Raw genomic sequence first — 576,716 nt, forward strand, 5'->3', positions numbered from 1 at the left:
AACGCGTAGTGCAGTCATGTATGAGGCCATTGAGAGCGGTTCATATTGACGTTCTACAGGCATACATTATTTCAAAGTCTTTGTCCCCTCTTTTAATATAAATATAGATCCAAATAATTAACAGTGTCATCCATTAAAGATATATATTGTGCAATCTCCATCTTCCTTTTACGTTTCGGTTAAACATGTATCCCCCATATTGGCCTATCATACATCGCTGTACAGCAAATGAGGTGGAAGAAGTCAGATGACTTTGAACTGCCATCCTTTCACTGAGCTCCCTTTCCAATAGAGCCGGTTGTTCCAACGCAATGGCTTCTTGTGCAAAGCCGGAAGGATCAGGGGAGGAAATACATATGTTGGTTAGGGCCATATGGGTTTGTGACAAAGCATCAAACTATCAAAGCATCAAAGGGAAACTATGGACAGAACAAAATGAGTCAGATGCAGGCCCAACCTACCTTTGGCACCCTGACTAATTTCTTCCTTCTGATGAAGAATGCATTTAAATTAGAACAGTTCCTTGACGAGATTGAACCCCCAACAGCTAGGACGCTGTGTCTCCAATATCGGTACAGCACATAACCACTTGCCGCTTTTATTGCTAAATGGGCTTCCACTCCTGAGCCACTCAGGCGGGCTTGCCCCTCTTGTGGGAACATTGAGGAAATGCAAGAGCGTGCTTTGCTCTTCTGTCCAGCCTACTTGAAGGGAAGCAGAACATGGTCAGTTCCTGTTTGTCGGGACATAGGTGTTAGGAAACATGCACAGACCCTACGCATTCTGAAGTCTGATGTGAGGCTAAGTGTGGTCTTTGCTGTATCACTCTATCTGGTATTTGGAGGATTAGGCAAAAGTCGAGCCTACAACCAATCCCCCCAGTCACTCCTGAGGCACTGGGCTCCCCTTGATCCGCAGCCTCTTGAAGCCCTTAGCACCTTATGTGTAAGAGGAGGTTATAGTGTACTGATCTTAGGGATGTGATTTCCACTGTAAGTACAAGTTTGAAATGAATTTCAACAACGGTTTTAATGTGCTATGTATTTAACTGAATGTACTTTTGATTTTATACATTTTATCTGAATATCTGTTTTTGTATTCTTTTATGGTAGATTGCCGAAATAAAGATTTTTGTTGATGATGATATCGGTTTGCAACAAAGCATCTGTTTTTTTAATTTCCTCCAAACCTCACCTTTTATTGGTTTCTCTAGAACTGAGAGAGGCTTACAAAAGGGTCAACTTTTCTTCATAAATAGATTAGTCTGTGATATAAATATACAACGTAAAATCTTGTACACTAAACTTGTAGTGGAGACGGGGTTCTATGTGCACACATTGCTATGTTAGCATAAGCACTTTAGATGTAAAACGCCATCTTGCCACTTTGCTTCTTTTGCACATGACACTCCAGGAAGCTGTTATTACTAGAAAAACTGCTTGCTTGCTTTTTCTTCACATGAGAACGGTCTGTTGTTCACATCCCTAGACGTGAACCGCGACCTTAGTCTGAACACTGTGTGCAGAAGCCGTCAAGGTCAAATAACAATGTATGCTTTTGAATTCAAAGGTTGTTTGGCCCACGCTCTAGCCATAACACGCACACAGCTGCAAATATCTGAAACTCGGGTGCCTTTAATATTGCATTTGCAGGCATGATTCAGACACTTGGAGAAAACCTTTTCCAGACATAGAGCAGAGCTGATCCTGTGATGTGATTCACCTACGCTGATATTTACGGTATGGGGTTCCCCATTCAAGCCTAGAGACCTTCTATTAGTTTCATAATACTAGCTTACTAGAGAAGGGAGGGTGGTTGTTTTCCACTTTCATTTGTAATATGATTTCTTCCTTCATTTTCTATGGTATTGTAACAATGCTGATGGTTTTGTTTTTAATCATTTGTCTGCTTATGTTAGCCAAAGTACTGCACCTTAGAGCATGTAGTTAAAAATAAACATTTTAAACTTTACAGTGTCTCTGATTACTCTTGTTGTGGACTGATATGAGAATAATAACGAAAAGGTGTTTCTGATTCCAACCATTCCTGAGAGTACTCTAAGTCGCTTGTTCTGGGTTGTCTAATCATTGGTAGCTTCGAGATGATACGGAGAACGAATGAGACACTGATGCTAGTAGGGTAGGGGTTCTGGGTACTGAGGTGAGTTTTTGGTACACCACAATTCACTGAGGTCCTGGTTTCCTGTGCATAGTTCTGTGCATGAGCAGAATCCCTGCAACAAACTTTGGGGGGGGGAGGATGTATCCTTACGGCTAGAGTCTCGGCAGGGACGCTCAACATCCTGTGATTCTGGGCAAATCACTTAATCTCATGTGCCTAAAATGAATGTGTCCATCTGTAAAGAAACTGGTGCTCATGTAAAGTGCTCTGATACGTGATATCTTCGGGTCGAGTTTGCGCTACATAAAACTCTAAAAAAAAAACTTGTTCAGATCCACTAAATAGTACAATACAACTATAATAGTAATAGCAAATATATAAAGCACAAAAAGTGATCAAAAGATATACAAAGATTAACAAATATTTTTAAAATGGCCAATGTCTTTGGACAGTAATCGGGTCCTTTGGCAGTTGGCCAATACGCTCTTCAACAATGCTACGGCTAAGCATAGGGCAGAGTCCTCTGTAGAGAGAGGGAGCATGAGCCGTTGAAGGAGCCAGCCGATCACTGAAGAGGTCTCAGCTAAGCACACCGTAGTCTGATGGAAGTCTCCGCAATTCCTCGCTCCTCTCAGGACACTCCAACAAAATTGTAATTGCTAAAGTGTACTGTGCGAATACAGATTCACTGCTTCTTCAGTGATGTTTAGGTGAATTTTACCCGAAGTTCAAGCACATAACTTTTCTACAGACAACTTTGAAAGTTTGAGAACTGTGCTTCTTCAGTTGAGTTCTAGCTGCATCTTTGCTTTAGTATTAATAGTAAAGAATTAATATCTACATCACCTCATTTTAATACTGATTGGTTGATTCCACCGTTTTAGGCTGGCTGGATTACTTGATAGTTAGGCATTTTCGTCATATTTTGTTATTCCCTTATTATGTTATTTGTCTCTTGACTGATGTTGATTTGTTTTTACTAGCAACACCTGTCGCCTGTTACCAGTGAGATAGCAGTGAGTTTGACTTGGCTATCACAATTGCTAGGCAACAGAACTTTGTATGCAAATGACTAAATGAGCACCGAAGGAATTGAATTACCACAAATGCCCCTGTGACACAATGGGCACTTGCTTTTTTCCTTGGGAAAACTCCATATGAAGAAGAGAGATGTTTGTGCAATGTCAAGCGGCTGTTCCCTCATATGAACTGGGGAAGTGAAGGAAAACCTTAGGGGCATATTATCAAGACAGGCATTAAAATTATCGCCGCTTTACCGGCAGAAAACTGCAGCTAAAACGGCGCTAATGTGCTTGATAATATGCTCTATGGAATTCCAATTGAAGCCCATGTTAGATGTGAAGGCCATCTAACATGGGCTTCAATAGTAATTCCATAGAGCATATTATCAAGCCCATTATCGTCGTTTTAGCGGCAGTTTTCTGCCGCTAAAGCAGCGATAATTTTATCACCTGTCTTGATAATATGCCCCATGGGGGCATATTATCAAGGACGGCGTTCACATTATCGCCGGTTTAGCGGCAGAAAACTGCTGCTAAACCGGCGATAATGGGCTTGATAATATGCTCTTGAGAATTCCAATAGAAGCCCATGTTCACACCAGAACATGGGCTTCTATGGGAATTCCATAGAGCACATTATCAAGCCCATTATCGCCGGTTTAGCGGCAGTTTTCTGCCGCTAAACCGGCGATAATTTTTAACGCCGTCCTTGATATTATGCCCCATAGCTAGTAATCTATTAGAAGGCAGCGGAATGTTCTACAGACCCTCCAGGAATCCGTCTGCAAGTGTGTGCAGTCACACACAATACCTATTCTTTCCCCTTCTTAGAAACAGGCTGGTTCCATGGCAGGCAAAGACAGTGTTATATATATTATGCAATTGCTGGTGCACTTTTTACTGCCACGATATCCCGAGTACAGGCACTATTTTGCTCTTACACTTTGAAACAACACTTTTTTGTAATTCAGTGAACGTTTGCAGGGTGTGACTGGGGCACCTGAAGAGGCTGTGCCTGGTACAGAGTAGACAGAGACTGTTCACCAGTTTAATGTAATATGACCCCAAGGGGTAGATTTGCTAACTTTTAGAGCAATGCTGCACACCAAGCAAAGTTGCTGTGGGGTGTTACGCAAGAGGAAGAAAGTAGAACAGAACCATATATACTAAATATGTTGTCTGGTTGTTGGTCTCTTACCCTGTGCTGGCGCACAAACAGGCTGCCTCGCACTAAGCATACCCCTCTGCATCATGGTCCAAAGGTGAATGCGGGATATCTAGCATAGTGTTTTTTTACCGGAAATATAACCTTCTAGTACAAACTCCTATGTCTAGGCATTTATTAAAAGATTTTGCGCATAGATGCCCATTTTTATTCAGGTTTTGCATCGCCAGTGCTCCAAGTGAGGGAAGGCAAGGGTCTCACAAAACCTTAAGGAGGTTTATCAAGTGACTGAAGGCCACCTTGAGTGGACCTGAGTGGCTTGATAAATCTAGAGTAACACAAGTCAGCTCAAATCGCTGCCTTGCGCTACTCTGCGTCAGCAAGGTATGACATGGCTAACCATCCCTGGGCGTAGTTCGCGTAGTAGCGCTATGCGTAGCTACGCGAAGTACACTTCACACTACGTGAGATACGCATAGCACTACTTGTGGAGAAGTGTGGCTCAATGGTTAGAGCGGCAGACCCTGATGCAGAGGTCTTGCCCGGGACCAGCGTTCAATTCCCGCCTCTGCGGGTCTTGGGCTCAATTTCCTCGGACCTGTTAATTCTCGCCTCAGTGCCTATTCTAATCATGGGTCCCACTCTGCAACTCTGGGCAATAGCTTGCTTAATCTACACAACGGCCCCAACAGCGCTGGGATGCCTGGCTTCACCTTGGGGGTGGCCAGGAGTGGACATTTCACAGGGAAAAGACAGTGGTATGAGTACAGCGCCAGGACACCCTAGGGTAACAGTGCGCTATACAAGTACAGCACATTTACATTACATTTACGTGAACTGCGTAGTGCGCTGTTCGCGATGATTGCACAGTGCCGGATGCTTGTCTGCACTGTGCAATCATTGAAAACGGCATCTTGCACAGTGCGAGCTGTCGTTTTCTGCCGCTCGAGTAGATTTTTACTCAAGTGGCAGCTTTCTCAACGCGAACTGGTAGTTTCTCATTGCGAGCGGTCGCGAGCATACGCGACCACTCGCAATGAGAAACCTGACCTCCCTGCGTTGGGAATCTTGCCGGGAGGTTTATTTTCCATGCTCGCGATCGGCAACTTGATGTTGCTGATCGTGAACGAGGAAAAAGTCTCGCCGGGATGTCATTTTGCTCGCTCGCGGTGTCCAACTTGACGATGAAGACCGCGAGCGAGCAAAAAATGCCAACTACGCTACGTTATGCGATTTTGCACTGTGCTACGTGCAATTAGCGTAGCGCGAAGTAGCACAAACTACGCAAACTTCGCGAGTGTAGCGTAGTTGTCCGCCCAGGGTTAGAAATGGGTCGGTGTTCCCATGTATCCACCAATGCATTCTGGCACATTTCCAGATTACCAACACTGGTAGACCTTGGAATGCATCAGAATTGTACGCCTCCCCAACAGAGGCGCAACGAGGAGAAATATCTGTATTTCTACTCATTGTTTCCTCTTTATGCAGTATACTTAGAAATAGGAAAATGCCTCTAAGGACTTTTTTGTGCAGGGAGGTGCCCCTTCCTGCACAAAAACAATCCTGCCTACAATGCAAGCACCCTTGCACCATGGTGCTAGGGTGCATGCTTTGGAGCTAGGTAGCAGTTTGTGTGCCAGCACAGGCAAAAAGCAGGAATTTGATGCATAAAAGTAAATATTGTGCATTCCTGCCCTCTCCCTTTCATGCCATGGCTTGTTGTGTTGCATTGCATGAAATATTGCTAAATACGGGCCGCAATGTTTTCTGTACTATGCACTATACAGCAATGCGTGAACTGTTTGTAGAAATACATTTATTACTACAACTTCACGAGTTGCGTCATGTAGGTGTTGTTTCTTTGACGTTAAGACCAGTCTGACAATTTTAGTGTATAGGGTTTTGTATAAATCAAGATTTGTGCTTGCGCCAGAATCCCCAATTACCAACATTATATCTCCTACTTGATGCAAAGTTACACAAAGATGCTATTTACACAAAAAAACCTATTTTCAGTGCAAAAAAGTTTTGCTCTTTTCAAAAGTAAATACTCTATCAAGACATTGCACCACTTTGGGGCGCTGAATTCTTGGTAAATCTGTCCTCAGATGTTATAGGTAGATGTGCATCATTCACACATTCACACCAATTCCTCTCACAAAAGAGTCAGCCAAATTCGGGTTCCATAATGTGAAGTATTTCCCATCAGAGCAAACAAATAATATGCATTTGCAAACTACATTTAAATGCGCTTCAACCCTTCAATCATTAGTTTAGTCAGAAATACAACAAATGATCAGCCTCATCAGAGGGTCTGTGCCTAGGGAGCTCTGTAGACAAATACACACAGAAAAAACAATTACAAGCCTACATTATAACTTTAAAATTACAGTAAAATTCTAGTTGGATAATAGTTTTTAGCCTAAGACATGGTCTATTTAGCAATCAAATAATGCTACCACATTACTTGTAAAATTAAAGTGCTGCTGTTATGCAATTTTTAATAATTGATTATGACGTTTCCATTTGTTATTGTTTAAGCTAGAACCACCTCCTGAACCAATGCGAAAACTGCAACCCCATTCCTTAAGTTATCTATTTGCAAATCTAATACAATATTTTATTTTCAAGATGATTCTGGTTTTGTTTTTACAGAAGATACTTTCATTGACAGACGGCTTCTTTATTCAAAATATCCGAAATCGATTTGAATTCTTCTCAGGAAATGCTTGTATCGATATTCTAATACATTCTAATACACTGTCACTGGTGCCTGGTGCTCGAATTCTTTTTCCCAGGGTATTTCAGAAAGTAGCAAGGATTTACTTTGTGAATCGTGGTCTTAGCTCACAAATGCAAGCAAGTGGACATTTGTACATCACGAGCACCACCTAATGGACATTGTGATACAACCAGCACAAGAAAAATGTTCTGTTTTCCAGAATACAGAAATCGTCATGGCCATTTATAATTTATTGTGACTAATTTTTAGACAATGGTGGTTTCAGATATGACTTAACACACTGATTTATCAGTGTTTCGATTTAAAAGTAAAAGCATACCATTGGATACTTGAAACTTCTTTATGTACAAGGACTGATTTCATAGATAAGTAACATTTTCAGATAATTTGCCTTGGAAGTGTATTTTTATGGCAAAGCAATGTTTATTTATTGAAATAGAGATGATGTCATCAATTTCTAGTTCTCATTTAGAGCATATTGATAAACAGTGCCTAATGCGGTAATAACCAGGCACACATAGTTGTCAGAAACAGCACATCCTCTGCACCAGGAGCCAAAGGACAGACTGCACATGATCATAAAGTTACCACAGGAGCTAGTTAAAGTGACCTGGACACAAGTACTGCACCTCGACCCATTGCCAAAATGTGTCAGCATGCACACACCAACAAGGAGCCATGCACAGGCCTCCCCAACCCATTGGTACTATGTTTGTGCGCATAACAGAAAGGCCACAAGGCAGCTGCAGCTTGAGAAAGAAGATTTAGAGAACGCACAAAAAGAAATTCAGTCACGGTGAAATGCAAATACTCACAAAAGCGATCATTAAGGAGGAAGGCCTAAGCTTTAGTCACCTAGTGAGCAGTGCAGTGCCTCAAGCAAAGTAAATGCAGTGGCACCTGTGGTGCATGGCATTCTAGATTAGGGAAAAGATGGAATTAACTGAAGAGGAGGGTGAAGAGACTCGTAATACAATATCTCGGGCACAGTCCTGCCAGAAGTGGAGTCCCAGCACTGAAGATCTATCTGTTGGGGGTACACGTGAAGCCCTCCATATATGAAATTGTCCTGCTGTGGGACTGCAGTGCTTTGAGACTGCAGGAGTAGGCATATCTGACACTGATGTGACTTGGCGTAACGATAATTGAGGGGCCCCCCTGCAAGGTACGTGGAGGGGCCCCCTCCGAACTCTATCAGGTGCTTCCCGGCCGAAGTGCAGTGCTGAGGGGAGCTCCAGGAGCTTGGGGGATCCCCTGCACTGCGGGGGATGTGGGGGCCTGTGTTACGCCCCCTGATGTGTGAAACACAAAACTCCTACCTCAAGTAGGCAATTACTAACCAATGATATTGTACATGGGCATGCCCATACACACATGCCCATCTCCTCTTTACAGCAGACACAGGTGGAACCCACCCCAGATGTTGATAATGAGAGCAATACACATGAGGAGCCAGTGTAGCAGGGGGCCACAGTCGCAGCCGCTGCATTCTATGAGTGCCTACAGTTAATTATACTCACAGCTTTTCAGCAGTGTTTTATTGTTTTTATTCATTGTTGAATATCTGTAGTTTATTCACGCTGTAGGTGCTACATTTCTCTGCCAATGATAGATAAGGGTATGGTTTGTAACCTTCGGGAGTCCACTTGAGAAATGTGGGTGTACTGTACCCTAGGTATGCCGATGACACAACTTTACTTAAAAGTCTCCACACTGTAGGATATGGATAGCTCTACCTGCTAACCAGGCATGAATGACATTACATTACCTAAAACCTAACTTTTTAAAACAGAGGGGCATATTCACAAGAAATTATCGCAGCCAAAGTTGGTATAAATCCATCGCCCCATTCACAAGCTGGTGTTAACACCACACAGCACCAGTTTACCCGTGATAGCAGCTGCAAGAAACATCGCCACAGAGGACCCGCACAACTATCGCTAATGAGATGCAGAGTGGGAGTTCCTGTGCCAAAAGCCGCGACAACATCACACCTCAACATTCTCAACGACCAGACAGAACTGCGATAAAAACTCAAAACAGGCAATTAGGCGCGTTAGTACCAGGAAATCTACACCTGCTCTGACTTGGTGTAAAGTCAGACGGCAGCCTGCACCACAAAAGGGAGACCAGCCCAGGGCCACACCCGAAGGGCAACAGAAGCCATGAAGCCACCCATCATGCGGCCTGGACACCCAAGAGGGCCACAACACCCACCGACACCACCCCCAGGACCACCCCTCCCCGGCACCCCCTGACCAAAGACATGCCACATCAGCTACACCTAAACATGCACAAAATAATCCGCCTGACGTCGCACAATCACAACTGGTGACATGCATGTGTCGACACAGATAAGAGCAGCACACATTCACTTTCGAAGCAACAAATGAAACTTTATTAAAATGAACACTGAAATGAATTGAAGACACATGGCCGCTCCCCTCAGGACAATCCGTATGTCCCAGCCTGCAAGACAAAAATCATGATGAAAAGGTGTGCCCTGCGCACATCAAAGGACAGAGAGAGAGCGAAGGGGAGAGAGAGGAAGAGAGGGGGAGAGAGAGAGAAGAGAAGGGGAGGGAGAGAAGAAGACAGGGGGAGAAAGAGAGAGAGAAGAGAGGGAGCGAGAGAGAAGAAGAGACGGGGAGAGACAGAAGAAGAGAGGGGGAGAGAGAGAGAAGAAGAGTGGGAGAGAGAGAGAGAGAGAGAAGAGAGGGGGAGAGAGAGAAGAAGAGAGGGGGAGAGAGAGAAGAAGAGAAGAATAGAGGGGGAGAGAGAGAAGAAGAGAGGGGGAGAGAGAGAGAGAAGAGAGGGGGAGAGAGAGAGACAGTGCCGCCCCTGCCCACCCAGGCCACACTGCTCACCTGCTGCCACCGGTGTATCTCCAACCACATGCAGGTATGTATTGCAGTTCACCTGGTCACACATCTGAGTCAGAGCCGCCAGCTGAAACAGAGTCCAGATACATGACTGGCACAGCACACACACCTGCACAAGACAACAGCGCCTGCCTGCCCATGCACACCCAGGCAGAGGCACCCCTCCCGCCGACCATTGGAGCATGCCCGCCCATGCACACCCAGGCCTCACTGCTCACCTTCCACCACAGGCGCGTAGACGGGAGGTCCCACCACATGCCGCTGCAAGCCACAAGCCCAGGGCCTGCGGACATGGCACCCTCCACACCATACAGCCACGCTCCGCAGGCCAACAGGTCTCACGTTTCGTGCTGGGTCTTGATTACTCCATGGCAGAGGACATACCAGTGCACCCGGCACCATCGCAGGCTGCACACCCGCTCAGCCCAATGGGTGCCACTAACTCTGGGATCCTGGAAGCGACACCACATGGCGGTAGGGCCGTGTTGCCGGCTGGCTGTGACCTACACTGTGGTCGAGCAGGGCACACTAATCCTCAGCTGTCCGGACCGCTGGGACGGGGCATCATCGCAGGCTGCACACCCACTCAGCAGCTTAAGGTGCCACTGACTCAGTGCACCCAAAGTCACTGTCCCGTGGCGGGGTGCCTGTGCCGGCCGCAAAGCTCCGAGTGCCACTAACCCGGTGCAACCCCAGTCAGCGCCACGTGGTGGTAGACCCGTGTTGTGCGCCAGGCCTCAGGTGCCACCAACCCTGTGCAACCCCAGTCAGCGCCACATGGTGGTAGGCCCGTGTCATGCGCCAGGCCTCTGATGCCACTAATCCAGTGCACAACAACTCATGGTCCCTTTATGAATGAGAAGCGTGGAGCGTCCGTCATCCAGTCACCACAGGAAGAGGGGAATATGACGTCTTCGGCCCCTTATGTTGGCGGAGTCACATGGCCAGTGACGCCTGTGCCGGATGGGTATGGTGTGTGTGCAAACCTGCCCTTAGGGAGTGGCTGTGATATCCTGATGACTAGACCAGTGACCTGCACACCACCAGCGAGTACGTCTGCGATGGGTATCAATGATGGCCCCCCCTTGGTGCATCATCAGAGTGGTCTGGCCTGCCGTACGCTGGACCCGCGCAGGGCTTGCCACAATGACTCGTGGGCTCGGGCTGTGGTCCAGTCCATGTCCGAACAAGGAAGTGACTGATGCGTGTGTCCCTGTTGTAGTGTTCACAGGACCAGGTGCACAAAATGCAATGTCGCACCCCCTGAATCGCATCCCACAGGACGAACATCATTGATGCAAGGGAAGGCCCTGTCCCCACATTCATCCACACATCCATTCCTGAATGATGTAAGACACAACACAGCAGTGCGTCACTGGATGTTTATTTGCACATCCCGTGCAGTTATGCAGCTGGAGCGGTACAGGGCAATACCGAGCACACTACACAATATGGGCCCGTGGAGGGCCAGCCAGAGTCCATCAGGGGATGACATGTACTGTGGAAGAGGAAGGGTACAGTCCACAGTCTGTCCGCCGTGTCATTGGTCGTCGAACAGGATGTGGCATTCCATGTCGCTGTCCAAGGTGAGTCCATCGGAATGTATCGGGGGTCAGTGGAAAGTCATGAGGCCATCTGCGGCACCATGCAGAAACAGGCCTGGTGGCAGAAATGACTGATAGTGCCTCATGATCACAAACCCAGCCACACCCTCGTCCCCGGATGTGTTCCCTGCCCCCCTGTGGGTGTTGCAGTCCTGACTGCGGCATTGTGTGCCAATGACACATCAGGGGCCTTAGTGGATACGTCTGCCGCACTATGAGGCACTGACACACCAGGGGGCGGGGATGTGGATGGTGCGGGGGCAGCAGCATTCATCAGCTCCACGCCTTGTGGCGGCAATGCCATGATGGGGGTCTGCAGGGCATGATAGATCCCAGCTACATTCCAATGATGTGCAGCTGTGGCTGCCATCCTTTCCACCTCCATACGCACCATGTCCTCCATGAGCCTCCACATGTGTGCCAGCTCATGGCTGGTATCGCTGGGGCCACTCTGAGCGGACACCTGTTCTACTCTCCACGTCATGACTCCAGCGATGTCAGTCAGGGCTCGTTGGAGACCATGGGGCGGACATAGACACCCAAGGATGGCGTCCAGTTTGGCAACCATGAGTTCAAACCCCACCTGCACCTGCTCAGCTGTCTCCCTCTGGCCCTCCAGCACATGGCGTTGGAAGGCCATTTGTTGTTCCTGGGGGACTTGGGAGGGTGCCGGGCTGTGGGTGCCTCCTGCTGGGTGGTTTGGGTCGTGGGTGGGGTCTCCTCGATGTAGCTGGGCTGCCCTGATCCTGGAGGTGAGTCGCGGATGAGGTCAATGATGTCTAGGAGAGCTTGTGCGTCGATGCTGGTGTTTTCCTCCTCGTCATCAGTGAAGAGTGGCTGGGAATGCTCTGCAGGAGGTGTTGATGATGCCCCTGCGATGTGAAGGGGAGATGGTGTATTACAATGTGTCCACATGTATGTAGCCACATGGTACAGGTTGACATTCTGAGAGCATGGCATTGTACATTGTGACAGTCTGTGGGTCTGGGCGAGGTGCCAGGGTCATTGTGGGTGTGTACTGTGCCCTGCTTGATTGTGCATGTGTTTCACTGTGGCCATCTCCATCCGTCCCCCCAGTACCTGGTGGTCACTCACCCTGTTGCGGTTGTGTTGTGTCCTGTCGAGCAGTTTCCGGTCCCCCGACTCCGGCCACCGTATCCACACTGATGACTGTCAACACAAGCTCCTCCATGTCATCCAGCATGAGCTGTGGCACTGGGCCCCCACCTCCAGTCTGCGTTGCTGCCTTCTGGTTGGTGTAGAGTTTCTCCTTGGTCTTCCGCTTGATATCATTCCATCGCCTCTTGACCTCGTCCATTGTCCGCTTGTGCTCTCCGATGGCATTCACCTTGTCGACGATGTCCCGCCATATTCCAATTTTGGTGCCCAATGACATGTTGGAGGTGACGAAGAGTTGTTGATGGTGTTCCATCACCTCCATGACTATGATCCTGTTCGCCTGTGGACTGAACTTTGTCTTCCTCTTCTTCTTGTCCTTGCCCTTCCCTGTCCCCAATGTCCCGGGCTGGTCGTCTGGGGTAGTTGTGGGCTTGCGCTCGTCTTCTGCGCCTGCTCCGGCTGCCTCCATGGTGCTTGGGTGTAGGTCAGTTTGGGTGTGGAAGTTTTTTCTACTTTCATGGTGATTTTTTCGGTCTGCCAGGTGTGTGTTGAAGGCCTGGCGCTGCTTACCGCTGATTTCCTCATTGCTCTTTGGCCCATCGCATTTTTTTTGGTGTTGTGGTTTGTGATTTTATCTCCGTCGTGGTGGTTGTATCTCAGATATTGTCCGCGGTGTCGGCGGATTATCACATGGTACCGCCTTGTTGTGAACTCCACGTTGACACGAGGTTATTTTCCCATGATGGGCTACGATATTCGAAGTTGCGTTACGCTACTCTTGCGGTAGTTATCACATGTTCTTGTGAATATACCAGAGATTTTCTATTCCTCTCTCCTTTTTACATATTCTTATGCAACCATGGCTGGATGAAACCAAAATTCTAAACAGCAAACCTAACATTATTGAAGTCGCTCACTGTCACTCCCTCCAATACCCCAACTTCCAAAAACATATTAACAATATTTCCAAAATGCACAACACAAGCTTACAGCCATCAATTAACCTTTAATAAAAAAAGCATGGGGCAGATTTACAAGAAAGTGACGCCTCTGTAGAGAGGCGTCACTTTCCCTGTACCACCCTTGGAAACACTTGCACCTCCATGGATTAGCCGTATTTATACGGCGCACCATGGCGCAAGGACTGACGGATGCATCAGAAATTCTGAGGCATTTGTTGGGGCAAAAATCCCGCATTGTTAGAGTAGTTTCGCAAGCACAAGGCAACTCTGGCAAGGCATTTTGAGGCCTATTCCCACTTCAAGCAGGCGTGATGTTTTGACGCAGTGGTGTCCTAGAAGTGACGCAGTAAAATCTTGTAGAGTTCCCTGTGTCACTTTTTCGAGGCTTTCCTGCGTGAGAATGCCCACCCTGCATACATTATTCCTGACGCAGGTATAATGTGATGCAGGGCTTTACAATGTGACGCATCTCCCTAGATGCATTACGTTGTAAATTGGCCGAATTTTTTACACCGCCGCTGAGTCACAAAAGTGACGTAACAACTGCACAAAGGTGTTGCAAGGGGCTTGTAAATCTGCCCCCTAGAGCTCAAAGTTGGTGTTTAACTGTTGCTTCTCTCATAGTTGTCTAATGGAAATGCCATGTTTACGGAGATTGCCAACAAGCAAGTGGCTGCCTTTGAAAACTAATAGGTACTGCAACACGGTTCCCCTTACAAAACACAATATTTACAACATTATTCCTGTCTCAAATCGTTAAAACTACTACTTCTCATTGAGGGAGATTCATATATCAAATGGCCTGTTTAGTCTGGAAAAGCCTTCACTTACTGCAGAATTGGTAACCACACCATTAACAAATAACACAAACTCAACCATTCTTTTTCTGACTGCAATCCCAGGATATAGAATTTGAGCTCCTCCCTCTATTACCAGCAAATACGATCTCTCATTGTTTAAAATAGTACTGAAAATACTTATTAATTGTAATTGGCAGCAGGGTGGAGGCCTCAAGGACTGCACATGTTGAATATTTGTGAAAGCTCTGAGAGGAAAGCATGGAACTGCTGTACGACAGTTGCCTAGTGGCCCATGCTGTTTATCAGAGAGTCCAGAGGAATTTGATGGTCCTCTGTATCAGAGGCTTCAGCTAAAACCAGTAAAATGCGGAGGCAGTGGTCCTACCAAGACCTGTTAAGGCTGCAATGTGTTAAGGCAGTTCAGTTCTACGGAAACCCCGCCCTTCTGATAGAGTCAGGCCCATAGGGAAAGAAGGAACAAAAACAAGGAAGTCACTCTTCTTCTTGTACAAGGGTGATTTGGGGGGCTGCCAACCACCAGGAGGTCTGCCTTCTGGGTACTTCGGGAAAGTGGAGCAGTCGGTGACTGCTCGGGGTTTAGGCATTTTTTGGGCTACTTACGTAGCACAGGTGTATATATATGTGGCAATTTTGTGGTATGAGCCACCATTTTGTCTTGGTGACACAGTGGCTAGTACCGGGTATATAGCATTTTTGGAACCTTAAGTATATGGGTAATAGTTGCACTCTTATCGGTGTTGAATAATTTAGCCCTCCCACCCCTTTCCAGTCTCCTTACTGGTGGTTTATGGCGGTATCCAGCGTGTCCAGTGAAGGCAAGTTGGCGTCTGAAAGGGTCACACAGAAGCGCAGGACCCCTGGAACTGCAGTGATACAGGTATGGTTGCTAGGCCACTCCCGCACTCTGAGAGCAGCCCCCATAGGGCCTGCAGTGAGGTCATGGGGATGTGCTGCATTGCTGGCAGTCTGGGGCTCCAGTAATCGGGCCGAGCCAGCTGAGCGCCATCATTTAACAACAGCCTGGTTAAGCGGGAGGCCTCTCATCAAGCAGTAGAGGCCTCACTTCTCCAGATTATGGGCAGGGCACAGGGACTTCAAGAAGCAAGCACAAGGCCTCTTAATAGTTGGTAGAGGCCTCGCAATTCCAAAAAGGTGGGCGGGGCCCTGCTTAGGCAAACGCAGCCCCGGGAAAAGTAATGGGAAGGAGTTTTTCTTTGGAGGTCATAGATGCTTAGAGCAAATAGGGACTGTTAGGGGCCTAGCAGAGGCTTTAGGGGGGGAATACAAGGGGCTTGGTGTAGCTGGTCACGCAGAAGGTAGGGGTAGTATGAAAGCTAAGCGTAGAGCAGTTTAGTTGGAGACACTCAGTTTAGGCGTTGTACCAGCACACCTGGCCTGTTTTGCTTTCCACAGGTTGGCAGGGCAACTGGAGGTGCATACTCGTGAGAGCTTAGTGTGGCTTGGTGGCGGCGGCGGGGGGAAAGGAGGTGTGGCCCATGCGACCAACTGGATATCTACGATGGAGAACAAGATCTTCACCTCAAGAAGGTCTGGTGTTTCTTTGGTGGTGCAACATGCTGGAGGGCTTAGTACATCCCCCATCCCACATTGTTAGATAGGTTGGGAGGGCATGTTATTGTCTACAGCTTAAGTTGGGTACAAAATTTGGTTGTGAAACATGACGTACGCATTCAGGAGCGTGAGTATGGAAAGGGGAATTGAGAGTGAGGATGAAGTATGGTTGGAGGATCCAATTGTTGGCAACAAAGATCATGGCATGACGGCGGGCACTGGCTTTAGCGCCATGTAATCTGTTTCAGGCGGGGCAGACACTGTTACAATGGTCTCTGTCCAAGGAGGTGAAAGAGCCTCCTGGGAGCTGGGAGGCCCACCTAAGCGGTACAAGTGGGAAGGCCCACCTACACTAGTGGAGGCAAAGGAGCCTCTTGTGAGTGGGGAGGCCCGCCTAAGCAATACAGGTGGGGAGGAGGTGAAGGTTGAGTTGTCACTCTAGGGTTTGCCATTACCACACCATCTTATCAGAGTGGCTGCAGGTGTCAAAGCTGAACAGAGGAGGTCACAAGTCTCTCTACAACTCTTTTTGGGGTTTCCCCTAGCAGCATTGACAGACGTTGATTTGGACACCCAGATCCCCAGCAGCAGTGGGTTTTGGTTTTGGTCTCTCTTGGCATGGGCAGTGGTGTGCCAAGGAGTGGCCACCGAAGTGGATGGGGAGTCCCCACCGCATAGCCTTCCTGGAATTTATTCCTATGACAGTGGCAGGGGCATGATTGGAGAAGCAGTTATCACACAGGAGAGTTCTCTGAATTGACACCAGATCGGTGGTATGGGTCGGCAATAAGTAGTCAGAGAGGGACATAGGTGTTGTAGTTTCTGAGGGTTTTCTGCTAGAAATACTGGCAACTTGAGATCACATTGGGAGCCAAGTTGGTGCCAAGGGTAGACACTGACATTGCCGATGCTCTGTCTAGTGCACAGTGGTAGAGGTTACATGTGCTGGTCAAGAATTTGGTCAGTGTCAGGACGAGAATGACTCAGGGTGCCCCATTTAAAACAAAATGACGCAGTGCTGCGCAGCAGCATAATTTTAAAAGGACAAGGATTAGTCACGTTTACAACAATATAACGTGACCATATCCTGCAACTTGGCAGATATTGCCTTTGTGGGCAAGCTTTAGTGGGGTTATGACCTTCTGCAGGCGAGTTTGGGAAGAGAAATTTAAAGGGTGGGTCCAGACAAGTTGTCTGGTGTGGGTCCGGGAGGAGGCAGTCTGGCATTTTAAGGAAGGTGTTTTTAGGTTTCCATCAGGATGTGCAGTGGTAGTGGTGAGTCGGAGTTGTTCTCAGCCCTTATGGCCGGGGCTTTTTCTTGGTGCTTTGCGGGTCTTGAGCTTTTTGAGGGGTTGAGGGGGTAGGGACATGCTCTGAAAGGAGGTTGGGCATTAGGACACTCAACCTGCTGGGTGACAGCCCTGACAAGGGCCTGTGGGCTGGTCTTTACAAATCTAAGACAGTTCAAAAGAGTGAAGCCAGGAGCTTATGACTCCGGGTAGGTACCATAGGTAGGCTTTGTTCAGTTTGCTGGGGTGGCAGCCATTCGGACTTGGTCAATGCTTGCGCAGGGCCTTGTTAGAAGGAGGGGAGGGTTTTTTGCTGAATATGTCTACAGGAGGTCAACATTGTTTATGTTTTACAGGTTCTGTTCCCAGAACTCGCTGCAGGTTTGAAGATATTGATGGTGGGTGTGCTCCAACGCAAGATTGGGACTCAAAGAATATATATATAGATATCCTCCCTACGCCGCAGACCCGTTATCACACTAGCACATTCATAAATGCATTAATTGGTGGGGCCCATAATACCAACTCTCATACGTCACCATTCACGAGTCTGCACACATGAGGGGTGAATGATTCAAGCACTGGACATGTGGAGGAATACCTTATAACCTAAAGGGAAGAAAAGTTATTTTACAGAATATACATTAACATTCGCCACCTATAGATTCCTAATCCTAAACATCAAGGCACTCTGCCCACTTGGTCGATCGGACCAATTCATTGGATTGGTTGATGGTGATTTAGAACCAGCTAAAACACATTTAAGACTCAGAATCCTTTATTCTCTTTAAGGAAGAACCACAAACTCGTAATTTCTGTTAATCAATATTTGTTTATCTAAAATTTCATTGTAATTAATATTAGCATTTGTCTCTTCAAAAGTTTAGAATTTCTAGATCAATTTATTTAAATCACAAAACACCATATTTACCGATTCTGGCTATCTGGGTTTTCTCTAATTCATTGGCTCTGCATAACCGAATTTTGTCATTAAATTGTCCAAAAAGCAGGCCAGATCTCAGAGTCGGAAAGTCCTTTGCTCAGCACGTTACAGTCCCAAAGATCGTCAAAGGACCAGACGACGTGCCAGCATCTGTCATCGCCTGTGGGGTCAAAGAGGGTGTGCAGTCATAGTAACCGCCGAATGTGGATAGAATAGCATAGACCCTCCCTATTCTACTACTCTTTTAGAATACATTTCGGGATAACATGAAACTTTTTTGGGCGGAGAAAGATTTCGATTGGTTGGGGGCAAACGTCGGATTTTTGGACAGTCCAGGTTTACATGGATTTTTCTGATACGTTTCCGGTGATGATCCAATACGGATTGTTGGAAAGTTTTGACTTCTAGTTGTAAGAGTCCATTGTTCATTTATACCAGTTTCTAGTTTGCGTGGTCTTTTGGCAGTCCACCAATAACCTATCCTTGACAGGAACAGAGTGTACAGAGGTTGTTAGGAAGTTCATGGAGCCATCCGAGTCTGCGCAGTAGACTTTGCGCTTCACGAGATGGTGGCCACTTCTGAACTCGGTTTCTGCCGCCATGTTGTGATAGGTCCAAATGTTAACTTAGCGAAACAAACACAAAAGAGTAATTAATGCAAAGAAATGATACTTCTAATGTTATACCCTTACTAATCCCTTTATGTATTAATATTTTCCTAGCATATAGCGACATTTAAAGCAATATATTCACCTTTACGGTCTTCCACGAAGATGCAAACGTCACAAAGCAACATAAATCATGCGATATCTAATTACCACATATACTACAATTAACATGCGTACGTTTTTTAGTTAGTAGAGTTATTTTGCCATGCAAATATTAAGTTCCCACGTGTAATTTGTGTATGCAAATTGGTTAGTTTTAATATATCACAGCACACAATTAGTAAATTATAATAAGTAGGTTATTCAATTAATACTTTGATGCAAAATAGAGGCGGTATACACAATTTTGCACTACCTGCTCCATCAATCCCTCCTTTGGTGATTTTTAACATCACCACACTACCTTTAAATTTGGAAAAATATTTAGTAAAAGAAATGAATTAAATTCTCTTAATCTTTTTGTTAGATCACATTACTGTTTCACCTGTCTCTTCTTCTATACATATTGTCTTTCCACTCTTCTAATTCTACTTCTTCCAATTCCCTTTCCTTTCTTTCTTTCTTTCTCTTTGTTTCTTATAGTTTCTCTTTTATGTGTTTTCGTAATTTTCTTTTCTTACTACATAAACATCCTAGTCTTAGAATTAATACTAAAATAATTGCACATGTTACTGGAAATAATATCTTACCAGTAAAGGTACTACCTAGCTTAAGTAAAAAGTTCTTAATAGTAGAAAACTTTTTCCCAATCTTTTCCCAAATACCTTCAGCCTCCAGTACAACAATTTCCTCATGCAAATCAGTTATATTTTTAATGTATGTCTTCAAATCTTGACTTTCGTCAGGAATGTAAGTACAACAATGTTGAACTTTCAGCATTTCACAGACTCCACCCGCTTTTGCCAAAATTATATCAAGGGCAAGTCGATTTTGCATCACCATGGCACACATGGCAACCATTTCTGTATTTACCAATAAAAATCCTCCAGCGGTGTTTATTGACAAGCGATCCACTACTGTTATAGTTTTCTAATTTTGTGTGCATTCAGAGAAATGCGCATTGCTGGTATAAACGCTCCAAAAATGTCTCCTACAATTTCTGACCAAGATTCTCTTTTCCTACATTTTAGTTGACTACCTAACTCATGTGGACCATCTTTTCCTCTTCCCACATGAAATATCTTTGGGAAAACCAGGCCTAGATAACATGTGCCATACCAATGATCTGGCAATCGATAATATGCTTTGTTCCCGCACATAAAATATAGTCCAGGGAAAACTGGATCATTTCCTCCTTTAAATCCCTATCCACCCATGATTCTATAAGTATCATGGCAATCACTTGTGCCTACAAAATAATTATCATATGCAGTTTGATTCCTTCTAATACACAACTTCCCTTTCTGAGGCCAATCCAAAGCCATTGTTGGACTAGCTTCTCCTTTCAAATGTTTTTCTCTTTTAACATCCCAGACTGTCTTTTCTTCTTTTCCCTCAGGTACTTTCCTTTGCATTTTTAATCTCCTTTCTTCAACCATATCCAAGAAAATCTTCTCCGTCTTTAAACTGCAAGTTAGATTTTCTCTAAATATTAACTCTAATGTTAATTCTTTAGTTTCTAAGAAAAATTCACCTAACACTTTTGCAGGTTTTACTTTATTCAATTTGCTAACTACAGGTACTTGTGAAAATACATTATCTACATCTGAAAAATAGTATTCTAATTTCCCTATTTTGTAAAACAAACTTGATAGTACACTACATGTTATTCCATATGTTACTGGGAGATGATGCTAAGTCACTCCCTCAGATACAGACGCCGGCAACTGCATGCAGACGTAGCAATCCCTCACGTCCATCGTCTTTACATATTCCTATAGTAATTTGGAAAATACATTGTTAGAAAAATCAGTTATAGATCTATCTTTATGTAAATAATTTCTATCTATTTTAGTCGGATATACCTTCTGAATCTTTTCTACATTAGTTTTATTCTCACTATGTTCTTCTATTGTTTATAGTGTAACTTCAAATGAAACCATTACAGCTAACGCACTCCACAGAAGCATTAGTAATCCTGAACAACAACAACACATTTTAAACCATCCTCTAAGGAACACACATTTAGATTTTCTATTTTCTGTGTTTGCTATTTCGAAAAATGATCAGTGTCTTTTTACTTAGCCTCTTCTACTTCTCAACTAGTTTTGTCTAACCCAAGGCTCTAAGCACCTACTTGGTTCTATTCTGTTTTATGTCTTTTCCGGTAATTTATTGTTTCTCCAATTTGAACACTTTTATCTTTTCAGTTTGGCATTTGATCATCTTTCACTTTTCTTTCGTTGTCTTGTTGCAGAATTTCCTGAACATCCGTCTCTTCTCCAATGTCGGACAAGATAATTCTCAGGATTTCCGATTCTTCGTCTTCCTCAACCACTCCTGGTACAGTCACCTCTAGATCCCCTTGGCTGTCTGCCTCTTCTTTTATTTCAGGCAGTGCCATATATGACCATTCCGGTGACTTATACTTCTGGTTAGGTTTTCTCGTTCTCTTATTTTCTTCTGCTGTCGTTCGTTCCACGTCTTTCAATTTCTTTTGGCTAGACACTTCATTCACCTCTTCAGCCCTAGATGAATTTACTCGTGTCAATCTGTATCTTAATCTTTTTATCTTGTTGGGCCAGATTTCATCCCTTGCTGGCCTTTTCAACTTACTTCCTTTTTCATTTTTCTCAGATCTCCATGCTCTCTTTCTCAGGACTTGACCTTCTGGTACCTGTTCATCACTGTCCTCTGATTCAGTTCCAACTTGACTTTCACTTTCAGTAGTTCTTCTTTCCACCACTTCTGTTTTATTACCTACTTCTGTCCCTCCTCGTGGTTCTTCCACACAATCTTCCTGCTGACTAACTGTCGCTTCCTCTAACTGGATGTGTGAATTCCCTACAACTCCTCGAGGGTCTTCCGCAAAAATCTTTCCCTCACTCTCTGTATCTGGTACCTTACCATCTAATTTTATTACTTCAGGTGGAATTTTTCTTGAACTTTCATTCGGGACTGTCTTATCAAAAATTTCTTTTACAGTTTCTTCACTGTTTTTACTCTCTCTTTTTTTGTGCTTGGACATGTTCAGTGTCTGATTCTGAGCTGGTGTCAGAAATCTGCAACTTTCTTCTTAAAGGAAGGTTCTCTGGTGCAATAGCTGGGCTTTGTTCTGGTCCCCCCTTTCAGGAGTTTGTCTCATTCTTATTTCATCAGTATCTGATTCAGAGCTTGTATCTGATTCTTCAAAGTATTCTCCCTCCTTGTTATTCACAGGGTTTGGAATTCCCAATGTGTGACTAGCATGAATCCAGTTCTTCACTCCTGCACATTTTACTGCTGTTGTCGTAGTCAAGATCACCCGACATGGTTTTCCCCAACGTGGGACCAAACAGTTTCGTCTTCTGTGCACTTTTATTCTCACCCAGTCCCCTGGGCTCAAATCATGATCTGGCTTCTTTTCAAGAGTGGTGGCATCCGATCCAACCTGACGGAATACAGAATGAACGGAATCCGCCAACCCCTTGCAATAATCCAACACCAAGTTATCAGATATAGACAGTAGCTTGTTGACTGGTATGAAAACATGTCGCATTGCTCTTCCCATGACAATTTCATGGGGACTCAGACCTGTATTCCTATCTGGAATTAATCTAATAGTCATGAGTACCAGAGGCAAGACATCAGGCCATTTCAAACCTGTGGCTAAACACATTTTTCCCAGCCTGTTTTTAACAGTGCCATTTACTTTTCCACCACACCAGAAGCCTCTGGGCGATAGGCACAATGTAGTTTCTGTTGTACATTTAATGCTTCACAAATTAACCTCATGATTTCATTATGAAAATGTTTTCCTCTATCTGACTCAATTGTGACTGGAAAACCAAACCTAGGAATGAACTCTCTCAATAATAGCTTGGCTACTGTAATTCCATCACTTCTTCTCGTTGGGTATGCTTCCACCCACCGTGAGAACAGACAAACCATCACTAAAACATACCTCAACCTGTTACAGGGGGGCATTTCAATGAAGTCAATCTGCATTCTGGTGAAAGGTCCTCCTTCTCGACCTATCGTTCCCAGACTTACCACTGTTTTTCTTCCAGGATTGAACTGCTGACATTTAAGACATCTCTGACAAAGACTTTCAGCTACAAGTCTAAATTTTGCGTTGTACCATGTCTGTTTAAAAAGTCTGATCATTGCATCTCTTCCTACATGTGCTTGTCCATGATACATTCGTGCCATGGCAGACACCATGATATCAGGCATAACTGGTCTTTCATCGCGATAAACCCACACATGATCTGTTTCCCGTGGTGCACATCCTGCTTTTACCCACTGTCTCATTTCCTCATCTCCTGCTTCTTCCTGCAGCTGCCTTACTTCCTTCCATGTATTCACAGTGTTAATAAACAACAAGGGGCATGAATTCATTTCTCTTTCTCTTCCCCTATGAATAGAATTCTGATTTTGTGCGCAATATTGAGCCATATCATTGGCAAACTGATTACCAGCCGATACGTAATCGCTGGACTTTGTGTGGGCTGCACACTTCACAACAGCTAACTGCTTAGGCAGCTGTATCTCCTCAAGCAATTTTCCAACCACTTCAGCATTCCTTATAGGAGTTCCACTCGATGTCAAAAATCCTCTTTGGGACCAAATTTGGCCAAAATCATGCACTACACCAAAGCCATATTGACTATCGGTTATCACAGACACTCTCACATTCTTTCCCAACTTACATGCTCTTGTTAAGGCAAATAGTTCAGCAACTTGGGCTGATTTTACTCCTTTCAGACACAATGCTTCCAGTACACCTGCTACCGTACATACTGCATATGCTGCACTCAGAATTCCCTCATCTGTTCTCAAGCATGATCCATCCACAAACATCACATAATCACTTTCTGTCAAGGGTACATCTTTTATATCAGGACGTAGTTTAGTACAAAAATCAAGAACTTCCAAACAGTCATGATCCACATCATCTCTGACTTCCACATTCTCAGCATCAGGTAATAACGTTGAAGGATTCACATTCAGACATCTCACTAGGCTCACATTTGTTGCACCTAGGATAACTTTCTCATATTTAGTCAGACGACTGTGCGTCATGAACTGGGTACGGCTCCTTGTTAAAAGGATCGCCACATCATGTGGTACAAACACTCTCACAGGATATCCCATCACAATTCCTTCACTTTGATCCAAACTCTTGCAAGTGGCTGCTACAGCTTTCAAACAGCCAGGTAATGTTACAGCTACAGGGTCTAATATAGCTGAGAAATACGCAATTGGTCTTAGCAATTTACCATGTTTCTGTATTAACATAGAAAGTGCACATCCATTTCTTTCGCTGCAATAGAGTTCAAACTCTTTCTCATAGTCAGGCATGCCAAGTGCTGGTGCTTCACACATACTGTCTCTCAATTGTTTAAAAGCCGCCAATTCTTCTTTATCTAATTCATCATTTTTACATCACTTCTTGTCAATCGTACCAAAGGTTTTGCAATCTGCGAAAAGTTACTTATCCACTGACGACAATATCCAACCATTCCAAGAAACATTCTCACTTCTCTTTGCGTCATTGGAGCTCTCATTCCTTTTATTATCTGGATTCTATCTGCAGTCACTTTCCTCAGTCCTTTTTCAATTTTGTGGCCTAAATATTGTACTTCCTTCTGACAGAATTGCAATTTTGATGGGGATACTTTAAGTCCTCCATCTGCCAAATGATTCAGCAATGCTATGGTATCCACTACACAAGCTTCTCGAGTTCTTGATGCCACAAGCAGATCATCTATGTACTGTACCAGAACTGAATTTTCAGGCATTTTTAAATCTTCTAGAGACTTTTTCAATATCTGATTAAATATTGAGGGACTCTCTGTGTACCCCTGTGGGATTCGGCGCCATGCCAAGATACGTTCGCCAAACCGTAACGCTAACATTTGTTGACCGTCAGGATGCAATGGGATGGAAAAGAAAGCATGACACCGGTCAATTACTGTGTACCACTCTGCATCATGAGGAATCTGATTCAAAATTACAGATGGATTTGGTACGATGGGACAGCATGATACAACTATTTTGTTTACTTTTCTCAGGTCTTGTGCTATTCTAAAAGTTCCATTAGGCTTTTTCAGACCCATAATTGGTGAATTACATGGACTACTCATTATTTCTCTCAGTATACCTTGCTTAATCATTTTCTCTATTATAGGTGTGATTCCAGTAATTATCTCAGGTGTCAATACTGTGGAATATTTGGAGAACTTACTCCTTCTTTTACAGCAATTTTTATGGGATCTACATTTTTCATCAATCCCACATCTTCTCCTGTGAAGTCCCATACTTTTGTTCTAACTGTCTTCTTCAGTTCTTGAGGCAATTCTTCAGGATCAAATACAGCAAATGCCTCAGTAACTTCAGATTCCATATTAGCTATTGTCATCTTATACAACACATCCTCATCAGGTGTTTCAAAGGCTATTCCATCAGGGGTACAGAATATTGTGCAATTCATCTTACACAGCAAATCCCTCCCTAACAAATTAACAGGGCTTGAATCATACACAACAAAGCGGTGCATTTCAGAAAATTTCCCTATGTTAACTTTAACTGGTTCAGTGAGATACATTTTTATCTGCCTGTTGGATACTCCAACTACTTGGATTGTTTCATCCGAAAGAGGAAGATTTTTAACATCCGCTGACCTAACAGTTGAACGAGTAGCACCAGTGTCTACCAGGAAAGTAATGTTTTCATCATTTACTTTTCCATCTACAAAAGGTCCTGTCTGGTCTACTTCTAGAGTTGCGCCAAGTATGCACTCCTCTTCCTCCCTTCGGCACCGTCAATAGCTTTCTTCTGACTCACTCTCATTGCGTTGTAGCCAATACTGTGAAACAGCACTAGCACGCGGCGGCTTAGTTACCTGTTCTTCGTTGTAGAATCCTGTCTCATTACTATATTTCTGAGGATTTACGCTCTGTGGAAAAGGCGGTTTTGGCGCCTTATTCTGTTGGGCAACAACCTGCTGCTGTCGCTGTGGTTGACAACACACCTCATTCTGCACCAGTGAATTCAATGATGCATTATCACCATTAGCTCTCGGGGGAAACTTACACTTGGTTTTCCAATGCCCTATTCTTCCGCAATTATGACATGGCCATTTCTTTTTGGCTTCTTCTATATTAAATTGTCCTTTTCCTTTTCCAACATTAAATTTAGGTTTCATACCTGTACCATTTGCCAGTTCAATCAATTGAGCTTCCTGTCTTTCTGCCACCTTTACTTGAGGCCACATGGCTTTTTCTTTTAATTTACGCCGTTTTGCTTCAATTTCATCACTAAAATATTTTGCATGTCTCAGTACTTCATCTATTTTTTATTCTGCCAGTCCACTGTATGTTGTTTAATCATTTCACTTACTTCTGGTCGCAGCCCATATACAAATTGATATACAAAATGACTCAAATTTTTTTCACTCAAATTTTCATCACCACTAAACTGCTTAAAGGCAAGTATCAACCTTTCCTATAAGGCATGTACTGATTCCTTCGCTTCCTGATGAGTTCTATCAATTTTTGCCCAATCAGTTTCTTTAGGAGGTACTTTGTTTTTCAGAAAGATAATTACTTGTTCGTATTTTCTCATCACTTCTGGATCAAGGGCTCCTGTTTTTGGATCTCTAGGGTATTCTTGTGTAGGCCAACTTATAATAATCTTACATTCTGCCCATAAATCTGCTGGTACAATTACATTGAATAGACTATTCAAATCAATCCATAATACTTTTGATAATTTCAGGAACCTGTCTACTTGCCGATACCGCTCGACTGGCTTCTCGCGAAGTCGAGGGAAATCATTGGTAAATGAAAAAATATCTTGTCTGGTCCATGGGACGTGTACATAGCCTCCGCCGGGAATCTCCCTCATGGGACACTCAGTTACCACCTTTTCTTTTTCCCTTACAGGGAAGGCTGCAAACGTTTTGTTTGTTGCGTCATCTCGTTTCCGGAACCACCTACTTTTCCATTTATCTACATCTCCCCATTTTCTTAGCAAAATGATTAAGTCTTTAATCTGAGTTGTTCGTCCTGTAGTATTCAGATTCTCAATATCTTTTTCGGAAAAATCTACTCGGTATGGTTTGTGTAAAGACTTTACCTTTTCAAAGTCGATACCCATTTCATTTGCTACTTCCTCTAATCTCTCATGTAAATTTCTTGCTCTCCATGTTATACTTTTACATAGAAACAATAACTCCTCATCCTGATATGCCTTAAATTTTTCCGTGGGAATAGTCCCTACTATTAATTTTTCTAAGACGATTTTAACTTGGCCACATCTAAAGGTTGCGGTTCTGCATCTTTCCGTTGTAAGCTCCTCAACCATTCACTTAGTTCTCCTGAAGTCGGACCTACTGGATTTTGCTCATTTCTGGTTTGTTCTGAATCTTTTGGTGACCCTGGTACTGATTCTGTCGTCATTATTATTCTATCCACTAAACTCTGATTTACTTTAAAATGTTTACTTGTACTTTGCTCTGAAATACCTACCGTTTGTCTCCATGAATTCTCGTTTGAACCCTTTCTTTTCATTTCAGTTTTATGACTATTGTAAGGAATCGTCAGACAATGCTCACTATCCTTTTGTTTATCAAAGATAGGCATTACAGATCCTATAGTTACAGGAACAGTTACAGCTTCCAAGTTTTTAGCTAATTCCCTAATCTTTTCAGTTAACTCTAAGGTTGTCTTTGCTAATTCAGCTGAATTTTCATTAGCCATTTTACTAGGTTGTGTTTTTTCTGTTTCTCTAAAGGGATTATTTCTTCCTACCTCATGTGGTATTGATTCAAACTTTATATTTCGTGGTGTTTCTTTTACTGGGGCACTTGGTGTCAACAATGTGGAATCTGATTGATACGGGGGTGGATTTTTATAAAACATGTCATCAAGAACATCATCCTCCGACTCATGCAAACCATACCCTCCGGTTTCGGTATTATTTCTTTTTTTTATACATTTTCTACTGCTAATCTCTTCAATATTTTCTTACAGGGAACAGCCCATCAGTCATATTTGCGCTTCGCCATCTCCTCATTCTGTCATCATGATTCTCCTGTCCATACGACCTACCAAACATATACTTGTACCTTCCGTCACTTCGCTGCCGCTCTCTGTCATGCATCTCGTCTTCCCATTCTGTCAATGCTTCAAACTGAGTAGGTCTAAGTCTCGGTTCTAGATTCATCATTCTTTCTCTCAAATTTCTCAAAACCACTAAATTAAATGAACCATGTTTGGTAAATGCCAAAACTCCATCATCTTTGGTATATTTTGCCCAATTGTCCAACCAAATACATGTATGATAACCATATTTCGCAACCATGAAGGATGCGGGCATTTTCGGTGGAGGAAGCAATTGTCCCTCTCTAGTCACAATCGGTTTGCCCTTTTTAAATAAACTCTTGATTTTTCCAAACCAGGACATTTTCTCCTTTTCTGGTGGATCATAATTACATCATTTTGTCTATTCCGTGTGTCGCTAGATTTCTCCTACGACTATTCTGTTGTCTTATCCAATCGTAGCGTGACTCACACTAACGCACCAATCCTGAGCGTCTGTGTCACCTTTGCAAATCTCCAATCCCAGCGCAAGTCACACTAATGCACCAATCCGGAGCGTCTACGTCACCCTGTAATTCTCCATTCCTAGCGCGGCGTACACTAACGCACTAATCAGGAGCGTCTATGTTTCTTACTGACTGGCCAATCCCAGCGCGGTCTTTCTGACGTCAGCTTTTCTCGCTGCTCTTGCTCCTGCTGACCCCTCCTTTACAAAATTTATCGGTAAACTTTTACATTCACTTTTCACTAAAATTCAATTAGTAACGACATAAAACGCCACCATTATCTCTTTTGCTAACAAAAGGATAGTCCTGACCTTTTTCACAAGAATTCCGTCTTTCCCGAGAGCAGCGCTTACCTCTGCCCTACTACGGAATTGTTACTTCCGTCGATAAAGTAGCACTTCCCTCTACCTTACCCTTCTAGCAAGCATAATCTAACTGTTTCTCTAGAAATAAAACACCTGTTGGAGACCCAATGCTCCTGAGAATTAAAACCAGAGTTTCACAATTAACCCAAATGCTATTTCATTTACACACAGTCATACGGAAAATGTAGTTCATTTACACAGATTCCTGTCTTTCCCGAGAGCAGCGCTTACCTCTGCCCTACTACAGAATTATTTCATTTGTTAATAAAGTAGCACATCCCTCTACTTTACCCTTCTTTCAAGCTTAGAGAACGCCTATTACCTTTCCAGTGATAAGCGTAATTAGAGTGCCTTTTGGACTCCTTGTACTTAAGACAAAAATTTCACAGATGACCTTCGCTACCATACAGTTCTCTCATACAGAAAATGGCCCTAATGGCAAAACACGACGATGTTAAATTGTCCAAAAAGCAAGCCAGATCTCAGAGTCGGAAAGTCCTTTGCTCAGCACGTTACAGTCCCAAAGATCGTCAAAGGACCAGAAGTCATGCCAGCATCCGTCATCGCCTGTGGGGTCAAAGAGGGTGTGCAGTTATAGAAACCGCCGAATGTGAATAGAATAGCATAGCCCCTCCCTATTCTACTACTCTTTTATAATACATTTCTGGATAACATGAAACACTTTTGGGCGGCGAAACATTTCGATTGGTTGGGGGCAAACGTCCGATTTTTGGACAGTCCAGGTTCACATGGATTTTGCTGATACGTTTCCGGTGATGATCCAATAATGTTTGTTGCAAAGTTTCGACTTCTAGTTGTAAGAGTCCATTGTTCATTTATACCAGTTTCTAGTTTCCGGGATCATTTGGCAGTCCACCAATAACCTATCCTTGACAGGAACAGAGTGTACAGAGGTTGTTAGGAAGTTCATGGAGCCATCCGAGTCTGCGCAGTAGACTTCGCGCTTCACGAGACGGTGGCCACTTCTGAACTCGGTTTCTGCCGCCATGTTGTGATAGGCCCAAATGTCAACTTAAGCGAAACAAACACAAAAGAGTAATTAATGCAAAGAAATGATACTTCTAATGTTATACCCTTACTAATCCCTTTATGTATTAATATTTTCCTAGCATATAGCGACATTTAAAGCAATATATTCACCTTTACGGTCTTCCACGAAGATGCAAACGTCACAAAGCAGCATAAATCATGCGATATCTAATTACCACATAGACTACAATTAATATGTGTACGTATTTTAGTTATTAGAGTTATTTTGCCATGCAAATAGCAAGTTCCCACGTGTAATTTGTGTATGCAAATTGGTTAGTTTTAATATATCACAGCACACAATTAGTAAATTATAATAAGTGGGTTATTCAATTAATACTTTCATGCAAAATAGAGGAGGTATACAAAATTTTGCACTACCTGCTCCATCAGGTGCTAGTTGCTAATGCAGGAGGAAAAACACGAAAGGCACGCAGTCACAATGCGGTGCTGGGGTTTAAATGTTGCTATGTATTTGATAAGCTGGTGTGGGAAAGAGGGATGAGATGGAGAGAGCCCCTCCCTGACTGGGATTAGCCTACTAATAGGGTGTAGGGTCATGATGTGTACTTATACATTTAGGTGGGAAAGAGGCAGTGCTTCAGAAGGGCCTGACAGTGTTTAACTTCATGAAGGAGGACCTGAGGGAGTTTCATGGGTGTGGGCTGGTTGCCACATGCTATCAACGGAGATTGGGCCTAGAATGGTTTGGCATGGGCCCGTCAAGCCAGAAGCCATAGACAGGGCTAGGATGAAGCAAATCAAGGAAATTAGCTGTTTTTGTACGGACATTGACCTGACAGAGTTGAGCATTCAAATGTGCATTATGACAATGTTGAATTTTGAGGAGATGGGGTATGGTTCTCCTTCATGGGTATGGAACCGTACTTGTTGCAGTTAAAGCTGGTGTTGGTGTAGGGGTTTAACGCCAGTTAGTGTAAAACTCTTTCCCTCGGGGTAGGGGTGTGGGGGGGCCGAAAAAGGGTGCAGTAGTGCCCCCCTTTATCTCTGTGGTGGTTGCCCGAGAAGTTGCCCTGGTTTACCAAAACCTTATTGTTGCTGTCAGCAGCAATTCAGACTGAAAGGTAATGGGTAGGCAAGTACACGCCTGAATGAACCAGGAAGTTTAAGGTTCTGTAGGAAGTTTAATTAGTTAAGAGGTTAAGAGATGTAGTAAAGATGGAAGGGAGTTTAAAGGTCTCAGTTGCAGTTGACCAGCTCTGGAGCAAGCACGATATTGCTGAATTAAGTTGTTGTGGGGGGAAGGATGTTTTAGAGGTGAGGGTAGGTTAACATAGGTGATTAACTTTGCATAGTGAGGTTGTAGTTTTTTAAGGCAAAGGCCAAGGTTGTTTTTATGATGTGCACCTGCTTCAGTAAAGCGTCCTTTTTTCACACAAACCTGGTGACAGTGGTCTGCGCTGCTCCCCTCTTCTCCAAGAGGGATTTGGCGGACAGCTCACCACTGATAGGTCTGCCCCTGGGTATTTTACGGAAGTGGAGGAGTCGGACAACTGCTCATTGTTTGGGCACTTTTGGGCTACTTATGTATATATGCTGCTATTTTGCGGTACCAGCCACCATTTTGTTTTCGTGACATGGTGGCTGGTATGCGGTAGATAGTATTTTTGTCCCACCCTCCCTTCTCTAGACTTAGGCTTTTTGGGTGGGGGGTCCCCCTTTTTTGGTAGTGCATCATTCACATTGGCACGTTTTGTTGCATACACGTGTGCAGAGCGGGTTATGGTGCTAAGGTAGTCACTTTGAAGCAGGTGCTTAGGTGGTTGGCAGAGAATTTGCCATGACTTATCGAAGGTTATCATTTATGTAAGCAGCAATTCAGGCTGAAAAGGAACAAGGAAGCAAGTTCACGTCTGGACGAGCCAGGAAGTCCAAGGTTCTGTTGGACGTTTATTTGGTTAAGAGGCTAATAGATGTAGTAAAGAGGGAAGGGAGTTTAAAGGTCTCAGTTGTAGTTGACTAGCTCTGGAGCAAATATGATATTGCTGAATTAGGTTGTTGAGGGGGGAGGTATATTTTAGGGGTGGGGTAGCTTAACATAGGTGATTAACTCTGCATAGAATGAAGTTTTGTAAGGCAAGGGCCAAGGTTGTTTTTGTGATGTGTACCCGTTTCGATAAAGCAGTCTTTTTCACACAAACCAAGTGTCAGTGGTCTGCACTGCTCCCCTCTTCCCCAATGTAATTTGAATCTTTTCTTGACTCGTTCCACCTCTGAAGTATATTAGATGTTAGCGGAACCTACGAGGTATTAATCAGGTTGAGAACAATGAACAATTATCAGTATCAAGATCATATGCTGGTTAAATGGTGTAGGTGACATCACTTAACAACGTTTGCTTAAAGGAATACCCAGGAGTACTGGGAGACTTAAAGGAATATGAACACTACTAGAAACCACCTGTAGAATATAAGACTGACACAGAACAAACAAGGCAACCAAGCTTCTAACTACTACAATCATAAGTAGGTGAGGAGCTAGAGCAACAAGGAACTAAATACCAGGTGTATAAGATACTGGTTGCAAAAAGTGGTCACTATTTTTGACCAGTCTTTTTGCAACCAGTATCTAATTTTGTGAGCAGACCTATGTGCTAATAGGTCAGTTCACAAAAGTCTAAGTCAGAGTGGGTCACAGTCCAACCTACCTAATAATAACTAATTAGGCAGGTCACAAATTGCAACTTAAGTTGATTGGTCACAGTCACAAGGATGATGGCCTGTAAGGATAAGTAGGCCACAATTTCCCTGATTGCTTGCCTGATTTCTTTAAAGACAACGTGGATGCTTTTAAAAAAAAAAAGAGTTTTAATTTTTCAGAAGTTTTGTTGAGCGTTGGCAGTGGTCCCTGGACCATTGCCTGCTCCCCTTGAAAAAATGCACCTCAGATTCACATGCTGTCCTAAACATTTCTATTACTGTTATCTTAGACCACATTAAAAACTGAAATAATTTTGTATTTGTACACAAATTTTCATTTAAGTTTTTTAAAAAAGTCACAATCACATCTTAGTAAGCAAATCGACCATCAACTACATAATCCAGGCATATTTTCACAATACCACAACACAAAGAACACTGACTGCCCCCCTGACTTATACGTACCAACCTAATCAAAATGACAGAGTTTGGGGCCAAATAAAATGCAATCATAAACAAAATTCACTGTTCCTAGATTTCTTAAATTTCATTAGTGTTACAATAGATGAAACCATTTGTTACAGCGTGGCAGTAGCAGTACTGCTCCATTGAAACATACTATTGTCTATCAAAATGTAGGTCAGCAACTGTCCTTGGTTACCAGGACAGAACATCTTGTTTACTGAAAAATGCATTCAGTTTTTAAGATATTTTCTCAAAATGTATGGTTGCAGTCTTAAGTAGTGTTATCATTTTTAATGGCTTTTAAATGCCTTTCTCTATTTTTGCTGTATATTGTGATCATAGATAAATTTGAACTAAAATACAGTAACATAGAGTATATGCTAGAACATTAATTATTATTATTATAAAGTCTTAAATAGCACATAGGTACCCAAAAAGTGTTTCCCAGAGCTAGACAAAGGTAGGTAACTAGCCAAAGAAAGAAGAAAAAAGTCAGAGCAGCCACAATTTGAGATTTTTGCAAAAGATGTTCAGAGATTGGCCACATCTCAGTAAATCAAGCAGTGTATTTCAGATTGTAGGGCCCAGGTAGGAAAAAGAACAACCATCCATGCAAGCTTGTTTAACTCTGTGGACCTTGCAGAGTTAGCGGTTGCTCGGCCAAAGTGAGCAATTGGGGCATTAAGGCTCCACTAGCTGTTGCAGATAAAGTGGATCAACATTAGACCTAGCTTTATGCATATAGCACAGGGCTTTAAATTGCATACGTTTGTCCACCAGAAGCCAGTGGAGATAGGTAAGGAGGCTAAACAATGAGGCGCACCTGGGAAGATGAAATAGAAGCCTGGCGGTGGAATTCTGAATCACTTGTCTGTGTTTGACCGAGTCATTTCCAGTCATTTCCAGCCCCCTGGTAGAGAATGCCCCTGTAGTTAAGCTTTGATAAAATAAAGGCCTGAATAATAAGCCTTTGAGCCGAAAAGGGGAGCATCTAAATGATTGTCTTTAGCCATTTTAAAACTGCGAAACAAGTGGAGGCTACCTTGGAGATTTGGAATTTTATGGAAAGTTCCTCATCCATCCTGAAACTGAGGTTCCTATTCTTAGAGATCACATTGAGAAGGCTCTTAGGGTGTCCGGACAGTGTTGGGGACCTCACAAGAGGGGATTCTTACCTATCACCAATCACCATACCCTTGGTCTTGTCCCTGTTTAGCTTTAAGGAGTTGCTGTTCATCCAGGTGGAAACCTTGAGGAGACAGTTGGTCAGGTTGTAGCCCTTCACAGATGATAAAGAAAAGATGTTCTGGGTGTCATCAGCATTTGAAAACAAAGTGAGGCCACAGCCTTCAACAATATCAGCGAGGGGGCGAACATTGATGTTAAATAACATCGGGCTCAGAGCTGAACACTTCAGAAGAAAGAGAGTGAGACCTTGACACAGAATTAGATGAAAAGACCTGAAAGGTCCATTACTGCAGGAATGAGATCATCCAAGACAGAGCTGCTGCTTGGAGACCCATGTTCTCAAATCTTACTAGATGTGTTTTGTGAAGTAAGCTACTAAAAACCACGCTCATGTTGTGCAGGATGGATGCCACCGTACCATCATTATCCAAAAGCCTTCTAAGACACTCAGGGGCATATTATCAAGCACGGCGTTAAAATTATTGTCGCTTTAGCGGCAGGAAACTGCCACTAAAGTGGCGATAATGGGCTTGATAATATGCCACAGAGAATTCGAATAGAAGCCCATGTTGACACCAGAAAATGGGCTTCTATGGGAATTCTCAAGGGCATAATTTTAATTTTAACGCCGTTTCTTGATAATATGCCCTTCCAGTAAAGTGAATTCTGTGCTATAACCAGCTCTAAAACCATACTGCAAGTGATGGAGAAGATCATGAGATTCCACAAAGATTTGCTGGGTTTCATGTTCCTCCAAGATTTTACAGAACAGCCGGAGCAGCGAGATTGGCCTATAATTAGAGGAGTTGATGGAATACAGACTAGGGGGTATATTCACAAGAACGTGTGATAACAACCGCAAGAGTAGCTTAATCATCTCTCAACATCGCAGCCTATCACGGGAAGATTCCTGATGCAGTTGCAGTGGGGTGTGTTAGACCTGCAACACCTTCCTCATCAACGTCCCAGGTCTCCCACACTGCTTGAGGTGACATTGCTGCACAACGTCTCAACAACACAAAACTCAATCAGTAACGGACGATGGCTTCCAGGTCAGTGGCACCTGGAGTGCCAAGCAGGGTATCAGTCTGATGACGGCATCCAGGTGTGAGCAACTCCGTAAGTCTGTCAGGACCACCGTTTCGACTCTGACAGATGGCGGTTGGGGGTGGTGGCGTGTGCCTCCTGCAGTGATGCGACATCCGGGCTGGTCAGGACTCTATTTGATGTGTGAGTCCTGGTGGACTGCAGTTGAGGCCGGAGGCAGCAGACAGCGCAGGGCCATAGACACATAGCGTTGATGACCCTAAGGTCATCTTCTCAGAGGCCATCCAATATCTCAGAAGAAGGGGTCCCAGACATGATCAGCACAGAGTTAGTGGCCCCGGATGCACTGCGGCCGGCACAGGCACCCAGCCACGCGACTGTGACTTGCGGTGCAGTCAGATGGACCATGCGACCTGAGCGGGTCCTCATCAATGTCCGAGGTGTATGTTGTGGAGGGTTGCGGGGGACAGTGGAAGGTGTCCTCCAGGGCACGATGCAGAGGGTGGAAGCTGTCCGGAAGCAGCAAATGGAGGGGTGGAATGTCACGGCCTCGTTTACGTCACAAAGTCAGTATCACCGCAATGATGGCGACGACAACCCCAAGTCCATGGACTCAGTCGCCACCAAAGTCCAACCAGAAAGTGTCCATGGGTCTCGGGGAATAGACATAGTGGCACCCGGACTGAAAGGGGATGCAGTGTGCGATGTGGCCGGTACAATGACATCAAGTCAGCCATAAATAAACCAAGGCTGAATTTGAAAGTGTGTTTGACCTATTCGACCGCAGTGTAGGCCGGGGGCAGCGGTCAGCAAGGTCCCACAGCCACGTGTCATTGGGATGCTATTCACATGGTTGCTGCCACCTGACCAAAGGGAGTACAGTGAAGTAGAATCTTCCTTTTTGTGCGTACACGGACAATATATGATCAAGACTCAGTTCCAAATGTGTGACCTACTTGTGCGTAGTGTGGGCCGAAGGCAGAAGTCAGCAGGGGACCACACCCACCTGTCGTTGGCTCGCGATGCACAGAGTTAGTGACACCAGGGCAGTTGTCGATAGTGTTCGATCAACTCCGTAACAATGATCCTATTGCCTCCAGACTGCAACGCATCATCCTCTTACGCCTCTCCTTGTGTGCGATGATATGTATTCTGCCTTTGAATTATTGATGTTCAGTTCCAATTCTGTGACCTACTCGTGTGCAGCGTAGTCTGAGGGCATTAGTCCGCGAGACGTGTGGATGTAATGCTATGCACAGACTTGGTGGCACCACATCGAAGGGAGTATTGTGACATGAACTCTGCCTTAAATAATGTTCACTGCCATGGTGTAATCAAGACTCAGTTCCAAATGTGTGACCTACTTGACCATGGTGTAGGCCGGAGGCGGCAGTAGAGTACGTGAACGAGAAAGGACTAAAGCAGGCCTGTGTCGTGGAGGTTGTGATGGTCTGAGGAGGCTGCCAAGGTCACGGGCCTCGGGCTTGGAGCTTGTGCAGGCACATGGTGGGCCCTCCTTGACACATGCCGGTGTCGGAAGGTGATCAGTGTGGCCTGGCTGTGCAGGGGTGGGCCTGACAGGTTCGGGGTCCAGCTGGCCGGGGTACAGCAGGAGCACAGGATCACAGGCACCTCCGCTCATGGGGATGGCGTCAACCTCGTGGCGTGGTGAGAGGCGCCGCCCTGGCAGAGATATTGGGCTTTCCGGAAGAGGACCACGCCCAGGGCTATGTGCTATTTACTCACACCCCTACGCTGGCCTGGCGTACGCCGGGCCACCTCACTCCACTCGCGCTGCTGGGGGGACGTGACTGGCAACATTTCCGCCAACTCCCCTCTGGTTGGGGTGACATGGTTGCGTTCACTGTCCACTACACTCCATACGCCAGAGGTGTATGTCGCCATGGATATAGGTGTGTTCTGCATACTGCGGTATGTCCAGCACATCTCTGCCACTCTTGGCATTGTGTACTTTCCCAATCATGGTTCTCCTGCATCCTTCACACATGCCTGGCTGCCACCTCTCCCCACATTCGGCTAGTGTGTGGCTGAGGTGCCATGCCGTTGATGGCTCATGTTCACGGCTTGCCCAGGTTACCATTGTGAGTTGCTCTGTCATGTTGTTTTGCATGTTCGTTTTGATTTTGTGACGTGTGCACTGCCAGAGTTGTGAGTTGAATGGTTGTGGAGTTGAGGTGAGTGGGGTGTTCATTTGGAACTTGCCAAGGGGCTGTGCATTTCCCTTGGTGCCATCCTGGGAACGCTGGTTGCTGATGGACTGTTGGAGGATGAAGGAATCATGCACACGGGCTGGGTATTTGGAGGCGACATTGGTGGAGGTTCCTCGGTGTTCGATGGTGCCTGCACATTGATGTTAGACATGTGCTTTCTGTTGCAGTGATTGTGTGCTTTGTCACCAGGAGGCACAGGTAGGACATGTGTGCTCTGGATTGCCCCCAACACGTGTACGCATCCAGCTCTGGCGTATGGTCCTTGCTTGGTCTCCAACGGATCCTGTGCATTGTGTTGGACCTATAGGGACTGGGTTATCAGGCTGATGGTGATGTCCAGGACAGGTGTGAGGGGCTTGGATGTGGCTGGCTGTGAGATTCCTTTGACTCTAGCGGGTGTTTGTTGGGGGGAACCAGGGGCCAACAGGTGCAGCACAGCCAGCCAGCAGCTTTGTGTGGGATGGGATGTTGGTTGTCCGCTGTGTTGGTGCCGTCGGCCTGTTGGGCGATGATGGTCAGGATGCGTTGGATGGTTGTCCTTTTGAGCCTGTAGTGGGCAATGACATTGTCAGGTGTTGGGTCTGTGAGGCTGGTGCGTTTCCTGGGGGTCCGCTGTCTTTGTCTGCGCAGCCTCTGTCGTGGTCCGGGTGGGGTTCCGGGTGGGGGTCGGGGTCCTAGGGTGGTGGCGGTGGGTGTTGTGGCCCTGTTGGGTGTCCGGGCTGCATGACCATTGACTCCATGGCATCTGTTACTCTTTCAATGTGGCTGTGGGCTGGGCTCGCTTTTGTGGTGCAGGTTGTTGTCATACTTTGCACCAGGTCAGAGCAGGTGTTTGTTTCAGGGTGCTAACACACCTTATCGCCAGTTTTGTATTCTTGTCGCCGATCTGGCTGGTTGTTGAGAAAGTTGAGGTGTGGGGTTTGTCTGGCTTTTGGCACGGGAACACCTACTCTGCATCCCATTAGCGATAGTTGCCGGGGTCATCTGTGGTGATGTTTTTTGCTGCTGCTATCGCGGGTATACTGGTGCTGTGGGCTGTTAACACCAGCTTGTGATTGGGGCGATAAGTTTATCGCACCTTTGGCTGCGATAAAGTGCTGTTAACTCGGCGATAGATCCTTGTGAATATGGCCCTAGGTTTTTTCAATAGTGGCAGGACCAGAGCATGCTTCGATCCCAAGGGAATTCATCCCTCTTGCAAGGAGGAATTGAGGAGAGCAGTCAAAATGTGTAAAAATTATGGGACAAGTTTACTCACCTTAGCTGGAAGGTCAGGGTCTCGAGGAGAGCCTAATTTTATGGATTACAATAGTGTCCAAATGGGCAAACAAATCTAGGTATTGTTTATAGAAGGAGGTGGTGGTATTAGCAGTGTCAGACTTAGAGTACATAATCAATAAGTGTTTTTCTATCCATCTAAGGCTTAACAGTCAGAGCCTTAGAGAGTAAATAATGAATCTCCGTCACCTTTTCTACAAAAAAGTGTGCCAGTTCATCACATTGAGACTGTGAAGAGAAGGTGGGGGAGATAAGTTACTAGGGTCAGATGGCTGTTTAACTATTCTGAAGAGAGTTTTGGACCAATTCTGAGCACCAGTGAGTTTATCTGAATAGAACACAGTATGAGTGGCCCTACATAGTGTGTGGTATTCGTTCAGTGCTGCTTTATATTTAGGTTTCTTTTACTTGCCATACTCTTTCCTCCAGCACTTTTTCAGATGCTTGCACCACTTTTTTCCCCTCGGAGAGTCTCATTAAACAAGGGGGTAGGAGGGTGCAGTCTTGCCAAGGTGATAGCTTTAGCTGACAGAATTAGATCAAAAGAGGCCTGGAACCTTAGGTCAATCAAGATCAACAGATTGCCCTAGACTGGGTAAAGTGTCTTGGAGCTGTGAAGTAAAGTTGGAGAAGTTAAGATAAGACCCATTTCTGGACAGAGTGGAAGGCCCTGAGGCAACAGAAGAGGGCAAATAAGAGAAAAGAACTGTGTGATGATCAGACCATAGTAACAGGATAGGACAATTTGTTGTAAGACCCTTTTTGTAATAAAGTCCCCGATTTTCTATTTTCGTATTTTACCAAATTTCCAGCACACATTAAATTTTCAAACATGGCATTGTCTACCATGTAAAAACATCCAGAGGAAAAGGATATTATTCTGTTTTATGTTCATAAAAGAAATATGTGTGACCCTCATCCTCCTGGATCTCTCGGCAGCATTTGACACATTCTCCAACCCCATCTTCATGCTATGATGAAACCACATTGGAATCCGAGGACATGTATGCCGCTGGATCTATTTCTTCCAGACTGGAAGGAGCCAGTTATTTAGCATGACACTCAACACCTTGAACATCTGAGACCTTATCTGCAGAGTTCCGCAGGGATCATCCCTGAACCCAACCCTCTTTAACGCATGCATGATCCCTCTGGACAGCATTATCAGCTCTCACTATGTGAAAGTCCTCTCCTACATCAATGACACGCTACTCATTATCTCAATCATAGACAAGACGCCCCGTGCCCAGATCAAGTTCAATGCCTGAACGACTAAAATCACCCACTGGTTGAAGACCAACTGTCTAAAGCTGAACGCTGACAGGACCAAAATCATGATCTTTGGCAAGAGCACATCACCATTGGACTTTACCTGGGGACCAACAGAGCTAGGACCACACCCACCCCCCCCCCACCCATGCCAAGAACCTCTGAATGATCATTGTATGAAAAGAAAACGATACATGCTTAGGTCAATGCCATCACCTCTACATGCTTCTATCAGGGCCGGACTGGCCGTAATGGGCACCGGGCATTTCCCCGGTGGGCCACTAGTGTGGGGGCTGGTTTTGGCCCTCTGGGGGGGCATTTTTGTTACAGGGGGCCTGCAATATCAGCCCCCGGTAACACAATCGGCAAACCAGCTCGAGCAAACATCTCAGCCGCACCCCTCTCCACCCCAGGGGGCCTGGCCGAGCAGTTTGCCAGGGCCCTGGCTTCTACACACCCAAGATGATGAAGGAGATTTTCAAAAGGCTCCCAATAAGCACCTGGAAAACCATAACTAATACTCTTCATTCGCAAGCTGGACAATGGGAACATCCTCTTTGCCGGGATCAGGGGTGTGGAATTTAATAAAATATCTACTTGGCCATGGGGCAGGCTGCTTCATAAACCTACTTGTCCTGTAATAAAATCCACTTGTCGCTTTGGTGCCATGTAGTATGACAACAAATTATGCAGCAATCTCAATATATGGGAGCTCAGATAATAGCTCATACCTTAGTAGGGTCTGAATGCTAGCAATTCCCTCATTTTACCTCCTTTTCGGAGTTCTACATACTGGGAATGGAGGTAGCAGTAAGCAATAGCTCCCCACGGTTGGCATGGACTTTTGAGTATGTGCAAACCTACTAACTTGCATGTTTTATGGGTTTTCTTCAGCTCGTCTCTAAAAAATTTTTTACTGTTGCATTTTTTAATGAACATTTTATATTGAAAGCAAAGAATCCTCAATCTTGCTTTCAGGCTTTTGCATTTATTTGCATGTAATCAGAGAGTGTTTTCGGAGCATTATACATTGCCTCATATTGTTAAACTTTGCAAACATGTGTACACATTTTTATTCTGGAACCCCTGTCAGTAGCGCAGTCTGAACCTACATTTCCTTAGATTGATAGGGGTTGGGCATACTTGTCACAAGGACAAAAAAAATGAAGATTTGTTGTCCTTGACATCAAACAATATGTCACTGGCGACGGGCTATAGGAATGCCACAGCCCTGCAGGATCAACAAAAAACTCCCCAGAAGCTTGCAGATAATTCAGAACTCTGCAGCCAGAATCGCTCTACTGGCTCCCAATTTGCAAACAAGCAAAATTCAAGCTCCTCACACACACTTTAACGGCACTACATAACGCTGGCCCCAGCGTAGCTCAACAATCATATCTGCTTTTACAAATCTTCAAGACACCTCAGCTGATCTAGAGTCCTTCTTGCACAAATCCCACGCAGACGGCAAACCAGATCTGGGGTTGAGCCTTCTCTTACATCCCTACTAAAGCATGATATGACCTACAGCTACACATATGAGCGTTCTCCTCACTTCATGAATTCTGCAAGAAGCTCACCTGGCTTTTTGAGTAGTCCCTCTGGGCTCTAGGTGTGCCTAGACTCATACCTGCTTAGAGCTAGGATACCCTCCCGGGTGATAATGCACTCTACAAATCTACATAACATGACAGGGTTATAGCTGTGGGACCTAAGGAGTGCCATCCAGACTTTGAGTTCAACTACAATAGGATCAATTACATAATATCATTGAAAACAATATTGATTCACAAATAAATCAGAAACAATATATTTCCATGCTATACTTATTGGCCAAAGTATCGCTGATAAAATGTCAATTTCTACTAATATCAAAACCACAAATATCATGAACAAAAATATTGTTGCATATAAAAGAATATATAAAAATTCAAAAACACATTAATATCACACAAAATAAAGACAAATATTTCAAAATAATATAATAACTCTATTTTACTGTAAACAACAAATAATACACTCCACAGAAACCAATAATTCACATAACTACATTATTTATATTTTATAACAATAAAATAAGCTTTAAACACAGAAAATATAATAAATTAAAAAATAATCAAATCAACAAATAAAAATACTTTTAAAATTAATGTAATATAAAAATAAATATTACAATAAAAATCAATAACAACAGAAATGTTTATTTCACATTAAAGCAGAAACACTAACCAATAATAATAACTGTAAAGCAAACTAAACAATAAAAATATGATATTAAGTAAAAATACAGTATAAAAAAGCAGACCATTTCAATCCTTATCACGCCAAAAACACTAAAGCTGTAAGACAACGATAATCTGCCAGATTTCCAACAGAAAACCAAAAAAAGAAACACTACTTTCACTAGTAGGTAAAACATTTATTTTAACATAAAAGAAAGTTACCTATTTAAAAAATGTAAACATGCAAATAACTAACTAAGGGGCAGATGTACAACGGCCAAAATAGCACCTCGCAAATTGTGAGTCTACTGCGACTCGTAATATGTGAGGCGCTATTTAGGGTGTACAACGGTGTGTAACACACTGTTAGCGATTCCCGATGGGATCGCAAATAGAAAGGCTCATGAATATTAATGAGCCTCTCGCAATTTGTGACCCCATTGGGAATGGCAGGCCATCCCAGGTATGGTGGCCTGCTGTGCTCAGCAGACCACCATGTCTGGGACTGCTTTTAAATAAAGCAGGTTTTTGTTTTTCAAATGCAGCCCGTTTTCCTTAAAGGAAAACGGGATGTATTTAAAAAAAGAAAATGAAACGTTTTCATTTCATTTTTCAAGGACAGGCAGTGGTCCCTGGGACCACTGTCTGCCCTAATAAAATATTTTCCACTGCGTTTGCAAAGGGGAAGGGGTCTCCTGGGGACCCATTCCCTTTTGTGACCCCATTACCACCCTCTTGAAGAGGGTTGTAATTTGCGAGTGTTGTGCACCTGCAATTGCGGACACAAAACATCTGTACATAGGGTTACGCACGCTATTAGGAAGGGAACGACCCTTTCAAATAGCAAGTCGCAAAACCCTGTTTTGCAAGTCACAAAAAATTGGGACTCGCAAAATAGGGTTTGTACATACCCCATGCCGTTTTTGCATGCGCAGTCGGGTTTACAAACCTGTTTTCGCATGCAAAAATGGTCGTACATTGGTCCCTTAAGTCTCTCTTTTTATTTATCTGACAAACGTTAGGTACTACAGAAACAGTACATCACCATTTCCAGCCTTCATACCCACCGATAAAATTCCGAAACCAAAAACTTGGAAAAGGGCACATTAAAAGTAAGCAAAATCAAACATTCTAAACATCAACTAAATCTTACGCATAAAAAAACTAAAAGCCATCAACCGCTACAAACTACCCACAATTAAATATTTACAATGTAACTAAGAAAACATGTTTTTCCCAACAGAAAATAAAACCACCTGATCCACATTAGAACACCTTCAACGAAAATCTATAAAAAAAAATTTAAATTATAAACAACACATGTGTAAGTGTAAAATGCTAAACAATTGTTGTAATATTTTATATACATTTGCAAACCAAAATTTAAATTATTACAATTTATTTAACTGTATTAAGCTATTTTTAGACAGGAAGGAACACAATTACTCTTGCACATGGGCTACACTGTCAAGAAAGCACAAGCACCCAGAATAATAATTGGACATGTGCAGCAATCTGGTCCAAGTGTAGATTATGCAACAATCGACATCCCCCCCCTCACCGGGCCCCACCGCCCCACATTTCTTTCCTGCACAGGCTGCTGCTGAACAGTGGTACACACCACCTTAACTTAAGGACTTTTAAATAAATATTAAACATTTTAATTTTATACATCAGTCAAAAAAGTATGAAACCAACTTGGAAAAGAAGACGGATAAATAAAAATAATATGTTTAATAATTAATCAAAGCTGTTGCTGCTAGGCCTCCTCTCCCTCGAATACTAAGTCCTTTTTTGATTATTTGAGATGCTTTACACTTAGGCCGCCTTAACTTTTCTCCGCATAAGGTATCCATGCCAAAAATATCTTCATTGAAAGATCTGTGTCCAAGTCATCATCTTCCCAACTTTCAGGAACATGCAGAGTAAAATCGAAAAAACATTTTTTTTATGACAGTTTTGGCTTTTTTCAAAGAAGTACCCCTTTATTCCAAATTTTTGTACTCTCAGCCTACTTCCAGTTTGTTGTGTAAACAGGTGTGAAACCTGTGGGTGATCCCATAAAACTATAAATATATACATTTTGGATTCAGCATGGGGTCATTTGTGTATATCTCTTAAGTTTAAGTGTGGCTCAAATAAACTAACTGTTAAAATAAAAAATGGAAAATGAGTAGGAAGAAACAGCTATTTGTAACAATGTTTTCATCTGTAAATGGGCCATTTACGACAGCAATATTCCATTACGTCTGCTAGACTCTTCTGGGCATGGGGATATACAAGGTTTGTAGGTTCTCCAAGAACCCTTAGTGTCCAGAGCTGCCAACTGAGCTGCACTGTACAATGTATTTTCATTGTGTACAGACTAAACAGCAATTTATATAATAAAATATAAAGAGTGAAACTAGAGTATGAAGAAAACATATGTATTTCTGAAATGCACACCAGGGTGTTCATTAGTATGGCGGGCCCGGGAAACGGGACCGCCCGCAATGCATGCGGCGGTCCCGCATCTACAATTAGGATGCGCCTGCCACACTGGCAGGCGCATTCCGCATTCATGATATTGTGGCGGGCGGTGCTTTCAGCACCGCCCACCGCAATGCCACAAAAGCAAGTTGTGCCTTTCAATGCACAACGTGACAGGCACCACGCGGTGCCTGCCAGGTTGTACATTGAAATGCAGGGGGGTACCATAGGTACCCCATGTGCATCCCCTACCCCCCAAAATTCCTGGGGGCCCGCTACAGGCTCCCAATGTGGAAGACCGCCTGCCTTTCCGTGGCGGCGTTGCCGCCATGGAAAGGCAACCCCCCGCTGGCATCATAATTTGGATGGCGGTGTCTACCAGATACCGCCACCATATTAACTGCTTTTCTGCCCGGTAGGCAATCGGGCAGATTGCCTACCAGGCGGAAAACCAGTGGACGGTCTTTCCGTCCGCCGGGGTCCCCCTGCCATAGTAATATGGCGGGGGAAATTGGCATGCGGGCAGAAGGGAATGTCGGGTGGATCGCCACCGCCATGCGGGTGATGGCGATTCCCCGGACATACTAATGGGTCTCTAGATCTCTAAACTTGTGGTAGCCAGAGCAGCATATGATTCAGAGGGCATTTTCTAAATGTCTTACACGGTGGCTTACATTTGGAAGGCACAAATGCAGAGAAATCCAATAGGCAAAAACAAATATTCCACTATTCTGTGATTCCCCATGTCTCCAGATAAAAATGGTACCCTGATTTTGTGGTTAGGACTAGTTACAAGAAAGGACCCAAAACACAACATGGACACATCACGTTTTCTCACTGAAATCTGACCTTTTTTTGCACTGTGGGTATCTGTGGCTTTTGGGCTCTCAGCCGGCACTTCGGGAAACCTAGCAAACCTGAACATTTTTTTAAACTACCCACTAGGGTGTGGTGACTTGCCTAGCTCTCCCTAGATTTTCCTACCCTGAAGCCCTTGCAAACCTCTGACTATGTCTAAAAACACATTTATTTTCCTCACATTTCTGTGATGGAAAGTTCTATAACCTTTGGGGATTCACAAATTGCTGACCACCCAGCATTCCCCCTAGGCTCCCTATAAAAATGACACCTCACTTGCGTGGGTAGGCTTAGTGCCCACGACAGGAAAGGACCCAAAAAGGACCATGAACAAATCACATATTTCCACTGAAAACTGACCCTTTTTCCAATGTGGGTAACTGTGGATTTGGGGCCCAAGCTAAGCCAACACCTAGGAAAAACTAGAAAACCTGAACATTTTTGAAAACTAAACACCCAGAGGGATTCAAGGTGGGCTAACTTTAACTTGTGTGGCTCTCACCAGGTTTTCCTACTGAGAAGTTCTCACAAACCTCAAGCTTTGACTAAATAAACACATTTTCCACACATTACTGTGATGGAAAGTTCTGGAATCTGCATTGAACAACAACATTCCTACCACCCAGCATTACCAAATGTTTCCCTATAAAAAAGGTAGCTCACTTGTGTGGGTGAGCATAGTGCCTGCTCTCGAAAGGGCCCAAAACACAATATGGAAAAATCTATATTTCCTATAAAAATGACCTTATCTGGCAATGGGGTAGCTGTGGTAATTGGTCCAGGACTCAGCAGCCACCCAGGATAACCTACCAAACCAAGACATCTCTGAAAACTAGACACAGAGGGGAGTACATGGTAATGAGCATTGTATGGATCCAAGGAGGTTTGTATAATTGTGCATTCCCCTTGCAATTCTGTGACATAAACTTACGGAAGCCACAGGAGCCCACACATCTCCTACCAACCAGTGCTACTCCACTTGTCCAGGTAAAAAGGTTACCCATCCATTGTCCAGATAAAAAGGTTAAACAATGTCAAATCAAGAGAGGTCTGGTAATTAAAGCACTTGCACAATATGCAGCAAACATGTTTTTTTAAGAGAAACTCATGAAAGGTTCCAACTTGAATTTCCTGGGAGAGGTAAATATAAAGTAGCAAGCCACTATGATTGTTTCTGATGGGCTCATTGGTTCAGTGAAGTCCATGTATGGGCAGTACATGCTTCTGAGAGCCGTAACTTAAACATAGATGTAGCGGAGTAATGTGTGGATCACGTATTTATTAAGTTTAAATGGATCGTGAATCACACATAGCCATGGCAGTGTCACTTGTATTGGGCTGGTTTATGGCCTATTGAGGCTGTTCCATGGGATGTTGTTGTTAAGGTCCGTCTTACGGCTGGATAAGCGATGAATCCATCTTTGTTCTTTCTCTAATTGTTGATGTTGTATGTTAGGTAAGTTCGGGTCTAGTGACTCAATAATGACCCAGGGCATGTCATTTGTCATGTGACTGGCTTCAATGAAGTGGTTGGTCAGTTTCGTAGTGTTTTTTTTGCATCTTATGGTGCTGCGGTGTTCGCAGATTCTGGTCTTCACTTTTCTGTTAATCGTCCCGATGCAGGTCAGATTGCAGGAGCACATGATGCGATATATTACATGTGTAGTGTTGCAGTTGATGTGTTGTCGTAATTGGCAGGTCTTACCTGGTTCTAGATTGAGATTCTTTGTCGTTTCAGTGACGTGACATATACTGCAATTGCCGCATGGGAAGTGACCAATGACTTTCGGGAATCCCCATGCATTGAAAACTGTGATACCAGGCTTTTGCTGTTGTACAGGTCGTGTCGATACCAGGGCATCTTTTATGGATTTCGCTTTTTTGTGAGATACTAAAGGAGGGTCCCAGTTTAGGTTCCCTGTCTTTAGGATTTTCCAATGTTTTTTTATGATCTGAGAGACCTTGTTGGAAACTGTGTTAAAAGTAATGACACATGTCAATAGAGTCGGAGTCGCTTCACGTGGCTGTATTTCAATGAGCCCTTCGCGGTTTTGGTTCTGCGCTCTTTTCTTCGCTTTCTCTGTCATATGTTTCGGGAACGTACGCTTCAGAAGTTTGTTGCTCCAGTCCTTGGCTTGGTCTTTGTAGTCTACTATATTACTACAATTTCTCCGTAGCCGGAGGTATTGGCCGTAAGGGAGATTTTCTCGCAGAGGCCTGGGGTGGAAACTGGAGAAGTGTACAAGTGAGTTGCGGGCCGTAGGTTTGAAGTGTGTTCTGCTCTTCAAATAACCATCATAGGCTTCGATATCCAGATCTAGAAAGGTGGTCTTGAGGTGATCAAAACTGTGTGTGAATTTGAGATTTGGGTCGCATGTATTTAACCATTGGTAGAATGTTGTGAGTGACTCTGTATCGCCTTCCCAGATGAGCAGAATATCTTCTATGTATCGCTTATAGAATTTTATTTCAGGGATCTGTGACACATTGATTGTTTGTGATGGGCTCATTGGTTCGGTGGAGTCCATGTATGGGCAGTACATGCTTCTGAGAGCCGTAACTTAAACATAGATGTAGCAAAGTAATGTGCAGATCACGTATTTAGGAAGTTTAAGGGTATCGTGAATCAGACATAGCCATATCCCTAAATAGTGTAACTATGACCGCTTAACATCATGCATGTCTCTATCCTCCCTCATATAATTTTTATTATTTTTAATTATTAGTGCACTAAGTCTCTATACCACATGCAATTGTCAAGACCTGCTTGTCAGAACCTACTTGCATAGTGCACCGCGGACCACTAGGCATAATCCCTTAGTGGCCCTCACTCACAACACGGTGCCACATTATACATAGCCAATGGGCTTCAAAGGGCTTCAACATTACCATCAATAGGCCATTAGGCCTAGCCACCTATTAAGTTGTAACCATTTGACTGCAAGCAACCAAACCTTAACTGCTGGTCTATGCACAAGCACTTTTGCACTAATAATTACCTATTTTAGGTACAGCACAAAACGAATCAGGGCATGTTGAAGCAAGCATTCCAACACGACAATCACTGTGGTAGTCATCAAGACAATGACTACAGCATCCCTAAAATTGCCTTTTAAGATTGCATTTTATGTTGCTACAAACTATATGTCTTGTCTTGTCCTTTTTCTCCCCCAACAGGTTATTTCACAGGTGTCAGTGAGTATGCTGAAATTTGTACCACACACCTTAGCACGTTTGTAGGTACCTCACAGGTTTCACGTGGCATCTTCCACCTTTGCCACTCACTTTTTCACTCACCTGGTCCTGAAGAAAGCCCATCCACTTTTTAAACGGGCTGAAACATGTAGACCGCAACACATAGTCAACTAACATAAATAATCTCCTGATAGTTGCACCACATAGATTTCTTTTAATCATATCCTGAGCCGTCAATATTAAAGTCTAAAGGCAAGGATTCTCAGAGGTATTTTTAACTTTATCAATTCATGTCACATCACACATCTGCACGACAACATCCACTCCTCTGTAGTCAGGCGTCGTAGCACAACCGGGGGGCACTCAGCCGCCCGGTTGCGACCCCAATGATGAAGCATGACACCAACTAGGTTGGTGTGTGAGGGGTATTTTAAGAACACCTAATGGGTTCATGTTCTTACCACACATAGTGATTGCAATATGTACATTTATTGGGTCCGTTAGTTAATGTATACCTCCCACCGGGGCTGCAAACTGATATTTTACAACAATTGGGTTGAGTGCTTAAAAACCTGTCTCAGGCAAAGACCAGTCTAGGAGGGAATTTTAACATGACACTAGACCCACACTTGGACAGAACTGGTTGCAAACAAGTGTACAACCCTTTGGCAGAGAAACTAGAGTGCATAATACAAGCAATGGGACTCGGGGATTCCAGGAGAATTTTGCACTTGACAGGCAAATCCTACTCCGACTATTCAGGAGCACAAAACACCCTCAGCTGAATAGACTACTTCTTCACACAAGTAGCAACACTTTGTATATTCATAGAGGCGAAAAATAAAGTAAGGGGAATATCAGATCACTCTCCTCTGAGTATTGCAATAGAGATGACAAAACCACATGGTAGGGAAGAGTGGAGAAGGGCAACATGACAACTAATGAACATAGAGGAAGTTGAGCACCTACCAACGGTTCAGGATCATTACTTTGAAGACAATGCCGCCATGGTGTAAGATTCAACATTATTATGGGAGGCCAGCATGGCCATGCTATGGGGATGAAAATATCAGGTGAAGTGAGGTACAAGAGAATGAGAGCCTGAGGATCCCTGGAAGTGGAATGGGAGCTTATTGATCAAGAGGAAGGGTATCCCCAAATGCCATGTAGAACTTTATTCAAGATTTCTCATGTAGGCTTTTAGAGAAGGACGGGGTCCTAGCACTTACACAGTTACAATCTGAGAAAACTCCAAGCCTAAACTGGCTTCCTGCAGGGTTTTTCAGAAAATTGCAAGCAGGATCACTCCACCAAATAAGGTGCACCCAGACCAGAATGGGTTCATACCCCAAAGTTAGACCAAGCTAAACCTTTGTCTCCTTTATAACAATTTCACAGCTGTGGAGGGGCTGAAAGTGCCACTAGCGTTGGTATCAATAGACATAAATAAGGCATTCAACTCAGTGGAATGGCCCTTCCTGTTCACAATCATGGAAAAAATGTGTCTAGGACCAACATTTTTTCAACAGCCTAAGGTCCTTTATACCAACCCTAGGGCTCAACTCAAAGTAAATGGAGTACTCTCCAGGGTATTCCCTATAAAGGGAGGCACACGCCAAGGATGTCATCTATCACCAATGCAATTTACTCTGGCGATGGAGGCCCTGGCTGAAATATATAGGTTGATGCCCAGGTTTGGGACTGGCAATGTGAAGAACCCTAGAAAGAGTGAATATCTCTGTGTGTAGATGATATCCTCTTGAATCTGACAGAACCAGAGGCTTCCCTGGTAAGAGTTATAGAGATATTTGCAATATATGGTAAATACTCAGGATTGGAAATAAATTGAGAGAAATCCCTGATATTCCCAACCATTAATTTCATAATAGAGGGAGACCTGGCCTTGCCCATAAAGGGTGCTATCCAGCACTTCAAATATCTGGGACTGTCGATATCCAAAGATGAGAAAATTGATTGCAAAGACAATCTGGCCCCACTGCTCCAGGTGGCACTGCCACTTTGTATTCTTATCAGGGCAGAGACATTTACATTTATTGCACTATCCTAAATTAATTACATACTGCAAAACAGTCCAAACGCTCTTTCAGATGCGTACATACATTATTATGATCCCTGCTCTAGTTGAATGGTCTGCCACGGATCGCTTTATCTACCCTAAAAAGTCCTGTATACAAGGGAGCATAGCACTATCCAACATTCTTTAATACTATAAGGCAACCCAGATCAGCAGAGTAAACGACTGGGCATATGCACTCTAGATGACCTAGCATTTAGGATGGATTGGGTGAAACTAGAAAAGTAGGGCTACCTTCAAGCACTATATGGAGTGATGGTGGAGACCAGCATCCTGCCAAGAAGCTCACTGGTCCTATCCATATAGCATAAATTAAGTAGAGAAATTAGATGGGAGAAGAAACTAACACCAAAAAACCCCGGTGACAGGGCTGCTAGGTTTAAAAAAATGGGATGATATTGTCCTCACCACACTAGATTATGTATAGGATGCAAACGATGTAGCGCCCTTTGAGCACCTTCGGGTCGAATTTGACATGGTAACGAAGCTAATCTTTAGATACTAGTTATTACACCATAATCACGCCATGTGTTACAAGTGAGGAACTCCACAGGGGAGGAAACCAAAGAGGATTTACTCCTAGAAAGAAAATTGCTGGAAGGACGCATGAATACAAAGGCAATCTCTCTCACGTATGGCACAGAGAGCACATTGACAGAGAGACATTGGTGAGATGGAGGCTGATGATTGGAGGGACAATTCCCAAGAACAGTGGCCATAAAGTCGAGCTTCTGCCTAAAACAACTGAAAATCCTGCATAAAATAAAATGCATAAAATATACCATACCTGAGTCCTTCTGCAAAGAATAGGTAGAGCCAAAGATGATGTATGCCTACGAAATTGTGGTCAGAAGGGTACCTTCCTTCACACATTATGGGAATGCCCTAAACTTCAAAACATTTGTAGGGAGTGGTTAAAAAACTAAAAGATGCCACTGGAGCACATATTTATGCATCAGCATGTCTTGTACTATTGAGAATATAGAGGGAATCTGACACAACATCAAATAAGAGATTGCTGATTAATTTGATTAATTTGGAATTTATACTGGCAAAAAGAGAAATTGCCCTGAAGTGGGGTAGCACGATCAGTCCAAGCCTGCAAGATTGGATGATGGGAAATGATGTGTGTGGGGCAAGGGTGAAACTGATATACAAGGGAATGGGATGCCCCAAAATATTTGAAAAGTTATGGGAAGGATGGCTCATAGAGAGCTAGGGATACAGATATCCCGAGAGAGAGCAATGAGATGGAGGAGAGTGGAAAAATCAAACTGTGCAGATGGATGCCAAAGGAAAAAAAGGTCGCCCAATTACCTTGGATCGTGCCACGCAGCGGAAAAAGTCACCTTTACGAAGTGTGTGCACAACATGTAATCTCAGGATGGTTGGGAGGGAAATGTGTGAGTATCGCAGTAAATGTTTTGTCTCACAATCTTATGTTAACTTAAAATTCAATTAAAATGTTTCTCAAAAATATATTTTTGATTTTTTTTGCTAGATGATATTTCAAAAACAATAAAATCTACATTAAAAAAAAGAAAAAATCAATATAAAAACACAAATAAAGTAATTAAAAACATTTTTTCAAAATATTTGATGACATTTTTTCTCATGAAATAGAAACTATTGCATTTCAAATTAAATTTAAAAAATCATATTATAACTAGTACACTGAATTTTACATAAAAACATCCTTCAATAATTCAGAAAACAATATTTTTACAACAATATTAAAAACAACACTTTAAACAATATTCTTACTTTCAATAGTTCTGTCCACAATGTTTTTGACATCCCGATATTCTTTACATGATATTTTTGTTTCGCAATATTTTTTTATTCAATATGTTGCCTAAACACCACCACAATATGGGACGCCCAAATCAAAAATGAAGATAACCTTTCTTAATTAATTACTGAGTAATGTAAGATAAAGGGAATTTTCGTTGTATATTCCCTACTGATTAATTGGAAAAAAATGTAGAAGTACTGTTATCACAAACAAACTGTCTTAGTTAGCTGGTTTTTGCAGAGTGGTACACTGAAGTAACATAACCAGGTGTTTACATTCCATGTCACGTACACTAACAAGTACAGGTTGTGGGCACTCCCCTTAGTGAAAAACTGAAACCGTCCTCCCTGTTTTTTACCAAAAAGCATTGACTTATTCATAGCTCTGAGGCAATTCATCTAGATAGTGCACTGACAGGGTGAATCTGAGGACAGCAGCTATATGGGCACGTCTGCAAGAGTGGGCAGCATGCCATGCTTTACTGCTGTTGAGCATAGCTTTTCTTATCTTGGATTTCTCAAGGTTTCTTGGCCACAGGGAATGATATGAACTCCCATAGTGATACCGGCTACTGTTTCAAACCATCTGTAGAGCCTCCACTTCCATGTACATTGAGAGTAAATGATGTCAAGGTGCATAGAAGTGAAGCTCAGAATAGGAAACCTATGCTTACCTAACCAAATGTACCTTCACAATATTTTGGTCTTCGATATTTAGGCCTCGGTATTCAAGTCCCACGATATTTTGTCCTCGATATTTTAGTGGAATACTGTCTAGTCACTGATCTGCTTCCTCATCAAGTCGCTAAGGTGTAAATATCCAGCTTTTTATCTTCAAACAGGCCCTGTATTTCAGCAGTATGCTTTAAAGTAGGCCTGGGCGGTAAATTCCGTTCCGTTCGCGGAATTTGCGGAATTTGGGTAATTTCGCGTTCCGCGGAGAACGCGAAATTGCCCAAAAATCTGCGTTCCGCGACTTCGCGAAATTTTTTGCTTGTTCGCGTTCTCAATATGCGTGTTCGCGAGATATTTCACCCCGAGCACGCAAACAGCGATCGCGAACAGGAAAAAAGTATCGCGAACAAGCAATTCCGCGTGTCCGCGGAATTTCTGCGTGTTCGCGGAGATTTTTTACCGTTTCGCGGAGATTTGCGTAACGCGATTACGCAAATTCCGCCCACCCCTACTTTAAAGTACCTAGAAATGATCATTGAAAATTTAAATAGCTCATTTCAATTTTCTGCCGAGGTTGATATAGATTTTTCTGTTTCATGGTACACATAGGGTTTGACATACATTCCGTGCCACTGATTGGTGCTAGTAAGCTATCTATAGGCATCCTTCTTTGAAAGTGATGGCTGGACGCAATAGTTTGGGGGAAAGGCTTTGAATGAAGCTCAAGCCAGCGGTGCCAAGCCAATCTCACCAGAGGCATCCCCTGCGTGCCAACACAGGAGAACCCTCAATGGTTGGTTGCACCTTCCACTTTCTGATGGGGTGTGGGTTCTAGATCTGTTATCAAGTTTCAGTGATGCCATTATGCCAATCCCCGTCTGGCGAACGTTGCAGGGAGTGTATTATTGGTGCTCTCATACCCCTGTCTGTAGTGCGTACAACTCCAAACATGGGGTCAGATTTACAAGCCCCTTGCGCCTCATTTACGCCGCCGTTGCGTCACTTTTGTGACGTAGCGGCGATGCAAATCCTGCGCCATGGTGCGGGGTACTTACAACGTGACGCATCTGGGAGATGCGTCACGTTGTAAAGCCCTGCGCCAGAAGTAGGCGTTCCTGCGCAGGGGGGGGGGCGTTCCATCGCAGAAACGCCTCCTAAAAGTGACTTAGTGAAATCTACAAGATTTCACTCAGTCGCTTTAAGGCCCATGCTGCGTCAAAACTCTGCGCCTGCCTGAAGCAGGCGTAAGGATTGACGCAGCATTCACAAGATAGGGCCCCCCAGAGCATTGCTGGAGCAGCGTCGCGCTTGCGACGCAACTCCAGCAATGCGCCACTTTTACGGCACAGATGCGTCACGCATCTGTGCCGATTTTGCCCCATGGTGCGCCGCATTGTAAATGCGGCGCATCCATGGTGGCGGAGCTGTGGCGCACAATAACTGGCGCATCCCTGCTGATATGCAGGGATGCGCCAGTTATTGAAAATATGCCCCCATGGAATCTTGAGCAGAGCACCGGAAGCCGCAGGCTCAATGCGCCCCATCAGCCTTCACAGGCAAAACCTGAACCGTGGGAGCTCCCCTTGGAGAAGCCTCCCAATCCTAATCATAGGAAAGGGCCCAGACATGTCCAGGGGTTGGGTATGGAAAAACCCCATGGCATAGATAATCAAAAATACTTACCCAGATTCACAAGACGTCGGTCGGAGAATCATAACCAAAGCGTGTGCAACTTAGAAAACTAAAAACAAATGAACTGTCCATTAAAATTATTTTTAAACAGGCCGCTGTACTGTCGGAGACGAGCAAAAAGTAATTTATTTCTGTTGCTGCAGATTTTAAAGTCCTTACATTCCACCCTTCACCAGAACAACCTTCATCCGGGAAAACATGAGGAACTGTCTCTGAAACGGAGCAACCCCGTCCTTGCCTCTTTCTCCTAAAGGAGGAGATAGATGGTGCCTTAGAGCTGCCACTGTTTATGTGCTATAAATAAATAATGAATTAGTTGCAAAAATACAATCAGTGGCGTTTTCCATCTGTTAAACTGCATGATGAGACTTATTGTAATTACTAATGCTTTGGCTAATTAACAAATATATTGCACCAGCTCGTATTTAATTGTCACATTGTGTTCGAAAGAATTACATTTCCTTTCCTCCTCTTGAAGATGCTAAAAGAGATAATATAATCACATTGTTTCAAAGTTTTAATTGGAAATTCAGGAACAATGCCATGGGAAATTTGACACTTGCGTTTAACCTTGACAATATGTGAAATGGCGTCATTGAAAGGGACAGGAAGAGTGCAGGCTGGAGCGGCACCTCGCTGCTGCCGTGTTCGTTGTGCCTCGTGTCCCCGGGTGTCTTCATGCACATTTGCAATTGGACTTCACACTTTTTGGGTACACGTGTGAAGACAATTTACAAGTCGCCTGGTGGCCCATTAAAGCCACATCTCAGGCCCCAAATGCATTATTTACAGACGCAGGTCTGCATTACAGGGCATGATTGAAAGCAGATTGCAAACGACTGAAGCATTAAAATCTACATTTATGAGGTTTTGGCGCTGCCCTGAGTCTAAAGAAAAGGGCAGGAATGCACCACATCTATAAGATACGGCCCATTCCTGACCTTTTCCCCTGCACTGTTGCACAATGGCATCCTGCACCTTCCTGCACAAAATCAATCCATTTATGCTATTTCCTCCGTCTATGTGTGCTGCAGAATGTAGCACACATAGAAAAAGGAAAAAACAAGGAGAAATTAAAACATTTATCCTCATTGAGCCTCCCTAACGCCACAAGGGGGTGGCATTGGATTCTGATGCATTCCCAAGTTTACGATTTCTCATAAATCTAGGAATGCTTTAGATTCTATGGATGTTGCGTGGGAACACCCACAGCAACACCCATGGGACGCCCCTTTCACGCAGTGTTCTGCGTGAAAGGGGCACATATATACAATGTCATGAAAAGCCACGTAAAGGGGCTTTGTGTGGACTTGTAAATATGCTGTGGCACATTGCGCCACCGGAACGTAAAGAAAGGGACGTTCCGGCGGTGCAAAGTGCCTCAGGGGCCTCATGAATGAGGCACTTAAATACTTAGATAGGTTATGTCTGCTTCTAGAGTTAAGTAACATAGACAGTCGCTTTTCCTATGAGCAGAATGGAACCAGACTGGTTATTCCCAGGGAGACTGCAACAGTGATTCAATGTTAGCTGTGGCTGGGTGCCTGCCTGTCACTATGACAAAGCTCTACTCAGTACTTAATCTGTGCAGGGCACCACCTGCACTGTTTTATTAGACCAGGATAATTTATACTTGTCTCATGGGAGGCAGTCCCTATTGCATAAGTTTAAAGTGATTGGTCCATTTACATCGCTTTGAACACTGCCCTCTTTTAACGCACTTTACAAATAATTTGTAGAGCAGAATCTGATTGGTTTGTGCTCTCATATATTAGTTGATCGGTCCATATCTGACATTGTTACGGTTCCAATCAATATCAAATTGTGATACACCACAATCGGCTAATTGAAGAAACACAATTAATTCATTAAAACCTAGGCTGAGTAACTCCTATGCCCTACGTAAGATGCAGCTAAGGTGATTGAGAACTTAAATGTATATAATAATTTTACATTTCCTCCCTAAATATGCTGCTTTAGGTACACTCCGGGTATGATACAGTGGCCAAAATCCATCAGTAAACTTGAAGATGGGTCAGGAAATTTGGATGGATAATTTGCATTCTTGGCCTTAGAGGTGACCGCGCTGTATTGTAGCATTATGCAGTAATAATAGAGGGGGCATGTCTTCCATATACTAGCTTCATATTCTACTGCTGCACAGGCATGTCTCTTTTGTCAGTGGGTGTTAGAAAGTGGGTTGTTGGCTGACTGGGGTATGAGCCCAAGTCCCGCTGCAACCACAATCCTAGTCAGGGTAAGGAGCCACAACATGATAGAAAAATAAACCTTAATTTAATAAATAAAACAAGACTAAACCAACAATAATCCAATAAGCTAAACTTGATATATAAATGTTTAAACAATGAACTGTAAAATAGCGCCAAGAAGCAATAACACTTACCTGGAACAAAGTCAAAAGTTTAGGCGAATATGATGGAGCACAGGCCAGATGCAGGGACTCAGTGAGGCACAATGAACAGAAAAAAATTGATCCTGGCTGCGTCAACATCATAGATGCAGGTTGCAGCCAAACTGATGCATCAGTGTCAATCCACGCAGTGATTGAGATAACCGGTCTTTATCCACGCAGCAGCAATGATGTATAATCTCTGATGAGCCCAGAGCTGTGATAAGGAGATACGTCATTGTGGATGATACAGAGACCTTGTGCAGTGGTGGTTCTGAAGGCAATGCATCGGGGCGGAGTCTTCACAGGTCCAGAAGTGTACTGAAGTGGTGGTGTCAGAGGCCCAGTATTTATACCCATTTGTGCCTTTGAAGGGGGGTGACTTCAAAGACAGGTCTTTGAAGTGCACTGGGGTCTTCCCTTCCTTCCCTGGCTCTACAATTACTACAGGGGGTATGCAGCCCTTTGTGTGGGTACAAGACTATTCAGGTGTAAGTGAGGCTAGGTTAAGCTCCTTCCTCCCTATCCTGTCAGGGTGGCCCATCAAGCCACACCCAAGCTCCCATTCTGTGTGACTGTCTATGGGGAATACACAAAGCTCAGCTGTCACTCTCCCCAGAAGTGTATCAGAGGTAGGCAGCAGACTTCAAATGGCTAAAGTAAGAAAATACTCAAAAGGAGACACTGTTCCAAAAAAAAGGAGAAGAAAACGAGAGAAGCTCAGAAAAGGGGAACCTAAAGTCCTAGGCTATTATTGGACCCAAAGACTCGAGGGGGAAGCACAACTTAATTTCTCCTATTGCCCTCACACACCCCGAGGGATGTCATGCTTCACCATTGGGCGTTTTGCTCCTCGTCGGGCCGGCGCTGCAATGCCCTACGGGTCCCCCGGAGGGTCACTTTATCGGAGATCTTTTCAGAGAAAACGCCGTTTGGTGCATGCGGGTGTGTGGTTTGGGTCCTTATAAAAGGCAAGTGGTGATGTGAGTGTGTCAGTGACGTGATAAATTAAAAATGTCTAAGGGTTGCTAATGAAATAGGATTTAATATAGGTGGCACCCTTGACACGCTAAAAAACCCGTAGGTTAGGTGTTACCTTAATGGTAATAATGTTCCATCAGGAGACTAAAATGTGGTCGACATGTTTCGCGCCCCACTGGTCCAAAACAGATCCGTGGCGCTTCCTCAGGACCAAATAAAGGTTGTGAACTGTGAAATAAAGGTTGTGAACAGATAGGAGGACAGCTGGGGTAGGTGTATAAGAGGCCACGCCGGAGCTAAACTCACATGAAGGTGTGTACGCTCGTCCCCTAATCTATGGAGCATCATTCTCCCCATTTTTAGGCCTTTATCCAGGAGCGACCTTTACTCTTACACAGAGAGCAGGGCCACCTTTACCTGCACGCCCGGATATAGACTGTGGGTAGTACCCCCCAGTTCACATTCACAGTTCACAACCTTTATTTGGTCCTGAGGAAGCGCCACGGATCCGTTTTGGACCAGTGGGGCGCGAAACATGTCGACCACATTTTAGTCACCTGATGGAACATTATTACCATTAGGGTAACACCTAACCTACGGGTTTTTTAGCGTGTCAAGGGTGCCACCTATATTAAATCCTATTTCATTAGCAACCCTTAGACATTTTTAATTTATCACGTCACTGACACACTCACATCACCACTTGCCTTTTATAAGGACCCAAAGCACACACCCGCATGCACCAAACGGCGTTTTCTCTGAAAAGATCTCCGATAAAGTGACCCTCCTGGGGACCCGTAGGGCATTGCAGCGCCGGCCCGACGAGGAGCAAAACGCCCAATGATGAAGCATGACATCCCTCGGGGTGTGTGAGGGCAGTAAGAGAAATTAAGTTGTGCTTCCCCCTCGAGTCTTTGGGTCCAATAATAGCCTAGGACTTTAGGTTCCCCTTTTCTGAGCTTCTCTCGTTTTCTTCTCCTTTTTTTTGGAACAGTGTCTCCTTTTGAGTATTACAGATGACACACGGAGCACAGACACTGGACCACAACAAGCTCCTGGTCCCCCCTCTCTTCTTGTACAGATAAAGTAAGAAAATACCAACTTTTAAAAGTGCCATTTTCAGACTTCACCATAAATTGTGATTTTATATTGTGATTCTATAGACACCCAACTTGAAAAGGCTATCTCTTCACAATTGTCTATTACACTTAAATCATGTAATAAGTTAATCCCATTGTTAGCCCATGGGAAAGTTAGGTCTTGCAGTAGTGAAAAAAAAAAAATAGCTAGATTTTTACTACCAGGACACGTAAAACTTAAAAGTACATGTCTTGCCTTTTAAATACATTGCACCAGTCCAAGTCCTACCTTAGGAGTGACTTATACTTATTCGCATAGAGAGGGAATGTTTGGGCCTGGCAACAGGTTTCTCCTGGTAGGTCGAATGGCAGCGTAAACTGCACATACAGGCTCTGCAATGGCAAGCCTGAGCCATGGTTAGAGGGCTACTTATGTGGGTGGCACAATATGTGCTGCAGGCCCAGTAATAGCATTTAATTTACAGGTCCTGGGCACATGCTTGCACTTTACTAGGGACTTATAAGTAAATTAAATATGCCAATTCTGGATGAGCCATTATTACCATGTTTAGGGGAGATAGCACAAGCATTTAAGCACTGGTTAGCAGTGGTAAAGTGCACAGAGTCCTAAAGCAGGCACAAATAAGGTCAGACGAGGGGAGGAGGTAGGCAAAAAGGTGGGGAGAATGTCACTCTAATGCTGTCAGGTCTTACGGTGGGGAACTGGCATTCACAGTTTTGTGTTCTGTTTGTCTTGGCTTCAGCAAATCCGTAAAGAACCTATGTAATGTCATCATTCTAGAGCAGCCCCTTTCCTCTGTGCTCTCAAGTCACCATATAAGCTCCTGAGTAAAGGAGGGTGTTGGTGCTTTATTAAAGTCTAATGTTTAAAGTGTAATGTTTACTTTGTTTAAATACTGATGAATGTGGCCTTCCTATTTCTGTCTCTAAAACTATATTAGTTGGAAGAAAGGGATAAACAGGTCAGTTGCTTGGAGTACATAAGGTTAAATTATAAGATGTTCTGATCACGAAACAGAAAAATATATGTTTTATTATTAAAGCTGTACGAATATAAACCAAATGTAAAGTGCATATCAAGAAGCTGCTCTGATATTCATATTACAGGCATGACATCAACACATATTTATTTTTATATTTTATCTATCGTCCTCTTTTTCTTTCTCCAAGGAGAGATATATGTGTATAAATTCCCATTCATCAAACTAACATTGCAATTGAGTAAAATGATCGCACCTGCTTGTAAGCATATACTGGTTTAATTAAGAGAATGCATTTTAGAACACCATTGCCATCTTGTGGTAAAAGGATATTTTATGTAGCAATGTTCAAATATCTGGTATTTTTTGTTCTGAAAAAGATTATGTGGATGAACGATTTCCACTACACATGTTTAAAAGCGTTCACAAATTATAGCATCGCTCTAATGTCCTGGACAAATGAGTGACCTCCATGTTGCATTAGAAATAAACGTGTACAGTTCTAATTAGCAATACTAATTTAGAATTAAATACATTTTTATTAGCAGAAAACTTGGTAAAACATGACATTGCATCGTTGCCTACAACCCAACGGGTCGGCTACATTGAGGTCATAAGATCGGAAGAAAACCCGTGAGGTACAACAAATCTGTATAGGTTAAGTACAAAGGAAGCCGCCTCCAACCCAACCTAGGCCGGCCGCGTCAAAAACAGGGAAAGAGACCATAAGACGGTCAAGGTCATACTGAAACCAAAATGAAAAAGGACCTGCTGAATTTGACGTATATTTGTGCCTATACAAAGGACCTGGGGCCGTTACAACAAGACTAGGGCCACTGAGTCTGCCATTTCCAGAACAAAAAAACTAGAACACAACAAAAGAAAACACGTAAAGGCCCATCCTAATAGGACCACAACAACCCCCTCCCCCCCAAACCCTCTCCAGATGATTCGTAAAATACAGGCATGGGCTGGATGCGGCCCGGCATGGAGGCCACAAGCAAAACATGTCACGGAGGGAGCCCAACAGGGGATAGCAAACCCAACCAACTCCCTATTGGTCTGGTATCAATTTCAGAATATGTAAGTAAGCAGGGCATGCCAGATCACAGAACTCCATAGAAAGAATGGAAATAAAGGGGGCACATATCTTTGCATAGTCAGATTTCATCCCCATGGTGGCCATGGACAACCTTTCCATTCCCAAGAGAGACCGCAGCTGATGGAGCCATTGGGTTTGCTCCGGAACCCTATCTATTTTCCAGTCCGTTAAGATCACTCAATGGGTGGCATTTAAGGCCAGGGCGATCTGCCTGCCCTTAAGAGAACACAGAGGAAAGGTCAAAGCGTTGGGCAAACCTAATATAGTAGCAGGTAGCCTGGGAATAGTTGTATGGTAAGGCCCTGTCTGTCTCATCGAGGATTCTTTCCTAATATCTCGTAAGTTTTGGACAGTTCCACAGCAGATGAAGGATGGTACCAGGGCTCCCACACCGCCGCCAGCAGAGACCATCACACTGTTGGTTCCATTTGGCTAAACGAGCCAGACTGTAATACCAGTAAGATATGATTTTATATGATGTTTCTGTGTGGCCCATGGAATGTGCAATGTGGTAAGTCTTCTAAAAAACATCCACCCACTCCTTGTGCGATAGTGTGTGCACGATTTCTGCCTCCCATCGTTTCTGCCCCACAGTCCAATCCCTACAAACACCCTGAGAGAGGAGCGCATATATTTCTGAGATGAGTTTGTGGTCATCCTTTTTCAGTAAGAGCCATTTTTTGAACATGAGCATGGGCCTGCTCACCAGTGGGCGTATTTGAGAGCCCGACACCCAGTGCAGTATTTGTATGTGAAGGAAGTGGTCCAAGGGGGAGAGGTTATAGTCAACTGCGAGTTGATCAAAGGGAATATGGCCCTTAAGGTCAAACAGGTGGCCCAGAAGCTTCCAGTCACCCGCCACCCAGCGCGAGCCCGCCCCCTCTACCATACCCGTAGGAAAGTCAGGGTTCGAGAAAATGGGGGACATAGGTGAGGGAAACGTTGTGAGGTTCGCTATCCCAGACTAGCATGGTAGGGCGTGTGACTGGTGACGAGTACAGTCCCCATGAACGTGAGGCCCTAGGCAGCCACACCTCCCTCCAGACATGGCCCCCGGTAACAGTCTGGTCCATACATACCCAATGTTTCTCCTTCATCGGTCGGTTCCATTCTGCCAGGTTGAGTAGCAGGGAGGCTTGGAAGTTTCGGGTAATGTTTGGTAACACGAGGCCACCCTCCCGTTTGGGGCGCTGCAATAGGGTCTTCTGTAGCCTTGGAGAGACTGGGCCCCAGATGAAGCACTCTATCTCTTTTTGAATGCTAGGGAGCATGCCCGGAGGAGGCCGCAAGGGAAGGGTTTTAAAAATGTAGAGTGCGTGTGGTAGGACATTCATCTTGACAGCGGCTAACCTGCCGAGCCACGACAGGGGCAGGCGCTGCCAGTAGGATATATCCTTGCAGATGCGGGAAAGTAAGGAAAGTACGGCGGAGTAATTTGCCTCCGATGTTTTACTGAGGCTTTTGTGAAGGGCCAGCCCTAGTCGAAGTCAAACTGTGCACGTAAGGTATCCATTGTTGATTGAGCCGATGTCAGGTTTAGTATTTGCGATTTTTGCAGATTCATTTTAAATCCAGAGACCTGTCCGAAGGCCCTCAGATCTGCGACAACAGCCGGCAGAGAGGTCAAGGGATGAGCCAGAGAGAAAATGACGTCATCGGCAAAGAGGCTGAGCAAGTGGCGATCAGCTCCGAATGGAATGCCCTGTGCATTGGGATAATCCCAGAGTCTTTGGGCTAAAGCCTCCTTATAAAGAGAGAAAAGCAAAGGGGAGAGGGGACAACCCTGCCAAGTCCCTCTCCCTACTGCAATACCATCCGACTGTACCCCAGTCACCTTGACCGCAGCGCTTGGTGTGTTATATATACTTCTATCCACCTGCGGAACCGGAGGCCCAGGCCAAAACGTTCCAGGTTTGCAAACATGTACGGCCAGTGTAGCTGGTTGAATGCCTTTTCGGCATTGACCGCCAAAAGCAGCGCTTTATCAATGAGATGGAGGATCCGCTTTCTAATATCCCCGCATTGTCGGCTCGGAATGAAACCTGCCTGATCTGGACCCACCAAGATGGGCATCAGGGGTTTCAATCTGTGAGCCAGAATACTGGAAAAAAGCTTGGCATCAATGTTTAATAAAGAGATCGGATGGTACGAGCTACAGGACAGAGGGTCCTTCCGGTAATCGAGCTTGAAGCATTGTGGCTGTGAGGGTGCCAGTATCCGCGAACGAATTAAACAGCCGGGTGATCAGGGGGGCAAACTCAGAGCAAAAGGTCTTATAAAAAGCACCCTGAATCCATCTGGGCCCAGCGCCTTCAGGATGCCCTGTTGACATACTCATGGGGGTCTGATAAGGGAAGGGCCTCAGCAGTGTAGAGGTCCGAGTAAAAGGCCCAGAAGGCGTCAGCAATGCCCGAGTCGTCGGTGATCTGAGCAATGCGCACCGATTTTACCACCGGCGCATGTTGCTTACTGCGTAGCCAATGTGCAAGCATACGATCCCCCTTGTTTGTACCCACAAAGTACTTGTGCTTCAGGCAAAGCATCACGTGCCCAGCCCTATCTCATTCAAAGCAGTATCAGACTACAGGAGATAACCCTTAAACCACATGGAGATTAGGGCAATAATGTATAACAAACAACAGTGTCTCAAGCAAGGGTATTATTTGGCGAACATGTATAATAGGCACAATTAATTAAGAATGGAATATATCAAGAGGGAAGAGAGCCAGGGAGACATTTTTTGCAGAAGATCAATGTATTTCAAAAGTGGATCATGTTAGTCATATTGAACTTCATATGTACAATCACATGAGGAGGAAGCACTGTGTTACATTAAATGACATGTAACCAAACATATACTGTGTGCAAGTGCTCGTGAAGTTTTGGTGATTACTCAAGTGACACGTGAGTGGGTATATACAGCAATTGTGGTGGGGGCAACAAAAGGTAAGTGAACATAAAAGTCTTTATACAATTAGAGATACCCAAACAATTAATGGTACATGGATACAGAGAAGTAAGTTAGGGTATCCGGTATATAAAGGAGCCAGGAGCTCCGCTGTGGAAGTCGACGGCATTTCTGGCCTGTAGACAAGTTAGGCCATCATCAGGACTCAGTTACATAATTCGATAGCAGTGCTGGGGATAAAGGAATACACAAATTCCGTGTGTACAAGGGTATTGTTGAGTGGAACAAGAGAAGAAAGGTAGGGTAGAGGGTGGCATAAAATCAATCGAGCCAAGAGTTTAGAAGAAACTATAGAAAAAAAGGGGGGGGCATGCAGCTGCCAACTACCCCGTGACTAGGTACAAAGGAGAAGAGTAGGTGAACTAAGGGCGCGAAAGCTTGAATGTACGTGGACTCACTCAAGGATCAAATCCGGGCTTAATCCTAGGGGACACAGGATGTCCAAAGCTTGGATGAAAGAAAAGAGGGTGGAGCGGGATGCTAATCAATTTCAGGATCCCCAAATGCTGTCTGTGAAAGAAAGGAAAGCCTGCTGTAGCGTCCCGTGTGAGCAAAACACTGAGACAGCATTGCAGGAGAGGGAGTGTGTTTGGAGACCGTGGCGGATCGTGGGGGCCATGACAATGCTCGTAGTACAGGGACATAGTGTGGGGTGTATGCTGGATGGTCCTGTATGTGAGGAGACGGTGTATGCTGGTTATACCGGCGCAGCAAACCTCACTCAAAGATGTACCAGGGGCCGGGGGGATGCAAATCAGTAATTAAATCAAGGGAAGGGATCGGGGTATTCCTGACGGGAAACGCAGATACCGGTAGGATCAAAGTGCCAGTAGGAAACGGCCTCGCTCGGAGGTAGAGACGGGCAACAATGGGAACAGATCGTTGCTGGTGTACTTACTCAAGTATGATGATTTCTTCATCTAGGGAGGACCGGCATAAGTCAGGCAGTGTGTATGGGGAGCTGAGCTGGGGGAGGAAAAGGACATGCTAGCGGTCACGTGGTCAGGGCCAAGCATTAAACAACTTGAACGCGCGTTGCCTAGGGAAGAGGAAAGGGAAGGCAGACTATGTGGGGACGAGTGCACAAGGATGAGTCAGTGAAAAAGTGATACAAGAATAAAATGTTGTCTAATACTTGGAAGGCACATCATAGGAATACACACATGACAAATGTACAGCAACCTCAAGGGACCAGCAAGGCAAAAATTGGCAATGCAGATAGTGTGTTAGTTACAATCTAAGAACCAGTAAAGTATAGTGTGGTGTATATTAACTAGTTTATAATTTGTATACACCGTAAGGCTGGTGAATAGGATGTTCACAATGTTTAATGCATCACTATATACACATAATGGTTGACCAAGCTGGCAGGATGACAAAATTGTCTACATGTGTCGATGGGTTTAACACATTAAAATGATTATAAAGCAGACTAAACCACTGAAGTTGCAAAATACAGGGTAGTCGAAACGGTGGATGAACATGCACAATCTGTCACCGAAAGTTTAAGATCTTTGTGTAAGAGTTGTGTTCCATTCAGCGAGAGTGTTCAGCCCTTGTTCAATAGTATTACAGTGGGCGATCCAGCAACACTCACATCTATTCAGGAGTCTCTGGATGTCACCGCCTCTGATGGGTATAGATGGCTGATCGATCAACATCCATGTGAAGTCAGTTTCCGCATGATTCTTTTCCTTAAAGTGTGCGACCAGGGGTGTGGTCAATATCAATACATCGCACCTGATACCACTCCGGCGTTGCAGCATGCAGTCTTAAACCATCTGGGTGGTCTGGCCGATGTACAAAAGGTTGCAGGGACAACGGATTGAGTAAATAACATTTGTGGATCTGCAATTGGTGAGGGATTTGAGGTCATGTTTAATACCGTTGTGTTCAAAACCCTTAGTGTTCAATGTAGTGGAACATGCGGAGCATCTCTGGCATTTATAATGTCCCAAAAGTGGTGGGAGATCCCACAGACCACGAACAGTTCCTTTACTGGTGTTGTTTTGAGGCCAGGTGATGGCATGCACCAGATGATCGGAGAGGTTTTTTCCTCTGCGGTATGAGAACAAGGGAGGGTCATTGAATATGTTGAGGGGTGCCAGAGTATTCCAATTAGTCCTGATTATTTTGGAAAGTTTATTACTAGCAGGGGAAAATGTAGAAACAAAAGGGATACGTGCATTGGTCCTCTTCTGCTTAGGTGCGAGTAGGGTCTCCTGTTGATTGTACCATGCGCGTTTTCTTGCTCTGGTGAGCAATTTCTTTGGGTAGCCTGTGATATACGTTTTTCTGTCAGGACTGCTGCTTCCCTGAAGAAGTCTTTTCGCCACTTACAATTGCGGCGGATCCGTAGGAATTGCAAAAATGGTAGACCATCACGTAGGCTGTGTGGATGGTAACTAGAATAGAGCAATAAAGTGTTGCGCTTGGTGAGTTTTCTGAATAACGCTGTCCCAATTATATTGTTTTCTACTGGTAGTGATAAATCCAGAAAGGGTAAGTTATTTTCCTGGGGGTCGATGGTGAATCTTAGGTGTTTTTGGCAAGTGTGTAACCAGTCCACAAATGTGTTGAGGGTCGTGTTGTTTCCTGACCAGATCAGCAAAATGTCGTCTATGTAACGACGCCAGAAGGGAATGTTGTTTCTAAATGGATTAAGGTCAGTGAGTATGATGGTGTTCTCCAAGTGATGGACATACAGGATGGCGATGTTTGGGGCGAAACAAGCGCCCAAGGAAACCCCCTTGATCTGGAGATAGTAAGTGTCTTTATACAGAAAGCAATTATTTTCCAAGGCGATTTCAAGGAGCGACATCACAAACTCGGTTGGGATTTTGGTGGGTTGAGGTCTTGTTTCCAGAATCCCTCTTATTACTGCCAGTTACCTTTTTTTGCGCCCACCACAATCGCTGTATATAACCACTCACGTGTCACTTGCGTCGTCACCAAAACTTCACGAGTACATGCACACAGTATATTTTCGGTAACATGTCATTTAATGTAACACAGTGCTTCCTCCTCATGAGATTGTACATATGAAGTTCAATATGACTAACATGATTGTGAGAAGTTGGCCTGGCATATGCTGGTCACTAGTTATAGTGGCCACCTTGCACCAGTCCAATTCGACTCTTATGGTAGATAGGTTTAAGACAACCTTTTAAAGAAAGCTATCCTAGTGGTAGCTGTGGAGAGCAGTCTTCAGGCTAAGTCTCAGAGGAATGTAAAGCAGATTGTTTTACCTTATAATCTCTTGAATTACCAAATGAAAGGACACCACACAGGTATATATATCAAATATATATGCATTTATTACTAGACACACTCTACTAATTTCTTTATGAGATTAGAAGCCAGGAACACATTCAAATATCAACGTTTCACAATAAGTTAAGCACAAATATGGCTGGGGCCCTAGGGGTGTACCAGACCATATACTAAAAAAATGGGTTAAGAATGTCGACTTGCATAATGACAAGGCCTAGGGCCTGTAGAATCACTGGGGCTTCACTGCCGCAGTGAAAGCAGATAAGTACAGACTCACGGGTGACGCATGCAGTGTGTGAACACAGCTGCGGGTTCCCTATTGATTACAATTGAGCAAGTCGCGGTTTGATTTTTAAAGTTTTAGGGTACTTCGAGGAAGTCTAAAACCAAGCCACTTACAAGGTAAGTAATTCGAGGGCCAACACACACTAAGGCACCGGAGTGCACGAGTTACCTCACCCAGGAAAGCCAGGTGCATAGGTGTCTTTTGGTATCGGGTCACGTCGATGTTTTCTATGGAGACCAAAGATGACTTGCTGCTTGCGTCGACTGAAGAAGTGTCCGGGGGAATCCAAGGGTGGATTCGAGATGCAGATGACCTGAAAATTGAAGGGACAGTGTTCAAAGTCACTTGCCAGTGACCGGTGGCCAGGAAGATGGCTGACCACAGATGTCGGGTGATTTCAGGTCGTCAATGGTGTTTTGACTCTTCACCCACAAGGTCCAGGAGAGATTGACGATGACCAGCAGCTGGATTCGGAGTGTCCCACAAAGTCTGCAGCTGACTGCAGTGTCGGCAACCGGATTGGAGCCAACAAGCCTTGCCAACAGCAAGTCTCATGTAGAGTGAAGAAAGTCGATGGTGCAGACCAGCAAGGTCTGAGGGACTCACCCAGCGAGGGTGAGTGAGGGCAGACCTGGAGAAATAAGAAGAGCCCTTTGAGTTGATAAGAAAGTCTTCGGGGGACCCACAAGCCAATGCTGCTTCCCTGAAGAAATCTTTTCACCACTTACAATTGCAGCGGATCCGTAGGAATTGCAAAAATGGTAGACCATCACGTAGGCTGTGTGGATGGTAACTAGAATAGAGCAATAAAGTGTTGCGCTTGGTGAGTTTTCTAAATAACGCTGTCCCAATTATATTGGTTTCTACTGGTAGTGATAAATCCAGAAAGGGTAAGTTATTTTCCTGGGGGTCGATTGTGAATCTTAGGTGTTTTTGGCAAATATGTAACCAGTCCACAAATTTGTGGATGGTCGTGTTGTTTCCTGACCAGATCAGCAAAATGCCGTCTATGTAACGACGCCAGAAGGAAATGTTGTTTCTAAATGGATTAAGGTCAGTGAGTATGATGGTGTTCTCCAAGTGATGGACATACAGGATGGCGATGTTTGGGGCGAAACAAGCGCCCAAGGAAACCCCCTTGATCTGGAGATAGTAAGTGTCTTTATACAGAAAGCAATTATTTTCCAAGGCGATTTCAAGGAGCGACATCACAAACTCGGTTGGGATTTTGGTGGGTTGAGGTCTTGTTTCCAGAATCCCTCTTATTACTGCCAGTTACCTTTTGTTGCACCCACCACAATCGCTGTATATAACCACTCACGTGTCACTTGCGTCGTCACCAAAACTTCACGAGCACATGCACACAGTATATTTTCGGTTACATGTCATTTAATGTAACACAGTGCTTCCTCCTCATGAGATTGTACATATGAAGTTCAATATGACTTACATGATTGTGAGAAGTTGGCCTGGCATATGCTGGTCACTAGTTATAGTGGCCACCTTGCACCAGTCCAATTCGACTCTTATGGTAGATAGGTTTAAGACGATGGTGCAGACCAGCAAGGTCTGAGGGACTCACCCAGCGAGGGTGAGTGAGGGGAGACCTGGAGGAATAAGAAGAGCCCTTTGAGTTGATATGAAAGTCTTCGGGGGACCCACAAGCCAATGCTGCTTCCCTGAAGAAATCTTTTCGGCACTTACAATTGCGGCGGATCCGTAGGAATTGCAAAAATGGTATGCCTCTTGAGGAAATGCTTCACAGGAGACCACGGTCACTCGGGATGGGGTAGGCCTCTGATTTTTGCTGTAAAACCTGCTGGAGGCTTGGGCCACAAGTGGTCCAAAGCACAAGTTCATAGACTGTCGTGAAGCGGTTGCACTCGACAATAGTGCACGGTACCCGGGTATTGCTGTTCCTCATCACTCGTGGGCTCCAATCGCCTCAGCTCTGCTGGAAACTCACAATGGCTGTCGAGAAGTCAGGAAATCCACTTCCGGGCTGCAGGGACTTCGAACTCCGGCAGGAGCGGGAAAGTTTGCGACCGTTGATTAAGGTTTTTGGTGCCTGCCAAGCAGGGGAGTCACTCCTTGACTCCAAGGGAGTTTCTTCTGTCTGCCAAAGGTAGTGGAACGTCGAAGGGCCAGGATTCTTCTTTGTAGAGTGTCGTCCAAGGTTATCTGCTTTGCAATGGCAAAGTTTGCTATCTTATACTGAAGATAGGGGAGGGACTAGCTCTATGACCACTCCTCTGGGAGGGTCAGGGTAGAGGGTGGTTACACTCACTTCCCTTTGTCCAGTTTCATGCCAGAGCAGGGACAGGTAGCCCCTGAACCGGTTTGGCTGGCATATGCACTGAGGAGCCTACTGCTGCCCCAGTGCAGGACTTCAAAGCACTCTAGAAGTGCACCCACCCAGCTCCAATACACTAAATCCTGTCTGGAAGGTGGTGACACCTCCCTGTGACAGGATGCCTATTGTTGGGCTTCCTCCACTGGGAGTTTCAGTCGGCAGCAGGAGGGCAGCCCAGTGTCTGTGCTGGTGGCATCCATTTTGTGATGCCAGGGCTCTCTCAGATTTCTGTCGTTTTACTACAGTGGGTACATGTCGTCCCCTCTAGAAGGGTGGGATCATGCTCCCACATTATGGACTGATGTGGGGGTATGATTCCAAGTTGTTTGACACCAAAAACGACATGTTTTGATGCAGTCATTCCAAAGTTAGCATTATAATGCACTTAAGAGTATATGGTTTAACCGCATCCACAGACAGCCATAGAGAATAGACTCTGCTAGCTGCAGAGGGGCCCTGCTCATGCAGAGGCACCCCTCACATTTTAAACCGAGCACCCTGCCCTCAGGATTTATAGGGACTGCCATAGGTGTGGCTGATAGGTTTATATGTGTGTGGATGGTGAGATGTAGAAACCTATATCTCAGTGAGGAGTGCTAACACTACCTCACCCAGGCTGCAGTAGCAGGCCTGTGGTGTCAGATTGAGAATGCTTCCCAGGGGTGGCATAATACTTGCTGCAGCCCCTGGTAGGCCTGTAAAGTGCCTATGCCCTAGGTACCTAAGATACCATATACTAGGGGCTCACAAGGTACCACAGTATCCAATCACTAGTGCATCGATTATGCACACCAGAGAGACTGGGGCCCTGATTAGCAGGGACACAGCCAGACTATAGCCAGAAACCAGTGTATATATCAGAAAAAAAGTAGGGGCAACATAAGTGCAGATCCTACTCTCCTACACAACCCCCCCCCCAAACGCAGGGACATTAAACTAACCTTGACCAGTTGAGTCTTCATGTTCTAAGTGGAAATACCTTGAGAGTCCATCTGCATTGGCATGTTGGGTCCCAGGTCTATGTTCCACTGTATAGTCCATCCCCTGTAGGGAAATGGACCACCTGAGCAGTTTAGGATTTTCACCTTTCATCTGTTTGAGCCATAGGAGGGGCTTGTGGTCAGTCTGAACTATGACGTGAGTGCCAAACAAGTATGGCCTCAGCTTCTTCAGGGCCCCCACCACAGCAAAGGCCTCCCTCTCTATAGCTGACCAACGTTTCTCTCTAGGGGTCAGCCTTCTGCTTATGAAAGCTACTGGCTTGTCTTGACCTTCATCATTAAGTTGAGACAGTACAGCTCCCACACCCAGCTCTGAAGCATCTGTTTGAACAATGAACTTATTTTTCTAATCTGGACTCTGCAAGATGGGGGCAGTGCACATTGCCTGCTTGAGGTCATCAAATGCCTTTTGACAGCTAGCTGTCCACTGAACCTTTTTTGGCATTTTCTTAGAGGTCAGATCATTTAAGGGGGTCGCTATAGATACATATCCCTTAACAAACCTCCTATAGTACCCAGTCAGGCCTAAAAAGGCTCTAACCTGTGTCTGGGTTGTTGGAGCTACCCATTCCATTATGGTCTGGATTTTGCTCTGCAATGGTTGAACCTGGCCTCCACCTACAAGGTGGCCCAGGTACACAACCTGACTCTGCCCTATCTGGCAATTAGTGGCCTTGATAGTGAGGCCTGCTTTTTGAAGGGCCTCCAAAACATTTCTGAGGTGGACCAGGTGATCCTGCCAGGTGGAACTAAAGACAGCAATATCATCAAGATAAGCTGAGCAATAGGTTTCCATACCAGTCAGAACTTTATTCACCAACCTCTGAAAAGTGGCAGGGGCATTTTTCAAACCAAAGGGCATTACCACAAAGTGATAGTGCCCACCAGGGGTTGAAAATGCTGTTTTGGCCTTGGCATCATCAGCTAATTTGATTTGCCAGTAGCCAGCTGTTAGGTCAAATGTACTAAGATACTTGGCTGAGGCCAAAGTGTCTATAAGTGCATCTGCCCTTGGAATTGGATAGGCATCAGTCCTGGTGACTGCATTGAGGCCTCTGTAGTCAACACAAAACCTCATTTCTTTCTTACCACCCTGGGTATGAGGTTTAGGTACAAGGACTACTGGACTAGCCCAAGGGCTATCTGAAGGCTCAATAACACCTAGTTCCAACATTTTCTGGACTTCAGTCCTGATACAGTCCCTGACATGGTCAGGTTGCCTGTAGATTTTACTCTTGACAGGCAGACTGTCTCCAGTGTCCACCTCATGGGTGCACCAGGAAGTCTGACTTGGGGTCAGGCTAAACATATGTCTGAACTGTTGCAGAACTTGTATGCATTCAGTTTGCTGATGCTCAGTGAGGCTGCTTGCCAAAGCAACACCATCAATTGACCCATCATCAGGGTTCTGTGACAGCAGGTCAGGGTCACTCTCCTCCTCCTGGTCCTCATCAGTTGCCATGAGCAAGCCCATGTCAGCACTGTCCACATATGGCTTTAATCTGTTGACATGGAGCACCCTAAGGGGGCTCCTGGGAGTTCCAAGATCCACCAAGTAGCTGACTTCTCCCTTTTTCTCAACAATTGTATGGGGGCCTCTCCATTTGTCCTGGAGAGCTGCTGGGGCCACAGGCTCCAACACCCACACTTTCTGTCCTGGCTGATAGACAGTCAGGACAGCCTTTTGGTCATGCCAAGCTTTTTGTAATTCTTGGCTAGCCTCAAGGTTTTTAGTTGCCTTCTTCATGTACTCTGCCATCCGGGAGCGGAGACCAAGTACATAGTCCATCACATCCTGTTTGGGACGTTTGAGAGGTAACTCCCATCCCTCCTTCACCAAACATAATTGGCCTCTGACAGGGTGCCCAAACAGAAGTTCAAAACAGCTGTAGCCAACCCCCTTCTGTGGGACCTCCCTGTATGGAAACAGAAGGCAGGGAAGTAAAAGGTCCCATTTTCGCCTAAGCTTTTCTGGGAGGCCTTTAAGGTTTTTTTTGTTTTGTAGGGTTTTGTTGAACCTTTCAACTAACCCATTGCATTGTGGGTGATAGGGAGTAGTGAATTTGTAGTTGACACCACACTCCTTCCACATTGCTTTTAGATACCCTGACATGAAGTTTGTAACTCTGTCAGATATAACCTCTTTAGGGAAACTGGAGAAGACTCCAATGAGGGCTCTTGCCACTACAGGGGCTGTAGTGGTCCTGAGGGGAATTGCTTCTGGGTACCTGGTGGCATGATCCACTACCACCAGGATAAACCTGTGCCCAGATGCTGTTGGAGGGTCAAGGGGACCAACAATGTCAATCCCTACCCGTTCAAAGGGAACCCCCACCACAGGTAGTGGTATCAGGGGGGCCTTTGTTGTGCCACCTGACTTGCCACTGGCCTGGCAAAGGACACAGGAGCGACTAAACTCCTTAGTGTCCTCTGACAGGTGTGGCTAATGAAAATGAGGGACAAGCCTGTTGCAGGTCTTGTTTTGGCCCAAGTGTCCTCTCAATGGGATGTCAAGTGCTAGGGTCAAGAGGAACCCCCTACATTTCTGAGGTGTTGCCAACCTCCTGGTGGCTCCAGGGGTAGGATCTCTAGCCTCAGAATATAGGAGCCCCTCATCCCAATAAACCTTATGGGACCCACTAGCACTCCCAGCAGCCTCAGCAGCAGCTTGCAGTCTGAGGGTTTCAAGTGAGGGGCAGCACTGTTGCTCCTTACTCAGATCTTCCCTGGAAGGTCCCCCTGCCCCCAAGAACTCAACCTGACCAGGCTCAAGTTCCTCTGGGGCAGTTCCTTCTTCAGGCTCTGCTTCTCCTCCCTCAGGAGGGGAATATGAGATCTGAGACAGAGGGGAAGGCACAGCCTTAACCCTACTGCTCCTCCTCTTGGGTAGCATCTGGTCCATAGTTTCAGGATCCAGAGCTGGTTCAGCTTTATGCATTTTGGCCTGTGACTTGGTCACAGCAGATACCTCTGAAGGTATGCCCAACATCTCAGCATGAGTCCATAATTCCACTTCAGACCAGGGTGAAGTCTCCAAATCATTGCCCAACAAACATTCGACAGGGAAGTCTGCACTGACTACTACCTTTTTGAGGCCAGTTACCCCTCCCCAGGAGAAATTCACAACTGCCAGACTATGGTTGGTCCTGGCAATGCATGCATTGGTAACCTGGTACATTTCACCCAGGATGATCAGTGCAGGGTCCACTAGATCCTCTGCCACCATGGTGACACTAGCACCTATGTCCCTGAATGCCAAATCCCGTTTGCCATTTATTATAGGCTGCTGTTTATATTTGCCCAGATTACTGGGGCTCACTAGGAAGGACATATCAAGGTCTCCCTCACAAACGAGCAATGCCTGTGTTGGTACTCTGACTAGGCCAGAGTCCACATCAGAACCCAGGGTCAACCCTACTACACCCTTATTCTGATTACCACCTCCACCAATAACTGCACTAGGGGAAACAGGTGCCTTAGGGGCTGGAGTGGTGGTGGTTTGGTCTTTGGACTTGGTACAATCAGATGTCCAGTGCCCTTTCTGCTTACAGAATTTGCACCAGGGGTCCTTTTGGCCGTTTCCCTTTGTAGCCTTTGTAGACTGTGAATCCCCACTAGATGCAGATTTTTGGGGCCCTTGTGAAGACTTCTGGTCTTTTGCCTTATCCCCACCTTTATCTGAGCCTTTAGGATCTTGCTTCTTGGTGTCACCCCCTTGGTTCTGGGGTATCTGCCTCACCCTGGTTCTGACCCATTTGTCTGCCTTCTTTCCCAATTCTTGGGGAGAGGTCAGATCAGAGTCCACCAGGTACTGATGCAACAACTGGTTTTGGCAATTATTAAGGATCTGTTCTCTCATGATACGATTATACAATCCCTTAAAATCATGAAACTCTACTACAAACCAGCCAACCTTCTAGAGCCTTGGTTTCACAATCAACAAAGTTAGTCCAATCCTGAGTCTGTGCTTTCTGGGTATCTCTGAACTTCAACCTGTACTGTTCAGTGGTTAAGTCAGACCCATCTATTAATGCACTCTTCAGGGCTTCATAGTCATCAGCATCCTCTTCTCTAACAGTGAGGAGCTTATCTCTACCTTTATCTGAAAAGGAGAGCCACGAGATTGCTGCCCACTGTTTCTGGGGGACCTGTTGAACTTTACAGGCCCTCTCCATAGCAGTTATCCATTTGTGGATATCATCCCCACTCTGGTAGGGAGGAACAACCTTGGACAGGTTCCTATGGTCTGGAATGTAATCTCTGCCTCTAGGGACACTGTTGCTGCCACCAGGGGTATCTAACCCCTCTTTTCTAGAAGCTCTCTGGAGCTCAAAGGCTTCTCTATCTAAGGCCAATTGCTTGGTTCTGAGGGCAAGCCTAGCTTCCTCATACTGGAGCATCTTGTACCTTCTTTCAGAGGAGGTCTCTGTGTGAGTATGAGTTCCTCTGATGGACAGATTCTCTGTTAGAGTGATATGAATGGTCGGATTCCCTTGAAGGGGATCTAGGCCTCTCTTCCACTCTATCAGCGCTCTTAGGGAGGATTCATCTGTCCTGTTCAGACCTTTCTGGGTCTGGCTCTTCAATCACATACTCCAGGTCATCTTGATTTTCATCATCAGACCCAAAGGCTATGGCTGACCCACCCCCTGAACCAGATCTAACAGCTTCTAGAGCCAGTCTAAGATCATCTGCTACTAGTAGATTTATCAGGTGTTGTGTGGAGGGACTCTGTCCTTGCTTCAGGTGTCTTTCAACACACATGGCCTTCAAGTCATAGTAGGTCATGTCCTTGTACTGAGGCTGGGTGGACCAACTGGCTCCATCCCTTGAGGACATTCTAGTGTTATGCAGTGTTGTACTACCTACACTAGTTTGTGGCCTACTGAACCTAACTTGAGCTGTAGCAAGGGTGTGCTTATCCCTTCACAAACAGCTCTAAGTTCAGTAGAACTTATTGATACTAAGCTTGACCTTATATGTACCTTGAGTACCTTAAGTGGTTTTCAGTTAGTAATTCAAATTGAGATTTTCTGGTAAAATAATGGCAAGCTGGAATCCCACACGCTGCCCACCAATGTGAGAAGTTGGCCTGGCATATGGTGGTCACTAGTTATAGTGGCCACCTTGCACCAGTCCAATTCGACTCTTATGGTAGATAGGTTTAAGACAACCTTTTAAAGAAAGCTATCCTAGTGGTAGTTGTGGAGAGCAACCTTCAGGCTAAGTCTCAGAGGAATGTAAAGCAGCTTCTTTTACCTTATAATCTCTTGAATTACCAAATGAAAGGACACCACACAGGTATATATATCAAATATATATGTATTTATTTCAAGACACACTCTACTAATCTCTTTATGAGATTAGAAACCAGGTACACATTCAAATGTCAATGTTTCACAATAAATTAAGCACAAATATGGCTGGAGCCATAGGGGCATACCAGTACAAAAAACAGAAGCACATTCCCCCCACTAATATAATCTAAATAGGCAATAAGTCCATAAATATAAATGTGTCCACAGACCAAAAGAGATAGTTAGATTATTTTTCTTTCATTTTCATTTATTTATCTAAAATGACACTATACATAATAGAAGAATCACTATTAGTTAATTACATATAAAACTAAACATTGTAGATTTAATCATGACATAATAAGTGATTTGGAGAACACAATCATATGCCCAACACAAAATACTATAAAATACAATACATATATCGAATTCATACATGTAAAGACCACAATGAACAACAAAACACAATACAATATAGCATACATAAAATACACTAGGTCAAACAAAAAAGCGCCGACGCGTGTTTCGGAGATCCCAAAATATTTTGCAATGAGCTCCTTCCTCAGGGCGCAATTGACATATGCATCTTAATCACGATGTCCAAATAGTTAGTTAGAAACTAAATGCTAATTTTACATGTCGGGCTTCAGGCACATAAGCACATGGTCGGTCTGTGGAGCACAAAAACCAAAATTTTAGAATAATAAGGTAATCCACAACACACAAAAACACTTCTGTTACAAGGATACAATCCCCACAGAAAAATTAACAATAAGAAAGAACCATCACCAAAAAATCGTGTGCAATATAGAATTTATAGTGACATGATAGGAGCAATAAAGCATTCTTTGTTGAAAGAACAAAAAATGTAGAGAAAGAAAAATTAGCGACCAAACAGTCATGCTTGAAAAAGTTTCATACTTAGGAAGAAAGAAATATCTCAGCAAGGCTAGTAATTCATTGGTGTCAGCATAGCTTGGACACCTAATACATCATTAAGAAGCTGGAAACTCAAGCCGGTGGACGCTTAATCAACTAAAAAAGGAAAAATAAATCAGGAGTCAAGAAAAGTAATATATCCACAAGTTAAAAACAGAGCAATAAAGTACATGCCACACAAAGTTGCGCAGATATACAGCCGGGTCTATGGTGGGTGCCTATAAACTCGCAAGTCGATCAGTGTACAGAAATAGAAGACTAATAAACCACAGGGTCAGAAAGACCAAGGGTAGCTGGATAACGGGTATGTATACAACATTAAACAGTTATGTCTAAGGAAAGGGAAATCATCGTTCCGTCCTATATAAACAGAATTGACTCGTCTCAGACGTGTTCTGAATACTAGAGGACATAGTGGAAACTCACCAATAAAAAGCTCCAAAAGATTGAAAAAGGGCTAGTGGATGATATCAGTAGATCAAATAACGATCAAAGTCAAAGGGGCGCAGGGTCCATCGGGCATCATAATCGGCTCTAAAAGCAAACCCCCAAAACAAAGATAAGAAACCACACTGTAGGTAATTGGAATTAGCGAACCTAAGAAAATAAGAGAGACGCCATCAGCAAGTATACTAAGATCTTACCGGTTGTGTCCCCAAGTCGGGATCGTAACACGAGAATCCCCAAGCCGGTATCCCTGAAAGGATACAGAATCCCCAGTTCACCAATTAAAACTCCATGGGCAAAAATGGACTATTCGGAGATGTGAGAGGATCAAGTACAAATTCCGAAGGCGCAAGGTCCCACAGTATCCAATCACAAGTGCATCTAATATGCACACCAAGTCGTTTAGAGAGAACAGAGAGACTGGGGCCCTGATTAGCAGGGACCCAGCCAAACTATAGCCAGAAATCAGTGTATATATCAGAAAAAAGTGGGGGCAACATAAGTGCAGATCCTACTCTCCTACAATGATCAACATTTGAAACACATTGATCTTCTGCAAAATGTCTCCCTAGCTCTCTTCCCTCTTGATTTATTCCATGGTAAATTAATTGTGCCTATAATACTATCTCAATCAAGGTGCCTCAAATGGAGCCGCTCCTTTACCAGTTGACGCCAGACACGGGGGGCACCCGTACGCTTGTGAATTTCCTCGAGTTCCTTAACTTTGGACTCTAGCTCCTCTCGCTTGACCCTTCGGGTCTTGTTGTCACAAGCAGCCTTAGCGATGAAAGCCCCACGGGAGACCAGTTTAAGAGCCTCCCAGACTGAAGCCAGTGCTGTGGTACCATCATCATTTAGTGCAATATAGTTCGTCAGTGTACGCCTTAAGTCATCCACCACCGATTGGGACTGTAAGTAGAAAATGTATTATGCTACACAATCACGCATTCTCTTTTTCTAAGTTGGGACAATATTATAAAATATGGTTGTTTATAAGATTATCAGTTCAATAAGGGAGTACAATGCAAAATATAGTATCTTCCTTTTTAAGGAAAAGGCTGTGTACTGACTGACTTCTGTATTTCTGTGAGATGCACATATGCACTGTTGGGACAGAAAAGTCTCTTGCATGGTGATGGATGTGTACCCCTTCCCTGAGTGCCCCCTACCGCAATGATATCTGGATCTCTGGTGCTGATTTTTGTTGTGATGGGCGAACACGGATCATGCATGTGCGCCGTGACATAGGCCTTTCTCACGGATTGTGGTCTGTTCAGACTGGGAGGGCCGCCCAAAGCACTAACCTCATAGTGATGAAAGGCTACTGACTTTGCCAGGAGTTGTTGTACGGGAAATACTTTCTCAATAAGACTGTGTGTTTGGGCAGCATAAGCATCAAAGTTATGTGAGACGGAGTCTGCATATACCATCAGACTAAGTTGACCTAATTTCTGGCTGGCTCAAGTGCACCATCTGGGCACCTAAACTGCCAGGGACCCATATGGTTCTGCAACCTCAGAACACGACAACTCTAATTCTCCCAATGAAATCATGGAAACATACCCTCTAGTTTGTAACTCAGTCATGCCCAAAGAGGTACAGAAGAAATGCACAATTGTCAGTCAGTCAGTCAGTCAAAGGCAATGTTTATTTAGACCGTAGGTCTTCAAACAGCATAAACAACATAAAACATCTTTTATAAATAGCCTAAAATCATCACAATTCCATCAATAATTTCAAAGAGTAGGTACCCTATATACAATAAAAATAAAAATATCACAAATGCCCATACAGCGGATATCATAGTAGCATTATTTCATAATGTAAACATTATCAGTCCATCCCTACTAAAAATAGAATACAAATTAAAAGATGGTTTAAAATGTGTATTAGTAAATAAGTTCAAAGGATAAATTTCATCCTTTAACTTCACTATAAGCCCAGTTCAATTAACACCTTTGTTCTCAAGTTCATTTTCCATAAAAAAGCTTGTCACAGCCTTCATATATCTTCCAATTGCAATGGCAATATCAAGTTTAGGCATATTGGTAAAAAGATCTATAGCGTGGGCCGTGATTCAATGCAATACTTTAAGAACATAGGCCACAAGAATAATTTCCGCAGGGCTAAAACAGTCATACAATCAACTAATATATGCGGAATATCACATTTTGTTCCTAGCATACATTTACAATTGCCATCTGGCTGCATTGTTACTGCTCTTATTTTGTCATTTATTATCCAAGTGTTAATGGCAATTCTTAACCTTAAAATTTCGCACCTGAGCCAATAATTAGGTAAGGTATCAAGGTACAGGTACCAGGCTTCATTCTGCCAGGTCATCCTCATAAATTGTACCGATTTTTTCTTGCTCCGGTACTCCACATCTATCCTCCTAGCCACTTCCTGCCCTTGGGATTTAAGTTTACACTTGGTAGTTTCTACCTGGAGTGAGTGTGGACTAATTCTCACATTCAGGTTCTCGCACACCATGTGCAATTTCTTTCTTGTCTCCCTGGCCCATTTTAAGCTGCTAAGTTGGATTTCATTTCTGCACCATTGGTACAGCTCCTGGATCCTAGCGTTTTCAGAACCTTATCAGTGCCATTTGAGCCTGTATGCTCCATGATATTATTCGTAGCTCAGCCCTAATGGCCTGAATCACTGCTGAGCCTGATAATGACAATAGGGGTTTTGGGCACTTCCCTTCCTTTAGATCCCAACCATATTTACCACTTAGGTAAAGGTCTTCCGCTCATACAGTACTTGGGAGGGTATCATCGCGCTGTAGGCCTTTAACAATGGTCTGTGGGACATCTCCCCATAACCCTGGTTACCTTTTTTCAGCCCACATACCGATGTGGAGGCCTTAGCTTTCTGTGCTTTTAAGTGCGTGTGCCACTTTAGGGTACTATCAAACCAGACCCCTAGGTATTTGTAATCCGTCACAATTTCAAATTTTAATGTGCCCAAAAACCATCTGCTCCTGGGGTCTCTTTTCCTAAAGCATAAGATGTTGGTTTTATCCAGATTTACTATTAAGGTGGCGATTCCGATCCAGTCGTACGGAGCGTTTTTTCCGTCCTACTCGTACCCGGGAAAAACACCTTACAAACTCGCAAGTACGATTCGCACAGAAATACCATTTCCGTACGAGTCGTAAAAAACACCGACCGGCAAAAAAATACAAACAAATCTGATTCTGGATGGCGCATACGCGACGTCCGGACGGAGTCAGGCAGCGTTCTACGGACCAGCAAGTACAATTCGTGCCGACGTCACTCCGCACGCAGCATTTTTTACGGGAGGCAAAAACTGCCGGGAAATTGAGGACGACGCAAAGAAGGAGCACCGGTACGCGACGGACAGCGATGGACCCCAACCTACGCGTCATCCCGGCCCTCATAGCTTACCACCTCGTGTTCAGAAACCGACGCAGACGCCGCAGAAGGTCAGAACAACCCCCAGGGGCAAAGGGGGGGGGGGTGTGCAAGGGGCAGGAAACATAACCCACACCCCACAAATTACTAATACATCCTGCACATTAATTACCTCCATGGTCTGGTCACTTCGGGGGGCGTGTCCACCAATCCCATGTCCCGCCACAATGGAAGTGGACGTGGACGCGTACCCGTCACCACCACAATGGTGGTACGGGATGTACCCACGCCCCCAGAGCGTGGGTACGGGCTGTACCACGCATACCCCTACGTCACCGCCACAATGGTGGTACAGCCCGTACCCACGCCCACAGAGCATGGGTACGGGCCGTACCACGCGTACCCCTACGTCACCGCCACAATGGTGGTACGGCCTGTACCCACGCTCTGGGGAGCGTGGGTACGGGCCGTACCACCATTGCAGTGGTGATGTAGGGGTATGGTCCGTACACGTGTACCCCTACATCACCACTACAATGGTGCTACGGGCCGTACCACGCGTACCCCTACGCCACTGCCACAATGGTGGTACGGCCCGTACCCATGCCCCCAGAGCATGGGTACGGGCCGTACCACCATTGCAGTGGTGATGTAGGGGTACGCGTGTATGGACCGACTGATGCCCCCAGAGCGTGGGTACGGGCCTTACCATGCGTACCCCTACGTCACCGCCACAATGGTGGTACGGCCCGTACCCACGCCCCAGAGCATGGGTACGGGCCGTACCACCATTGCAGTGGTGATGTAGAGGTATGCGTGTACGGACCGTACCCACGCTCCCAGAGCGTGGGTATGGGCCGTACACGCGTACCCCTACATCACCACTACAATGGTGGTACGGCCCGTACCCACGCCCCCAGAGCATGGTCACGGGCCATACCACCATTGCAGTGGTGATGAAGGGGTACGCGTGTACGGCCCATACCCACGCTCTGGGAGCGTGGGTACGGTCCGTACACGCATACCTCTACATCACCACTGCAATGGTGGTACGGCCCGTACCCACGCTCTGGGGGCGTGGGTACGGTCCGTACACGCGTAAACCTACATCACCACTGCAATGGTGGTACGGCCCATACCCACACTCTGGGGGTGTGGGTACGGTCCGTACACGCGTACCCCTACAGCCCCAATACATGATGGATACAAGGCGTACACACGCCACGGATGTAGGTGTACGGTTTGGTGCAGCACATCAGCTGTAAATTGGGGGTGGTGTATGGCCAGGACAGCAGTGTACCACAGCAAGGGCGCAGGTGGGTGGGTGGGTGCAGAGGACCCCCAGCAGTGCCCAGACATATGAGGGGTGGGTGCCTATCACTCCCAGCAGTGCCCAGACATATGAGGGGTGGGTGCCTATCACTCCCAGCAGTGCCCAGACATATGAGGGGTGGGTGCCTATCACTCCCAGCAGTGCCCAGACATATGAGGGGTGGGTGCAGAGGACCCCCAGCAGTGCCCAGACACATGAGAGGTGTGTGCCTATCACTCCCAGCAGTGTCCAGACATATGAGGGGTGGGTGCAGAGGACTCCCAGCAGTGCCCAGACATATGAGGGGTGGGTGCATATCACTCCCAGCAGTGCCCAGACATATGAGGGGTGGTTGCCTATCACTCCCAGCAGTGCCCAGACATATGAGGGGTGGGTGCAGAGGACCCCCAGCAGTGCCCAGACATATGAGGGGCGTGTGCCTATCATCATCATCATCATCATATCTTTATTTCGGTCACTTTGGACCATAAAAGAATGCAGCAATATACAATTATAAGTTATACAATAAAAAGATTACATTTAGGTGAATAAAAGACCATAAAACGGTGTGTTAAAATTCATTCAAGATGTTCATATATTCGTATTAGACTTAATATAACGATTACGGGTAAACCACATTGCTGTTAGAAATTTAGCGACTGCAAATACAGTTGGGGCAGATAGATCTGTCTTTAGAATTCTGTATGCTGGATGGTAATTCCTAAAACCTAGGTTTTTGAGGAGTGGGATAAGCCAATAATTCTGAGGTATGTTATAAGCTGGGCAGAAAAATATAATGTGCAGGTCATTCTCTCGCAAATGTGCACATGCTGGACAATGAGATGTAGAGTGAATTATAGTCCAGTGTTCAGTGTGTGCTCTCAGGGGAAGAGAACCGTATCGCCACTGCATGTATAGCTTCCTTGTTATTAGAGGGCCTACATCATCAAGGACGGGCTCTAAACAATAAGAATCTTTGATAGCAAGGAAGTCGTTAGATAAGGATCCCTCCCGAATAGTCTCAATTGTAACCCGTAGCTTATGCTCGAAATAAGCCTTTGCTAAAGATTTGCGGGAGATCCTGCAACATACACTTTCCGGATTAAGCCACAAATCCGGTCTTCCTAGAGTTTCAAAAGTGTGCTTAACTAGATAACTGGATTAGAAGCTAATCTCTCCCACTGCACTCTTCGTCTGTTGTTCGTAAAACCTAATCCCCCCTCAGGTGTCGGCCTCTGTTCCCTCCTAGCCTCATGACCAGGGAGGTTATATTCCATTTCCAGAGCGTCGTGGTCACTATCCACCCTTGGGAATACCCGAAAGTCTCTGATAAGTGACCACGAGGCCAAAGGAACGAGATTATAATCCAGTTTTGATTCCCTACCCCCTCTGTTGTATGTATATTTTGGTGGAATGTCGGATTTTATCCGGCCGTTACAGGCCCGGACACCGTATTTTAGGGTTAAAGATGTAATTTGGACAGCCAAAGGTGTCCATGCTCTAGGGCCCGGTGCCTCCAATGGGGGTATGGACCAAAGCACGTCCTCCTCTTGGGCTAAACCGTCCAATGATCCGAGAAGCGGCTCGTAGTTACAATTTAAGTCGCCTCCGATTAAGAAAGGGGTACCATCCGGAATTTCGCTTAGGACATCCGCGAGCTCCTCGATGGTGCGGGATTCTTGTGTAATATTTACTGGTCTAGAATAAACGTTTACCAGCAAAAGCCTGTTAGAATTTGGCCATTCCAGCAGTACAACAAGAATATCCTCCTTGCTGAGTGGGAGTAGGGCAGCCCTGCATCCCAAATCAGTAGCCACCCAGGTTGCAAGTCCTCCCGAGGGACGTCCCTTGCCCCCCCATTTCGCATTTATAGAGAATGTAGCGTAACCAGTGTGTATTACCTCTTCACGCGCCCAGGTTTCCTGGAACAGGCATATGTCTTTGCCCTCAATATATGAATTCCATTCTGGGCAATGCAATTTGTTAGGTAGGCCCGCCACATTCCAGGAAAGTAACTTCAGTGGGGGGGTGGTGGCACTTTTGGTTAATGCATTTGAGAGCGGACCCCTACTCGGTTTCGGCCCCAATGGTGTGTTGATATGTGTATTACTATCTTGGGGCACCTCCGCCTCCCTTACAATGGTTTGGGGGGGAGCAAGCCTGATGGCTATCTCGCCGGTGGTATAATTCTCCTCGGGGTTAACTTTCTCCCCGGGAATAGGTGAGCAAGTTTTAGTGACCTTAGGGCCATAGTGTCCGCTATCCTCCCCACTCCCCCATCTTACTCAGTCAGTCTACCATGTCTAGATTGCTGTATCTATTCTGGGTAGGGAAGTAGTCATAGTGCTGTGTTCTAGTTGGGTAGGGGATCCTACTTTCTCTATTGCCCCATCTACCCCTTCTTCTCTGTACTAATTCCCAACCTTCCTCACCCTGGTCTTGTCTTAACGGTGGGTAAAAGAATGATAGTGGTAGCACTTGGATAGAAGTCCCCTTATCACAGTATGGCCAATTACATATATAAGAAACAGTCAAGGGGTCCCTGAAGTTGACCAGAACACAGTCTCAGGCGATGGATTTCCTAGTACCACCAAGCCACGGAACTCTCCTTACCATAAGGACCTCACTCCTTATTCCTTCAAGGAGGGGTCTGTTTATGGAGAGCCAATTGATAACCTTGTTTTTAAGAGCTTCCACAGGTTCCCGCGAGGATTGTTTTAATTCGGGAATACCTGCCAAAATGATTGTGTATGGGCTTGCCTCCGGTGGTAAATTAACTGTCCTATGTTTATTGTCATTGCCATTACTCTGAACCCCATTTCCAGACACAGTCAACTTCTCCTGAGGACTTGTATTTACTGTATAATCTGGGGCTGGTGGATTGAGCTGTGGTAGAGGAGGTTGAATTTGTGTGGGGTTAGTCACAAGGCCCATTTCTTTAGCTGGAGGGGCTGTTTTAGCCATCTCGCCACTATAGCTCAACCCTGTTCCTGGTAATTGGCTATCTTTAGTGCGGGCAACTGCTAGATATGCCATTTCCTTTTCGATATTCAGTAGGCAAGTTTCCATCTTTGTTAGTCGCACTTCCAGAGGTTTAAGCATTATCCTCATCAAAGTGCGAATATCAGAGAGGGTGATGTCCTCCTCCCCAGAATTTATATTAGAACTGGGGGATATCTGCCTTGGTGTACGGGAGGGTAGTGGTCTTTTTTTTAATGGCGAAGTTTGCCTTTTATTAGATGTGCCGTTTTTCTTTCCCTCGTTTAGGGTGGAATTCTTAACAATTTTCGGCTTTCTCCCTCGAGGACTCTGTGCCCTCCTCTTACTTTTTGGAATAGCTCCCTCCCTCTCTCCCTGCCTTAGCAGTGTAGACTGGTGAGCCCCAGTAATAATTCCCTCCGTAGCGGACAGGGTAGTGTTGGATACAGTTAGGGGTGGGGGGGGCTTTGGTAGAGGTAAAGATATTATACTAAGATCTACCGGGGACGAAATCTCACAATCAATATCAAGAGCAATAGAAGTGCTCAAACCAGCTATGTCGAGCATATCATCTGTTCCCCTAACCCCAACGGCTGGTGATGTACGTTCCAGTCTTTGTTCAGGGGTAACTGATTGCATGAGCGAGGGGGCCCAGAGACGATCTTCTTACCCACTCAATTTCTTGGGAAATACGTCGTTCTAATATGGTAATTTCATCGATAAGTAATGAACCGGCCTTTGCAAAATAAGTGTCCAAAGTACCTTGTGGCTTCCCAGCGGACAGCAAGGTCTTGCTTCTTGTCTCTCTTGAAGTCATTCTCCAGGTGTAGTAGCGGGGTGTATGCGAGGGGGCAGTGGAGATCGTGGAACAGGAGTGATGGCCCGGGCCCGATCTCGTCCGTCCTCGAACGGCCTCAAACGGCCCACTCTTTGCCCAGTCTTCGCCCCACGCTTCGTCCCGCGCGCGTCCCGCTGTCGCGGTGACACCTGGGATTGAAGTAGGAGGCTGAATCAGGCAGAGGTAGGCGGGAAGAGGCCCCAGCTGCACCTGTGGTGATGGCGCTGTGCAGGCTGGTCCTCGCAGTCCCACCCACGGTGTTCAGCAACAGGCAACAGGCAAAGCTTCCAAGGGTCCGGTGTTCTCCCTTCAGTCCGTGCTCGAAAGATGCGAATCCCTGGAACGTCCAGAAACAATCAGGTCTGCGAGCGGCTCCCGCGAAGCGGGGGCCGCGAGAAGTTATAGCAGTGCAGGCGAAGGAGAATGGGCGGAGGTAGGCGGGAAGAGGCCCCAGCTGCACCTGTGGTGATGGCGCTGTGCAGGCTGGTCCTCGCAGTCCCACCCACGGTGTTCAGCAACAGGCAACAGGCGAAGCTTCCAAGGGTCCGGTGTTCTCCCATCAGTCCGTGCTTGAAAGATGCGAATCCCTGCAACGTCCAGAAACAATCAGGTCTGCGAGCGGCTCCCGCGAAGCGGGGGCCGCGAGAAGTTATAGCAGTGCAGGCGAAGGAGAATGGGCGGAGGTAGGCGGGAAGAGGCCCCAGCTGCACCTGTGGTGATGGCGCTGTGCAGGCTGGTCCTCGCAGTCCCACCCACGGTGTTCAGCAACAGGCAACAGGCGAAGCTTCCAAGGGTCCGGTGTTCTCCCGTCAGTCCGTGCTCGAAAGATGCGAATCCCTGCAACGTCCAGAAACAATCAGGTCTGCGAGCGGCACCAGTAGTGCCCAGGCATATGAGGGGTGGGTGCAGAGGACTCCCAGCAGTGGTCAGAGACATGGGGGGTGTACATCATTATCAGATGACCACAGCTCCATGAGTGAATGTACGTATCCCTAACTTAGGACAATGAGGATAGTGCCATAACAACACACCACTGACAGCATTGTCCCACTCCCAGGAGGAAGGAGGTCTTACCCCCACTGCATGACACACCACATGTGGGTGTGAGGACAAATAACACATGCATACCCACCCCTGGCAGATGCAGCACAATACACACACTGAGATCATGCCACAAGACTGTATAGTCATGTCACTGCCTAACAAACTAAGAGAGCCAAAGAGAACACACACTGTCACGCACATCCCAGGACTGATAGGAATGTTCAGGTGCTGGGGTAGCCACCAAGATGTTGTCTGTCATGGAAGGAATAGGGTGGAGTTCCCACAGATACAATGCCCACAATTGTGAGTCAGGTGTTCAAATACCCAGCAGAACAAGTACCATATGTGTACTAGGCTGGGATTACACACATGCATTGTGCGGAAAAGGGACCATTTATCCATGAAGGCATGGCAAAATACTCTATACACAAGTACAGTGAGTACCAAGGATGGCACAGACGATGCAGCCGAACACATTGCTGAGCAGGCATGCCCAGAGTTGAAGGGATCCATCACCAACAAAGGGCATGTAGACACAGGGCAACACAACAATTGTGCAACTCTATGCAGGGGAGATGTCAGGTGCCACAGAGGAAGGAACACCCCTTGGGACAATGTCTCCAAACACAAAGAGCATACACGACAAAGAATCTTTGCAGAGATTGCGTGATGGCACGCAGATACCAGGTTCCACCCCATGAGCAGCAGACCACAACATTTCCCTGAAACATAGCATATGCCCACAACCCCAACTCCTGTAGCATCAGCATCAACATCAATACCTGAAATGCAAGACTTTTCCAAAGAAAAAGAAAATGCTTTATTCAGCATGAAAATAATAATGAGTAAACAAGACTATTCACAAAGGCAATTGGCCAGTCCATATCAGCCGTCCTTGGGGGGGGGCACATGGCCATGCGTCTCCCCTAGCTTGCCTGAACATCACAAGAGTGTTTCGTCGACTGGGGGGGAGCATCATGTGGGGAAGGACCAGGCACCGCAGGGACAGGAGGGGGAAGGGTAGGTGTTGTGGGTGCAGGGACGGACGACTCCACCACAGGGGGTGGGTCAGCGCCAAAGGTGGAGGCGAGCTCAGTGCTGCACACTTCTGCCAGTTCTTCAAGCGTCTCCCCTGCACCCGGAGAAACAACAGGCCCCAAGGAGGGGGGGGGTCGGAGGGAAGGGTTGCAGCGCTACTTGGGGAGGTGGTGGATGGGCTGGGGGACTTAACTCCCCTACCCATGGAGTGCCGTGACCGTTTGCGTCCAGGTGAACTAGTGGGGCTGAGGCCCAGCCCAGCAAAGTACGCCTCCTTCTCCGAATCTGGGGCAGGGGAGCCAAGGGGAGTGACATCGGAGGGACTGTGGAGTGAGTCATGTGGATGAGGACTGTGGCTGCGTGCCTGCCTGTGTGCTCCAGACCCAGTGGGTGTGCCTGCTACCCCCTGAGTATGCGTGTCAGGAGGTGTGCGCTTGCCCTTACGTGGTGGTGTGCTGCTTGTGTCTGGTGGGGTGCGTGTGTGTGGATGTCTGGGTGTGCTTGGGACAGGCATGGGTGTTGGACTTGTGGATGGGCCAGGGGTAGGGGGGGAGGCAGCGCTGCAGGTGACTCGCTACTGCCGTCAGTGATGAGTCCAGGGACCTCAGCAACATCCGTTGGTCAGACATCGCTGATGACATGCCCTCCATGTACGACACCATCTGGGTCAGCAGTCTGGTGTGGCCATGGAGGACAGTCAGGATCGATGTCTGCCCAACTTGCAACTGCCGCTGAATGTCCACAGACTCGGCAGTGAGGGCAGCAGGGGGGACAGGGGCAGGGGGTGCAGTGCCTGGCACGAAGGAGACACGGTGTGGCCTAGCACAGACAGAAGGGACCCGAGCAAGTGGGAGGGCGGTGATGGGAATGGAGGGGGCGGCGAGAGATGTACTGCTGCTTTCAGCTCTGGTAGCAGCCTCCGCCCCCTCTGGGAGCTCAGCCTCGGACCCGTCTGCCTCGTAGTCTGTGTTGGTACTGGGCAGGTCCTCCGCCTCACTTCCCTCGCTCTCCATGCCACTAGATTCCACCGACTCCACAGCAGTGGTGGCACCACTGCTCGATCCCTCCTCCACGTCCGTGCCGGTGTCTCCCTCGGTGTCCTCCGATGATGCTGTGGGCAAGGTGAAGAGACAGGAAAAAATCAGTCATCTGTATATATCTGACACATGAGTCCAAACAAAATAGGCAACACTGCATATCACGAAAGGCATCATGAGTAACATCTAGGGTACTCCCCACATATGTAAGCCCTGCACTCCCCAGTTGGTTGACGCACCATGCCACTTGCAAACAATGAACATTAGGACACAACAGCAAATAACTTGAATTCACAAGATCATGAGAAGCTAGTGTCTGGGATCAGTTGAGCACAGCAAGACTATGAAGGCATGCCACCTCTTTTTCACTGGGAAACAAACAGTATTGTCGCACCCAAGGCCAAATACCACATGACAATGCAGAAGGTGTCCCCACACTCAGAGACCTGTGAGTACTTTTGACACCCCAAAGAAATACATTGTGACTCCTGGAGAATCACAACCCTTTACAAAATGGACATGTCTAGCATGTGTGAATGTGGCACTCTGTGAACACAACGCACACGTGTCTGTATAGCAGAAGTCACACAAGGAGGTGCACACCAAACTACATGTACACAGTCATTGTCTGAGCTGCCAGACTCATTCAAATCAGCCACTGTTAGGCAGAAATGGCGTAGCAGTAAGTACATATACATGGCACCAGGGTGGCTGAATGACTTGACACTCGTAATTTGGTATCAGCAACAACCAAGGACTAACCCAAATGCTAGCACACTGTGGGAACATGTATATGTATGAACTCCAAACAAGTGTTGTCCAAACTGTGCATTACTTTAAAATGTGCCAGCGTGTCCCTGGAAAGTGTAAAGGTGGTGTCTTGTGCACTTCCCTGGGAGACATCTGTCAAGCAGGCACATCATTGTCCTTCACAACCAAACAACAAGGTCAAGCATATGAAACATTGAGACATGTTGACAGGTGTAGTGAGTGCCAATGGAGATTTTACCAGAGTAACAACTTGAATAATGTCATTTGTCACATGGCTATCCGTCACCTGATCACACAGTTGGCTACACATATGACCTACTGACTGTCATCTGGAGTGGCACACATGTCCACACCCAGGACAATGTATAAGCTAATGGGCCTGCAATTGTTTAGCAAAAAAGCCAAGCTGTACTGTGGGTTCCCCCTCATGGCAAGCCAGAATGCACCCACAGATGTCAGCACACAAAGTCACAACTGTGTAGCATCTGAACCACACACAGGTGCCAAAAATGTCCAAGCAGGATACATGATTGCCAAGAACTGACACAGGCAATGAAGCACCAACAGCAAGCACTGGCAAACATCAAGGGGGCCCTGCACGATGACTTTCTGTACTGCGAATCATCACACACAAGTCAGAACTGGCAATGAAACATCAGGGTTGAACATGTACGCCCCTCCCGCACACACCCACCCATACCTGAGTCAATGTGACTGATACCAATCAAGAAGTGAGAGCTCTTATTCAGGGTTACAATAACAGTGCTTGAAAACTAGTTTCATTAACACAACATCACATTGTAGGGCTGGCAAAACATATTGGTCACAAACAAACATCAACAGATTGTTGTGAATAGCCACACAGGCACTGCCCAGTGTGAGTATGCACAAGCAAACTGCTGTATCCCTGTCCAGTGGGCAAATGTATCACACATGTGAAAACTACTACCTAGGCCAGGGAACAATGCCACAGAGTCAGAGCCATTATGAACCCACAGTAAATGTGCACAGTGTTGGATGACACACATGAGTAGGAGGGCAGGCTGTGACAGGGGACTGTAGTGTGCATACTGCTCCATGGTCCTGGAATGAGCTGACTGTTACAGGAGCAACCGTACCGGTACTATGCATATATCCCACTCATGCACATCATGTCTGAGGCCACAACATTGGTAATGCATGCAGCAAGTCTGTTCATTTGAAACCTCACACTCCTATGTTGGGACTCAGCATCAGTGGCAACAAATATGTACCCCCTAATGACTGTACAGGACAGGGCACAGGCAGACCACCCCCACACATGATGCTGAAAGCAGTGTGCACCTTGATAAACTGGCAGCCTAGATGACCATGTGCAATAGTGATCACACACAGACCAGATAACACATGTCAAGGAGGGGAAGGGAGGAAGAACAGCACAGGTTGACTGTGGGGGAACAGGATATGCACTGCACATATATATACCCTGGCAGTGTCTCCAGGCGACTGAGCAGCAACAAAAGCTGGCGACACACAACAAACACACATGTACCTACCCCCTTCCTGCTGCTGTAACTCCTGTATCCGCCTATCCAGGTCAGGGAAGGCCACCACCAGGACACGCCGCATCTGGTGGGTCAGGCGCCGGCGCCCGCCATGCTTGCGAGGAGCCTCCTCCTTCAGCATGACCCGGGCGATCCTCCGGGTCCAGCACCGGATGTCCTGCCATCTCTTCCTCACTTGTGGCAGGCGCCGAATGCGACCCTCCGCCGATTGCACGGCCTTGACGGCGTCCTTCCAGATCTTCCCCTTGTGGTAGGGGGATACCTGTGTGGATAACAAAGTGGGACAACATCACTACACCTGCACCATGTCACAGAGACACACAGTTGAACATCTTAGATTTGTAGAACAGGGCATAGTATGCTGGCAAGTAATAGCACCTTAGTCATAGGGACTTTTTCCACTGGGGATGCAGCAATGCACTACATGGCATAGTAAGTACACAGGTGGCATGAGGGGTGCGAACCAATCCCTGATCATGGCACACACTGTGCATCCCAAGCAACACAAGGCTGATGGACAGCAACGCAAAGCAGTCACATGCGCCAGGCCACTGACGAAACATCAGCAGAGTACACAGACACACACAGGCACACATCAATCACCTGCCATTGGCAACAGCGGATGCAAACCTCACTCTGCACATGTGCCACTTGCCGGGGGGGTCACAGGTGTGGGGCTAGCTCAGCAAGTCAGACACACAGCACGGCTTACTTCACACATCAGATGGATTGAGCAGTTGCCTCCTCCATGCAGCTGTGGTGCAACACGCCACATAGACACTCATCCACATGACAAGAAACATTCACACACATCAATGTCCAGGGGGCGTACACATCATTTGGACACCCTCACCACTCTCACCACAGCTCCACTCAACTCTCACACACATCTGTGGGTGCAGTCACCTGTCACACCGGGGTGACCACTGAATCACAGCAGGACAATAGAACAAGAATGCCCAAGAGGATTTGACTGGCGGAATGTGCCATGCACTATGCAGTGAATGTCACAGTAAGCACAATGCAAGTGAGGAGTGCACACATGAACTACACCAAGCCCTGCATGAGAGACATAAGCCATCTTCCCCCCCCTGGGACCCACTCCACCCAACATTGCATGTCTGTCACACCTGGCCACAATGCCAGAAGTGACAGACACAATAAAGGTGCACAGGCAAAGGTACTGGAGTCAGCACTCACCTGCTCCCCTGGTCGACCATACAGCATGGGGTACTGTGGGAGGATCACATCCAGCAGGGCCTCGTTCTCCTCCTGGGTGAAAGAATGGGCCCTCTCCACAGTCCTTGGCATGGTGCCAGAGGGAGACAATACAGCAGCAGTGGTATTGACTGACATGTTGTGCAGGCAAGTGCCCTCTCATGGGTTCTGCCTGCCTTATATCTGCCTTGCTGGCCTATTTCATATACAGGAGTACAGAGTGATTGGTCAGACTCATTTGCATCCTACGTTTCCTCCAATCCCGTTAAACATACACCAGTGACAGCCTTTGCATCTTTCGATTTTGCAGCATCATGTCAAGTCAACAACCACTTTGCAACATTGTTAAATGTGGCCAACTGATTTTTCCAGATCACATGGTGTCAAATTTTGAACTTGAAACTCGGTATCCATGACAACCAGCATGCATTTAGGCCCTAATACTTGTCCCTCATGTGTCCCCATTGTAAATCTTAAATCCCCACACAGGTACGGCCTTTTCACACGTACCCCTAGGGCACCATCACTACAGTGATACGGGCCATACTCACGCGTGTACGGCTCGTATCACTAGGGCCTACGGTACCCCCAACGATAGTGATAGGCACGTACTCACGCGTGTACGGGCCGTACACGCGTGAGTACGTGCCGTATCACTATGCCCTACGGTACCCCCAATGATAGTGATAGGCACGTACTCAAGCGTGTACGGCCCGTACACGCGTGAGTACAGGCCCTACACACACCCTCAGAGCATGTGTACTGCGTTTCACTGCTTACACTGGTGATAGGAGGCGCACACGAAAGGAATGGAGGTGTCAGACTCGCACAAGGCTGTACATCAAGTCATTGTCAGTCCAGTCCTTCATGTGCAGGGCCTAGGTGTGTCAGGCAGTGATGTGGCACATGTCTCCTCATGTTGTGGCACAATAGATGTGTGATGAGCTGTTTACACATGTCATGTGTGATGGGGCACTATGTGGCACACTTCCCTTTCACACTTTGCACATGTGTGCATGTGTGACACACGTGTCAAGCACTGCATCACTGGTATGGCACAGTCAGCAACACCCGCAACTGTCCCCTGATGGCAGGTACACGGATAATTACACCTCACATGTGACTCCCAGTGTGCCACGATGTGACTATGTCATGTTTGTGTCATGTGTTCCCATGAGCTTTCCGTTGGTGTTCCGTCAACTGCATCTGCTGTTGCAGCATCCAACATGTGTATGTGTGCATTTGTGCATGACACACATATACGCACACCATGCCACATGTGGACTCACACGTTACATGTGTCATGATGGTTCGAAGATGACTTCCTGACATGAGGCAATATCTGCGTTGTCTCAATGTCTGTGACATCAGTTTTTGACATGGTCCCCTTAATGGAAATGTGTGTCATTTGTCCATTTCCAGATAACATGTGACCTGTGCGTCTAGACTCCCGCCAGCTGTCTGTATGAGATGACATCCTTCTAATGCTGATATGTGGATGTCTGTCACTCATCTAATGTGTCTGGCTTGTCACTTACACTGGCCAACAGCTATTTCATGGCATGTCACGTCAACATTGCCATGCAACTATTGTGGCTGGCTCTTCGTAGGAGTATCACCTTGCTGGCCCACGTGTCCTGGATGTATTGCACAGCACAGACTCTGTATTAAGCAGATGTGTATTAGCTGGTGAACATGTGCTCACCTCAGTGACATTGATGTGGTAATGTACTCACTCTTTGTTATTCCTTCCAAATCTCTGCAGGGCACCGCCTCTCCCCAGACGAATGCCAGACCTGGATGCCATGCGTGAAGATGACTGCATACGCAGATACCGATTCTCGCAAGAGTTGATAGAGGACTTGACCCGCCGGCTTGCACCACACCTCCAACCACAACACAGGTATCCTACAGCTCTGACCCCCAAGGTGAAGGTGATGGCAGCCCAACATTTTTTTGCCACCGGCACGTTTCAATTGACCATAGCTGATGTCGGTGGCATGTCCCAGACTATGTTCAGCCATGTCCTGCATGATGTTATAGAAGCCATGTTGTTGCACCTGGATGAATTCATCCATTTTCCCACTCGTGAGCAGTTGACAGGTGTCACAGGTGAGTTCTATGCCCTGGAGGGATGCCTCATGTAATTGGGGCCATTGATGGGACACATGTGGCTTTGGTACCACCACAGGCACAGGAGGTAGCCTTCCATAACCGTAAACATTACCACTCCATTAATGCCCTTGTGGTGTGTCTTGCTAACATGCTGATTTCCCATGTCTGTGCACGTTTTCCAGGGTCCGCACACGATGCATACATCATGAGGCATAGCAGGGTGCCAGAAATGATGCTGCAGCTGCACGCGGAACGAGCATGTCTTGTTGGTGGGTATACTCTGTTAGTCCTGTGTTCAGCGCTATCTTTGTATCTTACGGCATCTCCTGACCCACTTCTTCACATGATGTTTCCATGTAGGGGACTCTGGCTATCCCAAAATGCCATGGCTGATGACGCCTCTCCGCAACCCCAGAACAGCCGCAGAACACCGGTACAACGACACCCATGGGCAGACGAGGCGCGTGATGGAGAGGACGTTTGGACTCCTGAAGAGCAGATTCCGGTGCCTCCACAAGACCGGCGGCGCCCTCCCATATGCCCCGGTGAAGGTCTGCAAAATCTTCATTGTGTGCTGCATGCTGCACAACATGGCAGTGGAGAAGGCCGTGCCACTCATCCTTGATCCGGATAAGCAGGATCATCCACCCGTGGAGGATGAAGGCTCGGGCACGGGGCAAATGAGGATGAGGATGAGGATGAGGACATCCGGAGTCAGCTTATCTGCAACTTCTTCTCATGATGGTGAGTCCCTGTGTCTGAGTGTGCACGCTTTGAGCCTTGTGTGGCATGTGTTGTAATGTGTGTGTCGAGCTGACTGTGTGCTAAGTGACTTGGAGGTGTGTTCTGATGTGTCATTCAAGTGATGATGTCATTCCACACATATTAGCTGGGATACTAAATTTGTTAAGGGCATGGTGACAACATCATTCCTGTAGAGTACATGTACATGTCTGCGGATTACTAGCTCTTCGCTGAATTGTTGTGTGTCTGTCCTCCCCAGGTTCTTGCGGCTGTCGTCTGCTCATGTCATCATTGCCCTCCTGCTATTCCTCAAGAGTATTGCAACGTGTGCTGGATCAGAGTTACATGCACAGACATGGTGAAAAGTCATTTGGGGTAAGGAGTGCAGCAAGGCATTTTGTGGGTGGTACGTGTTTGTGATATGTGGGGACTGCTCCTGTGCATGTTGTGTTACCATGCATACATGTCGACTCACCATGGGCCACATGACGTGTTGCATGGCTCCCATGAATATATGGTCACCCTTCCTGACAGTCTGTAATCATCATCTGTAATGGTGTGTGGATTCTGATGAAGGCATCAATGTGTGTATAACGGCTCCAAGGAACATACGGGATGCTAATGGTGGACATAGTGTGGGACATCCCCATATGAGGCTCAATGGGGAATTGTAGACTCTCCGTGTGCAGCAAGGGGTGTTAGGCTCAACCCCTTCACTTGTGTGCCAGCTCAGTAGGATTTACACATCTGTGTGTTGAAGGGGATGTCCAGTGTAGGTCACACATGGTCAGTAAAATGATCTGTAAGTCTGTTCCAATTGATGCATTTCCCTCAGTGTGCGGCTGAGTAATAAAGGTGTTCGTCACACTCCAAGGTGCCACATCTCTGTCAATGCAGGTCTCTTGCCACTTTGCATGCGGCATATCTGGCATAGTTGTGGAAGATTATGCATAGGAGTCCATGTGTAGTTTAGCAACATGCATGCAGTTGCTCATGGGTTAGGCTCCCTATTGGGCATGAAGTACATGGTCGTGTATGTTTTTTGGCATGTTGGTCCGCACAATGGGCCACCAACAGATGCTGAGGGTGTGTCTCCTGTGCGCAGGTCGGCCTTCAGTTTCCTGATCCGGTGTCATGCTTCTTTGGTGATTGTGCATGCATTGTCTCTGGGTGTGCCATGTGACACTGGACACTCCTTACTTTACACACGCGCCTGTTGCAGTTGTCCTTCTGACCTCCTAGTCTATGTGTGCAAAATCTGTCATTTTGCAAGGAGATGCCGCCTGCTGCTGCGGCCCCTGCAGCAAGGGCCAACAGAGTATCCAGAGTTGGCAACACACACGCCTCCAGGATGCTCCTCACTTCCTCCCTCCACCCATTCATTTTGCTGTCCTCAGCTTGTCTATGCCACTGTTGCCGCCACGCGGTGCCAAAGGCTGGACCATCAGCACATGCAAGGTGCACATTGCACCACCATCCTGTCCTTGCATTACCCACATCACACTACAGTCTGATCTATCAGCCACACTCCGAGCTATGTCCATCCGCACATCTAACGCCTGCTGTCAGACATACCCTGGGCACACACACGACACCTTTGCATGCTGAGTGTGCAACTCCAACTGCCTACACTGCGCTGCCCCGCCTTCCAGGCCCTGTCACACCAACCAGGTCACGTCCCTAATACTCCCCAACGGCTCTGTAGCCCAGCAAGGGCATGTGAGTGGGACTCAAGGCTTCAGCATGTAGTATGGTGTCATCGTCTGGGACATGGCACAGGTATCATCTCTCAGCATGTCAATCTACAGAGTGTCCAGGACCCCCCTCTCCACCATCACATGCGCACAGCACCTCATAATCAGCTCGTATGCCATTGACAGCCAGGTGCTCCTCACCCTCAACAAAGACACAGACATTGTCAGTTCCATCATTCAAGTATGCATGAGATCTATTGATGAATGGCTGCACACGAGCCACCTGAGGCTGGACTTGTACAGGACTGAGGTGAACATCTGAGGATTGTCCCCTTCCAGCTGGGTCAAGTGCCTGTGTCCCACCCGCAAGAGCCCTGCACAAGCACCCAGTACCACACACACAAGATGGTGTGCATCATGTTTGGCTCGCTCACATATGGCATGCTATTCCACAGCATCTGTACCTCATGCTACAACGCCCTCTGCATTATGCACATGATCAACAGATAGATCCACTCCAAGAAAAGACAGACCATTCCCCAGGTCCATGACAACATCTGTGTCAAATACTGCCCTGCCCTCTACGGAGCAAGTACATCCAAACTCCCAGGAAACTGGTCCACTTCCAGGGGGCATCTGCACACCTCAGATTCAACCTCCTGCGCCCCAGCCACCTCACCGTCCACCATGGATAGCTGCAAAGGATCACTGTCTGCTGCAGGGTGACCTCCACACTCCCCACCCACACTCAGGAGGCAGTCCACAACCCCGACCCCAAACAACCTTGTACGTCTGTCATCCTAGATCCCGTTGGGCCATCTCCGTGCATCCAACTTTGCCCTGGCCACCGTTCTTCACATCCACCGTACTCCAGCATACAGGACATTGTTCTCCCACCTGGCCACATATACCTGGGACTCCCTCCCCGGGAACCTCCACATGAGCCATGACCTCTACGCCTTGATGATGATCTCCCAAATAGGTCTGTCCGCACAGTTTAGCAAGCCCCCCCTCAGCAGCCAGAGGCCATCACAGGTGAGTGTTGTGCTCCATGCCTACATTGAATGATACCTTGTGACCCATGTGTGTCCTGTACCAGACTCTGATCCCAGGGCATGGATGGCTGGAGTTGGTTCAACACTCAGGCATAGTTTGACATTTCCACAACCATATGTCATTGAATGATGCATAATGACAGGAACGTCTCATGTCCAAAGTGAAATATTTATTTACGGTGGGGTAAGTGGTTTGGTAGATGCAATTGGGTGCTGTACCGGGGGAATAGAATCCAAAGTTCACAGGGGGAGATGGTATCCTTGGCATTAGAAGTCATCAGAGTCCAGACGACAGTGTTGGTCTATTGATCAGACTGTGACCAGCAAGTCCATGTGGCAGAGAATGTAATTGGATGAGGTGCTGCTGTTGCGCCAGAGGGCCAGGTGCTAGGCCAGGTGACCTGGGAGATGGAGATGGTCCGCTGACTCTCACGGTCTTTTCCATGGACGACCCACCTTCCTCCGGGGACCCTCAGATGCAGGCCTTGACGATGCTGGGGACGCTCCGTCAGATGAATCCTCCTCCTCCTCCCTCCCTGTGTCTGGTGCTGGTCTACGCCTGGTGGCACAGGGAGGGTTTGCCAGGCTTTGGGTGATCTGACGGAGTGATTGGCTGACGTCCCTGTGCACCGCCAGGAGCTCAGCCAGTCTTGCCTCCATCTGTCCTTGGTGTTGTTGATGACTGGCATGATGCTCGACCTGCAGGTTCTTAATGTCATTGAGGGTCCCCTGCATCTCGGAGAGTCTTGACACGACCTGGTTGATGCCTCTGGTGTCACGCCGGTATGAGTCCAGGATGTTGCGTATGTGTGACATACCGGGGTCCTGAGCTGGCTGGTCAGGTTCGCGCCTCGGCCTGCCTCCACTCCCACCACCCCTGCCCACTTGAGCCTGGCTTGCCCTTGTGGGCACATCGGGTCTACGGGACCCCTGAGGGATGGCATTTTCAGGGTTGCCTGCCTCCTCCTCGGTGCCCGGAGAACCTTGTCCCTCCTGGTCAGACTGGCTCTGTTGTTCAGTGTGATCAGGGCTCCTGGGTGTGTCCTGGGATGTGGCAGAAATGGGGGTGGTGGTTGGCACAGATGTACCTGACGCAGGTGCTGCAGGGGCTTGGGCACCAGAGGGTCCAGGTTGGTCGGGGTCATCCACGGAGTGGTGAGAGTCGTCGCTGCCGGTGGGATCATCTTCACGCGGTGCCTGGGACTGTGATTCTTCCCCCCCAGTGTTGGGGGGAGATCGACGACATTGCCCTGTGTGTGAGAGAGAGACAATGTTAATGGTGTTTCATGCGACATCTATGTTTCATACATATTCAAGTTGACACATTTCCTCCAGGTAGATGGATGTGCCTAGCATTCCACTCAATGTCCACTTGGGGATGGGTATGTTGCGGGGGACAGATTGGGATGTTCTCCTGAGTGTTTGACCTGTAGATTGTTTGCTCTGATGCTTATTTGGCTCTGGATCAGTCTTGTTGTGTCAAATGTCCATTGTGGGAGTGTGTAAATCCGTTGCCTGCCCCGGGTATGTGTGCTTGTGTTAGGGGGGGGGGTTGTGACCGGGCGTGCTGTTGTGTGTAGTGTGAGTTGTCATTGGGTCTCCCAGGTGATGTGTGTGTCCCCTCATGGTGCATGCTGGCATGACAGTGAGTGTGAGTTCCTGTGCTAGATACCTGTGCTTGTGGAGTTGGTGTTTGAGTGTACAGTGGTCCCAGAAGGGCCTTGTGCTGCATACAGCAAGGCCAAGTGTCATCTACCTTGTCAGTACTCTGCCAGTCCCTGTGCATTGTGCATGGTTATGTACCTATGCCATATGGGCTGAGGGCATTGTTGTCTGCGTCTCATTTTCACTATGTGTTGTGTGGGGCCCACACTCCCAGCCTCCCGGACATCCAGTCTTGTGTTTGTGGTTGTTGTAGGCTTGAAGAACCAGAACCTTTTGGGCCTGGCGGCGCAAGGTACGCCTTAATCTCCTGGGTTCTCCTGCTCAGCTACACAGAGACACGGGACACTCTGTCGGCGTAAAAGATCAGATTTATTAGCTGCAGCAAGTACAGTTGTCCCAGAAGTACACAAGGTAGGTTCTTAGGAGACTGCCACTTCACTCTGTGGCGCACAAACTTTTATACCATATAGGTAACATATACATTAACCAAGTATACACCCAGCACATACAAGAAAGAGCCAATAAGGAAAGTTGGAAAACAGGACAGAACCAATAGGAGAGATTTGAAAACAAAAGTGTCAGATGACTCGAAGAAACCTCTCCTCCAACTGTGTTTGTCACCCTTCCCTCAAACTAATTCATTAACGGATTTGTAACAAACTTGCAGGTGGCGAGATACGTTTGTGTGTGTTGGAGGACAGTTGTGAAACGAGAGAATGCTAGCAGAGGACAGTGAACGCCAGACGATAAGATAAAGTCAGAGAAGAATGATGTGAACCAACAGATAGTTGAGACGGGGATTAGAAAAACCAGACAGGGATTAGTGTACTCGGCCAGTCCTAACACCAGCTTTGCAAATAGAGGCAGAAGGGCCATTTCGACATAAAGCTGCAGAAAAAGCAGAAAAGACTTTGTTCGCCGTGCTGCCTGAGTGATGGCAACACAAAATGGCGGCGGAGCACAAAATGGCGGGTCGATTCGATCGCGATCAGAAATCGAAGTTCCTCAGGCTTGGACATGGCCTTGCCTTGATTTGTGAAGGGTGCATGGTGACGTTAGTGGCATCAGCGTGGTTTTTGAGTGTGGTTGTTTGCGGTGAGTGCTTGGGGGAAGTTGGGTGCATTTGGTGTGTATGTGGTGTGGACCCCATTGCCCCCATGTTACGTAAGTTGTTTGTGTACTCACCAGGCTCTGCGACTCCTTCGACTCCATGTACTCCCACCGGCGGTAGCAGGGCCATCACCTTCTCCTCCCAGGGATGGTACGTGTCTGCGGGGCGGCCCACCTCCAGTGATGTTAGTCTGGGCATATTCTTCATTCATTTTCCTCTTGACCGCCCTGCGCAGATTGTACCACCTTGCTTGGCATTCATGCCTGGTCCTTCGGATGGGCGCAACAGCATTCACCTTGTCGACAATCCTCTGCCACATGGCAGATTTTTCAGCTATGCTGGTCTGTCTGACCAATGTTCCAAACAGCTGTGGCTCGACTCTGATGACTTCATTGACAAGGAGGTCCAGCTCCGCCGTTGTGAACTTTGGATTCTTGTCTGTGGGCATGGTGTGGGGTGTGGGTGTGGGTGTGGATGGTTGTGGGTGTGTGTGTGTGAATGTGACGGTGTGTGTGTGAATGTGAAGAGGGGAATGTTTGTGGAGGAGGTTGTGTGAAGGTGTGTGAGTGAAGGTGTAGTGGAGGTATGAGTGATGTGGAGTATTTTCTATGTGGAGTTGTTTCTCAGTGGGGTCTGGCAGCAGTGGGTCTGTTGCAAAGGCTCATGGGTTGTGTGTGGGCCCTTTTTATTGGTCCATTTTTGGGTGTGGCTGTGTTTGAATTTTGGTGGGTGTGTTATAAGTGGTGGTTGTGATTTGGGGCCTCTGTTTGCCTGTTTGGATGTGCCAGGTCAGTCATTGAGATGTATTTTGTCATGTAGACGTGTTTTGTGGTGTTGTGCGAGTCGAATTGACCCTCCTTGTGCTGTTTTACAGTGTTCTGGTTCTGTAAGAGTCATTATCGCGTAGGTACGATCCGTACATATGCGATGCTTGGTGAGGGTGCTGGGGTACGGTGTTGGAGTGCGGCGCGTACATGCGGTGGGAGTTCGGTGCATACACGTGTGGCCCTGGGGTACGGCGCGTACATGCGGAGGTACGGCACGTACATGGGGGAGGGGGGCGTGTACATGGGGGGAGGGCACATACATGCGGTGGGGGTATGGTGCGTACAGGTGCGGCCCTGGGGTACGGCGCATACATGCGGAGGTGCGGCGCGTACATGGTGGGGTAAGGCGCGTACAAGCGGTGGGGGTACGGTGCGTACACGTGCGGCCCGGGGGTACGGCGCGTACATGCGGAGGTATGGCACGTACCTGGGGGGAAGGCGCGTACATGCGGTGGGGGTACGGTGCGTACACGTGCGGCCCTGGGGTTCGGCGCATACATGCGGAGGTACGGCGCGTACATGCGGGGTGATGCGCCTACAAGGGGGGGTACGGTGGGTACATGGGGGGTACGGCACGTACAGGTGCGGGGCTGGGGTACAGTGCGGACAGGGGGGTAAGGCGCGTACATGGGGGGTACGGCACGTACATGGGGGGTACGGCGCGTACAGTGGCGGGGCTGGGGTACAGTTCGGATAGGGTGGTATACGGTGCTGACATTTTGGGGGTGGGGGGGCTGTACAGCTCGTACACGGACATGAGTTTACCCGTGTACATGTGTGCTCCTGCGTTGGCTCCGTACGGGCCTTTTTACGTGCAATTGTGTGTTCGGACGGACGGTCGGGATCGTACTTGCGCGCTCGGACTTGTGTTTTCCGATTTGCACGTAAAAATGTCCGGCTCACTCTCGTACACTTCTCCCGACGATATGCGGACGTGAACACTTTCCGACGCACTATCGTAGACTTTTCCCGACGCTATTCGTAGTTATTTTTCACGGACGAATCATACTTGGCCGTTTGTACGGGGCTTCTACGACTCATACGTAAACAAATATGGATACGGGTCGTACGCAAATTATTTTTAACGGATCGGAATCGGCACCTAAATGCTTTGACACACAATACTCATTAAATGCATTTAGCTTTCTTTGAAACCCTATCTCAGTCTGATAAAAAATCACGAGGTCATCTGCATACAATAAGCATGATAGATGACTGCCATTCATTTTCGGGCTGGCACTTCTATCAACCTCTAGGGGTGAGGGCAAGTCTGCTAGGAAAATGGCAAATAGTAAGGGAGCCAGCACACAACCCTATCTAAGACCATTTTCAATAGCTATTTTCGAAGTCAAGGACCCCACTGTATCCTTGATGATCTGCGCCCAGTTCCCTCTATGTAGCTCTTCAATTATGACCAGCAGACCTTTCGGGATATTATATTTTTCCTGAGTCTCCCATAGGCATTCACGATCCACTAGGTCAAAAGCTGCCTGGAAATCCACAAAGCAGCAATATAACTTCCCTCTTTGTTCAATTGACTTCCGTGCCACTGCCCATAGTGTGAAGCAATGGTCGATAGTGGAGTGACCCTCCTTGAAGCTACCCTGACCTACTGGCACGATGACCCATGCTCCACCCAGTCCTCAAATCTACTTAGTATTATTTTAGCAAAGACTTTCTCCCCTATGTCCAGCATATTGATCAATCTGTAGTTTTTTGGGTTTTTTATGTCTCTCTTCTTATGCACTGGTCTGATTACCACACCCTTCCAGTTCTTTGGAATTCTTCCTGAGTCCAAAATGGCTACGAACAAATGTGACAGAAATTCAGCCCACCAATGTAACGGGGACTTTATTACAATGGCGGGAAGGTTGTCAGGTCCTGCTGCCCTGGTTAGCTGTAGCTTCTTTATAGTGTTCTTCACATTCTCTACTGTGAAGTCTATTTTTAAGTCTTCCACTGTCCCACCCCAGTGCTGTGTTGCTTTTATTTCTGGTGTGCTACGTGTCCCATACAGTTCCTTTAAATATTTATCCCATGCAGATTCTTCTACCATACAGTTCATGGCCCAACTGGTTGTCCTGATGCTGCCTGTATCAGCTTCCAGAACTTCCGTATATTTTTAGTTCCGATGGTTTTCAACAGATTTTCCCAGAATTTCGCTTTGTAAATCCTTTTCAGGCTTTTCTCTAACGTGTTATATTCCCTTCTCAGTTTCCTAAGTTTTATAAACCTAGCCAATTCATATTTGACTCTGAGAGATTGTGCTTTCTCCTTAACTTCCTTTTCTTCTTTAGGCATTCTTCAGTGTACCACTTGGCCTGCCTAAACGGAGTTATTGAGTTATTTGCTGGTTCTTTGCCCTTGTATACTAATTTTTTAATTTGACTCGAAGGCACTGCACTACCTGTTCAATTTTTTCTTCAAACCATTCCAGATTCTGCCATCTGGCGCTTCCCAAATCTAACTCCTGTTTAAGTTTTGCCAATTTTGTAATATATTCATCTGTTAATCTCATTGTAACCCGCCGAGGATACTCTACTTCTTGTGGGATACACAAGTGGCATTTCAAATATTTTTTGAGGCAACTGGAATCTTGTGTAAAATATATGCACTGCGATGATTAATGGAATGAAACAAGTCAATGTCACCAGCACAACAAGAATGGCAAACATGATGAATAATTCAGCTATTGTGCAATTGCATTAGATTATACGAGTACCTATAAATACTCCTACCTAACTTTGCCTAGCTGAATACGTATAGATGTGCTACTCTGCCAAATCCAGCAGAGTGATCTAACTTCCCATTTACCTGTGTGTGTGTGCTTTCCGACAGCCAGGTCTGGTGTTCAGCTAGCTGCCGTCCTTCTCAGTATAGGGATGGAATCCAGCTGGGCCAGAATTCAGGCACAGCGACCCCAACAATCCTGTTGAAATGCTCCTCCCATGCATTAGGTGCCTGAGCTGCAGACCGGCCACATCTTGTTTATTAATTTCACTCAAACAGGGCTGGCACCTAACAGGCAAAAATCCTTAGCATACTTTGAGTAGAGTACCGGGGTTCTTGTACACAGTGTTCTAGGAGACAATAGTGTGCCTATGAAGAAATGTACATGTAAGCAATTATTTTCTGATTACGCTGATGTGCAAGCAAAATGTGTTACAAAGGTCATTGTTTTAAAAGATGTCAACTTTAAACGTGAATATGTAAAATGGAAGTGTTTGTGCCTAGGTCCTATGCAACTACACGACAGTCACTCCTTACTAAGTCTAAATATAAACATACATCCTTAAACACAATATATCCAATAAAATGTAAGGGGTAAAAAATAAGTTACACTTTAATAATAAAAAGCCTAAAGAAAGCCAAATTGCTAAAAAGCCAATACAAATATGAAATTCATTTCTGCATTTAAAAAAATAGCATTTTAAAAAGATGCCAATTTACAAAGTGCTCATACTTTATGATTGTTCAAAAGTTCTGAGAGCCAGTAGGAACACTATTGTTCCCAACATCCGCAGACAATGTTTCCATTGGCACCCCAGAGACAAGTTCCAAAGAACAAACATGGCCATGTCCAACCCACACAATAGCCGCTGAAGGTGTGGCAGCCAGTATTCCTGATGACGAGGAGCCAGGTTCCGTATCCATGGAGGGCTCATAATATGCATTCTGTAACAAGTTAATTTCCCAGGACATCCGTGGAGGTGGATTCTTAACAGACCCATCCGTAGATTGGACCAGTTGTTTAACGACGCATAAATCCATTGCACACTCGAAGGTGCACAATATGCAGAGGAACACTGGCAATGTATTCATTTAGGCAATGTATTCATTTAGGTCGAAAGGACAGAGACCAATTCTCATTCAGTTACTGAAGCAGGAGTGCGCCAAAATACTGTATCATTCTATCCAGACACAGCAGCACATGTGGAAGTGCCATTCTCATTTGGCTGCGAGCTGGAAAATCCATTGCAGAGCAATAGAAATAGAACCAAAATGCGCACCTCTGAACACGCTGGACACAATGGGGTGTATAAAGGATGGAATTACTCCGAAGATAGTCTGGAACGTACTAACAGACCCAAGTGCATTAAAAAATGGACTACTCCCGCAATATTAGAAGCACTAAATATGTGGTGCTAAAGTTCTCCAAAATTTTGTGGGAGGTTGGTGTAGCGATTGTATTTCAGCAGAAGACCTTGCAACTTGGAGATCAAACATCTCTCTTGCAGATGTTAATAAAACTTCATTCTAAACAATAAGGCTTTCAGTCGGCTTAAGCTCTCAAAGTTCACAGCAGAAATAGCAATTCGAGACCAAATTGTCACCTCCTTATCTGTGCAGGCTGGTGCAAATATGCATACACTGCAACAATGTGATTGTTGGAGACAGTATCACACACCCTAGATCAGGGGAAGTTATAAAGTTACGACACTCCACCATGTGCAATACATAAAATGATATATATAGCATAAAGTGTCCGTGTGGTTTGCTGTATATCCGAAAACAGAGCGTAAAGTAAAAACATGCATCACAGAACACAAAAGCATGATACACAACCAGAATGCCAACTCAAATTTAGTGGTTCATTGGCTGGATTTGAAACACACGATCTCACAGCTAAGATTCTAGAGCATAGAAGAAGTTGACACACACACATGATGTAACAACTCCCACTGCTATCTCAGACGTAGATCTACTGGATAAAATGATTGGATACCATGGAGCCCAATGACAAGCTAGACATGAGTTGTCTTCTATAATGTAACCAATTCACTTCACCGCTTTTCTCTTTGTGTTTTGTTATACTATTCTTTTTCTACTCTTCATGTATTTAAACACCTTTTTTGGTGGATTATCTTATCTTCACAGCTTCAGCATTTGTGTATGGCTCGCTTCAAAGTAGGAGGTACAACAGGTTCATTATAGTGAGGTAGATGGTAGAGCTTTCAGTTTTCAGGTCGTAAAATTAAAGGACATTAGAGATCCAGTTTAGTTCAGTAATTTACCATAGCATCGTGCAATATATCTATGGAGGAAATGCATGCAGAGTTCTGATCAATAAAGTTTTTACAAGCTGCTGGGATTTATTTGAAGCAACATGGTATCTTTTTTACCTCTATAACTGATAGGACACAGGTGTTAAAGAATATAGATAATGATAGTGTGTGAGCTACGGACCTAGCAAGTCTCGTTTTTGCCATAATCAATAAAGTTTCATGTGTCACAAAAAGAAATTTGAGACGCAATGCCATCTCTATTAACCATATACATGCAGGTTCATGAGTGTTTAAGTAGATAGAAGTTTACGTAATGGGCTATATTAATCCATTTGGATAGGTATGGCTTGCACGAAGTGGTGAGCACGATGCATTCGGAATATGTGATCTTACAGGGTTGCAGTTTTTTAAAACATTTTTACATGTCCTTGATAGCTGCTGTTCGGGCATAATAGGAACTGATTTTGCTTTTACATCATCATCATATGTATTTTTTCACACTCCAAGATGGCGACAAACTAGATCATTTTGGTTCTATGTCGATGTTCATGGTTCTTTCAATAAAATGAGTGTGCATGAGTATGTGGTCAGAATCCGTCACACTGAGACGCCAGAAGTTATGTAATTGATCCAGCGAAAGGCCAGGATAAACTTTTCATACAGCAACGTATCATTCACAATGGGCCCATATACAGATTCAGATTTCCTGACTGTTTCGCTGGGGGTCAAGTTTTATTTTCTTTAATCTGAATTAGTGAATGCCTAAGTAATCTTCACAGATCGACACTCATCAATGGACCAGTAGTCGAGTAGTTGATGGTGATATTAACAAACTCATTAATTTATCTTATAACTTTTCAATAACATGATCACAGACTCGAAGTAGGATTCAATAGATTTTATCTAATAATTCAATCAAAATTAAAGCTCATTTGTACAGATTTACAGTGAAAACTCCATCAACTTTCATGGGAGAGAAAATTAATTTAACAAATAACGTTCAAATACACAAATACATTCAACAATCCCAAAGCAATAGGAGAGATAGATGAAGAGACAAAAGGCACAATAACTCATACTTTGCAAAGAATCTGCTAAATTTTAAGATAAAAGATAATTACCTAGGTGAAAACGGGAAACCCAACCCCTGGCCAAAAGCATTGGTGGAGGTTGCCTCATTTAAGAGTCAGGAGACAAAGACTACAGGACAGGTGCAGGATAGGATTATACTTACTACACTTCTCTAAGACCCGAAGCACCGGAGGGCATCCCTCTCTTACACTCTCTCCCTCCTCGATATTCTTCCACAAATCTTCAATCTATTTAGGCTGTCTTAAGGATTGAATCTTCTCAGTCTGTTCTTCCCAGTAGCAGTTCTCGCCCACTCCTCACTCAGCATCAACGTTTCTTCATAGCAGCAGCAGCTCTCTATCTCAATCTTAAGTCACTCAAGTTATACCCTTTAATTTTGCATGTCCCACCCTCAAAGGTTGCAAATATTTGTGAATCATGAACTGTGATTGGGTGGGGCAGAGGAGTTGTCATCACCTCATGCGGTCATCCCAGAATTCTTAACCTATTCTTTGTTTTGTAAACCCTTCCCACTTAATTTATTCCATTTTCAGGACACTTCCTTTTACACACATTTCACAAAATAGATAGATACAATTTTTATAAAATTTCTTCAGTTGGGGAAACGTTTCCCAAGCACACATCCTTGGTTCTTGGCAACCTGTCAATGTTCCGGTCAACAGGTTATTTCCCAGATCTTAGTGCACAGACTCAATTTGCGTTACGTTTCACCTGCCATCTTTCTTTCGGCTTAGCACATCAGGCCCAAAACGTTCACTATTGATGAAAAACCATAAACAAATGTTGATTTCTCAAATATGTTATTATCACTGTTTACTTCCCCCTTCTACTCTTTCCCATGTTATTTTCTTCTTTGCTAAGCAAAGTGTTAGTAGCGAAAAAATTCTTTTAAAATCCAGGCGAGCTTATGCCAGGTATGCGGTACTTCAAGACCTACAGTTAGCAACTTCTTGAGCATGCGTGAGACTTTTCTTATCACATGGGTTACCACGTGGTCATTTACCTGGGACAAGTTCACACATGCGCAAGGCCATTTTCGGTTTCAAGCTGGATTTCAGTTACGTAGCACATTATTCTTTGTTATTTGAGCAAGCAGAAAGCCTTTTTCCCCGTGTATGAATGTCGTGTGTATGTTAATTTTCTTTCAAGTCTCTATTCCTACATGTTAGTACTTGTTAACGAGAGGTCGATTCGAGCAAGTTTCTTTTGTTTGAATCCTTGCTCCATCAATCCCCCCTCTAATGGAATTTTTGAGCCAACATAAAATACCCATGATTACCAATTGCCAATCAGATCTTACTGTCTAGATTTCTTTTTACACTTTCTTTATTTCTTTCTTGTCTTTAATTTCTTCTAACTCAATCTCTTCCCATTATCTCTTTCTTCCCATTCTTTTGTTCTTCATTTCAATCATTGACCTAGGGGCATATGTATGAAACCAAATTTTAGTCGCAAACGCTGCGAATCGCAAAAAACAGCGTTTGCGATTAAAATTTTGCTATTTCATATGTATGACACACATTCCCAGTGCAAACTAAGAAATTGCTAAATTTGCGATTTCTTAGGGTGCGAAACTCCAAAATTGCGATTAACCTTGCAAATTCCTAAATTGCGATATTCTCAATTCGCGAAATTCGCAAAAAGGATATTGCAAACTAAGAAATCGCAAGCACATGTATAAAAAAATCGCTCATTGCGCAATAACTAAATTCGCAAAATAAGAAATCGCAATTAACACCAAGTGCATGCAGCTGGTAAACAGGTGCAAGGTACTTAAACCACCCCACAATGCAACAGAACCTTCCACAATGGCCGCACTTTTTGTGATAGCCAGGAGGCTGCGTATTCGGGCTCTTGCACAGAGGAGAATGAGACAGGAACGTATATTCAGGCTGCGCATCACTCTGTTCCAGCACACTGAAGAGGACATCCATGACAAGTACAGGCTGCACCCACAGACCATATTGGACCTGATTGAGGAGCTGAAACCCTATTTGGAACACCCTACACGCAGGACACAAACAGTTCCCACACATGTGCGGGTCCTGTGCTCCCTGCACCTCCTGGCATCAGGGAGTTTTCAAGGGGTCATAGCGGAGGTTGGCGGGGTGTTACAGAGTGCCCTTTCGCGCTTTTTCCATGCCTTTCTAGATGCAATGCTACAGAGGCTATCACATCACATATACTTCCCCACCACCCAACAGGCATTACAGCAAACAAAACTTGACTTCTACCAGATTGCACGTTTCCCCCACGTCATTGGCTGCATCGATGGGACCCATGTGGCCATCACACCCCCATCAGCAACTGAATATGTCGTAAATGCTACCATTTCCTGAATATACAGATTGTGTGCAACGCAAAGTATATCATCAATGACATTGTACCCAAATACCCTGGTAGTACACATGACTCTTTCATCTTTAGACACAGTGGAATACACAGACGTCTGAGTGCTGGAGAGTTTGGGGAGGGATACCTGCTAGGTAAATACATGGCACACATCCATACATCCACTACATCACTGGAGGGTGGGGACATTGACTTACCTATTGTGTCTATCCCTGCAGGTGACAGTGCCTATGCAGTGCGGGACTTCATCCTGACCCCGTATCTGGATCCAGCCAATGCAAGTGAGAGGAGATACAACAGGGCACACAGATCTACAGGCTGCGTCATTGAGCGTACGTTTGGAATCCTAAAGAGCCGGTTCCGGTGCCTGCATAAAAGTGGAGGTGCACTGCAATACAGCCCTGAGGCCTGCTGTAAAATCGTGGCAAGCTGTGCAATGCTCCATAACATGGCTATGAGGAAAGGCACCACAATTGATGTGACCGATACAGACACATCGGATGACGATTGCCCTGCTCCCCCTGGCAGACCAGCATCAGGAGTCGGGGCAGCTGCTGGACGCCAGAGACGGACTGAGATCACACAAAACTTCTTCTAGGTGAGTAATGATGACATGAGACAAAAAATGATTCTAATGTGTGCTGTGTTTATTCACACTTCTCAATCATTCATTGTTGCTGTACCCAGCACATGTTATGCATACAGTGCAGGCACGGCACAAGTAAGTGTGTAATATGCATTGTTGGGTTACATCACCCATTGATGCTAAATTGTCACTGAACAGTTCACCTCCTTCGGTGACGCATTGGTGCTGTTTGGGTTCCAGGCTGAGTGCCCTCCATGGTGTTCCTAGGTCCTGCACCCTGTCTGGAACTGCGCCTTCTTGCTCCAGGCAATGTAGGTGTGATGCTACTCCTACTTGAGGTTTCCTCACTCTCGCCAGAGACCATGAGAGCAGTGCCACCTGAGTTGGCCGTCTGCATTTGCTCCACTGCACTGGTGACCTGTTCTAGCCCTCTTGCTATGTCCTGACAGCAGTGCGACATTTCCAACTGCATGGTAATGCTGCGACGTGTCAGATTACTGGTGGTGGTGCAGAGGCGGTTCACGACCTTAGTATAATTGTGCAGTCGTGCATTGGCACGTCGGGCAGCCCTGTCACTGGCGTCTTGGTTGTGCCTCAGGGTGTCACAGAGGTCACGTATGGCACCTCCCATGGCCATGATGCCCTCCCCCATGTTGCGCTGATTTTTGTTCAGACTGCATAGCTGCCTATTGATTGAGCGCAATTATTTACATTGCAGGCGCTGTACCTGCAGCATGCTGTGTTCCAGCCCTGAAAATATTGTGTTGTCCGCATCAGTGGCAGCGCTGCTCCTGGGCCTTGACCTGCGTCTTTCCTGTGGTGGAATGCTCAGCCTTGTGTTTCCTGACTCGGCATGTGTGACACACCCTGACTCTCCTCTCTTCTGTCACTGTTCTCCCCTGTGGCCTGTTTGTTATCCTCAAATGGAGGCAGTGGGGGCACATGTGTGCGCTTCCTGTGCATGATTGTTGTGTGCTCCGTATCATCACAGGAGTCCCCATCGTCATGCTGCTCCTCAGGATGTTCATGCTCATCTCCCTCTGCACTGTCATCACGTGCCCTGGATTGTGCTGTGGATGCAAAGGGGACTACATGAGTTTGTGTCTTTGTCTGCAATTTGCACTCAATAAAGTTTCTACAGTTTGTCTCGGCTAACTTCTAACACTGTATTATTCACTTATCCCCGACCCTCATGTTGCATTAGATTTCCTATGTCTCATGGACACACTGTCATACATATTACTACAAGTTCCATGATGCATTGCTGGGTGTGCTGTAAGACTTGGACTGGAATGACATTTGTTGTGTATATTTAGCGCATTTGGGGAAGTGTGCATGGGATGGAGATCAGTGCAGATTTATTTGGCATGCATCTTACCTTGGCTGCTGGATGCAGGGTCGGAGCTGTCAATGTTAGCCACACCACCGACGCTCTCAGGCAGGAGGGTGGACTCCACAAGCTCCTCGTGGGGTGTTGGTTGTGCTGCTGCGGATGGTCCTCCCCCGGTCTTGTTTGCATCCTTTAGTCTGGCTGCCACCCTCTCCTTCGACCTTTGCCGCATATCGTACCATCGCTTGCGCAATTCCTCGACAGTGCGATTTGTTACACCCACAGCATTCACTTTCTGTTGTATCTCCAGCCAGATCTTTTGTTTTCTTGCTTCTGGGACTCGCAGTGCCTTTTTCCCAAAGAGGAGCTCATGGCTGCAAACCATCTCCTCTATGAGGACCTCCTGCTCCTTGTCAGAGAACTTGTGCTTCCTCTTTCTCTTCTCTGCCTCCTTGCCCTCATGTTGCTTCTGGGACTCCATTGGGGTTTGTTCTCTCCTGGGATGCCTCCTCACACTCTCCAAACAGCCTCTGGGTGGGGCTCAGGTAAGCAGGTGCAGGAAATCACTCCCACTTCCTGGTTGTGATGTCATCAGGCTGCACCTGTATGGCAGATTCCCGTTTTTGCGATTTCTGAAATTACGAATTTCGCAATTAAGGAATCGCAAATGATGTTTCTGAGACTTTTTTGCAATTATTAAGAAATCGCTAAACATTTGCGATTTTTTTTTTTACATCCCAATTTGCGAATCTCAAACTGCAAATCGCAAAATATCGCAATTTGAGATTCGCAAAACGGGAGTTTCATACATATGCCCCCTTGTCTTTAATTTTCTTTTGCAACATTTATAGGTGACTACTATCATTAATATTATTAATGCTATTGAAATTGTAGGTATCACTATTTTCCCTAATAAACTACCTCAAAGGTGGAAAACCAATTACCTAATTTAGAAAGACTTTTGCTAAATCTTTCCCATGCACCGTCAACCTCCAGTTGGGTCAAATCATTATACATCTTCGAAATATTCTTGATATATCCCTCAATACCTTTACTTTTATCCAGGATATATGTCCAGCAGTGTTGAACTTTCAACATGCCACAGACTCCACCCTCTTTTGCCAAAAGTATATCAAGGGCAAGTCTATTCTGTAAAACCATAGATCTGATCGCAACCATTTCAGTATTGATCATTAAGAATCCTCCAGCAGTATCGGTTGATAAATGGTCAACTACAGTGGACAGCAAATGTATTTTATGAGAGTTTAATGTGACCCCAACTGAGGGTATCAATGCACCAAATATATCACAGGTAACCTACAATAAGCCTTGTTACCGCACACATAGTAAATCCCTTGAAATGCAGGATCAGTTCCTCCTTTTAGTCCCCATCCCCCCATTATTAGGAAGGTATGTTCACATTCACTAGTACCAATGAATATACTATTATGCTCAGTTTTTAATCTATGAAGACAGAATTTCCCCATTTTTGCCAAGTCCAGGGACATTGAAGCATGAGCCTCGCCTTTCTTATATTCCCCTTGTAATGCAACCCATGGAGGTATATGAGACTTTTGCTCAACCGCTTTATTTTGAGAATCCTGCCTTCTTTCTTCCACTAGATTCAGATAATCTTTTTCTTCACCACACAAGAGGCATGTTAGATTATTTCTGTGTGCGTATGTTATGTCTATGGGGTTCGTTTTCAGAAATAATTCTCCCATAAATTCTGCATTTCTTGCATTAAGTACTGGGTTCATATTTCTTCTAATAGGAATTTCAGAAAAGACTAAACAAACTAGTTACAACACTACAAGACACACCATAAGTTAATGGAAGGTGATGATACGTTACACCTTCTGAGAAGGAAGTAGGAAGTTTCATGCAAACATAACAATCACTCACATCCATTGTCTTTACGTAGTGATAGAAGAGTTTAGTGAATACATTTAATGACGAATCACTATTTGATTTATCATGATAATACATGCTTTTATCCACTTGTGTAAATTCTGTAGTAGTAGCTTTCTTAGTAACCACATTCACTTTCTCAATTACATTTGTGTTATTTTTATCATTAGTTATCATTAGAACAGGTATTACAAGTGTTAATAACAACCACATCAAAATTAATATTGTAATACTACATAAACAACATTTAACACATCATTGTTTTAGGTTAGATTCGGATGTTCAGCCTCTTTTACTTCTGCCATTTAAAATTTCTAAAATTAATTCTAAATTTAGTTTCCTTCTAAGATAAAATTAATAAAATCTTTGTGTGATCCCACATTTCAAAAAGGCCTTGCACTTTCAATTGGCTTTTTCTTCCAGGACCTTGTTTCAATATCTTTTCAATACAATCCACCCTTATGTAAAAGGAAAAATCTTTCTTTAAGGTGGTCTCAATTCTCTTTCATCAGACCCTTCAAAAGTGCCACTTTTTGGGTCTTCATTTAGATCAATATTTTCAAAATCTTCAAGAATTATGTATGTTCACTCTGGAGCCTATTTTACTCTTTTTTGATGACCTTAATGATTTTCTTCTTGTATGTTCTTGTTCAGCCTGACTTGATACTTCATCTATTTATTCTAGTCTCTTCTCTGGTTTTCTTCTTAAAATATATCTCAGTCTTTTCACACCACTTGGCCAGCAATCTTCCTTTCTAACTCTCTTTGTCTGTACTGCCCTTTCACCTTCTTCGCCTATTTCAAGTGTTCTTTTATTTTCTCTTTTATTTTGTTGGTTTTGCTCTGAATTCTATACTTTTCCTTCTTCTGTTGTTTGTTTCTATTCTTGACTTTCTACTCTCATTTCTTCTTCTTCTGACTGACTCTGATCTACATTTTCTTCAGCTAAATCTTTCCTAACTTGGCTGGATTTAAATTTTCAGTAATAGTCTTCCCTTCTTTTTCTTCTTGTAACTGAACCTGATCTAAGTCTCCAGCAATGAGTTCTTCTTCTATTTCTGGCTGGGCTGAATCTGTGATTTCTGCAACAGTTTTTTCTGGATTTTGCTTACTTTGTTCTGGTCTTTTAAGTTCAAGCTTTCTTTTGTCCTTTACAGCAGTCTCTTCAGTCCCAGTAACTGGTGCCCACTCTACTTGACTCGTACTTGGTTGTTCATCGTCAATGAGTTCTTCAGTATCTGATTCTCTGATCCCTTCGACTTCACAACTCTCAGCTTCTGGTTCTTTTCTATGTTCTACCAGTTGCTGCTTTGGTCGATCAGGTGGACTTGGGGTTCTTTGAGTATGACTTGTGTGGATCCAGTTCGGAATACCAGCACACTTTACTGCTGTGGTTGTGACCAATATGACTTAATGAGGTCCTTTCCATCTGGGTTCCAAGCACGATTTCCTTGTATGCTCCTTTATCATGACCCAGTCTCCAGGACACAAATCATGAGCTTAATTTCGATGTGCGGCGTATGGATCTTCTCCAACCTGGTGAGACACAGAACGTACCAGATCAGCCAGCCCTTTGCAATAGTCCATTATTAAATCATCAGTTATATTCATCAATTTGTTTTCAGGTATAAATGCTTGGCTCATTGCTCTTCCCATGAGGATTTCATAAGGGCTTAATCCTGTTCTTCGGTAAGGAATGCTCCTAAGACTCATCAATACAATAGGCAAAGCATCCGGCCATTTCAGTGAAGTGGATGCACACACTTTTCCTAACCTGGATTTTATTGTGCCATTGAGCTGCTCGACCACTCCAGAGGCCTCTGGTTGGTAGGCATAATGTAACTTCTGCTCAATTTTGAAAGCTTCACAAATTAGTTTAATTATCTCAGTATCAAAATGAGGTCCTCTATCTGATTCTAAAGTGACTGTAAATCCGAACCTCGGTATAAGCTCTCTTAACAGTAGTTTAGCAACTGTGAGGCTGTCGTTCCTTCTCATCGGATAGGCTTCCACCCATCTAGCAAACAGACAAACAATGATGAGGACATACTTCAAACCGTTGCAAGGTGGCAACTCGATGAAGTCCAGTTGCAATCTTGTGAATGGTCCCTCTGCTTTTCCAAATTTACCCCAACTTACCACAGTTTTCCTTCCTGGGTTTTGCAATAGGCAAGTCAAACATCTTTGGCAGAGGATCTGTGCAACTATCCTGAACTTGGGATTAAACCACATCTGTCTGAACTGTTTGATCATGGCATCCCTCCCAACGTGTGCAGCTCCATGATACACCCTAGCCATTTGCGACAACAAGCAGTCTGGCGTTATTGGTCTACCATATGGACACACCCATACTTCATCATCAGCCCTTCTTGTGCAGCCTGTTTTGATCCAAAGTTCCTTATCTTTCAGATCTGCTTCATCCTGTAATTGTCTACCTTCATCCCATGTTTCAAAGGCAGAGAAAAAAAATTGTTGGCAATTGGTAACTTCCTTTTCCATCCCACTGTTCAAAGACATTGTGTTTCTTGCACAAAATTGTGCCACTTAGTCTGCGTACAGATTACCCAGTGTCACATAATCATTTCCTGACTTATGTGCAGCACATTTGACCACTGCAATTTCCTTTAGCAATTGTAGTGCTTCCAATAGTTCTTTAACATCTTTCCCATTTCATATCGGAGATCCTTAAAAAGTAAAAGATCCCCTTTGTAACTACAGTTGGTCAAAATCATGTGCCACCCCGAAACCATATTGACTGTCCGTAAATATGGTTACTCTCAATTGTTTCCCAACTTTGCAAGCCCTCGTCAATGCAAACAACTCAGCAATTTGAGCGGACTTGACTCCTCTTAGACAGGAAGCTTCTATAATTCTTGACACAGTGCATACAGCATAACCGGACATCAGTTCTCCATTTTCTCTTCTCAAACATGACCCATCAACAAACAGCACAAAATCTGATTCTTCTAGGGGAACATCAAGGAGGTCAAGCCTGGGCTTGGTACACATCTCTGTTACATCCAGACAATTGTGATCCACCTCTTCTTTCACCTCTTCACAATAAAAATCAGGCACTAAGGTTAATGGATTCACCATGGCACATCTTATCACACTTACATTCTCAGCACCCAAGATTACTCTATCATACTTAGTCAACCGACTAGGGGTCAAATATTGAGCATGAGTCCTTGTTAAAAGGATCTCAACTGAATGTGGTACATACACTTTGACAGGATGTCCCATCACAATCAATTCACTTTGCTCCAAGCTCACACAAGTAGCAGCTACTGCTTTTAAACAGCCAGGTAATGCTGCAGCCACTGGGTCAAGGGTAGCAGAAAAGTATGCTACAGGACGTCGAGACAATCCATGTCTCTGGGTTAGCACAGAAAATGCACACCCTTCGCTTTCACAACAAAATAATGCAAATTCTTTTGAATAGCGTGGCATTCCTAAGGCTGGGGCCTGACACAAAATCACTTTTATTCTTTCTGGTGTCACCTTTCTGACTCCTTTCTCTATCATATGTCCAAGAAATTGAACTTCTTGTTTACAACATTTTAATTTGTCTGGGGACACTTTGTGTCCTCCTTCTGCCAAATGGTTCAGTAAAGCTATTGTTTCAGTGACACAAGCTTCTCTTATCTTTGATGCAACCAATAGGTCATCAACGCACTGAACCAAAACTGAATTTCCTGGCATTACCAATGTCTCTAACCACTTTTTCAAAATCTGATTGAATATCGACGGACTTTCTGTGTACCCTTGAGGAACTTGGCACCATGCCAAAACATGGACTTCAAACCGGAAAGCAAAGAGATATTGGCTATCCGGCTGCAATGGAATTGAGAGGAATGCGTGGCACAAATCAATCACAGTTTACCAATGAGCATCCCATAATATCTGATAAATAATCACTGCTGGGTTTGGTACTACAGGACAACAGGGTACCACTATGTTATTGATTTTCCTCAAATCTTGTACTTTTCTAAATTTTCCACTAGGCTTCTTGAATCCCATTATTGGTGAATTACAAGGACTGCCTAATTATTTCTTTTAAGATTCCTTGTTCGATCATTTGATCAATTACTGGGGCTACTCCTGCTTTCACTCCAGGGCTCATTTTATATTGTGGGGTGTTTGGGTATATTGCACCATCTTTTACCATTATTTTGACAGGGTCTACCTCAGCCATTAGACCAATTTCTTTTCCTGCAAAATCCCACACATCTGGCCTCACTGTATCTCTTAGTTTGTCAGGCAAATCTCTTTCAGTAAGAAGTGAAAACATCTTATCCACTTCTGTTCCCTGTTTAGATAGCATCATTTTAAAGGCTACGTCCTCAGCCGGTGTTTGAAAGGCTACACCATTAGGCGTACAAAAGATGGTACAATTCATCTTACACAATAAGTCCCTACTCGAAACACATACCAAAAATCGATGCATGTCTCTGAAATTTCCAATATTCACTTCTATTGGTTTCGTGATTGGGGTCCTAATCTGCTTATTTGAAACTCCTACAACTTGGATAGTTTCTCCTGAGAGGGGTAGGTTTGGGATTTTTGCTGTTCTCACAGTAGAACGGGTAGCACCAGTGTCCACTATGAAAGTGATATCATTGCCCTCTACTTTCCCATCAATAAATGGACCTGACTGATTTACCGCCAAGGATGCGCCAAGTACGCACTCCTCCACCCCCCTCAGGCACCGTCATTGTGTCATTCCTAATTCACCCGCATCACTCTGCATCCAAAACTGTTGAATGGTCTGTGTATTCTTACCACTTTCTCCTCGTAATCCGGTGTTCACACTGTATCTTTGCACCTGAGCATTCACATTGTTGGGCAAAGAGGCTTGAGGCACCTGTGCACTGAGGAGTAACTATCTGCTACTGCTGTTATTGATTCACAACCGCCCATTCTGCAGCTGTGCATTCAAAATTTGATTTTCACCATTATTCTGTTGAAGGTTTCTATACTCATTCTTCCAATGTCCAAGCTTTCCACACCAATGACAAGGATATTTATTTCTCGCTTCTTCTATACTCATTCTTCCTTTTCCTTTACTTTCATTAAATTTTTAATTACAAACGAGAAGACTTAAATGGCACTCCCACACAGTATAGTGCGGTTAAAAAGGAATTAACCGCAGCTCGCACCGCCTGGACGGTGCGAGCTGCGGTTAATTCCTTTTTTCGGTGGAGACAGATAGTGAGTGCACTCGTATCAAGGAGATAGCACGTCACTAACACCAAGAATATTACTGAAGAATTTTATTGAAAAGCGTCTACTTGTCCTAATTGGAAGGGACAACGGCTTACTTTTAATGATGGTGTGATTTATCAAATGACATATTGACTTCGGACTTCGTTTATATGAACTACGTGTCCCGGAATATTATGAACAACCCAATTCATCTTACAATTTGTGCCTTGAAAAAGTCTTTTGTAAGACGAAACACGTGTCGGCTGGTCTGTGTATAGGAACTTGCAATCCTGCTTTAACAAATAAAGATGACAAGCAACTAATACCTAAGGGGTTTCGGATTTGTTATCAGACAACACCACTTGGAACTGATCCTATCATCTCTGTTATTGACAAGCATATGTGACTTGAATAGAGCCGATAATCTATACTAGTGGGGTATTTAACCCATATACTGTGTGGGAGTGCCATTTAAGTCTTCTCGTTTGTAATTATCAATTTATGTATGTCTTGCACATATGGATGATGTCCTTAGGTAGTGGACATCAATTGAAGCTTTGAGCACCCTCGTATAATCATTGATCTCCTCACATTTTGACGCCTTGACTTTATGCAATTTAGAGACTATTTGTATTCAGTGTGGTGTGCCGTTCTTCCCTATCTTTAGGGACACTACTACCTGTATTCTTTTCTCTGTTTTCATTCAATTTTTGACCACTCTGATTCTGTCCATTCATCTGATTATCAATTTGGGAATTTGAATTTGCTTCTTGGCGTTCTGCTATTTTCCCTTGTGCCCACATCATTTCCTCCTTTAACTTTTTATTCTTTGCATCAATGTCATTATTGCAGTATTTTGCATACTTCAGAATATCATTGATCAGCTTGCTTTGCCAACAAAGCATATGCTGCTGATTCATCTGACTTACTTCTGATCTTAATCCATAGACAAATCTATATACAAAATGTCCCATATCTTTATCACCGATGTTCTCAAATCAACTATACTGTTTAACAGTGGCAGCTGGTGACATTTGAAAGTGGTGGGCGTAAAACAAGAGTCGTACTTCACTGCGGCGAGTAAGCTTAGTCAGCCAGCCTGAACCAGATTTCCCCCGAGAACATTTTGAAAAAAAGAATGGGCAAATGGTGCATTTTCAATTTGAGAGTGCAATCCCACTATTCGGACTCCTGCCTCATATTCGTCATTAGTTACTACTGACGCCCTGCACCAAAACATGGACAGACCACACCCACCCTACATTAAGATAAGGCCTTCCGCTACTACCACATGCTACACACAGACCGATCCCACGCACTAAATCACAACAATGGCAAACACTACTACTACCCGAGCACGCTGCAGTTAAAAGTTCTCCCTCGTTCTCGCCCTGTTTCTCTCCTGCATTCTCCCTCGCTTGCTCGTTTTCTACCGTTCCCCCTCTCTCACTGTCTCTCCTTCCTCCATCCATTTTCTCGCACCCGCTCCTCGTTTTCTGCATCCCACTCTCTATCTTTATCGTTCTCGTACTCTGTCAGCCTCTTCTCTCTCCCTCTCTTGCAATCCCTTCTGCCCTTAGTTGAACATCTTTCTCTCAGCCTCACCTCGCAGTCTTCCTCGCACCTCTCCTTCTCTCTCCACCTCTTCTCCCCCATTTCATCCTCCCTCTCTCTTCGCAACCCTCTATCTATTTATCTCCCTCCTCTATTTTCCATGCTCTCTCTCTTTAACCCCCTCCCACCCTCTCTCTCATTGCTGCAGTATGGAGACACATCTACATACTTAAAGATGTCAGATAGGACTGTGCGTTCCTAATTTGAGTTTTGAGTTTTGAGAATGAAGGGTAAACAATAATCTTTCTGTTGAGGCCTGTCTGTGCACAGTCAAGGTAGTGAGAGGTGCCCTACCAGTTCTTTCATCATAGTTGCTCTTATTATCATCACCGTCGTGACACACATGTGGGGACTTTTTTCCCTTTGAAATACTTGCGGTCTGACAAGAAAGTTATCTGCTATCGCATGCAGATGGATGCATTTGAGGAGGAAGCATTCACAGTCATTTAAGACGTATTTAGCTGTAAGTAGAGAAGTTGGCCTGGTATACGCTGTCCACTAGTTATAGTGGGCACCCTGTACCAGTCCAAACAACCCCTTATTGGTTATAGGTTAAAGACAACCTTTATTGAAAGCTATCCTAGTGGTAGCTATGGAGAGCAGCCTTCAGGTTAAGTCTTGAAGAAATGTAAAGCTGCTTGTTTTACCAGTCTATAATCTCTTGAGTGCCTAAATGAAAGACAACCACACCAGGTATACATATAAAATATATGTATTTATTTTTAAACACACCCTCCTAGTCTCTTTATGAGACTAGAGGTCAAAACACATAAGTTACACTTCAGATATCACAGTAATAAGCACAAATGCACGTAAGGCCCTAGGGGCGAGCAAAACCATATACTAAAATAGTGGTATAAGAACCACGACTTAACTAGACACAAGGCCTAGAGCCTGTAGAATCGCTGGGATCCCAAGGAACTGTTGTGTGCAGATTTAGGTTCCGTATATAGGTTTCCCGATTTATGCCCTTATATAGGTACAATTCACATTGCTCTTATTTGGACATAGAAATCCCGCCCTTATTTAGGCATTGTCCGTACAAACCAAATACAGGCATGGCCACCTACATCCGTCCATTCACGTCACAACGAATTCTTGGAAAACCAGACCCTTAAGCCTTTAGGAATTTCCCTCAGCTTGAATATTGATTTCTTCAAGAACTCATTGAGTATGCATGAACATCTATTCCTTAGAGGTTCATTTATAACGTTCCTCTGCCCGACTTTTACATCAATACTGGCATTCCTTGACACCTTCAAGGTATAAATATACCAGCACTTGCCCTGGCAAATTGCGGTTCCTGGAGGATTCCCGGAGGATTCCCGAAGGATTTGATCCAACCCAGACTACGCGGTACACCACAGCAAGTTCGGAAGGAGATCGAGTTCTAGCCTGATGCACTGACCTGACGCTGCCATCCTCCTCGCAGAGAATCCAGCTCCAGTGCTCTCTGGCTTCCCTTTGCGGGGGTTAGACTATTGAGTCCAGAAAAGAGATTCCAACCTCTCTCATTCTAAGGTATGGAGCTGACTAGAACTTAGAGAAACGTTTGGCAACTCTTGGCTAAACTAAAATATAGCTAGCTTTACTTTAGAAATGGCACCTACTTCAAACCTGGTACTGAAGTTAGGTTAGGTACACGGGGGTAGAACAATTTAGAAGGATCAGATGAGTATCACATTTTAGCTTATGTTATTTATGTATGTATTTTGATTAATATATGTCATAGCTACAAACCATGCTATTACAGTATTAATTTATCTTACTGCTAACCTCGTACATATTGTACTTTGCAGTCTGTCTTATGATTGTATCAATTCATATCTCTTGCATGAGAAATAAGACTGTTCAATAAACCCTTTTATTGAAACGCCCGTCTCTCTATTTCTGTGCAACTCTGTAGAAACGAAGCATGCACGATTAACTGAGAGAAACTGTTATCTATCGTTTCCACAATTCTGAGACTGTTATGATTCTAAAGGGAAACAAAGTTGTCATGTTTATGCGGTTGTCAGAGACTAATCCCTTCTTGTATATTCGAGAAGTTTCTAATGACCTCTGAGTTAACTGGCACACACAAGTAATTAAGTTTAATATACTCAATAGAGACATACTGACCTTAGTCCTATGTCAAATCTATAGTGTATGTTATTCCAATGCTCAGAGCCTATCAGGGATATAGGAACTACACTAGAAGGCGCCCAACGGTTTGGTAAGGCACTAATTTAACGCTAGCTACTGAAGTAACTCAGTCATGCTTTTCTCAGAGACCCTCTACTCATAAAACTCCATAAGACGTCTGGAGTGGGTAGGGATAATATCCGCCATTGCTGAGTAGGACGAAAGTCCTATGTATTAGCTGTTTGGTTTTGTTCAACGTTGAAGGATACAGTGTTCTAAAATATTGTGCACCTTATCTTTGTTCCCTTGAAACTTGCTCTGCATTTTTCATTTAAACAATGTCCGACCAAGGAGATGTTGTCGTCCACAACGGTACAGCTGCGGCTGACCTTACAGGTCTTAATGAAGACGAGGTGGGTGTTATGCACATCCCACCAAATTTAATGAGAGTCATCACTTTAAAACTTATAAAACATGGCCTGACACCAAGAGGTGGTAGAGCAGTTTTTGTGATAGAGGCACATGAATCTTACCAGACAGAGGTATTCTATTCATGGATAGTATTCTCAGAATCAAATCCAGTTACACATGTGTTTCACTTCTACAAAAAAGATGACCCACCTGAGGAATATATTCCTTTCGAGGATATTGAAATTCCACTCACATACCAGGAGCATGAGCTCTGGTTTAAAGGCACCCTAAAACATTACAATCACATTACCAGGCTCGGTCCACTAGTTAGACCAGGAGCAACATGGCCAATATTAACCGGCTACACACCTGACCCTGTCATTGAATGAATGTTGGACGAGGAATTACTTAATAACATACAAAAGCTAATAGAAATATACAGTTAAACCACAACTGCCTAAAAACATTCCTACTTCTTCTAAAAAGAAGTGGGAAAATAGTCAACAGAATTCCAAAGTGAAGCATTCTCATTCCCGAGCCAGGTCTCCTCCACAGAAGGAGCCCTCTGAAAGGAGGTACAACCTCAGAAATAGGGATAATTTGAGAAAACCTGACAGATATCAAGATATTGATACACGTTCCTCTCGTACCTTTCAGATATCATCACACAAATCCGAAAGAAGAGGACGGTCAGAAAACAAGGAAGAACGCGTGAAGTCCAAAGCAAAACCTCAATTCTCCAAGAAAAAGGTAGCAGGTCTGAAGATCAAACATGCCGAGAATACTGAGAACCCAACTCAGGAATGGAGAATGGGCCCAGACCATGCTGGACAGTGCAGCAGAAGTTACAATAGCTTGCAAGAACCTTAAGGTTCTTCTGGAGACAGTGGACTTGAATGAAGACATGCAAGTTGAGACTGTAGACACCAGGGTTAGTTCACCGCATAGGTTACATGAAATAACACTCCGGATGGAGGGAGACATCCCAAAAAAAGTGAAAGCACTCTTTTGGGAGCATCTTTCAAAGGGTTATGATATACTTCTAGCAGAACAGGACTCGCCACCAGAATTTGTCAGGGAGTGCCCACATGGCGAGGCCATCATTATGGCTGCCTTCTCCAACCATGTTCCAGTTCATTTAAAATATACATTAGCCAGGAAATGGGCAGTAGCCCAAGCCCCAGCACTGTATAACAATCATGCAGGATGGGATGAGGACTCACCTCACCATAAAATCCAGTTAAAAAATCAACCGACTGCATAAAGGCAGTATGCAGTTAAACAAGAAGCAAAAAAACAGGTCAGGGAGATTTTAGATCAACTTGAATATCAGGGGGTGATTGAAACATGCACCTCATCAATGAACAATCCTTTGTTTCCTGTCTCCAAACCAGACAATACATATCATCTAGTTTTGGATTACAGACACTTACATTCTTGTTGCAAAACATTTGCAGTGCAAAATGCACATGGTACAGCATTAATAAATAACATTGTGCGTAAAAAATATAAAACCACATTAGACATTTCAAATGGTTTCTTTAGTCAAAATATTGTACCAGAAAGCAGATATTTGACCACGTCAATTTTGTCGACTTCCCCAGGGATTCAAAAACAGCCCGGGGTTATTCTCAGCAAGGGTAACAGAGTTACTACAAACTTACGATGACGAGGCATTGTCATATGTTGATGATATATATCTGACAGACAATGACCTGGATAGGCACTTGAACAGGGCAAGCACCATAATATTGGGCTTCGCCTCAGAGGGTTACAAATTCAACTTTAAAAAGTCAAGAATTGCCCGCCTCAACGTCCTTTTCCTAGGATATGAACTATCAAGTGAAGGGAAAAGCCTGGCAGCCAACTTTTTAGAAAAGTGCGCGCTGCTCCAACCGCCAAAAACACTGAAAAATGTACAGTCGATTCTAGGTTTCCTGACTTTTGGAAGAACTGACATTTTAAATTACGCAGAAAGGGTTAAACCTCTCTACGAATTAATCAAACCTGATTTTAAAATCACACATTGGACCCAAAAACAAACAGAAATTTTGCGTTATCTCCAAACAGACATGTTAGCAACGAAATACTTGCAAACACGCGTAAACATACGCAACTTAGTGATCCGGAGAATTCTGGGTCAATGCGGATTCACCTACTTAACTTTTAACGAAGGTGAAAAAGTACCAATTGCATACAAATCCCACTTGCATACACAAGCAGAAATGAAATTCACTTCTACAGAAAAAATTCTGACAGCAGTTCAAACCACTGTAACAAAAGAAAGAGCCCTAGCACAGGGGAAACGCATTATGGTTGTGACTCCTGTACCAGCACTAGAGGCAGTTACAAAGGCTAGCATTCCAAATGCAAAAGCTTTACATCTGAGATGGATACAATGAGTTAATTCTCTTGCTGCAACTGATGTTGAATACGTTTTTGATCCATATTTAAAAACACAAGCATTCCTGCAATATGAACACGAATGTCCTCTGCCTACTGAAATTCTCCCTCTTGACCAGTACGAATTTATAATTTATACTGACGGATCTGCACAGCCCACTACGGGGAGTAAACAAGCTTACAGTGCAGCGTGTGCTATCGTTAAAGATCGCTTGCGAGATGGCAAATTCAGACCAATGGTCACAAAAAACCAATCTCTAGGAGATTGTACAGCTCAGCGAGCTGAACTACAAGCATTCAAGATGGCACTTGAAAATACGGATCGCGAATTCCCCACACTGATAGTGTGCGATTCTTTTTACTGTGTTCAATCTTACAATGAATATTTACAGAATTGGATTCAAAATGATTTCAAAGATGCAAAAGGTGGCACAATCAAGCACAAATTGCTTTGGGAACAAGTAGTTTAGTTGCGAAACGGACTACAGAACACTCACGTGATACACACGCTGAGTCACCAACATGATGGCGTTCACGTTGAAGGGAATTCATTGGCTGATGAAGCCACAAAAGGGGCTGTGCAAATGGCTTCCGTAGCTGCAATCACTCGTTCAAAAACGAAAATAGACAGCAAATTAATGCTGGCTGTCAATGCATCAAGCAAAGGCAGCGGTGCGGCATTACCTAAAAAGTTTCCACTCAAATACTCATATATAATTGATGCGAACAATGTTCCGTTTGCTCGAGTCCATGGAGTGGGGGATAGAGTAATTCCAAACATGGAACATAAACTAGCACTAATCCAAGCAGCACATGAAGGGCTCGCCTCTGCCCATGCTGGTGTTTCCACCACAGTAGCATTATTAAAAAAAAGGTACTGGTGGCCCGGCATTAGGAAACAGACTAGAAATTATGTTTTGGACTGTGAGATATGCCAAAAGATGAAAGTCTCTACTGTGAAACGTCCTGTGCAGACGCCCCTGTTCATTTCAGATAAACCATTAGCTTTTGTTTACCTGGACCACTGCGGTCCCTTACAAAGGAATGGGAATTATAAATATATCATGGTTGCAGTGGATTCGTGCTCTAGGTTCCTATATATATGGCCTCAGCGCTCGGCTGACGCTCAAACTGTTATAAAAGGTTTGCGAGTCTTTATCGGCACATACGCAATAGGCACACTACATTCTGACCAGGGTCCTGCGTTTAGCTCTAGGGATTACAAAGAAGCCATGGACAGTCTGGGCGTAGCATTGCGGTATTCTTCTCCATTCCATCCTGAGGGAAATTCTGTTGTGGAAAGAAAAAAACAGGACATAAAGTAGTCTATAACAGCTAGGGTATTAGGTTCGGGTGATGGGTGGGTCAAACATTTATATGGGGTCCAGCACGCAATAAACAACTTGCCAAGAAGTTCTCTAGGAAGTGTCACTCCATATGAGGTCCTGTTTGGGTCTAGAATGCTGGTTCCGGACTTAGATATGAAAGGCAGAGTGGTGGAAAACAAACAATTTGATATCAAAGATCGTTTGGCTGTTTTACAGGACTTAAATGAACTTAGAACGTAACAAAGCAACGTGGTCCTGAAGCCAACCACCACTGAGAAAAATCCGGCCGTCCCAGAAAGACCTGTCTGGATCCCAAAGCTGGGGGATCTAATCAGAGAAAAGATGGCGGACAAGAATGAATTTGGGCCTTCTTACAGACAACCAGTACCTGTCCTAGCAATCCACAGATCAAGAACAGTACTTCTGCCGCCCCTTGCTGGTAAGAAGGAGAAAAGATTTGTGTCCATCGACCTGATTAAAGCACACTGTGGACTCCGCCAATGTAGCAGACGCACTCCTCTAGCTAAAATCCAAAAGGTTCAAACTGAGAGACTCATCACCTTCGAAGATTCGACAGTAAGAAATAGAGGACTAAGCAACAATGCTATAGACCTTTTACCTCTTGAGACCCAAATAACAGTTTGTCCAGATACACCTGTTTACAACGAAGTAACAAGTGATCAACTGTTTCCAGCAATTTCATCAAATATGGATGCAATTCCAACCATTGACAGAACTGCTTCTGGCTATTTCATGAAATTTGATACATTTTCTGAGGATCCCAGTGAGACTGAAACTACGCCCGTACAAAGAACTTTCAAAGAACAAGCAACAGACTTTTTTTATCTACTGGAAAAAACTTATCTGGTTTCACCATGGATTGAAGTATGGATTGTTTTGGGAATATTATTCTTTCTACTTTGGTTAGCTCTGGTAATGACTCTGGGTATGCTGATTCATGGAAGATATATTCAAATGGATATAGCAAGTAAAAGAGTGAACTTACTTCTCCAGACTTGTCAGCAGTGAACATCACAGCAATTCCTATACCTGATGGTATAGTTTGGGACAAAACCAAATATGACATTTTAGGCCCGTCGGTGATTTTGAAAATTCCGCATTTATTTAAAATTTCATTAAGTGACTTTATTACCTCTAGTACCTTTTCTGATGATTGGGACTTTTAGATTCTTATCTAGAGCTGGCAACTGCATTCACTAATAATTAATATTTACAAGGTTCATCAGACTTTGAACAACTGTATTGTTATAACCACTATGGTCATCATTTCTTGCATAAATCTGCAACACCTAGAAATGTATTTATGTATAACCAATGGGAACATTGTCCTACGCCACCAAAGGGTAGCTCGAAAACATTTGCAATGAAATTTCCATATTTTTCATGGTTTAATATCTCGAATGAAGAGACATTTTACTTTAAGAATGTCAATAGGACAGGAATGAAAACCATGTTAACGAATACCAAACAGATTTATTCTACAGCCTTTATTGCCCAACTGTCTAGACAGGGTTACGACTTTTGGAAAGACAACATTGAGACGAAAACTGTCTGGGGTACTAAAGATTGGCAAGTACAGGGAAGAGAAGCTTTGTTTAGAGCCTCTATCTTCCCTGAGCAAATTATATTTTTGAACGACACTGTCCAACAAACATCATGCATTGGAATAGCCAAGATAAAAGACAAGAAAAATCCGTCTATACCTGCACCTACAAGTGAAAGCACTACACAGGGGATGTCAACGTACATACTATTTTGAAAAATAACAGATCAGATCCAGTATGGAAAAAATGGTTGCTCTGGCCCTTAGACACAAACAACTGTCAAGATAGATTTCTGAACAAAACACAAGGTTTTACCTTTCATAGGCCAGACCCACGTTATGTCCAAAGACAGCATCCAGGGGTAGTAACAACTTACAGTGTAGGGAAACTTTGCCTTGATTGGCTACAGAAAGCTACACTAGAGGATGTAAAACAACACTTAACTTTACTTCAAGAAGGCGCAGAACTTAGGGAATTCTTGCTAGGACCAATAAAAAAGCGTCAAAAACGTTTCATATATGCCGGTATCTACGCTACTTATAATGAAGCATGGAAGGTCACCCAAGCAGAGACTACAGAACAAATACGAGAACTTGATCATATTAATTTAGAGAAATCTCTCTCTGTAGTAGACAATGGGTTAACAACTCTGTCGTCCAGGATATATTCTTTGGACAGCATTGTATCCTCTGTCATAGACATCATGGAACAAGACTTTTTCATGTTGCAACATGGTCAGTCACAGCTACGTTCTATCATGCTATTAGGCTGGACGCTTCAAAACCTGCATTCTGGCTATGTGCCTTGGCGTTTAATCAATACTATCTCACTGTTTGCAGAATTCAATCTCACTGATAGACAGATCAAACTGGCACAAAGGGGAGCAGACTGTACGGTGCTGAGCATTGAAAAACTGGAGAAATTACCATTCACAGTGGCAGAAAAACCAGCTACTGAGTGGATCATACATGGTAAGATTACTCTGCCTGTTATGACTTTCCATTTTCATTATTGCCTAAAAAATATACCAGCAGGCAAATATGAAAGGTTGAGTAAAGAATACATCGAGACATCCTGGGATTTACCTTACACACATAGATGTTGGAGTAGGGGACGTGAAGTGCTTCTTAGAGGTACAAACTGTGAACACGCACTAAGCGGTTCTCTCTTTTGTCAGGGTATGAACTTACACGGGGCCTGTGACGGTTCCACTACAAACTTAATCTGCCACCTGCATGGTTCACTGGCAGCAGTGATTAATCCAATCTTTGGTCAACTTTCAAATGAGAGTTACATTATGTTGAATGATCACAGCTACTGTGGCATGCTGCCAGGTATCCCATATCTAGTAACGGTTACATCCAGGGTCACTTGCTGTATGCAAGTCTTGTTTCCACAAATAGACATAGTCAGGGAGTTGCTTTGTTGGCCTTCACTGAATATCTCTTCTATACGAATTGATACTCTAAGCAGAATGAAAGCCATTCTTTTACAAAAACTGTGCCTTTGACCTCTGCCAAAGAAACCTATGATCTCCAAGTCGCAAGGACTTCTCCGGAGAAACATACCCTTTTGTATACAAACTGCCCTGTGCATTTCTCAGAAATGTTAGGTCATATCTTAAACATGTCTGATATGAGCGGTATTGTACATGTATTTAAGAACGTGTGTACAGGACTGTTAGCACATTTTCAAGCAGTCCTCAGAATTTTCCCATACTTCGTGCACTCTGTGTTTGGCGGACTGCCGCTCCTTTTAGCACTCGTTGCAGGGATACTATTTTTGCTTCTACTGCTACAATATGGCAAGCCAAATCACCAGCGACACACAGTTCACAATGGAAAGAACTCTATTGGAGATGAAGTGTCGTGAGCGCATTGTTCAAATACTGGGTTTACCTCATCTACGAGAATTAAACACCACTATGTTTCTGTCATTCAGACCACTCTGGCAAGATTGCATCTTACCTGTTCTACGCTGCCTGCTATTGCGGTGAAGAATGCATGCTTGACATTTGTCTGACACTCCCATCAGTCATGCCTATGGATATCGATACTCTGCTGGACCCGATAACGGCCCATGCTATGTGTTGTCCCCAGCGGCTACCAATCCTGATGGCGGCTATCATTGAGATCTCACAGATGCAACATACTACTGCTGAGGTACGAGAGGAAACACCAGGCGTGCAGGTAACATCCAACACTGACATTGCTGATGCTTCCCATGCTGAAGGTAATAGTTTGCATCTATGTGCTGTTGATCTTCTACACGAGGTATTCCAACTCTCACCCACAACGGTAGACAACTTGTTGTCTACAGGTTTAGAAGATTTTATATTTCTCCATCCCCACATACTGACTTTTGATTCAAGCACACAGTGTTCTGGAGAGACTCTGAATTTGGCCGTCATTCTTTTTCAAACGTGATACTGACTTTGGAACTTTTTCTATGATTATATATTTTTTTCTTCCCTGTCCCAAAATTGTATTTTTCATTTTTTGGCACAGTAATCTGCTAATAGTAGAACTATTCATAGAGAACAGAATTATTTGATAACACTTCCAGGGACAGTATGCCACCTTGTCATGTATAACAAAATGACTTGTGTAACCTGATATGAAATGGTTTTGGCCCTTTTTTTCTTCTGTATTTACGAGCCATTTCATCAAATGTATATATTTTGGTTCATTCATTTAGCATTCCAATGTGATCCTATGCTTAGAATGGAACATTGCCTTTAATATGTACAACACTTTATGCATAGCAATGGTTTGTAATGTATTTTTAGAACATATGTTTTAGATATGTTTTTAGCTTATTTTAGAAACCCATGTGATACTCTGTTTTAAGATATGTTTAGAATCTTTAGGATTTAGTAACGTCGTTCATACGAAACTGGAGTGGGTGTTGTGTGCAGATTTAGATTCTGTTTATAGGTTTCCCGATTTATGCCCTAAAATAGGTACAATTCACATTGCCCTTATTTGGACATAGAAATCCAGCCCTTATTTGGACATTTTCCGTACAAACCAAATACAGGCATGGCCATCTACATCCATCCATCCACATCACAACGAATTCTTGGAAAACCAGACCCTTAAGCCTTTAGGAATTTTCCTCAGCTTGAATTTTGATTTCTCCAAGAACTCATTAAGTATGCATGAACATCTATTCCTTAGGGGTTCATTCATGACGTTCCTCTGCCCGACAATACTGACATTCCTAGACACCTTCAAGGTATAAATATACCAGCACTTGCCCTGGCAAATTGCGGTTCCCGGAGGATTCGATCCAACCCAGACTACGCGGTTCGCCACGGCAAGTTCGGAAGATCGAGTTCGAGCCTGATACAATGACCTGATGCTGCCATCCTCCTCACAGAGAATCCAGCTCCAGTGCTCTCTGACTTCCCTTGCGGGAGGTTAGACTATCGAGTCCAGAAAAGAGATTCCAACCTCTTTCATTCTAAGGTATGGAACTGACTAGAACTTAGAGAAACGTTTGGCAACTCTTGGCTAAACTAAAATATAGCTACCTATACTTTAGAAATGGCACTTACTTCAAACCTCGTACTGCAATTAGGTTAGGTACACTGGGGTAGAACAATTTAGAAGCAGGGGGAGAGGAGTTGGCCTAATGGCTAGGGCACTCAACCTCGGACCTGGGGAACTGGGTTTGAGTCTCGGTAATGACGCTGAACATCCTGTGATTCTGGGCAAATCACTTAATCTCCCCGTGCCTAATAAAAAATTAAAAATTAAAAATAAATGAATGTCCTCATGTGTCCTCATGTAACGTAGCTGGTGCTATGTAAAGCGCTCTGATACCTGATTGGATCCGGGTCAAGTTTGCGCAATATAAAACTCTGCAAAAAAAAAAAAAAACATCAGATGAGTATCACATTTTAGCTTATGTTATTTATGTATGTATTTTGATTAATATATGTCATAGCTACAAACCATGCTATTGCAGTATTATTTTATCTTACTGCTAACCTCGTACATATTGTACTTCACAGTCTGTCATACGATTGTAGCAATTCATATCTCTTGCATGAGAAATAAGACTGTTCAATAAACCCTTTTATTGAAACGCCTGTCTCTCTATTTCTGTGCAACTCTGTAGAAACGAAGCATGCACGATTGACTGAGTGAAACTGTTATCTATTGTTTACAATAAAGGCCTGACGGTGGAACCTTCTGTATCAAGCACCTAACCCAATGACGTCTCCCTCTTATTAATAACCCATCTATTACCTATGGGGTTGGTGTGCTATCTGAAACGTACCCACCATCACAGTACTTGTTCCCTTGAGGGAACTTTTGAACAATTCAAACAAAGCACAGATGCACTACTCAGTAAGAAAGATATATATCCGTGAAAGTGACGGACAGATATATATACATACAAATTCTTTAAAGAACATTCCAACATTGATATTTAGTGTTTCCTTATCTCCTTTATTATTTCATTTTTCTTTTTTTCTTTTGCAGTTGAGACATGCAATGTTTAGCACGTGAAACAGTCGACGCGTTTCGTCCCCTTCTGGGACTTCTTCAGGGCAAGTATGGAATGTGTAGTTCAAGAAGTCTTCAGACACGAAAATTTGTAGAGGAATCGCGATTATACATTATGGAGTACTCCCCCATCCGTTGAGATATATTGTTAAATCAAAGGCGTCGTAAAGATTGCGACGGCCATACACGGTATGGTAACTAGAGGGTCCAACTCCAATCGGGTCACGATTATAGTATATATAAAATTGTCAAACGTGATCTTGTCCTTCCACTGTCCTCAGGGACAGATAGGAGATCAGATGAACTCTTCTTTGAGAGGATCACGTAGATGTCCACTAAAAGTTATAGTGGGCAAACCACCCCAATAAGGCAGTGAAACATTCAGCCCCGATACGGCTGTGCACGAAGGCGTGTGTAGAAGTCTTCGTACAGAACGGCAAAAAAAAAAAAAAAATCAATTTATTGTTATCTATTGTTTCCAAGATTCTGAGACTCTTCCGATTCTTAAAGGGAAACAAAGTTGTCATGTTTATGCGGTTGTCAGAGACTAATCCCTTCTTGTATATTCGAGAAGTTTCTAGTGATCTCTGAGTTAGCTGGCACACTCAAGTAATTAAGTTTAATATACTTGATAGAGACATACTGACCTTAGTCCTATGTCAAATCTATAGTGTATGTTATTCCAATGTGCAGAGCCTATCAGGGATATAGGAACTACACTACAGAACCACCCAAGGTAGTGACACAGGGGACCCACGGGGGCCGTGTGCAGTGTGAGAACACAGTCGCGAGCTCCCTTTAGCTTCTATGGGGAAAGTCGCAGTTAGATTTTTAAAGATTAGGGACACTTAGAAACGAGTCAGGACCAAACCCTTTGGGACTTAGGAAGTTCTAGGGCCAAAATCCACGGGAGCACCGGAGTACTCGTGTTACCTCACCCAGGGAATCCGGGTGCATAGGTGTCAAATGGTGTCGGGTCGCGTTGTCGATTTCAATGGGAGCTGGCAAAGAAGTGCTGCTGCCGGGAAGATGCGAAGTGTCCGAAGAGATCCAAGCCTGGATCGAAATTGAGAAGAACCTGAAAGTAGAGGGGACAGAGTCTGGGTTACTTGCCAGTGACCAGGAAGGCAATAGGCGGATGCCCACCCATGTCGGGTGATTTCAGGCGAAGAAGGTGAAGCTTGACTCTTCAGCCACGAGGACTAGGAAGCATCGAGAACAACCAGGAGCTGGATTCGAGCTGTCCCACAAAGGATGTCGAGTGCTGCATCATCGGTGCCCGGATTGGACACAACAAGCCTTGGCAACAGCAACTCACGCAGAAAGGAGAAAGATGTTTCAGTGCAGACCAGCAAGGTCTGAGGGACTCACCACTTGGTTGGGAGTCAGGGCACATCTGGAGCAACCAGGGAAGCCCAAGGAAATTCAAAGTTACCCCCGCAGGGACCCACCAGTCGACAGACCAGGGATCGCGAAGGGACCTCAAGAAGAAACACAAAATGGCGGTCCACGGGTCACTCGGGGTGACTAGGCTGACAATCTTCAGTGGATTCTCTTGTTTGAGGTGAGGGCTACAAGGAAGCACAAGCACGACTTCACAAGACATTGAGAAGTCAATGCGTTTGCAAAAGTGCACTGTGACCAAGAGTTCCAGTTCCACGCTACTCACGAGAGCTGCGAGTCTCAGCTTTGCTAGCGACTTGGGTCGGCCTCTGAGATGTCTTGAAATCCTCTTCCTGGGCTGCAAATACTTCGGAGTCCGGCGGGAGTTTCGGAGATGCAGACCTGCAAATGCTTTGTTGGTGCCTGTCAAGCAGGGGAGTCACTCCATGATCCCAAGGGAGATTTCTTCAGTCCTCTAGTCTTTAGTAGAGCGTCGAAGTTCCAGGATTCAGCTTCAGAGTTTCATCCAGTGATATCTAAAGTTCTGGTTACAGAGGTTCCATACTTATACCTAAGGAAGGGGTTGGACTAGCTCTAGGGACCCACCTATGGGAGGGATTGGAAAGAGGGGAGGCTACACCCATATCTTTTGTCCAGTTTCGTGCCAGAGCAGGGGCTGGAAGCCCCTGAACTGGTTTGAACTGGACTATGCACAGGGACACCGAATGTGCCCCCAGTGCAGGACTTCAAATAACTCAGAGAGTGTTCCCACCCAGCACCAATACACATAAGCCTGTCTGGGAGGTGGTTACACCTCCCTGTGACAGGAAACCGATTGTCCAGGCCTCCCCAGCTGGAGTTTCGGTCAGCAGCAGGAGGTCAGACCCGTGTCTGTGGCTGCAGCATCCATTTTGTGATGCCAGGGCTCTATTAGATTTCTACCGGGTATACCAGTACTGTCATGTCTCTCCCTCTAAAAGGGAGGGATCATATCCTCACATCAAGAACTGATGTGGGGGTATGATTCCAAGGTGTTTGACACCAAACACAACATGTTTCCGTGCAGCCAGTCCAAAGTTAGCATTAACCGTTTAAGATATAATGCACTTAAGAGTATATGGTCAGGCTGCACCACTGACAACCCCGGAGAAGAGATTCCAAAGGCTGCAGGGGGACTTAGCTCATGCCTGGGCACCCTCTCACATATAACCAAGCACCCTGCCTTCAGGATTGATAAGGCCTGCCATAGGGGTGACTGATAGGTTACTATGTGCAGTGATAGGTGAGGTATAGTGAACCTATACCTCAGTAAGGGGTGCAGGCACCACCTTACCCAGGCTGCAGTAGCAGACCTGTGTTGTCATTTTACATGGCTTTCCAGGGGTGGCTCATTACATGCTTCAGCCCCTGGTAGGCCTCTGGGGTACCTATGCCCTGGGTACATAGTATAACATATACTAGGGACTCACAAGGGTACCCCAGAATCCAATCTGGAGTGTACATAAAGTACTTGCAATCAATTTAGAGAGGAAGCAGCTAGGCTGGGGCCCTGAATAGCAGGTTACCAGCCAGACTAAAGTCGAAAAACAGTGATACACCAGCAAAAAAGTGGGGATAAACATGTGAAGCAGATCCTACTCTCCTACAGGAGGTTCTCTGCAACGCTGTGCAAAGAGAATTTTCAGTTCTCCACAAGGCAGATTAACAATGCATTGCAGTAGTAATGCAGAATTACAAAATTCCTTGAATTTTGCTGGCGGAATGAAAAGTTTTACCAAGGCCTATTCATTTCTTCCTCAGAGCGGTTGACAGAAGACTGCAAACCAGAACTAGTGATGCACCCAACCATCTTTATGGCATCCATTTGTCCAATAACTTGACGGTCTAGCCTTGCTTCCCTATACTCCTATGCCCGCATGTGTGTGGTCTGTTACTCTGTAAGGGGGGGAGTGCGTGCATGCGTGCGTGTGTGTGTTTTTGCTTGCTCTATGCGCACGGGTGGCATTATTGTTTTATCTCTTTGTGCACATGGGTCACCAAGTGGCTCTATGCTATGTGTGATATCCCCAGTGTGATCTCTCTAGGATGTTATGTCTGCTTCTTTCCCACATGACAACTCCAGACTCAGCAAAAATACAACAAATCATGCAGTGACATGATCAGCGACCCTTGACCATGATCAACAAGCATTCCCAGAACGTACATACGAACCTACCTCTGCAGTAAACATTAGGAACAAGCCCAGCATCAGCAAGTGCACAATAACGCAAACTCAGTGTTTATATCTTTTCATATGAAATCAGTTAAACTTTCCAGTTTACCTTAAATGGTAAAGTGCATCTGTATGACTGGGGAATGAGAGCAAAGAGCGAGAAACAGGATGTGTTTTGCACACCGGCCTAATAGAACAAATATAAGCGCCTTCAGAAGAAAGCTCCTCCACCCGCTTCTCCTTGATGCATCATTTTGTAAATATGGTGCAGTGTGGCACATAATTTACACGATAAGGGTACCCAAGCACACGTTAAATCAAAGTTAATACGGTCAGTATATACATAAACAAATAACACAACATAGATCTTCGTTTCTTTCTTTTGGGTTTCTTCGGTTTATTGTTCTTTTCTCAAAGTGTATTTCATAGTCTTCAAAACGTTCCCAAGCCAACACGTGTTTCGTCGCCTTTAGTAGTTTTTTACATGCGACTTGTTCACGGCTGAATACGGTTTAGTATGCAAAGTGTCTAGTATGACGATAATTCCAGGTCATACAATCCGACGACGAGGGAGGGGGTATTTGGTCAGTTATATCCGAATGGATTGTTATCCCATGTCCGCATGTGCCCCAAATCTGAGCACCACGTCTCTCGTTCTGTAAAATCGTATCTCCCCCCACAACCGCGTCAACTCGAATTTGGAGCCAGACCGTATTCAGCCGTGAACAAGTCGCATGTAAAAAACTACTAAAGGCGACGAAACACGTGTTGGCTTGGGAACGTTTTGAAGACTATGAAATACACTTTGAGAAAAGAACAATAAACCGAAGAAACCCAAAAGAAAGAAACGAAGATCTATGTTGTGTTATTTGTTTATGTATATACTGACCGTATTAACTTTGATTTAACGTGTGCTTGGGTACCCTTATCTTGATTATATGTGGTCTGACCGCAGTTTTTAGGGAGGCTGGTGGTTCTCCCCTACCCTCGAGCACCGTCACTGATCTATTAAGTTTGTATATATCAGGTGTACTCACCATAAGCGCCTACCATCTATTATAAATACCACTGTGCAAAACGTTAACCACATAATTTACACCAAAACCCTTTGACACCTCGTTCGGTGCCAATTCAAGATGCACAGCCGTTCAAGAATGAATCCAATCAATCAAAACTTGTTGCGTCTTAACTTGTATATTTATCCGTAATTTACTCCATATCTTGTTTTACTTCTTAATTATTCAATTTACTCATTCCAAAAAAACGTAGGAAGCATTCTGGTTTCCACGTGCCACTTTTTTATTAAAAATAAACAAATGCATTTCGGGATAAAATCCCTTCGTCAGGGGTATCGTGGCGCATGCATCAACACGTTTTTAAAAAATAAACCGAGTTCGCTCTTGAGCCCCATTCCTGAGCGCGTTTCCACACCGCGCCGCAGCCCCGGTTTGCTTCTAGATTCTAGAAATGCATTGGGTTATTTTTAATAAAAAAGTGGCACGTGGAAACCAGAATGCTTCCTACGTTTTTTTGGAATGAGTAAAATGGATTGAATAATTAAGAAGTAAAACAAGATATGGAGTAAATTACGGATAAATATACAAGTTAAGAAGCAACAAGTTTTGATTGATTGGATTCATTCTTGAACGGCTGTGCATCTTGAATTGGCACCGAACGAGGTGTCAAAGGGTTTTGTTTAAGTTGTTATGCGCGACTGGACGGAGCGCGAATCATGTTTGCACGCCAAAGTCAGTTGGAAGGAGGACATGTTTCTAAAGTTCTGAGTACACCGGTGTGCATCTCACTATATAATGTTTATAGTTTCACATAATTTACACCGCCACAGCATCACAAAAAGTGATGCAACGTTGATGTAAAGGACTCATAAATATGGCCCTCAGTTCCTATAAGTCAGCCGAACATTCACTGATATCAAAAGGCGTTTCTGCCGCCACTGAGACAGGATTGTCTAGGTCCAGTACACACATCAGGACCCCAAAAAGGAATTCAATAGGGAGACCGACCACCCAAGGATTTTCTTGGCAGATGATTTAAAGCTCTCTGAACCCCATATAGGTGATGCACTCAATTGCAACCTGAACCTAATACTCTAGATATTAAACCCTGCTTTAAGTCACGGTTCTTCCTCTCCACAACAGAATTTCCCTCAGGATGGAATGGGGAGGTCTACAGAGTTACACCAAATGTTTCCTTGGTATCCCGGTAAGCTTTAGCTGAATGGAATGCAGCTACTGCATCTTTCCCAATAAAGACCTAACAAATCATTAATAACAGTATGAGCATCAGCTGATCGCTGTGGCCATACCCACAGGAATTGAAAACAGGAATCCACTTCTAGTAGTAAGTATTTAAAACAATTGTAACTGGATAATGTTATGTTATGTTATGTTATGTTATTTATTCTTTTGTATAGCGCAACGGCTACTCAAAAAGTGTGTCCCGGCGCTTTTTAGGTAAGGGAAACAGATTTCAGAATAACACAACACAACTAAAAACAGGTTAAAAGATAAACAAAAAGAAAACAAACAACTGGGAGACCTATTGAGAAAACAGCCAGGTTTTGAGACCTCTTCTAAAATCAAGGAGAGTAAACGCCCCCCTCAAAGGGAGCGGTAGTGCGTTCCACATCTGTGGGGCCAACAGACTGAAAGAGCGGCCCCCCAGGCGAGCCCTCTTCACACGCGGAACAGCCGCCAAAAGTAGAGATTCTGACCGCAACGAGCGAGTCGGATGGTAGAAGGTCAGTCTCTTTTGAAGATGTTTAGCTCCCACCGCATGGAGCGCCTTGTAGGCCAGGGTCAAAGCCTTAAAGGCGATCCGTTTGCGGATGGGTAGCCAGTGCAACGCCACCAACAACCCAGAGGCGCTGGCCCGTCTACTTTGGCCAAAAATGGCCCTGGCCGCCGCGTTCTGTACAACTTGAAGCCTTTGTAGCAGATACTCTGGCAGGCCCAGGTAAAGAATGTTGGCATAATCCAACCTGGAGCCTATCAGAGCCTGCACCGTCAGCCTCCTGTGCTCCTCGGATAAGAGAGGCAGGAACCTCCGCAGCATTTTTAACAGGCCGAAGCAAGTGCCGGTTACCCCCAAGATCTGGGCTTTCATCGTCAGCCCCTTGTCCATCTTAACCCCCAAGTTTTTAGCCATGGGAGAAGAGCCGGACGGAGGGAACATGTCAATGGGCCACCAGGCCTGCCAGCTAGGCTCCGTCTCGCACCCAAAGAAGAGTACCTCCGATTTGTCGGAATTGCACTTGAGGCTGTTCCGTTGAAACCATGCGAACACAGCCCCAAGGCAATTCTGGATACTCTCCCCGTCAAAGTCGGCCCCTCTCTCGCAAGAGAAGAGGAGCTGGGTGTCGTCGGCATACGACACGATCCGGGCACCAAATGACTCCGCCACCGCCGCCAAAGGGGTCATAAAGATGTTAAAAAGGGTCGGGCTCAAAATAGAGCCCTGAGGGACCCCAACTCCCAGAGGCGGCATTACGGCGGTGTCAGATGATGTCCAGATCGTTTGCCGGCGGCCCACAGTGGTCCAAATAAATACAGGTGAAAGGCTTATTGGAAATTAAGAGAGGTGTCTGTGGTGGAGGTGCTACGGTGGAAACTTTAATTTGCTTACAGATGTCACATTTAAGGACATAGGGCCTGATTTAGATCTAGGCGGTACTACCGCCGTCCCGCTGCAGCGGCGGTCCCAGGTACTATGTCAAGCAGACGGTGGTCTACCCTCTGCATTTAGATGTATGCTGGCTGACTCTCCGTCCACGTCGGCAGAGTGTTAACCGCTGTGTACGCGACTCTACTGCTGTCGACGTGGCAGACTCCACTGCCAGTGAACAGAACTCCGTCGCCGTCAGGGCAGCGGGATTGCGAAAAGCAGATTTAGATTTCCCAGTTGTGCTGGTGGTATTCTAGTGGTGGGCTGCCGACTGAGTGAATCCATCACAGGACGTGGTCAGCATAGGACTATTCCTGTGGCTGTAGGTGGATGTAGGCACACCTGATGAGTTTTGGCTAATTGTTTGCGGCTGCATACCACACTAAAAAACACACTTAATTTCAGATCATGAAACTTTGCCTTTCCATAGCACCACAAAATTAATCTACTGTGATTTCACATTCAAGTAAGGTGTTCATTTTACTTTGCCTAATACTTGTTCATTCTCTCTTTTTTTGAAAAATATTTTGGGTAATTACAATTAGTTACGTTTATAATTTCATAGTGCCAGGGCCCGAAAATCCCCATGTTACTGAGGAAGAATTGTCAGTCATGGTGGATGAAATCATAAGATTAGAGCCACAATTATTTGGAGCCCAAGTCCAAAATACACCTCTATTTCAGAAAAGGCAAATGTGGGCCGGAATAGTCGACAGAGTGAATGCTGTAGCAAACATACTGCGCACACATGGGGAAATTAGGAAGAGGTGGAACGACCTGCGGAGGAGATTGCGTTCCTTGGCCGCTAAGCATCACCTGGAGGCCCAGAGGACTGGTGCTGGTTCTCCCAGGCCCCCCTTACAACTTTTGCCTTTGGAGGAGACTTTCTTGCAGATCCTACATCCTGAAGGCTTGACAGGAATCCCTGGTGGAGTTGAGACTGGTAAGTTACATTTTTTAGTGTGTCAATAAACCTAAATGTCCTGTTTGCTTTCAAATTAGCTGTTGGTAATGTGTTCTGCAAACTTTATTTCACATGGAAACCTAAATGTATCAGTAACATCTTGTTTGGTTGTATTTAAGGTAACAGGTTTCAATTGCCATCACATTTCACATGATGTTATGGTGCTTGTAAGTGTTTGTCCTGCGAATAGCATATATGTGTTTCACGTAGTATATGTCTGTTGTCTTTCTAATGACGATTTACACAAGGTATGTTCAAGTCACAATTCTGTAAGTGCTGTAAATGTTTCATTGAAATGACTACAACTACCATGAAGCCTTGTTTCAGTTTTGTGATAATAATATTGCCATCTCTTTTTACTCATTATCCCTTTTCCATCATATTTTCACATACGGTAAAGTATCATTTATTGATCAATCTCTATTAAATGCTCTCTTTTGAAAATTGTTTGTGTTGAATATTGTATGTTGACCTTTTCTTGTCATGTACTTGAATTGATGTCATTAGCTTAACAAATCAACGTTTTTGTAGCCTTAAAATGTAGGGAATGTAAAATGGTACGCTGAATAAAAATGACGTATATATGTTTTTTAGCATGCTAAGCCTTGGAATGGCAAAGTTCAAATTTTCCTCTCTACTGTGTTGGGTTCAATGGTTGGTACATTTCATGTATACTTGCTAATTTATCTTTTTTCATTTCAGGGCATCTTCTTACCTGTTTATTTGAAGTTGTTTTGTATGAAACATAAACTGTTTGTGTAATTAATAACATTTCCACTGAAATGTCCAATTGTAATATTCAATTCCTTTTCCCTATTAGGTTGCTACATTATATTTGCTACACACTTGCACTATGGTGTAAAGGTGTGTGCGTGGCAGCTAATTTCAGCGGCAGCGCTAGGGAGAGGGTAGAAGAGTGCCATATTTCTGTAAATATGGTGCGCTTTCTTGCTTTCTTTTTCTCCTGTGATGCAGCGCAGCTTGTTTGCCTGCTGCGCTGTGTGAGATTTTAGTACATCTGCCCATGTGTGTTTTAAAAGTGATCTCTTCCCCTGTGCTAAAGAGTTACCACATCCTTTGAGGTGTTGGTAACTTCTTAATTGTTGCCGACCAGACTTGTAGTGATAAACCACTGACACACAGCATTATGAATTGCAATTTGGACGGAACATCCTGAACACACTTCTTACAAGCTGCAATTCAGAATGCATTCCTAACCCAATTTGTGATTCAGTAAGCCCTTACTGAATCACAAGATGGGTTTATAACATACGAAAAAGTTATTAGTGGTCGAAAAACCCTGAGATTTTGTGAATCACATGTTTGCGACTGCTAAAGGGCTTCCTGCATCTGACTCTATGGGGCATATTAACAACAACTCTCGATAATTATCGCAGAACGCTCTTAGCGTGTTTGTAATTATCGCCATCTATCGCCAGATTACATCACCCTGTTAGCGTTGTATGAGCAACGCTTTTCTCACATGCGATGTAAAAGCCGGCGATAGATGGCGGTAAGCATCATTAGCGTACGTAATCCAGCGATATGGGAACTGCGCTAATGAAATGCTTGGTAATCGGGAGATGTGGATTTAACCTTCCAATCCACCTCCCATTCATAGTATGGTTAAATCAGATTATTAGCCGGAGTTAAATACCGGCGAATAAGGGGTTTTAGCGCTACTTTTGACATTGTTTCGCTGAACCGGTGCAGCGTTGTAAATAACGTGAAGCTGTGGTAGCCAGGGTTTGTCATGTAGTATTCCTAAGGTACGCTCACTTTGCATGTCATTAGCGATGTCTATCGCTGACATGCAAAGTGGGGGAAAAAACAGCTGTTATCGCAAGGAAACTCACGCTACTGCATGGTAGCGAGTCCTTGTAAATTGTGCGATAATAAAATTGCCACTTTTTCGGCGCTATGTGCTGAATGAGCGGCGATACATCTTTTGATAATATGCCCCTATGTTTTATGTACATTGTTTAATGACAGAGTAAGGATGTACTATGTTCAATGCTTTTAACTCTGTAATTTGAAGACTAATTTGTTTTTCTAATACAATAATATATGTCGCAGAGACACTTATGCGACAGAGATTTTGGCAATTGCACCTATCTTTCATCTTCTGTATATCCACCAAGCATGCTAGACTTAATTAGGTTCTTGAGTAAGAAGATACATATTTGCATTTTTACTAAACTTAGGAGTTATAAAAAAAAATCTTATGAAAGTGGCTAGAAAATTGTAATTACATGCTTTGTCATAAAACAATCATTACTGGTCTTATAAATTATGAAAAGATGTACTATATATTGCAAATTTACCTGGTAATGCAAGTGTTTCTATGGCTGTCTGTAAAATAACCCTGCTATTCAGTTAGTATTTTAAATTGTAAAAATACACTTCTATTTAATGGTAAGAATGTGCCACTCTTTTTGTCGGATTTAATCGTGGCAAGCACATTTTAACATTGAGTGTTCGTGCTTAGGAATCTTGACTGAAAAATGATAGTATGGGGATTGGGCGAATGGATGCTAGCATGTGAAGAAACATCTGTTAAAATCTTTCTGTCTGTGTTTGTTTTGATTCTCTTCGCAGCTAACCATCTGTTCCATTGCCAGAAGCGATACTTTTCTGAGAGTTAAATCAAAAGATCACCTACCTGCAAACAAATCCTTACAGACAACCCTCTGTGTTTAATATGTAACGGCACATCATTGAGCATTTTATGGAGTTTGAAGCGTACGAATTATGGCAACAATTGCTATTCTGATAGGGAGTGTCGCAAGGACCGAATATCCGTGAGTGTTCTGTGTCATGAGAGTATGAGGCATCCATGGGGCTAATAGCTATACCACTGAGGCCAAGCACTGAGACCATATGCACTAGAGACAGATGGTCTTCTCCCCAGACAGACTCTGTGCCGAAGTTAGTAGTCACAGTTAGGCCTGGGTGGTAAATTCTGCTCCGCTCGGGGAATTTGTTGAATTTGGGTAATTTCATGTTCCGCTGAGAATGCAGAATTGCCCAAAATTCTGCGTTCCGTGGCTTCGCGGAATATTATGCTTGTTCGCGTTCTCAAATTGCGTGTCCGTGAGATATTTCCCCCCGAGCACGCAAACAGCGTTCGCGAACAGGAAAAAAGCATCGCGAACAAGAAATTCTGCGTGTTCGCGGAGATTTTTACCGTTTTGCGGAGCTTTGCGTAGCGCGACTGCGCAAATTCCACCAACCACTAGTAACAGGGCTTATTAATTAGCAAGAAAGTATGTTCCGGGGTTCCTGAAGCCTTACATTTATTTGAATATTTATTTTTGTTTCGCAAAAGTATTCAAAGATTACTTGTGAAACAGACATCCGTTGAAGGTCACTATCTATAAATATGCTACATAATTCATATTTATTTGCTTTGATTCAGTGACTGGAGTAAAAAAGTGTATGTTTGTGCGCGTGCACGCACTCTAGTAAATCAAGGCAATGAATTGGAGTTGAGAAACAGGTAGGAGATCCTATAAATGACCTAGGGGCATATTATCAAGAAACGGCGTTAAAATTATCGCCGCTTTAGCGGCAGAAAACTACCGCTAAAGCGGAGATATTGGGCTTGATAATATGCTGCAGAGAATTCCCATAGAAGCCCAGGTTCTGGTGTCAACATGGACTTCTATTGGAATTCTCTGCGGTATAGTATCAAGCCCATTATCGCCGCTTTAGCAGCAGTTTTCTGACACTAAAGCGGTGATAATTTTAACGCCGTTTCTTGATAATATGCCCCCTAGTACTCTTAAAGTTTACCACGTATGTGTAGGGTCATGCTTTTAGCAGAGCAGAAGAGGCAGGGTGCCACCGGCAACTCCTCAAAATGTTGCATTTGGTTTGTAGAGGTATTTCCGTTTCATTTTGTAAAAATAGAAAAAAACCTAAAATTCCATCTTTATTAATAATAAATACTTAAGTGCATTACAATGTGTATTATGCCGTTTGGAATTGACACCTTATGTTTTAAAGCAACGGTTGTATCTTTGAGATAGTTATGAGTCAGACAGTGTAAAGCTGTATAAGTCTCCCTTTAACTAGTACACCAGGTAGTCCAGTGTTTGCTTCTCTTCAGTACATAGTTGCATTCTGGGAGTTTTCGGTCAATTAATACCAATAGAGCTAGAACACCAAATATGTATGGTGTGTTAAAAGGGAACCAGTAACCTAGGGGCAGATTTACAAGCCCCTTGCACCGCCGGTGCATCACCTAGCGTGGCGCACCAGTGGCGCAGCCTGATGAGTGATACTTACAAGCACAGGTAAAGTCACCTTGCGTGACTTAACCAGTGCTTGTAAATATCGCCACTGTTCACGCAACACTTTGCGTGTTAGGGGCGTAACATGGGAGTTGCTGTGGGTGTTCCCACGTCACACCCATGTCCACTGATGCATTTCCAGATTTACGAGAAATCGTAAATCTGGAAATGCGCCAGGAACCTACACCACCCTAGGGGTGGCGTAGCGAGGTGCAACAAGGAGAAATGTTTTCATTTCTCCTCGTTTTTTTCCTCTTTCTATTAGTGCTGCATTCTACAGCACACATTGGAAGAGGAAATCACCTCAATTTATTGTTTTTGTGCCTGAAGGTGCCCCTTCCTGCACAAAAACAATCTCCCCATGACCTTGCACCATGGTGCAAGGGTGCCTGCGCCGGCGCATGGCAGCAGTTTGTGCGCCAGCACAGGGGGAAGCACAGAGACACGACATTGTTGTAAATATGTTGCATCCCTGTGCTTCAAAACGAATGCAGAATGGCACAGTAAAATGACTTGCGGCACCACGCTGCGTTAGTTTCTTGTAGATCTGCCCCCTAGTTCTCACTCAGTCACCCAAAATTCTTGATGCTGCCTGAAATGGCTCCCTGGACTCAAGACCCACGAAGCACACCGTGGGAAATAATGCAATAAAGTCAGTCCTCTGAGGCTGTGATCTATCTCATGGGAGACTCTCACCCGTTGGTACTGGAAGGGGCTTGTAAATAAGCCCCTGTGTACTGACCTGAACACTTAAAATTAAATGCTTGATTTTCATTCGCAAAACATACTTTTAAGAATGTGTTCCACATACAAGGTTAAAAACAAAGGACAGTTAACTCACTGTTCCCAGAAGTCACCATATTTCTGCATTTACGTTTCAGGTGCTCATGCACACTCTTCAAGATTAGGTCCAGTATGCACCGTGAAATCGTACCACCTGCTATGGTGTTTCAATCTCATACTGGCATGGTACAGCAATCCAACAGTATGCTCCCGGATGATGAAACAATGAAAATCCATTTTTTGTGGGGTTTTAGAAAAAAAGCATGCAAGTATAGAGCGTCACAACACATCAGTGTACCACAGTAGTGAGTGCTGATGTCTGCTTTCTTGGTGAGCACCACCAGAGTTCCCAAAGAAGTAGGCTGTGGATCCTGTTTGAAGAGGGAGAGAAAGTATTGGACTTGTTCGGTCTAAATATGTGCTTGAAATTACTTGTTCTGTTGCCTTTTGTCTTTGACTGATAAAATGGTGATAACATGTTTTCCTTTGAGAGTGATATAATTATTTCTCAGTTATCACAACCCTGAATTGAGCTTTTCCTGAGAAACCTTTGCATAACCAAAGATCTGTGAGTTAAAGAGAACTATAAGAAAGTGCACCACTTTGAGTGGTGCCGACAATCCTTTTTGTTAGGGGTTGTTGGCATGTTGACTCTAAACCCTGTGGGGAAGATTTGCAAGCCCCTTGCGGCACTTTTGCGCAGCCATTGCGTCACTTTTGTTACGCAGCAGTGGCGTGAACAACGCGGGCAATTTATAACGTGACGCATCTAGGGAGATGAGTCACCTTGTAAAGCCCTGCGTCACATTATACCTGCATCAGGTATAATGTATGCAGGGTGGACCTTCACATGCTTCAGGATTTCTGATGCATCTGTCACTTCTTGCTCCATGATGCGCCGTATTGTAAATATGGCGCATCCATGGTGGCACAAGGGTTTCACAAGCAGGCGTATGGAAACTGACACATCTGTACAGATGCGTCAGTTTCTTGTAAATCTGCCCCTGTGGGCCTCATTTATGAGGCCCCTTGCGTCGATGGTACGTCAATTTTTATGACGTTCCGTGGTGCTGGAGCCAGCACGAGGAGGCACTAAGACACTTTTTTTTACTTAATGCTGCCTCGTAAATAACTTTCTCTTTAACACAGTTTTCTGCGTTAAAGAGGCATGCAATGGGTGTTGCTGCGGGCGTTCCCAGCAACATCCATTGCTTTTTGACACTGCCTCAGATTTACAAGAAATCGTAAATCTGAGGCAGCATCAAAAACTCTGAGGCACAATGAGGTGAAATATATTGTTTTGTCCTCCTTTTTCCTTTTTCTATGTGTGCTGTATTCTGCAGCACACATAGAAAGAGGAAAAATTATCTTGTGATTGTTTTTGTGCAATAAGGTTTTCCTTCCTGCGCATAAATATTCATCCCATCAACGCTGGCACCCTTGCACCATGGTGCAAAGGTGCCTGCGTTGTCCATGGCAGCCCATTGTACGCTGGCGCAAGGCAAAATACAGGAATGCGCTGTATCTGATAGATACGGTGCATTCCTGCTCTTTTCTTTTGTTGTAGGGCAGCACCGCATGAAGGATTGTAGTGCTGCCCTATGGCAAAACCTCATGAATGAGGCCCTGTGAGCCTGCCATTCAGCCTCCCATTGCATGTGCTCTAACTCCTAAAACATTGTGAAAGTTTGGCTGTACTGTACTGGCATATTTACCTTTTAAGTAAACCCACAGTAATATGACACTGGAAATGCACCTGTGACAAAGAAGTTAAATGTAACATGACCATTGCTGTATACATTTACAACAGCACATCTGAGCTTATAAAAGGCTGGTTTCAGATCTACCATTGTCACCTGATTGATTACTGCCTAAAACACAGCATATGCACATGTTGGTAGAAAACATTTTAACATGTAGAAAAAACTACTATATGCTAGTTAATGTCCTAATTATGAATTAAGTGGAAATCCATGCAAAGATTCCTAGCATCTGGAATTTCCATTACCAGCTGGTATCTTCATATGGAATACAGCCTATTATGAGTTAGATCTTTCCAAATGGTAAATAATTGTGCAGATACCAATTACCATAGGAGTTCTTCATGGTATTCCCTATTCTGAGGGGTTTAATGCTTATAGTCACCTTCTGCTCTGAGTAGGTGGTAAAAGGGAACAGTAGCATCCCTGCAGGGCTGGCATAGAGGGAGGGAAGCTGGGAAAATTGAGGAGGTTAAGGGAAGAATAGGTTTGGTCGGGAACAGCATTGCATGCCTTTGTCAGAGACCAGAGGAACCAGGCTTTGCTGCTTTTGCAGTCAAAACTCCATGCAATTTTCCTGGCTGCAAAACATGGACTTGATATTCCCACACCTGGGAAAACAGGCCTGTAATGATCAGATGAAGCAGCGCTTCATACAGTAGTTCCGCTCCACCTGATTTGCAGCCATTACTTAAGTGTCCCTTATAGCCACCAGAGCTGCTGGGTGCTTAATGTATAGAAGTGGGGCATGCTAAATATTAAGAATAGTAGTACTCCCTACAGTGACTGGATCAAAAGCACTATTTACCTATGGAGAAGACCTACTTGTGACTGAAAGTCATCTTTTCACAACATGGGCTGGGATAATCCTATAAAATTAATTGAAATTGTATTCTTAATGTTTATCAAAAATCTGGCTCAGTGGTGAAGGCAAATGTTGCTGAATACAGTGCAAAGGTCACATCTTAGAAACCTACTTCGTGCTACCTGGAAACCTTTAGCAGTATTCAATTCAGTTCTGCTTGGCCTTACCACCCCAGCAGCATATAGCAATTTGATGAGGTGTAATTTAAACTCGTTGACCAGAGGCAATACCTGGAATGTGAGAAAAGGCAGTGGTCATGAAGTTCTGCAAACCATTTTGCAGTAGTTAAGGGAGTATTGACAAAAGTAGAGCTTCATTTCAATTAGGTAACCCATGGGTTGAGGTTAGGAGCTTTCAACACCTGAACTTCTTGAAAGGTGCAGGAAAGCAAACAGGAACTACTGAAAAGATAGACAGGCTAGATTCTGGGAATTACTTGAGGATTAGATTCAGGGTTCTAACCTAATCCTTAAAAAATGGTCTTCCCCCATCAATCCACTCAGAACATAATTGTATCTGGTAAGGAAACAGAAGAAGTAAGTTCAGTTTGGATCTGCCTGTGAAGAGGACTGAGATGTGATCTGTTCTACATGTTTACCCAAGGACTGGATGTATTCGTCAATAGTCAGCTGGCTAGTCTCCTATCAGCATCAGAAACAGAAATGGCTTCAGAAGTGCTCCCCCTGCGTGGAAGAACAGGATGTCCAAATGTCATTATGACTGCACTGAACCACCCTGAAGGCCTTGCTGGAGTAGGACCTGCTTTCTAAGCTCTCCCTATGAATGTCTGTAAGCTGGTGGAGGGACAAGGAGTAAGAGTTCCAGAACATGCAGAAGTTGAAGTTCTAAGACATTATTTACAGTTTGGTAGAGTGGGAGCACTGATGTGAATCTGGTGCATCCTCTACAGATCTACTAGGTCACAGTCAGGGTCACTCCATCTTATTTAGGGCATGGCAACTGAAACTTGTGTTCCCTAACCAGGACCACTATGTAAGGCATGGCAGCCCTCGAAGAGAAAACTCACAATGGCCCCAAAGTGCAGTAAGTTTATTCTTGAAACCAAAAAAACATTGAAGGATGGTGTAAGAAAACAGAACTTTTTACAGATGCCACTGAAGTTTTCCCCCATTTGGACTACGAAATGCTGGTTTTTGACTCTGACAGTGCACTGAAGCCTGATAACCAGGCAACAGTGCCAGTGCTCTTTCCCCAAAAGTGATGTGATGTGGTTGGTCGAGGGGCACTCTGGGTTTTCAGCACTGTTTGTACCACCCTGAGTGACCAAGGTAAACTAATGATAGCAGGCCTGCTATTGCAGACTGCAGGAACAGTGTTCACTGCTCCATTTCGACTTTGTCATCACAATGTCTAACAATTTCACAGCACTGCTTTTAAATATATGTCAGTCACCCCAAGAGAAGGTCTCTTATGCCCAGGAGGCAGGGTGCCTTATATTAAGAGTGTAGTCATGGAAGTGCAAGCTTATATTCCTCTATAGTGTCTTTATCATTAAAGTACATTATAAGTGGTAGATGGTACGTTGGATAATATGGGACTTGCACCCAAGGAGGCCCGGATTGCTAGCTCCCTTATGATATCACCTAAATATGTCACATTAGGTGTCATACAACGTGCCTTCTCTCCCCTGACATGAATTTGGTGTCAAGGGAAGGCTGGCATGTACCCCGGTGGCTTCTTAGTGAGGGTCTACCTGGTTTCCCCAGCTGTCCTATGCTCTGGCTGGCAAGCCTGGACTTCTTGCTCCCGTTGCCACCAAGACAGGATTCCGACCTCCATGTAGGCAATGTGATCACTCCCAGAACTCAGGAACAAAGGATGGTCAGGAATGAGGTCACACCACCCTTCTCCACAACAGGCTAGTAAAGGGAAACATCAGAGCAGTGAGATTCAAAGGCTGCATCGCCTCTGATATGCATCTCGGCTGTCCAACTGGGAGGACACAGCCCTCCCCTTGACCCAGGCATGCTTGCACCAGGGAAAGGTGGTAAATTAGGTATGCGGGAGGTGTACACCTCCAGGAAGGCTGGCCACACCTCCAGGGTGAAAAGCTTGATTTGTACACCTAAAAAGGATTTATGCAATCTTTACAAGGGCAGAAATAATGGGTTCTGGGTATAAATGGTGACCTACACCTCTGTATGTGGTCTCCTCAGGGATAGATTAGCTGTAAGTGACTAGCTTCCCATTGACTGCAGCTCACATACCCATAGATCCCCTAAATCTAGGACTTAAGGGACAGTCCTGACACCAGAACCTCAGTTCTGATCAACGTGCATCCAAGTAGGACACCAGAGAAAGCTGTTTCATCGACAATAAGAGTTTACACAAACAAAGGGAAGGATACCCTGAACATGTGGCAACACTGCTTGGAACTGTATAAACAAGCCTTGTCCTTGTCTGAAACTCAGCACTCTCTGGCAGAAGACGCGTGTAGATGCCAGAAACACCTTCAGGCTCCCCTGGACTGGTGGGACCAGTCCCCTGCAAACTGCAGGTCAAACGATGCTTCGAAACCAAAGAATGGCTGGCTATCAAACCCTCTGAGGGACCGCCCAAATACAAATGGTGTAGTGCATCATGGGAGTTGTAGTCCAGCCTTCACTGACGTTTCAAGCTGCTACCTCCCTCCCCTGGGCCTCCAGATGTCGAAGTTACTTTTCCCTACTTATACCGCTGCAGTGTCGTGTAAGTTAGAATTGAGAGACCCCTTTGGGCTCCGGATAGATTACGTAGACTGATTACATGACGGTTTGAATATTGGGAGGCTAGACAGGTTTGGAATTTTGAATTTGCATTTACATGCTGATGAATAAAGATATGTAAAACTACCCTCCATGTGTGGCGCAGTCATTTGCGAGTGTCTGGGCTTGGGAGAACGCTACAACTGGCAATAAGTAGGAGATAAGTAGCTCGAAGACTGACAGGGCTCTCCCAGAGAGTTTGCCGTGATCCAACAAACTGCTCGCCACGTGTGCAGCAGTCGAAGTGCAGAATCAACATCAGCGTATGTGGAGTTGCAGCACGACCTCAACCTGCAAAAAGTATGTGAAGATAACAGAGGCTTTGGTGAGAAGTCTATATGTTGATGGCTGAAAACTGAATGAGAAGGCCACAACGAAAAGCAACTGCACTGCTACACAACATAATACAACACAGTATACAGAGTGATAACACTAAAAGCAGATGCAATTAAGCATGAAAATACATAAGCAAAGAGAGTGAGAAAGCAAGCTAAAGCAACAATAGAAGGTGCTGCCAGGCACTGATCAAACAGGTGTTTTAGATGTAAAAGAGATTGATTACTCACCAGAGTTTCCGGAGTTGTGTGCGCGAGAGTCAGAGTCAGAGCTGGGACGCTGCTAGGAGAGCCGCGAGAGAGCCACGAGAAAGACCCGCGAGTAGCATGTAGTGAGCCAGGCCACCTACAGCCACTATCGCCGCCACTTCTGAGCAACGGGCAGAGCAACGAGCGGCCGGTGGGCCAGAGCTTTGCCCTCTGTTTTCTTCGAACTAAGTAGCCTTTGAGGAGCCATCTGGAGCTCGGAGCGAGGTCATTAATCACCTTGGACCAGCCGTTTTGCTGCTGCTGTCGTGACCGCTGCTGCTGCTCGAAAGACGCAGAAGCTGAAACTGAGCTGGGTGTGACCTGCTTCCTCGGGTCCCAGTCCCCCAGACCCCTCGGACCCTCTGCGGCCGCCTAGTGGTGGTGTTTGGTTGTGTGCCACCGAGGGCTCCACGGATACGGACACCGGCGCCGCACGGCTGCAGTAAGGGCGACAGGCGTTTGGCACCTAGAGAAGGTCGCAGTCAGAGGCAGCGGAGAGGCGTTAGCGGCACCTTCAAGGTAACAGGCAGTTTATGCCGGGAAAGTGGGGCTAGGGAGCGAATTGTTTTGCCCCCCAGGCTTCTGCGAGTCAATCCCAGAGCTTGGGTCTCCCTGACCTTATTTTTTGGCTTTATCGGCGAGAGCTGCCCAGGCAGAAGTGAAACAGTCCTGTCCCGGGCCCACATTTCATCGCTAACCCGCAGACTAGTGGGACACTGGCACGGGAACTTGCACGAACAGTCTGCACCTGTCTTTCTAGGCGGAGGTCGTGACCAGTTGGGGAAACAACCGGGAAAGTCAACAGCCACAAAGAACATCATGCCACCCCACCCAGACCCAGACCTGGGTATACAAAACCGCTCAGTACAAGCCCCAAGAAGGAAGGACAAGCCTGCTGTGGCCCCTTACAGCCACTGACAATTGGGCCTTCCAACTGTAGGATAACCAAAAAAAAGCCTTTGCATCGTCAAGCAAACGCTACAGCAAAGATAATGCCTCTGAAGCAAGTATCATACAGAACATTAAGGAGTTCACGGAACGCAGTCCCTGACCTAAAGTCCTTCCTAAAGACTCCTACAGCAGGCCTCAGAACTCAATTTTTATACAAACGTTGCCCCGACATCGGAAAACCCCCTGCCCTGTCTGACCCACTGGTAAGACCCAAGGCCAGCAATGGAGTGAAGCACCTTTCAGGGATCCCTCCCGTTAGCAAACCCTTTGCAACCCAAGATCAATGTATCCACATTGGGAGACGCCGGTGCCAATCTTGCCCTAGGCCCTGCTGATCCCCAGGATATGAAGATAAATCTGCAAGAGCTTTACTTGTAGACACCACAGTTCCGACCTGAGGAAACTACGAGCAAGTTGTCACAGCCCAAATACACTGTCAACAACAACTCTCTCTGCAGTCCTCCATCCAGTCAAGTCCATCTGAGTCCTCAGAACACGGACCAACTATGACCGAAGTGTTAGAGTGTCAACGAAACCTTGGGTATCTTTCACTGATATTCTTAAAAAATTTGGAAACGAAGATACAAAGAACACTTGAGCTCACTCCAAAGCTTTTTAGATCAGCCAGGGAAACCCTGCCCTCTCCACCTATTCAAAGTCCTCAAAATAGTAGCTTTATCAGTGACTCAGGACCAACTCCAACGAGAGAAACAATTCACCCAACGGCAAGGGCACTACTCTGGCAATCAGATAAAATGGAGCTGCAAATCGATCTCCTATCCACCATTGCACAACGTCTAGTGGAGCTGAGTAACAAGGTGGATCACATAGAGAATACGTTTCGCGATAATAAGGATATCTGGCCCTGAACCTGCTCCTGTGCAGTCCTCATCGACAAATGGGCAACACTTCCTACAATTTTAACTGACTTGGTAGTCTCACTAAAGGCACAATCAGGAGGCCCTACCAGCTCGCCAAACAACAGTGGTATTTTGCTTACAACAAAGTGTGCCAACACGCAAATTAATCTGATTGAAACCAACTTGGGTATATCTCCAACAAATCTCGTCGATCAAGCACCACACGAGCCCATCAACTCTCCCACCAGAACATTGAGACCAAGTTCCTTCCTTCATACTTCAAACTTGGCCCTCACTCAGAAAATTCAAAATGAGCCTCTCTCGAGGAGGGCCAAGAAAAAACTAAAGAAACAAGAGAAAAAGGCCAAAGTCTCCTAAAACGTTGCCCTCTCATTGACAGCTTACAATCAAACACCACAAGCAAACAACGACAAAACACGGCTTTACCCAATCTTCACCAAAAAGAAAGCCTCAAGCACTCATAGCGTCAATGGCAACCATCGCTAAACAAGAGACTGACAGATTATCACCTCCAACTACCCAAACGGGTGACTTGCACAGCCTACCAGGTCTTGTTACCAATACTCAACCAGCTCCTCTATTAAACACCACAAAGCTAGAGCATAACAGCCAAACATGCTCGCTCAAGGAACAAGGTACTATTAACAGGGCACACATCTCTCAGGGGCTACTACTCCCGGACCCCCAGAGGATCCACGATGCAAAATTCCTGCCATTCCAAGGCCCCACTTTCAGTTTAGAGACCCGTCAAGAAGATGCTGGTCCAAGCTGCAACTCTGCTCAGACGGGACCAAGAGCACAGCCCAAAGCAAACCAAATCAGTAAAACAACCCACGAGGTAGTTCTCACGCCCAGATATCACATCAAAGGCCAACATGACATCTTAAACTTCAATGTACTTCGCTTATTTAAGCATATCCCCACCCTGGCAGAAATACTATCGGACGACCTTGCCTAGGTCAAGTTCTTGAGCCTTCCCAGTGATTCCCACAGTGAATCAACCTCGATTGGGCTGAGTCGTCACACTCGGGTGGGGCTCACACCAGAAGAACAATTGATAATGGCAGACTGGGGAATTGGCACTGCATTTCCTATACCAGAGAAATACCCACACGAGCAATCAGCACCCCCGCCAGAGAACAAAGTCTACTCTGTTTTAAGGGGGACAGCGAGCAATCAACCAGGGAACATTCCAGCTGTAAAGCAAATATCTTATAACGCTTATAAGATAACAAGCACCTTTAACCACAGGTCTGTTTACATCAGTGGGCCAATGTACATCTACGGTCATGGAACTCAGACTCGTCCCGAAGATCAGTCACTCCGACGGCACCACTAACTTCACAAAGGCCATCTACCAACAGACCAGGACCGCGGAAACTAACAAACAGTTGTCCATTATATCCTGGAATGTAGCCGGGCTAAAAAGACTCCTTGGTTTCACCTCAGTAACCAATTATCTTAGAGAAAACGAAATCTTGTGCCTACAAGAGACTTGGGCTACAGAACCCTTAATTCTCCCAGGTTTCTATGAACTACATTCCGCAGCCATAAAACGCAACATCTTTGTGAGAGCATCTGGTGGACTCTCAATTTTCATTAATCATGCTCATAGAAAAGAGACTACCTTAATTGCAACCAACACCCCTAATCTGCAAGCAGTACTCATTTGCGGTCTAAAAAGTAGCAACAAATCAATTTGTCTTCTGCTATGTTAACTTCGCTGCCCAACAAAAAAAACAAGCATTAAAGATACTGACAACAAAAATGGACCTTCTCTTAAACAAATACGTCTCACACTTCCCGATCATTTTAGGTGACTGTTAAATTTGGGGGTCTCTAGTTGGCAGAGGTAGGTACCTTTGTCCAAATAGGGGCCCTTGCGTCTAGTCAGGGTAAGGGGGTACACCCCTAAAATAACCCCTGCTCACCCCCTTGGTAGTTTGGCACGAGCAGACAGGCTTATCTCAGAGGCAGTGTGTAAAGCATTTGTGAACACATACAGTAATCAAGTGACAACACTACAGATGGACACCACACAAGTTTTATATCAAAAATAAGTATTCTTTATATAGACTTATCACAAGACCATAAACGGCAAAAATCCACAATACTGTATTTAAAATGGTGGAATTAGCCTAGTTATCTTTAGATGTTAAATTGCGACGCTTTGACTTCAATGTACCGTAAGATGTGTAACGCTATACAACGAAAATGTTGCAGGGAAGGTGATGCCTCGGTTCCTTACAGGCAAGAACGGTGATGCGTCGGGTCCCTACTGCTGCGTAGGGGATGTGTTGGTTCTTCTCTGCGTGCGGAATCCAAATTTTGATTGTGAAGAAATTGCTGCAAGAGGACAGCTTTGGTGTGTAGTAGGGAGTGGATTTTCAAGTTTCCTAACTCACAAGTGTTCAAGTCCCTGTTAGACCTGGCACCGGCACACAGCATCAAGATAGCAGCGGAACCTTGTTGGCTCCCTCTCCCCACCTTCAGGGACAAGTCTACAATCGAATACATCTTCATTTCAGCCTACCTGGTCCCTCACTTAAACAACATTGAAGTGCTTAACAGGGGTGAGAGTGACCACAGACCTCTGAGGGTCTTTTTTCAGCTAAATGGGAAAACTGCACCGCAATTGGAAGCAATAGGGGCCTCTACAGTAGGAGAGCACCATGAGGTTTTGTGCAGAATAAAATGGTTCACAAATCTTGGCCCAAAACTTGGAGCGGATAACACACAAAGAGTTGAACCCTACAGATGCGTGCACCGCTACCCCCCCCTGGAGCACTGGAAAGCACTTCTAGAGGAATTAAAACATACTCTCAGGGTGCAACTGGGAATCACTCAAGCCCAGGTTACCCACACTTACCGTCCCTTGCCGCAAACCAAACCATGGGGACCTCAACCAACCAAACTCAGCCTCTTAAAGGCCTTGAAGGCTAGAAGAAAAGGAACCAAAGGCATTCAAACACAGGTAATAATAGTTCTTCGCGCTGAGCATAGAAAGAAAGTTTGGGAGACACGAGCTAAGAAAATTGAGGCAGAATGGGTGAAAATATTTTCCCTCCTTAAAGAAAGGAGACACTTTAAAAAATGGAAACACATTAATCAAACTAGTAACACCGGACAGACAAAAGGGAATAGAGTGGCATCTACTGAGTGGGTCAATACGCAAAACAGCTATACTCAATCTATCAGAACATGACCCATACTTGTTTACAACAACCCTCTCCAGAATTATGCAATGTTGATTAAACACCTAATATTACAGAGGCCAAGGTAACCATTCAGATCAAAATAATGAGGACAGATGGCACTCCAGGACCTAATGAGGTCCCCGCATTAGTGTTTAAAGCCTCTCACGCATTCTGGGCAGAACAGCTCACACCACTTTTTAAGCACGTTTTCGCCACATCCACCGACCCATCGTCATGGAAAGGTTCTATACCTTCCCCCATCTACAAAAAAGAGGACAGCAAGAAACCAGAAAACTTCCGGCTTATTGCCCTATTAGATATTGAAGCGAAAGCGTATGCAAGAATATTACTGAAAGACCTAGAAACCTGGTCAAAAGAAAATAAAATCCTTCCTTTTTTTCAATCCGGTTTTAGGCTTGAAAGTTCAACCACAGATAACATCATAGCACTGGGTCACCTGTTACATCGAGCAACCCAGCCATCACAATTACTCCTTTTTTGCTGTTTCGTGGACTACAGTGCAGCTTTTGACCGGGTTGATCAAGGAAAACTGTGGGAAAAACTGGACTTCTGGGGAAACCCCCAACAGTGGGAGACAGCGTTTACAATGCTGTCAGTACCACGGGCGTTGGTAACTTTACATCATCCGCGTTCCCACGCATGGCATTACATCGTAAGTCGTTTCAACGACTTGTGCTAAATGGCGTTCAACACCAGTGAATGTGTTGGATTCTAAGTGCAACATATTCCCTGCTGTTGCGCTAACTGGAGTAGGAATAGTAATTCATACTATTCCTAAGTCTAGCGCGCCATCTAGTGCAAGTCGTAGAAACGACTTGCGATGTAATGCCATGCGTGGTAACAACGCGGACGATGTAACGTCCAAGTTGTAACCTACCGCGTGGTATTTGATCACGGTGTAACATCATATATTCCCCAACAGTTGCTAAAGGCAATAATTGCATTACATCAAGGGACTTGGGTCTGCATCAAGACCAGCCAAACGACTGTAACAGCTAAGGTACCAACCAATAACGGCCTAAAACAAAGATGTGTTTTTGCCCCTTTACTTTTTAATCTCTATACAGGTGACCTAGGAAAAACTCTGGAATGAGCAAGTTTATTAACACCAAGGCTGGGAAAAGCACAGCTCCAAATCCTTCAGTACGCTGATGACATTGTAATAAAGGATCATACGCAGACAGGCCTACAGAAAGCTCTAAACGCCCTATACAGGTATAATCAAAAGAACAACCTATTGGTGAACCAGGAAAGGAGCAGGATACTAATTTGTGGGAAGTAACTCCGAAAGAAAACAGTACAATGGCGCCTAGGCGAACTGCAACTCAAAATATGCACAAGCTATAACTATTTGGGCATCAGGCTATCGGAAGGGGCAAAACCAACAGCCCATTTGAAACACCTAAGAATTAAGCGGGCTGGCATTATCTACAGTCTGAGACGTCTCAACCAGCGCCTTTACAGTCCGACAGCAGAACCTATTCTGAAAGTTTTAAGAGCTAAACTTATTCCATCTTTTAACTATGGTCATCTGGCTTTTCCTGGTGCCTACAATAAGCTCCTCATGAACCTCCAAATTTCTGCCTACAAGAAGGTTCTCCCACGACAGGCCAGGAGAGCCAGAGTTAGGCTGGAGCTGGGACTCACTCGTCCGGATATCACTGCCTCAGGGGACACATTGAAATTCTATATTAGCACGTTGCGTGCACCTCCATCTTCACTGAAAGTACAAATTAAAACAATCTTTGAAGAGGAAAACTCTCCCTTGCAGGTCCAGTTGGCAGCAGCTATAAGTCTACTCAAAATAGAAGCCCAAAATTTGCACAATCAGGATATCCCGGTTACAGCCTGGAAAAAGACGGTGAACACACAGGTTAAGAGAATATCCTTTGAAAGGGACGTGGAAAGTCCACACCATCAACCCAGCCTCTTCACAGTGGATGCCTCTTATATCCTGGGAAAACCGTAGTTCTACTTTGAGCAAGCTCTGTCATCTCCGGCCTGTAAAAGAATCACTTAAATGAGACTTCTAGCACTGCCGATTGTGGACTTTAATTCTTCTTGGGCCAGGCAAGACAATTTAGTCACCTGTCGTCTCTGCAGTTACCATTGAGAATCTTGGCTCCATCTATTGTGTGGCTGCCAAACGTTAGCCAGTGAGCGGCACCACCTTGTACTTCCAATTTGCAGGTCTCATGGCCTTGGTCGATGCAGAGAAGTGTCAGACTTGTGCTTCTCTGAAACACAGTGCAAATCATGGCTCGACTAGGGAAATTCATTAATGCACTTCAAGCCGCACTAACACAAAACATTAAAGAAACAAGAAGTTCTCAGTCGACCACCAAACAAGAGTGACTATAATTAAACATTTCCCAAAAGTTCTATGCACCAGCACTTTAGTTCCAGCTTGGATAATAGTTTTAAGTTTTTATCTCATGTTTAGCTTTTTAGCAAACCCTGTGAGTATTTAATTTCTTCTGGTTTCTCATTTATAGTAAACTGTAATGATAGCAATACATTCATTAGTCTTTATTATCGATGTATTTCATCATAAAAGACAGTTACAATACAAAGTAAAATACAAACAGAATATATAATAAAAACAAATCCAGGTAATCACAATAAAATATAATCATATAAACAGATTTCGGTAACCTAATGCCTCTTGTTTCTAATATACCAAACCCAGGCCAAAAATTTAGCGACAGCAATAGCGACACATTCACTTGAGTCAAAACGCAAAATTTTAAGTGCTTCTGACACTTGTCTTGTTCCCAAAGTGCGACATAATGGTTTGAGCCATTTAGCCCGGGGGGCAGCGTAGGCGGGGCAAACAAAAAAGATGTGACCAACAGAATCAACACAATCAATACACCAATTACAAGAATCACAAGATACACCCTTCCATTTTTTTGTAAATGAATTAGTCGGAAGAGTGCCAACTCTAAATTGGTGGTAGAGTTTCTTGTCTCGAGGCCTGGTGATAGTATCCCAGTAAGCTTCAAGAAGAGGGTTTTTTTTTTTATCTAAAAACCTGCCTGTCAAGGACTCAGCAGTAGCTGAAGATAGATGTTTTTGCAGCACCATTGACCAATAAAGGCATTTAAAATCTTTTTTAGAGGGGAAAGGGTTATTAGCCGGGTCGGTCCACAGAATTCCCAACCCCATAGAATCCAAGAGTTGTCTAACCTGCCTGAACCAAGAAATGTTACCAGCTCCCAAGATGGATCGAACATCAAGAAATGCCTTAGCATAGGGGCCTAACTCGAGGACTGTCCATAGTCTCCTCCAGAAGGCCAGTGGCTTGAACCTAGCAATGTCATCAAAAGAGTGACAGCCAAGATCCAACAGGAGCGGTTTCACTGGGGTAGAACAAGGAAGGCCCGTAAGCATTCTGAAAAATTTATATTGTGCCTTAACCAGGGGAGAAAGATCGGCAAAACCCCAAAGTTCGGCGCCATAAAGGATCGCCGAATTAATTCTTACATTAAAGATTTTAATGGGGGGGGCTATCATTTTCGACTGGGATTGCTTTTGTTCTTTAACTAGGCAACCAGAAAGCTGGGCAAATTTAAGAGTGAGAACATCAATTTGCGGCCTCCAGTCCAGCTTGTTTTCAAATACTACCCCCAGATAGGTCATAACGTTAGTTCGTTCGAGCAGGTCATTGTCCATGGAAACATGGCCCTTCACACATCTCCCTTTATTAAAGACCATATATTTGGTTTTAGAGACATTAACAGACAGGTCAAAATCAGAGCAAAAGTTGGTAAATACATTTAAAGCCACCTGTAACCCAGACAAAGTCTGGGAAAGGAGTAGGGTGTCATCAGCAAACATAAGGAGTGGAATTTTAATACCACCCAACGTTGGGGCGTCCGTTGGTGTAGAAGAAAAATACTGGACAACTCTATTAATAAACAATAAAAACAGAGTAGGCGCTAGGACGCACCCCTGTCTGACACCCCTATTGACCCTGAATCTATCAGTAACCTGCCCCTGTTTCCCCCATCGAACTTGTGCGAAGTTTTTATCATGGAGCCTAATGATGATGTTCAAGAGATCAACCGGGATCCCTAGCTCCGCCAATACACTCCAGAGTTTAGTCCTATTGACTAGGTCAAATGCTGACCGAAGATCTACAAATGCAGCATATAAAGTACCACCACACAGATAAACCGTTTTCCAGACAATCAATTGAAACTTGAAAGCCTGGTCGATGGTACTAGTGCAAGGTCTGAAACCGTCTTGCAAAGGAGAGATGATGTCCTCCTGCTCAATCCAAGTCTGGGTTCTTGCCAGGATCATTCTTGCAATGATTTTTTGAACAGAATCAATAAGACTAATCGGGCGGTAATTCCCCGGGCAGGAGCGGTCTCCTTTCTTAAAGATGGGTAGGATCTCAGCGCCCCTCCAAGAATCTGGAATGGCGGCCCCTCTGGCTATGGCAGTAGCAATATGGGCAATATAGGGCACCCAATTCCCAAGGTCAGATTTAAAAAGATCCGTGGGAACGCAGTCCATACCCGGTGCCTTGCCACTTGGAACCTTACTCAAAGCCTTTTCAACCTCAGCACAGTCGAAGATTAAAGTCTGGGAGGTGGACAGGTCCCTGTTTGCTCCGGGGACAAACCCCTCAACCTGATAGGCATCCGAGAACTGAGATTCAAAGTGCGTCACCCAGGCATCCGGAGGTACATGGTTGGTAGGGACCTGGGTATTCTGTGAATTGCCCCACTTAACAATATGCCAAAACAAGGTTAAGTTCCGATGTTTACTGGCTGCCAAAAGGTCAATCCAGTGATCGTTATCCCACTCTTGTTTGGCTTTGACTTTGACCTTATTATAGTCTTTTCTAGCCAATCTGATATTAACCGGATCTTTAATGGTGATAGCAAGTTTCAATTTGCTATAGGAATCTCGGCATGCTTTGTTATACCAGGAGGTTGGTTTTAAAATAGGAGATTTCTTAGCCTTGCGAGGTTTGGAAAAAAGGGATTTAAGGCCAGAAAATAGATGTTCATGTACGTGTGTGGCCTCACCAACAACATCCTCTGTGCTCTGGAGAGACTGTAAATCATCCAAAGCACAGGAAACCTTAGAGCTAATCTCTGATAGTAGTGCACTATCAATAGCAACCTTTTCCCAGCGTACTCGCCGTTGATTATTAAATAAAACGGCTTCAGCAGTCACTATTTCAGAGGGTTTGTTTCTATAAGCTGGACAAAGTAAAAAACTCAAAACCAATGGGTTATGATCACTCTCGGGGCGGTCGTGAACCACCATATCGCATAGTGTGGACCAAAACTCCACTTTAATTAGGGCATAGTCGATTCTACTCTTACAGCGTCGACCATCAGAAAAGGTCATCTTACCACCTTTATCAGAGGGGGTCCGTCCATTTGCAGCCCTGAAACCCCGCTCCATACATAAGCTCATCCACTGGGTAGCAGACTCGGTCCATCTCTTGATAGGGGGAAGATCGAGAGGTGGGATGTTTAAGATCGCGTCCACCTCCCATGTGAGTGAATCAGAGGCAAAGAGCAGGGGTTCAAAACAGCAATTTAGGTCACCAACAATTATAACATTAGTGCGTATATTAACGGTGTCCAAAAACCCATCCAGTTGTGAAAAGGTATTTGTACCACGGCCACCTGGGAGGCCCCTATTATAGACATTTATGATCAAGAATTCAGGTTCTTCATTGTGTTGCAATGAGATAATCAATAAGTTGGGGCTGTCAATAACCAATTCTCTAAGGGAATACCCAAGAGTTTGCTTAACCCATATACAAAGGCCGCCAGAAGGACGGCCCCTTGTTCCACAAGAGGCCCCCTTGGAAAAATTTACATACCCAGAAAGATAGATGGGATCCACAGCCCAAGTTTCCTGAAAAACCAGGATATCATGGGTATTTACTCAGACAGACCAGTCTTCCAAGGTTACCTTACTACGAAGACCATCGACATTCCACGAGACCAGAGTTATGGGAAAAGAACTGGTTGGAATAATCCACGAGGAAGCAGGAGCGGGGCCCAAGATGGCTGGTTGGGTTGCAACGCTGTTAGAGCCCTTACACTCGCTCTCAGGGGAACGGGAATCAATATGAGTGAGGGATGGACCATTTGGTAAAACAAGTGTGGGACTGGGAAGCAAGGTACCTGATCCCACGTATGCCCCCCTTAACCCACCCCTCCCTGCTAACCCCGAGGTATCTGGGCCAGGACAGGCCTTACGCACACTACCCAAATTTTTCTTATTTGATGGTAGTCAGTCAACCCCTTCTAAGGAATTCAAGGGGGCATAAAAATTGGACAGTGGGAGATGAAAATCAGGTCCTGTCTGTCGATGAAAGCTCCTGTTAACCCTTTCCCAAACAGTAGACGTGTCACATGGTAATGCATGAGAGTTGTGTGGATAAAAATATGACAAATCCAAAGTGGATATACCTGTGACTCTCAAGATGTTGGGAAAATTACAGATATGGCTCACCACCCTTGGGTCACGAAAATTTATGATCACACAATCTCCCTCCACTTGTTTGACTCTATTGCCCAACCAACACACTCTACGTACAGTCAAGATTTCAGCCTGTAGTCTAGCAGGTAAAGGCCTATTACCATTTAACCAATGTGTAACTTTATTCTTCAGCTCACTATGAGACTCTGGCTTTGCCTGAGGGAGCCGAGGAACACCAGCCATTATGACTGTATATGGTTGGGACTCAGGTGGAAGGTTAATACAAGGGAGTTTTTGAAAGGAATCAACACCCTCTAAACTAGGCTTACTGATAGTGATATTATTCTTGTTAGTGGCAGTATTGGTAGTACAACCTGAATCTATCGGTACATCAATACTGACAAGAGGGCGGGGTGCTTCCACAACCTGATCATTATGAACAGAAATATTGGAAGGTGCTCTAGCCATATGTACATTGGCAGTAGAAACAGGCCCGGTTTTATCAACATTATCGAGGATGGATGGAATCTTAGGGCTAATAGGAGACACTGGGATCTTCTCCAACAAAGACGTGTTATTGAGCACCATACCCTCTATCTTCTCGAGCGAAGTAGAGAGTCGATTAACTCTCTCAAATAATGGTAGGAGAAGGGATTTAAGTAGTTTCTCTACATGTTCGAGAAAACCAGGGGGAGTGGAGTCACCATTAGATTGGAGGATAGGAGGGTACAATGACCTCGGACTTCCAGTAACCAGGGAGATACTATCAGGCATAGTGGGATTAGAAACGTCACAAATATTTGCAGATTTAGGCAGCTTGGATACTTTGGACGTTTTTGCACGTTTGCCCTTGGAGGGTGCTCCCATGCGTTTTCTTTTACCCAAAATAAGCCTAGACTTGTGGACCAGAGTCGATGTATCAGTACGTGGTTGCTCAGATGTAGACTGTGGGCGGTTGGGACTAATATTAGTGGATACACCACTGGGCTCGGAAATGTTTATAGTCTCGTGCAAATCATCCAACGAACACTGAGCTGTTGTGTCCAACGTCACTTGTATGGTGTTATGCGGCATGTTGGAAATTATTTGGGGCTGACTACTTTCGGGAGAATGTAGCCGAGGGATGATCGTTTAGCAGAAATTTCGAGGGACAATCTTTTTTCTGTTAATAAAATCTCATGTTCAAGAACACGAGCAGCTCTTGTAATGAAATTGTCGAGAGTCCCTGTTACTTGACCCCCTATGCTACCCTGCACCACCTTCCTACCGGACCTTAAGGAAGTCATGCTTAGGGAAAGAACAGACAGGCAATAGGGGGAGTAACCAAAAAAGATAAAAGTGGACCTCTAAGGAAAATGAGTATATCTAAATTACAATAAAATATTAATATGCTAAGTATTTGCAGCAGCAACTGAATATGGCAATCCACCTATCAGCAATAAAACAAGTACTCACGATTACACTAATATTTACAACTCGTTAGCAAAGACCCAGTTCAGGGAGGTGGCCCGCCCCATCCTCAACCGTCCACGAACGGCCACAAACGGCCCGCTCTTCGCCCCGGTCTGCGACACGCGCGCGTTCCGCTAGCGCGTTACGGGGATGAATAGTTAATAACAGACAACGTCAACAAGGGGGCGGGATCGGGAAGAGCAACCAGGTGAGGCGGATCAATTTGGCGCAGGGCACCGTGGTCCTCGCAGTCCCAAAGCTGAGCTAAGCAGCAGCCTTCCCCCTATAGCAGCGTAGCGTCCGTGTGGGTCTTTTCGTTCCGTGGCACACAGCAAGAGTGAAGTCCCATCCGAGTTTTTATTCTGTCAGGGCCAGCGAGCGGCGCCCGCGAAGCGGGGGCCGCGAGGAGTTGATTGAAGATAAGAGGCGGCAACGGGAAGAGCAACCAGGTCAGGCGGATCAATTTGGCGCAGGGCACCGTGGTCCTCGCAGTCCCAAAGCTGAGCTAAGCAGCAGCCTTCCCCCTAAAGCAGCATAGCGTCCGTGTGGGTCTTTTCGTTCCGTGGCATATTGTAACGATTTTAATTAATTGAACAATAAAGTACAATACGATACTCACCAGAACGCAACTCGAGAGAGTTGTACGACCTCAGTGTCAAGCGGTGCAACCCCAGACGGAGCACCCGGGGTTATACTTACAGAGCCATCCCCAAAAGAAGCACAAAGCCAATTGAATATCATTAAGTTATCTGCTTCCCAAGCCATTGATTTAGGCGAGTCATAATAACAGCGTGCTCAGCAGATTGGCCCCAGCGGAACTGTCTGAGTTGTGCTTAGGAATCCATTCGTACTCATAGCGACACACCAACAGTTCTGCTAGATGGGGTTCAGAACAACTCCGCAGGGCTTCAGAAAAATAAGAGTTCATTCTTTCAATGGAGGATAATAGAAAGTCAAGTTTCCAGTGAGTAGTAAAAATTACCTTGAGACCAGCACGTAGCAAGGCCTTTGACTTGTGGGTTGCCTGAACAAAATTATCAGGCCCTGTTCAAGAGGCCACTGGTGTCCATCAATGATTACACTGCTGCCACATTCTCTTAAAACCGCCATCCACATTTGATACTGCCAAGAAGCAACATTTTGGCACTTGATGTGGTGAGAGGTATTTGCCAATTCATTGATGCAACTGAAGAAAGTGAAGACAGAAAAATTGTAAAGTATCTCAAAAATGTTGCTGATGATGGTGTAAAAGACATCATAAAGAAAATACCGCAAGTTTATGAAATTATGTATGATCAAATCAAAACAGCCTTAAATTTCAAATATAATCCAATGCCTATGGCTATGACTATGAAAGATATGTGTTCAGTTAGGAATGACAGAGAGTGGGTGCAACCATTGATGAATTTGTGGTGAGACAGGATAAGCTCCTCAAATACTGTAAATTTGATGAGTTTAATGATGAGGAAGCTCCCAGAGTCATTGATGGATGTCTCTCAGATTCATTTAGTAGATGAATGTTAAATGAGACTCTTAGCTTGGAAAGAGTGCTTGCGACTGCTAGAACTGAGGAGTGAACTGTTCGACAAGCTGCAGACACTGAGGCCGGAGACGTCCAGAGTACATCAGCCATGAACATAGAAGTAAGCCAAGGCAAACGACTGAGCGACATTGAGTGGGGTCTCCCAAGAAAAAGAAGTTGCGCTTCAGGTGTGGACACTTGTTTCCACATGACTGGAAAGTGTACTAATATCGGCCAGAATTGCAAATGCTGTGGGAAAGCAAACCATTTTGTGATGATGTGCAAGCCAGCCTACATTACACCAGGACTGCAGAAGACAACAATCGTGCCATACATGAGTAGATGTGGCTCTGTTCTGCTCTCTCAGTTTTACATAATGCAGTCCAATGCAGCAACTTTGGTCACTGCGCTACGTTGTATGGCTTCTAAATAAATTTCTCCCTCTCATTTTTATGGCTATTTTGCTATAGAAAATGTGAATATTCCAGTTACGGTTCTCTTTCACGCGTTTTTCGGGGTTTTACAGCTTTCAATTTAGTCCTCTATGTGTGGTATGTACACAGATGCGTTTATGAATCTCCCTCGCCAGTTGTTGTGAATGAATATCAAAAGTTTGAGGTGAAAGGCATTTGAAATTCCTGCTTTTTTGGTGGACAATTCCGAATTTTTCGTTTCTTGGAAAAGCAAGTGGCATGGCTATTACTCTTGGGCTCATCTAACTTTTGTCCGGACCACCTGTTTGTGGCTGTCAATGGAACGTTAACGTACTGATGAGGGTGTACTACTAAGTTTTCCCCTGGTTTATGTGGTGGTAGTGGTATTTATATGTTGATGCATACACTGTATCCATCGCTGTGGTAAAGTGGCATGCACCTGCTCCCCATTCCAGTATTGTCATGGCCACCCAGCATCTCTGTACACATCCACACTTGTATTCAGGACTCTTCTAGCACTCCAGCGCCTGCACTATATGCTTGCACTGACAAGCTGAGTGATACTGCAGCCTAGCAGCATGGTCACCTATTTATATTTAAATGTACTGCACTCTTGCTTAGTAGTCATGCTGTTCACTAGTGTGGCTAGTCCCAAAATGGGAGTGTGCAAGGCTTCCTGGCACTTGTTTGAGTGGGTGTAATTTATCGTCCGCGATGCAACTGCAAATTCCTCATCCACTCATGACAATAAGTTTATAGTCTCTATGAGCATATACTAAATGCGTATTTTTCTTCAAGGCGTACAGTGGCATATAATATGTGTAGCACCGCATTTGAATTGCAAGCGATAATGGCAGCACTGATGCAGTGAATACCTCGACCTCGCATCCTCAGGGGGCGCCAGCCCGCAATCACCAAAGGCAGAAGATGCATGCTGGCTCCAAGCCATCACAGGGAGAGAATCCTGGCCACTACTGCTTGTGTAAACACCGAAAGAGGCAATCCAGATCGCTTGGACAGAATTGCAGGAAAGCACCAGCTGACAACCTTCAAGCCCTTGTCAAGACGTGCATTGGATTGTGAAGGGCAGTTTCTAGGTCCAGGCTGCCAATGCACAGGCAGTGGCTGCCAACATCAGCAGGTGGCATAGTTTACAAGCCCTAGGACATTTGTACCCAGAGCAAGGCCATGGGGCTCAGCCTTCTGTGCACTGCCCGAGGTGTTCATATTAGTATTAGCATTCCGGCACTTCTAGAATAGTTTGATACCATGTTTGTGGAAATGTTGATGGCAATGCATACCTATTACACATTCATTCAATGATGCCACCATTTATTCCAGTGCCGGAACAAGGCATGCGAAGCTGTGTACGGCTTCACTCGATTACACCAATCCAATCAAGGACATTTTGTTTTGCCTCTAAATCGTTCTTAACCTGATGTGCATTTTTTGCAGTGGCAGAGAACTTGATACAAGCATGGAGGCTAAAAAAAATGAGCGTGTAGAAAAACCCAGAGAGTGCTGCTGCCTTGCACATCCGTGCACCTGTCGCTGTTGTTGTTTGGTGCTTTGGTGATACACGCAGGTGCAAACCGTGGGGTGTGCTGCATCTTTCGACAAAACAACATCAAAAGACTCGTGCGTGTTACACGTCAATAGGATGGGATCAAGTTCGGACTTTAACTCGACTCTCGTCGGTACGTGCTGGTTTATACATGTCTGCCTCCATTTAATGTTTCCGGTCTTCTTTTCGCGTTCCAGCTCTCATTCACAACAGAACCTCTCTAATCACCGAGCTGGTACTTTTTATACGGGGGGTTTGCACTGATGCACTAAGTTGCACATTCTCAGTGACTTCATTGTTGTGGCCTATATATTCACTAAGAACTAAAAGAGTAATGGGGTATTTACTAACATCTTGTGTGGGTGTTCGCATGGCTCAGAGCAGTTCAACACGAGGCAAAGCATTGCGTCTAGTTACTTATCAATTAAAGGGCCAGCTAGTGCAGAACAAAAATGTGCATTTCTGCACAACCGGCTGCGTTAAGGGTGTAGCTTCCATTGGTGCCGCAGGCGCAGTGGCACCGGGCCCCAGAGGCCTGAGGGGCCCACTGAACCCTGGTTATTGCTGTGTTTTATAATCAGGCAGCTGCCCGGGGGCCCATTGCCAGCCTTGTGTTAGGCCCGTGACACACTGGCTACCCTTAATGAAACTAGGCCCCAAAGATGTTTTGCTGACAGAATAACACAACTCTGCTCACCTTTCAATGTTTCCAACTTGAAAGCTATGGGAACTAAACAGGTGTGAAATAAAAACCTGTTATCTGTTTGCTCTCTTTGCCCTTGCATACAAATTCCGAGAGAGTAAAAGAAAGGCTATTGACTTGAAAACACGTGTACACGTTTTTTTTAAAGACAGGTGTTTCCAGAATGACACAAGTTCACCGGGTTCGGAAGTGTTATATAACATTGCTGTGTACTTTTCAAAGGAGCGCCTACAACCATTTTAAGACATTTACATACGGAGACATTATCATGAAAACCTAATTCTATTTATTTTGACTCACTTGTATTCCTTGATATGTACCTGCAAATTAATTTTAGTTAGTATTTTTATACTTGAAGAAGAGAGGTGCACATGTAGCCTCCATTATTTTAGAAGCATGGATTGTCATCTTTTTAGTCTTTGATAACCAGATAATCAATCAGATATGATTGGAAACATTTTAGATCAGGCTTTAGACAGCTTTAGATATTTGGTGAGCTCATGTTACCAATAAAAGACGTACACTTAAGAAGTAGTACATAGAGAATGAACTTTGGGTCAGCCCCCTTCAGACGTTGACTCTGATGCGTTGTATTGGTTTTATATTTAAAAAAATTGAACCTGGCTATGGGCCGAGGGGAATAGGAGAACAAAACACAATACAAACAGGTCCTCACTGCCTGTAAACAATATCACAAAGGATTAAATCCCACAAGAACAAACCCAGATCATACTCTATTGTTTTTTGGCATATTTCATGATTTTGTAATTATTTTGTATTTATATTACATACCATGCACTCATTTAAACGTTTCTTATTACAATCTACATTTCATCATTTACATATTATCGTATATATTTCACCAAAATACACATATTGACTTACACAATTTATGACAAATGCCATCTATTGTTGAAAGATTGCCGATCATTATCAATTAAAAAAAATATTGACTCAATCTTCCCCACTCATCTTCTCTGTTTCACACTCTTCTCTGACACACTAATCACACCACATACCACACAATCCACGACCAAGGAAACATACACCCTATGCACACGCCGGCGGAGTCTGTTGTTTTCCCTCCTTTCAGGGTAGTGTCACCGAAATCAGTACAAAAGCAGTCATTGCACATTTCGATGGAATTACATTGACTTTACCACATTCCTCAGGTTCATAACATATATATATATATATATATTACCTACTGGCGGTCGCCAGTAGGTAGTTATAGTTAGGACCCTGTTTCCATAGGAAAACCGCAACATTCTATTTGGAATAACTTTGGCGCCGGTCGACGAATCCTCGCGAAATTTTCAAAATAGGTGGGGCGCTCCGCTCCGCTCCTACCCTGAAAGTCTCGGGGGGATTCGTCAAGCGGGGGCTGAGAAAAAAGGGGGGTCCCAAAACGCGTTTTTCCCATGCATTTTTCCATAGGACCTTTAGACACAGCTACAGCCCGAACGGCTGAACAGAGTTACTTGAAATTTAGCAGAGAGGTAGTCCTCAGGTCAAGGAAGTGCCTTTTGTAGGTCTGGTGTAAATCTGTTCAGTAGTTCCTGAGAAAATAGCATTTAAATCAATATATATATCTGTGGCAGCTTACGGTGCGCTTACCGTGCGCTTACGGTAAGCTTACCGTACGCGTACGGTGCCGTGCGCGAGCGCGATTCTGATTGGCTGTTAGATCTCAGTAAACATTCGAATCGGTCGAAACCAGGAAGCGGCGACCGCCATTTTCTCTCTCGCACTCTGAGGGGGGGTTGAAAAAGAAAGGCAAAAAACATGTAAAGGGGCTGTTTAAACAGCTCCTAACCACCTAGCCTTGATGAAGGTGTCCCCAAAGACCCCCCACTGCCAAAAAGTCATTTTTTTTTTGTGAAAAATTCGCCGATTACGCTTCCCGTACGCGTACGGTAAAAAAATTTTAAACAAAATAAATTTTCCACATTCTCCCCACCCCATGTGCAAATGGTGCCCGAAGGTCACCATTTGTGCATGGCATATCACATCAATAGAAAAATTAAAAGATTACCTTTCACAACGAAGCGCATAATATGTCCTCCATGTACGCACGGTGCGCGAAGCGCATCGTGCGTACATGGCCCATCTAGCGTAACGTGCACGGCACTAACTGCGTAAAGTGGGTGCGCGGGGCGCAAAGCGCACCGCGTGCTCACTGTGCACGCACGGAACGAACTGCTTTAAGTGGGCGCGCACGCCACGTATGGCGTAAAGTAACTTAGCATTTAAAAAAACGTACATATTCACTGAAAAAACCATAGGTTTCACACACGTTATAGTTAGGAATTAGCATTTAAAAAACCTTGCAAATTCACTGAAAAAACCATAGGTTTCACACATGTTATAGTTAGCTGGACATTTTACTGATAAAAAACCATTGAAATTCCCCCGTTATAGTTAGTGCAGGCAACTATAACTCACGCGACCGCAATCCTCTGCTGATGACATATGTGTCTTTATGAAAAAAAAATATTTGTAATATATGTATAGCTAAAATTTAATGGAAGAAGACATGGGCAAATAAGTGTCTAAATACAGTATTAGCATCAGCAGAGGATTGCGGTCGCGTGAGTTATAGTTGCCTGCACTAACTATAACGGGGGAATTTCAATGGTTTTTTATCAGTAAAATGTCCAGCTAACTATAACATGTGTGAAACTAATGTTTTTTTCAGTGAATATATATATATATATGTTTCACAAAATGCCCCTAAGGAGCCGGCACATCCAGGACTGCTCCTCCTCATATATGGCTTAACAGATAGCTCCCCATATTTTAGCCGACGCGTTTCGGATTCAGAAACCCTTCTTCTCAGGCAGTTCAGGAATGACTGCAAACAACGCACATACTGGTGTAATCCCTCTTTTATTTCCAATAAGCATGTTAATCACCCCCAAAGCATTCTGGGACCAGTAGTGCTGAGTCTTTATCGCCAAAGTGCGTCGTCAGGTATTTCCTTTTTCCTTTCATAAAACAATCACTGGGGTTCTGTAAGTCTTTAAATATCAATCAGGAGGGCATCTTCCGTTTCACTCAAACTGTCGCAATCAAGACAGCAAGCGAACCCATGATGCTGCGGCGGTGGGATTCCCAGCAGTAAAACCGCATAGAACTCACCGTACCGTGAGCCAATCCAACTAAAGGCGCACGGACCCCCGCAGACTCAATGGTGGTGCCAGGCCGTGACCAAGGGCTGGTCACTTAAATGTTTCACAAAATGCCCCTAAGGAGCTGGCACATCCAGGACTGCTCCTCTTCATATATGGCTTAACAGATAGCTCCCCATATTTTAGCCGACGCGTTTCGGATTCAGAAACCCTTCTTCTCAGGCAGTTCAGGAATGACGGCAAACAACACACATACTGGTGTAATCCCTCTTTTATTTCCAATAAGCATGTTAATCACCCCCAAAGCATTCTGGGACCAGTAGTGCTGAGTCTTTATCGCCAAAGTGCGCCGTCAGGTATTTCCTTTTTCCTTTCATAAAACAATCACTGGGGTTCTGTAAGTCTTTAAATATCAATCAGGAGGGCATCTTCCGTTTCACTCAAACTGTCGCAATCAAGACAGCAAGCGAACCCATGATGCTGCGGCGGTGGGATTCCCAGCAGTAAAACCGCATAGAACTCACCGTACCGTGAGCCAATCCATCTATATATATATATATATATATATACATATATATATATATATATATATATATATATATATATATATATATATATATATATATATGAATTCTGCCTGAATAAGTCCACGTGATGATGACTTGTGGTGCAGTGAGTTAGTGGCACCTGAAGCACTCAGCTTGTGCGCACCCTGCGATGATTCATGTTCCGGGCGGGCCTCACTGGTAGCAATGTCTTTACATGCTTTGAAAGAATCTTCATAGCAGTCAAAATCTAAGTAAAAGCAATTTCAGTCCTCCAAGGTTTGAAGAGTTGGAGAGGAGCTAAATAGAAAAACTCTCTCTTATCTGGAGTATCACAACTTAATTTCCTGTGATTAATCAAATTTCTTTTGGCATTCTGTAAGAAACATCCATCAGATCCAATTACAGCATATTTCCCTTTATTTATTTTGGGTCCGATTCACAGAACTAACTTAAGACAAAATCCTAAACTTACTACCATTTTGGTATTCACAGAAGGCACTTACTCATTTTGGTATTCACAGAAGGCACTTGCTCATTTCGGTATTCACAGAAGTTAGGAGTCCTAACTTTAGGACTCCTAAATGCCTTCTGTGAATATCGAAAGTCTTAAAATTAGGATTTTTCTCAGTTTAGTAGTAGTATAGTTAGGACTCCTAACTTTAGGACTCCTAAATGCCTTCTGTGAATACCGAAAGTCTTAAAATTAGGATTTTTCTCAGTTTAGTAGTAGTAAAGTTAGGAGTCCTAACTTTAGGACTCCTAAACTGAGAAAAATCCTAATTTTAAGACTTTCGGTATTCACAGAAGGCATTTAGGAGTCCTAAAGTTAGGACTCCTAACTTCTGTGAATACCGGAGTGAGTAAGTGTCTTCTGTGAATACCAACATGAGTAAGTGCCTTCTGTGAATACGAAAATGGTAGTAAGTTTAGGATTTTGTCTTAAGTTAGTTCTGTGAATCGGGCCCTATGGCCTTAAGTGCCCTAACTCCTCCTGGCCCTCTTTGGTACTCGTTTTGTAAATGTTAATACCAGTCACTATTTAGAATTTCCTGGTTGTCTCTTATGTAAACAATGGCAGTTTCTAAGCGTTAAACTGACTTAATTCTCGTATAAATACAGACCCCCGTCGGGCAATGTGTAAAGAACCTTTTGTATTGGAGAAGAAATCAACTTCTACCACCCAGTCTACAGGACTTAACATCCTTCATAATTTTATTTAACAGGGGGAATAGTCTTGATTTTGACAGGAATTTTCCAATATTTTAACACAGATCCCCATCGGGCTTTGCTGACGTTCCCTCCATCTACATAACAGTAATATATTCCATAACAGTAAAAATATATCCTATAACCTTATTTACCGTGGGAATAGTCTCAATTTGACAGGATTTTTCCATAATTTTAACACAGGTCCCCACCGGGCTCTCACTAAAGTTCCCTCCATCTACAACAGTAAAATATATCCCATAACCTCGATAGTGGCTCCTTACCTCCGTCTATACATGGGCCTTGCTTACTCCGGGCTCTCTGCTCAGCTGTTTTTTTTTGTAGTAAATAATCAGCCCGCCATCTCATGGGGCGTCTTTTATTACATTTCCTCTCTGCGCGTAATGACGCTTCGTGCCTCAATGACTCGGCGCATTAAGATGATGTGCGTGAGGATTTACAATTACCGCCATCTTGGAGTGTCACTCAGTGTCACATAATTAAATGCTGTCCCTTATTCTTATTTCTAACAAGGTTTATATTTATCTACATGCGTAAAGTACTCAACACAATAAGTGCATTATTCCCCACTTCGATATTAAGGAATGCGTTGCTGAATAATATTTATGCATAAAATCAAAACAGCCTCGGGTCGAAAACTGTGCACCATCTTTGAACGTCTAATCAGGACTCAAACTGCCATACCTACATATTGAAAGGTCATTCTTTTAATGACCTATGTCTCTTAAATACTTAAATATTTGATCACTCATTCTATTTATGATTCGAGCAAACTGAAATGGCACCACTATTATTTTCAATATCAATCTATCTATCTATCTATTTAAATCGACTCATATTTATTTCAAACATTATCTCCAACCTAATTAATCCCATTATTATGCTCAGTATGTCCCACAAAATTATGTTCAACGTGACTTACATTTATTTGAGACATTATCTCCAGACTACAGAAACCCATAATCTAGTTAGGTATATCTCACAATATTGTGTTTTATATGACTCACATTATTGTTCCCTTATAAACATTAAGGGTCTACTCAATTGTATTGGAGGTGACAATATATTTTTCTCGTAGCGATTTATATATAACTTATGTCTGAAATGTTCTTAGCTAATCAGTTTCATCCAGTCCTCTCTTGTGTTCAATCCTCGTTCTATTGTGTCAAGAATGGAAATGTACCATTGTTCCCGGTTTTTCCTCGTCGCTTCTGAGTTGCCTCCTCTTCTACTTATGGTTATTTTTTCTATCACAAACCACTCAAACTCAGTATGTTTATGGTTAAGTGCATTATAATGATCCACTGAGGGTGCATTATGTTTGTGTGTCTTAAGGGCTGACCTATGTTCTAGCATTCTGAGCCTGACTTTTCTTCCAGTTTCCCCCACATACGTTAACCCTCAGGGGCAGCATATCAGGTAGACATCATTGCAGCTTCTACAGTTGTTCAGGCTTCTAGATATCAAATTATAACCATTATAGGTCAATAACTTTGTAACCAGACAATGGTCACAGATGGAACAAGAGCCACATTTGTGGTTGCCAACCCCCTATCCATATGGAGAGTGCTCTGCATAGTGGGTTGAGTAGGTCTATAAGTGTTCACCAAACGTTTGCGGATGTTATTCCTTTTAAATGCAACGATTGGTTTTTGGGAGTTTGATCTCTTTCCCTTCGTTCAGGATACTCCAATTGGGGTTCACTACATTTTTCAGCTTATTGCTAATATTAAAGAACTGGCTTACAAATACAATTCTATTGCTTGAGGCATTATCTTTTTTATTTCTCTCAGTAGTGTTCTGATCTAACATGCTGTCTCGATTATAAAATATCGCGCGTTAAAATGCGTATTTTATCAATTTATTTGGGTAACCCCGATCCAGGAGTCTGCTCTTTAAGGTTTCTGAATGTTTATAAAAATCATCAAGAGAAGAACAATTCCTCCGAAGACGGAGGAACAGTCCAAAGGGAATGTTATCCCTTTGTGCCTGAGGATGGTAGCTCCTGTAGTGCAAAAGTGTGTTCTTGTCAGTTGGCTTTGTAAAGAGCTCGACTGCAAGAACCCCCTGTACGTTTTTTATGGTGATGTCAAGGAAATTAACTAAGCTGTGAACTTTAAATTCTGGTCTCCTAAGTTCAGCCACTCAAGAAATTGTAAGAGTGTTGCTTCTTCTCCTTCCCAAATGAAGAAGATATTGTCAATTAAGAGGCGATACACTCTCAGATAATTTCTTTGTTTGCTCCTCTCACATTATCATCTGTTAAAATCTCATCAATCACTCTGATAGTGTTGTCCTGAGGGATATTTGTATAAAGTGCTTCTATGTCGAGGGTTACCAACCATTGCCTGGTGTTGTTGAATGTGGTACCCTCGATCATAGAAATAATGTGGGCTTAATCTCGCACATATGACCTCTGTTTTAAAACTAATGTTTTAAAAAAAGTGTCTGCATATTTACTAAATGGTTCGCCTTTGTGCCAGCACACATTGTGTGCATCAGGTGGTGCTCTTAAGCTGCCGCGGGCTCCCGCTGTGCGGGACGTGCGCCGGCATGCCCGGGCCAAAGTCTGTGCCCCTTTTAGACCGAATGAGACCGGGCTGGGCCAGCCCTCTAAATCCTTTGTTTCCGGGACAGTCTACAATACTGTGCTGAGCTATCACATTCTATCTGCCGCCCTCATTGTTATTGTTTTTGTGTCGCTATCATGAATAAACATAAACTAGGTGCAGGACAGGGCGTCGCTGGGACTCTTGACGTGTTTTTATTGAGGGCTGAGTCTGCACTTATCCACGAGATACAGCTTACAGAACGCAGACTATTCTTGGAGCCCTTGACCCCACAGTCCAGACCTGCCCCTGCTGAGTTGTCTGCCCTAAATAGTCATGAAACGCCCTCCCCCCAAATTAGCCTGACACAACACCCAGAGTCGGAAATAGAAATAGTCTCCCTGAATTCTCCTGATCTGGAAAGTGGACCTGATAGGCTCAATGCAATTACCATAGGACGGAAAACTACTTTGAGCACTGAAACCCTCAATAAACCCCAGTTGAAAAAAAGGAAGGGGCGAGGGACTTAGAAATACCCTAAACCCGACCCGAAATCAGCTGGGAGGAAGCTCAGATCCACTACTAAAGATAGGGCTCTGGATAAAGGGCCCTCCGCATCTGCTGTACATATTGCGAAGGAGAGGATACCTGAATGCAGAAATGAGGAAGACTACTGGGGCAGATTAGAGACTTTGGTGTCAGTATTATTAAATCTGATACTGCAAAAAATATCTCTGGTGGAATCTAGACTTGCAAAACTGGAGGAACTTGTCACCAGCAAAATCACAGTTCATTCGAGTGGACAGTATCCACAACTGGGGGATGGATAAGAGGGTAGATCAAGCTGGGAGTAGCTCTATCAATGGGCAGACTCAAAATCTAATCACCAATTCAACTACTCTGACTAACATTAATTCCACTCCCCGGACAGCCAATCCCCCCACTCGGGCTCGGCAATTTCCCCTTAAAGGAGGCCCCCCCAGCAGACCCCTATGGCCATTCGCAAAGCTGAGCTGACCCTAATATGCCAGCTTTCACAGGGGTTAGAGGGAGCAGGTCAAACACTCTAGAGCTTCAGAAATCCACTCATGGTAACTTTATTAACCCAACATGAAACCTACACTTGTCGCCAGAGGCAACCCTTTACACGGTTGTCCTGGCAAACGTTTTATCCCTTTCACATAATGCCTATGAGCATTGGTCCACCTTAAGGAACAAGTCATTACATTTCTTAAACTCCAGGACTGGTATTAATGATATTCTCTTCCCTGAATTTAAAATGGCCAGGAGAATAGGGTTGGTGGGCAACTCAGAAACAATCCTGGGGGGGGACTGTGTAGTGTTAACCTTTAGCTCACCGCTTTTAGTGCAGAGAATCCTTGATAAGGGAGGTAATCAGTTAGTTAATGCTCAGGATATAAACATACTACCACTGGGCATTTTTTTACCAACCCCCCCAGACCTCGCTGGTACCCACCTGTGGAGGTGAATCACTTAGGGAATAGACTGCCTAGATATTCGGTCCCTGTGAGTAATCGTTTCCACATTTTGAATTCACTCGAAGCGATAGACTGACTGCCAACGGGCTTTCTTGGCCATACCTCTCCTAATTTTGGCCTATATGATGAAAGGAGTAGTTATGTCAGTCTACAGAACAGTAATCCCACCTTGGCCCTTATAGAGAGAGATAAAAGCCCGCCTTTCCTGTTTTAAGGAAGCTGAAGGAAAGAGATTTAAGCAGCACTAACTTGAACCTGGACGCCCCAAACGAATACCCAGTACACCTAGATACAGAACATGTAAGCAATAATATAGCAGGGATGTCAGGTAGAAAAGTGGCCACAGCTAATGCTGTACCTATTAGCAATCAAGTTTATTGTAACATTGTTTCATGGAACATCTCTGGTATACACTCTAAGTTGAATGACTCTATGTGGTGGGACTTCATATTAAAATTTAAGATAATATTTTCCCAAGAAACATGGTCTAAGGAAGTGCATCACCTGAATGGGTATAGGACTTTCCATACATCTGCTATAGATGGGGTGAGGGGAAGGGCCAAGGGTGGGTTATGTACGTATGTATTAAGTAGTCCAAATGTTAAAAAGATAACAATGCCTGTTAGTGAAGTGTACTATCAAATGATTGTTATTCATGTTAGCGGGAAACAGTGTATAGCTATCGCAAACTTTTATAATAATATTCCTCCAGAAAAAGTCGCATTCACAGTCAAAAAAACTAACTAGTGACTTAAAATTTGTCAGCAATAACAAGTCAAAAGATACTGTGCTAGTGTTGGTAGGGGACTTCAATTGTGCACTCTGCCCCAATGCAGGTGACAACTCATGTGGTCTCTCAAATAATGAAGGGACAAGTAATGCCCATTTCCGTCACTCTGTACTGGGAGAGCTGTTTAACGAATACATTTGTAGTCTTGATTTGGGTTTTGTGAATGAACTTTGCCCACTCTCTGCCCCCATGCCATGGACCTTTAATGGTAGAGATTTATACTCTACAATAGATTTTATTTTAATATCGAATAGCTATGCCCATACCGTTCATTCATTTGCTGTGAATGACATTTCTCTGAGTGATCATTTCGCCCTCTGTCTTTCTGCTCTGTTAACTCCAAGTGAACATACCAGCCATAATAAAGACAACCAGTTGTTAGAAAACATAGCCATTGGGAAAACAAATGGATACTCTTTGCGCTGGTCGATGGTAGACCAAGATGCAATTACCAAGGTCGTGGTCACTAAATGTAATTCCGCTTTTGAAACATATCTGAGCGAATCAGCTGCCCCAGACACTATCTTATCCTCTTTTAAAACGATAACTGATGCAGTAAGAGAGTCTTTGTTAAGGAGGAAACACAATAAGGGCCAACAACGGGGCTGGTTTGATTCCGGGTGCCCCACAGCATATTCTAGATTAAAAGATGCATTACATGAGACCCTGAGAAATCTGGACAGAGTAAGAAAGGCTCGAACAGACTATAAGCAAGCTATTAGAAATAGAAAAACTATCTTAAAGAACAAGACCTGGGAGGATCTACACAAAGCATCTCTATAGAAAGATGGTACGGCATTCTGGAAGGCGGTCAAAGCACCGTATTTGACTAATGAAGGAGGACCGTCCATTGAAATCGCCATAACTGAAGAACAATGGTTTAAACATTTTTGCAAACTATATAATGGCGAGGGTGATTTCGATGTGACGAGTAGTCACGGTGAAGAGGACCACACTCTGGTGACAATATTTCCCCACTTAGACTTGCAGTTTACCTTGTTCGAGGTGAACCAGGCACTGTCTGCAAGCCAGGGTGGTAAGACTCCTGGCCCAGATGGGGTACCTGTTGACTTATATAAGTCAAACATCTCCCGCTGGGGCCCATTAATCGTCTAGGTAATCGCTGCTAGCTGTTGTACCCCGTTTTTACCTACCTGGGGGGAATCCACTATAGTCCCTATTTTTAAAAAGTGGGACCAGCAGGATCCAGGATGTTATAGACCCATATCTTTGTTGGATGCCATGACAAAAATAGTAGGACATATATTATTAGAACGCCTACAGGACTGGGCTGAGGAAAACACAGTCTTGTCCGACCTAAAATATGGTTTCCGCCCAGGCACGGGACGGTAGAGCAGAGTCTAAATCTTTCAATTCTAGTGGGGAAATACACTAGGGCGAAGCAGGGCAAGTTGTTTTTAGCATTTGTGGACCTCACAGCAGCCTTTGACTGCGTGACCCATAGTAAACTCTGGTCAACATTAGAGGATATGGGGATTGATGCACAGATTATCCATTTTTGTAAGAGTTTTTATATTGATGCAAAGGCTTGTGTACGTTGTGGTTTACAGGGCGAGTGCTCGGCCCCGTTTTCAATAAGGAGAGGGGTCAGGCATGGATGTGTCCTGGCCCCTTTACTTTTTAACCTTTATATAAATGGTTTGGGTGAGGCACTCCTGCAAGGAAATCAAGACTTTTCCCAAGTAGCTGGACGTTCAAAACCAGCACCTTTATACGCAGACGATGCGGTATTGATGTCCCGTACATAAGTAGGCCTTCAGAGGATTTTAGATACTTTTTCTAGTTTTATGAGAGACCTAGGATTAAGATTGAACACCTCAAAGACCTTTATTATGCGGTGTGGCCACGGTAGCAAGAAGTGCAAGGACATGTTTGTAGCAGGACAGAAGAATGGAGTCACTAAGAGATTTTCGTATCTCGGAATTCTCTTTGACCAAAATGATACCTGGGCACAAGCAGTCTCAGCCAAAAAATTAGTGTTATTAAGATCTACAAACGCCCTGACTAACTTTGCTAAAAACACTAGGTAGAAGACCACCAGTTGAACTGATTAAGATCTACAAAGCAAAGTGTGTCTCATCAGTAGCTTATGGGGCAGGGATCTGGGGATTTGCTGACCTGCTTCCTATTCAAAGGGCTAAAAAAACATTTTTAACATACATTCTATCTGTCCCGAATAGTACTTCATCAACTATCTGTCACGCAGAGCTGGTTCTTCCCTTTATTTCTAATCTAATAAAACTCGAGCCAGGTCTTCTATGGCACAGGCTCTGGACCAGGGATGAAACAAAGTTAAATCAAGATATCCTGAAAGATACTTTAAAACTAGAAGGGGCCCTGAAGATACCAGGGCTGAGATATGTCAGGAGCTTCCTACAAGATTTAGGTCACCTAGAATATTTTAATAATCCAAGAACTATTGATATAACAAGAAAGGAACTGAAAAAGGAGGCTCTGAGGCATCTGGATACTATCAGAATATCCTCAGAGATTATAAAGCCAACCGTTATGCACAGTCAGCTGATTTTAACTACTTTTAATAGTCAACCCATTTAACTTTTATACCAGGTGTTTATGATAGATTTCTATTGACTAGACTTAGGTTGGGGGTTTTTCATAGACTCGTAACTATCCCCAAAATGAACGATTGGGCAGAAGATCTTGATCTGTGTACCTGTGAAAATCACTCAGCACAACCCACGTCACATGTTGTAATTTTTTGTAAATTTTATCAAGATGCGCGGAAAGTCTGTTTATTACAAATTTTGAAATCATTGGAGCTTCGGCAATGCCGACCGGCTTTTCTTGCATTACAACGTCTAGACAACGTGCACAATGTTTTTAGGATTTTAACTTTTTTTTAAATGAGTCTTGAGACAAAGGAAATGTATGTCTCTTTTTATCTGTAACTTGAAACATGATCGATCTCACTATGTACAATATTTGCTATGATTTATGGTTGAGGTCTCAACTGTGTGATATTTTATTTATGAACTTAACTGCGATTTTGTATTTTATGTGCTTTTATGATTGTTTCATATGGCAATCGAATAAAGGTTTCCTTGACCGTGACCTCTTAAATGGTTCTAATAAAGAACCAATACAGCTTACTATGAGCGCATGGGCGGATTGCTTTCATATTTGTGGATCTCAGGTAACCCATAGATTGCTGGAATTACTGCATTGCCATTCCTTAAACATGTATACTCCGCTTCACAGATTCACTTACTTTCATCTGCTTTTGTGAGGACCTTATCTACATGTTTCTTTAACATCTCCATTTTGGAATTTGGTACTTTGGTATAGTGATTCCTAATCTTAAGGAGTAACAACATCCTCCTTTCGTAGTCTTCAGTATCAAAGACTATGATACCCCCACCTTTATCTGCCGGTTTAATTGTAAGGCTGGTGTCATCTTTAAGTGTTCTCATGGCTATTCTAAGATCTTTGGACATGTTGTTAAGATCCGGGTATGCCTCCCTAGTTATTTTTCTAACCTTTGTGTCTACCACACGTTCAAAGGTTTCAACATTTTTACAGACCTGTGTAATTGCAGGTGTGAAAGTGGATTTCCCTTTTAAACCTGAAATATTTTCTGGTGCTGTGTAGTCCCTGTTCTCAAAAAATCTATTGAGCCTGATTTTACGAAAAAAGGCCTTTAGTTGTGGGAGCAAAAATAAAAACTCTCTCTAAGACTTCAATTCCTGCCCTAGTTAGTTCCTTCTTCAAGAGATTAATAATCGGTATTTTATTATCCATAGAGTGTTCTAGCGCCAGTGTCTCTGATTTCTTGTTTTGAGATACTCCTGGGGTTGGTTCCGTTGATATTGGCCCCTGCCCTGGTTTTGATTTGGGTTGTGATTTATCCTTGAGCCTCTCCTCTGGCGCTGATCTAAAAAATCCCCATAATTACTTTGGGGTATGTGTCCACCTTGATCTCCATCTGTTCCCGAGGGTCCCTCATCCTCACCGATTATAAATCGCTCGACGAGGGAACTAACTAGGGCAGAAATTGAAGTCTTAGAGAGAGGTTTTACTTATTTAAGAGACATAGGTCATTAAAAGAAATATGTTAAATGACCTTTCAATATAGGGTTATGGCAGTTTGAGTTCTGATTAGACGTTCAAAGATGGTGCACAGTTTTCGACCCGAGGATGTTTTGAATTTATGCATAAATATAATTCAGCAACGCATTCCTTAATATCAAAGTGGGGAATAATGCTCTTATTGTGTTGAGTAGTTTACGCATGTAGATAAATATAAACCTTATTAGAAATAAGAATGAGGGACAGCACTTAATTATGTGACACTGGGTGACACTCCAAGATGGCGGTAATTGTAAATCCTTGCGCACGTCATCTAAATGCGTCGAGTCATTAAGGCACGAAGCGTCATTACGCATAGAGAGGAAATGTAATAAAAGACACTCCATGAGATGGCGGGCTGATTATTTACTCAAAAAAAACAGCCTAGCAGAGACCCCGGAGTAAGCAAGGCCCATATATAGACGGAGGTAAGGAGCCAATATCGTGGTTATGGGATATATTTTACTGTTGTAGATGGGGGGAACTTTAGTGAGAGCCCAGTGGGGACCCGTGTTAAAATTATGGAAAAATCCTGTCGAATCCCCCTGGTAAATAAGGTTATGGGATATATTTTTACTGTTATGGGATATATTTTACTGTTATGTAGATGGAGGGAACGTCAGTGAAAGCCTGATGGGGATCTGTGTTAAAATTATGGAAAATTCCTGTCAAATCGAGACTTTTTCCCCTGGTAAATAAAAGTATGAAGGATGTTAAGTCCTGTAGACTGGGTGGTAGAAGTTGATTTCTTCCCCACTACAAAGGGTACTTTACACATGGCCGACAGGGATCTGTATTTATACGAGAATAAAGTCAGTTTTTACGCTTAAAAATTGCCATTGTTTACATAAGAGACAACCAGGAAATTCTAAATAGTGACTGGTATTAACATTTACAAAACGAGTACCAAAGAGGGCCAGGAGGAGTTAGGGCACTTAAGGCCATAGGGCCCGATTCACAGAACTAACTTAAGACAAAATCCTAAACTTACTACCATTTTCGTATTCACAGAAGGCAATTACTCATTTTGGTATTCACAGAAGACACTTACTCACTTTGGTATTTCTCAGTTTAGGAGTCCTAAAGTTAGGACTCCTAACTTTACTACTACTAAATTGAGAAAAATCCTAATTTTAAGACTTTCAGTATTCACAGAAGGCATTTAGGAGTCCTAAAGTTAGGAGTCCTAACTATACTACTACTAAACTGAGAAAAATCCTAATAGATAGGAAATGAACAGAGAGATATTAAGTTCTGTTTATTTTTCTACAGCCATTTATATCGCACTCCGGGTTACAGGCAGAAAGAGTAACTGTATGCTCTCTTTTCATCACTGTGTAAACATTCAATAGCCATGTAAAAACTGTCTAATTGTTTGTAACATAAAACTACCTACTATAATAATTATACAGATGTATTTTAATTTGTTCAGTATAACCGAGACAGGTTTTGTTAAACTCGTGGATGAGATTGTTGATACGTCCTCATAATCATTCCATAACTGAAAGGTGAGAGAAAGAGAGAAATATTCACGGTGGTAGGGGTGATTAACTATGATACTACCAAATAAAAAGATTGAGGTGTTTTTCACTCATATAGGGGGTGACTCAATCGAAATTGAGTGTAAATCAAATACACTGTCCATCAAACGAAAAGGAAAAGATAAACGTAAATGGTCAGTACCTGATGTGAAAATGAGAGAGGAAACAAAAATTAATTATTAAGAAAAGCAAAATAACTATTGTCCTATCTCTTTCCTTTATATATAGGATTTTAAGTTTCACATTAAATCATTGAAGTGTGTACCTCGCAAACTTCACAGGAGCCACACCTACCCGAGTGCCGTAGCACCGGTGAGTGCAGTAATTTATTGTGTGATGTGTAGTGGCAAATGTATGATTACCCGCTTTGGTAGAATAGTATAATTATAAAACTGTTGTGAATCAATGAATGTGATCTTTCCCTGAAGCTCTCTTAGGAGATGTGTGTGTACTTATAAGATTGTACATACAATGGTTTATAAAATATCTTGGATTAACACACAATGTATATATCTTGTGAATAAAAGTAATATGCCTTCATTAGTGGGGATGGTTTTATTATGCAGGAATGTTAAAAAGAAATGTTATGGCGTGTTGTGTCACTAAAAGGTAGGACATGGCCTTTAGAGTTTTACATGTCCTGATAGTGACAAACAGCTCAAATCATGTGTTACTACTGTGAGGCCTACTCATCTATTAGAATAGCATTGGGAATTCCTTAAAACACTTTTAAGCTGTAATTTCTGATTGGAAAGGAGTAGCTGCATCATTTTTCATATCTTTGGAATGGTAATGATAAATCCTCCTTACTGGTAAAGTTGGATTTTATATTACTGTTTTAAGAAAGTGGATATTTCTCTGCTCATGCTGCTCTGTCTGCCTTGCAGCCTGTCTCCAATACACATCTTGGATGGGAGACAGCTACACTTTGTGCATTCCTTCTAGACAGCAGCCATAAAAACAGGAAGGGTGGGTGTGACAGAGAACTCATCTGCATTCATCTACATTCTGATAGGGGCAGGAAGAGGGAGCTGACACTTACACCTGAATAGGCAGTGTCCTGTATCCCACACAAAGGGATAATTTCCCACACAAAGGGCTGATTATGCCCCACAGAGAGCAAGGCAGACAGGGCTAGGATGAGAAGAGACCTGTGAAATTCAAGGGCCTACTTGGAAGTCATCCTCACTTCAAAGGCATATTTGGGTACAGGTACTGGGGCTCTGAATCCACCAAGACAACTGTGAACAACTCTGCCAGGAGTAAGGACTTCTGTGCTTCAAGGATTGCTACTTTATCTGACTGCTAATCTTAAAGAACTACGTTTTGCTTTGCTAAGCTGCTCTGCTACCTGCTCACCTCTGGCCTGCTGAGGATAAGAACTGGACTCATCTCACTTGAACCCAGAGTGACTCCAAGGGCTTGCTGGCTCGCTTCCTGTTCTGAAGTCTCAAGGTCATCAAAGACTTCCTTCAACTTTGCAACAACACCTTGGCTCTTCCCATCTGTGTATCGTGCACTGTCAAGTGATGCCACTCCAGCCCTAGGCCCTTGATAGATGATTTCTGCTATCCAGAACCATCAAAGTCTACGCAGTACCTACTTTGCACTGATCAGAACCAACGCAGTGCTGATCGAAGGACACCCCTGTGCTTCACAATGCAGGACTCAACTGCGAGGTATCAGGATGATGAAGTACCTGCATTGTAAGGAGTTTGATGCTGACATGGGACCCGACAGCGAGGCTCAACGACGATGCATCTACTCGACTCCGTGAATCAGAACCGATGCTTCGGGCCTTTCGACGCCAACGCTTGCTCTATTCAAGGTACTTTTTTCAGTAGGACCTGCATGAGTCGCCTTGAGACCCTCACGGGTGAGCAGCCCGCTTTACATACCCTGATTGATTAATTGATTGATTGAGTCCTGGAGCCCGCCCTCTATCGTGATTGGCCTGAACTTTGGATTTACCCCGGTACAAAGCAACCTCAAATAACCTTTAAGCGCTGTTGACTTTTATGCACTATTTTTTATATGTTCTTTTAAAAATCATAACTCCTGTTCTACTTATTGGCTTTTTGTTGATTTGGTCATGCGTTACTCATATAATTATTCTCTATTTTCTAAACCTGTGTGGAGTTTCTTTGAGGTCTTTTTATTGTGTTCTTGTCTGTGTGTGTGTGTGTGTGTGTGTTGCACAAATACTTTACACATTACCTCTTTAGATAAGCCTGACTGCTCTGTGCCCAGCTACTAGAGGGTGAGCGAAGGTTATCTTTTAGTGTGTATCTAGCTTACCTTGACTAGGATTGTGGTCCCTACTTGGACAGAGTGTATATCTCTGTCAACTAGAGACCCAATTTCTAACATTGGTGATCAGCGGTGAGGATAGCACTTGTGTTTGTGCAATATTATATAGTAATTCAGTGTTCACTAATACTGTATACTAAAGACCATTATGAGTTTTCAATTCTCTTTTTTCTCTCAATTGGACATTTTTCTAAATTTGACTTCTGCTTCACCTTCATCAATTTAGGACTCTTTTTGTTGTTGCACTTGTGATACCATGTCAGGATGTTCATGGATCTCAGTTGCCTAGCATACTACAGTGGGAGTGAGCTAAAGGAGCTCTGCAAGGATAGGGGGCTAAATGTGGGCAGGGAAGCTTCCAAAGTAGACATACAGATAGCCCTCCAGGCCTGTAAGGAAGTCAGGGGGCTGCAAGCAACAACAGAGGAGGAAAATTCTGAACTGAGAGGAGGACCCCCCTGCAATGGGCAAAGTGCAGTGTATCTACCGGGGCATGTCACATATGGAGTTGGATATCATATCAACGCCATTGAGAGCTTCAGCATGATCGAGCTGAGAATGTTGTGCAGAGAGAGAGGACTGCAAATCCCTGAGGGTGATTCCAAGTTTGAGAATCAGATTTCCCTTGAAGCCTGGAAGGAAGTCCGCAGAATGCAATCAGCACCACAGGAAGAGTGGGAAGAGGACTACTTTACTACTCTAGAAAATGCAGTACCTTGGTTATACCTGACATCAGCATCAGGGCTCTAAGAGGGCAGTGGCCTCAAGAAGAAGGGAGAGGAGCAGAAAAAATGACACAACACATGCTCCAGAGGAGAAAGGGGATCAGCAGAGAGAAAGTCCCCTGCTGGCTCCTATGCAGGAAGCAGTGTCTCCTTCCAAACCCTGTCTACTGAAGTGTTAAAGGACAGACAGGCTGAGAGGGACCTGAGGCTGCAGCTGGCCCAAGCTGGCTGCAAAGGAGAGAAAAGCTGAGGCTGAGAGATCCTTGGCAAAGAAAGGATATTGCTGGCTCATGAACTGAGCCTCAATTAGCTGGCCTTGAAATCTAAACAGCTGGCAGAGTCTAGCAGAAATGGTGGCAGCAAAACTACTGTGTCCGGTTTTGATGAAAAAGTCCATATACCCAGAGACTTGGTGCCTGACATCCGGGCAGTGATATGACATTGACAGGTGGTTTTATGGATATGAGATAACTCTAGGTGGGGCACAGGATCCCTGAGGAGGATTGGGGAGCTGGCATATGGGGTCATATTCCTGGTGATTGGAGGGACGCCCTACTGGCCCTAGAGAAGGGGGACAGGCTGAGGTATCCCACCATGAAGGAGACCCTTGTTTAAAAAGTATGGATTCACCCCAGAAGAGTGCAGGTTGATATTCAGGGGCAGTGGGAAAAGGTCTCACCAGAACTGGGTGGATTTTGTGAGGTACTTTTGCAAGGCACTGGATGGTTGGGTAAAAGGTAGTATGGTAAACACTTTTGAGGGGCTGCACAATTTGATTGCCAGAGAGCAAATGTCCAGTCACTGTTTTCCAGGGCTTCGCTAACACCTAGTTGATAGCAAGCGTACTGACCCCAGGAAGCTTGCTGAGAGGCAGGTGTAGGAGAGTATGATCTGCTTCTTAAGGTTACCCCCACTTTTTGCTGATGTACCACTGTTTTTCGACCTTAGTATGGCTGGGGCCCTGCTATTCAGGACCCCAGCCTAGCTGCTTCCTCTCTAAATGGATTCCTAGTACCTTAGGTACACAACAGATTGGATTCTGAGGTGCCCTTATAAGTCCCTAGTATATGGTATACTATGTACCCAGGGCATAGGTACCCAGAGGCCTACCTGGGGCTGCAGCATGTATTATGCCACCCCTGGGAAACCCTCCAAAATGACACCACAGGTCTGCTACTGCAGCCTGGGTAAGGTGGTGCATGCACCCCTTACTGAGATACAGGTTCACTATATCTCACCTATCACTGCACATATAAACCTATCAGTCACCCCTATGTCAGGCCTTATCAATACTGAAGGCAGGATGCTTGGTTTTGTGTGAGAGGGTGTCCATGCATGAGCAGAGCCCCTCTGCAGCCTTCGTAATCTCTTCTCCAGGGTTGTCTGTGATGCAGCCTGACCATATACTCTTAAGTACATTATAACCAGAATGTAAATGCTAACTTTGGACTGGCAGCACGGAAACATGTCGTGTTTGGTATCAAACACCTTGGAATCATACCACCATGCCAGTAACCGGTGTGGGAGTATGATCCCACCCTTCTAGAGAGAGAGACATGACAGCACCGGTATACCCAGTACCAGCTTAACAGAGCCCTGATATCACAAAATACATGCTGCAGCCACAGACACGAGTCTGGCCTCCTGCTGCTGACCGAAACTCCAGCAGGGGAGGCCTGGACAATAGGTTTCCTGCCACATGGAGGTGTAACCACCTCCCAGACAGACTTCAGTGTATTGGATCTGGGTGGGTGCACTCTGAGAGTGCTTTGAAGTCCTGCACTGGGGGCACATTTGGTGTCCCTGTGCATAGTCCAGCTCAAACCGGTTCAGGGGCTACTAGCCCCTGCTCTTGTGCGAAACTGGACAAAGGTAATGGGTGCAGCCATCCCTCTTTCCAAACCCTCCCATAGGTGGGTCCCCTGTGTTAGTCCAACCCCTTCCTTCGGTATAAAGAAGGAACCTCTGTAACCAGAACTTTAGATATTCCTGGATGAAACTCTGAAACTGAATCCTGGACCTTCGATAATCTGTTCAACGCCAGATGACTGAAGAATCTCCCTTGGGGTAAAGGAGTTACTCCCCTGCTTGGCAGGCACCAAAGGCGCATCTGTCTGATCTGCATCTCTGAAGCTCCCGCTGGACGCCGAAGACTTTGCAACACAGGAGGTGGGTTTCCAGACTTCCCAGAGGCTGACCCAAGTCCCCAGCAAAGCTGAGATCCATAGCCCTCGTGGGTACTGTGGAACCAGAACCCGTCAACACTATGCACATTTGCTAGTGCAATAGCTTCTCGATGTCCCTTGAAGCTGTGCATTGGTTTACTTGTAGCCCGGATCCCGAGCAGTTAATCCACTGAAGATTGCTGGCCTGCCCACTCCGAGTGACCCATGGGCCACCATTTTGTGATTCCTCTCGAGGTCCCTTTGCAATCCCTTGTCCATCAACTTGTGGGCCCCTGAGAAGGGTAACTTTACTTATATTGGGCTGCCCTGGTTGCTCCAGATGTGCCCTGGCTCTCCATCACTCGCGGAGTCCCTAGGACCTTGCTAGTCCGCATCGAAGCATCTTTCTTCTTTCTGCATGGGTTGCTGTTGCCAAGGCTTGTTGTGTCCAATTTGGGCACCGACACTGCAGCACTCGACATTCTTCATGGGACAGCTTGAATCCAGCTCCTGGTTGTCCTTGACAACTCCTGGTCCTTGTGGCTGAAGAGTAAAGCTTCACCTCTTTCACCTGAAACACCCAAAATCGGTGGGCATTCGTCTATCGTGCACCTGGTCACTGGGAAGTGACCCAGACTCTGTCCTCTCTGCTTTCAGGTTCTTCACATCTCCGATCCAGGCTTGGATCTCTTCGGACACTTCGCATCATCCCGGCAGCAGCACTTCTTCGCCAGCTGACATTAAAAACGACGACGTGACCCGACACCATTTGATACCTATGCACCAGGCTTCCCTGGGTGAGGTGACTCGAGTACTCCGGTGATCCCATGGGTGTTGATCCTGAACTGTCTAAGTCCAAGAGGGTTTGGCCCTAGTCCATTTCTAAGTGTCCTTAAACTTTAAAAATCTAACCGCGACTTTCCCCATAGAAGCTAATGGGAGCTCGCGGCTGTGTTCTCACGCTGCACACTGCCCCAGCGATTCTACAGGCTCTAGGCTTGTGTCTAGTTAAGTCATGGTTTTTATACCACTTTCTTAGTATATTGTTTGATTCGCCCCTAGGGCCTAACGTGTATTTGTGCTACTTTACTCTAATATTTGAGGTGTAACATATGTGCTTTTGCCTCTGGCCTCATAAAGAGACTAGAGGGGTGTGTTTAGTAATAAATACATATATTTTATATATATACCTGGTGTGGCCTCCTTTCATTTAGCCACTCAAGAGATTATAGACTGGTAAAACAAGCTGCTTTACATTCCTTCAAGAATGGCTGCTCTCCATAGCTACCACTAGGATAGCTTTCAATAAAGTTTGTCTTTAACCTATCATCAATAAGGGGTGGTTTGGACTGGTGCAAGGTGCCCACTATAACTAGTGGACAGCATATACCAGGCCAACTCCTCACAGCGGGCATCTAGGTCAGCACCAGAGTGTCCACAAAAGATCCTGGGGGTGACCCCAAGAAGGGTGACTCATGTTTCTCCTAACAGAGTTAGGGGGAGGTCCAGAAAGACCTAGACAGGTCCCAGGGTAAGGGGGAAGAAAAGGGTTCCCATGTCCTTTCTCAGGAGAAGGTTCTGGTGGGCAGTGGCCCCGTGTGCCCCATTTCCAACCTACTGCTTTGATTTATCTCAATTAGGACACAAGCAGGAGGAATAGGTCTGTCCAAAGATATCACCTACTGCTGGGAACCCTACAGGGGTGGCCAATGTGGCCTTAGGGGAAAGTTGTCACCAGGGGCAGGTCATAGACCATGCCATTATCTCCCTCAGCTGGGAGATTGAATCAGAGGGTGAACTGGTGATCCCTGAGGGTGGGAGTCACAACTTCCACCAGGTGGGAGTGAATGGAGTCGCAATCACTGCTCTGAGGGATACTGGGGATAGCTGTAACATGGTTGTGGAGGAGGTAGTCTCCCCAGAGCACTATGTGTAGAGTGACTTTAGCCCATGGGCAGGACGTTTTCTGGGGGAACAACCTTTACAACGCAACTTTTACAACGCACTACCTTTACAACGCATTTTTTACAACGCATAATCCATTACAACGCATGACATTACAACGCATGACACTACAACGCATTTTTAAAAACTACCTTTACAACGCATTCCATTACAACGCATACTACCATTACAACGCATACCATTACAACGCATAATATTACACTACACTATCCAACACTTACCCTACTGTTGCACCCCCTGGAGTTAGAATAGTAATTTTTACCCCTATTCTATCCAACACTTACCCTACTGTTGCACCCCCTGGAGTTAGAATAGTAATTTTTACCCCTATACTATCCAACACTTACCCTACTGTTGCACCCCCTGGAGTTAGAATAGTAATTTTTACCCCTATACTATCCAACACTTACCCTACTGTTGCACCCCCTGGAGTTAGAATAGTAATTTTTACCCCTATACTATCCAACACTTACCCTACTGTTGCACCCCCTGGAGTTAGAATAGTAATTTTTACCCCTATACTATCCAACACTTACCCTACTGTTGCACCCCCTGGAGTTAGAATAGTAATTTTTACCCCTATACTATCCAACACTTACCCTACTGATGCACCCCCTGGAGTTAGAATAGTAATTTTTACCCCTATACTATCCAACACTTACCCCACTGTTGCACCCCCTGGAGTTAGAATAGTAATTTTTACCCCTATACTATCCAACACTTACCCTACTGTTGCACCCCCTGGAGTTAGAATAGTAATTTTTACCCCTATACTATCCAACACTTACCCTACTGTTGCACCCCCTGGAGTTAGAAAAGTAACTTTTACCCCTATACTATCTAATACTTACCTTAAATGCAATTTAATATTATGCGTTGTAATGGTATGCGTTGTAAAGGTAGTATGCGTTGTAATGGAAATGCGTTGTAAAGGTAGTTTTTAAAAATGCGTTGTAGTGTCATGCGTTGTAATGTCATGCGTTGTAATGGATTATGCGTTGTAAAAAATGCGTTGTAAGTGCATGCGTTGTAAAAGTGCGCGTTGTAACGTCATACATCCCGTTTTCTGCCCTGTGGCCCTGGTGTCCCTAGAGTAGGGTGGGGACCCAGAGAAAGGTCATAATTAGTTCTCAGATGCCCAATGATTGCATTCTGGGGAATGAGGTGCCCCCAGGGTCAGGAGAACTGGAAAGGGCAGCCACCACAGGTTCAGTTACTGGGGGTACCACTCCCAAATGGAAGTTACAGAACCCCAGATGGAGGGATGGGGGAGAAAGGGCTCACCCCTACCTCCTGTTCCGCCCAAGGATACAGACCCTGGGTTGAAGGACCAGTTTCAGGATACAACTACTGAACTCGCTGAAGGTGGAGTGGAAACAGGATACAAGACACCTAGGGCTACTGCCCCCCCCCCCCACACTCTGAGAAACCACAAAGGACAGAGAGCCGTGAATGGCCTGTGGCCTCGCACCTAACCCTGACAGCTTTCAGTTGTCTCTGCTGGTTACGGTCCTTGTGGACAGAGTTTTCCTTGGGTTGGGGACAGAAGTCCGACACAAGGGGTGGAATGGGGCCACATCACATTGTTGGCCATGGTGGTACTATCTGCCTACTGGGATGCATTTGTGAGCAGAGTAAAGTTAGGTGCTGCACCGATGGGGTCCACAGATGAGATGAATGGTTCCCATGGGTCAGGTCAATGGCCTCAGAGAGCATAGACAGAGGGATCCAAATGGGTTTAGAGAGGCTTAGAACTGGCTAGTCCCCAATAAGTAGCGGGTCATTTCCCACATTCTATCACCCGAAGCAGGGAAGCCCATTAAGGTATTGATTACCCTACCCTGGCTTTAGGCTGGAGGGGGTCATGTTGAAAAATGGCCTTCTCTGAAGAGTCTCCCCTAACTTTTTGCCTTCCTCCTCCTCTTTTTCTGACCTCCTTTTTGTTGGCCTTAGGACTCTGAGCACTGTGCCACTGCTGACCAGCAGTAAAGTGCATGTGGTTCTCCCATAAACATGGTGACATTGGTGTATCACCAATTGGCATATTTAGTTTAATTATAAAATTGTTGCAAGGGCCATAAAGACTGTCGGGTGAGAAGAGTGACAACATATTTTGCAACATATTAATACATAACTGAAACACTTGCATGGCATGACATGACATGTAATTTAAAAAGGATGGTACAAAAATGTAATTGTTATTAGACAAAGAGGTGATGTAGCAAACCTCCAAGAAAACTACCTATTCGGAACTCAATGACAATTTATTGGTTGAGGGTATACTGTGTCATGGGGAGAGGGAGCATGTTATGCTCATAGCTGTATACCTACCCTACCAGGCCTACAGGTAGACACATGACATGCCATTAGGACATTAATTGTTGATAACCCTAGCACACTAATGGGAGATGAGTTCAACCTCGTAATGAAAATATTGAAAGATAGTTCCCATAGGACAACACAGACAGATTACCAGAGCACTAGACTGAAGGACTTCATTAGAGCAATGGGACTAATAGATGTGGGGAGAGAAATTAACAACACATAAAAAGGATTATTATTTTTCTTAGGAGTCCATAAAACATACTACAGAATTGATTACTTCTTTGCATCAACCACATACCTACTTAGGCTTACCATTGCACAACCCCTAGCTAGAAAGATCTCTGACAACTCACTCTTAATCATAACCCTGAAGGAAAGGCGGGGGAAATCTAAAACTGGGTAGAGATTGGACATGTTGTTCCTAAGGGCACCAGGGATGTGGATGAAGTACGAGAGGACACAAACCACTAGTTTGAGTAAATTCTAGGGGGCAGATTTATGTTCCCTGGCGCATCCCTGCAAATCAGCATGGATGCGCCAGGGAAGATGCGTCACGCAAGTTCACCCTTGCGCCACAATAGATGCGCCGCATTTACAATGCAGCGCATCGTGGCGCAAGGATAAACAGATGCGTGACGCATCTGATGGCGGAAGGGCGGCGCATTGCTGGAGTTGCGTCACAAGCGCGACGCAGCTCCAGCAAGGCTCGGGGGTGCCCTATCGGTACAATGCTGCGTCAATCCTTACACCTGCTTCAAGCAGGCGCAGGGATTTGACGCAGCATGGCCGGAAAAGTGACTGAGTGAAATCTTATAGATTTCACTCAGCCACTTTTCGGAGGCGTTCCTGCGCCGGAACGCCCCCCCCTGTGAAGGTACGCCCACATGTGGCGCAAGCTTTACAACGTGACGCATCTCCCTAGATGCGTCACGTTGTAAATCTGCCGCAGCATGGCGCTGGCTTTGTGCCGCCGCTGCGTCACAAAAGTGACGCAACGGCGGCGCAAAAGTGACGCACAGGGCTTATAAATCTGCCCCTAGGTACAGTAGTGTACAGGTGATCTGGGAAGCATGCTGAACTGCATCAAGGTGATGTCAGTAGACAATGAGCGAGAATAAAGCAGAGGCGAGTACTCTAGTTAAAAATTCCCAGGCTTGAAAGGAGACACATACACCGGCCAGATAGGGATGAATACGAATATTACAGGCTGAAAGTGAAGAGCTGAAATAGTTTACTACACATCAGGCTTGAAACTACTATTCTAAAAGCAACATTATATGAAACAAGTGCTAAAGCTGGAAAACGTATAGCCTGGCTGAAAAGAGGAGAATATGGTAATAGGCACATAAAATAAGTCATACATAAAATAAGTCATACAAATAAACAAGACTGTTAGTAGACAGCGCAGCTGCAATAGCAAAAAAACATTCGAAGACCACTTAGGATCCTTCAACGCATTTAGAACTGACTACAAAATCTAGAATAAAAATAGTTTGTCCACAACCCAACAACTAACTGCAGTACAGACTCTGGAATTATAGGAAGCACTCACTGAAGAAGAGACAAGAAGGCTAGATCCCAATTACAAACAGGTAACACACCAGAATGGACTGCTGATAGATATATGTAAAAAGCTGGTAAGTCTCATAACCAAGCTATTGTGGAACAATGACGAGCAGGGGTTCTTCCTAGAAGATTTAGGAACTGTGACTATTGTACTAATTCTTAAAGAAGGAAAATCAGAGAAAAGTTGAGGATCCTAACGCTTAATTTTATTAATCAACAGCGTGGCAAATGCTTTCACAAAAACCTTGGCAAAAAGATGAACGGGATGCTACCTTCATTGTTAGAAATCTGCTCACCTTCCATCTCTGGGACGGTGCTGTCACTTGCGGCAGTCGGCATTTCAGGTGGTCTGTGACTTTATGTTAGCGGCAGTTTTGTATGAGTGAAGGTCACGTGGAAGTATTGCTCATGCTCCTGTCAGGGAAAGAGTATTCTTGATGACAGGGCAGGAAAGGGTCTTGTTTTTCCCCATCTGACATGAACAGGAAATCGGATTCCTGACGGCAACTCAGATTAATGTCAAGAAGAATGCAGCATTCCTTTCCAAGTACTTGTGTGTATCGAGCCTTAGGTTGAAGGCGTTGAGTCTTCTTTGTTGTAAGAAAGAATATTATTATTCGTTCAGGCACTTCCAGAATATTTAAATTCTTAGTACTGCCATCTAATGGGCATGAAGTGGACCACTTGGGCTTGATCATTTTTTATGCCATAGAAGTTAATGGGAAATGCCAAATCCAAGATGGGTGACTGTGAGAAGCTGGCCTGGTATATGATGTCCACTAATATAAGCGGGCACCTTGCACCAGTCCAGACAACCCTTATGGTGATTTAGGAGGTCTTAGACAACCCTCGAAAGCTCTCTAAGTGGTAGCTGTGGAGAGCAGCCTTCAGGCTTAGTCCAGGAGTGTAGAGCACCTTGTTTTACCAGAATGGAATCTTATAGTATAGATTAAGTGAAAAAGAACCACACAAGGTATTTATAAAAATATGTATTTATTATAATATACTCTCTAACATGTTCCGATATCTCCTACTCGGAGATAATCACAATGCACACAATACTTTGCAAAGAAATATAGTAAATAGCACAGAATACACAGTGGGCCCCAGGGGAGGCCCAAACCATATACTAAGAAAGTGGTATAAGAACCGGGTCAAGACAGTGTCGAGAGGTCGTAGAAGCACTGGGGACCCAAGGGACCCCCCAAGGTAAGTAGATAGGGACCCCATGGAAAGCGTGTGTAGTGTGGGAACACGACCGCGTGCTCTGTACAATTCTACTCTAAGTCGCAGTTGGATTTTTAAAGATTAAGTACCCTTCTCTGTGGACCCTGAAGAAACCCTGTGGAAGATAGAAGGTTGGAGAGCCACCCCACCTGTGGATACCCTAGTACCGACGTTACCTACACCAGGGAAGCCGGGTGCATAGGTGTGGATTGGTGTCGGACACCTCAGTCTAACCCAATGGAGGACTTTAGAAAAGTGCCGCTACTGAAGAAGGACGAAGTGTCTGGTGGAATCTGAAGATGGATTCTAGATGAGAGGTACCTTCAAGCAGAGGGAACAGAGTCTATGTTACTCAGGAGTGACCAGGAGACTTGGAAGACGTATGCCCTCCGATGTCGGGTGTTGCAAGATGAACGATGATGACGTTGACTTTGCAGCTGTGAGGACCAGGCGATGCTGGGGAAGAACAGGAACCATGCACGAGCTGTCCTATATGGGATGTTGAGTGCTGAGGGGTCGGTGTTTGGCGGGAGCACTAACAAGCCTTGGCAAATGCAACCAATGCAGAAGTCGAAGAAGGTGCAGTGTCGGGACCAGCAAGGTCCAGGGGAGTCAGGGCCAGCCCGAGCAAACAGAGGAGCCCAAAAGAAGCAACGATGACCCTCAATTGGACCCACAGGCCGGAGGCACTGGAGTCGCGAGAGGACCTCAAGCAGTTCACCAAAAGATGCATTCCATGATGCAATGTGGCTGAAGATTCTGGTCACTGGAGGTGCTCAAGGTTGGGGCTACTTGGAGCCCGAAGCTCTTCTTGGAATAAGCCAACAAGCCTTTGCAACTGCAAGTTGACGCGGTGCGCAGGGGTTCGGTTATTGCAACCCCCACAAGGGATACTGGCATCAAACTTGGTAAGAGGGCAGGGCAAGTCTCGGGAGCTGTGGAAAACCACCACCCGTGTTTCAGAATCTTACGGAGTCCGGAGGACCTCAGGTTCAGCAAACCAGTCGACTTAGTTGTGGTGACTACTTCACCCCAAGGGAGTTTCCTTCAGGTTTCTTTGAGGCCCACAGGCCCTGGAAGGTTCCTGTATGGTGCACAGGCACAGACAATGCAGCAGACTAGAAGGGAGATGAAGTCGTGCCCAAACGAAGTCCAGCGAAGTCAAGAGTGTGCAGACGGTAGAAGAAGAAGTGGTGTCTGATCTGAATCTTATCCCTCGACGAATCTAGGGACCCACCCACAGGTGAGCCCTTAAGTACTCTTAGGAAAGTGTTGGGACGATTCAGGGGACCCTCCCAGGGGAGGGTCTTGGCAGGGGGGAGATTACTCCCATGTCCTTTGTCCAGTTTAGTCTATTTATTGCATAAAACCTATGCTCCACAGCAAATCACACATACATATGAAGAGCCAATTGGCTTCTGTTACACCTTTTCCTTCTCCAATTATGATTAGCAAGTAACACTTTTAAAATCACAGTGCTAATTCCCACAAGCTTTTATAAATACGCAACTGGTGCCAATATTCACTATGCAAATGTAATTCTAATATCCACAAAATCATAATTGGAGAAGGAAAAGGTGTTACAGAAACCAATTGGCTCTTCATATGTATGTGTGATTTGCTGTGGAGCATAGGTTTTATGCAATAAATAGACTAATGATAGAGTCCATATTGTTACCTTTTATTTTAAGGATTTTTGGAACAGCAATTCCATTCCTTGTGAAGCAATTAAGAGAGAGTGACATATATAATCTGCTTTCCTTTACAGGTATGTGATTGTTACTTATCTATGCTAGTTTGGTCCAGGAGTTCATATGGTATATCAGGAAGCTAACTGAAGACAACGTCTCGTTCCAGGTCTCCCTCATCGCAGTACCCTTCCCAAATCCCTTCTTCCTGTTTAGCCACTTTGATCCTCAGTGCAATTAAGCTTGAGTCAAGGCTGCTGGAAGGTAGGCTTCTTAAGGGTACTGCTTCTGAGAAACTCAATAAAATATACTAGTTCTGACAAGCGAGGTGAAGCACAACTCTCAGTCCACGTCATCTTGCGGATGGAGAGACTCAGCCAAACAGAGACAGGCTTATGCCCTCCCTCTGGAGGGTGGGATAATAGGGATGTACCCACCCCAGGGAAGGGACCCATTGGTCAATACCTTTTACCTACCTGTAACGCCACTAAATCTAGTATTTAGGGGCACCCCTGAAACTTGCTTCCTCACACAAGAAGAAACTACAAGAAGAAGAAGAAGAAGGACTGAACAGCCGTGCAGCAGCTAACAAGAGGAAGACGCCTACTCACTTCATCCCAGCCCTACCATCCTGTCTCCCCCTTGAACCTGCTCCTGCAAAATCCCAGTGTGTCCTGCAGCCAGCAACCTCAAAAACCACAGAGGATTTACCTGCCTTCAACCACAAAGGCTTTGTATCCTGTGAACACCGGATTTGTTCATCTGCAACCTCTGGCCTTGGCCTGAAACCTCAAATCTGCACTGCTCTGCACCCGCTGTCCACGGCCCAAGCTCGAGTGGGAAAACACCACGAGGAGGTGAGTCCGACGATCCTGACCCAAGATAGGGTGACCCCTGACCTGCCTCACTCCTCCAGCCGATGTCTACAGCCTAAATCTAGAAGGTCTGTCCGACCGCGACCAGGAGCTGGTAAGAAGATCTGACCACAAAAGGCACCCCTGCACCCGATGGCCCACAGCCTTGTGGGCCAAAACCGACTGTGCCTAACCAACCCCTAACTTCCCAACTTACCTCTCGAAGTGGTGGTCGCACCCAGAAGGCCTTCGTCCCCAAGTCTTCAGTACATTTGCAAACCGGAGATTCCCTATTGAAAATAATAGGGCGCCTGACGTCGAAACAGCACCCTGCACCCGGCCGCCCTAGTGCCGCTGAGGGTGCACCGTTGGTGCTACTTTGTTTCCCCATTTGCCCTCAGCTAAAGTCCAGGAGCTTTGCTCCCACAACCAAGTGGCCTGCTAGGCAGTAGCCACCAACCGGAGGCCCCCTATACCCCATTGGATAACATTGGGCCTCAGCACTCTGTACAAGGCCAACCTATTGCTAATGAGGGTGTAACTAGAGTGCATCCATGACCCTGGGGGACCCCTGAGTCTACTCCCAGAACCTCAACTCCTACTACCAAATACTTTCCTCAAAACCGATAACACTATTTTCCTCCATAGGATAACATTGACTGTTTTTCTGTGTGGAGTTTGAGAAACTAAAGAGATTCTTTAAAATTGCATAATCTAACAAAAACGATTTTACTTACCTGTTTTCAGGAAATGTACCATAGTAGTATCTAGGTATAAGCCTAGTAATCTCAAAAGTTACTTACCTGCTATTTTATCAAAAAGCCTATTCAAGTATATGTACTGCATTTACTAAGTATTGCATGTCTCTGCATCCATACTGTAAATCAAACCAAAGTGCATATACAATTATCATTCAAACCGTATTCCAATTGCATTACTAATGTAAAGTATTTATTGCTTACCTGTGCCCGGCTTGCTTGGTTCTAGACAATAAAATTACTAAAAGAATTTTTTTATACAAAAACAATTGGTCTGAAGTTCAGTTTTTGAGTGTGTGAATTCATTTGCTGACTGAATGTGTACAAAAAATGCTTAACACTGTCCTCTGATACTGCCTTACTGCTCGACCACGCTACCACAAATAGAGAGTGAGGTGGTATCTAACTTTACCTCTGCCTACCTTTGGGGTTCCACTGGAGTCTGTGCACACTATACCTCACTTTGGTATAGTATATACAGAGCCAGCTTCCTACAAGAAGCATCACTTTTCTCAATTGCCATGTTTGGAGAGCATCCTGGAAAGGACACTTGGTAAGGAGAACCACCTCAAACCGGTTCTGAAGGTGCAAACAGTGGATACACATCTCCTGTGTGCTTTTGCTTTATACAAGTGTGAACTACTAACCCACTTGTTGTTCCACTTCTATGTTCTTAATGACCAAGGAAGGGAGTGCTCTGCAGAGTAATCAGAGGACAGCTGTGCAACCAGACTTAAACCCTGTCTGACATCCAGCCTCTCAGATGTGAAGGGAGAGCTCTTTACCCATTGTGGAGTGCCTAGAAGCAGGCTAACCCTGCAGGAGGGGTTACTGACCAAGAGGAGTGAGCTTCAGGGTAACCCCAGAATGGTGGGTCTACAAAAGAGAAAGATTGTGTGCCCCAGTGTTGATGGACCCCAGACTCTGTACTGAGATTCCTGTTGGGAATTGTGAAACTGTGGCTTGATCTAAGCTGCTGTGCCCAGATTGTGAAGCTGCAGCATGACCCGAGATTCTGTATGATCTGAGACCTCAGCTCAACGTGAAGCGTGTTCACCATCTTGTGAGGCATGTGTGACTCTTGCTGAACACCGGCCTTTGTGTGGCCGCAGCGATCCGGACCCAATCAGTCTGAGTTGGGCTGCACAAAGCACCCACCAGCCCAACAGTGAGAGATCTCAAATGTCCCTCAGAAGCAATCGCCAAAGACTGAAGCTGTTGCATCATCACTGCAGTGACTATTGAGAAGGCAAAGAGAAATGACTGGCTCATGCTCAGCTCAGAGGAGGGAGAGCAGATAAACTGAGGAGTAGTAGGGTGGCAAACCTAGAGCATTGACTTGTTGCGGACTAAGACTCATTGGGTGGGAAACTGTGAACTGAAATAAATTCTGCACAATATCAAGAGTACAGGGGTGAACTGCATCTGAGCCTAAACATGCTAGGTATTGACCTAGAGTGGAAACTGCCTGGACTATAAGGGGGGATTAAATAGCCATCAGCCCGGAGAGGACCAAATATATTCCAGTGACTGGATACTAAATTGCATCAGGTATGTGTAGATTTTGTTCCAGTATGCATTAAAGTACTTTTCTTCTTGGGAGTCAAACACTGGATTGGACAATCAATTAATATATCAATGTGTCTGTGATGGACTCCGCAACTGCCATAGCACCCAGTGTTTATTTCAAATTATTTTAATGGTTTAATGTACATACATTTAGGGCCGTAGCCACTAGGGGCATTTGAGGACCGGGCCAGCCCTTAATAACCTTTGGCTCGACAAATGACCGAGGAAGCTGGCCCAGTATAGAGGTGCAGGAGTTCAGCAGGTGAATAAACAATAAAACTGCCTTTACATTTTGTTTTTATCTTGTTACCTTTGCTGCGTGTTTAAACAGGTTAAGTGTCAAAAGACTAAGCAGCAATTTGTCAGAAGTCATAACCTAGGTGGAGATGTTGTTTGCTTTTCTTTCTTTACTGCAAAGTGAGAAGATTTTGTAAAGTGAATTTGTGATCATCTCTCTTGGGGTAAAAACAGGGCCAATTGAATTACGTCGCAGGGGCGGCCTAAATTATGCAGCAATGTTGACTAAATTATGTGGCAAGATAACATAAATTATGCAGCTTAATGCGGCACATTATGCTATAGTATGACCTCATTTATTATGTCATTATTACACATGTAATCACAGTCCAGGCAAAGGTTTCACTTCATTATTACCAGGACCACATACATTGACCAGTCAACCTTTACAAAGGACCTTCCCCTGTACTGTAGCACATGTTGCAGCATTTTCATTGACTTTTGATCTATTTAAGGTAGAAGCAAAGTTTGTTTTTTGTTAAATTCTTCAGAAGATTTGGAAAATGTTGGATTATGTTGCAAAAGTTGCGAAGTCATATTTATGTAGATGAAACGCTGTGGCCATAGAATCGCATAACCCCACTGCTCCTGCGCACATGGAGTGTAAAGAGAAATACTGCAGAATTTCACCTTGTTTCTAATTCACACAAAAAATAATATATGTAAAGAAACTGCCCAAATATTTCAACATAAACCAGCAGCTATGAAAGCATATATGTAGCACATTTTGCTTTATAATTGGAAAAGATTTTATTAGGATCAAACCAAAATTTGGTAATGCACAAATGATAAATATTGTATTGTACTGTATTGCACATTTTTATAGTGCTTACTGCCACTATGTGTGACACCTAAGCGCTTACCTAAATGGCCAGCAAGCTACGCCATATACGGTGGTGTGTGGTTAGAAGGGTGTTGTAATTGTTTTATGATCCTATGTGGGAATTGTTTGCCATGTTCTGCGTGATCACCACTGAGGTGCAGGTTTTGTGATATGAGATGTAGCAGTATGGTGGAAGATGAGGTGTGAGAGGCACAGATGCACAGTTTATGGTTTTTCAGTATGCTAGAAGCTCTGAACAGCTCTGCAGGGCCCTTTATGGTATTTATTATGATTATAGTCTGCTTAGTTGGTTGCACAGGGTTGTCCAATAAAACATTTTGGGGCAGTTTTACTTACCTTTCACTCAGTGCAATACAGCAAGGCAGCTTGCTACACTGCGTTCCGTGCAAAATAGACAGCAGAAATGCACCATATTTACAAAAATAATGCACATTTCTGCTGTCTCCTAGAGTTGGTGCAGTGCGCTGCCTCCCGCAAATGCATGCACCCTTGCACCATGGTGCAAGGGTGCCTCCGTTGTGGGCAAGATGGTTTTGGTGCAGGAAGGCACCTTCCGGCACAAAAACAATCCTTAGATGCATGCAGCACACATTGAATGAAAAAGTGACAATGAGAAATAAATATATTTCTCCTTGTTGCACCTCACTGGGAAACTCGCTGTAATTTTTACACATTTCCAGGTTTACTAGCTGTAGTAAATTTGACAATGTGCAAAAATCTATGGGTGGATGCCTAGGAATGCCCAAGCTCCACTTGTGGAACGCCTTCCCAATGCAAGGTAATGTAAGGCAACAACAATATGCGCTGATTTATGTTACTTTGTATTTATTAAACTACGCAAAGCCAAGCAAAATTACTTTGCATGTCTTAGTCAATACCGAACATGATTTTGCATTAAGGCTGTGCCAAAAAAGTGATACAACCACGACACAAGAGTCTTGAACAGGATCAATTTTTGAACAGGGAGCAAACGCAGGTTCTTCAGGTGTGACAAGACCGAGGCTCATCTAGTTAGCCTGAGGACAAAATGGCTGCTGCGTTCTGGACCGCTTGTACTTTCCTCAACAAATATAGAGGTATGCTTGCATAAAGGGGATTGGTATGGCTCAGCATGGACACAATTAAGGCAATGATCACTATTATTCTAGTGTGCAAGGATAGGATCTGCAAGAATTTCTTAGCAGTTTGAATAAGACCAAAACATGTGCTGACTTGTTTTGGTTTTGTAGAGTCAGCTGTCTGTCAAACTTAACTGCCAAGTTTTTTACTGCATCAGCATGGACTTTGGGCAGAGGGGCTTTGCCCGCCCAAAGAACTTGCAATTCTGAGAACCTCTGTGTTATCAGCATTATACTTGATGTAAAGCTGGGTCTGGTGGCTTAGTGGATTAATGCATCCCCTGCAGGGGCCTGTGTTCAACCTCATGGTCACAGGTTCAAATCCCGGTGGGTCCACTCATCCTTTCATCCATATGAGGTCAATAAAATGATTACCATTGATTTGGGTAACAATAAACATCTGTTATTTGGCGCCTTGAGACCCTTGGGTGTGCTTTATAAATACATGTGTTATGTTAGCACTCATCCACTGGAATACAGCTGCTAGGCAGAGTTTAAAGGCACCCTGGGAAATAGGCTCACCTATGTGCTGTCTCTGTGCTGAATTTTGACCGAAAACCTGACTTACTAGGGTGGAGGAGCCTAGTTGGACAGCTGCTGACTCACAACCTCTCCACATGTTTTGATTTTTTTGTTGTTGTATTTTTTTTTGATGAGGCTGACAGCAAGAAAATCGGTCTGTAATTGCTTGGGATATTGGGGTCTGTGTTGGGTTTATTTCGGAGAGGCAGAATCTCTGTCTGTTTCTAGTTAGAAGGGACTATACTGGATGAAAGAGACTTGTTCAGTAAGGAGTTCAGTACCAGACTGATGACATCCACTCCCTGCGGTAGAACAAAAGGGGAGCAGGGGTCAGAAGGAGAACCTGACCCAAGGTTTAGAATAACAGTTCTCAAATCATCTATCGAGATCAGGTCAAAGGAGGAAAGTACGCAGGTAATGATTGTGGGGGAGGAGAGACAATGACTGAGAGCCCTTTTGTGGTTAACCTATTTTTGATTTTCGCTATTTTGTTCTTAAAAAAGGAGGCCAGTTGTTTGCACCACTTGGATGAGGGACACTTGCTGTGGGGGCATGTCACCGGATCTAGGAATTCTTTTACTAACTTAAAGATTTCCTTTGGCTTATTTTCCATCTCATCAATCTTTCCCTCATAACATTTCTTTTTACTGGAATTGATTAGGCTAGAGTGCTTTTTTGTGCCAACTTGTATTTGGCTTTGTCCTCCAATGGTGGCTGATGGTGTGTTCCATAGCTCAGAAGCTTGTACTCAGAAGGCAGTGCCTCCTACAGATTTCTTATGCTAAGGTGGTATGATACGTGGTGAAAACCTGGAGTACAGTGTCATGATTTGTTTGTAATGCTTGAATGTAGCTTGTAGCTATACCTGTCCTTTTCCTTGGAGGGTCCGTGAACAATGCAAAGTGCCTTGAACATTATCCTTCTTGCTATAAGTAGCCAGTGGAGTGACTGCAAGACAAGATTCATGCGTTCTCTAAGGTGAAGGCAAGGAAGAAGTCTTGCAGCAGCATTTTGGATGAGTTGTATTGTTCGTATGATGAATGCGGGCATGCTAAAGTATAGGCTGTTGGCATAGTCAAGCTTAGAGATTACAAGTGTGGAGATGGCTTGCAGTTTCTGTTGGTATCTAAGGTATGGGAGGTGCATCAAATTTAGGTCTGAATCCATTGCAACCCCAAGGTTTCTGACTTCTCTTGATATTGTTGGAGGAGCCTCATATTCCTTAGGCCATATGGCAGTAGGTTGGTATTTTTGCAATTGTCCACAGGTCATAATCTCTGCATTTTTAGTATTGAACTTTAGATGGCTATCATCCATGTGTTTTTGGCAGTCATCTAGTTTTCAATTCTAGAGGTCTTCCAGGCTATCTATTTTTATAAATGATTTGGGTATAACAGGTAAGGTTGAGTGATTTAATAAGGTTTAGTAGTGAGGTTAAGAAGATGTTGAATAATAGAGGGGATATGATGTACCCCTGTGGGACGCCACAGTGTTGTGTGTGAGGAAACTGATATGAAAGGTGGTATCAACATTCGTTTGTTATCACAGCTGAGAGGCCAAGAATGTAATGGCCATTAGCTGAGCTCCCTTATAACATTTCACATATGGTATGGTGAACAAGAATTTGCTGTGTGTAGAGATTGCACAGCTGTGCAGGACGTTGAGTCACGATTTCATCAAGTCAGCAACTTTCATGACATTTCCTATTTCTGATGCATAAGCAGTTGTCACCACCAAATCCTACCCAGTTATTCAGAAGCAATGTCCCTTCAGGAAATTCTAGATTACACTATGGCATTGTGCTTTGATTGGCCTATTGTGCACAAGTCTGTTACAACTTACATATGAATGACATTGTTCCAGCCTGCACTGGCCTGCTGTGAAATATAGCTTGGTGAGGTAATGTATCTGCTCTACAGATCATTATTTTGTTGCAAGAGTCGGATAGTTTCTTAGATTAATGTGCCCTAACTAGCAGTAGTATGAATCTGAAATGACCCAATGGAGTCTGCTATGTCACAAAGAGCTGCTAAACATGCTGAGGATTCATCTTCTTTAACCAAATATTGTGGAAAACATAATCATGGCATCTGAAGTAGAATCATTAATGTTATATTTATTTATTTGAAAAGTTTCATATAGCGCAAACATGACCCATCAGGGTATAAGAGCGCTGTACAGAGAAGCAAAATAAAGCTGTGAATAGTGAATAATGTACATATGAGGTTAAACATGCAAAAAACAACAGCCAGCAACATAGTGGATGTAAAGTAACCAATTGCAAGTTAGAATGGAAGACCTGGGTTGTAAACAAGAAATAGTAGTCCGTGTTGAGTGGCTTCAGGCCTATTGTTACAGGTAATTATTCAGGAGCACCTGCTTGACTTCCTTTTTGAATGAGGAGGTCGAAGGCTTGGATCTGATTTCAGGAGGAAGAAAGTTCCATATTCTCGGGGCAACCGGAAAAGGTGCAGTTATAGGTGCTCTTCTTTTTGAATTTTTGTGGTTTTAACAGTGTTAGAACTTCTTAGGGCTTGATTCATACCAGATAGTTAAAGTTTTTTGCTAAGTAAACGGGGGTGTTATAATGAAGTGCTTTGTGTATCAAGCAGGCTATCTTGAACCAAATCCTTGCTTCGAGAGGGAGCCAATTGAGTTGTATTAGATCTGATGTGATGTGATAATATGTTCTTGATCCATTGATAAGTCTGGCATCAGAGCTCAGTGTAGTCCTTAGAGGGGCCAGTCTAGCTTTGGGAAGCTCTGCCAGGGTCACACTTCTGTAATCAAAACGGGAGATAACTAGAGATTGGACTGCTGCTGCATATCATCGGGAGGTTGGAAGGGTTTGAATTTCCTTAATTTATTGAGTTGATGATTGCCTCCTCTAGTGGTTGAATTATTGTGGTCTTGCATATTCAGGTATTTGTCCAGTGTTATGGCACGCATTTGAGAGCTGTTAGCTTGAATGGGGGACGAATAATTGTGGGGGGCATTCAGGAGAAATTTAATCTGGAGTGTATTTAGCAAAAGGTAATTGACCATTGTTGAGTTTTCAGAAGGGCACAGTTAAGAGTGTTGATATCATCCAGTGAAGAGATTTTCATGTACAACTGAATATCATCGGAATACATGTGAAAATGAATGTTTGAGCGGTTCATAATTTCGCTGAGAGGTGCCATGAACAAGTTTAAAAGCATGGGTGAGAGTGCGTATCCTTGAGGCACTCCAATTGAGACCGGCGTACTGGTAGAAAGGGATTGGTTGTCCTCGATTCTTGGGTTCTATTATGCAGGAACGGGGCAAACCAGCTGAAAACTGGACCTGATAACCCCATCCTTTTTTCAAGAAGATCAATCATGTTGTCATGTATGACCATATAAAACGCTGAGGAGAGATCAAGAAGAATTAGCAGGCATGGTTCATTTTGGTCAAGTTGTCTCAGGGAATCATCAACAATGTGTATAAGAGCCATTTCAGAGTCGTTTCTGACCTCTCTAGGCATTTCTGCACAAAATTGATTAACATTTTCTGATTTTTGTGTCTTGTAATTTAAGAACGGTGTAGTATGAATCTGCTTTTTGAAATGTATTAACTCCTTTTAAATTCTGCTGTAAATGTATCTAATTTATGGCCATAGCACATAAATTGCTGTCACAGGTCCAATGTAATTTTGTAGTAAACGCATATTGTTTGGTTAATATTTGGGGTAGACTTTTTATTGGCAGACGTTTGGAAATTCTGGGTGGTAGGAATTGTATAGATACTCACAGGTTCTGGAATTGTTTTTTCACAGAAATATGAGGAAAATCTATGATTAACCAAAGTATGGTGCTTTGTAGGGCATCTTGTTAGGAAAAGGCATTGGGATCCAAGCAGTATTCACCATGTGAGATTACCCTAGATACCTTGTTTTCAGAAATGTCTGTGCCTGGCAGGTTTCCCTTGGTGATGACCGATCCCTGCCCTAAATACTGCAGCTACTCACATCATCATAATGGGTCAATTTGCAAAGTAAAATACTGATCTTTCCTTGTGTCTTAGGGAGCCTCTCCTTTCATGGGCAATAGCTCAGTCGCACAAGTAGGGTACTATTGTTATAGGGAGGAGTGGAGAAACACTGCGCGGTAGGACACTTGTTGATCCCTGCTGATTCCATTAGTGCGGTCTGATTTCACTTTTGTTTTGCTGTGCAACATCAGTGTTCACAGCATGCTGCACAATACAGCTAAACAAAAGGGCTTGTGGGAAGCATTTCCCTTGCATGCCGACTTTGATTTTGGATGATTCATTAAAGTCCACCCCACTGTGAAAGTAGTGTGGTGGATGCCAACGGGTTATTGTCTGGCCTAAAGCAGTAGTTAAAACCCACCAAATACATCCAGTCTGATGTACTGTCCAACAATAATTGACAACAAGATGCAGGGATATGATGGCTATATTGCACACATATTTTTGTTGCACGGTCATAGGGGGCTTCTGCAGTTCTAGGAGGCCCTAGGATGATAGACTTTGGGAGTGGGAAACAGAGAAAAACACAGTGGTCAAAGAAAGGTGGCAGGTGCTGTTAATGGCCATGTATAGCTAAGCGATGTTTCAGTTGACATACATGGTTTATGGAGAGGAGGGCTAGTGAGAGAATAAAATCTTTCGAAAAGTACAAAGAGTATAGAAGAGAAGATAAGGAGAAGAGGTTGTGGAAAAGGAGAGATAATTGAGGGGAATAAAAGAGAATAAATGAAAAAGCAAGTGAGAATTAGACTATAGATGCAAGTGATAAATAAATAGAACACTCCATGTAAAAAAATAAATAGAAAATGCAAGTGAAAATAGGAAGATAGGAACTGGAATGAAAAGACAGATGCAGCAGCAAAAAGAAATGGATAGTGTGGGAAAGGTTTGAGAGAGACAAAGAGGCAAGAGATTAGAAGACTGGGCGACCAAAGAGAATGTAAGAGAGGGACTAAAGGAGCGAAATAAGAGCTAGGTACACAAACAAAGATGGTGATTGGAGATTTTACGTGGAATTTATAGCTCAGCATGTTTTGACCAATACACCAGGCAAAATGTTGTCCTTTGTTTCCTTAAAACAATTTTAGTGTACTATGCAATAATCACCTAGCATAGTGGTCTTTAAAATCCTAATAAGGTCTAACCATTGTTACTTGACCTTCATTGCTTTTTCCAAATTGCTAAACAATGACATCACCTTGGCATTTGTTACTATAGGCTCTTGGTGATAAGTGTTGATGCCTTTTTCTTTAAATGCATATAAGCCATGTCTACATTAGCTGGTATAGTTGCTGGAAAGTACAACCTGCCTACGGATGTCTAAGTTCTTTTAAGGAGGTGATTATGTTTTCTATCGTACATTCAATCTGTTGACTGTTTTATAACATGAAGCTTGACTTTTATCTGCACCTGTACTAATGCTAAACAATACTTCTAAAAGTAAATATTTTCCATTTCTAGTACACATTACAGGTTTCCATGCTTTTTTCATTCACTACAATGTTTGCCACATAGAGAGTGCCATCTTGAGGGTCCTATGCAAAGAGCCCATTGCATGTGAAAAAGTAGAGAATGCTGATATTTCGGAAGTAGAGGACTTTGTAGCATATAAGTGGAAAGTAACATGTATGCAGTATCATACAGAGATTTTATCACAGAGCAGAATCCTAGATTTAAACTGTGAAACCACCACGCAGAGCATTAGAGGCAGTGCAGCTGCCTGCCCATCTACAGATCCTTTAACTTGATGGAACTACTGTTCTCAGCCAGGCTGCAGGCCTCAGATGCACCCATCGCAGTCTCATACTATCACCTATACTTTACCATGCCTACATGTCTTGCTGGTCGGTGTCTAACAAAGGTCTCCTTTTGTACAACAACTTTCACACAACCTGCCTGTAACTGTGAGGAGTATATGCCACTGCCAGAGCCTGTTTGAAGTTCATGCATTTTTGGCAGGTGCTTTTGTAGTAAATTAAATTGAACTATCTACCATTTGTCACAACCTTATCGTAAAATTCAATAATACATCCAGGACCTTCCAAACTTCCACTGTAAAATCGCATTTAAATTCTATTTAGTTTTTAACATTACTGCATCCCTAAAATGTTTCAAACACATTGTTTACCAATAATTTCCCAAAATGTTCTTGATGGAGATGCTCTAAGCTCATTGTCCTTGAAAAGTTACAATTGAAATCGGTCTGTGGTTGCCGGGATCAAATGGGTCCAGGTTAGTTTTCTTTAAAAATGGGAGTACGTAAGCCTTTTTTAGGTCTTTTAGAAAGATTCCTGTAGTTAAGGAATGTTGGACGTGGCCTTCTTAGGGGAACATCCCCAAAACTTTTTTCTTTTTTTCTCCTCATAGTGTTCGCCTACTCCCTGTTCGCGACCCTAGAACTCTGGGCGTGTTCCCACTGTACTGCAGAAGGAAGGTACGAGCACCCTCTCTACACAGGTTAGGAGCAGGATGCTCGTGCGATTAGGTTAAGTGCATGGCCAAAGAACGAGTAGCATTCAGGGGAAGGAGACTTCCCAGGAAGTTAGAAAAAGTGCGGGCGTGACTACATGAAACAAAATGGGTTCTAACTGAGGGATATTCAGAAGAGACCGTAAAGCAAAGTATGCAATAGCTTGGGCAGACTGATAAGGCTGGGGCAAACTAGGAGAATGTTTAACAAAGCAAGGAGTTAAAGGGATGGCAAATATATGTTACCCATTTTCGTGGAATGGATAGTACAAAATGTAAGAATATGAAACATTGAACTCATGTCCTCCTGCTAAGGCTGTAATCAATGAGACGAGTGGTCGTGGCAAAAGGTTTTCTGTGCATACGAAATGAATTTAAATAAAATACCATGTTTTTCATTTAAAAAATGTCCAAATTATAGCATTGTACTCTAGTTCTTTTAAAAAGAGCCTTAAATTATATCTATTACTTGGTGAAGGCACAAGTATCAGTGCTTCCACAGGACTTCATCTGTGATCATGCCCTCTCGTGAGAGGTATGACTTCTTGTGGTAAATTAATTTCTTCCCAAAGACCGTGAAATTTAACGTAACCAAAGGTTATTCTCTTTCCCGATCTTCCTAAAACTAAACTATCATTTCAGATGAGAGCGGCACCAGAATATCCTTGTCAGAATATCATCAGACATGATTAGTGTCTTAAATATCGTTTACTAAAATATTGTCAATTGAAGTTAATAATAAAATAGAATCTACATCCAATGGAAATGACATGTATCACCCACTATTTAGAAAATACAACGTCTTGGATTATTGTGACACCCTGATTCCTGTCAAAGAACCTCTGATTCACTCTGTGTCAACACAGTTGACACTGGGAATAATGATGCTAATAGTAACATAAATGACATGCACCAGAGATTCTAAACAACAAGAAACATAAAAAGTTGAGGCTTGTGGTACAGATCAATTTGGCAGTAAATAGACAAGACAAGCCAGGGCAATGCCGATTAGCATCTCAACAGTGTTTGGCAATGGATGCATTAGTTGCCAAATGTCTTCCTCATTTAATCTTAAAGAGTCCCACACATTATATTTCCACAGAGCTCTTTGCAAGCACAGTCTGTTCTTAAGTCAAGGCAGCATAAGACGACAAATTATCAAGCAAGCTAACATGGCACGATAAGCATGAAACCAGTCTAAGCAAACCCTCAACTGATCCAATAGGGCTTCCATAGTTCTCTAAGAGAATTATCTATTTCTGTAAACTATTAATGAAAATATGTTTATGCTCTACAGTATACAGTGGCCTTCGGTGTGGACCCATTAGACCAGAGGGAGTTGAAACTCTCAGAAGTGTAATGCTTGACCACGGTTTATGCCCAATTTGTGTTCCGGCCAGTGGTCATTGTCAGATTCAGGATGCCCACTCCCTGCACAGCGCAATAATAAATACCTCATGCTTCCCACTCTCTTGTTAAGATAGGCATACTAGAACCTGGGTACCCTCAATGTACAAACATGCTGATGGCAGAGGTATCAGTCACCCTCACAGCACTTTGCTGCAGTTGAATTGAAATCTTAGTTATAAGCACATGGCCTGCTCACTGATATTCTTATCTCATCTTTGCTATTCAGAAACATCTTTAGGAGTTTGAAGTTAGGGAGCAATTTCTTTTCAGAGAGGTCATTAAAAAGTTCCAATAGGAATATGGCAGTTAACCCATTCTCCTTACAGGACCAATACTAATCTATCATAGATTCTTTGAAACTTTCCTTTTCCTATCAGACGTTTCCTGACATGTAGAATTATAAACCCCATTTAATTTGTGGCTAGTTGTGTTTTAACTCTTTGGATCTGCTCTTTCAAGCCCTTAAGCCCCTCACTCAAAGATTTCATAGGGCATAGTTGGGGCTTGTTAAAATGGGAGTGGAGCTGTGTTGCTATAGATCTCTCTAGTACATGATGTGGTGAGGGAAGTCAGTGATTGAGTAGTAATTTGGGAATTAATTTCATTTGGGAATGTCAGAATATAGTGTATTTTGCAGACGATGGTAATGCACCTATTGCTCAGGAAGAATGGATTATGCAGAGGAAGAGTTTAACGGTTACAGTGTAGAAAGACTGTCTGATGTTGGGAATGTCTTTTAGATACAGATGGCTGTGGAGTTCAACTTGTTTGTGAGCATCTTTTGGTTGTCAGTTAATTCACTGTTACTGTAAATGTTGTGCCAGATTAAGTCAAACTTTTCTACAACAATCTTATTAATGGTTGTAGATTTTAACACTCAGGGGCATATTTATCAAGGGTTTTGCATAATTCTTGCACCACGTAAGGGGGGACAGGGCGATGCAAAACCTATAATAAAATTTACCAAGCCACGCAAGGTCACCTTGCTTGACCATGCAAGTCGCTGCCTTGCGTTACTCTGCCCAGGGAGGCATTGCATGGGTGGAGCGTGGGTGTTTCCACTCATCCACCCATGGATTTTGAAGAATTCCCACATGTACCAATACTGGTAGACCTGGGATTGCATCAGAATGCTACGCTTTCCCTGGGGAGGTGTAATGAGGAGAAATATCTTAATTTCTCAACTTTTTAACTCTTTCAATATGTGCTGTACTATACAACACACATAGAAAAAGGAAAACACCTAAGAGGATTGTTTCTGTGCAGGAAGGTGTCACTTCTGAACAAGAATACTGCCTCTAATGCAGGCCAGCAGCGGCCCGTGAAGGTAAGAGTAGTGGGGCGGTGGGGCCAGGTGGGTGCGGATTTCGACAGACGACGACAGAGGAAAATGTATTCTTTATTTAATTTTCCCTCGTGGTCATCTGTCGAATCCCCAATCCAACAAGGTCCCACTACTCTTACCTGTATGTGCTGCTGCAGGCACCCTTGCACCATGGTGCTAGGTAGCATTTTGTGCGCAGGCAGAGAGCAGTAATGCACCATATCCTGAATGAAAAGGCGTATTTCTCCCCTCTCCCTTTAATGCAGCCCAGCAAAATGTCACATATTCAAGCATCAGTGCAGGTGGACAATCTTTATGCTAAGAAGGGAGGTCTTGCTGTATAGCATGCTTCCTGGAGCTAAAACAAAGCCTTGAATAATCACCCATTTAATGGACTGCCATTAGCCCTATTCTTCAAATTAAACAAAATGAAGACAACCATCAGATGGCAACTATCTGCATGTAGGATCAATTGGAAAGCAATCATGATGAGAGAAGATACACTAAGACTCAGAATAAAAGAGTGGAGAACAATACTTTTTAGAAGCAGAGCCAAAATTGTAGCAACATTTCATTCTAGCTCATTGCAAATAAATGGATACTTGGCTTGAGATATGATGACTACGTGGTCAAATTAACTCGTTTGTGGGGTTCTGGGATTGGCTGAAGATGTCTATGGTACTGGATAGAGACAAGAATCCAGATCTAAAAATACCTCAGGACTTCACTCAGAAATGTTTGTTTACTGGTTGGGGGACCTGGGTATGATTAAAAACAATAGTTGTGGAGAGGAATCGATATCAAAAGTATTATCTATCCAATCATTTAAGATATTTGCATTACATATAAATGACTAAGCTGGGTAGCAGCTAGTCGAGGGAGTTTAGGTATACAGGCCAACACCTTTCCATTGACGAGTGTGTCATGTCAAGGGACTTAGCTAGGAGAACCATAGCCTCAATTAGTGGCAAGGTCTGAGTGTGGTAGGCAGGGATAATTACACTGAGCCCTGATGAAGGCCTCATGACCCAAAGATGCAATAATTAGGCAAAAACATGTTGGGTAGACAAATATAATGTAAAGATCTTAAATGAGTGGATAGACAATACATTTGCTATCAATTACTAATCACGCCTCTTGTTTTTGATCATACCTAGGTCACCCAACTAATAAAGGAATATTTTCGAGGGATGTCCTAAGGTATTTTTAGATATGGATCCTTGTCTTTATCCAGTCTCCTTTATCAAAGAACTCCCGGAATCTTGTTGAGTCCACCGTGGTGGTAGTACTCCTATGTCATTGTGGTTGTTCACCTACGATGAAGCAAGCCACGACACAAGTGGATAAGATCATCTATCCAAGTATCTTTAGATGCCTGTGAACCAAGCAAAGGTTACTACAAATAATTGACCCTTTCCATCTCCCTAGCATTCACAGTGGTGTGTACATAAAATATAATGGAGGTTAGGCTAGGTTGACTCATTTGTCTTTCTATTGGTGCATTCAAGATGTCTATGTCACCCTATATTCCTTAGGACGACTCATTGCGCTCTATTCATGTATAAACTGCATGTGGGTGTCTTTTGGTGTAGTTTATCCTGGATTATAATGTCCGTAAACTGTTTTTCACTGCTTTTCTACACATATATTACAGTTCAATTTTATTACTACTATACATTTTTTATATGGATTTGATGTCCTGTTGGGCCCGGTCTGCGGTACAGTTAACTGCAAATAAATATAGCATTTGCTACTTTTTTGAAGTGATGTTTATTTCATGATAGCATTCATGGCATTGATTGAAGTGTGTGGTCACTCATAGTTTGGCATCAACATGAATGGCAACGAATGGATCCTCTGCCGTGTTGCTGATCTGAAATCTGGCTGAGCTGTCACTGCCAACGCTGATTTGAATGCCAGTGCAGCGCCCATTCTCCTTCTGCCCAGATATGACGTCACAGTACGTGCCAGCAGGGAGGCCAGTTTTTAAAGTTACATCCATATGCCTACAAGAAAGCGGGGAGCAAATATTTCATGTTATTTGACACTACAAAAAAACTTTCCAAAGGAAGACCAATGTAGCAATCATATGATTATATAGCCCATTCATGAAATGGCATTAATTCCTCAATTTATTCATTTGTATTACTTTCCATAGCATGTGCCTCGAACCCATGCTTGCCACCTTGGCCACACCCTTCAGAAGCGCTCCTCTAGCTGGTACATTGAATCAATAAGACTCCTCTCCTATCACTTTCAGGATCCTTAACCCTAGTTAAATACTCTTCCTATGCCAGTAGCTGAGTTTAGCTTTGACATGGATCCAAAGCCCTCAAGTTTCATGTCTCCTAATCTGGTGCTATCAGTCCAGAACGCTTTCATAATCAAATATCCCCCTAACCTATCAAAAAATGTTGCAAAAAGCTTTGAACATAGACTACTTAAATCCCACCCTGAAACCCTTATCTCAGATCCCTTATTCTCCATTGAAAAAAGGTGCTACTATAAGTGATCTCATCTTTTATACAAAATGACATGCTCAATGGAGGAAGGCCCTCCACTCACTGCTCCAGATCTCCACTTCCATGAAGACTCCACATGGCTTTAGAGTGATGGTTTATAGAGCAGAAGCCACCATTTCCCTTTACAAAAAAGGGACTATCATTATCCAAGCCTCAGACCGCAACCTTCCCATGTTTGACAATATTTTCCCCATCATTAAGAACACTGTGTCTAGCATTAAATCCTCCCACTCCCTATGAGTCGCCAGTTCTGCAGAGGTCCCCCAGACTCCTCAAAGCTTATCATCTCTCATCCTCGACTACTCTTTTGACCCTAACTTGGCCCCTCATGGCTCCCACTTAGTGACCACCACACATAATAGTAACTCTCCTTCTATTCCAGTTGGGAATATGCCCCTCCAGTGCATTCACTATTCCAGTATGCATGTTCACCTCTTCTCTAGAACAACTAGCTCTGACTTGCCAAGCTCCTTAAATCACACCATCCCCTAAGATATTCCGTTGACCTCCAAGCCCAGTACGGCTGATATGGTGAGTATACCCAAGACTCTCTCTAAATAAAAATCAATCACACCCCGGTGTTTGATTGTCTGAACTGGACTAACAACATGTCTCCCACAACCCCTATCCTGCCTCTTGGCCAAGGGCTGCACCTCACATCCTCCAATTTATTCCACAATCCTACCCTGCTTCTGCAGGCTCTTTTGTGTCAATATCCTTCTAACCCTTCTTCCCCGAACTCACCCTCCCCTCCTAGCCACCAGCCTCAAGTCCCTGAATCCCACCCTACCTTACAGCCGCAGCCTCTTCCAGGGTTTTTATTCCATCCTCCACTAGTTGCCCCCGCAGGGTCCCCTGTTCCAAGCTTTGAATACCCACTTCCACACTTCATTGGAATCTAGACTTGATGATATCACACTTAACCTCCAACAACTTAAGACAGAGGTTTGAAGTCTATTACATATCACCTCTGAGATGTCCGTTAATCAGAGGCTCAGATGGTCCACAAAGACTAACTGCCTTAATCATGTGCTCCCATCTAACTCTGGCACCATGCTTCCTGCTCCCCCCACCAACTAGGTCTTCACTAACATGTCATCTCCGCCCCAAAGTTGTAAAACTGCTCCCCACCCTAATGACCCCTCGCGGCTCTCTAGATTTAAAGATCCACTGTCTGACAAGGATATTCCTTTCCTCCTACTCTCATATGATCCTACACACTCCACCACCAAAACAAACTTACACCAAATAGAAGCAATCCTTACGGACCCTTTCAGGGAACCTAGGGTAAACACCAAAGCCTTAAATGATAACAGCCTTATGAGAGTCACCATCACTCTTTCTACCACACTGGACACCAATCCAAAACTTAAATGCCTGCTTCTCAACTGCAGATCAGCAGTAAGACATGCTGATGGCATTGCTGCCCTCATCCTTGCATATGACCTTGATCTTTTAATGTTGACTGAAACCTGACTAAATGACTCATCTCAACCCATCCTGGATATACTTGTCCCTTCTAACTATGACATCATTAGGTTAGAAAGATCTAGCGGACAAGGTGGCAGCATTGCTTGTATGCATTGTGCCGTCTATCAGTCAAACAATCACAATCGGCTCTCCTGCTGGCTTGTGAATATCTGTGCATTGAGGTTGCTTGTAAAAATAAACATCTATGCAAATTGCACATGTTATACCACCCTCTGCGTGACAATCTTCCCTTCATAGAACAGATCATGGATATCATCTCATCTAAGTCTGATCTTCACGGCACTCAGATCTTCCTGGGAGATTTCAGCCTCCACTGGAATGGTATGAATGATGTGGCAGTCAATAGCCTTAAATCTTTCCTGGTAGACCTTAACCTAAACCAAATTTGTGACAGCCTTACTCATATTAAAGGAGCTACCTTAGATCTAGTCATCAGTAAGCTCAACTCCATTCATCTTGAATCTATCGTCCCTTGTGACTGGACTGACCACCACTACATCACCTTCCTCATCTCAGATTCTGTGAGAGTTAACAGAGTCCAGCCTAAGAACCCCAGACACTGGAAAAGATGTCTATGAAACATCAACTTGCGTGATCTGGCTGCTCTCTATGATAACATTCTGCCCTCTCCTGTGGACATGTCTGATGTTCATGACCTAACAGACCATTATAACCACTCCATGACAAGTGTTCTAGACTCGATGGTGCGTCTACAGTTAAAAAGATTGTCCTCCAAAGTCTCCAAACCTTGGTAGAATGATAGTCTAAATACTGAAAGACGGAATCTGAGACTAGCAGAAAGATTGTGGAGATCCTCTTTCTCCCTTGAACATTTCAACCGACTGAGATCTTTAAGAAATATTTATACCAAGTGTATCAGATGCTCTAAAGCAACATTTTTCAGAAACCAATTAGAGCAAGCAAAAATCCGTCCAAAAAAGCTGTTAGAGCTTATCAAGCTTCAATCAAACAGTCAACCTATCCTCTCCCCATTGGGTCTAGGTACGCAGCCTAACTGCGAAGAATTCACGGACTTCTTCTCTGATAAGACTACTAAGATCAAAGTCGAACTACTTTCAGCCTTTGAGCACCTTTCTATCGCACCTTTCTATCGCACCTCCTAACACCCTCCTTCCTACTTGGTTGGATGACGCCCTGCCCGTTCGGCTCTGGCCCCCCAAAAACAACACCTCCTGGAGCATTTTCAAAACTTTGGATGAAAGTACCATATGCAAAACTCTGGCTATTAAGAAACCATCGAACCATTTCAACAACCCCTTGCCATTGAACTTCTTCTCTGAGATCAGAGCCTCCATACTCCCAAAGTCTGGACAGGTTACCTCTATTCTAAAGAAACCATCTGCAAATTCCTAGACCTATACAACTTCCGCCCAATTTCTAACATCCCCACATTGGCAAAGCTCCTGGAGAAATGTGTACATGTCCAGCTTTGCACCCACATTAAACATTTCCGACTCCAGGACCAATTTTTATCCGCTTTCCGTCGGGGTCATAGCATAGAATCCACTTTCACTCACATTGTAGATGATGCGCTAAGATTGCTACATCAAAACAAATCTTGTCTACTGATCCTCCTTGACCTTTAGATACTGTTAAGTATGACAACCTAATTGACCTCTTGGATGGGGCTGTTTGGGCATGTACTTAACTGGTTCTCCTAATTTCTCCACAACAGAACCCAAAGCTTCAAGGTGAACCGGTCCCTGTCTCAACTTTCACTGGTCACTCTGGGGGTTCCACAGGGATCCGAGCTTTCACCCACTCTCTTTAACCTGTTCATGCAGCCCTTAACAGAAATTCAGAAATCATCCAACATTCACTTTCACATGTACGCTGATGATACCCAACTTACCTGAAAGTCGCCTCCCTTGAGGACATCAGGTCCCTCAACTCATTCTTACTGAAAACACAAAGCTGGTTGACACGTAACCACCTGAAGCTCAACGCTCTTAAAAATTAATTCCTCTTAATCGCACCGACCAAGCAGTCTGCAGTCATCGAAGAAGCAACTAACAGCTCTTAATTGCAAGCCACTCATCATTGCTTCCACAAGCTCATTGGGAATAATGCCAGACAAGAGTTTAAACATGCAGAAGCACATTAGTACACTTACCATGGGAACGAACTTTCAACTCAGCATCTTAAGGAAAATAAAAACTTTCCTCCCTTCACATGACTGGTGCAAGGCATAGTGATCTCTAAGCTTGATTATGGAAGCGCAACCATTTGTGGCCTTCCTCGATCGAAGACGGCCCCTCTCAGGGCTGCCCTCAATTCTGCTGCAAGGCTTATAATGGGCTCGAAAAGAAACAATCATATCACGCCAGAGCTGATATCCTTAAATTGGCTCCCACATGAAGCTAGACTACAATTAAAAATTGCTTGTATGACACAAAGCCATTCATTTTAACGGTCCCAATGTACCTCACTCGAAAACTGGAGCTCTCGTGGATCTAGATCCACTAGAAGTGCTATCACACTACTGCTCAAACCACATTCAATAAAAAAAAAACATACCACCGAGCCTTCTCGGTATTGCCCAGAGGATATGGAACTCCTTACCCCCTGAAGTCAGGTTGAATCCCTCTACTGCGCTTTTAAAAAAAGGAAGTTAAAATGATACTGATGAAGACATTTTTGCCATAGAAATGGAGCTTCTAAGGCGCTGGAGGACATCCCGAATATTTTGAGTCTATGAAGATTGTTTTGCGGATCTGTTGGTCCTCTTTTACCTTCTCATTCCGTTCGCAACTGATATAATGTAAAGTGTTATGATACCCCCTGTGATCACGTTAGCAACATAGACTATATCCCTATACTTCCTTTCTCAAGGAAGCAAAAAACGATACGGATGAAAACATTTTTGCCTTGGATTCTTTGCTTCCAGTGCTCCCTAGGGCAACCAGGTCTATGAGACTATTCAGATTGTATTTTGTTTGGTTGCTCTATTTGTACCCCTCATATCCTGCCGTGACTTATAAACTGTAAAGCACTCTGATACCCCAGGTGGTCATGTTCACGCTATAGAAAACATTTTTAATGTTGCCCTCTATATTGCTGCACCTGGCTTGGGACTGCTGGGCCACAGGTCCACTGCAGCTTTTTAAGTGTTCTATACAAGACTGTATAAAGTTATCATTACATGAGTTTATTCTTGAATGATTATAAGAGAAATGATTGCTTATCAACCATACTGTGTACTCAATTAATTATTGAGCAGTGGAGGCAATATTCTGATCCTAGTTTAATATGAAAATACATTGTCAGCAATTCTGTACTAGGGTGCTGATGCACACTTTTAGTACTGAAACTCAGCGTGATAAAGTTAAATCTGACAGTTTACCTGCTTGACTGAACTTGAAAAGCAATGCGCCACCCTTTGTAATGAATATTACATGCAAAGAAATGCGTTCAAAACTGTGCAGTACTCACCAATCATCATTATTGAAGACGATAAAGCCCTTGTTACCACGACCAAATGCAATCTGATTGCTTCCATTATCCCACCAGTTTGAGAACGGTTGACCATCAGCAACATTACGGAAAATTACCATGTTCCTAGGAAAAATTTAATTTTATTTTTAAATTGTAAGTTGATTGGTAACTGAATCGTTGTATAGACTCTGAAGTTTTGACTTACTTTATTTGGCGCCATCTGTGTTCACAGACCCAGTCCCCTGCACAGGTGGTATCAGGATTTATGGAAACAGGTTTGGTTGAACCGTCAGGGTTACGTGGAGGTCCAATCCAATCATTGACGTCCTAAGCAGTAAATATTAATAATTCATAGTTTTCATGCTTACATTACTATTGAAAAACAAGCCAATAAAATAGATATGCTACAATGACATAAACCTCTTTAGATATGTATAATAGTGTGCATGTATATGTGTGTGTGTGTGTGCATGTGTGTGTGTGTGTCTGTCTGTCTGTGACCGTGCATGTTTATAATTCTCCAAAAGGTACAGCCATGCAAATTACTAATAATCCCAGTGCCTCACCAATGGGCAGCCACAAATATGCTCATGCTAGCAGGGGTGTAGCTTCAGGTGGTGTTTGAGGTGTAATACCCCTCAAATAAATAAATTGTTGCCTTGGTGGCTGGGTCAGGGGGACCCAGTCGGGTCTGCTATGTCTGTGTGGTGTTGTCTTGTCATTCTGATTTCGTTGAGAAGTTTTAAGTTGTTCATTTTTTGGATGAGGAACTTAAATATATTTAGTGACCAATTAAAAAAAAAAGTAGCAAATCTGCACCCAAAGAAGTACTCCTTGAATGGATGCAAATGTACTACTTTTTAAAATTCACAAACATTAGCAGTAGTAGGGTTGGAATGCTAAGCCAGTCTCAGGTTTCCAGGCATACTGCTGGCAAGCAAACATCCAAAAGGCGATGGGATGAATGCTTGCAAATATTATGACTCCTGGCAATCACTTGGGATAGCAAACAATTTTATTTTACCCACTGTGCCACTTTAGACAGAGGGCCTGATTTAGTATTCAGCAGATGGTGTAAAGTCAGACAGGGTTGCAGAGGACTTTACTGCCTTTAGTCCGTCAGTCAAATTTAAAGATGTCTGCCGTTGCGGCCATGTCTATAGAATGGCAGGAACCGCTGTCATGGCAGTTTCTGTCCATGTAGGAAAAGTTGGACGAATTAGTCTGTCAATCATTACAGCTGGCAGTCAAACGTTTCCAAAGTTTTTTATTTTTCAAATGCCAACGCCTAAATCAGGAGTTTGTTTTTGAAAAATAATAATAATTTCGAAAACTCAAATGGCCCCTATGCCATTGGAGATACCTCCCATGGGATGGGAGTCATTTTTCGTTTTACACTGTCCCTCACTGCCAGGATGGACAGTAAAATGAGTCACCATTGTAGCGGAGTACCTGTCCTGCAAACTCTAAATAAGCCCCAGAAGCACAATGCAGATCACTACTGACCCTTCTCCTCGTGGGAACAGTCAATGCCGATTCTTGGTCACCTCTCACATTAATATTGTGGCCCACTGCTTTTTCTGTTGGGATATTTGAGATTCACCCGCCAAATCTAAATGACTGAGCTATGCCCTTGCTTGATGGCCCTACCACTTCTACCTACCTGACAGAATAGGAGCGCAGTTTAAAACACAACAGCTGTATTATACCATGGATGTCCATTGGAACAGCATTTCAGAAGAGAATCACTGTTAGTGAAAAAATTGCATATGCTTTGAGGTGGAAAAAAACATGAAAGAGGGAATCATGTGAAGTACTGAGGCTGCTCAAGCTTGAGTGATACCTAAAACTGGCCACCAGAAAGGAGGAGTCATGATGGTTGAAGGCCCAGTGTGTGGACATAGAGGTGAGCTATATGCCAGCACTACAAAGGCTAGGTATAGGGAGGGTAAGCTGTTTTTTTAAATAAAGCTAGCACATTGGTGTTTTTTCTACATATCTTAAAGATGTCACTGTGGCACTTCAGGGGTGACCAATTGGTACTGTAGTTTGTTGGATGATAGATGATGTGCGTGTCAGTAGTGTAAGGCAATAGAAAATATGAGACTGCTTAGTAGGTTACCCAAAGGTCAGTAAAATATTTGAATATTGCCTGATAATTATTATAAAACTAAGTTAATGAGTTTCAAATATACTGCATTTTGTATGCTGCAGTTTAGGAAATAATAGACGATTAACAGGTTTCTCTCAGTGCTAAAATTTAATAGGCAGGTTTTTGCAAATCGATTTCTCAACTGGCTCACATATCATGCTTGTGATTGCTGTTCTGTAATGTTTATTGTATAGTAGCTACTGAAAAAAAACTGTCATTCTTTCAGTCTTTGCTTCCCCAATTAGTCTCTGTAGGAAGCCGGCTTTTCTTGAATGGTCACCCTTGATTTTTCGCTTTTTTGAGGGACCCTATTTTTGATGGCTGTAAAATAATGCTGCCTGTATTCCTCTTCCATTCAACATGATGACATAGGTATACCACTAACTGGTCTATTTAACTTACATATAGGTCCGTAGGATATGGTACAAAATGTTTCCAGAGACTCTAAATTAAATGCCACAAGTGGACTGCTGCTCTTATTGTACCAACCGCTTCAGTGACTGTGTACAACAGGGCTGCAGGCCTACCACTGTAGCCAGACTAAAGCAGCTTTTAAACTGCTAGTTGATCTATCAGAATAAACCCTTTTGACGGGACTGAACCTTTCTCATAAGTATTAATAATTCATCCATAAGTAGGAGATTTACTTCTCATAAAAGAGGGTGCATGGTATATAAAAGTAGGATATGTAGAAATTTAATGTTAAACACCCTTGCAGTGAAAAAGCCCTAAAACATATGTTCACTGTAGCAAGGCCGACTGTTCTACAGAAAAACACTGTGATGCAAAACTAAATATAAAAATGCTATCTCTGGCTAGGAACTGTCTAGAAATGTAATTCTTGGAATCTGAAATACTTATTAAAAGCCTAACTCAAAGTGAAGTCGAATTTTGAATAAATATTAGGGAAACAGTACCTTTAGAAACTTACCTTTGCCCTGCCTAATGCCTCTGGAGGCTCATTTGCATTAAGCCTCCAGCTGAAAGCATCTTGAGTGCTGAGCCTTGAATAAGGTGTGAAAAATGCTTCCAGAGTAGGGGACAAAGGCTTGATTGTAGAGAGGTGCTTCTGTTCCTCTGGCAGGATGGCCAGTTGAGCAGTGCCCAGGAGCTTCATTATCTTCAAAGGGGTCTCCCTTGTCTAAGACAGATGTCAGGTGGCACTTGCACAGACCCTTCCTTGTTCCTTTAGCCATCCATGCTCCAATTCCTGTGGGGAGGGAGCTACTTCCAGAACTGATTTGAAGTGACCACAGAGGAGGGGTTGCTCATTTCCCTTATCACACCTCTGGGGTGGACGCACAGTCTCGGCACAAGAAGAGAAGTATTTCAGCATCTTAGATTCAGACCGAGAAGTGCACTGTGGGATCATTTGCAATAGGGCAAACAGGACATGCTGCAAAAGTGGGTGGGGTAACCCCTGGGAACTTTGACCAAATAAGGCAGGAAGGAACTTGGTGTCAGCCCCCCCCCCCCCCCACAAGGCTGTGGCCAGGCATAAATGTGGCACTCACAATACCATCTTCAGAACACTACCGGACGTATGGAAGATCATGAGGGAACTAAACCTACTGTATAAGACCTGAGAAGAGCCCTGGAGGGCTGAACCTGCTCTCCCACGTGTACCAAAGAAAAAGAAGTGGACCCCAAGGGTCATAAGTCGGACATCATGTTCAAGCTACAGAGACACAAATTACAAGAGGCTTTCCCTGCAACTGACTAGTTTGATCATTTCCAACTAGACCTGACTTGGACTCTGAAGGTGGCTTCTGCTGAAGTGAATTTTGAATCCCCAGGGCTGTTCCTGAGGTCTTGGAACTCCGGTTTTATATCAAAGTTTACTCCTCTTAACATCCTGTGAACGCTGGGACTTAAAAATATTTTGCCTCCAAATACCTTCGGACTCAGGTTTCTCAAGCTCTACATTTTTCCACAGCACCACATCCAATTTACTAGGAAATAAAGCAGAAGGTATCCAGCTTCATGGATCCCTCTTCAGCTACAGCCGCATCCTTTCCCTGCTGGAGGAATCTGAGCTGCAAAAAAGTGATTACGTCCAAACACAGAAGTCTTCACTGGGCAAAGGCACCAAAATCATCTGGCTGGTGAGGGAACATCAATACATACCTTTCCAATTCAATGTTTGAAAGAAAGTTTAGGGCATGCCTCTTCCACTTTGGCATTTGGTTGCAATTTGAGTTTTATACATGAAAAAAGACTTTTTGCTGTTATAAATGGCCTGATTTTTCAAATCTAATCTTATGAGATCAAAAAAACACTTCATACATCTGGCCGTTAGTCCAAAAATAGAACTTTCAAATAGGTTGAATCTGGTTTCTGTAACAGACCCGGGCTCCATCAAAGTCTGCCTCAAATCGTGCCTACTGTCCAGTCTACCAGAACCAGTTGACTGTGGGTGAAATGTAGCATTTTTTGGCTAAATTGGTAACCTTAAGCTTTAAAAATGAATATCTACGGTCTTCCTTTTTTGAGATTTTGATGTTTTGGCGTCATTTACTTTGTTAAAATTGACTCTATTTTTCTAAACTGGCTTGAGATTTTTCTTTTGCCGTATTGTGATTTTATTATTGTTTTGGTACTGCATAAACAATTTACACATTGCCTTTAAGTTAAGTCTGTCTGCTCTGGGCCATATATACCAGATACCAGGCAGTTGAGTCTCAGCTTTATTTAGTGACTTTAGTAAACCACCCTAAGTTTTGTGATTATGGCTTGAGGTGGGTCATCACCTCCTTTAACCAATGCCACCACATTCTTGCAGTACATGTTGTATATTTATTACAATTTTATATGTTAGAAAAGGGGAATCAGCAACATGGCATTTCTTTCACATGTGTATTTGAATATAATCAATAGCATTGAATATAATAACTCCACATGTGCATTCAGGAAGGTGCATAGACATTTGAGAGCATGGGTGGATTTACTTGATATCAAATTTGAAAACCATTGGGTGTGTTTGAGAAAGTGACTACAACCCTGGATTCCACTTTTTATCTGGAATAAGCTGGAAATCCACTGAACACTAGTCCTTGGGATTCAAGGCAGGATTTGCAGTACATCTATCTATTTCTTGTGATCCTTTCAGTTTGGAAAGCTACACAAGGGCTTTTGTACATAACCACATATGTTTGAAAGGATCACTTTTCGGAAACCATGTTTCTACAGATCGGCTTTATGGACAAAATATTTTCACAAACTTACCTTCCCGTTTACAAAGTTTCTTGACCAACGGAAACTTGACATCACACGAGTAAACCCATAGGGATGAGCAAGCATGAAGCCAACTCCCATTTTGTACAATCTGAGGTATGAAAAGTAGAGAGACAGCAAAAATGCAATTTAAGACAGAGTCCAAAAGTAATGCGAATGTATGTTGCAAAGAAAATTACAGCTCTTACCGAGAATCAAAGAAGGTGAGAATTGACCCTCCACCAGCACCGTGCCCTCTCTGGTTGTCATGATTGTCTACAAAAACCAGGGCTCTGTCTGATGGCATAAAAGCCCATCCTTCACCCCAGTTCCTACCAAACAGAATATGACTGTTAGATACTGAAATAAATTACTGTATTAACAACATTTTTAACATGTTTAGGCCAATGTGGTCCTTACCTTAAATAACACATTTTTTCTCCATTCCATTTACGAATGACATTTCCCAGTTTGGCTCCGTACTTGAATTCAGTCACTCTGCCATTTCCAAAGTACTCATTCACAGAAATTCCCTCTCCTCCGAGATCAATTACCTTTGAAGAAAACCACATGAAAAGTCAAATATTCCTTTATGGACGTGTATGTATATAGGGTTTGCTTCATTTTACATGGCATTTTTTACAAGGTAATCACGTTTGTATTCAATACAATCGAAGGGTATGGAAAGCAAATGCCAAATCTCCTAAAGGCAGTTCTACAATTGTGCTTTTTAGAAATGATGTCTTAAACTGACGATTCATTCTGATAAAAGGTTTTGTCAATTCTCTGCTCATCTGTGATTTTCTAAACTTTCAATATAAATTAATAGCTGACATCTAGTTTAACATGTAGAGCGGGGGTCTTAAACTTTTCTGTAAGAAGAGCAGCTCTTGCTTAGTGGAAATATTTCTGAGCTATTGGTGTTGTAGTAGTGACTGCATCAGACAGGAGTACTGTAATAGCTTCCCTATGCAAGAATACCAGCAGTGTTCACCTCATTCAGGAAGGTTGCCAGCAATCATGTAACAAAGGCTTTGTCAGTTTGGAATGCCTTTACATGGGTAATGCGGAAGAGCCATAACTTCAATGTCCTGGGTGTCAAGGTAATAATTTAAGTAATAGGTCTCCCTAACAGTACATAATTTATCACTCAAATATCAGCTTAAAATACATTTTGGAGATTCAACGATTTTTCTCCAAACATCAGTTTATGAGTCATGGAAATACACACATTTTCGTCTCAAATCCACACTTCACAGTTTTGGTATACATATATTAATTCAACTAGGAAAAAGTTTTTAATTTGTTAGGGTGGGCTGCATACAGGAGAGTTACTTACAGGTAGCTGGAGAGCTACCAGTAGTTCACAAGCTACTCATTAGAAAAGCCTGCTGTAGAGAGACATGAAAATCAACCATCAATGTTATCTCATATTGTGAAGCAAACCCACGATTTTATAAGTGATAGGAGTTTATTTTTAGCTTATCAATCTCAATACCTGTTTATGTATTGTTTTGCTGGTGATTTGTAAGTCCCCACATGCCACACTCCTCTGACTACTTCAGGGTGTCACTTCCTAAAACTCAAGGCTTTTAGATGGGGATCCTACTACTTGACTATAAGATGAGACCAAGCAGGACACCCACTGTCACATGACCATGATCAAAAAGAATGCACAGTTTGAAAGAGGAAAGTAGAAAGCTGCATTTTTACTTTATTTTACGTTTTAAAAGTTATTGTTTTCGGGCAGCTGAAATGTCAAAGTGCTTGAGGGTGGAAAAAGGTGAGACGAAGGGAAATAGCTGTGAAGCTAGTTCATCTACAAAAAATAAGCATACTCCTATCTGGAAGGGAGCAGACCAAATGCCTTGTAGCAAAGTAGAGTCGTAAGCGATTTCCTGAAGTTTCGGAAATCCCCTTCAGTGCAGAGGGAAGGAGCAACAAATTCCAGAGGAAGAAATGCATTTATTCTGTGTGCCCTTTTTAGGTCTCGCTTAGGCAGCGCTTGTGCTGTCTCGTTGAGACATGCAGTATATGCTTTGCTAGGTGAGTCCCTGCCTCCGTTTTCATATTTGTTATTGAGTGTGTCTTTCAAAATGTAGTACTTGCTATTGGCCATGTAAATGTTGAAGAGCGTGGGGCTGAGTGATGATCCCTGTGGTACTCCGCAGTTGATATCTGTGGGTTTGGAAAGGAAGGGAGGGAGTCGAATCCTCTGGGTTCTGCCGGAGAGGAAGGATTGGATCCAGTCAAGGGCGGCTCCTTGTATTCCCATGTCATGAAGTCTGGCTGCGAGCGTGCGATGTGAAATGGTGTGGAAGGCTGCGGAGAGGTCTAGGAGGATGAGGGCCGCAGTGTGTCCCTGATCCAGTAACATGCGGATGTCGTCGGTGGCGGCGAGGATGGCGGTCTCGGTGCTGTGGTTGCTGCAGAATCCAGGCTGGGAGGCGTCCAGGATGGAGTTCTCTTCAATGAAGGCTGTCAGCTGGGCGTTTACGAGTCTCTTGGTGACTTTGGTCGCAAAGAGAAGGAGAGAGATGGGCCAGTAGTTTTTCAGGCCCGTTGGGTCAGCCGTTGGTTTCTTGAGGAGGGGTTTTACCTCCGCCCATTTCCAGTCATCTGGGCAGATGCCTGATCTGAGGGAGGCGTTGATGGTGCATCCAAATTTGAAAACGGTGGCGGCCCTGTGGAATATATACGGTGAGCAAGGGTCCGTTGGGGCTCCTGAGAGAGTTTTCTTCATGGTCGTGGTGATGAGTTCGACGGTAGCTGGATCCCAGGACATGATGGTCAGCTCATCTGCGGCGGTGGGTAGGGGAGTGGTGTTCATCGTTAGTTCGCTGAAGTTGTCGTAGAGGGCCTTGATGTTCAGATGGAAGTAGGAGCTGAGCTTGTCGCAGAATTCCTGGGAAGGTGTGACGTCCGTGGCTTCGCAGGTGGGTTTTGCAAACTGCTGTATGACGTTGGCGTTGGTCGCGTTGTTCTGGACCTTGTCTCTCATGATGGTCCGTTTAGTGTCTCTAATGCGCTGGTTGTATTCCTGTAGGGCATTCTTGTGGTTGTTCGGTGCTTCTGTGGTTTTCAGGTTTCGCCAGGTTTTCTCTAGGCGCCTGCAGGAGCGTCTGGCTTCTTGAAGTTCTGTGGTTAACTAGGTCGGCCTTCAGAGGGCGTTGTTTGGCGGGGGCAGAGGGGTGCGACCTTGTCAGCACAGCAGGAAATCCAGCGGAGAGTTGGTGTTGGTCGTGGCAATGGGGGGATTTTGACGGAGGGTGGTGTTGAGGTGCTCTTCTGTGACCTTGCTCCAGTTCCGTCGTGGCAGGTGCAGGGCGGGTTTGGGTGCGATGGTGGTGTTCAAGGTGAAGTGGACGCAGTGGTGGTCAGTCCAGAGGGGCTGGGAGGTGTGGCTGAAGCAGATGTTTGTTCCTCCCACGTAGATGGGGTCAAGGGTGTGACCCGCTCTGTGGGTGGGCGTGTTGACGAGCTGCTTCAGTCCTAGGTTGGCAAGGCTGTCGAGGAGAGTGGTGAAGTCAGGGTCGTTGCCGTTGTCGAGGTGGAAGTTCAGGTCCACGAGTAGAATGTAGTCCATGGAGGTGATGGCGTGGGGTGCGGCGAGCTCAGCGATGGTAGTTGCGGGGTGGGTTAGAGGTCCTGGCGGTCTGTAGATGAGGGTGCCGCATAGCGTGGTCCTGGGGCTTGTCTGGATCTGGAAATTAAGGTGGTCTGTGTTGGAGTGGGGGTCACTCATGCTGTATGCGGAGAGTCGGAGGGGGGTCATGTGTACGATGGCGAGTCCTCCTCCTGGGCGGTGCAGACAGTCCTTTCTCTAGATCTTGTAGCCGTCGGGGATGGCAGTGGCGATGATGGGGCTGGAGGTGGCGTTCATCCAGATTTGCGTGAAGAAGGGGATGTCGGGCGAGGGGGTGTCGATCAGGTCCCAGATATCTACGGCGTGTCGGTGCAGGGAGCGCACGTTGAGAAGGATTCAGGTCAGGGTTTCGGTGGTGCGTGCATCAGGCGTGTCTTCGGCAGTCATGGGAGCTATGTTGATGGTGAAGGATCTGTGGCAGGGTCTGCATGAGAACTGCCCGTGGGTGGTGTTCGGCGAGGATCTTGCACTGTCGATGTGTCTTCTGGGGTTGAGTGCGTGGAGGGCAGTTGAGTCATAGCGGAGGGTCTGGGGGAACAAGGGTTCCTGGTGCTGGTCATGGTCGCGGTCGGGGACGGGCGCAGACAGGCTTGCCTTAGGCGCACCTTCGGCGCGCCAGCGGCTCGACCACGTAGCGGTCGCCATAATGTAGGGGAGGGGGAGGGACGTGCAGCTGGGAGGCAGGAGCGGGGCGGTAGGGGTCAGTGGTCAGCAGCAGCGGGAAAGGAGGGGAAACTAGGGGGGGCACAGCAATGGGCAATAAGGGGAACAACTGGGCAAAATAAAACAGTAGCAGGCACAATAATTACAATTTAAGACACAAGGCACAGCGCGCAAAGAAAATACCGTAATCAGGGTGGTTTCGAACCCTGCAATGGAGGGGCTGGCTTCCCTGAGGCGACGCAGATCACAGTGGAGCTGCCAGGGAGAGTGTGATCTCAGGGCCGAAGTCTGAGGACTCACACCCATATTACATACTCCCCATAGTGAAATTAGGAATGCGACCGAACAGTGTTCAGTCGCATCCTAATGGAGTGGTTGGGACCGACGACCAGGTGTCGGTCGGTCCCATGACCAAGTTGGTGTTGGGCGGAAGTGATTCTGCCCAACATCGTAATAAGCTCCACAGTGTTTTATCCACTATGCAGGAATAGTGGAGTTGAGTTGTGATCTGTGTACTGTATTTAAGTGTGTTCTTCTTCACTCAGTTATCTGTCTTTTTTAATGCTTGCTATTTCCTCATTGGTTAAAAAGGAAGGCGAGGGAGGGATGGGAGGTAATGCATCCATTACTTACTGACAATAGCATTACTCCTAGTCCTACTCCCTCGCCTTCTTCCAGGATCCCTCATGCCCGCCCGGTATGGTTCAACTGAGTTACGGCTCAGCTTGTTTATGTACAGAAGGTGTTGGGGGAGGGATGTTTTATGGGTTAAAGGGGGGTCTTTCGGAGGCAAGGGACCACATTGGTTCATAAAGAAGGCGAGGGAGTTGGACACTGTGAAGCACTTTGAATGAGCGCAACAAAAGCTTGTTTCAGGGAAGCTCTCTAATGCACACAATCATGGCGACTCTCTCAACTCTTTCTCTGTAGTGTCTGATAAGATTATACATAACACTACTTCCAAGGTTTGATGATCCAGCAGTCACACAAAACAAACAAATGAGACATAGAGTAATTCAAAGCAGACAACTAATGTAAATCGCACACGATCTTTTCCCCACTCTTTTCTGTCTCTACACTTTAAGCACCATGCCCCAAGACAGGATAAGAACACCTCTTAGCCACTGTACAAATAAATTATACCATCTAAGCATGGCTTTACAGTGTAGTGCACTGCACTTCAGACATTGCACTTAGGCCTGAAAGGAACACTATGAAAAACTAGTACATAACCAATACGTGGTGCACTAGACACCAGAGTGCCCCATCAAAAGGGGAGTGGAGAGAGGAGGGCTTGTTGGTTGTTTGCAAATGTATGGATGACGTAATTATTGTTTGGAAATCAATAAAATAAATATACAAAAAAAGATGTAAAGGACTACACAAATGGGTATAGAAATATAATTTTTGTAGCATATGGTATTTGGCTTCTTTTTGGCACTACATTATTATATATGCACTGTTATTCTCCTATTGTGACTCACTCTCCCTTTTAGTTCCCTATGTATGCAATTTGATTTTAAAATATATTTTACAATTTTGAAGAATGACCAAGAATCACTTTCATGTTTTTGACATCTAAAATGTAATAAATGTAATAAGTTATATTGAAAAATTGAAATGTTGAGAGCTCCATTGAAGATAATGGACAGCTTCACGCTTCTAATGGCTGGCATAAGCCTTCTGCTCCAACATTCCAATGTTCGTGTTTATGATTCTTCCTTTTTTTCATTTAGAACATTCTACCCTTAGTGAGTGGAATGTTCTAATAGCCAATAGCCCTTCTGCTATGAGCTATACCGGTTGTTAAAGGCCCTCTCCCCCATTATAGGCCCTTGCCTGCAGCGATAACTCAGATTCAGGGCTTTTAACAACCGTTATAGCCCTCGGCAGCGGGCTATAAGGCTATATTATAACCTAAGAGCCCACCGAAGCGGGTTTTACTGGCCATTATAGGCACGCTCCAGCGTTAAAGCGATGGCCTTTCACAAACGAGCAGGCCTTTAATGGCCAGTTGAGCCCACTACAGAAGGCTCTGAGGCTATCAAAACATTCTTTCCCTAGAGGGCAGAATTTTCTAAGTTGTAAAACAAAGCCGCACAAAGCCCAAGGGAGTTGAAATCCCCTCGGGCTCCTCGAGGTCTTTGTTAAACATTGGAATGTTGTTGCTCTGCGCTTCTACGGGCCGTAAGAAGTCCGGAACACTCCATTGTTTTCAATGGAGCGTTCAGCATTCCAATGTTCTAATTATAATGATACCATGATATAATGGGAACAGTCAGATAGCAAACTGATATTCACCTATTGATCAATATCCACCTCTAGTTGCAATATTTAGATTTGTTTACATAATATATGAAATAAAACAGGTTACCTCTTGGAAGATGAAAGGCTTTGTGCCACTTGGGAACCATTTAGTATTTAGATTCTGGAGCTTGTTTAAAATTGCCTTGATATCACCGGGCCACATATGTTTGGCAGCATCGAGCCTGAAGCCTGCGACGCCAATACTGATCAGATGGTTCAAGAAATCAGCAATTTTGCCGCGAACATACTCTTTCTCAAGTGCAAGATCAAGAAGACTTACAAGACGGCAATCTCGAACCTGTAAAAGTACAAACATTCTGTGACTGATCTATGCCTAAAAAGTGGCTGAGAAATGTAGTCAACTTACTGTTACATCTCATTAACATACGTTCATTTCCTTACGTTTGTTCAATGAGACAACTGAATGATTAGTAGTCTATCAATGATGCATTTATGTTTGATCAGGTAAACATTATTTGTGCTTTACAGAAAAGAATAACTCAGTAATCCACTAAAACCCTTGACCTTGGATAGCCAAACTTTGAAATGAGCGCATATTAATAAACAAATATGTCGTCTAATCTCCGTTTCCAGTCCTTATTCCGGCCTTCATTACTGATTATAGAACATATTTTCATTTGTTATCTTTTATTAGCTCATGCTGACAACACTTCTTAGTGGCTCATTTCGATCTTTTTTCTTTAAAGTGTGGCTATTTATACAAAATAGAAATAAAATAGATTCTCTAAGTAATACTGGAAGAACATCATGTCTAATGTGACAATCTAAGCAGCTGAAAACCATTACATGAAATTATTGTACAAAATAGGAAGTTGGATTATAGAACAAATATATGTGATATTGTGGTCAGCCCTCCACAATGACTGTATATCGAGCTTAATGCTGTGTAACAAATATGTTGGCACATGAAAAGTAAAAAAGAATACGGTTAAGCTAAAAACTCAGTTATTTGATTGATATATATGTGTCATGTCACAACAGCTAAAGTGAATATAACTATACACACATTCAAATTAAACATTTCTCATGAAATACTTAACTCGTAGGCATCATTATAGTTGTGGATTTCTCCATCTTGTGTTCTACATTTACCATCATTAAAATCCAATCCTGAATATGGGACTGCTGGAAAGTCTCTGCTTCCAGTATTGAAGTAGCTGCCACAGGTACTGTGGGTACCACTTCCTCCGGCTGCACCACACATGTGGTTAATGACAGCATCCACATAGATGTGAACCTGTAAAAACAAAATTATTTTGTGAATTTCTAAATAAAATACAATAAATAACAGTTTCAAGACTCTGGGGCCCATCGACCGACTTCATAGAGGAAACTGGACTGCCCGACAAGGAGCTGGAGGGCCAGCATCCCATTTTATAACATCCATGGCGGTTGGAAAGTGTATGTTTTGTATTGCAGCTAGTGCTGCGAGCTGCAGCACAAGCCTAAATAGAAAAAATACACTTTTAAAACATCCATGCCCTGTGTGGTAGGCACAAAGCGGTGCCTGCCACACAGGGCATAGATGTTTGAGGGGACCACAGGTGCCCCCCAGGCCTCATTGTGGAGGCTGCAGGAGGACGGGGCCCTGCTGAGGGCCACCAAAGTCACTTTACGACAGTCTTTCCATGTCAGAAAAGCCAGTATGAAAATGCTGGCGGAAACGGACATTATAATCCTGACGGTGGTGCCTGACCGGGCACCGCCGCCATTTGGGGATTACCTGTCTGACCGAAAATTATTGTGCATTTTAAACTTGCAGTTTGTTTTTTAAAGAGGTGAAGCAATGCATAACGAGTTTGTGACCACACCCCCTTGTATGATGTATTAGTCAGTGGCCCAGTTGTTGCCTTTGCAATGTTTATTTTATTTATTTTTATTTTATATTGAAGGTTTTATATAGCGCGAACATGACCCTTGCGGGTAGTCTAGTCTAGTTTCTGGGGGTAGTGCATTCCAAATCCTTCGAGCAATGCCAGAGAAGGGAAGGTTATACAGACACTAAAAACTAGACTTAACCCCTTAACTGCCTCCTTCAAAAAAGAATAGAAAAAGAATAGAAGTCACACATACCCTGTTCAATGATTTTACTGATATGCAGCTATTCTAGTTCATACTCTTGTATGTTCTAACGTGAAATTAATTTAAGCAAGTGTACTGACCAGGTTTTTTTGCCCTAGGTACCCAAATAATGTGGGTTAGAAAAGGTAGACTGATCAACCATTGTCTCTCTCTAGCGTCTATTTGGGTACTTTATTTTTGTCCCATAAATGCAAAGTTCATTAATAAATGGGCGTTGTGTCCAATGCTCAACAATAATCGCTCAGGCTGCCTGCAAGGACCGAAGCACATATGTATACCCAGATGACATTTTCCTGTTGATATGCAGCATGTGAGCATGCAGGTATACCTGTGTGACATTCTCAGATTTATTTCTATCTTTGGAGTCACTCACCTCTCTATCCTTGGCACTCGGAGATATGGCTTTTCGGACATGGCTCCCCATGGCGCTGTCTCTAGTAGCGGCTCGCACAGGTAAGAACGGTATGACAGGGCGGTGTGGTGTGTGGGGTGGTGGAAGTCAAAAGACGACGGGTTAAGTAATATTAAATAAATAAATAAAACCACCTACATTGAGCTCGCCGACTTGGCATCGTTTGTAGCTAACAGTAATTAAGGCATCAAATGGAATGAAAATGGGGGACGATGTAGAAATACCAGGGATATTTTTAAGAATACTTTGAGGCCACATTATTTACAATTTGCAAGGCAAAGTGTGCATGACTAAAGATTTAATCCAAATGATGAAAGGATTTATATGCAAAGTGCATTCATTTAGAGTGAAAATATTGATTATGAAGGGTCACGTGAAGGTGATTATGCTGCCAAATAGCTTGTTCTTAACATTATTATGCACTATAAAAGGTTTGTGTACTGGGGATACCGTGCACATACATGTATTATAGATGTTTGAAACAGGTATGATTCCCATATTATGTAGGTTTGCTAAGGCAAACATTTACAAAAGAACTAAGAAGGGAGCATGGCCATGACAGCTGCCAAGATGGCTGCAATCTTGTGAGGCTCTGGCGGAAGAGGCCTCTAACCTTGCTGAATCGTTGCCATCATTGCCTTTTGCCCAGAGATGATGCCCTGCTGCTGCTCCTTAAAGCCTGAATAACCGAGTCTAAGGCACGTAAAATAGATGGCTTAACAGGGGCCTTCTATAAAGCCTTCAAGCAACAACTATCTCCTCACCTCTTAGCTCTGTATAATGAGTCCTTAACTACTGGTACATTACCTCCTTCTTTATGAGAAGCAAGTCCTTACTCTCTTGCTGAAACTGGGTAAGGATCCCTATCTCTCTGCTTCCTATCGGCCCCTCTCCCTCTTAAACCTCGATAATAAACTATTAACCTAAGTCCTAGCCACTAGATTATCTCTACTAATGGAGCGTATTATTTCCCCTGTCCAATCGGGCTTCATACCTCATAATCCTACTTTCCGTAATTTGCGTACGATCTTTGCAGTACTTAATAAGATCTTCCCATCTATGTCTGTGGTGGTGGGTTTGCTGGATGCTGAAAGAGAGTTCGACTCCCTTCAGTAGCCTTTTTTAAGAGCAGTCCTGGGCAAAATGTGTATTCCTGCCCCCTTCATATCTCTGATCATTCTTTTATATTCCAACCCGGTGGCTCGTCTGCAAGTCTATGGCTCGTTGACTGAAGCATTTCCTATCATGAGAGGGACCAGGCAGGGGTGCACCCTGCCTCCTCTTCATCATTGAAATGGACCCTGTAGTTCGTTATATGCAAGAACGCCACTCCCATCGGGCCTTCAACTCATTCACAGGCCTCTTCTGCTTTCCTTATATGCAGACGATATATTGTTATTCATCTGCCACCCATCAGACAACCTTTCTCTGCTTATGTAGGAGATTATCAGATTCTGCAATTTGTCCGGGCTCCAGATTAACAGAGCTAAATCTGAGATTTTCCCCCTCACAGACTCTGCACAACCCACACCAGCAGAAAACCCTTTCACATGGGCTGTGGATGGCACCAAATGTCTAGGCATTCGGCTCCACAGAGACAAGGCCTTAATATTACAGCTGAATTATGGCCCAGTATAGACTGATCTTGCTACGCAAGTAGACCACTGGATTAAGCTGCCCATATCCCTGGCAGAACGTGTGACCATCATTAAAATGGATATATTTACCCGTTGATTATACTTTTTTTTAAAAAACATTCCCATTCCTCTTACACAGACCTTTTTCCACTCTTTGCGCAGTCTCCTCCTAGGCCTGGATCCGCCCCCGCTGGGATACTCTCACTTTCCCTTATGACCGCAGCAGATTTAGGGTCCCCAATCTTTATCTATATTATCTCATTGTACAATGTCGATATACACATCAGTGGTATCGCCCAGACACCCGTATTCATAACCTATTCACTGTAGAGGATCTTTCCCCTGATGGCCATGCTCTGCAACCACCTATTGACCCTCATCTGCAAGACGCCTCATACATGGACCACTTTCGGAAACTGCACAACACTCTACGATCTCTTCTCCCTTTTTACCCACTGTCGCTAGAGGATTTTCCATCTCTGACGCTCGGGGTGTCTGACATGGATGGCGATCTCATGACCTCTAGATTGTATCATCTGTACATTACTATGAAACCTGACATTACTACGCATGTATGGGAGATTTTGGCACAGGAATTGGCAAACCCCACTGATGAAATATGGTATTTTGCTTAACCACAGGCAGAAACTGTTGTATTTTAAATTTTTCCATCATATCTATCTGTCTCCCTCAGACATTTGCCAAATTTGATCCCACTCGATCCGACCACTGCGCTTCGCTCCGGGAGCAGGTTTTACACACCTAACATGGACGTGCCCGGTGGTGTCTGTGTACTGGCCTTCTGTCTTTACCCACGTCTCTGCCACAATAGATACAGTGCTCACACCCGATCCCCTCCTGGCCCTCTTAGGATGTACCAGGGAAATAACACGATCTATGCACCGACTCACCTCAATGTCTTTCCTATTAGCCTAGCATGAGATCACGATCCATTGGACAGTAACAAAATACCCACCTCTTCAGCCTGGCTTGAAAGCATGACATATTGTGACACCTCTTACCCCTTACCCCAGAGACTTACGGAACTACCTGTGCACCCTTGAACATGACTCTACAGGCTGAAATCAAATTCCCTTTTCTTCCATTTACAGACTTTTCTCTATTTCATACTGTCTTTTTTTTCTCATATCACCAGAAAGCGTCTGCAATACTTTGTAGAGCAGCTCCGCTTAACTGTCCACCCAGCAGCCACTGCAATCGCTCTGGTCTGAGTACCATTCCAGACCAACACCTTTGTTGGTACCATTGTGCAATCATTGGACTAAAGAGTTGATACCCAGGGAGCTGCTCCACACCAAAAAGTCGCACCAAATAACAGGGCAAATCCCCTTCTCCGCACCCTGGTCAAGGAGTGCTACGCTAATGGCTGCCCTAATCCAGTCTTCTGCTTTCGACAGCAGAGGAGCCCTCCATTTTATACAAATTTCTCTTCTGGCAATCAGGATCACATAGAGTAACAGCTCTCTGTGAGGGCACTTCAACAGCTTACAGACTACATCATCATCTCCGAATATAACAAGAGCAGTATTCAAATTAATCTCTCTGTCAAAAATACATTTAAAGGTGATCTCAAATCCCACTCCAATATTCCCTCAACTTCGTACACTCGAAGAAAACGTAAAGGTCCATTGCTCTTATACAGCCACATCATGAGGGGGGCTTGAGACAAACTTTGTGATTTTTGCTGGAGTCCAATATAAGCGATTGATAGTAAAAATGTATTTTTCTTCAGATTGGCAGGTTTCACTAAGCTGTAAAGGAGCCACAATGATTATTCCCAGATCTCCTTAATGTCACAGTCAATAAGGGACCCACTCCAAACTGAATAGTGAGGTGCACATTCCTTTTCAACTGCCTCAAGAAGCTTCACATACCAATTAGAAACCTCCTTGTTTTTAAGACTTAAATATTGCAGAGAAAGCTTCAGTTCCCAATCTCCTCGCACTTCCCCCTTGGTGGCTTTATACCAAGAAGAGAGTTGAATAAACTTAAACCTGGAGAACTCATTGCCAATCTTTGCTTTTAAAACTTTCCATGGGTACACCCCCTCTGATGTTTTCAGGTCTGATCATGTTGATCATGTACTTGTCAATGGTAACCTGCAGTGCTTTAAATCAGAGGTCTTCAAACCTTTTTGATCTGAGACCCCAAAGCAAAAATGTTTTGAAGTCGGGGGGACCCTCCCAAAATTTCATAACAAGGATTGGGGGAGCAGGAGAGGCAGGGCCGAGTGCAGCGACGGAGTTTTTGCACCATTTTGTGGATTCTTTTCTTTACCTTATAATCCACAAATAAATGTGAAACCTATTATAGGGCAAAGTCATCAAATAAAAACAGAAATTGGCCAAACAAAACCTGTGCTCTCCATAATTTGGGCATTGGGAGTCCCTAACACTCCTGAGCACCAGTGCAATTGCACCTACTGCACGAATGATAGATGCTTCCCTGAGTAGCAGCCTCTCTCCTCTGCCTCTTTCAGCCCTTTGCCCACCATGCCTGGCCATCCCTCCAATTTTGCAACAGGCTCTCTGTACTTTCTTTGCTGGTTTTTGTAGCACTGACTCTGGCACTGGAACACCTTACATGAGCACCATTTACATGTTTTATTTATTATTTTCATGAACTGGGATACTAAGTGATTTGCCCACAATCAAAGACAGAAAGTTGAGCTGAAGCCAGGACTTCAATGCGGTTCCAAAGCAGGCAGATCTCGCCTTCAGGCCACATCTTCTCCCATCTTTTTGCAACAAAGGTACTGCCAGCTCTGTACTACCAAGGAAAATTAACCCCCATGCTCTTTTTTTCTAGAGAGAAAGACAGACATAATTGTGATCTAGTGAATCCTCCAGGCCCCCGAACCTAGGGGTTCCCTCAGATCTGCTTCACTAATTATAGCTACAGCCTTGCAAAGTGGGCTGTTTCCTCTGCTCTTTGTTCAAAACATGGACTCCCATCTTGACCAACCTCCCTCACATGCATCTTTCAGATACTCAAAGTGAGGTGTCTCTTCTGCTTAAATTTTCTGTTCTTGTGGGCCCTTAGGCCCAATGCAACACTGGCACAGCAAGTTAGCACTGGCCCCTCATGCAAGCAAGAAAGGATAGTGAATCAGCCATAATTAGGGTTGGTGGCGTCTGTTTTTTCTCCATAATTATGTATTTGCCAAGCTTTCCATATAATCATCTGATCAAAAGTTACTAAAACCACAGTGACATGTCTTGCCACACAATAAAAGGCCCTTCACATAGTTTGCCTCTTCACAGTTCAGTTGGTTACTGCTATATGTGGGTATCAATCGGCATTAACTAGGTGAAACCTATGCCTAGTGTTACCAAATGTAACAAACATTTGTAGTGCAATCGGTCTCACCTTTGGGACCTTATAAGTATTTAGCCATGGAGAAGAAAGTATACCAATGTAGTGATTAAATAGTTACAGTTTGTGCACAGATGGAACTAATTTTAAAGCTTTTCAAAAATCCTACACCCTGCCTGCCCAAAGTAATGTTATGAAAGAAGTTAATGGAGCTTGATATATGATGTCATTGATGATGTAACTTATGTCATCATGTGTGGGGCAATGAGCAGTGCCTTAAGGTAAAAAATAGTTGTGCATATGCTTATGCTTATATGTGGTAGTGGTGAGGCCTATAATAGTGTATATAATAAGGAACTGAACTGAACGAGGAATGAATGAGGATGTAATCTCCCTTTACTGTAAAACAGACTCGCTCTTGTTTTATGTCATTTCCGGTTAAATGCAAGTCACAAAAGGGGGAACCATATAGGTTGGAAAAATCCTAAAGAATTGCCATCATCAAGGGAGATGAAAATTGTTTCTGATTGATAAACCTGACACATGGTCGGTTAGAAAATACGAACATATTTTATTTTAAAACAAGTTTTTCACTTCGTAGAAAAATCCAGTATCACTCTTTCAGTTTTTACCTGAAGCCATATATGCCTTCCATTTTCATTCTAGGCTTTATTACAGCCTTTTTTTAATTTTAGTTTCATTCTAGCATACTTACTTCAGCGAGGTAACTGAAGTTATATAGAGAGGAGTGAAAGCTGCAAAATTCTATTATTCCATCTGTGAGGTGGCAATGCAATGTCCTATATTAACCTTTCACGCCTTTACCTTGCTCCTCAGATTTCATCTCTGCAGCAATTTCCTTCAACATCGACACTGTTGTCATTCTTTTAGAATGCCAAAATACACTTTCACGATAGAGTTGCTTAATCAGATGCAAGCAACCCAATTTTACCCAATTAGCTTGTGCAATAAAAATATTTGAATTATTTAAATGGGAGACTGCATGAGAGATCTAACCAAAGGCTTAAGTAACAAGCAGTGAGGGAGGCAGCCGAACAAGAGGAGCAAATGGCAGCTGACCAAGTGCCTTGGAGGACTTCCTACTCACCCTAAGGGCGTGCACGCAGGCAGACTTCGGCACTAGGATGGGACGCGCGCATACATATGTGCACATTCATAGAGGAATAATTAAGGTGTGTAAAGCACGTGAAATGTAAGCAGGAACAACATGGTTACCTGAACACACTGGAACCAGCCGACAGTACAAGAATACAAAGCTGATACATGTAAAAACCAGCGTGATGGTCACTCATTTTCACTTAAGAATGTCCGCTGCTTCCAGCCTTTCTAGTCAGTCTTGCAAAATCTTTTGCGTACTTACTGCATTGGATTACTGCAGTTAGAGGAAGTGGCTTCAACAAGAGTCCGAGTTGTTGCTGAAATCGATAATCTTCCTGATGAGCTTCAGCCCAGCACGCAGTAGGGCCTTAGGTGTGGGGGGAGGAGGCGTAAGAGCCTGGGAGGGATGATGTTTAAAACAAGCATTTGCAAAGCAAATAGGTCTCGCATTTGTGAGTTAGAGCTTTTGACAATGTAAATAGCAATGTTTTTTACCTACACCTTTTATTTTTGGAGTGAATGTATGTAGTGTGCAAAATTCCTTGGAAAGGTCCTGCACTTCGTAATAAATATATTAAAAAAGACGCAAAGTGTGGATTGTGTCAACAATTGCTTGGCACGTACCTCATGGATAAAGTGTCGCTACACATGCACACCATGGTGCTTTACTAATGCGAAACTCATTAATAAAAGTAGTGCTTACAGACTAACCAACGCGATCTGGATAGGAGCATGTGAATCTGAATCCCGGCTTCTCTTTCATTTTCTAGACTATTTGACTCACTCTCCTGTGTCTTGGTTATCCCCCAAACACTGGCAGACAATGAAGTTTGCCAAGGGGGCGGGGGTAGGGGGGTTTTGGGGGTACATGAAAATGTATTCATTGCCTAGTTGTCAAAGGTCACCCGGTGCTATTAGTTAAAAGTGTGCAGATTTCATTAAGATATTAAGAGTACTTTACTTGCATCTATGAGAAAATTGACATTATCTAAACAAAATGCCAGAATGCGTGTCAGTTTTCACAGTGTTTTAGACAGTACTAGTTGCTTCGTTTCATTGCATTAATTTTTGTATTTACTCTTTTGCACAGCATCCACAGTAGGTTACCTAACCCCAAAGCCCCGAGTTGTTAAATGATCCATAGAAGGGAGTGTTTTACAGTCGAGCAAATGTGTCCAAATGTAATTTTGGTAGTGCCATGGAATGATCAGCCAATGAGGTACTGGATGAGCAGATATTTAACTACACGTTCAAACATACAGTATTGTGGCTGTTGTTTGTTTGTACACAACCACCTCTCTGAATGTGTTTATTAACTCAGAGCTTCATCTACCAGACAGTGCTCACAGAGGGGCGACTAAAGCACAGAACAAAATGTATTCATTTATCCTGAGTGTGAAGGCATCCGGAGGGCTTAGGTGTCCGCCCGGAGAGGCTAGGGATCCCAGCACTTCTACAGACTCTGCGGTGCTCCTCTGCACCAGCAGGGCACAGCTCAGAATCTGCCGCTTCTGCTAAGAATAGGTGAGGGGGATGAGGTTGGGGCATGCGGGAGTTGCAGGCAGATTTCCAGGTTATTGAAAGTGATGATTCTGACGTGAGGCAATGGAGACTGACTTTGTCTGTTTGTCTGCACCAGTCTGTTTCTCTACCATCTACCGGGCTCACTGTCATGTATCCATTCATCTCTCTTTGTTAGAGGTGCAAAAGCCAATATATTAATTAACAGATAGAGCCAGCTGGAGACGAGCCAAGCGTATATGAGCCAGTGGGCGAGCCGTGAAAATGATCGGCATGTTAATCATACAGTAAACATGATGTAAATGTGTGATAATGTGTCTTCAGAATTCAAAAAAGTGCATTTCTTTAGCGCATCACCTCAGTAAACAAGATTATAGCACTGAACTGAGAGGAAGTTATTAAAAAGTGCTTGTTTTAAGCATGAGTTAAAACACTGCCGCTCCTCCTGCCCAACAACAATGCCATCTGTGAACTAAGAGGCGTCAGTTGCCATGCAAACCCAGAATGTTGCCTAGAGTCTTATTAGAGTAACATTAAAATCTAGTTCATTAAACATGAGAAGTTTTTGTAAAGCACGCATCTTGAACTCGCATATTTCAAGGTGGCAATAATAAAGATGAAAACAGAAGTGATGGCAGGCAAGAAAACACGAACGGGAGTGGCGGGCGGGGGGCGGGGGAGGGTGAGATGTCACAGACTGAGGGAGGGGGCGGTGGGGTGGGGAGACAGGGAAGAAAATAGTGTTAGGAGTAAAGGGGCCAATAGCTGTGGAAGGATACAAATGATGAATGAGGAGGGACTAACAAGCCTCAAACCAATCAGAAGGCAGAATTTAAGACAAAAGCCAGTGAGCAGAGAGTGGGCTGAGCTTCCTTGAAGCTTCCACACTACAATATATACTGCATGTCTCGCAAAGTGATGGCAGCGCATTCACGCCGCAACACTAGGCGAGACCTAAAAGAAAATAGTGTCAGGAGTAAAGGGGCCAATAGGCGTGCAAGGATACAAATGATGAATGAGGAGGGACTAACAAGCCTCAAACCAATCGGAAGGCAGCATTTAAGACAAAAGCCAATGGGCAGAGAGTGGGCAGAGCTTCGACGAAGCTTCCTCACTACAGTATACACTGCATGCTTCGCAAAGCGATGGCAGCGCATTCGTGCTGCAACGCCAGGCGAGACCTAAAAAGACAGATACTGGGGTGGAAGAAAGTCACAGAAGTTAGGCTGTTGCTGCTTTAGGGACTGGGACGGAAGCGAGCAACTCTACATCTGAAAGCGCTAGGGCGCGGAGGAAGAAAAAAACATACAAAGTGCTTAAAAGTGAATAATTACTGTGAGCAAATGCAGGCAATGCCGTGAACAGGTCATTTAAAGCAGGAGTTATACAATTGAAGGAGAGAGGATGTGGTCCGTCGGCTAGACTGACAACTTTGGTGCTGGAAACCAGGGACCTCGGAGACTTTATGGTTTGAAGAGACTTGGTGATTCGGAATTTGTGAGGGAACTCCCCTCTACCAAATTCTATTGATTTTGGCCATAGGATCTAGTGTGAAAGGAAATGTGGGAAAACATGTCTTATAGCGATATTGGTGCAATTGTTGAAACCCACTAAAATCCAAGTTAAAGAATATGAACCTCTGATAAAAATGAACTGTTGTACTTAAAGGACATTATCCTAATTTTGCGAGATTTTCCTATATGGAGATGCACTAATATCATCTCAATTAGTTCTTGACTGTTTATCATTCAAACAGCCGGATATTGCTCATCTCTGTATAATTTCATTCAGTGACTCCATAGAACCTGCATTATTTTATTTAGAAATGATACTGACGAAGCATCAAGAAATCTTTTGATAAAAATAATAATCGGATATATTGATTTATTGTATTAGCTAGGTTTGGATTTTCTGTCCTTTTGAATGCATCATCAGTGCCCTGAGGAAGGATGGTACATGACAATCCGAAACGCGCGTAGGCGCATTTGTGTTTTACATTTTGGTTTTGATGTATATTATTGTGTGTTTTCATTGTTTTTTGTCCTTTTTTATGTATTATTTTTAAATGTTCTTGATGTGTATGTTTGAATTGTTGATTTATGTACTGTGATTAAATGTATTGCTTCGTCAATGTTAGAGACTCTTCTTGAATTGGATGAAGAGCTCATTTGTAATGATTTCTATGATAAAAATATAAAGATTGATTCTAAGAGGAAAGTAAAAATATATATTTTTTTTGATAATAAACACTAAATGTTATAGAACAGTGTTTTCTGTTTTGTGGGATAAGCCTTCTGTTGATAATTTTGCTTGAAGGGGTTTGTTGTGGTTTAAGAAAACCAGGGTTCGAGCCTTTGGGTCGCGTCCACATCCTGTGATTCTGGGCAAATCACTCAATATCCCCGTGCCTGAATGTGTAACATAACCGGTGCTCTTTGTAAAGTGCTCCAATACCTTCGGGTCGAGTTTGCGCTATATAAAATATGCAAAAAGGAAGAACAGAACTTGTCCTGGCATCAGGAGATACTGAAATGCTGCATGAATACTTTCGTTTACTACGGAAAAACGGCCCAGACGGTTGCTTTATTAAAAAGTCCCTAAATCCGAGGACTGGCAGCACAGGGACCAAAAGCGGTCGCCGTACTGAAATATAAAGTGTGGCGCCAGTGCAGAGAAAAGTAAGACTTATGGAGTCCCGTGACGTGGGCGTCATGCTAATGATGATAAAAACACTGATAAAAACGGACTCCGGCTAAAACATTAAGCACGGCGCCGGTACTGTTAATATAAAAGCGGGCAATGTGTTGAAACTTATTAGGGGCTGCAAGCGCTATTGTTGAGAGTGTGTTGATTTGGGTGAGCTGTGCGGCTGCCATTCTCAAACCTAACGCTTTCTCGCGTTTGAAAAAATAAAATAAAGAATGGTTTAAAATGGGTGCTTTTAGGAAACGAAAAAATGATGGCGTGATCATTGTTAATGGAGTGGCTGACATTCTTTAAGCCAAAAACATTATATAAGAGCACAACCACCCTGCTTGAAAAAAAAAGTGAAAGCGCGCATTGCAGAACTCATTAAAGAAAGTAGTGCTTAGAGACTTAAAAAGATGTAACGTGTAACAACCAAAGTAAAGGGGCCAGTAGCCATGAAAGGTTACAGATGAATAAGAGAAGGAGTATGCAGTTCCTACAGGGGAAGGAGGAGGAGGATGCTGGGTTGGTCAACACCCCTACTCTAAGGTGGAGACAGGGTGTCTCCCAAATTGGGAAATGGAGCCCTCACACACCAGGTTGGGTGTCATGCTTCATCATAGGGCTTGCTCCTCGTCAGGCCAGGGCTGCAATGTCTGACAGGCACCCTATGAGGAGATCTTTTTTCCATGCCGTTTGGTGAGGTGCAGGTATGGGGCTTTGTGGTGTAGGTGTGGGGAAAGTGTTTACTGAGGTTGAGTGTGGAAGGCTAAAATGAGGCACAGTGGTGCTCCAGCCTCCTACTCCTCCTCCTTCCCCCATAGGAACGGCATACTCCTTCTCCTATATGTTTTCTTTGAGGCAAGTATGCTGGACCACCGAGCGCCCCTGATCCCTCTTTTTTTTTAGAGGTTACAAATGAAGACATGGCCGAACTAAGGAGGGACTAACAAGCCAATTACAGAATCAGCCAACATTTACGAAGGGCAAAAACACAAGCCAATGAAAAATATGGGCGGAGAGTGGGTGGGGCTTCTTTTCCACAGTATACTACAGCAAGTCTTGCAGCGCAGCAAATGCGCACTGACTAAGGCTTGCTTTTTCTTGCTACATAATTTAGTCAACCCTGCCGCATGATTTGGTACTCCCCTGCAGCATAATTCAAGTGACCCTGGGTTTGGTTAGCCCCTCATATAGGTCGTCCCCGTCCAGCTGGTTAAGCAACAAACATTAGAGCTGCTTGGGAGCTAGTATAGGCTTTAACTAATGGAGTGAAAGTACTTTTTACCACAGGCTGGTAAGTTGTAGCACTATAAATACACAAGTTAGTATTTACCACTATGAACACATGGATTTAGTTTGGTGCCTCTCTGGTCAAACAGAGACAGCTGCAGTGATTGCATTAGCTGACTGAGGTTTATAATGTAAAAGAGTACATTTTCCACAGATTAGTTTAACTTGCATTTACTTTTTCATTTAATGTGGGTTAAATGTGATTACCTGAACTGAAAAAATAAAATAGAGAGAATATTTTGTTCTTTTTACCACATCTTTGACCCGTGTCATCCTACTCACTGACTGTGCCCCAGGGCACTCCATATTATAGTTGTACACTTTTCATGCAGCTCAACCACTGCATGTAAATGAAAACATCCTGGAAACATGCCAAATAAACAATGTCTCTGCTTTCAGGTCCTCTTCATTTGCAAGTCCTTTCAGTCTCATTTGCACCCTCCTGGGAATGCAGTCATACTCCCAGGTGGCACGGCTCGCCCCACAGTTTGAATACCTGTGCTTTAAATGGAAATATAGAAGTGCAGGTACTCATCATCCAGAGTACCTGTTTGCTCCTGTGAAGGGCAAGTACTCTCCCACTAAATGTATTGCAGTAGTGTTGAGAAGTGCAGTTACTCTTTTTCTCAAATTTAAGAAGTCCCGACATTTAGGAGCATATGTTCAAGCCCCTATCGCCACCACAACATCACTTTTGCTGACGTTGTGGTGGCGATAGTGGGTGCACCTTATGTACAAGGCAGCGTTAAGCCACTTAACGTGGCTTAACTTTGCCACTTAACGTGGCTGAACGCTGCCTTGTACAAAAGGCACCCTTTCACGCTATGGTTAGCGTGAAAGGGGCATGCAGTGGTTGTTGGGGTGGGTGTTCCACTGCAACACCCATTGCATTTCACGCTGCCCCCTATGTACAAAGGTGGCGTACATAGGGGGCAACGCCAAAATTAAGAACAGGAAAACCCTGGTCTTAAGTTGGAGAAGCGAGGAGAAATGCATTATTTCTCCACGTTTTTGCTTTTTCCATGTGTGCTGCCTTGTGCAGCACACATGGAAAAAGCAAAATGCCATGGATTGTTTATGTACAAGAAGGTGTCCCTTCCTGTACATACATAAACCTTTAAAAAAATGCCATCTTGTCACTTTCATGTGTGATACATGAAGCAGCACACATGAAAGTGACACAATTGTGTTTTAGGATTGTTTATGTGCAGGAAGGGACACCCTTCCTACACATAAACAATCCTCCCCTGCACACAGGCACCCTTGCACTATGGTGCAAGGGTGCCTGCGTTGGCGCTAAGTTGCTAAACTTAGTGCCAGAGCAGGGGGATATGCAAGGCTGCACCACATTCTTGTAAATATTGTGCAGCCTTGCGTTTCAGAAGTGGCGGAGCGCAGAGTTAATCTCCCTCAGTACCTGCCCATTTCAAATCCTGACGGTAACTTATATTTAGTTATCGAAGATTGTTTGTACTTACTCCAACATTGTTGCACCTGGTTACCATGTCTCTGAATTCCTGCTCATTTCCGGATCGGGTGCACAGCTTGTAGCTGATTGGTTGATATCTTTCCCACCAAGGTCTATCTGGATTTGTGATAACAATGTTTTCATTTGGAGGAGAGATCTGTAAAATAAATAAATATTTCCAACATTATTTTAGCAGGGATTTCCGAAAGTAAAAGCTGCATTGCTTAATGTACATAAAGATACATGATGTTCTAAACGGTAATGTACGGGGTCACGTTTCTTAGAATTTTGAGTCTTGCCTTTTATTTCTGTTGCTTAACACATGTATTACTATGATAAATGGTGGAGCGGCGGTAACAGTATGAAACTGTTGACATCATCCTTTTATTAATCCTGGTTCTATGCCCCTTCCTCTCCAGAAATCAAACTAATCAACATGTTCTTTTACAAGGAAAACAAAACGACAAATCAGAAGAAAGACTAAAGCTTCTCTGAATATCACGATCAATGGAAAATGCTAGAGGGCCATACTGTTCAAAATGCCTTAGTGAGTATTAATCCACTTAGGCAACTCACACTTTATTAGGTCCCTAATAAGTAAGAGGGTGCCTTGCGTACCCATGTACCGACAGAATATTCAGTTTTAAATATTGTGATAGAACGGAGTTGATATTTTTGCAGGAGGACATTTTTATTGTCAAAATTCTGACACGCTACAACATACCAAAGCGCACTCTAGAAGTACATCTCTGATGGTCTATGGGAAGGACCTCTTCGAACCTTTTCTGGAGCCTGAGCTGGGGTGCGGTCAGCAAATGCACACTCTTATTTTAACTTCGAGGCGCTTCAGCAATAGTCAGTGCAAGGCAGAATGCTAGAGTTTAATTGAGGGTTGGATCAGTTATTGGGTCTGTGGGCCTTTCTCTGACCTCTAGTCAGTGAAATTACATTGCCACAGCCAAAGTGATACTGATGAAAATCTGCCCCTCATGTAGTAGCAAGCAACATCTCAGGCCCTGCTCCCCTGCCTTGCATTCCTTTGCCCTAAAAGAGACCTTGTAGTACTCTCCCTATGGCGCTTCTCCGGGATCTGAGGTACAGCTCCCCCAGAGGAGATAGGTGGTGCGTTTGCTGTAAAAGACTCTGCTGTGAGCCTTCATATCTGCACTGTATGCCAGGCACTGTGCTCCCTTCTCCTTTTGTGATTGGCTTCTTGTTAATTTGCTGGGCTGCTCAGCTCTTGGATGCACCCCTGAACTGGGATGTGGGAATGGTAGAGAAACTTGAAAAGACTGAGAGCAGCAAACATTACCAGCAGCTACAAATTTCACTTGTTGCTCTCTTATGAAGAAGGACAACAATCCTGAAACCACAATGCATCTTGGCTAATTGTGTGCTGGTATGCCAGGCATTGTGCTCCGTCCTCCAAATATATATTTTATATATAAATATATATAGATATATACATATATATACATATATATATATATATATATATATATATATATATATATATATATATATATATATATATATATAACTTGTCCCTTTTTTCCACAATTATTCATTTATTTATTCTCCTTTTCTCCCTTTCATTTTTAAAAATTCTATCCTGCTTGGCTCTTTCAATTCTTTTCCTGTTTCTTCCCCTTCAGCTATGCTTCCACGTTCACATTTATTTAAATAGATCTACTTTCTGTTTTTCTTGTTATGTATACTTTGCCTAACAGACCTGGTGATGGGTCAAAAGGGGAGGTCAGGAGGACCCCAGCTGGGGCAGCGGACCGGGTGGGGTCCGACCCCCCCCCCCCCCCACCCACCCTGGAGACGCCATTGCTTGATGAGTGACCACTGTTCGAAATCCAGCACAAAACAAGCATTTTTGCCGGTTTTGTGTTTTGTTTGCTCCCAGCACACATTCTATAATGCAACTCTCAGTCATAACTGACACACATTTTGTTAGAATACCATAAAGGTTTTCAGCTTAATACTGACATTGTGAGTTTCTGTTGTAAAAGGACTTTGGGTGTAAGCAGTGGATTTCAATGTTAAAAAATATACACAATTAATACGGGTGAACTTGACTGTTTCTGTATTGCACACAGAATATAGGATAGACGTGATTCCAGTTCATTTTGACATGTTCTGCAGACATCTGCATTTCCGGGTTCTTTATAAAAGCCAACATCACAAATTACGACCACAATTCAAGCTTCTGTGGGTTTTTCATTTGAAAAAGACATTGTTGCCACCTACCTGAACACCTCCAAACCCATTGGGCCCCAAGTACCGCTCACATTCGTTTGCAATGTCGGCCCAGCGCCATTCAAACAAGTGGACAATGGTAGTCCTTCCAGCCTTGGTGTTGGGGTTATACTGAGCGTAGCAGAGCCCGACGGCCACCAGGAGCAGGAGGAGCTTCATGTTGCCGCTGAGGAGAATCAGACAGAGTCCTTTATTTATACTCCTTCAGAAAGATAAGGCACGTTTCCCATATCACATATTGTCAGAAACCTGTTGCTAAATTGGAGAACCATGTAACAGGTGGAGATAACAAAGCAACTCTCACAATTAAATCCAACTTCACATGGGTGCTTCTAAATGGCACTACCTTCTTTGGACAGCAAGTTTCACATGCAAGAAGCTGATTTCATCTTAGTGGTGCTAGCTAACAAACTGTGATCTGTATGTTTTTCCATTGAACCGCAGGGTAGCTGAGTTGTACCAATCGGACACTGTGTCCTTCAGTCCTAAGCAGCATGTAAATGCACCGCCACAAGGTGCAACTGGACCAGAATGCCACATAGACAAGTTACTACTCTTCATACAGAGACACTGCTGTTTCTTAGAAAACAAGTTCTTCTCTATTATGGCCGAACCATTTCAGTTCAAAACTCTGTAAAGTGTACTGGCCAGTGGTTGGTGATTTTCTTCTCCTCGCTATTGCGTTCAACTTGAAATATGAGAATGTAATGCAAAGTGCTTTAAAACACTTTTGTCATACTTTTTCTGCTTAAGTCCATCACCCTCTCCATCAAAAGACCACTAAACTTAAAATGCGGCTTGTCATAGGAATGACATGGATTCTCCTCTCCTCTGCTTGTCACCCCCTCTGCAGTGCTGTACTTGTGGAACACGCCAACAGAGGTGAACGGGCCTTTGAGATAAAATGAGAATGTTCTCCTGCTCACTGTCTCACTTGTTTCTAGGACTTGATCTTGTCTAGCTTTCAGCTAAGCCTTAGGTGGATCCAATATACCTTTGAGGTGGAGAAGCAAACATTAGAACAAAAACACTTTAAAAAAACAATACCATACTGTGTTCTCAGAAATACCGCTAGAAATTGGATTGATGGTCGACTGGGGTGTAAGCAGCAACCACAATCCTAGTCAGGGTAAGGGGCAGGCAAACCCTAAATTAACCTGTGTTCACCCTCTGGTAGCTTGGCACTGCGCAGTCAGGCTTAACTTAGACTCAGTGTGTAAAGTATTTGTGCAACACTTCAACTAGTAAAACAGTGAAAACACCAAACATAAAGATTCCACACGAGGTTAACAAAAAGCTCTGATTGTAATAAACAAAATAAGATAAAAACAACAAAAATCCAATGAGTAGAACTTGAGATAATAATTTTTAAAGTTTCTAGTGAAAAATAGCCCAAAAAGTACTAAGCACTAATGGGGACATCTGGTCACACCGGTCCAGGACAAAGGCACATGTTCAAGCCAACAGCAATGAAGCATATGCCGGCTAGAGGGACCCAGTTATGCCCACTTAACAAAGTACCTTAAATCCTGGTTGTGGAGCGCTGCATGGATCCACGCTGAAAATGCGCTGTGTGCAGCCAAGGCTTTGCGTCAGTTCCGAGATGCGACAAGACTATGGTGCAAGGTCCTGTTCCGTTACGGACCCCAGCAACAAGGCATGAGATGCAAAGTCTAGTGTTGAGGATGTGAGGTGCAATAGAACTGATGCGTCAGTTCATATGAGCGGTGCAGCTGCGGCAATGTGAATCTTTTGTGACGCATCCAACCCATGCAGCAGTGGTGATGCATCGGTTCTGCATGGGGATGCCCTGCCAGGCAAAGAGATGCACTGATTCTTCTGGCATGCACCTTGGGCCCCCTTCCTTTCCAAGGGTCCAGGACTGGGGTGGCGCAACTTGGCAGGGTAGGCTCACAGATGGCATAGTCCAGGTGCAGGGTTGGAAGCCTGTTATGTCCGTGAGGCTTCAGATCAGGAGGCCAGCCTACTAGCCCTTCAAGTCACTCTGGGTTCTTGGGTAAAGTGATGCAGGTCCAGTGCTTCTCACCAAAGTAGCAGGCCAGCAGTTCAGCACAGCAAAGCAGGAGCGCAACAGAGTGCAGTCCAGTGGAGTGGCAGTCCTTCAGCAGCACAGCAGTAAGTCCTTCTTCCTGGCACAGTATCCAGTATCCACAGGTCCAGAAGTGTACTGAAGTGGTGGTTTCTTAGGTCAAGTACTTATACGCAGTGGTGCCTTTGAAGTAGGGAAGACTTCAAAGACATGCCTTTGAAGTGCACAGATGTCATCCCTTCCTGCCCCGGCTCCAGACTAACTACAGGGGGGTATGCATCCCTTTGTGTGTGGACAGGACACCGCCTATTCAGATGTAAGTGAGGATGTGTCCAGCTCCTCCCTCCCATCCTGCCAGAGAAGGCCCAGTGAGACACACCTAGGCTCCCATGTGTGGCTCTCTGGGAGGAATACACAAGGAATACAGAAAGCCCCACTGCCAACTACAACCAGTCATGATCAGAGACAGGCACCAAATGGCTAAGGCAAGAACATGCTAACTTTGTAAAAGTGCCATTTTCAGAATTGTAATTTAAAATCGACTGCCATTCTTAGGGTGGTCTCCACCCAAGCGTTTTGCTTACCTCCTCTTTTTTCTGTATATTTTTTTTGCTTTAGGACTCTGAGCACTTTACCACTTCTGACCAGTGCTTAAGTCCATGTGCTTCTCCCCTAAACATGGTGACAATGGTGTGTACATGATTGGCATATTTAGTTTACTTGTAAGTCCCCTGTACAATGGTCTACCATATACCCAGTGCCTTTAAATTAAATGCTGGTAGTTGGCCTATAGCACTGGTTTTGCCTTTCACCCCAGTAGCCTTTAAAACCTGTCTCAGGCCTGCCTGTATGTGCAAAACGCCTGTATGTGAAAAAAATAAATTGTAAAATGCAGCTTTCTGGCGCTTACTGGAGGTACCTGGTGGGATAGTTGGCCTCCAGGGACCTTCAGGATTCAAGAGGACTTAATCCTCCAATTTACCAGGGGGCGCATTTGCACAGTGGTGCAGGGAGGGGGTGGGCCTGATATAACAAGATAGCAATCTTGCTGTGTGGGACTTACTGGAGGTAATAAAAGGGGTAGTTGGCCCCCAAGGTTGACGATGGGGGCTAACTACCCCTCCTGTTACCGCCAGTAAATCCCACACAATGGGATTGTTAAAAGGTGTTTGGAGGCCACGCTCACCTTTCTCCACCACTCTGAAAACGAGACTGCTATGTTATAATTAGAAATTAGCATTTAAAAAACCTTTGAAATTCACTGAAAAAAACATAGGTTTCAGGCATGTTATAGTTAGAAATTATCATTTAAAAAACCTTAGAAATTCACTGAAAAAACATAGGTTTCAGGCACGTTATAGTTAGAAATTAGCATTTAAAAAAACTTAGAAATTCACTGAAAAAAACATAGGTTTCAGGGACGTTGTACTTAGTTGGACATTTCACTCGTACAAAAGCAGAGAAATTCCACTGTTATAGTTCGTTCAGCTAACTATAACTCGCACACCCGCAATGCACTGCTGATGACATCACATATTACATCATTCATGACATGGTCAGTGATATCACTGATGACATCACTGATGACATCTCAAATGACTTCACTGATGACATCACTGATGACATCATCCACGTGAAAATCTGATGCACCTCCTCACACCCTAATATAACCTTTGATACACCCACTGTAAAATACAGACTACCATTTTCAAAACCATCGACACACCAATACCAGTTACTACATACGCACTCACGGATTCCTAGGTCTACACACACATCCACTCATTTACCCATACAATCACTCATACATGCAGTCACTCATCAATACAACACTATCATATGCACTCATACACCTATACAGACACTCACACACCACCACACACCTAGTCAGTCATGCAAAGAATCAATCACACTTCCATTTACTCACCTATACATCTATACACACATCACATCACTTATTCATACAGAAACAAAAGTATACTTACTCTCTTATACAATCACTGATACAAGTACACACTCATCCATACAGTCACTCTCACAATCATTGACTCTCAATTATTTTCATTTATATACTCCAACTCTCACATACTCTGCCTTTTACGTATGTAGTTACTTGGACATGTACCACTGAGACATCCATTCACTCACCAACACACCCATACACACACTCACCCACCAATACAGCTGTTTCCACATGCACTCTTGAACCCATACACCCAGTGAATCAACCACTAAAACATCCATGCACAGAGTCACACACCTCCCACCCACCCACACATACACTCAGGCACCCATACAAATACTCAGGCAACCAATCGTTAACCCAGATAGACACTCATGTAGCTACTGAGCAACCCATGCAGCAGCTCATACAACAACAGACAGACTGATACAGACATTTACACAGTTCAGTCACTAACCCATGCATTCAGTAAGACACATTTAATCACTCACTTAAACAGTCAGTCACGCACCTACTAAATCCTCCATCCAGACACTTATACACCCACTCATTCTTCAATACACCTTGGCATATATATAAAACATATTTAAACTTTAAAGAAACACACAGTCACTGGATGATGTCATTTGAGATGTCATCAGTGATGTCATCAGTGATGTCACTGACCATGTCATGAATGATGTGATATGTGACGTCATCAGCAGTGCATTATGGGGGCGCGAGTTATAGTTAGCTGAACTTACTATAGAGGTGGAATTTCTCTGGTTTTGTACGAGTGAAATGTCCAACTAAGTATAACGTCCCTGGAACCTATGTTTTTTTTTAGTGAATTTCTAGGGTTTTTTAAATGCTAATTTCTAACTATAACGTGCCTGAAACCTATGTTTTTTTCAGGTTATATATATATATATATATATATATATATATTACCTACTGGCGGTCGCCAGTAGGTAGTTATAGTTAGGACCACGTTTCCATAGGAAAACCTCAACATTCTATTTTGAATAACTTTGGCGCCGGTCGACGAATCCTCGCGAATTTCTCAAAATAGGTGGGGCGCTACGCTCCGCTCCTACCCTGAAAGTCTCGGGGGGATCCGTCAAGCGGGGGCTGAGATAAAAGGGGGGTCCCAAAACGCGTTTTCCCATGCATTTTTCCATAGGACCTTTAGAACGAGCTACAGCCTGAACGGCTGAACAGAATTACTCAAAATTTGGCAGAGAGGTAGTCCCTAGGTCAAGGCAGTGCCTTTTGTAGGTTTGGTGTAAATCTGTTCAGTAGATTCTGAGAAAATAGCCTTTAAATCAATATATATATCTGAGCCAGCTTACGGTACGCTTACCGTACGCTTACGGTAAGCGTACGGTGGCGTGCGCGAGCGCGATTCTGATTGGCTCTTAGATCTTAGTAAACATTCGAATCGGCGGAAACCAGGAAGCGGCGGCCGCCATTTTGTGTATTTCACTCTGAAAAAAAAGAGTGAAAACAAGGAAAGGGGGCAATGAGGAGAGTTACAGACCCCCTAACAATTGTAAGGGGGTCAAAGAAGGACAGAAAAGTACAAAGAAAACATTTATTGATTTTAAAAAAAATCACGGGGTACGCGTACGGTAAGCTTACGGTAAGCGTACGGTAAAAAAAATAAAAATAAATAAATGAAAAGCAGATTTAAGAGTTTAGAAATTAGGGAGCTCTAAAAAGAGCTGTTGTGTTTATGGAGTCATTTTTTTAGTGGTACCTACAAGTAAGTACCGATGCAGAGTCTAAGGTTCAAGAGGAAGACTCTGTTCCCTTCATCATTGAAGTGCACACCATCTCCACTATAAATGTCTTGCATGTCGTAACGCAAGTTGTTGTGGTAAATGGCACCCATACCATAGTCACGGAGGAAAGCAGAAACAGATTTGTTGACGTGCTTTCTTGCTTTGTCAATCTGTGGACAGAAATGATTGGACCAGTTCCATTTTTGCCTTTGGCATATGTTGGAAAACACAAAGGCAGTTTTAGGGAAAAGTGTAAACAGTTGTGCAAAGGTGTCCTTCATAAGCATTTCCAGACCTACCCCAGTCAAAGTGCCTAGGTCATTGCCACCACAGTGCACTATTATGAGGTCAGGGTGTTGGATTTGAATGAAGGATTTCACCAATGGCATCAATTGGTGCCACTTTAACCCTCTCTGACCAATCCATTTAATGTCTACATTTGGCAAAGCAAGGTCTCTCACCATATCTGTTTTCTCTGCAAACTTTTCACTCCAGAAGACATAGCTGTGCCCTACAATCCACACTGTGAACATCTTCAAAGGAGAACTGGATGCACTCAGGAGGTGTCTTTCAGTAGAATGGCAATATGAAAAGAAAGACAGTTTGGAAATGGAGGCATACATATTTTTTACAAAACAAAAAGAACTGATTGGCTGTTTCATACCATTCTAGAAAAAAAACTAGGCTGTATGTGAAAATTAATACAAGTATGTTTTGTATTGGTACAAAAAAATGTGTAACCAAAGAACAGTACTATGGATTTGCTGTTAGGTTTGAAAAGTCAAGCACTCTTGCTCTGTGGAATTGAAACATTGTGTGTCGAACTTCTGACCTAACTGCACACAGCAGTGTTCCATGAGCTGTTGCTATGGTAGCAGGCAGAAGTCAAGTTGGGGGAAGGGTACTAGGCAGAAGTCAAGTTGGGGGCAGGGTACTTTTGGAAAAGGGTTGGTTTTCAACCAATAGAAATGTGTCATTACATTTGAAAAAAAGGGGGAAGCACTGAGATTTGAAACTTACATGTATATGTGTGGAAAAATAGAGGGAAAGTTTGCCATTATCTGGTTCTGCTGAGAGGAGAGAGGTGAACACAACAGAGATCCTGGCTCTGATATTCTGCTGTTTGAGTGTCACATTTCTTTCACAACTAACTAATTATAAAGGTGAGTTTACAGTTTGAGAGGGGATGTATGTGGTAACTTAAGAAATGAATAATAGAAATGGGAATTGTTTTTGTTGTAGTTACACATGGTGGTTTCATAATGTGTCAGTCTGTAAAAGTGATTTTCACTTGGCCCGAAAAAAAAAGAGCAGTAAGTGTGCTTTCAAATTGGCAAAGAAATTTCGTTTTGGCACTAATGTGAAAACATGACTCTGTGTGCATAGAAGAATTATAGGCAGAGATTTATTGCGTCTTGCTCTGGTGATTTCACAGTTGCAGTAGATGGAAAAGAGGAGCGAATTTTTGAGGGAAGAAGCAGAGGCTTAGCACACACCCATGTGCTTGCCATGTATAGTCATGCACAGTAATTAGAAGCGAGTGGGGTTTTCAGGTTTAAGTCTGTAATGCAAATACATTCAGCATCACTAAGGCTGGTTGCCCCTGCTGGAGTGTAGGCAGTCACAGAGAATACACACGGTGGTGGTCTGAAAAAAAAAACAGCTTGGACATGTGCATTTAAATAAAATTAAAAAAAAGGTTTAAGAATGTGTCAGTCTGTAAAAGTGATTTCAAATTGTAAAAAGAGATTTTCACTTGGCCCGAAAAAAAAAGAGCAGTAAGTGTGCTTTCAAATTGGCAAAGAAATTTCGTTTTGGCACTAATGTGAAAACATGACTCTGTGTGCATGGAAGAATTATAGGCAGAGATTTATTGCGTCTTGCTCTGGTGATTTCACAGTTGCAGTAGATGGAAAGGGGGAGCGAATTTTTGGGGGAAGAAGCAGAGGCTTAGCACACACCCATGTGCTTGCCATGTATAGTCATGCACAGTAATTAGAAGCGAGTGGGGTTTTCAGGTTTAAGTCTGTAATGCAAATACATTCAGCATCACTAAGGCTGGTTGCCCCTGCTGGAGTGTAGGCAGTCACAGAGAATACACACGGTGGTGGTCTGAAAAAAAAACAGCTTGGACATGTGTATTTAAATAAATTTAAAAAAAAGGTTTCAGAATGTGTCAGTCTGTAAAAGTGATTTCAAATTGTAAAAAGAGATTTTCACTTGGCCCGAAAAAAAAAGAGCAGTAAGTGTGCTTTCAAATTGGCAAAGAAATTTCGTTTTGGCACTAATGTGAAAACATGACTCTGTGTGCATAGAAGAATTATAGGCAGAGATTTATTGCGTCTTGCTCTGGTGATTTCACAGTTGCAGTAGATGGAAAGGGGGAGCGAATTTTTGGTGGAAGAAGCAGAGGCTTAGCACACACCCATGTGCTTGCCATGTATAGTCATGCACAGTAATTAGAAGCGAGTGGGGTTTTCAGGTTTAAGTCTGTAATGCAAATACATTCAGCATCACTAAAGCTGGTTGCCCCTGCTGGAGTGTAGGCAGTCACAGAGAATACACACGGTGGTGGTCTGAAAAAAAAAACAGCTTGGAAATGTGCATTTAAATAAATTTAAAAAAAAGGTTTCAGAATGTGTCAGTCTGTAAAAGTGATTTCAAATTGTAAAAAGAGATTTTCACTTGGCCCGAAAAAAAAAGAGCAGTAAGTGTGCTTTCAAATTGGCAAAGAAATTTCGTTTTGGCACTAATGTGAAAACATGACTCTGTGTGCATAGAAGAATTATAGGCAGAGATTTATTGCGTCTTGCTCTGGTGATTTCACAGTTGCAGTAGATGGAAAGGGGGAGCGAATTTTTGGGGGAAGAAGCAGAGGCTTAGCACACACCCATGTCTTTGCCGTGTATAGTCATGCACAGTATTTACAAGCCAGTGGGGTTTTCAGGTTTAAGTCTGTAATGCAAATACATTCAGCATCACTAAGGCTGGTTGCCCCTGCTGGAGTGTAGGCAGTCACAGAGAATACACACGGTGGTGGTCTGAAAAAAAAACAGCTTGGAAATGTGCATTTAAATAAATTTAAAAAAAAGGTTTCAGAATGTGTCAGTCTGTAAAAGTGATTTCAAATTGTAAAAAGAGATTTTCACTTGGCCCGAAAAAAAAAGAGCAGTAAGTGTGCTTTCAAATTGGCAAAGAAATTTCGTTTTGGCACTAATGTGAAAACATGACTCTGTGTGCATAGAAGAATTATAGGCAGAGATTTATTGCGTCTTGCTCTGGTGATTTCACAGTTGCAGTAGATGGAAAGGGGGAGCGAATTTTTGGGGGAAGAAGCAGAGGCTTAGCACACACCCATGTCTTTGCCGTGTATAGTCATGCACAGTATTTACAAGCCAGTGGGGTTTTCAGGTTTAAGTCTGTAATGCAAATACATTCAGCATCACTAAGGCTGGTTGCCCCTGCTGGAGTGTAGGCAGTCACAGAGAATACACACGGTGGTGGTCTGAAAAAAAAACAGCTTGGAAATGTGCATTTAAATAAAATTAAAAAAAAGGTTTCAGAATGTGTCAGTCTGTAAAAGTGATTTCAAATTGTAAAAAGAGATTTTCACTTGGCCCGAAAAAAAAAGAGCAGTAAGTGTGCTTTCAAATTGGCAAAGAAATTTCGTTTTGGCACTAATGTGAAAACATGACTCTGTGTGCAGAGAAGAATTATAGGCAGAGATTTATTGCGTCTTGCTCTGGTGATTTCACAGTTGCAGTAGATGGAAAAGAGGAGCGAATTTTTGGGGGAAGAAGCAGAGGCTTAGCACACACCCATGTCCTTGCCGTGTATAGTCATGCACAGTATTTACAAGCCAGTGGGGTTTTCAGGTTTAAGTCTGTAATGCAAATACATTCAGCATCACTAAGGCTGGTTGCCCCTGCTGGAGTGTAGGCAGTCACAGAGAATACACACGGTGGTGGTCTGGAAAAAAAACAGCTTGGACATGTGCATTTAAATAAATTTAAAAAAAAGGTTTCAGAATGTGTCAGTCTGTAAAAGTGATTTCAAATTGTAAAAAGAGATTTTCACTTGGCCCGAAAAAAAAAGAGCAGTAAGTGTGCTTTCAAATTGGCAAAGAAATTTCGTTTTGGCACTAATGTGAAAACATGACTCTGTGTGCATAGAAGAATTATAGGCAGAGATTTATTGCGTCTTGCTCTGGTGATTTCACAGTTGCAGTAGATGGAAAGGGGGAGCGAATTTTTGGGGGAAGAAGCAGAGGCTTAGCACACACCCATGTGCTTGCCATGTATAGTCATGCACAGTAATTAGAAGCGAGTGGGGTTTTCAGGTTTAAGTCTGTAATGCATATACATTCAGCATCACTAAGGCTGGTTGCCCCTGCTGGAGTGTAGGCAGTCACAGAGAATACACACGGTGGTGGTCTGGAAAAAAAACAGCTTGGACATGTGCATTTAAATAAATTTAAAAAAAAGGTTTCAGAATGTGTCAGTCTGTAAAAGTGATTTCAAATTGTAAAAAGAGATTTTCACTTGGCCCGAAAAAAAAAGAGCAGTAAGTGTGCTTTCAAATTGGCAAAGAAATTTCGTTTTGGCACTAATGTGAAAACATGACTCTGTGTGCATAGAAGAATTATAGGCAGAGATTTATTGCGTCTTGCTCTGGTGATTTCACAGTTGCAGTAGATGGAAAGGGGGAGCGAATTTTTGGTGGAAGAAGCAGAGGCTTAGCACACACCCATGTGCTTGCCATGTATAGTCATGCACAGTAATTAGAAGCGAGTGGGGTTTTCAGGTTTAAGTCTGTAATGCAAATACATTCAGCATCACTAAGGCTGGTTGCCCCTGCTGGAGTGTAGGCAGTCACAGAGAATACACACGGTGGTGGTCTGAAAAAAAAACAGCTTGGACATGTGCATTTAAATAAATTTAAAAAAAAGGTTTCAGAATGTGTCAGTCTGTAAAAGTGATTTCAAATTGTAAAAAGAGATTTTCACTTGGCCCGAAAAAAAAAGAGCAGTAAGTGTGCTTTCAAATTGGCAAAGAAATTTCGTTTTGGCACTAATGTGAAAACATGACTCTGTGTGCATAGAAGAATTATAGGCAGAGATTTATTGCGTCTTGCTCTGGTGATTTCACAGTTGCAGTAGATGGAAAGGGGGAGCGAATTTTTGGGGGAAGAAGCAGAGGCTTAGCACACACCCATGTGCTTGCCATGTATAGTCATGCACAGTAATTAGAAGCGAGTGGGGTTTTCAGGTTTAAGTCTGTAATGCAAATACATTCAGCATCACTAAAGCTGGTTGCCCCTGCTGGAGTGTAGGCAGTCACAGAGAATACACACGGTGGTGGTCTGAAAAAAAAACAGCTTGGACATGTGCATTTAAATAAATTTAAAAAAAAGGTTTCAGAATGTGTCAGTCTGTAAAAGTGATTTCAAATTGTAAAAAGAGATTTTCACTTGGCCCGAAAAAAAAAGAGCAGTAAGTGTGCTTTCAAATTGGCAAAGAAATTTCGTTTTGGCACTAATGTGAAAACATGACTCTGTGTGCATAGAAGAATTATAGGCAGAGATTTATTGCGTCTTGCTCTGGTGATTTCACAGTTGCAGTAGATGGAAAGGGGGAGCGAATTTTTGGGGGAAGAAGCAGAGGCTTAGCACACACCCATGTGCTTGCCATGTATAGTCATGCACAGTAATTAGAAGCGAGTGGGGTTTTCAGGTTTAAGTCTGTAATGCAAATACATTCAGCATCACTAAAGCTGGTTGCCCCTGCTGGAGTGTAGGCAGTCACAGAGAATACACACGGTGGTGGTCTGAAAAAAAAACAGCTTGGACATGTGCATTTAAATAAATTTAAAAAAAAGGTTTCAGAATGTGTCAGTCTGTAAAAGTGATTTCAAATTGTAAAAAGAGATTTTCACTTGGCCCGAAAAAAAAAGAGCAGTAAGTGTGCTTTCAAATTGGCAAAGAAATTTCGTTTTGGCACTAATGTGAAAACATGACTCTGTGTGCATAGAAGAATTATAGGCAGAGATTTATTGCGTCTTGCTCTGGTGATTTCACAGTTGCAGTAGATGGAAAGGGGGAGCGAATTTTTGGGGGAAGAAGCAGAGGCTTAGCACACACCCATGTGCTTGCCATGTATAGTCATGCACAGTAATTAGAAGCGAGTGGGGTTTTCAGGTTTAAGTCTGTAATGCAAATACATTCAGCATCACTAAAGCTGGTTGCCCCTGCTGGAGTGTAGGCAGTCACAGAGAATACACACGGTGGTGGTCTGAAAAAAAAACAGCTTGGACATGTGCATTTAAATAAATTTAAAAAAAAGGTTTCAGAATGTGTCAGTCTGTAAAAGTGATTTCAAATTGTAAAAAGAGATTTTCACTTGGCCCGAAAAAAAAAGAGCAGTAAGTGTGCTTTCAAATTGGCAAAGAAATTTCGTTTTGGCACTAATGTGAAAACATGACTCTGTGTGCATAGAAGAATTATAGGCAGAGATTTATTGCGTCTTGCTCTGGTGATTTCACAGTTGCAGTAGATGGAAAGGGGGAGCGAATTTTTGGGGGAAGAAGCAGAGGCTTAGCACACACCCATGTGCTTGCCATGTATAGTCATGCACAGTAATTAGAAGCGAGTGGGGTTTTCAGGTTTAAGTCTGTAATGCAAATACATTCAGCATCACTAAGGCTGGTTGCCCCTGCTGGAGTGCAGCCAGTCACAGAGAATACACATGGTGGTGGTCTGAAAAAACAGCTTGGTTTCATAATGTGACAGTTTGTAAAAGAGATTTTCACTTGCCCAAAAAAAAGAGCAGTTTGTGTGCATTCAAATTGGCAAAGAAATTTCGTTTTGTGACTATTGTGAAAAGAAATGTAGTAATATATTTAAATACAATAAAGGATTTTTTTTTTAGTTTTTTTCAGGTATTACTGAAGAACAGTGAACAAAATTTAAGATGCCTACAAAATCTCGAGTTCAAAAAACGCTAAAAAAAAAACTATATTTGAAGACAACTGGAGGACCAAAGTTAGTAGAAGATGCTGATGTTGGGAAAAAGAAAAAATCTTCTGGTAAGCAAAAAAAACAATTTCTAAACAAAATATTCAAAACAAAGAAAAATGTACAAAATGTCTGTTCTCGGAAAAATGTAACAAAACATAGAGAACAGCAAAAAAAATGAGAATTTAGTTAATGCAAATATACCTTCTGCAATTGAAAAGTTTAACATAAACAGAAAAACAGCATTTAAAGAGATACGTAGAAAAATGTTTCAGAGAAGAGTTATGTCCAATTTGATAAAGGATATAAAGAAATATAAGCAAAAGGCTAAATATTACAAGAGAAAAAAAGAAATTGAAGCCATTGCAGCAAAAGCATTAGAATTAAAAAGGAAACTATTCATATTAATTTTGAATAGGATGCGTACATTAGATAAAATGGTTAATGTACTGAAATCACAAAGCAAAAGCAAAAGAGTAGTGAACAGAACAAACTTTTGTAAAGTGTTTTTAGGAAAGTGGATGCATAGTTCAAGTAGTGAACCTTTTTTTAATGAAGAGAGCTATTTTCAAAGTAATAGTTTGCTGCATGCAGTTGACACCAGAGGTCGTTCATACGAAGTAAAAAATGGTTGCATAATGGAGAAGGAGATAATGGTTCCAAGAGATGAGGTACAAGTGATGGCAGATGAGGCAATGGGGAGACGTCCTAAAGCCCCAGTGTACACTTGGAATTGTAGTAGTATTTGCACTGTGCGTCAGGAATCTATTGACAGATTTCGAGAGTTTCTAAGAGAATATAGTAAAAAAAGTGTAAAACAAAAGATTAAGGTGCTTCAAAGTCTGGATCCATGCAGAGTGAGAGAGAATACTGGTTTGCAGGGTCATTCTCTTGCTTGTCTATCTAGAAAAGTGTGCAATAGTGTATTCCATCATTTTAGGATGCTGGCTGTTCATCATACTGAAATGAGAAAGTTTGTGAGACGGTTGTATTTTGCCAAAAGTCCAGCAATAAAGTTAAATGAATTGAATAGGGCTCTGTTCCGAGGAACGGTATCAGATGTAGAGAAGGTTGTTGATGAAATTCAGTTTTGTTACTTTGGTCCTGAACAAAACAGTGCAGAGAAGGACACAGTAAATGAGGCAGAAGTGGAAGAGAATGTAGAACCTTGTGTAAGTAAGACATTTAATGATCACATAACAAAATTTGCAATAATCTCTAATGAAAGACCAAATGTTACTTGTATTTGTTGCCGCAGAACTCATTATAGAAAACAAACTAGGAATGTTGATCTCTACAGAAAGAGTGAAAATGAAGATAATTATAAGTGGATGGATTTTGCCACATATATATTTCTTGAAAATTGTTTTGAATTGGGTGAAGATCAGCGTATTTGTAAATACTGCTACAACAAGTTAGAGGAAAATAGAATGCCGACCAGAGCTGTACATAATAATTTAGAATTGGATGCTATTCCTGCTGAACTTTCTGAATTAAATACATATGAGTCTATACTCATTCAATGTGTTCATCCGTTCCAGACCATAGTACGTATGGAGCCCAAAACTGGTAAATTACCTCCTTCAGATTTACTGAGAGGTTTAAAAGGTAGAGTGGTGTATTTGCCCTTGGATTTGAAAAAAAATATGGAAACTATTGATGCGGATACTTTGGAAACTGAACCATTAATTATTCTGGTTAATGGTGTACCTACAAAGAATAAGAAGATTTGGCAGGAGCTGGTAGATGTGCGGAAAGTACAAAGAGCAAATTTGTATTTGAAAAAAAATAACAAATGGTATGAATCAATTTATATAGAAGAAGAAGAAGAAAAAGAAGATTTACAAGGAGACACAGAAACACCAACTGGACAAATTGAAAAAGTGGACAAGTCAAAGGAAGAAGAAATTTATGAACATTTTAGCATACATCCTCTCCATTCGAAAGAAGTTATGGGAGACAATATTGATCTCTTTCAGATGAAGAAAGCAAAAGGAAATCCCGTGAGTGTATGGGAGGAGAGCTTGGAAGCTCGATGTTTTCCCCAGCTGTTTCCTAAAGGAAAAGGAGGACGATACGATGAACGTCCAGAACAGATTCCAGCTTCAGAGTATCGAACTACAAGACTATATGCTGAAGATCCCAGATTTCGACAAAGTATTCCTTATTTGTTCCATCTTTTATTTGAAAGCGACTTGTCTGCACTGTCTTATGCAGTAAATCACATTTTAAAAAGTGGAGTACATTTACAAAATGTGTCTGCTAAGGATTTTATGGAGAAAGTGCAGCACCGAGATGATCATTTGGAAACACAACTGATCAATCTGATGGCTTGTCAGCGTGGGACAAATGAATATTGGTACCGACGCCATGGTGAACTAAAATGCATGTTACGCAATTTAGGAACACCAACATGGTTCCTTACCCTAAGCTGTGCCGAGTACGCTTGGGATGATTTACTGGATTTTCTACGAGAGGCCAATTCAAACATTAAAAACATCGAATACAAGACAGCAGGAGAACTGTGCTCATTGGATCCGGTTAATGTTTGCAGATATTTCAATCATAGATTTGAGGCTATGATGTCCTTCATCTGCAATAAAAAAAATCCACCTCTTGGAGAAGTAGTGGATTTCTTTTGGAGAAAAGAGTACCAGGCAAGAGGTGCTCCTCATATTCATATGCTGCTGTGGATCAAGGGTGCCCCAAAGTTTGGAACTGATACTGATGAAGCAGTGTTATCTTACATTGAAGAATATGCAACATGTGCTATACCTAAAAGCACAGAAGAGAACAAGTTAAAGGAGCAAGTTCTACGTTTCCAAAGTCATCGGTGTGGAAAATACTGTCGACGGAAATACAAGAGCAAAGAAAAATACTACACTAAATGTCGATTTGGATTTCCTAGACCTGTTCTTACAAATGGAAGAGTCAACAGTTTTATGTCAGCTGTGAGACATACTATCACAAGAAAATCACCTAAGAATACCTACAACCTTAAAAGAAAAGAAGAATCAAAAAATATAAATGACTACAACCCAGTCATTTTATCCATGTGGAACGCTAACATGGATATACAGTATGTTGCTGACAATTCCATTGCTGTTGCTCGATATGTAACGTCTTACATTACGAAATCAGAAAAAACAGAATTGAAGGAAATGTGGGAAGAGATTTCTCACGAGAAGACTGTCAGTAAGAAGCTGTACAGTTTCAGTTTGAAGATGTTATCGCATCGAGAAATTGGATCCTACGAATGTTCAGATAGGTTATCTTCTGCAAGTCTCTACTCGAAGTCAAGAAGAATAATTTGGGCAAGTTTAGGCCTTGCAGCAATGAGAAATCGGGTACTGAAATCTGTTGGAGAAATTGAATATTTGGCTGAGAATGACCCAGAAAGTACAGACATATTGAAAACAAACATGTTGGACACATATTATCCCAAGAGAAGTCATCATCTGGAGAACATGTGTCTCTATGAAGTGTTACAGAACTACATTTATTCACGGAAAGCTGCAGAAGACATCAACAGTGGAAAATATAAAGTTGTTGGTGAAGAAGGATGTTTGGTGAAGCAAACCAAAGGAAGTTTGATAAATCACCGGAAGCTGAGTTGCGACACTACCGACAAGAAAGAATTTTACTACTTGGCTCTTTTACAGTTGTTTAAACCATGGCGTACAGAGGATGAACTACTGGGAGAATTCCAGAGCTATGAAGATTCTTTTAATGCTTGCAAAGACAGCATACAATGCAGTACATTCTCAACTTATCTGCAAATGTTAAATGAAGAAATTGAACAGGAAACTACAATTGCAGCAGAAATAGCTAGAGACAGTTCTCAGGACAGCCAAAGTTCAGGAACACACAGTCAAGATCCCCTAGGACAACCAATCGTTGAAAATGAAGCATCAATAGCCATGAATGAAGTGGAAACGGCTATGAATCAAGCTCAAGAAGAATTTATAGACTTAGAAAATTTGGAAAGACAACTGAATCAAGAGCAGCAACAAATTTATGAAGAGATCAAAAACAAAATTGATCACGGATTTCTACATATAAAAAAAGAGTGCTCATGCACATCATTTCATCCAATCAGGATGTATGTAAGCGGACAAGCTGGCACTGGAAAAAGTTTCCTAATTAAAGTCATCAGAAGCTACCTAAAGCAAAAAACGGATTCTACTTTGTCTTGTGTGGTTACTGCTCCAACTGGGTTAGCAGCATATAACATAAAAGGAATCACCTTACATCGTTTGCTAATGTTACCAGTGGAGCATGAGAACAAAATACAATTCAACAAGCTAACTGGAGAAGCATCCTTGGAAGTTTCACGAGTATTCAAGAAGATGCAAGTTCTCATTATTGATGAGGTGAGCATGGTATCAAACTTAATGCTTGCCTTTGTGCATTTAAGAATGCAGCAAATTTTGAAGACAGACTATGACGTGTTATTTGGTGGAAAACACGTCATAGTTTTTGGGGATCTTTTGCAACTTACTCCAGTTAAAGGACAACCAGTGTTTAATACTGTGACACATGAAGACACGAAGAAGTCATTGGGAAGCATTGGAAATACAAATATTTGGTCCTTCTTTGAGTACAAGGAACTTACAACTAATATGAGGCAAGCAAACGATGAAGAATATGGAAGTATTCTGAAAGATATCAGGATTGGACTACTCACAGAAGTTGGGAAAAAAGCATTACAGAGTCGGCTGCTACATAATTTATTTCCAAAGGAAGAAATAGTTGCAGAGAAAATATACAAGAATATTGCAGAAAACAAAAGTGTCATCTGTTTAATGCCAACTCTACGTGAATGCTCAATATTTAATGAGGAGCTTTTGAAATTGGAAAAGGAAGACATCAGGAAATTGGAAGCAGTGGACAAAATTGAGGATGGAAGAATTACTGTCACAGTAACAGGCAAACTGAAAAATAAATTGGACTCACTAGAGAAGAACATCTCCAAAACAGCAGGATTAGAAAAAAATCTATATGTTTGCATGAACTGTAGAGTGTTTTTAAGGAGAAATTTGGATGTTGAGAAAGGCTTAGTGAATGGAGCGATGGGAAGAGTTGTGGGTTTTATTAATTATCAGAAAAAAGATGGAATTGAATGTTTAAAAATAAAATTTGATCAGATAGAGGAAGTTAAAGACATTTGTCGTTGTTCAGTTCGTTTCATGCTTGTGAAAGACTTATATGTACGTAGGAAGCAGTTTCCGTTTTCACTAGCATATGCTGTAACTATCCACAAGTCTCAAGGATTGACTGTAGATTGTGCATTTGTGAACATTGGTTCAACTGTGTTCAAAGAAGGTATGGCATATGTAGCTTTGTCACGAGTCAAAACATTATCAGGTTTATTCATGATAGACTTTGATGACTCAAAAGTTAGTGCTGATACAAACTGTGTAAAGGAGTATAATAGATTAAGAAGAAGCTATGCTCCTCATTTAGGTCAGTATCCTGTGTTGGAGAAACGTGTAGTTTCTCGTAAAAGGAGAAATGAGAATATCTGTAATGAGGATGTAGAGAAGAGGAAAAAAAAGAGGAGTGATGTAATTGCAAACAAAAAGAAAAAGGACAATGAAGAACAGGTTGTAGGATGTCATTTTGAAAATAGCTCTGGTGTCAACTGCTACGCTAATGTAGTGCTGAATGTTGCATTTTATCTGGAAAGTTTGCAAGAGCAGATAATAGTAAATCAGGGAAAAAGATTCTGTTCAGAGCTCAGTCTCCTTTTTCAAAAGCTGAGTAAAGATAAAACTCAAATAGAAAGTGCTACTGATATTAGAAAACTTTTAGATGTATGTTCAGGACGAACACAGTTTTCTCAAAATGAACAGCAAGATGCACACGAATTTTTGATGTATTTTCTTCAGGTAGTGGAAGAAGAAGGAGTTCCCATTGACATTTTTTTTGGTCTCTCTTATAAATGGGAACATAGTTGTGATAATTGTTATAATATATGTGGCTCTATTGTTGATAATGAAAGGTTTATTTATTTGACATTGCCAGAGAGTAAAACAGTCACTTTTGCAAAATTAGTTAAAGATGCTAATCATAGCATGAAATGTGGTGAGTGTAATTCTGACATGTTATCAACATTAATTTTAAGGGAATACGGACAGTATGTAATTTTAATGATGCAACGATGTAGAGCTGATGGATCAAAATTGGATACTTTAATAAAGAAGTTTACAGGACAGCAATTATCAATTTCAGGAAAAACTTTTGTAACTGTTGCAATAATTTTCCATGATGGACCTACTGTTACTTCTGGACATTACACAGTTTATCTAAAATGTGAAAATGGCTGGACACTGTGTAATGATTCCCAATTGATTTTCAAACAACGTTTGCCTTTTGATTTAGCAAATTCCTATCTAATCTTCCTGAAACCTAAATTTTAGAGAGATTTGGCAAGATCTGGACAAAATAATTTTACCATTTTACTGGATTACCATTGCAATTTTGTAGAAAAAAGATTTTTAAAATTATCATTTGGCCTAAAGGAAAGATAACCAATTGTAATGTGGACTTTTTTAATTTTTAATGCAATTTTGAAAAACCAATAATTTAGAGATAATCGGTAACTTCTGCACATTTTAAATTTTGGAATGCTATTGGACTGCCATTGGAAATTTTTTCAAAAATGATTTAAAAAATTACTATTTGGCCATGTGGAAAAGTAAGCAATTCTATTGTGGACTAAATAAATTATTCAAAAAATTTTCGTGAACCAAAATGTTACAGAGAATTGGTGAGATCTGGACAGATTAAACTTTAGAATTTTAATGGTTTTCCCTTGGAAATTTATTCCAGGAAAAAAAAAAAATACTATTTGGCCTAAAGGAAATGAAATCAGATGTATTTTGGAGTTATTTGAGATATAATATTGTGATTATACTTCTGAAACAAACATATCAGACGGTATTTTAAAGAAATAAGTATTGTTTTTAGATGATATTTTTTTAGAATAATATGCATTTCTGTAATGATAAGTTTAAGTGAGAAGAGATTCTGGGCTTTTTTAATACAATCTTTGAGATTGTTATTTTTTTTTGCCCGCTGTAAAATGATGAATGCAATTGCTTTCACAATTTATAGTGAAATGCAATATATTCTGAAAACAGCAAAAATAAGGCAAAAATATTTTTGGGTAAAAAATGTAAATATGTGTACTGTATTATAAAATGGTTTAAAAATATTAATACTTTTTTCTTTTTTTTCAGATCGATATAGAAAATTTTCGGAAACTACAACCATTTTAAAAACTATTTTTTAAAAAAACAAATGAATAAATATTTTTTTGAGTGAGTATGGTAAGTCAATAATAATAATTGTAGTCTCTCAAGGACCTTCTAATGTGATAAGGTTGGCTCTTAAAAGAACCGTTGTGTTCATGCAGGGACAGAGGAAAGAAAGATTGGGAATATTAGACGGTACGACAAGTGTGCTGATCTATTTTACTGTTCACCAGGGAAACACTGGTCTCCCTATAAGTAATTAGATCGTGACAAGTGGCGCACCGTACTTCAACCCTCGCAAACCGAGGGTTAATTTCCAGAGGGCCAGCAAAAGGAGATTCTCCCCCCACAGATGAAGGGCTCACCTGACCTGCAGAAGAAGGAGTCTGCCCTGCAGGTGATGGTCCAGGCTGAGCTGCTGTGGATGTACTGGCTCGTCTTTCTGAAGAGTTACCTCCAAAAAGATGACCATGTGTCCTTTTGTGTACATCCTTGAGGTGTCTGATCATGGTATGATTCCCAAAGGAATACTTCCTGTCAGGATTTCCTCTAGAAAGTACACGCTGACACAGCCTGCAAGTAACTAAGGGTGCATTCACCTTTTGCTGGCCTTCTGGAAAAGTAAAATAATCCCAAACATAAGAAGGCTTTACTTTCCTCGCTCTCTGCCTCAAGACAGTGCTGCTGGTGCTAGCCTCACTCTCAGAAGGGCTCTGCTGTTCTGCCATCGTATCCCAAAGACAAACCAGCTCCTTCTTCCAAGGGATCACAAGCAGAAATGAGGGGAATGGGTGTGGTGTAGGAGAGTTCTAGAACTGAAAGTAGTTTCCACCAATCAAAAGTTGTGTTTCAAGATCACATGACCTACCGTACGCTTACGGTACGCTTACGGTGCGCTTACGGCAAAAAGTACGCGTGCGCGTAAAAAAGACACGCGCTTGCGCGCATGCGCATAACAGTCACTCCCCGGCACTTCCGCGTAACGTGCGCGTGTTGCGTAAGCGCGCACGCGTCCCACGCGCAGTACGCGCGGCTACGCAAAGTACGTAACTATACGCAAGCAGCGTAGATAGATTACGGACGTTGCGTAAACCGTACGCTTACCGTGAGTTTACGGTACGCGTACTATAAAAAAAAAAAAAAAAAAAAAAAAATAATCTGGAAATAAATTTTACATGTTTATTTTAAAAAATATATATAAAAAAAATATTTAAGGATTTTAAAAATTTAAGCATAGTCTTTATAAAAGATAAGAAAATTAAATTAAAAATATGTTTGAAAAAAATGAAGAATAAAAAAAAAAATAGCATTTAAAAAACCTTGCAAATTCACTGAAAAAACCATGGGTTTCACACACGTTATAGTTAGGAATTAGCATTTAAAAAACCTTGCAAATTCACTGAAAAAACCATGGGTTTCACACACGTTATAGTTAGGAATTAGCATTTAAAAAACCTTAGAAATTCACTGAAAAAACCATGGGTTTCACACACGTTATAGTTAGGAATTAGCATTTAAAAAACCTTAGAAATTCAGTGAAAAAACCATAGGTTTCACACATGTTATAGTTAGCTGGACATTTTACTCGTAAAAAACCAATGAAATTGCCCCGTTATAGTTAGTTCAGCTAACTATAACTCGCGCGCCCGCAATGCACTGCTGATGACGTCACATATTACATCACTCATGACATGGTCAGTGACATCACTCATGACATCACTGATGACATCTCAAATGACATCACTGATGACATCACTGATGACATCATCCTTGTGATAGAGTGGCAGACCTCCTCTCACCTTAATATAAGCTTTGATACACACATTCAAAAATAGAGACTAAAATTTTCAAAACAATGGACATACCAATACCAGTTACAACAACCTCTTCAGTAATTCTAAGATCAACATACACATCCACTCATTCACCAACAGTCCTATACAGTCACTCATACATGTACTCACTCATCATATGTACTCATACACCTATACATCCTGTTACATAATGCCACTCATCCATAGAGTTACTCACACACATAGTCACTCATGCTAATAAAGAATCAAACATACATTCACCTGTATATACAGTTATACACACACCACCACACTTACTTCTACGGAAACTTACACATACTTAGTCTTTTAAACAATCACTTATAGAAACACATACTTATTCATACAGGAACTCTTTCAATCTCTCCCTCTCACATATACTCACATATATACACCAATAGTCACATATACTAGTTTAAAACATATGTAGTTACTCATAAAGACACTATTCAGACAGTCATTCACTCACTAACACACCAATACACACACGCATCCACCCATGCAGTCCTGCACACATGCTCTGTTCAACACATACAAACAGTGAGTCACTCATTCATGCACCTATGCACTACGTCATACCCCCCACCGAACCATGCAGACACTCAGACTAATACTCAAAAAAACCAACTAATAACCTATATAGACACCCATGTAGCTACTCACCAACCCATGCAGCCACTTATACACAAAGTGAAAAAATGATACAGATATTTACATATTTAAATATTACTCACTAAGCCATGTATTCACCATGATACACTTAATCAGTCAGTTACACAATCAATTTTTCAAAAAGAAATCATCCATTTAGACAGTAATATACCCATTTATTCTTCTATCAACCTTGAGATATACATATATAAAACATATTTAATTTTCAGAAAAACACACATTCACTGGATGATGTCATCAGTGATGTCATCAGTGATGTCATTTGAGATGTCATCAGTGATGTCATGAGTGATGTCACTGACCATGTCATGAGTGATGTAATATGTGACGTCATCAGCAGTGCATTGCGGGCGCGCGAGTTATAGTTAGCTGAACTAACTATAACGGGGCAATTTCATTGGTTTTTTACGAGTAAAATGTCCAGCTAACTATAACATGTGTGAAACCTATGGTTTTTTCACTGAATATATATATATTCACTGAAAAAACCATAGGTTTCAGGGGTGTTATAGTTAGCTGGACTTTTCACTTGTACAAAACCATTGAAATTCCCCCGTTATAGTTAGTTCAGCTAACTATAACTCGGGCGCCCGCAATGCACTGCTGATGACGTCACATATTACATCACTCATGACATGGTCAGTGACATCACTCATGACATCACTGATGACATCACTGATGACATCACTGATGACATCACTGATGACATCATCCAGTGAATGTGTGTTTTTCTGAAAATTAAATATGTTTTATATATGTATATCTCAAGGTCGATGGAAGAATAAATGGGTATATAAGTGTCTAAATGGATGATTTGTTTTTGAAAAATTGATTGTGTAACTGACTGATTAAGTGTATCATAGTGAATACATGGCTTAGTGAGTAATGTTTAAATATGTAAATATCTGTATCAGTCTCTCACTTTGTGTATAAGTGGCTGCATGGGTTGGTGAGTAGCTACATGGGTGTCTATATAGGTTATTAGTTGGTTTTTTGAGTATCAGTCTGAGTGTCTGCATGGTTCGGTGGGGGGTATTACGTAGTGCATAGGTGCATGAATGAGTGACTCACTGTTTGTATGTGTTGAACACAGCATGTGTGCAGGACTGTATGGGTGGATGAGTGTGTGTATGGGTGTGTTAGTGAGTGAATGACTGTCTCAGTAGTGTCTTTATGAGTAACTACATATGTTTTAAACTAGTATATGTGACTATTGGTGTATATATGTGAGTATATGTGAGAGTGAGAGATTGAAAGAGTTCCTGTATGAATAAGTATGTGTTTCTATAATTGATTGTTTAAAAGACTAAGTATGTGTAAGTTTCCGTAGAAGTAAGTATGGTGGTGTGTGTATAACTGTATATGCAAGTAAATGTATGTTTGATTCTTTATTAGCATGAGTGACTATGTGTGTGAGTAACTCTATGGATGAGTGGCATTGTGTAACAGGATGTATAGGTGTATGAGTACATATGATGAGTGAGTACATGTATGAGTGACTGTATAGGACTGTTGGTGAATGAGTGGATGTGTATGTGGATCTTAGAATTACTGAAGAGGTTGTTGTAACTGGTATTGGTATGTCCATTGTTTTGAAAATTTTAGTCTCTATTTTTGAATGTGTGTATCAAAGGTTATATTAGGGTGAGAGGAGGTCTGCCACTCTATCACAAGGATGATGTCATCAGTGATGTCATCAGTGATGTCATTTGAGATGTCATCAGTGATGTCATGAGTGATGTCACTGACCATGTCATGAGTGATGTAATATGTGACGTCATCAGCAGTGCATTGCGGGCGCCCGAGTTATAGTTAGCTGAACTAACTATAACGGGGGAATTTCAATGGTTTTGTACAAGTGAAAAGTCCAGCTAACTATAACACCCCTGAAACCTATGGTTTTTTCAGTGAATATATATATATATATATATATATATATATATAGATAGATATCGTTAATTTCGCTCCATCTTGCAAATTCCTCTCCTTTGGAAAAAAGAACGGGCATGGACCCAATAGTCATTTACTCAACCAGTGTTTAAAGTGGCAGGTGCACCATTACGCATAACGTTAAAATAAAAGAACAATTTCAGAAGTTTTGATGGAAATAGAGAAATGCATAGTGGAATAATTACATTTCTGTCATTGTTATAAAATTAACATAATAACATTTCCTAAAACACTTGCGAATGAAGGTTTATCAAACAAATTCATTCCATCATATGTACTATGTGTTGAAACTGCTTATGAATAATTTCAAAGGGGAACATGATTATAAGAGTATCGAAAATCATGTTTAAAAGAACATTTCGGTATAAATACCATTTCATAAAATTGATAAAGTCCCAAATTACTGTGCAAATTTCGCTAATACAGTACAAGACTTCTGTGATTTTATGTAAACGTTAAATGTTGTAAAGTGCAAATGCTGTGCAAAATTACAAAATACTATCACTAGCATCCTAATAAAAACCCAATTTTAAAATCTTGCTAAAAAGATTCTACTAACTCACCCTGTGTCTAAAACTATGTGCTATTGTGGCAGTTCAAGTATTCTAGTTGATATCCAAATGAATATTTACAATTACTGAACACCAAAATCAAAATATTTGAAATATTTGATGACTAGGTGGACATAACGATTTCAGAATCTGTTTCTATTGCAGTTAACTTGTATTAGAGACAAGTATATAATTCCTCAGTGGCATTTAGACCCTTAGGATATTTAGTGTAGTTAGTGTAGAGGTTGAGAATATACTTAGCCTCGAGTAGTCTGAGCACTCTTTCTCTGTCTCTTCCTCTTTTGTTGGGGGTGACCGCATCTATTAAAAAGTATCTCAGACCACTGGGGTCAGATTTGTGTGATTCACTAAAATGCCTGGCAACTGGATATGCCTAATCTTGATTTTGTATTGCCCTTAGGTGCTGGAGTACCCTCTTGTGTGCTTGTAAGATCGTGCTACCAATGTAGCGAAGACCACAAGGGCACTCCAGAACATAGACGGCATAGTCAGTTTTGCAATTGAGGGATCTGGTTATCACATTTTCCTTTTCACTGAAAGGGGTTTTGTATGTAGTCTGATTGCAGTCATACTGGCATGCCTTACATACTCGACATTTGGAAAAACCCCTTTCTTTGTGATAACCACGTACTCTTACAGGGGCCTGTGGGGTCATTTTGCACCAAAATATCTTTGATAGACCTCGCTCTGCTATATGTGATAGCAGGTTTCCTGGGGAACAAGTGGCCAATTATGGGATCGCTAAGGACTAGAGGCTAATTTCTGGTTAAAAGTTTCTTAATGTGTCCTTGTTTATTAAACTGTATAATAAATCTAAACATGTTGCCAGCATTCTGTTAGGTACCATGTTGTGTTTCAAGGGAGAGTTCCTCACTGTCTTTTTTCAAGAGGGACTCTCTAGGTAGGGCCCTACTTTTGCGAATGGCGACATCTATACAGTGTTTAGTATATCCTCTTTGTACAAAGTGTTGTTTGCAATTTTCCTGTTCTATCGCCAGATCTTCCTTGCAGGTACAAATACGTCTATGCCTCAGTATATCTCCGTAAGGGATGCTTCGGATGGGATGATTGGGGTGTGAGCTGCCAGCATGTAGCACTGAATTGCCTGCTGTTGGCTTCCTGTGTAGTTTAGTTACTAACTTGCCATCTGTCACACAAACCTGTACATCAAGGAAATTGACACTGGTGGCACTGATAGAGGCAGTAAAGTGTAGATTAAGTGAATTGACATTCAGTGCCTGTACAAATTCCTCCGCTTTATTGATTGATCCATACCAAATTAAAAACAGATCATCTATGTATCTCCACCAGGCTTTCAGGTTGTTCCTTACAGTTGTTGCATGTTCCCTCGATAGGACCAGCTCCTCCCACCAGCCCCTATGCAAGCAACCATAGCTGGGGGAGAAGCTGGCTCCTATCGCAACTCCTCACAGTTGCTGATATAGGGAGTTCTGAAACATAAAATAATTATTACGTAAACAAAACTCTACCATGTTTAAATTCATCAAACTGTGTTGTGTATATTCTGGTCCTCTCCTGGACAGGTACAATTCTAGAGCCCTTAGACCAGAGGTCTTCAAACTTTTTGACGCCGAGACCCCATGTCAAAATCTTTTCGGCGTAAGGACCCTCTCCTGACAAAAATTTCTAGAACTTGATACACCTCATCATTGAGAACTATCGATAACCATAAACGCCCCCAATTCCCACAACAAATTATATTTACAGTGGGAAAATATTAAACAGTGTTTAGCATAGCAAAGGTTAGTGATTGTGGGGGCGTGGTCAAAGGTGTGGCTAAAAACAAAGGGCCTCAATTATGAGGAATTGGCGTATGGCAGCGCCACAAGTCTTCTTGCTGCGCTGCCCTATGCCAATGTGAAAGGGCAGGAATGCACCTTATTATTAAATATGGTACGTTCTTGCCCTTTCCCCCTGCGTTGGCACACAAATTTCTGCCTTGTGTCAACATAGACAGGATTATTTTCACCTTCCTGCACAAAAACAATCCAGAGAGGGACTTTCCTCTTTCTATGTGGGCTGCAGAATGCAGCACACATGGAAAGTGGAAATAATGAGGAGAAATGAAAACATTTCTCCCTGTTATGCCTGCTGTGTGTAGGCGTAAGGTTTTGGCGTTGCCCCAGGTTTACATGGTTTTGTAAATCTGGGACATTGTCAAAATCCATTGGCGTTGCGTGGGAACACCCACTGCAATGCCCATGGTACACCTACTTGACACAGAGTAAGGCAACGCAGCAACTTGCACTACTTTGTCTTACTCCATATCTATGAGGCCATGCAAAGCCACGCTGGGTGACTTTGCGCTGCCACATAGTTATAATTGAGACGCTTGAGCTGCCGGAGCTTTATAAAGTGATGCTCCAGCGGCACAAGCATCTCGTAAGCCCCAAAATATTTTGTTCTGCGCAAGTCGTTTTTTAAATAATATTTTAGGATAAAATGAAGCTTCCAAAATGTAGATTTTAGTAATGCCAGTACATAAGTGATGCAATTTGTTTTATATTTTTTTGCATAACTGTCCCTTCAACCCTCCTCAGGGGTACTAAACACTGTGTAAATAGAGTTACAATTAAAAGCATGACTTCACAGCCCAGGTGTTAACTCTTCTTACTACCAATGACAAAAAAAACAAATCTTTGCAATCACAATGCTTGGGGTGATTACTGCTCCCAAGCACCCTTTACGTTTGCATTTGAACTCATAGCTGCATTTGCATCTTCAGCCAAGCAGGCATCCTGGTGGGAAGGATTGTTTTACTTGTCTGCCTGGCCTCTATTTTTTCACAGCACAGGAGACTCAATTAACTTCAGCAATTAACTTCAGCAGAAGCATTTTCAGAATGAAGCACCTGGACCGTTCTCTTTCTCCAAAAGGAAAAGCACATTTAGGATTTCAGGCAGAAGTGAGGCCTGGAAATGTGCGACCCCCTTTCCATGACTCCAGGGCCCCCCTGTGGGTCGCGCCCCACAGATTGAAGACCTCTGCCTTAGACCATCCCTATGATTTATGGAAGTGTATACGGATGTCACATCTGGTGTGATTAAAAGATATATATCGCACCATGGATAGTCAATTACTTTAGCTAAAAAGTCACTATTATCACGAATATAGGAGGTCAGGTTCTGGACATGTTCTTGTAGATAAAAATCAATACATCTGGAAGTGTTTTCAAGCAAACTTTTGTGAGCAGATATAATTGGTCTGCCCAGGTGGTTCAAGGGCATTCTTGTGTATCTTCGGAATGAAATATAAAATAGGCACCACTGGTTTATCAGCTCATACAACAACAGACAACAACAAACAGACTGATACAGACACTCACACAGTTTAGTCACTAACCCATGCATTCAGTAAGACACATTTAATCACTCACTTAAACAGTCAGTCACACACCTACTAAATCCTCCATCCAGACACTTATACACCTACTCATTCTTCAATACACCTTGGCATATATATAAAACATATTTTTAAACTTTAGAGAAACACTGACCATGTCATGAATGATGTAATATGTGACGTCATCAGCAGTGCATTATGGGGGTGCGAGTTATAGTTAGCTGAACTAACTATAAAGGCGGAATTTCTCTGGTTTAGTGAAATGTCCAACTAAGTATAATGTCCCTGTAACCTATGTTCTTTTCAGTGAATTTCTAAGGTTTTTTAAATGCTAATTTCTAACTATAACCTGCAAGAAACCTATGTTTTTTTCAGTGAATATATATATATATATATATATATATATATATATATATATATATATATATATATATATTTATATATGTCGCCAATTTGGAAATATAACGCATTGCTCTCCCTGGGGTTTAACTTTTCTTTATTATTCAAGTCATCTACTCCATCACCTACGCATTTCAACCACACAGGTCTTGGTCACGGTGCATAGCATTAGTCCATCTATGCTTTCACCTATTTATACAAACCTCCCACTTAACCAATTATGAGGCATTGTGGGACTGGTAGTTACGTAAATTAAAAAATACAATTAAATCATAATTTTAAAATTTTTCGAGTGGAGTTACCATCACAAAACTTATTACCAATGCATATGGCGTAGTATGACCAATTTTATGGATGGATTCATAATGTTTCTGTTGCTCGCAAAGGACCGCAAATGTTTCAGTTTGCAAGGGATTGTGCCTTGGTGACACTTGTGGGTTCGTCCACACAATTGCCCCTGCATGATTCCTATATGTCATATTGATCCTGTGACTTAGTGTCTATTTCACTATTGTTTATTTGGCGGCTGAGTGCCCCAATTGTGGTCAATGTTCTTTGTGGGACTGTATTGTCCATACTGTTCCTCATTCTAATACTTAGTGTTTTATTCACAGTTGTTTAGTTGGCGGCCGAGGGCCCCACATGTAATCATGGTTCTTTGTGGCACTGTATTGTCCATACTCAGGGTCATTCTAATCTTTGTGTCTTATTTGAGTCTCACATCTAACATAAATGTAACCAGTCAATCAATTCCTAAATTGGCCCCTTGATTCGTCAAGAGCTAGAATAATATCTACATTGTAAGTTTTTTTAGAGCGACAGCGCAAATATTCTTCTGCTCCCAATTACAGATGTATATACATCTCTTCGTCCCCATTCAATCCTGTGGGGATCTTTGTTTTGAACCTGATAATGAGTTGTGAATCCAAGCGTCTTAATTTCGACGTTCTATTGCCTCCCCTCTCATGTACCGGCACCGTTGCAAGTCCTGAATATGTCATATCCAACCACGTTTTTCCTTCAGGTGTCATCATGTGCGTACATTCTATGCTTGTTTGGAGTTGCCTTGATGTGTTCTTACATCTGTTTTTTAAGGGGCATATTATGCAGCCTATGTATCGTTTTCCATATATACACTCAATTAGATATACTTCATAGGTCGATTCGCAAGTGATCGTTTCATTGATGTTAAATGCCTTTCCCTGTGGATCAGTGATGGTCTTCCTATTCTTGCCAATTTTACAAGCTTTGCAGCTACTACACTCGCTGAATCCCTTTTGTAGGCCGTGTAGCTAGGATTCAGGTTTCCTCATTACATAGTGACTATTCACCAATTTGTCTGATAAAGATGGTACTTTTCTGAATGTTATTTGTGGTTGTTTCCCCAGTTGTTTTCCAATATCCGGGTCTTTAGTTAGAACATTCCAATATTTATTCAATATTCTTCAAATTTTGAATCTTTCTTTGCTGTAGGTTAGAATCATTCTGATTGTATCGTCTTTGTGCTTTTCCTCTCTCTTTTTTGCTCACCAAGGTTTCAGTTTGTGTACAGTATCTTGTTTTTTCCTCTCCACGGTGAATATCATTGTATTTGTACCCTCTTTGTAAGAATCTTTGTTTGGTTTCTTTAAATTTGGATTCCATTTCTTTAGCCTCAGAACAGTTTCTTTTCATTCTGATGAATTCTCCATAGGGTATGATTTTCTTCAATGTATTTGGATGGAAGCTCATGGCGGGGAACACACTATTGGTGGCTGTACTCTTCCGGAAAACTGTAGTCTCTATTTTGTTTGACCTTACATACACCTTCGTGTCCAGGAATACTATTTCAGTTGCACTGATGTTGTAAGTGATCTTTAAACCAACTTCGTTATTGTTCAGAATCGCAAAGAATTCCAAGAACTCTGTTTCTGTCCCATTCCATAGAAGAAATAAGTCATCTATGAAACGCAGCCAAAGTACCACTTTGGCCACGTATTGTTCATTTTCTTCTCTCCAAGCTATAGTCTTCTCCCACAGCCCATCACGAGGCTGGCATAGCTTGGAGAAAATGAAACTCCCATGGTGGTCCCGCAACTCTGGGAGTAAAACGTTTTGTTGAACAGAAAAACATTATTCCTGAGACATAGCTCAATCATTTCTGTGAGCATCCGAGTGTGTTGTAATTCCTCTATGGGCTTTTGTTTTAGAAAATACGTAACCGCCTGTATCCCAGTCTTGTGATTTATTGATGTATATAGGGATTTAACATCTATGTTTACTAACAAGTAATCTCTTTGCCATTCAGTTGCCATTAAGATTCTTAGAAAATTCCCACTATCTTTGATATATGAGGTCAGGGTGGGTACTATTAGCGCCAAAAAGTGGTCTATGTAAGAAGAAATGTTTTCATGAAGTGACCCACAACTGGAAATTATGGGACTTCCCGGTGGTCTTGTGAGTGTTTTGTGAACCTTCGGCAAAAAATAGATTGTAGGTTTTATTGGATTATCATTACTCAACGACACCTCTTCAGGCCACGTCTTCAGTTTGGTGTTTAATTCCATTACTAAATCATTAATGGGATTTTTCTGTAATTTCATATAATTAGTTCTGTTGTTGAGTTGTTGCATAGCTTTCAAGATGTACTCCTCTTTGTCGAGGATCACAATGTTGCCCCCCCCCCAGGCTTAATCTCTATGAGGTTATTATTGATGAGTGACTCTAGTGCTTTACGCTCTTGTCCTGTAAGATTTTCCTTGTTGTGTCCATGTTTTTCATTTTTCATCACATCCATTTCTGATATTACTAGGTCATGGAATGTATCTATCCAATTTCCAGGATGTAGTACAGGACAACATTTTGATTTGTTTTTGTTTTTAAATTTGGTATTGATGTGTTTGTCAGTCCTGATACCCATTTCTGCCAATATTTGTGAATCTGAAAGACTGCCATCAACCATCTCATTAGCTAGACCATATGCTTTTCTCAGGTCCTCCACCTCTGAGATTGTGAATTCTTCGGATCATTCGCTATTTGCAGCTTCATCACTTGCAGATTCTGTGATGTTATTCTAATCTTGTTTGTTGAAAAACTTTGCCAATTTTAGTTTACGTACATATTTGTAGATGTCAATTCTTGTTTCAACATGATCATAATGTTTCTCTGGGCAGAAAGTGAGGCCTTTATTTAAGAGACTTTGCTCGTCCTTTGTTAGTTCGTATTTCGATAAGTTTATGATTAGATTAGGTTTAATTTGTTCTTCCTCCTCTATTTCTTTGTTACTCGATTGCATAGATGGTAGCCCTTTGTTTTTTCCAGAGCCTCGTCTGGTCTTTCATCACTTTCTCTTGTTGGAATCTGGGCTCTACCCCTTCCTCTTCAATGTCCAGGACTTTGTTGTTGGATATATATATATATATATATATATATATATATATATATATATATATTCACTTAAAAAACCATAGGTTTCACACATGTTATAGTTAGCTGTACATTTCACTCGTAAAAAACCAATGAAATTCCACGTTATAGTTAGATCAGGTAACTATAACTTGCGCGCCCACAATAAACTGTAGATGACGTCACATAGTACATCACTCATGACATGGTCAGTGACATCACTCATGACATCAATGATGACATCTGAAATAACACATTGTGGATTGCGGTCGCGCAAGTTATAGTTACCTGATCTAACTATAACGTGGAATTTCATTGGTTTTTTACGAGTGAAATGTACAGCTAACTATAACATGTGTGAAACCTATGGTTTTTTCAGTGAATTTGTACGGTTTTTTAAATGCTAAGTTATGTATTTATTTATTTATTTTTTTTCTGGTTTTTCACTATGCGCACACCCTGCGCGCACGGTGCGCTTCGCGCACCGTGCACGCGCTGTGGGCGTTTGGTGCGCTTCGCGCACCGAGCACCCACGTTGCCCAGTCCATGCCGTGCGCGCCTCGCCTTTTTTTTTTTTGTTTTTTTCTCCCTTGTGGGTCCTTTAATTTATTTAATAAATGTGATTGTTACTTCTTTATTTTTTTTTTATTTTTTTTTTTGCCGTGCGCGTACGGTAAGCTTACCGTACGCGTACCCCGCGATTTTTTTTAAAAATTATTACATTTATTTTTCTTACTTTTGGGTCCTTCTTGGACCCCCTGACAAACACTAGGGGGTCTGCAACTCTCTTCGTTGCCCCCATTTCACGTTCCCCACCTTTGTTTCTCAGTGCGAGAGACAGAAAATGGCGGCCGACACTTCCTGATTTCGACCGATTCGAATGTTTACAGTCATGTAACCACCAATCAGAATTGAGCTCGCGCACGGCACCGTACACGTACGGTAAGCTTACGGTAAGCGCACGGAGCGCGCTTACAGATATATATATTGATTTAAATGCTATTTTCTCAGGACCTACTGAACAGATTTACACCAGACCTACAAAAGGCACTTCCTTGACCTGAGGACTACCTCTCTGCCAAATTTCAAGTAATTCTGTTCAGCCGTTCGGGCTGTAGCTGTGTCTAAAGGTCCTATGGAAAAATGCATGGGGAAAACGTGTTTTGGGACCCCCCTTTTTTCTCAGCCCCCGCTTGACGAATCGCCCCGAGACTTTCAGGGTAGGAGCGGAGCGTAGCGCCCCATTAGTTTTGAAAATGTCGCGAGGATTCGTCGACCGGCGCCAAAGTTATTCCAAATAGAATGTTGCGGATTTCCTATGGAAACAGGGTCCTCACTATAACTATCTACTGGCGACCGCCAGTAGATAATATATATATATATATATATATATATATATATATTTAGATGCTCTGTTCGTACTGCGTACTCCTTCAGGCAAACAAACGGATACGGACCACAAATCGGTGCAAAAGAGTTTAATCGGTGTAAGAGGTCGCCATGACGCGTTTCAGCCCTTCCCACGGGCCTTGATCACATGACACAGTGTGAGAGTTTGCATTGGTTTAAATAGCATATACTTGCAGACGTAGTCATTGGAGCATGTAAGCCTACAACAGCAAATGACATGGACGAAAGACTGGTAAAGAACTACAATTACGTCGGTTAAAAGATATTTCCATAACAGAATTACTGAAAACCATACATGGAACGCCTAAACATAACAAGATAAATCTATTTAATAGTCAAGGCACGCAGTGTAAAATAACTGCACATTATGTGTCAAATAACCGCGTTCTTAGTAAGTCCAAGTCCTTCAAGAGTGCCATGTATACTGCAAGTTTTCATGCATAAAACCACACAAGATAAAGTGCAAAATAAGTGCAAAAGTGAATATTAAAATTCAAGAGAGCTAGTTTCTTATCTTTTTTTTCTTTTTTTCTTTCATATTCTTTGACAAGTCTTTGACACATTTATGATACCAAATTAATCTGGGAGCATAATCAATTCATATATATATATATTGCTGCTACGAAACACCAGTCAGGTGCACTCACAGGCGGGTGCTTCTTCGTGCGGGGGTGTACCCGCATTCAATTATTGCTGCGACTCTCCTTCTCACATCCACCATCCAAAGAGAAAGACAGCACTCACGGGGGCCGTTTCCAAAGTTTATTAAATGGAAACTGTCACGTAAACAAACAGACGCGTTTCGGTAACAACCTTCATCTATGTTTACCGAAGCGCCCGCCCGCCATGTTTTTAAATCATCATAATGTACATAAACATAAATGAGGGACCAGCGTCGATAACGTGGTCTCCAACATTTCTTCCCCAATGTCGGCGCCATCTTATAGTGTATGATAACCAACAAGCCTAAATGACAAACTCTACTCGCAAATGCGTGCGGAGTAAAGGAAGAATCAATTCATACACGTCAATCCAGCCCTGGATGGGCATACACCTGGAGAGATTCTCCAACAGAAATAAAACATGGCTAGGGCTGCCTACTACTAAATATTCTATACAATCATATTAGCAAAAAATATTAGCAAAAAATACTTAGTGGGTGAGCAAACTACTATGTCTATACATCTGGGGATACTATATACAATATAGTACAATCTACCGTACATGATGTTTACGCAGGAAGCAACCAAGGTAAAGTAACGGGTCCTATACTCGGGTTCAAATACAAATACAAATACATATACAGATACCAGCAAATATATACATATATACATGTACATATATACAAACAAACACATATGGACCATATATATACACATGTAAATCACATGTAAATCATATGCATACATATCGAATATATATACACACAATATGTACATATTTGATACACCCGTACAAGGCGAGGGGGAACACGAAGAATTTAGTGTATTGACACTGGACTAAAGCAGAAGATGTTTTGTGAATCGGAGCGCCGCGAGGCTGCCTCCACGATGTTTAAGAAGAAGGAAGAGAGAGGGGACAGAAGACAAGAGGGAGGGGACACAGGCAAGTCTAACACCACGACTCAGTGTATCGTGCTCGAACGGCTGTACGAGCGAGAGATCAGAAAGTGGTGGGAAGGGACCTCACTACAAAACTACATTGAGGTCAACAGAGTACCCAGAGGCTTAAGGATATACACGGTACCGGCCTATGAGTCCCCGGATCCCCTATTACTGGATGAGTGGGCGGAACACACCGCTGAGTCTTGCAAAGGGATGCTACAAATTTTGGTTAAATTTGCATGGAGCGACCGAAATAAGGCACTTAAAGATATTGAGGCCTTGGAAGAAGCATTAAAGAAAGAGGAAGACCAAACCAAGATTAATGAATACAGGGAGCAAATGAAGAAACGCCTGAAAAGCTACGAAGAGAAGATCAAAGCGCGGAAACAGAGCAAATTCGACCGCGACGAAAATGACTATGCGCAGGGAAGAGTCTTGACTTTCGCCAGAAAGTATGACAAACCGAGAAATGATCTCATAAGTAACACCAAGAGACCTACGCAGGCAGAGGCGGAAGTACCAGTGACATCATAATCAGAAGTTACCGAGAATGAATCTTCAGAGGAAGAGTGGGGTACAACCTCTGGATGTGGTCCAGCGCATACTCCTTTTCGGGAGGAATTCAAATTGATCCGCCAGTCTTGGCAGAGGGGAGGCAGAGGCAAGCCCCCGGAGCAAATGGGAAGAGGAAGACCAGGAGGGGACAAGGGGGTCGGAAGAGGCAACCTATCCCCACCGGCAACGCGAAGCAGAACAGCGTACACCAGAAGAGCCTCCAACAGGAGACGGTGACAAAACCAAAGGAAGCTAATCTTACCATTATCAATTTAACGACTAAGCAATTGACTAAAACCGAAGAGTCAGTCCTCGAATTGGGTCTCACATTCTGTCCCCACAAGACCATGGAATTTACGCAGACGCGTATTGATCTTTTCAAATTTACGCGCAAATTGAAACTGCACAAGTACTTCAAAATCAAACCGCAAGTTATGAGATCCAAACACCAAGCCAGTACGACTCCGCTCCGGATGAACTTGCAAGTGGTGACCTAAATGCAATTATGGTTCTGGAAGAATTGAGAACAGAAGCGGAAGACGGAACCTTAACATCTCTGAGGCAATCGCAACAACTAGCTATAACTGGCATAAAACAACATGGTGGACTTACTACTTTCAAACCGGTGTCGCAATTTCTACCACAAATGGCACCTGATGCAATTGAAGTCTTTTCGGAAGCAGTCACTAAGGATCTGATACAGCTCCGACGGAAACAAAAATTCAAAAAGGACACAACAAGGGAAAGTAACTTTTCTTTCAAACAACAAAAAGCCCTAGAAGATCTGAGGAAGGACAAAGAAATAGTATGTAAACCTTCGGACAAGGGGGGCAACATAGTCTTACAAACTAAAGCTAACTATGATAAGGAAGCGCTTCGCCAACTCTCAAATGGACAGACGTATACTGCCATCGATACGAACACATACCATGGCAGCATGGAGAACTATCACTCCCTCATTACTAAGTGGCACAACAAAGGATTATTGACAATAGACGAATTTCTATTTCTTAGAAGGCTGAACCCTATTATTCCAACTTTTTATCACCTTCCAAAGGTGCATAAGAACAAAGAGACACCACCTGGGAGACCAATTGTGGCATCCCAGGGCAGTCTCACAGAAAATATGTCGATTTATGTTGACTCCTTCCTTTTGCCCCATGTCAAAAATTTAAAATCGTACATCAGAGACACGAAAGATCTGTTGGGACACATTGCTGCTTTGGAATGGAAGGAAGAATATTAATTGATGGTATTAGACATTACCAGTCTATACACCTCGATTGCGCACTGTGATGGATTGGTGGCAATGGAATATTTTCTTAAGAAACGCCCTTTGAAGTACCTAGAACATAATGAACTGCTAATAGACTTTGCCAGATTTTGTCTTACTAATAACATCTTTTTGTTCCACACACAATTGTATAGACAGATCTCGGGTACGGCCATGGGTACCTGCTTCGCCCCCAGCTATGCGAACTTGTTCGTAGGCTGGTGGGAGGAGCAGGTAGCCTGGGGCACTTCCAACACTCAGTGGACAGAACAGGTGGTCGTGTGGTACCGTTACATTGATGACTTGTTCATCGTGTGGAACGGTTCACTCGACATGGCTAGAAACTACATAGATGTTTTGAATAACAACGAAGTGAATTTAGAATTCACAGGGGAGATAGATGCTGTATCAGTGAATTACTTGGATGTCAACATCTATGTAGAAAAGGGACAGCTGAAAACCAAACTTTTCTGCAAAGAGACAGCGGGAAACTCTGTCCTGCATGCTTCTAGCAGCCACCCCACGAATCTGGTTAGGAGCATCCCCTATGGGGAATTGCTGCGCATAAAAAGAAACAGTTCAGATGATAAAGAGTTTCTAGTGGCAGCCAACGATAGCATCAGACGTTTCGAAGCCCGAGGTTATAGCAAAGGGGTTCTTGAGAAGGCTTTTGAAAAGGTGAAAGTCACTAAAAGTGCTGATTTGCTTAAAAGTGCCGAAACCAAGAATATGGATGTCATCAATGGGGGCAAATTCAGACTCATAACGACCTTCTCTAGGGATGCAGGGGACCTCAAAAGGATTATGCGTAAGAACTGGCACATTTTACAGACTGATGGCGTGATAGGGACAGATCTTCCACCCTACCCCCTTGTCACATTTAGAAAAGCTAGGTCCATCAAAAATGACTTAGTGTGCAGCTATCTGAGGGATGCCCCTAGATCACCTTTTGGAGCACTAGGAGGGTTCTTTCCATGTGGCAAATGCAAAGCCTGCAAAGGGAGTAAAAGAGTGCTCAGTTATGACATTCCCATCATGAGAATTAATAGGAACATCAGGAAGTTTTTAACATGCACCACTCCATATACTGTTTACTGCCTAGTATGCCCATGTGGCCTGCGCTACGTGGGCAGCACTATTCATCCTACTAAAATCAGGATCTTAGAACACATGCGGGCCATCAGTAAAGGCGACGAGACCTACCCCGTAGCACGTCATTTTGACAAAACTCACAATCGTAATCGAGATGAGTTGAGCTACTTTTGTTTGGATCATGTACCGTTGAATCCTAGAGGGGGAGACAGGATACTGAAACTCCGGAGACTGGAGTCACGGTACATCATCGATCTCCAAACTAAAACACCATGGGGCCTTAATTGTAGTGAAGAGTTAGCTGTGCACCTAGGGGAGTGAAGTTTATATTCTATCCTCCCCCTCCTTCAATCTACTATAGTATGATGATACTGGATTTTGCTGTTATATATTGTACATATTGTGTGTATATATATTCGATATGTATGCATATGATTTACATGTGATTTACATGTGTATATATATGGTCCATATGTGTTTGTTTGTATATATGTACATGTATATATGTATATATTTGCTGGTATCTGTATATGAATTTGTATTTGTATTTGAACCCGAGTATAGGACCCGTTACTTTACCTTGGTTGCTTCCTGCGTAAACATCATGTACGGTAGATTGTATTATATTGTATATAGTATCCCCAGATGTATAGACATAGTAGTTTGCTCACCCACTCAGTATTTTTTGCTAATATTTTTTGCTAATATTTTTTGCTAATATGATTGTAGAGAATATTTAGTAGTAGGCAGCCCTAGCCATGTTTTATTTCTGTTGGAGAATCTCTCCAGGTGTATGCCCATCCAGGGCTGGATTGACGTGTATGAATTGATTCTTCCTTTACTCCGCACGCATTTGCGAGTAGAGTTTGTCATTTAGGCTTGTTGGTTATCATACACTATAAGATGGCGCCGACATTGGGGAAGAAATGTTGGAGACCACGTTATCGACGCTGGTCCCTCATTTATGTTTATGTACATTATGATGATTTAAAAACATGGCGGGCGGGCGCTTCGGTAAACATAGATGAAGGTTGTTACCGAAACGCGTCTGTTTGTTTACGTGACAGTTTCCATTTAATAAACTTTGAAAACGGCCCCCGTGAGTGCTGTCTTTCTCTTTGGATGGTGGATGTGAGAAGGAGAGTCGCAGCAATAATTGAATGCGGGTACACCCCCGCACGAAGAAGCACCCGCCTGTGAGTGCACCTGACTGGTGTTTCGTAGCAGCAATATATATATATATATATATATATATATATATATATATATATATATATATATATATATATATATATATATATATATATATATATATATATATATGAAATCCACAATCCTGAGCCAACCCAGTCACGGGCGCAAGAAACAGGTACAGACCACACTTTAAGAAAAAAAGTTTTTCATTTATTGTTGCAGATAAAACGTGGCTATTCAAAGCAAGTGCCCAGCCTGATGCGTTTCGACTGCCTCACTTAAAAAACCATAGGTTTCACACACGTTACAGTTAGCTGGACATTTCACTCGTAAAAAACCAACGAAATTCCCCCGTTATAGTTAGTGCAGGCAACTATAACTCACGCGACCGCAATCCTCTGCTGATGACGTCAGATATTACATCACTGTATTTAGACACTTATTTACCCATGTCTTCTTCCATTAATCTTTAGCTATACATATATTACAAATATTTATTTTTCATAAAGACACATATGTCATCAGTGATGTAATATCTGACGTCATCAGCAGAGGATTGCGGTCGCGTGAGTTATAGTTGCCTGCACTAACTATAACGGGGGAATTTCATTGGTTTTTTACGAGTGAAATGTCCAGCTAACTATAACATATGTGAAACCTATGGTTTTTTAAGTGAATTTGCAAGGTTTTTTAAATGCTAATTCGTAACTATAACGTGTGTGAAACCTGTGGATTTTTAAGTGAATTTGTACGGTTTTTTAAATGCTAAGTTATGTATTTATAAAAAAAAAGAAAAATTCAGGTTTTTCACCGTGCGCGCACGATGCCCTTCGCGCACCGTGCGCGCGCTGTGGGCTCTCGGTACGCTTCGCGCACCGAGCACCCACGGTTCGCAGTGCGTGCCGTCCGCGCACGGTGCACGCACCTCTCAATTTAAAAAAAAATAAAAATTGTCTTTTTCTCCCTTGGGGGTCCTTCTGTGACCCCCTGACCAAGGCTAGGGGGTCAGGAACTGTCCACTCTGCCCCCTTTTCACGTTCTCCACCTTTTTTTTCACCCCCTCAGACTGCGAGAGACAAAATGGCGGCCGACACTTCCTGGTTTCGACCGATTCGAATGTTTACCGACATCTAACAACCAATCAGAATTGCGCTCGTGCACGGCAGGGTGCGCGCACAGTGCGCACACAGTGCGCGCGTATAGATATTGATATGCTTTTAAATGCTATTTTCTCAGGAAATACTGAACAGATTTACACCAGACCTGCAAAAGGCACTTCCTTGACCTTATGGCTACCTCTCTGCCAAATTTCACGTAATTCTGTTCAGCCGTTCGGGCTGTAGCTGCGACTAAAGGTCCTAGGGAAAAATGCATGAGGAAAACGCGTTTTGGGACTCCCCCTTTTTCTCGGCCCCCGCTTAACGAATCACCCCGAGACTTTCAGGGTAGGAGCTGAACGGAGCGCCCCATTTGTTTTGAAAGTTTCTCAAGGATTCGTCAACCGGCGCCAAAGTTATTCAAAATAGAATTTTGAGATTTCCTATGGAAACTAGGTTGTAACTATAACTATCTACTGGCGACCGCCAGTAGATAATATATATATATATATATATACACACACACACACACACAATATTTTGTACAACTTTATTTATGACATCGATTTTTATATTTAAAGTGAATATATACATATAATATATACATATGTATACTACATACAGTCATGTGTGGTGCTTGGCTTACTTCAAGCCTGGGTAGAAATAGATTTGTGCCTGGTTTGACACCTTTAGTGTTGTAGTAACTTTAGAAGGATGCTCTGTGAATGACAATTGTCTTACTCTTTTGCAGGGGTGTGCTATCTATTAGAATGTCCTTTCAAAATCCCTCCTTACGTTTTCCAAAACCCCTCTCATTTAGTAGTAATTATTCCTCATTTCCCACCACTCCCCTTGTCCCTCCCACTTGTACCACTGATTTGTAAACATACAAGTGCACTAATCTCCACTCCGTGGCGGGTATCTGGAAAGAGTAAAGATAGGAGGTACATAGACGCAGGTCTTATGTTGTAGATTTGTGAATTGTATTGTGTAGTACAAGAGTAGGAATGCCGTGGTATTTTTCTGTTTAATGCAAAATTCAGTTTATGAATTGGTTCTCCATTTGTAAATATTGAAGGCGTGGTGACAGCCGCTTAAGACATATAGACTTTTGCGGATTCAATTGAGAAGAGAAACAAAACCGTATGTGAAAAAAATGTTCTCCATCCTGCAAGAGGATGACTCTTCTCGACTCTTCAACTAGACACATCTACATTTTTATCTGATTAAGTTGAATCAATTGGCACAATATTGCTGACAGAGTTGTTTTAAAAAAAAAAAAACTTTTCTTCAAGCCATTGAAGAAGTCTATATACTGGTCATTTAAAGATTTATTCAGATCATACATGAGACTGCAAATCTCATTCCAGATTTGTTAGAAAATTGTCAATAATTGCAGCTCCTGCGTGATTACTATTGAAAAGGTGAATGCATTTGTATAGTTTCAAGAATATATCGAAACATTTGCCAAACTAAAGTAGGTCACTATAAAAGCTGCTCTCTTCATAGTCTGCCAAAAGCAGCCTCACCGTTGATGCTAGCAAGGAGCTGTGTTTAGCCACATTAAAGCAAGCAAGTAACTCGATGTAGCATTTCGCTGACACAAGCTCAATCAAAATAGTATATTCCACAATAGAGAGGAAGCCATTGACTTGTGTATATAGTGTTGAACAATTAAAAATATTCTATTTTGGGCAAAAAATATTCCATCGGGACAGACCATAAACCACTACATTTGAAAGTAATGAAACTAATAATAATCAGTTGAGGCTGCTCACAGTACTGACTAAATTGTATGAGTATACGTTTACAGTTCTTAGCTTTCCTTGTACTATCAATGTGGGAGTGCACTGCTTGTTCAGGTTATCCAAACAAAGTCAAGGCAAAATAGAAAAATAGGCCATTAAAGAATGGATGGCCCAGTTAAAGATGCCATTGCAGATGTTGACTAGGGAATTTGTGAAAAGGTTTAGGTGGATGCTATGCAACAGGACACCATTTGTTTTAGTTTTAAAGGTTGGCTACAGAATGATAGGAACGATCTGAGCTGTAAGTGGTGAGTTTGGCATGAAAATGAAAATCAGGGCCACCTTTATATGGCAATATACGGCCGTCTAGATGCTTCTTTTGTAAATAGGTGTCAACAGTTTGAAAACATTTCCAGTGAATGTCCATTATCCTGAGGTGAACGTACTTGCCGTGCATAGACTAGGTTCAAATGAGGGTCAGACTCAGGGGAAGGTCTATGTATTGCCTGTCTACTTTTCAAGGTGAGCAGAAATAAAATTGATCAAGAGTCCCATAAATGATTCAATATTGTAATTTTAAGAGGAATGTTTTTGCAGAGAGAGAATTCCCAATTCTATCATGTCTGATAAAAGAGTGCAGTTTACATCTCAGTAAGTAAGACATTTTCTTGTTCATTTGACCATTAAACACATACAAAGTGCCTTGTATGCTCTGCACATGAATGGTTTTGCAGAAATAATTAACATGGTTATTGTTTGAGGGGTGCAGCTGGTGCTGAAGTCAGGCTTGTAACTTCAACATCATGTTGAAAGTTTAATCTGGTTGTTTCACTGTACCCTCCAGAACATCACTGGGTCCAACACATTTATATTACTTAAGGGTGCCAAACTGCAAACAGGTTTGAACCCTGAATGGCTGACTGAAAGGTAGAGAGTTGTTTTGCTTAAACACAGTTAAAAAAGGTTGAGAATATCTCATTTTAATTGTATTTTTTAATTCAAAGTAAAAATGTCAAATTACAAGTGGGTCATCAGTTTAAAATTTAAAACCTGCTGTACAATAAGGAGAATAAGAATTTTCAAAAGCATTTAAGTGTCACACCCAGTTCACTCTCCTGAATTCCCAGGACTTCTGCAGAAGTGAAGATCTCCCACCACTTCCCCTTGAGGTTAATCCTGAGCTTCAGAAGAGAGGACTGATACCAGTGAATAACCCTGGGGCAGGGGGTTGAAGAGAGAGAAAGCAATGGTTCTGGTGTACATTGGAGTATCCAATGAAAAGGATGGCAGGTGGGTTTTAATCCTTCTGAGCATCTCTCAAGTTCCAGTAGTAAGGCACACTTCTTCAGTTAGGTAGGTTCTCTGCAACAAGAACACAGTCATTTGAGACAACCATTCATGAATGCTTTACAACCAGCCTGATGGGTGGTTCAATGAAACATACCAAACAAGAACTACTATAAGGAATCCAAGTCCATGTGAAGGTCCCTTGAGCATAGATCCCTGTGCGGAATCCTGAGTGCGTATATTTTAGCCTCAGCTCAGATGATTCCAACATTTGTATCTGTCCTTAACAGTGTGTTTCTTCACACAACTAGTTCTCTACCTCTAGCAAAGGTTTTTTTTATTCAAACTCAAATTGCTAGAGCGTCCAAAAGGGGTAAGGAAACTAAAAGTGCCAAGGTAGTGCGCTAACCTGATGTCTGTGTAATGGACCAGAAATGCTGTAGCATCAGTGAAAAGATGATTGTAGTTAAGTCGATGGTGGCACTGCGGAGTTGGCAGACTGATCAGGTTTCGAGGCTCAAGATTGTTGGAAGCTGTCTCGAAGGGACAGAGTTCCAAAGGGGGCTTACTAGACCACAGCTTCCAGGCAAAGACTTCCAGGGTAATCTTGTCACAGGCGGCAGGGCTTGGAACTCAAGAACAATGCTGATGTGAGACACAGCTCTTTCTAAAGACAGATTGAGAAAGCCAAACAGGGGGCTCTGTTGATTTGTAGGGTTTTTATCAGGAGTGTTCTGGAAGATTACTAAGTGTTTCTTGTTAATTAGAAGTCTGTCTTTGTGTAGCTTGGAGCAGGAAATTGATGGTTGTGTAACAAACACATTAAGCACTGGAGCCTTACTGAAGATTATTGAGTGTTTCTTGAAAATTTGAGCCCTTTAAATAGATGTCAGGGCAGCTGCATAAATAAACAGCAAGCAAGCATACTACGGCCTTGAGGTGAGCAAGAAACAGAGGCGTTTAACTGATCAGCACCACCTGTTAGGGCAGTTGAACAAATAAACAATCAAGCATAGCAGGATTCTTGAGGTCAGCAGGAAACAGGAACTTTGAACTAATCAGCACCATCTATTTGCATTAGCAGTTAGGTAAATGGTTCTTTAAACAGTGTACCCAAGCTACAATGTATAGCAATGTTTAGCATTTCTTAAATAAAGTGCACAGCAGAGTGCATGGCACACACCAAGCTAGAAAACAGTGACAAATGAATAGAAGAGTACATGCCACCAGCCAAGGAAGAAAACAATGAAATGTCTAAAAGAGTGCATGGCACCCGCCCAGCTTGAAAGCAGTGAAAATTGCATAGTACATGACACGTGGCCAACAAAAAAACTGTAATAATAATTGGAGAACAAACAACACAGGCAGACCGGGGTAAAACATTAAGAATGTATGAACTAGCAAAACTGAACCCTGGATTGGCTTCTCTTTACCTGTTAGGTTTGTAAGTGCAACAAGGGGATTCAAAAGTAAAATTGTAGATGTGTCTGATTTTTTTTTTAGATGTAATCAAACCTGTCATTGGTGTGTTTTCAAAAAAGTACTATATAACCTTGCAGTCCTAAAGTGACTAACATCACTTCAGCAGTCAACCTTAGTTACAAGAACATGTCAATAACCTGCCAGAAAAGATTGCTTGCTAAAGAAGTTGGTGGACTTTGTGATTGACTTTAAATGACTCTGCAAAGCCTGCTGTTCTTATGTTTTTTGAAGAGACATTTGGGGTTTCCATTTTCCTCCTCTTGGGGCTGGCATTCTCAATGGGTACCAGTTGCCTTGGGGATAGCTGTCATGCCTTGACAATGGAAGCTTTGGAAGAAGAGAGGGTGAAGCCTCTGCATCTTCTGCCTACCAATCTGCTTGACTAAATTGCTTAGATACTGCAGTTTGACAGGACACACAACTAGGAGTAGGCTACAAGTCTCCCCTTTCTTCCTCCAACAGGTCTGGCAATCTGTGTAAAACAGTGAGAGTGGGAGATGAAGAAAGAGAGGGCTCCACTTTCTTTCCTAAAACAACATCTGTCTTTCATACTCCCCTGCAAAACTCTGATATGTAGATAAGAGGGAGAGCAAGAAGCAATTGATTGGAGAACTGTAGTGATGGCCTGAGCGAGAGGAAGATGCCGTGGACTGGAGAACTGGATTGATGACAGCAGGCTTGTACCTGATTGATATCTTTCTGTAATTCCATCAATTTCAATGGAACTCTCAAATTCTCAATTTTTTTATTTTTGTTTACAGTTGAATATTATCAACGACACTGTGTCTGAGTACTGTAGTTATTGCTGAAAAGTATTCACTACATTAGTCTTTATTAGAAGATGCAAAAAGATTACAATTGCATAAATAAATGACCTTCTAAAAAAGTACTGCAATCATGTTTCCAAGAAGGTATTCAAGGCACTCTCAATTGAGGTCTTCAAATTGCTTTCAAATGTCAGAAATGAGGTATTACAGCTTTGACATTGTTAATTTCCAGATCTATTAAACGTTGATCTGATTAACCATCCGTTATTCTTGAGTTGACCGTGATCTCCATTGTATCATTCCTTGTCTTCACTTCCCTGCTGTTCAACTTGGCCCTGCATGCAGGGTCAGTCCCAGATTTGTTTCCTTCCTCCTCCTATTTTTTGCTGAATTCATTTTTGCTGGCCTTAGGACTCTGTGCACTTTACCACTGCTAACCAGTGCTAAGGCAGTTCTGCTCTGTCTCCTTAAAAGATATTGAATTGGCTCATAACCAATTGGCAGAAATAAGTTACCTGTAAGTTACTAGTAAAGTGACCCTACCAGTGCCCAGAGCCTGTAAATTAAATGTTACCAATGGGTCTGCAGAACTGACTGAGCCACCCACTTAAGTAGCACATATAAATATGTCTCAGGCCTGCCCTTGCAGCCCGTGTGTGTGCAGTTTTAAAACAACCTGGAAGAAGTAAACCTTTATCCAGGCAAAAATCTTAATTTGTAATACATATGTCACCCCTGATGCAGGCCCTTGGCAACCCAGAGGGCAGGGTGCAATGTATTTAAATAGCAGGACATGTACGTTTACATTTTACATGTCCTGGTAGTTAATGACTCTTACATTTGTTTTTCACTACTGCAAGGTCCGTAGGATAACATTGGAGTTACCTTATTACAGTGTATACGTGTACTTCCCAAATGGGAGTAAGAAACTAGTTCATCTTTGGTGTCTATGTAATTGTACTGACAAATGCTAACTTATGGTAAAGTTGGATTTAAAATTACAGTTTTGAAAATATCACTTTTAGAAAGTTTGCATTTTCTTACCATTTGGTGCCTGCAGCCTATCTCTAGGTCACATGAATGGATGAAGTTGACAGTTGTGCTTCGTGTATTCCTCATAGACAGCCACACATAATGGGGAGCTTAAGTGTGACTGAGTGGACCATCACTCACAGGATGGGAGGGAGGAGCAGGGCCCAGCCCTACTGACACTTAAATAGGCTGTGTCATGTCTCCACACAAAGGGCTGCATTCTCCCTGTAGTGAGTCTGGAGCCAGGGCTAGAAAGGCAGAGCACCTATGCACTTTAAATGCATGCCTTTGGAAGCTTCTTAAAACTTCAAAGGTACAACTGGGTATGAATGATAGACCCTTAGAAACCAACTCTTAAGCACACTTTTGGACCTGAGGATACTCTGCCAGGAAGATGGACTGCTGAAAGGACAGCCACTCTGCTTGACTCCTGATCTGAAGAAACTGCTGCCCTTCTATGCTGACCTGCGGCCTGCTGCCCTCTTGCATGGCAGAGAAGGACTTGACCTGCATCTCTTGAACCCAGAAACCAGAGTGACTCCAAGGGCTAGTTGGCTGACCTCCTGATCTGAAGCCTCAGGGACATAACTGACTTCCAAAAACCTTCCACCTGCAACTGGACTCCGCCATTTGTGAGTCTACCCAGCCAAGTGGTGCCACCCCAGTCCTGAAGCCTTGGAACTGGGCTTAAGGTGCTCATCAAGCCTCTGTGGAGCAAGCTGAACTGATGCATCTCCTCTGCTCTGTGTTGCAACCCCGAGCAGAACCGCTACATCTCTGCTACTACGTGCATTGGAATGGCCACAAAGAACCACATTGCCACTGCAGCCTGCAACGCCTTAATTACCATGGCTGTGAAATTTATCCTCAGCTCAGGCCCTTACATCCCTTGTCAACGGGAGCCTCAATGACGAAGACGAATGCCTCATCTCTGCCTCACAGCTCCTTGGAACCAATGCATTGCCCTGACTGCGTGCCACATCCTCTACGCCAGGCTCCGCATCGCAAGCCACGCCGATGGGATCAATGAGCGCGATGCAGGCCCTCACATCTCAGTCTTGCCACATCTCGGAACCCACTCATCAATTAGGTTGTGCTGCACTGTGGATCTTCAATGCGAATCCTCACAATGCTCTGCAAACCAGGATTTAAGGTACTTTGTTCAGTGGGCCTAATTGGGTCCCTGTAGCCGGCCCGCACTACATCGCGGTTGGCCTGAACTTGTGACTTTCTCCTGGTCTGCTGTTGCCAGATATCCACAGATGGTGCTTTGTGTTTTTTGGAGCTATTTTTACTAAAATCTTTAGAATTGCATATCTTGAGTTCTACTGTTGGGATTTTGTCATTGTGGCTTTTTTTTTATTGAAAACAACTCTATTTGTATAACCTGGTGTGGAATCCTTTTTGTGTGTGTTGTTTTGCACTTCATTACTGTAGGAAAGTGCCCCTTTTTGCAGGGTTGCCCCCCACTTTTTACCTGATGTTTGATGCTCCTTGACTAAGTGTGCCCTCTGTTCCTGCTAATCAGGTACCCAGGGCCTGTGTTCTTTCCCCAAAACGGTAGTTTCAGCTTAGCGGGATTAATGTATAGTGCCCCTGCAAAACCCCGCTTAGGAGCAGCTATCTATCCATGTGAAATCCTGGGTCTCCCTTCAGCCTATATGTACACTGATTTATTGCGGTGAGTTGTTCCGAACAATAATATTTCTTAATGTCTGGGAGACCAATTCCTCCATTGTAGCACCCTCGTGTAAGCTTCTGAATAGCAATTCTGGGCGGTTTTACGTCCCACAAAAGCTCTCTTAAGGCACTCTCTATTGTTTTGAAGTAGTCTGATCCCACTGGGTTTGGCGTGTTTTGCAAGACATACAAAAACCGTGGAAGGGACATGATTTTGAATATAGCTGTATGCCCCAGTAGGGAGCGACATCCAGTGTAGGACGTCACTCCTGAGTCACTGCAGCGGGGGCAAAAGGTTGCGTTCATATAAATGAGCCGGGTCTTTAGAGACCCGGATTCCCAAGTATTTGAAACCCGTATCCGCTTCTGTGATAGTGGAGCCCCTGGGCAAGGAAGGCATCCCCCCACTGAGGACATAATTGACGGACTTAGACCAATTAGTCCTATATCCAGCAAATCTTCCAAACACTATGAAAATGTGCAACACTCTATTCAGGGAGGCCTCCGGGGACGCCAAGAACAATAAAATATGGTCAGCATATAGTGAAATACGGAGGCTATCCCTGGACCCGCAATCTCTTTTTGCACGTCAGCCTGATAATAGCACAGTCAATGCCTTGAGTAATGGCCCGGAAACTTCCATCGTCTCCCGATTGACTGATGCCACTGCTGACTCACCGTGATCCATCTGCAATAAGAACGCTAATCTGTCGGTCCAGGATGAGTCTATTTATTGAGCAAGAGCTGGAGATACAGAGTACTGGTGTTAGTACTAGAGGCCAGAAAGCAACGAAAAACCAGGGAGGCAAAGAGGGACTAGATCAGGGAACAAGAAAGAAAAGATGTATGCCACACAAACAAAATCAATGAGCAACTCATAAAACTGTACCCAGAATAACCTCTCCGGTAATGAATAACAAAGCCTGCTCTTCTATGTCATCATTCCCCAGTAATGACACGGCGAATAACGGCAATAACGATGGGACTTCTAATTTTGCTCGGTCAAGTGAGGACGATATTTGTAAATGTTTGGGGTCACTGATTACTGACCTTCTTGCCCCCGTGATACAGAAGTTGGGCAGCATTGAAGAAAGATTAATTGTACTTGAAAGGTTAGCAGCTCCACCCCAATTAGCTAGCTCTGCTGTTGGTGATAATAATGGTAAAGGTGCTGGTCCTATGCTCCTTAGAGGGAATGGCGTTAGGGATAAGGGTATAGTCACTACAACTTATTGCCCAAATCCCAAATGTAGTCAGAATTGCAGTCAAGTAACGACGACCCAATTGCCCTCTAACTCAAGCACTGATCCTTCGACTAGTACACATACTCAGACTGACCAGGGCCATAACTTCCCATTGATTCGGCCTGTAACATTACAAAACCCGGTCACGCACAATATGGGGGGGGGGGGAGAGCCCAGGGGAACATGAATGTAGCTCTAGGTTCTGTTACACCAAAGCTGTGTAGGACATACGAAGCCTCACCCAAAATGGTCCTAAATCTCCCACCTGAAGCGGCCCCATACACAGTGGTCTTAGCAAATGTTCCTCCTGTGCTTGGTAATGATTTTGAACACTGGTTAACTCTACGCAATAAAGCTTGTCATTTCCTTAATACCAGAACAGGGCTAAATAACACTGTTTTCAGTGAATTCAAAATGGCAAGACGAGTCTCATGAGTTGGAAAGTCAAACAAATGATTGCAGGGAGATTGTATTGTTTTATCATTTAGATCGCCAAATCTAGTACGGCACATTCTCAATAGAGCAGGAACTGGGGAGATTAACGTAAATGGTATTAATATTCTCCATCTGGGGTTTTTCTATAACCCCTTGACTGTTGAACAGTCTCATCTCCAACAGCATCTCTTCTCCAATAGTAGTTCTTCTCGATAAATTGTGCCAACCAGCAATCGTTTTGAAGTATTTGAGTCCCTAGACGCAATTGATTGACCATTCGATCAAGCTCCTAGTGTATGGTATAAAGAATACTTGCCTACCCTAGCCCAATGCTCCAAATGTAGCATACATGAACCATCTATCTATGACGACGCTGCTAATTCCTTTATTGTAGAAAGTTGTCTTAACTGTGATATCACTCCTAGCCAAGGAGCTCCCCTGCAAGGGCTGTTAGATAGAGATGACAATCATTCATCACTGCCCTGTGCCACTCAAGTAAATCTATTAGAAGGAGTCACAACCGCTAAAGTTATGCAACCCGTAAAGCACCTTGATAATAATCTTTCCTCATTAAAATTACCAATGCATATCCAGGACAATATAGGAGAGGAAATCCTCTGTAAACTTGTCTCTTGGAATATAGCAGGATTACACCAAAAATTATTAAACCCAATTTGGTGCGATTTCATTCAAAGTCAGGATATTCTCTGCCTTCAAGAGACATGGGCTAGAGGTCCACTACATATCAACGGGTATAGAACCTTCCACACCGAGGCACGAGATAGTAAAGGAGGTAGACTGAAGGGAGGCCTCTGTACTTATATTGCAAATACGCTGAATTTTGGTAAAATAGAATCTAGGCTACACAATGCCTTTTTTCAAATTATTAATATTAAGAAAGATAGCAATAGGGCAATAATTTTGATTAATTTGTACAACAATATTCCCACGCTTGATGTAGAAGCTGTTTTTAATGAGTTAATAACTGATGTTCAATTCCTCTGGCATAAAAGTGTTTCGGACACTCGGATCCTACTCGCAGCTGTGGTTTATGTCCCACTGATGATCCAAATGTGTTTGGATTCAATGTGGAGGAAAGGCCCAGTGGCACGCATTTTACACACTCAAAAGTTGGGGAGAGGTTAAATGAGTTGCTAAGCACCCTGGACTTAGGCTTTGTAAATGAAATGTGCCTGGAACCAGTATCTATGGGGTATACTTTTAATGGACGGGGTTTATACTCCACAATTGATTTTTTATTGCGGTCAAATTTTTATGCTGCTCAGGTTAGCTCATTTCACACCGGAGATATTTCACTGAGTGGAAAATCCTTTCTGTTCATAAGGCCAGGAAGGCAAAATTAACGGGTTGGTTTGACTCACATTAGGGTGGAAGGAGAATGTATAAACTAGCAATCAAGGCGAGAAGAGATAGCTTGAAAAGAGAAGCCTGGGAGTCCCTACATTCGGCTGCCTTAAGTAGGGATAGTAGTGCCTTCTGGAAGGCGGTAAAAGCACCTTTTCTGAAACCAGACAGGGGTCCTTCCATTGGGATTGCTATCTCAGAGGAACAGTCGATTGGGCATTTCACAGAGGTCTTCAGGGGGATAGATCGACCTGACAGTGACACCTTAGTAAGGAATAAATTACCTACTACTGACCTCAAATTCACCCTAGACGAGGTGGTGATGGCCATCTCCAATACCCGTGGAGGAAAGGCGCCTGGACCAGATGGTGTCCCCAGTGATCTCTTTAAGTCAAATTTATCTCTTCGGGGCCCGATTGTTAGGCAAGTAGTGAATGCTAGCTGCCACGCTCCATTCCCAGCAACTTGGGCAGAGTCAATCATAGTTCCTATTTGATGAATGAATCCATTGATGTTTTTGTCAATGATTTAAGAATCTTGGCCGCCAAATGTATTATTCCTCATTTCATGATCAAATAGTACATGATCAAATGGTGAATAAAGTGGCTGATTTCAAGTTACAAGAGAAATTATTATCTGCTGAGGATTTGACTCTTAACAAAGCCATTGATATTGCTCATCGTTTTGAAGATATGAAGTTAGGCACGAAAGAATGATCAGAGAAGCATGCTGCTGATATTCATTTAGTTACAAAGACTAACTTTGATGAGACTATTAATAGCAAACTTAAAAGTAAAGTATCTACCTCTTATCCTAGTCAAGAAAGAAAAGAATATTTATGTTTCAAGTGTGGCATTTCAGGTCATCTGGCCAATGATAAAAGGTGTCCAGCTATCGGTCAGGTGTGTGGATATTGTAAAGTAAAAGGACATTATGCTAGGATGTGTGAACAAAAACAGGTTTAGAAGCAAAAGTATACAGACCAGAAATCAAAACTCAGATCAGATTAAGGAGGTCAATTGCGACCTCGAAGAGGATGAATTCCTTTAAACCATTTGTGAGGTCAATGAAAATGGTAAGGATGCTCCTTTTTGTACAATCTTAATTGGTGATAAAAGAATTTACAGATGCGGATATTCAGCATCTATTTCCCCGGTACTCGCCACAACGCTGTCTTCAGTCAGCCAATACTGGACTGATCCTAGTCCCTAGGATAAAAAGAGCCAGATGGGGAGGAAACGGTTCTCCTACCAAGCGGCCAAACTGTGGAACTCCCTCCTCATTCAGATCAGACTACAATCGAACAGAGCTCTTTTTAGAAAACTGATAAAGACATAGCTCTTTCCTTAGCTCAAGAAACATTAGTGTTGGCTTAGGCCTTCACCTACCTCAGCGCCAAGACGCCTCGGCAATAGTGCACATTATAAGATCTCAGTCAGTCAGTCATTTCCTCCTGATATTAAACTGGTGGGATATGGGAAAAAGCCCATCACAGTTTTAGGATTTTTCACCACTAATCTTAATTTTAAAGGCAAGTCCATTTCTGCAAAGGTGTATGTTGCTAAAGATGGTTCATGTTTTTTAGGTTGGCCTCAGCAAAGAGACTTGATGATAACTCTTGATCCTAATCATCCTGATCAAGTACTGGGTTATTCTGAGCTGATTCTTCATGTGGGAAATGATCCAGCATCTGAGTGGGAAAAATTCTTTCCCAGTGTATTTTCTCCATAATTAGGTCTCCTTAAAAATGTTGTTCACAAGATCATTTTGAAACACAATGCCATACCCAGGGTACATAAGGTAAGGTTCCTTCACTTTTAAGGGATGCTGTTAAAAAAGAATTAGAGAGATTGTGTCATCTTGATGTCATTGAGGAAATAGAATCCTCTGAATGGCTATCGCCCGTCGTTGTCGCACACAAACCCAACGGAAAAGTTAGGTTGTGTGTGGATTTAAGAGATCTTAACAATAATGTGTGGGTGGACAGACATCCGCTGCCTAATAATGGGGAGATGTTCACCAAACTTAAAGGGGCTTTGGTATTTTCAACACTAGATTTGTCACATGCATATCATCAAATTGCCTTACATGAAGATAGCAAACAACTCACCTCTTTTATCACCTCTGCAGGTGCGTTTAGGTACAAAAGGATGCCATTTGGCCATTTGGCTTAATCTCTGCATCTTCTGTTTTTCGAAGGGTAATGTACAAACTATTTAAAGACATGCACAATGTGCTTTATTTTCAAGCTGATTTTCTAGTTTTTGCATGCAATTCACAAGAGCATACTGAAACATTGCACAAAGTTCTCTGTATTTTGCAAGATAATGGTTTGACCTTGACAAAGGAGAAATGTAGGTTTGGAGTAAAATCTGTGGATTATTTGGGTCACACAATCAGCAAAGATGGCATTTCTCCTAAACATAATTTTATCAGGGCTATTGAGGAGGCTCCAGAGCCTGGAAACAAAGACCAACTTAGGTCTTTTCTAGGTTTAGCGGAATACTACGCTAAATTTATTCCTGTATTTTCTGACAAAACTGTACATATGAGAAATTTGATGAAAAAGAACCAATCATTTTTATGGGATGACAACTGTACCAGTGAATTCAAACATCTGCACCTGCTTTAGCTACTTTTGACACTACCTGTAATTCAGTTATAGTCTCTGATGCCAGCAATGTTGGAATAGGTGCTGTCCTAATGCAAAGCCAGAAAGGTCATTTGGTCACAATTGCTTTTGCGTCTAGGCCATTAAGAGGTGACAAATGCAAATACTCTACACTGGAAAAAAAGTATTGCATGTTGGTGGGGTATTGAGTATTTTTGGAAATGTTTATGGCACTGTTTTCAGAGTGAGGACAGGAGTATCAAAAAGCAAGAGTGCACTACCTATTTATTTTCAAAAGAACGCAATAAAGTCGTCAAGTATAATGCTCCAGCTATACCATGTGCTCAAGTCAAGGGAAGAAAAAAAGGGAAAAAGAAAAATAATAGTTTAATCAAAACATTTTATTTTAATTTGACTATTGTCATCATAAAATATATACAACGAAATGGCATTGATCCTTCAAAATGAAAATTCCCATGGACTACCTTATATACCATTCATACATACGTCCTAACACTCACATAACCCATTCTAACTGTGAAAGTACATTAAACATTCATCAAACATGATGCCCACAACTGATATCAATTCCCAATACACATAACAGAAACTTTTTGTTAAAGTATATCTATATATGTCCTTTCGTCAATCAGTTAGATTTCAGGTTCATGATCCACAATTGGTGCGTGCTAACATCAAAGATAGCAAGAAAACTAGAATCAATTGGTAAAAGGAAAAATGGTCAAATCAATATGGATATATAATATTTGATTAGATCAGAGTGAGGACAGACCATCGTCCTCTTGTGGATTTGTTTACAACCAAAGTCTGTGGAAAAGCTATGCCTAGAATTGCTTGATGGCAATACAAGTTACAAGATTTTTATTTCGCAGTTGAGAACATTCCTGGTGCAAAGAACTTATAAACTGACTTTTTGTCAAGATTACCAGTGAAAGATGATAATGTGGTTGAGGATGATGTGGATTTAGATAGGGTTGTTTCCATGTGTGCAATATCTAAGGGTTGTATCAAGGAGGATCAGTGGAGACTTGCTTGTGATAAGGATTTGTTTCTCAAAGAGGTTACAGGTTTTGTCAAATCCTCATGGCATAGAAAAAAGGATGTTCCATAGAATCTTTTATCTTTCTTTCAAGAAGCTCAATAGTTATCTTTGCAGGATGTTGTTTTAATGAGGGGTCTGCAACTTGTTGTACCAGTTGAGCTTCAGCAAGTTGTTTTGGACATGGCTCATGAAGGTCATCCGGGTATGACTAGTATGAAGAGGAGAATCAGGAGTGAGTTCTGGTGGCCTACAATGGATAGATGCATAGAAAGAAAAGTTAGATGTTATGTTGAGTGTTGTGTCAGTGATAAATCCCCAAAAACTGTTGTGTATGAACGTTTTCTGGTCTCGACCGTCACATGTTTGGGAATATGTGTCTTTGGATATTGCTGGTCCTATGTGTTTTGGTCACATCCTTTGTATGCCATCGTCCTTGTTGATCAACTATCACGATGGTCTGATGTTAAATTGATTTTTCATATTACTTCAAGAGTCCATTGAGAGGAAGGTTTTTCTCGAAAGTCATGGGATTGCACATAAGCGCTCGGTGTTAAAAGAAGGTTTGCAGATAGCGATTAGTAACAGTAAGAATTGTCATCAAGCCATTAAGGAAATACTTTGAAGTTATAGAAACACTCCTAGGAATGATGGCGATTTGTCTCCTTTTGAAAAAAAATGATTGTGAGGAAGGGTGTGTGCAATATGAGTCTAGGTTGGATGAGAAATTTGGTGTGTAAAAAGGATAATAAATGCATACTGGTCATGATCGTCTGGTTAAGCCTGTAGTGTTCCCTTTAAAGGTCAATGATCAGGTGGTTGTGAGGAAGTGTAGATTGGTGAAATCTTGTGAATCTAGGTTTTCATCTCCAATGACAGTTGTCAGGCAGGTTGTGTAACTTACTGATGGGAATGTTTGGAGTTTGTCCAAAGTTGTTAAAGTTCCTCAAAGGTTATGGCCTGGCCAGGATAATATGTGTTCAAGGGATGTGCAGGATCACAAGCTGTCAAACATTAAGGTAAATTGGTGGAAACAGTTCTGTCAGCATTCTGGAACCTTGCAAAGACATTGAGTGCAGAGACTGCGACAATGCCCATCTTGGTGTAAAGATTATTGCTTGGATAAGTGAAATCTTCTGATCTTTTCTCTATATTATTGTGTACTTTCCGCAAATGTATAATGGTATATTTTTATCTTATTGTTTCCTATCTAATGTTTATATGTATATTATTAACGAAGGGGGATGTGTGGTGTCCTGTTCTCTAGTGGAATCTGGAACATGGTGCCATGGTACAGATTCCACAGAGACGGTTGGCCCAGGCTAGATGAAGAAGCGTCCTCTATTTTCTCTTGTACAAATAAACCTACCAGAAACATTTCTGCAGATCCTGTCTTCTGTTACGGAGAACATTATAACCAGCTTGACAACTGTTTAAATACGTACACCAAGTGTACCTCACACCGCAACGCATAGCACACATGCATGCCACAGCCTCATCCGCGTGCCCTAAGAGTGGGTTAATGGATATAGGCTTCCTTCACATGGTGTGGGAGTGCTCGGTGATTGAGCGGACCAGAGAGGAGATTGTGGGGACAACCTCTGCGCTGGTCAATGGGGTAGTCTCAGCTATGCTGGAAACCTGCTTACTGGGCATTTGCCCTAGGGCCAAGGGGGATAAATATTTGCATAGATTGATATATTTGTAGTTTGTGTTGTTCAAGCAGCAGATTGCTATGTCATGAAAATCGCATGCTGCCCCAGAGGTGCTATGTTGGCTTCACTTTAAGAAGGCCTGCGCTGAGGCGGATGTCCTTGCGGAGGCCTGGAGACATGATGGCAATGGGGGGGGGGGGGGGGGGGAGGGGGGGGGAGGGGTAATGATTTGGGACATATACATTAGGAACATTGAAGCATGAGACGACTTGCGACAGCCTTGACCGACCCTGCACACACCTCCTGATCTGTGTTCCCCGGTTGTGGTGACCTGATGTAGCTGGGGAGGCAGGCTTTAGATTAAGCCCTTGAGTGGGCACTGGTAAGCTTCATACTGCCCAGGACTGTCTTGCCTTGCCCATGGACTGAATGAGTGGCCAGGTGGCTGCTGCAGCCCTTCCGGGCTCCTCGCCAGCAGATTCTCCTGGGGGGATGATCGTATACTTGTACTCTGGTGCAGGGTGCCCTGATCCTTACTTGACTGAATGGCTTGTGGTGGCCTGGGGGAGGTAAGTCGGTATCTCTGCTCCCCCGCCCTGGACACCCTGAAAGGGTTATGTGCTACTGATTTGTATATAACTTCTAGTTTTAGCTGTTTGGTGACAAGTATGTTGGCAAAATCTTGCTGGTGTAACTCCACTGTGTTTGTTCCTGGGCCCGGTTTGGGTCCTGGACTGTTGGTTGATATGGTTCCATGTTTTAGAAATCAATAAACATATGGAAAGAGAAAAAAATTAAGTGAATAAAGCAAGGAAAATAGGATAAATGAAAATGAGAGCAATTAACTGATTTCACTGATTTAACTTATCTAAGAGTAGAAAGAAAGAGAAAGAACTATTAGCAAGTTTCCATTAGACACTTACTTAATGGAACACTCTTGTTGATCATATTGTGCTTCTAATCTAGAATGGAGTGTGAGTTTTAGTTTGTCTTTGAATATATAGGAGCCAAAAATCCAATTAGCATACCGTCTAATCAGAGACTTACAGATATGGTATATCTTCTTTTGTTGGTAAATGGCTAAATCAAGTGTGTATATAAGCATCTCTTTGTACAAAAGTATATAATTATCCAAATATCCTCACGAGGCCCTACCCCTTAGAAGATACAGTGCAGCACAAAGTCCTCCCCTTTCATCTCAGAACAAAGTCCAAAACATATTGGGTTCAGTCTCCCGAAAAATAAAGAAGACCACTTTTGGAAAGTTAAACTGTTTTGAACAGCGGTGACTCCTTTATGTTTGTGTTATGTTATGATTTTATTTGCAAGCTTGTGTTGCCCTTTTGAGCTTGAATGACTAACATAACTAGAAGAGTGAATATAGCTAGACGATAGTGTTAAGGACTGAAGTGGTGAGTAAAATAAAAGAATCTTATGATGCTTGCTAAAACAGAGATGGGTCAGAGTAAGCCACATAACCATAAGGAAGGAATTCCACAGTGAGGCTACCTCTTCCAAGAAGGGTCTGACTCCAGCTTGCAATTGATTTCACAAAACGGAAGGAGCAGAAGTGAAATTTTGAAATAAGCAATGCATGGTTGCACATATATTCAGAGAAGGTTCAGCAGCAGAGGCCGCTTTAACAGTATTGAAATATTGTGACAAAAGCAAGATGAGCAGTGATATATCTATGCTATTATTTTTAGAACGTATTTGTTTTTACATTTTAAAATTAGAAAAAATACTTCTCCATGCATCTTAAATCCTTCACCATTTTCTCTAGTTTTTTTGTGTTTTATGTTCACTAACACTATAACACTCAGGGGGATGAAGAAAAGCCTTAGGGATTGTCTATGAAAAAGAATACATGAGGTCAAAACTGGATAGCAGAAAAAATGGCAAAGTTTAGGCATCAATAATATCATCTATATATCTCCTACACATACAGTCAAATATTATTGCAAAAATCAACACATCTGTACTAGCTGTTAGAAACTCAGGGGGAAATTCTCAAGGACTTATCGCCGAGTTAGCGGTACTTTATCGCAGCCAAAGTGGTGATACATTCATCGCACCATGCTCAAGCTGGTGCTAACAGCCGATAATTCAATTTTTCCCGCGCAAAACATATAGCCACGGATGATACCGGAAACTAACGCTAATGATATGCAGAGTAGGCGTTCCCATGCAAAAAGCCACAAAAATTCCACTTCGCAATATTCACAATGACCAACCAGATCGGCAATAAGATCCCAAAACATGCGATAAGGCGTGTTAGCAGCATGGATTTAACACCTGCTCCGACCTGGTGTTAAGTCGGAAGAAAACCTGCACCAGAAACTGTTGCCCACCCCTAGGACCGCCATCCCCCCCCCCCCCGGACCCTCCCCTGGACTACCACAGAGGCAGTGCAGACAAAGACAGCAGACCTTCAGAAAACGTACCAGCCTCACAGACTCAACATCAGAGGATGTCATTGCCCATTACAGGCTCAAAAGGACAACCATCCTCCGCATCATGACCCTCATTGCCCACAGGCTGACGGTACCAACACAGAGGACAACCAACATCCCTCCGCAGACAAAGCTGCTGGCTGTGCTGCACTTGTTGGCCTCTGGTAACTTCCAACCAACAACTGCCAGAGTCAGAAGAGTCTCACAGCCAGCCCTATCCAAGTTCCTCACACCTGTCTTGGATGCCATCATCAGCTTGGTAACCCAGCTCCTTTACTTCCTACACACTGTGCAGGAACAGCTGGAGACCAAGCAAGGCTTCTACGCCATAGCTGGCTTCCCAAACGTGTTGGGGGCAATCAACAGCACACATGTACTCCTCGTGCCCCCTGCCGCCACTGCACACAATCACCGCAACAGGAAGCACACGCATTCCATCAATGTGCAGGCAATAGTGGACCACCGGGGACTCTTCACCAATGTAATCGCCAACTACCCACTCAGTGTGCATGATTCCTTCATCTTCCGACAGTCCATCATCAACCAGCACTTTCAGGATGGTACCTATCGATGTGCACTGATCGTCGGTAAGTAACAACTGAACACACAACACACCTCAACTCCACCAACATACAACTTACAACTCTGGGAATGCACACGTTACAAAATGACATACAACATGACAACTAACATGCCCACATACCAGACAACTTACTGTGGCAACCTGGGCTAGCCATGTAAACAATCCATCAATGGCATGGCACCTCAGCCACACAATAGCTGAATGTGGGGAGAGATGGGAACCAGGCATGTGTGAAGGAGGCAAGTGACCCATGACTGTGAATGTACACAATGCCAAGTGTGGCGTGGATGTGCTGGACAGACTTGAGTATGCAGACCAGAGACATTTCCATGTCAATATACACTGCTGGTGTTTGGAGTGTACTGGACAGTGGACGCAGCCATGTTACACCAGCCAGTGGGGAAGAACACGGAAGAGTAGCTTGTTATGTACCCCCCTGTACTCGTGAGCGTAGTGGGCTGGCCCGGTGTATGCCAAGCCAGCGTAGGGGTGTGAATAAAAAGACTGTTGCTCTGGGTGTGGTTTTCTTCTGGAATTGCCAATGTGTCTACCAGGGTGGTGCCTCTCACCCGCCACGGGGCGGATGCCGTAAGCGGTGGTGCCTGCGATCCTGTGCGCCTCCTGCACCCCAGGCCGCAGCTCCCCAGACCCGTCTTGGCCGCCCCTGCGCACCTAGGCCTCACTGCTCACCTGCCGAAACCAGCGTGTGTCAAAGAGGGCCCACCACATGCCAGTGCAAGCTCCAAGCCCGAGGCCCGCGACCTTGGCAGCCTCCTCAGACCATCGCTGGCCTCTGCGACACAGGCCTCCATTAGTCCTTTCTCATTGACGTACTGCACCGCTGCCTCCGGCCTACACTGTGGTCCAGCAGGCCTCACACTAATCTAAACCAGTCCGGATCAGACAGGACACGGCATAGTCGCAGGCTGCACACACGCTCAAGTCTGGTGCTTCTACCTCTGTCAACCACAAATCATCGCCACATGGCATTCCAAGGCCGTGTGTTAGAGTACCAGGATAAGCTGGCTGAACAGCATTGGCCCACGCTGACCACTGCCTCCGGCCTACACTGCAGTCAAGTAGCTCACACATTTGGAACTGAGTCTTGATTATTCAATGGCAGAGTACATATGTTTATGGCATATTTTTATCTCACTGTACTCCGTTCGATGTGGTGCCACCAACTCTGTGCATAGCATTCCAACGACACATGGCTGTGGGCCCTTGCTGACTACTGCCTTCGGCTTATCCTGTGGTCCAGTAGGTCACACATTTGGAACTGAGTCTTGATTTTTCAATGTCCAAGTTCATATAATTGTACGCAAGGTGAGGAGGAAGAGGAAGACGCTGTTCAGTCTGGAGAAAAAAAGGATCCTCGTTACGGAAGTGATCAAACACTACCGACAACTGCTCTGGTGCCACTAACTCAGTGCATCGTAAGCCAGCGACACGTGGCTGTAGACCCCTGCTGACCACTGCCTCCGGCATACACTGCAGTCCAGTAGGTCACACATTTGGAACTGAGTCTTGATTTGTGTATGGCAGAGTTGATATCATTGTACAGGCCTCACGGCAGTCTGCATCCCCTTCCAGCTCTGGTGCCACTAACTCTGTGCCCCGAAATTCATGGACACTCTCTGGTTGACCTTTGGTGGCATCTGACTCTATGGCTTGGGTGTTGTCTTCATCATTATGTAGCTGATACAGACTTGGTGTTAGAAATGAGTCTGTAGCATTCATCTCCTCCATATTGCCTGTGTCTGCTTGGTTCTGACCTCTGCCTCATGCCCTGGAAGAACACCTTCCACTGTCCCCCAAAACACTCGGCGACATTCACCTTGGACATCGACATAGACCCGCTCAGCTCTCGTGGCCCTATCTCAGTGCACCGCAAGTCACCGTCCCATGGCGGTGTGCCTATGCCGGCCGCAGTGCATCCAGGGCCACTAAATCTGTGCATCTCAAGTCATGGACCCTGTCTGACTGGATGGCCTCTGAGTCGATGGCCTGGGGGTCATCAACACCATGTGTCTGTGGCCCTGCGCTGACCACTGCCTCCAGCCTCAACTGCGGTACACCAGGGCTCACACATCTAATTGAGCCCTCACCGCAGGATGCACACACCACCACCACCAGGACCACCTCCAAACAACAACTGCCCGAGTCAAAAGAGTCTTACAGCCAGGCTATCAGAGTTGCTCACACGTGTTGGATGCCATCATCAGCTTGGTACCCTGCTCAGCTCTTCAGGTGCCACTAACTCAGTGCACCACAACTCATGGACCCTTTCCAATAGTTTTTCTTTTGCTGTGGACAGCTTACGCAACAATGTCACCTCAGGCACTGGGGAAGACCTAGGACGATGATGTGGAAGATGAGGCAGTTGAGCAGAGGGGTAAAGGCACAGACAATGGGAGGGCAACTATGTGACCTCAGGCAGTGGGGAAGACCTGGGACGATGATGGGGAAGATGTGGCAGGTGTAACACACCCTACTGCAGCAGGAATATCCCGAAGGGACACAATCTTAGACAATTTCTTCACATGAGCACGATCAGCTCTGGTGCCCCTACCTCAGTGCACTGCGACTCGCCGACCCTTCTGATTGAATTTTGGGTGACCTCTGTACTTGCTCCGGCTACCACCATGATGCTTCGCAGTTGTTTGTGTTATGTTGGTGTTTTCTGTTTCCGCTGTAATAGTGATCACTGTTCAAGTTGTTGCCAGCACCAACCACTCCCTGCGGGCTGGCTCACACTCACCCCACACCCATCCAGCACAGACGTCACTAGTCAGGTGACCCTCGTAATAAAGAGTGGCCGGGTGCATGTGCCCGTAGCCAGTCCAACTGACTATCAAAGTGTGTCTGTGTGCTCATTACGTATGCATGATGGCCCCGGGCCCTACCACATTATATTGTGCGGTGTACAGCGGATGCAACCATGTCGACCCAGGCAGTGGGTAAGACCTTGGACATGTAGCTCTGTCGTCCCCCCTTCATACGTGAGAGAAGTGGACTGGGCCGGCATACGCAAGGACAGTGTAGGGGTGTGAATGATTGTCCCGGGGCTCTGGGCGTGGTTCAGTACTAGAAATGTGCAAATGCGTGTGTCTATGTCGCAGTGTGTGTGTCTGTTGGTGAGTGTAAGTGGACCCTGATGGGATTTAGACACCCACATATGTAATCTAGTTCAGCTCCCATGAGTTTGAATCCCACCCGCACCTCTTCAGCCACCTCCTTCTGCCAGTCTAACACCTGGCCACGGAATACGATGTGTGCTTCGGTGAGGTGCTGGGAGCCATCCGTGGTGGTGTGTGCTTCCTGCTGTGTGGTCTGTGCAGGGGGTGGGGTCTCCTGGATGCAGCTGAGCTGCCCTGCTCCTGGAGGAGGGTTGCCAAAAAAGATGTCCATGAGCTGTTGTAGGGCATCGGTGTCGAAGGTGTGGAGGTCCTTTTCATCATCACTGATGAGCTGTCTGGTCTGCTCTGCAGGAGGTGTTGATTGCCCCTCTGCTATGTGAAGGGGAGATGCATTTTAACATTGTGTTGACATGTATGTTGACGCATTGTTCATGTTTACATCGGGACTGCATGACAATGTACATTGTGACTGTTAGGGAGGAGCAGACTATTTGGTGAGGGACAGTGGACATCTAAACTGCATGACGGATGTGAGGTTATACACGTACATTAACATCTAACAGTTTCCTGCTATGCCAGATGCGATTGGCCAGTTTCTACGCACAGGCGGAACCAGTTGTGTCCTCTGTCATGTAGTGAAAGTTTTGCAATTTGTACCACATTGTGGTCAATCTTGATGTGCTGTTGTTGCTATGTGTGTGTGTGCTGCATTGTGGGTGAGTCACCCCGGCTGCTCAGATTTGGCTGCCCCTTATCCCTTTCCGGCAGTGTGCCTTTGACTTCTGTTCTTTGAAAGTGCTGAGATGTTTCGGACTTGGGTAAATTGGGCTCTTGGTCTAGTTGTGACTCTTGGGCATGGTTTGTCCGAAAATGTGTTTTTGACGCCAGGGGTGGTTTGTGCATGTGGATGTGTCAGAGTGTGGCCTGCTCTTTTCAGGATGTGGTCCACACCCAGCCACCTCAGTGTCGTGGTGTGCACAATGTCATGATGATTCGACTGCAGCCATGCTAATCGTCGTGTAGTGTCACTTGCATTGTCGGTGTGGCTCACAAATACGTGTCTTAGCTGGGTTTCACACAGGTGCGTGTGTTGGTTGTGAGATTGGTGATGTGTGGGGTAGGACCCCTTTGGGCACATGGTGGACATGGGCCGACTTGGTTTTTGTAGGTGTGCTGCAGTGTGCCACAGGGTTTAGGGACATGATCCAGAGTCATTTTGGGTGTGCATTGTGCTCTGCTTAATTGTGCATGTGTGCCGTTGTTCCTGTCTCCCCTGTCCCCCCAGTCCCTGGTCGGTACTCAACCTGTTGATGTTGTCAACGCTGCATCTACATTTACATGGTCCAAGATAGTCTACCATATTTGCGTCTTTGTTGCCATTGACACGTTGGAGGTGATGAACAGTTGTTGGTAGTGTTCTATCGCCTCCATGATAATGATACTGTTTTCCTGCGGACTGAACCGCGTCTTCCTCTTCCTCATCTCCTTGGCCTTCCCCGACCCCGATGTTCCTTGCTGGTCGTCTGTGAGGCTTGTGGGGTTTGCGTTGTCCTCTGCACTCGGTCCGGGTACATCCATGGTGCTACGCAGTTTATTATTTTTTTTCTTTATTTTTCTGCTTTTATGATGCATTGCTGGAATTGCAGGCCTGTAGCTGGTTATTGCAGATTTTCCTATCGCGATTTGGGACATCGCCACTTTTTTTGCGTTGGTGTTTCGCATTTTTTCGGCTTTGTCTTGGGACTATTGCATGGTGCTGCCATGTTGAGAATACAGCGTTAACACAGTGTTCTTCTCCAGCGATAGACTGCGATGTGCAAAGTTGCGTTAAGCTAATTTTGCGTTAATTAACACACGTTCTTGAGAATATGCCCCTCAATGTGTTACGATTCTTGGTAAAATGTATTTGCTTTGTTTTTAATGTAAAATCAACTACATAATACACCAAAGGAAGCTGAGCTAAGTTATGAAATTTAGTAACTCACTCCCATGCATTGTGTATGGGGGAAGCTGCTTGGTTACACAAAAAAAAATCTGTATTGTGTGATAAAAATTGTATTTTACTTAATTAGGTAAGAAGAGATTTTAGTTTTAACTATCCTGCTTAGGTTTTCCCCCTTTTCAGAGAGCAATGTCTGAAACTGCCTGCCACTTCCTCTGCTGTATCTTGAGCAACCACCCAGATTGAGTTTTCCTGGGCTTCCTCACTTTCTTCCTTGGAATTGGACGCTAACACGAACTGTGGTCCAGGATATAGCTAACATTACCATTAGAAGTGCAGTAACAGCCTGGCCCAGGAATGTGAAAGGCCCTTTGCATATGAATTATGACTGTCTTTTACTACACAATGGGGTTGTTGGTGGCTCATTTTTCTTGCTTGTAATGCAGCCCATATCCCACTTGCTATGCCACTGCTGAGTCCCACACTTCATGGGCATGGAATGTATACCCTCCAAGTAAGTAAGATGTTTTGTCTTCCCCCATCGCAGGGAAGCGGAACAGACACCTAAACTTGGCAAGGCACCGAAGTGTTCAACCTCCTAACACTGACATGGCTGTTAATGAATGTGAGAATAATGATATGGCACAGGGTGCACTTAAAGGGGCAGATCAGAGTCCCCCTGGTGACAGTGCACAGCTAGCTGGATTTGTTAAGGATTCCACTACCCCTGAGCCACAGTGTTAGACTTTGTATCTTTTGGCGTGTTTCCCCAGTCGTTTTGCTCTCTGACCTCCCGGTTTTGACTCTGCTTTTGCTGGTTTAGTGTCTTGCGCAATTTCTCACTGCTGTTCAGTGTAAAGTGCAAGCGCTCCTGTTGTAAATTGTTGTTATGGATTGGTGATTCCATGATTGGTTATTTGATTTACTAGTCAGTCCCTAGTACAGTGCACTGTGTGTGCCCAGGGCCTGCTAGTGGGCTTGCAGCACTGGTTGTTCCACCCACACAAGCAGCCCTTCAAAGGTAACTCAGACCTGTCACTGTTGTGTCTGTGTGAAGTCCAGTACTGCCATGTCGACTTGGCTAGTGGGCATGCAGCACTGGTTGCTCCACCCACACAAGCAGCCCTTCAAAGGTAACTCAGACCTGTCACTGTAGTGTCTGTGTGCAGTCTAGTACTGCCATGTCGACTTGGCAAGTGCACCCACTTGCCAGGCCCTAACCATCCTTTTTCTAACACGTGAATCACCACTAAGGTAGGCCCAAGGTGCCCCTATGGGCAGGGTGCAGTGTGTATGAAAGGTAGGATATGCCCTGATGTGTGTGGCATGTCCTAGTAGTATGTAACAACAAGAGGAGGGACAATAGGGCTTTTTTCAGGTCCAGCATACGTGCCCAGGGCAATGTGTATAAAGATGGGTATGCAGTTCCTAAGGGTGAGGAGACATATAAGGTCAGCGAGTACTAGGTTCAATAAGTGAATCCTATTATTCAAAGTGAAAGGGGAAGACCCCTCTTCGGAACTGGAGCCCTCACACACCTAGCAAGCTAGGTGTCATGCTTCATCATCTGGGCTTGCTCCTCGCCGGGCCGGCGCTGCAATGCCTGACGGGCTCCCATAAATGGGGCTCTTTGTCGGAGATCTTTTGTCCCTGCCATTTGGTGCAGTGGGGGTGAGGGGCCCAGTAGTGTATATGTAGTGCAAGTGAGTTAAAAAAGGTCAATTATCCCTTGAATTGTATTTATTCTGGTAGGTAAATTGCCTGATTAAAAGTCAATAAAGTGGCGTAAAGCTAGGGGTTAGGTGTCTAGATGCTTACGTCCTACTCTCATTCAGTCGACATGTTTCTTGCCTCTGTTGTCAGTAAGATCATGGGCAATTCATCAGGACCAGGGTATCAAATGCTTTCTACACATAATGAGAGGGGAAAACCTACCTCCCACATCGTAATACAGTGGGCAATGTCCCACTGATGTCACGGAACCTAAATCAGAAAAAGGACAGATATTATAATAGCTGTACGTTTACTCGACATTCATAATGTGCCTTATGCGCCTTAGTGACAATAGCACACAACAAACCTACAGACCGGAATAGCTTATTACTGTACAGTAGCTATCATCCTAAATCACTCAGGGGCAATTTACCTGTGGGCCAGTTCCTCCATATTAGATGGAACTGTAGCTCCATTAAAGAATATAAATCAGAAGCACAGACTTTGGCCACTAACCTGAGAGAGCGTGGCTACCCAGAACGTCAGATTAGTACTTCCATGAAAAGAGCAAGGAATAACCCACGAGAAGCCCTCCTAGAGGTCAACACCAAGCCCCTTGCCGACACCCTGACCTGTGTGACATCATTCACCCCTGAATCAAACAGAATAAAACGCATTGTTAAAAAACATTGGAACATACTTAACACAGGTGACCTACAGATCCCTGCCCCTAGATTTGCATTTAGACGCACTAAAAATCTAAAGGACATCTTGTTCAACACCCGCCCAAAGCACACACACCACACAGACCAAAGATAACTTTGGGATTTGCCTCCAATCACCGGCCACTACCTGTGTGGTTCATATACAGTGTGTCGCTTTACCATTACCACAAAAGAAGTGTCCTTATCGGAAACCTTTCAATGGAAAATGAATAGACACACCAATTGCAATACTACGCACTGTATATACATGATCACCTGCCCTTGTGGCCCACAATATGTAGGCATGACATTACGGATGGCAAAAATTTGCATCACAGAGCACAGGAGTAACATCCGACGCCAGAGGGTTGCGACCAAGATGTACACACATTTCAAGGACCATAACCATTCCCCTGATTCCATCAAATGGCTGATATTGGAAGAACACCCACAGATCACGCAAAAAGCTCTATTCAAGATTGAACAGAGATGGGTCCACAGACAGCAGGAGACTCAATGATGACATTCCCTGGGCCAGTTTAGCCAACTTGTGATTTCCATTGCAGAAAAGGATTGTCTGCATGAGTGAGCGATACTTATTACAGGGGAAGTGACTTTCTAATGTCCCGAGAATGGTCCAGGATTCCCGCTGTTATCTCGCACACATACCTTTTTGTACTCGAGTGGGTATTTCTGATCACCATCTCACCCTGAGTGGTTTTGGATAGTGTGTTAGTTAACTCAACTTTAGTCCAAGATGGCGACGATTTACCTATAGTATTCACAATGACTGAGACTGAGCTAAGATGGCCGCCCGTTTTTGGACTCAGTGGTCCTTCTTTGTATTACCATCACGAATCACACGTGATACTTACCTCCGCGCACACTGACTACATGACATCAGACAAGGACACTTGGTGACAAATATGAACGCCATATTTTCACAGGACTGTATTACTAATTACATTGGGAATATATGAGTTTACACTTGACTCGACCAACAATCTTTGATGGCCAATTTCCATCCATTTTGCACTAGAACATAGACTAGGCCAATCAAATTGAGAATGTATGAGATTACACTTGACTAAGCCTGGGCAAAGCACTACGCTATGCTCGCGTAGTTTGCGAAGTTCGCGCTACTTCGCACTACGCGAACTGCTTGTAGCACAGTGCGAACACGCGTAGCGTAGTGTTGCGTAGTGCTGCGGTCATTTTTTGCTTGCTCGCGGTCCTCAACGTCAAGTTGGCGACCGCGAGCAAGCAAAATGACATCCCGGCGAGACTTTTTCTGTGTTCGTGATCAGCAACTTCAAGTTGGCGATCGCGAGCATGGAAAATAAACCTCCCGGCGAGATTTCCAACGCGAGGAGGTCAGGTTTCTCATTGCGAGTGGTCGCGTATGCTCGCGATGAGAAACTACCAGTTCGCGTTGAGAAAGCTGAAGCTCGAGTAAAAATCTACTCGAGCAGCAGAAAACTACAGCTCGCACTGTTCAAGATGCCATTTTCAATGATTGCACAGTGCCGGTTGCTTGTCCGCACTGTGCAATCATTGAATCATTTTGACCCTGATGAGGCAGTGTCTATAACCTAGCACTTTAACCTAAGTTACCAACACTCAACCTCATAGTTTTTAATTAGGTAAGGAGGCTTCATAATAAACTGATAGAGACAGCACTCCCTCCCTATTTTACTAGCAACCATTTCCCTCATCTACATTACAAAAGAGCCCCACACTCCCACCTCACCTAACGGCTGTATTGGATAAAAAGATCTCCATAAGAGCGCTCCTTAACCAAGAGCCCGTCGGGTATTGCACCAGCTGACTCGACGCGGAGCAGCCCGATGATGAAACACTACATCCTGATGGGTACGTGATTCACGACATCCTGATGGTTGTGTGAGGGTTCCAATATCCAAACAAAATCCTTTTGAACACCACATGGTCTGTCTCACTCACTTTAGGAACAGCTTTGTTACAGTTTTTGGTTGTATACAATCATTATAAATGACATCTGGCACAGTGCGAACAAGGTACTACGCAGTTCGCGAAGTGCTACGCACCATAACGAAGACTAGGCCAAGATGGCCGCCGTTATTCCCAAAGGTTGTCCTTCTTTGAATTACTGCCATGTATAACATGTGACGCATAGCCCCGCCCACCCCATTCCCATTGGACCCGGTGTGGTATAACTTGGGACTAGTTTTGACAGCCCATTCCACCCGAGTCCGGCGGTGAGGGTAGGTGAGCCTGCACACAATCTCTGGATTTCCGGTAAGTGTCAACGGGACTCGTCCACCAGCCCACAGTGTTTGGTGCTATTTTACATTGGCTTCGGGGGGCTGAGATTTCTAGGTGCTCTCCATGACCGTTGGTGCGCTGGCACTTTAGGCAGCACCCGAGGTTTGACTACTCACCAAGCGCCTTGTTGGTTTTGTGTCCCTTGTGAGCTTGCCTATGTGCGGGACACACTGAGGGGGTATTGGCGATCCACCTCGTTATCTCCTCTCCTCCTCCATGTTATAACACTGTTCCCATGTGAGCACCTACGGATGGATACTGATTCATTCACTTACCGATCCCCATTTATCTTCCTTTATATTTTTATTTTCTTTCAACAGGACACTAACTGTTGGTGTCCCTTTTATTCTTCCGGAAATTGATGAGGCCATACTATTTAGGCCCTTAGGTGAGCATTTCCACAACAATATGCTCTACTGCTGCTTTGCTCATGTTTTTATGTTGTAATTGGTTTTAAAACACTTAGTGCCTGGTCCTTCCACTATATACAGCACCTAGATACTATAACTGCGTGAGACATCACTTGTATATGCACACCTTCTAATATGTTGTGTGCTATTGTCACTAAGGCGTATAAGGCACATTATGAATGTCGAGTAAACGTACAGCTATTATAATATCTGTCCTTTTTCTGATCTAGGTTCCGTGACATCAGTGGGACATTGCCCACTGTATTACGATGTGGGAGGTAGGTTTTCCCCTCTCATTTTGTGTAGCTAGCATTTGTTACCCTGGTCCTGATGAATTGCCCATGATCTTACTGACAACAGAGGCAAGAAACATGTCGACCGAATGAGAGAAGGACGTAGGCATCTAGGCACTTAACCCCTAGCTTTACGCCACTCTATTGAATTTTAATCAGGCAATTTACCTACCAGAATAAATACAATTCAAGGAATAATTGACCTTTTTTAACTCACTTACACCACATCCACACTACTAGGCCCCTCACCCCCACTGCACCAAACGGCAGGGACAAAAGATCTCCGACAAAGAGCCCCATTTATGGGAGCCCGTCAGGCATTGCAGCGCTGGCCCGACGAGGAGCAAGCCCAGATGTCCTGGTAGGGAAATACTGCCCCTTTCGTTTTTCTCTGTTGAAAGGCTACCTGGCCCATAGGAAAGTGTTGGAGTTAATTTATAACATCTTATAAATATAACTTCACATTGGGAAAATATAGTTTAGTATGGCTGAACTCAGAATCTAAAGATGCATCTTTTAGTAAAGGTGATTTTTACATTCTGTCTTTGAAAAAAACACTTTTAGAAAGTAGGTATTTTCTTGCATAGCCATCCTGTGTGCCTCTGCTAGGATGTGTATTGACTGTCTGGCTTTGAAGTTACAGGGGCTGGAGGTGTGCAATGGCTCCAGAGAGCCTGGATGAGTCAGGGCTGGGCTGAATAGACCTGGGCTGCATTCAGAGTAGCGGGAGGAGTTTTCACTAGCACCTGAATAGGCCCTGTCTGCATTTAGAGTGGTGGTGTGGAAATGTGGATTTTTCTGGTCAGTTATGTCCCCTATCTTGGACCCCAACGGTTCTATGTGCATGTTACAAGTACATGTATGTTCCCTCCAGTTCCAGTTATGAAGACGCAAATACATGTGCGTCCACCGTTAACATGTCCTCTGTTGATCCGCCATGAATGGGCCGGATATTCCATTCCTAAGTACGAAAGGCCACCGCCTTTATATGGTTCACTTATGCCATTTTACAGTCCAGGCAAGTAGGCCCTGATTCTGTCATCAAGCTTTTCTTGCTTTCTGTCTCTGAAGCTCCAGTCCGAGCCTGCATCTGTGACCATGAACTTTGTCTCATCCTCTGCGCGGCTCACGATGCCCGACATCAGCTTGCTGCCTGCCAAGAACTGTATTTCACCTTCGGAAATTATCTGCTCCGCTCCCTGCCCAATGCATTCCTGTCTAGTAGTTTAAGTAAACATTCTTCCAGCTACCGAGCAAAAGGCCCGGCTTCTCTGTCCTCATGCAAGTAATTCATAGCCCTGTTACCATGGAATATTCCTACCCCCTCGCATTTAGTGTAGACACTTAGACGCTTGTACACGCACTCACAGTCAGTATAGAATAGATTTTGTTCGAGAGACCTTTCTTTTTGGATAACACAGTTCTTTAAACATAGGATATTAGATATGATTTGGGATTAGGTTGACATAACCCCAGACTTTTGTCTCCACATGTAGAGCTAAATGTCAAGTCCCTTTCTCCCTCTAGTTGCACGTCTATCACACGTCATGCGACTGCGCACGCATCTCTGCCAAATATTTCTGCTGACATTGCAGGATTCTCCAGGTATCCACCCACACATGACAAATTACCCATTATCATCAAGTGGACGCCCACATGGACGCCCACCTTCACGCCTACTTACACGCCCACATGCTCTTATCTCATTCTCTCTTGCTCTCTTGCTTACGTACAATTGAGAAATGTATATATACTGTACTCTGTGAATAATGTTTTGAGAATATTGAGAATACTTTTGAGCCCCTTTCCAGATCCAATTTTGGTGATGGAAATATTCTCCCTTTGACTCGAGTTATTGGAATAAATCCCTTTATGAACCTGATACCACAGACTCAGCCTCTTGCTTTATGCATGATCTTATTGATATTATGAAATTATGAGAGCGTGATATTTTATTTACCACAGAATGGCGCCCGAACAGTTTAATCTCTTTCCCCACACGCCGGAGATGAAGGTCCAGTTTTGCCCCCTTCCACAGCCGTGATGGACTTCAAGCGCGCACGTCGCGGGTCTTCCCGCCAACTCCCTCAGGCCAACGAAGGGGACAGACTGCGACCAGGCATCCATACGAGGCGGTGAGGAACGCAGATTGTCCTACCCAGAGCCCACCTGCGAGAGAGCTGTGTCCGAGGTATACAGAGGCCCACCAGATTCCGAAGTTCCGAAGTATCCAGGTCACGAGTAGAGTCCAGTCCAGTCCAGTCCGGTCCAGTCCAGTCCAGTTCAGTTCCGAGGCCTTCCGTTCCGAGCTACCCGGTGAGTACCATTGCCGGGGAGGCGTTCTGACGTGCACATAGGTTGTGCCGGTCAAGACGGGTTTGGGTACACAAATCCGGTCTGCACTGTTTCAGCAGTGTATCTGTACTGTTTAGCAGTATATCTAGTATGTCTAGTATATAATTCAGAATAATCTAGTTAGTGTCGAGTATTATGCTAAGTGATTAGTTCCCTAATGATCATTGTTGCTCATTTAAAAACGTTAAATGTTAAATGTGTTAATACGTCCTGCATATTGTGGTATGAATGACTGTTCATTATTGTGTTTTATTGTATTAAGTTTGTTCAAAACCAAGTATCAGATCAGTTCTCAATATGCCTCTCTTTTCGAAACTAAGACAGATCACAACTAGAAAAGGGGTACTCGAAGAAGCTGTTCCCATTCCTCCTAGGGACACTCCAGGGTACTTCATGTATCATAAACATGGCCTAGACGCCATATTATTTCTTGATCTATGGGTAGACTACACTAAGGAATTACCAGAAAGTCAGAGGTGGCCCGCAGCTGGGACCTGGGATGCAGATTGCATCGTGAAAGTAGAGGAAGAATTATGGAAAAGGAAAGCTAGACAATTAACAGAAAGACGCCATTGAATTATGGCGAAAAGAATCGTATAGACGTACGGAAAAAGCACGTAGACAGGAAGAGAAGAGTAAGGAGAATTCAAATAAAGTTCGAGAAAATGTGTTAGTTGAGGAAGGTATCCGAGTAAAAGCAGAACAAGTAGATGGACAACGAAACACTCTTATGAAAGAGAAAATGTAGACCAGCTTGGAAGGATGCCATTGAGTTTTGGCGCAAGGAGTCACATAGTAGGTCAGAGTAAGTGTTTCACGAAGCAGAGAGGAGTAGACTGGAGTCTGGAAAAGCCATGGAACAGATGTTACAGGAGTAATTGGAGTAGGTAAAATGAGCGCAGGCTGACAGAGAAAGAAATACTGACGTTGCTGGTATTTATCCCGTCCTTTCAGAGGACCTAGCAAGAGTGGCCCCAGTAGAAAGACCAGTTAGAGTGCCACCGCAAGTACCGCGATACATATAATAATGATATAGTAGCCCGAAGGTTCTTGAGCCACCCACCAAATGAACAGCGCATAGCTGGTGTTTACATGGTCCAACATTTGACTACGTTGTCAATAGGAAATTGAGAGGGGTGTAGCTAGAGAAGGAGCAACACCTGTGATTTGATGACACCCCTAATGTACAAAGTGCTAACGAAAAAGTAATTTTTGAAAAGTTTAGCTTGAAAAAAAAAAAAAAAAAAAAAAAAAAAGAATTGTGGGTATTTCGAATTTGCAAATTGTTCAAGAATACAGGTTTGTGTTCTTGGTGGTCCAGTGAGCCAATGTGCTGGGTCAAGTCGGTGAGATTATGACCCCCTGAGTGCAAATTGTATGTAAAAATAATTTTTCAATTGAGCGAATTATTGCAGTTTTTATGGAATTGAGTAGTCTTTTTGTCTTTGACAGCTTCAGAGTGAGGAGAAGGTGGGGGCTGTGTAGAGCAGTATGTGATACAGAAATCGGAGACAGATTCTGACCTTGTAGCCAGTGTAGGTGGGGGCCGGTGAGAGGAGCAGAACAGAGGCACTGCTTAGAAAGCTTCTCTGACATCGCATCTGTGTAATGCCTGCAGCCGGAACAACAAAAAAAAAGTTGGCTGGCAGCCCAGGCTCAGGCCGCGCTGAGGGGCTATTTTTAACTTCTCTGATAAGACAGGGCAGCTGAGAAATGTAAGTCGAGAAAGATTCCCTTGTTCTATTCTGTGCAAAACGAGTGCCCCGAGGAAATGTCTATGGAGAAGATTTGTTTTATTTTTTAGCAAATGTTATATTGCTTCTGGCCAGAAAGTAAAATGTTGCTCTTGCTTGGAATTTTAAGGGCTATGTGCCTATATAAAAACGATTTTCAAATTCAGACATTTTTGAATTGTGGCCACAAGCTGCCACCAGTTGCATTGGATAAATGATCCAGTGGTTAAAAGTCTGTGAGGAGAGATGAGAGGTGCGTCTTCGTCTGGGACATTAGGGTACATTGTGTTGACGAAGATGCATAGCTCATTTTTATAAAAGAAAACAAACAGGTTCGTGTGTTCTTCGTTTTTGATTATTATTGCTGATTCTGTTTTTATAAAAGAAACCAAACAGGTTCGTGTGTTCTTCGTTTTTGATTATTCTTGCTGATTCTGTGTGTCAGACTTGACACGGTGATTTCAGATGGGGGTGTATAGGGCAGGTAAATCAATTATTGATTAAAAGCCTGACAAATTAAGCAGGCCAGAATGTTCGCCTCTGAGCTGTAGGTACTGTAATTGCGCATCGCTGCTCATTTATATATGTTAGTGAAATTGTCTATGCTTTCTGTGCTTGGTATACTGATGGCTTGGCATATGTATTTTATATATGTTTTGTTTTTGTGTTGTATTGACCAGTCTGTTTAGCGTTTAATACCAAGTTCTCCTGTGCAAGTACAGAGATAGTCGTGACGACGGCGATCTTTGCACAGCGCTTGGCTGGAACTTCTTCACAATTACTAAATTTAGACAGGCAGCCTCGGTCATATGTTTCCAGATTGGACATTGAGGAACAATTATGATCTGTACACTCGCATCTTAACTCTTGAAAGGCCTGTTTTAAATAAGGACTGCCACCACAGAGTGACAAATGAGGCTCGGTATTTAGGGTAATGAGAAAATATCTGACAGGATTTCCTTTTTAAAGTTTGCTTTAGTAAGCTCATTCTTGTAAGTGGTGGCCCCAAAAGTTGACTTGTTTTTAAATTAGGCTGTTTATTGTATAGGTGGAAATTATTGCAGAATTACTGATTTTTTTTTTAGCAGATGAATTATTAATTATCAACATTAACAACTGTTCTTAAACTTGGTTTTCCGAATATTTAGGTAATTTAGCATTCCTATTAGGGCCTACTAGCATTAATATTGACTTCAGGTTGGTGTAGGTTCATGTAATAGGGACATTTGCATATGAGATGTCATTTGGCCAGCTTATGAGCTAACACAATGAGGTTTGTACATTAATTTGAAGGATTTCTCGCCGTTTCAAATACGCTGTGTATCTCCTATAATTTTGCTTACGCCCAGTAGCTACACACAGGGATTAATAGTGTTGACAAGACACAGGGTTTGATAGTGTTTGACAGCAGTGAAATCTGTTTCAGATTTCCTCCTGTCAAAAAGGGGGGGGAAGGAGGAGAATATTGGCTTTCTGCTGGCCCCTGAGGAGGTTCGCTTCCCGCTAGCCCCTTAAGAAATTAAGCCCCTTAGAAATTAGCCCCCTTAGAAATTAAGCCAAGGAAATAGGTATGGTGTTTTCCCCTTTTTCTCATGTTTTATTGTGATCTTTCAGGGGAATTAGTCCAAGCCCCTAATACAGCTTCTACTAAAGTCCTCCCTTGGACACAAGAACACACTGTGGCATTTGAAGAATTAAAGAGAGCTTTATGTCAAGCACCAGTTTTAGCAAACCCTGATTACAACAAATCGTTTATGTTTTTTGTGACAGAGCGGGATGGAACAGCACTATCTGTCCTAACACAAGATCATGCAGGAAAACACGAGCCCTGTGCTTATTTTTCTAGTACATTAGACCCAGTAGCACAGGCTTTGCCTGCGTGCCAAAAATCTGTTGCAGCAACGGCCTTAGCCATAAGACAAAGTGACTTGATAGTGCTGGGCCACCCTCTGACAGTACAAGTACCACACGCAGTAGAGGTTCTCTTGAACCGGACACAAACACAACACCTGACTGTAGCTAGACTGACAGGCTATGAGCCAACGTTATTTCAACCACACATAGAGATCAGACGATGCAACATACTGAATCCTGCTACCCTTTTGCCCTCCAGTACAGAAAGCGTTTCACCACACGACTGTGTTGAAGTAATACATACCGTGACTAAACCAAGACAAGACTTGACAGACGTTGCACTCCCAGACCCCGACCTAACACTATAAGTTGACGGCTCATGCATGAGGACAGGGGCGGGAGAATTAGTGGCAGCATATGCAGTGACTACTGATACTGTAATAATAGAGACTAAAAGAATAGACATATTGTCAGCACAAGCAGCAGAGCTCATCGCCCTGACACAAGCGTGCATAAGAGCTAAGCACCTGAGAGTAAACATTTACACCGATTCTCTGGCGAGAAAGAGGTTTCTTGACCTCTCATGGGGCCAAGATACAGCATGGCCCCCATATTCAAGCCCTACTGGAAGCAATACATTTACCAACAGCCATAGCTATCCTAAAATGTAAAGCACATACTAGAGCCACAGATACCATTTCCCAAGGCAATGATCTGGCAGACCGAACAGCTAAACAGACAGCTCAGACCCCACTAGACATGACAAAGTTACAGGTTCAATAAGTGTCCAAAGCCATGACAGTTAGGGATCCTTCCAAGGATGTACAAGACATACAGACACATGCTACTATGGACGAATTAAAGAAATGGTCGGAACAAGGAGGGGTACTGACTGATCAGGGTTTCTTTCTGATTCAATGGTACAAATAATCATAAATACCGCACATATTCCTGCACACTTAGGAGAGAAAGCAATGATAGATAGCTTACAGAATATATGGTTCAACAAGCACCTGCGTGCAGCAGCGAAACAAAAGGTCAGAACATGTATGATCTGTTGCCAATTCAATGCAGGTAAAGGCATTCCGATGGAACAAGGTGGATTCCATCCACCTGACCACCCTTTTGAAGTGCTCCAAATGGATTATATCCAAATAAACAGATGTAGAGGTTACAAATATGTCCTGGTACTAATGAAGCAGGTGTCCCTTCTGTTAGGGTATACCTGGAAATTCCATTGTGTGCGACATCCTGAAGCAGCAGGCCTTGTAGAAAGACATAATCGGATATTAAAATTTGCGCAGACAAAGGTGTAGATTGGATGGTAGCCCTGCCGGTTGCCCTCTTTTTCATGCGAATGGTAGCTCATTCTAGAACAGGCTTATCTCCCTATGAAGTGGTCTTTGGTAGACCACCAAATATGTGGGGCACTCCAATGCCTAAAAGATAATAACATGCTGACAGATTACCTGGCTTCCTTGATGTCTGCACTACTCTCTTGTTGTTCGCAGGTTGCTGCCGCTTTCCCTGACAACACCCAGGTCAAAGAATACTCCATCGCTCCTGGATGGAAGGCGCCAAAGTCAGTGCTCTGGACCACGGGGACGGCCGTTAAAGTCAAAGTGCACCTTCACCACTCTTTTACAAAGGAAAAAGACTTTAAACTTGGATTTTGGATTTTGAACACCATTTTCTAGAGGAGACTCCCCAGAAGTTTCCACAAAGCTAAACTTTGATCTAAGAAGTCAGAACCCGTTTGATCAATTAAGTCCACTAGGTGGTGAAGCGGTTGAACATGTATTCTGGCTTGCATAAGATCTTGGACAATAATATTGATAAGAAAAAGCAAGATGTGCATCACGATAATATGTATCAGCTTAATACTACATGCTATTTTTCCTCCTATTGCCTCACTCTTATACTCCTCCACTAATGATACCATAAAGCACACATTTAGTGATCTGCCATCCTATGAGCTATCATATCGACTTGCCTTACGCAACAATACCTTTATTCAGATGCTGCACCATTCACATCAGACTAGCAATGCTACAGACTGCTGGGTCTGTGGCCGACTCCCCCCCTATCAGAACTATAAGGGAGTTTTGCCCCTCTTTCTCTATCCGTTCACACACAATGGCTCCTGTGGAGCATGGTTTAGTTTGATTAATTCCCTAGATTCGAATTCCGCAGTTTATCAAGACAACTGGGTATGGGGAAACCTGAACTTAGTTTTGCTTAAAGTCTGCTACCCTAACAAGGAGGGACTTCCCAAAAGAACAGGAACTGAGCTAAGAAATGAAGTATATGGATTAGGTAATTTTACACTTAACCTCATGATCCTGAACGTTGAATCTGAAGCTACACCAATCTTGCCCGCCATGTCCGTATTCCCAGTAAAAGGGGAATTATGTATAAGAAAGAATGGCTCCATACACATGGGCCATAGTAAATGCACCACTGTAATAAAATTTAGTGATCAAGGCAAGTCTACATTTAGAGCTTCTCGTCATTCCTACTTTATATGTGGCCAGACCGCATATATACGCCTACCTCTAGATTGGGATGGTACCTGTTACATAGCATTCCTCCTACCACCTGTTTTCCTAGCCCCTCCTGATTCTCATAGAAATACTCATTTAGTACACAATAGACAGCAGAGAGATCTCCCAATTGTCGATTACACTGAAACAGCATGGGAAAAATACACAGATTTCAATAAAGGTTTCTTTCCCTATATAGGTACAGTTACCAATAGTAAGCGGATACGTAGATTAACCAGAACCCTTGAAGCAGTAGTGAACGAAACTATTTCCGCCTTAGGCAATTTAACAGAAGAGCAGTCTGCTATGCGGATTGTTGTGCTTCAAAATAGTCTTGTCCTTGACGTTATCCTGGCCGATAGGGGCGGAGCTTGTAGGGTCATCAAATCAAGCTGTTGCATTTTTCATACCAGAAAATTCGCCATCTGTATATAAAGCCATAACTCGCCTTCATAAGATTGTAAGCCAGATACACCAGAATCCAGGCACCTGGACTTGGTCCGGTTGTTTTTGGAGTGTATTATCTACCTTTGGATGGAGGGTCCTATCCTTCCTAGGTATTGGCCTTCTCATACTATTCAGTTGCTGCTTATGCCTGCAATGTGGACCAGCGATTTGTGGTCTGTGTGCCACATCGTGCATTCCACATCAAGATTTTCATTCAAGATCCCGGAAGAAGAAAGAAGAACAAATGATGCTATATGAACAGATCAATGGATTAATGAAGATTGATATCTCTTGACGGGCAAGTAGGGGACAAGGAGGGAATGTGGAAATGTGGATTTTTCTGGTCAGTTATGTCCCCTATCTTGGACCCCAACGGTTCTATGTGCATGTTACAAGTACATGTATGTTCCCTCCAGTTCCAGTTATGAAGACGCAAATACATGTGCGTCCACCGTTAACATGTCCTCTGTTGATCCGCCATGAATGGGCCGGATATTCCATTCCTAAGTACGAAAGGCCACCGCCTTTATATGGTTCACTTATGCCATTTTACAGTCCAGGCAAGTAGGCCCTGATTCTGTCATCAAGCTTTTCTTGCTTTCTGTCTCTGAAGCTCCAGTCCGAGCCTGCATCTGTGACCATGAACTTTGTCTCATCCTCTGCGCGGCTCACGATGCCCGACATCAGCTTGCTGCCTGCCAAGAACTGTATTTCACCTTCGGAAATTATCTGCTCCGCTCCCTGCCCAATGCATTCCTGTCTAGTAGTTTAAGTAAACATTCTTCCAGCTACCGAGCAAAAGGCCCGGCTTCTCTGTCCTCATGCAAGTAATTCATAGCCCTGTTACCATGGAATATTCCTACCCCCTCGCATTTAGTGTAGACACTTAGACGCTTGTACACGCACTCACAGTCAGTATAGAATAGATTTTGTTCGAGAGACCTTTCTTTTTGGATAACACAGTTCTTTAAACATAGGATATTAGATATGATTTGGGATTAGGTTGACATAACCCCAGACTTTTGTCTCCACATGTAGAGCTAAATGTCAAGTCCCTTTCTCCCTCTAGTTGCACGTCTATCACACGTCATGCGACTGCGCACGCATCTCTGCCAAATATTTCTGCTGACATTGCAGGATTCTCCAGGTATCCACCCACACATGACAAATTACCCATGATCATCAAGTGGACGCCCACATGGACGCCCACCTTCACGCCTACTTACACGCCCACATGCTCTTATCTCATTCTCTCTTGCTCTCTTGCTTACGTACAATTGAGAAATGTATATATACTGTACTCTGTGAATAATGTTTTGAGAATATTGAGAATACTTTTGAGCCCCTTTCCAGATCCAATTTTGGTGATGGAAATATTCTCCCTTTGACTCGAGTTATTGGAATAAATCCCTTTATGAACCTGATACCACAGACTCAGCCTCTTGCTTTATGCATGATCTTATTGATATTATGAAATTATGAGAGCGTGATATTTTATTTACCACAGTGGGAGGAGATTTCCCATGCACTTGAATAGTCCCTGTCTGCCTTGGACAATGCTGTCTCCGCCTCCTGCTGGGAAGCTGGGCCGGAGAGGACCAAACTGGTTTAGACTAAGCAGATACACTCTCTGCCTGAGAGGACAAAGGAATTTGGAGTATAAATATTCGGGCCCAGACCCCAAAACTTTCGAACTCTTTTGTAACCAAGAAGACTGCCAAGAACAAGAGCTGGAGAAGCTGTGAAGGGGGACTACCACTTTGCTGTGTGCTTTGTTGTGTTGGCCTGCAGTATATGCTTCTGTCTTGGGCAGTGAAAGGACTGGACTGAACTTTCTGCAAATTCCTTTTTGTGAGTTTCTCCAGGGGCTTGAGGTAGAGCTTGCCCCCTGTTCAAGAAGTCTCAGGAACAGTAAAGACTTCAAGTTCTTCTCTCCTCAGCAGTGGCGACTGTTTGTTCTGTGCTGCAACAGAAGAAAAAGCAACCTGACGCCGTCTACGACGCCGCTGCCGACTCTGTGTCCTGAAGGCACCGCAGATGGCACCACAACCCTAGTCTCACCGATGAAGCCACCTGACTCCTCCATGAGCCGCTGCTTGCACCACGACCTTTGGGCACCGCACTTCTCACCGCCTTGCATCATAATGCCGCTTTGGTATCCCTGATGACACCGCTCCATGCTGACATCGAGGCCGCTGCTTGCACTGTGGTTTGAGGGCACCTCTAGTAAGTTACACAATGCACTGTCCTCATCCCACACCACAGCCTTGGCCCACCGACGCCGACACCATCGACTCCAGTTAGTTCGTCAGCCAATGACACGTTTCAGCAACGACGATTCTGCTGCTTGCACCAAGCCGCTGCCTGCACTGTGACCTTAGGGCACCGCACCGCTGCACTTCGAACCGCAGCCCTGATGCTTGCTGAAGCTGGACTCCTGACTTCAACCGTGAGGAGTTCAATCTGCAAAGCGTGTGACATCAAGGGCTCGATGACTCCTGCACCGACCTCCGGAACCGATGCCAGGAACCGACGCCTGCGGACGCTGGCCCTTCGGGGCTCCTCGAGAGGTCGCCGACACCCTACATTTCTAAAGGTGCTGTTTTGCGGGTCTTCCCAACACTGTAGCTGACCCGCGATGCCACGGTCAGCCAGAACTGTTTGGATTTGTTGTTCACGATGCTGTGATATCCCCAGATGGAGCTATCGACTTCAAGGAACTGTATTTCAAGTCTATTTTAATTACTGAAGATTTCTTAGAACTATGGTGGATTTTTATTGTTTTGGTCTTGTTTTGGATATGTAAAAATATTGGATATTTTCCTAAACTGGTATGGTGTCCTTTTGCAGTGTCTTCACTGTATTACTGTTGGTTATGTGCAAATGCTTTACACACTGCCTCTAAGATAAGCCTGAGTGCTTGTGCCAAGCTACCAAGGGGATGAGCAGGGGTTATTTTAGGAGTGTAACTCCCTTATCCTGACTAGAAGGAAGGGTCACTACTTGGACAAAGGTGCAAACCCTTGCCAACTAGAGACCCCCAGTTCTAACACACAGCCACAGCTTGGATAGAGCTAATCTTTGCTTCCATGGTCTCTTTCACTGATCCAGGAATCATCAGCCCTCTCACAGTTGTCTACTGGCTAGTGATTGTATAACTCAGGTACAGACATCATGGCTAGCCTCCGTCTGAGAACAGGAAGGCCTCAGTAATGTACCAGGCATAGGACATGGTCAGGCAAGAGGATTAGAATTAGTCCTGCTATTTTCCAATGTCCTGTTTCCATGTCACTTTAACTTGACAGGAAGCTCTCTATGAAGTCTTTGACATTCATTTGAAGGTGGTTCCTGTCCTAATCATTGATTGGCTTGCCAACGCTAGGTGTGATCCAGATGAGGAAAAGGTAGAGTACATATACATAAGAGATCCTGTTGTTCTGGGTTAGTTTGATAGGATCTACAAAAAACAGGGGATTTGGTGCTGCTGATGGTCTTATCAGATTACAATTAACAAGAGCGCAACCCAAATGTCCATGTGAACATGGGTATCAAGTGTATAACTAATTTTCTTACCAAAGATATGATATTAAAGGAAAACTGGGGAACGACTTAATCTTGTAACACAACAAAAATGTTTCTAGAGAAATTCAATTCTGTTATGGTTTATTCCTAAAGAAGAAACCAGCCAGAATTTTGAATATATTCAATCCAGCCAAATCGAAGTTTATCATTTCATGATTTAGCAGATACTGAGTCACACAATAAAATTGTCAAGTGAGTGGTGAGGAGATATTGTGTAAGGACCCCAAGTGCTAAGATCCAAAACCATCAAGAAGAAAAAGTGGCAATGTGAATAAACATACATGGTATATTGTTTATTACTTTAACAGACAGCCAAAATTCCTTATATATATTTCTAACACAACAGGTAAATTCTCAGTGTTAATTCACGCATGGATAAGGTCTGTAGACAAGACAATTCAACAGGGCTTCAACATCAATTGTCCTGAACCATGTCAGTTACATGGAGATGTGTTGAATGCCCCGTTACTAAACACCAAAAAACAAACGCACCCTTAGGGCAAGACACCCTGCCGTTTGAGAAACTTCTCGTGTGAATCATCTATCACAATGTTCCACCAGTAGGACCCAACTGGCATTTGCTTAGAGTAAACAAGATGGCCTCACACACCCTGGGTGTCATGCTTCATCATCGGTCATCCGGCTCGTGCCAAAGAAAACTCTTATAGCGATGGGGCCTAATCACCAGGCTGAAGGGGATATAGGGGTAGTCAGGGGACAAAGGGCGATCCAGTTAAATATCCCTATCACCTACCATAAAAGAAAAGCTAATTTTATTGAGAAGGAGGTGAAGGAATGATTGAAATACAAAGTGGGATATATGAGGCTTAATTATGCTGCTCATTTCCTGCTCGTGTCAACATGTTTCAGCCGTTGGAAGGCGCACTAAGGGGTCTGGGGTTTCTTCAGGATCAAGAACCCTAGGTTACTCTATTTATTTCCCTACCAATGATTCTCGTAAAACGCACTACGTACACACGCAAACATACAACACCAGATAGCTAATCTCTAGTAACTTTGATCAGGATAATTTTTCCTTTTTAAGAAAAGATTCCTATAGAGACAAAAAACGTATTTATACATATTGACATTACTAAAAGACATGACTAACATGCTCAAAATTTATAATGGAAAATGAACAAACAGTAAGATAAATGTATAGTATCTAGTATATATTTGCACATACAATGAAGTACGAGGCAAACTATTATCAGCCAGTCCTTTGTGATAAAAGCTTTGCTGTGTTAGTGCTTTCACATCACAGCCCATTACTATTATGATTCTGTAAGCCCAACATCCAAATCATGCTTGGAACACCCATAAGTGAAAACAGTGATAAGAACATGCCTAATACAAATGTGCAGGTACTCCTCACCCTAACTATGGGATACTAATGCTTCATGGAGGAGTGGAGTGGGAGAGCCTTGTAGTCACACACTGATACTAAACACAGGGAGAGAATGGTACTTGAATCATAAGCCCCAGGGACCACTCGTAGTCTCCACCGGATAACTGATCCTCCCATGCCAAGACTTACTTCATCAAAGGTTAACTCCCACCGGACAACCAACTCAGGGCTCCATTATCCTCCCGGCGCTGCCGGGACCAGTGGCCGCTCTGGTATTTGAGGGTGGTGTGCAATTGCTGACATTGAAGTTGAAGTGTCAAACCGCACGCATGCTTCTCTGATGATTGCGCGCATACTCAGGTGCCACCTCATTCAGTACAAAACAAAACAAATCAACAAATTACAAAAGGTTGTAAAGAAGTTCAGTCACGAAACAACATATCCTTACGTGACAGACGAGTACTATTTAAGAGACCCTAGCAACATAATACCACAACAGAAAAAAACTATAAAAGGAGACCGACTCCACAAGACTGGTCTTTCAGCTACGGTAGCAACATAGCAGCTGTAGCCATGAAGAATTTTGTTACCCTCCACCACAGATGGCAGCACCCAACCTGGGTTTTCTGGCAGGCTTTTGTTCCCAACCCTATCCACAGTTCCACTAAGATTTCCCATTCCATTACAGTAGACCTCCTTTTTTATGGAGAGGTTGACCACGTGACACCGCAAAGCAAAAGCAAAGAAGAGGACCAATTGAGATGCGAACTAGCTGAGTTTTTTTAGGAAATTAAGGCTTAAAGGCTTCTCTGTGAACTACCCCAGTAGTGACGGGGAATTTAAGAATACAGGTTTGAGGATAAAATCCCCCTTCCACCCTCCCGTGCAGAGTACCCCTGCAACGATACAAACCTTCGAGCAGGCGGTGATTCGCAAAGTGGAAGCTATTAACACCAATAGCATTTTTGACTATATGTCCACTCAAGAAAGAAGAGCCTTCAAAGATCTAGAGAGGAGATATGATATTGTGATAAACCCAGCTGACAAGGGGGGCACAGTTGTCCTTCCTTTTGAAATGTATGACAAAGAATGTAGGAAACTGTTATCAGATGAAAGCAGCTAAGAGGTTCTGGAAGAGGATCCTACCCCCCCCCCCATCTCTTTAACACCATCACGACAATGGTGGAGGAAGCCTTGAATATGGGGTGGATAACCACACAAGTGGCAACATTCTTAACACCTGGAGAACCCAGAATGCCATAATTTTACATCATGCCCAAACTACATAGGAACAAATTCCCCCCACCGGGGCGTCCCATTGTATCAGGAATTAATTCAATCCCGGAACCATTCTCACCATTTTGTGACTGGTTCCTGAGGTCATTACTTAAAAAGATGCTTTCCTCTCTGAAGGATACCAAAGACGTCCTCTATCTTTTAAACACCCTTAAATTTGATTCCAATACGGTTGAGGCTTTATATACCTCTAAAACATAGGAACAAAGTCTCCATGTCATTGAGAATATTCTTAAGAACACCATTATAGACCACATTTCACCAATTCAGTTTTGTTGGATTGTGCTAGGATAGCCCTTACCGTATTTCTTTTTGAGTAGGACAACATTATATCCCATCAAGTGAAGGGCACTTCAATGGGAGGCACCATTGTTCCGGGCCTAGCTTGTCTGTATGTTCACCAATTTGAATGTGAGCATATTTACAGCAGCTCCATTCCATATCTGGCAAATTTTAGATTATGGCGTTGATATATTGATGATGTTCCTACAGTTTTGAGTGGTGACATGACATCCGCCACTGAATTCTCCACATGGATCAACACAAAGGATCCTTACTAGCAATTCTCTCATACCATTGATAGGGATATCATCTTCCTGGATCTTAATATTAAGATCATAGATGACAAAGTAACCATGATGGTTCATGCAAAACCTATTGATAAAAACATCCTCCTTCGCTTTTGAAAGCCATCACCCCTGATCTATGAGAGAGAACTTACCATTGGCCAGTTCCTATGCAGTAGGCGTAATTGCTCTGACATTACCACCTATAACGCACAAGCAGATAGATTAGCTGACAAGCTGAAACCATGAAGATACCCACCTAGGGCTATTTCACTAGCCAAGAAAAGCCCTTTTAGAGACATTTTCTATGGAACAGGATGACAGACTGACATGCGTTACTACGTTCATGCCTATGTCCAATAAATTGAAGAGGATAATTACAAATCATTGGGGCATTTTGAAAAAAACAGGCAGTGACTGGCCTTCCCCATTGTTCTCCTTCAAGCGGAGTACAAGTCTGAGGGACAAGTTGGCATGTATCCACACAACACGCAATAATAGTACTAATAAAGCCCCTGGTACTTTGTGGGGTCTACCCCTTGCAAGGGGACACTTCTCTTGTGACAATTGCTTGGCGTGTCCTTTCAGTAAACTTTATATAGAGATTGACATTGGTGCGGATCGACCTTGGATCCTAAAGCACCACACAAATTGCAACACTGAGAATGTGGTGCACATGATCATCTGCCCTTGCAACAAGAGATATATTGGGATGACAACCCGAAAAATTGGTTAAGGATCTTTAAACACCAAAGCACTTATCGGTGCAGGAAGCGTGCCACTGGCAGGACCCAACACTATCTAAACAAACACCATTCAGACAGAGATATTGCTTCGGTTATACTGGAGGCCATTGTCCTCTGCCCTGGCATTAATACAGGCCAGGTACTATTGTAAAAAGAACCACAGTGGGTCTACCACTTAGAAACCCACATGTATGGCCTCAATGATGATATTCCCTGGTTACAAATGAAACACCAGATGTGTTATTGGTGACAAAAATAAGTATCAATTAGGTTGGCTCGCAGTACCGGTAAGACCCTTGCAGTCATTAGGAAGCCCTGCCCGTATTGTCTATCCGGGGCCTTCCTCACAAGTGCACCATAGCACTCGTCATGGTTCAATTCAACCAGGTGCAAAGTAACTTTGATCAGCACACTCCTGAGATATATGTTAGAATATGTTTACTCTTTCAGTATATAAAACCTGTGTATACATGAGATAGAACCGCCTGCAGTATTTTTTGGCCCCCAACACAGCACTGGGAGATCTTTATTCCAACCAGGAACAAAGCGATATCAACGAGAAAACGGCTACATTTAGTGACTTCAGCAGTATCTGCATTGCTGATATGCTGGATCAGGGCCATGTTATTTATCCACACCACCAAAAATGTGCACCTTTTCATTTAGGATAAAACTGCATTTCCCATCAGGCTTTAGTGAATTGGGACCCCACGTGCTGGTGTGTGAGCCTGTTGTGTTGATGTCGAAGAAGCATTCACTTCGGAGTAAATGGATTCTCACAACCCTAAGTGAGGGGTATTGTTAGTTTTATTAGATTTTATTTTCCAGTAAATGGCCATGAGGCTCCATATAATTAGGGGCAACCGTTGCGCTGAATGAGGTGGCGCCCGAGTATGTGCTCAATTTTTAAAGACGTGGGAGGTCAAAGCAGGACTATGCTTCCCGGGATGTGCGTGGCTGTCCGCTGCAGCATCAATGTCACCTCAAATACCAGAGCAGTCGCGGGTCCCAGCAGCGTGAGGAGGATAATGGAGCCCTGATCTAGGTGGTCTGATGAGGTTTTCCCATGGACTAAGTAAGTCTTGGCATGAGAGGATGAGTTACCAGCTGGAGACTACGAGTGGTACGGTCCCTGGGGCTTATGACTCGATTTCCGTTCTATCCCTGTGTTTGGTTTTAATCTGTGACTTCAAGGTTCCCCCTCTCCGCTCCTCCATGAACAATTATTATCCTCAGTAATGTACCAGGCATAAGACATGGTCAGGCAAGAGGATTAGAATTAGTCCTGCTATTTTCCAATGTCCTGTTTCCATGTCACTTTAACTTGACAAGAAGCTCTCTATGAAGTCTTTGACATTCATTTGAATGTGGTTCCTGTCCTAATCATTGATTGGCTTGCCAACGCTAGTTGTGATCCAGATGAGGAAAAGGTAGAGTACATATACATAAGAGATCCTGTTGTTCTGGGTTAGTTTGATAGGATCTACAAAAAACAAGGGATTTGGTGCTGCTGATGGTCTTATCAGATTACAATTAACAAGAGCACAACCCAAATGTCCATGTGAACATGGGTATCAAGTGTATAACTAATTTTCTTACCGAAGATATGATATTAAAGGAAAACTGGGGAACGACTTAATCTTGTAACACAAAAAAAATGTTTCTAGAGAAATTCAATTCTGTTATGGTTTATTCCTAAAGAAGAAACCAGCCAGAATTTTGAATATATTCAATCCAGCCCAATCGAAGTTTATCATTTCATGATTTAGCAGATACTGAGTCACACAATAAAATTGTCAAGTGAGTGGTGAGGAGATATTGTGTAAGGACCCCAAGTGCTAAGATCCAAAACCATCAAGAAGAAAAAGTGACAATGTGAATAAACATACATGGTATATTGTTTATTACTTTAACAGACAGCCAAAATTCCTTATATATATTTCTAACACAACAGGTAAATTCTCAGTGTTAATTCACGCATGGGTAAGGTCTGTAGACAAGACAATTCAACAGGGCTTCAACATCAATTGTCCTGAACCATGTCAGTTACATGGACATTTGTTGAATGCCCCGTTACTAAACACCAAAAAACAAACGCACCCTTAGGGCAAGACACCCTGCCGTTTGAGAAACTTCTCTATTACGTGTGAATCATCTATCACAATCTCTAGTAACTTTGATCAGGATAATTTTTCCTTTTTAAGAAAAGATTCCTATAGAGACATAAAACATATTTATACATATTGATATTACTAAAAGACATGACTAACATGCTCAAAAATTATAATGAAAAAGGAACAAACAATAACATAAACGTGCAGTAGCTAGGATATGTTTGCACACACAATGAAGTACAGGGCAAATCATTCTCAGCCAGCCCCATGTGGAAAAACTGTGCCACTCTAGTGTTTTCAGAGCACACTGCATTATTACCATGCTTGTGTAAGCCAAACATCTTTTGGCAAGGGTGCATTTTTTTTTGGTGTTTAGTTGTTGCAAGGGAGAGCAGGAACGGTTGCCCTACAAAAATTCTCTCTCCTTGCCCCAGTCCTACAAACTAAAAGAGCCTGTGTGTTATGGAATGTCCTGTTAACTCAGCTTACCCTATCGAATTTACAGCCTATGTCTCTACTTCAATCACGGTAAGCCATTCTTTCAGTAAATCAGGCTCCTCTCGAGATCCATGACCACTGGTCATATTACATAAGGCTATTCATACTGTGAACCTGGTAATAAGCCAGTTATTAAATTTGTCCTCGTCTCTGGCCGAAGTTCCAGGACCTTGGAAGGTGGCAATGGTTAAACCACTTATAAAAAAGCCTTCGACAGACACCTCTAACTTGGCCAATTTTAGAGCCATCTCCTTGCTCCCAGCACTAGATGAAATCCTGGGAAAAAGGGTAAACATTCAACTATGACATTTTCCTTGGTGACTTCAACTTGCATTGGAGCGATCCTAAGGACCCTCAGGTCAACACCATCAGAGACTTCTTGGCCGATCAAGCCCTTACCCAAGCCTGCTGTCTCCCTACTCACTCGTAAGGTGCCACCCTAGACTGGATCATTGCTAAGGAATCAGCGGTCAAACTTATCTTTATTGACCCTTGTGATTGGTCAGACCACCATGCCATCACCTTTCTCCTGCCTAGCACCCACAAGACATGGACACCAAAACCTGTGATTCAAAAACAATGGGTTAGAGACATCAAGAACCTTGATCACGGGAAACTGGCAGTGCGCTGCGAGACTGACCTCCCCCCCCCTCAGTGCACCTCGGTCAACAACCTAGCGGATCATTATTCCTCAACTATATCTGACAATCTCGATGACCTGGCTCCACTAAAATTAAAAAGAACCCAGATCAAAGACAGGAATCCCTGGTTCAATGGATCCCTCAACAAGGAGAGGAGATCCCTTCGACAGACTGAACAAAACTGGAAACAACACCCATCAGCAGCCCATCTAAAACTTCTCTGCCAGGCCAGAAACGCCTACAATAAGAAAATCCTCAAAAAAGAATTCTTCAGAACTGAACTTGAGAACGCCAAAAATCGACCTCGCAAGCTGTTTGACTTGGTCAAACACCAATCCAACAAACTAGCAAAAACCTCAGAAGAAACACCTAAACCCCTAATATCAAGCGAGGAATTTTCATCCTTCTTATGCGACAAAATCTTTGCCCTAGGAAATGAATTTAAATCCGCAACTCACCACCAAAATCAAAATCTACCGGTCCAACCTCTTCTCTCCGCGCTGTCTTACCAAACCTCACCCAAGAACCAAGTGCACTGGTCCAACTTTAAAATCTATGACGAACACTCTATCTCGAGAATTCTTGCCTCCTTAAACCCAAACAATCACTTCAATGAACCTCTCCCTTCTAACTGCCTAGCTGCCGCCTCTCAGGCTATCATCCCTTCCTAGACCTCAATAATCAATGCCTCCCTTTTACAGGGCTCAATTCCCGATTCTCTTAAGGCTGGACAAGTCGTCCCCATCTTAAAAAATGTGTGCATAAGCAGCTGGGCCTACACATCACCAACTTCCACCTTCTAGATGACTTCCAATCCAGGTTCAGACCTGGACACAGCACGGAAACCACCCTCCTCCACATCGTGGATGATGGTTTCCAAGCCCTCGACCAAGGCAAAACCTGTCTCCTAATCCTCCTAGACCTATCTTCTGCCTTTGATACGGTTAACCATGAAATTCTCCTGGAACGCCTCAAACTCAGGTTGGGTTTGGATGGCACCGTCCTTGAATGGTTTAGATCCTTCCTCCAAAATCGCTCACAGAGAGTCCTCATCTATCAGCTCCCACTCCGGTTACGGTTGGTGTCCCCCAAGGATCAACCCTCTCCCCTACCCTCTTCAATCTTTACCTTGAACCACTCACTGAGGTGCTACGTGCTGCCAATATCTCCTACCTTATGTACGCTGACGATACACAGATCTACATCAAAATCTCTTCCCCTGAGGACATTTTCTCCCTGAATGAGGCCCTGAAGCTGACAGTCCATTGGCTCACCGCCAACCAGCTTAAACTTAACACAAATAAAACTGAATTTCTTCTAATCTCCCCTCCCAAAACCAATCCAGACATCCAGGAATGGATCAAGACCATCACAGCACTAAACTGCCCTCCTACCATTGTTGACTCTGTGAAATCCCTTGGAATAACCCTTGACGGCAGCCTGAACATGCGTGGCCAAATAAACTTGATGGCCAAAATGACCAGATTTCAACTGAGTTACCTAAGAAACCTAAAACCCTTCCTCGATGCTTCCGACCTTAAAACAGCAATTCAGTCACTAGTCATTTCCAGGCTAGAATGTGTATGCTCTACTCTCGCAGGGCTACCCAAGAACTCTCTGGCCCCATTGAAATCCTGCTTCAACGCCGCCGCCAGACTCCTAACTGGCTCAAAGAAATTTGACCACATCTCTCCCCACCTCAAAGTTCTGAACTGGCTTCCCCTAGAGACCAGAATCCAATTTAAACTGGCCTGCATTACTCACAAACCTCTTTACTCCAATTCCCCTACATTTCTCGCCCAAAAACTCGTGATATCCAGAGGAGCCAGAAACTCCCGATCTGCCAAAGACCTTTTACTTCAACCAGCACGATTCCAGAAGAAAAAAACCTACAATCAGGCCTTCTCTGGGGCCGCTCCAAGAATTCGGAACTCTCTTCCACCCACCATCAGAAGACTTCCGTCCTTGGCACACTTTAAAAAGGAGACCAAAACCTTCTTAATAGGAAAATACCTCACCTAACGATTACATTACATTCACCTCAGCGACATGTTCCACCCTCCACCTCGGCATTATCCACGGCTTCTACGGATGATACCTATTCCTGCACTCCTGGGCATCCCACCCAAGAATTGAGACTGCGTGCCTTCTTTTATAATGTATCTACCTGTTTTAATTTGTTTCCAATATGTAGCCGAGACTATAGACTGCGTGCCTTTTTCTTGTATAAGATAGCCACCTATTTTACCGAATTGGTCCCTTCTTCCTAACGCTTTGTATACCACCCTTAATCCTGTAAAGTGCTCTGATACCCTCACGGATCTGGTTCGTGCTCTATAAAGCTATAAAATAAATAAATAACTACTTACATGTAAAATTCCACTAAATTTCTGTCGATCTGGTTTTAGACCCAGGCACTTTATGGAATCGTCTCTGATATAAATCTCAGAGACCAATAAGATGACACTGGATCCTAGTAACACCACTGTCTAATCCTATTAGACCTATCAGCAGCTTTCAATACAATTTATCTCTCTGTGTTGCTTGATTTGTGTTTCAAAGCCCACTTGCTTGAATAAATTAATAACCCCCACCCCCAAAAATGACTTTCTCAAAACTATTTGATCTATTAGGAGTGGGCCACAAATTGCTGTAGCATAAGGCTTGACTGAATTTTCACTAAGAAACAAAATCACATATTGAAATGCAGTAGTGTATTTAAATTTTTCATAATAAACATGTCCCTTCTATCATACTGCAAAGATTTCAAGTAACTACAGAAGGAAAAGTCCTTAAACTAAAGTCCAAAATAATGTTGCTTTTTTGTTTACAATACGTAGTGGCAGGGATTATATTTATTTATTTATTATTTTAATTTATAGGGCGCAACAGCTACCCAAAAAGGGTTTCCCGGCGCCAAGCGGACTAGGTGTAGCTAACAGAAGGAGTTACTGGTTAAATAACCAGGTCTTGAGTGATCTGCGGAAGCGTGTGTAAACAGTCTCTTTGCGTATGGCGAGAGGAATGGTGTTCCACAGTGAAGGACCTAGGTAAGTGAAAGATCTTCCCCCCATCCTGGATAGTTTGAACCTAGGTACTGTGAAATATCCGAGAGTGGTAGATCGTAGATGGCGAGTGGGGGCATAGGGATGGACAAGAGAGTTAAGATACTGTGGTGCCGTTCCCATTTTGATTTTGAACATATAGCTCAGGGTTTTAAACTTAATGCGGGTCTCCACCTTGAGCCAGTGTAGGTTACGGAGGTAGCCAGATAACGGGGTGGCTTTGGGAACCTTGCAAAGTAATCTTGCTGCAGTGTTCTGTACTAACTGCAGTCTTCGAGTCACTGCTTTGTTTGAGCCAAGGTAAAGGATGTTTCCATAGTCCAGCCGAGAGGTGATGAGGGCATGGACCACTGTTTTCTGGGTGTCATCTGGGAGCATCCAGATGATCTTCCTGAGCCATTTCAAGATGGTAAAGCAGATAGCTGTGACATTTACTGCCTGATGGTGCATGGTTAGAGAGTCATCGATAGTTATCCCCAAATTACGGACATGACTGGAGGGTTTGGGGGGGCGCCCCAACTCAGCAGGCCAATGTAGTGGGCCCCACAGATCTTTATTTTTGCCTAGGATGAGGACTTACGTCTTATCATCATCTTATATAGCCTATGCCTTCCTTCACTTTACTGTAGGAGGAGGTGGGACATTGGAGACCTGCCACACAGTTTGAGAACCTCAGTCTTAATTACAACCACCCTTTTATCTTCCACACAAAAGTAGGTCTTCTGGAAGATTGAGATGGTGTGGTATCATCAACCTCCTGAGAGAGCAGTTGTAGGTTTCTAAGTAAGTGAAATAACCCCTCAAACCTGGTACAAGCGCTTGGCTTAAACAATGGCAGATTGCAGCATCACGTTCAAAGATAAAGACTACACATGACAGAAAGATGTTTCAAAACTACTCAAGGGATCATTTTGAAGTGATGTATTACAATCACAAATGAATTCATACACTTAATAATGCATATCATTCAAATAAACCAAGCCTGGGGGAAATGTTTACTGCGCCTGCATAATCTCCCATTATGTTAAGCATTTTACATTATGCTTCTGATGAAAATGTGTGATAATAAGTCATTATGCCACGTCACGTAAACAAAAATTTACTCGGGGAAAAACAATACCAGAGAGACAATGGTTAAAGGGTTTCATAATGTGACTATTAATTTCCAACATTTCTAGATATTTCCATTTCCTATAAAGCCTGTGCTTGGTTTAGATCTGTTTTGAGTAACAGGAAATAACTAGTATCCATTTGTCAGTATGTTTGCAAGAACGATCACTAGCCTTTGGTGTTCCACAGGGCTCTTTTCTTAGCCCTTCCTTATTTAACATTTATGGCCCCTTTAATATCGTTGCTCACATCTTATGGAATTGCACCCACTTCCTATGCAGACAGCACTCAATTGAATCTGTCTCACGATAAGGGTTCTTTTGGGTCCGAACAGAATTTAAAAAACTGTTTTGTTGGGGGGAGTCATGCGCACTGCGACCTAAGATGGCTGCCCGATGTCCGAGCTCTGCGCCGCACCGGACATTGCATCTGTAATTTCAGCGGTTATATAACTGTTTTCAACACAATGCTGGCATTTTCTTGAATCTGCTTGTTTCCTCTGAAGAAGGATACCTTTTCTGCTTACCATGCTTCTGGATAAGGACCAGTTTTTTTCAGGTGACTCTCTCAGCTATATAGCGGCTGCCATTTTGAATTTTGTCTTTCACTATTTCTCCTCAAACTTCCACTATAATGCACTTTGGAAATGCCATTTTGTACACTTTTTTGCTTCTCACGTCGCATTGTCTTCGGATGAAGAGCATCCCTATATTGGGAGGTCCAGTTATTTACCACAATATTGATCTTCTGTGGAGTGGTTTTTGTCAAACTATTGATGTGTCATTGGACAAGCCTTTCTTCTTGATTCCTGGCTATATTATTTCATGGGTAGGAGTAAAAAGTTACTACACTCCTCCAAAAATTTAGGTCTAGCAAATCAGGGTCTTGTCCTACTTACTCTGGGGCCCCCAGCAATTCCTCTCAGCCTTCTGAGGAATTACCGCAAACGTCGTTCTCTTGCCCTACAGTTGCGTTAACCATGGCATCTAAACCACAATTACCTTCGACTACCATCAAGAGAATCAAATATGATCCTCCAAAATCTTTGTCTCCTGTCTCTTTGTACATTGTTCTGGAGGAAATTTGCGCTCTTAAACCATTTGTTGAGGGAACAAACTCTCGTCTGCAGACTTAGGATTACAAGTGGTCGTCCTTGGACTCCCGCCTTTCGGTGGTTGAACAACAAATTAGTGACCTACAAGACTCATCCTCCAGAATTTCTTCATTCGAAAAAGAGGTTCTACAACTAAGGAGATCGTCTGAAGATCTTGAAAACAGAAATTGTCGTAACAACCTTCGCTTGTATGGACTTCATGAAGGCATTGAGGGTGACGATCCGGTTGCGTTTTTCACCACATTTCTTCCACAGCTCCTGGGCCTTCCTACCTCAACCAATTTAAATATTTAACGAGCACATAGACTGGGTCCTCGCTTGTCTTCCTCATCTGCTCCATCTAAACCTCGTGGTGTAATCTTCTTATTTCTGCAATTCACAGATCTACTATAAATTCTAAACGCAGCTAAATCCAAGAAGCAACTTAATTGACAGGGCACAACATTTTTTATTCCTCAAGACCTTTCTTCAGCCACTGCCAAAAGTCGAAAGGAATTCTTGGATCTGCGCCCCCCCCCCCCTTCATTCTTTGGGTGCTTGATATGGCTTATTCCACCTGCGCTTATTTAAGGTCACCTTTTTTGAATGAGACTTCTACATTTGAAGATCCTGCATCTCTTTGAAAATTCATTCACTATCATTCTGCTTCCTTGATGGAGATCACTGGTCCTCCTCCTCAAACTTGACTTTAATGGTTCCTCTGTAATGTTTATATTGATTCTGCTTTTATTATAACAGGTTATATAGCTTTATTATTCCTTTTCGTATGCATATCCGTTGATTCTTATTTGCAGGTTCTTTGGATCCCATTTTGTACCTACCTCATGTTCCAATATATTTTGTTTTTATTGACGTCCTTGTGTGGTCCACTGCCCTTTGTTAAGTGTGCCATCCCTGTTGTCCATTTGATGCTTCTCATCTTTCCCTTGTGTTTCCCTGTGAAGGTACGTAATAAAGTCGTCACCTGACATGTACTGTCTTTTCTTACTCATACTTCTTTTCCCCATTCCCTCTTTCCTCTTAATGTACCTTTTTTTCTACATTCTGGCTTTGCCTTTTGCTCTTCTTATATTCCTTTTTTACTGTCAGTTCCATTGTTTTATAGCTATGGTCATTTTCTTGCATTCAGAGTTGTTACATGGAATGTAAAAGGTTTTATTAATCCTATAAAGAGGCAGAGAATTCTTTCACATTTAGCCTCTTATAATCCTGACTTAGTTTTATTACGAGAATCTCATTTATCAGGAGCTGAGGCTCTTAAGCTCAAATGTAATTGGGTTGGTTCTGTTTATGTCTCTCCTACAACTACAAAGAAAAAAGGTGTTATTCTCTTATGTCACAAAGAATTGAACTGCTCTGTTGTTTCACAAGAAATAGACACAGATGGGTTTTAGTTAAACTAATCATTAATAATAATGTTTCTTTAACTGTCTTTAATATTTATGGTCTGACCCAACCAGATTATACTTTCTGGCCTGCTATTACAAATAAATGTATGCAATACAAAGATTAATTTTTTATCCTTGGAGGCAATTGTAATCAGGTAATGGACCCCTTTATTGATCGCAAATCCCAGGTACGCTTTATTCCCCATACAACCCTTAACAGTTTCATAGCACAATTACACAGACACATCTTGTGGACGCCTGGCGATTATGTATCCCACACCAAACAGAATTTTCTTTTATCTCTCCTCCACATGGCTCCCTATCCCGACTGGATTATATCTTCCTATCCAAGCCCTTAGCTCAAAATATTATTTCATATTCGATCGAACCCATTTTAATATCAGATCATGCTCCGGTGATTGCTGATTTTAATTTACTCCGTTCGCAGCCCAAATCTTCTAGATGGAGATTTAACAATTTTCTTTTACAAGATCCAGCTTTCTCAGCTTCCTTCACTTCCTTTGTGGAAGAATTCTTTTCTTCGAATGAAGGTCCATCTATATCCCCTACTTTGGTATGGAACACCTTTAAAGCCACTGCTCGAGGATTCATTATTGATTTTGTAGCCAGGAAAAAGAAACGCACCCACATTCAGGATAAGGCTTTATTAACCAATATCAAGCGCTTAGAACATCAATTTTACACTTCCTCATCTTATTCCACCTTGCAGAAGCTTGTACGCGCTCAGCCAAAGTTTAACAAGATTTCAACTGACAATGCTTCATCTATCCTACTTCGTAGCAGTGCCTGATATTATGGAGGCCGCAATAAAGTTGGATCACTCTTACCTAATTACCTCAAATCTAAAAAAGAGAGGACGCTGATAGGCTCTATTCAGTCAGCAGATGGGAAACATCTTTTCAAAGATCAAGAAATCCTCGATGAATTTACAACATTTTATAATAATGTATATACTCCAGAAGCGCCTGCATTGAATTCTCCTATTGGTTCTTATCTAAGCAATATTCCATCTACTTCATCCACCGATCTTGATTTTAATACCCTAGATTTGGACATTTCGCTCCAGGAAATTACTAGATCTCTTAACTCACTAAAGAAAAATAAATCCCATGGTCTGGATGGTTTCTCAGTAGAATTTTACTTATATTTTTCAAACTGTCTACTCCCCAAACTCTTTGATCTCTTTAAATACTTCTGTACTACTGGCATGGCGAGTGGTACTTTCTTAGAAGCCTCTATTTGTCTCATTCACAAAGAAGGTACGGATCCTAAACTCTGCAAAAACTATCACCCTATATCCTTAATAAATGTGGACTATAAAATGTGTGCTAAATTATTGGCATTATGTCTTGAATCACTATTACCCCATCTAATTGGTCCAGAACAATGTGGTTTTGTTTAATTGCAGATTAACCTTTGATAACTCTTGGTTATTTTTCAATGTTTTAAATAAGGCATCTACTTTATCGTCTTCTCTGGCTGCGATATCTATTGATGCAGAAAATGCTTTCGATATAGTTGAAAGGTCTTTTTTATTTAAGTCACTCCGATAGCATGGTTTCGGCCTAAATTCATTTCCCTGGTTTCTTTACTTTATACAGCACCGACTGCTTCCACTATAGTTAATGGTCTTGCTTCAAACCATTTCTCACTTAGGGTTGCCCTTTATCTCCTCATCTTTTTATTCTTTCCCTTGAACCCTCTGGCTAGCATCCGTCATAACACTTATATTTCTGGATTTTTATACGGAGTTCAACACTTGAAGCTCTCTGCTTACGCGGATATCTTACTCTTTATATTCAACCCAGAAATTTCTATCCCCCCATTATTGCAAGAATACTCAGACTTTTCGGCGGTATCAGGTTATAAAATAAATTCTGATAAAACAGTGATTTTTCCCATGACCAAATTTTGTTCTTACATCCTTTTGATCCAACTGGATTCAATTGGAATCGTTCTAATATTAAATACCTAGGGTTATGGTTCACCAACTCTATTTCAGACTCGATTAAAACCAATATGAAAGAAATCCTCGATCAAATCTCCAAAATATTCTCCTCCTGGAATCCTCTTTCTTTACTGGTGGGGACGATTAGATTCTATCAAGATGAGGATCACTCCTATCATGGTATATATTCTCTTAATGATTCCAGTCCACATTTCCTCTATTTATTTAAAAAAACTCGATTCCCTACTTTCCAAGGGGCATATCATCAAGGCCAGGCGATAAAATTATCGCCGCTTTCGCGTCCGTTTTCGGACGGAAAGCGGTGATAATTTTATCACCTTATCAGCAAGGTCATGCTATCACATGAATCCTTGCCTTAGCGCCCTTTCCCCCAATGCCCATCTTCGCATCTCTAATGAGATGCAAAGTGGGCGTTCCACCCCAAGATAACGGGAGAAATGTCGCTAAGCAACATTTCTCCTATTATCTAGCCACACGCTAACCTGCAGAGCGACTCCGTGATAAAATTCAGTGTTGGCCAGCGATAATTATACTCTCGATAAGAGCACTGAGCGATAATTATCGCCTGGCCTTGATAATATGCTCCCAAATTTCTGTAGAACAGTGAAAAATCCAGAATCTCTTTATCCCATCTTAGAAAACTAAAATACTCTGGAGGGGTACATTTTCCAAATTTTTGATTATATCATAAAGCCTTTTGTCTTCAACAAACCTCTTACGGCCTCCAAGCGAACATTTCCTCCTTTACCCCTTTATGGGTAAGTATTGAGTGCCGTCTTTGTTCCCCTTTCTCTTTCCTGGAGGTTCTGCCTTTCACGGCTAAAACCAGTCTCACATCTCTTCCATTATTTAAATACACTTGCTCATTGTTAAGACCTTACTGTCAACTGAAGAGAATGTCTAGAAACACGTTCTTGCGTTCTCCTCTTTTGCATAATCATCTTCTCATCATTAATAATAGACCTTTATTTTGGAGCTCCTGGATATCTAAAGGTATCATCTGGGTTCAGGACATGTTTGATGGCTCTTCTTCTTGTTCTTTTTCCCAGTTCCAAACCAATTTTAAATGTCCCCGCTCGTTTTTGCATAAGTTTTCATTACTTATGAAAGCAATTTTGGATGCCTTTTATTCCCTTCCTTCTAAAGATTCTTTGTCTACCCAAGTTCCGCTTCTTAGAATTTTGTCAATATCCCCAAGGGCCTCTCTCATTTGTAAATTTCTCAACTCCACTGTCTCGGAGCGATCTAAGACTATGATAGAGCTTGCCTGGGAGGCGGATTCTGATTGTGAATGGAGCACTGAATTTTGGAGCAAGTTATGGACCAGATTGTTGAAAAAATCTAGATCTGCTTCTACTACTCAATCTATGTTTTTCTATATCACAGACTTTATTTCACTCCCATTTCCATTGCCAATTTTACACACTCTAATAATAAATCTTGCTGGTCTTGTGACCATCCCTTGGCTGACCTCTATCACCTCCTCTTTTCATGCCCTCCTGTAGGTTCTTTTTGGTTACAAATTTGGCCCGGATCGTGAACATTTTTAATCTAAATATTCCCCTATCTAATGCCCTCCGTTTATGGGAAGTTTACTTGGCATATTAGCTCATGAACGTGGGTTGTTTGAACTCATGTTAGCTTTAGCTTTTGAACAAATTACACTCAACTGGAAATGACCAAACAAGCTCACAGTCAAATCTTGGTGGAATACTGTATGCTGTTATCATAGATTGGACACTGCTTTTGCCTCCTGTTGTAATCCACAGATAAATAGAGATCTATTTTGGTTACCCCTAACTGTTTATTTAAATAAGCTCTCTATTTCTCAGATTTCTAGTGACTGGTCAGAAAACTTTCAACCTCCATGAGTTTCTTTTATTTCTTTGCCTTCTTTCTCCTGTTTAATACCATTCATATTGTAATTCTTTATGGAAAATATGTTAATTGTATCCTTTATTAGTCTAATGAGTATTTATTGCTAGTTTATCTTCAATTGCAGAGCATATTTTATCTTTCCCCTCTACTTTCTTCCCCCTTTTATTTTCCTATGTAAACCCTAAAATTGGAAACCGCTTTCTGATATGTTTTATGGCATTTTTTTTTATCACATATGTTTATTTTTAAATATTGTTACATTTTGCCCTATGTTGTATGATGAACAATGCATTAATAAAGCTTCTTAAACTTTTTACAACTGTTTAGTTAACATCATTTGTTCGATGGGAAAAAACATCTAAAATGTAACACAGACAAGACAGAAATTCTATTGTTAAGGAAGTCAAATTTGTTTTATCCCTTGGCCTGGTGGCCTGTCTCTGTGTCTCCGTTCCCCTCCAACAGTAGAAATGGCTAAAACACAGGAGTTCAATTTGGCAATGCCCTCACGTTTCGATCACAAGCACTATCAGTAGCTGGTATGTGTTTTTCATTGATTAAATCTCTAAAAAAGTTCTTCGATTTTTTCCCTTTAGCCACCAGGAAAACTGTGGCTTTTGACCAGATAACATCGAGGCTGGATTATTGCAACAGTCTTTATACAGAGAGTTTTAAACAACTACCTCGTAAACTTCAGATGGTCCAACACTCAGCAGCCAGATTGGTCCTCAGACTTAAATACAGTTCTTCTTCTAAAACACTCAGAGATCTACAATGGCTACTGATTCATAAGAAGATTTTATTCAAGGTTATGGTTTTGGTATTTAGAGCTTTTCATGGTACATGTGCTAAATATCGAACTGACAGGTTTTGCCATTATAGGACGCAGGGGACACTTAGATTGTCCAGTGCTAATTTGTTAAAACCTCCCTCGCTTAGGCTTAAATTCTGAGGAGGCAAATCATTTATGGCCTTGGGAGTCAAAGCTTAGACTCAACATCCAGGCCTGCTCTGGCTACTCGAGAACGAAACTTGTTTCAAGATGTGTTTAAAGAACTGGCTCTTTCAGATGCCAGATACTTTGTGCCACTCTTTAATATAGCATGGTTTTGGATTTACATGTTTCCTCCATTCGTTCACTGTTCAGCTCTATTACTTCCCTCTTAGGTTTGGCGTTTTTTGGGCTAGTGCCATGATGCTCTTGTTGAGAGATCTGGCGCTTTATAAATATCATGTTCATTCATGCATTCAAATAGTAGTTTTGCCATAACGTTTCCAAGTTTTTGGAATGTTCATTTAAAATGTTACAGGTTTACTCTCCATACACACATCTACATTTCCTGGTAGAGATTAAGAACACTAAAAGCATGTAAGAGTATGCAAAGGAGTATTCCTGTAGTACTACTTCCTATACTTACAAATGTTTTTATGAATTAGCCCCTACCTGTGCATCACTAAATGCTGGGTTTCCTTTAAGGGTGTAAGAGAAAGCTCTCATTCTATGACAACAACACTGATGCTTTTCAAGGCATTTGTTGGCATGCAGCCAATTATTTGTTCTTCATGAGAACATTGCAGCTCTTGCATGCAGCACCTATAGTTGCCAATAACCTGAAATAATTTAATACCAAGCCTATGAATAGCTAGAACATCAGGATTAGATTTGTTGCCACTGATAATTGCAGTGACGTTGTCAAAGCCATTGTGTCAATCTTATTGTGCAGGACTTGCTCAAAAAGGAAGAAGAACTCCACAACACACTGGTCATCTGTTTTAGGATGTGTACACATTCTACACATTCTTTTAAAGCCACACAGGAGCATGAGGTTAATTCAGTGAGCTAACATTTGAGTAGCGCAAGCCTATAAATTAATATGTGCTAAAAACGAAAGAACAATTTTGACATGGACAAAGCCATGTCAGTGGATGTTGACAAATGGGTCTGATAAAGTTCCTGATCACACTGCTTACTCATTTTGAGACTCGTTATCGTAATTCCACAAGGACAATTCTACCATGAGCCAAGCCATCCCATTGCCTCACTTACTTAAGCTCTCCAGCATAAGGTAGAAAAACATTTACCACTATTAATATTGAATCAGCTGTATTGGTCCACAGTTTAATCATTCATTTAGATACAAATACCAAGCTGCAATAAGAAATCATACCTTCCAAAGACTGCATCGGTGTCATTAAACTGTAGCCAAAATACAACATGGGCTGTCTACTTTCATTCACTTTTCCATCATAGATGTTTCCATTTCTTGGGGTGTGATCATTAAGAAGGAGTCTAAACTTGAAGATGAAAGACTGAATTCTAGGGAAAAGAAAAACTGAAGTGCTTCCCACCAACCTCTGCAGAGCATGGCGCACAGTTGTGGCTTCAGTAGCATGTTGCAGTAGCATGTTACCTACCATGGGTTAAATAATCATTCATCCAACTCACACTTTCCACTAAAATAAGAAACACAAACATTATCAGCATCACTAGAAACATCTTGTGTGCTGTGTTGGTTTTTAATAGTTCCAGCACTTGCATACAGTGCACAGAAGCAGCAAACTCACAGGGTGAAAATGTCAACTATGGCAATAGATACCAAATTAGACGAGTACTATGAGGAGCAGGCTAGATCCTCATTAGCTCAAGACTCATGGGGGCATATTCACAATGAAGGGATGAAGTGTGGCGTTAGCCTTCATGGCTTAACACCGTGCTCCGCCACTTCAGAAATGCAGGGCTGCATCGTATTTACAAGAAAACGGTGCAGCCTTGCGTTTCCCCCTGCGCTGGTGCTAATTTAGCTGACTAGCGCCAATGCATTCACTCTTCCACCAAAGTGCAACGGTGTATGCTTTAGTTGAGGGGAATGATTGTTTGTGTGAAGGAAGGTGTCACTTCCTGCACATAAACAATCTTAAATGGTGTTTTGAAACTTCTATGTGTGCTGCCTAATGCAATGCACATAGAAGTTTCAAAATTTAAAAAATATTATGATTGTTTATGTGCAGAAAGGGACACATTCCTGCACATAAACAATCAATGGTGTTTTGCTGTTTCTATGTGTGCTGCACAACGCAGCACAGATGGAAACAGCAAAAACAAGGAGAAATTCAACATTTCTCCTTATTGCTCCTGGGTAAGACAGGTTTTCCCTGGTCTTAATATTGGTGCTGCCCATATTCACGCCACCCTTGCAAATATGGGGTAGCATCAAAATCTATACTATACTTTCACTTTAAGTGGCTTAATGCGCCTTGTGAATAAGGAGAAGACCCTATAGCCACCACATTGTCGAGAAATGTGACGTTGTGGTGGCAATAGGGGCTTGTAAATATGCCCCATGGTCTTTTGGAAAAAAGGATTAGTGGACATAAATGAGCATGCTAGTAATGAAATATCTAGGATGTACTACAGCCGCATGAAATCTGAGCGGGTTTTCAGTGCAGCTAGAGAAATCGGACTGGTGAGAAGTACTAGCCTGTCTTCCCAAAACATAATAAACAATTATTTCATTGATAAAAATGATGAAGCTCTCAAAGACACAACAATAGAAGAGCGGGATTTTTCAGACATCACAAGTGTGATGGCTGAGTCTTTAGAGAAGCCCCTTAATGTGATTAGGAACTGTACATGCTGGACTAGAAAGTAACAACACAATGTCTACTGCAAAAAATAAAAATAACGAGATGTCAATTAAAAAAATAACTAGTGTGTTCAGTGTGCAAAGTAGAGACAGATTATCAAGGACGCTGTTATGGTAGCCTGCCAAAAAAGACAACAAATGTAATCTTAAATTCATTCACAGATGTATAATGAAAAACAGTGTCCGCAGTGGATACTGTCATGTCCTGAAAGAATTAAATGCTACCCTGTCTAACCCTCATTTTCCCTGCTCAGCAGTCATTGATGACTGAGAGGACTGCACTGCTTATGTGTGTGGCTTCATTGCTAATTGAGAAACAAAGATACTGCACAGGGTTGGTAAAACTTGACTTTGAAAAATTGAAGAATGCTAAAAGATTACTGTGGAGCACATGAGAGCATTAACTAAACTGTAGTTTCTAATATTTTGCATCTTCTCATTTTGCGCACAATCTTCTACGTGCCCCAAGGAGTGGTTTTGCCCTTTAGCTAAATACATATCCGCAGGTATTCCTCAGTCTGTCACTCTCAAGTGTAATTTATTTTTCTTCTCTTTCATTGTTCAACAGGTCTGTCTCATAAAATCTGCACATCCGGTGTACAGCAAACAGTCCGGGGACTTATCTTGGGCTTTCTTCCATAGGAAAGGAGTGGCAAAACTCTATCAAAAAGAATGCTTGAAATGTGTAGCCAGTCAGTAGGACTAATAATCCCCAAATGGTGGCGGTGCCTGTTCAGGCACCTCCATCGGGATTATGATGTTTGTTTCCCACAGCCTTTCCATGTCTGCCTTTCCGACAAGGAAAGGTTGTTGGAAATTGACTTTGGGGGCCCCTAGCTGGACCCCCATTCCCCAGCCGCGTCCGCTATAAGGTCCCCCTAAACATCCCTGCACTGTATGTGGTGCCTGCCACACAGTGCAGGGATGTTTTAAAAGTGTATATTTTCTATTGAGGCTCGTGCTGCAACCCGCAGCAAAAGCCTCAATAGAAAATATACACTTTGTAACTAAAAGGAAGGACATATACTAAACTCATTTTCACTATTACGAGGCCTACCCCTCTCATAGTTTAACATTGGATATTCTTTATTCCACTTAATAAGCTGCAATTCCTAATTGAGAGAAGGTAGCAATGTCATTTTTAGTACCACTGGAATGGTAATGACACATCCTCTTTAATGATGAAAGTGGATTTGTTGTTACCCTTCTGTCAAAGCTATTTTGAGGAAGTTTGATATTTTCCTGCTCTTGGCACTTTGGTGTCTGCTGCCTGTCTCTGATCACTAGCTTGGCTGGGTGATAGTTTACTCTGTGTATTCCCTCTAAACCTTTGCACCCTGGTGCAAGGGTGCCTGCATTGTGGGAGTGATTATTTTTGCACAGGAAGGGAAACACTTCTGTACAAAAATAATCACAAGAGACTTTTTCTTTTTCTGTGTGTGCTGCAGAATGCATCACACGTAGAAAAATGAAAACTGAGGAGAAATAAAGATATTTATCCTCGTTGTGCCTCCCTTACGCTTCCCCTGGGGAGTCATAAGCTTTTGGCGCTGCCTCAGATTTACAATTTCTCGTAAATCTGGGGCAGTGTCAAAAGGCCATGGATGTTGCTGGGAATGCCCCCGGCAATGCCCATTGCACGCCCCTTTAACGCAGAACACTGTGTTAAAGGGACTGATATTAATCAGGCAGAATTAAGCCAAAAAAGGTGGCTTAGTGCTACCTGATATATATCACGCAGGCATCTGCGCCACAGAACGTCACAAAAATTGATGACCCCCAATTTCTAACAGCCTTTAACATTGCCCTTCTTGCTCTGAGTAGCCAGTGAAGTGACTGCAAGACTGGAGTTATGTGTTTTCTTTGCTGAAGGCAAGAAAGAAGTCTTGCAGCAGCATTTTGGATGAGTTGTATTTTTCATATGATGAATGCAGGTAGGCCAAGGTATAGGCTGTTGGCATTAAGCATAGCGATTATGAGTTTGAGGATCGTTTGTAGTTTTTGTTGTTATCCAAGGTATGGGAGGATGCAACACAATGTTTTCATGGTGTAGAAGGCACTCTGTTTTATGCTGTTGACATCTGGTATCAAAATATAGGTCTGAATCCATTGTTCTTGACATTGTTCGAGGGGCCTTATGTTCCTCAGGCCATATGGCAGTAGGTTGATATTTTTGCCATTGTCCACAAGTAATAATCTATGACTTTGTAGTAATGAGCTTTAGATTCTTATTCATCATCCATGTGTTTTTGACAGTCATCAAGTTTTCAATTCTAGAGGTCTTCTAGACCATCTATTTTTTTAAATGATTTGGATATAACAAGTGAGGTTGAATGATTTAGTAAGGTTTAGTAGGGAGTTTAGAAAGATGTTGAATAATAGAGGGGATATGATGTACCCTTGTGGGATGCAACAGCGCTGTGTGTGAAGAGCTGATAGGAAATGTGGTATCAACACTAGTGTACTGTCACAGCTGAGATGGCCAATAAATCAATGGACATTAGCTAATATCCCTTCTCACCTCTCACATATGGTATGGCAAACAAGAATTTACCTTAAGTAAAAAACCTTTATGAAAATTCCTATTCCTGGTCAATAAGTGGCTGTTATCGCCTAAACCTACCCATCATTCAGAAGCAATGTCCAATCAGGAAACTTCAGATTCCAATATGGCATGGTGCTTTGAATACCCTATTGTGCAAGGGTAGAGTTATCACAAGTTAGGTATGACTTACATTTCACTGACTATGCTCCAGCCTGCACTGCCTGTTGTGAAATATAGCCTGGCGAGGTAATGTTTCTGCTCTACAAATCCTTCTTTTGTTGCAGGAGCCGGAGAGTTTGCTAAGCTAATATGCCTGCTGCAGAGGCATGCAAGTACCCCCACTAGCAGCAGTATGAATCTTAAATGACCCAATAGAGTCTGCTATGCCATAAAAAGCTGCTATAACAGACTATATTTCAAAAATGGTTTAATATTTAGATAACCTCGCCAGGGTCAACATGCTGGGGATTCATCTTCTTTAATCAAATACTGTGGCAATCATAGTCATGGCCTCTGGGGTCGAAAGCATTTGTGTTAGATTTGTGCTCTCTAGGCACTTCTGCACAAAATCAATTGACCTTTTCTATTTTTTGAGTATTGTAATTCAAGATCAGTGTATTATGAATATACTTTTTGAAATGTATTGACTCCTTTGGAGTTCTGCTTTATCTTTATCTAATTTATGGCCACGGCACAAAAATTGTTATTATAGGTCCCATGTAATTAATTAAATAAATGCATAATATTTGGTTAACATGCGGTGCAGTTTTTATTGGCAGAAGTGTGGAAATTCTGGGTGGTAGAAATGTTATGGATACTCACAGGTTCCGGAATTTATTTTCAGAGAAATGTGAGAAAAATTTGTGATTAATCAAAGTTTGGTGTTTGTGTGGCATCTGGGTAAGAAAAGGTATCCATGCAGTCAACACCATCCAAGACTAGCCTTGATATCTTTCTTTCTGAAATGTCTGTGCTTGACAGGTTTCCATGGGTGCCGCCAGAGGCCTGGCCTAAATACCGCAGCTACCCACATTGCCATATTTGAACAATTTGCAAGGCAAAATCCTGAACTGTCTTTGTGTATTAGGGAGCCTTTCCTTCCATGGGCAATAGCTCAGTCGCACACGTGGGGATTATTGTTATCGGGAGGAATGTAGGAACACCGTGTGGTAGGACACTTATTGGTCCCCGCTGATTTCATTAGTGAAATCTGCTTTCACTTTTGTTTTGCGGTGTAACATCAGTGCGTACAGCATGCTGTGCAATACAGAAAATAAAAAATATAACTTGGGGCTCGTGGGAAGCATTTCCCTTGCATGCCGACTTTGATTTTGGATTATTCATTAAAGTCCATCTCACTGTGCTAGTAGTATGGTGGAGGTCAAACCCATGAAATCTATGCAGCCTGATGTCCTGCCGAACAAGAATTTACATAGCTTTTGGGAGGGAGGGGGCAGGTTTTCTTAAATTCATGTTTTAGTTTTTCTGCTTCCCATATAAAATGAGTGCGCTAGTTGGGTATCCTAATCAAGGTTCCAGGGACTGCCATGGCTTGAAATAGCCTCATCAAGAGAAAAGTAGGTTGTGCCAACTTAGGGGAGCTTTTTTTATGTAGTAGGGGAGAGGCTGGCACCTTGCCTTATTAAGCGTCTGGATTTTAATTGTAATGTTGATCAAATATTTATTGAATGACTGATACATCCGAGGTATAATTTCACGTTGATGATGTAGTGTGGATAGCGAAGCCCTCAGGCGCAATACATCTGATTTATTCATGTTTATTTAAAACTCCTATACTTTATGGAACTTGTCAAGTTTATCAAGCAACATTGTGTCACCTGCAAACAGGTGAAGTTAGAATGTATGGGGTCCTAGCCAGAACTATTTGGCTGACGATCGCTACATACCTTTGTTTGTTTCTATACATGAAGCAAAGAACAGGCGAGGTAGGGGGGTGCAGTCTCAGAGGCGCAACTAGAGCCACATTTAGGGGGGGGGGCTAAGAAAAAATCTCGGGGGGGCTAAGAAATTTTTTTGGGGGGGTCTGATTCTTCCAGAAATAGGCAGAGTGGAGATGCAGGGCCTCTAAGAAGGGGCGAAATACCTACAAAGCCACATTAACAAGCAATTGGTCTTTTAAAGACCCGTGAAGTACTCAGGTGTTGCTGTGTGTGTGCCCGGGGAGTTGTCTCAGCCCGAGCTGCCACACATGGGGGGGGGGGGGGGTTTGAAGCCCTTTGAGCCCAATGGGCGTTGCGCGCCTGGGTGAGAGTGCGTGGGGGTACCTACAACCATGCTACAGGAGCCCCTTCTATATACTGCTATGTGCCTTTATACAACAGCCCCCAGGAGTTTGTGAGCCCTAGGAGCAGAGGTACTTTGTTTTCATGTAGGCGCTTCCGGGGAAGTCCTCGTCATTCACTGAGAGAGGGGAATCCCCACGAGGGATAGCTCTGCTGCTCAGGGCCTCAGACTGGAATATCTGGTACTGTCTCAATCAGGGCCGGACCGGGAACAGCAACCAGCCCTGGCAGATTGCGCTGCTCGACCGGCCCTGGGACATGGGTTTCCAGCAAGAAGCACCTTTCCCTCGGTTTTACTGCGCACAAACGATAGTCTGAGGAAATGTCATCGCATAATGTACTGATGTATTCTGATCAGATTCAAATATTTGTTTCCACCACACTTAATTACAAAGAAAATGTGCTTAATGTGTACTCTCATAATTCTGGTATATTCTGAAATATCAGCACAGTTTATTTTTGTGGTGTGCTAGAAAAATAACATCCTTCACCCTCACATCTCAGATGGCTATTCTGTCTTTTAACACACAGCAAATGTCACAAAATCAGAACAACATTTAAAGCCAGGCAGCTGAGCTGCCTTGTAGGCTTCGATCTAAAAGGGATGTTCCACACCTACTCGAAATGCTGTAAGCTGCTTTCCCAGACTATCAGAACTGCATCTATAGATGAGTAGCACACGTTTAAAGAATTTGTGCAGAACGAACCGTTTTACATCTTGTTTTAAAACTTGTTTTGCATTTTCAGGACGGGTGCGAAAAGCACCACCTCAATATGAGGGGCTCACTCGGCAGCTAAATAGGTAATACAATATTATTATAAAAGATCACTAAAAATGATTTTTTTAAACCGCCCAACTACAATAAACCGGAATGCTTCGATAATCGAACTCTGGATAGTTTGCTTAGAGATGGCTCTGGGGCCACTTTTTGATGATGTGTGATGAATCCAGGGCCGATTAACCTAAAACCCGGAAGAGCGCTCCTAAAGCGCCTTGCACACTCACATCACCACAGCTTTGCCATCCTAAACCCGCACTAGCGCTGTGGCGGCATGGACTCTGTGCCACCCTCGGGAGGGGTGGAGAGGGCCTTGTGTTTGGAGGTGAAAGGTCACCATATAGTCAGCGTGGTCTGCCGGTGACTGAAACGTATACGTTTGTGCTAATGTGCACTTTTTATTCACGTGTCCCAAATCATTTCTAAACGAATGGGAGGCTTTTCGATTTGTAAACGGGATGTTTTGAATATCCCCCCATCTGCGCCTGACTTCAAGCGGGGAAGGTAACCCCCACCCTGTGTTCGTGGGGCTCCGCCTCTTCTCAGCCTGAAGTACTTCCATGCCATCTACCTATATTTTGCGTAAGCCAAGGCCCCAATGGCAGACTTACATCCATATTACTGGAGTTGGGAACGTCAGTGCCCTGGGTTTCTTCATAACAACTGATAGGTCTGTGAGCGGGTCTGAGTTGGGTGAAAGGAGTACCACACTGAGTTAATACTCTATGCGAGAGACCGGTCAGTGTGTGGTACTCTTAGTAATGTTATTGCCATACGGTGTGGGCAGTGAAGGGCTGTGCACTCACCTGCTGGTGGCCCTGCGGCTGCTGCTCACAGCCCACGGCAACCACGAACTCCACACCGCTCTGGGGTCCTCAAACTCCTCCAAGGACTTCACACCCAGCTCCGTGGAGGTCCCCAAAGCACTTTTCTTCACACGGTCCTTCCTGCACACACACCTTTCCACGCGGTACCGGGGTCCCTTAAACTCTCTTATCCACGGTCTCGGGGTCCCTCTGGCTTCTCTGGTGCCCTCCCGGTCCTCCACACGGCCTGGTGACGACGCTACGAAGACAGCTGAGCCAGGGCCAAGCTCAGGGCAGCGCCTAGAGGAGAGCGGCAGGGCGCTAGGGATCGATGGTGGCCGTGCTGTGTGATGAGAGGCGGTGGACAAGTTAACTTCTATCCCTCAGTCAAGAGACCACAACCGTGTCCCCATCACCCCTGGAGTTTCTAAGTTTAAGGTGGGGGAACAGGCGCTTGGACATTGGATACAATACAACGAGCAGGGCCGCACTCCTGAAAGCACATGAGGGCAGAGAGGGCGATTGGCTCAGAGAATATGAGCCAGGCCATGGCTAAAGTGACGTCACGCCCCGTGTCCCCACCCAGTAAACGTCCCTGGAGTTTCCAAGTTTAAGGAGGGGAGGGGAGCAGACCGCCCCTGGACATTAGAAGCGCCCGTGAAACAAGAACAGGAGGGCGGAGGGGGTGATTGGCAGGGGTTGGACTGAGATCAAAAAAGGGACCGGGCCCTAAAAAATGTGACCCTCGGCAGAGGTGCAACTAGGGCCCATTTGTTTTTTTGTGTGGGGGGAGGAGGGAGAGGGCGGCTAAGAACATTTCAGGGTGGGGGGGGGGTGTAATTCTTCCAGCAATAAAGTGGAGATGCAGGGGTTCTAAGAAGGGGTGACATTACAACAAAGCCTCATAACAAAGCAAATGGTCTTCTAAAGACCTGTGAAGTATTGGGTGCAGCTGTGTGGGTGCCCGGAAAGCTGTCTCAGCCCGGGCTGCCACACACGACAGGGGGAGGGGATCCTGACGCCCTTTGAGCCCAATGGGCGTTGCGCACCTAGGCAGTCTTTCCTTGTTCCCTGCGGTGCTTCCATTTATATGTAATGACGGTTATTGTTTGATTGTTGATACGGGTCCGTTACCGTGTCCTGTTTCAAAAGGCTGCCCTTAATCCCCAGACCTTCCTTGTCTCTAGACACCAAGCTCTCTAGAAGACAGAGCATGCATTTGACCTCTGTCTTTTAACACACAGCAAATGTCACAAGATCAGAACAACATTTAAAGCCAGGCAGCTGAGCTCCGTGTAGGCTTCGATTTAAAAGGGATGTTCCACACCTACTCGAAATGCTGTAAGCTGCTTTCCCAGACTATCAGAACTGCATCTATAGATAAGTAACACACGTTTAAAGGAATTGTGCAGAACGAACCGTTTTACATCATATTTTGAAACTTGTTTTGCATTTTCAGGATGGGTGCGAAAAGCACCACCTCAATATGAGGGGCTCACTCGGCAGCTAAATAGGTAATACAATATTATTATAAAGATCACTAAAAATGATTTTAAAGAACCGCCCAACTGCAATAAACTGGAATACTTCGATAATCGAACTCTGGATAGTTTGCTTTGCGATAGGCTCTGGGACCACTTTATGATGATGTGTGATGAATTCAGGGCCGATTAACCAAAGACCCGAAAGAGCACTCGTAAAGCGCCTTGCACACTCACATCCAGGCGCGCAACACCCATTGGACGCAAAGGGCTCCAGCCCCCCCCCCCCCCCCCCCCCCGTCGTGTGTGGCAGCCCGGGATGAGACAGCTTCCCGGGCAGACACACAGCCGCACCCGAGCACTCCACAGGTCTTTAAAAGACCATTTGTATGTTAATGAGGCCTCACTGTTGTTTCACCCCTTCTAAGAGCCCCTGCAGCCCCACTCTTGCTTAAAGAGTCAGCCCCCCCCCCCGAAATTTGGCTCTAGTTGCGCCTCTGCTCACATCGCCACAGCTTTGCAAACTAAACCCTCACTAGCGCTGTGGCGGTATGGACTCTGTGCCACCCTCGGGAGGGGTGGAGAGGGTCTTGTGTTGGAGGTGAAAGGTCACCATATAGGCAGCGTGGTCTGCCGGTGACTGAAACGTATACGTTTGTGCTAATGTGCACTTTTTATTAACGTGTCCCAAATCATTTCTAAACGAATGGGAGGATTTTCTATTTGTAATCTGGATGTGTTGAATATCCCCCCATCTGCGCCTGACTTCAAGCAGAGAAGGTAACCCCCACCCTGTGTTCGTGGGGCTCCGCCTCTTCTCAGCCCGAAGTACTTCCATGCCATCTCATAAGGTACGTATACTTTGCGTAAGCCAAGGCCCCAATGGCAGACTTACATCCATATTACTGGAGTTGGGAACGTTAGTGCCCTGGGTTTCTTCATAACAACTGATAGGTCTGTGAGCGGGTCTGAGTTGGGTGAAAGGAGTACCACACTGAGTTAATACTCTATGCGAGAGACCGGTCAGTGTGTGGTACTCTTAGTAATGTTATTGCCATACGGTGTGGGCAGTGAAGGGCTGTGCACTCACCTGCTGGTGGCCCTGCGGCTGCTGCTCACAGCCCACGGCAACCACGAACTCCACACCGCTCTGGGGTCCTCAAACTCCTCCAAGGACTTCACACCCAGCTCCGTGGAGGTCCCCAAAGCACTTTTCTTCACACGGTCCTTCCTGCACACACACCTTTCCACGCGGTACCGGGGTCCCTTAAACTCTCTTATCCACGGTCTCGGGGTCCCTCTGGCTTCTCTGGTGCCCTCCCGGTCCTCCACACGGCCTGGTGACGACGCTATGAAGACAGCTGAGCCAGGGCCAAGCTCAGGGCAGCGCCTAGAGGAGAGTGGCAGGGCGCTAGGGATCGATGGTGGCCGTGCTGTGTGATGAGAGGCGGTGGACAAGTTAACTTCTATCCCTCAGTCGAGGGACCACAACCGTGTCCCCATCACCCCTGGAGTTTCCAAGTTTAAGGAGGGGAGGGAAGGGGAGCAGGCCTCCTGGACGTTGGCAGTGCTCCTGAAACAAGAACAGGAGGGCGGAGTGGGTGATTGGCATGGGTTGGACTGAGATCAAAAAAGGGACCGGCCCTAAAAAATATGACCCTCGGCAGAGGCGCAACTAGAGCCATTTTTTGGGGGGTCGGGGGGGGGCTGAGGGGGGCGGCTAAGTAAAAATTTCGGGGGGATGAGTGGGGGTAATTCTCCCAGCAATAGAGTGGAGATGCAGGGGTGAAATAACAACAAAGCCTAATTAACACCTAATTAACAGCCTAATGACGCTGCTTGTTGCTTCTGGCTGGCGCTACATCGCTGTGAGGGCTGTTCACACCTACGACTTGCGGAACCCGCTTCGCGGGTCCCGCTGCGGATTCCCCTCACCTCCACTTGCCGCTGCTGGTCTCCTGCCTGTCTGGCTGCTTCGTGTGGGGCTTGTGAGGCTACAGGGCTGCGAGCGTGAACCGGGACTCATCTTCCCAGGAGTCCCGGACCCGGAGGCTGAGTCACCTGGCCCCGCTCTCCCTGAACGCCCCGCCCACACCTTGCTCAATTTAAACTGCACCTGGACCCTCTCTGCGTGGGACGCTGCTTGTTGCTTCTGGCTGGCGCTACATCGCTGTGAGGGCTGTTCACACCTACGACTTGCGGAACCCGCTTCGCGGGTCCCGCTGCGGATTCCCCTCACCTCCACTTGCCGCTGCTGGTCTCCTGCCTGTCTGGCTGCTTCGTGTGGGGCTTGCGAGGCTACAGGGCTGCGAGCGTGAACCAGGACTCATCTTCCCAGGAGTCCCGGACCCGGAGGCTGAGTCACCTGGCCCCGCTCTCCCTGAACGCCCCGCCCACACCTTGCTCAATTTAAACTGCACCTGGACCCTCTCTTTGTGGGACGCTGCTTGTTGCTTCTGGCTGGCGCTACATCGCTGTGAGGGCTGTTCACACCTACGACTTGCGGAACCCGCTTCGCGGGTCCCGCTGCGGATTCCCCTCACCTCCACTTGCCGCTGCTGGTCTCCTGCCTGTCTGGCTGCTTCGTGTGGGGCTTGTGAGGCTACAGGGCTGCGAGCGTGAACCGGGACTCATCTTCCCAGGAGTCCCGGACCCGGAGGCTGAGTCACCTGGCCCCGCTCTCCCTGAACGCCCCGCCCACACCTTGCTCAATTTAAACTGCACCTGGACCCTCTCTTCGTGGGACGCTGCTTGTTGCTTCTGGCTGGCGCTACATCGCTGTGAGGGCTGTTCACACCTACGACTTGCGGAACCCGCTTCGCGGGTCCCGCTGCGGATTCCCCTCACCTCCACTTGCCGCTGCTGGTCTCCTGCCTGTCTGGCTGCTTCGTGTGGGGCTTGCGAGGCTACAGGGCTGCGAGCGTGAACCAGGACTCATCTTCCCAGGAGTCCCGGACCCGGAGGCTGAGTCACCTGGCCCCGCTCTCCCTGAACGCCCCGCCCACACCTTGCTCAATTTAAACTGCACCTGGACCCTCTCTTCGTGGGACGCTGCTTGTTGCTTCTGGCTGGCGCTACATCGCTGTGAGGGCTGTTCACACCTACGACTTGCGGAACCCGCTTCGCGGGTCCCGCTGCGGATTCCCCTCACCTCCACTTGCCGCTGCTGGTCTCCTGCCTGTCTGGCTGCTTCGTGTGGGGCTTGTGAGGCTACAGGGCTGCGAGCGTGAACCGGGACTCATCTTCCCAGGAGTCCCGGACCCGGAGGCTGAGTCACCTGGCCCCGCTCTCCCTGAACGCCCCGCCCACACCTTGTCACAACACACCTTATTGGTCCTTGGGATATAAATATTGGAGATTGACGCTGCGCGGGAGCGCGCGGGAGCGACCGGGGCGAAGACCGGGCAAAGAGCGGGCCGTTTGAGGCCGTTCGAGTACGTGAGAGTCCGGTCCGGGCCCCCCCTCTTCGCCTGGATCTAAAGGTATTTGAACTGTGAGTAAAATGTGCACACGGGAAACCAGGAGCAAAACTTCCTCACAAATTACATCGGGGGCCGTTAAAGGACCTATTGACACTTACTTTGCCAAAGCTGGCTCCCTTTTGTTTGAGGAAATAGAGGTTCTCGAGCGCAGAATCTCACAAGAAATAGACTGGGTAAGAAGGTCCTCATTGGGCCCCATGGCCCATGTTAGAACCCCAGAAAATAGATCTGGTCTTCCAAATAACCAAAGTATAGACCCGGCAATATGTCCTATCCCAGCCACTAATTCCACCAATCCCGAGTTTACTACTGAGGCCCCGAGTTACCTCGAGGACATGAGCCTCATGGCCCTACCCAACACGCAAAATCCCCAGCTTACACCCATAGAGAACACTGAGATAGCTAAAGTTGCAGGAACTAACCTAGACAACAACAGGGGTACCAGGGAAGGGGCTGTTCCAAAAAAGAAGCAGGGCCTCCAAAAAAAAGTAGATCATAGGACTAAAACTTCGAAATCTAAGCAAGCCAGAGGTAAAAGGGAGATGGGTGCTTCCTCCGAGCACACTGGGAATACATTAGGACCGCCGTCTCCCCTTAGAACGTGTAAGTCAACTTCTTTACCACAACCTATTAGCAACGCTCCAGCAGATATTATTTCAGATGATATTACCCTAGAAGATATAGGCACTTTAGTTAGGTCTCTGTTGAGCCCTCTTGAGGCAAGACTGATTAAGATGGAAGCCAGATTAGTTAGTATTGAAAAGGCTACCGTGCAACTCGTAGACTCAAGGAAAACGGCCAACAGTGGGACCAAATTAGTTAGAGAGGGACCAGGTTCAAAACTTACCAAAGACAACTTCCCTCCCACACCAACTACTAATAAACCCCCGCAAATTAATCCCAAACCCCCACAACCTGTACCAATCAACGTTCCGGCACCATTGGTTGTAAATTTGGCTCCCACTCCCATCCAACAATCGGCTACCGCTATTTCAAAATCAACCCTCCCGCTGAAAGACAATAATACCCAGCCTCCGGCCAAAGCTAAGAGTGACCCTCCTTTTACTGGAGAGAAACCTGATATTACTTCTAAATCCAAATTCATAAACCTCCCCCCAGAAGTAGCACCTTACACTCTGGTTCTGGTGGGGGTCCCTGAATTAAATTCTACTACATCTGAATCCACCATTTCACTAATAAATAAAGTAATTAATTGGCTCTCCGTAAACAGACCGTTACCGAGAGGTACTACTAGCGATATAACCATGGCTAGGAGGGCAGCGTGGGTGGGCTATACTAAGAAATCCATCGGTGGCGACTGCATTCTGGTCACCTTCAGAGATCCGAATGCAGCCGCATATATTTGCACCCGTGCTGCTGATGGGGATTTTGCGAGCACCATCCAACCACTGCCCCTCTCATTCTTTTACCCCTCAAATTTTTACAACCTGGAGGATCATAGATGGAGGCATCACCAGGAGCTGTTGGAGGGTTGGGAAAATAGTCGGAGGAAGAACAATTACCCGCCATACAGGGAAAGACCAACAGAGCAGTTCCCTACTTATGGGAGTGAGGCCGGCTGGGAAACTGTTGCAAGAAGGAGGGGGGGAGGCGGTGGACAGAGGAGGGGAATTCCAGGGCCACATAGAATTCACTACCCCGCCCATCTATCTACCCACAACCGCTTTAGTAGCCTTGAGATGGTAGACTGACATGCGGTTGATGAGGGGAGCGCAATTCAAATATCTTACATAAATGGGCTCAAATTTGACCCGGTTGCTGATATTCATCCTTCAGCATTTGGCACAGTTGATCCTGCACATGTACCAAGTGTCGCGCCCTCCTCTCCCATCCATGATAATAACCCCATGGGCACGTCCTTCGTTCCCACAAACCTTCGGCGGCCCCACGAGTGCACCACCACCACTTTGGCTCATATGGGCACGGCCTCCACCCAACCACTAGAAATAATAGTGATTTCATGGAATGTGGCTGGCCTTGCTAGCAAGATAGATTGCACAGAATGGGGTACATATATCAGTTCGAAGGACATAATTCTATTACAAGAAACTTGGGCGCGTGATGAAATAGTATTTCCGGGTTTTGCCTCCTTCTTCAAAGCAGCTAAATGGGGGGGTAGGGGCAGGCCATCTAGGGGACTAACTACATGGGTAGCCACGGATTTGGGATGCCAAGCTACTTATCTAGAGACTGCTTCTGATGATTTACTGGCTGTCTCACTCGAGTGGCCAGACTCATCGAAGTTGACAGTAATTAATATCTATTCAAGGCCGGTTCCAATGCATAAAGAATCTGGCACAGTGGATGAGCTAGCCAAGCTCCTAGAAGGTATCCCAAGCGAACTGGCTTGCCTGGTAGGAGGCGATTTTAATGCTCAATATGAACCACTGCCGGGGCTATGTGATGGTCCTTCTCTGGAAGAAGACTCATATTGGCTCATACCTGAGACGGTGGCACCTTCCCCACGGGCTTGGACTCCACTAGCCCTACAGATAACCGCCCTCACCCTCAATCTTGGTCTAAGGGCATGCAATGGTCGCACTAAATCAGACACGCCAAGTATTCATACTTTTAATAAACCCGGCAGCGAATCCAGATTGGATTACATAATGGTTAAACTGTCCATGTGGTCAGCAATAGTGGACTTTAAAGTTACCCCAAGACTAGACAGTGACCACAACTCCCTGGAATTGACCTATTGTCTACCGGGGAGAGACCCAAGAATCAATGGGTCGGTTAAAGATAAAACGGGCCTCCTACTTGAAAATAATCGTAGGAAGGTCAAGTGGGAGAAATTGGCCAGCAACCCAGATCGAATATCCCACCTATATGCAAGGATAATCCCATTACTGGAGGATGCCTTCCAGTTAGGATCTAGGGTTTTAGACGACGTTATGCGAGGAGAGCTTGCACAAATACATGCAGGCATCCTCACTACCCTAGAGCAGGATTTATTTTCATCTTCAAGGCAAAGGAATGGCCTTAAACCAAAGACATCTTGGTACAATGCTGTTTGCAGGGAAGCCAAGGCCAACTTGCTACTTGCCATAAAGGAACATCACAACAAAGATGAAATTCGCGCCAGGAGAAGATCCTATAAAATCCTCCTGGAGAATGCAAAGGCGGAATGGGACCATGATTACTGGGAAAATCTCACTAATGCATTAACCACCAGAGATTCCCGTAAATTTTGGCGTGTAGTGGCGAATGGCACGGAGGATTTATCTTCCGCAATAGAGCCCAATATAGCCCCCACGGTATGGCAGTCCCATTTTGAAGCCCTGTACGCAGAGGGTGGGGGCGAACAGAACAGAGATGGTCCCACAATTTCATTCTGCCCGATTGGGGTTGCTTTTACTGAAAAAGAAGTGAGGGAAGCCATTAAAGGGTTAGCTGCTGGAAAAGCCCCTGGTCTCGATGGGGTGCCCGGTGACCTGTTTAAGCAGGAACCTGGAATATGGGCACCCTATCTTACACTAATATTTAATGCTATCGCCGGGGGACTGGAGGTGCCTGATACTTGGAGGGGAGCAGAGGTGGTCCCAATCTTCAAAAAGGGATCCCCCTTGCTCCCCTCCAACTATCGTCCTATCAGTTTAATCGATATATCCCAAAAATTGTTCGGTAGACTGATTTTGAATAGATTGCAGGCCTGGATCGAAGAAATGGAAATCTTGTCCCCTTATCAGGCAGGATTCAGGGAGGGCGTGTCAACCATAGATCAAATCTTCAGGTTAAATCTCCTCTACTGGAGAACAGCCATAATCGAGGGCGGCAGTCTATACACCATCTTTGTAGACTTACGCGCCGCCTTTGATTTGGTGCCCAGAGCGAGGCTATGGAGAGTTATGGAAGATTTGGACGTACCTACTGATATCCTGACAATCCTGATGAGACTGCACCACAATAACTACGCTCGCGTAAGGTGTGGCAAAGGTGGCAAACTAACCGAAAGGTTCCCCGTTCGCAGAGGCGTGAGACAGGGTTGTGTGCTTGCACCGACCCTGTTCTGCATCTTTGTGAATGGGGTAGTTGCCCACCTAAACAGGATTCACAACTCGGATGCTCCTAAATTAACCGGCAGCAGGGTGCCTGCAATTATGTTTGCAGATGACACCCTGCTGCTGTCTAAATCCCCTATGGGGATCCAGCGCATCTTGGATGGCTTTCTAGATTTTTGTAACGACCGGGGACTGGAAATAAACCCTCAAAAAACTAAGTTCATGATTCTGAACCCCAAGCCCCAGAATCGTGCCCCACCCAGGCTCGGCACAACACAATTGGAACGCGTGCACAATATTGAATATTTGGGGATCACGTTAAACGAACATCTATCGTGGACGTCTCATCAGGCCAAAGCGACCATCAAACTGGCACAGTTGGCGGGTGGCACTTTGCGCTTGGCGAACAAATCTTTCTACCGTCCACTGACCCCAATTATTCATATATACAAAACCCAAGCTAGGGCGGGTGTTACATACGGGGGTGAAATCTGGGGTCATATTCATGTCCCAAAGTTACAGTCCACCGAAAACAAATTCCTGAGACAGGTAACTGCCCTCCCTCAAAGCCCTCCATTACTCCCCCTTAGATTAGACCTGGGAGTAAGACCAATATCAGAGGAGCTAGGTCTTAAACCCCTAACCTTTTGGAGGCGTTTGTGGTGTAGCTCCGATCTCTCAATTTATAGAGAGGAACTTCAGGAATTCTTACAGCTGCGGAACGCCTCGAGGATTCCGTGGCTGACCTATGTCAAGGGCAGGTTAGAGGATCTGGGCTATTCGGAACTATGGACCGATCCTTCCAAAACCTGTGTAAAGATTTCAAAGAAGGCACTCGCAAGAGCATACTATAATTTGATGCTCACAAGAGCCATCAACGAGAGCCGTGAAGGATCCTTGGCCCACTTATTCCTGAAAGCAAAAGACGCCTACTGCCTTGAAAGTACTCTGGATGCGATCTCCCCCCTGCTAACGAGGAAATTGTTCTTTCAATGGAGATATGGATGCCTTCCTTTAGCTTTTTTCACAGCGTCTTGGTCTCCATGCTCCACCACAGCAACCTGCCCTGTCTGTGCTCATCCGAAAGAAGACGAAGTTCACGCCGCTTTTTTCTGCAAGGGCTACAAGAGGAGCAGGAAACGCTGGTTAGTCCCGTTACTTAGGAACTTGGGCTTCAGATCCTTCCAGCCAGCCTATAGGGTCTTAAAGTCAGACCTTTCTCCCATTGTCGTTTTTGCAGTTGCGAAATTCTTAACTTCCATGTGGTTTACTCGTAGCAGCGCCCTGAAAAGACTTGCATAAATTGACTTATTGTCAGATTTTAGTACACTACATCATATTTTCTTTTTTCTCTTAATGCATTTTAATGTCTTAATTCATTGGATCACATCATGTTTAATACTTTTTTTAATTGTCCATATTTTGCTATGTATCTTTTATGATCTGTGATCGAAATAAAGATTTCTGAAACGAAACGAATTAACAAGCAAACGGTCTTCTAAAGACCTGTGAAGTACTCTGGTGTGGCTGTGTATATGCCCGGAAAGCTGTCTCAGCCAGAGCTACCACACACGACGGGGAGGGGGGGGACTCCTGAAGCCCTTTGAGCCCAATTGGTGGTGCGCGCCTGGGCAGTCTTTCCTTGTTCCCCGCCCTGTTACCATTTTTATGTAGTCACGGGTATTGTCTGATTTTTAATACTGGTCCGTTACTGTTTCAAAAGGCTGCCCTTAATCCACAGGCCTTCCTTGTCTCTCTCAGAATACATACTCAAGCCCATCAAAAGTTTTTCAGCATCAAAGGAGAAAAGGATGGCTTCCACTCAGATGTATTACTTTTTTTAGGTCTCACCTTTTGTTGCAGTGTGCATGCGTTGCTCGCTCTGCAAGAATTATTGTCATTGATACACTTTCAGAAGGGGAATTGAAGCCCCGCCCATCTTTTTTATTCGCTGGCATATTCCTCCAAGCTAATTGCTGGCTTCCGATTGAAAAGGAGGCTTCTTAGTCTCTCCTTGTTACCACCCTGTCTCCTTTTGGGACGGCCCATCCGGACTGGATCTTTTACTTGTGGCCTGAAACGGTCTCCTTCATAAGTGCGCAAGCACTCTTTTATTTTTATTTTCAGCGCAGTCAGCCTCGGCCGCGCTTGTTTATTTATTTTACCACGCGGGGCAAAAGGGAGCGTTTCTCCTCACTAAAGCAGTGTGTTTTTATTTTCTGCATGGTCCGTCTTGGCCGCGTTTTTTTTCAAACCTTTAAGGCAGGAATGAACATTTATTTTGCTAAAATTTTATAACGTTTGTGCTGATCCAAGCAAACTTGGAGATCGAACAGTAAATTAACCCTTAATAGAAGTCAGTGGCAGGTCACCACAGTGTAAGGGGGATGGGGCGGGCATGTGCTTGTAAGAGACCACGGAAAACATAATTGCACAAACACAATGGATGTACCGGGGTATGTGGCAGGCCCACTGGTGTAAGATTATGCGGTTAAGTAACTTTGGCACCACATGTGTGTGTTTTAGGACCACAATCCTCTCGAAGTACAAATGCAATGTATTCACTGTTTGATCGGAGGCATCCATGAAGGGTACACGGGCATCACAATATGTCAACCCTGCGTGAGGTGACGTGCACGAGACGCCCACCGCAACGTCATAAATTAGTAATTTGGCGATGCAAGTCTATCTATCCTGCATACAGCTCGAAGCCCAGACATGAATCTGTATAGGAGAGGTTGACAAATGACATTGTCATTTACAATGCCAATAGCTCTAACTTAAACAATTGCGAGACCGATTGCATTTTTAATGCTTGTTATTGTCGCAAGACTGGTCCGGGTTGCCCAGCAAGAAAGGCACGCTGAAGTGGATGCCTGTTTGTGCTCTGGGGGGACCGCAGAGTGCGTTCTGATAGAGAAGCACTCTAGTAGGTCCCTGCATGTGCTCCAGGGGGACTGTAAAGTGCGCGCAATGCCGAAGAGAGCATGGCGCTGCAAATGGAAAGGCAGGGACTGCACGCGCATCCCTGTTTGTTCTCACGGCAATACTCCAGGGGAGGAAACTTTAAAAACAAGCATTGGCATAGCCAATAGTTCTCGCCTTTGGGACCTTATAAGTGTTTAGCTATGCAACAGTTGCATAACTAAATACTTATAAGGTCCCAAAAGCGAGACCTATTGGCTATGTAAAGCGGCCGCGAAAGTGATCGCGATCGCGATCAAACATCAAAGCGGCCGCGAAAGTGAAAGTAATTGCGGTCAAGCGCGGCGCACGCGCCCGCGCACATGCACTGTAGCCCTAGGCTGGCCTGGTAGCACTTTTTGGAGCCCTCTCAAAAAGTCTCGCCAGACCAGCACATGCGCTGGGTCAGGAGAGACCTAAAAAAGGTGAGACATTCTCCAAGCCTCAGCCAATTAGCACACTTTAATTTTAAATGACACACATAAGAGCCAATCAAAGCCAATCATAAGCAAAGGAGGAGTCAGACCCCACAAAGTAGATAATAACAGATCGCCTACAGCGCAAGCACTGTTAAGGTTCGACCTAAAAAAGGACCTCAGACACAACTACTTCAGTGGACTTCTGGGCCTGTGGATGCTCAGCCAGGAAGGGGGGCTGCTGTGCTGCTGAAGGACAGTCACTCTGCTGGACTGCACTCTGCTGGACTCCTGCTTTTCTGTGCTGACCTGCTGCATGATGCCCTCTTGCCTGGGTGACAAGAACTGGGCCTGCATCTCTTGAACTCAGAACTCAGAGTGACTCCAAGGGCTAGTTGGCTGGCCGCCTGATCTTAAGCCTCATTGACATAACAGGCTTCCTGCACCGGGACATTAGTCAGGCTACCCTGCCAAGTGGTGCCACCCCTGTCTGGGACCCTTGGTAGTGGGCCTAAAGTGCTTGCCAGTGAAACAGACTCATCTTCTCTGCTGGGTGGCACATCCCCGAGAAGAACCAATGCATTGCCTCGGCTGGGTGACCCATTCCCGAGCAGAACCATCACATCACCAGTGCTGCTCGGATTGGATTGGACCAATCGCAAAGACCCACATCTCTCACCACAGTCCTCAAAACCAATGCATCGCTCAGCTGCGTGGCGCATCCACATAGAAGGTCCTTGTATGTCTCATCGACAGTAGCTTTGACGATGACGGACTCTGTATTGGAGCCTCACAGCTCCTCAGTACCGACGCATCGCAGACTGTGCGCTGTATCCCCGATGCCAGACGTTGCATCACAAGTCCTGTCAGCGGGATTCTTGACAATGACGCAACAGGACTTCGCACAGCGACCTCGCCATATCTCTGACCCCATGCACCACTACAGCTGCACGGTGCATCTTCGACATGGATCCACAAAATGCTCCGCGACCATGATTTAAGGTACTCTTGTCAGCGTGTCTAACTAGGTCCCTGTAGCTTGCCCGCGCTCCATCGCAGTCAGCCTGAACTTGTGGCTTTGTCCCCATTCAGCATGATAAACTATCCCCAATTGACACTTTGCACATTTTGGCACTAGTTTCACTACAAACTTTAAAATTCAATATCTCAACTTCTAATAATGAGATTTTCGTCATTTTGGTCTTGTTTTATTTTTTTTAATTACTATTTTTTAAATCTGTTGTGGCCTCCTTCTGTGTTGTTTTTTCGCTGTTTTACTGTTTTAAGTTTTTCACAAATATTTTACACATAGCTCTCTGCCAAGCTACCAAGGAGGGGAGTACAGGTTAATATAGGGTTTGCATGTGCCTTACCCTGACAAGGATCGTAGCTGCTGCTTGACCAGAGCTTACACCCCAGTCAACCAACAACCCATTTTTTTACACACACATCTGCAAATTATAATCTTTTTTGTGTTCTGATGCTGGCTATTCGGTAATGGACCAGAAACTGAAACCACTGTCCTGGGTATGAACGATGACATAGCCACCATTTGTGTTTATCCTGGCACTCGTAGACTACGGATGTCAACAGCGTTTTAATCCTGCCCTCCATTTAAAAATCTCCAGTGTTGAAAGAAATCTTGATTTCCTAAACACCACCGCTACATGTGAGATACTGCATGGACTTGCATATTTTTCAATCATGTTCAGTGTCTACTTGACGTAGCCAACGCCTTCGTAACTACTAAGATATGCTTCCATACCTATGTGGTCCACAGCTGAATGTTCACTGGTATATCAAGGGATGATATCCACTTCTCAAAATACGAAAATGCTTGCATCTCATTGTAATACCACAAAGGTGCACTACATACCAATCTCCTTTTTATTTCAAAATACGCAGAAAGGCTTCTGCGCACCACCAGCATATATATGTGGAAGCTGCAGCCAATATAGATCGGGAAAGGCTTTAGGACATATCACATTGTCGAAAAAGTGTTTTTTTACAAAGTTGTTCTAAAAGCAAGAGTGATTAAAAAAAAGCAGTTCAGAGAGAGAAAGATGTCCCCCTAAGTCAAACATTTTTAAAAGCAGAAGGTGACAAAAGCATGGACTAAAGGCACTAATATATTTAGGCAGCTTTGCAGGTGGACAATCTTGATGCTAAGAAGGAAGGTCTTGCTAGATAGAGTGCTTCTTGAAGCAAGCACAAAGCCTTGAAGAATCACCCATTTAATGGACTGGCATTGGACCTATGCTTCAAATTCAACAAAATGAAGACCTCTATCAGAAGGCAACTATCTGCATGCGGGGTCCGTTGGAAAGCGATCATGATTACTGGAGAGCAATACTTTTTAGAAGCAGAACCAAAAAAAGTAGTAACATTTAACAATAGCACAGTGTGACAACATTGATATCTCTCATTCATCTCTTCACCATATATTCCTCCCATACTTTTCTCTGCGCTTCTGGGATTGGCTTAAATGTATATGGTACTTCATAGTGACATGAATCCAGATCTAAAAATACCTCAGGACAAGTGGATAGTAATTGATATAAAATGTATAGTCTACCCACTCATTAAGATATTTGCCTTACATGGAAATACTTAAGCTGGGTGGAAGCTAGCTGGGGGCCTTTAGGTTAATGGGCCGACACCTTTCCTTTGCTTGACAAGTGTGTGACTACAGGGAGGGCCCCCTCAATATGGCTATGACACCACCTAACCCATATTAGGGGTGATGAACCAAGTTAAGGGACTTAGGTAGGAGAGCCATGGCCTCAATTAGTAGCATGGTCTGAGTGTGGTAGACAGGGAAATTCACGACGAAGGCTGCATGACCCTTAGGTGCAATAATTAGGCCCCAAAACATGTTGGCTAGATAAATGCAATCTAAATATCTAAAATGAGTGGATAGACAATACATTTCATATCGATTACTTTCCACACCTCTTGCTTTTATTCATACCCAGGTCACCCAACTAATAAAGGAATATTTCAAAGGGATGCCCTAATGTATCTTTAGATATGGATCCTTGTCTCTATCCAGTACTATTTATAAAAGAACTCCAGGAACCCGGTTGAGTCCACAGTGGTGGTACTACTCCAACAACAGTATGGTAGGTCACCTACGATGAAGCATGCCACAACACAACTGGGTGAGGTGACATATCCAATTATCTTTGGATACATGTAAACCGAGGGAAGGGGCCTAAGAATAATTGACCTTTTCCATCTCCCTAGCATTCGCGGTGGTGTGTATATAAAGTACAATAGAGGTTAGGCTGGGTTGACTGCTCTGTCTCTCTATTGGTGTACTGAAGATGTCTATTCCATCCTGCATTCCTTTAGGACCACTCACCACTCTCTATGCATGTATAAACTGTATGTGGATGTGTTTTGGTGTAGTTTATAGTAGACGATAATGCCGGTAAACTACTTTCCACTGCTTTTCTACACATATGTTACAATTCTATTTTATTGTTACTAACATTTTTATATTGATTTGACGCCGTGTTGGGTTGGGTGTGTGGTACAGTTAACTACAAAAAACATAGTATTTGTTTGTCTTTTGAAATTAAATTTATTTCATGCTAGCATCCATGGCATCGATTGAACTGTGTGGTCACTCATAGTTTGGCATTAACATGAATGGCAACAAATGGATCCTGTGCCGTGTTGCTGATCTGAAATCTGGCAGAACTGTCACTGCCAACGCTGATTTGAATGCCAGTGCAGCGCCCATTCTCCTTTTGCCCAGAGATGACGTCACAGTACGTGCCAGCAGGGAGGCCAGTTTTCAAAGTTACATCCATATGCCTACAACAAAGCGGAGAGCAAATATTTCAGTATGATATTTGATACCACAAAAATACTTTCAAAAGGAAAACCAATGCAGCAAACATTTGAATAAAGCCCATAAATGAAAAGGTATTATTTCCTTAAAAGCTAATAGTATGAAGGTAAGATAAGTGTGCCCTTAAAAACAACGGTGCAATACAACTTAATTCAGCGATGCGCACATGGGCCTTACAAATGGTTATTATATGGAAGCTGTTTTTTGCCTCCTGTTGAGAAATAGCTGGGAGCGGCATCTCACTCGCTAATCAAATCTACCCCAATAAATTAGAGGTGGATTGATCCTAGTCATGTTTGGTTTGGCTTCCAGAAGAAGGGCGGTCCCGGAGAACCAGGACGCCATTTGCGCATTTGTCTGCTCCAGCGCAGCAGTCCTCCTTCCTGTCTCCCCAGTACCCTAAGGGGCTCATTACAATGGCAGAACGATCGCATCCGCCGGCCCGGCGGTGGCGACCGCTCCGCCATCGTAACGTGAAAAACCCCCTGCCACATTATGATGCCGGTGGGTACCGCGGCAGAGGAAAAGTCTGTCCGCTGCTTTTCCGCCGGTAGCAATCGTTACGATTGCCTGCCAGGCGGGGCAGGACCACTAAAATGCTGGCGGTGCCTAGCAGGCACCGTCCACCATATAAGGATGCCGGCGGAAGACAGCCTTTCCGCTGTGGTTAAACCGACGTTGAGAGGCATGAGGAGAATGTCTTCCTGGGCCCGTTGCGGGCCCCCGTTGTGTTGGGGGAGGTGTGGGTGCACTGGGGGGGGTTCACTGCACCAAGTGGCAGGCACAGTGTAGTGCCTGTCACGTAGTGCAGTGAAATGCACAACATGCTCTTTATCGCATCGCGGCAGAGCTGCTGTCAGCACCCTTCGGCGCAATGCGAACAGTGGGGGTGGGCCCATCATAATTGAATGGAAGGGACTGCCGCATGCATGGTGGTCGGACCCAATCTCCACTACGGTGGCAGCCAGAAAAAATCTGACCGCCATCGTAATGATCCCCTAAGATTCGAAGAGTCAGAAGGAAAAAAAGACTTTACCCTCTTCGACTACCTAAAAGAATGCTTGAAGGTGGTGAGGCCAGCAGGTGCTCGCTTTAAGGAGCCTGCCACATGGCCTCCAAACAAAACCCTGTGCCAACAGGTTGAGCGTGCAGGTGTCTTAAAGACACGAGTAGGCATGCTAGCAGGCACATCAACATTGGCAAAAGAGAAATGTAAAAACGTACCAGTCTATGGGAGCCCGACTAAATGAATAGCCCAGGATGAAGGTGCGCACCATAAGGCCTTGGGAAGTCCTCGCAAGTTGCACATTTTCCCTTGTGGTGCATCAGGAGGGGCAGGGACACCTCCTTGTGCACAGGGGGCTGACAGGAGGAGCGGAGGACCCCTCAAAGGGCAGTGATTTACACAAAAAAGATGGTGGCCCCTTGCATAATGTGATACGGTCTCCTATGACTTCCTTATCTTACAAATCATTTGCCTTGGCCTGAATTGGCTACCGCTAAAGGTTTGCGGCCCGCTGAAGGGCTGGGGGCCCCTTGCACCGCAGGGGCTGCAGGGCCTGCGTTATGCTCCTGCTAGAGGAGTAGCCGCTTGTTTTTGGAAATTCTGACATGCTTCGTCTCCAGGGGTATTGAATTGGTGACCCACGGAAAGGTCCAGGCAGCTTTTGAGCGTCAACACGGCTTATATTTTGGTGTGTCCCTTCAGTGTGGTGTCCCATTCCATTTCTGGACCCTCGAGGATAGCCAAGCAGCCTGCGTCAATTGAGGAAGCATGATATTCATTGAATGCTTACTCCTTTGTCTTGTATGCTCCAGAAAGAATGCAAAAAAAAATACTACAGCCACAGCTTTTTAACAGGGAAAGGTAAAATAATTCCAAGATTGGGGTAACTACTGGATAGATTAGTGAAAGGCTTCTATTTCATCGCTGACAAAGCCAGGACGCTTGGCTTTATATAATTGCATTCCACATATAGGGCTATTAAGGCTTCAGGGGCTCGGATCTGCAGGTCAACACATGGCTCAAGGTGCCTCATGCTTATGAAGACCTGTCTGCATGTAGGGGTTAGCTGATTTCCATGTCTTCTTTATAGAACGCACTTTATGTGACTTATGAGGCCAATTTGAGTGTGTTCCCATTCGTTTTCCAACATGCCATTGTGTGTATATTTGTAATATTGTGCGTACTATTCAGTTTTAGATGTATAAAGTTATTTTCCTTTTCAGTGAAAAAAATGACTGACCATTGAGTTGTTGGGTGTTATTTGTTGCATTTCGGAGTTTCTGAAATTGTAGGCATGCCTTGCAGCAGTCAGGGACTGAATGCGACATAAATGCATCACATTAAACACTTTCAAACTGTAATTACTCCTGGGGAGAACGATCAGTCTAGGACCCCAGGTTTAGATTCACACAGGTGGTTGAAAACACCGGTATGTATTGATAACACACTGATGCTAAGTTGTTGAGTGCATCCGATTACCAATTCTTTTACTGAAATATGTCTCAAAACGTTTTTTTTCTTTCTTTTACCTCCTTTCAGCAAATAACCTTCAAGCCTGCTCTTTTGCTTCTTAGTTGGTTCTACTACAAGGAAGCCGTTTACATTTGGGGCTACCAGCACGCCAGATCACTTTTACAGTTCTTTCTAAATGTACTTGCATGCCTGGAACCACATAACGAGAAACAACAGAATATCTCAGCTCTTCACTGGCTTCTAGTGCAAAACCCTAATCAGATCATGACCCAGGCACCATTGAGAATGTAGAGCCTCCTATTCCAACATAAACATGTTACCACTATCTGCGGGCACACTGCTGCTAACATTCCCAAACAGATGACGGAGGACATTACCACACTGGCGGCTAGAACTAAGGGCAAAGTGTTCTTGGTGCTGGGCATGGGCCTCGGGCCCCCTACCAATTAATAGTATATCCAAAGAAACGCGTTCAAAGCTGAGCAGTACTCACCAGTCATCATTATTGAAGACGATAAAGCCCTTGTTACCACGACCAAATGCAATCTGATTGCTTCCATTATCCCACCAGTTTGAGAACGGCTGACCATCAACCACATTTCGGAAAATGACCATGTTCCTGAGAAAAAAGGTTTTTTTTAAAGTTGTAATTTGATTATCTGATAGCTGAATCGTCGTACAGACTGTGAAGTTTTGACTTACTTTATTTGGCGCCATCTGTGTTCACAGACCCAGTCCCCAGCACAGGTGGTATCAGGATTTATGGAAACAGGTTTGGTTGAACCGTCAGGGTTATGTGGAGGTCCAATCCAATCATTGACGTCCTAAGCATAAAGATATTAATCTATAATAGTTTTCATGTTGCCATTACTATTGAAGAACAAGCCAATAGGATAGATATGATACAATGAAATAAACCTGTTTGGATAAGTATAAGTGTGTGTGTATGTGTGTCTGTGAGCATGCCTCTGTATTCTTCTCCAGACGAAGGCACAGGCATGTCAATTATTACTAATCCCAGCGCCTGACCAACGGCTAGGCACAAATATGCTCTCCCTAGCAGGGTCGCAGCTTCAGGGGGTGTTTGGGGTGGGACTCCCCTCAGAATTTTTTTTCCTAAGGTGGTTAGAGTTGTGTAGGTGGTACTTAACAGTTACCAGTGGTTACTGGTTGTGCGCTACATTTTCTAAATTGGTGCTACAGTGATTATATGTGCTATGTTCTAAAGTGATATTTCTACAACGTGCTAGTTCCAAAAGTGCTTATTCCTGACAGTGGTCCAGGTGGCCCTGTCTTGTACATATCCCCTGTAAATTCTGCCCGTGTCTGTTGGCACATTGTAAAATGTGTGTGTTTTTATCTAATGTGTTTTGGTATAATAAAAAGGCTATTTTTATATAATACCTTGTGTGGAGTTTCTTTTGTGGTGGGCCTTGGGTGTTGTTGCTGGGTGCGCGCGCAAACGCTTTACACATTGCCTCCGGGATAAGCCTGACTGCTCGTGCCAAGCTACCAAGGGGGTGAGCAGGGGGTATCTTTGGCGTGTAACTCCCAGCCCTGACTAGAGTGGTGGTTTCTGCCTGGCTTTGGCGCAAGCCCTAGCCAACCAGAAATCGCCATTTATAACAACTCCGTTTAATTTGACATACATTTAACAGATGTAGAGTGTCAGTAATGGGCAGAGTGCGGGTCTGAGTCGTTTCCGCTCTCTTTACATTAGATCTTAAACACGTCTCTTTCACGCGCACGCAATATCAATTATTTATGGGTAAAAATCTGGAATGTCAAGTCCAAAAGATTTTTTTGCAAAGCGTAACTTTCACAAACATAACTTTACAAATTCCATATATAATAAGTAGTACTAAAAAAGTACATATTCAAAAAGTATATTTTTAAAAATGAAAAATTGCTTATATTATTTATACAATACATATACAACCCATACTTATGAAGCAGATTTTTTGTGTACTTAAGTAGAATTCAGTGGCACAATATTTTATTTTGTTGTACATCTTTAATGCAATGACTTTCCCAGCAGGTTTCCTTTACTTCCTTTTCACATACAATCTAGAAGACTGTCTCTTTAAAGCATATCCATTTTTCAATTATTTTGTTTTGAAACTCTTTTATTATCTATAAGGAGAACCAAATACAATTAAGTTGAAATGGTTCAACGATTAAGAAAAAAATTGTAGTCTAAATTATGAGTTTTCCGAAAGTCAGACGATACTGTGCAATGTTAAGATCACTTTCAATTCAAGTAAATAGATTTTAAAGTTGTGTGAAAGCTCCCTTGAAAATATATAACGCACCTATTAATGGGGAAGATAAAACAACATATAGCTGGAAAGGAAACAGCACCGGAGGAGAACTCCCTTAGATCAATTAACATATACTGTCCGTCAGGAGTTTAAAGAGGTATGTAAAAAACGGGAGGGGGGGGGGGGGTTCCTCGAAGGGGCGTGGTCAACATTATTAAGGGCGTGGCTTACAAACACATAAGCTAAAAATCTGTGCTTAGGATAGTGTGCCGTCTGAATGGTATTTTGTTGTTTCTGTCACTGCTTCCAGATATATAATGCAACAGGTAACATTACACCTACAACAAGCCAGTACTATTGGCTTTCTCAGTGGTTGTTGGTTGTATAAGATAATTAAGCAACAACCATGGCTTAGTGGCATAGCATTTGGAAAATGCTTCAGTTCTGAAATGATGAGACTGCAAGAACCATAACTGGTCTCTTTGAAGTTGCATCAAAGGCTGTGAAAGTTGGCACTGCTGCAGAGCTACGATTCTTTTTTCACCCTGATGGAGAGGGCAAAACTGGAGAGCCCGATAGGGACCCTTCTCAGCACCTGCTTTTTAGAACTGCCAGTGCTGAGCACCGGCAGGACCCGGTTCACTTAAATCCCTGGTGTCAGCGAAGTATGGATAAGTACTGTAGACGGCCCAACATAGTCTGCTGGCCTTACATTGCTCGGTTCAGTCAGCACACATGTGTATGCACCATGGGGAACCACCCATTCCTGAGGGATGGGGGCATTCTAAGGACACTGGTGCTCCTACGTCGAACCATTGATCATTGGCTTCTGTAATCGAAGATGGGTAAGGCGTTGTAGACGAGCCACGTGCATTCTCGGGTCTTAGAGCGCCAAGCAGCTCCATGCATTATTAATTGCTGCAGGCCGACTGATCAGCTCGGTTCTATAGTACCCCCAGGGGCACCCCGCTTTCCCCCCTCCCCCAAATTAGGTTACCCAAAGAAGACACAAGAAACAGTTGTAAGTGGGTAACAAATGCTGCAGGTTTTATTACATAATTCCAGGATATGTAATAGGTGGGTTATCTTACGGGCGATCCAAGGGCAGGCGGCCATCTACTTCACCTGCCCCGCCTGATGAGCCGGGCAGCACGGGAACGACCCGCAAGTGCTGCCCCCCAAGTGATTCTTTTTTCGATCACGTGCCGTTGAGATTCTACTCACACCCCCCCTCTCGGGGCGGAGTGTCGCATAGCAAGCCCCCGGTTGTTCAGGCCCACAACCGCCCGCAGGCCTAGCGGGGCGCCGACCGGCTTCCGGGACCTCTCTGGAGGCTCCTCGTTTTGGCTCAGGCACCACGTGGTGCCGCGCAGAGGTACCCTTTGTACCGGCCTGCTTCCAGATCGCCCTGTAACTCCGCCTGCAACGAAAAGGAAAACATTAAAACGTTCAGCAAAAAACCCCACCCCACCACACCTACGCCGGGTAAGCGGTAGGGGGGGTAAAAAGGCGAGGTGGGCGACAAAGAGGTCGCCAGTGAGGGTGGGGGAAGGCTAAATAGCCTCCCCCTCACACCCGGGCCCGGAAGTGACGCGCATTGCGCGTCACTTCCGGCCCCTGACACGGAGGGGGGCCACAGTCAGGATCCCTGCCCCCGCCCCCCCGAAGGAGGGAGTGGGGAGGGGTGACCGGGGCCCCGGGGCCACTAAGGCGCCGACCGCCGAGTGGCCCCCTGCGGGGGCCGCGGTCAGCGGCATAGTACCCCCAGGGGCACCCCGCTTTCCCCCCTCCCCCAAATTAGGTTACCCAAAGAAGACACAAGAAACAGTTGTAAGTGGGTAACAAATGCTGCAGGTTTTAGTACATAATTCCAGGATATGTAATAGGTGGGTTATCTTACGGGCGATCCAAGGGCAGGCGGCCATCTACTTCACCTGCCCCGCCTGATGAGCCGGGCAGCACGGGAACGACCCGCAAGTGCTGCCCCCCAAGTGATTCTTTTTTCGATCACGTGCCGTTGAGATTCTACTCACACCCCCCCTCTCGGGGCGGAGCGTCGCATAGCAAGCCCCCGGTTGTTCAGGCCCACAACCGCCCGCAGGCCTAGCGGGGCGCCGACCGGCTTCCGGGACCTCTCTGGAGGCTCCTCGTTTTGGCTCAGGCACCACGTGGTGCCGCGCAGAGGTACCCTTTGTACCGGCCTGCTTCCAGATCGCCCTGTAACTCCGCCACAGCCCTGGAGGCGGCTAACCGTCGCAGCCAGGGCCCCCCACCAACCCGCTATAGTCTTACCTGCACCTCTCCTATCTAGGGCTTCCTGCAGCTAGCTGGAAGGGAACCATCCCTGCAGACAGGAGGGTTTGACATTCTGCCACCTCATGACAGTTTGACAGTGCTCGCGGGACTCAAACCCTGTGAGATCCCTTATAACCACAGGCCCAAGACATACCAGTGAGCTATAGCTCCTGGATTGTAGATGGCCCCATCTATGTCCCCAATCCCTAGACGCTATCCCAATCGGATAGGGTCTGTTGAAATAGAGGGGCCTGTGAAGATGTGCGATAACTATTCGCCCCCCAGCGGGAAGGTTACACCGATTCACAATCCTGGGCCTGCCCGCTTTGACTATTATGACGAGAAGGGTTACTTAACATTTGTACAGTCCCCTCAGATAGTTAACCTGGGGCACGGGAGTGCACCTCACTGCCAGCGCGTGACCATGGGCAAGGGGCGACTCTTGCCCCTGCCCACCAACCCTTATACCTTATAGGAATTATGCCCCTACGGATCCCTCAGTGATGATCCCTTAGGCATACCAGCTTCGGGAATCTGTTTGGCTTAAGCGTTGCGCGCTGTCATAATGTCCCCTTGTGTTTGCCCCGCTGACACCCCAGATATTGGGACAGCAGCACCAGTCTCCTGCAGCTGCCGTACGCGACCAGTGATTCCGGTGGGGAGTGCCACCAACCGCAATGGTCCTCCAAGCATTACGGAAAGCCCATTTTTACCTGGGCCTCTCTCCAATTGATGGTGATTACACCCAGCTGAAGGCCAGAGGCCCGCCTAAGGAGCCTATTCACTTGTTTTGCTACCCGGCTCCCTTGTGGGAGGGCCACAGAGTTAGGGCAACGCGTGTGCTCCCAGGGCACGGTGCTGCTGGAAAGCAGATATCTGATACTCACACGCTGGTACCTTATCTGTTGCTAAATGCCCTACTGCAGGAAGTTTCCCAAGAACCGTAGACTTCGCGGTCCCACCTAACTTGATCCCATCACCTGGGGGGAACCCAGTGGTGGCAGGACCTGCATGGTAACTCCATCCCAGCGTAGCTATCGCTTATTTGTGCCGCCGAAGCAGGCAATGCCCCCTTTAGTCTCAAGTTCTACCCCTAGAGGATAACCTTGGGAGCAGACAAGTCTGTGGGAACCAACCGGAAACTTTGGTGCAAATACCGGCCCTATTCTGAACGTAGCGAGTGCTGCGCGGTCAATAATGCCCTGATGCCCTGGGGCTCTACGTGGTCTTTACCAAACTTTGAACGACCGCACACTTGCTATATAACAACCATACCACCCACCAGCCGGGTGGAAGGTCTTCATTGAAGCAACCCGAAATCTGTCTTTGGTTGCAGGGGAATGCCCCCCAAAGTACATCTGGACCTATTCCTATATGGTTCCTTTAGCTACTCCTCCTGCAGGCCTAACTCTTGGTTATGGTGCCCAGCTCAGTGTTCTGCAGGCCAATCGGCTCAGAGGTAAACCACGGGTTGCAATCCGCTCGCGAGCGGCGCACCCGCCACCACTTGGACAATCACGCCGGTAACCTTGTGCCGTGATTTAGGCCCTAGTGATGCGCTATGTGGTGACCACTTATTCTTTTGCCGCTATGTCAGTGCGTCCCCGAATTCAATGCGATTGGGGCGCTGAGCTGCACCCATATCTAACCCATCTAGTGGCTCAATCCAGACTTCCTTTAGCATTAGATAATAACTACCATTCTATCTCGGTTGCGTTGCCCTGCCCGACTAGGCACCCACCCGGGTGTCTAGGTTACAGTTAGATATGTGTGAGTTCCCCATGTCAGTGACCGTTGAAGGCGGCCCACATAAGCATGTTGGCGGGGCCAAGTTGCGGGCTTAAGCATACCTCTTTTAGACTGTCGGCAGCGACCCGTGTTTAACTGTTACTAACATGGCAATGACAGTTCTACGTTAGGACTATCCCCACACTGGTCCGCCCTGCCCAAGGACTGATGCACCTGGGAGGGCGAGGCCGTAAGCAATGGGGGTGGGTAACGAGACAACAATGACAAGCGACCCAAGCCCCCTTTCAGCAAAAGGTTGGAGACGAGCGACACGTGGTCACGATCGGACTGCGCGACCCTTACTGTAATTAGCCCTTATATGTCGCGCGAACTCGACCCGAAGGTAATGGTGCGCCGGTCATGAGCACCGTATATACATACATCATGAGGCACGTGGATAATAATTATCTGGCCAGAGTCACCGCGTGACCCGCCCGAAGGTGTTGGGAGTGCAGAACATGAGCCCCGTATTTACATACCTTATTCGGGCACGGTCGATCAGTGATTAGCTCAAACCGTACTGCGCACCAAATAATTAGAGCGCCGGACACAAGCACCGACCAAATAACCCGTTCAGGTGCAGGAGGAGTCGTAATGCCCGGGATCGCCTAATGCGCGCGAATGTGGGCACGAGCAACTTCTTGTGAGTAATACATGTACCTGTATCATGTGTCTGCATCATAGGAAGCCAGCCACCACATGTTGCCTATTTATCTAGCGCGCGCTCGACCGGAAGGTATTGGTGCAAATTTTGTGAACAATGCCTGCACTTGTATCAAGTATCTGCCTTATAGGAAGCCAGCACATACACGTTGCATATTTGTGTCGCGCAAACTCGACGCCAAAGGTATTGAAGCGCTGTATATGAGCACCGTACTTACACAAGCCGGCACGGGGAGAATAGGGGATTCGTACCATATAACACGATCGCCGTGCCCGGCCACACGAGCACCGCACCAGATTAACCCTTGCGGGGCGGGGGGGATTAGTAATACCCGTAATCGCGTGATGTGGACAGTGCATGTCTTGGTATCATGTGTCCGCCTTATAGGAAGCCTGCAATTACATGATGAATAGTTATATCGCGCGAACTTGACCGGAAGGCATTGGAGCACTTTAACATGAGCACCGTATTTATATTACCTCTTCAGGCAGGGGGTGTTTACGACATTCATACCATATTACCCGCTCCCCGACCGAACCGCGCGAGTCCGGCACCAGATTCTCCATTGAGGTGCGGGGGGTTTATTAATGCCAGTAATCGCGTATGTGAAAATTGCATGCACTTGTATTATTTATCTGCCTTATAGGAAGCCAGCAATACATGTTGCATAATTATATAGCGCAAGCTGAAGGTGTTGGAGCGCCTTACCTGAGCACCCTATTTACATTACACATTCAAGCACGGGGAGCTTACAAGATTCGTATCATACTAAACAATCCCCGTGCCAGGTCCATTGTGCCTGCCGCACGCAGCCCACTGCATGCCCCCCACCCTCAACGGCAGCGTAGCCGACGGGAGGGGGGGCGATAACCTTAACCAGGGAGCGCCACATGTGTTGCACCTCCCGCGATCAGCGGGGACCCAGGCAGCTCCCAGCCGTGCAGTGCTGGTGTTTTGGGGCCGTGAACCCCGCTAGTCTCAAGTATATGGAGCAAAATCTTGCGAGCAATGCATGCACTGGTATCATGGATCTGCCTATATAGGCAGCCCGCAATTACATGTTGCATATTTATATAGCGCGAGATCGACCTGAATGTATTGGAGCGCTTTACATGAGTGCCCTATTTACGTTACACATCCAGGCACTGGGCGCTTAATTCAAAATACAATATTACGTGATCGAGTGCTACTTCTACTAGTCCCTTTGCAGGCTGACTCGTCAACAGTCTGCATTAAATCACAAAGTAGAGACTGTTGATTTCACCCACGACCCAAAAATGTACATCTTAGCGTCCAACCATCGCATCATAAAAGTTAAATATTATGCATGTGCAGATGCAGATTTAAAGTGTATTGGGTTCCGAGTTGACAAGAAAGATTACAGCGATGTCACCTTCTATGCAGGCAATCCTTGGTCACCCCCTTTGCACAGCCCTTTCAGCGCCTTATATGTTTGATGGTACTAGTGTTTGAACACTACGCCCTCTAGCTACCAGGTTTGCATTTTGACGTTTTAGTTAGGTCTTTACAAAGGATATATGCCAAATAATCACTATTTATTAACTACATCTTTATCGATTCGTAACTTCGGTAAAGCTGAACTCCTCTCCACGGGGCACCCTTGAAGAAGCTACATACCCAGCTCTATAACCCTAGCCAGTAAAACCCATGCGAGGACACATGGATAAGCACTATCTCCAAATGCGTGAATATTCTGGCCTGACGTCATTTCCTGACAATCCATTGAGTGCATTTCATTGCGGGGAAAAAGTATCAGACAGGTGGATAGCAGTGGCGGTAAATACTACTTCACTGAATATAACAAGATCTAATGCTCTTCTTGATATCCCACAGTGTGCCGTTCTGTGCGCCATCTGTTACCGACGCCGGTAATCTGTCTCTTTCTGTTGGAGAGCAGACAACAGTGCCGGCGATGCTGAGACGCGTTCATCTCGTTATGTGGGATCAAGCCCTGCTTGCACATATGCTCCCAAGCCTTACCGCTAATGAGGCGGCTACCGGGATAGCAGGAAGGCGGGCGTCGATTTTTAATTCGGGGTTGTCTAGCAAATGGGATGAAAGAGTTGATCCGATTGATGGGAAAGCTTAAACATTTCTTCGGGCTCCTGACATGAGATCTTATAAGGCAGTGAGTGGGGGTGGGCTCAGGCGCTTGGAGGAACATCGGGTATCATAGCGAGGCGGAGCACAGTTGCGGACACCATTCCTTTTATATCCGGCACAGGGAGATTAAGTGATTTGCCCAGGATCACTGGGTTGTACAGCGTTATTGCCGAGACTTGAAACCAGGTCCCCACATTCAATGATGACCGCCCGAGCCCTTATGCCAACCCTCTCGCTACATGAATCACCCAGTCACTGCGCGGGCTAGACCCAAAGGTCCTCGGAGCGCTGAGCCTGAGTACATATTTAAATTACCTTTCAGGGCAAGGAAAGATTAATTGGTTTGCCCAGGATACTATATCGCGCAACCGAACGAAGCTAATTTTTAGAAAGAGTTTGAAGTCTGTAAAGCAAGACCTAGCTTTCCAGTTTCGTTAATAAGTCAGCTAGTGCGCGTGAAGTGTGCTTCAAGTCAACATGGGTAGCGCTACCTAGAGGCACGCGGCAAACGTTTTTCATTTTCTGCAGCTTGTCCACTTTTCTGAGAGCAGCCAAGAAATTGAACACACAGGAAAATACTTAGCGAGCAGAAGTACCATTAAGTTCAAAATTCGTTTGGAGGCTTAAAAGCTCTGCCGCCACAATTTTCAAACAATGTGGCTTACTGGGTAGCAAGTCTGAGAGCTGCTCAGATGCCACGCGCGGACACGGAGGCCTCTGCAAAGCAAATATGGCCAACAACAGCCATCCCCCATGGTTAGCGCGGCCCCTGGCAATGCATCCTATGTGTCTTCCGTGACGATGGAACGTAACGCCCCCCGCACCTCACTCACAACCCGGTGGTGGCCTAAAGCCGCGTAACTCGGCAGAAGTCCGAGGAATCAAAAGCGGATCGACGGGCGGAAGGCAGCACGAACGCACTGCAATCACACCGCCCCCTAAGCCCAACACACCAAACTGAGCCAACATGCTAGCCATGGAAAGCTTCCCGTGCCATTGCGCTCCCACCCTGGGTGCCGCAACATCAGGAGGTGGGACCACAGCACCCCACATGGGGACAAATAGGACCACAGCACCCCATATGCGAACAAATAGGAGGAGGCTGATTAAAACCGACAATGGCCCCTCCTGGAACGCACTCATCGCAGTCTACTTAAGCTGAAACCGGAGTACATTCACAGTGTCATTGATCAATGCTACAGACATAATAAACATTCAATGCCACCATATTTTCAATGGATCACGTGATCGCACTCTGTTCTGAAGTAAATATAAGAATGTTTAGCGACTATGTGGGATTTCCCAAAAGAGTCTCAAATAACAGAAATACGATCCATCCAATATTTTCTGACAGAAGTTTGAGGACTGCAGTTAAATTGGCAATTTACAGTGTGAAACTCTAAACAGAAATGGCGGCGGGCTTTTAGGTACACGACGGGAACGTTAAATCAGGTAACTAAAAAACGCTCTACTAATGAAAGGTTTAGACATTTTAATAGACTGCAAATCATTTATGTGAGAAATACACGGTAAAACAAACATTTCCAACAATCTGACCGGTCCGATCGGGTCTGGGTGCCGAGGGCTGTCTCGAACACATAAGCATCTGGAATGCGGCATGCTCTGATTGTGCGGTTTGGGCAGACCGGGGCTGGTGTAGACCGCGAATTATTTCCGAGGCGAAAATGAAGGTCCCTTCCGGGCATGCCACGGAAAAGATGTATAATTAAAACCCGCGAATGCTCTTCTGCCCATGCCCGACTATTAAACTACCCATGCCCCTGTCTTGCGCCCCCTCCGCCCGTGGCCATCCTCGCCACAGGGCCCCGTCGACCTGGTACTGCCCAGGGACAGGGCCGGGGCGGAGTGGGTGCTGCAAGACTCACCGTAATCTAGTAGCGCAGTGCGAAGACAACAAACGTCGTGGGGGCCGGAACCGCAGCGAGGAAGGCGCAGACGACAGACCGATGTGCGAGGTAAGGCGAGGTGGGCGACAAAGAGGTCGCCAGTGAGGGTGGGGGAAGGCTAAATAGCCTCCCCCTCACACCCGGGCCCGGAAGTGACGCGCATTGCGCGTCACTTCCGGCCCCTGACACGGAGGGGGGCCACAGTCAGGATCCCTGCCCCCGCCCCCCCGAAGGAGGGAGTGGGGAGGGGTGACCGGGGCCCCGGGGCCACTAAGGCGCCGACCGCCGAGTGGCCCCCTGCGGGGGCCGCGGTCAGCGGCATTCCCCGGTGCAAGGAAGGCGGAGAAGGATCTGTTTCTGGGAGTACTTAAATTTTGTGCACTCCAAGGGGCTCGAATGCAGTGTTTCAGGAGGTACAGCAGGGCTGGCCTGAGTTTATTTGTCAAGGATTAGACTAGAGCGCTTTTCCTCTAGCTGTATTGTGTGCCTTCCTGATATGGTGATGTGCTCCTTTCCAACCCTAAAAGGCTGGGTTTCATGCTTTGTGTGTGCTAAGGCCCGTTTCGGTGCCACTCCGTGCAACTGATAAATAAATGCACACAGCAACGTCGGAGGGAGTGACTCTCTACGTTCTTTGAAGTGCACACAAACCACTCCCATTTATCCAGTCCATTGTTAAGCAGCCTGTGGGGAACGTAAAAAAAATCAAAATAAACAGGCTTGTCCAGAAACCATTACAAATCTTTTCTGATGTGACCCAGGTCAAGCCTCTCTTAGTCATACAGTTTTGGACGCATTGTTTGAGGCTGTGCGCGAATTTCCTCCCTGCATTGACTCTGTATTACAGTGCTACAGGCTTGTGCCAACGGGTGTGTGCGCGCCACCAGGAGCTAATGAGAACTGAAAACGTGCTGCCGTCGGCCAAATATCTTCTTGACGTCTATTTTATTACTATTTCAGTCCGTATTTTGCTTTTTTTACCTAATTTCTGTGAATTGCCATTAACTTTTAAAACTTCGAAGGATGAATGTAAGTGCAGGTTTCAGATCCCTTACAGCAATAATGGTGCAAACTCACGAGTTTCACGATCTTATCACTGGCTTTGGTGCCCCCATCTGCAGATCCCTCACAGCAGTAATTGTGTAAACTCACCGGTTGTGTCTTATCTCTGGCGTTCCTCCCCCAGCTGCAAATCTCTTACAGCAACAATGGTGTAAAGTCCCCGGTTTCACCATCTTATCACTGACCTTGATGCCCCAGCTGCAGATCCCTCACAGCAGTAATGGTGTAAATTCACTGGTTGTGTCTTTCTACCTCTGGCGTTCCTCTCCCCCCACCCACCCACCAGCTGCAGGTCTCTCACAGCAACAATGGTGTAAAGTCCCCGGTTTCACCATCTTTTCACTGGCCTTGATGCCCCCAGCTGCAGATCCCTCACAGCAGCAATGGTGTAACCCATGAGGTGCATCTTCTTGTGTCTATACAAGAGATGCCTTGGTAAGAGTCCTGGTGAACATAATTTCATACTCTGAGTGTAACCCAGACTGCAGAGCTAGGCGGGCGTTGTCCATGAATAACCTACCGGAGGGCAGATGAAGGAAGCTTAAGTGTGAAGTGAGTGGCCCATACGGGCCTGACTTTCATCAGTGATCCCTCCAATAGACCACCTCAATATAAACCACATCTAACGTTATCCTCAACCACATGTCTAAAAAAACAAGCATTGGCATAGCCAATAGGTCTCGCCTTTAGGACTTTATTAGTGTTTAGCCATGCAACAGTTGATGTGGTTGCACCAAGGATATTGTACTGCATAACTAAATACTTATAAAGTTCCAAAGGCGAGACCTATTGGCTATGCCAATGCTTGTTCTTCTTTTTACTGCCCCTCACTGCCAGAATATCCCTGGCGGTGGTGGACAGTAAAAAAAAATCACCACTGCAGTGGAGTACCTGTCCCCCAAACCTAAAACCAGCCCCAGAGGCCCAATACAGATCACTACTGACCCTTCTCATGGGAACCATCAATCCCAAATCTTAGTCACCTCATACATTCACCCTACGGCACACTGCTTTTTCTGTTGGGAAATGTGAGACTCACGCCCCAGAATCTCATTGACTAAGCTACGCCCTTGCTTGCTGGCCTCAGCACTTTTGCCTACCTGGCATAAGAGGAACACAGTTTAAAACAAAATGGCTGTATTACGGCATGGATGCCCTTTTACACAGTGTTTCAAAACGGAACCACTGTTAGCAAAAAAAATAGCAGATGATTTGAGGTGGAAAAGAACATGAAAGAGGCAATCACACAAAGTACTGAGGATGTGTGAGTGATGCCTAAAATTGACCACCAGATAAGAGGACCCTTGATGGTTGATGGTCCAATGTGTGAACATAGTGAGGAGTCACATGTTATTAGCCAGCACTACAAAGGCTAGGTATAAGGAGGATAAGCTGTTTGTTGAATAAAGCTAGCAAACTGGTGTTTTTTTCTTACATATCTAATCTTATGTAATCACAAAAACACTTTATACATCTGGCCCTTAGTCCAAAAGTAAAACTTTCAACCAGGTCGAACCTCGTTTGTATAAATCACCCATGCTCCATCAAAGTCGGCCTCAAATTACACCTAAGGCCAGGCCATACTGTGTGGGTGATGTTTAGCACTTTTAGCGCTATTTGCAACCGTAAATATTTAAAAATCATATACCTGGTACCCCTTGTTGGAATTTTGATGTTTTGGTGTCATTTTATCTATTAAAATTTACTCTATTTTTCTAAACTGGTTTGGGATTTTTCTTTTTATGTGTTTTGACTTTATTACTGTTTCTGTACATCATAAACACTTTATACATTGCCTTTATGCTAAGCCTGTCTGCTCTGTGCCATAGCATCCAGGTGTTTGAGTTTAGGTAAATTTAGTGACTTTAGTGATTCACCCTAAAAAGTTTTGTGATAATTGTTTGAGGTGGTCATCTCCCCCTTTAACCATGCCATGATTTTCTTACAGTCCACGTTGTAGATTTATTACAATTTTTTATGTTAGAAAAGGGGAATTTAGCAACTCGGCATACCTTTCATGTGTGTTTCAAACAAATTATTAGCGGTGAGGATAATAACTCAACATGTTCATTCAGGAAGGTGCATTGTCATTTGAAAGCATGGGTGGATTTACTTGATTTCAAATTGGCAAACGATTGGGTATGTTTGAGAAGGTGACCAAAACCCCGGATTCCACTTTTTATCTGGAGAAGCCGGAAATCCACTGAACACTAGCCCTTGTGATTCGAAGCAAGAGTTGCAGGACATCTATCTATTTCTTGTCTTCTATGAATTTGGAAAGCTTCACAAATACTTTTGTACACAACCACAAATTATGTGTGAAAGGATAACCTTTCGGGAACCATATTTCTTCAGATCAAATTTATGGACAAAATATTTTCACTAACATACCTTCCCGTTTACAAAGTTTCTTGGCCAACGAAAACTTGACATCACACGAGTAAACCCATAGGGATGAGCAAGCATGAAGCCAACTCCCATTTTGTATATTCTGAGGAATGAAAAGTAGAGAGAAAACAAAAATGCAATTTAAGATTGAACCAAAAAAATAATGTGAATGTATGTTTCAAAGAAAACTACAGCTCTTACCGAGAATCAAAGAAGGTGAGAATTGCTGCTCCACCAGCACCATGCCCTCTCTGGTTGTCATGATTGTCTACAAAAACCAGGGCTCTGTCTGATGGCATGAAACCCCATCCTTCACCCCAGTTCCTACCAAACAGAATATGACTGTTATATACTGAAATAAATTAATGTATCAACAAATTGTTTCGGCCAATCTCATCCTTACCTCAAATAGCTCATTTTTTCTCCATTCCATTTACGAATTACATTTCCCAGTTTGGCTCCATACTTAAACTCAGTCACTCTGCCATTTCCATAGTATTCATTCACAGAAATTGCCTCTCCTCCAAGATCAATTACCTTGAAGAAAACCACATGAAAAGTCAAATATTCCTTTAAGGACGTGTATGTATATAGGGTTTGCTTAATTTTCCAAGGCATTTTTCGGAGCGAATCACATGATTTTGTTCAATACCATATGTTTAAAGGTTATAGAAAGCACATGCCAAGCCTCCTAAAGGCGGTTCTACAAGTGCGCTTTTTAGAAATGATGTCTTAAACTGAAGGTTCATTCTGATGAAATGTTTTGCCAATTCTCTGATATCTAAAATCGTTGTGTAATGTGTAGAGCAGGGGTCTCCAACCTTTTCTGTAATTTGAGCTGCTCTTGCTCAATAAAAATATTTCAGAGCTACTAGTTTTAGTGTTATTTTAGGCCCACTGCAAGTCGCACCACTCTTATAAGTCCAAACAAAGTGTCCATCCAGTGATGTATATTCCTCTTTATTCTTCTTTACAGGTTCATAGTTCTTAAGCAGCCAACGCATTTCGTTCTTTGAAAAAGAACTTCGTCAGGGCTGTAAAAATATTTAAAATACATATGTAATACAAAAATAATACAAATTGTACAACTATCTTAATACATTGCATTATACATAAATCACAATGACCTTTAGACAGAAGTTACGAATAGCACCATACTGGTCACTTAGCATGTCCGATGATTGTACATAACAGCTTCTATAGACATTAAATTAGTAAACAAATTGTATTTCATATCTATATTCTTGATGGGGCAAGTCATGTGGAATACACTATAATATAAGATGTCAACACACCATTGAAAATGCACTCATTACAGGTGCATCCTCCATAGACTCAACATAGCTTCTACTAGATATATTTATCCGATAACGTTTATAGAACATTGGTTTAGCCTAATCAGTAGTTATATTCTATTCAAATAATTTAATTCAAAAAGGTTAAATGCACCTACCAATGTTTTCTTGATTTTTGTACAGCGTTATTTGTACACTGTACGACGCACATCCATCTGCTTTTTTGAACATTCCATATTGTTGGGTATTAAGATCCTTCAATATTACACTTTTCTAGAATCAGGCGTTATAGATCACGTGTCAAATTCCCATCGATTATTTTAAGGGCTAGTGTGCCTGTAATGCAATAACACCGTATAGATAATACACTGTATTGTGTCGTCCAATATTTTACAAAACTCTAGATGTTACCTTACTGGGCATGTCCAATGAAAAATCCTCAATTTGACAAGCACCCCACACTTTGTAACTAGAACGTACAACGTCCCTACACGAGAAAGACTCTAATGTAAACAATGCATCACCATTTTAAACTGCGTTTGTTAAGCCGCTCTCACCTTCAATGCAATATATAGAAATTTGCCGATCAGCAGAAAGTTCGACGATAGCTCTAACACGAACGCGCGAACAACTTTCCGTTTTTTTATGTTCGGAAAGCCACGTGAGTCTCATGACCTTACGTTTGTTTGCAGTTTGCTGGGGCCAATATCTAAATGCCAAATATTGAAATATACGCCCCAAAAAACACAAGGCATCACCATTTTAAACTGCGTTTGTTAAGCCTCTCTCACCTTCAATGCAATATAAAGAAATTTGCCGATCAGCAGAAAGTTCGACGATAGCTCTAACACGAACGCTCGAACAACTTTCCGTTTTTTTATGTTCGGAAAGCCACGTGAGTCTCATGACCTTACGTTTGTTTGCAGTTTGCTGGGGCCAATATCTAAATGCCAAATATTGAAATATACGCCCCAAAAAACACAAGGCAAAGAAATCTCCATGCTTTATGGCTAGAAAATACAAAGTCCCTACACAGCAAAAGCTCTACTTTAAGCCTATGTCGCTGTTTTAAATTGCGTTTGTCAAACCTCTCTCACCTCCAATGCCATGTACGCTGCCGATCGACTAGATATCCACGTCAGGTCTCCAACAGAAACGCGCGAACATCTTTCCGTTTTTTATATTCAAGAGCCACGTAAGTCACATGACCTTACGTGTATTTGCAATTTGCTGGGGGCAATCTCTAAACGCCAGAAACTAGAAAAAAGCGTCCAATAAAAGCCATGCCTGAGAAAAATACCGCTGTTTTAACATACGTTATTATGCCACACTCACATCCAAAGTAATGTATTTCACCAATCCTATAGGGTTATTCTGATACCTCCAAAGGCCTCACGGGCGTCTTTTTAGTTTTATATTCATTAAGCAACGTAGGTCACATGCCTTTATGTGTGTTTACAATTTACTAGGGACAGTCTCAAGATGCTAGGTGCCGAAATCCACACGCCTATCACATCTTGAATAGCGAATCTTTATAAACAATACAATTGTAAAAACTCTTTATAATTAATTCCAGCGGTCCTATACACAAGCCATATTTCAAAATCCCCAAAGTAAATGCTACAATTGCGGCAAAGTAAATTTCCACACTTGTCATGTAATTCAACATTAGCATTGTCCATTGCTGGCCCAAACAGTACTTGATCACCATTCTGTATGTATGGTATACCATCTTTTGGAACTTACAATGTATCCTGACTTAAAAAAGAAATAATATTTCGTGGCATATGTTGTCATGCTAACGTAATGAGCTGTTGGCTGGGCATATCCCACAAATATTAGGAGGCATGGATTTGGGCCAGCAATGGACAATGCTAATGTTGAATTACATGACAAGTGTGAAAATTGTAAACACACATAAAGGCATGTGACCTACGTTGCTTAATGAATATAAAACTAAAAAGACGCCCGTGAGGCCTTTGGAGGTATCAGAATAACCCTATAGGATTGGTGAAATACATTACTTTGGATGTGAGTGTGGCATAATAACGTATGTTAAAACAACGGTATTTTTCTCAGGCATGGCTTCTATTGGACGCTTTTTTCTAGTATCTGGCATTTAGAGATTGCCCCCAGCAAATTGCAAATACACGTAAGGTCATGTGACTTACGTGGCTCTTGAATATAAAAAATGGAAAGATGTTCGCGCGTTTCTGTTGGAGACCTGACGTCAACATCTAGTCGATCGGCAGTGTACATGGCATTGGAGGTGAGAAAGGTTTGACAAACGCAATTTAAAACAGCGACATAGGCTTAAAGTAGAGCTTTTGCTGTGTAGGGACTTTGTATTTTCTAGCCATAAAGCATGGAGATTACTTTGCCTTGTGTTTTTTGGGGCGTATATTTCAATATTTGGCATTTAAATATTGGCCCCAGCAAACTGCAAACAAACGTAAGGTCATGAGACTCACGTGGCTTTCCGAACATAAAAAAACGGAAAGTTGTTCGCGCGTTCGTGTTAGAGCTATCGTCGAACTTTCTGCTGATCGGCAAATTTCTTTATATTGCATTGAAGGTGAGAGAGGCTTAACAAACGCAGTTTAAAATGGTGATGCATTGTTTACATTAGAGTCTTTCTCGTGTAGGGACGTTGTACGTTCTAGTTACAAAGTGTGGGGTGCTTGTCAAATTGAGGATTTTTCATTGGACATGCCCAGTAAGGTAACATCTAGAGTTTTGTAAAATGTTGGACGACACAATACAGTGTATTATCTATACGGTGTTATCGCATTACAGGCACACTAGCCCTCAAAATAATCGATGGGAATTTGACACGTGATCTATAACGCCTGATTCTAGAAAAGTGTAATATTGAAGGATCTTAATACCCAACAATATGAAATGTTCAAAAAAGCAGATGGATGTGCGTCGTACAGTGTACAAATAACGCTGTTCAAAAAATCAAGAAAACATTGGTAGGTGCATTTAACCTTTTTGAATTAAATTATTTGAATAGAATATAACTACTGATTAGCCTAAACCAATGTTCTATAAACGTTATCGGATAAATATATCTAGTAGAAGCTATGTTCAGTCTATGGAGGATGCACCTGTAATGAGTGCATTTTCAATGGTGTGTTGACATCTTATATTATAGTGTATTCCACATGACTTTGCCCATCAAGAATATAGATATGAAATACAATTTGTTTACTAATTTAATGTCTATAGAAGCTGTTATGTACAATCATCGGACATGCTAAGTGACCAGTATGGTGCTATTTGTAACTTCTGTCTAAAGGTCATTGTGATTTATATATAATGCAATGTATTAAGATAGTTGTACAATTTTTATTATTTTTTTATTACATATGTATTTTAAATATTTTTACAGCCCTGACGAAGTTCTTTTTCAAAGAACGAAATGCGTTGGCTGCTTAAGAACTATGAACCTGTAAAGAAGAATAAAGAGGAAGTTTTGAAAATATATACATCACTGGATGGACACTTTGTTTGGACTTATAAGAGTGGTGCGACTTGCAGTGGGCCTAAAGTTTTGGATCTAGTTGATCACCCCTGTGAAACGGTGGGGGTAGCAAAGTTGCAGACCACGTTAGCAAAACAGCTTTTATTTTTCATTCAAAATTTAGGAGGGCAGGTGAGAGATTCTCCAGGAGAGGTGCGACCTGAACCTTAGGGTTCAGTAATTGAACCGTTTCCTTTTGGGTTAGTAGTTTTAGAGTTATAGTGGTGACTACATAAGAAAAGATTACTGCAATAGCCACCCTGTGCAAGATTACCAGCAGCGATCACCTCAGTCATTGAGGAAGATTGCCAGCAATAATGTAAAAAAGGTTTTGTCATTTTGGAATACCTTTACATGGGTAATACATAACAATCATAGCTACAATGCCCCAGATGTCAAGGTAACACTATTAATGATAAGTCTCCACATAATATATCACTAAAATATCAGCTTTAAAAACATTTTGGAGAATCAACCATTTTTCTCCAAACACCAGTGTAGTGAAGGTTGAATGATGAAGGTCCAGTAGATGCTTGTAGATGTAATTTATTAGAAGTAAGATGGTACAAGGTACATTCAGGTATAAGTAATAGTACAGAAGTTAGGTAGATATTGAGCCTCACCAGGAGCAGGATCATCTTAGCTCAGCCCCAAGTCTCAACTCAAACTCCAGCTGAGCCAGCATTCTATTACATCACAACCATGTTAACATTCTAATAAGCAAAGAATGAGAGATTGCATTAAAGAAAGATGCAGAAGTCACTACAACCAGCTTATGAGTTCTGGAAATACACACATTTTTGTCTCAAATACACACTTTACAATTTTGGTATACATATGTTATTTTAACCAGGCAACAACTTATAATTAGTAAGACTGGGCTGCATACAGGAGAGCTACTTACTGGTAAGTGGAGAGCCACAGTGTCTAACAAGCTACTCATTGGAGAAGCCTGTAGAGATCCAAATAAAGCAAAGAAGGGCCCCACTTACCCAAAGGGACAGCGCACCATGTTAGACTATTATGTCAACTAAAAGACTCCGTTTAGACTTGTATGTTAAGTCTCAGACACACTCAACATTCTTTCCTTTCTTTTGCCATGAAGGGGAAAATAAGGACAGATTTTTAAATGTTTTTATGTATTTTAAATTACTGTGGTTTTGGTACCATATTATCTGGCCCTGATATGTGATTTGATTATTGTTTTTAGATTTGAATTGGGAATTTGTATATGAATAAAGTGTCAAAGAGAAAACTTTTTTTTTTTTAAATAAACATGCGGGTGTGGTGTTTGAACCTTAATGCTATCGGGGGTGTACATGAAGTGTGGAATGAAATTGGAGTAAGACTGTTGAGTGTGCCTGAAATTTAACAAACCAGACCAAAGGGAGTCTTTTATTTGGCTTAGAAGCCTGTAGAGAGACATGAAAAAACACCAAGCAATGTTATGTCATATTTTAAAGCAAGCGCACAAGTTCATAAATGATAGGAGTTTATTTTTAGCTTATGAATCTGTATAACTGTCTATGTATTGTTTTCTGGGGATTTGTAAGGCACCACATGCCCCACTCTGGCTACTTCAGTGTGCTACTTTCTAAAAAGTATGCCCAAAGCAGAACACTTTGCTGTAGACTAGCACCATGTTTCACCTTTCGCCCCTACAAGAAGAAAACATTTGATTAGCAGCACTATCAGTGCAGACTGCAAAACTCTAGAACTCCTTGTCAGATAAGATACAAAGGATGCAAGAGCATCTGATGTTCAGAAAGGAAGTAAAGACCTGGATCTTTCCACAAAATAAGGATACATTTTACAAGGATACAATTTAGCAGTAAAACACAGCAAAAAACACAAATTTGAAAACATATAACAAAACACTCCGTTGAGGAAAGCTCCAAGACAGACATAAGAATGTGTCCAGTTCCAGTAATCCATTCAGAAACTAGCATAATTGTGGACCCCCACAGCCAACAGTAATCAATGCAGTCATGATGCTAAGCTTATCCTTCCATAGGCTGTCCTCATAAGAACATGTGCACCAGTAGCTTGCAGCCAGAGCAAACTGAAACATATCATCTACTGCAGATTAGGTACACAGAAACATTAAAATAACTACAGTCTGTAATCAGAAAAGCCATTTGACGCACGTATACTTTCAGGCAAGCAGCATCAACCCTCTTAAACAATCCACATACTATACAGAGAAATGATGTTTCCATTGCACAACCAGTAGTACATTGTGCTTCATAACATTAGAAATTATAACTCTAAAACAACTGTCTAGCATCGTAAATTGATACAGTCATTAGATTAGACACTGTGAAGCACTTCGAATTTAATTAGCACAACAAAAGCTTGCTTCATTAAAGGCCTGTATGCACACCATCATCGTAGCTTTCGCCCTTCTTTCTCTGTAGTGCCTGACAAGATTATACATAGCACTACTTCTAAGGTTTGATGATCCAGCAGTCACACAAAACAATCATACAGGACATAAAGTTATTCATAGCAGCCAACTAATGTAAATCGCACATGATCTATTCCTCTTTTCCTGTCCCCACACTTTAAGCACCGCAACCCAAGACAAGATAAGAACACCTCTAAGCCACATTGCAAATACATAATTCCAACTAAGCATGGCTTTACAGTGTAGTGAGCTACACTTCTGACATTACACTCAGGCATGAAAGAAACACTATGAATAACTTGTACATAACCAATACACGGTGGACTAGACATCAGAGTCCCCAATCACAAGAAGGGGTAGGGATCAGAGAGGGCATGTTCGTTATTATCCAATGTATAGATGACATTATTGTTTGAAAATCAATAAAACCAATATACAAAAAGGTATGAAGCACTATACAAATGAAATTATATAGTTTTCACAGTATATGATATTTGGCTGCTTTTTGGCCCTACATCATATACCTGCACTGCCATCCTTCCATTGTGACTCACGCTCCCTTTTAACTTCCTATGTATGCAATTTGATTAAAAAATATATTTTACCATTTTATAGAATGGCTGAGAATCCCTTTCACGTTTTTGACATGTAAAGTGGAGTGTTCCTAGCTTCTAAGGACCAGTAGAAGCCTGGAGCTCCAACAGTCCAATGTTTGGTCACAGCTGTTGCTGTAAATAAAAGGCCTCCCGGAGCCTGAGGGGATTCAAATTGGGCTGCATGAGGCCTTTGTTTTACAATGAGAACATTCTGCCCTCTTGGGGTGGACTGTTCTTATAGCCTTAGAGCCCTCCGTAGCAGGCTATACCTGCTCTACCTGCCATAAAAGGCCAGCTCCCCTTCGGCTCGGACCTTTAATGCTGAAACAGCCCTTTAATGGCCAGTAGAGCCCACCACGGCGGGCTCTAAGGCTATATCAGAGCATGGGAATATTGAGCGCACCATTGAAGACAATAAAGTAGCTCCAGGCTTTTAATGACTGGTATAAGCCTACTGCTCCAACATTCCACATTTTATGAAGCTTCCTTAGACCATTCTACCCATAGTGGGTGGAATGTTCTAATAGCCTTATAACCCTTCTGCCTCGAGTTAAACGGGTTGTTAAAGGCCCTTTTTCTCATTAAAGACCCTTGCCTGCAACTATAACTCGGGTTCGGAGCCTTTAAGAACTGGTATAGCCTTTGGCAATGGGCTATAAGGCTATATGTATAATGCTCCCATGATATAATGGAAACAGTCAGATAAATTAATATTCACCTCTAGATCAATACTCACCTCTAGTTGCAATATTTATGTTGTTTACATAATATATGTAATAGAACAGGTTACCTCTTGGAAGATGAAAGGCTTTGTACCACTTGGGAACCATTTAGTATTTAGATTCTGGAGCTTGTCTAAAATTGCCTTGATATCACCGGGCCACATATGTTTGGCAGCATCGAGCCTGAAGCCTGCGACGCCAATACTGATCAGATGGTTCAAGAAATCAGCAATTTTGCCACGAACATACTCTTTCTCAAGTGCAAGATCAAGAAGACTTACAAGACGGCAATCTCGAACCTGTAAAAGTACAAACATTCTGTGACTGATCTATTCCTAAAAAGTGGCTGAGAAATGTAGTCAACTTACTGTTACATCTCATTAACATACGTTCATTTCCTTACGTTTGTTCAATGAGACAACTGAATGATTAGAAGTCTATCAATGATGCATTTATGTTTGATCAGGTAAACATTATTTGTGCTTTACAGAAAAGAATAACTCAGTAATCTACTAAAACCTTTGACCTTCGATAGTAAACATTACTATAATTCATTTTCCAAATCTGTCCCAAAAACATTGAAATGCGCACACAATAATAAACCTATATGTCCACAAATTTCCGTTTCAAGCAATTATTCCGGTCTTCATTACCGATTTTAGAATATATTTTGATTTGTTCTATTATATTAGCTTATTTTACTGACAACACTTCTTAGTGACTCATTTCGATCTTTTTTCTTTATATTGTAACTATTTACACAAAATATAAATAAAATAGATTTTCTTAGTAATATTGGAAAACAATTATGTCTAATGCATCATACTAAGTAGCTGAAAACTATTACATGAAATTATTCTGCAAAATAGGAAGTTCTATTGTAGAACAAATATACGTGATATTGTGGTCAGCCCTTCACAATGACTGTGTATCGAGCTTAATGCTGTGTAATAAATATGTTGGCACATGAAATAGGTAGATAACAATATAGTTATGATTAAAAACTCATTAATTTGATTGATAACTATGTGTCATGTCAAAGTTTCATTATTTCACAACAGCTAAAATGAATTCAACGATACGCATATTCAAATTAAACATTTCTCATGAAATACTTAACTGGTTGGCATCGTTATAGTTCTGAATTTCTCCATTTGATGTTTTACATTTACCATCATTAAAATCCCATCCTGAGTATGGGACTGCTGGAAAGTCCCTTTTTCCAGTATTGAAGTAGCTTCCACAGGTACTGTGGGTACCAGTGCCACCGCCTGAACCACACATGTGGTTAATGACAGCATCCACATAGATGTGAACCTGTAAAGACAACATTATTTTAAAATGCATAAATAAAACACAATAAATAACCGTTTCAGGACTAGTTGGGAGCCGTTTATTGGGTTTTTGTATCTGTATTTATTAACTTGTCACTGCAGAAACAATGGCAGAAGAATCCAGCTGCAAGGCACCTATGTTGGGGACAACATGTGTCATTGAAACAAGAGGCAGAACTGACTTCTTTATATCCGCTATATACTATTACACATAATGGCAAAAATATAAAGAGGAATCTTCTAAGTTGATATTTTCACTGAATTTCCTGGTCTTTGATAAATAGTAAATAGACGTATGAATATTTTATTGTTCTTCCATATCTACCAATTTTATTTTAATGGCTTTTGAAATTTTACTTTCTAAACTGCTCAAAATGTGTCAAAGAAAACAGCACTCATCATTAAAGGTCAGATGTCGTGAGAACATGAAAGGAATAATGACCAATAGGAAACGCACAAACATGACAAAGGACACTTGTAAGTTGTTATGGAGAGACTGGCAACAGGGTCAGAAAAGAGGTCTGGGCAGCAAAATAAAAGTAGTTCTGATTAGTGAATTAGATAGCTAAATAAGAACTAATGTTCGTAAATGGAGACAGTTTTGAAGTTGTAAAGCTTTATAAGTGTTTTTCAAGGTACGGGAGTCTGCATGAATGTGAGCTTACTGCATGTGATTTTTTTATTTTTTTTAATATCAGTGGAATCAACAGTTAAACTGGCCCAGCAGACCACAACAGGGCCACCCGCAACCAGACAAACATTGGCAGTGCAAATAGGTCTGGCTTTGAAGGAATGCTCTATAGTAATGTGGAGCATTACAAGTAAATCGCATGAGAGCATTACAAGCAAATAGCATGAGAGTGGATATGAATCTGTGCAAAGAACGCAGAATATTATTGGTGTAGGTTAAAAGGTCAAGTGACAGCTGCACTGTCAAGCTAGATTTAAAAATCCTTCAAGGTTAATGACCGCCCCCCTCCAAAGTGTGCCTCTGCCTGTGAAAAACAAACTAAGTTTTCTAGTTATCTAAGACACTTCAGTAGCACTACAATGTCATTTGTATGCCCTAAACGTTCAACTTCATGCAGCTGAATAAATAAGCAAAAATATCACAGCTGCGTGGCAGGGAAGCACTTTTTTTTGTGGAAGGCCACATCTTCTGTATAATCAAATAATGTAGTCCTGGCCCCAAACATGTGGGCAAAGCCAAAGCCCCTCTCAAGCCAGACCATACAAACTGGCCCGCACACTGATGTGTCAGACACGCCTGTTGAGCGCTGCCTTAATGCCCTATAGGCCAGTACGACCTTGACTGACAAATGAGGGCAGAGGTGCAGAGCCCCATTCTGAAAGCTGGTACCAATTGTAATTTCAAAGACATTATATTCCTGTGTAAATTCAAATTTTCTTTTGTAATTCACAAAGATTGGATTTCTCTCTTAAATGGTTTTCACAAATGTGTGTATTACCTCAGTAAATCTTCTGCAAGAAGCAGGGTGCCCATCTTTCATTTCAGAGATGTCTGCATAGTTACATAAGTCCTAAAGACGTTAACGTTTTATGATATACATAAATTTCTTCATGCATCATTCCCACTCTGGAAATAGTCCAAGATTTACTTCTATCAAGAGGAGGAATAAAGCCCTTTCTATTCTTGGAATGAGCAGCGAACATCCAAAAAATGGGTAGCGGTGCAGGGCAAGATTTTTCCTCCCAGGGAAAACATTTTCTCCACAAAAAAAAACAATACACGAATATAACGTAATTTTCGCATGCATAATGTTGACTTTTTCACTATGCACAAATACTGATGCAGAACTGTATTGGCTTTCATGTAATTGGAAATGTAAAAAACGTTTTCAGGAGAAATCTTGGGAATTTTTATGATTTGAAAACAATTGTAAATCTTAACCCATGGGCAGTAGAAAATGTATAAGTGCAGATTTACATCTCTTTTAAGAATCTGTCTTTTGATGTTCAATATTTTTCAATAAAGGTGTGCCCAGTTGTACAACAATAGCTGTTTAGTCAATTATCCACCAGTTTTATCCAGGATTATCTTTGTAGTGGAATGCACCTGACAACAACAGCATATACGTTTTTTTTCAAGTACCCAGACTTTCAAACTGGGTTTACTTTACACCTTAATTTACAGGATGTTAAAGTCATCCTCCACATGCTTCTACTTGTATATTAGTTCTGTAGCTGTGTGTCTAAAGGCTACAGGGTGAGTGTGGAGGAAAGATTAGATCTGATTGCTATATGTTGTGCGGTTTCAGCACTTGTAGTAAAAGGATTGCATGTTTTAAACCTGAAGTTCATTTTTCAAAGAATTCAAGCAATGCATAATGAGTTTGTGACAGTCTGTGTTAGGATACAAACCACAGTCCCCTGTGTATTATGTATTGGTCAGTGGCCCCATTTATTGCCATAGCAAGGAATGGGCAATTGCCCTCCACCGATCTTGATCGGTCAAACCCACTCTTTCCTGTCTGGACCGTATCTGACCCTCAGCTCAATGGTCATATCACCCGCGCTAATGCTCCAAACTTGATATCCAAAGGTCAAAGAACTCCACTAGTCCCAATTGATCAACTCCCTCCCAAGGAACCACTCTCCATCACCTTGGACCCCAAGGGCTTGCACTGAGGCCCCCTTTCTCCGCGCGCAGTTTTTAGCCCCCACCGTCTCGTAAACCATTCCCTTAGCCAATGCACCCTCCCGCCCCAGAAGATGTGAGACCTACCTGGCTCCCAATGATCTCATTGACCTTCACAACTCTTACTCTACTAGGTCCAATTCCAACATGATCCCGCCGAGCCAAATACAAACCACCCATGCTAACCCATACAGAGAACCTCCACACAATCTTAGAGTCATCAATAAAGACAACCTCAAGAAAGTGAACGTCATCCAGTCTCCTTCCCACACTACTCCACCACAACTTAAATGTGTACTACTCAATTGTAGGTCAGCTAGTAACCATGCCTCCGACATCTTCGACCTCATCCAACACAATGATATAGACATTATCATCTTCACTGAAACCTGGCTAAATCCCACCGCCACTCCTATCCTAGACCTACTAGTACCTCCTACTCACAACATAATTAGGCTAGACAGAGCTCGGAAGCTGGGGGGTGGCCTAGCGTGTATTCATATTAACACACTCTCGATTTCTCACTTGGAGTCCTCTTCGCCCTCCTCCTGTGAATACCTTTGCCTCAGCATCTCAAGTAATAACCTACCGGTCTGCAAACTTCACACTTTTTATCATCCCCCGGGAGACAAACTCCCCTTCATTGAACAACTAAAGGAAGTCATCTCTGGCAATGTCGTTCAGCCGTGTCCCAAATCTTCCTTGGTGATTTCAACCTTCACTGGTCTACCCACAATGACCACGCGGTAACTTGCCTTAAAGCATTTTTGAATGATCACGAGCTGATTCAATACTGTCACCAACCAACTCACAATAAAGGAGAAACTCTATACCTCATAATCTCGAAAGGGCAGACTATCACATTAGATACTATTACCCCTTGTGATTGGTCGGACCACCACTGCATCCTCTTTTATATTAACAGGGAGGTTTCGTTGAGTAAGGCTCAACCAACGAAATCAAAGATCTGGAAAAGGTACCTCAGATCAATAAATACAGTTGATCTAGCAGCCCACTGTAAATCTGCCCTCTCCTCCCAAGCTGACTTGACAGAGGTTCAGTTACTCACTGACTCCTGCAAGTCGACCATTTCCAACATCATAGACGACATCGTACCGCTCCAACAAAAAAATTATTCAATAAAAATATCCAAACCATGGTACAACGACAACTTACAACATTATTGGGACAACCTTCTGTCCCTAGCCGCTGGCACTGCTTTCTTTTTTCTGAATTGCATTTGCAAAAAATTGTTCATCTCAAGTTCCTCTTAACCAGTTTACTAAACGTTCTTTTATTCCTTAAATACTCCATGTATTCTCTTTGGGATAATTTAAATCTTCATGCAAGAAAAGGCCATTTTTCCATATTTCTAATGCTCTTGCCGGGCCATCCGAACCTCATTTCAAGAACACGCCAAAGGCAAATTCTTCCATCGCAGTTTATTAAAATCCAATGCATTTAGGGCCTCAAGGGGCCCTTCGTCAGGGACGTGCTGTTTGGGCTGGGCGCGACGCCGCTGATAAAGCACGCAATGGTTAAAAGTAAAAGTTTAAAAATTGGAGAAATTGGTCGTAAACAAGGTGTGCAACTCGCACCATAAATGATGATTCTACAATGACAACTTAAACACGGAGCGCCACAACCTTAGGGCAGCTGGACGTTCCTGAAGAGCCAAACCCTCCTTGGAACAACTAAAACTCCTTAGAGATGTTAGAAGCTTCTACAGCAAACAAATCAAGAGCGCTAAGGCAGACTATTTCAGACACCAACTTGATCAATCTGCAAACAACCCCAAGAAACTTTTCGAGTTGGTCAAACAGCAATCAGTGGTAGGCCCAAACCACTCTGACTCCGGAGGCAGCCCACCTTCCTGTGATGATCTTGTTGCTTTCTTCACCGAGAAATCAAGATTCATCACCATTAAACTTGCCTCTAAGAAGGCGCTACTGCCCTCCCCCGGGTCCGCACCACCCCTTGACCTCTAAGAAAAGCGCAAACCTATCAGCCTGAACACTAAGAACAATGCGTCATGGGGCACCTTTACCCCATTCAGTGAAAAATACATCAACAAGATTCTTCAGAACATCAATCCATCTAAGCACTTCAGTGACCCGCTGCCACCGGCCATCTTCAAAGAAATCAAGAATGTACTTACCCCCACCTGGAAAAGGATTGTAAATGCTTCTCTGTCACAAGGCACGATCCCAGACTGCCTAAAAGCAGCTCAGGTGTCACCTATACTAAAAACAACTAACGCAGATAAGACTGACCTCAACAATTTCCGCCCCATCTCCAACATCCCCACTCTAAACAAACTACTTGAAAAATGTGTACAATCCAAACTGTGTGCTCACGTAGAGAATTTCCAACTCCTAGACCAGCATCAATCCAGTTTTCTGAAGGGGCACAGTACCGAATCGGCTCTCACGCTCATTATGGATGACATTTTAAAAATGCTGGACCAAAATGATTCCCGTCTCCTAATCCTCCTTGACCTGTCATCCGCATTCGACACGGTTAATCATGACAACCTCCTATCCACTTTGAAGAACAGAATGTTTTATCGGGTCGGGTGCTACAATGGTTCTCGTCCTTCCTTCACCACAGATCATAAAGAATAAAGGCAAACCACTCCCTCTCCCAGCCCTCTCCAGTACTCATGGGTGTCCCCAAGGGTCCGCCCTATCTCCTATCCTCTTCAATCTTTACTTGGAACCACTAGCAAACTCTCTAAATTCCACAAACATTCTCTTCCATATGTATGCGAAAGACACACAACTTTATTTGAAAATCTCATCCCCTTACAACATCATCTCACTCAATACTACCCTAAATGCTACGCAAAATTGGTTAACGGAGAACCATCTACTGCTCAACAACTCCAAAACTGAATTCCTTTTCATCTCTACCCCGAACCACATCCCCAAGCTAGACCTTTGGCTGAATCACCTCACTGCCTTCAACTGCACCCCTCTCATCATAGACTCAGCCAAATCTCTATCGAAATCACCCTGGACAAGCACCTGAATATGAAAAATCATATCAGCAATGTGTGTAAGGGAGCTAACTACTTGATGAGGACACTTAGAAATATCAAGCCATTCCTTCCACAAAAGGACTTCAAGCAGGTGGTACAAGCACTGGTCCTGCTGAGGCTAGACTATGGCAGCGCTACGCTCTGTGGCCTTCCCAAATACACTCTGGCTCCACTAAGGGCATCACTGAACGCTGTGGCCAGACCGGTCACAGGTACCAAACCAAATGAGCACATATTCCCAATCCTTAAATCTCTTAAATGGTTGCCCTATGAAGCTCGAATTCAGTTAAAGATTGCCGTTCTGATGCACAAAGCCCTACATTTCAAAACTCCCAGGTACTTAGCACAAAAGTTTGAATTATCTTGTGGGGGGAGAGCCTCAGGAAGCGCTATCACTCTCCTCCTGAAACCACCCATCCTTAGGAAAAAGAGAACCTGTCTCCGAGCCTTCTCTGGCGCTGCCCCAAGGATATGAAACGCTCTCCCACCAGAAGTACGCAGAATCTCTTCAACGACTGCTTTCAAACTGGAAGCCAAGAGATTCCCAATGAACCAATTTTTACCTTAATTTGGGTTAGTATCTGCCCGAAGTAAGAGTGAACAGTGGGTGAACCCCATTCCACTCTAGAAGGTTCACTGGTGCGCTATTTTCTCAATACAATGGTAAAGCAAGGGCAATTATTCAGGATATGGCCTCTGCTTCTTATGCTATTGGCGGACAATACAGATAGTCCCTCATTTTTAGTATGTGCAACATCGCTGAACACCCGGAAGGGCTACCAAGGTTGATGTAGAGATAGACTCGGATCTTAGAGATTGGAGAACATGAACATAAGTCTCCAAGAGATCAAGATGCACCAGGCTCATCACAGGTGTCAATGAAGAAGGATGTAATATCCTGCCATGGACTTGCTGCTCATACAGGACCTCTCACACACAGGCACGCTGCTGGGCCAAGTCAGGTGACTCAGGCAACTGGGGTTCAACAAACACCTACACTCCTTTCAGCCCTCCCCCCCACTAACTCCCTGCTTCAAGTGCAAAACATCATCCTCAACCCATTGTGCAACTGGCAACATAGACAAACCCCTGTGGGTGTGGACAGCAGCCACCAACCCCAATGGACAAGTTATCTTCTAGTCACAGCACCAATCTCACACAATAAACCCCTAGTGTTGTGCTCACACACACCACCACACAATTTGTATAGAAACACATAGAATTGAACAATTGTGAACAAACACCATGTGTGCCTACCTTGCACTTGTGTGCCATCTCATGTGTGCCAGAGTCTGAAGATGGGTGCCTTTGAGTAGTATCATGGAATGGGTTGCAGAGTCAAGTGGCATTCACCATATGTCATTGCACAAATCATTGTACATGCATGTCCACACAGTGTTAAAAGAGTCACACAAAATCCAAATAAGACAAAAAACATTGATTCATATAAAATAGTGCGCGCAACGAAATTCATTTTATTGATTTAATTGTCTACTTACCTGCATTCATCCGTAATCCGGCGTTTTCTACCCCCCGCCCCATGTCACCACCCGGCAGCACTCCCACCAGGAGCCGCTACTGATTGTGCCACCAGTGCGTCATTTTTGTTGACACACCGCTAGCACAGTGTACCTGCCCATATTTACAAGGCAAAATAAAGCCACCCTGCATGGCTTTTCATGCCCTGGTAAATATAGCCCCACATCACGCATTACTCTGCGTGAAAGGGGCATTCCATTGGTGTTGCTGTGGGTGTTCCCATGCAACATCCATGAAATCTGATGCATTACCAGATTTACAAGGTTTTGTAAACCTGGGAATGCGTCAGATTCCTACACTTCGCCAGCGGAGGAGTAAGGGAGATGCAACGAGGAGAAATACGTTTATTTCTCCTTGTGTTTCCTTTTTCTATGTGTGGTGCATGCTGCAGCTCACATAGAAAGAGGATACCATCTCTCGCGACTGTTTTTGTGTTTAGAAATGTTTCCCTTCCAGCACAAAAACAATCACCCCTATAACGCAGATACCCTTGCACTACGGCGCAAGGATGCCTGCATTGGCGCATGGCTGTTTATTGTGCGCCAGCGCAGGGGAAAAGGACAGAAATGCGCTGTATCTCATAGATACAACGCATTCCTGCCCTTTTCTTTTGACGCATGGAGAGCGCAGCAAGATTCCTTGTGGCGCTGCCCTGCGCCAAAACCCCCTTAAATGAGGCCCTCAACATGCATTGGTGAATAGCTCTTATATGCTTTCACTGCTGCTGAGGAACCACTCAAACATCCAGTCCTCTAACAGCCATTGTTCTTGTCTACATTATGTAAATTGATAATAAATAGTCAAGACAAGGCGGAAAACAGGGACTACCAGTGACCAACTTATCATGCCCCCTAAAGAAAAGAATGGCGTAGGATGGCGGTTCGCTCAAAGCTGAATCCACCCTACAGAAATGTAAGTACTTTAAATATGTCACATATGATGTAATGATTGAAGGCATGCTCTGTGGTTAAAATGATACGCTCAGTTTTAATATCACCTTAACTCTTGGATTCAAAGTCAAGCTGACTAAGTGCAACAACACGCCCGTTTAGTGGAATGTTTGGTACAGAACAGATAACAATGGAAGTCTTTGATGAAGCTCAAATGTAAATGACACGCATTATTTTTACGAAAAGTCGCTAGGATAACGTGCTTATTTCACACAACAGCACAAAGCAATAGAAACGATCAAGGGAGGCCTCTCAGTTTCACAAGTCTGAGAATAATGCTTATTGTAAGGAGTAAACTCCTACGTGTTGTACTAGAGTGGTACACTACATGCTGTCAAATCAATAAACTGCTTCGTTCTGCGCTACTTCTGCAGTACCTTCCTTAAAATAGGGGGAACAGGGTGATCGGTTGCCTTTTGCTAGTACCATGCATCGTTAAAGACTACAATGTATTTTGTTGGTTATCACAATTTCTTTGCATGAGAAAATGTCAACAAATGTTACACCTATGTACAAAGATCAATATGTGGACTGAAAGAGTTGAAGGTGTATGGGCCTATCTTTTTTTTTTTTTAAACAGTTTTTATTAGAAACAAAAGCAGCAATAAAGACATTACATCGACAGCTTAGGCAAATATGTTTTAAGAAATTACAGCATTATCTTCCCCATCCTTAATCCGTCAGGAACCCAGGGCAGCATATTCCAACCATTACAGAACAATCCACAGGTAGGTCTATTACAGGTTCCCGGGTCAGGAAACTGCACCAGTACATATATATTCCTGATTGCCCACAGTATGTGCCATCATTTCGTCAGCACCGTCCTCGAGCACCAAGAGTCTTTCCCTCCTCAGTTCCACTCTCGGAGAGACACATATCTCCCCCCTATACTTATTCTAGCGCCCCCACTTGTGATCCCATTTACGTGGACATCCCCTTCCTTTATATACTGTTTTTTCGGCCACCATGGCATGGTCCATATATTTTGCCCAATCTCTCAGCTGTGGTATGGTATCTGCGCCCCACTTCTGAGCAATGTTTCGTTTCGCTATACTCCACCCCAATGTGGCCCATGATTGTTCGGCTTGCGTGAGGTCTGTTGCCTCCCAAATATTGAGGAGACACAGTGTGGGAGTTGGGAGGATAGACTTGTCACAAACCCTAGTCAGTTGTCTGGTGACGTCCGTCCAGTACTGTTGTATGTGAGGGCAGCCCCATAGAATATGTAGGAATGTTCCCGTCTGGTTACAGTGTCGGAGGCAGAGAGCATCGGGTCGCCTACCCAATCGGTGCAGCAGTGTGGCGTCAAAATATACTCGGTGAAGAATTTTAAGCTGCACCAGGCGAAGCCGCATCGGGATGGCTACTTCACGGGGTGAGGACAATGCCTCTATCCAGTCCTCATCGGCTAGTTCTCCCAATTCAACCTCCCAAGACGCCCTCAGCTACAACATTGGATCGACACGATTATTAATCAATTTCCTATATGTAAGAGAGATGGCTTTGTGGATCATAGGATCCAGCAAGACCCTGTCCTCCAGGGGAGAGGAGTCCGGAAGGGGGGTATCCTTAGGGAGGGCGGAGTCAATGGCATGACTGATCTGGAGGTAGCGAAAGCTCTCCAACAGCGCTAGCTGGTACTTAATTTGGAGATCTGAAAACGATGCCTTCTTGCCCTTGACACACAGATCGGCCTCCATCGAGATCCCTATCGTATCCCACTTATCAAATCCTGCACAGGCACTAAGCCGTCCCAGGATGTCTGGTTCCCATAGAGGGTTAGCCTTCGTGAGGCGCCCCTGCCAGCCCAACCGCCTCTGCACTCCATGCCACACTTTCACCGTACGCGCCGCAGGGCCGGTCAAGCACAATTTCCTGTGGTTCGTATACAATGCTCTATTGTAGCCCCCTTTCCCTAATAACCAATGATCAGTACGAAAGCTGGGATCATCATGTCACCCGAACACCCATTGATTGATGGCCATCAGTTGTGAAGCCTGATAGTAGAGGCATATATCTGGCAGTCCGATGCCCCCATCATACCATCCCATAGTTAGCTTGGCCATGGCTATGCGGGGCGGTCTGTTGTCCCACAATAAATCTCGCACTGCAGCATCAATCTGCAAAAAGAAAGAGTCGGGCACCGGAATGGGAGTGTTTTGCAATGCGTAGAGAAAGCGTGGCAGAGCGAGCATTTTGAATAAGGATGCACGTCCCAACAAGGTAAGGGGGAGCGTTTTCCAATGTGTGACATCCGATCGAAACCTTTGTAGCGGCTCTAGCAGGTTACATTAAAAAAATAGTGTGGCATTGGTAGTGATAAAAATCCTTAAGTAACGAAAGCCCTGTGAAGCCACCGGAATATCGTATCCACGAGGACACCACTGTGGCTCTCCCCAAAGGGAATACACCTGGGATTTAGACCAGTTTATTTGATACCCAGAGTGTGACGCAAAAATATGAAAAATTTGGAGTACACGGTGCAATGAGCGCGTCGGTGAGGCAAGATAAAGCAAAATATCATCCTCGTACAATGATATGCGGTCTTCATGATCATTCGTCCATCTAAGGCCCCTGATTTCCGGGTCTCCCCTTATCCAGACCACCAGCAACTCCAAAACCAGGGCGAAAAGGAGCGGTGACAACGGGCAGCCTTGCCTTGTGCCCCGACACAGGGGGAAAGGAGTAGAGCAATGATTGTTCACTGAAACATGAGCCATAGGTTGCGTGTATAACAGTTTGACCCACCCCATAAATTTGGGTCCAAACCCGATGCGGCCAAGAAATGCAAACAGGCACGCAATGGTATCAAACGCCATTCTGGCGTCAAGCGCTAGTAGAATCGCTTCTTCTTCTAGAGTGTCCACACGGGCCAGTGCACCATGCACACAACGCAGGTTGCGTGCAGTGTTCCATCCTGGCATGAATCCCGACTGATCTGGAGGAATCAGGTCAGTGAGATAGGGGAGCAGGCGAGTCGCCAATAGTTTGGCTAAGGTTTTAGCCTCTACCGTAATCAGAGAGATAGGCCTATACGAGGAGCACTCATCTACCGGCTTACCGGGTTTATGGATGACCACAATGGTGGCCTCTCGAATATTATTCGGGAGGAGGGCGTTTTCGTAACTTTCGTTGTATAGATTTAGTAAATGAAGTGCTAGTTTGAGACCCATAGGCTTGCGTAGCTCGATCAGGAGCCCGTTCGGACCCATCGCTATTCCTGCGCGAATGTCTTGAATTGCCTTATGAATTTCTTCAACCCACAAGTCGACATCCAACGCTTCCCTATCTTGCTCCGAGAGGCACGTCACCCCGATAGTGGCAAGGAGTTCCGCCGCCCTTGAAGCCTGAGAATCTTGCGGGACACCATATACTGTCTTATAGTAGTTGGCAAAGGACTCAGCGATGCCCCGTGGGTCCGTGATCAGAACATCATCATCTCCCCTAATCGCACGCACCCATCTCGCTGATTGTTCTTTACGTTCCAGCCACGCCAGCAATTTTCCAGTGTGTTCCCCTTGTTCGTATAGACGATTCCGAGTGGCCAGAGAGCGTCTATTGGCGTCCTCTAGGAGCAATTGCTTATAATCTTGCCTTTTTATATTAAGCAAGTGTTGTGTGTCAGGGTCCGGGACCCGAGATATGTCTACCTCGAGACGTAGGACCTCGGCTTCCAGCTCCAACATCCTTCGACGGCGCTCAGCCCTATGTTGAGCCATCACCGATAGTGCCCTCCCCTTGATCACTGCACCATATGCCCCCCAAAGTGTAATGGCCGACTGGACCGAGCCCATATTGTCCTCAAAATAATAATCTGTATCTTTCCGCAAGGTGTCCCTAATATGAGGGATTTTTAGTGCCCACGGCTGAATCCGTATTGGACCAGGTTGCGGCGGGCGTTGCACACCAAGTATCGTCAACACCAGTGAATGATCTGACACCCCCTGCGCCAAACACCCAGAGTTAGAAAAGTCATGTATGTGTTGTGCGTGTGTGAACAAGTAGTCGAGTCGTGATTGACTTCCGTGTACACCCGACTGAAACGTAAAGTGTGTCTCATGAGGGTGCGACCACCTCCAGACATCTACCATCTCCAAGGCTTCGATAAAATCCCGTAGTTGGGAGCAGTGTGCTGAGTCACGTCTGGCCAGGGATGTATCTAGTTGACCACCGTCCGGTGTACCCACAGGCAGGTTAAGCAGAAGTGTCCCAACATCTGTCAATGTCAATCGCTGCAGACCCGGTGAAGCATACAAAGAAACAACATTTAAAACCCTGCCCTCCCACATACCTGTGCAAGCTGCGTACCTGCCCTGTGGATCCGTCCAGGTATTTTGTATCACATATGGACAGCCTTTCCGAAGGAGGACCCCCACCCCCGTGGATCCAGTGGTGAAACCTGAGTGAGCAACCATTCGATACCCCTTCCTGTCAAGGGCAATGCAAGAGTTACCAATTAAGTAGATTTCCTGTAGTAATACCAAATCAAGCCCCTGGCGGTGGACATACTGCAGCACAATACCTTTCTTAATTTTGTCACCTAACCGGTTGACATTCCAGGTGACAAGCTTAAGTACCTGACCTTTCGCCATTTGTCCCAGATATCGAAAGTACAGTATTCATGGAGGACGTGTTGCATCCCAGGCCTTCCCCTGCCTCCAACTGAGTGACCCCCGGACTTTCAAAGACAACCTCTTGATACTGGATCTTTCCTGCTGCCACTTGAACATAGAAACCAATCAAATCATGCCTATATAAGCAATCACTTTGTCTTGCTGCAAAATACCCCCAAACGCACCCCCCCAACCAATTAAACTCAAGATTACCCTTAGACCAATAAACTCACCCCCCTCCCTGCCTCCCTGGTTAACGGGACTAGAACCGCCCGCCACCCCCAACATGCAGAGGGCCTGTCGCCCACCCATAAACAATTCCAGGGAACGTGAGTAACTTCACTCCCAACTCTTCAACCGTTATACAGAGAGTTCTCCGCTCCCCGGCCCGACCCCTACCCCAAAAGAAAAACGGTATACCTCACAGTGACTCTGTACGGTCATCATTAGATGTCATGTGGCGCCCACATTGTCAATAGTATTGCAGCAATAAGTCCTATAGGAAAACCATTCCCCCTGGGAACAGCCAAACCTGTTGAACGATCATGGCAATCAGCAACATAAGTAACTTATTCAAAAGTTAGGGCAATCCCCAGAGTCTAAACAATCCCCATTACATAAGCATCAGGAGTCTGCCCCAGTATCCCTCCCAGAACTAGATATATATGATCTCATGTTCGGGTGGGCATGGTGCCAAGACCAGGCGCCAAAGATTTCGTAAGGGCGTTAGGAGGCCATTGTCAACCCCATACAGTCTTACCAACCACCGGATCAGCGTCCTCCCGTATGTCCCTGGGAGTCAGAGTCAGAATGAGGAGGAGATTGTCTCTGCTGGCGCCAGTCTGCGTTATCATCTGCCGCCGAAACTGCCTTCTTTCCTTTCTTTTCGAACGTGCGCCAGCCTTCAAGCCAGTCCCAGGCCTCTTCAGGGCGAGTGAAAAACCATGATTTTCCATTGGCTTCCACTCGTAACTTGGTGGGGAACATCATTGCATACTTGACTTCTTGGTCTCGTAGGGCCCGCTTAACCTCCAGGAAACTTCGGCGCGGTTTCTGTACTCTCAATGTGAAATCTGGAAAGAACATGATCTTACTGTTCTCCAGGGTAAGTGGCGGTCCGCCCTTGCCATTTGCAGAATAACATCATGGTCTCGAAAGCTAAACACCCGTGTCAGCAGTGGTCGAGGGGGTGCCCCTGGCCTCAGACGGCCCCCAGGCACTCGGTGAGCTCTTTCAATCGTGAAGCATTTGGAGAGTCCTCTGGGTTGTAAATGCTTAAGGACCAGGTCCTCCACAAAAAGGTCTGCCGCCTGCCCCTCTGCGCATTCCGGAACGCCAATAATGCGAACGTTGTTCCGTCGCATTCGACCTTCATAGTCGTCCAACTGCAGGGCCATCGCCTCGTGAGAAGAGCGGAGGTCAGTAATTTGTTTTTTGAGCAGGGCGGTATCAGTAACCAGTTCCTTGGCAGTGTTCTCTACCGTCCCTACATTTCAGCAATTTTCTTCATGTTCTCTCGGATCAGAGCCACATCTGTGGCCACTGTGTCGATTCGCACCTCGAGGGCTGTCCGTATCGCCGTGATCGCCTCGAGTACATCCTTATTCGATGGTTCCGTGGCGTCTCCCGGTGTCACTGCCTCAGTTCGGTCTTCGGCCTGCTGTTTCTGCCAGGCGAATTTCTCAAGCTTGGTCTGGGTCGTCGACCGACTATTACGGCCAGTCGCCATTGTATATTGCCACAGGAACACCACCACGGATCAAGGCGCCGCTGCTACTTCCCGCCGCCTGCAGTGAAAACCTTCACCCGGACTGTCGGTTTTCGCAGGAAGCACCCCACTCAGAGGGGTATCCAACTGGGTTTATCGCGTAATACGGGCAGCAGGAAAGTAAATACACACCAGTTTCCCAGCCGTGGACGGCCGGCCGAGGATCAGGGCCCGACCCCCTCAGTCGTGAAAATCCCTTCGTAGCAACAGTGCGTTTCGCCCCCACCGTGTGGCATGTAAGTCGTGAGGGGAGACAGAAGACTCAGGGGCTCCCGGAGCAAGAGTCTCTCCACCAGGCGTGGTGGGTGCACCGGAACACCAGCGCCCCCCCTATGTTCACCGCTCCAAAGGCAAAGACATCATACCTTGCATGGGTCAAAACTGCTCCCAACACTCCAGGGCCCAGCAGCAGTACCAGCCACGTCCCAGTGCTCCAGCAGTGACCGGTCCTCCTCCTGCGACCAGTCCGGGTCCTGTCAGCTTGTCTCTCGACCGGTCGTCGTGCCCATAGGGTGGTACAATGTTCAAGACTCGTAAGTTGCCACCAGGGAAAAAATCTTTTAGGCCCCCAGCAGCAAGTCCACAGGAGATTGTAGATCAATCTGAGGGCCACTTCTAGTCCTCCCTCGCTAGCCTGTCGTTGTCCACCTTTAGCTGCACCGCGGGGGACTGCCACAAGTCCACTTTAGCTGTTATTCATGCCCCAGTGCCCTTACGACGATCAATTCCCATTCGCCTCCACTCCAGGTCCTCACAGCAAGAGGCACCAAGCGGTCCAGGGGCCCTCAGCGCGCACCTTCCAGATGATATGGCCCACCCTCAGCTCTCTCCATGTGGCCGCGCATAGGCCCCAGGGCCGCTCCGGGCCCACGCACACGTGGGAGCAATGGCCCGCAACTACACACACAACAGGGGCCGTCACACCATCCACTCGGGCCCGTCACTCACCGGACTACCAAGGATGGTCCCCGCAGTCGCTGCAAGGGGTTCGGCAGTGCTTACTCCAATGAGGAGTTCCTCAAATTCACCGCCAGGGGCCCCGATCATCCAGGCCGCAGCCACGGTCTTGCGTGTCGCTCAGACGGCGCGGCGCCGCACTCCTGCCGGCGAGGATACCCGCAAGGCCTTGGTCTCTGGAGCACTCACGGGGCACTATCATTGATTGACTACAGATTTATCCGGGTGGCAGCCGGGCACCACAGCCGCACTCCAACGGCACCAGGGCAGGAATCGGACCAGCAGGAGCAAAGTTATACCGGATAGTTTGGGAGTGGCACTCGGAGTGAAACTACCGAGCGGCCATTCCTGTCGGTGGTTAGCCACGCCCCCCATATGGGCCTATCTTGATAAGCCCCACAGTATAATTATTACAACAGACAACACAAAACAATGCCATTAACTATTTAGTATATTCAAAGGCATATACCCAAATAAAGCAAACACATTTTCTTTGTATGCAGTGCTTTGGGATTAATTGAATATATTTCCATTATTTAAAGATTTATTTCAACATTTATTTAATAGGGTTGTGCTAGTTATTATTTTGTTCCACATTTATTAATACTTATTTGAAATTAATTTACATAATTTTTTAATATCAAAATATGTTGATAATTTATTTTTGATTAAATAAACATTACATTTTTCCCCTATACTTTACCAGACAGAGACCTCCCGCCTGACTACAAAGTCTCTCAATGCTAAAGTATAGGGAAATATAATCTCCCCATACAATAGCTGTAGGCTGCCAACCATCCCAATCAAGAATTCATCACCTGTTAGCAAGGAATTTTTGCCAAGAATGCTTGATTTGACGTGGTGGGAGCACTTTTAGCACTTGATGGCCAGACTGTCATGCCATGATGTCATGGAGGACCAGTCTGCAATATTTTTTATTTTTCTAGGTAATTTTGCTTTTATGGTGGGAAGGGGCATGTTAGAAATTAACCTGTGCTCACCCCCTGGTAGCCTTGCCCAGAGCATGCAGGCTTAACTTAGAGGCAATGTGTAAAGAATTTGTGCAACACTTCAAACAGTAAAACAGTGAAACCACTATCCAAAAAGATCTCACACCAGGTCTGTAGTGAAAATAGCATCAAAAAGCACAAAGTGCCATTAGGGATATCTAGTTGCACTGGATTGAGACAAAGTGACAGGTTCAGGCCGACTGTGATGGATTGCGGGCAGGCTACAGGGATCCAGTTAGGCCCACTGAAAAGAGTACCTTAAATTCTGGTTGCGGAACGTTGCTTGTATCCGCATTGAAGATGCATCGCACAGTTGAGACGAAGAGTGGGTTCAGAGATGCAGCAAAGCTGCATCTGAGAAGTCTAGTTTGGTCCAGAATGCCATCGACAGGGCTTGCGGTACGAAGTTCAGTGTGGGGGATGCGATGCGCAGTTGAGTCAATGCATCGCTTCCGATGAGCAATGAAGCTGTGATGTGGAGTCTTAGCGTCGTCGTTGAGACTGCCATTGACAAGAGAAATGGAATTCATGCCGGGGAAAGCGATGTGCAGTGGCGGCTCCGAAGGCAATGCTTTGGTTTCAAGATGTGGGTTGAGGTGGCAATGTGAGGCTTTTGCGATGGGTCTTATCCTCACAGCAGCAGTGAAGCATCTGTCCTGCTCGGGGATGCACTGCTCAGCTGAGGAGATACGCTAGTTGTGCTTGAGGATGCATCGCTCAGAAGAAGATGCATCGGTTCTGCTAGCAAGCACCTTAGGCCCACTTCTAAGGGTCCCGGACTGGGGTGGGGTGGCATCACTTGCCAGTGTAGCCTCACAGATGGCAGAGTCCAGGTGCAGGAGGTTGGAAGCCTGTTATTTCCCTACTGCTTCATATAGAGCAGCCAGCCAACTAGCCCTTGGAGTCACTCTGTGTTCTGGGTGCAAGTGAGGCAGATCCAGTCCTTCTCACAAGCAGGCAGCAGTCACCAGATCAAAGTAAGAGTCCAGCAGAGTGCAGTCCAGCAGAATGGCAGTCCTACATCATTACAGCAGTCCTCTTCCTGGCAGAGTATCCACAGGTCCCGAAGTGTACTGAAGTAGGGGTATCCTTCTTAAAAACACAGGGGCATATGTACAACAAAATGATGGGGCGTTACATTAAGCAAAACCTGCTAACGCCACACTCCGCCACTCTGAAAACACAGAGATGAACCGTATTTACAAAGATATAATGTACCCCTGTGTTTCCCCTAGCGCAGGGGCTAAGTTAAGCTGCCTATCGCAAACGTAGGCACCCTTCCACCATAGTGCAAGGGTGCCTCCATTGGGGCGGAATGATTGTTTATGGGAAGGATGTGTCCCTTCCTGCACATAAACAATCACAAATGGCGATTTGTAACTTCTAGGTGTACTGCATTGTGCAGCCGACATTGAAGTTGCAAATCACCATGTTTTTTAATGATTGTTTATGTGCATGAAGGGACACCTTCCGGCACATAAACAATCATGAATGGCCTTTTGCTGTTTCTATGTGTGCTGCACAATGCAATTCACCATGTAGACCAGGTTTACCCTGGTCCTAATTTAAGTGCTGCCCCATATTTACACCGCCCTTGTGAATATAGAACACCATCTAAATTAATGGGTGTTGCGGCAAAATGTCCACCATAACACCCATTGCCCACCCCTTTCACGCTAAGTATAGAGTGAAAGGGTACCTTATTTACAAGGTGGCATTAAGTCACATTAAGTGGCCTTGTAAATAAGGGGAAGCCCATCTCACCACAGAAACGTCGTAAACACCTTTTACGACGTTCCTGTGGGTGATAGGGGCTTGTAAATATGCCCCACAGTTCTGCCTTTGAAGTCGGAAGATGCCTCTAGAGGCATGCCTCTGAAGTGCACAGATGCCCTGCCTTGCCTGCCCTGGCTCCAGACTAACTACAGGGGGTAGGCAGCCCTTTGTGTGGGACGGTACACAGCCTATTCAAGTGTAAGTGAGACTAGGTCCAGCTCCTCAGTCCCATCCTGTCAGTGATGGCCCACTTAGTCACACCTAAGCTCCGATTGTGTGTGGCTGTTAGGGAGAAATGTACACAGCCCAACTACTCCAAGTCATGTGACCAGAGACAGGCTGCAGGCACCAAATGGGTAAGTCAAGAAGATGCCAACTTTCCAAATGTGTAATTTTCAGAATTGTAATTTAAAATCCAATTTCACCATACGTTAGAATTTTAAATTAGGATTCCAGAAACACCAAACCTGAGTCAATTAAATGCTGCCATTTTGAAATGGCACTTATAAAATGTAATAAGGTAATCCCAATGTTATCCTATAGGAGGAATAGGCCTTGCAGTAGTGAAAAACGACGTCAAGTGTTTTTCACTACCAGGACATGTAAAACTTAAAAGTACAAGTCTAGCTATTTCAATACATTGTACCCTGTTCTCTGGGCTGTCCAGGGCCTACCCTAGTGGTGACTGATATGTTTTAAAAAGGAAGGTTTGGGCCTAGCAAAAGGTTTATTTTGCTCAGGTCAAAATGGCTGTTTAAAACGGCACACACAGACTATGCAATGGCAGTCCTGAGCTTTGTTCAGAGGGCTAATTAGGTGGGTGTCACAATCAGTGCCACAGGCCCACTAGTAGCATTACAGGCCCTGGGCACATGTAGTGCACTTTACTTGGGAGTTAAAATTAAATTAAATATGGCAATTGGTTATGAACTAATATTACCATGTTTAGAGGAGAGAGCACACGCACTTTAGCACTGGTTAGCAGTGGTAAAGTGCTCAGAGCCCTAAGGCCAGCAAAAAACATATTTAGCAAAAAGGAGGCAGGCAAACGTTTTGGGAGTGACCCTGCAAAAGGTGTAATTTCCAACTGGGAACTAATTGGAGAAGAGCTTTTTCTAAAACAAACATATTTTTGACACAGAAAAAAGAGCATGCACAAAGGAGATCCTATTCCCTCTGTGTGTAGTTCTCTGCGATGGGCAAGTCCACAAAGAGGAAATAGGATCACATGGGAAAAGTCACCTGACCTTTTCAGGACTGTACATGTAAACCTGAGCCTGATACACCTTACTAGGCATTCTCCTAGGAATTGTAGTGAACAGCAAAAAGTAGAAATAGTACAATCAGGTGGAGGTGGAAACATCCACCCATACATTTTATGTGAATCGAGCCGTATGGATTTATCTGTATGGAGCAAATATTTACTATTAAAAATCAGGATTTCCTTGAACTTTCATAGTCATGTAAGTAAAGAATGCTTTTAATGTGTGTCCCATGGTCTAATATCATAAAGGAGTTTCTTTGTTATTACAGATTCATGGAAGAGACCTATGAGTGTGTGTGTGTGTATGAATACATTTGTACATTAACTATTTGCGTGCAGGTGCCTCTAGTGCCTGCAATAGGAATGGATCAAAGCAAGGTCAATGGGAGCCCCTGTGAGAAGACTTCCATTGACCTCGGGTTGATCTTTTCCTGTCACAAGCACTAGGCCCAGCCACACAAGTGGTGCAGTGTTTTTACCAGCAAAAGTGGAGTAACACTTGATGGTGGGAAATGTGTGGATTCATGTGGATTCCTGTGGATTCTAGAAGTTTCCATCACAGAAATGTAAGTAAAATACGTGATTCGAGCCAAAGTTTAAAGTGTGCAGGGCTTTGTGGAGATGAAAAACTCATGGGATCCATGCAAGGCACACCACCTTGGAATCTCCAAGTTATCTAGTTTTCAACAACATCTGTGGTTTATTGGTTTGCATGGGTTACGCCACAGCACGGCCCCAAATACCGCAGCTACTGTTATGACTCATCTACCAGAGTAGCGCTTTATTGCCTTTTCTGGCGTGCTCTCTTGGCTCACCCACACAGGTGGGATACCGTTCTTATTGGGGGACATGTGGGAATTCAGGGTAATAGGACATTTTTCACTCCCCACAGATTCTAGAACTTTCTGTCACAGAAATGTGAGGAAAATGTGTGTTTTTTTTTTACCAAAGTTTGACATGTGCAAGGGCTTCTGGGAAAAATTACCTGGTGAGAGCCATGCAGGTCAACCACCGTGGAGTCCCCTAGTTGTCTAGTTTTAAAAAATGTGCAAGGTTGCTGAGCAATAGCCCAAAATCCACAGCTACCCACTTTGCAAAAAAAGGTCAGTTTTCAGTGGAAAAATGTAATGTATCCATATTGTATTTTGGGCTCTTACTGCTGCAGGCACTAGCTTATTCACACAAGAGAGGTAGCATTTTTATAAAGAGACTTTGGGGAATGGTGGGTGGAATGACATTTGATACTCTCTGGAGATTCCAGAATTTCCCATCACAGAAATGTGCGGAAAATGTTTTTGTCAAATTTTGAGGTTTGCAACAGATCTGGGTAAAACACCTAGTGAGAGCCATGCAAGTCAACCCACCCTCAATTCCAACAGGTGTCTAGTTTTGAAAAGTTTCCTAGGTTTCCCTAGGTGCCGGCTGAGCATGGTACGAAAATACTAAGCCTGGGCGAAACACTACGCTACGCTCGCGTAGTTTGCGAAGTTCGCGCTACTTCGCACTACGCGAACTGCACGTAGCACAGTGCGAACACGCGTAGCGTAGTGTTGCGTAGCGCTGCGGTCATTTTTTGCTTGCTCGCGGTCCTCAACGTCAAGTTGGCGACCGCGAGCAAGCAAAATGACATCCCGGCGAGACTTTTTCCTTGTTCGCGATCAGCAACATCAAGTTGGCGATCGCGAGCATGGAAAATAAACCTCCCGGCGAGATTCCCAACGCGAGGAGGTCAGGTTTCTCATTGCGAGGGGTCGCGTATGCTCGCAACAGCTCGCGATGAGAAACTACCAGTTCGCATTGAGAAAGCTGCCGCTCGAGTAAAAATCTACTCGAGCAGCAGAAAACTACAGCTCGCACTGTGCAAGATGCCATTTTCAATGATTGCACAGTGCCAGTTGCTTGTCCACACTGTGCAATCATTGAAAACAACATCTTGCACAGTGCGAACATGTTACTACGCAGTTCGCGAAGTGCTACGCGTAGCTCGCGTAGTGCGAACTTCACTTTGCGTAGCTTCGCGAAGTGCTACTTCGCGAACTACGCCCACCCTTAGAAAATACACAGCTAACCTCAATGGAGAAAAAGAGTCCGGTTTCCATGGAAAAATGTGCAGTGTCTATGTTGTGTTTTGGCCCATTTTCTGTTGACAGCACTGGGCCTAGCCACACCAGTGAGGTGCCATTTGTTTTATCAGAAGACATGTTGGAGCATAGAATAGTAGAACTTTTACTATAACCAATTTGATTTTGTGCCTTTGAGTGTGTGAGAAAGATGATATTTTGAAAATTACCGTCGAAATCATATGCTAGTACAGGTACCCACAAATTCAGAGATGTACAAATAACCACTGTTGCAAAACTTCATAACTTGCTCGTATTTCAGAAATGGAAAGATTTACTTGATACTCATTTTTCATCCTTCATATTTAACTAAATGAATTGGTGTATACTTGATACACAAAGAAAAAACATTGTACAATGCAACTCAGTTGTTGGCTCTGGGTAACTTGGGTTCTTAGAGAACCCACAAACCCTATACATCCACCATAACAACAAGGGTCTAGCAAACGTAATGGTACATTTCTTTTATAAATCGACCATCATGACAAAAAGTTACAGATGAAAACGTTGTCATAAATGGCCATTTTTTCCTATTCATTTTCAATATTTCTTTATTTCAACATTTAGGGGCCAATTATGATAGTGGGCAGTTGGACTGCCGTCTGCTATCATGGCGTTTGGGAGACTGCCCGACAGGCAGCTGTGGTCCAACTTCCCAATTACAATTTGCCTGCTATGCTGGCAGTCAGAGAAGTGCTCTTTATTACGGCGGCTTGTTCTGTGTCCCAGGAAAAGAGCCACAGCAAAAGCAGCAGTGTTGAAGAGCACTTTGTGGACATCCATACACCGTGTGGCATGCATCATGTGCATGGATATGCATGGGGGCACTATATGTGCCCTGGCCAACGAGGGACTAGGGCCCTGTTTGGGGCCCCAAACTCCCTTTCCGACCGCCTTTTCATGGCAGTTGGACCGCCATAAAAAGGTTGTCGGAAAGGGACACTCTAATCCCAACAGCAGCGCTTGCCTCTGTACTGCCTCTTTTCGGGACTACGATTCCAACCGCTGCCCCATCAGGATCAGAAGATTCTGTTTGAGGTGGCGGTTGTTCCCCCCAATCTCTGCGGTCCGATCCCCTGCATTGTAATATGGTGGTCGGACCGAATGCCTATCTGTCGGATGGAACGCCACTGATGGCCTGTTGGCGGTGGTCCGCCTGACATCGTAATCAAGCCCTTAGTTTTTTTTTTGAAAAGGGATCTACACATATGACCACTTGCTGAATTCAGAATTGTGTATACTTTTTAGAAATCTATAGTTTTCCTGCATCAACCTTGAAAAGAGCCACAACTGCAATAAAAATATCGTTTTTTCTGTTATTCAGCTTCGCATCTGCCTGAAAGCTGGGATGATGGTGACTTTAGCACAGTAAACTATTTGTTGATACGATTTTTAGGAAAAAATAAAAGAGACAATTTTTTTCGGAGCATTGTTTTCCATATTTTTTCCCCAAAACTCGAAATTTGGCTATGTTCTGCATACATTCTCGGTCCCCTCTAGGGGAATCCACTAACTTAGGGGACAGTATGTTGGAAGAAAGGACTCAAATTTGGTGTGGAAAGCTTATGTGGGAAAAACGTAATTGGGACTTGTTGGACTTGGCCCTTCTGGCAGGTTCACCCCTGAAACTTTTTGCTTTTTATTGTGACCTGGTGTTAGTGATTTTTGGCTTCTGCGCACTTTACCACTGTGTCCCAGGGTAATGTGCGTGCGTGTAGTGAGGTTGGCCTGCCCTCCCATAGGAATGCATGGGGGAATGTATGGGTCCCTGGTAGTTCCTGATGCGTGGGGAGTGCAGGTGCGAGTTTGGTATGTGCGGACTCGTGTGATGAAATGCTGCGCGGTGATGTGTGCGGCGTCAATGTACCTAGTGTGGAAGTGCCACTTCTAGAAGTTGGCATTTCTGTGTGCAATGTGAGATGAGTGCCTTGTCTGGCGATTGGCTGGCTGAGGTCATGTGATGGGCTAGGGAATCCCCAGAGTCAGGATGAGTCACCCAGTGGTGAATGGGGAGGTCAGCAGCCAGATGGGTGGGAGGAGTGCACCTGGGACCTGAATAGGGCTGGGCTTTCCCCACACAATGCTGGCTCCGCCCCCTGTGGTGCGACTGATGACCCTGGCCTGTTCTGTGAAAGGAAGGAGAGAAGCAAAACAAAGTGCTCAAGTGCTCCTGAACCAGTTGTAACTGGTTCTGCCCTAAACCCTGTGCTGTGTCACAAAAGAAAAATGTGTATAAAAAGGGGCTGTGACCCCTTACAAAATGGTCTCTACTGATCCTAACTGGGGGGGCCTGCTGCTGCTGGGCGCCAGGAGAGACCGCCACTGGGGACTTTACCCTGAAGAACGCTTTATGTTTAAGTGGGGAGAGCGCTTTGTCCCTGCCCTGAGCTGTCCTGAGAAGCACTGCCGTCGTTTTGCCTGCAGCACGGTCGATGGGGAGGGAATCCCGAGCGTGGGGATCCCCCCCCTGCTGCCGACCGGCGGGAGCTCACCCCGCTTATGGCGCATCATCGCGGGTGCCCACCCCGCTGGGTTAATTATTGTGGCTGTAAGCGGGAGCCCACCCCGCTCTTGATTTAAACACACGAGGGTGCCTACCCCTCAATTTCTGCCAAACGAAAACGCCATCACCGCCGCGGCCCAGGAGTTGCGGAGACGTTGCCGGGCCACTGCCTGCGGTGACCCAGAAGTAAGCAGGGAAACCCTGGTTGAAGGCGGGGCCTCGTTACGAAGGCAGGAACAGGAAGTTGCTGGCGAGTGAGGCCAGGAAGGACGGAAGCCTACTCCGCCTTCCAGGACGTCCGGAGGAGGACGGGAGCCTACCCCGCCTCCACGCGCTCGAGGAGAAATTCCCGGGTCCCAGGAGGGGGCCCGGGTGAAGCGGCGAGGCAGAGAAAGGACCGCGCACCGCTGACTGCAGACAACAGAGCCCCGGGGAGGAAGGCTCCAGCCAGCAGTGCCCGCACGAGGAGCAGCGCCGGTGAGCAGTCTCCGCTTCAGTCCGGTGAGTGGGGCCTGAGTTAGGAGCTTCCGTAGAGCTCCTCCGTATCCTGCCTCCCTACCCTTCACTTTTGTTCATTCAGCTGCCCCACTTGCAGAGGGCAGCTGCACCGAGGGGGCAAGTTCTTTTGGGGGCATTATTCTTCTTTGCTTAGAGCCCCGAGTGAGGCTCCAACGACGGGGGCATATTTGTCTTAGAGCCCCCGAGTGAGGCTCCAACGTCGGGCCTTCTTTGCTTAGAGCCCTGACAGGCTCCAACAAAGGGGGCATATTTGTTTAGAGTCCAGAGGGACTCCAACGTGAGGGCATCGAGGTGCCAGGCCCCATTCTCCACAGCTGCCCAGCACTTAGTGGGCAGCTGCAACGTTTAGGTAGTGCCCCTTTGCGCTTTGGCTTGCGCAGCCTGCACAGTCTAGCCCTGACTCTGTGGACAAAGGGCGTTTGAGCCCCTGAGAGGCCAAGTTGGCCTAGGGACAGTTTATCTTGTGTGGTGCCCTCACCTAGGGTACATGATCATTGTTACCTGTGTACTTTTGCGCCTGTGCATTGCCTTTATGCTATTTTCATTCCTACTGTGATTTATGCAATGCTTTGTGTATCCCTCTAGATGTATTTTTATACCTAGGCGGTTGTGTTACCTAGTATGGTGATACTAGTGAGTTCATGGTTCCCTGCGTAATATTTTCCTAAGGTGGTTAGGGTTGCGTAGGTGGTACTTACCTGTTACCAGTGGTTACTGGTTGTGCGCTACATTTTCTAATTGGTGCTACAGTTATTATATGTGCTATGTTCTAAAGTGTTATTCCTACAAAGTGCTGGTTCTAAAAGTGCTTATTCCTGACAGTGGTCCATGAGGCCCTGTCCCATGTAGATAATTCCCCTGTAAATTCTGCCCGTACCAGTGGCACATTGTAAAGTGTGTATTTATTATCTAATGTGTTTGGTATAATACAAAGGCTATTTTTATATATAACCTTGTGTGGGGTTTCTTTTGTGGTGGGCCTTGGGTGTTGTTGCTGGGTGCGCGCGCAAACGCTTTACACATTGCCTCCGGGATAAGCCTGACTGCTCGTGCCAAGCTACCAAGGGGGTGAGCAGGGGTTATCTTTGGCGTGTAACTCCCCAGCCCTGACTAGAGTGGTGGTTTTTGCCTGGCTTTGGCGCAAGCCCTAGCCAACCAGAAATCCCATTTCTAACAGGACTTAAGCACGAACTACCCCAAATAGCCAAAACGGAGCTTAGCACTGGGGTAAAAAATGACCAGCAGTTATGTGTTTATGTGTGTCATTACGTAGATGTACATCATTATGTGAATACGACACATGACCCATGACCCTCGGCAGGAATAGGAGCCACACATACCCTTTGCAATGCTTTTACTGAAATGCAGCACTTCTAGTTCATACTCTCGTATGTTCTAACATAACAATATGGGTACATATGTCATACAATGTCTCAGTATCTTAGATACAAACATATTCTCAATTTAAGCCAGCATACTGACCAGTTTTTTTGCCCCAGTCACCCAAATAATGTGGGCAGAGGGTAGCCTTACAAACTGTTGTCTCTCTCCAGGGTCTATTTGGGTACTTTAATTTTTGACCCATGAATACTTAGTCCATTGATCAATTGGTGTTGTGCCCAATGCCCTACAATAATCGCTCAGGCTGACTGCAAGGACCGAAGCACACATGTATACCCAGATGACGTTTTCCTTTTGATATGCAGCATGTGAGCCTGCTGATCTATCTGTGTGACATTCTCAGGTTTATCACTCTCTTTGGAGTCACTCACCTCTCTCTTCTTGGCCCTCTGAGATATGGCTTTTCCCACAGAGCTCCCCACGGCACGGAACTCTCACCTAGTCTTATTATACTCAAGAGGAGCAGTAGAATCATACAATTTGCCTGGCATGTGTATCCTACAAACACTATTTTTCAACCGTGTCCTGTCACAGTACAGTGCCACAAATCAGGCAGTTTCCAATGTAAGCGAATCAGAGGCATGTTGAGGAAGCCAAACACCCCCTATAGCTGAGCCATGAAAGTGCAACTCAGAAGCAGATTAACATAGATCCCTGGTGGGTAGGAAAACATTGCAAGAGCAGCACATGTCTCTCTACAAAATGAGTTTTTATTAAGGGATTACAAATAAAGGGTCGAAAGCAGGACATTGGGATGAAATTGAGAACTATGCTATCAATTGTCATACATGCATGGGGTGGGCAGGGGAAAAATTCAGGCACCATGCTGTTTTGGAGCCGGCAGAACATGAACAAGTGTCACTGCAGCCAGCAATGGCGTGGTGGTGGTGAACCAGGAGCCCCACCTCCAGTAAGGACCACCAGTGTAAAAACTGCAAAAACTATTGTCAAAGTCGTTCACCATGTGACAGGTTATTGGAAGAATGCAATGAATGGAGTGGCAGTAGTAATGTTTTATTCGCACAGGTAGGTTGTATAGATAATGCAACACGTTTTTTCTCTCCTTCATTGGTGCAGAACTAAGAACATTAACATGTATTTATTTATTTACAGTGTTTTCCTAATTATGGTCAAATTAGCATGTGAGGTTTATATACACATGTTTTGATAGAGATATGCTTATGAACCAGAAAAGAACACCTTCTGCAGCTGACAGTAATTTATGGGACCAAATGGAAAGAAAATGGGGGACAATGTAGAACAACGAGGGCTATTTTGAGGGATACTACGAGGCCAAATTATTTACAACTCGCAAGGCAAAGTGTGCAAGACTAACGACAATCCAAACGATGTAGGGTTTCATATGCAAAGTGCATTAATTCAGAGTGAAAATATTGATTATGAAGGATCGTGTGAAGGTGATTATGGTGCCAAAACTTTTTACTCCTAACATTATTATGCACTATAAAAGGTGTCCCTACTGGGGATACCGTACACGGAGAAGACATGCACGTATTTATATCTGTTTGAAACAGGTATGATTCTCATCTAATGCAGAATCACTAAGGGAAACATTTAAAAAGAGGCGTGTGGTCTCATTATGTGTGTCCCAGATGCAGGGCTTTGATTGCATACTTAAGGAGTTTAGAATAGGGAAGGGGCCCCTTTAATTCCAGCAGTATGACATTAAAGAGGATTTTGGGTTAAACTTTTAGAATCCCTGGGAATTGAGTAATTCCAGAAATTGGGCAGTTCTAGGTTTGAGTCTCCTGCTCATGGGCCATACCCCCTCCCTGCATTTTCCACTGGAGATTGTAACTGCTTTCAGCAACTAAAGGCCGAAGGGGAATATGCACAGGCCTGCGTGCTGGTCAATATCCTGTTGCAGCAGCGGCGGCACTGGGCATTCCGAGAAACTTGTATTAATGACCTTGGAGAGCATGCACTTGTCAATGGTAACCTGCAGTGCTTTAAAACAGAGGTCTTCAAACCTTTTTATTCTGAGCCTCCATAGCAAAAAGTTTTGAAGTCTGGGGCCACATCCAAAATTTTATGGCAAGGATTTGGTGCAGTAGAATAGGCAGGGCTGAGCGCAGGGGCGGAGCTTCTGCATTATTTCGTGAATACATTTTCTGTACCTCATAATCAACAAATAAATGTGAAACATAATAGGGGAAAAACACCCAATGAAATTGGCTAAGAAAACAGACTTCTTCATAATATGGGTATTATGAACCCCTCACACTCCTGGGCTCTAGTGCAACTGCACCTACTGCACTAATGATAGCTTCTGTCCTGAGCATCAGTCTCTCTCTGTCTCGTTCAACCCTTCGCCCACCATGCCTGGCCATCCCTCCAATTTTGAAACATGCTCTCTCTCCTTAACTTTGAGAGTTGTATACAGCACTGACTCTGCCCAGGAGCACTGGAACATTTACACGAACACCAGTCACATTACACAAGGCCAGATTTTTGGAGGGATGTTATTAGGCACTGGGTGATTAAGTGATTTGCCCAGATTTACAAGTTTGGAGAAAAGGACCCCCTGCTATAAATGGCAGGTTCGAGGGCAGGGAAAATACAATTGTAGAAAAGAAACCTTCCGCAACTAAATAAATGGAAAACTCAAGATACATAAATATATATGGGCCAATCAATCATGTATATATAAATCAACTGATTAAGTGATAAATACAAATAGTATAATAAATATGATACAAAACCTATGATACATATTTCTGCGGTTTAACCCCTTCCCCGCTCATGATGGAACCACTCCGTCATGAGCCACGGTTGCGCTGTGCTCATGACGGAGTGGTACCGTCATGCTACGACCGTTGGCGGCCGCTCCGCCCACGCGGCGCTAATTCCCCGCCTGTGCGGGCGATTAGCGAAGTGGGCGGAGACGTGATGGAACCACTCCGTCATGAGCACAGCTCAACCGTGGCTCGTGACGGAGTGGTTCCGTCACGAGCACAGCGCCACCGCACTGCCCCCAAACCCCCCTCCAGCGCCGCGGCGGAATTCCTGCCGCGGCGAACGGGTTAAGGACAGTGTAATGACAATAAAAATCATATCATAACCTATCAGTCATACCTTCACACAAGCAGTCACACTAATAACATACTATAATACAATCAGTCAGTGAACAAAATCACAAGGTCATGATAGAACATATTCCATAAAATAAACACGCAAAATCCACTGTACAAGGTACAAATGAAAGCAATCAATCATGAAAACTTGCAAAAGCTGTGGCTTAAATTCTTGATTCTTTGATGCGAAAAGTGTGGTCATAATCTACGCATGTTTCGGCGAACTATGCGCCTTCATCAGGAAAGCAACACCATAGAGGTTGTAATTACCTTTTGTAACAACAGTTCTTCAAATGTGTACGTTCCAAACTTAGTACTTGTAAATATGATACCCAAGCTTTTATGGTAGAAAGAGAAGCAACAATGGCACAGCAAATGTGCTGGCCCCTCATGCAAGCAAGGAAGAATAGTAAAACCGCTTTAATTAGGGATTAGTCAGGTAGACGGGAATAATGCGCTTTAGCTGCATCTGTGTTTTCTTCAAAATTATGGATTTGTGGAGTTTGCCACATAATCGTCTGATCAAAAGTTGGTAAAAGTATGGTGACATGTGTTGCCACACAGTAGAAGACCCTTCGCAAAAGTTGACAGGTCACCTTTCTGTTAGTTATTGCTATATCTGGGTATTAAACCGGTATTGATGAGGTGAAACTTATGCCCAGCCAGTGTTACCAAATGTAACAAAATTACTAAATATCAAAAATTATTAAATACTATCACAAAATGTGCTGTATTGCGCCGCATAATTGGCTTTTTCTTGCCACATAATTTAGTCAACCATGCTGCATGGTTTGGTGCTCCCATACCACATAATTCCAGTGACCATGGGTTTGGTTGGCCCCTCATACAGCTCATCCCAGAGCAACTAGTTAAGCACCAAACATAAAAGCTGCTATGAAGCTAGTATAGGCTGTAACTGATGGAGTCAAAGTGCTTCTTACCACAGGCTGGGACGTTGTAGCACTATAAATACACAAGTTAGTATTTCCCACTGTGAAAACATGGATTCAGTTCAATGACTTTCTGGTCAAACAGAGACATCTGCAGTGATTGCATTAGCTAACTGAGGTTGATAAGAGTACATTCTCCACAGATTAGTTTAACTCACATTGACCTTTTCATTTAATGCGGGGGCATGCAATTTCCTGAAGTGAAAAAATAAAAGTCACCAAATATTTTTTTCTTTTTAACCACATCTTTTACCCGTGTCACCCCATTCTAACTGACTGTGCCCCAGGACACTCCTTATTATAGTTGCAAACTTTTCATGCAGCTCAACCTCTGAATGTAAATGAAAGCAGCCTGGAAACATGTCAAATAAACAATGTCTTCGCTTTTAGGTAATCTTCATTTACAAATCCTTGCAGTCTCATTTGCGCCCTCCCGGGAATACAGTCACAGACTCCCGGGGGGGCCGTCCCATAGTTTGTAGACCTGTGCTTAAAATGAAAATGTAGAATTGCTAGTACTCATTATTCAGAGTACCTGTTTGATCCTGTGAATTGCAGGTACTCTCCCACTAAATGTATTGCAGAAGAATATGTGACGTTACAACGTGGTCGTTACACCGCGGTACATTACATTGCCATTATTACAACGCAAGTCGTTACAACGACTTGCGCTAGAGGCGCTGGAATTGGGAATAGTATGATTTACTATTCCAACTCCAGCCTACGTAACAGTAGGGAAGGTGTTGGAATAGTAAATCATTCTATTCCTTAATGTATATCGCCATCCAGCGCAAGTCGTTGTAACGACTTGCATTGTAATGACGGCGATGTCAACGTATCACGGTGTAACGACCGCGTTGTAAAGGTAGTTCACCATTGCAACATTGCTGAGAAGTGCAGTTAATCTCTTTCTCAAATTAAAGAAGAGCAGACACTCAGTAAACACAAGGAGATGATGGACAGAGTGCTGAAACTTTTCAGACACTCACCCCCCAGTCACAGATCTGGGTTGAATCCATCATCATTCTTTAGCTCACTTCCCCACCTCAGTTCAGACCCATCTATATGCAAATCAGTCTTGACCCTGTGCCTCATGGTAACAGTCCAGCTCGAACTGCCAAGCCAGGTCTTCCCTGAACCGGAAACAAGCATCCTGAGACCGGTTTCTGGGTAACACCCTTCATCAGCCAGGCTAGCTAAAATCCAGTGGCAAAGTGATCCCTAAGTTGGCAGGATATGCTCAGCCGTGGGTCCCTTGATCACTTTCCACTGGATTCAAGATAGCCTGGCTGATGACGGCTGTTAGCCAGAAACCGGTCCCAGGATGCTTGTTTCCGGTCTAGTGAAGACCTGGCTTGGCAGTTCGGGCTGGACTGTTCCCATGAGGCACAGGGTCAAGACTGATTTGCATATGGCGGAGTCTGAACTGGGGTGGCAAAGTGAGCTAAAGAACAATGGTGGATTCAACCCAGATCTGTGACTGGGGGTGAGTGTCTAAAAAGTTTCAGCGCTCCGTCCATCATCTCCTTGTGTTTGCTTTGTTTGCCCTAAGTTGGCAGGGTATGCCCAGACGTGGGTCCCTTGCTCACTTTGTCACTGGATTCAAGCTAGCCTGGCTGATGACAGCTGTTAGCCAGAAACCGGTCCCAGGATGCTTGTTTCCAGTCCAGTGAAGACATGGCTTGGCAGTTAGGGCTGGACTGTTACCATGAGGCACAGGGTCAAGACTGATTTGCATATGGCTGTGTCTGAACTGGGGTGGCAAAGTGAGCTAAAGAACGATGGTGGATTCAACCCAGATCTGTGACTGGGGGTGAGTATTTGAAAAGTTTCAGCGCTCCGTCCATCATCTCCTTGTGTTTGAGCAGACACTCAGTACCTGTCCATTTAAAAAGCTGACGGTAACTTATATTTAGGCATAAAAAATTATTTGTACTTACTCCAACATTGTTGCACCTGGTTACCATGTCTCTGAATTCCTGCTCATTTCCGGATCGGGTGCACAGCTTGTAGCTGATTGGTTGATATCTTTCCCACCAAGGTCTATCTGGATTTTTGACAATAATGTTTTCATTTGGAGGAGAGACCTGTAAAATAAATAAATATTTCTAGCATTGTTTTAGAATGGATTTCTGAAAGTAAAAGTTACATTGCATAATGTACATAAAGATACATGATGTTCTAAACAGGAATGTATGGGGTAACGTTTGTTGTAATTTTGAGTCTTGCCTTTATTTCTGTTGCTTGACCAGAGGCTGGATATTTGGGGTGCCATACTCCCCTACAATATGTTATCTCTAATAAATAGTTGGGTACAGTTGCTTCCAGTTGGGTATGATGAGTTGTCTGTCGGATTTCACCTGAGATATTTGCATACACACAGACAAATGTGCACACACATGCTCTGTTTTGAAGATCTTAAAACATGTTGGTTATTTTACAAAGTAATATTACGTTTTAAGTAACCCTAACAATCCACACTCCTCTCCCTTTCCACTGCCTCTTAAACCTTTCATGTTGGACTCCTCAGATAATTTCTTTTATTTGTAGTTGTTATTGCATTCATATAGCGCTTACTACCCCTGACGAGACGTTGAAGCTCCTTTCGGCGAGTAGCAGGCTACCCCAAAAACGATTAGTGGTGAATTAGTATAGGGATATATGAAATTAATTTGAGCGGTGGACATGTGAGTTTGTTATTTGGATTCTAAAAGGATAGTACAAGGATAGAAGAGGGAAGGGTTTACATTTGTACCCTGGATAAGGCATCAACGTGATTTTTTGCAAGTAGCACACTACTCTGGAACCCAAAAACAGGATTAGTGGTGAGTTAGTATAGTGCAATATGGAATTAATTTGAGCTGTGGACATGTGAGTCTGTTAGTTGGATTGAAAGGGATAGTGGAGGGATAACAGAGGAAAGGGTCCAGAAAGTGTTTATTTAGAGATCATAGCAGTAAGAGGAGGTTTGAGATGAGGAAAGGGGAGTTGGAAGGGGAGGGGAAGAATCAGAGAGAAGGGTTTAGAAAGGCTTGTTTGGGAGATCTCAATAGTAAAAGAGGTTTGAGATGATGCAAGGCAGGGTAGAAGAGGGAGGAGTTTAGAAAGGCTTATTTTGGGGCTCATAGTAGAAAAAATGGGGTTTAGTATGAGTCAGAGAGTGGAGGTAGAGGACATATTGCGAGGGGTATAGGGTGGGATATAGGGTACTGTATTGAAAATGCTGAATTAGGAGTAAAGTAATACATATAAAGATACATAAGTACATAGAAGATATATAATTATAAGGAAGGCAATATGGGCCAGATGTAGGTAAATGTGAAATACCGATTTCTTAATAAAGAATTTTACCGATTCGGTATTTCCGATGTAGGTAAAAATACGGTAATTTTTACTGAATCGGTAAAATTCGGGAAAAAAATACTGAATCCTTAATACCGATCGTATTACCGATTCTTAATTACCAAATCGGTAAATACAGAATCGGTGATTCAAAATTCCTGCAATTGAGGAATCAGCCAATCCTGTGCATCCTATTTACTCACAACAAGGAAGTGGCCACACCCAAGCAGCTGCACTGAACCAGAAGCTGTTGGAGAGGCAGGCAGCAGAGAAAGACAAACAGGAGCAACTTTACTACCTGATATCAAACACCAGAATGGACAGCCAGGACAGGGAAACTGATGGTGCAGAAAGGAAAAGAAAAATTAAATTTAGTGAGAGGGAGCTGGAGATCCTAATTGAGGAGGTGGCAAAGGAACACACCAAGCTATTTGGTAAAAAATCACTACAAGTGCCTGAGTCACAAAAAAGAAAAATATGGATTGGAATCCAGAACCTCATTAATTTCATAGGTGTGACCCACTGTGACGTGGACGACCTAAAAAAGAGGTAGTATGACCTCAGGAGTATGGCGAAGAAGAGGATGTCTGAAAGGAAAAAGCAAGCAAACCTGACAGGTGGAGGAAAAAATAGAGCACTTTCACCGACTGCCCTGGAACTGCTTGTGGAGTCCACCATTGAGCCTGAGAGTGTTAGCGGCATCGGGGATGCAGACAGCTCAGCCAGAGCTGCAACCAAACAAGGTAAGATGCATGCACACCAAGCTGCACCCCCACTCCCTAACCCCATTCCCCAATGAAGCAGTGTGAATCCCACTCCAGTACAGGTTTTACTAAACACCAGCAAAGCATTATGGGAGATGTAGTCAGTGTAACACCTATCATAACAGTCAGCCCACTAAACCCAAAGGCATGTGATGCACATCAGCGATAAGCAAGCAGAAGACTGTCAGATTTATTGGCAGACATGACATTTATTTGTATGCCATTACTGTCAGACAAGTGAACTAATATACAGTCTGTCTCCGCAGGCGAGACATCGCGCAGGGCTGCGCCAGGCAAGGCAGGAAAGGCACCCCGGAGAGATAGAGCGGAGGAGGAGGATGTCATTTCGCCTGTGGGCCACACCACCACCGTCAACACCACCACGAACACCACCACCATCAACAACACCACCACCAACACCGGCATCACGACCGGCATCACCAGCAGCGTCACCAGCAGCGTCACCAACACCATCATCTCCAAGACCCAGGAGGCATGCAGTTGCCAGCCTCCAACAGATGGAGCTGTCCAATGAGGACTGCAGGGGGGAAGAACAGCCAACGGTGCCAGACGATGGCAATAATCGTATTCTTTCATAATAAAGTCACAACAATTTACTCCACCTTCCCCACCTCAGACATAACTCTGGATATACTTCACCCTTCCCCCCCTAAAGCACCTCGGCACCCAGATCAGCCTTCCCTTGAGCATTTTGCTCCTCTGGACCTTGACACTTTAAGCAAGGTGGCACGACAAGTAAAATCTGGCTCCCCCCGTGATCCCGCCCCTCCAGAAGTTCTATTGCAGGCAAGCCCAGCCACTCTGCCTGTCATCCGGGATCTTCTAAATACTTCTATTTCCGCATGCTCAGTCCCCACAGCTTGGAAGCAGGCCATGGTATGGGCGCTGCTGAAGAAGCCCAGCCTGGACCCAGACGACTATTCCAGCTACCGTCCCATTTCACTTCTCCCTTGGGCCAGCAAGGTGTTAGAGAAGCATATAAACGCGCAGCTAGTCCAGTTTCTGGAGGACCACTCTCTACTACACACATCCCAGACAGGCTTTAGACCAAAGCATGGTACCGAAACCGCCTTGCTAGCCGTCACCGAAGAAACTCGAAGGATACTGGACCAGGGAGGATCAGTGGCAGTGATCCTCCTTGATCTAAGTGCCGCCTTCGATACGGTCAGCTATACCACCCTGCTGGACCGTCTCCATAACATCGGAGTTTCAGGTGACGCTTTAAGGTGGTTCGATTCCTTTTTGTCTGGGAGGTCGTTTCAGATCTTCGACGGAGAGATGGTGTCCTCGAGTAAACCTCTGAGCTGCGGAGTACCACAGGGCTCTTCTCTGAGCCCTGTACTGTTCAACATATACATGAGGCCGCTGGCGGGTGTTGTCGAACCATATGGCATTAAAATTGTGTCATATACCGACGACACCCAGCTTGTGGTCTCGTTGGCCACGAAGAACAATAGGCATTCCGCAGCCGACCTCCTAAATTGCCTGGTGGACGTCAAGGGATGGATGACCAACTCCTCCCTAAAACTAAACGGTGATAAGACGGAGCTTCTGCTCCTAGGCCCTACCTCTCCCGTATCCTTCACTTCTCTGTGGCCCAGTGTTCTGGGCTCCCCTCCCACCCCCAAGGACAGTGTCAAAAGCCTGGGGGTGTGGCTGGATAATAAACTCTCCTTCTCTACTCAGGCCAAAAAACTGTCCTCCACCTGCTTTGGCCTACTTAGGATCTTGAGGAAGGTTCTCCCGCTACTCCCCCTAGAGGCTAAAAAGGTGGCGGTACAAGGCCTCATCCAGTCTCGTCTGGATTCGAACAATGCCTTACATGTAGGGGCACCGGAGATAACCCTCCGAAAACTGCAGGTCGTTCAAAACTGTGCAGCCCGCACATTGCTGGAAATCTCGCACACTCACTCAGCCAGACCTGCTCTGAAAACTCTCCATTGGTTGCCAGTGAGGCAGAGAGTTACCTTCAAGGCGCTGTGCTTGGCGCACCGCGCCTTCTGGAAAACAGCCCCAGCCATCAACTCCGACCTTATCATTCCTTACCAACCTAACAGGAACCTTAGGTCGACGGAGGCGCTCCTTGCTGTTGTTCCCAGAGTGAAGCGAGCCAGGTCGGGGGGCAGGTTGTTCTCTTTGAACACCGCCAAACTCTGGAATGCTCTCCCCATCTCACTCCGATCCAACCCTGACCTCCTCTCATTTCGCAAAAATTTAAAGACCCTATTATTTGCCAAATCCGACTCCTCCTAGATTGCCTCTAGTTCACTCCCTGCTTCTACTCAGCGCTTGGACGCTTTCGGGCAGCAACCGCACTTAACAAGTACTTTTACAATTACAATTACAATTTTACAATAATGCCAGTACACAGTCCCCCACAGAGCGACCACACACAGGTGCCAGACGCCGCAGGGCTAGGGCACACAGTCCAGCTTCGCAGGGCGAGGATCAGAGTGTCTATGCAGGTCTGGAGGTGAACATGTTGAAGGTGCAGCGCCTGCAAGGAAAGGCAATCGGATCAGTTCAACGGCAGATGGGGCACATGACAGCACACTTGCAGTGCACAGAGAAGGGCATCTGCACACTGAACACAACACTGGCTGAGGGAATGAGGGACATGGCTGAGGGCATGAGGGACATGTCTGACTCAGTGAGGCTGCTGTGCAGCAAGATGGACGATGACAGAATTGCAAGGCGCAGGGAGAGGCAGAAAATGGAGAACTACACCAAGGCGGTGAACCGCCTCTCCACTGCCACTTCTCTGCTCTGCAGGCGCTCGGTAGCCATGCAGGAGGAGATGACACACCGCAGCCAGGATGTGGCAAGGGGTCTGGTGACAGTGACCACTGCACTTGAAGTGCTACAAAATAATCAGACTGCCAATACTGGTACAGGTGATGTGGCGGACAGTGAGGAGACAAATAGCCGCAGTAGTGAAACGCCCCCTGTTACAGAGTCCAGGAGGCGCAGCGGACGACAAAGTGGTGGCACAGGACAGATTGCCAGTGAGGACAGTGTACACAGAGGAAGCAGCAATGTTGTGCGTGGGCACAGGAGGTAATGCCAGGCACACTTGTTTTTGATACATGGGTGAATTAACCCATGACGGCTTTGTAGGCTGTTTGGAATTGGGACTGCTATTTTAAGCCCTTCATGATGTGGCGTAGTGACATGCTAATAAACTACGTTACTCACTTACTCACACACAATTACTGGCTGCGTCTCCTTACTTACCTAGAAATAGTTCTGTGTAATCTCAGCCCGTCTTTGTCTCCCATCTGATGCTCGTGCCGCTCCTGCTGTGCTGGGCTCTGGCTATGGACAGTCATCGTCATCGTCCTCAGAGTTGGTCAAATCGACTTCTGTCCCTTTCTTAGTTGCCAGGTTATGCAGCATTGCACATGTAGCGATCATCTTGCAGCAGATTATGGGTCGGTACTGACGGGCACCTCTGCTTTTGTGGAGGCAGCGGAACCTGCTCTTCAACAGTCCAAACGTCCGCTCCACCACGTTGCGTGTTGATTTGTGCGCAGCATTATATCGTCTCTCACTTAGGGTTGATGGGTTCAGGTGAGGAGTAAGGATGAATGCCCGCACGGCATATGCGCTATCACCTAGGTGAGAAAGAAAGTGCCATTAATAACAAACACCAACACATCCATCAGCAGTATACATCAGGGTGTGTCACAGTGATTTACCTAGCAGGTATCCTTCTCCAAATTCTCCCCCAGCCAGACGTGTGTATATCCCACTGTTGCGGAATATGTAGGAGTCATGGGTGCTCCCAGGACATTTTGCCCTGATGTCGGTGATGATGTTGGCCGCATCGCAGATGACCTGCACGTTGATAGAGTGGGTGGATTTTATGTTACGGTAGATGTACTCGTTGCCTGCAGGTGGGCAGATAGGTATGCGTGTCCCATCAATGCACCCTATAACATGCAGGAACTGTGCATTTTGGTAGAAGTCTGTTTTTGTTTTCTGCAGTTCGGCCTGTGTGGTGGAGAAGCGTATGTAGTGATGCATCCTTTGCATCATGGCATCCAGGAAATTGTTAAGGAACCGATACAGGCAGCTCTGCGACACACCACCTGCCGCAGCTATCACCCCCTGGTAACTTCCTGATGCTAATAGGTGGAGGCTACAGAGCACCTGGACATGTGGTGGTATAGCGTGCGCCCTTGGTGTAGGATGCTCCAGGAGTGGGTGCAGGTCCCGTATCAGGTCCAGGATAATTTGGGGGTGTAGCCTGTACCTTTCATGAATTTCTGCCTCAGTGAGTTGAAATAGTGTGATGCGCTGTCTGTATATGCGCTCCTCCCTTCTCCAGATCCTCATTCCTGCTGCCTGCAGTCATTGCTGCCTTGCAATAACGTAGAGGGCCGCCATTGTGTTGAGACTGTTGCATTTTGGGGCTGTTTAAATGCTGTGCACATGATTACCATGCTTTGAGTCAGTGGTAATTACCGACTCTTAAATACCGAATTTCATTAAATTCGGCATTACCAATTTTTGGTACATCTCTTTTACCGATTCTTATTTACCGAATCGGTATTAGGGGTTTTCGGTATCTCCGATTCAGTAATAAGGAATCGGTAACTGGTTTTCCTTATTTTACCGATTCCTTATTACCAAATCCATTCGGTATTATGAAAATTGCAATTGGCTAAATACCAGTCGGTAACAGTGAAATTTACTGAATACCACGGTTAACGACTGGTATTTAGCCACCTACATCGGACCCTATATCTAGATTTAAGTTGTATTTTATAAACTCAGACCTTCTAGTGCTGCTGCACTCTGAGCTAATTTGTTTTCATAATTTGTATACATGTTTTTTTAATTCAATAGCGAAGCAATTGCAGATAGTTATGTAAAAATGTACTTATTTATGCAGTAACCTATATATATGTTAAATATAGAATAATATAACCATAAGTAGCATGTACATTTCTTAAGCAGAACTAACGAATATCTATATATTTATAGAAATAATTATTATACACATTTATAGAAAGAAATACACATATACATGTACAGATATATAATCCAAATAAATGCTTATATACACAGGGATATGCTGTGTAATTATGTTTGAGTATGGTAGCTATATGGGGAAGAGCCTACTCCTGAGTAGTCTTCTGAAAATAAGGTAGTTGTCCATGGATCTTATGTTCGGGGTAAAGAGTTCTATAGTTTGGATGCTTGAACAGAGAAGGATGTGCCACCCATGTTTTTGTTCTTGTATGGTGGGATTTTGAGGGAAGGTGCAAATCTAGAATTGAGGTTCCTTTGTTGAATGTATTTGGTGAATTTTTTTTAACTCTTTTTATTGATGACAAACAAAACAACATGAATACATTTGTTGTGTTTTGTTAAAGTGCAGAGATCAATCACAAACTTAGCAAGCATCACAATCGTCGCAACCTATTTGATCATTTACAGTTATCACTTCTCAGCTGCGCTAACCTGATGTCCCTGTCCCACGGGCGAGTATCACTTAATGGCAGCGTACATCTGCTCCCCCTGTATAGATTTTATTTGCCCCACACCTGTTCCCATTTCCTTGGGCAGCCTCAACTTTCATATGCAGTCTTTTTGGCTAGCATACACCAATCCGTATTTTTTATCCAAGCCTGAATTGTTGGTGATACGGGGGTTCCCCGTTATCTAGCTATGTTACACTTAGCTATCACCAATCCAAGCATCACTTAGATCATCTCTGTGTCACCCCATATATTTAGGAGGCACAATTTGGCTTCTAGCTCCAGCTTTGCCCCTAGTACCTCCCCTAAACAGCCCACAATCTCCTCCCAGTATCTTTCAATTTAAACACAGGTCGATATTCTATGAAAAAATGTGCCTTCTTCATTACATAATCTTCCACATTTTGAATCTTGCCTATAGCCCATTTTGGCAAATGTTTGACATGAGAGATGTATTCTGTGTAGAATTTTAAGTTGTATTAATTGGAACCAGGAAGAAATTGCCACCTCTCATGGGGAGGTCAGCGCCTCCTGCCAGTCTTCGTCATCCAGTTCCTCCACATCTCTTCTCCACCTCTCTTTGAGTGGAGAGAGGGAGTCGGGTGCATTGTCATTCAGCTTTTGGAAAGTCAGGGAAATCACCTTTTGGCTCTTGTAGTCTATTAAGATTATGTCTCCAGCGGATAGGATTCAGAGAGAACCTCACCTTTGGGAATTGCCGCTTGAAGAGTGTGCCTGATCTGCATGCATCTGAACATTTCCATGGTGGCTAGTTCATACTCGCATTGTAGTTGTGCAAAGGGTATTACCCCTCCCCCGACTACAAGTCACCCACTCGAGAAATGCCAATTAGATCCCACTTGTTGAATCCCTTAGTGTCCCTCAGTTTGCCTAGCTGTTCTGTGTCCCATAGTGGGGTGGCCTGTGTGATCCTTGATGCCCAGCCCACTCTTGTTGGCTGCACTGTGTGTTTAGTAGGGCCCATGAGATGTAGTAGTGCTGGTGTTGTATACAGTGCCCTTTCACAACTCCCCCCGGAAAAAAGTATTTTATCCATTCTATATTCCGGCTTGTTAAATGGACTTGATGTACAATGGCAGGTAGTTGCGATGCCCAATAATATATACTCATGTCGGGGAGTCCCGCCCCCCCCATCATATCATCCTCTTACCTGTTTCCGCATGGCTATTTGAGGCGGCTTCCCTTTCCATATGAGTTAGTCTCTGTTCACTCTCAATAGTTGTAAAATAAGTGGTTGGGACTGGGTACAGCGTGTTATGTAGTATATAGAGAAAGCGTGGGGTGTCATCCTTTTAAATGATGCAGTGCGTCCCAGTAGGGTTAGCGCGAGGGTTTTCCAACGTGACACATCACTTTTCAAGCATTGTAGAGGGGGCAAAAGGTTCTGATTATAGCTCTTCTACAGCTATTTTTGTCCCTCGCATTCCCTGGAAAGAGGGGAGTCTCACCATGCAATACGTAAACTATTGACTTTGTCAAATTGTTTTGTAGCCTGAGTACTTCCCAAAAGTATAGAAGATGTGTATGACCCTATGTATCGAGGATTTAGGCGGGCCAGGTATAAAAGTATATTGTCAGCATAGAGAGATATTGGATCCTCCCAGTCTCTCATCCAGTGAACTCTCCTCATCAAAGAGTCTCCGCGAATCCATGAAGCAAGGGGCTCCAATACTAGGGCAAAGAGTAGTGGTGTCAGGAGACCACTACTTGTGCTAGCATGTCACTATAGAGGAGTCTAAGCCAGGCCACAAAATTAGGACCAAATGCCAGCTTTCTCATAACTGCAAATAAATAAGGCCATTCTATCGTGTTGAATGCCATTTTGGCATCTACGGACATTACTACTGTGTCTTCACCTAACGTGTAAACCCGTCCCAGCACTCCATGGAGGCTACGCTAATTAAGTGAGGTACTCCTTCCTGGCATAAAGCCTAACTGGTTGGGATGCACTAGTTTCGGGATGATCTGCATTAAGCCTGAGGCAAGTAATTTGGCATGGTTTTTAGGTTCAGCATTAAATAAGAACATGGGGCGGTAAGAAGAGCCACAATTTCTTGGTTTCCCTTCTTTGTGGATTACCACTATTGTGGCTAGTCGCTGATCAATAGGAAGTTTGCCATATTTCTGACTCTCGTCATACATGTCTTTCAGGTATAGGGCTATCGTTTTGGCTGCCAACTTGTAGAGTTCTATTGGGACGTCATTAGGTCCTCCTGCTTTACCTGACTTAAGTCTGCCTGTGCTACTTTGTCACTCATTATGTTGCGCTCTAACAACGTTAGGTCCTCCGTGGTTAGGGATGGGAGGGACATGCCTGCTAGTAGTTTGCTTGATTCTGTACTCTCGCTCATAGTTTGCGGCGAACTCCACTGCTATCTGTTGTGGGTCGCATTTTATGTCCCCTCATTCTGTCGTTAACTCCGTCACTAATCTGTTCACCTGTTCTCGCTGGTTGAGCCAGGCAAGTTGTTTCCCTTCTTTGACTTCAGCCTTGTAAATCTTGTTTTGAATAGCTCTGTTTGTTGCTTTTGAGGCCTCAGTCACTAGGTCTTTTTGTATTCTTTATTTTTAATGCCCAATCTGTGTTTGACACTTTCTGATTCGCCCTCGTCTAATTCAACCCCCAATTGTAAAATGTCTCTCTCTAGTCTTTCTAGTGCTGCCTGCTTTTCCTTCTGAACATCAGCGGTTAGAGAAATGGCCTGCCCCCTAACCACCGTCTTAAATGCTTCCCAGAGGGTCTAGGCAGACCCCACCGAACCCTTGTTCTCCTGAATGTAGATTCCTATAGCTTCCTTGACACCCTTCCATATCCGTGGTTGTGTAAGACTCCATGGTGTGATGGGCGCTATCCTCCCTGGCTGTCGTACCCTTTCTCCATAGAGAGCACAAACAGGAGAAAGATCCGAGATGCCTCTTGCCAAGTGGCATATCTCTTTAAATCGCACTGCTTAGTCTGCTGGGGTGAGTATATAGTCTATTCTAGAGAGACTGTTCTGGTTGCCCAAGTGGAACGTGAATTGTTGTTCTTCTGGGTAATGGACTCGCCACATGTTTACTAATCCCAAGGCCTCTAGAAACTCAGAGAAGAGTGTCTGTGCATTCTGCATATCGCTGGGTGTGTGTCGATCCAGTCTTCCTGAGAAGTCTGCCAGCTGGGAAGCTCAACAGTATTTCACTAAATTCCCAAAGGCTATATTGTGAAGGGAAGGAGGGACATATATGGTCACTATCGTAATTGAGTGGCCCTCCCAACTTCCCATGACTGCCGCAAATCTACCTTGTGTATCTACCTATGATTTGGTCACGTTCAGTGGGAAGGTGGTTTGTATAAGTATAAGAGTTCGGTGAAGGGTTTGGAATTGGGGCAGGAAGAAGTGGCGCTCGAGCAAGTACGCAATGGGGTTAAAGATGTGATGAATAAATACGGTGCCACAAGGTCAGGGGAAAACAAACCCTGGCAAAACAACCCCAGCGAATATGTGGGTCGGGACCCACACTGTGAAAATAGAGGCAAGTCCTGTGCACACGTTTTCAAAATGTAGGTTTCTGTGTAAAAACCATTCTTCAAAGTACTTTCCGTTCAGAAATTATGAAGGTCGACATCAGGAATATATTAAAGAAGTTATCTTCTATATTAAGTCATGTGGGTCAATACAGAAAGAAAGCCAGCCGACATGTGTTTCGTCCCGTGACTCTTCAGGGCTGTAGGAGTGAGCCACAAGGCTGCGCGAAAATCGCTTAACCGGTGATATTTCCGACCCGGTCGATAACGGGTTAAAAATTTAATAAAGTTGAACGTGGAAATGCCACAAGGGTTGTCAGGGAAGGACAAATCCGTCGCTCTCCCCAAATGCTCCGTGATGATAGAAACGTAGAGGGACGTGTGAGTCCGTCCTACGGTTGGACCGTAAGTACCGATCTTTAGTGAGATCGCTCCGTCTCGTATTCCGTGTAATGGTTTGCATAAGTATCCCCACCCCTCTAGATCCAGTGGAGAAACCAGAATGGGCTAATAGTTTATATCCCCAACAATATAATGCTTTGCATGTATTACGTATTAAAAGTGTCTCTTGTAGTAAAACTATGTCTGGGAAGTGTTTCTTTATGTATCTTTATGTATTGGATTATGATCGCTCACTTGAGCTTGTCTCCCAGACCATTTACATTTCAGGAAAGAAACGTCAGTCCCTTATCTGATGTCGGGCCCATACTGATTTGTTGATATTCTCTCCGTTAATCCAACTCCCACACCTAGCTTGGTGACGTTGGCGTGGGCTGGGTGTTGGCCTCCAATTTGTTGCCCCCTGGGAGCCCTCATCCCCCATGGTGCATAGATCAGTTCATAGTGGGATCCAGATTGCCCTGTACCTGGGACGCTACATTCACTCCCTGTACCTTCATATGGCTATCTCTTGTGTCATCCAAACCTTTAGCTAAAACAAAGTATACCCCCCACCCTGCTTCCCTGCAATCCAGGCTTAGAACTAACCGATCCCCCAATTTTGCAGAGTGCCTGTCACCCTATCCCAAACTAGTGTGTCTATATAAAACAGGGGGGTAGTGACCCCGATGGTTCCCCCCTTCCACCACCACCCAAATTTAATACATACCTTTGTATATTTATATTTGTAAAGAAAGGATATAGTCACTGCTGCTGTCCATTTGACGAGTGTTCAGTTTGTTCCGTCTTCCTTCAGCGCTGTGACGACAAGAGTTGAGTAGCTAGTGGTTTTCATCGACACCTCGTCTGCCACTTCAGCCGGATTCACTGGTCTTGTTGCCGTGTGTTCCCTGGTTTCCATATTCTGTCGAGTTTTTGGGAGGTCTCTCCCTTCGTGGTCTGGGGCTGCCCCTCTCAATTGTTCTCCATCCATCCAGCCATTACTGCGCTACATCTGGGCTATCAAAAAACCACGTCTTCCCTTCTGCCTCAATAGGTAGCTTTGCTGGGAATAACATGGAGTATTTTATTCCCTTGTCTCGTACAACCTTTTTGATATCTATGAAGGATCGCCTTTGTTTCTGTACCTTGACAGTGAAATCGGGAAAAAAGGTGATTTGACTGTTCTCGTATATAACTGGCGGTTCACTGTGGGCTGTATGCAACAAAATGTACCGGTCTCTAAAGTTAAACAATCTGGCTAGCAGGGGTCTGGGGTGGACTCCGGGCCTAGGCCTTCCTCCCAGAACCCTGTGGGCTCTCTCAACAGAAAAGGAATTCGAAAGGCCCTTTGGTTGTAGGTGGTTTGTGATTAGATCCTCCACAAAGAGGTCAGCTGAGGGTCCCTCGGCCCGCTCAGGAACCCTCAAAATTCCGAAGTTATTACGGCAAGATCTGCCTTCATAATCGTCCAATTTAATTTCCAAGTTGTGATTGGAGGCTTGAAGTTCTTTAATTGTTTGGTGATTTTATTCCCAATGAAGAGCGACCCTGTTCCATGTTTAGCTTTGTGAGTGAAACAAAGCAGCTTGAATGTGGATCTTCTAGCAACCTGCAACAAATGTAGAGACTTTAAGGCAGGGGAGATGTGGGCTTGTGGCTTTATATGTAAAAGTAGTCTGGCAGCAGAGTTCTTAATCCATTGCAGTCTTTTTATAGTTGTTAAAGATGATCCGTGGTAGAGGCTATTGGTGTAATCGAGTTCAGACAGAACAAGAGATATAGTAGCCTGGACCTTGTATGAAAATCCCAGGTGGTGGAAACTGCATCGCAGAATGTTTATAGCAGCGAAGGCTAAGCAGGTCCAGGTTTGTTTTCTTTCGTAATGGGTGTATATATGACTTTTTCAGGTCTTCTGGAAATATTCCCGTAGTTAATAAATTGTTGATGATTCTTCTTACTGGTGTGGCAGCAGAGGTAGTTAGAAGAATTGCCTCGAAGGTTTCTGGTGGACATGGGTCAGAAGGACTGTCGGCAGGCCTGCTTGCTTTGACTAGGTCCACAAATTCATTGTGTGATATTTATTGGAAGATATGCAGAGGCTGGATAGTCTACTCTTAGAGGTATTTTTGAGAAAAGGGTCTGTGCTGGTGTTTTTTTTGTTTTAAATAAGAGTCCAAAGTGTCTACTTAATGTTTGCTCATTTTGGTCGTTTCTTTTTTACATTTGATGTTACTTTTATGTTCTCCGATCTGCAGTTTTACTTTTTGACACATCATCCCAATGTATCTGAGCCCACATGGGCACGTGATCATGTAGATCACGTGTGTGGAATTGCAATTAGTATGCTGTCGCTGTGTCCATACTAAATTATCAGCTAGAGACAGGGTTTTTGTTGCAGTCGTTATTTTGCAGATTACGCAGGAACTGCATGGAAGGTGTCCTGTGATCGGACTCAGGTTCCAAGCTGTAGCAATGCTTCTGTTTTCATCTTAGGTGCATGTCGAGTATGTACCAGAAGGTCATTCAGGTTTCTTGTCCTCTTATTCGCAAACCTTGGTTTTGGCCATTTCAGGTTGCCGGAAGTGACGATCTTCCAATTCTTATTCACAGTCCTGAAGAAAGCCCCCTAGACCCGGCTGGGCAAACGGGGCTGAAACATGTCGACTGTATAAATGGACATTTTCACTGTGTCAGACATAGTAACACGGTCTAAAAGCACACGCTCACCATTTTCATTTCTTTAAACTCCCACCCACCAATAAATATTTTCACCCAAGTGAGGATGTTTGAAGAATTTTAATCTCACTTTACCACAATCATTTTTTAACTTTTTTGTCTCTGGACACTATTGTGAATACCAGTGGTTAACCTCCGGGTGGAGGTCAGCATACCCAACAAACCCTATGACTATGCTGTCACGCTATGTATAGGCGGAGAACCAAGATATACCGCCCCTTTCCATTTCCAGTTACGTACATGTATGAAGGTTTTTAAGAAGGAACCACTAACTAACAAACCCTGGTAGAGTGGTTACAAGTGATCCATTCCCCTATTGATTTTTTGCATGACTTTTGGAAGTTGAATAGATCATCGCTTCCCTTCTCTCTCCCTCCCCTTTACATGATTGAGACTTGTATAATCTGTTAAGTTTCTGTAGGTGAAGTTTGTCTTAATTGGTGTTTGTTTTGAGCCAGGTGCGTTGCACTTTCTAATTTGCTGTTTTATCTCTTTTAGTTCTGTATTTCTCCAAGACGCCTGGTTTCTTTTGATCTGTTGTGTTGGTCTTAGTGGTGTTAGGACATCAAGAGCTTCCTGTAGCCACTTGTATAGTTTTTTAACGTAATGTATTGTGCCTAGATATGTATTGGATGGTAGTTGTAGAGTAGATTGGCCGTGAGTGTGTTAATATGTTTGTGGATGGTTTAAGGTGGGTGTTGGTGAATGGAAAAAAGGGCAGCATTTCTAGCCCTAGGCTAGACCTGGTTTGAACAGGCAACTGCCCTTGTCCTCTTTGCCCTCAACCGTGATGCCCAGGACGAGACCTATGAGCCCTAACGTTAAATAGCCCTAGTGTCAAGGCGCCACTTCCTCGGAGTCTGTATGTTGCTCTATGAGCCCACCTCTCAGTACCTCCAATTCAGGATGCTATTACAGCACTGAAAGTTAGAGTGACCAAGTGGGGGGAAGGGTTTGGGGAAAGGAACAGCTGGGACGGAGACCTGTAAAACAAATAAATACACACACAAACAATAACAATTAGCATATATAATTCTCAGATGCTGGACTCTGCTATGCGGAATTTGTAGGCTTAAGAGTCTATATATGACTTTATCATGAGCCCGTGATACCAGTTTTACAGGAAAGACACTTCTAAAGAATGTTACTAACACTCTTTCTTATTAGCAATATTCAACAATGTTCGTAGCATATGCTCATAGTTTTTACACAATATACAAATGAGCCCCAAAGCGCTTGCCCGAGCGCTTGAAAAGACAGCATGCAAATGACCTCCAAAGGGCTTGTCCGAGCGTTCCACATACACAATGCAAATGAGCCCAGAACACTTGTCCCTATGCTCGACAACTCAATATGCAAATGAGCCCAGAGCTCTAGATTGTAATTGCTGGTTCCTGTACTCAACAATACAATATTCCAAAGTGCATGATCATAGGAGTGCCAATACAATATTCAAATGAATTCCAGAGTGTACTATCATATGTGTGCCAATACAGCATGCAAATGAGCTTCAAAGCACACGATCGTATGTTTGCCAAATACAGAATTCAAATGAGCTCCAAAGCAAAATCGGATCCCAACAATGTTCAAAATAAGTATCACAAATAAAGAGCAGAAATGAAGATTCTCTGTTGCCTTCAAAACAACAGAGGCTTACCTGAAAGCCCAAGATAAAAAGGAATGAACTCACAAGTCTGCAGAGGAGACCGAGGCTGCTCCCACTAGGCAGGATTCCAGAATAGTGAGCAGCACCCAATGGGGCGTGGCTCCTTTTATAAGCAGACCACACCCATAGGCAGACCACACCCACAGTGAACAAGGCAGACCACACCCATAGGCAGCAGACCACACCCACAGTGAAAAAGGCAGACCACACCCAAAGGCAGACCACACCCAAAGTGACTGCTGTTTGGGGATTCTAGGATATGTAGTCCCCTATAGCTACATCCGGAAAAAGAAAAGGAAAACACATAAAAGAAAATGGACAATGAAAGGGAAATACAAGGAAAATATATTGCAGTGCTCAATGTACACTTGCAGAACACCGCAGCCACCATCTAGCAACAGGAAAATGTAGTTTCCCACATCGTATCGTGGTAGTGCTATAAGTACGATGGTCACGGAAATCCAAATGAACAGTGGGGGCGAGCCCTAGAACGTGCGCCACAGAGGCGACGCTAACACCTAGGTCAGGTGACCTTTGGGTAATGGGAGCTCTAAACCCAACCAGACACACCACTAGTCCTGGGACCAATAAGAGAACAGGTCCTAGGGCTAGCAGCCAATCAAAGGCCAAACCCTAAACCCTAGGACCAATAGAAACCCTAGCCCCAGGAACCAATCAAAACCCTAGACCTATCCACCAATCAGAACCGTAACCCTAAACCCTAAGTCCAATACAATCACATCCCCAGGGACCAATCAGAACTCTAGATCTATCATCCAATCAAAAATCTATCCCTAAACCCAATAGAAACACCAGATATAGCAGCAAATCTGCACATAGATGTAACATCCAATGGTAAACTTATATAAGCGGCGTGTGATCTCAAGTACAGGTTGATGGCCAGGGGGCATTGAGCAGCTCCTGAACAATAGAACCTCCTTGGATACAGACAGGCTCAATCCACACTTTGTTGGTCCTGGTTCACCCTGGAGGTAGGACCAAATCTAAGCCACTTAGGTGCTGCTTTTCGTGCTCTTCAACAAATCCTTTTTTCTAGCCAAAAATGAGCGTTACATACACTTTCCAAACACAGATTTAAACCTTAAAGCAGATTTAGCAGTCTCACAAGCACTCTCTGCTTAGCCTCTGAGAGTGTAGTATGCCTTTTGAACTTTTAAAAGACCCAAAAGGGAGGGGAGGGGCTCGGGGTGGCCCCTGCACACCTAAGCACAGTACAGGGGAAAGTAGGACAGATTTTTAAGCAGTCACGTCATGAGCATGTCATGAGCACCAGAACCATTCCGTCATATGCACAGGCGCACTAAATCCCTCTGCTGGAAACAGCAGAAGGATTTCCTTTTTTTGGGGGGGTGCTCAGGAGGTAGGGAAGATCTTCCCCAACCTCCCAAGCCTTTTTTTCCTTCAATGTAATGACGATCGCTCGCATGGCGTGCTGTCATCATTACATTGAAAATGAATCTGAAATGCTGGGTTTATGACATCTCAAATGACATCACTGATGATATCATCGACAGAAGGACTCACACACATACTCACATACTCATACAACCACTCATACACTTACTCACATACCCACACAACCACTCACATACCCCTTCACAGACCCATAGAACCACTCACACACCAAGTCACTCACCCACACAGCCACTCACATACCAATACAAGCACTCACACACCCACTCACTCACCCATACAACTACTCACACATCCACTCACTCAGCCATACAGACACAAAGACACCTATTCAGTAATTCATAGAGCTACCTTCTCCCCCTCTCCCTGGGCTCCTTTTCTTTCTCCTCCCCCCTGGAGTCCCCCAGCCCACTGGATGGGCTACCCCCACGACCAAAGAAAAAGACTTAAGATGACATACTATACAGGCAGAGGACCCCAGTAGACTTAAAAGTTTTAGTTTGGCATCTATTGTTTCGTAGATGCCTCAAATGTGTTTTCTTTTGCTTTGTATTATGTCATACATGCAGACGGCGAACGACCTTTACAACGCAGTCGTTACACGCGATACATTTACATCGCTGTCATTACAACGCAAGTCGTTACAACGTTACAACGACTTGCGCTGGATGGCGATATACACTTAGGAATAGTATGATTTACTACTCCAACACCTTCCCTACTGTTACGTAGGCTGGAGTTGGAATAGTAAATCATACTATTCCTAAGTCCAGTGCCTCTAACGCAAGTCATTGTAACGACTTGCGTTGTTATAACTGTGATGTAACGTACTGTGATGTAACTGATCGCTTTGTAACATCACATATTCATGCAGACACATACAGGGCATAACCATGCGAGAATGACAGTGCAGATGATGGACACAACTACTCCCCACAAGACACCTTGACGCAGCAGGAACATGCCAGTAAAAGTTGACAGACAGAGGGTCTGTAATAACCCAAGGGAATGTTGTTTGATGGGGATTGATTATTGCTTTGCTTAATGCCAAGATTACCATAAATAATTGTGATTGTTTCCACTACGAAGAGTACGTACCTGCTCTTGCTATGAAAATGTACAGATTGTACCAAGGTAAACTTCATAAATGCCAATAAGAATGATATTTAAAAAAAATACATAGAGCTACTCACATACCCTCTCAGTCACCCATACAGTCACTCACACAATCACTCACTCGCTCATACAGCCACTCGCATGTCCACTCACTGAACCATACAACCACTCAAGCAACCACTTACATACCCATTGACACACCCACGTACCCACTCAAACATCTACTCACTCACCAATACAGCCACTCAGACATCCACTCAGTTGCCCATAAATGCACTGAAACAGCGACTTCTTCACCCATACATACACTTACACATCCAGTCACTCACCCAAACACCGACTCACATGCCACTCAGTCACCAATACAGTCACTTATAAAACCCACTCAACCACCCATAAACCACCCACACACCCACTTACTCACCCCTACAGCCATTCAAACACCCACTCACTCACCAATATAGCTCCTGACACACCCACTCATTTACCCATACAGCCACTCACACACTTATTCAGATACCTATACAACCACTCGCACATGGATACAGTCACACAACCACTGACATAATATGTTTGAAATGTTTTCAGTCATTAGTAGTACACACAGTATGCTAATTCAAAATATGTGGTAGCTTATTATATATGTTTAACTTTTATAAAACACTCACAGTTACTGAATGATGTAATTTGAGAAGGCTTGAGTGATGAACTATGTGAGGTCATAAGCTGTGCATTGCTTGAGGCATACGTTATAGTTAGCTCAGATAACTATAACTGCTGAATTACTCTGGCTTTGTACGAGTGAAATGTGAGTCTAACTGTAACATCCCTGTAACCTTTATTTTTTTCCGTGAATTTCTAAGATTTTTTAAATTCTATTTCCAAATTACAACATCCCTGCAACCTTTGTTTTTTTTCAATGAACATTCATGATATCTGTAATCATGAAATTGCGGCTTGTGTGAAAAGGTTTTTGTAAATTGATTTTAATTATGTATGTATTGTCTGTATTTTGTAGCCCCAAAGAAGTCTCTCTCAAGAGACAAAACACGTTGGCTACACTGGAGAAAATGTTTTTTTAAGAAGATGTGAATAAAGGAACCTTTTTAGAAAAACGTGGATGGAGTCTGTGCACTCTGTAACACAATTAATTTGTATCTCTCACATAACTGTAATGATGAATGGTGTGTGCTCATCATTCCTCTATGTATATATATATATATCTATTCACTGAAAAAATCAAAGGTTACAGGGGCTTTATGGTTAGGTTCCGATTTTACACACAAATAAACACAAAACCAAAGAAATTCAGCAGTTCTAGTTATCTCCAGCAGCTATAACTTATGCCCCATATATATATATATATATATATATATATATTACCTACTGGCGGTCGCCAGTAGGTAGTTATAGTTAGGACCCTGTTTCCATAGGAAAACCGCAACATTCTATTTGGAATAACTTTGGCGCCGGTCGACGAATCCTCACGAAATTTTCAAAACTAATGGGGTGCTACGCTCCGCTCCTACCCTGAAAGTCTCGGGGGGATTCGTCAAGCGGGGGCTGAGAAAAAAGGGAGGTCCCAAAACGCGTTTTTCCCATGCATTTTTCCATAGGACCTTTAGACACAGCTACAGCCCGAACGGCTGAACAGAGTTACTTGAAATTTGGCAGAGAGGTAGTCTACAGGTCAAGGAAGTGCCTTTTGTAGGTCTGGTGTAAATCTGTTCAGTAGTTCCTGAGAAAATAGCATTTAAATCAATATATATATCTGTGGCAGCTTACGGTGCGCTTACCGTGCGCTTACGGTAAGCTTACCGTACGCGTACGGTGCCGTGCGCGAGCGCGATTCTGATTGGCTATTAGATCTTAGTAAACATTCGAATCGGTCGAAACCAGGAAGCGGCGGCCGCCATTTTCTCCCTCGCACTCTGAGGAGGGGAGGAAAAACAAAGGCTGAAAACATGTAAAGGGGCTGGTTAGACAACTCCTAACCACCTAGCCCTGATTATGGTGTCACAAAAGAACCCCCAAGGCAAAAAAAGCAAATTTTTTTTTTCCGAAAAAACGCCGATTACGCTTACCGTATGCGTACGGTAAAAATTAATGAAAAAAAAAAAATTATCCACCATTTCCCACCCCCGTGTGCAAATGGTGCCCGCCGGGCACCTTTTGTGCACGGCATATCACACAATAGAACATTTAATAGATTACCTTTCTCAACGCAGCGCATATTATGTCCTCCGTGTGCGGACGGTGCGCGAAGCGCATCGTGCGTACATGGCCCATCCAGCGTAACGTGGGCACCGCGTGCCCACCGTGCGTGCACGGCACTAACTGCGTAAAGTGGGCGCGCGGTGCGCGAAGTGCACCATGTGCGCACGGAACGAACTGCGTTAAGTGGGCGCGCACGCCACGAACGGCGTAAAGTAACTTAGCATTTAAAAAACGTACAAATTCACTGAAAAAACCATAGGTTTCACACACGTTATAGTTAGGAATTAGCATTTAAAAAACCTTGCAAATTCACTGAAAAAACCATAGGTTTCACACATGTTATAGTTAGCTGGAGATTTTACTCATAAAAAACCAATGAAATTCCCCCGTTATAGTTAGTGCAGGCAACTATAACTCACGCAACCGCAATCCTCTGCTGATGACATATGTGTCTTTATGAAAAAAAAATATTTGTAATATATGTATAGCTAAAATTTAATGGAAGAAGACATGGGCAAATAAGTGTCTAAATACAGTATTAGCATCAGCAGAGGATTGCGGTCGCGTGAGTTATAGTTGCCTGCACTAACTATAACGGGGGAATTTCATTGGTTTTTTATGAGTAAAATCTCCAGCTAACTATAACATGTGTGAAACCTATGGTTTTTTCAGTGAATTTTATATATATATATATATCCATGCTCCGGCTTGACCCAAAAAGTAAGAGGCACTCTGACAACAACACAGAGCTTCAAGCTTCAGCTCAGTCATAGGTATGGAAGACGCCGGCCAGCTGTTCTCCTTCGCAGCCGAATCACCAGTGCTGCCTGACGCGTTTCGAAGTCCATTCTTCTTTTTCAAAGGTGGTGGTGAAATGGATTAAAACACAGTCCGGTCCTCGCCTCTCAAATATACATGATTGCGCGCCCCCTGATGGGCTGTTCATTATGACACTGCACAAGTTGTTGTGGGAGTTGAAGTACCTGAGGGAAGTACGTTCCCTTTAAAGTGTTCAAAATATCTTGCTGGGACCGGACTGAGTTTTAATCCATTTCACCACCAGCCTTTGTAAAAGAAGAATGGACATCTAAACGTGTCAGGCAGCACTGGTGATTCCGCTGCGAAGGAGATCAGCTGGCCGGCGTCTTTCATACCTATGACTGAGCTGAAGCTTGAAGTTCCGTGTTGTTGTCAGTGTGCCTCTCACTTTTTTGGTCAATCCGGAGCATGGATAATTTGGTGGCAGCCCTGCCGCCGAGAGTGCACCACCCCATGAATATAGGGGGCCACTGGGGATAGTATTTACCGGCCTCTGTCAGTGGGCCAATAGCACAGGATTAAGGATATATATTACCTACTGGCAGTTGCCAGTAGGTAGTTATAATTAGGACCTAGTTTCCATAGGAAAAGCGTTTTTTGTTTTCACAATAACTTTGGCGGCGGTTGACGAATGTTCGTGAAATTTTCAAAACTAGTGATCAGCTCCGGTCAGCTCCTGTCTTTAAAGTTTCGGGGTGATTCACCTAGCAGGGGCTGAGAAAAAAGGGGGGTCCCAAAATGCATTTTCCCCATGTTGTTTTCCATAGGAAACTTGAGAGAAAGCTAAATACGTCCAGTAGTTCCTGAGAAATTAAAAAAAAAAAGTTTCAAAATCAATTTTACATAGGAAACATTTTCGAAGGCTACAGCCCGAACCTCTGAACGGAATTACACCAAATTTGGCAAAAAGCTAGTGCTTGGTTCAGAAAGCGACATTTTTTTTAAATGGTGTAAATCCGTTCAGTAAAGCACAAAAATAGGTAGTAGTGTTCCTTAAAAAGGACAAACCGCACAATAGAATATAACAAAATGTGTGTTCCAAAAAATAGTCCTTTGGCGTGTAACGTAATATAATGTCAATTAAATCGGGGTGCTCAAAGCAGTTATTGACATCTACTACCTAGAGACATCACCAGCATATTAAAAACATAACATGCATATATTAGCAATCAGAGAAATCCTGAACAGCACACCCTTATGTTGATTTATCAGTCCAACATTGGTATATGTTGATTAACAAACACAAGAAAACATGTACTTGTCAGTACATATAGAAGCGATCAATTCAGTCAATCAGTAATCTTCGTGTCCAACAGAAAATCCAAACGCAATCAATTTCGTAGATTCTCGTCTTTATTATTTTAAAAGGAATCCCAGTACACGATCTAGCCGACACGTGTTTCGTTTTTACTCAGACTTTTTCAAGGAGATCAGCAAGTTGAAAGCAACGATGATTATTATTCACAACGGCGATTGGAGAAACATCCAGGCAAACCTGATATGGAATGGCTGAAGAGAACTGCGAATCTAAATAGTAAAAAATCCACTTGAAAAATGTCATTATCCTTCCATTAACGAACATCTAAAATATCACGTACAGTGCCACACCGGAGTAAATCTCTGAATAATCTGTAGCTTCAAACAAGTGTACGGACCGAATAATATACGGCAACCTTCCGCCACACTGTCAATATTAAGGGTACACCTCCATGATATGAGTGTACCAAGAAAGACTATCTTGACACGGTTCTCCAGAGCAACCGGTGGCACTGCTGACTGACGGCAAAATAAATCCGTTCATTAGTAGTTGAGAAATTAAAAAAATAAAAGTTTTGATATCTATGGGCGCGGTTGGTTCGCGAACCCTTCCGACCACGAACTTCACTGTGATTGGCTGCCAAAACTCCAAACCAGGCAGTGTTGGCAGCCATCTTGTGACTCGGTAGAACCAAGTCACAAGAAAACAGTGAAACAAAGGTGAAAAACAAGAAAAGGGGGTAGGGTACAAACACCATAACCCCCTAGGCCTGCTCAGGGGGTCTCACAAGGACCCCAAGGGCCCAAAAAAGCATTTTAAATACTTTTGGCAGACTTCGCATTGGGATCGCGAATCCCGCCAAAATTATTTAAGAAAATGAAGCATGGCCTACGGCGCTTCATTTAAATGAGGCCCCCGGGTGGGCCAGGTCTCGGGGGCATTGCCCAATTTATCATTTATAATTGCAGGTGCCCGCGGGGGCCCCCGCAGCCCCAGGGACTGCCACCTCCCCTGGGCTATGTACATGATATGCGGGAGGGCACGCGGCCCTCCCGTAGACCCAGGGACCGCCACCCCCTGGGGCTTGTGTTTTAATGTGTGGGGGGCATCCGACGCCCCCCAAGCCCTGGGGACCACCACCCCGGGGCTTTACTTAAATATTCGCGGGCGCACATGGCCCCCCTGCTGCCCCAGGGACTGCCACCCCTGGGGCTCTTTTTAAAAAAAATAATAAAACCTGTGTGGGGGGCTCAAGTCCCTCACATGCCCCGGAGACCGCCACCTCCCCGGGGCTTTAAATATGTTGGGAGGGGAGCCGCGCGCCCCCATCCTGTAGCCCTTGATGGCCCTAGCGACCGCCACCCCCCAGGGCCGGCTCCTGCAGTGTCCCAGGGTGCCCACCCCGGTACACTGCTGTTTGCTATGACACGGTGGGAGCATGGCTCCAACCCTGTCATAGCAAACTCTGCTTTGGATTTTGTAAGCGTGAGCAGGTTTCCTGCTCTCGCTTCCAAAATCCAAAGCAGATTGCTTTTCCACACGGGGAGCTGAATGTCAGCAGCTCCCTGTGTGGAAAAGCAATGCCGGCTCCTGCAGGAGACGGGGAGCCGGCGGGACCTTGGGGGCATTGGGGCTCCTCCACGGTCCCTAACCATGAGGCCAGGTACCGGGGGATAGGGTCCCCGGGGCCCAAAGTGGCCCAGGAGGGGGGTGGCAGTCCCCCTCCTCCTATTTAAAAAAAAAAAAAAGTATATTTGGGAATGCCCCGGGGATGAGGTTCCCGGGGCGAATGTAAATTAATGGAAGTGGGCAATTTTGTAAGTTTTTTGGGGGGAGTCGCTACCCTAGCGCGGCGCTCAGCACGGCCCCCTGGTGTGAATGAGAGGGGTGCGTGGTGCTCAGCGCGGCCCCCTAGTGTGAACGCGATGGGTGTGCGGCACTCAGCGCGCCCCCTAGTGTGAACACGATGGGTGCACGGGGCTCAGCGTGGCCCCCTAGTGTGTACACGATGGGTGCGTGGCACTCAGCGCGGCCCCCTAGTGTAAACATGATGGGTGCGCAGATCTAAGTCACGCTGGGTGCGAGACTCCAAGCAAAAATAATTATGATTTTTTTCATATAGACCTAGGTCATATGTTGGCTAATCGGGTGGCTCTAAAAAGAGCCCTTGTGTTTATTGTGAGTTTTTTGCAGCTACATGTAAGTGTGAATGCAGAGCTTTAGGTTGTTGAGAAACACTCTGTTCCCTTCATCAGTGAAGTGCACTCCGTCACTCCTGTAGATGCCCTCCATATGGAAACATAGATTGTTGTTATATATGGAGCCCATTCTATGGTCTCTGAGGTAAGCAGAAACAGCTTTATTGACATTCTTTCTAGCTTTCTCAATCTTAGGACAAAATTGATTGGACCACTTCCATTTCTGTCTTTGGCATGTGTTAAAGTATACAAAGGCAGTTTGGGGGAAAAGCAACATCAATTCTGCAAAGGTGTCTTTCATTAGCATTTCCAGACCTACCCCAGTCAATGTGCCTAGGTCATTGCCACCAAAGTGCACAATCATGAGGTCAGGGGGTTGGAGATGCAAAAAGGTTTTAACCACAGGCATCAATTGGTGCCACTTTAATCCTCTCTGTCCAATCCATTTAATGTTTACATTTTGCAAAGCTAGGTCTTTGTCAATACCTCTGCGTTCAGCATACCTTTTGCACCAGAAAACATAGCTGTGCCCAACAATCCACACTGAAAGCATCTTGAAGTGATGACTGTTGGTAATGAAAAGATGTCTGTAGCTGAGGTAGTCAGTTGGTAGAATGAGAGATATCTAAAATGGTGGACAAGATTCAGTTTTAAAGAAAGTAGAGATTTGATTGGCTGTTTAAGAACATTATACATTCAAAAATAGGGTGCATTGTACTTTGTTTAAAAGGCAAGTTTCTTATTGGTTAGTAAAAATGTTTGAAAGGTACAGCAGAAAGGATAAGGTCATGTTTTGCAAAGTCAACCATACCTGCTGTTGTCATTTGCAACATTGTGTGGTGAACTTTTGACTTGGCAGTTACTTTGAATGTTGCATGACCTGTTGCTATGGAAACTGATATTAAGGAGAAGGGGTGAAGAAGTCAGTTGAAAAGGGTTTTTATCTGTGACTAATGGAAATGTGTTTTACAATTTGAAAATCTCTGGGAAGTAATGTCATTTGTTGCTTATGTGTATTTGTATGGAAAAAGAGAAGGAAACCTTGCCATTACTGGTTTCACCTTGCAGAGTCTGGTGATTTATATTGACTGTGTGTAAAAGAAAATCCTGTCTGAGTGTGTGAGATGTTTCATTCAACAGATTTCTTTGCAAGGTGAGTTATATATTTTTGAGGTTTATTTAAAAAAGATTTGACATTATTCTAAAACTGTGTTGTTTGAAATATATTATTAAATGTAGAGATGCATATTGGAAATAGTTTCATTGTACAAGAAGTTTGTTTAAAAACTGTCTGTAAAGTAATATATATTTTTAAGTCTGTTCAAAGGTGTAGCTGAATGATGCCTCATATTTTTAGATAGTTGGTTGAACATGCACTACAAATGTGTATTTTGAAAGATGTTCATATAAGGTGTAGTTTATTAGGCATCATATTTTCTTCTCTCTACAAAGGTATAGTTTAATGATACTGCATGATTATAGATAGTTTGGTAAAGATGCAGCACAACTGTGGTGGTTGAAAGATGATCATATAAGGTGTTAATAATTAAGTTTCTGTTATTAGTTTGTACAGGTGAAGTTAAATGATGCCATGTATTTTAAGATAGAATGGCGAAATAAGGTGTTGTTAATTATGCTTCTTTTTGTAGTCTGAGCAAAGGTATAGTTGAATGATGCCACATTATTTTAGATACAAAGGTGAAAATGTATAATAAAAGTGTGGTTTTAGAAATGCTTATAAATGGTGCTGTTAATTAGTCTTCTTTCTTAAGTCTGTTGAGAGGTATAGTTTGATGATTTTGCATATTTGTAGACTGAATGGTCAAGATGTAGCTCAAAAGTAAACCACCACATATTACTCTTACTGGGTTTTTTTAATCTACTTAACTAGATAGTTTGTAATGACTCATGTAAGTGTTCAGATTGTATTTATATAGTTGTATGTATATTTACTGAATTATTGAGAGGTGCCTGACTGATTACAGGAGTGCAAAGGTAGAAAATATGTGATTTTATAAGTACACAAGAAATGATTTACTGATTCTACATTGTGTAATCACCCAGTTAGTATCTAAGCACTACCCATGCATTCATGCAATGACTCATGCAGTAACTCATGCAGTGGTAAAATCTCCAGAGCACTACACGTGCAGTCCGGCAATCCCCCTGTCACTCCCTGTAGAATCTTTCAATCACTCCGCCATGCCCTTATCTATTCACTGTGCCAAAACACAAGCACTTATAAATTCACCATGCACTCTACTTGCAGTACTCTAATCATCCAGTCAGTACCCATGTACTCATGCAATGACCCAGGCACTAACTCATGCACTTCTACAACCTTTTGAGTGCTACCTATACAGTTTAGTAATCTCCCTGTTACTACCTATGCACTCCTCCGATTACCCAGCTAGTCCCATGTCCTCATTCAATCACTCTGCCAAAACCCAAGCACTTATAAATTCACCATGCACTCTCCTTGCAGCACTCTACGTATCCAGTCACTATTCGTGTACTCATGCAATGACCCAGGCACTAACACATGCAGTGCTACAATCACAGGTGCACTATCCATGCAGTCCTGTAACCACCTACACACTACTGATTCATCCCTCCAATTACCCAGGTAGTACCCATGCAGTCCAGCAATCACACTGTTACTCCCTGTGCACTCCTCCAATCACCCAGCCAGTACCATATCCTTATCTAAGTATTCTGCCAAAACACAAGCACTTATAAATTCAGTGGTAAAATCTCCAGAGCACTACACATGCAGTCCAGCAATCCCCCTGTCACTCCCTGTGGAATCTTTCAATCACTCCGCCATGTCCTTATCTATTCACTGTGCCAAAACACAAGCACTTATAAATTCACCATGCACTCTCCTTGCAGTACTCTAATTATCCAGTCACTACCCATGTACTCATGCAATTACCAAGGCATTAACTCATGCTCTTCTACAACTCTTTGAGTGCTACCTATACAGTTTAGTAATCTCCCTGTTACTACCTATGCACTCCTTCAATTACCCAGCCAGTCCCATGTCCTTATCCAATCACTCTACCAAAACCCAAGCACTTATAAATTCACTATGCAGTCTCCTTTCAGCACTCTAAGTATCCAGTCACTACGCATGTACTCATGCAATGACCCAGGCACTAACTCATGCACAGCTACAATCAACTGTTTACTACCCATGCAGTCCTCTAACCACCTCGACACTGCTCATGCACTCCTACAATTACCCAGGTAGTACCGATGCACTCTTGCAATCCCCCTGTCACTTCCCATGCACTCCTCCAATCCCCCAGCCAGCACCATGTACTTAGCCAATCACTCCGCCAAAACCCAGGCACTTATAAAATCACCATGTATTCTCCTTGCACCACTGTAATCATCTGGTCACTACCCATGTACTCATGCAATGACCCAAACACTAACGCATGCAGTGCTACAATCACATGTGCACTACCCATGCAGTCCTCTAACCACCTACACACTTCTCATTCACACCACTCATTCACACCTTCATTTTCCCAGGTATTACCCATGCAGTGCAGCAATCACACTGTTACTCCCCATGCACTCCTCCACTCACCCAGCCAGTACAATGTACTAATCTAATCACTTTGCCAATACCCAAGGACTTATACATTCACCATACACTCTCCTTGCAGTACTCTAATCATCCAGTCACTACCCATGTACTCATGCAATGACCCAGACACTAACACATGCAATGCTAGAATCATATGTGCACTACCCATGCAGTCCTCTAACCACCTATACACTGCTCTTACACACTTTTCCAATCAGTCAACCACCACTTATATACTAATGCAATCAACCAGGCATTATCAATCCACTTATGCAATAACTCAGGGATTACAAATGCACTTGTGTAATCATGCAGGCAGTACTCATGAACTCATACAATCACCATTTACTACCCATGCACTCTTTGAATAAATCATGCTCTACACATATACTCCAGCAATCATCCAGACATTAGCATGCAGTTATTTCTCTTTTTAAACCAGATAAGGTAGTTCTGAAAAGAACTCTTTTTTTGCTTCTTTTTTGTTTTTAATTTGTTTTGTGTTTTTTAAAAATATTTTGTAAATTTTTGGGGTGTTTTTGGAAAACAGAAAAAAGCAACAGGCTAAAGTCTTAACTTTAGGAATTGTAAAGTAATTCCAACAAGAAAAAAAATAAACAAATTAGCAGCGATGGTTCATTGCTGCAAAACAAATAGCATCCACAGATTGTTCACCACAACATAGTATAGCGTTGCATTTTATGCACTGCTGTTTTAAGTTTGCAAATTCTGAGCGTATGTCACGTCCTCGAGATGATGTAGTTGACGCTCCTGAAGTGCTGGGACTAGCTCCCTGGTCACCATGCTGCATATTTTGTTGTGCACGTCGCATCTGCTCTCATGCAAACTGTCTTGGATGTATTGTCTGGAGGTGCTTGTACATACTGGACGTACCACAACAGTATTTTTTGTCACTCCCTCTAGACAAAATCCGTGGACAGAGAGTACAGCTGACCTTCCTTGCATTCACTTTGTTTTCACCATCTGGGGTAGTAAACAACTTACAGATGATGGATTTTGGTCTTTTTTTGGGAGGTGGTTCTTCAATCTCTTCTTCATCAAAAGTATGTTGTTGCTCAGGATTGGAAGAAGCCATTTCCAAAAATTTCCAATAAACACCCAAAATATTTACAGACTAGCTGCAAAAACACAACAGGTGTCTCTCCTGTGAAGCTGCAGAGAGAATGACAAAAATGGGTGGGGTCCTTGAAATGCTAGAATGGGAATCCTTATGAAACAATGAAATGCTTTCTTTTAAAGTCACATGGAAGTCATGCACCCGGTGCGCACCTGGCACTACTTCGTGAAAGTATCTTTAAAAGTAATATAACTTTATTGTAATTAGAAATATATGATTTTTATAATTAGTTTACATAATCTCTTGGTCTAATACACATATTAAACTACTATACATATAGTTTTAAAACATTAAAAACATTAGCGGGAGTCGCACACGAGGCGTGACCCCATACGTATATGACGTTACGCGGGGCCCGGCACCGTGCATCTGTCGCATACAAAACGTGCACACAACGCGATCCCATATGTATATGACGTTACACGGGGCCGGGCACCAAGCACCCGTCGCATACCAAATGCGCACACGATGCGATCCCATACATATATGACGTTACGCAGGGCCGGGCACCACGCATCTGTCACACACCAAACGCGCACCCTTCATGACTTTAGCAATATGACGGCTTGAATCCGCGCACCCACTGAGATGGGTACAGGACTCCCCTTTTACCAACAAAAAATATATATATATATATATTTTAGAACACACAAGACATTACATAATTAAAAAAAAAAATAATAATAATTAAAGGACAGTTCCAAAATATCAGATTTTTTTTTCTAATTACAGAAAAAAAGATAGGTTTTATAAATATTATAAACTAAAATTACCATTTAAAAAACCTTTGAAATTCACTACAAAAACCATAGGCTTCAGGAACGTTATAGTTAGAAATTAGCATTTAAAAAAACATAGTAATTCACTGAAAAAACCATAGGTTTCAGGGACATTCTACTTAGTTGGACATTTAACTCATACAATACCAGAAAAATTCAGCCGTTATAGTTAGTAGAGTTAACTATAACTCGCGCCCCCACAATGCACTGCTGATGACGTCACATATTATATCACTCATGACATGGTAAGTGACATCACTCATGACATCACTGATGACATCTCAAATGACATCACTGATGACATCACTGATGACATCATCCACATGATAATCTGATGCACCTCCTCACACCCTAATATAACATTTGATACACCCACTCTAAAATGCAGGCTACCATTTTCAAAACCATAGACACACCAATACCAGTTACAACATACCCACTCACTGATTTCTAGCTCTGCACACACGTCCACTCATTCACCCATACAGTTACTCATACATACACTCATTAATACAGCACTATCATATGCACTCATACACCTACACAGACACTCACACACCACCACTCACCCATAGAGTTACCCACACACCTAGTCAGTCATGCAAATAATCAATCACAAACCCTTTTTAATCACTTATACAGTTATACACACACTACTTCACTTCTTCATATAGAAACTAACACATACTTACTCTCGTCTACAATCACTAACACAAGCACACACTTATCCATACAGCCACTCTCACAATCACTCACTCTCACATATAGTCCTTTATACACTCCAACACTCACATATACTGCATTTCACATATGTAGTAACTCACACATGTACCACTGAGACATCCATTCACTCACCCACACAGCCATACACACACTCACCAACCCATGCAGCCCTTCACAGATGCACTCTTCAACCCATTCACCCAGTGAACCAATCCCTCACACATCTATGCACAGAGTCACATACCTCCCACCCACCCACACACTCATGCACCCATACAAATACTCAGGCAACAAATCCATAACCCATATAGACACTCATGTAGCTACTGACCAACCCATGCAGCAGCTTACACAACAACAGACAAACTGATACAGACATTCACACAGTTTAGGCACTAACCCATGCATTCAGTAAGACACATTTAATCACTTACTTATACAGTCAGTCACGCACCTACTAAATCCTCTATCCAAACACTTATATACCCACTCATTCTTCAATAAACCTTGGCATATATAAAAAACATATTTAAACTTTAAATAAACACACAGTCACTGGATGATGTTATCAGTGATGTCATTTCAGATGTCATCAGTAATGTCATCAGTGATGTCACTGACCATGTCATGAGTGATGTAATATGTGACATCATCAGCAGTGCATTGTGGGGGCGTGAGTTATAGTTAGCTCTACTAACTATAACAACTGAATTTGTCTGGTTTTCTACGAGTGAAATGTTCAACTAACTATAATGTCCCTTAAACCTATGGTTTTTTCAGTGAAAAAAATAAATTATATAGATATATATATATATATATATATATATATATATATATATATACCTCTCTCTATATATATATATATACAAAACAATTGTGATTACTAAAGTAAGTGGTATCATGCACTGCATTTACCACAATGCAGCTGGGCTAATTGCCTACTGGTGTGCCAGGCAGTGTGCTCCCTTCTCCTTTTGTGATCTGCTTCTTGTTTATTTGTTGGGCTGATGAGCTCTTGGATGCACCTGTGCTCTGGGTGTGGCAGAGAAACCTGATAAGACTGTGAGCAGCATCACCAGCACCCCCAAATGTCACTTGTTATTGTCTACTGAAGAAGGACAACAATCCTGAAACAAACGTCTAGAGATACACTGCATGTACCACAATGCATCTGGGCTAAGTGTCTTCTGATATTCCAGGCAGTGGTCTCATTCCTCCATATATACTATATATGGAACGTGTCCCCCTTTTTCCCAATTATTAATTTATGTATTCTCCTTTTCACCCTATCTTACTTTTCGCTTTGGATGTCTGATGTGTGTTCCCATGTTAAAAAATATACTCTGTACAATTAATATGGGTGAAACTGTCTGTGTTTTATATTGCACACTATAAGAAAAATGTTGTTACGGTCATTAATTTCAACATATAAGATAGACATTATTCCAGCTCATTTTGATATATTCTGCAGACATCTGCATTTCTGGTTTTCCTTATAAAAGACAACATCACAAACTATGCCCACAATTCAAGTTTCTGCGGGTTTTTCATTTGATAAAGAGATTGTTGCCACCTACCTGAACACCACCAAACCCATTGGGCCCCAAGTACCGCTCACATTCGCTTGCAATGTCGGCCCAGCGCCATTCAAACAAGTGGACAATGGAAGTTCTTCCAACCTTGGTGTTGGGGTTATACTGAGCACCGCAGAGCCTGACGGCCACCAGGAGCAGGAGGAGCTTCATGTTGCTGCTGAAGAGAATCAGATAGAGTCCTTTATGTATACTCCTTCGGAAAGATAATGCACGTTTTCCATATCACATATTGGCAGAAACCGGTTTCTGTTTTGGAAAACCATGCAACAGGTGAAGATAACATAGGAACTCTCACAATTAAATTCACCTTCACGTGGGTACTTCCATATGGCACTACATTCTTTCTGCAGACATCAAGCTTCACATGCTTAGTAGTGTTAGCTAACAAACTGTCATCTGTATTTGTGTCTTTAGATCCGCAGGGTAACCAAGTTGTACAAATCGGACACCCTGTCCTTCAGTCCAAAGCAGCATGCCAACACTTTGCCACAAGGCACAACTGGACCAGAATACCACATAGACAGATTACTACCCAAAACATCTGAAATACAGAGACACTGCTGTTTCTTTGAACACAAACCCTTCTCTATAATTGCTGAAACATTTCAGTTCAAAACTCTTTTCAGAGTACTGGCCGCTGGTTGATGATTTTCTTCTCCCCTCACTACAGCATTCAACTTGAAATATGAAAATACAATGCAAACTGCTTTAAACACTTTTGTCATAACTTTACTGTTTAGGCCTGCCCTCTCTGTTGCACGACTACCAAACTGAAAATGCGGGTTGCCGCAGAAATGACGTGGATCCTCCTCTCCTCTGCTTGACTCCCCCTCTGCAGTGCTGTACTTGTGGAACGCATTAACACAGGTGAAAGAGCCAGTGAGACTGTTCTCCTGCTCAATGTCTCACTTGCTTCTAGGACTTGGTCTTGTATAGCTTTCAGCTAATCTGTAGTTGGATCCAATCTATCTTTGATATAGAGAAGCAAACATTAGAACTTAAACACTTAAAAAGAACATACTGTATTCTCAGAAATACTGTTTGAAATTGGGTTGTTGGTCGACTGGGGTGTAAGCCCTGGTCAAGCAGCAACCACAGTCCTAGCCAGGTAAGGGGCAGGCAAACCCTAAATTACCTTGTGCTCACCCTCTGGTAGCTTGGCACAGAGGAGTCAGGCTTAACTTAGAGGTAGTGTAAAGTATTTGTGCAACACTTCAAACAGTAAACAGTGAAAACAACACAAAAAGATTCCACAGCAGGTTAGAAAAATATCTCTGATTTTAATAAATAAAATAGGACCAAATTGACAAAAATCCAATGCTTAGAACTTGAGATATTGCTTTTTAAAGCTTATAGTGAAAAATAGCGCCACAAAGCACTATTGCGGATATCTGGGCGCGTTGGACTGGGAAAAATTTACACTTTCAGGACGATCGCAATGGAGTGTGGGCTGGCCACAGGGACCTAGTTATGCCTGAACAGAGTACCTTAAATCCTTGTTGAGGAGTGCTGCGCGGATCCACTGCGAAGAAGCGTCGCACAGCCGAGGCGATGCGTTGGTTTTGAGATGCGACGAGGCTGCGGTGCGAGGTCCTGTTGCATGGACGCACATGGTCCCATTGATGGAGCTTGCAATGCAAAGTCCGGTGGCGAGGATGCAAGGCACAATAGAAGAGATGCGTCAGTTCTAATCAGAGGTGAAGCTGTGGTGATGCGAGTTTTGCGACGGGTCCAATCCACGCAACTGCAGCGCTGCATCAGTTTTGTTTGAGGATGCGCTTTCAAAGGTCCAGAACTGGGGCAGCACCATTTGGCAGGGTAGAATTACAGATGGCAGAGTCCAGGTGCAGGGGTTGGAAGCCTGTTATGTCCATGAGGCTTCAAGTCAGGAGCTCAGCCTACTATCCCTTGGAGTCCCTCCGGGTTCTAGGGACAAGGTAATGCAGGTCCAGTCCTTCTTACCCAGGCAAGAGGGCAGCAGGTAGCAGTTCAGCACAACAAAGCAGGAGCCCAGCAAAGTACAGTACAGTAAAGTGATAGTTCGTCAGCAGCACAGCAGTTCTTCTTCCTGGCAGAGTATCCACAGGTCCAGACGTGTACTGAAGTGGTAGTGTATGAGGTCCAATACTTATACCCAGGGATGCCTTTGAAGTAGGGGAGACTTCACAGACATGCCTTTAAAGTACACATATGTCCTCCCTTCCTGCCCTGGCTCCAGACTCACTACAGGGGGGTATGCAGACCTTTGTGTGTGGACAGGACACTGCCTATTTAGGTCTTAGGTGAGGGAGTGCCCAGCTTCTCCCTCCCATCATGCCAGAGATTGCCCATTCAAACACACCTAGGTTCCCATTATATGTGACTGTGTAGGAAGAATAATCAGAGCCCCACTGCCAACTACAACCAGTTATGTGATCAGAGACAGGCTACAAAAGCAAAAAGAACAGATGATGGAGGGAATGCTGAACAATGCAAACAATCTCCCTCAGTCAACAGATATGGGTTTAATCCATCTTTTTCTGTTGCCCACCTCACCAGCCCAGTTTGGAAACAGCCATATGCAAATGAGTCTTGAGCCTCCTCCCCATGGGAACAGTCCAGCCCAAACTGCCAGCCATGTCCTCCCTGGACCAGAAACAACCAAGTTTCGGACTATCACCACTCAGCTCGCTTGAATCCAGAGGCACAGTGAGCACGGGACCCACGTCTGGGCATACCCTTCTCACTTAGGGTGACAAAAGCAAGAAGAACGAATAATGGGCTGGTCCCAGGATACTTGTTTCTGGTTCAGAGAGAACCTGGCCTGGCAGTGCGGGCTGTGTCCAACCTAAAATGATATGGTGAGCAAAATAAAGATGGATTTGGACCCAGATCTCTATACTGGGGGTGAATGTTTGATATTGTTGATCATTCTGTCCATCAATTGTTCTTTTTGCATTTATCACCCTAAGTGGGATGGTTTGCTCAGACATGGGTCCCATTGGGTGCACTATGCATAACTCTGCAGAGTTGCATAAAAACTCAGTGGAATTGTCTGAAGTCCCTCTGCATCTTAGAACCACGGTTGGAAATGGAATTCGAAACCTGCTCCAAGGCAGAGCAAGTGGAGAATCACAGGCAGCAACAAACGATTAGAAAAAAAAAGTTGCTTCAAATTTCTACACTGTTACAAAGAGTAAAGACCAGATTTCTCTTGTCTTGCAGGGGCGATTCCCGCCACTCAACTGCACTAACCTAGACCTGAGGGAGACCCCTCTCTACCCCCACTGGCACTGCCCCATACCTTACCAAGCCCTCCCTTCTTACCAGTCGTGCTCGCTGCTGGTGCTACTGGGCCTGCCCTTCCAGCAGCATGGCTGCCTCCAGGCCAAGCTCATGTCTGGGCTGGTAGCTCGGCCAGAGGTGCGGTCAGCGGCTTCTGGAACTCCTCGCAGCCCATCAGCACAAGCCCAGCGCAAAGCAGGGTGACAAGATGGCTGGGAGTGAAGGAGAGCAGGGAGGGGCAAAGCCTGGACAGGAGTAAGGGAGGAGCACTGGACTATAGGGGAGGGGGTGGAGAGAGGCACTGATAGACTGTTGTTCTTCAGCATGTCCCTCACAGTCACGATGCCACTGCATAGATAGGTTCAATTCTGGGCACATTCACTTTATTATGTGTGTATTTGGGCATTTTCACGTAGAGAGAATGGAAAACATTGTGGTAAGAATATTTTCATTAGCAAGAACAAAAACTCTTGATTATGCATCTGTCACGTAGTGCAGAGCTTTCCAGCAATCAATACCTTCCCTTGTACCTTTTGACTTTATTACTTGATTACACATTCATGAGTCCTGAGTTCTGGTTGGCAGAGACCAATGTGTTTGGACCATTATCCACAAATTCTAACTCAGTATGAGTGATGGGCGGTGTGTTTGCATTGACGGGGCCGTTGGAGTCAGTGCCCGCAGATTTAGTTATGAATGTATTCAAATACATTGTAATTAATTGTAGCCTTCTTCATTTAAAAAAAATAATTGAAGTCTGTAGAACTGGAATCAAACAATTGACGGGGGCTTTTAGAGGTGGACCAATGTATCACAGCTGTCTACAGGTTTCTTATCAGTACTTCCTCTCTGGACTAGGGGTGGGCCTGCCGCAGAGCTGGTAAACACTGCTATGTTATGTGGGAGGCTGAGTTTTTTGCCAAACTTCGTGCTCCAAGTGGAAAGTGGGGTGGGGAAATCTTTCCAAGCTCCATCAGCATAAAAGAGTTCACCGCCCACCCTTAGTGCTCTTCATGAAACAGGAGTCATGCTAGCCTGGCTGATGATGGGTGATACCCTAAAACCGGTCAAACATTCATCCCCAGTACAGAGATTTGGGCCTAAATCCATAATTACCTTTGCTCACAAGACCACCCCAGTTTGGACCCAGCCATATGCCAATCAGTCTTGACCTTTCTCCCCATGGGAGCACTCGAATCCGAACTTCCAGGCCAGGTCCTCCTTGAACTGCAAACAACCATCCTGGAACAGGTTTTGAGGTATCACCCCTTATCAGCCAGGATGGCCTGAATCCAGTGACACAGTGGAAACAGAACCCACGTCTGGGCATACCCTTCCCACTTGGGGCGACAAAAGTAAAAAGCACAAATGAATGACAGAATGCTAAACAAGTCAAACATTCATCCCTAGTCACAGATCTAGGTTTAATGCATCATTTTTTTGCTCACAATGTTACCCCAGTTTGGACCCAGTGATATGCAAATCAGTCTTAACCCTGATCCCCATGGTAGCGTACCAGCCTAAACTGCTAGGTCTTCCCTGGGCCGGAAACAACCATCCTGGGACCAGTTTCGGGGTATCACCCCTCATCAGCCAGGCTAGCTTGAATCCAGTAGCACAGTGATGTTGCGAGCCAATCACCTGAAACCAGGACGTTCCGATGGGGCAATGTTATTCTCCAAATTCCGCTGAGACCTGACGTGGCAGCAATTTATTGAAACACTGCTACCTCTCAAGTTCGCATGGGAATAGGGGTTTGAGAGAGAGAGAGACAGAAAATGGCTTCCAGAGATGTGATGTCTGGAGTACTAGACTCTGGGCTCAGGACAGGCACCATCTAATGTGCTGGATTCTGGGTTTCACATAGGAAGTAACACATTTATTTCTGGACAGCATCAGACAAGTCACATGAAGCACTGTTAATGTCTGTAATAAAAGAATATCTCATTAACGTACTGTGATGTCAATATTTATTCGTGAACAATCAGTATGTATAACAGCATTACATACACTAAAACCTTTAGTTGACTCATATTGAAATATCTCTCTTTGGACTGCTTTCTGCTTCTAAGAATAACATTAATTGTCACTGCTATATGATAACTGTTATCCTGCTTATAACAACTGCTTACTGTGCACATAGAACCAACAATTTATAAACATACAAAAATAGCTCATAAAGATCATACTAGAACAATTCTTGGCAGTGCGAGTCTCTAGACTTTTTAAAGTGAAATACGTCTTTCTCTACTGAACAACAATGCACTGCATAGAGTCTTTTTAAATAGTTTCTTTCAATTGATCTTAAGCATTAAGATGCCTGATCTTCACAGTCTTTCTGGAAGTAGATGCTGTGGCTCAGAATTTACAAGAATTGCTATTACCTTGTCTTGTAGATTTCAGAAGTGCCGGAAAAAAACAAATAAGAATTCACCTTCGTGTCATGTTCTTCTTTTCCAGAAGCTAAGGCGAATGCCAGACATGCTGAAGAGTGCAGCAGACGCTGGTCTGCAAGGACCCAGGGGATCCGGAAGACTTGGCTGAAGGAGAGTGAGTACAAGTCAGGAACAAAGACGCCAAGCAGTAATTAGAAGAACAATGATGCTTTAAATAGGCACAGATGAACACGTGTCTTTAGGTCAGTGGAGCCGCAGGTTGGGAAGGAGCATTTATGCAACCAAATTAGATGGGAAATGTTTGCAATACTTTACATGGTGGCACGTTGATCATTAGATTAATGAGGGGTTGCATGTTTCTAACAGTGACAGTTGAAAGGCTGGCTGCACATGTATTAATTCAAACTGTTGCCACTAGTTCCACATGGTTTTTAAGCAGTACATGAACAACAAGCATTAGCAATTGCAAAGACAGTACATGAACAACTAGTATTGGCAATTGCTAACCAAATACTAAATTACAATGAACGTACCCCAAGAGAGCAAGGATATTCATTAATTATTGCTTGAATCATTGAATCGTAGATAGTGCCATATTCATTAGACATCATGTGGCTAAGCAGTATCCGTGACAGTTCTTCCCCCGAAAGGTGGCATCACGGGGCAAGGCTTAGTAGGATTTAACATATGAAAACAGCGCACCAGGCGAGGGGCATGGACAAAAGATGCAGGTTCCCTAAAGTGTTTTGACGCATCATATCCTTTCCTGTCAATCAAATAATAAAGCCTGCCATGCATGCATTTAGCATCTAAGATGCGGTATACCTCGTATTCCTGATGGCCATTGGCAATCACAAGAGAAGGTGGGGAGTCAGATGTAGTATTTGGGTGGTAGGGCTTTAGCAAGGAAACATGAAATACTGGATGTTGTGAGGTCAAAGCTTTGACAGAGCTGAAGAATTTTAAGTTTTTGTGATCAGAGTAAATGGTAATGGTATGCTCAGCTCCCAGCATATGGGGTTACCATACCGCGAATGCTGCTTTAATAGCTAACAATTCTCTCTCTGCAATTGTGCAATGTTGTTCTGCTGGAAGTAGGTTCTTTCAGTAGAAGGCTACAGGATGAAGAAGTCTAGTTTGAGGGCCTTTTGTGATAACACACTGCCCAAAGCAAATGGGGTAAAATCGGCTTCAACAGTTTGATTAGGTCTGGATTGCATAATATCTGTTCAAGGGTAATAAAACCCCGTTCAGCTGCTTTGGACCAGATAAATGTCTGTCCCTTTTTTAACAACGTGGTTCTAGGGACCGCTATGTCAGAGAAATTTAGAATAAAGTGTCTGTAAAAATTTGCAAAGCCCAGGATTTTTTGAACATCTTTTACTGACTTGGGAGTTGGTCATAAAAGGATTGTCTCCACCTTTTTAGGGTCCATGGTGATACCTATGAGTGACAAATGGTACCACAGGAATTCTACTGATGTTGCCTTAAAGGTACATTTGTCTAATTTGGCATACAAGGAGTGTTCATGCAAGCTCTGTAAGATGGCCTGAACATGCTGGACATGTTCATGTTTGTTTTTGTAATATATCAGAATGTCGTCTATATGGACGACTGCACAGATGTCCAGAAAATCATGCAATACTTTGTTAATTAAGTATTGGGAGGCATTACCCTGGGACTGGTGGATTGTTGGCGGCTGAAACACCCTACGCAGGTACAATACACCTTTCATTCCGGGGCTCATGGCTTTCGCTTGACTATGTTCTGATGCCAGCGGCACAGGCGGGGAGGGTTGGGGAGGTGCAGCATCTAGCTCGGGGTATTTCCGACCACTCCCCGCTCTTGTTGCACTTCGATATTGTCCCGAGGGGGGAGGGGAGGGTGGTCCCGATCAACCCCTGGTACCTGCATAACCCCACAATTCGCGCGGATTTGGTTAAATCCCTTGAGCAATATTTTGGAGATAATGTGGGATCTGTGTCGTCTGCTGTTTCTCTGTGGGAGGCGTTCAAGACGGTAATCCAGGGGGAGGCCCTATCCCTCATTTCCCATTCCAGGAGGCGCGAGCGGGAGGAGGTGACCCGTATCGAATCTGAGATAACTGAGTTGGAGGGTGATCTGGATTGTGGTGTCAGAGACGACAAACTGCATGCTCTCAGACTCAAACAAGCGGACTACAAGGCCCTAGTCACAGAGGCGGCCAGGGGCCTGAGTAGAGAGCAACAGGGGCGACTGTATGATGTGGGTGATAAGGCTGGTAAACTGATTGCGTGGCTGGATAAAAAGGAGAGAGCGAGTCGAGTTGTCCCGTCGGTTGAGAGACTGGATGGTGTGTGTGTCACTGAGCCGGAGGAAATTGTTGATTGCTTCGCTGAGTATTTTCGCGGGGTGTATTCCCCGGTATCTTCCCGCCCGGAAGAGGATTCCCATGACCTGCTTAAAGATATTGCGCTGCCTTCCCTTTCGGAGGAGGATAAATTGTTGATGGACGCGGCTCCGACATCTGAGGAGATTGCCCTCGCCATACGTTCGGTCGCCTCTGGCAAGGCCATGGGTCCTAATGGCCTTCCCATCGAACTGTACAAATTGCGGCCGGATACACTGGCTCCGCATCTTCGTGATATGTTCCTCGCGGCCCGTTCGGCGGGTTCCCTCCCGCTGGACCAGCGTCTTGCCACTATTGTGGTTATTCATAAGGAGGGGAGGCCGCGGGATCGGGTCACGTCTTACAGGCCCATTTCGTTGTTGAATGCGGAGCCGAAAATTCTGGCCAAGGTGCTGGCTAATCGGCTGGTCAGCGTGGTGTGCGATCTGATCCATCAGGACCAGTCCGGCTTTATCCCTCATTGCAACACCGCGTTTAACCTGCGGCGTCTGCATGGGGTGCTCGCGAGGGTCCCGTTCATACGTGAGCTGGCCATTTTGGCGTCGTTGGACGCCACTATGGCGTTCGACACGCTCGAGTGGCCGTATATCTGGGCGACGCTGGCGAAGTTTGGGTTTGGCCCGGGACTTATTGGCTGGGTAAAATTGTTGTATTCCGGACCGCTGGCGCAGGTGGTGGTGAATGGTAGAGTATCGGCTCCTTTTGAATTGGGCAGGGGCACGCGGCAGGGCTGCCCGCTGTCGCCGCTCCTCTTTGCGCTCGCCTTGGAGCCCCTGGCGGAGTGGCTGCGGTGGCACCCTTCGATTCGTGGTCTCCGATGGACTCCTGAGTATGAGGATCGCGTCTCCCTTTACGCTGACGATATTCTTTTGTACCTTGCTTCCCCGCGTGAATCGTTGATTGTGTTAGTGGATGTATTGTGTTCATTTGGCCGCAACTCCGGCCTAGTCATCAACTGGGCTAAATCCTGTGTATATGTCCTCTCAGGGGAGGCTCCTATCCTTCCGCGGGGTTGTCCTATCCAGGTTGCTCCGCAGGGATTTAAGTATCTGGGTATCTTTATTACCCTGGACTCTGCGGCCCGATATAAACAGAACCTGCTCCCCCCCCTCCAACGCCTGAAGGAGGATGTGGCGCGTTGGAGGCGCTTGCCGCTCTCGCCACTCGGCCGTGCGGTGCTGTTTAAGATGATGTCGTTGCCACGTTTCTTATACGCTCTACAGAACACGATGGACGTCGTCCCGGCTCGCTACTTTCGGGAGGTGGAGGGTCTGCAGCACCAACTGTTTTGGGATGGGAGGCCGCGTATCGCCCTCGCGAAGCTGACGCTCCCGTGGTATGACGGGGGGGTGGCCCTCCCAGACATCAAACGGTATTACTGGGCCTCCCAGCTGGCTGCGATAAACCACGGGCTTTATGGGCCCGCCCTTAACCCGGCTTTTGAAATGGACAAATTGTTGTTGCCGGGTGGCGACTACAATCGTGCGCTCTACTCTAGATCGCTCGACGCACGTTTGACGGGTCCTGCACGGGTCGCGGTACGGGTGTGGCATGCGGCAAATTTGGCGATGGGGTGGAAGGATCGGTTGACCCGGGCGACGCCCCTGTATGCATCTGAGCGATTGGGCTGCTTGTGGACCACGAAAGGCTTTGATAAGTGGGACACGATTGGCATCAGCAGGGTGGGCGATCTCTGGACGAGGGGGGGATTTAAAACGTTTGATGTGCTGCAGACGGAATTCCAGTTGCAGGACAGGGAGTACTTCCGGTATATACAGGTTCGTCACGCGCTGGGTTCTGTGTTCCCGGATGTGGCGTCCATCCCGGAGTGCTCCCCTCTGGAAGATAGAGTGCTAGACGGGCATGTACCGGATGGCACTATCTCATTGATTTATAAAAAGCTCATCAACGATCGCTCGGGACTGCTGACTGGCCTTCGTGAGGCATGGGTTGCCGATGGATTGGAGCTGGATGACGAGGACTGGGTATCTGCAGTGGCCTCCCCGAAGGAGGTGGCCATACCGGCCCGCCTTCGTTTCGTCCAGCTCAAAATACTCCACAGGGTATACGTTACGGGGCCGGGTCTGATGCGTATGGGATATGCCGTGGATGGGATGTGTAAGCGTGGGTGTGGTTTGTTAGGGACCTTCTTCCATACTCTGTGGGAATGCCCGGAGGTGGCGCGATTCTGGCGTGGTGTACATGCGGTGTTGCAAGCGGTCACGCATGTGACGCTGTTTCCCGAGGCTAGGAGATGTCTGTTGAATGTGTGGGAACCGACTGATTACACGGTGCCGCAAACGTGGTGGGTGACACTGGGATATATGGTGGCCAAGCGTGACATAGCACAATTGTGGGGCTCCCAGAGGTCACCAACGGTTTCGGTATGGAAGGACAACATGGATTGGTGTATGTTTCGGGAGAAGGTAGTGTATGTGGCGAGAGGTAAGCCTGGGAAATGGGTGAAAGTGTGGGGCCCCTGGAACTCCTATCGTGGCGGGATTTGTACCCCGCCACTGACGCCTGACTTGGCAGCGGCCCAGTCTCCCTAGTCTGCTTGTTACCTTGATTCTGTGTCATCATGCCCACTTCGTTTCTGTCCCGGCCCGTCCCCCCCCTATTCCTGTGGATCGGTGGGGTCCTCCCGAGGGGAGCACATAATGCTGCTTAGACTTTTGCTGCCTTGTGGGTTTGATTGTAGTTTTTCATAAAAAATGGAACCGCCATTTGGGGGGTCTGGACGGTGTGGCCGCAAACGCTTCCTTCGACTCCGGGGACCTTTACCACTTGCCGCTTGTGTTTTATAACTGTGTTTTATGATCCCACTGTTTGCTAGCGGCCGGCCTGAAGGTTGTAGGCCCATACTTGTATATCTATTGCATTCTGTAATAAAGGTTTAAAAAAAAAAAAAAAAAAAAAAGTATTGGGAGGCAGCCAGGGCATTACAGAGCCCAAAGGGCATCACAGTATATTCAAAGATCCCAAATTTCATACCACTCATCATCGCCCTCTTTGACACGTATCAAGTAGTAAGCTCTGCGCACGTCTAGTTTAGTGCATAAAGTTGAACTCTGGACCTGATTAAGCAGCACTGGTATTAGAGGCAAGAGATATTGATTCTTGATAGTGGCCTTGTCGATATTTCTATAATCAATGCAAGCCTGTAAATCTCCTAGCTTTTTTTACATGAAGAAGAGGGGTGAAGAGTCTGGGTCATTAGAGTGTCTAATGAACTCCAGTGCCAATAACTTCTCTAAATACTTGCACAGATATTGGTCTTCTGTTTCGGTTAGTGCCTATATCCTGCTATAAGGAAGAACTGCTCCAAGAACCAGGTCTATACAACAGTCATAAACTCTGTCTGGGGGTAACTGTGTAACCTTGGCAGGATCAAAAACATCTTTTAAAACCTGATACTCTTTTGGAAGATGGACAGTAGGAGAGGCATGGGTGGCTGCATAATGGAGGGTTGTCACAGGATACCAGGCTTCCTAACATGTTGTCATACAGAAAGGCGAATCTAGGGTGACTGTCCGAGAAACCCAATCAATTTTGGGAACATGATGTTCAAGTCATTGTATACCAAGGATGACACCAAATTCAGGGCTATCAATTAAATCAAAGGATGCTTCTTTTGTGTGACCATTGTCACATACTAAGGTCAATGGACTGGTGTGAAACCGGATAAGGCCAGAAGACAGAGCTGAATCATCTGCTGCATGGACAGGCTCTAGTTTGGTCTTGGCAATGCGTGAAACTCCCAATTTGGCTGCCAAACAAGTTTCCAGTAGCATACGAATCAATGAATACGGACACAATTGGTCAGTTCTGTGGGGATAAGATGAGAGTCATCCTTTTAGTCATATGTCTAAGCAGACAATTTTAGACATTTGTCAGATATTGGGAGATCTGAAAAGTCGAGTCTCTCGAGGAGTCGCTCACTGTACTTTCAGAGAGTGCTGGTTTTCCTGCTGTTGCTCTGCAAGGTTTACATAGCTACTGCCGTTTTTCTTTTTTGGGTTTGTGGGGCAATCTCATGCAAAATGACCAGGTTTACTGCAATAGAGACACAAATTAGCCTTATGGAGGTGGTCTTTTTCATCAGGAGTAAAAGGGCCTCTAATCCCTCCAAGTTGCTTCCCTCTTCCCTGTCTTTAGGACCACTACTCTAGGTTCACCCAGAGGACATTCTGCTTTTCTTTTGCCTAGTTTATGGTCTAACTTAATGACAAGGTCAATGAACTGGGCACCATTTTCAGGTAAGTGAACACTATGGGATAGACTGTCTTTCAAGTTGTCTCCTAGTCCTCTGTAGAAGAGTGAGGTTCGTTTCTCCTCTAGCCATTTTGTTTCTGTTATCAAACGGTCAAAAGTAGTGATATAAGTGAGTAGGCCCTTGGCTCCATGTCGTGGAATCAGCAGTTAATTATCACCAGACTGCATGAAGACATGTTCAGCAAATAAGCTTATCAATGCTATTTTGAAAGTGATAAAGTTATATAGAATTGGATCATTGGTTTCTATGAAGGGAATAGCCCAATTGGTTACCACCTCACCCCATATAAGAGATGACGAAGGCTACTTTAGCTGTCTCTGATGTGAATATTTTGGGCTTTGTGATGTCCTCAATGCTGTAACTGACCATGTCATGAGTGATGTAATATGTGCAGTCATAAGCAAAGCATTGAGGGGGCGTGAGTTATAGTTAGCTCAGCTAACTATAACTTCTGAATTTCTCTGATTTTGTACCAGTAAAATCTGAGCCTAACTATAACGTCCCTGTAACCTTTGATTTTTTAAGTAAATTTATGTTTTTTAAATAGTAGTCATGTTTGCTGAGTGGTGGAGAAAGGGGACTGGGCCTTCGACTAGCTCTCAGGAATCCAGCTGTGTAGGACTTAAAGGAGGTACAAGGAGGGCTTCATGGCACCCAAGGTCCCTCAAGAGTAAAGTGGACTCCTGGTGTACTAGTAGCTGGGGGATGAAGTCCCCTTGGCTCCTGAGGGTCCGTATGGACCAACTACCACTCCTGTTACCTCCAGTAAGACACACGCAGCTGGATTGCTGAGAGGTCATCAGAGGCCATGCCCTCTTTCTCCACCACTCTGCAAACGCGTCTCCTAGTGCACTAATGGTTGGAGGAAGAAGTCCCCTTTAGTCATGAGGACCTCAGGAGTAAAGTGGAATTCATTCCCCAGCCAGCAGCACCCCTGGAGGTGAGTCTGCAGAGCGGTGAAGAAAGTGGGCATGGCCTCCAAGTCCTATCAGCAACCCAGCTGTCTGGGATGTTCTGGAGGTAACAGGAGCATGCAACTCCCTGTGTGTAAAAGCAATTTTGCTCTGCTTCTAGTAATTAGGAGCATTTTCTGCTTTTGCTTACTAGAAAAGGAGCAGCGTTTGTTTTGGCTTGTGGAGCCATAGCAAACAGCAATGTCCCAGGAGTGGGCACCCGGGACATTGCAGGAGCTGGCCCGGTGGGTGGAGGTCCCCAGGGCCTTATAGGGCTCCAGGAGGGTGGCATTGTGGCAGCCCTCCTATATTAAAATTTGCCCCAGGAGGTGGTGGTCCCTGGGGTGTCTGGAGGCCATGAGGGCACGCTGCATTTTTCTGGTAATTGCACTGGGGAGGTGGTGGTCCCCAGGTATGGGGGGCTCCACATAGCCCCCCATTATTTAAACTGAAAGCCCTAAGAATGTGGAGGTCCCAGGGTTGGGGGGTCTGAGTGGCCCCTCCATTATAGAAAGTGAAAACCCCAGGAAGGTGGTGGTCCCTGGTGCTGCAAGGGGGCCACCCAGCCCCTGCATTTATTTTTAATGAAGCACCAGGGATGTGGCATTCCCTGGGGCTGAAGGACTGCGCAGATCCCTCTTTATTTAAAGTGAAAGCCCCAGGGCTGTGGGGGGTCCAAAAGGCCCCCTGCTTTCATTATAGATATAGCCCAAGGAGAATGCGGGCCCTGGGGCTGTGGGGAGGCCCTAAGGGGCTTGCACATGTATGCCCCAGGGCATGGGTGTGCTGCATGGGCAACCCCAAATTTTTAATTTGAGATATCAACACTGATGTCACGGACTATGTCTTTAGTGATGTAATATATGACATCATCAGTAGTGCATTGCCTGGGTGCGAGTTATAGTTAGCTCAGTTAACTATAACGGCTGAATTTCCCTGGTTTTGTACGAGTGAAATGTCGGACTAACTATAACCTCCCTAAAACCTGTGTTTTTTTCAGTGAATATCTAAGGTTTTTTTAATGCTAATTTTGAACCATAACGTTCCTGAAACCTGTGCTTTTTTCAATGAATTTCTAAGGTTTTTTTAATGCTAATTTCTAACTAAACCTACAGAGGTAAGACATGTGCGGAAAGGGGGAAAAAGGTACAGAAAGAAGCAAGAGAAGTACAGAAAGAAGTAAGAGAGGTGCAGAAAGAAACAAGATAGGTGCAGAAAGAAGAGAGTGAGATGCAGAAAGAAGAATGAGAGGTGAGAGGTGAAGAAAGAAGCAAGAGAAATGCAGAAAGAGGCAAGAGAGGTGCAGAAAGAGGCAAGAGGTACAGGGAGAGGTGGGAGAGGTGCAGAAAGAGCCAAGAGAGGTACAAAAAGAAGAGAGCGAGGTGCAGAAAGAGGCACTAGAGGTACAGAAAGAGGCAAAAGAGGTGCAGAAAGAGGCAAGAGAGGTGAAGAAAGAGGCACGAAAGGTACAAAAAGAGGAAAAAAGCACAGCAAGAGGAAAGAGAGGTGTAGAAAGAAGTAAAAGAGGTGTAGAAAGAAGCAAGATACGTGCAGAAAGAAGAGCGTGAGGTGCAGAAAGAGGCATGAGAGGTGCAGAAAGAGGTGAGAGGTGCAGAAAGATGCAAGAGAAGTGCAGAAAGAGGCAAGGGAGGAGCAGAAAGCAGCGAGAGGTGCAAAAAGAGGAAGAATGGTGCAGAAAAAAGCAAGAGAAGTGCAGAAAGAAGCAAGAGAGGTGCGGAAAGAAGCAAGATAGGTGCAGAAAGAAACAAGATAGGTGCAGAAAGAAGAGAGTGAGATGCAGAAAGATGAATGAGAGGTGAGAGGTGAAGAAAGAGGCAAGAGAATAAAGAAAGAGGCAAGAGAGGTACAGAAAGAGGCAAGAGGTACAGAAAGAGTTGGGAGAGGTGCAGAAAGAAGCAAGAGAGGTACAAAAAGAAGAGAGTGAGGTGCAGAAAGAGGCACTAGAGGTACAGAAAGAGGCAAAAGAGGTGCAGAAATAGGCAAGAGAGGTGCAGAAAGAGGCACGAAAGGTACAAAAAGAGGAGAAAGTGCAGAAAGAGGCAAGAGAAGTGCAGAAAGAAGTAAGAGAGGTGTAGAAAGAAGCAAGATAGGTGCAGAACGAAAAGCGTGAGGTGCAGAAAGAGGCATGAGAGGTACAGAAAGAGGTGAGTGGTGCAGAAAGATGCAAGAGAAGTGCAGAACGGGCAAGGGAGGAGCAGAAAGCAGCAAGAGAGGTGCAAAAGGAGGAAAAATGGTGCAGAAAAAAGCAAGAGAAGTGCAGAAAGAAGCAAGAGAGGTGCAGAAAGAAGCAAGATAGGTGCAGAAAGAAACAAGATAGGTGCAGAAAGAAGAGAGTGAGATGCAGAAAGAAGAATGAGAGGTGAGAGGTGAAGAAAGAGGCAAGAGAAATGCAGAAAGAGGCAAGAGAAATGCAGAAAGAGGCAAGAGAGGTGCAGAAAGAGGCAAGAGAGGTACAGAAAGAGGTGGGAGAGGTACAGAAAGAGGCAAGAGAGGTACAATAAGAAGAGAGCGAGGTGCAGAAAGAGGCACTAGAGGTACAGAAAGAGGCAAAAGAGGTGCAGTAAGAGACCAGAGGAGTACAGAAAGAAGCAAGAGAGGTGCAGAAATAGGCAAGAGAGGTGCAGAAAGAGGCAGGAGAGGTGCAAAAAGGAGAGAGAGGTACAGAAAGAGGTGAGAGGTACAGAAAGAGACAAGAGAAGTACAGAAAGAGGAAGAATTGTGCAGAAAGACGCATGTCAGATGCAGAAAGGGGCAAGAGAAGTGCAGAAAGAGGCAAGAAAGGTGCAGAAAGGCAAGAGAGGTGCAGATAGAATAGTGTGAGGTGCAGAAAGAGACAAGAGAGGTGCAGAAAGAGCAAGAGAGACACAGAAAGAGCAAGAGAGGTGCAGAAAGAAGATGAAAGGCACAGAAAGAGGCAAGTGAGGTACAGAAAGAGGCAAGAGAGGTACAGAAAGAGGCAAGAGAAGTGCAGAAGGAGGAAGAAAGGTGCAGAAAGAGGCAAGTCAGGTGCAGAAAGAGGCAAGAGAGTTGCAGAAAGAGGAAGAAAGGTGCAGAAAGAGGCAAGAGAGGTACATAGAGAAGCAAGAGAGGTGCAGAAAAAGGCAAGAGAGGTACAGAAAGAGGCACGAGAGGTACATAAAGAAACAAGATAGGTGCAGAAAGAAGAGTGTGAGGTGCAGAAAGAGGCATGAAAGGTGCAGAAAAGGTGAGAGGTTCAGAAAGATGTAAGAGAGGTGCAGAAAGAGGCAAGAGAGGTGCAGAAAGAGGCACAAAAGGTACAAAAAGGAGAAAAAAGCGCAGAAAGAGGCAAGAGAAGTGCAGAAAGAAGTAAGAGAGGTGTAGAAAGGCGCAAGATAGGTGCAGAAAGAAGAGCGTGAGGTGCAGAAAGAGGCATGGGAGGTGCAGAAAGAGGTGAGAGGTACAGAAAGATGCAAGAGAAGTACAGAAAGAGGCATGGGAGGAGCAGAAAGCAGCAAGAGAGGTACAAAAAGAGGAAGAATGGTGCAGAAAAAAGCAAGAGAAGTGCAGAAAGAAGCAAGAAAGGTGTAGAAAGAAGCAAGATAGGTGCAGAAAGTAGAGAGTGAGGTGCAGAAATAGGCATGAGAGGTGCAGAAAGAGGCAAGAAAGGTGCAGAAAGAAGAAGAAATGTGCAGAAAGATGCACGTGAGGTGCAGAAAGAGACAAGAGAAGTACAGAAAAAAGCAAGAGAGGTGCAGAAATAGGCAAGAGAGGTACAGAAAGAAGTAAGAGAGGTGTAGAAAGAAGCAAGATAGGTGCAGAACGAAAAGCGTGAGGTGCAGAAAGAGGCATGAGAGGTACAGAAAGAGGTGAGGGGTGCAGAAAGATGCAAGAGAAGTGCAGAACGGGCAAGGGAGGAGCAGAAAGCAGCAAGAGAGGTGCAAAAGGAGGAAGAATGGTGCAGAAAAAAGCAAGAGAAGTGCAGAAAGAAGCAAGAGAGGTGCAGAAAGAAGCAAGATAGGTGCAGAAAGAAGAGAGTGAGATGCAGAAAGAAGAATGAGAGGTGAGAGGTGAAGAAAGAGGCAAGAGAAATGCAGAAAGAGGCAAGAGAAATGCAGAAAGAGGCAAGAGAGGTGCAGAAAGAGGCAAGAGAGGTACAGAAAGAGGTGGGAGAGGTACAGAAAGAGGCAAGAGAGGTACATTAAGAAGAGAGCGAGGTGCAGAAAGAGGCACTAGAGGTACAGAAAGAGGCAAAAGAGGTGCAGTAAGAGACAAGAGGAGTACAGAAAGAAGCAAGAGAGGTGCAGAAATAGGCAAGAGAGGTGCAGAAAGAGGCAGGAGAGGTGCAAAAAGGAGAGAGAGGTGCAGAAAGAGGCGAGAGGTACAGAAAGAGACAAGAGAAGTGCAGAAAGAGGAAGAATTGTGTAGAAAGATGCATGTGAGATGCAGAAAGAGGCAAGAGAAGTGCAGAAAGAGGCAAGAAAGGTGCAGAAAGGCAAGAGAGGTGCAGATAGAATAGCGTGAGGTGCAGAAAGAGACAAGAGAGGTGCAGAAAGAGCAAGAGAGACGCAGAAAGAGCAAGAGAGGTGCAGAAAGAAGATGAAAGGCACAGAAAGAGGCAAGTGAGGTACAGAAAGAGGCAAGAGAGGTACAGAAAGAGGCAAGAGAAGTGCAGAAGGAGGAAGAAAGGTGCAGAAAGAGGCAAGTCAGGTGCAGAAAGAGGCAAGAGAGTTGCAGAAAGAGGAAGAAAGGTGCAGAAAGAGGCAAGAGAGGTACATAGAGAAGCAAGAGAGGTGCAGAAAAAGGCAAGAGAGGTACAGAAAGAGGCACGAGAGGTACAGAAAGAAACAAGATAGGTGCAGAAAGAAGAGTGTGAGGTGCAGAAAGAGGCATGAAAGGTGCAGAAAAGGTGAGAGGTGCAGAAAGATGTAAGAGAGGTGCAGAAAGAGGCAAGAGAGGTGCAGAAAGAGGCAAGAGAGGTGTAGAAAGAGGCACAAAAGGTACAAAAAGGAGAAAAAAGCGCAGAAAGAGGCAAGAGAAGTGCAGAAAGAAGTAAGAGAGGTGTAGAAAGGCGCAAGATAGGTGCAGAAAGAAGAGCGTGAGGTGCAGAAAGAGGCATGGGAGATGCAGAAAGAGGTGAGAGGTACAGAAAGATGCAAGAGAAGTACAGAAAGAGGCATGGGAGGAGCAGAAAGCGGCAAGAGAGGTACAAAAAGAGGAAGAATGGTGCAGAAAAAAGCATGAGAAGTGCAGAAAGAAGCAAGAGAGGTGTAGAAAGAAGCAAGATAGGTGCAGAAAGAAGAGAGTGAGGTACAGAAATAGGCATGAGAGGTGCAGAAAGAAGCAAGAAAGGTGCAGAAAGAAGAAGAAATGTGCAGAAAGATGCACGTGAGGTGCAGAAAGAGACAAGAGAAGTACAGAAAGAAGCAAGAGAGGTGCAGAAATAGGCAAGAGAGGTACAGAAAGAGGCAGGAGAGGTGCAAAAAGGAGAGAGAGGTGCAGAAAGAGGCGAGAGGTACAGAAAGAGACAATAGAAGTGCAGAAAGAGGAAGAATTGTGCAGAAAGACACATGTGAGATGCAGAAAGAGGCAAGAGAAGTGTAGAAAGAGACAAGAAAGGTGCTGAAAGGCAAGAGAGGTGCAGAAAGAATAGCGTGAGGTGCATGTCATGAATGATGTAATATGTGACATCATCAGCAGTGGATTGCGGGCGCGCGAGTTATAGTGAGTACAACTAACTATAACGGAGGAATTTCAATGGTTATGTACGAGTGAAATGTCCAGCTAACTATAACACCCCTGAAACCTATGGTTTTTTCAGTGAATTTCTAAGGTTTTTTAAATGCTAATTCCTAACTATAACATGTCTGAAACCTATGTTTTTTTCAGTGAATTTCGAAGGTTTGTATAGTTATATGTATTTTTTTGATACTGATTTTCTACAGTTTTTTAACTGTTTGTTTTTACATATTTTTTTTTTAATTACATTATAGATTTTTAATATAAATGAAAAGAAAAATGTTTTTTAAAATATTGAAACTGAAATATTGGTTTTTTTTGTTGAATGTATAAGTGCAGAACTATAAGTGTGTACTGCAAGGAGAGTGCCTGGGTGAATTTATAAGTGTTAGCTAATCAGCTCAATGACTCACGGGAGTACTATTAAACAGGAACAGGGTTGGGAGCACACCGCTTCTCCTTCTAGCAAGGTTCGCCCCTGGTATTGTGGTAAATGCAGTTTCAGTTACTTGCTTGCTTCAAGAGTGTTCGAGTGTTTCGCCACAGTTGGCGCAGATAGTGCTGATCTCTAGACATGTGTTTCTGGTTCTTTAACCATCATCAGTAGAGATTACAGTCTTTCAAATGTGGGGTTTGCCAAGTATGCTGCCAACATCTTTCTCAGGTCAGGTATCTCTCACAGGCATGCGGGTGCTTCATCCACGAGCTCGTCAGCTCAATGACTCACGGGAGTACTATTAAACAGGAACAGGGGTGGGATCACACTGCTTCACCTCCCAGCAAGGTTCGCCCCTGGCATTGTGGTAAATGCAGTTTCAGTTACTTGCTTGCTTCAAGAGTGTTGGAGTGTTTCGTCACAGTTGGCGCAGATAGTGCTGATCTCTAGACACGTGTTTCTGGTTCTTTAACCGGCATCAGTAGAGATTACAGTCTTTCAAATGTGGGTTTTGCTGAGTAGGCTGCCAACATCTTTCTCAGGTCAGGTACTTCTCACAGGCATGCGGGTGCTTCATCCACGAGCTCGTCAGCTCAATTACTCATGGGAGTACTAGTAAACTATTAAACAGGAACAGGGGTGGGAGGCAACGATATCCTATGGAAGGAAATTCAAGTTACTGGTAAGTACGCTTAGAATTACTTTTCAGGGTCAGTGTTGGTCTAAAAGATGCAGCACTGGTTTCTCTCCTGATAACAGGTGAGTAAATCGGAATTCGTAGTTCGGCTGATTTTAGAGGAATATTTGTACAATGGAGAAGGAAGGGGGCGGGGCCTGAGGTGACGTGTGCAAACACGCCTTTTGGCGCGTTTTAAGTTGGGGAATTAATTCCTCTTCAATCCTGCGGTCCCCTGGCGGCCAACTAGCCCACCAGGTACCTCCAGTATGCGCCAGGGAGCTGCGTTGCAGAGAGGTGTTCAGAGGCCATGCCCCTTTTTACAACACTCTGCAACGCAGCTCCGTGGCGCCTACTGGAGGTACCTGGTGGACTAGTGGGCCCCTAGGGGACCTCTGGATTGAAGAAGAATTAATTCCCCAAGCTTAAAACGCGCCACAGGGCGTGTTTGCACACATATCACCTCAGGCCCCGCCCCCTACCTTCACCACTGTGCAAAAGCCCCCCGTGGCATGTTTTAAGTTGGGGGATTAAGTCCCCTTGAATCCTGAGGTCCCCTGGTGGCCAACTATCCCACCAGGTAGCTCCAGTAGGTGCCATGGAGCTGCGTTGCAGAGAGGTGTGAAAAGGGGCGTGGCCTCATTACACCTCTCTGCAACGCAGCCCTCTGGCGCATACTGGAGGTTCCTGGTGGGCTAGTTGGCCCCCAGGGACCCCCAGTATTCAAGGGGATGCGTATGCAGGGACGTGCAAGGAGGGGGCGTGGCCTCCGGCCTGATCCCATCCTTTTATTTTTTAATTTTTTTAGAAGGGGGGCTGTGTAGCCCCCTTCTTTTTCTAATTTATTGGCCCTGGGGACCCCATCCCCCAGGCCCTGCCCCCAATTTGTTTTTTTAAATAAAAAAAAAAATCGGGATGGGGACGCGTGGCCCCCCTCCCGAGGCCCCACAGGTTAATTTTTTTTTAAAAAAGCCCTGAGGGTGGCGGTCCCCAGGGCTGCGGGGGTGCAGTGAGCCCCCCCGCATATATTATCACAAAGCCCCAGGGGGTGGCAGTCCCCGGAGCTTGGGGGGGCCTTTGAGCCCCCCACCGTTGTGTCTACCGGTGTGTCTACCCTGCCCCCTTTGCGTGTTTTGCGCGTTTGTTTTCTGCTTTCTTGTGCCTCGGTTCTACCAAGGCACAAGATGGCTGCCAACACTTCCTGGTTTGAAGTATTGACAATCATCTACACAGGCCTGGGTCTCTGAAGGTATAATCACCATGGACTGTGGTTTAAACCCTATCACTTTAGGTGTTTTGTACTCCCCACTTTTCTAAATTTGAGGTAGTCACCAACAGCCATCCACCTTCAATTTATAATTTATAAAAACTAAATCAAGAATTTTACTTCCGGCAATCCCCCTAATGGACCTCTCAGTGTAAGAACTCACACGTCAAATACACCGGGTGTTTTTACAATCCTATGAAAAAATGTGTAAGATTTTAAGAAGTGTCCCCGACTAGTGCAAAGCGACTGTAGTTGCCCTGACGAAATCGCTACAAATACCTCTGGCGATGAAACATGTTGGCACAGCACAATGGTATGCATATTAAGCAACCTTTTTAAACTTTGAATTGGGTGCACATCTAAGGAGGAATAAAGTTTGACCTATAGAAGGTGCATCTTCTTCATTTTTTACTTTCACAATTCAGTCGCATCTTGATATGTGATTTTCTCGCCACTTACCTTCACATTTTGGGTTTATCTTTGTGGACACTTTATTTATTTATTTTTGGGGCAAGATGACAACCGATGATGATAAAAGTGGGCAGAGCTGGTGAGTACCAATCAGCAAGCTCAATTGGTGTTGCGCACGTGAGGTGTCATCTTGCTTCCTACACATTTTTTCATAGGATTGTAAAAACACCCGGTGTATTTGACGTGTGAGTTCTTACACTGAGAGGTCCATTAGGGGGATTGCCGGAAGTAAAATTCTTGATTTAGTTTTTATAAATTATAAATGGAAGGTGGATGGCTGTTGGTGACTACCTCAAATTTAGAAAAGTGGGGAGTACAAAACACCTAAAGTGATAGGGTTTAAACCACAGTCCATGGTGATTATACCTTCAGAGACCCAGGCCTGTGTAGATGATTATCGTTTGAGAGGAGGGCGACCTGGGTCTATTTCCCTCTGTAGCTCCTTATTGTGTGCTTGAAGTATTGACAGCCAATTAGCATAAAGCTCGTGCACAGGAGGATCTGCAGCCCTAGATATATATGTACTTTTAATAGTGATTTTCTCTGCAACTACTGAACGGATTTACACTATTTAAGCAAAAGGCACGAGTCTGAACTAAGAACTACCTCTTTGCTAAATTTGGTGTAATTCCGTTCAGCAGCTCGGGCTGTAGCTGCTGCTAAAAGTCCTATTGGAAATTGCATGGGGAAAACACGTTTTGGGACCCCCCTTTTTTCTCGGCCCCTGTTTGACGAATCATCCCGAGGCTTTCAGGATAGGAGCGGACCGGAGCTGGCCAAAAGTTTTGAAATATAGCGAAGATTCGTCAATCGGCGCCAAAGTTATTCCAAATAGAATGTTGCGGATTTCCTGTGGAAAATAGGTCCTAACTATAACTATCTACTGGCAACCGCCAGTAGATAATCTATATACACACACACACATATATATATTCACTGAAAAAACCATAGGTTTCAGGGGCGTTCTAGTTAGTTGGACATTTCCCTCGTACAAAACCCGTGAAATTCCCACGTTATAGTTAGTTCAGCTAACAATAACTCGCGCGCCCGCAATGCACTTCTGATGACGTCACATATTACATCACTCATGACATGGTCAGTGACATCACTCATGACATCACTCATGACATCTCAAAACACATCACTGATGACATCATCAAGTGAATGTGTGTTTTTCTGAAAATTAAATATGTTTTATATATGTATATCTCAAGGTCGATGGAAGAATAAATGGGTATATAAGTGTCTAAATGGATGATAATGTTTTGTAAAAATTGATTGTATAACGGACTGATTAAGTGTATCTTAGTGAATACATGGGTTAATGTGTAATGTTTAAATATGTAAATATCTGTATCAGTCTTTCACTTTGTGTATAAGTGACTGCATGGGTTGGTGAGTAGCTACATGAGTGTCTATATGGGTGATTACTTGGGTTTTCGAGTATCAGTATGAGTGTCTGAGTGTCTGTATGGTTCAGTGGAGGGTATTACTTAGTGCATAGATGCATGAATGAGTGTGTCACTGTTTGCATGTGTTGAAGACAGTATGTGTGCAGGACTGTATGGGTGGATGAGTGTGTGTATGGGTGTGTTAGTGAGTGAAAGACTGTCTCAATAGTGTCTTTATAACTAACTACATATAATTTAAACTAGTATATGTGAGTATTGGTGTATATAAGTGAGTATATGTGAGAGTGAGAGATTGGAAGAGTTCCTGTACAAATAAGTAGGTGTTTCTATAAGTGATTGTTTAAAAGAGTAAGTATGTGTAAGTTTCTGTAGAAGTAAGTGTGCTGGTGTGTATAACTGTATATGCAAGTAAATGGATGTTTGATTCTTTATTAGCATGAGTGACTATGTGTGTGAGTAACTCTATGGATGAGTGGCGGTGTGCAACAGGATGTATAGGTGTATGTGTACATATGATGAGTGAGTACATGTATGAGTGACTGTATAGGACTGTTGGTGAATCAGTGGATGTGTATGTAGATCTTGGAATTACTGAATAGGTTGTTGTAACTGGTATTGGTATGTCCATTGTTTTGAAAATGTTACTTTCTATTTTTGAGTGTGTGTATCAAAGGTTATATTAGGGTGAGAGGAGGTCTGCCACTCTATCACAAGGGTAATGGCATCAGTGATGTCATCAGTGATGTCACTGACCATGTCATGTGTGATGTAATATGTGATGTCATCAGCAGTGCATTGCGGGCACGCGAGTTATAGTTAGCTGAACTAACTATAACAGGGGAATTTCACGGGTTTTGTACGAGGGAAATGTCCAACTAACTATAATGCCCCTGAAACCTATGTTTTTTTTCAGTGAATTTCTAAGGTTTTTTAAATGCTAATTTCTAACTTTAACGTAACTGAAACCTATGGTTTTTTAAAATGAATTTCAAAGGTTTTTTAAATGCTAGTTTCTAACTATGCCTACAGAGGTAGGACATCTGAAGAAAGAAGAAAAAACGCACAGAAAGAAAAAAAAGAAATGCAGAAAGAAGCAACAGAGGTCCACAAAGATTATGAAAAGTGCAGGAAGAAGCAAAACATGTGCAGAAAGAACCAACAGAGGAGCAGAAAGAGGCCTTGTTGCAAAATCATCCTGTGCCCACAACTTTTTATGACGGGTACTGGTGGTTACTGACTCTGACTAACCAAGCCTAGAGCCAGTGCTATGCTAAAGACACTTAGAATACAGTGAAAACACCTACATACACTAGGGAACACTATGCGTTGAGGTACCCCTGTGATTAGCATGACCTCCTCCGTAAGTCCCTAGTACATAATAGGGCAGAGGATTAAAACTACCACATCCTGGGATCAAGTCCCAGCTTCCTCACCGCCAAACTGTGTGATCCTAAGCAACAACAAAAAATGTCAGAGTCTCATTTTCTTTGGATAACTAATTTCAAAGCACCTTGGAGTAACTCATATTAGGGTGTGCGCTATAAAAACAACCCATTTATATGTGGTGTAATAGGCAACAATGATGCTTCACATAACGACATCGGTCATATACAGTCCACATGTCAAAGCTATTTCTTGGTTCACTCATGTCAAAGTCGTCAGGGTATTGGAGATTTTTGTACTGCTTCTAAATGCATGTTTAGAAACATACTTTCTATACATCTCCTTGAAAAGAAACACTAATGCTTAAGAAATATCTTTGATAAAAATTGTGATAAATCTTTATCATATTTTTACATGAAGTTTATTGCATGATTTACATGAAAAATCTTTTTATGATCCAGTTGGTGTTAGGGCTGTTAGAGCCAGTCTAGATCCTTAGCTCAGATCTGGCTTGGTTCGCTCCATACATTTGCTGGAAGACAGACAGACGGACAGACAGACGGATGGACGGACGGATGGACGGATGGACGGATGGACGGATGGACGGATGGACGGATGGACGGATGGACGGATAGACGGATGGATGGATGGATGGATGGATGGATGGATAGATAGATAGATAGATAGATAGATAGATAGATAGATAGATAGATAGATAGATAGATAGATAGATAGATAGATAGATAGATAGATAGATAGATAGATAGATAGATAGATAGATAGATAGATAGATAGATAGATAGACTCTCGTTCTCTAAGTAATGCCAGCCTCTCAATAAATTATTTAGTGTTCCATTGCAAACTATGAAACTTTGTCAAGGGAGGTTGTCCGATGGGCAAGGATGGGCGCAGGTAATGCTGTTGCCCTTCATAGTGAGGGTAAATCCAAACGTCTCCCTATCATAAGAGGTGCAGAGAGTGACTGGTTTCCGTCATTAAAGTGAAGGTGCTTTAATAGTAATGAAACGTCCCTCTCTACAAATCACCGACGAAGGCTGTCATTAGCGGGAGAACTCGTGAGGCTGAGTGTGCAAGAGGGCACAGACAGGCTCTGGTGTGCAGGGGTGATGAGAGGGGCCCTGGCACCCAGGAACATCTAAGAGGGGCCCTGAAGAGTAGGGACGGCTAAGAGGGACCCCGGTGTTCAAGAACGGGTGAGAGGGGCCCGGCTTGTAGGGATGATGAAAGATGCAGGGAGAGATGACTGGGGAATGACTAAGAGGGCCCCTCACAACATGGCACTCAAACTTTTAACAGTGCTCCCTCACGTGTGTGCTCTGCTGCCAGAAATATACAGTGTACACACCTGCAACCATAGCTACTAATTCACACTGAACAGTTTCAGTGCGGATTTTACCCTGGACAGCACGTGGGGACTCATTATTTCAACATGGATTTTCCAGCAAGCCCGCATGTGGGGGAATCAGTATTTCAACACGGATTCTGCAGCAAGCCCAGGTTTGGCGACTCATTATTTCAACACGGCTGACGGGCCGACATGTGGGACTCAATATTTCAACATGGATGTTGCACGGGCCCACATGTAGAGACTCAATATGTCATCGGGGATTCTGCACTGGGCTCGCGTGTGGTGAATCATTATTTCAACGTGGATGCTGCACTGGCCCGCATGTCGTGAAATTATTTCAACACTAATGCTGTACGGTGCCGTGTACAGGGCCACGCATTTAGACATTAGCGCCGGGCCCGTGTCCACGATAGGGGGCCCATTAGTTCAGCACAAATGCAGCACCAATGATGCTTTGTTTAAGGGAATATATTGTAGCAGAACAATCGCCATATGAAGAGGTCCCCGGGCAGGAGTGCATTAAACAAATGCACATAAATATGCACACCAGTCGTGGCATGCATGTGTCTTGCACGCCATGCCTGCACGTGTGCGGCTGGTTTGAACAGTCTAATAATATAAAGCAAAACGTTCGTTTTTTTAAAATTTTCGGCCGAAATTCGCGCTGGGTGCGTGAATCTCGCTGATTTAAAAAAAAAAAAAAGCTTTTTGGGGCCCATCGGGGTCCGTGTGGGACCCCCTGAGCAGGCCTAGGGGGTCAGGGTGTTTCTACGCTGGCCCCTTTTCGTGTTTTGCGTGTTAGTTTTCTCTCTTCTTGTGCCTTGGTTCTTCCTGGTTTGGAGTGTTGACAGCCAATTAGCATAAAGCTTGTGATCGGGAGCGTGCGCGGAACCAGCGCGGCCATGGATATCAAAAATAGGTCCTACTTATAACTACCTACTGGCGACCGCCAGTAGATAATATAGATATAAATATATATAGGGAGATAGATAGATAGATAGATAGATAGATAGATAGATAGATAGATAGATAGATAGATAGATAGATAGATAGATAGATAGATAGATAGATAGATAGATAGATAGATAGATAGATAGATAGATAGATAGATAGATAGATAGATAGATAGATAGATAGATGGTTTCATATTTAATTTTTCATTGTAACACAGAGAAAGTTTGACCATCTGAGCAAATTGTGAAGCAAGCACCTATTTACCTAGGTGCATTACGCTCACTTGTCAGTGGATAACAGCCTCAGGAGCAACTGTTATGTCTTGACAATGGAAGATATGGAAAAGAGCGCAAACCATCTGCAGCCTCTGCCTGTGCATCTACTTGGCTAAATTGCTTAGATACTGCCTTCTCACAGGGCAGACAACAGAAGTAATCTCTAAGTCTCCCCTTGCTTGCTCCAACAGGTCTGGCTATCTCTACAAATCAGTGAGAGAGGGAGATGCAGGAAGGGAGGGCTCCTCGTTTTTTTTCTAAAGCAACATCTGCCTTTCCTACTACCCAGCAAAACTCTGAGATGCCATGGACTGGAGAACTGGAGTAATGGCAGGAGGCATGTCCCCGATTTGATATCTCTCTGTTATTCCATCAATTTCAATGGAGCTCTCAAAGTCCCAATATTTTTATTTTTGTTTACGGTTGAACATTATTTGACAACACTGTGTCTGAGTTCTCTAGTTATTGCTGAAACGTATTCACTACTTTATTATTATTTGCCTTTAGGGTAAAAACAGAAGATGCAAAAAGATAACAACTGCATGAACAAATGGCCCTCTGAAATTGTTCTGCAATCATGTTACAAGAAGGTATACAGGGGGCTCTCGATTGAGTTCTTCAAATTGCTTTCAAATGTCAGAAAATAATTATTCCAGCATTTGATATTGTCAGTTTCCACAATCTATTAAAAGTTGATCTGATTAACCCTTGGTTGTTCTTGTGTTGACTGTTGTCTCCATTTAATAATTTCTTGTGCTGACTCCCCTGCTGTTGGACCTGGCCCTGTCTGCAGGGTCATCCTCATATTTTTTGCCTTCCTTCTCCTATTTTTTGCAGAATTCGTTTTTATTTGTCTTAGGACTCTGTACACTTTACCACTGCCAACCAGTGCTAAAGTGTTTCTGCTCTCTCCTTAAGACATGTTCAATTTACCTGTAAGTCGCTTGTAAAATGGCACTACCTGTGTCCAAGGCCTGTAAATTAAATTTTACTTGTGGGCCGGCAGCACTAATTGTGCCACCCACTTAAGTAGCACTTTAAATATATCTCTGGCCTGCCATTGCAGCCTATGTGTGTGCAGTTTTAAACTGCCATTCCAACATGGCAAAGTAAACCTTTAGCCAGCCCCAAACCTTTTTTTTAATACATAAAAGACACCCCTACGGCAGGCCGTGGACAGCTCAGAGGGCAGGTTACAATGTATTTAAACAGCAGGAAATGCACTTTTAAGTTTAACATGTCACAGTATTTAAAAACTCTTAAATTAGTTTTTCACTACTACAAGCTCTACCTATCCCATTGGATAACAGTGGAGTTACCTTATAGCAGTTTATAAGTGTAATTTCCAAAAAGGGAACAAGTAACCAGTTCATGTTTGGTGTCTCTGGAATTGTGATGAAAAACCCTAACATGGTAAAGTCACATTTTAAATTAGAATTTTGAAAATGATACAATTAGAAAGTTGGCATTTTCTTACCTTAGCTATTTGGTGCCATCAGCCTGTCTCTGGGTCACATGACAGGGTGCATTTGACAGTTGGCCTTTGTGTATTCCTCCTAGACAGCCACACACAATAGGTAACTTAGGAGTGGATGGATGGGTCATTAGTGGCAGGATGGGAGGGAGGAACAGGACCCAGCCCCACTGACAATTGAATAGACTATGTCCTGTCTCCACGCTAAGGACTGCATACCCCTCGTAGTTATTCTGGGGCAAGGCACCTGTGCACTACAAACGCATGCCTCTAGAAGCTTCTCTCAACTTCAAAAACACAACTGGGTATAAATACTGGACCTCAGACACCAATTCTTCAGTACACTTCTGGACCTGAGGATACTCCAGGAAGAAGGACTGCTGTGCTTCTGAAAGGACTGCACTCTGCTGGACTTCTGTTCTGAAGAAACTGCTAACAGGCTGCCTGCGGCCCTTTTGTCTGGGTGAGAAGGAATGGACCTGCATTTCTTGAACCCAGAATCCAGAGTGACTCCAAGGGCTAGTTGGCTGGCCTCCTGATTGAAAGCCTCAGGGACATAACAGGTTTCCAACAACCTTGCACCTGCACCTGGCCTCTGCCATCAGAACCAACAGGAAACATCCTGAACAACGACTCTGAAACGACGAGTTCTGGAGTCGTGCAAGCCGAACAACAACTTGCCCGAACAACAACTTAGACTGAACCATACATGCGTGTGGTTCAGGCTACGTCAGTCTAGTATTTGGGATGGGCGGAGTTGAGAGGAGCGTCAGAGGAACAGGACAGGTAAGAGGCGTTCAGGGTAGGGAGGGGAGATTGTTGTTAGTTTTTATGGGATGGGAAGGGTTTGGGGGAGATTTAAGGGGTGGGGGTTTGTGTTAGTTTTAATGGGATGGGAGGGGCTTGTGTTAGTTTTTAGGAGGTTGGGGGCTCATGTACGTTTTTAGGGGTGGTAGGAGTTTGGTTTAGATTTTAGGGGGTGGGTTTACCATGCATTCATTTACCATGAAAAGGTAAAAGAAGGCGTGGTAAAAAAAATCTTGGTTGAGACGCGTCGTACTACAGACACCGTGGTTTAGGGAGTCATTGCTGAGGAACTCTTCGTTCCAACATACAACCAGAACCAATGCATCTTCACTGCTGTATGGATTGGAACGGTCCCAAAGATCCACATCGCCGGAGCAGCCCGCAACGTCTTCAGAACCTCAGCTTGTGATGCAGCACAGGCCCTTATATTCCTTGTCAATGGGAGCCTCAATGACGACGACTGACTCCACATCACAGACTCTTAGCTACTCTGAATCTACTCATCGCCCTGACTGAGGGCAGCATCCTAGACACTGGACTTCGCAACACAAGCCCCATTGACCACAATGCAGGCCCCCGCATATCAGTCTCACTGCATCTCAGAACCCAAGCATCGATACAGCTGTTCTGCGTATCTTCAACGTGGATTCTCGCAATGCTCCTGAAAACCAGGATTTTAGGTACTTTGTTCAGCCAGGCTAATTGGATCCCTGTAGCTGGCCCGCACTCCATGGCAGTTGGCCTGAACTTGTGACTTGGTCCCGGTCTGGTTTGACCAGATATCCACAGTTGGCACTTTGTGCTTTTTGGCACTAGTTTCACTAAAATCTTTACAATTCCATATTTCTGGTTTTACACATTAGATGTTTATCATTTTGGTCTTCTTTTATTTATTAAAAATAACTCTATTTGCCTAACCTGGTGTGGGGCCCTTTTGTGTGTGGTGTTTTGCACTTGATTACTGTTTGAAGTGTTGCACAAATACTTTACACATTGCCTCTAAGTTAAGCATGACTCCTCTGTGCTAAGCTACCAGAGGGTTGAACACAGGTTAATGTAGGGTTGGCTTGTGCCTCACCCTGAAAATTATTGTGGTTGCTGCTTGACTAGGGCTCAAACCCCAGTCAAGCAGTAACACATTTTTTCTCACACCTACCCATGTGTGTTTATTCACTGTCAGTAAAATAGTTTATTCTTAAATTCATGAATCTCTCAACATTAGTATTACTTTTGGTATGTAGAATGTGCTCTATTTTTTATTGCAATTTCCTCTTTATGGTATACTTTTAGCTATAACTCCAATACTTACTTGTTTATGTTCGGTAATTTTGAATCTCTTTGTAATGTTAGGATTGTCCTTCCTTTAATTGTGTGATTCTTATGCCCATGTTTAATGTAAAGGGTTCTCACCTGAGAGGAAAATATTGCTTGTTTTGCATTGTTTTTGATTACTATTAATTCATATCCGTTGAGATGTAGAGGTTACCTCTGCTACTGGGTTTAAATCATTAACAAAGAAACATTTAGAGCAAATAAAACTGCAGTATTGATACATGGAGAATCAGTTAAATGGAAAAACATCTAAATGAATTGTATTGGTCTTCAAAATATTATAAAGGAGCATTAATCCATACATTGTTTTTTTAGTATAAATGAATCTTTTAAGGAGTGGAGCTAGCTGCTGCTCAAGACAGCTGCTTAGTGATCATCTCTACTGACCATGGGGAAATACTGCGGCTGCAGGAACAGTCTTCAGGGGGGACAGGGGTTTTGAAGCAATCTAGATGAAGATTAGGCAATTCTGATGGCAACGCTATCTCAATAGGGAATTTAAGGGGCCTATTGGTGGTACAATGTGAAATGTCACACAACACCCCATCACTGCATGTGACAAGTCCTCAGCATTCATGGCTCCCGCTTTGCCAAGAAACACTGCACTAGCACTGGGGGAGCCTGAGAGACTGCTGAAACCTAACAGAATGACAGGAAGCTAAGCACCACTCCTAGATTCTGTCACTGTGCTCATGGGCTTAGCTAAGTCGGTGAGTTTCAGGGGGTGTGAATCTCAAATTTCCCAACTAAAAACAGTGTGCCGCTCAGTAGAAGGGTGACATGACCAAGGTTTCTGATGAGGAACAAGTTCAGTACTGATTTGCATTATGTGGGCCTCTATCTAAACTGCCATAGCGGGTGAAAAACAATGGGTTGAAGTTGGTGAAAAAGAAAGAAGGACCCTTTCTTTACAGCAATCCTCGTATTCCCACAGCAGGCAAATATTCCTATGAAAGACCCGTAAAAAGGAAAATGTTCCTAGCTCTACGTCCGCAAATGCCAAATAATAACACTAAATACATTCTGATGAATCCAGTAACAATGATTGTACAGTGGAAGGTAAACCCTATGACAATGGAAGCAGCTCCCTTATACTCCAGAGACCATGACAGGTATGGCAGAACTGAGATGTCTTCTAAAAAGACAAGCACCTGCAGGACATCGGCCCATATGCAATGAGCTGATCACTGGAGGCTGGACCGAAAGGGACTGAGCCGAGTGGTGGAGACCTTGTCACAAAAAATGGATGTCAAGATCACCATTAAAGGATCACTCTTCACTTTACTTCCTCTGCAATTTGTATTTATAGGACTTTGACTGAAATCACAGATTTGGAATATAGAATGTTGTATATATATGCTATCAAAGGGTAGACCATCCTTATGTCTGCGATTGGGGGTAAACGGCCTTAACAACGCGGGCTCAGTCAGGCATGCCATTTCCCTGCAAGGCGAACCATGATTGCCTTAACCTCGCATATGCGTTGTTAAGGCAATTGGGGGTCTAGAAGCGTCCCGTCTGCGTATTTGCCAGAGAGGTGGGGAGGGGAGGATGGGATCTGTCCATGGAAAGGTCTATTTTCGGATGGGCCACACCCCTCCAAAATTTCTGACAACGGAAGTCAACAATCCATCCACCCATGACACCAAGAGCATCCACGACTGCAGACCCTCCCCAACACCGCACACACGGATACCCCAAAAGACTCCCCCTGATGAGACACACTCACTCTACATTACAACAATAAACTTACACCCCACTTTATAGCCAACAACGATGAACACACACATGCCCACACCACCCCATCCACCGTCAACCACTCATCCCCAGTTCACTCCCGGGTTAGACAAACATACCCAATTTTTCCGCCCATCGATAATAAAACCAACAGTTTTACCACCTTAGAGAGGACAACATACATCTCTCCACAACACCTCACCCCACACCACACAATCAATAGCTCACCCTGACCTATTCACAACCCCATGTTTAAAATCTCTTGAGATGTAATGTAACCTGCCTCATGTAACTCTAACACGATGTTGATGTTAAATGTAATTGCAGAATGGAAAACCCACGCCAGGGAGTAGCGAGATGGGCCTGTAGCTCTCCACTAGCGCAGGATCCAGGAAGGGTTGTTTCAACAGTGGTCTGATAATGGTATGTTTCCAAGCATCTGGAACACTGTCCCTTTCCAGCAAGTGATGGTAAATGTTGGTCAGCATTGGAAAAGTATGTCTTACCCTTTCATTTGAACTTTGAGGTGTGCCGGCTCAAGCAGGGAATCTGCTTTCACAGTTTTTACAAGATTAATAATATCTTCCTTCCTAATTACCGAGAAAGAGGATAGTTCTTCCTTTACCAAACTAGCCTGTGCAACACAGTTAGTTATGGCCTTCTGGTCCGACTCTCCTGCCAGAGTTATCAGAGATACTGTTAACTTTCCTAAGAAAGTAGTTGGCCAGTGTGTTGCATCAGGTCTCTGAGGGTAGTGGACCAGCATCCATACGGGTTGGTTTCATAAAGGAGTTGACTATTTTGTATACCTCCTTAGATGAATTGGGTGAGCTTTTGATCCTAAAACTGAGGTTGTCAATCAGAGCTTTCCTTTTAGCATCCTGGTATTTTTTGTGCTTTTTTAAACCTTAATTTGCTAATATCATAGCTTATCTTCCACTTACTTTTCCGTATTTTGCATTCTTTTTTTAATGCAACTAACTCTTTAGAAAACCACAAAGCCTGACCCTGTGGTTGACTAATCTTGTGCAATCTCATTCATAATAGTTTATCCAGTGAGTCTTTTATCCAATCATTGAAATCATTGAATGTGATATTTATTTTGTAGATTTCTACATGAAGCCAGGAACTGAATCAAGTAAAGTAGTTTCTCAGCTACCTATTTTCAATTTAGACCATTAGAGGATAAACCTTAACTGCTGGACCAGAGATGCCTTCTTTGCTACTTTTGGGAGATAGATTGGAACGATATAGTGATCTGCCCAGAAGACTGGAAGAGGGTCTTCCGATCTCATACTAGAAACATTAGTAAACATTGGATCAAGAAGATGTCTTATTATGCGTGGGAGATGTTACCAAAAGTGAAAGCTTTATAGTGGAGAGATCATAAATAAAGTTGTTGCACATTCATAGTTATTATCATCTAGGTGTAGATTTAAATCACCCAACAAAATAAAGTTGGCTTTCTGAAGGCTTTGTTTGACCAAAATGTCCGGCAAAGCACAGAACTGGGCAGCTGGCCCCAGGGGGCAGTATACCAGAAGCCTATAAAAAGTAAAGGTCGGGGAGAGTTCAATCCCGAAGGAGAGGCTTTTACACCCTGATATAGTAATAGGCATGAAGTACCCTTTCAGATGATCTTTAAAAAATTTAGCAACCCACCCTCCTACTTTGTTTTTGTTGTTCGTACCTAGCTATAAATAGCCCTTTGGGAGTGTCACAGCTACATCAGGCAAACTATTTTCTATAAGCATGGTTTCAATGAGGAATAATCCTTCCAGCTGATTGTCATCAAGCATCAAGGAGGGCAAATAGCTCCAATTGATGTTTAGGGAGAGACCTACAATTAATCAAGAACCTGTGCCAGTTTTTTCTGTTAATATTTGAGGGATTTAAATGGTCACTTAACATTCCTGGCACTGGAAACACTATCATTTGCTTGCACAACCTACATTTAAAGGAAAAGCACATAGGATCCAAAGTGTGGAAACAATTCTTACCCTATGGCCGGTTTAGTTGTATGAGTTCTTCTGAGTTGCTTTACCTCTTTGTAGGCAAATGGTTAGGCATTCTTGCCCTGGCCCCAGATGGGCACAGACAAGCTTGCCTTTAGCGTGCCTTTCATCGCAGCACTCATTAAGAAGCGAGGCTTGAGAACTGGAGTGCTTATAAAAATGGTGCCTCCGGTTTTCCTAATCATCAACACCTTGCAACGAAAGGCAGAGAATGCTCTCCTGTCGGAACAAGGTACACTTCGTGGGCTTCCCAGAGTGATCGGAGGGCTGGAGTGTGGAACTCTTCATCAAGCAGTGGCTGGTGTCCGCTGTGCTGTCCGGCAGGATACCAAAATACTTTTCAAGCAAGCGAGCGCTCTGCCTTCTGGGGCACCCTCCCCCATCACGGTCACCGCCACATCCAGTGATAGTGCGAGACAGGGACTTTGTCCACCAATTTTAGGGAATGAAGGGCCCATGGCAATTCAAGGGAGCGAACATCAATGCCTATCCGGACTTCACTGAGGAGGTGCAATGGCACCAAAACTCCTATGCGTCAGTAAAGCAACAGCTGTGGAGTCTTGGATTAAAATATGCACTCCTCTTCTCAACAAAGCTCAAGATCATCAGGGAGAGGAGACCCTCTTCTTCTTAACTCCTGATGAGCAATACACTGCAAAATTGTTGATCACAAGATCGAACTGCAGTCACATCCTACTAATGACCAGGCAGCCACAGAATGAGCACAAGTCGTGGCAGAGGTATTGCATCAGAGCCGTAACCCCCTTGGTGGTTGAACAACCGGACGTCCCTCCACTACTGGATCAGGTACTAATGACACTGCGGATTCTCCTGGTAGGGACTGCCTACGTTTGGAGCTGACGCCATGTTTCTGGTGCAACAAAGACAGCCGCAGCACCTGTCGTATGAGTCCCACATGGTTGGACTATAAGCCGCATCACCGGCTTTATAGAACTGAGACGCCCCGCATAGATCTCAGCTATAGACCAGAATTTTACAACAGACGTAAAATATAATCTGTTGAATTATCAGGGTGAGCAAATCAATTTACCGTTCTTATCATTCACATTTTCTATATCTGAGACGGCTGGTTATTCTGGTCCTGAAGAAAGCCTTCTGACCCATAGGGGCAACACAGGCTGAAACATGTCAACTGACATTTCACAAGAAGCAGTGAATCCAGAACTATCCATGCAAGCACCGCCCGTCTTTTTAACCCTATCCCTCCTCTGTGAAAATAAAGACAATCTACACAGGAGAGAAGGTATTTTAAAAATAATTATTTATCTTTTTTACATATTTCCCATTTCACAACTGTTGCATACCAGACAGTCTCCCTCCTGGTGGAGGATGATGAACACCTGGATAATGAGACACTCAGGACCTGTGACCCCTTGAGGACTCATCCCACTTAATCAAATAAGTGGAGAACCAAGATATATTGCTGTCATGAAAGGGCAGCTGAGGGTCTTCATCGTAGTTTTTCCAACAGACTCTGGAAAAACAAAACTTGTGATTCATTCATTCTGATTAATTACTGCTGAAAGGAACTCTAGCTTGCCTGGTTGGAAAGCCCCATGTCTTGGTCAATAGGCCGGGTGCACAAAGCGTTGAGCAGGGTGGGGAGATCGGGTGGTGGTTGGGTGCCCAGTGTATTGTAGCTGGCCCAGTAGGCTGGATATCACAGAACACAAATTGCCACATGCCCAGTTCACCATATTTGACTTGATTTAAACAGTAATTTCACATATGTTTATAGTTCAACTATTGCTTTTGCGATGGCTGAGCACTGGGTGGTGCTTGGACAGAGTGGGTGGGGAGGGGGTGTTTGAATTGTTTGCATGTTATTTGAGTTACATCTATGCACTAGCCAATTCACCATGGGAACGACAATGTGCACATATACCTGGAGGGTTGGGGACGAGCATTAGGCAGGAGATCCCAATGTACGGGATCTAGGGCGGGCGACTCGGGCCTGCTAGATGCACACACACCTAATGGCCACATCTCCACAAGCACAAACACTGTAATATAACCTGTTGATCTAGAACGTGAGGGGCATGGTTACTCCCACCAGGAGACACCCTATTTACTCCCACCTTAAGCAGTGCCATACGCACATAGCTCTCCTACAGGAGAGACACACATACATGACATATGGCACCTTCAACATACAGAGAATAGTTCTCTTTTACTTGCCGGACCACCATTTTAATTTCCGATTGGATCTTTTCCTCTGTGGTGCAGCACTCCTTGTTTCTTTGCACAGAGTACTTGGCGCGTACACTTTTTGATCATTGACCGTTGCTGCTGACATTGCAGTGTAGAATGACCCGCTCCTGTATTCCCACTTGGAGACTCCAGACGGAGGCGCTCCAGGACGCTCCCTTTCGTGATGCACCAGTGACACATATAGCTCAATACTTTCCTGCAAGCACGGGCTCCACCGCCCTCAGTTTATTCCTTGGACGCAGTGATTGATCATAATTCTTCCAAGCACCCAGCTTCATATGAGTCACACAGCCGTGCACCCTGTCATATAGGTGCAGCTCTTTACGCACCACTTCGTGAACAATTCCAACAGACTCCCTAGGAGTGAATTAATTTATTTTGGATTCCTTCCATCCAGTTCAGGATCAGCACATCCTGAATATTTGCGTAATCCTGTCCTGATGATGACCTGAATCCTATCCCATGAGGAAGAGTGTCAAGATTGATTTGCATATTGCTGGGTCTAAACTGGGGTGGCATGCTGAGCAAAAGAACGATGGATTTAACCTAGATCTCTTGACTGGGGTGAATGTTTGATTTGCTCTGCATTCCGCCCATCATCTATGTGTCATTAGCTTTCTTGCCCTAAGTGCACCAGGTATGCCCAGACATGGGTCCCAGGCTCACTGTGTCACTGGATTCAAGCTAGCCTGGCTGATGAGGGGTAATGCCCCAAAACCGGTCCCAGGATGCTTGTTTCTGGTCCAGGGAACACCTGGCTTGGCAGTTCGGGCTGGACTGTTCCCATGAGGAACAATGTCAAGACTGATTTGCATATGGCTGGGTTTAAACTGGGGTTGCATGGTGAGCAAAAGAACAATGAATTTAACCCATATCTCTTGACTGGAGGTGAATGTATGATTTGCACTGCATTCCATCCATCATCTGTGTGTCTTTTGCTGAATCCTAAGAGGTCAAAATGCCATTGACTACTCAGCTTGAATTTTGGCTACCATAGTTCCTAACATGTTCTCAATTAATTGTTCTCTCACTGCCCATGTTTTGCACCCTTTTTGCTGTTTATTGTAATTGTATTGTAATTGCATTTATATGGCGCTTACTACCCCTGAGGAGGCATCAAAGCACTTTTTTGGCGAGTAGCACACTACTCCGGGACCAATAAAGGATTAGTGTTGAATTATTATAGTGAAATATGAAAGTAATTTAAGTGGTGGATAGGTTAGTCAGTTGTTTGGATTCGGAAGGATAGCAGAAGGATAGAAGAGGAAAAAAGGTTTGCATTTATATAGCGCTTCTTACCCTTGATGGGGTGTTGAAGTGCTTTTTTTGGCGAGTAGCACGCTTCTCCAGAAACCCATAAAGGATTAGTGGAGAAGTAGTATGGTGACATATGAAAGTAATTTGAGTGGTGGATATTAGTCAGTTATCTGTAGTGAGAAGGATAGCGAAGGGATAGAAGGGGAAGAAAGGTTTGCATTCATATAGCACCTGTTACCCCTGTTGGGTGTTTAAGCGCTTTTCTGGCAACTAGCACACTACTCTGGAACCCATAAAAGATTAGTGTTGAAAATTAGTATAGTGAATATGAAGTACTTTGAGTGGTGGATGTTATTCAGTTATTTGGATAGAGAAGGGTATGCTGCGGTATAGAAGAGGGAAAGAGGTTTTGTATTTATATAGCACTTGCTACCCCTGATAGGGTTTTAAAGCACTTTTTTGGCGAGTAGTGCTGGAGCAGAGTTTTCTTTTAGAAAATTCTGGGGCTTTTGAAGCTCTGGCATGTCTATGCGTTTTATTAATTTATTAATAATTAACAACTAATTATTTGTCTTGTGCAAGTGTGTTTCACTAATCAACCTGTTTGTCCTAACACAAGAGAAGGTTACACGAGGGTTAGCATGTGTTTGCTGTTTCTGTATTTACAATAACGTGCAAGTTTTCATGTTTAAACGTTGCTGTGTGCTATTTATTTTGAGCACAAAATGCTGTCTGAATTAATGCTTTTTATGTTGCAAAGCTAGATAAATGCATACACATAAGGGTATTAGTGGGGTTAACACTGTTTAATCATTATGTTGTATTAACGTTGTTTTTATTTCTTTTAAATTGAGATGGTCTATTGTGGCCTATGGAGGCCTAATCCATGATGGCTGATTTGAGAGCCTGGCCTCGAGTGAATATTTCTGTGATGTGGCAAGAGAGACCCCTGCTGGAAAAAGGTTGAAGACAACTGACCATAGTCCTTCTATGAAATTTTCCATGAGGACGGCAGCAGCTTTGGGTGTACTCCAAGTAAAGTGAAAGTGTCCTTGGCTTTCTCAAAGGACAAAGGAGCCTTAGAGGGAAACTCTGAACTGTGGCTCGATGGCCGAGGAGGAATCGGATTAAAAGTGTTACATGTTTATTTCCTTGGTTCCTGTTCCGTAGTTTATGCCTTGTGACTTTTCCTGAGCGGAGATTTCCAGATGTAGCAAAGCTACATTTCTTCCTTCTCGTTCTGCTCGGTGATACAGTTTATTCAGCCAACTTTATGTGTGTTTCTATTGTATTTTCCATTATAAAAACTGTTAGTTTAGGGAGGGCTCTCCCCACTCTTTTGGCCACCTTCACGCGTTGCTGAGGTTTGATGCTGAGGTCTCTGTCCTGAGAGAGACTTTACCGGGAGACTGGTCCTGACCCGTTCTGACACTTAGTTAGAATAGGTAACTATGAAAAATGATTTATTCTGATTGATTTTACTTTGACTAATTTTAGATAAAGCAATATAACTTTAAAACATGGTGTTGGATATTCTTTCTTGTCAATTATTGTGTTCATTTTTTGATTATTGTTGTATAGATTATAGAGTATGTTTAGGGACAACCACTATAATCAGGTCCTATCGCTTAGATATAGATGCAGGGTGGTTTAGGAGTTTTCTTCCCACAGGTTTATTGCTGGTAGGGTATTTGAGCGTATGTTAGTGAAATGGGCCCTAGCGTATGATGAATGTATGTGCGTGTAACTGTGAGATTACTCTATCTGTGGTAGTGGGCATATTTTTGATACCCTGATCTCTACCAATTTCTCTGGTAGCAGAGGATGGTTGTAGATGGTTGTCTTGATCTGATAAGATAAGATTGCTTGTATATTGGCTTATTGATTATTGATTTATTTTGATGTTGTTGGTATATGTACTAATACTAAATGTTGGAGTCGTAATGTTGAGTTATATGTAGTGCTTCTGGAATTTGGAAGCTGTGGAAGCAGTTCCGTAGTAGGGCAGAGGAAGGTGTATATGCTGCTCTCGGGAAAGACGGGATTGTAAGGAATTACGTGTGACAATTGAAGTTGCGCGTTCACATTGTCTGGGTTCAGAATCAGTGACATCGTCATATGTTACTATTAGAATATATTTCTGGTATGTAAGGAGTGTGTATGATAGTGAAGGTTATCTGTGAAACTCTGGTCTTAAGTCCCAGGGATCCGTAAGGATTGCCGTTAAAGCTTATCACGGGAGGAGTAATAGGTATTCTCTGAGCTTGTTTGAGGAACTGGGCAGAGGTAAGCTGCTTAGTTGTTGAGTTATAATTCTGTACAGAGACAGGTTGTGCTGTTCTCGAGAAGCAGGATTCTGTGTGCATGTACTATATTTTTCTCGTGTGAATGTGCGTGAATGCATATACATTTATTGACTGTAAGACTCTTTGGATAAGTCCTAGAGGAAACAGTTATGCGATGTATGAAAGTTGTTGATTCTTGAGAAATAGACTCTCTTTTACTATTCTGTGGTTAGCGAAGCAGACAATGGAGATGTTTTTATGTTGTAACTAATAGATTCTGTAGAAGTTTTGACACACAAAGTCTACTGAGAGTTTTGTAAAGGAGGGGTAGACGAGTGACAGAGACAGGAGACAGAGACTGCAGCGACTGTTGACGTCAGAAGGTCCGCGCACTGATTGGATAGTGAATCAGAATAGGGTTCGCGCTGGGATTGGTGCGTTAGTGTGAGTCGCGCAGGGATTGGAAGAGCTGTTTAGTGACGTAGACGCTCCAGGATTGGTGCGTTAGTGTGAGTCGCGCTGCTATTGGTTGAGAAACTCGTATTGTATATTTATAATACGGAAAGAGTAGAGAATTTGATAAGCGCTTGCTAAAATGTATTACCAAGAAGAGAAAAAGAAAAAGACGTTCTTTGGAAAAGTTAAAAAGTGGTTTAGCAAGGATAAAGAAGTTAAAACGAGAGAGGGTGAGTTGCTACCTCCAGCGAAAACACCTGCATCCTTCATGGTTGCGAAATATGGATTACATACCTGTATATGGTTGCAGAACTGGGTTAAGTATACTAAAGAAGATGGTGTTCTAGCATTTCCGGAACATGGTTCATTTAATTTGGCCGTGTTGAGAAACTTACGGGAAAAGATGCTATGTTTAGACCCGAAGCCGAGACCTACACAGTTCGAGGCTTTAGTGGAATGGGAAGAGGAAGTTCATGACCGAGAAAAGCAAAGGTCTGGAGGGTATTATAGGTACATGTTTGGGAGGAGACATGATCGTGAAACACATCATGATCGAATGAAAAGATGGCGAGATGCTTGTATGTCAGAGGGATTATATCCAATGAGAACAGTTGAAGCTTCTGCTCCTTCGACAGAAGGAGTTTCTGGGTCAGATATGAGAAGATATGGAGAGTATGAGGATGAGGTCTTAAATGACATGATTTACAAGAGACCACCTCCATATAGAACAGAACCAGATGAGAGTACACCAGTTGTTTCTCCAATAAGAGATACAGTTGAGAAAGAAAAAATGACACCTGAATCAAGAGATAGTAGTTCCTTCAGGGAGAGAGAGAATCGAGGTAGTGAGGAAAATGCTAGAAAATTAGCAAAGACGACAACAGAACTGGCTGAGAAAATTAGGGAGTTAACGAAGAATCTGGAAGCTGTTACGGTGCCTGTAACAATAGGTCCAGTTATGCCTGTGTTTGACAAACAGAGAGCAGGTGAGAATGGACTGGTAATTCCATATATTGCAAATGAATCGACAAATTCAGTTGGTCCTTCAGGAGATTCAGAAAAAAGGACAGGGAGAAGTGACCTGAGACAAACCAGACATGAAACATGTAGTGAACTATTGGATGTCAGTGAACCTAGTTGTTCAGGGATGCCGATTTTAGAACCGCAGAAAAAAGTGGTTCCAGTAAGAAAAACTGCTGAAATAACAGTTAACGATTTAAATGATTGGATGAAGGTTCTACAGAAAAAGGACAAGGATTCACAAGTTATTGATGTGGTTAAGTTACGTATAGAATTAGAAGAGCTTGTGACAGGAACAGTTCCAACAGAAATCCTGAAGAGTCATCATGATGGTGAATTAATGTTTATGTGCAAGAGCATAACATGGAGAGCAAGAAATACACATGATAGACTGAGAGCAATAGCAAATGAGCAAGGAGTTGACATTGATAGAGTAAAAGCTTTACAAAAAACATACAGGATGGATTTCACTGAGAAAGACATTGAAAATTTGAATACTTCTGGTAGAATAGGACAGATTAAAGAAATGGTGGCATTACTGCGTAGATGGGGTGATGTTGAAAAATGGAAGGATAGGTGGTATAAGAAAAGAGAGGAATCCGAGGATAGAACAACTTATTCAGCATTTCCAGTGAGAGAAAAAGAGAAACCAGTGGAGAATTATCCTATGAGAGAAATACCTGGAGGAGGATATGTACATGTTCCATGGACCAGACAGGATATTTTATCATTCACGAATGATTTCCCTCGATTGAGAGAAAAGCCCGTCGAGTGGTATAGGCAGGTAGATAGGTTTGTGAAATTGTCAAAAGTGTTGTGGGTTGACCTGAATAGTCTGTTTGATATAATTGTTCCAGCAGACTTGTGGACTGAGTGTAAAATAGTTGTGAGTTGGCCTACTGAGGAATATCCAAGAGATTCAAGAACAGGGGCACCAGATCCAGAAGTGATGAGGAAGTATGATCAGGTGATGGTATACCTGAAGAGTAAAGTTCCTCCAAAAGAGACAGACTGGGTTAAGATAGATCGAACACAACAGGAAGCAAAAGAATCAGTTCATGCTTTTTACGAAAGGCTGATACTGGCGTTTAAACAATTCAGTGGAGATGAACACCTGGGTGACAAGGATTTGAGTCATTTTGTATACAGATTTGTATATGGTCTGAGACCTGAAATTGGTGAGAGAATTCGTGAACACACAATGGATTGGCAGAGTAAAAAAGTAGATGAGATTCTGAGACATGCAAAATATTTCAGTGATGAAATTGAAGCAAAACAAAGAAAGCTGAAAGAGAAAGCAATGTGGGCACAAGTGAAAGTTGCAGAAAGACAGGAAGCACAGTTAGTGGAACAGGCAAATAATCCAGGAAATAATGGAGGAAATAGACCGAGATTTGCAGGAAAAGGAAGGGGAAGTCTTGAGGAAGCAAAGAAAAAGTTCCCTTGTCACAACTGTGGCCAACTGGGACATTGGAGATCTGAATGTCCTAATCCATCATTAAATGAGGGTAAATCCTTAAATCAATAGGTGCAGAATGATGGGAATAACCAGCAGCAACAACAGCAGAAAGTTGTGAGACAGCAGCAGAGTCAAGAGCCAAAACCGCCCTTACCGCAGAATAGAGGGGTACAAAAGTACAATCAGGATTCAGGATTCTTCAATGATGAGCAGGTAAACAAACCGAGACGTACTAACAAAGTGCAGCAGTACTTGTTAAAAAGTGAAGGGAGTGAGTCTGAAGGTGATTATTGACGGTGCCGAGGAGAGGAAGAAGAGTGCATACTTGGTGCAACTCTAGAAATAGACCAGGCAGGACCATTTGTGGATGGGAAAATAAATGAGGAGAGTGTTACTTTTTTGGTAGACACAGGTGCGACGAGATCAACTGTCAGGTCAACAGATGTTAGAAATCTTCCTCTCTCGGATGAAGCAATCCAAGTATTTGGTGTAGCCAATACACAAATCAGAACACGTCTTACTGAACCAGTAAGAGTACAGATAGGGAAATTTTCAGACATGCACAGATTTATTGTCTGTGACACGAGTCCAGTGAACCTGTTAGGTAGGGACCTATTGTGTAAAATGAATTGTACAATTTTTTGTACACCAGATGGAATAGCTTTTGAGACACCAGATGATGATGCTTTCTACCGAATGACTCTAGAAAATAGAGAAAGTGAATTAATTGGTGCATTTGCTGTGTTTAATCCGGAGGATTTGCCTCAAGTGCTGAGAGACACAGTGAAAAGAGCAGTTTGGGATTTTACAGGAGAGGATGTGGGATTGATGAATAATGTAGATCCAGTGAAAATTGCAGTGAAAGAGGGAATTACATATCCTAACATTCCTCAGTACAAAATGACACCAGAAATAATTGAAGGGATAACTCCTATAATTGAGAAAATGATTCAGCAGGGAGTTCTGAGAGAACTACTGAGTAGTCCGTGTAATTCACCGATAATGGGACTGAAAAAGCCAAATGGCAAGTTCAGGATCGTGCAAGATCTGAGAAAAGTTAATCAAATTGTGGTGGCATGTTGTCCCATTGTGCCAAATCCATCAGTGATTCTGTATCAAATTCCACATGATGCTGAGTGGTATACAGTGATTGATTTGTGTCATGCGTTCTTTTCAATTCCATTGCATCATGATAGCCAGCCGATTTTTGCATTTAGGTTTGGCCAGCGTATTTTAGCATGGTGTCGTATCCCACAGGGGTATACGGAGAGTCCTTCGATATTCAATCAGTTATTGAAGAAATCGTTGGAAAGTCTGATCATGCCTGAGAGCTCAGTGCTAGTACAGTATATTGATGACCTACTTGTGGCATCAAAGACACGTGAAGCTTGTGAAGTGGATACCATAGCTTTACTGAATCATCTGGCAGATGGAGGGTTAAAGGTATCTCCAGCCAAATTGCAATTTTGCAAGAAAGAGGTTCATTATCTTGGACATAATATTGAAAAAGGTCTGAGAAAAGTGACTACTGACAGGATCAGAATAATCAGAGAAATGAAAGCTCCAAAAACCCAGAGAGAAGTGAGAATGTTCCTGGGTATGGTGGGATACTGTCGTCAGTGGATAATTAATTTTTCCCTGATAGCAAAGCCATTGATTAAATTGACAAAAAGTGAAATGACAGATCCGTTAAATCTGGATGCAGAACAATTGGCAGCATTTGAAGAGCTCAAAACTAAAATGTGTGAGGCTCCAGCTTTAGGTATGCCTGACTATGAAAAGGAATTTGAATTGTACTGCAGTGAGAGAAATGGATGTGCACTTTCAGTGTTAATCCAGAAACATGGGCAATTGAGAAGGCCTATTGCATACTTCTCATCGACACTTGACACTGTAGCCGTGGGGTTACCAGGTTGTCTGAAGGCTGTGGCTGCGACATGCAGAAGCCTGGAACAGAGTGAGGGGATCATAATGGGGTATCCTGTAAGGGTATTCGTACCTCACAATGTGGCAATTCTTTTGACAAGAAGCAGAACTCAGCATATGTCACATAGTCGGCTGACTAAGTATGAAAAAGTGATTCTGGGAGCATCAAATGTGACTCTTGAGAGATGTGTAAATGTAAATCCAGCGACACTCTTGCCGGATATTGAAAATGTGGGTATAAAGATGGAAGATGATCATGATTGTTTGGATGTGCTTGAGTACTGTACAAAACCGAGACCAGACATAAGGGATATTCCCTTACCTGAGAATGACCATGTGTTGTTTGTGGATGGTTCATGCCTGAGAAATGATAATGGTGTGCTATGTGCAGCATATGCAGTATGCAAAGTTTCAGAGGTCATGGAAGCATCACCATTGAAAGGAGTGAAATCTGCGCAAGTTGCTGAATTAGTGGCATTGACAAAAGCTTGTGAGATTGGGAAAGACATGAGAACAACCGTGTTGACTGATAGTCAGTATGGATTTGGAGTGGTGCATGACTTTGGTCAACAGTGGCTACAAAGAGGTTTCTTGACATCGGGTGGAACTCCGATAAAGAATGCTGAGTTGATTGGAAAATTGCTTGAGGCGATACAGCTGCCTAAGGAGTTGGCGGTTGTAAAATGTGCCGCACATGGTTCAGGGGATGATTTTATCACTGTTGGTAACAGGTATGCCAACGATGTGGCGCAGTATTGCGCTAAAACCAACCAATCTATTAACAGGAGTAGGATGGAGGAAATGTCTCTCCTTTCTGTGATGTTTACTAATGTCCTAGAAACGTGGGATGAAGTAAAGCAGTTACAAGATGAGGCAGGAGAGGAAGAAAAACAAGATTGGGTTAAAGCAGGTTGTGCTCCAAGAGAAACAGACCATGTTTGGGTCTACAGAGATGGGAGACCAGTAATGCCAAACTCAATTTTGTCGTCCATGGCAAGGATGTATCACGGCCAGGGACATCTGGGGAGGGACGCGATGGTAAGGTCTTTTAAACAAACCTGGTATAATGCAAAGTTTAGGACAATTGCGGAGAGCATCTGTCAAAGGTGTTTGATTTGTCAGCAATTTAACACTGGGAAAAAGACAGTGGTGAGTCTAGGGACAATTGGCAGAGAAGGAGGTCCTTTTACAAGAATGCAGATTGATTTCATTGAAATGCCCCAAGTGAACAGATTGAGGTATGTTTTGGTGGTAGTCTGTTTATTTTCAAGGTGGGTGGAAGCTTACCCGACCAGAAGAAATGATGGATTAACAGTGGCAAAGTTACTGTTAAGGGAGTTGATTCCTAGGTACGGGTTTCCAGTTACAGTTGAGTCTGACAGAGGTGGACACTTTCAAAATGAACTCATTGGTTTGATTTGTGAAGCATTGAAAATACAGCAGAAGTTACATTGTGCATACCGACCAGAGGCTTCTGGTGTGGTTGAGCAGATCAATGGCACAATCAAGAATAGAATTGGAAAAATGTGTTTAGCCACTGGCATGAAATGGCCAGATGTGTTACCTCTAGTCCTGATGACAATGAGATCTACTCCAGATAGAACTACTGGTTTGAGCCCGCATGAAATAATCATGGGACGTGCTATGCGCCATGCATTCGTGCCTGTGAATAAGTTGGTGTCAATAACTGATGACATGATTTTGGATTACTGTAAAGGCCTGGCTGATGCAGTTCATTCTGTGTTTCACCAGATTGGAGAAGAAGCTACCACACTTGAGAAGAAGCAAGCCCATGATCTGAGTCCAGGTGACTGGGTGAGGATTAAGGTGCACAGAAGAAGAAATTGCTTGATTCCAAGGTGGGGAAGGCCGAGACAAGTCATTCTGACTACGACGACTGCAGTAAAGTGTGCTGGAGTGAAGCACTGGGTACATGCAAGTCATACTCTGAGAGTTCCAAGCCCGAGAGAGGGAACTGGTAAAGAGTATTATGAAGAGTCAGATTCCAGTGATGGTGAAGATCCTGAAGATACAGAATCAGTGAGAAAAGAAGCAGAGAGAGCTTCAAGAGATTCACTGCGAGTATCAGAGGGAAAATCGAATTCTGTTACAGAGCCTGAAGTTTCAAGTAGCAGTGGGAGTAAAAGAAAAGAAAAGAGAAAACACATTGAGCCCACTCCTGAATCAGAAGAGGAAGAGATTGAAGAACCACTTGAGATTATTCTTGAAGAAACAGGGTCAGAAGAAGATAGAGAGGGACAGATTGCGGAAGACCCCCGAGGAGGTGTAGGGAACATTAATGAGGAGCTAGGTGAAGGGACAGGTAGACAGCAAGAAGATTGCGTGTCGGAGACCCGAGGAGGGACAGAAGTAGGGAAGTCTCAAACAGTGGTGGAAAAATCTGTGGAGAAAAGAAAAGCTACTGGGAAACGGAAACAAGAGGCACTTGAAACAGATGATGAAGATGAACAAACAGAAGGTCGAGTTCTGAGAAAGAGAACTTCGATTGGAGAAAAGAGTGTTAAACAATTGAGGCCGAAAAAGGTTGTGAGAGGAGATCGTTGGCCTAACAACAGAGTGAAAAGGGTGAGATACAGAGTAATAAGAGCAAATTCATCAAAAGCTGAACAAGTGAATGAAGTATCAAGTCAAACTTCAAGAGCTGAAGAAAAAGAATCAAAGAAATCAAAAGAACCAGTAGAAATAAGAAGAGTTAAAAGACCCAACCAAAAGTACAGATCACCGGAATGGTCTTATGTGACACTGTCTGAAGAAGGAAAAGAAGAAACAGTGACTCGAGATAATCCGGAAGTGGTCTTGAGAAAAGTGGTTGAGGAGGATACTGGTGAAATTCTGAAAGTACTTTTGACTGACATTGGAGAAGAGTCGAGTACCGAGGATTCCGACGTTGGAGATCTGATACAGTTTGATGTTGAAGAAATTGAAGTGAAAAATGACAAGTATCCAAACTGAGTGAAAGAAGGATTCACTTGGATTAAGTGAATAAGGAGATCGATTGGATAAACTGAAAGCTGAAGAGTTGCGGAAGAATTGAAAAAGTTCAAACAGTAGTGGAGTAGTAGAAGCTAAACAAAAAATGGCTAACATAGAGGAGAATAGAAATAGATGTGCCTTTCTAAAGAGGTGGTGCAAAATGTGCTGCTGTTGTACTGGATTATTAATGCTTCTATGGGGTATTTTAATTTTATTAGTTACTTTTAGAGTAGAATTTGGAATGGACACAGAAAACATGACTAATATAGAGAAGAATTCACAAAAAGTAGTTCCAATTAGAAGTAGTAGTTACATACACAAAGACAGGTCAATTAATAATTTTTCTAGTAATGTTTTTTCTAAACTGTTATATGAATATGTGAAGACAATGGAAGTAAGGGATTGTTATGTCTGCATGCAATTACCTGCATCCGTCTCTGAGGGTGTTACTTATCACCATTTGCCAGCTACATATGGTATTTCTTGTAGTATTTTAAGTAGTGTTTTTTATTTGTTAGGGAAAATAGATTATAAAATGTCTAACAGAGATAGTATTTTTGGGCACTTGCCAATGAACAAAGAGCTGAATCCAGCTAAGGAAGCTAACACTTTTGGTGAAATTTTTATTGAAGAAAAAGGACTAACATTAGATTACATTTTTAAGAATAATTTAACTTGCAATTTGAAAGGAGAGGAAAAAGCTTTCCTGGATATGGTTGAGGAAAGGAGAATGAACATGCATGAGAAAGGGGGAAAATATGAAGTGAGTGAGACAATTTGGGACATTGAGATGGGAAAAGAGTTGAGGAATGGGGCTAGTCCAACTTTGGCTCTAGATGCACCGCAGAAGGGTAAACTATGCATTACCAGAAGGGAATCCCAATATGATACATATTTTGTGGGAACTAGTGAGTGCCATGATACATACTTCATTGCGACAGGTTGGGGTTTCAGAGGTGGAGAAGATACGATTTTTCCAGGAGTGTACTATGTGTGTGGGAACAAGGCTTATTACAAGTTGCCTGACCATTGGTATGGCACATGTTATGTGGGCCTGGTTTTTCCTAAGATTTTTCATACGGATAAAGTAAAAGATGTAGAAGACATTAATCTATTAACACGTTTTAAGAGAGAAACCTGGTCTGAAATTGTGGGTGACATTTTTGGGGTTTTAATTCCAGCAGTGGGAATTTCTTTAAATGCTTATGGAATTCGGAAACTGTCCACAGTGGTTGATCGCTTATCGACAAATACCGCAGGAGGGTTTCTTTTGGTGAATACGGAATTGCCCTTGATATTCTTTTGGCTAAAGAGGGTGGAGTTTGTGGAATTTTGAAAGTTCAACATTGTTGCACTTACATTCCTGACGAAAGTAAAGACTTGAAGGTCTATATCAAAAATATTACTGATTTGCATGAAGAATTAGTACCACTTGAAACTGGGAGTTTATGGACTAAACTAGCTAATAAAATGATAGCTGTTAAGGATTTTATTGCAAAAATAGGTAGTACTATTATAGGTAGGATATTGTTTCCTTTGTCTTGTATAATTGTTGCTTTACTGATACTAAAATTGGTGTGTGTATGTTGTAAAAACAGGAGAGGGAAAGAGAAATTGAAAAATGAAAAGAAAAACAAGAATTCGAAAATTTCAAAAATTTCGAAAAGAGAACCAGAAGAGATTGAACTAGAAGAATTGAGGGAGAGTGTTTATTTAGAGACAAAGAGAGATGATGAAAGAGTGACTGGTGTTTAATGTTGTCCAAAAGGGAAGAGACATTTCTGATTTCCTAAAATGGGACTAAAATTTCACTAATTTTTTTTTTTGGGGTTTATTTGGTGATAAAATCACCAAAGGGGGGATTGCTGGAGCAGAGTTTTCTTTTAGAAAATTCTGGGGCTTTTGAAGCTCTGGCATGTCTATGCGTTTTATTAATTTATTAATAATTAACAACTAATTATTTGTCTTGTGCAAGTGTGTTTCACTAATCAACCTGTTAGTCCTAACACAAGAGAAGGTTACACGAGGGTTAGCATGTGTTTGCTGTTTCTGTATTTACAATAACGTGCAAGTTTTCATGTTTAAACGTTGCTGTGTGCTATTTATTTTGAGCACAAAATGCTGTCTGAATTAATGCTTTTTATGTTGCAAAGCTAGATAAATGCATACACATAAGGGTATTAGTGGGGTTAACACTGTTTAATCATTATGTTGTATTAACGTTGTTTTTATTTCTTTTAAATTGAGATGGTCTATTGTGGCCTATGGAGGCCTAATCCATGATGGCTGATTTGAGAGCCTGGCCTCGAGTGAATATTTCTGTGATGTGGCAAGAGAGACCCCTGCTGGAAAAAGGTTGAAGACAACTGACCATAGTCCTTCTATGAAATTTTCCATGAGGACGGCAGCAGCTTTGGGTGTACTCCAAGTAAAGTGAAAGTGTCCTTGGCTTTCTCAAAGGACAAAGGAGCCTTAGAGGGAAACTCTGAACTGTGGCTCGATGGCCGAGGAGGAATCGGATTAAAAGTGTTACATGTTTATTTCCTTGGTTCCTGTTCCGTAGTTTATGCCTTGTGACTTTTCCTGAGCGGAGATTTCCAGATGTAGCAAAGCTACATTTCTTCCTTCTCGTTCTGCTCGGTGATACAGTTTATTCAGCCAACTTTATGTGTGTTTCTATTGTATTTTCCATTATAAAAACTGTTAGTTTAGGGAGGGCTCTCCCCACTCTTTTGGCCACCTTCACGCGTTGCTGAGGTTTGATGCTGAGGTCTCTGTCCTGAGAGAGACTTTACCGGGAGACTGGTCCTGACCCGTTCTGACACTTAGTTAGAATAGGTAACTATGAAAAATGATTTATTCTGATTGATTTTACTTTGACTAATTTTAGATAAAGCAATATAACTTTAAAACATGGTGTTGGATATTCTTTCTTGTCAATTATTGTGTTCATTTTTTGATTATTGTTGTATAGATTATAGAGTATGTTTAGGGACAACCACTATAATCAGGTCCTATCGCTTAGATATAGATGCAGGGTGGTTTAGGAGTTTTCTTCCCACAGGTTTATTGCTGGTAGGGTATTTGAGCGTATGTTAGTGAAATGGGCCCTAGCGTATGATGAATGTATGTGCGTGTAACTGTGAGATTACTCTATCTGTGGTAGTGGGCATATTTTTGATACCCTGATCTCTACCAGTAGCACAGTACTCTGGAACCTATAAGGATTGGTGTTGAATTATTATAGTGAAATGTGAAAGTAATTTGAGTGGTGGATATGTTAGCCAGTTATTTGGATTGAGAAGGGTTAGGGAGGGGTAGAAAAGGGAAAAAGGTTTGCATTTATATAGCACTTGTAACGCTGATGGGGTGTTGAAGCACTTTATTGGCGAGTAGCACGCAACTCTGGAACCCATAAAGGATTAGTGGTGAATTAGTATAGTGGAATATGATGTTTGAGAAGTGAACATGTTAGTCTGTTATTTTGATTGAAAAACATAGTGGGCGGATAGAAGAGTGAAAGATTTAGATATTTTTATTTTTTTAGGTCCTAGCAGTAGGAGCAGGCTTTTGGATGAGTAAAAAGGGGTTGTGGAGGGGAAGAGTCAGAGGGAAGAGTTTAGAAAGGTTTGTTTTGGGGGATAGGTATAGTAAAAAAGGTGTCAGATGATGCAAGGAGGGGTAGAGTAGGGGATAGTCTAGAAAGGGTTATTTTGGTGATCATAGTAGTGGTATGGGGTTTGGGATAAATGAGAGAGTGGATGTAGAGGATATATTGATAGATGTATAGGTTGAGAAATAGGGTAGTGCATTGGAAATGTGAAATTAGAAGAAAGTGACAAATATATAGATCCATAAGTACATTGAAAGTATATAGATGCATAAAGGAGGTAATATATGTAGAATAAAGATATTGATAGAGGTACAGGATGAGAAATAGGGTATTGCATTGGATATGCTTTTTCAGGAGAAAAGTAACAATCACACAGATCCAAGTACATGGAAGATACGTAGATGCACAATGGAAGCAAGTATATGTAGACCAGAGATACACCAGATAAACTCCGGTTTCAAAGTATTATTGTACTTTGTTTTAATGTATTTTTATTCTACATGTTTATACAAAGCAATACACAAAGATAGGTACATATCTATAGTGAAAATAAATGCTTATATACAGAGGGATATGCTGTAAATTTCTGTTTGCGTATGGTGCTTATATATGATGCCTAGTAGTGCATTTTGGACTTGCAGTTTTATATGGTGCGAACACGGCTCAAGGGCATTAAAGCACTTTATGAGCCAGTGAACTCAAGGGCTATATTCGGCCTTTGCAAGTGAGAGCCCAGTAGCCTCCGGAAGAGGCCCAGCTAGGTCTAGGTGCAGCCTGGGGGCAACCATTGCACCCCCGCTCAATCCCATTCTGCCACCCGCCTCACCCAGAACACACCACTTTGGGCTGTTAGGAGCCATTAGGGCATTTCTGCATGGACATCCCCCACTGCCCGGTAACAGACTGTACGACGAGTTTACCAAACTGTTGCAAGAGGCCCCCTGTACAACGAAAGTAGTCTCACAATAGTGAGCATAGCTCATAACACTAAAGACTAAACCCTAATGGTCAACCAATCATAGATGGTCATAGCTCCTTAGGACGAAAGCCCACATCAATGGAGGGAGGGGGATGAGAGGGAGGGGGTTGGGGGGTGTTGGAGAGACTTCAGCAAAACCTGCAACAATGCTACCAATGGCAGCTATGGTGGCATCGGCAAGGTCAGCTCCGCGGCTCTGGGAGTGGCATCAGCAGGTCCAGGCATCAGTGTTTGCTTTGTGCTGAAAACTCTTCCACAAGGTCTTTGAGTCTTGTAAACTCAATAATAACAAAAAAAGGTAGACTAAGTGTGGCGCTGGATTTACGAGAGAGAGATTAAGCAAACAGGCCTCGCTCTCTCTGTGACTAGGTAAAGAAACCATCCCCATGGAGGACCCGCCCCAGATGGATACAGGATGAAAATCGCATGAGGTGGAAAGGCTGAGTGCAGCAACTGTTAAGGACAGCTGATCAGGCTCCATTGTAAGACGACTATACTCCATTCACAAATACCTTACAAGGACTCGGGGAGAGTAGTTGGCCTACCGGCTAGGCCGGTCAACATCGAATCTGGGAAACTGGGTTCGAGTCTTGGCAATGACGCTGAACATCCTGTGATTCTGGGCAAATCACTTAATGTCCCTGTGCCTAACAAAAATGAATGTGTGTCCTCATGTAACGTAACTGGTGCTATGTAAAGTGCTCTGATACCCGATTCGGTTCAAGTTCGCGCTATATAAAACTCTGCAAAAAAAAAAAAAGGACCAGGACCAGGGTAAGCCTCCCACAATTATCAATAAGCTGCAAAACTCAAGTGATGCAAGAGACGCAGGAGATGCAAAAAAAATCATATGGTCTACCCCTACATACAGCTATAAGCAGGACTTTGAGGAAAGAACACCAAATTTTACCTGTCAACAGATGCAAATAATCAAATGACCTCCAGATCCTTCCTAAAATGAGAGGCTTAACACAAGGACATAGAGATTATAGAACTCTCTTCAACTAGCACAAGAGACACTAATCCCATTGTATATAAACAGGATTCTTCCTATTACGATAAGATGAATGTGTCAAATAGGCATAGCCCTGAAGGGTCAGCCAATGCATTGATCATGATGAACCAGACACATCAGTAGCCTTAATATCAGCATCAAATGAATCCAGAAATACAACGGTATAATGGCCCAAAAAGGGACAAACAGACAAGCTTGAGTAGTAGATACCTGCAAAGTGAGACGATGGTTGCTGTTTAGTTTTGCTGATCAGACCTTCGTCAGAGTTTCACAATCAATAAGACCTGAATCCTTCAAACTTCTCACATAGGATAAACCTGAGCATGACAACGTCTTAGGGCTAGAGGACCATGCAAACACTCTAGAAAGGGGGGTGGAGACAGGGATAAGCCAATGCAAATCAATGAACAAACATGCTCCGTGAAGGAACACAACAGGATCCTTAATACCATAAACTCCTCCCTGCTAGCTACTGTCCAAGCCCTGGCATGGCAATCGGATAAACTAGAGGTTCAAGTCGATCTCATACAATTGCAGGCACAAAGCACCTTTTTGCTCAACAAGACGACAGTCATGTTAGACCAGAAACTGGACATCACCGTTTTTAGTCACAAGCAACATGATAAGCCAGATGATACAGGGAGAAACAATGCTATAATCGACAAACTAGCCACCTTACTGGATCTTCTACTCACATTAGTAAATCAAGTAACAGCCACGGACACAAGGACAGGTCCGGAGAATGACCCTCCCATAAATACAACAAACAAGGCAGCCTCTGATCATCTAGGAAATGTCATCTCAGCAGGCCATATAGGGAGCCTGTATTTATGTTAAACCTGAAGCACACCTCCTTTTTCACGGATTCCTTTTTTCTCAATTTTTCTCAATGTTGTCGTGCATGCACTCTTATTGCGCCCCGTCCCATTCGCGCAAAGTAGAAAATCATCAAAAAGTAGTGAAACGCTGTTTCCCGAATCACCAAAAGAGTTGCACAGCCGGATACACATTTGTGAGTATAATAAACACGTTATCCATTGTATACCAAAGATTTATCCTTTTATTTGCAAAACTTAATTTTTCTTGTCCGTCACGTCAAAGATTCATATTTCCATTATTTCAAACATTTTAATTGCTCAGGAATTGCCCATCCGGGCCTATTCACAGGCATGTTTAAGAAACTTGCTTCCTCCTTCTTAATCAATCCACCCAATGCATTTCGGTCATCCAGTGACCTTCGTCAGGGGTATCTATAACAGTTAAAAATATATGCATCAACTTCATGTGAATTCTATACAAAAGACGTTATCATTCACACCCTTCAATGTTAAACCTATCCCCTTAACATGATTAGTACTTCGTACTCCTTCACCTAATGTTGTCAATAATAACAATTGTGAAAACGTACTCCACCCTGTTGCCTGAAACCTAAACTTTAAAAGTGCTCCCAGATGCATCCCCGAACGTCTCCCAACCTCACCAACCCAGTACAACGTAAATGTGGTTCTCCATTCCCGATCCTACTGCAGCTTTACCCCGCTAGTTGTCAAACCTTCTTCCAGCCCTCTCGTTTAGAGACTCCGTCACCACTTAAAAAAACGTTTTCAACGCAAGTTCTTACCAGAAATGTTCTTACACTCTCCCAAACAACGTGAGTGCACCAGTTCAATTAATTCACCTTTCCGAGCTGAGCGTGACTGTTTATAAATCGGGCGTGTCCTTCCCCACCTGTGCACAACCAAAATCACTCACGTGATACAATGGATAACATGTTTATTATACTCACAAATGTGTATCCGGCTGTGCAACTCTTTTGGTGATTCGGAAAACAGCGTTTCACTACTTTTTGATGATATAGGGAGCCTGCCATTCACAGCTATTGAGCAGGCTGAGCAGTATGGAACGTCTCAAAATAACGACCTTAAGGTGTACCCGCAAGACACTATCAATGTTGAGCAACAACATATCTCCTCCTGCAATGACCCATCAGATGCCTTAACTATAGAAGAGAGAGCAAACGGAAATCCAGTAGAAACATCTCATACAGAGACCCCCCCGCCCACCCGGGTGGTGGAATAGCAACATAAAAACCTCACTCGTAGGGAAAAGAAGAAAATCATTGAAAAAGCCTCCAACAAATAAAAACGACATAGCTAGCACAGGAAAAACAAGACCATGCACAACTGAGAACCAACTAGTGACCTCAACACTGAAAAGCAGAGCCAAGATAAAAAATCAGGACATAATAGAACTGTACCCCATTTGTCTTCCAAGGGTGGTGGTCAAAGCGAAGAGCAATGGGGAAGTTTAAGTTGCAATTCGAATCCATAATTCAAGCCCTCAGAAAACATCAGAAATCAGCAGAGCAGGGGTGCACTTTCGTCAGGTCCACTATTGCACACCCCCAAAGGCCATGGGTGTGAAGTACAGCAAAACCAGCCCAGGACTGCCAGTCAGGGATCGAGCAACAGGCATCCTGCATCATATGGAAGGCAGATAGCATCTCAAGGGCAAATCTTATTGATCATGAAGAGCTACCCACCAAGGGAATAGCATAAAATCGGCAGAGGTGCACTTACTGGCTCCTGAATTCAAGACACCAGTACCAATTGGAATGGGGCAAGCCACCCAATTGCTAACAACCATGCCAAGCCCAAGGAGGAAAACATGGCCTGTGAGTCTACATATGAAGAGGGCCATCAAGACATCGGTCCACATTATCAACTTAAGGGGGTCACTTTCGTTCTATTCCCACACCAGTAACTTTAATACTTACTCCTGAATATTTCAAGTGAGGGGACTACGACATACTAAATAGAACAAATATTTTATGTAAACTAAAAAACATTCCAGTACTAGCATACTTCACTTCAGAACAACTAACAATAGTGCAATTCAAAACATGCTCCTGAATGAGCCTAAACGAACCTACGATACACAATGGAGAGATATTGGTGACTTAGGAACATACTAAACGAAAGCAAGCACTCTGAAGCATGGGGAATAAGAATTAATGTGCCAAAGGCAGAAAAGTATCCTCACGTGCTATCACGCAAATCAAACAACAAGCTGGATCCTAGCAGAGGAAATAGCATCCTGTGGGGCACAAAACAGCCATTTGGCTCCACATGGGAGAGATATATAACAGTCCACCTGACTAATATTCTGGGCATGAACACTCCTGCCAATTGTCCAAAATAAAACTTCTCATTGGACGAGCAATCTACCTGGAAATGGCTATCAGCAGCCTTAACATCCAAGGATCAGCAGCATACCTAGCACTAGAACACTAAATAAAAACAGGGTCAGAGAGAGAATTAGGGTGACCAGTTGGAAAGTTGCAGGCATAGCAAGTGTTCTTGAGCAAAAAAAGACCTCAACTTTCTAACCAGGAGTGACATTCTGTGCTTTACGGAAACTTGGTTCACAGTGGCCACTTTGATCCCAGGCTATTACGCATTTCATAAAACCGCCCAGAAGATAAATCTCTTTTGAAGGCCGACTGTTGGGCTATCAATATTGATAAAGCTTTATCTTCAACTTAAAGCAAAAGAGATAAAAGCACTTGAACTCCGCTGCGTGGACTCAGAGGCAATTCCATCAGCATAATAGTTCTGAACATATACATTAACCCACGTAAAGAAAGTAGGGGGAAAAAAGAGAGGATAGTCATGGAAGCTTTGGACCTAATACGAGAAATTGCTTATCAACACTCAGACCATGAGATCATTCTTGCAAGTGACTAACACTCGAAACTTAGGGTAACCAGAAGGGGACCAGAAGCAGGTTAAACAGCACCTCCTACAGGCTTGCATTAAGGAAGTTGATCTACGCACAGGAGATCAACAGGACATCTCCAACAGCAAACGACAACCTACGTATATGAATATCTCAACACTGGAGTACATCTTCCTGAGTTGTCAACTGCAAATGAGATTTGTCGAATAGAAGGTCAGTTACAACAGAAAGTGACCATCACCCAGAGATAACATGATGCGTTCTACCACTCATAACCTGGCCATTACAGCCGGCTCCCTGCCAACACCAGCACCCAACCCTCTACAGAGAAGGGTCAAGTAGGGACCTGGGAACAATCTTTTTTATCAAAAATGGTAAGCCCAGTAAAATCCCCTCAATCCTACTCAGTATTTGATCGAGATGGACAAAGCCTGGGGGAATCTGATTAGGGGTCTCCATGCTGCATTAACCATCAACAGCACCAGGGTCAAAAAAGACCATTAACGAGATCTACCCATAAGCCATTGCTCAATGATAGTGAACTAAGTCATAGTAAAAGCTATGTTGACTTGTTGAACAAAAGTATTAAAAGCAGAAAGGTGCAGCAGCATTAAGACAACTAAAAGAGACAAGGAGCAAACACACAAAAAAATCCTATGGGTCCTAAAACAAAAGCACTGGGAGGAAGGGTGGCTGCACTTTTTCAACCTTCTAACTCCAGGCAAATCACACCAATTCTGGACCCACATTAACAGCCATCTAAACAAAACTTGGAAAAGGACAATGCAGTTTCCGGCAGAGAACTGGATAGCCCATGCACACCATCTATACCTTAATACCAAGATAACAGCAGGCTCCCTCTATAAACTCCTTGAAAGCCTGAGTGAAGCCCTTACAGACAAGTAAATAGTGATAACAGAGGCGGAGACTGCCAAAATCCTTGAAACCAAATAGAGACAGTACTCCTGGGCCAACAGCCTGCCTGGCAGTGTGTTCAGGGAAGACACTTAATATTGGGTCCCTCACATGCACATTCTTTTCAAGTCTTGTCTGATGACTGCCAACATTCCAGATTCATGTAGGGGTTACATTCTATATCCCATCCTTATAAAGGGTGATAACATTGGGTCCAGAAAATTAACTGACCAATCACCTTACTGGACATAGAAGGGAAAGCATTCACCAAGCTGCTTTTGGGTGAACTAAAAGCCTGGGTTACCACCAACAACATAATACCATACTATCAATCAGGATTCTGCCTTAATTGCCTTCACAACAGACCATGACATTGCCCTTTCATATGCCAGGCCTCGAAAAATCTACTCGCCCACTTGCTATGGTGAGTCAGATTTTATCAGGTTGAGTTATTTTTAGCACCTACCCGTCCGTTTTGGCGAGTGAACTAAAGCTGGAAGGAATAGGTGTTCTGTTCATTTGGAAAGTGAATGAGCAATAAAGACGCCTTTAAATCTTGTTTTCATCTTGACACTTTTGCGGTCTGTTGAAGGGCAGAGGTCAAATGTCAGTTTTACTTTTTACTAACTGTTGCTTATCTCATCCTGGAAAATTGTGTTTACTTCTCTTTCTCTTATTACAGGTAGAGATTTTTGTCAAGTGAGCTGTCTGACAAGCCTTGTGAAAAAAAGGCTGTAAGATGTCAGTTTTGTTTTCTAACACACATTTCAACAGCTTGTAAATGAATAGTACAAGTATATTAAACTATACCAAGAATAAAAAAAGATTTTTTTTTTTTAATTCAGACTTGTGATGCAAACAAAGATTTAAATAGGAGCAAAACAAATCGGAACATGTTACTTGGTGATGTGCAAATGACAAATATTTGCAGAAACTCGATTTCCAAACATTGTACACTATATAGTTTTATAAGTAAAACCACATCAGTGGGAAATGTTGTGGCCATTTCAATGGAAAATCTGCTCATTGCAAATAAGTGTGCTACCGCTTCAGGGATGCATTTATTAAAAGTGATAGTTTTTAAACATGATTGGATTAACATTCCTGGGCCCGCCCTGATGACAATGCGGTTAATGAACTAAGAGGCAAGTCAGCGGTCATGCATATTTTATATGTGGCTAGATTTGTATTATATATTGAGCAAAAGTTTAGTCCATTAAATCAAACAAAAGTGTTTTTGTACAGCAGACATGCTGAACTTATGTATTTGAAGGTGCTCTCATATGTTATCAAGAAGAAAATGGTGGCTCAATGAATTAAAATATTTGCCCAGGATCACATAATTTGAAACCAGTTTATGGGTCAAGAGCATTATAATTAGGTCGCGTAGATTATTTAAGTCACTAAACCTGCAGGTCTAGTAAAACTTTGAGGCCTGTATCTGATGCCTAGATTAATAAAAAAAAAAGCAGCAAGCCCGCTATACGAGTGCTTCATAGATTACAGCATGGCCTTTGATGCTACTGATCGAAGAACATTATGGTATAAACTTGCTGCATGGGGGATACCCAAGCAGCTATTGGGTGCAATAATTGCCTTTTATTCGGACACCTGGATCCAGGTCAAACTAACCCAATCTCATGCCACACCAAACATCTACAGCAGTATGGGCTTGAAGCAGGGATGCGTTATTGCACCTATATTTAACCTGTATATGGCACACTTGGTTGGGTCAGGCACTAATGATGGGGAACCTGTATCCCCCCAGGTTCGGACCACCCAAGCTTCCCATCATACAGTATGCCGATGATTTGGAAATTCTAGACCACACTCGAGTTGGAATGAGGTTGGCCCTAAATAGTTTACATAGCTACAACATTACAAACTCACTATTGGTCAATGCTACAAAAACAAAAATTCTTATCTTTAGCCAACAGGTCAAAACACTTCAGCCGACGTGGAAAATTGACCACAAGAACTTTGCCAAGTCAAATAAATATAACAATCTGGGGGTCTGGTTGTCGGATTCAGGCAAAGATTCTCTTCAAACAAGAGCAATAGTGGAGAAATAGGTCAAAACTACATTCTGCTTGCTAAACTACACCGCAAGTTCCAATGCCCAACACTAGATGGAATACACACAGTTTTTCAAGCCAAACTCTTGCCCACAATAAGCTACGGTCATCTTGCTCATCCTGGAAAACCCACAGACATTCTGGAACTCTGTCATATAGCTGCCTATAGCAAAACCTTTGGGCTCCCAAAATATACAAGACGTACATTAATCTGGCTTGAATTCGCACTCACAGATATGGAGTGTAAAAAGGACATCATTAAGTGCTACCACCAAGTAATCAGGGCTGATGCTGGATCAATGAAATACGCACGTAGCATTATCTTAAATGAAGGAAACAGTCCCAGGGAAGCATAACTGAGCAAGTCCTAACCCCGCCAATTTGAAAGAGACTCTTAAAGAAGTATAACAGGACTCTTTCAAAGGAACAAAATGTGTCCGTAACTTTGCAAGTTCCGAGCGCTTTGGGTCTTGATAACTCACACGTGGACACTGCCTACTAGCCATACTTTAAATCTGTTCTGGAAAGTCAGGTCCTTCAGAACATTTTGAACGCCAGGCTTCTGACCCTGCAAATTTGTGAGTTTAGAACACATTGGAAAACGCAACTACCAGGCCCACGGCAGTGCAGGTTGTTCTCCATGGTCAAGGAGTCAGATCCACTTATTGTGTTGCTGCCCAGAATTGTTACACCAAAGGCACCGCCTACTAAGGCCAATATTTCTGCAGCAAGCATTATGTCACTTTATCACATGTCTTACCAGTACTGTTCACCTTCATGCCAGCACGTTTGTGTTGACTGTATTTTTGGATTACACTGGCATATAATGTAATAGTGCTGACATAACTAATACAAAGTGTATTAAAAGACTTCAATACAGACCGCATTTTTCAAAAATACATTTTTTATAATATTTTATTACAACATTTTAAATATACACCATATCCCCACCGCACCACCCCCCACACAACACAAAAGTAGAACATAAGGATATAATTCCATTTTCAATTCATCAAACTTATACAAAATATTTGATTCTCATTTCATACATTCAAATCTATCTACAGATAGGAAATCCTCTTACCAAACCCAAATCAACAAAAAGGACAGACTGAGTTATCAATCCCAACCACAAAAATTATCCTACAAGATTTAAGAGCCCACCCAAAACCCCTCCCTGATTACCAATAAGGCCCCTGCCTCCATATTGTAAGATGGGCTCATGTCCTCAAACTTCTTTTCCTTGCCTTCTGCTGATGTTAAGCCATTTCCAGATTGTGTATGGCCAAAAGCTGTGCCAGCCAATGCCCAAAAACTGGGTCTAGCCAGGCAGAGGTGATACACAAGTGAAACACAGCCAAGGCAATAAATAAAAATGCTCGAGCACTTTTAAAAACCCTTTCTTCCTGAACCCTTAACAGAACCAACTAAGGCGATAATATAAATTCCAATTGAGTCCCCCGCTAAAAAAAATCAGATATTTCATCAATAATTGTGGCCAAGGCAGGACAACTAGCAAACATATGAATTGAGTCTGCTGCACAGAGTTGACATCTTGGACAGCGAGACCCTTTGTCCCCTCCCCACTGTGTGATTTTTCCTGGGGTATCACAGAAATCAAAACAGGTTTTAAATGCTGGGCTCGTAAATTTGCGGCTAAAAGGACAGAATGAGGCAGACAGAAAGCTTCAGGGAGGGTAGGGTTTGCGTAACCAAGTTTTTCCTTCAACTTCTGGAAATGCTTATCAAGATCTTCCTTCATATGTGAGTCCAGGAAAGCATATATTTTCCCTATCGGACAAAGCTTTCTGCTTAGTAATCGTTCCACCATGTCCTCTCTCGAAAAACCAGCCGGCTCACTGCCCTCCTGACTAGGCAAATCTCTGATTTGCAGGAATTTAAAAAATTCCCTTTGACCAATATTGTGCTCCCTTTTATGTTCTTCAAAGGAAACCATACCAGTATAAGAAAACAAATCCCGTAATCTAACAAGGCCTAGCTCTTTTCATCGGGAAATACATGGGTCTTATGTAGCGAAGTCCAGACTCTAAAAACACAAAGCAGAGACTTGAATCGGACTCTCTTGAAATATCCAAATTTAACCTGTCTCCACATACAACCCCAAGCCTCTTTTCCAAATAAAATCTCAAAGGGAGAAGGTACACATTTTTGCTTCCAGTGCATTCTTTTTATCCTGAAATAGAATTAAACTTTGCTGAAGTACAGTGGCCCAGTAACGCAGTAGTCTTTGCATAGTCCCATAAAATTCTAATCATAATATCCTCCAGTTTCCTAAACAAAAGATTCTCTACCTCCAAAGGGATCGCCCAAAATAAATATAGTTCTTATAGGAGAAACAACTTTTTCAGTATGTTACCCCTAACGACCGATGAAATATGTAAATTATTCCACCTACTAAAATCCCTTCTGACCTTCCCAATAAAAGGGTCAATGTTATTCCCAATGATCTTATCTACCTCAGCAGAGATGTTAACTCTTAAATAGACCGTATTCTCAACAAATTGAGTATCAGTCAACAACGCATTGCTATCAATAACAATTTGTGTTTTATCATCATTCAGCCGATATCCCGAGATTTGACAAAACTGGTGAACTTCCTTCTCTATCTTTTTTAATGTGACCTGGGGATCCGATATGACCAATGCCATGTCATCAGCTTCTGCCAGGATCTTTGTATCCCACCCGTTAATATGTATTGGATGTATCACAAGGTTGTTATCTTAGCTCTATATGTATGGATCGATATAGATGGCAAAAAGTAAGGGAGAGCATGAACAGCCCTGCCTTGTACCCCTTTGAAGTGCCACTGGACCAGACTGGCTACCCATTACAGTAATCCTCGCCACAGGGTCTTGAAATAATACGCCAATTGCTTTAAAAAAAACAGGTGCAATACCAACTCTGTGGATAACCTCCCATAAATAGCGCCATGAGACCCTATCAAATGCCTTTTCGGCATCCAATACAATTAAAACCAGAGTGTCTCTGGCTATAGTTGAGGCGTTAAATAGGAGATCACCTGCCGGGTTTTATCTGGTGTACCAATCTCAGGCACAAACCCATGGTTTCTAGGTGACACAATTTTACTTATCACTCTAGGCTGTTGAATACATTCTGTGTCCCCATTAATCAAAAGTAATGGGGGGTAAGAAACTAGGGGGTCATTAGGATGGCGGAAGGACCGCCACCACCGGGCCGGCGGTGGCGGTCCTTTCGCCATCACACAGGATATTCCCACCGCCAAATTAGCATGGCAGTGGGAATCCCAATCTGACCCTGGCAGACGGAAAGTCCGTCTGCCACGGTTCCGCAAGGTGGACCTTTTGCGCCCACCTTGCGGAACCAAAACACAGACCAGCATTAGGAAATGCCTTTCTGCATGTCTTTTCGCTGCGGTCATCCCACCTTGAAAGCACAGGCGGAGGTTGGATTTGAGGGCCCGTTGGGGACCCCTCTGTATTGGGGGGTGCACTGGGGGGTACCCATGGTATCCCCCTGCATTTCTCTGTACTGCATGGCAGGCACAGCGTGGTGCCTGCCATGTAGTGCCGGGAAATGCACAGCATGGCATTTTAGCATTGCGTACAGTGCTGCAGCCAGCAGCACCGTCCTCAATGTTAAGCATCCTAATATGTGTTGTGGGACCGCCGCATGTCTGGCGGGCGGTCCCAGCACCGCAACAATGGCGGGCGGACTGATGTCCGCCCGCCATCGTAATGAGCACCCAAGTTTCTGAGCAGGTTTGTTCTTTTTAGGAAAAACAACAATGTTAGCCATAGACCACAACTTTGGAGGAGTAGCACCAAAATAGATCTCATTAATAAGGTCTAACATATTGACCTTCAACGTAGTGGAGAAAACCCTTTAAAATTCTGAGGGGATATTATCTGTCTCAACCACTTTACCCGAAGGTAAGCTAGAAATAGCAAGAAAGATTTAATCCCAGGACAAGGGGACTTCCAATGACTCACGGTCCTCCCCATTAAGAATGCTAAATGATACCTGTCCCATGTACTTTCGAGCTTCCTTATCTGCCCAAACAGTTGCTTCGGAATACAGGTTCAAGTATAACCTCTGAAAAATACCACGGATATCCTCAGGGTCCAAAAGTAATCCCAATACAGGCATCTCTTTTTGCCAGGTGCGGATAGCAAGTTGATGACCAACCCATTCACTAAATTAATAAGATTTCTCTTCCCATGCCACATACTTATCCGCTGCTTTCTTAGTCACAAATTCAGAAAGCTCATGCCTTTTGAGAATTATCCTCCTTCCCACCAATGTCAACTAATTTGATTTCAGCAAACACCAGAACCTCAAGCAACTCTGTTATTCTAAGCTTCTATTGACCTGCAGTCTGAGTCAATATCCTCAAGAGACAAAGAGCTACTAAAGTTGGAAAGCTCTGAGTTATCAGTCAGAGAAAAACATTTTAGTTGTTGTTTTCCTGTTTCTGTTCTGTCGCAATTAATTTTGCACTCTTTCAAATTGTCTAGAAGTATTACCTGTTGAAATATTCTTGGTTGTTACTGGACTAGAAAGAAACTAGAAACAACACAATGTCTGTTGTAAAAAAAAAAAAAATAGCAAGAGATGTCAATTAAAAAATAAACCAGTGTGGTCAGTGTGCAAAGTCCAGACAGATTATCAAGGACAGTGTCATAGTGGGTGGGTGACAAAGACAACTAGTTCAATCTCAAGTTCATTCACAAACTTTACAATGAAAAACAGTGTCTGCAGTGAATGCTGTTGTATCCTGAAAGAATTAGTTGCCACCGCGTCTAATCTTCAGTTTCCCTGCTCAGGTGCCATCGATAATTGAGAGGACTGCACTGCTTATGTGTGTGGCTTCAGTGCTAAATGGGAAGCATAGATACTGCACAGGGTTGGTAAAACTTGACTTTGAAAAATTGAAGAATGCTAAACAATTACTGTGGTGCACACGAGAGTATTAACTAACCTCTGGTTCCTAATATCTTGATGCTCATTTTGCGCACATGCTTCTTTGTGCCCAGAGAAGTAACGTTGGCCTTTAGCTAAATACATCTCACAGGTATTCCTCTGTCTGTCATCACTGTGTTCTTCTGAGGTCTCAGTTCATCTTGACTCTCAGTCTGAATTTCTTTTTCTTCCCTTTTGATTATTCAACAGGTCTGCCTCATAAAATCTGCAAATCTGGGCTACAGCAAACAGTATGGGGACTCATTTCAGGATACCTACTTCCATGGGAAAGACTGGCACAACGCTATCTAAAAGAATGCTTGGATTGTGTTAACTTTCCCCTTCCTTCCATGACAGATGTGCGACTCCCATGAGAGTGACTGAATGACGCCTGTCCTCTCTCTCTCACCCGTTCTCTAATCCCTCCGACCCACCCAAATACAACACAGCTTCCCTAATCCTCCTTCTCTTCACTGTTTACGTTTACTTGTATTGGTAAGTTGCGTGGTTACTTAAAACCACTACAAGAGATTAGTTTTAAAATTCAAGTTACATGTCCAGTTACAGTAAAACAGTGAGTTAAAATACAAGTTGCATGCTCCATAAAGTTAGTGTGAGTGTTGTTCCCAAATTTTAGAACACACATGTTCAGGAGTAGAAATAATTAGATCGTTAGTCTCGGCCAGTTAGGTCTGTGCCCTCAAGAATAAGGTAAAACGGTTGCGGATAAAACAGCAAATTTAAAATACAAATTCCATATTCTATAAATGCACAATTAAAAATAAGTGTTATTTGTAAATTTAAGGACACTCGTTGCAGGAGTAAAAGTTTCTAGGTCGTTAGTTCCAGCCAGTTCTGTCTGTGCCCTCAAGGATGAAAAAGTTGTGGCCAACACTTTGTTTCGGGCAGGTGTGTGTTTACAGTAAGGGGCAAGGGGAGGGGCGCAGCCAATGTTAACCTCTTGAGAACAGCTTTGAGTGTGGATCAAGTTACCAGTAATGGAGGGCCCCGTCACACTAGCTGTGCCGGCACTTTGACTTGGTTGTTGGCCTTGAAATGGAAGTACAATAAGATAAGGTGAAAGGCTGTGCTTGCAGATTTAGTCGCTTAACCTCAAAATTAGTTGGGAATGCTTCCGCCAGTGGGCCGCTTTGCCTCGTCAGACCTAGATGGGGTGCTGTTGGGCATCTTTCTCTCCACCTTCTGCAGAAATTTAGCAAGACAGCAGTTCAGCTGGGGGTCACCTGGATTAAAGCAGCCCAACACTGCCTGCCTTCAGGAGCGTATTCCTCTTTGGTTAAAATGGCATTTTCAGAAACTGTCTCCTTTCAACATGTATCTCTTCGCAGGTGCAGACTAGGTGGAGTACGCCATCCTTCCCTACCACACATAGGCTACAAGTATCCGAGTGTCATTCTCATAGATAGTATGATCTGTGGGCTATTGCGGGTAACAGACCCAGTCAGTATTTTAAGAACTGCACCTTGGCTATACTGGATTTCCCGCAGAAAAGTATTGCTGTGGCACAAGGTTTTTGTAGCTGTTTAATGTCATCCATCCATGTGTTCTTTTGGCTAGTGAGGTCTGGTCCTCAATAACGTAGACAATTTTAAGGGCCTTGCAGACCTTCTTCTTGAATACCTGGTGACTGGCGGAGGTGTCCCAGAGCTAGGTGAGTTCTGCGCTTTTCAGTGATTCCTGTAGATAGGCCCTTGCCTGTTACAAGCCGCGTTCCTGTCACTCCTTCCATAGCAGATGATTCAATGTAGTTGGTTCCGCTTTTCTTAGTGTGCTCCAGCATATTAAATCTGTTCCTCGCCGGGGCAGCGTCTGTTTTAGTAAACCAAATTCTAGGCAGCTTTGCAATGGTGAAGGGAATCGAGGAAGGGAAAAGATGATCCTGTAAACTTGCACCATTACATTGTCCAGAGTACTGGCGTACTGGCCTCTGAGCAGCTTGCCCTGTGCATAATTGTTGGTATAAGTTTTGTCCATGCCATTTTGAGAAAGGGCGCCAGCTGTTGTGTCCTGTAAGACACATTCTAGTGTCTCGACAGGCACAGAGTTAGTAGCCACTCCCCTATGAAAGTGGGCACACTTGCACCCGACACGCATCCCTCACAGGCATCACGAGTGACATGAGCCTGTCAATAAAAGGGCCCGAGTGCACGTGCTCGTGGCCAGTTAATTAGCAATAATCACCTCACCTCACTGTGTCTGTGTCAGTCTTTTACCAGCATGTGGGCCTAGGGCCCACAACACAACACCAGCGATGGACCAGCTAGTGTCTTCTTCAGGTTTTTAAGGGTTACTGCCAGCACTAGCCCTTTCCTTTGTAATGCCTCTTTCTGGGCTGTGAATGAGCCTTTTTTGTCGATGATGACTGCTAGATATCATTATTCATCCTTATCTTCAATCTGGGTATTTCCCTCAAACCATGTGTGTGTTTGTGCTTTCTTGTTGCTGAATACCATAGTGTTGTTTATACCACTGACCTTTAGTGGATTGCTCCCTTCATTGCACAGCGCCGCCTGTAGTTGCTGTCCTCAAGCTCCCTGCTGCTAATCTACTGACCCTCGAGTCAGTGGTTCGAGGCCCTCCTGTGCCTAATCCCTGGTGGTCTAGAGGTAAAGCGTCACTGCTCTGCTGCTGGACTACCCTCTGTCTATTTTCACCTGCCTTTCTTTCTGCCTTTACTGCCTTTTTTTTCCTCATCCCTGGTGGTCTAGTGGTAGTGGGGAAACAGCCATTACCACAAAGTTTTTACTTCGTATACCATTTACCATGCATTTTTCTACATCATAAAGACTGTTGCCACGCAAGTCTTTACAATGCAAGACAGTAGGCGCCAGTGTTTCTCATGGTAAAATTACCATATATGCAAGAGGAATAGGAATATATAAGAGGATTTAGAGGCACAGTTATGGTTGAATTAAATGTATATACATGATTGTTTACAAAATACATGATTAATAATGTAATGAAACATATATATACAAAAGTAAAAACTATTTTTTGCCAGAACATGTTCAAAACAAATATTTTTGTTTCAAAATAAGACTTTAACCAATAGCACTCATTAGGTCTCGCCTGACCCAGCGCATGCGCTGGTCTGGCGAGACTTTTTGTGAGTGCTCGCGATCACTTTCACTTTCTCGACCGCACGGCCGCTTTGATGTTTGATCGGTTCGGTCCTCTTCGCCTCCCGGTGTACTTTCCTTCGTATTCCTGCGCACCCTCCTCTTGCCTCTTGCTGTCCTCAATTTCCCTACACATCTTTTAATCTCTGTTTTCATCCTGGCTCTCTTGCTCTCCTGCATTTACCTATTGCTTCCTCTATCTTTTAATTCTACTGTACTGTTTGTCCCCTTTCCTTTGTATTATTCCTTTACTCTGCATCCATTGTGGCTCGCCCTCTCTTTAAGTCCTCTTCATAGCCAATAGGTCTCGCCTAAGTGTTTAGCCATGCAACAGTTGCATAACTAAATACTTATAAGGTCCCAAAGCAAGACCTATTGGCTATGCCAATGCTTGTTTTTATAAATTATGTCAGAGAAGTAAAAAATAAAAAAGCATTACAATGAACTAATACAAAAACTCTGGCTGTTAACACCAAGAACCCATATAGACACTTGAAAACAGTAGTCCTTTTTCTCCTTCTATGCCTATTCCTGACCATACGTGGTGCAGCATCTCTTTTCTTATAAAAAACATAAAGAAAATTTACAGCAAAGAAATAGGGAGGGAGGCAGAGTCACGTTCTAAGCCAGTATGCTCCAACAATTACATGGTGCCTTAAATAGTATGTGTGATGAATGTGTGCATGCTACTTGTTTGAGTGGTAAAGCACTTTTGCATTTAACTAAATATAAACGTGTACTAATGGTGGGCATTGTAATATTTGTGTTGCAAAAATGTGCACGGTAAAACAATGCTTTGCAATGACATTCAACCGTGTTAGAGCGTCACTGCTCTCTTGCTGAACTACCCTCTTGTCTCTCTTTTTTCATTGTTTTCTGGCTTTTTCTGCCGTTTCCTTGTGTTCCTACCACCCTTCCTGCATTTCTTTGAACTTTTTCCTCGTTTTCTTCTTTGTGCTCTTTGCCACCCTTGCCCATGCCGATGTAATCCCGACAGCCTTGCCCCTTCCACCTCCACTTTCCTGCTCTCAGCGTTTCCCACTTCCCAATTGTCCAGCCCCCACACACACTACTTAATGATGGCAGCACTGCTGGGACACCAAAGCAAGCCTGTCTGTGTCCACCTGCACCCATCTGCATATGTACAGCCCCCAGCGCCACATACCCTGGTCCTCAGACCTTCCACTGTTACAACGCCAGCTCCTGCCTCGCCCTCAACTCCAGATGACACGCTGCCTGCTACCTCGCATTGTCGAAGGACACTCTAAAGACCCTTCTCCTGCCGACACTGCAGATGCACTCTGTCCCACCTCTGCATACTAGCTCCTCCCGCCGCCCAACCGACTCGACCAGCTCAGCTGCATTCTCCTCAATGAGCGCTCCAGCCACAAACACACTACAGAAATCTGGGACCTCCTCAACGCCATCTCTCCTGACCTCGCCTTCCTCACGGAAACCTGGACAAACCCCAGCTCTGGCCCACACATCGCCACTGCCATCCCAGATGGATACAAGATCACACGCAAGGACCACACCAACTGATTAGGAGGAGGCATCGCTATCTTCCACAAAAATACCCTCTGCCTGACCACACACTAGGACAACCCAACGACAACAATGGAACACTTCCACTTCCAGATCCAGACCAATCCCAACACCACCCTCTGCGGCATCCTCGTCTACAGGCTAACTGGGCACTGCCCACCCTTTACCGAAGCCATCAACGACATCATTGCCCCCAGGTTCCTGCATCCACTGATTACATCCCACTCGGCGACCTCAACTTTCACTGGACAACCCCAATGACCAGAACACTGCATCCCTTCTAGAGAACCTCACTAACGTAGGCATTAACCAGCTAGTCACAACTCCAACTCACGCGGCAGGACACATGCTCGACTCCATCTATTCCACCAGCAGAAATGTCACCTACAGCCACACCACCAAATTCCTCTGGACCGAGCACCAATGGGTGCAAAGCTCCATCGAGACCACCATGTTCGCCGATGACTGGAAACACCTCAAGAACTTCAGACCCATCTACCTGCTCCCCTTCCCAGCCAAGGTCATCGAGAAGACCATCAACATCCAACTCTCCGAGTTCATCGAAGCATACCCTATCCTTGACATCACCCAATCCGTTTTCAGAAGCAACAACAGCACTGAGACAGCACTTCTTGCTGCCACTGATGGCATCCGCTCCCTCCTCGACTGGCGCGAAATCGCAGGCCTCATCCTTCTGAACCTCTCAGCAGCCTTCAACACTGTCTTTCACTGCACCCTAATCATGAGATTCCACGATGCCGGCATTAGTGACAAGGCCCAGGACTGGAGCCACTCCTTCTTCACTGGTAGAACACAGCGAGGCAGTCTACCTCCATTCCTCTCCAAACCCACGGAGATCAGCTGTAGAGTCCCCCCAGGGCTCCACCCACTTCAACGTCTACATGGCCCCTCTGGCGGCCATTGTCAGGAAATCAGGACTCAATATCGTCTCCTATGCTGACGACACCCAACTGATCCTCTCCCTCACCAACTAACCCACAACCACCAGAAAGAAATTCCACAGTGGGATGAAGGCCACTTACACCTGAATGAAAACCAGTTGCCTCAAACTCAACTCAGACAAGACCAAAGTCCTCATCCTGGGATCAACCCCCTCAGCTTGGGATGACTCCTGGTGGCACTCTGCATTGGGAATTCAACCCACCCCCACGGACCACGCACAAAACCTCAGAATCATACTGGACTGCTCGCTCACAATGAACCACCAGATCAACGCCGTCTGCTCATCATGCTTCCACATGCTTTGCCTGCTTCGAAAGACATTCAGATGGATCCCCACCGAATCCAGAATAACAGTCACCCACTCACTCATTAGTTGCAGACTCGACTATGGTAACGCACTCTACACCGGTGTCACCAGAGTCTCCTCAGGAAACTACAGAAGGTCCAAAATGCTGCAGCCAGACTGGTCCTGGACGTCTTCGGCACAGCCATATGACCGAACACCTCTGAGAATCCCACGGGCTCCCAGTCCACAAAAGAATCACCTTCAAGCTCCTCACGCACGCACACAAAGCCCTCCACGATGCAGAACTAGCATACCTGAAACACCGCCTCTCATTCCATATACCCACCAGACACCCCTGCTCCGCCCAGCTGGCCCTTGCCACCGTCCTTCAGATCCCCAAGACTATAACCAGAGGAAGATCCTTCTCCCACCTTGCCACCAAGACATGGAACACCCTCCCTCTCCACCTCAGACAATCCCCGTTGTTGACTTAATTCAGGAAGGATCTCAAGACCTGGCTCTTCGACTGAACCCCAGCGCTCAGACGAATCAGCACCCACTCCTTTCCCCCCAGCACCATGAGACCCTCATGAGTGAGTAGCCACACTTTACAAACCCTGATATTGATTGAAGGTTGATGGACAGGCTTTTTGCCAGGAAATAGGCCGTTGCAGCCCCACCTCTGTGCGACTGACCAAAACCGCATCATCAGCATAAAGGAGCCTGGATAGGAGGCATGGCCAGGTGCTGATGTAGTCGGACATGAGCCGCAGAGCTCTGATCAGCTCCGACCAGGGATCCTCCATTCACCATCATCCTGAGTCTCAATGCCCCTGCTCGCCAGCCGAGAGCATTGGGGGGAAACCCTGGAGGTACCAGTTAGAAGGGCATACGTTTTAAAAGAAGAAAAATGAGCAGAATCGGCAGAGTGATGCGGACCAGAGTCAGCCTAATCAAAATGGTGGCCGCTGCTGAAACTGAATGGTAACGCGGAAGGGCAAACAGGATGGCTGAACAAGCTGAACACGCCACGGGTGGCGGCGAGACCCGAGGAGAGTCTTGAGGCCCCTCTGCTGGGACTGGGGGCTGTCGGGTGAGCTGAGCCAGATGTACTAGCGGCGCGACAAGAGAACAATGCTACCAGGACTGCCTAAGGAGACCCCAAGCACAGAGAGTGCTGCAGAAGAAGCGAGCATGAAGGTCGGCCACCAGCAGGCCATTTCGAGATTGCCCTGTCCTGCAAAGAACTAGAGGTTTAGAGCCTTCTCCTGACCTAAGGCCCCAGCAGGAACCAGCTGCAGGAGTGGCACACCAGTGTCCTGGGCAGGTGCAACCCAGAGGAGGTGAGAAGAGGGCGTTCTGTGGTGAGTAAACCCGGGGAAGGGACACAGAGATGCAGATAGACACGGAGAGATTGTGCGGGAAAGACCCCAGAGAGAGGAGGGGGGCCCCCCGACCTGCAGAGCTGCTGTAGACCCTAAGAGGGTCAGAAAACAAGAATAGAACAAAGACTTGGTGTGAGAGGCAAGCGGGATTGAAGCAGGAACCAGCAGGACAGCAAGTAGCACGGGCCTGAATCGCTGAAAGCGAGAGGCCGCGCGCAACGTGGTTGAAAAATCCTGCAAGGGCACAAATGTCAGAGGTGATCATGGAGAGGGAGTGGAAGAATCGGGGGAACCCTGTTCTGCCCAGCTAGTGCCCCAACTGTTTATCCTGGGAGAGACTGAGAAGCGGCAGGAAAGCCTGGGCATCAGAGAAGGCCGGAGAGACCGGGCCTGCCAAATCTCCATTTGGGAGTAGAATAATCAGGATTGTGCACAGAAGGGCAGCGGTCCCTTACATAACCTGGACATGTAAACATTATAGCCATGGGCTGCGCTCACTGTGAAGCACTACTCCCCTGCCTGGCGCTTGAAATGGGGACGGGCCCACTCTACAACTCCAGTCAGTGATCAGGCATGATTGAGAAGCGAAGCCTGAGCAGCAGGAACTGGTAGGGAAGCAATTGCTGGCATTACCGACCACTCCAAAAGGAGACAATCACAATCTAGGAGACGGACTATCTCTCACTGGGAATTGATAAAATACCCAGGAAACACAGACAGAGCACCCTAAATGGTGTCCACCCAGACTGACGAGGAGGAGGACAATCGCGGGCAGCGAAGGAGACCACCAAGGCCCGCCCAACATTAACGGACATCATGCAGGCCATCACAGTGTCACGTGAAATATTAGAAGCAAAGATTGATGCCATTGGCACTAACCTAAGTCTACTCAAAGACGATCATTGTCGCCTGGCAGAAAGAGTAACGAACACTGAACTCACAATATCTGACATTTCCTCAGAGATCGTGGAGCTGCGACAGTCCCTAGCTACTATGGAAGACAAGGTACGTACCCTGGAAATGAGGGCAGAGGACAGTGAAGGTAGATCCTGCAGGAATAATGTGTGCATTCAGGTCCCAGAACGCACTGAGGGGAATAATATGGTGTAATTCCGAGAGACTTGGCTGCAGAAGGAAGTGGCCCCAGAGGGACTCTCCCCATTTTACGCACTGGAAAGGGCTCACAGGGTTCCAGCACGGCCTCTTAAGCCATGCGCTCCCCCATGCCGATAGCGTGACTCCTCCACTTCAGAGACCGGGCCCATATCCTGACACAAGCCTGCCAGAAAAAACAATCTACAGATTGAAAACAGCAAAGTTATGATGTTCAGTGATGATAGGAGGGGATTACAACTGTGTTGCGGTCATTAAGTTGGACCGCTCCCACCCACCCCTGCATGACTCCCCCATTTTTAAAGCAGCTGAAGCCAGAGGGAAATAGCAACATCAATGGGGGCTGATTGACTCTTGGAGAGCGTTACACCCAGGGGATAGGGATTATTCATTCTTCTCATATTTGCGCGATCCACATGTTAGGTTAGACACCATCCTTTGCCCACCTGATGTACATGAGTACATTACGACCTGCGAGTACCTAGCTCCGCCGATCTCAGACCATAAACCCCTATTGATAGGCTTTATATGGACGTGAATTAGGCCGAGGATCCCCACTTGGCGATTAAGACCAGAAGCCCTAGAAGACCAAGTATTTCAGGCAACGATAAGAACGGCCATAGAACAGTACTTTGAGGATAATGCAGGGACAGCCACAAACCCCATGATGGAGTGGGACGCATTTAAAGTAGTGATTAGAGGCAGGTGTATTTCTGAGGTAGTGGGGATGCGAGGGACCCTATTGAGGGATATGCTGGAAGCAGAACAAAAACTCTGGGAGCTTAAAAAAGCAAGACCAGAGAATAGAGAACTCCAAGAGGGACTGTTGGCCGCTAAAGAGACAGTGGCGGAACACGTAAAAAGGCTGTGCTGCTTTGATTATAAGAATTATATGACCCGAGCGCATGCAGAAAGGGACAAATCAGGAGCACTACTAGCATGGTTATCTAACCCAAATATGAGGGGGTCGACTAGTCTAGAAATTAGAGATGAACATGATACAGTACACTTCCGTCAGCAGGACATTATTAAAGTGCTTTTTGAGTAGTATGCTAAGCTGTCTAGGAGCAGGGTATCGACCACCGACGCAGACATTGACTCCTTTATAGGGCCCATGAGATTACCAACTATAACTGAGGTGGAAGCGAAGAACCTGGGGAGGAATATAACGATACACGAGGTTTGAGCCACTATTAAGTCATTGGCCAGGGATAAAACTCCTGGGACCTATGGCCTACCGGCTGAGTTCTATTCTATGTATATTGACGTACTATGGCCCCGCCTGGTTAAAGTATATAACCGAGCAGAGCAAGGTGGGAAACTACTGGGATCCACGAGGGAGACATTGGTTATCCCGCTGTTAAAAAAAGGAAAGTCGGTATCTGATAAAAAGGCATACAGACCACTCTCCATGCTTAATCTGGACTATAATATTCTGAGTAAAATCTTAGCTATGCATCTTTTGCTGCACATGACGAGCATTATATAACCAGGACCAGGCGGGGTTCCTACCAAACCCCAACACGGCAATGAATGTTAGGAGGTTACTGCGCATACTGGAAGCAGACTCCCACTGCAAAGAGGAGGCTGTCATCTTCCCAGTTGACATTGAAAAGTCCTTCGACAGTCTGGAATGACCATATCTCTTTCGGGTGATGCAGAAGTTTGGTCTAGGGTAGCGCTTTGTGAAGTGGACATCCTTGATACATTCGGACCCCAGGGCTAGAGTCAGGACGGGAGGACTGATATCGGACAGTTACCTAGTGAATAGGGGAACGCGACAGGGGTGCCCTTTCTCTCCTCTTTAATTTGAGCTAGCTATGGAGCCCTTAGCCAATAGGGCCAGAAAGGAGATCACCTACAAGGGCCTGGAGGTACTGGGTCAGCCTCACCATATAGCGCTATACGCTGATGAGCTATCATTATTTCTCCGGAACGTGAGAGAAGACGTTGACAGAGCAAGGGAACTACTTGCATCTTTTGGGAGGCTACCGGGCCTCCTGCTCAACTGGAGGAAATCTTGTCTATTCCCCACTAAAGCGGGACGTGGGAGGCCATTGGCCATTGACGAAGTGATATGGGAAAGCAGGTGCCTTCCTTACGTGAGGGTTAACGTCTACCACGACCAGGCAGACATCTTTGAAGGTATCATAGGAAAAGCTATAAGGGGAGTGAAATCGAGTTTGTACTTCTGGGTGACCCTGCCCTTATCAGTGATGGGAAGGATGGCCCTGCTGAAAATGGTGACCCTGCCACGGTTGCTATACCTATTTGGGTACTACCAGTCTGGATTTCAGCAGGGACATTCCTTCACTTGCAATCCCTGGTGACGTCCTTGATCTGGGTGGCTGGAAGATGCCGAGTGGCATTAGCTACCCTCTCGAGACCAAGGGTTGTGGGGGGACTGGCACTCCTGGATTTTGAATACTACTACATGCTGGCCCAGGTACAATGGCTTACGAAAAGGGTGGCTGGTCGGTGAGGAGAATAGATCCCTTGTACACCGCAGTACTAAACCTAAGCTTATTATTACGCATGGTGATGTGCATGCCCACTCAGGGGAGAGAGCACACCACTGAAATAAAAGTTATTCATAAATGCTGGGCTTGAAGCTTATAGAGGTCCAAAACTAGACATCCCTACGACCGGACATTCCACTGGCCCTGTGTAAGGAGTTGCCACATGGGGGGACTGGCAAGTACTAGAGACATGGGTACAGCAGGAGTGACCACTGTCGGCATGCAATATGAGGACGGGTCCCTATTACCATTTGACAAATTTCGGGAACGATTCAACGTGCCACAGGGACAATTTCTCTTACACAGAGCTCTCACCACAGTGATACGCAAGCATTGGGGAGGGGGTTTTGCTGAACCACCAATGTAGGAGATGGCAATACATAGTACCTGCCTCTGGGACTTTCAAAGCAGTCACAAGCTTATACCAATGCCTCTGGAATGAGGCGTTACCATCGCTCAATCATCTACGACTGCAATGGGAGGAAGATTTGAGGGTACCTATAGAAAAGAAAACATGCAACGACTTGGTTGAATGCACAACCAGTATCTCCAGGAATGCCAGGTTTCAATTAATCCATTTTTACATCCTTCACAGAGCATACCTCATACTGGCACACATAAATAGATATTTTGAGACATGAACAGCTGCATGTGATTGGATCAGAAGGAAAGGGGCTATCGCTAGTGCTGACAGCTTCCTCGATTCTGTCCTGTGCCTCTAATAGCGCGGATGCGCTCTCGTAACTGTTTTAAATTGCTTTTAACTTGAGGATAATGGTTTTTTTACTTACTTTTTGCTGCTAAACATACAAAGTGTATTTTTCTTCTGTGCCTTTGTTGCGGTATGGCTGCTGAGCAGGATACTGTAACCTTCCCCTCCTTTTCAATATCAACCTATTTGGTGGCCATCTTTCCCTCTCGGGGTAGTGCCTTTCTTGGGCGCCATCCTGGTGAGTGCTCTAGTTGTGCAACTACTCTGGGTCTCTCCCCTCCTTTGGCCAATGCTTCACAGATGCGCAGCTGACGTGCTCAACGGGCGCGCTGCTGGCGCACCGAAGGCACGCCAAAGGCAAGCCCGTCTGCGCCCGCCCGTGTCCAGACTGCGGCCAGCGCTAGCCATGCTGCTTCAAATGGCCTGTGCAAAAATTACTTGGACTAGGAAGCAGCTAATGGATCTGAATGTGCTGCGCTGCACCAATCCTACTTGCCCCGACTCCCACCTGGAAACCAGGGATGAGGTTTACCAATGCAAGTCCTGTTCCTATGTGTTTGGGGGTCAGAGGTGCCACAAGGGGCAGAGGTAGCTGGTGCCAAGCCATCTGTTCTGGGTATCAGGGATGAGAAGCCTCTTATCAGAGCCTGCTTGGTAAATTGCAGGTCGCTCCCCAAACACTCGGAGGACATTTGGCTCTCCCTTGTGTCCAATCACTGGGACCTCATGTTTCTAATAGAAACCTGGTTAACAGAAACATCTTACCCTGATATCTTGCTTGCGATACCTGCAGGTTTTAAGATCTCCATGGTTAACCGTGCAGACAATAGGCGGAGAGGGGGCTTAGCGATTATTTTGAAAGACAGTTGGGAAATCTCATGCAAAAAATTGAGAACTTGGGGTTAATTGAGGCCATGTCTTTTTCCATTCAAATTTCACCAGGGCACACTCTTGCGGGATCTTTGGTCTACCGACCCCCGAACTTAGCAGCTGCCCACCTTTTAAAATTGGGCGACACTATAGCTGGTCTCTCGCTAAGATATACTAACCTTACGGTTCTGGGCGATTTTAATGTCCATGTGGACAATGCGGATTGTGCTTTGGCACTCCAAGTGGCTGATATGTTGGGGGGACTAAATTTGACTCAGCTGGTTACAGCCCCCACACATCGTGCGGGTCATATGTTGGACCTTATCTTTTTTAACGATCCCACTATCAAGGAAGAGGCTCCCCTGCCACTAACATGGCCAGACCACTGGCTGGTTCCATTCAGCCTGTTAAATAGTGGTGGGAAACACAGCTCAAGACCAGAGTCTGTGAAGAAGAGAAACTGAAAGAGGGTTTCTCCCGAGTCCATAGGCCCTGTCCTGCATAAAAACCCACTTCTGCTGACAGGGGATTCCAGTATGGATGCAACTTCCTTCAGTGAGTGAGTCACTACCTCTCTAAATTCTAGTACTTCCATGAGATTGGTTAAACTTGCTAGGAAAAAGCCTTCTGCTCCCTGGTTCTCTTCAGAGCTCTGCATTCAGCGGACCTATGTAATGATCTGTCACATTTTTTCCAGGAGAAGGTCCATTCAATATACTCTTCCTTCTTGGTGTCAGAGGATTGTTCTAACACCCCTCTGGCTACTGTTTCTCCCTGTCACTGGTCTGAATTTCGGCCTTTTTGCCCGGCTCTGTCCCTGTTAGACCTAGTGAAAACCAAATCAGGCGCGCCTCTGGACCCTTGTCCAGCTAGATTTTTTAATCTACTGGCTCCTTTTTTTAATCCTCACCAAAATGTCATTTGGAAATCATCTCTGATGTCAGGTAGTTATGCCTCTGTAGAGAAAAAGCCATTTGTTCTACCGATTCTTAAAAAGGAAGACGCTGATCCTGGCATACTTAAGAACCTTAGGCCCATTTCACTCCTACCTGCTTCAGCAAAAATTCGGAAGAAGGAAGTTCAGAGACAGCTCTCCAATTAATTGGAGTCCAATAACCTTCTTCATGACTCCCAGTCGGGTTTTAGGACGGGCTATAGTACTGAGACGGCTCTACTGGAGGTGGCGGAAACCATCCGAGAATCCCTAGACCTAGGAAGCTGTGCCATGCTTGTGCTGTTGGACTTGTCCGCAGCCTTTGACATAGTCTCCCAATCGATTCTCTTAGACCGATTGGCACAGCTGGGTATCTCGGGGACCATCTTAAATTGGTTCCACTAATTTCTGGATCAGTGATCTCAGCAGGTCTTTTTGCGCCCTCATGTCCCCTCCTCTTGTGCCATTGTATGTGGAGTCCCTCAGGTTCGGCATTAAGCCCCACCCTGTTTAATGTCTATCTCGCTCCTTTCGCTTTGGTAGTGGAGCATTGTGGAGTGAGAATAATCTCATACGCTGATGATACGCAGCTTGTGTTTTTATTCAAAGACACTGCAAAGGCTGCGTTTGACAACTTCAGGCACTGTCTAACCAAGATTGCTTCCTGGATGAAGTACAATTGTCTGAAATTAAATTCTGACAAGACAGAGGTGATGTTTTTTAATCAACCTTCACCTCCACCGGCCGATCTGTGGTGGCCGATGCAGCTAAATCCCCCTCCTACACCTGTCACCTCTGTCAGAAATTTGGGCTTCAAATTTGATTCAAACTTTTCGGCCAAGGCCCAGATCAGTCAAGTCTACAGAGCCTGTTGTTGGAAACTTAAAACCTTGCGAAGATTTCTCCATCTGCTGCCAATAGACTGTCGGGCCACTATAGTCCATGCCCTTATCACATCTCAGCTGGACTATGCTAACAGCTTGTATTTGGGTCTTCCTGCCTATCTCACCCACAGGCTGCAGACAGTCCAGAATGCTTCAGCAAGGTTTATCAGAAATGTGCCTCTCCGACATCACATTTCCCCTCACTTGCGCAGCCTTCAGTGGCTCCCAGTGAAAAGGAGAATTGAATTCAAGGCACTGTCTCTGGCCGTTAGAGCCACAAGAGATAGAGGTCCAGGTTATATGAAGCAGAGACTTCAGAATTACCATCAGAACAGAACCCTGTGTTCTAACTCTCAGAGGCTTCTCCACTTCCCTCGCCTTTTCTAAATCCAGTATTGGCGGGCGTGCCTTTGCAGTAAGAACAGCCGTTCTCTAAAATTGTATGCCTGACCACCTGCGTAAATTTGCCCTAGCCCCGTCCTCCCCCGCCCCCCCGCCTGACCATTTAGCGCTGGGACACGCCATTGGTGGTAGCCGAGCGCTCTACAAATGTTTGGGTATGGTATGCCCCCGCTGCAGAGAGGTTGGGGCAGAATTTTTACACGGTTTTGAACTGCCCAAAGGTGGAGAACTTCTGGAGGGCAGTGACAACAGTACTGACAGAGGTGAAAGGGAGGGTAGTGACTGGAATGCCAGTGTACTGTCTTTTGCATTAGTTCCCACATACTTCCAAAACTAAAGTAACAAGTAAATTTCAAGACCTGGCACTTGTGTAGGCTACGAGAGAGATTACTAGACCCTGGAAATCCCAAGAGGACCCAAAGACAGATGGGAGGAAGAGGGAACACATGCGCTGGGCAGATTACGAAGGAGCAGTGTGACTGAGAGAATCCAGATGGGGCCGGGCATCTCTGGAAGCAGCCTGGGCAGGGGAAGCACTGGAACCACTTCAGATGATGAAATACAGGAGACGCCATAAAGTTCTAAATCAAGGCACTGAATATTTCATGAACCCCCGACATGCAGGACAGTAATAACCCCTCAGTAAGCATTACTGGAATGGCCTGAGTACGGACAGAGTACATGAGCCAAACCCCCTCACCAACCCATGTGATTAGAATTTCGCACCCTATAAGAGGGCACCAACATCTGCCATGGCACACCTAGCGGGAGGTGGAAGGGAGAGGGGAGGGAGTTGCTCTGTTTGAAATGGGGTAGGTGTCAGCAAGATGTAGACTACATTACACATCCCTGATGGCATAGCTGGGCGATAGGCATATTAGTCAACTACAGCAGATGGTGGAGAAAACAAGAGTTTGCACTGTTCTTGACCCCCTGAAATGCAGCTTAGCCTGTGGGATGGAATATTATTTTTGGGAAAGTTGAAGTTCAGAATGTACTGAAGGATGTTATCATGATGTCAGAAGTGTAATATGTCATGAGTAAATACTCAATAAAATTTGTTTTAAAAAAAAAGTAAAAGAGCCTGGATAGCACTGTGCTCCCTAGATTTGGGGTGTGCAAATTACAGGTTTGCAATTTCTCCGTCAGGCCTGCTAGAAAGAGATTGAAGAGTGTAGGTGCTAGGACACACCCCTGCTTTAGACCACGGGTAGTTGGAATTTTTCTTGAGGGGCTGTGTTCCGGCACCTAGCTTGACCCAAGCCCATCTGTCTTCTTGGAGCATGATTAGCATGTTTAGCAAGTTCAGTACGCCTTGAAGGATTTTCTAGCTTGCTAGCTTATCCCACAGCCTTTCGCGATCAAAGTTATCGAAGGTCACCTTGAAGTTGATGAAGCAGAGATATAAGAGTGACTTGGAACCTCGGACGGTGCCCAATAGGAGTGATATTGCCAGTATATTTGTTGTTGTGCCAGATGTTTTTAAGAATCCGGTCTGACTGAATGGGAGGATGGTATTACTGGAGGCCCACAGTGTTAGATCATCGAGCAGTCCTGGCAAAATACTTAGCCTCGTTGTCGATCAGGGAGATTAGGCTGTAGTCGCCTGGAGATGATCTGTTGACCTCCTTGAAGATTGGTGATTTGACCAAGATGCCCCCACAGGAGTAGGAATAGTAATTTTTAACCCTACACTATCCAACACTTGCCCTACTGTTGCCCTAAAAGTATTATGCGTTGTAATGTCACGCATTGTAATGGTATGCGTTGTAATGGAATGCGTTGTAAATGTAGTTTCTAAAAATGCGTTGTAATGAATGTTGAGATGTAAAAACGCGTTGTAAAGGCATGCGTTGTAAACGTTTGCATTGTAACATGTCCTATTCGTAGGATGCCGGAATCCCTGATCTGAGTAAAAACGGTACTAGAATTTCTGCCCATAGCGCTGGGTCGTGTATGAACACCGCGGAGTGAATCCCGTTTTGGCCCGGAGTGCCTTCTCTCCACCCTTTGGCTATCTGCCTTTTGATATTGTCAATGTCCGCCTCATTTGCTTCTTTGGTTAGTATCGAGGCTATAGTTTCCCAATAGTCCTGCTGGAGCCTGTCTGACTGTGAATAATTGAAGTGATCTTGTAAGAAAAGTGCCCAGTTGGCTTCAGGGATGTTCGAGTCAATGCCTCCATGATTTGGAAGAAGGAGGCAGTTAACCGAAGTCCAGAATCTTGCACTTTTATTGCTTTTTAAGTCCGAGTGCAGTTTGGCCCAAAGATCCTCATCCTGTACTCTTTTTATGGCCCATTTCAATTTTTTTTATCTGAGTCTTGTGCTGCCTCTTAGTGCTGCCAGAATGTTCTGCTCCCTCGTTTTTTTCCGCAGAGTTCGCAGCAGCTGGTTTGCTGTACTTTTATGCTGCCTAAGCTTGAGTTCTTGTGTTGTGTTGTTTGGTTGCGTGATGGTTGTGGAAGAGGTTTCAAGTCTGGTTGCTTCTGCGTACGTGTCCTGAAGTATATCTGTAAGAGATTCCCACACTGATACCGCATTGCAGTTTGCCAACATGAGTTTCTGAAGTATATCAGCTTAAACGGCTGGTAATTCTATGAGAATATCCGTGGTGGTCTTTATTCGTTTGTAGCTGATGGTTTACTTTATGTCAGTTGCCTCATCAATGTTTTTGGAGTGGATAGTTTTGAAGAGAAATGTACCTCCTGCCGAAGATTGTCGCTGCTGTTCTGTCTCTGATTTGATAAGTGACAACAAATGGAAAGAGTGGAAGCGATCCAACTGGGATATTTGTTTTGCTTTAATCCATTGCCACCATCAGCTGACCCCGCACTTGGTGAGCAGATGTGGTGTAAATGGTAAACTTTTCTGGGAGAAGGTCAAGGAAATGCAAAGTTACTAAAAAAAACACTTTCCGCACCCCAACCTGCTCATGGGACATCCTGGTGCTAGAAGTGACTGGTAGTAACCTGGTTTGTGTGTCTTCACTTTTTATAATCTATGCCCTAGAGAAAATGTATTTGCTACATAATTCCTGATGTTACCTAACCCTGCATTATAAGTTAGATAATTTAAAATATATATTTGGCATATATATTTATTTGGAACGTTGAGGCACTGTCAGAACTGTGATGATGCTGGCCTTTGTCTTGGATTTGACACTGACTTTGTCTTCGTTCATGTTATTGCCGAAAACGTTTGCAGGTTTGCCTGGTCAAAACAATCAACCTTGTTTTCTGTGGCATCTTCCCTGTTTGGTCCTCTTAATGGGAGCAGTTGGAGTAAAATACACACTGCACCCCTCTGTGTCGAATTTAGTTTTCTATTTGTGCTCACAGAGTACTGGATATCCGGAGTCTTGCCAAGTTTTGTGATGCTGTATTGGATTGGATTATCCTCAGTGTCTCTGGCCTATAACAGTCCAGGTCTAATCTGGGTGCAGATGCATTTTTACCAACCCTAGAGTGAAGCATTCCTGAAGTGCCAACTACCCTCAGGCTCGTGAACACAGGCTGTTCAGGTGAGGAAAGGGTTGGGGTTTGAAGGACAACGGTATAATGTGGCATCTTTATGGGTACTTATTACTACTTTGGTCCTCAGTGCAAGACTAGTAGAGCAGAATTCCATAAGGAATCCCTCTCCTTCAGGCCACAAATGGCCAGTGGCCAGTGTGCTGGTTTTCCTGTGTGTGGGAGCACTGGATCTGATTTGACTGGCCAGAATACAAACATCCAGTAACATCTTTTTAGGCTTCTGCTGTAACAACAGCCAGGCTCGTTCCCTGCCCTGTCCATCCTCTTTTTCTGGCAAGGGGGGAGCATGTTATGCCACCCTGCCGGGACACTTCATACACTTCCTTACCCTTACCTCCCCTCCAACCCCGCCCTGCATGGAAGCCGCTGCTCCAATGAACCTCTTGCTCAGAGCAGGTGGTAAATGGGAGCCCTAAACCAATGGAACCGGGATTTCTGTGCGGTTTTGTGCCTGATAAAACTAGGCCCACACCGGTTTTTTTCACATTACACAGGGTTTAGCTGGAAATTGCCCTGAGGACTGAGAATGATCCCTGTCCAACCGAGCCGGACGTCAGACACAGTTACACACTGTGTCCCCTACCCGCTCCACCTCTGCTTCCCTCCTTCATTCTTTGGCTACCTCCCCTTTCCCCTTCCTCTCTCCCTGAATTCCTCTGCACCTGCCTGCTTTATCTATCCTTATGCCTATGCTCCTCTTAATTCTCCCTCCCCTCACCCTTTTACATTACCCCCTTACCCCTCTACTAGCCATTAACCTAAGAATGTAACTTGTAACTGTTGTATCTTCTGTAACAATGTGTAATTTGTAACATATGTGACTCTCCTCATGTAAAGCGCTCTGATACCTCTGGGTCTAGCCAGCGCTATATAAAACTCAAGTAAATAAATAAATACATTTTAGTCACTGATAATTAGTCAGGCTGCATTCCAGTCCAACATTTTTTGCCCAGCATGTCCCTCGGACAAGAATCATCCATATGCAAATCCGACATTGTTCTGGCCCAAATAGGCTAAAACCAGTGTGGGTTTGCGTGTGTTTCTTTTCTAAAGGGGGACTCGCCTTGGCAGTTTGGGATGGCAGACCATGCCATATTCGTCAGAGTTTACAAAAAATGGCTAGAGCCATTCGTCCAGACACCATCAGCAGGAAGGATAAAAGACCCATATTAAGGAATGGCCAATCAGCATTAGCTATCTCACAGAGCTTAGACCATAACCACACAGACATCATACACACAGATCTGTCCCCTCATTCATTGGTTGCTTTGTCCGTCATTTTTTCAAATGCCCATAATCCAACTATTGATTGATTCAGTTTATGTAGCACCTCATAATGATACCTATCTTATTTTTGAGCGCCGAACCTAGGCTCAACAGATAACGATTTCAGGATAGTAAACATTGTTTAGTTATTGGGCTTCCTTGGTGGGAACTGAAAACATAATTCTTTCTTAGATATATATTTAGGACCAAATGTATGAAAGCATTTAGCATCTCTTAACGGACCGAATCGCTATTTCAGAACATTAAGAAATGCTAAATGGCCTTGCCATATATACAAAGGCATTAGGAAATCGCAAAATGTGATTTCTACCCAGTATAAATCGCATTTTGCGATACCCAGATACGAAATCGCAAATAGGGATTGCCTATTTGTGATTTTCTAAGCACACGTACAAAGCATTTCCTAAATGCGAAATGGGCATTTAGTAAATGCAATTACAACCATGTGCAATAAAAAAAAAACACTTCAAAATGCTTTTTTTAAAGTGCTATAAAGTGCACACAGGCTCCTAGGGCATGTGTGCACTGTACATGTGCACCACTTTTTTTAGGATGCATCAGGGGGGTTTAGGCCAATAGTCACCCTTGCTTTACCATATCCAAATATGTGATTTCCTACTAGGAATTTGCAAATCAGGAAATGCCAAACCGTTCGTTCCTATGGGCCTTTCCTATATAGCAATTTCCTAATAGCGGTGCCTACTCTGTAGTAATCGCTATTAGGAAATCTCTAATTTTATACATTAATTTCTGCATTTCCTAAATAGCGATTTCTTAGGATTCACTATTTAGGAAACCCCCTCTGGCTACTGTTTCTCCCTGTCACTGGTCTGAATTTCGGCCTTTTTGCCCGGCTCTGTCCCTGTTAGACCTAGTGAAAACCAAATCAGGCGCGCCTCTGGACCCTTGTCCAGCTAGATTTTTTAATCTACTGGCTCCTTTTTTTAATCCTCACCAAAATGTCATTTGGAAATCATCTCTGATGTCAGGTAGTTATGCCTCTGTAGAGAAAAAGCCATTTGTTCTACCGATTCTTAAAAAGGAAGACGCTGATCCTGGCATACTTAAGAACCTTAGGCCCATTTCACTCCTACCTGCTTCAGCAAAAATTCGGAAGAAGGAAGTTCAGAGACAGCTCTCCAATTAATTGGAGTCCAATAACCTTCTTCATGACTCCCAGTCGGGTTTTAGGACGGGCTATAGTACTGAGACGGCTCTACTGGAGGTGGCGGAAACCATCCGAGAATCCCTAGACCTAGGAAGCTGTGCCATGCTTGTGCTGTTGGACTTGTCCGCAGCCTTTGACATAGTCTCCCAATCGATTCTCTTAGACCGATTGGCACAGCTGGGTATCTCGGGGACCATCTTAAATTGGTTCCACTAATTTCTGGATCAGTGATCTCAGCAGGTCTTTTTGCGCCCTCATGTCCCCTCCTCTTGTGCCATTGTATGTGGAGTCCCTCAGGTTCGGCATTAAGCCCCACCCTGTTTAATGTCTATCTCGCTCCTTTGGCTTTGGTAGTGGAGCATTGTGGAGTGAGAATAATCTCATACGCTGATGATACGCAGCTTGTGTTTTTATTCAAAGACACTGCAAAGGCTGCGTTTGACAACTTCAGGCACTGTCTAACCAAGATTGCTTCCTGGATGAAGTACAATTGTCTGAAATTAAATTCTGACAAGACAGAGGTGATGTTTTTTAATCAACCTTCACCTCCACCGGCCGATCTGTGGTGGCCGATGCAGCTAAATCCCCCTCCTACACCTGTCACCTCTGTCAGAAATTTGGGCTTCAAATTTGATTCAAAATTTTCGGCCAAGGCCCAGATCAGTCAAGTCTACAGAGCCTGTTGTTGGAAACTTAAAACCTTGCGAAGATTTCTCCATCTGCTGCCAATAGACTGTCGGGCCACTATAGTCCATGCCCTTATCACATCTCAGCTGGACTATGCTAACAGCTTGTATTTGGGTCTTCCTGCCTATCTCACCCACAGGCTGCAGACAGTCCAGAATGCTTCAGCAAGGTTTATCAGAAATGTGCCTCTCCGACATCACATTTCCCCTCACTTGCGCAGCCTTCAGTGGCTCCCAGTGAAAAGGAGAATTGAATTCAAGGCACTGTCTCTGGCCGTTAGAGCCACAAGAGATAGAGGTCCAGGTTATATGAAGCAGAGACTTCAGAATTACCATCAGAACAGAACCCTGTGTTCTAACTCTCAGAGGCTTCTCCACTTCCCTCGCCTTTTCTAAATCCAGCATTGGCGGGCGTGCCTTTGCAGTAAGAACAGCCGTTCTCTAAAATTGTATGCCTGACCACCTGCGTAAATTTGCCCTAGCCCCGTCCTCCCCCGCCCCCCCGCCTGACCATTTAGCGCTGGGACACGCCATTGGTGGTAGCCGAGCGCTCTACAAATGTTTGGGTATGGTATGCCCCCGCTGCAGAGAGGTTGGGGCAGAATTTTTACACGGTTTTGAACTGCCCAAAGGTGGAGAACTTCTGGAGGGCAGTGACAACAGTACTGACAGAGGTGAAAGGGAGGGTAGTGACTGGAATGCCAGTGTACTGTCTTTTGCATTAGTTCCCACATACTTCCAAAACTAAAGTAACAAGTAAATTTCAAGACCTGGCACTTGTGTAGGCTACGAGAGAGATTACTAGACCCTGGAAATCCCAAGAGGACCCAAAGACAGATGGGAGGAAGAGGGAACACATGCGCTGGGCAGATTACGAAGGAGCAGTGTGACTGAGAGAATCCAGATGGGGCCGGGCATCTCTGGAAGCAGCCTGGGCAGGGGAAGCACTGGAACCACTTCAGATGATGAAATACAGGAGACGCCATAAAGTTCTAAATCAAGGCACTGAATATTTCATGAACCCCCGACATGCAGGACAGTAATAACCCCTCAGTAAGCATTACTGGAATGGCCTGAGTACGGACAGAGTACATGAGCCAAACCCCCTCACCAACCCATGTGATTAGAATTTCGCACCCTATAAGAGGGCACCAACATCTGCCATGGCACACCTAGCGGGAGGTGGAAGGGAGAGGGGAGGGAGTTGCTCTGTTTGAAATGGGGTAGGTGTCAGCAAGATGTAGACTACATTACACATCCCTGATGGCATAGCTGGGCGATAGGCATATTAGTCAACTACAGCAGATGGTGGAGAAAACAAGAGTTTGCACTGTTCTTGACCCCCTGAAATGCAGCTTAGCCTGTGGGATGGAATATTATTTTTGGGAAAGTTGAAGTTCAGAATGTACTGAAGGATGTTATCATGATGTCAGAAGTGTAATATGTCATGAGTAAATACTCAATAAAATTTGTTTTAAAAAAAAAGTAAAAGAGCCTGGATAGCACTGTGCCCCCTAGATTTGGGGTGTGCAAATTACAGGTTTGCAATTTCTCCGTCAGGCCTGCTAGAAAGAGATTGAAGAGTGTAGGTGCTAGGACACACCCCTGCTTTAGACCACGGGTAGTTGGAATTTTTCTTGAGGGGCTGTGTTCCGGCACCTAGCTTGACCCAAGCCCATCTGTCTTCTTGGAGCATGATTAGCATGTTTAGCAAGTTCAGTACGCCTTGAAGGATTTTCTAGCTTGCTAGCTTATCCCACAGCCTTTCGCGATCAAAGTTATCGAAGGTCACCTTGAAGTTGATGAAGCAGAGATATAAGAGTGACTTGGAACCTCGGACGGTGCCCAATAGGAGTGATATTGCCAGTATATTTGTTGTTGTGCCAGATGTTTTTAAGAATCCGGTCTGACTGAATGGGAGGATGGTATTACTGGAGGCCCACAGTGTTAGATCATCGAGCAGTCCTGGCAAAATACTTAGCCTCGTTGTCGATCAGGGAGATTAGGCTGTAGTCGCCTGGAGATGATCTGTTGACCTCCTTGAAGATTGGTGATTTGACCAAGATGCCCCCACAGGAGTAGGAATAGTAATTTTTAACCCTACACTATCCAACACTTGCCCTACTGTTGCCCTAAAAGTATTATGCGTTGTAATGTCACGCATTGTAATGGTATGCGTTGTAATGGAATGCGTTGTAAATGTAGTTTCTAAAAATGCGTTGTAATGAATGTTGAGATGTAAAAACGCGTTGTAAAGGCATGCGTTGTAAACGTTTGCATTGTAACATGTCCTATTCGTAGGATGCCGGAATCCCTGATCTGAGTAAAAACGGTACTAGAATTTCTGCCCATAGCGCTGGGTCGTGTATGAACACCGCGGAGTGAATCCCGTTTTGGCCCGGAGTGCCTTCTCTCCACCCTTTGGCTATCTGCCTTTTGATATTGTCAATGTCCGCCTCATTTGCTTCTTTGGTTAGTATCGAGGCTATAGTTTCCCAATAGTCCTGCTGGAGCCTGTCTGACTGTGAATAATTGAAGTGATCTTGTAAGAAAAGTGCCCAGTTGGCTTCAGGGATGTTCGAGTCAATGCCTCCATGATTTGGAAGAAGGAGGCAGTTAACCGAAGTCCAGAATCTTGCACTTTTATTGCTTTTTAAGTCCGAGTGCAGTTTGGCCCAAAGATCCTCATCCTGTACTCTTTTTATGGCCCATTTCAATTTTTTTTATCTGAGTCTTGTGCTGCCTCTTAGTGCTGCCAGAATGTTCTGCTCCCTCGTTTTTTTCCGCAGAGTTCGCAGCAGCTGGTTTGCTGTACTTTTATGCTGCCTAAGCTTGAGTTCTTGTGTTGTGTTGTTTGGTTGCGTGATGGTTGTGGAAGAGGTTTCAAGTCTGGTTGCTTCTGCGTACGTGTCCTGAAGTATATCTGTAAGAGATTCCCACACTGATACCGCATTGCAGTTTGCCAACATGAGTTTCTGAAGTATATCAGCTTAAACGGCTGGTAATTCTATGAGAATATCCGTGGTGGTCTTTATTCGTTTGTAGCTGATGGTTTACTTTATGTCAGTTGCCTCATCAATGTTTTTGGAGTGGATAGTTTTGAAGAGAAATGTACCTCCTGCCGAAAATTGTCGCTGCTGTTCTGTCTCTGATTTGATAAGTGACAACAAATGGAAAGAGTGGAAGCGATCCAACTGGGATATTTGTTTTGCTTTAATCCATTGCCACCATCAGCTGACCCCGCACTTGGTGAGCAGATGTGGTGTAAATGGTAAACTTTTCTGGGAGAAGGTCAAGGAAATGCAAAGTTACTAAAAAAACACTTTCCGCACCCCAACCTGCTCATGGGACATCCTGGTGCTAGAAGTGACTGGTAGTAACCTGGTTTGTGTGTCTTCACTTTTTATAATCTATGCCCTAGAGAAAATGTATTTGCTACATAATTCCTGATGTTACCTAACCCTGCATTATAAGTTAGATAATTTAAAATATATATTTGGCATATATATTTATTTGGAACGTTGAGGCACTGTCAGAACTGTGATGATGCTGGCCTTTGTCTTGGATTTGACACTGACTTTGTCTTCGTTCATGTTATTGCCGAAAACGTTTGCAGGTTTGCCTGGTCAAAACAATCAACCTTGTTTTCTGTGGCATCTTCCCTGTTTGGTCCTCTTAATGGGAGCAGTTGGAGTAAAATACACACTGCACCCCTCTGTGTCGAATTTAGTTTTCTATTTGTGCTCACAGAGTACTGGATATCCGGAGTCTTGCCAAGTTTTGTGATGCTGTATTGGATTGGATTATCCTCAGTGTCTCTGGCCTATAACAGTCCAGGTCTAATCTGGGTGCAGATGCATTTTTACCAACCCTAGAGTGAAGCATTCCTGAAGTGCCAACTACCCTCAGGCTCGTGAACACAGGCTGTTCAGGTGAGGAAAGGGTTGGGGTTTGAAGGACAACGGTATAATGTGGCATCTTTATGGGTACTTATTACTACTTTGGTCCTCAGTGCAAGACTAGTAGAGCAGAATTCCATAAGGAATCCCTCTCCTTCAGGCCACAAATGGCCAGTGGCCAGTGTGCTGGTTTTCCTGTTTGTGGGAGCACTGGATCTGATTTGACTGGCCAGAATACAAACATCCAGTAACATCTTTTTAGGCTTCTGCTGTAACAACAGCCAGGCTCGTTCCCTGCCCTGTCCATCCTCTTTTTCTGGCAAGGGGGGAGCATGTTATGCCACCCTGCCGGGACACTTCATACACTTCCTTACCCTTACCTCCCCTCCAACCCCGCCCTGCATGGAAGCCGCTGCTCCAATGAACCTCTTGCTCAGAGCAGGTGGTAAATGGGAGCCCTAAACCAATGGAACCGGGATTTCTGTGCGGTTTTGTGCCTGATAAAACTAGGCCCACACCGGTTTTTTTCACATTACACAGGGTTTAGCTGGAAATTGCCCTGAGGACTGAGAATGATCCCTGTCCAACCGAGCCGGACGTCAGACACAGTTACACACTGTGTCCCCTACCCGCTCCACCTCTGCTTCCCTCCTTCATTCTTTGGCTACCTCCCCTTTCCCCTTCTTCTCTCCCTGAATTCCTCTGCACCTGCCTGCTTTATCTATCCTTATGCCTATGCTCCTCTTAATTCTCCCTCCCCTCACCCTTTTACATTACCCCCTTACCCCTCTACTAGCCATTAACCTAAGAATATAACTTGTAACTGTTGTATCTTCTGTAACAATGTGTAATTTGTAACATATGTGACTCTCCTCATGTAAAGCGCTCTGATACCTCTGGGTCTAGCCAGCGCTATATAAAACTCAAGTAAATAAATAAATACATTTTAGTCACTGATAATTAGTCAGGCTGCATTCCAGTCCAACATTTTTTGCCCAGCATGTCCCTCGGACAAGAATCATCCATATGCAAATCCGACATTGTTCTGCTCCAACAGAATCAGTCCAGCCAAGCCACGTCCACTCTGAAGGAGAACATGAGCAACCCCAGACCAGTTTCAGCCTATTTGGTGCTAATTAGTAGGTTCCGGCTTTGTTCCAGTGAGCATGGGACCCATGTCTGGGCATATCCATTGTACTCGCCAGTTCGGGATGAACTGTTCCCATGAGGAGCAGGGTCGGTACTTATTTGGACTGGAATGCATCCCCAGAGATCACCAGTGGATGAGATTAATTCAAACATTCCATCCAGGACTGTTATTTGTTGGAGTTGACACCTTACATGTGACTGGTAGGCCCAGCAATGGGTCCCATGCTTACTGTGCCACAGGACCCAAGCTGCACCTTACAACATGGCCCAAATAGGCTAAAACCAGTGTGGGTTTGCGTGTGTTTCTTTTCTAAAGGGGGACTCGCCTTGGCAGTTTGGGATGGCAGCCCATGCCATATTCGTCAGAGTTTACAAAAAATGGCTAGAGCCATTCGTCCAGACACCATCAGCAGGAAGGATAAAAGACCCATATTAAGGAATGGCCAATCAGCATTAGCTATCTCACAGAGCTTAGACCATAACCACACAGACATCATACACACAGATCTGTCCCCTCATTCATTGGTTGCTTTGTCCGTCATTTTTTCAAATGCCCATAATCCAACTATTGATTGATTCATTTTATGTAGCACCTCATAATGATACCTATCTTATTTTTGAGCGCCGAACCTAGGCTCAACAGATAACGATTTCAGGATAGTAAACATTGTTTAGTTATTGGGCTTCCTTGGTGGGAACTGAAAACATAATTCTTTCTTAGATATATATTTAGGACCAAATGTATGAAAGCATTTAGCATCTCTTAACGGACCGAATCGCTATTTCAGAACATTAAGAAATGCTAAATGGCCTTGCCATATATACAAAGGCATTAGGAAATCGCAAAATGTGATTTCTACCCAGTATAAATCGCATTTTGCGATACCCAGATACGAAATCGCAAATAGGGATTGCCTATTTGTGATTTTCTAAGCACACGTACAAAGCATTTCCTAAATGCGAAATGGGCATTTAGTAAATGCAATTACAACCATGTGCAATAAAAAAAAAACACTTCAAAATGCTTTTTTTAAAGTGCTATAAAGTGCACACAGGCTCCTAGGGCATGTGTGCACTGTACATGTGCACCACTTTTTTTAGGATGCATCAGGGGGGTTTAGGCCAATAGTCACCCTTGCTTTACCATATCCAAATATGTGATTTCCTACTAGGAATTTGCAAATCAGGAAATGCCAAACCGTTCGTTCCTATGGGCCTTTCCTATATAGCAATTTCCTAATAGCGGTGCCTACTCTGTAGTAATCGCTATTAGGAAATCTCTAATTTTATACATTAATTTCTGCATTTCCTAAATAGCGATTTCTTAGGATTCACTATTTAGGAAATGCAAACATGGAATTTCGTACATCTGGCCTTACACATTGCCTCCTCTACAAACATAGCAGTCTAATTTTATAGCCCTATTAGCTGAAGCTATGTCAGTTCATATATCCTTCAGTCCTATACTGCTTGACATTCCAAACTAAGGACCAAATGAAAAAAGACATTTTGCATTTCTTAATGGGCTGAATCGCAATTTTGGCCATCTCAGAAATGCAAAACAGCCTTTTCCTATGTACAAAGGCCTTTAGGGAATAGCAAAATGTGATTTATACCCAGTAGAAATCGCATTTTGCGATTCCCTAAATAGAAAATCGTGAATAGGGATTTCCTATTAGCAATTTCTAGGCACAAGTATAAAGCATTTCCTAAATACAATTACCATTGACTCAAAGTCGATGGTAACCATGTGCAATTTCAAAAAAGCACCCCAAGATTCTTTTTTAAAGTGCAACAGAGTCCACACATGCTCGTAGGGCATATGCTTGCTCTACAGGTGCAACACTATTTCTGGGGTGCATTACAGGGGGCCTAATGCCCATAGCCATCTTTGGTTTGGCATTTCCAAAATAGCGTGATTTCCTAATAGGCCACTTGGTACGAATGGCATGCGATTTCCTAATTGTGATTGCCAAATAGCGATTCCTACTATGTAGGAATCGCTTTTAGGAAATCAGTAATTTCAGACACATCATTTTGTATTTCCTAAATAGAGATTCCTATGGAGTCACTATTTAGGAAATGCAAAATTGCCTTTTCGCACTACTAGCCTTAAATCCTTCTAAGGTCTTCCCCTTCCAAACTCACTGACCCAGCCTGCACAACCATAATGCAAAATGCAGATGTGTACTCTCTAATAAACTTACTGCCATAACACACTGTACTAGGACAAACAAACAATGGTATAACACACATTCTTAATTGCACGTCTACCATTCCCACAAATCTATATATACATAATTGAAGCATCTGCATCAGAAATAACTATTAACAACTAACGGTCCTCTAGTGTAGAAACTGCATGCAGATAATAAGCATCCTACTGCCCACAATGATTCATAATACATGACTTACATTAACGGACAAGTTACTTACCTTAGATATCGCCTTATCTGGTAGAAACATGATCTAGCCGCAGATTCCTTACCATCAAACTTCCAGGCGTCAGGCTGGGTCCGTAAGATTTTTTGTAGCAGTATCTCTGCACGCCAGTAGGTGGCATCGGTCAACTCCAAGTGATGTTGTTGACGTTGTATTCATTGTCGTTGTGACATCCGCATCATCCATATAACCGCCACTCCGGCACGCTCATGTCAGTACTTTTCACTAATTTCCACACCAGCAGCGCAGAGCCAGAAGTGACTGACCATGGTGTGTTAAAAAAGAAGCTAGGGTCCTGAAGGGGAACAGTCATGACGCTAAAAATAATTCCGCAGGGCGGATGGGTGTGTCGGTAAGGAATCTGCGGCTAGATCATGTCTCCACCAGATAAGGCTTTACCGAAGATAAGAAAATTGGCCATCTGAGAGAGACATCTAGCCGCAGGTTCCTTACCTTTGAACATATACCCAAGCAATACCTTCCACGGAGGAGGGACTGCCTAAAAGCTTTAAACCAGGAAATCCTGTAAGGCAGAGCAGCCAATCAGGCCCTTCCTGTGAACCTGAGAATCCAGGCAATAGTGTCTGGTGAATGTGTGGAGAGATGCCCATATTGCCCCTTGGCAGATTTTAGCAATTGGAACACCACGCTGTGGGGCTGTGGTGGCTGCCTTCGCCCTGGTGGAATGGGGCTAAAGCCTTCAGGAGGCTACTTCTTTGCTAAGACAGAACATATTTTGATACAGAGGATAACCCAGCGTGATATGGTCCTCTTTTGGACAGCATGCCCCTTCTTTGCTCCTACATACCATATAAAGAGTTTGTCGTCCACCAGGAACTTTTTGGGTCCAGACGGTGGAGACACTCCTCTTCTTTGGAATGATGCGGAGGTGCATTGAAAGTGGGCAGAGTAACGGACTGTCCCAGATGAAAGGGAGTTACAAACTTGGGCAAAAAAGATGGCCTAGTTCTCAGCTCCACTTTGTCTGGGAATACTGACAGGTAAGAAGGCTGTGATGACAGTGCCTGCAGTTCACTTACCCTCCTGGCAGAGGTGATTGCCACGAAAAAGCCTGTTTTGATATTGAGCAACTTCAGAAGACAGTTATGCAGTGGTCAAATGGTGTGCACAATAAGAAAGTAAGGACTAAATTAAGGTCCGATAGTGGCATAAGAAAAGGAGGAGGAGGAAACAAGTGGGTTAACCCCTTCAAAAACCTCTGCACCAGAGGGGACTTAAACAGTGAAGGCAGATGTGGCATCCGAAGAAAAGCCAAGAGGGCCGAAAGCTAGCCCTTCAAAGTGCCTAAAGCAGAGACCTGCTGGGTCAAGGAAAGAATAAACAGGAGAACATCTACCAGAGAAGCAGATAAGGGGTCAATAAATTGTTCTGTACAACACTTACAAAATTTGTTCCATCGCCAGGTGTATACCGATTTCTTGGAGGGACGCCGGGCTGCCAGAATAACTTTGCAGACTTCGGGAGGAAGGTCAAAAGCTGTTAAATGTTACCACTCAATCTCCACGCAAGGAGGCGGAGAGTGGACAGGTTCCGGTGGAGAACCCTCCCCTGATGCTGCTACAGAAGATCCACCCAAAAGGGCAGGCTGATCAGAAGATCTAGGCTTATATCCAGAAGCTCGGGATGCCAAACTCTCAGTGTCCAATCTGGAGCCACAAGAATGACTTGTGCTCGGTTGCTCCTAATCTTCTTGAGCACTCTGAGCAGGAGTGGTATGGGTAGAAAGGCGTACTGGAGGCCTGAGCTCAACTTACGATGAAAAGCGTCAACAAGCGAGGTCTCCTTGGAAAACCCAGCGCGCAATACTCCTGACATTGCACATTTCCTTCAGAGGTGATCTAAACAAGGCTCTCTCCACTGCTGAAAGAGACCTTGTGCCACCTACGGATGGAGATACCACTTGTGATCTGCAACGCATCTTCGGCTGAGTTCGTCTGCTCTGGCGTTTAGAGAACTGTACAGATGTTGAACCACCAGTGAAATGCCCTGTTGTTTCAGCAAAGTCCAGAGGTACAGGGCCTCTTAACAGAGAGTCTATGACCCCACTCCGCCCTGTTTGTTTCAGTACCACATGGCAGTAGTGTTGTCCATGAACACCTGAGCTAGTCTTCTCTTGATAGATGGTAAAAAGGCTTTCAATGGCAGTCGGATCGCACGAAGCTCCAACAGGTTGATATGGAGCTTGGTTTCTGCCAGACACCAGAGTCCTCTGATTTCCACCTCCCCCAGATGGCTGCCCCAACAAAGAAGAGATGCATCTGTCACTACTGTGAGATCTGGGTAGGGAAGGGAGAGAGGTCTGCCTCTGACCCAATTGAAGTTTGTCAGCCACCTCTGCCAGTCTTTATCAGTGCCCTCTGATATATGTACCAGGTCGGTGAAATTTCCTGAATGCTGTGCCCATTGGAACTTCAGGTTCCACTGCAGAGCCTGCATGCGCCACCATGCATGGTCCACCAGCAGGATGCATGAAGCCATGAGGCCCAACAGCCTCAGAGTCATTCTCACCGAAATACAGGATAGACGCTGAAACATTGGACTCGCCGTTTTGGAGGATAGGCCCGAAACTGCACTGTGTCCAGAACCGCCCCAATAAAAAGGAGCATCAGAGAGAGAGTCAGGTGCGACTTCGGCACGTTGATAGTGAACCTCAGCGAATGTAGGAGGCTTGCCGTAGTCTGGAGGTGGGAGACAACTGCTTGGGACAAGCCCGCCTTCAACAACCAGTCGTCGAGATAGGGTAAGACTGGAATCCCTGATCTCCACCGCCATCACCTTTGTGAACACCTATGGGGCAGTGGTAAGGCCGAAGGGGAGCACAGCAAACTGAAAGTGCTCGTGGCCCACTGTAAACCGCAGGTAATGACGATGGGCAGGCAGGATGGGGATATGAAAATAGGCATACTAGAACTCCAGCGCTACCATCCAGTCTCCCGGGTCCAGGGCAAACAGGACCTGAGCATCTTGAATTTCTCCTTTTTGAGGAAGTAGTTGAGGGCTCTGAGGTCGAGGATAGGACAAAGGCCTCCGTCCTTCTTTGGGACCAGAAAATAGCAGGAATAACAACCACAGCCTATTTCTGGCCTGGGAACCCTCTCTATAGCTCCCTTGGCCATGAGAGTTTTGACTTCCTCCCAGAGTAAGGCACGGTGATCCTCCATCAGCCAATCGTGCACTGGAGGCATGGATGGAGGGGTAGTCTCGAAGGGGAGGGAGTAGCCCCTTTGGACTATTTGCAACATCCACCTGTCCGAGGTGTCCAGTGGTGGAGATGATGGCGTATTGTGCCACCAACTGGTCGCGAATGATCCTGGGGGATCGGGCTAGGAGGGTTTTGTGGTGGAGGAGGGGATCGTGGCTTGGCTCGATTTATGGCCTCCTGACCCTCGTGGTTGGGGTGAGCCACGGCCCTGCAGAGGTTGCTGAACTTGCAGGCCCTCTGGCCGGAATAGGGTTGGCGCAGCTGGTAGCCCTTTCAGTAGCCACGAAAGGAGCGAAAAGCAGACACAGGCCGGGATGATGTGGTGAGGCCCAAGGACTTGGCCGTAGCCCGTGAGTACTTGAAATACTCAAGTGCAGCATCTGCTTTGTCTCCGAAGAGACGGGAGCCTTAAAGGGGCATGTCCAAACGATTTGCTAGGACATCCCCCAAAAAAACAGACGTCCACAGTTAGGCTTGGCGACGTACAGCCACCGTCATGGGAATCGCTATACGCAGCGAGTCAGTCATGTCCAAGCCACATCGGATGGCGAACTTCGCTATTCTCTCCCATCTGAAATGGCTTGGGAGAGTAGAATCTAGTCCTCTTCCGAGACTCTGGGCAGCACCTGCGCAACCGTGTCCCATATCGAATGGGAATAACGGCCCAAAAGGCATATGGTGTCGACCGACCGCAATGCTTGACTGGTGGAAGAGAAATTTTTCTTCCCAAAGATTTTCAGTCTCTTGGATTCACTGTCCATGGGTGCGGAAGTGAACACACCAAGGGAAGTGGAAGCATGAACCACCAAGCTTCATGGGGTGGGGTGGGCGGTGAGGAAAACTGTGTTGCCCGATGCAGAGCGATGGCTACGGGAAGTCGTTCTATTAACAGGAGCCCCTGTTCTGGGCTTGGACCAGGTGCCCAGAAGAACGCCCGTCAAGGCCTTATTAAAAGGCAGCAAGGGTTCCAAGCTGGAGACACCAGGCGGCAGGACCTCTGTCAAGACGTTAGTCTTGACTGCCACCATAGGGAGCGACAGGTCCAAGACCTCTGCAGCCCTATGCACCATCATAGTGAATGGCACCTCCTCCTCCATAGCCAGGTTAGGGGGAGACAGCATGCCAGAATTTGGGAAGGTGTCCAGGCAACTGCCATCACCCAGTTCCTCATACCAGTCCATGTCTTGAGTTTGCGGGATTTCTAAGGGATCCTGATCCCCCTCCCAATCCTCCTCGGCCATGCCTAACCCTTTAGAATAGGGCAGGTTAAACGGCATGGAGCCGTTACGGCTTTGTTGGTGCTGGTCTCGGCTTCGGTGGATGCCCAACCGGCTCCGTGTTGTCCAAAATGAAGACTGGGGAGGTGCCGCCGGTGGAAGGCAGCGACGCAGAGGACCTCAGCAGCGGGCGCAGCACCGGGGACGGTAGCTGCGGAGGTTCGACCGGAACCGGTCCAGACCATTGAACGGGTCCAGTAAGAGATGTGTCGCCAGAGCTGAAGGCGCAGAACCTATGGGGACTCCTCCGTCATCTGAGCCTGTGGGGGCCGAGAGCAAGCCAGCAGGGTCAGGCAGCCCAAATATGGCACACTTGGCATCATAAAACTCTTTGCATTAGGCGGGGATCGCTTCCGGAAAGGGAGGGAAACGCGGAGCCGACCCAGGCACCTGCTCCGCAGAGCGGAGCCTTGAACGCCGAGATTCCTATGTCTTGTTGCACAACAGATGGGGCGAAGTTGAAGCACGCTTCAACTTCTTGTGCTTTTTGTGGTACCGCTTACCTGACTTCAACGACTTTGATGAAGAGGACTTCGATCCACTGCAGTGGTGCTCGGTCCTTAATCTTGACCAAGACCAGGATCAGGAGCGAGATCGACGGGCGACCACCGTGGTGCCGGACACCGGGCCGCGATCAGCTTTAGGGACCACTCCCTCAAAGCTTTTGGTGCCATGGCCCGAAGCCCGACTTTGTGTAGTGGTTGCTCTCACAGCAACAGAGACACACTAAGTAGGGGTCCGTGACCGACATGGCACGGTGACAGGTGCAGAACGACTTGAACACCGGGGTCTTCTTGCTAGACATCCCTAGATAAAAGTACAAAAAAGTCTGTCAAAAAGTGACAGTGGGTAAGCTCTCTTCGACAGATCTGCACTGGCTGGCACAAAAAGAAAAGAACAAACTTCACAATGACAACGAGCACGACGCCGAGGCCATCACACGGAGTTGACTGACGGGACCTACCAACGCGCAGGGGTACTGCTAAGAAAAATCTTCTGGATCCAGCCTGATGCCTGGAAGTTGAAAGGTAAGGAATCTGCGGCTAGATGTCTCTATCAGATACTTAAAACTAGCACTAGAAACAAACTACGGGCTTCAAACAGTAGGTGGCTACTCATCTGCAAAAGCACTTCAACATCTTGTCACGGTTAGTATGCACAACATAAATGTACAAAACAATACAATACACAATATCCCTCTACAAAACACATAATAGGTCAACTTGAAGCTTGGAATTACAGCATCCTAGAGCCTAAGTGAATGACCACTACCAGGAGTGCACAGTCTGTAAGCCTTGCTACTGGCTTGGGTAAGATCTCAACCCATCCTGCAACCTTTGTCTAAGGCTGCTGCACCTGATTGGATACTTGCCACTCAGTTTCAGTTATCCCAACATGAGAGAGCCTGATGGAGTTTGCAGACATAGCATACAAAGGGTGAGGGAGTATTTGGGTTAGGTGGTTGTGGAGACCTCCATGAGGCTAAGTCATCGGCCCACAGTCCCATTCAGAGTCACACCTGTCTTGTGGTTCATCATCTGGGCTCTTAATTGTAGCCACCTGTAAATACTGAGTCCGAATATTTTCTGGTCATGGTGTGGTCTCTCTGGGTGTCAGACAGTGTGTCTTTCCTCAGTGCAACCATAAGGGTCTGGATGTGGTAATCATCCTGAATTTTCTTTCAAGATCACCATCCTGCAAGAGGACATAATCGCTCATATATATGTCTGAGAGGGGAACTTCTCGTTTAGCCAATAGACAAATATATTTTATTGTGGACATGATCCTCCATGCATATTTTGAAATCAAAGATTGCTCCCAGCATCTTAAATTGTCTTTTATTGTTATCACTAAGTCTCCAATGTTAAAAGAGGCATACATTGCTTGTTTTTCTCAAGTAATGATGCCTGCCAGTCAACAGAACGTCTTCACTCTTAGCCTCATTGAGATTAAGCCAATTACTTTTCATCCTGGTCTGAAAAGTATCAAATACAGCAGTTACTCTTTCATAATCAAATATTTCATCTTGAGAAAAATGAAACACAATCTGTGTTTAACCTGCACAGTTTTGGAACTAAATGTCAAGTTGATTAGAAGTTGCTATACTATTAAACATAAATATTAAACAGCAGCGCCAAAACTTATGAGACCTGAGGAACCCCAAATTGCAAGGTTAACATGTTGGCACTCACTTTACCAATTAGAACACTCATCTTTCTACCATTCAGAAAGGATTCAAATCATCTCACAGTGCCTCCAGATTTCCCGGTCACCTCTCCCAAGGTGAGTAGGAGGATCCAGAGTATCCAAAGGGGCAGATGGTTAAGAGTGACAGTTTGAATGGAAGTTTGAAACTTAATGAATGCTGTTTCCATGCTCTCCTGTGACTGAAAACCCAATTGAATTTCATCTAAAATGTTCCTGTCTTCCAAGAACGTTTGTAAATGGAAAGAGACTGCTTTTCCCACCAATTTCAGCCAATATTGAATGTTAGAATTGAGTCAATAACTCTTAGGATGGAAAACATCCAGTGTTGATGTATGAAAAAAACAAGGTTGCAAAATAAAAACACAAATTCAAAACGCACTGATAAAAGGCTGTAAAATATTCTCTTGCGTGTTCAGGGTACATCAATGCAAAGAAAACAAATGAAAATGCAAGCAAAATATCCGTGCTGCTGTGATGTTGCTACGGACAGCTTTGGCAGAATTGTACATCTTACTCTCCAATCTACTTTAGGCTCCTTAATTGGCTTCCTTTGTTGTCTGTTTTCAGTGTTCTGCTTTTGATTCGCTACTTTCCTCACTACTGTATTGTTGTCCCTCTCTTGGAGCATATTTCTCCCACCAATGTTTTTTAGGCCTCGCATAGGCAGCGCCTGCGCTGCCTCTACGAGGCATTAAGTAATCTGTATACTTGGGTGAAGCTCCGCCTCTTGCCGGTAGTTTCTCCTGCCGCTTGCCATTCGTTAACTGTGGCATTTATTTTGTTAGCGGGCTTATGGTTGGCTTGCAGTCCAATGCGGCACTTCCGTTTTGCTTCCGTTCGGCCGGAAGCAGCAGCGACCAACTACAGTTTTGTTTCGCTGTTCGACGTTATCTATTCATGTAGGGACTACTTCCTTGTTTGTGCCATGATGCAGTCTTGCTGGGAATTCTGTCGCACCCTGATCCCAGATTGCCGCCTGGGGAGCAGCGCTTGTGCTGACGCTGCTCCTACTACACCGAAAAGACCTCCTGCCACTGCCCTGCGGCTGTTCCGCAGCTCCTGGGCGGCGCGAGACCAGCGGCTTCCACCTCTCTGCCTGTGTGGCGAGATACTCCTCCATAATGCCTTGCCACCTGGGGAGCAGCACTTGTGCTGACGCTGCTCCCACTACACCCGAGAAGACCTCCTGCTGCTGCCCTGCTGCTGTTCCGCAGCTCCTGGGCGGCGCGAGACCAACGGCTTCCCCCGCTCTGCCCGTGTGGCAAGATACTCCTCGATAATGCCTCCGGGATCGGACTTGGAGCTGGCAACTTCGTGAAGCACATACGGTACAGGTAGGTGGGGGGCTGGGGGTCATTAAATGTCTGTGGTGGCGGTGCACTTCAGTTTTCTAAGTACTGCGCGTCTCACCGAACGGGCTGAGACACTAACCTCACTGACCCCGCTCAGACCGTCCAGCTCTGCGCTCAATGGGTCCACTGATGTGGAGTCTGCTCGCTGTCACTCACCATCCTCCCCAGGCCCCGGGTCCTCATAGCACGTCAAAGCACATAAGCCAGCTGGCATCCCCCACCCCCCTTTCCCCACCCCCAGGTCACAACTCGGCACCACCACCCACGCCTCAGTTTTGCCAAGCGTCCCAACAGCATGCACCAGCAGTCACCATCTTGGGAAGTTTAAGGAAATTGAAAGCCTTGCCCTTGCCTGCACCACACACGAGAAAATTAGGAGAAAGTCGTCAATCACGGTCCTTAACTTGGGCTGCTCCCCTATCTCTAGTAGTAGGGCATTCAGATGTGTGAACCGTAGGGCACAGGATTCTGACAGATAATTTCCAGTGCTGTCTCGTCCTTGCTTCTTGCGCCGCCCGCACTCCCCTACCCCGCATCTGTCAGTTTTTGATGAAGGTCCTGTTAGCACACAACTTTAAATTAGGCCTTTAATTCAACCAATATTGTAATGCAAACTGGGGAGAGGTTGTGGCCTTACGGCCAGAGCTGCCGATCTTGACGCTGGGGAACCAGGTTCGAGCCACGGCGTTGGATCAGCTTCCAGTGATTCTGGGCAAATCACTTAATCATCCCCTGCCTACCAACAAATGAATGCGTCCTTGTGTGATGTAGCTGGTGCTCATGTAAAGCGCTGCAATACCTTTGTGTCAAGTCTGCAAAAAAATTAAACTGATGAATATACTATTGATTATTTAGTGAGGCCGATAATATTTGCTTAGGATAGCTGTCTCGTAGATCTACTACTATGAAGGACTTTGGGGCTGGGGACCCTCGGGCCCTGGTACTGCAGGGGCCTGGATTATGCCGTGGATCGCTACTTATTATATTTCTTAACAAACTATTTTTCAGGTCGGTAGTTAATACCGCACACAGAAATAAAGTCATTTTCCAGGCCTGATCCCCAAAGCATTTATCGAGAGGACTCTTGTTTCACTCCAGGTAGAACTTATTCGCAGACAATGTTTTGTGAACCAGGCCTGAAAAATCAGGCATCGTTTATCCTTACGACAGCAGTCAGACACAACTACTCGGAGAAAAACGTCCTGTGAGTCTGGCTCTGAAAGTTCACCATTTTGGAGTGCTTACTTCTCATATAAAAAGATAACACGTTTTTGATAGTGGCTGAATCGCACCTTGAGAGAAGACATTTGTGTGTACTTTTGCGATAGGCCGGGTCTGATAGCTTTGAAAACAGCCCCCGTGTACACAACGATGTGAATATTATTGCAGCCGCTCCTCGATTAGCAGATGTCACTATTGAATTTATGCGTCCGGCTTCCCTATGCAGCCTCGGGCCTATGGCACGGTGCAATCAGATATGGAATAGTTCATGGATAATGAACTTGCTGACCGCTGTGACTCAAATGGGATGTTCTATCGATAGCGAATGGCAATGTATGCAATCAGATATTTGCATGTATAAAGGCTGTGCCAGTGGCAGCAGTTAAAAGCACTGCAAAACTTCCCAGATAACAGACCAACAAAAACAGAATGAACTGCAGTGATGCTCTTGCTTCTGCATAGGGTCATTTCTCACCTACCGATGCTGACTGCATCAGGGACGGACTGGCCTTTGCAGGCATCGGGCGCTTCTCTGGGAGGCTGGAAAGGTTGGGGACCTGTTTTTGCAGCAGTGGGGGCCAGTTTTGTTACTGGGGGTCGGTTTTGCAGCTGCAATATCGCCCCCAGTAGCAAAAGCAGTAATGCATCACACCTACATCCCACACTCCACCCCCCACCCCAGGGCTGCTTTTGGTCCCAGTCCAGCCCTGGACTGCATCCTTTTATAGCATCCAGAATCATTGCACATGTGATTTGAAGTTCAGTACAAAGTCAGGCCCCACAAAATGACAGAATGTTGTTAATCTTTTGATGTGCATGCGTTACGAAGGTTCGCCACTGTGGTGTGGAGGTGAGATCAATATGTGATTGAGTGGATTCACTAATGAAATTCTAGGTAAATCCATATGACCTGGTGCTTGTAAGGTAGGCTGGGTAGAGTAGATGCTGTGTACGGGAGCCCAGGGTGTGGGGGCTGGAAGAGGATACTACAGTGGCTGGGATAGATGGTGTGGAAGGTGACACAGTAGGGGATATGCTGCCAGAGATAGATTTTGGTGCTGGGATTGCCAGTGTTATGTGAGTGATCCAAGAGGGTCGCTACATCAACACAAACGGTGATGGGAGGATACTTGCAATAAGTCTAAGCACTGGCTATCACCTGGGGTAGCATTCCAACCCATCATTCTTTTGACTACCATACCACCTCAGATTAGACCCAGCCATATGCAAATCAGTCTTGACCCTGCTCCAATTGCGTGTGAAGTGGTTCAAGAAGAACTTTTTCTAGCAGTTCGAGCTGAATAGTTCCTATTGGAGCATGCTTGAGAAACGAATGTAAGTTTATTTTTCTTTTTTCGAGTCTTGCAGCAGTGTGTGTGTTCTTGCGGAAGGGCTGACAGTGTGCAGAAAGTAAAGTAAACTTCTGCAAACCCTTTTTAAGCTGCACGCTCTGACGCATTGGCGTTGGTGTTTTGCAGCTCCTCGTGCAGCGTTTGGTTGTGGGTCCACTCTGAGCAACCTCTCATCTCAGTGGTATGCCTGTGTTTATTGATCGTTCGCTCAGCAACTTGCCCGTGTTGACACGTTTACATTTCGTTTAATCACAGAGTGCAACTTTTCCCTGTTTTCACTAGGACTGTGAGAAGAAATTCGTTGTTTTTTGTTGTTAAGCGTTCATGTGCCTGTCAACAATGGTTCTTTTACCATAGCCAAAAAAAAGAGTGAGTGAACAACAGACTGATATAGATTGCAGAATGCTTAAGAGTCATTTTGTTGTTTTGAGATATCAGTGGGAGTGTTTTTTCGGTCACTCTTTTGTTTAAACTTCATAATAGTAAA

The 576,716-nt window shown here is 44.1% G+C and overlaps 2 protein-coding genes across 3 annotated transcripts; both read right to left on the reverse strand.

The window, feature by feature from the left end:
• Positions 1-216,872: 216,872 nt before the first annotated feature.
• Positions 216,873-363,237, reverse strand: LOC146834722 (pancreatic alpha-amylase-like). The gene is made up of 11 exons (XM_085602249.1): positions 363,115-363,237; positions 252,410-252,584; positions 250,164-250,310; positions 235,637-235,834; positions 234,644-234,874; positions 228,381-228,514; positions 228,170-228,292; positions 227,973-228,072; positions 222,801-222,922; positions 222,593-222,718; positions 216,873-217,132 (listed from the first exon to the last, which is right to left on the reverse strand). Exons 2-11 carry the CDS (start codon positions 252,575-252,577, stop codon positions 216,943-216,945), a joined length of 1,539 nt encoding a protein of 512 aa, XP_085458375.1. The 5' UTR covers positions 252,578-252,584; positions 363,115-363,237; the 3' UTR covers positions 216,873-216,942.
• Positions 363,238-379,041: 15,804 nt separating this feature from the next.
• On the reverse strand, positions 379,042-471,304 carry LOC146834723 (pancreatic alpha-amylase-like). Of its 2 annotated transcripts, XM_085602250.1 has the most exons (10): positions 471,130-471,304; positions 438,291-438,437; positions 405,972-406,169; positions 404,921-405,151; positions 396,710-396,843; positions 396,508-396,630; positions 396,310-396,409; positions 382,520-382,641; positions 382,311-382,436; positions 379,042-379,301 (listed from the first exon to the last, which is right to left on the reverse strand). In XM_085602250.1, exons 1-10 carry the CDS (start codon positions 471,295-471,297, stop codon positions 379,112-379,114), a joined length of 1,539 nt encoding a protein of 512 aa, XP_085458376.1. In that variant the 5' UTR covers positions 471,298-471,304; the 3' UTR covers positions 379,042-379,111. The 2 variants fall into 2 exon arrangements, with proteins under 2 accessions (XP_085458376.1, XP_085458377.1); XM_085602251.1 differs by lacking the exon at positions 382,311-382,436.
• Positions 471,305-576,716: the final 105,412 nt, after the last annotated feature.

Source organism: Triturus cristatus, chromosome 4_2 (genome assembly GCF_964204655.1).
Source record: "Triturus cristatus chromosome 4_2, aTriCri1.1, whole genome shotgun sequence".
NCBI lineage: Eukaryota > Metazoa > Chordata > Amphibia > Caudata > Salamandridae > Triturus > Triturus cristatus.

What these genes read in the sequence shown, in the direction of transcription:
- LOC146834722 (XM_085602249.1), bottom strand. Translation starts at nt 252,577, where the DNA reads ATGAAGCTCCTCCTGCTCCTGGTGGCCGTCGGGCTCTGCTACGCTCAG. An exon ending in CCAGGTGCAACAATGTTGGA is followed by an intron (nt 235,835 to 250,163) that starts GTAAGTACAAAC and finishes TTGTTTTTACAG; the next exon opens with GTTCACATCTATGTGGATGC. An exon ending in ACTATAATGATGCCTACGAG is followed by an intron (nt 234,875 to 235,636) that starts TTAAGTATTTCA and finishes GTACTTTTACAG; the next exon opens with GTTCGAGATTGCCGTCTTGT.
- LOC146834723 (XM_085602250.1), bottom strand. Translation starts at nt 471,297, where the DNA reads ATGAAGCTCCTCCTGCTCCTGGTGGCCGTCAGGCTCTGCGGTGCTCAG. An exon ending in CCAGGTGCAACAATGTTGGA is followed by an intron (nt 406,170 to 438,290) that starts GTAAGTACAAAT and finishes TTGTCTTTACAG; the next exon opens with GTTCACATCTATGTGGATGC. An exon ending in AGCCTTTCATCTTCCAAGAG is followed by an intron (nt 396,844 to 404,920) that starts GTAACCTGTTCT and finishes GTTTTCTTCAAG; the next exon opens with GTAATTGATCTTGGAGGAGA.